A 538,158-nucleotide genomic window follows, 5' to 3' on the forward strand; every position below is an offset into this window, starting at 1 on the left:
TAAATCTTGCACTTATATGACGTATGTCTTTGAGTAAGTCATTTATCTTTTCTGTGCTTAATAAGTTCTCTTACCTATAAAAATGGGCATAGTAGTAGTGCAGCTTTAAGTAACTAGCCCTTATTTCTGTCTTTTAATTATACAGAAAAACTTAATTCATGAGTATGAGTGAGTTATGCGGGGGAAATTGTGTGTTTTTGTAGGTTTAAATAAACGGTGACATTATATGAAAGAGTCGTTGTTTCCAGGTCAGACAAATGCAGATAACTGTGTTGCAAAAAGGAAAGAGATAGGCTTGAAGATTCTGGCAGGCAATGACCAGCAATTCCTGCACACACTTTCCAAGAACTTCACACTGTCCTGCCTTTTCTGACTACCCTTGTTTGAAGACTTCACTTACTCTTACCTGTCAAGGGCTACCAGCTCCAACAAGCCATCTTTACCATCGCACGCTGAGGCATGCCAGGGAACTGATCACCCTTTTATTCAGTTTTCTATTTAGATGTCTGATACCACCCATCTAACTTGAGCAGGTGCTCTGTCTTGTTTTTCTCTGTTCTCAGAAGTGGTATCGTCATGCTAATTCTCTCAACAGTTCAAGTCTTCTGGTCCGCTTTCTTGTTCCTAAGCATCAGCTGGAAGCTTTATTTTTTAAAAAATGAAATCAGTGTTTCACTTAGTTTGAGTAAGACGTCTTTTTAAAAAAAATTATTTATTTAATTTATGGATTTAGATGCGCTGGGTCTTAGTTGCCGCTGGCGACTGTGCAGAATCGTTAGTTGTTGCATGCGGGATCTAATTTCCTGAGCAGGGATGAACCTGAGCCTCCTGCGCTGGGCGCGCGGAGTCTTAACCGCTGGAACACCAGGAAAGTTCCTCACCTGGAAGCTTTAGAAACGGACGGTCAGACATCAGCCTAGGTAGGTTATCTAGTTCCTTGCTAATCTCTACAACCCTTGGGTATTAGCTCCGCCCACCCCAGCTCCTGACTCCGCCCCTTCCTCCTCCCCAGCGCCTCTTTAAACGGAGTCGTAAGTACGCATGCTCCCTCGGCACCTCCTCGTAGCGTGATGACGTGAACGTTGGCGTGGTGACGTTTGGGCGACCGCCGCGCGTGTTTCAGTCGGCGCTCGGGGCGTGGGTTTAGAATCTGAGGGAGTCTGTCAGGTGTTCTCCTTGCCCAAAGGGAGCAGAAGCTTTCTCTTCGCCGTTAGCCGCTGAATGAGCGGTCTCCGTTCCGCTCTTTCGGGAAGCAGAGGTCCTGTGGGGACCGAACGGGGGCCCGTGAAGGGGAAGGAAGCCCGCGGGGGGCTCTGTATCGCTGGAGTGTAGTGCTGCGGCCCGGAAGAGGGGAGGAGAGAGGGTCCCCGCCGGCAGAGCCCGCTCGCGCTGGCCTCAGGGCTGGTCCCGTGGAGGGCCTGGGACGGCCGCGCGATGTTCGGGGCGCGGTGCCTACTCCGAGCCCTGCGCTCCTGCTCCTCGGCTCCCTGCCCGAGGCACAGACCTGCAGCCAGAGTGAGCGTAAGGGGCGCTCTGGGGGTCCAGAACGCTAACGGGGAGCGCGTTACGGTCCAGGTTAGTGTGTTGGCAGGGGGCGGGTTTGTCCTCGTTGACGGATGTGGCGCGTCCGCCTCTAAGATTGTCCTTCTGCTCACCTACCTCTCAGCTTGTCGGTGGACAGAATGACCGGCGGGGAAAGTTAGAAAATACAGACGAGCGTGTGTCCACGTTTTTCTCCTTTCCTTGGTTACCGTTACTTTTCGGAAAACGGTTTCAGTGCCTGAGAAGTGCTGAAAGTTCGCTTTCATGACGCAGGTTGTTGTTAATCATAAAGAAAAATGAGTGAACCCCTTTTCATTTGCCCCCCATGCGGTGTGTTCACAGTGACAAAGCTCCTTGAGAGCAGGAACTGTTTGTTACCCGTCTTGGTATTCACACATAGTTGGCAGTAAACGTTTGGTCAACCAAACCATACCGTTTATTCAACTTTTAACTACACATATAACTTATGTTAGTAAATTGGGTGGAGAAGGAAGTGACAACCCACCCCAGTGTTCATGCCTGGAGAAACCCATGGACAGAGGAGCCTGGCGGGCTGCAGTCCATGGGGACGGGGACACACACACACACACACATGCAGTAAATTAGGAAAACAAATGGAGTGTATCAGTTTGAAAGATCTCTGGTGTCAAATTGCCTAGGTTTAGATCTCTGCCACTTAGTAGCTTGTTAATGATTGGCGTATCGCTTATGTGCTCTAAATCTCAATTTCCTCTTATAAGAATGGAGATAATAATCCTTAGTTCATAGTCCTAAAGATTAGTTATAAAATGTTTAGGACAGTGGTCCACCTCAGTAAATGTTAGCTGCTAACATTTCTCTTGTTAATAATATTTGCAGGAGCTTCACACAGACGATTCCTGCTTAAAGGAGCAGATCAAGCAAGGTGGTTTGACTTATTAGGTTACTGTAACACTCATAGTTATTTTTCTTGTCCTCACATATCCTTGATTTCTAGTTGTGTGACCAGTTTCCCCCTCTTTGTGTTTTCTTTGGTTTTCATGGGTTTCTGTGATACAAATCATTTTCTTGCATTCATCTGCTAATTCAACATACATTAATGATACCTTCTGTGTGGTAGTCTATAGAGGAGTAAGAACAGAACCTACTCCCTAGGTTAGTGGTTTCAGTTTTACTGCTGTACAATCTTAATTTTGGGGCTTCCCAGGTGGCTAAGTGTTAAGGCAGGAGAGGAGGATTGGATCTGTGGATGGGGAAGATCCCGTTGAGAAGGAAATGGCAGCCCACACCAGTGTTTTTGCCAGGGAAATCCCATGGACAAAGGAGCCTGACTGGCTACAGCCCTTGTGGTTGCGAAGAGTCCAGCACAACTTAGTGACTAAACAGCGGCAAAAACAGTCTAATTTAGAAGCATCTGAATTGAGTGGTAATATAGTTGTAAAAAACACACCAATTTTGAAGAGCCAAAAAAAAAAAAATGCAAAGTAGTTCAATATTTTTTATATTGATTACGTGTTGATATATATTTTGGATTCAATGAAATTTACTGTTTAAAATTAATTTTAGTCATTTCTTTTTACTTTTCATGTGACCAGTAAAACATGTAAAATTACATATGTGGCTTACTTTGTATTGTATACAGCCCTGGTCTGATGGCTAAGACAAGTTATAACAATATGAGAAGCATTAGCTGTGTTTCTATAGGAAACTTTGGGAAGACAGAGGGAAGTTCTTAAGAGTGTGAGGCGCTCAAAGAAGGCTTCTTGCATGAGGTGACATTTCAGCTGAATCCCGAAGGATGTGTTCCTGGGTACAGGAAGGGGGGATGGGGTGGAAAGAGCATTTCGGAAGAGTTTATTGATTAAAAATGTGACCTTTGAACTAAGAACTGTATTTGAATTCCAGCTCTACTACCTGGTAACTTTTGAGTACTTAACAAGGTTATCCTAACCTCTCTGAATAGGTTTCTTCATCCCTAACATGATAATGTATATTGTCACCCTGCTTATTTAACTTATATGCAGAGTACATCATGAGAAACACTGGGCTGGAGGAAGCACAAGCTGGAATCAAGATCGCCGAGAGAAATATCAATAACCTCAGATATGCAGATGACACCACCTTACGGCAGAAAATGAAGAACTAAAGAGCTTCTTGATGAAAGTGAAAGAGGAGAGTGAAAAAGTTGGCTTGAAGCTCAGCATTCAGAAAACTAATATGGCATCCAGTCCCATCACTTCATGGCAAATACATGGGGAAACAGTGGAAACAGTGGCTGACTTTATTTTTCTGGGCTCCAGAATCACTGCGGATGGTGATTGCAGCCATGAAATTAAGACTCTTACTCCTTGGAAGGAAAGTTATGACCAACCTAGACAGCATATTAAAAAGCAGAGACATTGCTTTGCCAACAAAGGCCCATCTGGTTAAGGCTGTGGTTTTTCCAGTAGTCATGTATGGATGTGAGAGTTGTACTATAAAGAAAGCTGAGTGCCGAAGAATTGATGCTTTTGAACTGTGGTGTTGGGGAAGATCTCTTGAGAGTCCCTTGGACTGCAAGGAGATCAGTCCTGGGTGTTCATTGGAGGGACTGATGTTGAGGCTGAAACTCCAATACTTTGGCCACCTGATGTGGAGACCTGACTCTTTTGAAAAGACCCTGATGCTGGGGAAGATTGAGGGCAGGAGAAGAAGGGGACGACAGAGGATGAGAGGATTGGTTGGCATCACTGACACAATGGATATGGGTTTGGGTGGACTCCAGGAGTTGGTGATGGACAGGGAGGCCTGGCATGCTGTGGTTCATGGGGTCACAAAGAGTTGGATGCGACTGAGTGACTGAACTGAACATGATAATATTCACTTCATTAAGTTCTTGTGAGGATTAAGTAGATGAATATTTTTAAAGAGCAGAATGGAGCATAGCAGTTTGACAGAGCTGTGGTCAAGCTGCCTACATTTAAATCTCTCCACTTGGTAGCTTGTTAATGATGGGCATGTCGCTTATGTGCTCTTAACCTCAATTTCCTCTTATAAGAATGGAGATAATGGTAGTCCTTATTTCACAGAGTGAAGTAAGAAGCACATTAAACAGTGTTCCATAAACGTTAACTTTTACTAACAAGTAAATAGCAAGCCTGTGGTGCTTTGGAAATTACTGTTGATTGGCCTTGCTCCAAGTTATGAAGGGCCTTGTGCATGAGACTGAGGTAATTTACCTCTTATTTGGTATAGCCCTGGAGAAAGATCAAAGGCTTCCTGGTAGACTTGAGTTCAAATTCAATCTTTATCCTTTACTGGCAGTGTGACCTTATGCAAGTTATTTAACTTCTCTGAGCCTCAATTCTTCACTTGTAAGATGTGACTAATGAAAATCCATAGAGCTGTTGTGAGGAGTAGATTGAGACAGTATATGAAGAAGGTAGTAAAATGCCTGTCACATAGTATGTGGTTAGTGCATGATAGATATTCTTCCACTGGAAAATACTTGTGGGTTATCTACTGTGTCCCTGACAATAGCCTTCAAGGCAACTACAAATGTTCCTAAACCCCCAAAATATGAACATGCAAATAAGTAATAGAAAGGTTTGAATAACAGTGTTCACAGAGTGTGTTGATGATACAAAGAAAGCCAGGGTGAATACAGTTTTTCTAAGTAGAATCATAGCACTTTCCCCAAGTTTAATGGCCAATCATGGTTTCCCAGTGTTTAAATGGTTAATCAGACACCATCAGTTGTTTCATAATTGTTGAAAGACTGCTAGAATATTCTCAACTTCTATGCTAGTTAAATGTAAGTTGGTTGTCATCTCTCAGCTGTTTTTAGTGTTACTGGTCTACTTGAAGACATCTCATTTGTACTCATACATTCTTGTTTAGTGTCTAAGTTGTGTCTGACTGTTGTGACCCCATGGACAGTAGCCCAGCAAGCTCCTCTGTCCATGGGCTTCTCCAGGCAAGAATACAGGAGCAGATTGCCATTTCCTTCTCCAGGAGATCTTCCCCACCCAGGGATCGAAGCCATATCTGCATTGGCGGGTGGATTCTTTACCACTGAGCCACTAGGGAAGCCCTCATATGTACCTGTCTTTTAAATTCATAGTGTCTCTGAAAGTTTGTGTTTTACTTAGTATGTGTTCATACTAAGTTTCTTGAGAACTCTTTTTGTGTGGTACTTTGGAAAAAATAACAAAATGCCATGAAGACCTTTCTAGTCTGTATGTAATCTCTCTGGGAATTTGATACAAAAGGAGAAAGGAACCAAGTTATGTATCCTGTTGTGAAGGGGAGGGGTTAGGGGCAGGAAGAAAACCTGGAATATTGGGGGATTGGTTATGTGAATTAGGCTCATGAACCTAATGGGATTTGGGGTATCTGTTCAAAATGGTGAGCTTTATAAACGGAACAACACTGGAATGCCAAAGCTATATTTCACTTTGATAAGGACCATATAAAATTATATATGCATGTGGATGAACTATTATAAAAGCAGTTGATTTGTTCAGGCAGCATTATGAGGATTTTTTCATCTCTCATTTAGTCTTCTGTGTGTATATGTAACAAAAATATAAAATGTTTGTGTTTTAAACTCACGTTTAGAAGTATTTCTCATCAGGGATGGATTCGTTCAGTCCGCTCCCAGAAGGAAGTCCTGTTCCTGCACGTAAATGATGGGTCATCTTTGGAAAGCCTTCAGGTTGTAGCAGATTCAAGCTTTGACAGTAGGTGAGGTTTTTGTTTTAAAAATACTTTGGGGTTTTTTGTTTGTTTTTTCATCTCCTCTGTTCCTCATTTCTGTTATCCAGGTGTTCATATTGCCCCTCAGTGATCTTTCTAAACAGATCTGCTTTTCGTAGCATTGATGCTCAAGTCCAAGTGCTAGGAATCAAGATTGTTTTCTTCTTTAACATTTTCACATGACAATATCCCCTACCTATCCTTTGCTTCTTTTTTAACTACATGTAGTTCTTAACCCAATTAAGGGTAAACTTCTATCATTAAATACTTTAGTGTTTTGATAGCAAGATTTGTATTAATATGAGGGCTACTTGTAAGATCTTGTTTATGTTGGTTTTTTGTTACTGTAGAGAACTGGCTTTTGGGAGTTCCGTGGAAGTTCAAGGGCAGCTGGTAAAAAGTCCATCCAAAAAGCAAAATGTGGAACTGAAGGCAGAAAAAATTGAAGTTGTTGGCAATTGTGATGCCAAGGTATGTTTTGTAACACTTTTACAGAGGCTATTTTAAAAATGGCTTAATTTAAAACTTTAGCAATGTTTTAGGAGACGGCAATGGCAACCCACTCCAGTACTCTTGTCTGGAAAATCCCATGGATGGAGGAGCCTGATAGGCTGCAGTCCATGGGGTTGCTAAGGGTCGGGCACGACTGAAGCAACTTAGCAGCAACAGCAGTGTTTTATGTTTGATGTTAGGAAGGTGGCACTTGGAACATTTTGATCATGACTTCCTAGATAATTGAAACAGACTATAGACTGAGGAATGTAGAAAGAATAGTAGAATGTAAATGGTTGAGTCTTAGGAGTAGGAGCTAAGTGCTACTCCATGCAACTCTGTGGTGCCTTTCACTGTTGAAATTTGCCACTTTTACAAGCATGCCTAGTCAGCTACAGTGACAAAGACATACCAGGGCAGACTGAGTTCTTAGGAATGCTCTGCCTCAAAATGACTTTTCCATTATCTAGAAGCATATCATCCAGCGCAGTAGCCACTAGCGACCTGTGGCTATTTAATATTAAATGATTCAAAATTAAATAAAAAATTCCCTTCCTTAATGGCATTAGCCACATTTCAAGTGCTCAGTAGTCACATGCACCTAGTGGCTTCCGTCCTGCATTGCACAGATACAGAGCATTTCTGTTTATCACAGGAAATTCTACTGGACAGTGCTAGAGTGTGGTGATGTTTGGGCTGAACAAAGATAAATGCTACCTTAAGACATGTTTACTCTTGTGTTTGGAACACTCTCCTGTTAGTGTGTGTGAGCTCAGTTGCATCTGATTCTTTGTGATTCCATGGACTATAGCACGCCAGACTCCTCTGTCCATTGGATTTTCCAGGCAGGAATACTGGAGTGGTCCTAGCTTTTTATTTATAGGTTGATAAACAGGTTATAAACTCTTGAGAATCCCTTGGACAGTAAGGAAATGAAACCAGCCAATCCCAAAGGAAATCAACCGCAAATATTCACTGGAAGGACTGATGGTAAAGCTCTAATATTTTGGCCACCTGATGCAAAGAACAGACTCATTGAAAAAGACCCTGATGCTGGGAAAGATTGAAGGCAAGAGGAGCAGGGGGCAACAGAGGATGAGATGGTTGGATGGCATCACCAACTCAATGGACATGAGTTTGAGCAAACTCTGGAAGATGGTGATGGACAGGGAGGCCTGGCTGCTGTAGTTCACAGGGTCACAAAGAGTCGAACATGACCTAACGACTGAGTGGTGACAGAGAGGTCAAAGGGGATAATTTCACAGGTTATCAGTCCGTTTCCTCCTTGGAGGAGGTGAGGCCCAGCCAGGTACAGTAACTTGCATTAGCTCATGTTGCTGATTGGTGGCACAGCTGAAGTTTATGTCCTAGCCATTTGATTCCCAGTGGTTTATCTGTACTCATCTTCAAATATTTACTGAACAAAAAGTGAGGAAATACAGAGAAATAGCATCATTTTAGCTCATTTTGGGTAATTTGAAGAAATTAAAACCAAGAAAGAAAGAAAATAGGTAATTTTTTAAAATGTCTTTCTGAATAATATTCTAAGAAGTTCTAATTGACATTTACAATTAAGAATCAGATACTAAGGTGTCTGAAAAATAGACTGTGAAAATAATTTGGAGCTCAGAAGAATGAAAATGGTAACCATTACTATTTTTGCTTTTTAGAGAGATGTTTCATTATTAAGAATTTGCCCTGTGTTTTACTCTTCATAAATTGTTTTCCCTTGGTGAATATTGATGCCTTCCCCTATTCTTCCCCCTCATTTCAGTGTCATTTGTAAGTATTCACACATTAGGAAACTCAGAGCCTGCTAGTAGTCCCCAGATTCTTGTTAATTTGATCATATTGTCACTTTTGTAGGTATGGGACCTATTTCTATACATCATAATTTAGTGTGTGCACAGGTCTAAAAGGATTAGATAACTTTAAAATAGGCTACCATTACTGGAGTGTGAAGTCAAGTGGGCCTTAAGAATCATTAGTACAGGCAAAACTAGTGGAGGTGATGGAATTTCAGCTGAGATTTTCACGTCCTAAAAGATGATGCTGTTAAAGTGCTGTACTCAATCTGGCAGCAAATTTGGAAAACCCACCAGTGGGCACAGGACTGGAAAAGGTCAGTTTTCATTCCAGTCCTAAAGAAGGGCAATACCAAAAACTGTTCAAACTACCCCACAATTTGCACTCATTTCACACGCCAGCAAGGTACTGTTCAAAATCCTTCAAATGAGGCTTCAATAGTATGTGAACTTCCTGGAAACTTCCAGGTATACAACCTGGATTTAGAAAAGGCAGAGGAACCAGAGATCAAAGTGGTAACATCTGTTGGATCATAGAAAAAGCAAGGAAATTCCAGAAAACATCTGCTTCATTGACTTCACTAAAGCCTTTGACTGTGTGGATCACAACAGACTGTGGAAAATTCTTCAAGAGATGGGAATACCAGACTATTTAACGTGCCTCCTGAAAGCTGTATGCAAGTCAAGAAGCAACAGTTAGAACTATGAAACAACAGACTGGTTCCAAATTGGGAAAGGAGTACATCAAGGCTCTATATTGTCTCCCTGCTTATTTAACATATGTGCAGAGTACATCATGTGAAATACCAGGCTGGATGAATCACTTGCTGGAATCAAGACTGCTGGGAGAAATATCCATAACCTCAGATATGCAGATGACACCACCCTTATGGCAGAAAGTGAAGAAGAACTAAAGAGCCTCTTGAATGAAGGTGAAAGAAGAGAGTGAAAAGCTGGCTTAAAACTCAGCTTTCAAAAAACAAAGACCATGGTGTCTGGTCCCATCATTCCGTGCCAAATAGATGGGGAAACAATGGAAACAGTGAGAGACTTTTATTTTCTTGGGCTCCAAAATCACTGCTGATAGTGACTGCAGTCATGAAATTAAAAGACACTTGCTCCTTGGAAGGAAAGCTATGACAAACCTAGACAGTGTATTAAAAAGCAGAGATATTACTTTGTCAACAAAGGTGCAAAGAAAAACTATGGTTTTTCCGGTAGTCATGTATGGATGTGAGAGTTGGACCATAAGGAAGGCTGAATGCCAAAGAACTGATGCTTTTGAGCTGTGGTGGGTGAAGACTTGAGAGCCCCTTGGACAGCAAGGAGATCCAGCCAGTCAATCCTAAAGGAAATCAGTCCTGAATATTCATTGGAAGGACTGATGCTGAGACTCCAATACTTTTGCCACCAGTTGTGAAGAGCCGGCTCATTGGAAAAGACCCTGATGCTGGGGAAGATAGAGGGCAGGAGAAGGGGGCGACAGGATGAGATGGTTGGATGGCATCATTGACAATGGACATGAGTTTGAGCAAGCTCTGGGAGATAGTGAAGGACAGGGAAGCCTGCGTGCTGCAGTCCACGGGTTGCAAAGAGTTGGGCATGACTGAGCAACTGAACAACAGTAGCTCTTTTACTTCACTTCTCTGTTAGCTTTCTTATTGAAAGTTTGGTTTTGGTCATACAGTTTTGGGGAAAGTTTTTCTAGGTAGGGTCAAAATTTCCTTTAAAATTTTTATGAACATATACTCCCCCAGGCGACAGAAAGCTGTTGACCCTCTTCCATCTTCTGAAGCAGCAGCACATGTTGATAAATGGTGATAACTAGTGCTAATAGATTATGAGTGTTTGTGGACTTTTAAGATACTTCAGTGATTTTAAAATTGAATACCAGCTGTACATATACTGCTACAGAGAACATAATCTTTAATATCTACAGTGTTCTAAACTGTGTGCCCAGCAGTGGAGTGTTTTGCCTTTGCTCAGTCTCTCAGTCATGGCCAGCTCCTCACGACCCCATGGACTCTAGCCTGCCAGGCTCCCTGTCTGTGGAATTTTCCATTCTAGAATACTTGAGTGGGTTGCCGTTTCCTTCTTCAGGAGTGTTTTGCATGATTATATCCTAATCTCTATTTGTAAATAGTGATTAATAGCTAATGGATAGAAATTTGAGAAGTAGCATATTAGCCTCTCTGTTAATAAGTAATTTTGCCCAAGATCCCAAAGCTAGTACAAAGTTGAGCTGGATTCAAACCCATGTCTCTGATTTCGTTTACTGTTGTACTAACATGTTAGAATTAATGTGGACCATATTCAGTTATGTTAAGAAAATGAGAAGGAAAGCATCTTATTTTGTACTAAAACACTGCTGTTTAACAAATGCACTGTAGACTGGTGTTATAAAGCAGTATCTTTGTTAGCTTCTCACTTGTTTTTCCTGTTGTTTCAGGCTTTCCCTTTTAAATATAAAGAGAGGCACCCTCTGGAGTATCTGAGACAATATCCTCACCTCAGGTGTAGGACCAATATTCTGGGTTCCATACTGAGGGTTCGCAGTGAAGCCACAGCAGCTATCCATTCCTTCTTTAAGGTAAGGGGCTTTGCTTCTCAGTGTTCATTCTGGTGAAGAAGTTGAATAATTGTAACACTGGAGTAGTATCCTGAAAAGTCTTCTGGTTATTTATCCCAAGCATGCTTTATTATGTGATACTTTCTTCTTTGACTGATTTTAACTTTTCTATTTATCACTAACTTTGAGCAATTTGATTAATATGTGCCTTGGCACAGCTTTTTAATGCTTCTTGTGTCTCGAGTTCATTGAATTTCTTATCTATGCATTTCAGTTTTCACTAGGTTTTTCAGTCATTTTTCTTCAAATATTTTTTATGTTACCTCTCACCTTTGGGGACTTCAGTTACCCATGTATATTTGGCCACTTGATGATATTCCCATAGCTAACTCATGTTCTTTTTTTTCTTTTTGAAAAATCTTCTTTTCCCCCAGTGTGTTTCTTTTGAATAGTTGCTTTTACTGTGTATTTTTTGCTTTTTTGCTTACTGATCTTTTCTTCTGCAATGCCTGATTTGTTGTTCATGTTCAGTGCATTTTTCACCCCATACATTATAGGTTTCGTATGATTTGGGCCCTTTTTTTTTTTTCCTTGAATCATTCATTTTATTTTTTTAAATTTTATTTATTTTTTAATTGAAGGATAATTGCTTTACAGAATTTTGTTGTTTTCTGTCAAACCTCAACATGAATAAGCCATAGGTATACATATATGCCCTTCCTTTTGAACCTTCCTCCCATCTCCCTCCCCACCCCACCCCTCTAGATTGATACAGAGCCCCTGTTTGAATTTCCTGAGCCATTCAGCAAATTCCCATTGGCTCTCCATTTTACATGTGGTAATGTAAGTTTCCATGTTACTCTTCCCACACATCTCACCCTCTACTCCCCTCTCCCCATGTCCATAAGTCTGTTCTCTGTGTCTGTTTCTCCATTCTACCCTGCAAATAAATTCTTCCATACCATTTTTCTAGATTCTGTATATATGTGTTAGAATATGATGTTTATCTTTCTCTTTCAGACTGACTTCACTCTGTGTAATAGGCTCTAGGTTCATCCACCTCTTTAGAACTGATTCACTTTTTTTGGCTGAGTAACATTTCATTGTGTATATGTACCACAAGTTCTTTATCCATTCATCTGTCGATGGACATCTAGGTTGCTTCCTTGTTGTAGCTATTGTAAATAGTGCTGCAGTGAACAATGGGATACATGTGTCCTTTTCAATTTTGGTTTCCTCCGGGTATATGCCTAGGCGTGGGATTGCTGGGTGGTTTTATTCCTAGTTTTTAAGGAATCTCAATACCAGCTTCCACAGTGGCTGTATTAATTTACATTCCCACCAACAGTGCAAGAGCGTTCCCTTTTCTCCACACCCTGTCCAGCATTTATTGTTTGTAGACTTTTTGATGATGGCCACTCTGCCCGGTATGAGGTGATATCTCATTGTAGTTTTGATTTACATTTCTCTAATAATGAGCGATGTTGAGTTATCTTTTCATGCATTTGTTAGCCATCTATATGCCTTTTTTGGAAAAATCGGGGCTTTTTTTTTTAGGTCTTCCATGTCTTTACTAACTTTTTTGAACATATTCAGCAGTTTTAGTTAAAACTATAGACAGTTTTCATAGCAGTTTAGTAACCATTTTTATGTCCTAACATGTCAGTCAGTTATGAGTCAGTTTTAATTGATTAGTCTCTTCATTAGAGATTGTGTTTTCCTGCTTCTTCTTATACCTGCAAATCTTTGATTAGTTGCCAGACCTTGTGGAATTTATCTTGTTGGGTGCTGGATATTTATAAATCTTCTTAAGTTCTGTTCTGGTATGTAGTTAAGTTACTGGAAGGATCTTGCTTTTATGATTTGTATGCTCCCTGGTAATCTAGTGGTTAGGATTTGGCGCTGTCACTGCTGCAGCCCAGGGTCGATTCCCAGTCAGGGAAGCCTTTTTTCTGGGCTTCCCTGGTGGCTCAGATGGTAGAGAATCTGCCTGCAATGCAGGAGACCCAGGTTTGACTCCTGGGCCGGGAAGATCCCCTAGAGAAGAAATGGCAACCCACTCCGGTATTTTTGCCTGGAGAATTCCATGGACAGTGGAGCCTGGCAGGCTATAGTCCACGGGGTCACAGAGTCGGACACGACTGAGTGACTTGACACTTTAACTTTCAAGTAAATCCGAAGCAGTGCTCAATGTAGGTCTGTTATTCCCCACTGCTGAGGCACAGCCTTCCTGAGCGGTCTGCCTAGTACCTTGTGAAGTACAAGGTCTTCTAGCCTGCCTGCGGGAATGGGCACCATTTCCTCTGATCATTGTGGATGCTTCTCTCCCTGGCCTTGGATGGTCTCCTCACATGCCTGCGCTGATCATGCCTCCACCTGATCAATGCTGATCCATTCTCCAGGGTGACTCTGTGCCTCTCTGGAGTTGTTGCACACTTCTCTGCTTTCTGGGACTCGGTCCTGTCAAGTCCTGCCAGACTTTGGCCTTTGGCCTCCTCAGACTCTCAGCTCTATCTCTTCAACTTAGGGAGTCTGCTGGGCCTGCTTTATTTATTCCTGCTTCCTGTTGTCATCTGGGAAATCTTAAAGCAATAAACTGGGCTGCTGGTGGGGTTCATTATGTTTGTTTCCTGTCTCTCAGGGTTCACTCTTCTTTGTTGTCTGATATCCAGTGTCTTGAAAACTGTCGTTCCATGTGGTTTGCTTGTGGATTCTTTTGTTTTGTTTTTTGATTGTTTCAGACAGGAGGGTAAATCTAGTTCCTGTTTCTCCATCTTGGTCACAGAGATTTTATATACAGTAAGCACTAATTTTAAAGGATTATTGATGATCAAGTAGGTTGATCTAATGATTAAAGACATTTGTCTCATTTACCTTTGCTTTTCAGCCAACCCAGGAAAGCCACAGTGGAATGTAGTTGATCAGTTGATGAGACCTCCTCCCATGTAGTGAAAGGAAGGGCTCCAAAGGCAAGAGTGAGCCAATATATAAAGTTCAGTATTATTCCATGTAGTTTTGGAACTCTTCCTAAGCCACTTCTCCAGATCCAGCTCATTTGGTAAGATTGTCTGACAGCATACCCTTCCCTTGGACAGCATCCAACTTCATGCAGGTGCAGCCCTGCCATTGAACACAAGAAAATTCTTGCTCTTTGCAGAGCTCCTTAAGAGGTAATTTCTGGTGTGACAGCTAAATAACAGCATGGCTTTAAAGCATAAGAATAAACAAAGGAAAATAAATCACATTATACAATGTCATCCCATTATGGTTTAAAGGGGTGCGTTTTCATATGCTGTCATAAGCTTTCTCATACAGCTTCCAAGTGGCTTTTCAGTAGTGCTTGAACCATACAAACAGAAAATTTGTTCAGGTGTAAAAGTATTTTCCCCAATTTGTCTTCAGCTAGTAGTCAGTGGACCTGCTTTAATTCTGAAAGTTTTATGGATTTCTGGCCACTAGGTGGTGGTATTGGCAGTCCATTAACAAGTGGGCTTTTCCTAATTCATGCATTTCACTTTTTAAACACATTTGTTTATTATCTGAAGTTTTTACAGATAAACAGTTTTTACATGAGAGAATAAACTAGAAAACTCTGAAATCAAAGAATCAGCAAAGTAAAATTTAAAAAACATTTTGTGCTGTGCTTAGTCACTCAGTTTGGTCTGATCTTTGTGACCCCATGGACTGTAGGTTGCTGGGCTCCTCTATCCATGGGATTCTCCAGACAAGAATACTGGAGTGGGTTGCCATGCCCTCCTCCGGGGAATCTTCCCAACCCAGGGATCTTTTAGGTGGTTGAAAATAATGAATTTTTGCAGTGTTGAACATGTTTATAAAAATAGGCACTTTTGAATCTTAAAAATTTACTTTTTAATTGTAAGGCCCTAGAAAACATAATCCCGGTACGCCCCTTTTAAGATGTTACCCACTTGTGTATGAGTGTTATAGAACATACTAAATTATATATTATTCTGTATTGGGTGCTGTTTCTGTTTGTTACTTTAGGCTCCTGAAAAGATGTTAATAAGACTTTGCCCTTTCTTGGTGAGTTGAGTTTCTTCCTCTGAGTATCAGATTGTTTTCTTCTCAGCATGGCAGCGCCTGCAAAGCTTGTCACAGTGGGGAGTGTACTTTGACCCTGGGTTAAATGACCCTAGACTGCTGTCTTTGAGTTCCTGTTACTGCTTTTTATGGGGTGTGTTTTGGGTTTTGTTTTGTTTGTTAGTCTCCTCCTGCTGTCACTGTTGCCAGTGGTGTGCCTGCGGCAAGCAGTTGCTATCCTATCTCTTTTCTGTTGAGTCTGATTAAATAATGATACGTGTTTTGTGTGTGTTAAAAACAGTTCATGAGCCTTTGAGTAATACATGTAGGCCTTAGTACACGAATTTTTAATTTTTAGGTACTCATTGTTTTATCATATCTGGTTGTAGAAATTTAGGTATTTTTAGAGGTGGTGGGTGAGATCTGAATAATTGGGCCACTATTTTTGCCCCCTTCTCTGGCATTTGTATCTCTCATTAGGAACCCCTTTGCTGTGGGATGGGATAAGTACTTGACTCCAGAACCCCATTGGAGGCAGCCACTGACAGTACCCTTGCTTTTTATTTTCCTACTTTGCTGTTCACTTTCTCATTTTTGGACTTTGTTCTCACCTTTGTTCTTCCTTTGTACCTTCTTCTTTATAGCTTTTGGTGGTAATGTTATAGTCTTTGATATGATAGGCCTTGCTAGCACTGCTTAGACTTAAAAAGCTGCTGACGCCTTTTGGGAGGTTTAGCATTATTTGAGTAATTTTTATTTTTTTAAATCCCATCCAGTTATTTCCATAAGATTTACAGCATTGTTTCTCGTAGCAGTTGACCAGTTCTAACTCTGGCAATTACATTCAGCCGTTAAATTTTCTCCTCCCTTTCCCCTCCCTCTCACCACCCTCATTTCCTTTGGATTTTTCACTTCCTTTCTTTGTTTACTGCACTCATGCTCATAGTTGCCTGCATTCATGTGGAATAAATGATTCATGTCCATAATTCCTGGCTCCTGGGAGATAAAAGTTTAATGCAGTCATGTTATTGATTCTGTTTCGTTTATTCTCTATAATGTGCTCTCTGCAGCACTTCTCGGAATGTTGTTCCCAGATTAAGTACACATTTGAATACTTCCTAAGACTCCTAATTTATAGCTTGAAAATGTAATCATTCTACCTCATAAGGCAAGTAGTTGGCTGGATGCGTTGTATCCTAGCCAGAATACTTGAATTCAGTCTTATTAGGAAGGAAGGGGCAAATATGGGAGGCCCCTGGTAGTGCACTGACATATTTTACATTTCGCCCGTGATCCACAGAATGTAGCAGAGATTAGATGTGTATGTGAGTTTCCCTGGTGGCTCGGCTTTAAAAAATCTGCAGTGCAGGAGATGCTGGTTTGATCCCTGAGTCAGGAAGATCCCCTGGAGGAGGGCATGGCAACCCACTGCAGTATTCTTGCTGGGAAAATTCCATGGACAGAGGAGCCTGGAGGGCTACAGCCTAAGGGATCACAAAGAGTTGGACACGACTGAAGTGACTGAGCATACAGGCAGATGTATATATATGAATTTATTGTATTGATTTCAAAAGCAAAATGTGTCTATTAAACGCATACTCTTCTGCCTTTGCAACATAAATTCACTATAGCTGTCCCCACCCCTACCTTGCAACATTTATGCAGATTGTAACCTTTTACCTACATCCATAGTCAAAATGAAAGTATAGCTTTGAAGTTGCTGGGTTATTTCAATTTACTAGTAACAGCTTTTGTGGTTCACTAATGCTTTTGAACTGTGGTGTTGGAGAAGACTCTTGAGAGTCCCTTGGACTGCAAGGAGATCCAGACAGTCCATCCTAAAGGAGATCAGTCCTGGGTGTTCATTGGAAGGACTGATGCTGAAGCTGAAACTCCAGTACTTTGGCCACCTGATGCGAAGAGTTGGCTCATCGGAAAATACCCTGATGCTGGGAGGGATTGGGGGCAGGAGGACAAGGGAATGACAGAGGATGAGATGGCTGGATGGCATCACCTACTCGATGGACGTGAGTTTGAGTAAACTCCGGGAGTTGGTGATGGACAGGGAGGCCTGGCGTACTGCGATTCATGGGGTCACAAAGAGTCAGACATGACTGAGCGACTGACCTGAACTGAATGGAAGTAGTCCCACACTTCAGAGTGAAGAGTTGCAGTTGGGTGCCTTAGGATTTGCTGCTCAGAATCTTCCTTGAGGTGGAGGAAGTACACTGCCTCTGCCATGTGCAGTGCACTGTGCTATCAGTTTAATGGCAGACTTCCTAAATAATATTTCTGCCTTTTTTGCTGTTTGTTTTTGCAGTCCCTGATTGCCAAATTTTTCTCCTTTTTAGAGTTGTTACAATGTCTTATCCCAAAATAATGGAACTTAATATTGATCACTTTGTATTCCCTTAGTAATGTGGGCAACATCATGGTGCATTAGCCTGAGTGAGACAGAGTGAGTGAGTGTTTGTTAAATCACCCAGTATGTTGGAGAAGCGAGAAGAAGAAATGGCACCAGAGAGAGAGCCTGAGAATCCAGGTGCCAGTTCCAGCTCTGACACTGACTAGTTGTGTGACTTTGGCCTCTCGTTAAATTTCTCTGGGCCTCAGTTTCCTTGTCTTGGAAGTGAGGAGGTTGGACTAGATATTGTCTAAGTTAGTTTGGATTTATTAATAATATTTTTTGTGCATAATGAACACTCCATTTGGTATTTCAGTAGGTTTTATTTGGAGGATTAAGGAGAAATTTGGTGTGACATTCTCTTAGTGCTATTTTAATCATATAAAAAGGTGTATATTCTTGGAACTGTTTCACAGACAGATGTACTGAGAAAAGTGGTTTCTCTTTTTCTTCCAGGACAGTGGCTTTGTGCATATTCATACTCCAGTAATCACATCCAATGACTGTGAGGGAGCTGGAGAACTTTTTCAAGTTGAAGTAAGTTGTACATCCCATCTTGGAGGATATATTGCTCACTGATATTTTTCATTTGAGAGTTGATTTAAATTTAATGAGTTATATGGGTAGACCATGACCAGAACCTAAAGTTTATTTATAATAATCCTTAAAAAAACACATATAGCAAATTCATACTTCTTTAATTTTCTGTGCAACCAGCTATATTACTTACATTGTGACTTAAAGAAGTGAATTTGTATTTATCGATTTATTTTTTAATGGTAGGATAATTGCTTTACAGAACTTTGTTTTCTGTCAAACCTCAACGTAAGTCAGCCATAGGTATACATATGTCCCCTCCCTCTTGAACTTCCCTCCCATTTCTTTCCCCATCCCACCCCTCTATGTTGATACAGAGCCTGTTTGAGTTCTTGAGACATACAGCAAATTCCCACTGACTATCTGTTTTACGTACTGTAATGTAAAGTTTCCATGTCACTCTCTCCATACATCTCACCCTCTCCTCCCCTCTCCCTGTGTCCGTAAGTCTGTTCTCTATGTCTGTTTCTTCATTGCTGCCCTTCAGATAAATTCTTTGGTACCATCTTTCTAGATTCCATATTTATGCTTGCATTCATGTACGATATTTATCTTTCTCTTTCAGACTGACTTCACCCTGTATAATTGCTCTAGGTTCATCCACCTCATTAGAACTGATTCACTTTTTTTGGCTGGGTAATATTCCATTATGTATGTGTACCACAAGTTCTTTATCCATTCATCTGTCAATGGACATCTAGGTTGCTTCCATGTTCTAGCTATTGTAAATAGTGCTGCAATGAACAGTGGGATTCTTGTGTCTTTTTCAATTTTGGTTTCCTCGGGGAATATGCCTAGGAGTGGGATTGCTGGGTCACATGGTGGTTTTATTCCTAGTTTTTAAGGAATCTCAGTACCGTCTTCCATAATGGCTGTATCAACTTGCATTCCCACCAACAGTGCAAGAGGGTTCCCTTTTCTCTATACCCTCCCCAGCATTTATTGTTTGTAGACTTTTTGATGATGGCCATTCTGACCAGTGTGAAGTGGTACCTTCATTGTAGTTTTGATTTGCATTCTTCTAATAATGAGTGAGATGGAATACCAGACCACCTGACCTGCCTCTTGAGAAACCTGTATGCAGGTCAGGAAGCACAGTTTGAACTGGACATGGAAGAACGGACTGGTTCCAAATAGAAAAAGGAGTATTTCAAGGCTGTGTTTTGTCACCCTGCTTATTTAAGTTACATGCAGAGTACATCATGAGAAACGCTGGGTTGGATGAAGCACAAACTGGAATCAAGATTGCCAGGAGAAATATCAATACCCTCAGATATGCAGATGACACCACCCTTATGTCAGAAAGTGAAGAAGAACTAAAGAGCCTCTTGATGAAAGTGAAAGAGTAGAGTGAAAAAACTGGCTTAAAGCTCACCATTCAGAAAACTAAGATCATGACATCTGGTCCCATCGCTTCATGGCAAATAGATGGGGAAACAGTGGCTGACTTTATATTTTTGGCCTCCAAAATCACTGCAGATTGTGATTGCAGCCATGAAATTAAAAGACACTTACTCCTTGGAAGGAAAGTTATGACCAACCTAGACAGCATATTAAAAAGCAGAGTCATTACTTTGCCAACAAAGGTCCATCTAGTCAAGGCTATGGTTTTTCCAGTAGTTGTGTATGGATGTGAGAGTTGGACTATAAAGAAAGCTGAGCGCCGAAGAATTGATGTTTTTGAAATGCGGTGTTGTAGAAGATTCTTGAGAGTCCCTTGGACTGCAAGGAGATACAGCCAGTCCATCCTAAAGGAGATCAGTCCTGGGTGTTCATTGGAAGGATTGATGCTGAAGCTGAAACTCCAATACTTTGGCCACCTGATATGAAGAACTGACTCATTTGAAAAGACCCTGATGCTGGGAAAGGTTGAGGGCAGGAGGAGAAGGGGACAACAGGTTGAGATGGATGGCATCACTGACTCAATGGACGTGGGTTTGGGTAAACCCTAGGAGTTGGTGATGGACAGGAAGGCCTGGCGTGCTGCGGTTCATGGGGTCACAAAGAGTCGGACAGGACTGAGCGACTGAACTGAACTGAATAATGAGTGATGTTGAGTATCTTTTCATGTGTTTTTTAGCCATCTCTATGTCTTTGGAGGAATGAATGTTTAGGTCTTTTTCCCACTTTTTGATTGGGTTGGTTGTTTTTCTGGTGTTGAGTTGTATGAGCTGCTTACCTATTTTGGAAATTAATCCTTTGTCAGTTGTTTCATTTGCTGCTATTGTCTCCCATTCTGAGGGTTGTCTTTTCACCTTGTTGATAGTTTCCTTTGCTGTGTAAAAGCTTTTAAGTTTAATTAGGTCCCACTTGTTTACTTTTGTTTTTATTTCCATTATTCTAGAAGGTGGGTCATAGAGGATCTTACTTTAAGTCGTCAAGTGTTCTTGATTTATGTCATTAAGTGTTCTGCCTAGGTTTTCTCTAAAAGTTTTATAGTTTCTGGTCTTACATTTAGATCTTTAATCCATTTTGAGTTTATTTTTGTGTATGGTGTTAGAAAGTGTTCTAGTTTCATTCTTTTACATGTAGCTGTCCAATTTTCTTCCCAGCACCACTTATTGAAGAGGTTGTCTTTGCCCCATTGTATATTCTTGCCTCCTTTGTGAAAGGAGTGAATTTTTAACTTACTACTCTGTTTGCTTTTTTGATAACTGTGAAGTGATAAACTAGAGAAATTTGAAGAAATTAATAAAAGTTCTAAGATATCTTTTATACAAATTCAAGCAAGCCCCAGTTAACATTTTTGCGTATAATTCTTATTTTAAGAGAGAAACTAAAATAGAAAAGTATGCGTGTGAATATTTTCTTTTTTCAGAGTCTTTAGGAAATATATTTTTCATAAACATGATTTAGTCTCTATACCTCATGAAGGCTTTTATTTTAATCCTTTGTTCAGCAATTATTTTTTGAGCTCCTTCTATGGGCCAGGCATTGTTAGTCTGCACTTGTTGGAGGAAATTTAAAAGTTACCAGTTTTTCTTACTTGTAGGCAGTTGAAAGCCTTTCACTTGCCAGTTAGACAGCCTGTTTAAAATCACTGGCCAGTTAGTATAATAATGTACAAAGAGAAATATATGTTGATGACTGGTGCTTTTTGTATTTTTCATTTATTCACTGATTTCTATGTCTGAGGGAAGTCAAAATTCTTTATACATTTGGGTGATTCTATCAAATGACAGGACCTGTATAAAACTGCTCTCTGTGGTTCAGTATGTTCTGACTCTTGGTAATGATGCTTTCTCTTCCTATAATCGAACAGTGCATTCACTGCAAGAAGTTGTCCTGACAACACCTATGGCTGATTCATGTTGATGTTTGACAGAAAATGACAAAATTGTGTAAAGCATTTATTCTTCAATTAAAAAATAAATAAATTTTTAAAAAGGAGTTTTTACAAGTATGAAGGGAATTATTAGGTCCAAATTAAATAAAAAATATTTCTGTTGCAAACTTAAATAAGATAAGTTTGGAGCTAAGTGCTTTACCACCGGAGGAATCCTCCAAGCAAGTCTGAATGATTAGAACATGTGTGTTTTGGAAAGGGGAAAATGAATTTCTGAAGCTTAATAAATGAGAGGGCTTCCCTGGTGGTTCAGTGGTAAAGAATCCACCTACCAGTGCAGAAGACTCAGATTTGATCCTGGGTCAGGAAGATTCTTTGGAGAAGGAAATGGCAACCCACTCCAGTATCCTTGCCTGGGAAATCCCATGGACAGAGGAGCCTGGCGAGCTATAGTCCATGGGCTCACAGAGAGTCAGACACAACTGAGTGACTAAACAGCAGTAAAACAAATAAGAAGTGTTCTATGTTCATAGTTCTTCAGGGCCACGGTGAGGAATTTTATATAGTGGAATTAGGCTTTGTTTAATCAGAGTGTCAGAAAGAGATGCTCTTGAATTGATTGATCCTCAGCTCCTGCAGTCAGGGTCTAAATCAAATTTCAGTCTCTGGCTTTTTTTTTTTTTTTAATGACCCATTGTCTTTGTTGCTTTCAGCAGTTCAGCTCCAAAGACTTGTCTTTTGCCCCTGCAAACCCTCTTTCCTTTGAAAGCAGTGCTCCTTCTTATTCCCACCTCACACTTCGATGCACTTCCAAGTTTCATGGTGTGGGTTTCTTCCTGACTGCATGTAGAGGCATAGGAGTTTGAGTCTTGGCACCCTGCTATTAGCAGAAAGTGAAATGTCATACCTAAATTCTTGCTTCTCGTAATAATGCTCTTTTTTGCTCTGATAACGATGAAGTGCAGTGACTACTTAAAGGTAAGGACACCTGGTATACATACTTAGGTTTGAGGAAAGCAGTAAGATGACCACCTTGAAATACACAGTAAGAACATAATACACTGTCAAAAAGTGAATGTGTGTCCCATCATTTTAGTTTTCTTTTTCCTCATCCCTGTTTCCTGCTTTACAATTTCAGGTACTTGTTAAGGTTTGGGGAATACTGAATAAACATGTAGGAAGTTGCTTTCAAAGCATCAGATTCTTATTCAGCAGACGTTTGTTACCATCTGTGTTCAAGATGATGTGCTTGCTGTTAAGTGAAAAAAGTGAAAGTGAAGTCGCTCGGTCGTGTCCGACTCTTGGCGACCCCATGGACAGTAGTCTGTCAGGCTCCTCTGTCCATGAGATTCTCTGGAGTGGGTTGCCATTCCTCCAGGAGATCTTCCTGACTCAGGGATCGAACCGGCGTTTCCTACATTGTAGGCAGATGCTTTACTGTCTGAGCCACCAGGGAAATCACTGGCTATTAAGAGGGATATAAAGATGTAGTCACAATTCTGGTTGGTGAAGAAGGTGAGTTTGCAGGATTTGATAGAGAAAGGAGTGCACATTTCATTCACTTTCTTTTAATTTTTAAATAATTGTTATTTATTTATTTTTGGCTGCACTGTGTCTTCACTGCTGTGTGGACTTTTCTCTAGTTGTGTCGAGCGGGGGTGGTGTGTGGGCTTCTTGTTGCAGTGGCTTCCCTTGTTGCAGAGCATGGGCTCTAGAGCACTCAGGCTTCAGTAGTTGCAACACATAGGCTCAATAGTTGTACCTCGTGGACTCTAGAGCATGGGCTTAGTAGTTGTGGCACACAGGCTTAGTTGTCCTTTGGCATGTGGGATCTGCCCGGACCAGGATTTGAACCCATGTCCTCTGCATTGGCATGTGGATTCTTAACCACTGGACCACCAGAAAGGTTCTTTTCATTCACTCTTGATGCTACTTAACGTGCAGTAGTCCCTGGTTGTACACTTTTTTCCTCTTTGCCTTGGAGCCCTAATTGAGTTCCCACAATTATGTTTGATCCTCACGATTCTCCAGTGAGTAGTTTATCTCTGAGAAGATAGAAGAGATTAAAAGCATGAATTAGAGATTCTGGCAAAATTTAAACATTGGTAGGAAGGAAGGTGGAACTGCTATATGTATATATTTGAGGTTACAGTGTTACCAGTTTTAAGTGGTATGTATGAAATCTAGAGGATAATTAGGTTCATGAGGACTGACTTGATCAGAAACATCTTCAAAATAAGTATGTAAATTAACTGTACCCTGTGTGTGTGTTAGTTGCTCAGTTGTGTCGGACTTTTTGTGACCCCATGGTCTGTCCATGGAATTCTATAGGCATGTAGGTGAGAATACTGGGGTGGGTTGCCAGTCCCTTCTTCCAGGAATCTTCCTCACCCAGGCATCGAACCGGGTCTCTTGCATTGCGGGCATGTTCTTTACTGTCTGCTTACCAGGGAATCCCCTGCACTGCGCACGAGGGAAGCATTTTAGGTAGGGGAGCAGTGTGAGCGGAGTCAAGCAGCTGAAATAAGGGTAGGATTTTCACTGGGCTCTGGATGGAAGATTAGGAGATTTATATTGGTGAATCATAAAAAATAAAGGTGGGGTGTAGGATACTGTTCTATGGATTTTAGTACAGTGACAGAGTTATGCAGCCATCCTCACAGTTTAATTTTAGAGCATTACATCACTCTGTATCGAAACTTACTACCCACCCATTAGCAGTCCCTTCTTGTTCCCACCCCAGGTTCTATGTAACCACTCAACCACTCTGTATAGATTTGTTTCTTCTGGAGTATTTCATATAAATGCAGTCATACTACATATGACCTTTCGTGTCTGGTTTCTTTCATTTAGCACAGAGTTTTTGAGGTTCATACATGTAGCATGTAACAGTACTTGATTCCTTTTTACATCTGACTAGTATTCTATTGTATAGATGTCCAGTGTTTTATATATCCATTTAGGCATTGATGGATATTTGGATTATTTCTACCTTTTGGCTACTATGACTACTGTGAACACTTGTGAAAATATTTGGATGATATTATTTCTCTTGGGTGGAACTGCTGAATCACATGGTAGCTTTATGTTTAATGTTTTGAGAGACCACCAAACCATTTTCCAAAGCGACTATGTCATTTTACATTCCCAACAGCAGTGTATGAAGATTCCAGTTTCTCCTGAGTATGGCCAACACTTATTATTGCTCTTCTTTTTTTTTTATTATAGCAATATCAGACAGAGTGAAGTGGTATTTCACTGTGGATTTTCTGTTTCCCTTTTTCTTTTGATAAGATACAATTTATATGTAAATATGTGATTCATATTTAAGCTTTTAATTGCAGTTCTATGCCAAAATGTGGTAGATGAATAATCACATATTGTGAAATTAAATTAGGCTGAGAAAATCTTGGAGTAATACTTTACATAATAGGGACAATATTCAGGTCTAGCATTTATACATTTAAATACTTTTTAAAGTGAAGAATAAATTAAATGTATGTTAAATGGAACCTTTGAAGGTGTGTAGTTTTATATCTGAATCTTATACTGTGGGAATTCTCATACTATGTACTGAAGTTTGGCATTAGATTGTTCTGCTTTTATTATTATTGTGGGTATTTACATAATATAAAATGTATTACTGTAACCATTTTTAATGAACTGTTCATACCATATAGTCACAGTGTTGTACAACCATCACTGCTATATAGTTCCAGAATTTTTCAGCACCCCAGCAGAAGCTCTGTAGCCAAAATTCTTCATTCCCTTTTACCTCCAATTCCTAGTAATCTCACATCTACTTCTTGTCTCTATGGATTTCTGGATATTTCATATAAATGGAATCATACATGGCCTTTTGTGTCTGCCTTCTGTTAACGTGTATCAGAATTTTATTTCTTTTTATTGCTGAATAATATTCCATTGTATGGATATATCACATTTTGTTTAACCATTCATTCATTGATGTTCATTGGGTTGTTTCCACCTTTGTCTTTTGCAAATAGTAATGCTATAGACATTCATGTTAAAATTTTTGTTTGAGCACCTATTTTCAGTTCTTTTGAATATATTTCTAGGAGTGGGATTGCTGGGTCACATGTCTGTGTTCTGTGTTTAACTTACTGAGGAACTCTCAAATTATTTTCTGCAGTGGTTGTAGCATGTTATATTCCCACCAGTGATATTTAAGAGTTCCACTTTTACTGTATTCTCACCAGTGCTGATTATTTTCAGTTTGAATATAGCCATCCAGATGGATGGGAAGTGGTTATCTTGTTGCTTCGATTTGCCATTCCCTAATGTCTAAGGATGTTGAAGATCCTTTTGTGGCTGTTGACCATTTGTATATCTTCTTTGGAGAAATATCTGTTTCAGTCCTTTGCCCAATTTTTAATTGCCTGATTTGTCTTTTTGTCTTTGAGTTATAGGAATTCTTTATTCTAGATACAGATCTATCTTTTCCCCTCCCCCTGCAGTGTGAAGTCTTCAGTGCTGCCCCTCAGCGGGTACAGCCTGGGGTACGCCCACTACCCCCCAGGAATAACATTGATTCTGGCAGGACTCTCTTTGGCTATCTCTTTCCCAGACCATACCCAGCTCTTAAACTCCACTAATTACAGCTGCTTGCTCTTTTGTTTTCGACAGTGTTCAGGGACATAGGTTGCTTCACAGACTATTGCAGTCAAATTCAGGCAACTTTAAAGATACGCTTCCTAAGGTCAGTTTTTGAAATTTATTCTGACCCCCAAAAGATCTCTTCCTACCTGTCTTTTTCCACTTCTTTCTGCAAGCTAGCACATCTACAGTTTATTCAGCCTTTATCTCCAATGAATGTCACTCTCTTCCAGTGACCTATCACTACAGCCACAGTTTTTTGAGAGCGCCCTTAGGTTTGAGCTTATCCACACCCTGTTGCTAATGAAGTCGGTTTCTTTGCAGAGAGACTTGGACATCTGGTGCATGATTGCTTCTAGCCCTAGTGACTCCCTGAATCAGGCTCTAGGGCGGAGGGCAGGAACAATGGACACTTCTCTGAAGGTGACATCACAGTTTAGGAGCTGAGTGCTCAGTTGAGTGGTGGCTATAGCCCCAGGTCTCGTTGGCTTGAGCTGGGGCAAGACAATCTGGGTCTAGTGTTCTTAGCAGTTCCTCACCGAAGGTAGAGCCTCCATTCCAGGAGCAGGGTCTGGGCAGAAGAAGGGAGCCGCTACCTCTCAGCCACACTCACACTCCGTGTAGCTTCAGCATCGAGTAACTGTGGGCAAGATAAGAAATGCCGGCATGCTATGGTGCTCATCCTGCACCATGGAATAGTTCTCTGCCTAAGAGCTGGGGTTCAGAAGAACCCTGTGTCCTTGGCATCAGTCTGGAGTGGAGATTCTGTCCTGCTTAGCTGTGATGGGGAAGGGTGGGAGCAAGATTGTTGTTTATAGACACCACTAAAATTCCTTGTCCTTACCAAGTTCTAGTAGATTTTCTTGAATTCTGTGTTTCTTCGTTTGCCGTGAGCCCTTAGGACCATTTTAAGGGACTTCAGAAGGCTGGGATGGGGGTAGGTTTCTGTTTTTTTATTTTATTTTATAACTTTCACCAATTTCACTGAAGAGTGGGTCTGTGGAGCTCCCCACATTGTCATGCCAGAAGAAGAAAAAGCCAGTCGTTTTTGGACTGCTTTTTACTGCCACGGTTCTCAGCGTCCTACTTCTAACACTGTGCGTGCCTGGAAGTAGGACACACACTGTATCCTACTCATGCTCAGTTGTGTCTGATTTTTTGCGACCCCATGATCTGTAGCCCGCCCAGCTCCTCTGCCCATGGAATTTTCCAGGCAAGAATACTGCATTGGAAGGCAGATTCTTTACCACTGCACCACATGAAAACTTAACATTGCTAATCAAAAATAAGGAAAATGTAATATATATTGACAGAAGCAGGCTGATGTAAACACCAAAGGCTTCTCTTCCAAACTGTTGTGCATTCTAGAGGTGGTAATGAGAACTTACTTGGCCTTGGGAATTTTGGTGCTCGTGAATTTTTATGAGTGTTATTTATGGCACACATCACTTTTGCTCTGCTTGATGTGTTCACTTTTCAGTACTTTTAATCTCTGTATATAGAACGAGGGATAACCCAGGTCACACCTCTTCTCCAAGCAACTCTTTTCTTCCAACCCTTGTTTAGTTGTCATTTCCTATTTAGTAGTTTAGTTGTTCATGTCCTTTAGTTGTTCTTTGACATTAGTTTTGTGTCCTCATCTAGACTTTAAGATCCTTATGGGGAAAACTGCCCTCCATACTACCTGACAATGGTGGAAAATTTGTATGCTTGTTGATGATACTTGTGGGTTCTTTTAGTTTTGTACAACTTTCAGCCTTAAGACTAGTCATTTTCATGAACAACAAGGACCTCTGTAAAACACAGGGTGCTATACTCAATATTTTGTAACAACCTGTAAGGGAAAAGATTCTGAAAAAATAGATATGGATGTATATATAAATGAATTACTTTGCTGTACACCTGAAACCATTGTAAATCAACTATGCTTCAGTTGTAAAAGAAAATTGACTAGTCATTTATTTTTTGTTGAGGATTTCTATTTCTATTAAGGAAGTACAGTTTTTGGATGTCAAAGATGCCTAGGATATATCTAGAAGATAGATACTCATAGTAACATTCACCCCTGGACATGGGGCTCACTGTTCTATATTATTTGAATTTTTTATCATATGCATATATTACTTAAAAACAAACAAAAAAGATAGTCCAGGTGAAAGGTTGTCATTGTTTAGTTGTTTAGTGGTGTCCGACTCTTTTATGACCCCATTGACTGTAGCCCACCAAGTTTCTCTGTCCATGTGATTTCCCAGGCAAGAATACTGGAATGGATTGCCATGCCTTCCTCTAGGGGATCTTCCCAACCCAGCGATTGAACCCATCTCTCCTGCATCTCTTGCATTGACAGGTGGGTTCTTTACCACTGAGCCAGATGAGAACCCATCTAACATTTGTAAAGTATGTTAAATCAACTAGTATCTGTATAGTACTTTCAGTTCAGTTCAGTTGCTCAGTCGTGTCCAACTCTTTGCGACCCCATGAACCACAGCATGCCAGGCCTCTCCCTCCATCACCAACTCCTGGAGTTTACCCAAACTCATATCCATTGATTCAGTGATGCCATCCAACCACCTCATCCTCTGTCGTCCCCTTCTCCTCCTGCCTTCAATCTTTGCCAGCATCAGGGTCTTCAAATGAGTCACTTCTTCGCATCAGGTGGCCAAAGTATTGGAGTTTCAGCTTTAGCATCAGTCCTTCCAATGAACACTCATGATTGATCTCCTTTAGGATGGACTGGTTGGATATCCTTGCAGTCCAAGGGACTCTTAAGAGTCTTCTCCAACACCACACTTCAAAAACATCAATTCTTCAGTGCTCAGCTTTTTTTATAGTCCAATTCTCACATCCATACACGACTACTGGAAAAACCATAGCCTTGACTAGGTGGACCTTTGTTGACAAAGTAATGTCTCTACTTTTTAATATGCTGTCTAGGTTGGTCATAACTTTCCTTCCAAGGAGTAAGCGTCTTTTAGTTTCATGGCTGCAGTCACCATCTGCAGTGATTTTGGAGCCCAAAAATATAAAGTCTGACACTGTTTCCGCTGTTTCCCCATCTATTTGCCATGAAGTGATGGGACCAGATGCCACAATTTTAGTTTTTTGAATGTTGAGCTTTAAGCCAACTTTTTCACTCTCCTCTTTCACTTCCATCAAGAGCCTCTTTAGTTCTTCTTCACTTTCTGCCATAAGTGTGGTGTCATCTGCATATCTGAGGTTATTGATATTTCTCCCAGCAGTCTTGATTCCAGCTTGTGCTTCTTCCAGCCCAGCATTTCTCATGATGTACTCTGCATATAAGTTAAATAAGCAAGGTGACAATATACAGCCTTGACGCACTCCTTTTCCTATTTGGAACCAGTCTGTTGTTCCATGTCCAGTTCCAACTGTTGCTTCCTGACGTGCATACAGGTTTCTCAAGAGGCAGATCGGGTGGTCTGGTATTCCCATCTCTTTCAGAATCTTCCACAGTTTATTGTGGTCCACACAGTCAAAGGCTTTGGCATAGTCAATAAAGCAGAAATAAATGTTTTTCTGGAACTCTCTTGCTTTTTCAATGATCCAGCAGATGTTGGCAGTTTGATCTCTGGTTGCTCTGCCTTTTCTAAAACCAGCTTGAACATCTGGAAGTTGATGGTTCATATATTGCTGAAGCCTGGCTTGGAGAATTTTGAGCATTACTTTACTAGTGTGTGAGATGAATGCAATTGTGCAGTAGTTTGAGCATTCTTTGGCCTTGCCTTTCTTTGGGATTGGAGTGAAAACTGACCTTTTCCAGTCCTGTGGCCACTGTTGAGTTTTCCAAACTTGCTGGCATATTGAGTGCAGCACTTTCACAGCGTCATCTTTTAGGATTTGAAATAGCTCAACTGGAATTCCATCACCTCCACTAGCTTTGTTTGTAGTGATGCTTCCTAGGCCCACTTGACTTAATATTCCAGGATGTCTGGCTCTAGGTGAGTGATCACACCATCGTGATTATCTGGGTCTTGAAGATCTTTTTTGTACAGTTCTTCTGTGTATTCTTGCCACCTCTTCTTAATATCTTCTGCTTCTGTTAGGCCCATACCATTTCTGTCCTTTATTGAACCCATCTTTGCATGAAATGGGCAAAGTATCTCTAATTTTCTTGAAGAGATCTCTAGTCTTTCCTATTCTATTGTTTTTCTATTTCTTTGTCATATATATTATTTTATTGATTTTTTATAAAGCTTAACTATTAGGATTTTAAAAGGAATAATCCACCTTATTAGCTTTAGGTAATCCAAGCAAAAGGAGAAGTAGCATTTATTGAATACCAAGTATATTTCAAGTGCATGTCAAGGTCTTTTCAGCAACCCTTTGAAGTAGGAATAAGTTTGCCTTCAGAAGAGCCGAAACAATGTGTATCTAGTACATTATTGTTTAAATATTGTATGCATTATAGTTGCTCCATAAATATTTGTTGAATGAGTAAAAAAAAATTTTAACATGGGGAAACTAGCCAGTGGTAGAATTTCTCAAAAGTCACACAATAAGGGCCAGAGTTGTAACTTAAACAAGATCTGTTTGGCTGGAAAGTAAATGCTGTGTCACACCATATGATGCCTGAAGTGAGCTTTTGAGAAAAGATACCAAAACCTTGGCTAAAGTTCTGAGATTAAATAAGACTCTTTTTATTAGGTACAGACAACTGTTAAGAATGAGCACCACATTGAAGTAATGCATCTTTGTCCTTTCTTTTGATCATTCTTTCAAGACAACCTTTTATTTTCCTGGGGGAAGGAGAGTAACATTTACTGATAGGCTACTGTTGGTAAGAACTATGGGTACTGCACTTCTGTTTGTATAAATAACCTATTAGTGTAAGCTCTGTGCAGTATAAGGCATACAACTACCACTAAATACTAAATTTAAGAAATAGGGCATTATTAGGTCCTTTGATCCTCCACTCTGCCTTCCCTGTTCCATCTCCCACCTTTTCCCACTATGCTGATTTTGTGTTTTTGATTCTTCTGCTTTTTAAAAAAATAGTTTTGCCATGTGGATGGATCCCTAGGAAAAATATTGTTTCAATTTGAATGGTTCTCAATTTACACAAATGGAATCATACTGTTTTTCTCGGATAAGCTCTTTTTCCCTCAGTATTATATTTCTATTAAATAAGAATCTCTGGGAAATAGGACTGAAGCATTTGTATTTTTTTGAGGCTTTCTAGATAGTTCCAGTATGCCTTCAAGTGTACATACAGAATAGTGGAAGTACATGTTCATTCCAGGCAAGAGTACTGGAGTGGGTTGCCATTTCCTTCTCCAGGGGATCTTCCCAACTCAGGGATCTAACCTGGGTCTCCCACATTCCAGGCAGACACTTTAACCTCTGAGCCACCAGGGAAGCCCATTTCTTTGAGCCCCTTTTTTTGGGGGGTGGGGCAAGAACACTGGAGTGGGTTGCCATTCCCTTCTCCAGGAGATTTTCCCGACCCAGGGATTGAACCCAGGTCTCCCGCATTGTTGGCAGACGCTATACCATCTGAGCCACCAGGGAAGTCTCAATTTAACTAGACAAATGTAAATTTTTAGAAGGGAAGAAGGAATTTAAACTCCCATCAGCAGGGTGTGCTGTTCCACATCTTTGCCAGTATCCATTATTTTCAGTCTTAAACTTTTACTAACCTCATGGATGTAAAATGGGATCTTGATGTGATTTTAATTTGCTTTTCCCCGATAACTATTGAAATTGATATTTTTTTCTTATGATTATTGACCACTCATTTCCTCTTCTGTAATACTTTCTATTATATTGTCTTTTTTTATGTTTGTTTTTTGCAGGTTTTATTTTATTGAAGTATAGTCGATGTACAATATTGTGTTAGTTTCAGGTATAAAGCAAAATGATTCAGTTATACATATGTATATACACACACACACACATATTCTTTTTCAGATTCCTTTCCCTTATTGGTTATTACAAAATATTGAGCGTAGTTCCCTCTGCTACAGATTAGGTCCTTGTTGGTTATCTATGTTATATATCGCATATCAGTGTTTTTATATTCTGGGTATCAGTCTTTCATTGATTATATTGTTGCAAATGTTTTTTCACAGTTTATTGCATGCAGTACTATTTATTGAATAGTGAGAATTGGAGTTGAGAGAGTGAGTAATGTTGATACTTGGGGAAAGAACATTCCAGTCAGAAGAAACAGCAAGTACAAAGGTCCTGTGGCTGGAACTACCTAAAGTTTTCAAGAAATAGTCATGAAGGACACTGTGGGTGGAGCATAGTGAATGATGGGAAGAATAGTGGGAAATGAGGGATTCGAGAGTAAGTGCATGTTGTACAGGGACATGATAAGATGAAACACTCTATATATTTGTAATATGTTGTATATAACTGTACAAATACATTGTAAAAATCCCCTTTTTCCCTGAAATGAAATACAGATAATATAAGCACTTAACTTAAAGAAAATAATAGTGTTTCCAACTTAATATAAAGAAGACATAAATGAAAGTAGTATATTTCATTATCTGTGACAAGTTTAGAATACAAGTAGTGATTATGTAGAGTGTCTGACTTTAAGAGTTATAAGTTAGGACTTAAGCATGTGTATATATTGCTGACTCATACTGTAAACAGTAATTGTGATGGGATTTTGTGAAATGGTGAATAATTATTGATACTGTCCTATATCAAAGTGCAGCCTTCCCTTAATTTACATGAAGGAGGCATTCTGGAAAATTCAGAGTATAATGAAAGGATAAAATTCACATAATTCACTAACATGAATGTTCCATGGGCTATTGAAACTCTGGTAGTACCAACTAAAACTGCAGACGCTCCCCTTCTTCATTGTGATAATCAGAAACATTTCCACTAGGAATCTTGGACACAGGACTTGGCAGGCATTATAAGAATTCTAACTGTGCATGAGATGGCAAGTCACTGGAGAGTTTTAGGAAAAGGAGTAACGTAAGTCACTAGTGTCTTAATGAGATCATTCTGGCTGCTGTATGGAGAATAGATGGTGGGTGGTTTAGTACAGAAGAAGAAAAACCAGTTGAGTCTAATCCCATAATTGCGGTGAACAGATGATAGTAGTGTAGACCAGACAAAACCATAGATTCTAAACTGTGATTGGAATCTGGATATATTTAAAAAGTAGTTTTTGCATGTCAGTACCAGGGCACATGTTTGTTTTGTTTTTCTTATCTCTACTCTTGGCCTGTGTTTTCCCAGAAGTAGTTATGTTAACTAGATCACAACTGCTGGCAACCTTTGAACTTTTAATATGGAGGGGATTTTTTTTTTCTACAAATGGTTGTTTCCATTGCTAAATAAAGTGGAAAGTGGATTTTCCTTTTTGTTTTAACTTGAACTTGCATGTTGTCAGTACAGGAATTAAAATTCAGTAGAATTCAGTTAACTACTCATAAGTGAAAAATGTCAGCTTTATAAATACTAGGAAGCCTTTTGAGCTTATACTCTTTAGGACCAGAACCATTTGATTGTTTGGGTGAGTGGATTTTTGATGGAAATAGTGTTGGTTCTTTCGTTGTTTTTCTTTCTTTCTCAGGCTACTCAGCGGGAAAGCACACTGTTTACAAACAGTCTAAACTAATACCATCCTTGAAGGGAGCAGTCCATGGCATTTTTGACTCGAGAGACACTTTGATCCCCCCAAATGATATGAACTTTTTTTGGATGATATTTAAATAGCATCAAATGATGAAATTTGTAGATTATCTCTCAGTACTACAGCCAGAGGTGAAGGATGACCAAGTTTTTCTGGTCCAGGTGTCAGTAATCTGTTATGCATTTCATAGCAACTGCAAGAAACTGGGTCATCTTAGCTATAGTTGGTTGGATTCAGTTTATATATTGAGAGGAGGCATGGGAGGTAAGTGGCTAGCTTTCATAGAAGGAAATTTGATGAGGATTCTTGATACTTAGTGCAGCTTCCCAGGTGGCTCAGTGGTAAAGAATCTGCCTGCCAATGCAGGAGACGCGGGTTTGATCCCTGCGTTGGAAAGATCCCCTGGAGAAGGAAATGGCAACCCACTCCAGTATTCTTGCCTGGGAAATCCCATGGACAGAGGAGCCTGGCGGGCTCTAGTCTTTGGGGTCGCAAAAGAGTCAGACCTGACCTAGCGACTAAACAACTTGATACTTAGTGCAGTTTTGCTTTTTAAATATTTATTAAATGCCTAGTGTGTTTAGTCGGAGCCTGGTCCTTTAGCGAGGTTCAAAGTAATATAAAATAGTCCCTGCCAATAAGGACCTTATATTCCAGCAGAAGAGATGGATACATACAGAGTTGAATAATATTATAAAGCAGTGTATAATTAAGCGGTGAAAGATTGGTAAAGCATTCTTTCTCAGTGTGGAGAGGCACAGGTACATTCCAGAGGGAAAATACAGCACCTGCAGACACTCAGGGTAAGGATGACTAAGGCAGGATGGGGAGAGGAGATCACTTAGGTTTGAAGGATACTGTCAACATGTTTTCTCTTTCTGAGTGTTTTTATTGGAGAATAATAGGAAAGAAGCCTGGAAAGGTAAGATAGGTTAGGACAGAGCAGAGGACGCACTGCGGAATCAGTGAGGTCTGTAAGCTTGGAAAAGACTTAAGGGAAAAAGCAGCAAGACCAGCTTAGAAGAGGGAGAGAGGGGAGTAGGAGATAGTAGCCATTGGCATAAAAATCTAGGTATAAAGTGATAACTCACCAGCTATTGAAGTAACAGTAAAAAAAAAAAAGTTTTAGGTGTTGAAGAAAACATCTGAAATCTGTTTCATGATCCATGAGGGCTAAAGGGAAATTTTTCTAATAAGCAATATTCCAAGTTTGCCTTCACTACTTGAATAATTCCCTCTCACCTCCTCCTCCCCATAATCTCACTTTTTCCTTTAGCACACTAAAGTGGGAGGAAATGTTCATTTAATTAATTTGTATGAGTGGTTGAGGAATTGTGAACAGCAGATCTCCCTTCTCACAGAAAGCTAGAAAATTGGTATAAGAGGGTAGTTAATGAACTGGGGCCATATATTCATCTCTGTAGCCCCAGCCTGACAACTAATAAGCCAAAATTAACATCCTTTGAATGATAATGAAGAAAATGTTTTCCCTGACCCCTTTGCATTTGGGAGCAAATTTGACTGTGGGCAATTTGCACTGTGTTTCTTTCCTAAAACAAAGTAATAATAATGAGGCAGTATTGTTTGTTCACCTTTCGTTTTGCCCCAGTGCCACCCTCTGATCTTGCCGGCTCCCCAGATCTGTATCTTAGTTCTTTCTATGTTGGTTCTTTCTCAGGCTGCTCGGCAGGAAAGCAGACTGTTTACAAACAATCTAAGCTAATAACTTCCTTTCCTACTGAGCATATAGTTGCCAAAATGAATCCTTTCTCAGGGCTAAGAGTGGGTGTTCTAGTTAGTGGGTGTTCTGGAATGCAAGTGGGTCCTTATTTTAAGAAAGATTATTTTTATACTAGAAGTTCAGTGTACACCAAGATACACATATTTGTAGCAAGTGGGAAGTATGGAAACATCAATAGGACTTGTTGGAAATTATCAGATCCGTGAAAGGCTTACTTACGTGGCTTGTTAATAACAGGAGCATCTCAAAACTAACAAAATCAAAGAGGATGCAGTTAATTGAGCCTGTTTCCCCTGGTGTTAGTTTTCATCTATGAGATGCCGTTTCATTGGCATGCAAGGGTGATTCCTATAGTGTGATGGCAGCCCCCTTTGAGACATAGCTCGATGGGGAACATAAAACTTAAAACCCACTTATCTTTGGGGACTGTATGACAGATTTAGTTCCTGTGTTTTGTTTTATATGATCAGAATTTCAATACTTAAAAGAGACTAACACTTTTTAAAAAAAGCATATTGAGTCCAATTAGCGATATTCCTATTGCACTGGGAAAGAAAACAGGGGAGCAACCTCATATATTAGAAAGATGATTGTACTGGAAGCTGAGAAATTTGGAATCTACTGCTGGTCTTGCCAAAAACTGGTTGTGTGTGACATTTGGCTTAACATTTTAACACATTTTTCAGCTTTAGGGTCTTTTCTTTTATAATAAAAGGAACATTCTGTTAAGGTCTCATCTAACTCAAAGGTTCTTTGATTCTGTATTATCTGTATCACAAAAGGCATAGCCTGTCTATAAACCCTTAGTTGGGGTAAAGAGAAAACAGATACTCACTGGTTCTGTGGGACTTACAGACAGTGAGTGCTGTCTCTTTCCTTCGTGCTCTTTAAAGGAAGTTGAAGACGAGGGGAAACACGGCCAGGGCCTGCCGTTTTGATTTGGGACCTCTTAAGTTTCTGTGCCATGCTTCCTCTTTGTGCATTCTCTTCTCGATTTTTCCAGCCTGGCATTATGAGTAAATAGATAGGGGAAAAATATGGGGAGGTGGGGGACAAAGTAGAAGACGAGAAGAGGTAAAATAGGATATGGGTACTTCAGTAACTCTGAAGGTTAAATAAATTTCCATTGCTGATAATATTCATTTCCACTCTTTAGTTAACTGCTGCTTACTCTCCTTGCTACATACTTTACAAGGACACAGAGTCAGACTTGTGTCAGATACCTGGAGCGCAATTCAAAAATATGTACTTTCTTGGAAGACCTCAAAAAAACAGGATTTCAGAGCCCCATAGTATGAAGCTTTTTGGGGAAACACATTTAAAAGTATTTAGTAGTTCTTGGGTTCCCTTTTCTTGGCTCTGCATTTTCTGTCTTCTGTTGGCGAAACAACTTAGCAAAAAAAGAGAAAGAGAGAGAAAAAAAAGAGAAAGACTGAGTTATATTGTTCACTAATAAACTTTGATCAGTTCAGTTCAGTCACTCAGTCATGTCCAACTTTTTGCGATCTCATGGACTGCAGCATGCCTGGCCTGCCTATCCATCACCAGCTCCTGGAGTTTATTCAAACTCAGGTCCATTGAGTCAGTGATGCCATCCAACCCTTTCATCCTCTGTCATCCCCTTCTCCCACCTTCAATCTTTCCCTGAAACAGGGTCTTTTCAAATGAGTCAACTCTTTGCATCAGGTGGCCAAAGTATTGGAGTTTCAGCTTCAGCATCAGTCCTTCCAGTGAACACTCAGGATTGATCTTTAGGATGGACTGGTTGGATCTCCTTGCAGTCCAAGGGACTCTCAAGAGTCTTCTACAATACCACAGTTCACAAGCATCAATTCTCCTGCACTCAGCTTTCTTTCTAGTCCAACTCTCACATCCATACATGACTGCTGGAAAAACCATAGCCTTAACTAGACAGACCTTTGTTAGCAAAGTAATGTCTCTGCTTTTTAATATGCTGTCTAGGTTGGTGATAACTTTCCTTCCAAGGAGTAGGTATCTTTTAATTTCATGGCTGCAATCACCATCTGCAGTGATTTTGGAGCCCAAAAAAATAAAGTCAGCCACTGTTTCCCCATCTATTTGCCACGAAGTTATGGGACCAGATGCCATGATCTTAGTTTCCTGAGTGTTGAGTTTTAAGTTTTTTCACTCTCCTCTTTCGCTTTCATCAAGAGGCTCTTTAGTTCTTCGCTTTCTGCCGTAAGGGTGGTGTCATCTGCATATCTGAGGGTATTGATATTTCTCCCAGCAATCTTGATTCCAGCTTGTGCTTCATCCAGTCCAGCAAGGTTATTTGAATCGTGGAATATTAGAGTGGAAGGGACTTTTAAAATCATCCATTGTGATTTTCAAATGTTTTTGCCCTAAAGCTTTTTCCAAACAACGTCTTATACCAAAACCCAGTTTACAAACTAGGTAAAAGTAATGGCTGTGTTTATCAGGCAGCTCAAGTCTGCATGGTTCGGTTGATGATTTTGCACTGATCACCTTATAAATGTCTAGGAAAATGTTAGAAAGTTGGGAGATTGCATGTCTTAGTTATGTAGGACTTCATACATATTGCTGAGTAACCCTGACTCCTGCCCACTAAATTCCCTTACAGAGTTCCAAAATATATGCCAGGTAACATTATCTCTGATGAGAAACACTAACATATAATTTCCTCCCCCTATACTCATCTCACCCAGTGACAAGGCTTTGTATACCATCTACATAGTGATGACTACACACATATATCCAGTCCCAGCCTTTTTTTCTGAACTCCAGATTTGTAGAATCAGCTGCCTGTTTGACATTTTTACTCAGATGTCTAGCATACATTCATATATAATATGTCAAGTATAATTTGATTCATATATAATTTGTATTTGTCAAATGTATTTCTAGATTTTTTTTCCCTCCTAAGCCTCCATCCCATCTCAGCAAAGTTACAGCTGTCCTCTTAGTTGCTTAAGTAAAAAACCTAGAAGTGAAGCTTAATTCATGTTGCCCCTTCCCCCACCCCACGTCTAATTCATAAGTAAATCCTATTGACTTATCTCAACATAAACCGTCAATGTCTACATTTCTCTTTGCAGTGTTACCTGTCCAGTTAGCCACTGTGTCTTCTTGTCTGGTGATTAGTCTCCCCACGCATACTCTTATCCCCCTATTATCTGTTCTCCATTCAGACACTAGCATCACCTTAATACACATAATGCCACAGCACAGCTTAAACCCTTTTGGTGTTTACCCTGTGTTCCTGAAATAAAACTTAAACTGCTTATCATGGTCTATAAAGGCACTATGGTCATCTCACTCCTGCTTACCTCCCCAACCAAATCTTTTAACTCTCTTCTCTCTCTCTTTCTCGTGCCTGAGCTTCTCAAGCTATGATAACCGACCTGAAATATTCTGAGTTCTGAGAAGAGCAACCACATTCTCATCTTTCAGGCTCTTGCTTACATGTTGCTGCTTCAGAGTGCTGCCCTTCCCACTCGCCCCATCCTTCAATCACTTATCCCAGTTTGTAATTATCTTGTTTCTTCATTAGTTTGTACTGGGTTGGCCGAGAAGTTCATTTGGGTTTTTCTATTTTTCTATAGCTGTTACAGAAAACCTGAACGAACTTTTGGGCCAACCCAATATGTTCATTTTCTTTCTTCCCTGTTAGACAATCGATGTAAGCAGAGAGCCATCTTACATATTTCTTTGTCTTCATGGTTTAGCACAGTACCTGGGTGATTGAATGATTATGTATATATAAGTGATTATAGAAGTACAGAAGAGGGTCATCTGTCCTGGCCTAGGCACAGAGTAGGCAGTGGGGTGGCTGTGAGTAAGAAGGCTTCATGGATAAGTGATTTGTGAGCTGAATCTTGAAGACAAATAAGACTTGACCATGTGAATAGAAGAGAGAACTTCTGGGTATGGGGAGCAATGTACTGTGTACAGTAATCCAGAGGTTAGTGAGAATGTTTTACAGTTAAGCATGACTAGTGTATTAGGGAAAGCTTTAGAATGGTAAATGGCAGAAAATTGATTTTTTTTAGTGCTGGTTTAAGGGAGGCTATGGAGAACCATCTGGAGATTTCTATACTGTTTTTAGAATAATCAAAATTTAACTTTTACAAAGGTTCTTCTGACAGGAAGCTTGAGGTTTGATTGGAGGTTTTCAGTCTACCAGACTGTGAAACTTTTGCCTATAATTTCTTCTGTTTGGGCATCTTCTCTTTATTAAAGCTTTGTGTAGGCCTTGACTGTGTCAAGAAACTCACTCTGGTTCCTCTTGAGGGGAGACAGATTGTTTTGGTTCAGCAGTTCCCCAAACCCCTTGACACTAAAGTTATGGGGGACCCTGAAGAACTTTCATTTACATGAGTCATAGTCTGTTGGTATTTGCCATATTAGCCATCAAAGCTGAGAAAAAAAATGTAAATATTTATTATTCCACCTAAAATTCATCAGTTCAGTATATTTTAGCATACATAAAATATTTCTGTGAAAAAATATATTTTCTAAAAAAGAATTAGAAGAGTGGTATTTTTGTACATATTTGCACATTTCATTACTGTCTGTCTAGTACAAGACATCTGTATCCTCTTATTTGTGTCTGCGTTCAGTCTGTTGCAACACGTTGTTTTGGTGGAAGTATATTAAAATGTAGTATCATGTAGATATGTAACTGGAAAAAGGAGTGTTCTGATAGCCTTTTAGATGGTTGTGCCTGTTATTCTATTCCACAACTCAGCAAATGATGGTTTCATAAAGATTAGTTACAGTGGGGAATCTGTACTGTTATCTTAAGGTACTGACCACTCTGCTGGCTGAAATACTCTTCCCAGTTCATACTATAACAAATATATTTTCATGCTTTCATACTTTGTTACATTGAAATCCTTTGGTTTAGCTTAAAATTTGAGTGAATCTTTTATGATGTATAATTTTGTAGCATTAATCATTTGTTAATTGCTAAGTGCTGATTCCCTGAATTATGCAGATTTTTTAAACATTTGTATTCAACAATATCACTCTGTCTCATGAAAGTCTGTAAAGACTGGGACGCTATCATGGTCACAGTGGCAGATGCACATTTTTCAAAATCTCAATTTTTGCTTCAAAGCTCAAATTATCCTTGGTTTAAAAAAAAAATTCCATCAGTAGTGTTCCCTGTGGCAGTAGTCTCCCTTCAGTTGTCTTTGAGAAAACATTACCAAAATATTCAAGACTGAAAAACCATGTCAACCTTTCAAGTAAAAAATGGTGTCCGTAAAGCTTCCCTGGCAGCTCATAAGACAAAGAATCTGCCTGCAATGCGGGAGACTGGGTTCGATCCTTGGGTCAGGAAGATCCCCTGGAGGAGGACATGGCAACCCACTCCAGTATTCTTGCCTGGAGAATCCCAGGGACAGAGGAGCCTGGCGGGCTACAGTGCACGGGGTCACAAAGAGTTGGGCATGACTGCGCGACTAAGCACACACGTGAAGCAGCTTGCTCAGCTCTCAGTGCAGTTACACAGGTGCTTTTGTTTGCAACAGCAGTCGCAGTTCACCATGCAGCACAGGGGCTTAATGTGCACTTCCTGTTTTGTCATATCAGACGTCAGAAAGGCATGTTAGGTCAGTTTTTAATAAACGTAATTGTTGAGGGGCTTCCCTGGTGGTCCATTGCTTAAGACTTTGCCTTCCAATGCAGGGAGTACATGTTAGATTCCTGGTTGGGAGCTAAGATCCCCTATGCCTCCCGGCTAAAAAACCAGAACATAGAAGTAATACTGTAACAAATTCAGTTAAGACTTAAAAAAATAATTTTTGAAACAGCTTCCTCAGAGACCTTCTTTAGTCTGGCTTTTTTTTTTTTTTTCTTCATTATGAACACATAGTGGTAAAGAATATATACAATGACTATAGTACAGTTTAGTTCCCTGCCATGATTTGAACTGAGATAGCCACTGTTGTTGCACTGTCAGGGCAAGTATCAACACAATGACAAAGACAAGTAGCTTACTAACACTATTATGAGAATAGTTTTGACTTCACAAACCTCCTGAAAGAATCTTGGGAAACCCCAGATAACCACAAACCACATACTGAGAATCACTGTTTTGATATAATGCAGTGTGAAGTCTTATACACTGCTGGTGGAAAAGGATATTGGTGTTGCTATTTTGGGAAGCAGTTTGGCATAATCTGCTGATGTCAGAGATATGCATACCCAATTACTCAACAGGTCTGCATGAAAATGCATATAACTAGATATTTCCAAAAATGTACATAGCAATATTATTCATATTAGTTTCAAGCTGCAAACAACCAAATGTGTACCAACAACAGAATAGATACATTGTAATAAAATCATGAAATGGAATACCCTACTATGGTAAAAATGAATGAACTACAGTAACAGACAACATGGTTAAAACTCACAACTACAGTTTTGAGTGAATGAAATCAAATATACTATATGATTATATTAAGTCAGAAACAGAAAAGTAATATAAAGGTTTTTTTCCACCCAGCTTTGTTGAGATACAGTTGACAGAATTTTAAAATACTTTAATTTAATTTTACAGTGTGGTGATTCAGTGTACTTACACATTGAGAAAGGATTCCCTCAATTGACTTAATATGTCCATCACCCTACATATTTTTTTTTTTTTTTAAAGAAAGGGAGTACATTTACTTTCTACTCCATAAGCAAGTTTTACTTACACAGTATAGTGTTTATCAGCTATAGTCACTGTGTGTACATTAGATCATCAGACCTTACTCATCTTATAACTGAAAGTTGTTGCCCTTTTACCAACCTCTCCCTATTTTCCCTAACACCTAGCTCCAGCAACATCATTCTACTCTCAGTTTCTATGAGTTTGACCTTTTTCTTTTTTAAGATTCTACATTTAAGTAATACTGTGAGATATTTGAGGTTTTTGTCTTTCTTTCTCTGTCAAGCTGGTTTCCCTTAGCATGGTGCCTTCCAGGTTCATCCTATTATTGTAAAGGACAGGGATTTCCTTTCTTCCTTCTTTAAGAGAGGATAATATTCCATTATTTGTATGTGTGCAAGCCTGTGTGTGTCTCACATTTTCTTTCCTTCACCCACTAATAGACCCACTGTTTCCATACCATGGCTGTTGTGAATAATGCTTTTATGAACATGGGAATACATATCTCTCATTGAGGTAATGATTTTGTTTCCTTTGGAAAACTATGGGATATAGACCCAGAAGTGGGGTTGTTGGGTTACATGGTAGTTCTGTTTTTAATTTCATGAGGAACCGCTGTACTGTTTTTCATAGTAGCTGTGTCAGTTTACATTCTCACCAACAGTGTGCCTGAGTTCCTTTCCTCCACACTCTCCCCAGCATTTATCTCTTATCTTTTTGATGCTACACATCCTAGCAGGTGTGAGGTGGTATCTCATTGTGGTTTTGATTTGCATTTCCTTGGTGATTAGTGATGTTGAGCATCTTTTCATGTGCCTGTTGGCCATCTGTATGTCATCTTTGGGGGAAAAAAATCTATTTGGGTCCTTTTGCCATTTTTTAAGTTCAGTTTCTTATTTTTTGCTGTTGAGTTTTATGAGTTCCTTATGTATTTTGGATATTAATCCTTTATCAGATATGTGGCTTGAAAATATTTTCTCCCATTCTGTAGATTGCCTTCTTATTTTGTTGGTGATTTCCTTTGCTGTGCAGAAATTTTATAGTTTGATATAGTCTCAAATAAACTCTCTTGTTTATTTTTGGTTTTGGTGTCAAATCTGAAAAACATTGTCAAGACCAATGTCTAGGAACTTTCCTCCCTCTGTTAAAATTCTTGGAGTTTTATGATTTCAGGTCTTACATTCAAAAGTTCATTTTTTTTTGTTTTTGTTTTTTTAAACTCAGGGTTGACTTCTGTGCCTTGAGTCCATTTTCAGTTGACTTTTGTGTGTGGTGTAAGCTAGGAGTGCAGTTGCATTCTTTTGCATGTGTCTGTCCAGTTTTTCTTACACCATTGATTGAAAAGACTTATCTTGTCTCCATTGTATATTCTTGTCACAAAATGATTGATCTTATATAGTGAGTTTATTTCTGGGCTCTCTCTTCTGTTCCATTGATGTCTCTTTCTATGCCAATGCCATTCTGTTGATAGCTTTGTGATATTGTTTGAAATCAGAAAGCATGACACCTCCAACTTTGTTCTTTCTCAAGGTTGCTTTGGCTAATTGGGGTCTTTTGTAGTTCCATTAAATATTGAGGTGATTTTTTTTCTGTTTCTGTGATGCATGCCATTAAAATTTTGACAGGAATCACATTGAATCTATAAGTCACTTTAGATATTATAAACTTTTTAACAGCATTAATTTTTTATGCCCATGAGAACAGAACGTCATTTAATTTGTGTTGTCAGTTTCATCAGTATCTCAGTTTTCAGTGTATAGGTCTTTTACCTCCTTGATTACATTTATGCCCAGGTATTTTATTCTTTTTGTTGCAGTTGTAAATGAGACTTTTTTTTTCCTCCTTCTGATAGTGGTTGGTTTAGAGAAATGCAACAGATTTTTATATATTTGTATCCTGCAACTTTATTGAATTCATATTCCTACTTTGTGTGTGTGTGTGCGCGCGTGTGCAGCCTTTAGGATTTTCTATATGTAATATCATGTCATCTGCAAATAGTGACAGTTTCACTTCTTCAGATTCTGATGCCTTTATTTTTCTTGCCTAGTTGCTCTGGCTAGGTTTTCCAGGACTATCCTGAATAAAAGTGGTGACGGTGATCTTCCAAATCTTGTTCCTAATCTTAGAGAAAAGGCTTTCAGCATTTCAGCACTGAGTTTGAAGTTAGTTGTAGGCTTGTCATATATGACCTTTATTATGGTGATGTTCATTCTTTCTATACTTTCATTGTCTTTGAGAGTTTTTATCTTGAAAGGATGTTGAAGTTTGTTAAATGCTTTTTCTGTGTCTATTGAGAAAACCTTGATTGAGTTGTAGGTATTGAACAGTCTTTGCTTCCCTGGAATAAACCCCGCTTGATCATGGTGTATGATCCCTTCAAAGTACTGTTGGATTTGGTTTGCTAATATTTTGTTAAGGATTTTTACACCTGTGTTCATTAAGAATATTGCTCTGTAATTTTCTTTCCTTGCAGTGGCCTGGCTTGGCTTTGGTGTTTTTCAGGGTAATGTTGCCTTGTAAAGCAAGTTTGGAAGTGTTCCCTTGTCTTATTTTTTAAACAGTTTGAGAAGGATTGGTATTAGTATTTTCAGGTTTAATATAGGTCACCAGTGAAGCCATCTAGTCCTTAACTTTTCTTTGTTGGGAGGTTTTTTATTATTGTTTCAGTATTTTTTACTAGTAATTTGTTTATCCAGATTTTCTGTTTCTCCTTGATTCAGTCTTGGGAAGTTGTATGTTCCTAGGAATTTATCCATTTCTCTTATTTATTTTTTCAAAAAGCCAGCTCTTGATTTTATTTTTTTTTCTATTATCTTTTTAGTGTCTCTTCCATTTCTTTCCATTCTGATCTTTGTTATTTCCTTTTTCTGCTAACTTTGGGTTTAGTTTGTTATACTTTAGTTCAGTTCAGTTGTTCAGTCGTGTCTGACTCTCTGCGACCCCATGGACTGAAGCACTCCAGGCTTTCCTGTCCATCACCAATTCCCAGAGCTTGCTCACACTCATGTCCATCAAGTCAGTGATGCCATCCAACCATCTCATTCTCTGTTGTCCCCTTCTCCTGCCTTCAATCTTTCTCAGCATCAGGGTCTTTTCCAGTGAGTCAGTTCTTTCATGAGGTGGCCAGAGTATTGGAGTTTCAGCTTCAGCATCAGTCCTTCCAATGAATATTCAGGGCTCATTTCCTTTAGGATGAACTGGTTGGATCACCTTGCAGTTCAAGGGACTCTCAAGAGTCTTCTCCAACACCACACTTCAACAGTGTCAATTTTTTGGCACTCACCTTTCTTTATGGTCCAACTCTCACATCCATACATGACTACTGGAAAAACCATAGCTTTGACTAGCTGGACCTTTGTCAGCAAAGTAGTCTCTGCTTTTTAATATGCTGTCTAGGTTGGTCATAGCTTTTCTTTCAAGGAGCAAGCATCTTTTAATTTCATGGCTGCAGTCACCATCTGCAGTGATTTTAGAGCCCAAGAAAAGAAAGTCTGTCATTGTTTCCATTGTTTGCCCATCTGTTTGCCATGAAATGATGGGACCAGATGCCATGATCTCATTTTTTGAATATTGAGTTTTAAGCCAGTTTTTTCACTTTCCTCTTTCACTTTCATCAAGAGGCTCTTTAGTTCCTCTTCACTTTCTGCATAAGGGTAGTATCATCTGCATATCTGAGATTATTGATATTTCTCCTGGAAATCTTGATTCCAGTTTGTGCTTCATCCAGCCCAGCGTTTCTCATGATGTACTCTGCATAGAAGTTAAACAAGCAGGATGACAATATACAGCCTTGACGTACTCCTTTCCCAGTTTGGAACCAGTTCATTGTTCCATGTCCGGTTCTAACTGTTGCTTCTTGACCTGCATACAGATTTCTCAGGAGCCAGGTAAAGTGGTCTTGAATTTTCCATAGTTTGTTGTGATCCACACTGTCCAATGCTTTGGCATAGTCAATAAACCAGAAATAGATGTTTTTCTGGAATTCTTTCACTTTTTCTGTGATCCAACCATTGTTGACAATTTTATCTCTGGTTCCTCTGCCTTTTCTAGATCCAGATTGAACATCTGGATGTTCTCTGTTCACGTACTGTTGAAGCCTGGGTTGGAGAACGTTGACCATTATTTTGCTAGCATGTGAGATGAGTGCAATTGTACGGTAGTTTTAACATTCATTGTTATTGCCTTTCTTTGGGATTGGAATGAAAACTGACCTTTTCCAGTCCTGTGACCACTGCTGAGTTTTCCAAATTTGCTGGCATATTGAATGCAGCACTTTCACAACATCATCTTTTAGGATTTGAAATAGCTCAGCTGGAATTCCATCGCCTCCACTAGCTTTGTTTGTAGTGATGATTCCTCAGGCCCACTTGACTTCAGACTCCAGGATGTCTGGCTCTAGATGAGTGATCACACCATCATGGTTATCTGGGTCATGAACATCTTTTTTGTATTGTTCTTCTGTGTATTCTTGCCACCTCTTCTTAATATCTTCTGCTTCTGTTAGGTCCATACTGTTTCTGTCCTTTATTGTGCCCATCTTTGCATGAAATATTCCCTTGGTGTCTCTAATTTTCTTAAAGATATCTCTAGTCTTTTGTTATTCTTAGAAAAATCATATAATATTTTAGTGGCCAGCTAACAGTCAGCTTTGGAAAGGAAAGAGGAATTGCTGGAGGAAGGGACACTGGAATCTTCTCAGATGCTGTTCCTTTGCTGTCTTGTGATCTGAGTGGTTGTTGCATAGGCATTTAGTTTGTAATAAATCATTGAGGTGTACTTTTTCCTTTTATGCATTAGCATGTTATATGTCACAACAGAAAAGTTATAGAAAAAAAGATCACATTAGCAAATTTTTAGTGGTATTTCGGCAAACTACTCAGTAGAAATAGACTGTTTGTTTCAAATGTAAATTATTATCAGTTTTTTAAATGGCTTAAACCTCACTACCCCTGCATTCAAAAAGTGCTTTTTCTAGACTCTGAACATGTTTAGAAATTTAATTTTCTTTTTATCAAGTGAGATTATATTTTTATTGCTATTGTAGTATACTTCAAACTTGGAATAATTAAGTCAGCCCAGTTCTTCAGTATTTATTTATTGGGTTTATCATTTAATTCTGAAACCTCTGAGCCCATTTACAAAGTATGAAAAAATAAAAAACCCCCACGTTCCTCTTTCTGAGTTTATCTTTGCAGTAAAGAAGTCAGAGTAATGAGCAAGTTGTACCCTGTATGTATACAAACAACTTCCTCAGCTTCCTGGTGCTACAGGTATTCTATCTGAAGAGTTCTTTATGTCTCTGTTACTTACATTTGCTGAGACTGATAGAGAAGAAACCATTTCTCTTGGCAGATGAAATATATATCATATTGATCATAGAGATCCATATGTTCACTGACTTTTTAAAACAGATTTTAGTTTTTAGAGAAATTTTAGGTTGACAGAAAAATTGAGTGAAGATGCAAATATTTCCCGTGTACCCCTTGCTCCCACCCATGCTTAGCCTCTCCTATTATCAGCCTCATTCACAAAAATGGCACATTTGTTACAATTGATGATAGTACAGTGACACATCATTGTCTCCCAGAGTCTGTAGTTTACATTAGGGTTCACTCTTTGTGTTGCACAGTCTGAGTGTTTGGTCAAATGCATAGTGAGATACACCCACCACTTTAGTACCATACATGATCGTTTCACTGCTATGAAAATCCTGCACCTCTGTGTTCTACCTCTTCATCCTTCTCACCTCCCTAACTTCTGCCAACCACTGACCTTTTTACTGTCTGCATGGTTTTGCCCTTTCCAGAATGTCATACCTTGGAATCATATAGTTTGTAGCCTTCAGATTTGCTGCTTTCACTTAGTAATATGTATTTGTTTCTTCCATGTCTTTTCAAGGCTTGATGGCTCATTTCTTTTTAGCATTGAAATAATATTCCATTATCTAGGTTTATCACAGTTTATTTATTCACCTCCTGAAGGTCATGTTGGTTGCATCCAAGTTTTGGCAATTATGAATAAAACTTCTGTAAACATCTGTGTGCAGGTTTTTATGTGGATCTAAGTTTTCAGTTCTTTGGGTGAATACCAAGGCATGCAATTGCTGGATCGTATGGCAAAAGTGTGTTTAGTGAGAAATTGCCAGAGTGCATGTGCCATTTCGCATTCCCACCAGACATGAATGAGAGTTCCTTTTGCTCCACATCCAACATTTGGTATTGTCAGTGTTCTGGGCTTTGGCCATTCTACTAGATGTGTATGGTATTAACTGGCTTTTCAGCAAACTTGGCCAGGATACTTCTTGTGAGTCATTTTCTATGAATCACATGGTTTCTACCTCCTTATTCAGCCATTAGGAAACTTGGGGAAAGTTCTGTAAGTTCCTTTAGGCTATTAACAGACCAATTGATAAATGAATGAATAAAGTAAGACTTTGTCAGTGTAACCTCCCTTAGACATATTCACAAGTTCCAAAAACTCTTACATTAAAGCTTATTATTAAATTACTTTTGTCTCACAGTGTTGATCCATAAAACTAAAAATATTGGAGTTCCTTATGTCTCTTATTCATTACTGTATTCCTGCATTTAGCCTGGTACCTGGCACATAGTAATTCACTCTGTAAATGTTTATTCAATTGAAAAATGAAGCAGGACCTCGAAGTATGGGAGTATCTGTATTAGAAATGAGACACAAATTTTTTTATCAATGCAGAAACCTTTGAAATGTCTCCATAGTAATGCTAAAGAATCCAGTAATCAAAAGTGCTTGCGTAACCAAGTATTAAAATGCACGATAAAGCATCTAAATTAAAATAGTGTGATATCAGTATACAAACTAGTGGGATAAAACTGAAAGCCCAGAAATAAACCCACGTTCATGTGAAAATATATAAAGATGCTTTCTCAAATCACTAATGTATGTGGTACTAGGCATCTTGGTGACCGTGTACAGACTTTATTCTACTTACAGCTGGGTTACATCCCAATAAACTCATCGTAAATTGAAAAAATAGCATTAAGTAAAAAATGCATTTAACACACTAACCTACCAAACATCATAGCTTAGTCTCGCCTACCTTAAACATGCTCAAAACACTTATAGCAGTCTACGGTTGGGCAAAATCATCTAACACAAAGCCTATAATAAAGTGTTGAATATCTCATGTAATTTATTTACTATCATGCCAGAAGTGGAAAACCAGTGGTTATGTGGCTACTGAATAGTTGTAAGTGAATCCATTGTTAACCCTCATGATCGAATGGCTGACTGAAAGTTGCAGCTGCTGCCAGCGTCATGAGTATCATACTAGGAGGAAAAAGAGCAAAATTTGCATTTTGAAGTGTGGTTTCTACTGAATGTGTTGCTTTCATGCCTTCGTAAAGTCAAAAATTTGTAATTCAGACGGCAGGAGACCATCTATAATTGTGTCAACCAGAAATAAGTTGCAGAATTTTTATCTACCTTGTGGCAGATAGTGTGATGTGAATATATGTTTTTTCCCAAGAAATATCAAGATAATAATGTTGTGGTAATTTTTTTTAGCTATTCTTATGCTATCTTCAACATATTTCTTTAGTATTTAGTATGTAGTAAAACCCTTTAGTATTTTATTTGGGGCAAAACAGTAGAATATGATGATGTTTCTTTATTACTATTATTCAGTGAAATAAATTTTTGGAATCAGAGCTTTCATTTATTGTGTATTTTTTTAACTTATACCAACCAGAGTACCTTAGCATCTCATCACTTGCCTCAGGCTTACTGATTTTTGTCATTATGGGTTTTTCGACAGGGTGTTAAACACACACACAGTTTAATTTTTATTTTATTTTTTACATTTTATTTAGACTAGTTATTTTGTTTTCTTTTTTTTTTAAGGTATGGCAGAAATATAATCACAGATTTGGAAAGTTTATTTTTAAGTTGGTTATTTTCAATTTTAGAACTCTTTTTTCCTTTTCCAAAATACATAATAATTATATTCACAGTGCAACCATGAGACTCGATCATATGCATATGGTGCATCAATGCATCATATAGATAAAATACTACAACTTTAAACTTACAGAACAATAGTAATTAGACAAAAAACAGAGAACCTGAGTAAAGTAAAATAATTGATTTTATGCTTGAAGAAAATAGAATGAAAAGTATTGACATCTGTGGGGATCACACAATAATATGCTGTACATTTTTAGGAAATGTAAATATTGATCAATTTTTTTGATAACTTTAAACATACAGAAAAGAACAGAATACTGTAAACAACCAAATACTGTCACCCACCTCAGTGTTTTGCTTCAGGACAAAGCAGATCTTAATAAGGTCTATTTATTTAAAAATAAATAAAGCATAGCATTTTATATTATGTTTAATTTTTACTTATGACTCTCACAGTGCTTGATGTAGGTTTGGATGATTTTAAGACTTGCAAGCATAAGGAGAGACAGAGGAACTTCCCTGGCAGTCCAATGGTTAAAATGCAGGGGGCACAATTTCAATCCCTAATCAGGGAACTAAGGTCTCTATACCAAATAAAAGAGACGGAGGTGGTGGGGTCGGGTGGGATATGAAGCTGTCCCAGAGGTCCCTGAAGATTTGTTAAGTGAGCGGAAGATTATATGAGCGAATATACTGGGAGATGCCTCCTCTAGAAGTAAGTGAGGCAGAGTCTTGAGAAAGCTGAAAAAGATGAAATTGAAAAGGTTTTTTTTTTTTTTTTCTTCTTTTTTTTTGGTGATCAGAAGATGATGATACTATCTCATCATCTTTTCCAAATCTTTCTGTTTGATGTCAGAATTAGGGACTTGTTATTGGGAGGGTAGGCAGAGGATAGATGATGTCTTTTATATTTAGTCAAAACTGGTGTTTAATTATATAGGATATCTACAAATTACGTGTTTTTGAGTGGGAGTAGATAGGAAGGAGATGGATTCATAGTGGTCACACAGTTTACATCTCTGAAGAAAATGAAACTTTTCCTCTGATGTACTTTAAACTTACATATTGCAGAAAATACATTCTGCACCTTTTATGTGTTTTAAAATACTTGTCAGTGTTAAGATGATGATGATATTAAAGAAAAACCACAGTAAACATCTATTTACTCTTCTGCTAGGAAAGTAATGGAGAATTATTTATAAGCAATACATTAATATAAGAAATAGTTTATTTCTGCTTATCAGTACCTATGTTTAAAACAAACATGAAGTTAAATATACACCAAGGACATCTTTTAGGTCAGCAATGCCATGACACTTGGCTAGAGTCTCTTGTGGCTCATTGTGCTTCTGATTGCTGATCCCCTCACACACTTTTTAGCACTCTTTTGGTCAAGCATTTATGGAACAATTACTTACCAGGTGGTGCTAGGGGTAAACAACCACCTGCCAATGCAGGAGACATAAGAGACATGAGATTGATCCCTGGGTCAGGAAGAGAAGATCCCTGTTGAAGGGCATGGCAACCTACTCCAGTATTCTCTGGAGAATCCCACGGACAGAGGAGCCTGGCAGGCTACCATCCATGGGATCACAAAGAGTCAGACACAGCTGAAGCAACTTCGTATGCACTCAAAGAACTCAGTATTTTGACCTTCTCTTCTTTTGTCCTGCACCAACTCTGTTTTCATTAAAAGTAGTGCAGTGTTAGACTTTGTGCGAGTGCATGCTAAGTCACTTCAGTCATGTCAGACTTTTTGCAACCCCATGGACTGTAGCCCACCAGGCTCCTCTGTGCATGGGATTCTCCAGGCTAGACTACTGGAGTGGGTTATCATGCCCTCCTCCAGGGGATCTACCTGATCCAGGGATTGGACACGTGTCTCTTAATGTCTCCTGCATTGGCAGGTAGGTTCTTTACCACTAGCTCTACCTGGGAAGCCCATTTTCATCATAAGTAGTGCAGTGTTAGATTTTACTAACCACCTATATTCTTCTTGGTATTTGACTTTGTTTCATACTTTGTTCTTGGCTTTTTGATTTTCTTGTTGGTGCTTATCAAAATAATCCACACCACTGTAGGACAGAAGATTAAAGTGTTAGTGTTTATGTGATAAAGGATACACAGGGAATAAAACCAGTATACTTTTTATTGTAAGTACTTGCTGATAATACCTCAGAGTTCCACTTTTTAAGAAATATGTTATTTTAAATTTAGTTTTTGAATAAGTAATGTAGTTTATTGTTCAAAGAGTACCTATTTCAAAGTGCAGGAGGATTCCATCACACCTTGTTCCCCAGTAATCTAATTTCCTTCCCCAGAATCAACCATTGTTATTGATTGAGTACAACCATTGCATTTCTTATGAATCCTGGAAATAATGTTTGGTTAAGGATAGAGGTCCTGGAATCTGACCACCTTGGTTCATTCTCTTTGTCGTGTTAGACAAGAACTTAACCTGTGTGTCTCAGTTTCCTTCTCTGTAAATGGGGGTACTCTTCATTGGATGCTTATACACTCCTTGGCTACAGTTGTTTTTGTAGAAGTATCTGTATCTAAATGGGTATTTTTTTTAACCTCAGGAATATAGTTTAGTTAAACATAATTTTCATTCACAGCACACAGTTGTTACTGGTCTCTGCAAGGCCCTTGTATCCTATCTCTGTGTCGCAAAACCATTTATTCTTTTCTGTGAGTCTGCAGGTCATTTGAGTGGTTGATTGGGTTGGGCTTAGTCAGCTGATGGGTTGGCTGAGAGCTGAGCCGTCTAGGATGGTCTTGTGTGGGATGACTCATCTCTTTTCCACATACCTCCCAGATTTCTCCATTATGCTAATAAGGATGTGAATCTCTTTGGTAGTGTGGCTCCAAGAAAGAATGTGAACTACACAAGCAGGTTTTCAGGCCACTGTTTTTGTTAATTTTCTTACCACACCATTGACCAAAACACATCACATGGCCAAGCTCAGGGTTAGTGTGTCATATGCCAGGGGGGTTGAAAGAGAGAGGTGTGACGAATTGGAGACATTAACGCAACTAATCTAACACAGCTGACTCTGGCAACTGCCGTCCAGCACTTGGGGGTTGTCACAGAGCTATTGCTGGTCGGTAGTAAGGTGGGCAGGCTGGAGGTTCAGAGATCACCTCGCACTGTGGTAAGAGAGTCACTGTGTCAGACTGCCACAGTCTTCTGAGGGTGATGACTTCAGTTCCATTTTCTCCTCTCATATCTTACACACATTCCTTTTCAACAGTAGAAGGCCAGCCATAGCCTGGAACCATGCAGGATTGGGGGTTCTAGGGAACAGAGTCCTCAGTTTAGGTGGGAGCAGTAATGCCAAGCTGATAAAATACCACCCAGCATCATTTTTTTCTTGTGTTATTTTTTCCGCTTTATACCAATCGCCACTTCCATTCCTCACCTTAATGTCTTTGACACAACTTTTTATTATGACTATAACCTTATAAAATATGAGTGATTTTTTTGTGTGTATGTTTTAAATTCACATTAATGATAATAGAATTATTATTGTTATATTATTCTATTTTCTACTTTTTTCCATTTAGTTCTGTTTTGAAATTCTATTTCTGTTGCTATAGGTATACCTATTTTTTGCTTGTCATTGCTACACGATATTCTTTATCTTTGCTTTCTACATTTTGCTTACCATTTCCAGTAATGGACAGTTAGGTTGTTTCCAATTCTAAGTTACATCCCCCCCAAAAAATATTGCAATTGTCTTCTACATATTCCATAATAGACTTGTATGAAAATTTCTCTAGAATGTTTATCCAGAAATTCTTTGGTCATAGGGTATATGGATTAATATCACTATGTTATCCAGAATAACAGTACCAGTGTACACTATACTGGCTTTACCTTGGCATTCCTGTTTCCCTCTGAATTAATTTTCTATCAATTTGTAACTTAGTGACTTAAAACAACACCTCTTTATTAGCTCACAGCTCTATAGGTCAGTAATCAGAATCGCATGGCTGAGATCAGTCTCTCAACTCAGGGTCTCACAAGCCCAAAACAAGTGTATCAGCTCTCTAAGCTTTCTGTGTTACCATCTGGGGCTTGCTTTTCCAAACACGTTCTTGCTCTAGGGTTATATATAGGACTGGGGTTCCCATTTTGTTGCTGGCTGCTAGCCAGATTCCTCTCAGCTCCTAGAAACTGCTCTAAGCACCTTTCCATATGTCTTTCTCTATCTTCAGGTAAGCAACAGCATTTCAAATCCTTCTCATGCTTCAAATTTCTGACTTTTCTACAGCCAGCTGTAGAAAACTTTTTACTTAAAACTTTTTACTTTTAAAAGACTAGCCAGGAAATTTCCAGATCTTGAGGACATCTGATTTGGAACTTTAATTAAATTTGTAAAATCTCTTCACATCAGTACTTGGCTTAGTGGTTGAATAAACCAGGGCTGAGAATCTTGAAACACATCTTATTAATAGAAATCTGCCTATCAATACTGACTCTACCTTTGCACTTGATACTATGTAACTTTCTAATCTTCGTGAGTCAGATATATGTAATGAATTCATCTTAAAATGCCTTGTTTTAATTTGTATTTCTCTAATTCATAGTAAATTTGAGTGCTTCTTCATACACCTTAACCTTTTGAATTTTCCTTACTGTAAATCCACTTTTCATACCCATTGTCCAGGTGGCGAGCAGTTTATTTTCTCTTTCTTGTTTTCTTCAAGGAGGTCCTTATATTTTCTACCCATTAATCACTTGTCAATTTTAGATGTTGAAAATATTTATCCTTAATCTGTTGTTCTGCTGACTTCCTATATCTTCCTTTATTAAATAAAATCTTTAACTTCAATGTTGCAGTTTGAAGATCTTGTTAAAGAGGTCCTTTCCCACTGGCAAAATCACTGTTAGATAGTTAATTCATATAATTTTATTCTTTCTTCATTACAGTGGGAAGTATTTAAACTGTGAATATTTTTTTTTTTAAACTGTGAATCTTAAAGTTGCAATCCCATATTAGTTTTTGACCCTATCAGGTTCAGTAATGACTTATTTATGTATGTGTTTAAAAAAATTGAAATTCATACAACATAAATTCACTATTTAAGGCTACATTTCGGTGGCATTTACTACATTTACAGTGTTATACAGCTACCACACCTATTAAGTTCCAAAACATTTTCATTACCTCAAAAGAAAACCCCATGCCCATTAAGTAGTCACTTCTCATTTCCCCCTTCTCACCAGACCATGAAAGTAAAGTGTTAGTCACTCAGTCGTGTCTAAATCTGCGACCCCATGGACTGTAGACCGTAAGGCTCCTCTGTCCAAGGGATTCTACAGGCAAGAGTACTGGAGTGGATTGCCATTTTATGCTCCAGGGGGTGTTCCCCACCCAGGGATGGAACCTGGATCTCCATTACAGGCAGATTCTTTACCGTCTGAGCCACCAGACCATGGCTCCCCAGACCACGGCTCGCACCAATCAGTCTGTATGGATTTACCTAGTCTAGATAATGCATATAAATGGAATCATGCAATATGTGGCCTTTTTTAAATGTTTTTTACTTAGCTTAGTGTGTTTAAGCTCTACATGTTTTAGAATATATAAATACTTCATTCCATCTTATGACTAAATAGTATTTCACTGTTTATGTATATTGCATTTTGTTTATCCACTTATCAATATTTCCACCTTTGTTATGAACTGTTATAAACATTAATGTGCAAGTATCAATTTGAATATTTGTCTTTTATTTTTTATAACCATTTTAAAATTGAAGTATAGTTAATTTATAGTGTTGTATTAGCTTCAGATGTACAGAAAAGTGATAGTTTTATGTTTGTTATTCTTTTCTAGATTCTTTTCCATTATAATAGAAATAACCTATAGGTTATTACAAGACACTGAGTGTAGTCCCCCATGCTGCATAGTAGGTCCATGTTGTTTATCTATGTTATACATAGTAGTGTGTATATGTTAATCTCAGTTCAGATCAGTCGCTCAGTCATGTCTGGCTCTTTGCAACCCCATGGGCTGCAGCACGCCAGGCCTCCCTGTCCATCACCAACTCCCGGAGTTTAACCAAACTCATGTCCATTGAGTCGGTGATACCATCCAACCATCTCATCCTCTGTCATCCCTTTCTCCTCTCGTCCTCTATCTTTCCCAGCATCAGGGTCTGTTCAAATGAGTCAGCTCTTCGCATCAGGTGGCCAAAGTATTGGAGTTTCAGCTAAACATCAGTCCTTCCAATGAACACCCAGGACTGATCTCCTTTAGGATGGACTGTCTGGATCTCCTTGCAGTCCAAGGGACTCTCAAGAGTCTTCTCCAACACCACAGTTCAAAAGCATCAGTTCTTTGGCGCTCAGCTTTCTTTGTGGTCCAACTCTCACATCCATACATGACTACTGGAAAAACCATAGCCTTGACTCATGGACCTTGGTTGGCAAAGTAATGTCTCTGCTTTTTAATATGCTGTCTAGGTTGGTCATAACTTTCCTTCCAAGGAGTAAGCGTCTTTTAATTTCATGACTGCAATCACCATCTGCAGTGATTTGGAGCCCAATAAAAATAAAGTCAGCCACTGTTTCCACTGTTTCCCCATCTATTTGCCATGAAGTGATGGATGCCATGATCTTAGTTTTCTGAATGTTGAGCTTTAAGCCAGCTTTTTCACTCTGCTCTTTCACTTTCCTCAAAAGACTTTTTAGTTCTTCTTCACTTTCTGCTGTAAGGGTGGTGTCATCTGCATATCTGAGGTTATTGATATTTTTCCCAGCAATCTTAATTCCAGCTTGTGCTTCATCCAGCCCAGCGTTTCTCATGATGTATTCTGCATATAAGTTAAATAAGCAGGGTGACAATATACAGCCTTGTTGTACTCCGTTTCCTGTTTGGAACCAGTCTGTTGTTCCATGTCCAGTTCTAATTGTTGCTTCCTGACCTGCATACAGACCTGCCTGCATTCTCAAGAGGCATTCAGGTGGTCTGGTATTCCCATCTCTTTCAGAATTTTCCACAGTTTATTGTGATCCACACAGTCAAAGGCTTTGGCATAGTCAATAAAGCAGAAATAGATGTTTTTCTGGAACTTTCTTGCTTTTTTGATGATCCAGCGGATGTTGGCAGTTTGATTTCTGGTTCCTCTGCCTTTTCTAAAACCAACTTGAATATCTGGAAGTTCACGGTTCACGTGTTGCTGAAGCCTGGCTTGGAGAATTTTGAGCATTACTTTACTAGTGTGTGAGATGAGTGCAATTGTGCAGTAGTTTGAGCATTCTTTGGCCTTGCCTTTCTTTGGGATTGGAATGAAAACTGACCTTTTCCAGTCCTGTGGCCACTGCTGAGTTTTCCAAATTTGCTGGCATATTGAGTGCAGCACTTTCACAGCATCATATTTCAGGATTTGAAATAGCTCAACTGGAATTCCATCACCTCCGCTAGCTTTGTTCGTAGTGATGCTTCCTAAGGCCCAGTTGACTTCAAATCCCAGGATGTCTGGCTCTAGGTGATCACACCATTGTGATCATCTGGGTCGTGAAGATCTTTTTTGTACAGTTCTTCTGTGCATTCTTGCCACCTCTTCTTAATATCTTCTGCTTCTGTTAGGTCCATACCATTTCTGTCCTTTATTGAGCCCATCTTTGCATGAAATATCCCCTTGGTATCTCTAATTTTCTTGAAGAGATCTCTAGTCTTTCCTATTCTATTATTTTCCTCTATTTCTTTGCACCGATCACAAAGTCCTAATTTATCACTCCCTACCTGTTCTCCTTTGGTAACCATAAATTTGTTTTCTATGTCTCTGAGTCTATTTCTGTTTTGTAAGTAAGTTTATTCATATTGTGTTTTTCGATTGCACATATAAGTGCTATTATATGATCAATCCTTCCGTGTTGCTGCCAATGGCATTATATCATTTGTTTTTTGTGTTTGACTGAGGAATATTTCACTCTGTGTGTGTGTGTGTGTGTTTATGTGTGTGTGCATACACACTAGATTTTCTTTATCCATTCATCTGTGTTGGCTGTTGTACAGTGCTGCTGTGAACATTAGGGTACATGTATCTTTTCAAGTTAGAGTTTTTTATTTCTCTAGATATATGCCCAGGAGTGGGATTGCTGAATCATATAGTAACTCTATTTTTAGTTTTTTAAAGAACTTCCAGATTGTCTTCACTGTGGCTGCACCAATTTTCATTCCCACTGATAGTGTGGAAGGGTTCCCTTTCCTCCACACCCTCTCTAAAATTCATTGTTTGTAGACTGTTAAATAATGGCCATTCTATCTAGTGTGAGGTGGTACCTCATTGTAGTTTTGATTTGCATTTCTCTAAAACTTAGTGATATTGAGCATCTTTTCATGTGCATGTTGGCCATTTGTATGTCTTCTTTGGAAAAATCTTTATTTAAATCTTCTGCCCATTTTTTAATTTTTTTTTTGTTTTCTTTCTTAATATTTAGCTGTTTGTGCATTTGGAAATTAATCCCTGGTTGATCGTGTTGTTTGCAAATATTTTCTCCCATAGATTGTCTTTTCATTTAAAAACTAACAAGTTTGATTAGGTCTCATTTGAGTTTGCTTTTATTTCAATTACTCTATGAGTTAAATCCAAGAAAGTATTGCAGCAATTCATGCCAAAGAATGTTCTGCATATGTTTTCCTCTGTGAGCTTTATAGTATCTGGTCTCACATTTAGGTCTTTAGTCCGTTATGAGTTTGAGTTTATTTTCGTATATGGTGTTAGAGAATATTCTACTTTCATTCTTTTGCCTGTATATATTTTTCTAGCATCACTTATTGCTCCCTTGTATATCCTTGCCTCCTGTGTCATAGTTTAATTGATCATGAGCACATGGGTTTGTTCTGGGCTTTCTGTCCTGCTCCATTTATCTTTGTCTCTGATTTTTGTGCCAGTGCCACGCTGTTTTGATGACTGTGTTTTTGTACTGTATTCTGAAGCCAGGGAGTGTGATTTCTCCAGCCGTGCTCTGTCTCAAGACTGTTTTGGCTATGTGGGGTCTTCTGTATTTCCATACTCATTTCAAAAGTTGTTCTTCCAGTTCTATAAAAAATGCCATTGATAATTTGATAGGGATTAGTGTTGAATCTGTAGATTGCCTTGGGAAGTGCGACCCCCTTTAACAATGTTGATTCTTCCGATCCAAGAACATGGTTTATCTTTCCATTTGTTTGTGTTGTTTTCAATTTCTTTCATTGGTGGTCTTACAGTTTTCAGAGTATAGGTCTTTTGCCTCCTTAAGTAGGTTTACTCTTAGGAATTTTGTTCATTTTCTTGTGATGGTAAATGGGATTGTTTCCTCAATTTCTCTTTCTAATCTTTCTCTGTTAGTGTATAGAAATGCAAAAGCTTATGTGTATTAATTTTGTATCCTGCAATTTTATTGAAGCGATCAGTGAGCTCTAGCAGTTTTCTGGTAGCATGTTTAGAATTTTCTATGTATAGCATCATGTCATTGGGAACAGTGACAGTTCTACTTCTTTTGATGTTTGGATTCCTTTTATTTCTTTTTCTTCTCTGATTGCTGTGTCTGGGATTTCCAAAATTATGTTGAATTATGGCAAGAGTGGGCATTCTTGTCTTGTTCCTGATCTTACAGGAAGTGTTTTCAGTTTTTCACCATTGAGTATGACATTATGGGTTGTCATATATGGCCTTTATTATGTTGAGGTATGTTCCCTCTATGCCCACTTTCTGAAGAGTTTTTATCACGAATGGATGTTAAATTTTATCAGAAGCTTTTTCTGTAACTTTTGAGGTGATTGTATCATTTTTATCCTTTAATTTGTTAATATGCTCTATCACATTGATTGATTTCTGAGATTGTAAAACCCTTGCATCCCTGGGATCAATCTTGCTTCATGTTGATGTTTGATACTTTCAATATATTGTTCCTGAAATACTTGGTTCTAATTCTTTTAGACATATACCTAGACGTAAAATTTATGTGTTGTATATGTAGTATTTCTTGTTTATCTTTTTAAGGAACCACCAAACTGTTTTCCCAAGTAACTGTGCCAGTTTACATTTATCATTTCATTCCAATATATTCAAAGAAGATAGTTTATCTGATTTGTTGAGACTTGTTTTGTGTTCTGGCATTTAGTCTCTCTCAGACAATGTCCATGTGCACTTGAAAAGAGTTCACAGTCTACTGTTGTTGGGTGGAGTCTACCATTTTTAAATTTCCTCTTTCTTGAATCAACATTTGTTTGGTTCCTCAGCTGTGTCCAACTTTTTGTAACCCTGGGGCTGATAGCCCACCAGGCTTCTCTGAACATGGAATTCTCCAGCAAGAATACTGGAGTGAGTAGCCATTCCATTCTCCAGGGGCTCTTCCTGACCCAAGAATTGAAGTGAGGTCTCCTGCATTGCAGGCAGATTCTTTACCATCTGAGCCACCAGGGAAACCCATCTTTGTCTGATTTCCAGAGTTCTCATAATTGATTCTTACAGTTTTTACTTATTATTTTCAGTTTTTCTGTGTAGGGGTAGGAGTTTGAAGCTACCTGCCCCACCATTTTTGCTGACATCTCTCAGCAATTACTTTTTAAAAGAAATATTTTATAATGTCCCTTTAATATTCTGAAATAAAATTTATAGATAGCATAACTTAAAACATACAAAAGTTTTTAAAGGTTGCTGTAGTGCATTCATTGTAATGTAAAGGAGAACTAAAAGGAATAATTTATTAAAAATAGTATGAATTTCAGTAAAGTAAATGTTTCCATATGACACTGGAAGTCATAATGAAGTAGTGATATGTTTGTAACTTTAAAACAGTTGGATTTAAGAGATGTAAGAAATTTAGATTTCCTTTTGTGCAAGTGCTAAAAAAGAGTAAAATCAATTCCTAAATATCAGAATTTCTTATATATATACACGAAATGAGAGAAACCACTTTTAGAGAAGTCTATAAAACACCCATACAAATTACAGATGAAAGAAGTTAAAGAGGTGAAGGAAAGGAAAAAGTATAATGTTCATACAAATGTACTGGGCCTTACTTGAAACGTAATCATTTAGTAGATAATGAAGACATATCAGAGAACACATCTTTTATTTTGAAATCCTAACATAAGTCAGATATTTTAGTTTTGAGTATTTAAGTCCTTGGAAACAATATCGTTTAAGTGATAATGAGTCTCAAAGATGAATTTTTAAAAAGCAATAATAGGGCATGTAGGACCAGATCAAAGTTAAGTTTTAAAAATAAAGGCAGTTGCAAAATAAATGAATAATTTCATTTGGTAATTTTACACTATCACATTCATTCTCCTTTCGAAGGCAAAAGGAGAAGAGGGCAGCAGAGGATGAGATGGTTAGATAGCATCACCGACATAGCGGATGACAGGGAAGCCTAGCATGCTGCAGTCCTAGCATGCATGCGGGATCACAAAGAATAGGACACGACTTAGCAACTGAACAGCAACAGTCATGTTCATACACACACACACCCATACATGATATGCAGTATTTTTAGGACAACCAAGGGAATTAAATAAGATACCTTCATTTCATTTGTTTCTACAATTCAGTAGTTGGTACTCCGCCTCTTAAAAGGAGTCTTACATCATCTATTGAAAATTTTATATTGGCTTGGTTGCTTTTACAGTATTTGTTTTAGTGTACCATTACACTGAAACATTTTCAGATCACAATTTGAATATAAGAGTAGATAAATTATCTTCCTTCACTCCAAATGGATATAATAGTCATAACTTGATACAGAAGTTTTCTTAATTATACTTTTTAAATTATGCTTGACCTCCAAGTAAATTTTTATCTTAACTGTTAATAATGTTGACTGGCTTGTTTCTGACCAGTTTCAAATGGAATAGTCACTCTATATTACAGGTTCATAAAAATCTTTAAATGTAAATGTTCATCATATCTTTTAAAGATAAGGTCTGGCTTTTCTTATCTCCTAGTTGTCATGAAGATTAAGTGAAACGAACATATTTATAGTTTATAATGTGTTTATAAAAATCTGTATTAAAAGCATTATTAACAATTTAATAATAATATGATAAGACATTTTTTAGAGGCTATTCCCTTGGGAAAATTAAAGTTTAATCATGGGTCAGAATTGTAAAAGACTGGACGGAGGAGCCTGGTGGGCTGCAGTCCATGGGTTCGCTACGAGTCGGACACAACTGAGTGACTTCACTTTCACTTTTCACTTTCATGCATTAGAGAAGGAAACGGCAACCCACTCCAGTGTTCTCGCCTGGAGAATCCCAGGGACTGCGGAGTCTGGCGGGCTGCCGTCAGTGGGGTCGCACAGAGTCGGACACGACTGAAGTGACTTAGCAGCAGCAGCAGCAGCAGTGTAATGCTTCACATTTAAAACATAATTTCTTGCTTCAGCTTGCCCCTCAATCCAAATCAGTTTTTAGGAAAGAGTATATTTTGTGACCAAAGTACTTTGTCCTTTAGTTGTTCTGTGTTTCAAAAATATGGAGCAGACTTCCTTGACCTTAGCACTTATCAAGCAGGGATTTTCTCTTTTAAGTGTGTACTGAAAACTGCCTTTTTTTCATGAACATGACCTGTCCTCATATATTTTTAATTGCTTTGTGGTTTTTCATTGTGACAGAAATGTGAATGTAGTACAGAACACGTAATAGCTTCTTGTGGCCTCTGTTTTCTTTTGCAGCCTTCAAGCAAAATAAAGGTGCCTGAGGAGAATTTCTTCAATATTCCTGTTTTCTTAACTGTCTCAGGACAGCTTCATCTAGAAGTGATGTCAGGGTACAGAGTTATTCTTTTCTTTTTTCTCGCATGGGCTACTGTTTATGGGTTGGGTGAAAGTGTAATAATGTTCCTTTTCCAGTGCTAAAACCTGAAAATTGAAGTTAACGTTTGTGGTTAGTCCACGTCAGTTCACTAAAAGTACATTTAGATTGACATTTTGACAATATCCAGATTTCTTACTAAAAAAATCATGGTAGTATCCACTTTTCATTTTTGGTGAAGAATGTAACATTGGAAATATGAAGTGATTTTTTTTTTTCTTTTTACTAATCTTTTTTGCTTAAATCTCAAATTATATAATCAAAATATAAGTACAATTAATCATCTTTATGAAAGTAAAAACAGTTATAGTTCACACCTGAAAATTATAAGAGAGGTACTTGGAACAGATGGAAGAAAAAACTTTTTAAAATTATGGTTTAAATAAAGGAAATTAACTCACACAATCATCATGATGTGTGACCAATTAAAAAGTGTTAGAAGTCAGATCACATTAATTTTAGCCAGTCTTCAAATCTCTGGAAAGTCATTATAATCCTTTCAGTGCAATTTCCTTCTTTTTAGAGATTAAACAGGAAAATCTTTAAAGTACTCTTTAAATCTTATATTCTGTGGGTAGTTTTCTTAATGCTGACTCAACAAGTACTGAGTCTCTACCCAGCTATAAATATCATTGTTTTCTCATACAGAGCTTGAGACTTAAAAATCTCTTTAGGAAATGGCTACAGTGAAAATAGGGAATCTTTATGTATTTCCCATTGTTTTCTAAATGTGCAGGTGGAAAAACTGAGGGGAAATAGTATTTGTGTCTTTTTTTTTTTTAACGGACTTTACTGGCAGGATAAAGAATGTCAATGGTGGAATAAAGATAGTCTTGAAAATAATATATACTTAGATTCTTTTCTGATTTATCTTTGAGGAAGAAAGATACTAATTGATAATTACAGAGACCAAATAATAGAAAATATTATCAGAATATGGTATAGAAAAACTATTATCATAATAGCCCTGTGAGATTGTAGGAACTGCAGAATTGTTTGTGGGAAAGGCCATGTCAGGCATGTCATGGAAAGTTTCTTGTGCCTGTCAGTATAATTTTTAAAAATTTAAAACATGATTCATAGAAATACAAAGTGAACGTGTATCAGATATTTTATTCAGTTATTACTAAGGAAATAAGTAAACTAGTAAGACTAGTTCAAAGAGCATTTGGGAGGCTGTGAATTAATAGCCAGTTTAATAAAGGAATTTTAGAATAAGATTGCTAGATTAGTTACAAACTACCTGATACCCTGCAGATCAATTAACTCTAATCTTTGGAATTTTCTCTTTTACCTGACAGAAATGATTTGCATCTCTGCTGGACAAAAATCTATAAGTTAACATGTAACTTTACTTAATCTGGGCTATTTATATTTAGTTCAGTAGTAAATAGAATAATGGAGCAAGCGCATCTCTTAGGTAATTAAATAAACTTTGAGTGTGTCCGTAGCCTCATATTACATTGGAAGGATGTGCTATCTCCCTATTAGCTTTATCCAAGTTTAGGATAACCTTTCTTAACAACCTTTCATTATTTGTTTCTTTTTATCTAGAAAGCTAGAGAAAAGGTTAATTTCCCTCAAATGTGTCATAATGTGGGAAAAGTATAAGTTTGCCCAAGTTTTTCTGTTATAATATCAGTAGTGGATCATGTTCCCTCTTTACCAGTAAAGTACAGTGAACCACAGAATACACGGTACTGTGAAACTTGACCCAGGATTAAATGGACAGAATATGAGGGACTTTTTAGTGTGTTATGAAGTATTTCTGACAGGGGCAGTCAAATATCCCTAGTTTAATATAGTTTTAGTATTATTAGTACACAGTACATCATGTTTAAGATTAATGCATGATTTAGTCTCCTGTAAGAAATTGTTAGTCTTTTTTTCCTCGGCATTTTTTTTCTAAATTTTATTTAACAGACTTTTAAAATGGAGTAAATGGTAGCTATATTTAGAAGGCTAGCATTTTCTAAAAGGATATCTGTGTTGCTTTAGTGGGTTTATGACTCCATTTTAAAGTTTAATTTTGTTGTTGTTTTAAATAAACTTTCTATTTTTAATAATTTTTTTAACTAACATTTAAAAAAATTTTATTCATTTATCTTTGGCTGCGCTGGGTCTTCATCACTGCACGGGTTGTTCCCTAGTTTCGGAGAGCAGGGGCTGCTGTCTGGTTGCAGTGCGTGTGCTTCTCATTACAGTGGCTCCTCCTGGGGCAGAACACAGGCTGCAGGGCATGCGACTTCAGTCGTTGTGATTTGTAGGCTCAGCAGCTGCGGCTCTCTGGCTCTCGAGAGCAGACTCAGTAGTTGTGGTGCAGGGGCATAGTTGATCCCTCATGTGGGATCTTCCTGGATCAGGGATGGAACCCGTGTCTCCTGTGTTGGCAGGTGGGTTCTTTACCACTGAGCCACCGGGGAAACCCTGAATAATTTTTAAACATAGAAAAGTTGCAGAGGTAGTTCAGACTTCTTGTATACCTCTCACCCAATTTCCCCTGTTGTTAACATCTTACACATTACCATGGTACATTTGTGAAAACTTAAGAACCCAACGTTAATACACTACTATTAACTTTAATTCCAGACTTTATTTAGATTTCATTGTCATTCCATCAGTGCCTTTTTCCAGGATCCACTTTAGGATGTACTTAGCTGGTCAGTCGTGTCCACCTCTTTGTGACCCCATGGACAATAGCCCACCAGGCTCCTCTGTCCATGGGATTCTCTAGGCAAGAATACTGGAGTGGGTTGCAATGCCCTTCTCCAGAGGATTTTCCCAACCCAGGGATCGAACCCAGGTATCCCACATTGCAGGCAGATTGTTTACCATATGAGCCACCAGGGAATTACATTTAGTTTTCAGGTTTCCCTAGTCTCATCTAGTCTATGACGGTTTTTCAGTCTTTCCTTATTTTTCATGGCTTGTAGAAAGTATGCCAGTCTGGGTTTTTCTTACGTTTTTTCTTAAATTTCAGGAGGCAAAGGGAGTGGAAAGAACACCACAGCAGTGAAGTGCTCTTCTTGTCATATTATGTCAGGAAGAACTTGGTATCAATATGATGCTATTTACATTCATTGCTTGTGTTACTTGCCAAGTTTCACCACTGAAAATGTACTGTTTTTCTCTTTCTCTGCTTTGTTCTTTGAAAATGAGTTACTGAGTGTACCCACCCTTACTGGAGGTAGGAGTGAGTGGTTGGAAAGTGGGAGATGGAATTATGCACCATGTCCTGGGGTGAGGGCAGTATTCAGAATTAATCTGTATGAATGATTTGTTGTCTCTTTGCTCTGATTGATTTATTTAAGTCATCATTTATATCAGGATCGACTGATGTATATTGTATGGTTTAGGCTTTATTTCAATGCTCTGCTTTTTACTTTACTGCTCAGATTGTTTTAGTTGTTGGGAATTCTTATATTTTAATTCTTGTATCCCTTTCACATGCCCCTATCCTTTTGTCTTTTAAGTACCTCCTTACTCTCTGGTACTGTAAGATACCAAGATTTGTTCCTCTGTTAGTTTGTTTTACTGTTTTGTAATTGATGAACCCACACTGATACAGTACTGTCACTCAGAGACCATTGTTTACTCAGGGGTCACTCTTGGTAGTGCATGTTCTGTAGGTTTGGAGAAGTGATGTCATACAGAGTAGTTTCACTGCTCTAAAAATGTATGCTTTTCCAAATCATCCCTCCCTCCTTCTTTTCCTCCCTCCTGATCCCTGGCAATCCCTGATCTTTTAACTGTCCCCAAAGTTTTGCCCTTTCTAGAATGTCATAGAATTGGAATCATACAATATGTAGCCTTTTCATATTTTCTTCATTTAGTAATATGTATTAATATTTAATACTCCATATCTTTTCATGGCTTGATGGCTCATGTCTTTTTAGCATTGAGTAGTATTTCATTACATTGATGTATTACATCTACTTTTGCTTTATTGACTATGCCAAAGCCTTTGAATGTGTGGAGCACAATAAACTGTGGAAAATTCTTAAAGAGATGGGAATACCAGACCACCTGACCTGCCTCCTGAGAAATTTGTATGCAGGTCAAAAAGGAAGAGTTAGAACCGGACATGGAACAATGGACTGATTCCAGATAGGAAAAGGAGTACGTCAAGGCTGTATATTGTCACCCTGCTTGTTTAACTTGTATGCAGAGTACATCATGAGAAATGCTGGGCTGGATGAAGCACAAGCTGGAATCAAGATTGCTGGGAGAAATATCAGTAACCTCAGAAATGCAGATGACACCACCCTTATGGCAGAAAGCGAAGAAGAGCTAAAGAGTCCCTTGATGAAAGTGAAAGAGGATGTGAAAAAGCTGGCTTAAAACTCAACATTCAGAAAAGTAAGATTGTGGCATCTGGTCCCATTATATCATGGCAAATAGATGGGGAAACAATGGAAACTGTGACAGACTTTATTTTCTTGGGCTCCAAAGTCACTGCAGATGGTGACTGCAGCTGTGAAATTAAAATACACTTGCTTCCTAGAAGAAAATCTATGACCAACCTAGACAGCATATTAAAAGCAGAGACATTACTTTGGCAACAAAGGTCCATTTAGTCAAAGCTATGGTTTTTCCGGTAGTCATATGTGGATATAAGAGTTGGACCATAAAGAAAGCTAAGTGCTGAAGAATTGATGCTTTTGAATCCTGATGTTGGCAAAGACTCTTGAGAGTCCCTTGGACTGCAAGGAGATCCAACCAGTCAGTTGTAAAGAAAATCAGTCCTGATTATTCACTGGAAGGACTGATGCTGAAGCTGAAGCTTGAATACTTTGGCCACGTGACGCGAAGAGCTGACTCATTTGAAAAGACCCTGATGCTGGGAAAGATTGAAGGCAGAAGGAGAAGAGGACGACAGAGGATGAGATGGTTGGATGGCATCACTAACTCAATGGACATGAGTTTGAGTAAGCTCTGGGAGTTGATGATGGACAGGGAGGCTTGGAGTGCTGCAGTCCGTGGGGGTCACAAAGAGTCGGACATGACTGAGCGACTGAACTGAACTCAACTGAGTATTTCATTAACTGGAAGTACTATGGCTTATCCTTCTGTTCACCTACTGAAGGACATCTTGGTTGCTTCATGTTTTCGCAGTTATCCCAACCATATTTTTTAATTTTCCCTACCCTGATCAGCCATTTTTTCTAAGAGCCCTGATTCCTTTTCTTGGAAAATGGTATTTAGAAAATAAGACTTAGTCACTAGTATCTTGCTGCTACTGAGGGATTATTGATTTTAAGCCCTTTCAGCAGACATAGCTATAAATGTTTTTTAAAAAAAAGGAAGCTAAGTGTTTTCATTACAGTCTGCCTATAAATAGTGCAGTGAAAGTTGAGTGTCTGTTCTGAAAGAATTAGAAATGCCCTAAATTGTAAAACTTATACTTATGAGATGTCATGTAATAAAGTTTTCCATTTTTTTGTCAGTTAAACCCAGAATTAGAGGAAGCCTTGGCCTAATGTATTTAAAAGGATTTTTGATTATTACTGTTTTGTTTTCTTTATTGGTTTTGTTGATTTTTAGTTTTGTTGCAGGTGTTTTTTTCCCTTTATATATATTTTTACAAAGCCAGAAAGTCAGGCATATTTCAGGATAAAACTGATGCTTTTCTTTTGAACATTACTATTAGAAGTATAAACTAGTACAGCCTCTCTAGAGAAATACTTTTGCAGTGAGAATTATTCTTAAGGAAATGATCTGACAATTTCTATAAAGATGTGCAAAAGAAACAGTTGAAATCAACTTTATGCTAATGAAAAATTACTAACAATCTAAATACTTATTTAAGACTAATCCTCAATGTACCAAGAAAATATTCAGCACCGTTTACCATCTGGGATTAATGGACCTTATTTTTAATAAATATTTTTAAGCCATGTTATGAATAGTTTGCTGAAGTAAAAATAAAGGAATGGTGAAAATCAACTTTATTAGAATTTCAATGAGTATTTAAATATAGCAAACCCAGATTTTTCAGAATTTTATTATTGAGATAATTTACTTATTATAAAATTCACCAATTTAAAATGTACCATTCTGTGGATTTTAGCATATTTTCAGGTTTTTGAACATCACTATAATCTAAGAATATTTTTAATCACCCAGAAAGAGGCTTTTTCCCATTAGCAGTCACTCACCATCCTCTCTCCCACCCTAGGCACCACTGATCAATCTGCTTTATGTGTCTGTGAATTTTCCCATCCTGGATATTTCATATAAATGGAGTCACACCATATATAGCATTTTGTGGCTGTTTTTTTTTTTTTTTTCCCAGAATATATTCAATGTCTGTCAGTGTCATAGCATGTATTTGATTCTTTTTTATTGCCAAATAACAATCCATGTTATGAGTATAGCATGTTTGTTTATCCATTCAGCAGGTAATAGAAATTCAGGTTGATTTTACTTTTTGGCTATTATGAATAATGTTCACACGACTGTTTGAGGACAAGTCTTTGTGTGAACATGTTTGCATTTCTCTTAGATAGGTACTTAGAAGTGGAATTGATGGCTTACATGGTAAATTTCACCATGTGAGGAACTGTTAGACTGTTTTTCACAGTGGCTACACCAGATTTACACCCCACCAGCAGTGTATAAAGATTCCAATTTCTCCACAGCCTTGCCAGCACTTACTATATGTCTTTTATTATTATTATTATTATTATATGTCTTTTATTGTGCCACAGGATACCCAGGTTGCATCCCTGGGTTGGGAAGGTGTCCTGAAACAGAGAATGGCAAGCCACTCCAGTATTCTTGCCTGGCAAATTTCATGGACCAAGGAGCCTGGCAGGCTATAGTCTGGGGGTTGCAGAGTCGGACACGACTGAGGGACTGACATACTCACTGAGTGTGAAGTGGCATCTCTTTATGGTTTTTATCATGCGTTTCCCCTGTGACTCAGGTTGAGCATCTTTTCACGTTCCTATTGACCATTCGTATGCCTTCTGTGGAGAAATGTGTATTTAAATCCTTGGTTCATGTTTTCAGTTGTTTTAGTTATTTGTCTTATAGTTTATAGTTTATTTGTCTTATAGTTTAGTTATAAAAATTCTTTATATATTCTAGATATGAGTCTCTTATCAGATAAACTGATACATTTCTGATAACAGATAAACTGGTATCTATCTGATATCAGATATCAAATCATATAAGAATTTGATACCTGATTTGCAAATATTTTTTCTCATCCAATGGTTTTTTTCATTTTCTTGAATATGATCGATAAACCCAGATTCTTGTCTTTACCTTTCTAGGTTTTGAAAGTACTCCAAATAGACGCCCTTTTGAATGTAGCCAGCTGTGTATCAGTTGCCATGTATGATCCTGGAATATGTCTGTAGTTTAAATACAGGTTAAAATTTCAGATACATCTTTAATAGGCTCTAGCTTATTACTTCTGGTTCTTGCAGCACATTATCAAAAATAACTTTGATACCTCTTAATTTTGTTGAAGAGAGGTTGGCCATTTCTTTGCTCCATAATTGCAAAACATTTTTGTTTTTAAATTTTAAACACCAGTTAGAATGATCAAATCAGTGAAGTTTTTCATTTCTACATGTTATTTTTTTCCTTCCAAATAACTTTGTGTACACACTTGCCTTTAAGCATTTGTCCACTTATTAACCATATCAAGTAAATTTTGATGTATGATTGTCACGAAGTGAAAAAATATTGTCATACAAGGAAAAATAAATACTGTTGTTAAAATGACCATACTACACAAGGCAATCTGCAGATTCAGTGCAATTCCTATCAAAATCCCAATGATGATTTTCATAGAACTGTAACAGATATTTTTTAAATTTGTATAGAAGCAAAAGACCCCAAATAGCCAAAGCAGTCTTGAGAAAGAAAAGCAAAGCTGGACGTATCACAGGCCCTGATTTCAAACTACTACAAAGCTACAGTATTCAAAACAGTATTATTCTAGAACAGACATCTAGATCACTGAAACAGAATAGAGAGCCCAGAAATGAATCCACACTTAACGTGGTCACTTAATCTATGACAAAGGAGATAACAATGTGCAGTGGGAAAAGGGCAGCCTCTTGAATAAATGCTGTTGGAAAAACTGAACTATTTTCTCATACAATATACAAAAACAAACTGAAAACAGGTTAAAGACTTAAATATAAGACTTGAAACCATAAAACTTACAGAAGAAAATATAAGCATTTGAGATTGGTCTCAGTAATATTTTGTTTTTTTAAAATATGTCTCCTCAGACAAAGTTATTTTAAAAAAGCAAAAATAAACAAAAACTACATCAAACTAAAAGTCTTTACACAGTGAAAGAAACCATCATCAAAACAAAAAGGCCACCTACTGAAAGGGAGATGATATTTGAAACAATATTTCTGATAAAGGGCTAATATCCAAAATATACCAAGAACTCATACAACTCAACATCAAAAAAAAAAAATAATATAAAAAAATGAGCAGAGGACTGTTTATAATAGCCAGGACATGGAAGCAACCCAGATGCCCATCAGCAGACGAATGGATGAGGAAGCTGTGGTACATATACACCATGGAATATTACTCAGCCATTAAAAAGAATTCATTTGAATCAGTTCTAATGAGATGGATGAAACTGGAGCCCATTATACAGAGTGAAGTAAGCCAGAAAGATAAAGACCATTACAGTATACTAACACATATATATGGACTTTAGAAAGATGGTAACGATAACCCTATATGCAAAACAGAAAAAGAGACTCAGATGTATAGAACAGACTTGTGGACTCTGGGAGAAGGCGAGGGTGGGATGTTTCAAGAGAACAGCATTGAAACATGTATATTATCTAGGGTGAAACAGATCACCAGCCCAGGTTGGATACATGAGACAAGGGCTCGGGCCTGGTGCACTGGGAAGACCCAGAGGGATCGGGTGGAGAGGGAGGTGGGAGGAGGGACTGGGATGGGGAATACATGTAAATCCATGGCTAATTCATTTCAATGTATGACAAAAACTACTGTAATGATGTAAAGTAATTAGCCTCCAACTAATAAAAATAAATGGGGAAAAAAAAAATGAGCAGAGGGCCTGAATAGAAATTTTTCTAGAAATGACACACACATGGCTAACAGGCATATGAAAAGATCCCCAACATCACTCTTACTAGAAGTGTTAATCAAAACCACAATAAAATATCACCTCACACACATTAGAATGCTTATTATCAAAAAGACAACAAATAACAAAAGTTAGTAAGTATGTGGAGAAAAAGGAACCCTCATGCACTATTGCTGGAAATGTAAATTGGTGCATTCACTATGCAAAAGAGTATATTGTTGTAGTTATTCAGTCACTAAGTTGTGTCCAAATCTTTGTGACCCCATGGACTGCAGCACTCCAGACTTCCCTGTCCTTCACTATTTCCCAGAGTTTGCTCAAACATGTGTCCATTGAGTCAGTGACGCCAGCCAACCATCTCATCCTCTGTCACCTGCTTCTACTCTTGCATGCCCTCAAACTTTCTGAGCATCAGAGTTTTTTCCAGTGAGTAGTCTCTTACATCAGGTGGCCAAAATTTTGGAGCTTCGGTCTCAGCATTAGTCTTTCCAATGAATATTCAGGGATGATTTCTTTAGGATTGACTGCTTTGATCTCCTTGCTGTCCAAGGGACTCAAGAGTCTTCTCCAACAACCACAATTCGAATGCATCAATTCTTCAGCAGTCAGCCTTCTTTATGGTCCAGCTCTCACATTGTACATGTTCAGTTCTGTCACTCAGTTGTGTCTGACTCCTTGCAACCCCACGGACTGCAGCACCCCAGGCTTCCCTGTCCATCATCAACTCCCAGAGCCTACTCAAACTCATGTCCATCGAGTCAGTGATGCCATCCAAAAATCTCATCCTCTGTCCCCTGCTCCTCCTGCCTTCAGTCTTTCCCCGCATCACGGTCTTTTCCAATGAGTCGGTTCTTTGGATCAGGTAGCCACAGTATTGGAGTTTCAGCATCAGCATCAGTCCTTCCAGTGAACATTCAGAACTGATTTCCTTTAGGATTGACTGGTTGGATCTCTTTGCTATCCAAGGGACTCTCTCAAGAGTCTCCTCCAAAACCACAGTTCAAAAGCATCAATTCTTTGGCACTCAGCTTTCTCTGTAGTCCAGTTCTCACATCCATACATGACTACTGGAAAAACCATAGCTTTGACTAGATGGACCTTGGTTGGCAAAGTAATGTCTCTGCTTTTTAATAAGCTGTCTAGGTTGGTCATAACTTTTCTTCCAAGGAGCAAGCGTCTTTTAATTTCATGGCTGCAGTCACCATCTGCAGTGATTTTTGGAGCCCCCCAAAATAAAATCTGTCACTGCTTCCACTGTTTTCCCATCTATTTGCCATGAAGTGATGGGACCGGATGCCAAGATCTTAGTTTTCTGAATGTTGAGTTTTAAGCCAACTTTTTCACTCTCCTCTTTCACTTTCATCAAGAGGCTCTTTAGTTCTTCGCTTTCTGCCATAAGGGTGGTGGTGTCTGCGTATCTGAGGTTACTGATAACTTCTCCTGGCAATCTTGATTCCAACAGATCATAAATGACTACTGAAAAAACCATAGCTTTGACTAGATGGACTTTTGTCAACAAAGTGATGTCTCTGATTTTTAATATGCTATCTAGGTTTGTCATAGCTTTTCTTTCAAGGAGCAGATTATCTTTTAATTTCATGGCTGCAATCACCATCCACAGTGATTTGGGGTGCCAAGAAAATAAAACCTGCCACTGTTTCCGCTCCTTCCCAATCTGTTGCCACAAAATGATGGGACCAGATGCCATGATCTTAGTTTTTTGAATGTTGGGTTTTAAGCTAGCTTTTTCACTTTTCTCTTTCACCCTTATCAAGAGGCTCTTTAGTGCCTCTTCACTTTCTGCCATTAGAGTCATATCATCTGCATATCTGTGGTTATTATTTCTCCTGGCGATCTTGATTCCAGCTTGTGCTTCATCCATCCTGGCATTTCTGCATGATGTTCTCTGCATATAAAGTTAAATAAACAGGGTGACAGTATATAGCCTTGATGTACTCATTTCCCAGTTTGGAACCAGTTTGTTGTTCCTTGTCCGATTCTAATGATTGTGTTTTGATTTGCATGCAGATTTCTCAGGAGGCAGGTAAAGTTGGTCTGGTATTCCCATTTCAAAACAGTATGGGGATTCCTCAAAATATTAAAAATAGGACTACCATACAATCCAACAATTTCACTTCTGGGTGTTTTTCCAAAGAAAACAAACACTAATTTGAAAAGATATTTATTTATTTTTTTTTTATTATAGAAAAATTTATTTACAGATTTATTTCTGTGTTTATTATAGAATTATTTACAATAGCCAAGATATGAGAACTACATATGTCCATCAACAGATGACTGGAACAAGAAGATGTGATACAGTATATAATACAATAAAGTAATACTTAACCATAAAAAAGAATGAAATATTGCCATTGGCAACAACATGGATGGACCTACAGGGTATTATGATAAACGACAGAAGTCCAAGAAAGACAAACACTATATGATTTCACTTATATGTGAGATCTAAAATACAAATGAATAAACAAAACAAATAAATAAACAAACATAAACAGAGTCATAGATACAGAGAACAAATAGGTAGTTGCCAGAGATGAGGGGGTAGGAAAATGAGTAAAATAGGGAAGAGACATTAAGAGATACAGGCTTCCAGTTAACAAAATAAATGAGTCATGGGAATAAAATGTACAGAGTGGGAAATATTATCTGTAATAATGTAATATCATATGATGACAAGTGGTAGCTCAACTTAATGTGATCATTTTGTAATGTGTAGAAATACCAAATCACTATGTTGTGTACCAGGAACTAACTTAGTGCAAGTCAGTTATGTATCAGAGATAAACAAACAAACTCGTAGAGAAAGAGATTAGATTTGTGGTTACCAGAGACAAGGGGTGAGGCGAAAGAGAAATCGGCTGAAGCTGGTCAGAAGGTACAAAATTCTAGTTATAAGATGAAATGTACAACATGATTCATATAATTGACACTGCTGTATCTTATGTATGAAAGTTGTCAAGAGAGTAAATCCTGAAAGTTCCCATCACAAGGAAAAAAATTTTTTTCTATTTTGTATATATACAAAGCTATATATATATATTTATTCAGTAACCTCAGATATGCATATGATACCACCTTTATGGCAGAAAGCAAAGAAGAACTAAGGATCCTCTTGATGAAAGTGAAAGAGGAGAGAGAAAAAGTTGACTTAAAGCTCAACATTCAGAAAACTAAGATCATGGCATCTGGTCCCATCACTTCATGGCAAATAGATGGGGAAACAGTGGAAACAGTGGCTGACTTTATTTTTCTGGGCTCCAAAATCACTGCAGATGGTGACTGCAGCCATGAAATTAAAACACTCTTTCTCCTTGGAAGAAAAGTTATGACCAACCTAGGCAGCTTATTAAAAAGCAGAGACATTACTTTGCCAACCAAGGTCCGTCTAGTCAAAGCTATGGTTTTTCCAGTAGTCATGTATGGATGTTAGAGTTGGACTATAGAGAATGCTGAGCACTGAAGAATTGATGCTTTTGATCTGTGGTTTTGGAGGAGACTCTTGAGAGTCCTTTGGACTTCAAGGAGATCCAACCAGTCAATCCTAAAGGAAATCAGTTCTGAATGTTCACTGGAAGGACTGATGCTGAAGCTGAAACTCCAATACTTTGGCTACCTGATCCAAAGAGCTGACTCAATTGAAAAGACCCTGATTCGGGAAAAGATTGAAGGTGGGAGGAGAAGGGAATGACAAGAGGGTGAGATGGTTAGATGGCATCGCCAACCCAGTGGACATGAGTTTAGTAAGCTCCGAGACTTGGTGATGGACAGGGAGTCCTGACGTGCTGCAATCCATTGGGTCACAAAGAGTTGGACACGACTGAGTGACTGAACTGAACTGATGTATACAAGATGATGGATGTTCACTAAACTTACTGTGGTAGTCATTTTACTGAAATATTTAAGTTTATTATAAGGTGCTTTTACAGTCCTGCATGTCAATTATATGTCAATAAAACTAGAAGAAAAACATTAATCAGTATATTAAAACATATAAAGAATATTGTCACATATCCTTTTAGCAGAATAGTATGGTCCGAGTTCATATTGCAAATTATTGTGTGATGCAGTCCTTGCTATGAAATGATTTATTAGATGAAGTACCCTGTTTCCTTTTTGCCCATAGAATTGTATAATTCACTTACCAGTTCTTGTGTCTGAGAAATTGATTTAGGATATTGTTATCTAAAGCCTCATAGTCTGAGATTTCACTTACACAAACAATTTTACGAACATTGTTAGAGACTAGATTATTACTCTCTCTTTCTGTTCGTTTGCTAGTTTAGTATTTATGAAGCATCTTTATCATTTTTCTTAATGTTTGTCATTTTGAGTGAAAAATAAGAAATCTCAGTTCTCAACTGTGTTCTCTGAAAACTACAGGTAAGACTACAATAATAGTGTCTCCAGGCTTTTCTAATATCTTAAAAAATAACATGATAGTTCATATACTGCAATGAGAAAACTGGAGGTGATCTCACTATGCATCTCTCCCTTATCACTATGCATCTGAGACATCCATCATTCTGTTCTCAAAACATTTTACTGTTTTTAACTTAATTAGAAATAATTGATGAATAATAAAATAATTTCTAGGCTGATGAGATAGCAAAATGTTTCAATATACAGGAAATGTAAGATCACTAAAACCTCTTATTTTCTTAGATTCATGAAAGAATTCAATGGGTTTATTCTGTTAGGAAAAAAAAATAGTAGAGATTTATGTTTCTTGGATGATTCTGTAGTGTCTTGAATTGTGTCTCCCCAAAAGACAATAACTCTGAATGCAACCTTCTTTGGAAATAAAATCTTTGCAAATGTGATCAAATTAAAGTGCTGGATTAAAGTGGGCCCTAAATCCTATGACTAGTATCTTTATAAGAGAAAGGAGAAGTTTTGGATACAAAAAAGGTCCACACCATGGGAGGAAGACCATATGAAGGCAGAGGCAGAGATTGAAGTGATGCCTAGGAATGCTAAAGATTGCTCAGAGCCGTCAGAAACTAGGAGGAGACAAGGAGGTATTCTTCCCTAAAATCAAGCTGAAGCAAGGCACTGCCAACATCTCAGTTTCAGACTTTTAGCTTCCACAGGCTAGGTAGAATAAATTTCTGTTGTTCTAAGCCATCTAGTTAGTTTTAAGTAGGTACAGCCATCTAAGAAAGTATAAAAGTCATGGAATACTACTTTTTAGAAATAGCTAAAACTGCTCAACAGAAACTAAAAGATTAAAACAATAAACTTGGGATTAATTATTAATAATTTTGATTCATCTAAAGAATGGATTACTGTACAGCCATTAAAATTATTGATGAAGCTTTACAACGTGTTGTTAAAAGAGAAAAAAAGTGGTCATGAGGTTATTTACATTGTGTGTACATGTATATATGGGGGGAAGTCTGGAAAATATGCACCAGTATTCAACTTGTAAGCAAGACTATCTCGGCTCATTTTTATTGTCTCCCTTAACTTTTTTTCAGGTTTGAAAAACTAGTGTTTATTACTTTGATAGTGAGAAAAAATTGGCTATTTCTCTTTGGGGAGAAAAAAAATCAGTTTGGTCTTTGAATTGATTTCTTTCCAGTTTGATTAATTGGCTGCTTTGTGACTGGTATGAGCATTCCTAAACTCATTCATTTCCTTGGGTTATCTCATCAGTTCAGATGCTGAGCTCAGAAGCCATGAAACATTCATACTCAGGATGTGCTCATCCTGTTAAGTGGCTGTGGTAATATGTCAGCATGTGAACTTGATTTAAAGTGAGGTACCAATTATAACTGGGTGTGAAACTGTCTTCCCATCCCATATGACTTCATTCTTCATACGTTTAATATTTAGCTACTTATCTGAACTTTGTTAATTGATACTCATTTGATTTTCAAGATTTTTTGGCTGTTTTATTCCTGCTCTGCATTTTCATGTATCTCTGTGTTTCTAATATTCTTCCTCTAATTCTGCTTTTTCCATATTAGCTCATACCTGCTCGACTAAAGTATAATTTCCTCCTTGACTTCTTCCCTTTTTTTTCTCAACTGAGATTATTTTTCTCTTTTTTTGTTCTTTTATAATAACTATCACTTCATATCCTAGAGGGGAAAAAAAGGTTCTATTGTCTTTAACATGTAGCCAGTTTGTAATTGTTCTCATTTGCCTGTCTCATAAATATTCTAAACATCCTTATGTACTAGACAATAGTGGGTGATTTAGTAAGTATTGTTGAATTGAATTTGTAAAACACAAATTCTCATCCTTCAAAATTTTTCCTCTTACCATTTCTACTGTAAAGTTTAGTCTGCAACAGCAGTTAAATGTACATTCATCACTGCTTTTACTCTATTCATGAAAATGATATAACCCTGAACATTTGAAATCTTTAATTACCTTATTGTTTCCTGAATGTGTGTGAGTGATGATGATTATGTTGTTTTCTTAATTGTGGGACCTTAAAACACATAGATTATTTCAAATTTATTATTTATGTTAAAAATTAGCCCTATTTAATAGAAATATGAATTAGCAGACTATTGATATGAATGACTCAAGAACTTCATTCATTATTTGTATATACAGACAGGCGATGAGCATTTCCAGCAAACTGAGCAAAAAATGCAGAGACTGCTTAGTAGGAATATTTAGTTTTCTCATGTACGAATGAAGAATGTGAATATGTGGATTAACCAGGGTTGGATGTTACGAAATCGGTATGATGAAAGTAGCTAAGTACAGAAGGTTATAATGAGAGATCATGGAGTCTGTACTTCAGTAAGGAGAGAAGTGAGGAAATAAAAGTAGAGAATGATGTTGGCAGAAGTGGTAGTCTTACAGAATTGGACGTCTCACTGAAGAACTGTTGATGAGGACAAACTCGAGTAAAAACCTGGAAAAGTACAAGGCGGTAGTCAACAGAATAGTATGGTGAAGTTCATCTCTAAAACTTGGAATCTCTGCTTAGCTCCCACCTGTAAACTAGTGCCAGTTTTCTCCGGTTGGCTGTTGGATACTCAACATGTTAAAAAATAAATTCAACATCTTATTCTCCAGATCTGTTTTTTTCCTTCTGAAGTCCCTGTATCAGAGAAAATGTCGCTACCATCCTTCCATCCTCATCACAGCAGCTGTATGGATATCATTTCACATGCCTCTTTCCCCACACCCTCTGCATTCTTTCAGTCATTTGCTTCCACTTCCCTTGCTTCAGCTGTCCTAAACTGCTTATAATATTCTAATCACATCATCCTGTTTCACTTTCCTTTGCATATGTTCTTTCTTTCTACCTAGAACGTCCTTCCCCCGTGACTTTGTCAAGCTAACCACTGCACATCAATCTAAACTCAGCTTAAAAATGATCTCACCCAGAATCCCTACCCACCTCTGTACCCACCATCACCACATCTTTCCTGTCTAAATGCCCTTCTTTTGTGTGTGCATGTTGCTTTATTCTTAGCTATTTTGTGACTCTGGAATCATTATTTTCCTCTGTAGCTAATACTCTGAGCTTTTGTATTTAGTAGCTGTGTTTAAGTTTGTAACTCTGTTACTTGATACAGAATAAAGACTTAAATATCTGTTAGAAGAGGATTTCTATCAATTTTATGTATTTAAAAATGTTGAAATTACCTGTTTGTATCTTTATCTTCCTATTAGCCTGTAAATTCCTCAAACTGTATCTTGTTCCTCTTTGTTGTCTTGGTTTCTATTACTACCACTTATATGAAGCAGGGCTCAAAAATCAATCTTAATTTGATTGAACATTTGTTGAGAGCCCACTGTGTGCCTCACACTAGGTTAGGTGCTGAGATACAGAGAGTATCAGGAAAGATATGATTCCAACCTTTTTGACCCTGCACGGTCTAATGAGCAAGGCAGACACTAAATAAGGAATTAGAAATGTAGCTGTTGTAAAAAAGATTGTCCGGAGGGCAAGAAGAGCATATGACAAGGGAATTTCACCTTGTCTAGGTTAAATTTAATTTAGAGGTAACTTTATCAGTGGAATGATTACGTGAGAGTGCATTTTAAAATGTTATTTATAATGATCGCTGACTGTTATATTTGGTTTGTATTCTGTTGCTTTTCTATTCTTGGAACAACAGAAACCCAGTTAATGCAACTTTTTCTTACCATTATTCTAGAGCATTTTGTGGTGTAGAAAGAATGTTTTCGTTACTTCAGTACATGTTAATTTGTATCTGGCAATGGGACATCCTTTGGTACTTTTATGTTGTGTTTGATAGTTATTCTTGAATGAATTTTATTTATCCAGATCCTCAAAATCTAGAAGACTGGTTTCTGTCTCCTGTTCCTTTGTTCATTTGGACTCTTTTGTTAAACTTTATATGAAAAGGTTATGAGTATGTATCTTGTCTGAGTTTAGGACAACAGCCAGAATAAGTGGGATATGAATGCCATGTCTTAAAGAAATGGTTGAAGAAACCGGATATATTTAGCATAGGGATGACAAAGGAGAGACGTGATTTAATAATTCAAATCTATTTGGTGGGCTTCTCTGAGAGAATGTGAAAGTGAAAGGCTCTCAGTCGTGTCCGACTCTTTGTGACCCCACGTGCTGTACAGTTCATGTTATTCTCCAGGCCAGAATACCGGAGTGGGTAGCCTTTCCCTTCTCCAGGGGATCTTCCCAACCCAGGTATCAAACTCAGGTCTCCTGCACTGCAGGCAGATTGTTCACCAGCAGAGCCACCGGGGGAGCCCAAGAATACTGGAGTGGGGAGCCTGTCCCTTCTCCAGGGGATCTTCCCGACCCAGGAATCGAACTGGGGTCTTCTGCATAGCAGGCAGATTCTTTACCAGCTGAGCTACCAGGGAAGCCCTGAGACTTGTGTGCAGTTGAATACAATCTGATCCTTGAACAACTTGAGTTTGAACTGTCCAGGCCCACTTACACAAGTTTTTTTTTTCAGTAGTAAATAAATACTACAGTGCTACACTATCTTGCCTGGTTGAATTAATGGATGAAGAACCACAAACATAGACAAACTGCTGATACAGAAGTTTGACTAAGTTATACTGATATTTGATGGCTACCCCCAACTCCAAGTTGGTCAAAAGTCAACAGAATGATTTTTCTTAAAGAACAGTTTAACTGAGATATAACTCCTATACCATAAGAATTCACCCTTTAAAAATGGACAGTTCAAGAACAAAAAGTAACTAAAAAATACTTTTAAATGTACAAATCAGTAGTTTTTCTTACCATCACACAGTTTTAAAACCTTCATCACTAACTATACTATTTTCATCACTTTAAAAGAAGTTCCCTTTCCCCTCTCCTCTCAGCATCTGGCAAACACTGCTGAATCAGAAACAATGGGAGTAGGCCCCAGCAGTCTGTGTTGTAACAGACCTCCCTAGTGAGGAGATGCTGAGAGCCACTGCTCTTGAGAAAGCCCCTCTGTGGCCTGGTTAGTGGCGACACATGGTGTCCAGCCACTCAGGTGGGAGAGGGGAGAAGGTTGACATATCCACGTGCAGACTCTCAGTGAGTCTCCATTTCCCCCTTCCCCAGCCTCACCATGGTACTTTGTGCAGGCTGTCTCTGTTCTGCTGCCGTGTGCTCACTGTGTGTTCCAGATAATGGTTTCCATGTTTTGATGCGTTGGTCATCACTCAGCCATTCGTTTTTTGTCCTCCAAAGGTGTGCAGGAGAGCTCTTGTCCACTGAAGGCCCCCTTCCTATTTCTTCCTTTTAATTTTTTAAATTATTATTTTGAGGTTGTCTCAGGAAGGAGTGAATATAAATATCTGTGCACTATTTGACCTCAGTTTTTACTAGCTTGAAAGGTATTAATTTGCTTTTCTTTAATACTTAGTTTATATACTATTTGCATGATGATTTAGTTCCTGTGTTTAAATGTGTTAGATCTAAGCATTGGGTTCTCTACCTGTTCAGAGTTTTGCATTCCTTTGTGGGAGAGATTGCTAACCTGCCTTTTCTTTATCTCAAGAGTACTGGAGAGTAGCCCTACTCTTCTTTTATTTAGCTTGCTGAGTTCTTGTTAAGCAGACAGAATATCTGAAATATTGAGTGCTTTTGAAATAAGCAAGTTTGCTGTCAGTTAAAAAAAAATTATCAGTCAATCCTTTGAATAATGATACAGAACTCATTGTGTATGAAATTCAGTGTCTATATGCATTGTCTGAAAGGCTACTATAGTGACACATCAAATTCATACTTAGTAATTTGACTAATATGGACAGTATGGGAGCTATAAAAAGCAAGACTGGTGTTACTTCTTTCAATTACTATAGAATCTTGTTCAAATTCTATTTTGCTTAGGTGGCTTTAATTACATTTTTAGGAGAAGAGGGGGAAATCTGTGTTGGTTGCATGTTTGCAGAATTTAGGTTAGGTTGGGGTCAGAGAGAAGTTATATCATTTTGACTTCTTTTTCCCAAGCTTGTTTTCTTGTGTGCAAATTTCTATGGCTACTCATTTATTCAGCAGTAATTTTCACGTTCACCCTAATGACATGTAACAGTGTTGGATACCAAGGAAGCTGTTAAAAAAATATGAGACAGCCTTGTTGATTGACATGTAGAGACTTACCAGTGCTGTTATGAATTAATTAGCTACTAAGATAATGCTACCCCTCCCCAGAAGTACTGAATTCATTAAGTGAATGGTTCTGTTAATTGAAGAAATTAACAAACCTCTGAGAGGTTTGAGTTGGAATTCTCTCTTCCTTATGTACTAGTTTTGTAAGCTTAATGTCTGAGCCTCCGCTTCCTAACCAAAAAGATAAATTGTAATGGCCACCTTGCAGAACTGTTGTGAAAATTAGAGTGTGTGTGAAGCCCAGTGTTTATCACAGTTTGGCATTGAAATGGTAAGTGCTATATTGGCAGTACTGATGACAACTCGAACCTGGAGAACCCAGAGTGATTATGAAAGACTAGCTAAAGAGAGAAGCCAGGGTGATGTAGCCAGAAAGAATAGCTGATAGCTAGGAATCAAGTTGTTTTGCAACAGTAATAGAACGGAGTTTACACATGACAGAGGATTTGGACAAATTGACAGTCAGCCAGGATTCAGGACTCGAAAGACAGCTCAGAACATCAGACTAAAACCAGTGCCTGGAATGAAGGAAGGGACTAGGACACAAAAATCAGATACTTGTCATAATTTGAAGACCAAATCAGAAATAAACTGTTAGAGCAGATTAGGTGTGCTGCTCTTATGTTGATTAGGTCAACATAATCTGTTATAGCGAGGCATCACTGTGTTCTGGACTCTTTTAAGTAAATCATTGCTGTGCCCTTTCTGTGGTTCCAAGAGGTTGACACTTCATCTTTTATACTATAGCTAGGATAAGGTTATAATTTCAATAGTAAGTAATGGAATGTCATTGTACAGATAAAACCTTTTCATTATTAATGCTTCTCAATCAACTTTATTGAGTAAACTTTACATATGAAAAATGCACTCATTTTAAGTGTGCCATTCAATAAATTTAAAAAAATGTATAAACCTTTGTAATCTCTACTGTGTTAAAAACATAGAATATTTCTATCACCTAAAAAAAAAAAGTCCCTCGTTGCCCTTTGTCTCTCTCCCCAGCTCTGTGTACTAGGCAGTGAGTGATCTGAGTTTCTCTCACCATAGAGTTCCCTCTTCTAGAATTTCATATAAATAGTGTTTATATAATATTTAATTTATGTTTATATATTTTATATAAATGGTAACATACAGTATCTTAAAACATATACTTCTGTTTCATTGTCTGCTGCTAAAGCCTTTGACTGCTAATTTAACTTATATGCAGAGTATATCATGCACAGTGCTGGGCTGGATGAAGTACAAACTGGAATCAAGATTGCTGGGCGAAGTATCAATAACCGCAGATCTGCAGATGATGCCACCCTTATGGCAGAAAGCGAAAAGGATCTAAAGCGCTTCTTGATGAATATGAGAGAGGAGAGTGAAAAAGCTGGCTTAAAACTCAACATTCAGAAAACAAAGATCATGGCATTTGGTCCCATCACTTCATGGCAAATAGATGGGAATACAATGGAAACAGTGACAGACTTTATTTTGGGGTGCTCCAAAATCACTGCAGATTGTGACTGCAGCCATGAAAATACATTTGTTCCTTGGAAGAAAAGCTATGACAAACCTAGAGAGCATGTTACAAAGTAGAGAAATTCCTTTGCCAGCAAAGGTCTGTCTAGTCAAAGCTGTGGTTTTTCTAGTAGTCATGTATGGATGTGAGAGTTGGACCATAAAGAAGGCTAAGCACTGAAGAACTGATGCTTCTGAACTGTGGTGTTGGAGAAGACTCTTGAGAATCCCTTAGACTGCAAGGAGATCAAACCAGTCAGTCCTGAAGGAAATGAATCCTGAATATTCATTGGAAGGACTAATGCTGAAACTGAAGCTCAAATACTTTGGCCACCTGATGTGAAGAGCTAACTCATTAGAAAAGATCCTGATGCTGGAAATAATTCAAGGCAGGGAGAAGGAGATGACAGAGTACAAGATGGTTGGATGGTATCACCAACTTGATGAACATGAATTTGAGCAAGCTCCCAGAGATGCTGAAGGACAGGGAAGCCTGGTGTGCTGAAGTTCATGGGGTTACAAAGAGTCGGACATGACTGAGCCACTGGACAACGACAGCAGCATCTTATTTACTCTTCTCTGTTTGTCATCTTTCACTCACCGTATTGCTTTTGAAGTTCATCCAGTGGTTTGTTGTTGTTGTTGTTGTAATTTTTATTTATTTTTGACTGAGCTGAGTCGTCATTGATATGCAGGCTTTTCTCTAGTTGGGGAGAGCGGGAGCTCCTCTCTAGTTGCAGTGCACAGGCTTCTTGTTGCCATGACTTCTCTTGTTGCATAGCACAGGGTCTCGGCCTGTGGGCCTCAGTAGTTGTGGCCCACGGACTTGGTAGTTGCGGCTCCCAGGCCTTAAAGCGCAGGCTCAACGGCTGTGGCACATGGGTCTAGTTGCTCTGCGCATGTGGGGTCTTCCTGGATGAGATACTGAGCCTGTGTCTCCTGTACTGGCAGGTGAATTCTTTACCACCGAGCCACCCAGGGAAGCCCTGGTTTGTTCTTTTTAATTTCTAAATATTATTCCTTTGCATGGACATACAATTTGTTAATTCATTCATCTTTTGGTAAACACCTGGTTGTTTCCAGTTTGGGCCTATTATGAATGAAGCTCTGTGGAAATTCATGCATATATGCCCATTATATTCATGTAGTTTTCATCTCCCTTTGGTAAATTCCTAAGAGTTTCTGGGTCGTATGATAAATGTATGATTAACTTTCAAAGAAACTGCCACACAGTTTTCTGAAATTCTTGTACTCTCCAACAGTGTATAAAAGTTCTGTTTGCTCCACACCTTTGAAAAAAATTGGTATTATATTTTTATTTATGGCTGTGATGGGTCTTCATTGCTGTGCGTGGGCTTTCTCTGGTTGTAGTGAGCAAAGGCTGCTCCCTAGTTGCAGTATGGAGGCTTCTCATTGCAGTGACTTCTCTTATTGCAGAGCACTGGCTGTAGGGCTTCAGTAGTTGCAGCACTTGGGCTCAGTACTTGTGGCTCGCAGGCTCCAGAGCGCAGACTCAGTAGTTGTGTACAGGCGTAGCTGCCCTGAGATATGTGGAATCTTCTCAGACCAGGGATTGAACCTGTGTCTCCTTATTGGCAGGCGGATTCTTAACCACTGGGCCACAAAGGGAAGTGCAGTGATGTATTTTGTTAATCAGTCTACTAAGTATATGGTATCTCATTATAGTTTTAATTTGCATGTCTGTGATAATAGTGTTAAATTTTGTGTGTGTGTGTGCTTACTGGTCATTTGTAAATCTTTTATTAATTGTCTTTTGAATTCATTTGCCCATTTTATTACGCTGTTTGTCTTCTTATTATTGAGTTATGAGTTCTTTTTCTTTTTTCTTGATAGAAATATAGTTGATTTACAATGTGTTAGTTTCAAGGGTTCAACAGTATGATTCAGTAATATATATGTAACTGAATATGTATATTCTTTTTCAGATTCTTTTCCATTATAGGTTATTACAAGATACTGAATATAGTTCCCTGTGCTATACAGTAGGTGCTTATTATTTATTTCATATATAGTAGAATGTATATGTTAATCTCAAACTCTTAATTTATCCCTCCCCATCACACTGCTTTCCCCATTGGTAACCATAAACTTGTTTTCTATGTCTGTGAGTCTGTTTTTGTTTTATAAATAGTTCCATTTCTCTCATTTTTTTTTTTTTTAGATTTCACATATAAATAGCCTCCTATGATATTTTTAATCTCTAGGTTTATCTGTGTTGCTCCCGATGGCATTATTTCATTCTTTTTTGTGGCTGAGTACTATTTTATTGTATATGTGTCTCATCTTCCTTATCCATTCATCTGTCAGTGGACATTTAAGTCACTTCCATGTCTTAGCTATTGTAAATAATGCTGCTGTAAACATTGGGGTACATGTATCTTTTTAGATTACAGTCTTTTCCAGATATATGCCAGAACTGGGATTGCTGGCTCACATAGTAACTCCATGTTCAGAGTTTTAGAGAACCTCAAGACTTTCTATCATTGTGGCTCCACAAATTGACCTTCCCACCAACAGTGTAGGAGGGTTCCTTTTCCTCCACACTCTCTCTAGCATTTATTGTTTGTAGACTTTTTGGTGATGGCCATTCTGACTGGTGTGAGGTGGTTCCTCATTGTAGTTTTGATTTGCATTCCTCTAATAATTAGTGACACTGAACATCTTTCCAAGTGCCTGTTGGCCATTTGTATGTCTAAAGAAATGTTATTCAGGTCTTCTGCCCATTTTTTGATTGGGTTTTTTTTTTTTTTTTATTGAGCTGTTTTTATTTTTTATATTGAGCTGTTTATATATTTTGGAAATCAATCTCTTGTCAGTCACATTATTTGCAAATATTTTCTCCCATTCCATAGGTTGTCTTTTTGTTTGTTAGGTTTCCTTCACAGTGCAAAAGCTTACAAGTTTGACTAAGCCTTATTTGTTTAGTTTTGCTCTTATTTCAATTATTCTAGGTGTCAGATCCAAAAAATTATTGCTGTAACTTAAGTCAAAGAGTGTTCTAAGAGTTTTCCTCTAGGAGTTTTGTAGTATCTTGTCTTACATTTAGATCTTTAATCTATTTTGGGTTTATTTTTGTATATGCTATTAGGGGATGTTCTAATTTCACTCTTTTGTATGTAGCTATCCAATTTTCCCAGCACCACTTATTGAAGAGCTTGTCTTGTCTCCATTGTGTATTCTTGCATCCATTGTTGTAGATTAATTGACCATAAGTGTGTGGATTTATTTCTGGGCCTTTTATCCTGCTGCATTGAGCTGTGTACCTGTTTTTATGCCAGTACCATGCTGTTTTGATGACTGCAGTTCTGTGTTATATTCTGAAGCCAGGGAGCATGATTCCTTCAGTTTTTCATGATTCCTTCTATTCTTCTTTCTCAGAATTGTTTTGGCTAGTGAGGGTCTTTTTGTGTTTCCATACACATTCTAAAATTATTTGTTCTAGTTCTGTGAAAAATGCCATTGGTAATTTGGTAGGGACTGCATTGAATCCTAGATTGCCTTGGGTAGTATGGCCATTTTAACAATATTGATTCTTCCAGTCCAAAGATACAGTATATCTTTCCATCTGTTTATGAAGTTGTAACAATTCTTTATATGTTCTGGATATTAGGCCTGTATCAAATTTATGCATTGTAATTACTTTCTCCCAGTCTGTTGTCTGTTTTCATCTTTTTAACTTGTCTTTTGAAGATCAGAGTTTTTTCATTTTGTTGGTGTATACCTTATTAGTTTTTTTTCTTATGTGATTCATGAATTTTGTATTTTATTCAAAAAAATGTGAAAGATTTTCTTCTGTGTTTCTTTCCTTAGGAATTTTATCATTGTAGCTTGAAGATTTAGGCCTGTGATGTCCCTACTGTTAATAGTCTGTAGGTTCCTTGAAGGTAAAGGCCATGTCCAGTTTATGTCTGTGTTTTCCATAGTGATTAGTTGTTGTTTAGTCACTAATTCTCTGATTTTTTTTGTGACCCTATGGAATGTAACCAATCAAGCTCTGTCCTTGGGATTTCCCAGGCAAGAATACTGAGGTGGGTTGCCATTTCCTTCTCCAGGGCATCTTCCCAACCCAAGGTTTGAACCTGCATCTCCTACATTGGCAGGCAGATTCTTTACCGCTGAACCCCCAGGGAAGCCCATATTGGTCAGTAGCCTAATACATATTTGTTGAAGAAATAAATGAATATGATTTCATGGTAGATAATGAAGACTATAACATAAAGGACAATAAATAAATAAAGAACACATAGCTAGACTCTAGGCTACAGTATTTTTTTCTTCTTGGCTGATATGATCTGTGGGCTTGAATTGCACCTGTAATTTTAATTTATTTCATCAATCTATTCTAGGTGAGGGGAACGAAGTCCCCCAAGAGAAAATGCATTAACAAACTTGGGGTAATAATATGTTGGATCTGTTTAGATATTTTAAAGTACCATCGTTATATGAAAGCAGAATTTTCATTTTATATCCCCATGGTGTTGGTATGAATTCTTCTTTGTATGAATTCAGAAATTTAGTGTCTTTTATGCTATGGAAAACAGTGTGGAGATTTCTTAAAAAGCTGGAAATAGAACTGCCATATGACCCAGCAATCCCACTTCTGGGCATACACACCAAGGAAACCAGATCTGAAAGAGACACGTGCACCCCAATGTTCATCGCAGCACTGTTTATAATAGCCAGGACACGGAAGCAACCTAGATGCCCATCAGCAGACGAATGGATGAGGAAGCTGTGGTACATATACACCATGGAATATTACTCAGCCATTAAAAAGAATTCATTTGAATCAGTTCTAATGAGATGGATGAAACTGGAGCCCATTATACAGAGCAAAGTAAGCCAGAAAGATAAAGACCATTACAGTATACTAACACATATATATGGAATTTAGAAAGATGGTAATGATAACCCTATATGCAAAACAGAAAAAGAGACTCAGATGTATAGAACAGACTTGTGGACTCTGTGGGAGAAGGCGAGGGTGGGATGTTTCAAGAGAACAGCATCGAAACATGTATATTGTCTAGGGTGAAATAGATCATCAGCCCAGGTTGGATACATGAGACAAGTGCTCGAGCCTGGTGCACTGGGAAGACCCAGAGGGATCGGGTGGAGAGGGAGGTGGGAGGGGGGACTGGGATGGGGAATACATGTAAATCCATGGCTAATTCATTTCAATGTATGACAAAAACCACCTCAGTGTTGTAAAGTAATTAGCCTCCAACTAATAAAAATAAATGGGAAAAAAAAGAAAAATCAAAATTTTTAAAATTCACCTGTAAACTAGACGCATGAAAACCACTGAAACATTTCTTTGTATTTTACTTTACCAAATTAAATTTACTTCCTTTTCTACAAAATAAAGGGAAACTTCATCTTTGCTACTTTAGGTGAAATTGCTTATAAAGAAACTCAGCCATGGATTTTGCTTCTTTCTTTTGGTAGAAATTGGTAACAAGCTTAGTAACATGTACTGGTTAATGTTCATATTATTTTATTTCTCCTGAAGTCAACCCCCACTTGATCTCCCATAGTACATCCCTACACTGAAAAAATAAAATCTATGTTTTGCACTTGAGACAGGTTCATAGGATAGTAAACTAAAGTGCCACAAAAATGTACAATTTGGAGAATGTACAAAACCTGAGCCATCCTTTTTTCACCCTTAAGAAGCTGATTTAGTACTGATGAATTATGGAGATTGGGAAGTAAAGATAAAAACCTAAAGTTTTTTTTTTTTTCTGGAACATCATTAAGCGACTTTTCTTAGTGTCTTCAACTGGGTGACTGTTCTGTACTTTCCTCCTGATTCTTCTTCAGACAGTGTAGTGTGAGATTCAGTGAAAACATTTGAACTCTAGGCAGATAGTGGGACTACTTTACAAGAAAGTGGGCTTCCTGGATAGCTCACTGATAAAGAACCCTTCTGTCAATGCAGGAAATGTGAGTGTCATCCCTGGGTCAGGAAGATTCCCTGAAGGTGGAAATGGCAATCCACTCCAGTACTCTTGCCTGGAAATTGCCATGGACAGAAGAGTGGGTGACAATCCATGGGGTCACAAGAGAGTCAGACATGACTTAGTGACTAAACAAAAGCAACAACATACAAAGAAGCATCTCACAAATTTTCATACATGCCCACCTGTAGCCAAAATATGTGTTTATTTTGATAATGGACTTTATAGAGAGCTGTTAAAGAGTTAGGTATGGCTTGAGAATTTGAAAACAAGTGCTCAGATAGTTCAATCCAAAGTCTCTGTACCTTTTGTGTAGATCATTCCATGATCTATTAATATACCGTTAAGAATATTTGTTTTTAGTTTCTTTGCAGCACTCACTGTTTCATTGTGGCTTTTACAGACATATTTATAAGTGAAGTCATATCAAAAGATGAAGGCTGTGTCCATTTCATCATGTATCTGTTTTGGATATTCTTTCTCAGGGAGCCATGACCACTGGAGAACAATTCATTCATTCTCTTCTTCAGAAGATGATGAATAAAATGGCTTAAATTTGCTCATTTTGAGTAAAGAGCCTAGAAAAGCCTGATTCTGAGAGTTTTGCATTTTTATATAGATGGAATGTTAACAAAAGGTGCAAACATGGTTTATTGAATAATTCTAAAGTTATCATTGCCTTTCAGAGAGTTATTTTATCAGAAGAGGGGGAAAGAGGCCTAGTATGGCATGCTCAGTCATGTCCAACTCTTTGCAACCCCATGGACTATAGCCCGCCAGGCTCCTCTGTCCATGGGATTTCCCAGGCAAGAATACTGAAGTAGGTTGCCATTTCCTCCTCCAGGAGATCTCAACCCAGGAATCAAGCCCACACGTCCTGTGTCTCCTGCATTGCGGGCAGTTTCTTTACCCGCTGAGCCATTGGGGAAGCCCTGGCAGAGTGGTAGACGTGGGACAAACAGAATATGCATGACTGGGCGTTGGAACAGATTGAGAAGAGTATCCAACGGCTCTGTCCTCCATTGGCCTCTTTCCTCATGTTCCAGTAGGGGAAAATGGATGCAGAGAAAGAGAGACGTTTCTGCATTATTTCTATAGGCTAACTGCTCCTTTGAAAGGATCTTGCCTCTATTCCTAGTCTGCCATGGTTCCTTTGTGCTTTTATGTTCATAGCCCACGCTCTGATTTGGAATGTCAAGAATATTAGAAATGTTTAATTTCATTCGTAGTCCCCTTTTATACAAACCACACCCTTTTTGTAAAACCACAAGGGTATTATTTGTATGTTTTACCTTCAATCATAATTAGCAATTAGAAGGTCTAGATCAGTGGTTATAGTGTCTGAGGAGCTTTTTTTAAAATACAGATGCATCAGATTTTAGTCCAAGTCCCCAGAAAAACAGATTTAATTGTTTTTTCTGGGCATCAACATTGTTATTTGAAGTACCATAGGTTATTCTATGCAGCCAAGATTGAGACCCACTCTAGATCACTGGCTCTTCAAGGGTTGTCCTTGGACCAGGGACATCAACATCACCTGGCAGTTGTCTCAGGCCTACCCTCAGACCTACTGAAGCAGAAATTCTGAGTGTGGGGTCCAGCATGCTGTGTGATAACAAGCCCTCCATGATTCTAATGTGTGGTAAAGTAATAAAACCACTGCTCTAGATCATTTAAGCATTTCTAATAAAGCTTTGTTTTAACTCATGTTCAACCTTTTAGGACCCACAGTGTTACCATGTTATAGTGTTACATGTGATCCTTTTTTGTAACCTAAAATGGAATGAAAAAGTATCCTAATTGACCATAAAAGCTTATGAATGACTGTCCCCCTTCCACTAAGGAGGAGCTATAGGTAACATGTAAGAGAGACAAAAGGATCTGTACATTGTAGGAAGTGGCAAATGCAGAGATAGCAAGTGGAAGAAGAAAGGTATATTGGAAACAGCAACCAGGAATGAAATGACCTTGTATAGAGTGGCAAAATCCACTCAAATAACAGTGACATTAAAGGTACAAAACTTCTTTTTGGAGCACATGGTAGTCTTCTCTGGGACTGTGGGACCATTGATCATCTGTGCTACACTTTTGTTAGTTTTGAAGAGTGCACACATGCAACTCAGCAGAAAGTGGGACATGGAGTCAAATTGCTCTGGTTAAAACCACCTTTGCTGTGCTGCTCTGCACTTCTTATTTAACTTGTCTAAGCTTCAGATTCTTCCATTGTAAATAAAGTGAAATCACCTGCCTCACAGAGTAGCAAGAATGAAATAAAACATGTGTAAAGTGCCTATTGAACAATTAGTTTCTTTTTAAAAATTCTGTTGTGATAGAATTCAGTACATATAACCTGAAATTTACTTTTAGTGGTACTGTATAACCAGCACCACTATACAGTTCCAGAACCTTTTTATCACCCCAGAAGGAAACTACATACCCATGATGCAGTCATTTGCCATTCCCTCTTCTCCCCAGCTCTGGCAGCCACTCTTCTGCTTTCTGTTTCTCTGGATTTGCCTAGTCTGGATATTTCACAGAAAGGAAATTATACCATATGTGGCCTTTTGTATTTGTCTTCCTTCATTTAACATCATGTTTCCAAGGTTCATTCATATTGTAGGATATATTAGTATTTTGTTTCTCTTCATGGCTGAATAATATTCCATCATATAAATATACCATATCTCATTTATCTGTTAATCCTTTGATGAACATTTGAATTGCTTCTGTTTTTTGACTGTTGTGAAAAATGCTGCTTTGAACATACACATAGAGAGGGCTTCCCTGGTAAAGGGCTCAGATGGTAAAGAATCTGCCTGCAGTGCAGGAGACCTGGATTTGATCCCTGGGTCGGGAAGATCCCCTAGAGAAGGGAATGACAACCCACTCCAGTATTCTTGCCTGGAGAATTCCATGGACAGAGAAGCCTGACAAGACCATAGGGTCAAAAAGAGTCAGACACAACTGACTGATTAACACACACGGAGGGGTTTTTTTGATCACTTATTTTCATTTCTTTGGTGTTCATACTCCAAAGGGGAAATGCTGGATCATATGATAATTCTATTTTTAACTTTTTAAGGGATCACCAGACTTTTTCACAGTAAGTTCACGATTTTACATTCCCACCAGCATGTACAAGGAGTTCCCCCCATCCTCACTAGCATATATTATATCCATTTAAAGAATGATAGACATCAAACTTTTTAAAAAATATATTGATGAGTGCTCTTACCTATTTTTTAGGGTAGTAGTGCTTAATCAGGAGTTCACATAGTCATTACATGTAGAACTTTAAAATATACTCATGGCCAGAACCCTCCCTAGGTTTTCTGAATGTTAGTCTCCACAGGTAGAGCCCAGAATTAATACTGCTTATTAAGAATCATTGCCTAATGTGATGGGTCTCAAAGTTTTGTCTGCCCCCTGCCCATGACTCTTTCAGAAAGTCCTTTGAGATGAAAATTATTTTCATAATATTACTAAGCCAGTATTTGTTATTTTCATTCCTGTTCTTTCGTTGAGTATACAGTGAGTTTTCCAGTCATCATAACATATGATAACACAATAGATTGAATGCATAAGCAGATATGAGAATCCAGCTGTCTTCTATTAAGCCAGATATGAAGAAAATTTACAAAAATATAAAACAATATCACTCCTCTTAAAAAGTTTTATTAAAAAGATATTTTTATGACATATGATGGGTATATTGTTTGTTTTTAAATGAACAATGTTTAAAAATTTTCTCAGTTTTAATAGTAAATATTTGTAGACATAGCCTACATAAACAAAATCTCTTGCACTGGTTGAAAGTTATAAAGAGATTTTGAGACCAATGAAATGAGAATGATAGACCTTTGGAAAGAAAGGAGACATAAACAGAAACAAACCAAAAAATAGTCATACCTGTTTGTTGAACCAGTTACCATATTAATTACATTAATTAATACTACATTAAGTTTACATTACATTAAGCTTTATGCATATTTTGTTTCACTTCATCTCTATAATAGCCCCATGATAAATGTATACTTAACTTCATTTTCACATAGAAAAATTTAATCTGAAAGAAGTTAACCTGGCTAGTTCATAAGCAGAGAAGCCAGAATTTCAGTTTAGGTCTTTGGATTACAGGCTTTGGATTAATTAATATAATGACCTTTAAAAAGTAAGGATCATCAGCCCAGGACATTGTTGATAGTTTAGTGTCATAATGACTCATCTTCTGCTATAGTATAAGATTTCAGAAAAGGTAACCTTTGAAATCTTCGTAGACTTAAATAACATGTAAATACTATGCAGTGCATGTACCTAAAGTTCTCATATGTCCTCTTTCATGGTCCTCAGTACAAGGACTACTAAACATGAGAGATTACAGGATGGATGGTCTAGACACGAACAGATTCATTTGACAAAATGTATACCTTTTTTGAAAAGAGGGTTGTAGTATCTCATTGAAAATGTGAGGACAAATACACAGTTAAAGCAATTAGCAAGTACCATACTGTCTTGATGACTGTAGCTTTGTAGTATAGCCTGTGCTCAGGAAGATTGATTTCTCCAGCTCCATTCTTCTTTCTCAGAACTGCTTTGGCTATTCAGGGACTTTGTGTTTCCATATGAATTGTGAAATTTTTTGCTCTAGTTCTGTGAAAAGTGCCATTGGTAATTTGATAGGGATCACACTGAATCTGTGGATTGCATTTGGTAATATAGTCATTTTCACAATATTGATTCTTCCTACCCAGGAACATGGAATATCTCTCCATCTGTTCATATCATCTTTGATTTCTTTCATCAGTGCCTTATAATTTTCCATCTACTGTTCTTTTGTCTACTTATGAAGTTTATTCCTAGGTATTTTATTCTTTTTGTTGCAGTGGTAAGTGGGATTGCTTCCTTAATTTCTCTTGCTGATTTCTCATTGTTGTTTATAGGAATGCAAGTGACTTCTGTATATTGACCTTGTATCCTACGACTTTGCTAAATTCACTGATTAGCTCTAGTAATTTTCTGATAGTTTCTTTTGGGTTTTCTATGTATAGTATCATGTCATCTGCAAACAGTGAGATTTTTACTTCTTTTTTTCCCATCTGGGTTCCTTTTATTTGTTTTTCTTCTCTAATTGCTGTAGCTAGCACTCCCAAACTATCTTAAATAATAGTGGTAAAAGTGGACACCCTAGTCTTGTTCCTGATATTAGAGGGAATGTTTTAGTTTTTCACTATTGAGAATAATATTTGCTGTGGGCTTATCATATATAGTCTTCAGTCTGTTGTGGTAGCTTTCTTTTTTACCCATTTTTTGAGGCATTTTTATCATAAATCAGTGCTAAATTTTGTCAAAGACTTTTTCTGCATCTATTGAGATGACCATATGATTTTTATCTTTCAATTTGTTATTATGGTATATCACACTGATTGATTTGTGTGTATTGAAGAATCCTTGTATCCCTGGAATAAACCTGACTTGATCATGGTGTATGAGCTTTTTAATGTGTTGTTGAATTCTGTTTGCTAGAATTTTGTTGAAGATTTTTGCATCTATGTTCATCAGTGATACTGGCCTGTAATTTTCTTTTTTTGTGTTGTCTTTGCCTGGTTTTAGTATCAGGGTAATGGTGGCCTCATAGAATTAAGTTTGGCAGTGTTCCTTCCTCTGCAATTTTTGTGAAAAGTTTCAGAAAAATAGGCACTAGCTCTTCTCTAAATGTTTGATAGAATTCACCTGTGAAGCCATCTGGTCCTGGACTTTTGTTTTTTGGGAGATTTTTATCACAATTTTGATTTCAGTGTTTGTAATCGGCTTGTTCATAATTTCTCTTTCTTCCTGGTTCAGTCTTAGAAGGTTGCACTTTTCTAAGAACCTGTCCATTTCCTTTAGGTTGTCCATTTTATTAGCATATAGTTGCTCATAATATTCTCTTTTGATTCTTTGTATTTCTGTGTTTTCTGTTATAACCTCTCCTTTTTCATTTCTAATTTTGTTGATGTGATTTTTCTCCCTTTTTTTCTCAATGAATCTGGCTAGTGGTTTGTCAGCTTTGTTTATCTTCTCAAAGACCTAAATAAACATTTCTCCAAAGAAGACATACAAATGGCTAACAAACATATGAAAAGATGCTCAACATCGCTCACTATTAGAGAAATGCAAATCAAGACTACAATGTGAGACCACCTCACACCAGTTAGAATGGCCATTATCAAAAAGTCTACAAACAATAAATGCTGGAGAGAGTGTGGAGAAAAAGGGAACCCTCTTGCTTTGCTGGTGGGAATGCAAATTGTTATAGCCACTATGGAAGATGATATGGAGATTCCTTAAAAAATTAGGAAAAAACCATCATATGACCCAGCAATGCTACTCTAAGGCATATACCCTGAGGAAACCAAAATTGAAAAAGATGCATGTACCCCAATTGCAGCACTGTTTACAACAGCTAGAACATGGAAGCAGCCTAGATGTCCACTGACAGATGAATGGATAAAAAGCTGTGGTACATATATGTAATGGAATACTGCTCAGTCATAAAAAGGAACGTATTTGAGTCATTTCTGATGAGGTGGACAAACCTAGAGCCTATTATACAGAGTGAAGTAAGTCAGAAAGAGAAATATACATTTTGTATACTGACGCATATATATGGAACCTAGAAAGATGGTACTGATGAATTTATTTGCAGGGCAGCCGTGGAGAAACAGATGCAGAAAACAGACCTGTGGACCTGGGGGAGAAGAGAGGGGAGAGGGCGAGATGTGTGGAGGGAGTCGCGTGGACACTTGCATGGCCATGTGTGAAATAGCCAGCCAGGGGAAGCTGCCCTGTGACTCAGGGAGCTCAAGCAGTGTGTCAGACTCTGTGACAGGAGGAGGTTCAGGAGGGAGGAGACGTGGGTGCACCCATGGCTGACAGAAAACAACACAATTCTGCAAAGCAATTATGCTTCCATTAAAAAATAAAGTGGCAAAAAAAAAATTAGCGAAATTTGATCCCAGAGAAACATGCTATTTTCTAAATATTAGTCCATCCTCTGAAAAGTCCATCATTGTAGGAACAATGAAATGACAATAATTGTTTTAACTTGTTGGTATCCACTCTGGCAGAAGCCAAAACATCAAGTGCTTCTCCGTTTACATAGAATAGGACTTAGGGAAATTTTTTTTCGTGTGGTTATATTTTAGTTTCTCAAAAAGTAAAATCTTTGCTAATTAGAGAAGTTCTTCTGATCCAGTACTTTTCAAAAGTGTACTTGTTGCCTCCAGCACGAAAGCTAATAAGTGGGGAGTCTTTTCAAAAAACTGATTCTTTTATTTCCTAGTGCCTTCTATGAGAAATTATTTCAGGGAACAGCAGAATTTTTTGCTTAGTAATTGATATTCTGTTTACCATCTTCCACTTCTTGCTCCTCTGTCCTCACCCCCATCCCAGTGCTGTTTCAAAGATTCAAAGTATGGACATCAGCGTATTTTATAGAAAATGAGTTATTTGACAAGTTTTGATTATCTGCTGTGTGTTGTGCACTGGTTTATTGTAATGAATCAAAAAATAGATAAGCTCACTCATGAAATTTACAGTCTAGTGAAAAAGATGGACTTTAAGCAAATAGTCGCATCCATATGTGTCGTTTTTTAAAAATTTTAAAAGACTCTATGAACAGTAGTACATGGTATACCTAATGGGAGGATAGACCTAGAAAGTTGGAAGAAGACTGAAGCCAGTGTGAGGGGTCAGGGAGGCATGAGTTCTATTTGAGACAAGTGAAAGATTGAGTAGAGTTGAATGTATGCTTCTAGACTTTAGAGAAGTCTGGGCAGGATATACAAATTGGTGAATTCTGTGTGCCAACAGGTAATTAATTGAAAATTAATTAAATGACTGAGGTGAGGTCAGTGTTAGATATTTCAAGGAGTAGTAAATAAAATCCAGACTCTCCTTACAGTGGCTTACAAGGACCACCCTCTGTGTTCTGATCCCTTCCTACCTCTTTGACCTCATCTCTTACCATTCGTCTTGCTGCTGGCCTACTTCTGCCTTTAAAGATGTCAGGCTCTCTCCTACCTCAGGACCTGTGTGATTTGTCTTCCCTTTGCTGAGTGTCCCTCCCCCAGTTCACATGCTCATCAGAGGAGGCAATTCTCCACTCCCTTTAGCAAGACTGTTGTCAGGCTCTATCAAACTTTGACTCTCATCATACAGTTAAGATTAAATTTGCTTGGATTTCAAATTCAGTTCTAAATCAGATACTTAAGACATATTAGTAGCTCAGTGGTAGAGAACCTGCCTACCAATACAGGAGATATGGGTTTGATCCTTGGGTTGGAAAAATCCCCTAGAGAAGGAAGTAGCAACCCACTCCAGTATTCTTGCTTAGTAAATCCCATGGACAGAGGAGCCTGGTGGGCTACAGTCCATGGGGTCACAAGAGTCAGACACAGCTTAGCGACTAAACAATCACAACAGGACATAATAAGGAAAATTAATTTTGCAGAAATGTTTAGCAATAGTGATAAGACATTTTTAGATTTTAGAGTGCCTCCTCTTTAAGATGTCTTGATAAGAATTAATGAAGTGGTGAGAGCTCCATCTCTTTATAAACCGTTCCACCAAGTGTATTATTGCAAGATAGAGGAAAGGGGAAAGCTGAAAAGGAGGTGACCGGTGTCCACTCTGTTAGGCATGTAGAAGCAGTGAATGACAAGTATGTCACAGTATTGCTAACCCAATGGGTACAAAGCAGTAGTAAAATAGGTGATTGTTTTCTGGATGATGGGAATACCACTTAACAAATATTGTTTTAAAAGCCTGTTTAAAGCTGTCTTTGAGTTCACTTGAGTTCAATGAACATTTCCTGAATGAAGTAGAACAGTGATAGAAGGTTTGAAGTGGGTGGCCTTAGGGAAAGTTGCTGATCCCTTTTATGCTAAATGATGAGTTCTTCCTCAGCTAAAAACAACAGTAATTCCTCATTTCTTTCAAAATATAAAGACTAGCTCTTAAATTTTAGGGCCAGAAGGAATAAATGGCCAGGCAATCAGTGACTATTTTATAATAATCCACTTGCCAATTTACAGCTTCATAAAACTCCATGCAAGGAAGAAAATGACCTTTGTAGAACTTATTTTTGGTAACTTTACTTTTTATTTTTAAAAAGCCATCTTTGTAGCTATCTTAATTGATGTGTATTGAATGTACTTTTGTTATCTTAAATATCAACTCCAAGCTCATAGACTTTCCTTATATAGCTTTCCTCTCTCCATAATTTGGCACAAGAATGATTCTTAGTGCTGAGTGTTTTTTCTGCTAGTTTCTTCTCACAGCAGTACTGGCCTTTCACCTGGTTTTGTATCTTATTTTAGAAATGGTCTTGTTCTCAGATATTATTTTAACTATTGCTTGGACCAAGCCTTGCTGCAAACCACTTTCATGTGTGTGGAAGATAGAGAAAGAAAAGGAAATCAGGATAAATTTAAAACATAGCAATTTCACAGGGACCTAGAAACAAAATTATTGTAAAAGATACTAGAGAATAATGCCAAACTGCCCCTATCTCCCACTCATGTAAGAATTTGAAGACCAGAAAGACTGAATGACCTGCTGAAAGTTGCAAAATATTGATTAAAATTTATCTTCTCATTATTTGCATGACAGCAACCTATCTTAGAGAGCTATGATTTTAACACATAAATAAGCTATTCACAATAAACCAAACCACTTACCCTAGCTATCTTTGAGAAAGGGGATCAGGGGCAGGCACGTATTACAAACTTTTATCTCCTGTTTCCTGGGTTCGTCCATGTTTAGTTATGAGCATCATTAATTTAATATCACAGTTAAGGCTATGATCATTAAGAGTCAGATCTAGATTTGAATCTGGCCTCCACCACTTATTAGGCTATGACTCAATGACTTTTGGGGAAGTTTCCTAACCTCTCTGAACTTCTGTTTCTTTGCCTGGAAAATAGAAGTAACAATATATATTTAGTTAATGATAAAGGAGTTAACTATACGGTTCTCACAACTAATGGTTGGTCCAAGAGGAGCGCTTGCTAATGGTGGCCACTGTCACTCCTCCTCCTGCTGCTACAGCTACTTTATTATAAAATACTGGATGCGTTTGACAGAAAACAACAAAAATCTGTAAAACAATTATCCTTCAGTTAAAAAATAAATAAATAAATAAAACACTGGATGCTTACATAGGGTGATCTTTACTGAATTATTTAAACATTTATCTGCTTAAAGACTAGATGCAAAATTAGGGAATTTTTCAACATGCATTCCAGCTCTTTTTATCTTTCTGGTAATTCAGAGGAAGCACCATGACCATTGATTTTTACTTACTGTATTAGAGAAATACTTAATTTTTGAGCACCACAATTAGAATCTGATCCTTACCAAAATAAAAATCCCTCATCTTCTTCCATATTTTATGTTGTTTAGTTGCTAAGCTGTGTCTGACTCTTTTGCAAGAATCATGTAGCACATGAGTCTCTTCTGTCCATGGGATTCTTCAGGCAAGAATACTAGAGTGGTTTGCCATTTCCTTCTCCAGGGGATCTTCCCGACCCAGGGATGGAACCCACGTCTCCTGCATTGGCGGGTGGATTCTCTACCACTGAGCCACCTCGGAAGCACCTCTATATTTATTGCAAGAGAAAATCATTAACCATTTTAAAAAAATCACTGACGCTGCTCATCTTAAGAGTTCCCTGTCCATGTGAGAAGCAGATGCCCTTGTGACTTGAATCTGTAGTAGTTTTAGATCACTGTTTTCTCTGTATCTGGTACCTTGATACATATAATACATCACTTTTGAACAGCAATCCCATTGGCCTTCCTTGTATTTCAGGATGATAGCTGTCCATTTCTTAGAAGTCTTTCTTAGAGCCTTCAAAGTAAATTTCTCCTGTACCATGGAGTTTCTGTTTACACCCTGGAGAATCTCAGTAGAATATCCTTTGTCATTAGTGCATATCTGTATATGCAATTTCTTGTGATACAGTGCAGAAAAAAATGTCACTTTATTTATTTAGATATACTGTTGCCAGCCTTCCCAGAGATTGCATAGTCATATATTGGAAACTCATGGCCCTGTAATTTTTTAATTTATTGTTGGGACAGACCTAAATTTTCTGATCCATTTTAGTTATTGTGTGACAACCACAGTAAAATACATCTGAGTATTTTTCTGTGCATTATTTGTAATGTTACTATTTGTGAGGATGTTGTGCTTTTCCAGTTCACAGCTGAGGAAGCCTGTCATCATCATCATTGCTCATTCATTCAACTAGAGCACCTGTTTTATCATAGGCACTGGAGATGCAAAAATGAATAAAACATTATTCCTACTCTAGAAAATTTCACAGTTTCTTGAGGGGAAAGGATACAAAATGCATAATTATATTTCTAAGTGATACGTTTTATATAATAAATACATAAACAATGTTAGTCATATAAAGGAGGAAACAATAAACTTGGGGACATACGGTAAGAAAAAGTGACATTTAAGTCTTGAAGGATGGATGGAGATTTGCCATTGGAGAGGGAGGAACGGGATGGGCACTACAGACAAGACAGCCAGTGGAAAGGCCTTAAGGCGCGCAGGGCGTATAAGGAGAGTGTCCTCAGCGTGCTGGAGGAAAGGCTTTGGGAAGGAAGGTCTGGTCCAAGTTAGGAGTTTGAATTTTATCCGTTGAGCAGGGGGCAGCCATTGAAGATTTTTAAATTAGGGCTGATATATAGTCAGATTTGAATTTGAAAACTTACCACAGTTTGGGACAGGTAGAAGAAAGGCAGGAGCCAGACACAAGAGATGACACTAAGATGGTATCTGTGGAAATAAAGAAGAGTCTCTAGGGACTACCCTGGTGGTCTAGTGGCTAGGACTCCATGCTCCCAATGCTGGGTAGGCCCAGGTTCGATCCCTTGTCAGGGAACTAGATCCCACATGCTGCAACTAAAAGCTCCTGCATGCCACAACAAAGATCAGATTGAAGATCCCGTGTGCTGCAGCTGAGACCTGGCACAGCCAAATAAATAAACAAGTATTTGGGAGGGGGAAGGAATAGTCTCTAGATTTGCAAGAGTTTTCCTAGGTGTGAACAGTTGGAATTATGTGATAGGAAACGTGTGGGCAGTGAGGGAGGGATGGGGATCTGGTTTGGGTGATGAGGTGGGTTAACTGAGATTAACAGAACTGGGGAAAATGTAAAAGGAAAAGCAGGATTGTTCACTATTTTATTTTTCATTTGTTTTGGGGAACAGGAGTTTTCATTTTGGACAAGGTAGGGTCAGTGTTTTCAGGAACATTCTAGTAGACAAGTCTGGATCTGAATCTTGGGAGAGGTTACCGTAGGAATTTTGAGTTTTTACTGTTTGTTTTTCCGTGAAAAACTAGGATTCTCAGAGGTTAACTGAGCGTGGTCTCAGGAAGGTAGCTGTAGAACCAAAACAAATTCCTAAGCTTCTTACCAATTAGGCCTTAGCTGAAATGGCCTTTGAAAGAAAAAATAAATCTCATAATTTCCGGTATTATTGTTTTACTGTTTAATCTCCTGGAGTATCTTTACTTAAAGAACAAAACAAAACAAAAACCCTGATATATACATATCTACAGCCTGTCTGTTTTCTGTACTATTTTCTGATTTTAATGTTATCTGACTGATGACAGACAAATGTAGAGTGTTCAGGGTAACAGCTAAGGAGCCCCAGATCTCTTGTTTTGCTCTAACGAAACCTTACAATCCAAAGAGTACATGGCCTCTTGAAATACTCATTTGTTCATACATACTTGGTCTAGTCCCAGTTGTCACCTTATATGAAGGACACTATAAATATTAAAGAATGAAGGTATCATGCCCACTTCTCTGCAGGACATGAAAAAAATAATTTTTTTTCCCATTTATGTTGTAGAGCTATAGTCCTTCTTGAAAACCACAGTTAAAATAGACAGTTCTTGAAAATCCACCCCACCCCTCAAATGTCAGGCAGGGGTCATTCAACACTGAATGAAACTCTTGAGTGGGCATAAAGGACTTGAGTAAGCCTGACAAGGCAAGTTGCCATGCGTATCTGATACTCCTTTTTCACATATTGAGAAAATGCTTGACTCGCCTCATCCACATGAAATTCTGATTTTAACTGTTGCTATCTAGATTCTCTGTGTGGCTTCTTGGGCTGTGGGGTTTGTCTTTGACTTTGTTCTCCATTGCTGTGAAATGTACTTGTCTGCTGTTTAAGGCAGCTGCAGTGGAGTGTGCCCAGAAGTGGTTATATGTCTATATTTAGTAAGCTGTAGGGTTTGTAAAACATTTGCAAGTTCTTTTGGGATAAAATGGTTTCTATAAATGTAACATTTTTAAGGAAACTATTATTATCACCCATTAAAGAAATACAGCAAGCAGCTAATATGGATTTGTGGGCAAGGCAGAGGCAGAAAACTTTTTTTCCTTAAGTGTTCACTGAATATTTTTAAAACTTAGAATTAATCATGTAAATCCTCTTTTTATACTGTTAATCTTGAATTGCAGAGCTTTTACTCAAGTGTTTACCTTTGGTCCAACATTCCGAGCAGAGAATTCTCAGAGCCGGAGGCACCTGGCAGAGTTCTATATGGTAGAAGCAGAGATTTCTTTTCTGGAGAGCCTTCAAGATCTCATGCAGGTAGGTACTCAAGTTTTAAAATAGTTTCTAAATATAAGACATCCGTGACATTAAAATGCTTCTGTATACATTTTTACCTCAGACATTTGTGCCTTACAGGTGTTCAAAGAATGAAGAAGATAGAGAACTACTTGATTTAATAAACATCTACCAAATGCTGTTAGTGTAATAGTTTAAAGTATAGGAGTCACACCGATTTCAGTTCATGTCCAAACTCTGCCATTAACTTTGCTATGTTACCTAACCATAGTGATCTTTAGCATTCGCTCTGTAAAATGAGAAAAATAGTAGCTATTTTATTAGGTTATTGTGAGAAGTAAATGAAAGAGTGGGCTTCAGTGGTGGCTCAGTAGTAAAGAATCTGCCTGCCAATGAAGGAGATGTGGGTTCCATCCCTGGGTCGGGAAGATCTCCTAGAGAAGGAAATGGCAACCCACTCCATTATTGTTGCCTGGGAAATCCAGGAAGAGAAGTCTGGCGGGCTATAGTCCATGGGGTTGCAGAGACACACAACTTAGTAGTCACCACGTAGAGCAGCAGCAACAGATGAAAGACTGTATATAGTGTAAAGCACTAGGTATGGGGTCTGGCATAAAGCAGGCTTAGTAAGTAGTAGCTTTTGGTATTTGCTAAGCAAATAAACAAAGCATCTTTATAGTTAGAGAAACATGTCTATAGCTATAATATGAGAACACATCCACAGGAGCTGCCAGAACTCTGGAACAGGAATGAAGCTGGAGAGATAGTCAAGAGTCAGAACATGATAGGAAGAGTTTGTATTTAAATGCCATGCTGAGGGATTTGAACTTAATACAAAAGATAAAGGAGAGACAGTTCCCAGCAAGGAAAGGCCATGGTCAGAGTTACAGTTTAGAAATACCTGTCTAGCAGCATGATGAAGAATGATGAATGATGAAGAATGATTTAGAAGGAGACAAAGACAAGGATGGGAGACTTTTCGGGAGGCTGTGGCCATAATCCATAGAGAGAACATAGCTCTGGCATTGGATGGACCAGGATTTGATTCTTAGCTCTGTCACTTACTGAGTGTGTGACCTTAGACATGGGACTTAATTTCTCTGAGCCTCAATTTCTTCATCTAAAAAATGGGAATTATAATACATACTTCATGGGGTAGTTCATAGGATTAGGCCGATAATATTGTAAGGCACTTAGGATAGTTCCTGATAGTAAGTATCCAGAATTTGTTAACTGTTACTATGAATTCTCTCTCTATTACCATTTTGTTAATATCTTAGTTTGATTTTCTAATTACAATATGTTTATTTTAGAAATTTGTATCAATTCTTCTGTTCATCTCTACTCTTACTTACCCAGTAAATGACCCAGTTCCACTTAAAACAGAAATACTACCTTTTACTCTTAACAGAATGGAGTCACAATTTTATTATCCTATCTTAAGTTGGATTTCCTAGTAAATAAACCCTAAAGCAGAGATTTGTGTGCAGATAGTACTGGGGAATGCTCTCTAGAGAAATATCTGGAAAGGAAAGGAAGACAGCACCACTGAACAGAAGGAAAAGTTGAACTGTAATGTGTTTACAGAGGCCATTGCCAATTCTGTGAGGACCTTGGAAGCTAGAATTGCCCTTCATGGTTGTCCCATGGGAAAGCAAGTGCTTCCCCTTGTTAGCCAGTCATTGGACACGAGGTAGCCTGGGACGAGTTGTAACTTTGTGTGGGTAAGACAACACTCTTGGTCTGGACAGTTGCTGAAGAAGGACCCAACTATGAACCATCAGCAGTTAATATTCCCAGCAGATAAAGATCTTGGTCCTGAGGGGGTATGCTGACCACACCCCACAGTCTCATTACATACACTCCTTTACTGTCTCTCCTTGGTTTCTCTAGATCAGTGTTCCCCAGGGACATTTTTGTTTGTCCCTAACCGGGAGTGGGGGAGGAGCAGGGAAGACTGGTTGCTGCTGGGCATCTCGGGGGTAAAGGCTAAGGATGCTGTTCAACATCGACAGTACACAGCCTCCCCCCCCCCCCCAACAAACAATTATCTAGCCAAAAGTGTTAATAGTAACACTGTTGAGTAACACCTTTCCAGATTTGGGGATTCAGAATATGAGCCTCATGGAGTCAGTAAAATTCCTTAATCACCTTTTAGTTTTAGCTTACCACCCAATTCTTTATTATTCTTTGGCTCAGGTGATGAGAGTATTGTAGAGAATGGAACCACACCTTTTACCTCCTATTTCTCCACTGCCCCAACATAAAACCAGAGGGAAAGTTCATAAAGACAATAGACATGGTTATGTTAGAATTAATTAAACATTATCATCTTTGCTCTATAATTATGTATTCTGTAACTGATTCCTAATTATTTGCTACTCCACTGAGTGATACTCTGGGCATATACACTGTTGAATAGTTTGATTAATTGAAATATAAACCTTTTCTTAATGATAAAAGAAAAAAATATGTTCCTCCCAAAATAATCTTCTGCTTGTTTTAATTTTCTCCCTTTGATAAATTGAATTCTGTGGAAATTATTACCTTGATGAAGAGCAGTCTCTTAAATATTAAATCAGTATTGTAACAAGGGATATTTTCCTCTTATGAAGTATAAACACTTAAACAGTACTGTTGATATTTCAGTGCTATTGAATAATATATTTTTTAAAACCTCTGAGGATTATGTTAACTCTTCAGTTAAGTTTCTGTTTTCTTTAATATATTCATAAAACATAGTCTGAAAGTCAAGGTTAGAAGAGCCAATGGTTTTCTTCTTCAAATGGAAATATACTGCTCATCAAAGATACTGTTTTACCAGCCTAGTGGCAAAGTCTTTATCTTGCAAATAGGTGTATTATGTCTCTCAATAGTGTAAGCATACTCTCCAGTTTACGTGGTTTTTTCCTGCCAAAATGCATTGGCTTTTTTCAGTGATTGAGAGATATAACCCTTCATAAATCGTTTAGTTACTTAGTGATTTCTTTATCTCACTGCTGGATTGAAGGTGATATAGCCTCAAAGTAAAACCTCTTTAGCCTCGTTTTGCTCTTCTTTCATCAAGTTATTCCTTACTTTTCTATAAAGTACATGTGTAATATAAAATAATATGAAGAGAAGTATAAAATATTTTATGTGTATGTTTAGTTGCTCATCCGTTTCCAACTGTTTGCAACCCCATGGACTGTAGCCAGCCAGACTCCTCTGTTCATGGGGGTTCTCCAGGCAAGATTACTGGAATAGGTTGCCATGCCCTCCTCCAGGGAATCTTCCCAACCCAGGGATCAAACCCAGGTCTCCCACACTGCAGGTGAATTATTTACCAACTGAGCCACCAGGGAAGCCCAAAATATTTTCTGTATGTACATAAATCTAACTAGTTGTTACTTGATAATGAAGTTCTTTGCTATAGCTGATCAGTTAAATTACTCAGACACTTATATAGCCCCACTGTATTTGCAGCATTGATAGGGTGTCTGGTGATTGAGAGAGGAAAGGGAAACAACTGTCTGGTGGGGCAGCCTGGACTTAGCATGTATTTCTTTATGAGGACACATTTGGAAATCACAGTATGATCTCATTGACTTCAAAACAAGAATTTTAGTTTGGATTAAAAATATTTTAGAAATATTTTCCATTCCAGTCACTTTTTTCTTCTAAGAACAAATTTTTCCCCTGAGAGACTTACAGACATCCCTGGTAGAATGAAATCTTATATACTGATTTGTGTCATATTTGATGTATATTATTTTTACTTTATGCTTTAGCACAGCAAAAATGTATGTATTTGGATGAAGCTAGATCTCATTGCTTCTATAATCTTAAAGTTTACTTTCATTTGTCAATGACTAAACAAAGCACTTTTCAGAATGTTCCACTCTTCACGACAACTGATGTTGGTTGTGTGCTCCTCTGGACTGGGCACTGAGCTAAGTCTTCTGCATGTATTATCTCATTTAATTCTCACAGCAGTCCTGTAAAATAGGTACCATTACTGCTCTGGTTCTACAAGCGAGTAGACTGAAATTGAGGCATCAATTTGTTTTAGTTGTTCATTTGACAGCTCACTTCATTACTTCTATTGAAACTGTTAACAAAAACTTCAGACATTTTTCTTTCTGTCTTTTTTTCCCTCCTACTCTTGAGAAGAAGTTGTGATGTTTCTTTTAATCAGTCTGAAAACCGAATTAACTTGCTGCAGTATATTCAGGAAGTAAGAGGCCTAATGGCTTTAGAGTTGCTAAAACCTGGAGGGTAGTCAGTCCCTGCAGAGCCCTAAGCTGGTTTTTTCATGAAACTTACATGTCAGGCAATTCTGTATCATTTCTCTTAGGTTATGGAGAGCCTCTTCAAGACTACAGCAATGACAGTTCTCTCAAACTGTCCTAAAGATGTTGAACTCTGTCACAAATTCATAGCTCCTGGACAAAAGGTAATTAGTTTTGTGGATAAAGCCCTCACTATGTTAATTACCTGTAATGACTCTAATTGCATTTAGTAAATTCCTTTTTTTTTCTTTTTTTACGAAGGACAGATTAGAACATATGCTAAAAAACAACTTTCTAATGTAAGTAGATATTATACTTTCTCTGAACTTTATTCATAATTTATCATTGTATTTATCATAATTTATTATGTATTAAATTCTTTTTGTTTGTTTATCTGCTTATCATACTCCCTAGACTCAAGGAACACTTGTATTTTAATGATAGTTATAGCTGTTGTGTCTGGTTCATATTTGATGATCAGTGTTGCATGAATAAATAAATGAATAAATCTTAGCAAGATAAATGAGCATAATTATTAGCTGTATTACTGCAATTCAGACTAATTCTTTAGTAATCAAAATCTAGCTTGATTAAAAAATATGCTTTTAAGATACATGTAATGTTTGCCTCTCCGTTTTTCTCTTTTTCAATCTTCTTTCTTTTTCTTTCCCTTTGCTTGCTAAAATCTGAAAATATATTCTGAACTGTTTTTTAAGCCAGTTTCTTAAAACCTAAAAATCCATATTATAAATACTGCACATACATTATTGCTTCATTTTCACTGTAATCCTGTTATATAGCATTTGATATTGGACTGGTTGTTTAGTCAACCAGTCATATTAATCAGATAGGCTATTCTTTTCACAGTTTATTATGAAACACATACTTGATATGGCAAAAACAGCAAATAACTTCTTATATCTAATACAAACAATTTACATAAAACTTAGTATTCAGCATTACCATATGTAAAATAGATGACCAGTGTGAGTTCAACGCATGAAGCCTGGCACCCAAAGCCTGGTGCTCTGGGCAACCTAGAGGGATAGGATGGGGAGAGGGATTCAGGATGGTGGGGGACACATGTATACCTATGGCCTATTCATGTTGATGTTTGGCAAAAAACATCACAATCTTATAAAGTAATTATCCTCCAATTAAAGCAAAATTTAAAAAACTTAGTATTCAAGGTATTTACAGTCTATCAAGGAAGCAAGGTTGATGCTCTAAGGAGTAAAAGATTGTCTCTCAAAGTAGTTAGTATCATTTTTCCCTTGCCATCTTAAGTTTAGCAAGTTTCTGTTCTAAGAGAATAAAGAATCCAACCTATCCTTGAGGAGGGAAATAAGAAAAACTTGGCACACTGGACTGAGCTGAGAATCAGGTAGCAACCTAGACCTGCAGACTACAAGTTAAAAATGATGAATTGTTGACCCTGAACCAAGAACAAGGCAGCAAATGTGGGAATAGCAAAGAAGGGAAGAGTCAGGAGCCCTGTGGTAGAGATGCGAAGGGCAGTGAAGTACAAGTGAAGGCTTTGGAGACTTTTTCTTTACTTAAATGTGTATTGAATATTTACTTTATGCCAGGCATTGTTCTAGCATCTAAAAACTGTTTTTAAAGCAATGAACAAAGCAGATAAAACTTCATGCCTTCATTGAGCTTACATTCCTGGTGGAGATAATAATAGCCAAGAAACAAGATAAAAATGTGAAACATATAATCTGTGAAAATGAGTAATACTTAGGGGGGAGAACCGAAAAAGAGATAGAAGGTACGACAAAGGAAGAATGAGGAGATAGAAATGGTAGATAGCATGGTGGGGAGGATCCCACTGAGATGATTTTTGAGTAAAGATCTTGAGAAAGTAAAGTAAGAGAACTAGCTATGTGGATAAGTGGGGAAAGAACTTTTTAAGGAATTAGTTCACGTGTGTGTAGAGACTAGGCAAATTCAAAATCTGCTGGAGTGGTCCAGAAGGCTGGAGACTCAGGGAAGAGCAAGTCAAAGGCAGTCTGCTGGCAGATTGCTTCTTTCTTGGAAGAGGCCATTCTTTGCTCTAGTAAGGCCTTCAAACTAGATGTTATTAGGGAGGGAATCTTCTTTAGTCAGTATCCACTGATTTAAATGTTAACTCCATCCCAAAAAACACCTACTCAGAAATATCCTGAATATTTTGACCAAATATCTGGTTACTGCATCCCAGCCAACTTGACACATGAAGTTAACCATCACAGACCAGGATGGTGACAGTGGAGGGAGAGAGAAATGGTCCTATTCAGGATAGGTTTTAAAGATAGAGCAAACAGGCTTTGCTGAGAGTGAGAAAGAGAGTGACTTGAAGGCCTTTGACTTGCACAGCTGTGGAAATGGAGACAGAAGAAGGAGTAGCAGGGGTGTTGCGGAGGGAGGGGAGAAAACAGGCTCATTCCCATGAGGTTTCACGTTGTGATTGAGATCCATTCAGATGTCTGTTTGTAGATGTCAGGTAGGCAGTTTGAGTGTCCAGATCTGGAGTGTACAGGAGAGTTCTGGACACAAGCATAGTGATAAAAGTTTTAATTAAGTAGATAAGGAAAGAAGTAAATTGGGCATTTCGAGGAACCTGTAATGGTAACAGAGAATCAGGCAGATCTTGAGAGAAGTTATCCAGCTCCTATCTAATGAATAAGATCTTAGATGGAGGGAAAATATCCACCATTTATTGAATATTTACTGTGTACCAGACAGTGATAAACTTTACATATACTGAAGTTCATTTTATCTTCACAACAACTCTGAGTGGTTAAGCTTCAGTTTTCTCATCTCAAAAGTGATAACTTGAGTAATTTTGTTGAAATGACCAAATGCTGCTTAAGCAATATGTCAAAAACTCAATAACATGAAAACCCTCCTACAAAGACGTTAGTTAAAATATTATGAAATCCTCTTAAATGCATTGTTGACTTCATTAGCATATAAGAGAGGTCCCAGCAGCAAGAAACAAAGAGGGGACAGAACAGCCAGAGGGAATATGTAAATTACATGATTCTCAGAGTTCAAAGCACTTTGGAAATAGTTTCCGGGAAGAAGAAATATTATTCCCTATACATACCAAGGAGCCTGGCAGGCTACAGTCCATGGGGTCACAGAGAGTCAGACAAAACTAAGCACGCACGCATGCATAACCAAGAAAAAGTAGAGAGAATTGCTGAAGGCCATTAAGGATTAACAGTGTCAGAACTGTAATTTGAATTTGAAAGTTCTGCCTCAATTTAAGGTATAGGCAGAGTATTGCAGAACATTTAGAATAAGGAGAGCTAGTTAGACACAAAGAGACTTTTTTTTTTTTATATTGTACCTGTAATTTATCAATGGTACAAGATTCTAGTGCTTCCCTTTTTGACTGCCCTTATATTTCTCAATATAATGAATAGATCATATGAAGTAATTGATGGAACAGAACAGTAGAATATCTAAGCAGAAGAAAATTTAAGACAATATAGCCCTGTGTCCTTATTTTATAAGTGTAAATACTTAATTTTTTAATGTTTGTATTTTTATATTTTTTTAAATAAAGATGACAGTTTATAAAATACCTTCATTGAGATGAAGTGATTTACATAGCTAGTAAGTGGTAGTGTCAGAGGGAGAGCCCAGGGCCCATTATGTTTTGTTTTGATAGAACATTTGAAACTGCAAGTGGTTTAGGCGTCATCTCAGGAGTTAAAAGCTTAGACTCTGGAGTCACACATCAAGCTTTACTTCTTACTTACGTGAGTGATTTTTGGCAAATTACTGAACCTCTCTAAGCTTCGATTTCCCTCCTATAAAATGCTCATTTAAAAAGCATTACTACTATCAACACCAACACCATTCTAACTTAGAAATTATCTGTTATTTAATACTCAATTTTCATTTGAGTAGAATTTCCATCTTAAAAAACCTATCACTCAAATCATAGCTTTGGGAGGTCTATTTGTACTTTATGACACAGCTCTTTCCAGTTGATAGTTATAAATTTGAACTTTGTTTTTGCTTCAGAGAATAAGTTTGGGTTGGGTAAGTTATTTTTTTAGTTCAAAGGTCTTCAGAAAGCTTGTAGATTTTTGTTTTTAATCATGCAAAATACTGTTGCAGAGAAGAGAGAGAAACACCTTCATGTACTGCTTGTGGGCATGAATCGGTGTAATCCTGTAAAAGGAATGGATGGTATCTTTGGCAGTGTCTTTCAAAGTTATGAAAACTCCAAGATCCAAGTACTCTTGAACTCAACAATTCTGTTTTTCCCATGTTCAAAATTTGTGTGAGCATGTGAAGTAAAGTGAAAGTTGCTCAGTCGTGTCCAACTCTTTTGTGACCCCATGGACTATACAGTCCATGAAATTCTCCAGGCCAGAATACTGGAGTGGGTAGCCTTTCCCTTCTCCAGGGGATCTTCGCAACCCAGGGATTGAACCCAGGTCTCCCACATTGCAGGCGGAGTCTTTACCAGCTGAGCCACAAGGGAAGCCCAAGAATACTGGAGTGGGTAGCCTATCCCTTCTCCAGGGGATTTTTCCAACCCAGGAATCAAACCAGGGTCTCCTGCACTGCAGACAGATTCTTTACCAGCTGAGCTGTCTGGGAAGCATATATTGGATATATGCGGTCATGATTTGCCATAACAAAAGATTGGAACCAGCTGAAATACCCATTGGTAGATGACTGGTTTGACTAAATAGGATATATCCACATAGTAAAATGTTATGTAATAGTTCAAAAGGTAAAATTCTTCATATACTGATGTGTAAATATCTGCAAGATATATTAAGCAAGAAACGATCTAAAAGAGTGTGTATGATGTGTATGCTGTAGCATTATGCTACAGCTGCCATCTATAAAAAGGGGAGATTGAGTATTAGTATTTGCTTAGAGATGCATGAGGCCCTCTGGAAGAGTACACAGGAAACCAGTTACAATGATTGTGTATGAGGAGAGGAACTAAGTAGCTATTTGAAAGGGGTGGAATGAAGATGTATACTGTTTTATTCATCTAGATTTTTTTAACCATATGCATATATCACCTATTCAAACTGTTGAATTTTTAGTTTGGCTTGCTTTAGGCATGGTGATTTCTTACTGAGGTAACCAGTGGTACTTTTCCTGAACAATCTTCCAATACTCGAATATATTATTAATCCCTTACCATGGTCTGAAAGAGTTCATAGGATCTGACCTCTCATTACCTTTCCCATCTAATTTCCTGGCATTCTTCCCCTTATTCAATATGCTGTAGTCACATTGGCTTTTTTGTTGTTGTTGTTCCTTGAATAAGCCAAACAGTTCCTCACTGCAGGTTTTTGTACTCACTGTTCCCTTTGCCTGGAATACTCTCCCTTAGATATTTATATGGCTCATTTCCTTATTTCATTCAGGATTCTGTTCAAATGTCACCAATTCAGCAAGGCCTTTCTTGACCATCTTATCTAAAATAGTACACCAAATACCCCCTTTCTACCTTGTTTATCTTCATCGCACCAGTAGCTCCCTGGCATTATATTATTTTTGTTTATTATCTTTCTATACACACATACACACCCTCTTTTTGTCTTGCTTTGTTTATTTCATAGCACCAGTAGCTCCCTGGCATTTTGCTATTTTGGTTTATTTATCTTTCTACATACAGAAACACACACACTGCATAAAGGCAGGGTCTTTGTTTTTATTTACTGGATCTCCAGTGCCTGGAATGATGCCTAGAACATGGAAAGTGCTCAGTATATGTTGGGTGAATGAATGATAGCTTTCAGGAGAGCTTTCCTCTTTCAGTCTCAGTATTTCACACCTTTTCATGTATTAGCATAACATGAATTCAGAGAAAATCTTTACTTTCTTGAGTGACTAGCTTCTTTGTGTACACTACAAGTGGATCGGGGTGTGATTATTGAATGGCCATGTCTCTTCACACTGCTCACACTCTCATAAGATTAAACCAGCCATAATTCCTGATTATCAATAATCATTTTTTCTAATCATTCCTGATAACCCAGCAATCATTTGATACTCATGTGTGATCTGAAAGACAGTATGAAAATAAGCCTTTTACAGTTTTCAGGTGCACTAATTAACAATAGCCCATTGTATAGACCTTTTTCTGATTTTACCCCTTTTCTCTCCAGCATTTCTTATACTGAGGCAGTGGAGATCTTAAAGCAGGCATCCCAGAACTTCACCTTCACTCCAGAGGTAGGATATATATATGAAAATTTCTTTCTCATATTTATCTGATTTCATTAAGAATCCTTTAAAATAACCTTATTTCTCTTATTAGCAATATGCAGTATTTCATATATGTACATTGGGTTTTTTTGATGTTTGCCCAACCTTGTCGACATATATAGACTGAAAAATCGTTTTGAAGTAGAATCATACCATTTGGACTGGCAGTGACAAAAGCAGTTATAGAGAAGTTTCCCAAGTTTAAAGATGAAATTCCTTAGAAATATCATAGTATATAGAATAGAATATCAGTGTAGCAATCAACTAGTTCAGTGTTTCTCAAAGTATTTTCTGAATGATGTTATCAGTTGACAAAAGAGGTTATGTGATCAAATAAGTTTAGGCAACACATTAAACAGATTTCTTTTTCTTTTGAACTTTACAGAGGCTTCTTATTTGTGATCCTCTTTAAAGAACACTGAGTTTTGTGTTTTTACTTTTTCCCGGAACTCCCTTCTTTTATTGGCAAGGATATCGGTCTAGAAAGACAGCATGATCTAGTGACCATGCACATAATGTTAGAGGCAAGTCTCCTCATTTCTCTGCCACTGCTTCTTTCCTATAATTAAGATACTGCCAGACAAGTGGGACTAATAAGATAATGTTAAGAATATAATACCTTTGTCTTTAAACTACTACTTATACCAGTTCTATTCCCAGTTAGATGTTCTCTTAAGTTAGGTTAGATGTTAGATGTTAGGTTAGATTTTCTCTTAAGTTATGAGTGTCCTGTGCTTATTATATTTGTAATCAATTGATTTCTTTGTATAATTTTTTTATTTGTCTTCTACCCTAGAAGCTTCATGAAGTTAGGGGTTTTGTTTTCCTTACCACTGTTTCTAGTACCTAGATGGTACTTGGGGTTTAATAGGCACATTAGTGTTTGGTGAATAAATAGATGAACAGTGTTATTAAATATTCATCAAAGAGCACCTGATATATTAGTTGACTCTTTTATCAAAAAAAAAAAAAAATTCACTGGGAGAAGCCAGCTAGCCAAAGATAGACTGAGTATTAGAAATATTATCTCTTATCATTTAATTTCCTGAAACTTAGAAACAGTAACTGTAGAAGAAGCTCTGGCCAATATTAATAAAAATTACGATTCTGAATCAGCTTTTATGCACCGTGGAAAGCATACTGTGTCTTCCTATTTGTCTGCTAAATGCTGCTCCCTCAGATGGGGCACAGAAAGCACAGTGTTTATCTACTAGTTCCAGCTTTCATCTTTCCAGGCTTTTGAATGTTCTGTTCACACATCTCTCTCTAGTTTCTCTATCTGTGTAACCTCAGCACACAGTTCCACACGTCCCTGATCCTCAGGGAAAAGAAGCCCTTGGCACTGATACAGGTTATTTTTAGGTCCTGCATTGTATATTTCAGCTCTAACTTTCCTTTGGTAATTTCTTTTTTCTCATTACAGTGGGGTGCTGATCTACACACTGAGCATGAAAAATACCTGGTGAAGCACTGTGGCGACATACCAGTCTTTGTCATTAATTATCCACGAGCACTCAAGCCATTCTACATGAGGGATAATGAAGATGGCCCTCAGCATACAGTAAGTAGAGACACTAAATAAATCGGGGTTAGTCATCTCAGAGTCTGAGGTTTTCCCCTTGATTTAATTTAATTTATCCTTTGACATATTTTCTTAAATTGTTCACTCTTTATATCTCTTAAAATGATAATGTTTCTCACAGGCACCTTTAAAAATGTGTTTCCAAAGAAGATCCCAGTGTTCTGTAAGCACACTCCCTCATTTCTGTCGTAGGGTATCCTCAGTTAAGCAGATGCAATGTAGTTGCGTTTTGGTTTGTATTTTTAAATTACTGAGAGCCCTAGAGCAGTGTATAGCAATATGCCCAGTCTCCTATCTAATTAAATACTGATTAGGAGACCACATGCGGTAGGGGGAGATGATGGGAGTGCCGTTATCAGACAAAGGAAGAGCTCGCTTCGTGTAGCAGGCAGCTTAGAGTACTTTGACTATCAACTAGAGGTAGTGAGGGGAGGGCTGTGGAGGGGCGAAGAGGTCTGGGCGCACTCTCCTCTTGGTTGGTCCTGAAGAGGGCTGGGCGCACTCTCCTCTTGGTTGGTCCTGAAGAGGTCTGGGCGCACTCTCCTCTTGGTTGGCCCTGAAGAGGTCTGGGCGCACTCTCCTCTTGGTTGGCCCTGAAGAGGTCTGGGCGCACTCTCCTCTTGGTTGGTCCTGAAGAGGTCTGGGCGCACTCTCCTCTTGGTTGGTCCTGAAGAGGGCTGGGCGCACTCTCCTCTTGGTTGGCCCTGAAGAGGTCTGGGCGCACTCTCCTCTTGGTTGGTCCTGAAGAGGGCTGGGCGCACTCTCCTCTTGGTTGGCCCTGAAGAGGGCTGGGCGCACTCTCCTCTTGGCTGGCCCTGAAGAGGTCTGGGCGCACTCTCCTCTTGGTTGGTCCTGAAGAGGGCTGGGCACACTCTCCTCTTGGTTGGTCCTGAAGAGGGCTGGGCGCAGTCTCCTCTTGGTTGGTCCTGAAGAGGGCTGGGCGCACTCTCCTCTTGGCTGGTCCTGAAGAGGGCTGGGCGCACTCTCCTCTTGGCTGGTCCTGAAGAGGTCTGGGCGCAGTCTCCTCTTGGCTGGTCCTGAAGAGGGCTGGGCGCAGTCTCCTCTTGGCTGGTCCTGAAGAGGTCTGGGCGCAGTCTCCTCTTGGCTGGTCCTGAAGAGGGCTGGGCGCACTCTCCTCTTGGTTGGCCCTGAAGAGGGCTGGGCGCACTCTCCTCTTGGTTGGCCCTCTCCTGACCGTCTCTCTTCCATCGTCTTGTCTCTGTCTGTCCTCTTTAGCTCTTCTTGTCCTCTGTTCTTTCTTTTCCCTCAACTGCAGTTGTCTTTTATACTTCTGGTATTTTCCTTTTTCTCTCTTTTTTTGGTCTCTTCTCTCCTTCACAAAATTGGCAGTAACATAAAATAAGAATATTTTTTACTCTTTAAATATGTATTGAATAGTTATTTAATATCATTAATTATAAAAATCTATGAGACAAATATGTTTATCCCAGAAAAGGTCCTAAATGCAAATTTTGCTGTCTTGTACTTTTCACTTGGTTTTAGATAAATACCAGTAGGAAAATGTAGATCAGGACCCCCTAATAAATAAAATTACCTCATCTTAGGTATACAAGGTTATCTGTTTGAATGTCTTTCCTGTCTTCACTCATATTACAGCATTCCTAAAACAGTATTAGCCACCAATTAGTATGAAGCAAATACTGTCATGTCATCTCTTAAGTCACAAATAACAAAACAACCTTGCCAAGAAACTCATTGTTTTTCCAGTTTTACATATAGAAAAGTGAGGTGCAAAAAGACCAATTGCATTTCTCAAGCCTCCATGGATAGTAAGTGGTAGAGTTCTTATTCAAACCTGATTCCCTCTGGCTCTGAAGTCTGTGTTCTTCTCCACTTTATTACATTACCTCAGAAGTCGCAAATATAAAAGTATACATTAGCCACTGATTTTACACATCCCTACATTTTGCCAGCATTATCCAAATGCAGTAAGCAACACAGTTGATTTTTGATTCTGATTTTCCCTTCTCCCTACCAAGCCTCTGGTATAATCAGTTATTAGAGATGAATAGGCCCACAGGTAGGCAGCAAAAAAAGTGAGAGTGGCTAGGGAGTGGATTATCCAATTGCAGGTTGTCTGTTCAGTGTTGAGCTTACATCACAAAACACAGAAATGTGTCTGTATCTCTTGGCTTTTTTTTTATCACTCCACCCTATCCCACCTCTCTCCTCCAGCACACACACACACACACTGTGTATTCCTCTCATAATTTCCCTCAGTAGAGCACTTTTCAGTCATTCAGTTTTGCACTCAAAAATACTCTGCATAAGATTTTCCTGCTCTGTGATGACTTCCCTAGCTTACCCAGTCACCCTGAGCCTGCCTTTCTGAATTTCTATGGCATTTAAAGGATCAGTAAAACTAATTAGTGGCATTGTGTCTATTTTTTGTAGTCTCTATATAAATTTTCCTTTCTCAAATGAAAATCTTCTTCAGGATGGTGAATGTTTCATAACCACCATAGTATATATTACCATTCATTCATCCGCCCTCTAATGTAATTTATATTCAGACCACTATCATTCCCTCTAATTGTGCCACTGAAGCTCTGGGACCAATAATAATTGTCATGTTATTAAGCCTAGCAGACTTTTTTAAAAAGTCTTTTACTTCACCTCTCAGCATTATTCAGCACTATTTAGGACTTTCTTCTACTTAAAACTTCTTCCCCCTTTGACTTTCGTGATAGCATTCTCCTAGTTTTCTCCCTTTCTTAGTGGATTATTCTTTCTCACTCTTCTTTTCAGGTTCATCCTCTTTCACTAGATGCTGGAATTCCTCATGCCTCCATCCTTTTCTCCCCAGGTCTTCTTTTCTCTCCCCAGATGATTTCATCTTTACCTACAACTCACTGTGTATTTTACACGACTCAGAAATTCACGTCTTGAATCCAGACTTCTCCTGTGAGCCCTGGACTTGTCTTACTACCATTTACACATCGAAAAACCATCTCAAACTTAACATACCCCAAACTGAACCTATGATTTCACTTCTTCTCCCTTTCTCCCACAAAATTTGATTTTTCTTGAAAATTCAGTGTTCATCTAATTGTGCAAGCCAGAGTCCTGAGTCATCTTTGAAATGTTCTCCTCTCTCACTTCACATATTGAAACTGTTACCAAGTTCTGCCATTTCTATACTCCTAAATAAATCTCTAATCCATCTATTTCTCTTTATTTCCACTTTTACATTTCTGGATTAACATACCATCATATCTTGCCAGGACTACTTCAGTAGCCTCCTAACCAGTCTTCTGCCTGCATCCATTCTTTCCTCCTCTGAGTTCATTCTCCCCATTTCAGCGTGAACTTTTGGAAAATGTAAATCTGGTCATGTTCTCTTACTTCTAAAAACCATTCGGTGGCCTCCCACTGCTCTTACAGCAAAAGTCAAGGTTCTTTATTTGGCCTACAGCCTCAGTATATCCTGGCTGCTTCTCTCTCATGTGTTCTGATAGGCAGGCAGGACTTTCCTTCATCACAGGGTCTTTGTGCATAGTGGTCCCTAAATTAAGAACAACCTTCTTCAGCTAAGTCATTTTACTTATTCTTAGATCTCTTCTCAGTAATCATTTCCACAGAGAAACCTTCCTTGATCCTCTCTTCTGAGTCAGGGATGCACTAAACTACAGTGTACCACTTTAAATTTCAAACCTGGAGTTACTAACCTAATCCATCTTATTTCTTAACATGGTTATATTTTTACATTTATTTGTATAACTATTTATTTAGTGACACTTTGCTCTATGCCAAAGGACTTGAGGACCTTGTTTTTTCACTTATGAGTGTATCCTGCTGCCTAGCATAATGCCTGGGACATAGCAGGCACCTAGTATCTATTTGGTGATGGACTTCCCAGGTGGCTCAGCGGTAAAGAATCCGCCTGCCAGTGCAGGAGACGCAAGAGACACTGGTTTGATCCCTGGTTTGGGAAGATCCCCTGGAGTAGGAAATGGCAACCTGCTCCAGTATTCTTGCCTGGAAAATCCATGGACAGAGGAGCCTGGCGGGCTACAGTCCTTGGGGTTGCAAGGAGTTGGACAGGACCCAGCATGCGCACATACAACACACAGACACACACAGAGACACAGACATACACACAGACACACATACACACACATATGGTTGGAAGATGGATGAATCAAGCCCAGCACAGTCTGGGACAAATAGTGAGTGAGTTGATTTGCTAAGGAAGTTCCCGGGAAGCTAAAGAGCAGCTTTTACTCTAAATTTTGTTTGAATGTTGGCTCCTTGGAATAAGAATGTCCCGAGGCTTTAGAATCAGGCACCCTTGGGTTCAGGTCTCAGGTCTTTGTGTTATAAACTATGTGATCTTAGATAAGCCATTTAATTTCTTTGAGTTTTATTTTTCCATCTGTAAAAATTAGATGGTAATATTTTCCAGAATTATGAGGATTGAATATATGAAAATGCATAGCACAGTGTTTGGGATGGTAGGTAGTCAATAAGTGTGAAGTCTTCTTTCTTTTTAAATTTTGATTAAGTCTTTACTGTGTTAAAGCACAGTATTGTTAAAATGTATGTATGTGGGGGTGGGAGCGGGGTGTTGCCTTATCATTAAATGCCATTACATAAGATTCTTTAAAATGCTGTTCTCTCATAGACTACAGTCACAGTTACTTTTAGAAGTACCAGGAGGCCTTCATTATGACAGGTCTCTCTATTAATGTGATCTCACAGCCTGAAGCCTGAAAGTATTATAATAAACTTTCATGTACTTTTGTAATTTATGCAGTGCTATAGCTTCTCAGAGCTAATTATTAAAATATAATTTAATTTGCTGATATATACAACATTGATTTATTAGCGACCTAGATTTCTTTTCAGCTCGCTTAAACAACGTGTCTGCTTCCATCCCTACTTTATTTTTTTCAATGGTGAGTGAACAGGCTTTGGGTCAGCTAACTGAATTCTGTGTTTCTTTTAGTAGGGATGCAGTAACAGATTATGAGCAGGGTTGCAAGAGCTTCTGCAAAGGGTGCAGTGCAATCTAAAAATATTGAAACAGGTGTGTCTCACAGTTGCCTTCTCTGGGAAGTCAAGAGAAAAGTGTAGGAGAATGTTTAACCTATGCTTATAACATTTGGCGAGAGGTAAGGAGTAATAATATGATATATTTTTACAGTTATAGTTTCATTTTCTTTCTTTCTTCCCCTCACCCTCTCCAAAAAATACTACTACTAATAGTGATATGCACAATTGTTATAGTGAAAAGTACACTGGACTAAGAAGTTACTAGTGCTTTCTTGAAAGCCAACTCTCTTACTAGTTGTTTGTATGGCCTAGTTATTTGTATGGCCTAGTTATTTGTATGGCCTTAGGCATGTCTTTCCATTCTCTGAGCCTCAGATGCTCCTGCCATAAAAATCAGAGAATTGTACTGGATGACCTACAGTGTACTAACCAGCTCTAAAATTTTCTGATTTCAGATAGCCTAAGTTTTTGCTCATTTGAATATATAAGAATAACTTATAAATGACCAAACATATTTGATCATTTGAAAGGGACAGATTGTGGGTCTAAATGAAGTGAATCTAAGCAAACATGCAAAATGTCCCATGCTGTGAATTTTAGTCCTAAGTAATTCCTCCAAAGGCTGGTGGCAAATACTCAGCTAGGGTATTGGTTTCACAAAGAATAATGTCCATTCATTCCATTCAGCCATGTGTGATTAGGACAGATGACTGCCCAGCAGTCCCTGATAAGATGCCAGATCGCTGAGTAGTCTTCTAATTTTAAAAGTTGTATCAGTGTTGTTTAGTAAATCATAAAATTTTAAACATTGGCTATGTATACTCAATAGAGTACATATTGTGAGGTCATCTTGGAAGGAAGAATACTCAACCAAGGGGTGGTGGTGGTGGTTCCGTCGCTAAGTGGTTTGCGATTCTTTGCAACTCCATAGACTGCATCACACCAGGCTTCCCTGTCCTTCACTATCTCCTTGAGTTTGCTCAAATTCATGTCCATTGAGTCAGTGATGCCATCCAACCATCTCATCTTCTGTCATCCCCTTCTCCTCCTGCCCCCAATCTTTCCCAGCATCAGGGTCTTTTCCAATGAGTCAGCTCTTCACATCAGGTAGCCAAAGTATTGCAGCTTCATCATCAGTCCTTCTAGTGAATATCCAGGATTGATTTTCTTTAGGATTGACTGGTTTGATCTCCTTGGCTGTCCAAGGGACTCTCAAGAGTCTTCTCCAGTACCACAGTTTGAAAGCATCAGTTCTTTGGCGCTGAACCTTCTTTATGATCCAACTCTCACATTCGACATGACTACTAGAAGAATCATAACTTTGACTATACAGACGTTTGTCGGCAAAGTGATGTCTCTGCTTTGTAATACGGTGTCTAGATTTGTGATAGCTTTCCTTCCAAGGAGGGCTTCCCTGGTAGCTCAGGTGGTAAAGAGTCCGCCTGCAGTGCAGGAGACCCTGGTTGATTCCTGGGTCAGGATGGTCCCCTGGAGAAGGGAATGGCTACCCACTCCAGTATTCTGGCCTGGAGAATTCCATGGACTGTATAGTCCATGGGGTCTCAAAGAATCCCGAACACAACTGAGAGACTTTCACTTTCACCTTTCCTTCCAAGGAGCAAGCATCTTTTAATTTCATGGCTGCAGTCACCATCTGCAGTGATTTTTGGAGCCCAAGAAAATAAAGTCTGTCACTGTTTCCTTTTTTTCCCCATCTGTTTGCCATGAAGTGATGGGACTGGATGCTATGATCTTAGTTTTTTGAAGGTTGAGTTTTAAGCCAGCTTTTTCATTCTCTTCTTTTGCCTTCATCAAGAGGTGCTTTAATTCCTCTTCACTTTCTGCCATTAGAGTGGTATCATCTGCATATCTGAGTTTGTTGATATTTCTCCCAGCAACCTTGATTCCAGCTTATGATTCATCGCCTGGCATTTTGCATGATGTACTCTGCTTAAAAGTTAAATAAGCATGGTGACATTGTATAGCCTTAACATACTTCTTTCTCAATTTGGAACCAGTCCATTGTTCCATGTCTGGTTCTAACTACTGCTTCTTGACCTGTATATAAGTTTCTTAGGAGGCAGGTAAGATGGTCTAGTATTCCCACCTCTTTAAGAATTTTTCACAGTTTTTTGTGATCCACACAGTCAAAAGCTTTAGCGTAGTCAACGAAGCAGAAGTAAATGTTTTTCTGGAACTCTCTTGCTTTTTCTAAATCCAGCTTGTACATCTGGAAGTTCTCAATTCATGTACTATTGAAGCCTAGCTTGAAGGATTTTGAGCATTACCTTGCTAGCATGTGAATGAGCACAATTGTATGCAATTGTTTGGACATTCTTTGGCATTGCCCTTCTTTGGGATTGGAATGAAAACTGACCTTTTCCAGTCCTGTGGCCACTGATAAATTTTCCAAATTTAGAGCATTATCTTTTAGGACTTAAATACCAAGGAGTATCTAATGAATTTCCCTTTCTGGGGCTTGTGAATCGAACTGCATCAAAATAACTTGAGCCTCAAATCAAGCCTCAAAGTGATGAAGGAAATTTCCAGTTTTGCCCATACCTGGAGAATTTATGTCAAAGTAAAAAGTGCATTTCAGCACATCTTAAATTTCCCCAGACTAGCCATTTTACTATCCAAAGGGGATTTTCATTCCTTGCTACCTGCAGCCCATCTGCACCTTCACACTGTCACTTCTGGAAGGCTCTCTTTTCCAGCTGCACCCAGTGTTTTTAGGGGCCAGATACTATCTGAGTCAGCTGTTAGAGCCAAAAGCTCGTAGAGGCTTAAACCACAAATACATTTCCTATGGTTTGTAGGACAGTCTTCCTTTAATACTAGTACATAATAATGTAAAATGTAGTCAACCTGCAGTTGTAGTGTGAAAAAGAGCTGTTTGTACACTTACTCCTCACCAGCTTATTGAGTAGTAGGAGATTCTGTAGAATTAGGAACCATTAGTAAATTTCTGTCCCGTCTCAATTTAATTCGGCTGAGTGTTGAAAATCACGGTTCATGTTTTCTCTTAATGATATTAGTGAGGATTATATAGCATTTGGCATACATTCTTAAATTATTACAGTCTTTATTAAACTAGTTATTTATAAAGTATACCTCAGTCAAAAATTCTGAAATCAAAACAAGGGAATGACTTAATATTAAAGTAAGGCAAATTTAAGAAAAGAGTTTATAATATAAGGTACATTTAAAGATTAGATGTTTTATATATTATTAAATGTGTTCTATGGATTCCTAATTTTTATTGGTAAATTAAATCTTTCTGAGTTTTGTGCCTTCTTATTACTGGCCATATAAATGTCTACCTGGCACCTCTTCGTCCTCCCCCTCCCCCACTTGCAAAAAAGAATTGCCAAGTCAAAAAATAATATAGATAGCAAATAAACATCCTCAAAAATGTAAATATTATGAGTAAGTGAAGAAATACAAGTTAAAATATCAAGCCACCATTTTACCCTATTACAATTTTTTTGTTGTTCTATTACAAAAGTATAACACCTTTCTTGTAGAAAATAAGAAAATAGGAATAAAAGAAAAGAAATCATAGCAACACAGTTTACACCTCATTATGTATTATAAATGTCAGTCCTTTTTCTTTCATGTCTAAAATTTATCTGATGGTCTCCTCTTGATGTACACTTGAATTTTTTGTTACTGTAAGCAATACTGTAGTAAATATTCTGTGTGTTGAATTTTTTTTCTTTTTTTTTGCATCTCTGATTATTTTGTTGGAACTAGTTCCAAGAACTCCTATTGCTGAGTCAAAGCAAATTGCACTTTTAAAGCTTTTGATTATCTTTTGCCCAATTGCTGACCAGAAAGGTTGTATCAGAGGTATGAGAGTATTAGTTTAAGCATTTTCTAATCCATATTTGTTTATATTGTTTATCTCTACCATTTTGATAACACCAAAGTGTTATCTCTTTTTTTAATTTGATTAACAATCAGAGCATATTTTACATGTACTAACATACTTCAAATTAAAGAAAAACATCATTGCCACATTATTTATGAAAGACACACACACACCCTGAATATTCAACAGAAAGCTGTTAAATAAACTATACTTCTAAACAGTAAACTGTGCAGCTATTAAAACATTAAGTATGTGAAGTATTCTTACTAACATAGGAAAAATATTTATTGTATTATGTTGGCTAAGATAATGAGAATGGTAAATTTTATATGTAATTTGATCTCTGTTATACTCTTTAAGCATACAAGGAAAAAACCTGAAAGAAAATCCACTAACATGTAATTGCTTCTGCATGATGATAGGTGTTTTAAAATATCTTTATAATTATTAATATTTTCCACATTTTTTATGACTAACATTTACACCACATTTGTGCAGAAAACATATTTTTGTTAAGCATACCATATTAATGGTGCCAGAGGGGGAACTGTCCAGCTGCATTTTATATTCTAAAGATAATAATTAAACATTTAGTATTAAAAGAAGGGACATGAACAGCTAACATAAATAAGATTCTGGTTAACTGTAAGCAGTTAAACAGCCAGTCATCAAAATGTTGTAAGTTCCACTTGCTTCAGAAGCTGACATTGTTGGGATGGTCTGAAAACGGAATGGTGTTCGTGAGTTTTTTCCTTTTCAGGTTGCTGCTGTTGATCTTCTGGTTCCTGGAGTTGGAGAACTCTTTGGAGGAAGCCTCAGAGAGGAACGGTGCCATTTCTTAGAACAGCGATTGGCCAGGTACTGGTCAGAACTAGAAAAAATGAATCTAAAAAATGGGAATGGGACACTCAAAGGCAGTAATGGCAGACTAACAGAACAGTACATAGATCTTCCTGACAGACCTGAATCTCAGATTCTGTGTGAACTTAAGCAAGTTGTTACTTAACCTCTCTGAGCTTCTCTTTCTGAAAGCATAGAACTGTTATATGAAACACAAAGATTTTTTTTTTTTTTTGCCCGCTACTTGTATATCTCTCTCCCTATAGAAATAGCTTTTTTTAAAGTTAGTGATAGAAAAAGGAAAGGCAACTAAAGCCCCTTAAAGTTTGTTCTTCCCTTTTCTCTGTGTTTTGGGGGAAAAGGAGTTGTTGGGTTTTTGGGTGTGTGTGGTTTTAAACTAAATCGTGCAGACAGGCTCTGAACCAGGGAAAGGATAAAGATGGAGGAAGAAAGAAACTAAAATTATCTGCTAAGCTAGCATTTAGAATAAGCAGTTTTCCCTTCCTCAGGTTTTCTACTATGTAAGTGTCTTGATTTAAGTATTTGAACAACTTTAACTCACTGTTTGAGACCTGGGAAATGTATCCATAAACACACAGAAAATGTTTTGGAGATGAGAAGTAGGGGAATCATGTTTCTAATTGAACTACCACTCCTGTATGTGCATGGTCTGCCAAAAAACCACAATGACTTCCTAAACTAACCAAGGTTATAAACCTGTGTTTTCCATGGTTTCCACTTTTACTGTGCCAGACTTTTTTTTAAAAAAAAGACTTTCCCATGTTGAAGGCGTAATCATTCTCTCCAGATAATACTAGGTTTCATAGTAACCTGGAAAAGTCTTGATTGTTTGACATGTTTGTTAAATTAGCCATTTGTAAGGGCTTCTCTTCCTAATGGAGAAGTGCTTAAAAAGTTGTTGCTTTTCCAAGATCCCAACTTATAAATCTGTTGAGTAACTTGGTTTTGTAATCCCAGTCATCCGAACTGCTCCGTTTGGTTTAGCATCCAGAAGAAAGGGGATAAATATGTTCTGGGAGGACTTTTTATCAACTAGACTACTAACTCCTTAGTATTTTTATAGTGTTAGGAAGTTCTGGGGAAATTGTGGAATTGAAGTGACAGTAAAACTCCTTAGATGGAAAGAATTTGAAGATTCTCTGGGGTTTTTTTTCAAAGCACAATAAAAATCACACATGGCAAGAAATCTCATCTGTTGAAAGATTAATTGGTCTGTTTTCTGTACTTGCTTCCTTCCTTCAGGAAACCTTTCCTCATAACATTAAATGTTTACCTAATATCTGATAATATCCAAATTTATCTTTCCTAACTAAGTGGATATATGTGTTTCCCTATCTCCAGGATCTGTCTTTGACTTCTATCAAGTTTTTCATATTTTTGCATATTTGAATTTTTCATAATCCTGATCACTTTGAGATGCGCCATGGTCCCAAATACTTTTAAGGACTGAAATTAATTTTAATGAGTACTAAGAACTTTAAATTTTATTAACATTTCTCAAATTGGCAAAAAAACAATTTGCAACCATATTATGAAGCAGCCTCAGAATCTATATTATTATTTAGTATTTTTAGTATTATTTAGTATTTTTAACTATTTTAATATTATGGAAAGAAAATTGTGTCTATACATCCCTTGTCTGGGTGTGCCTTTAGACATCATTACGAAGTAGTAATAGTGGTTTTCTTATGTCACCAGACAATAAGTTTATCTCATATGAACCCTCTCTCTTGGGCTCTGGACCATGCTTTCTTTCCATAGCATTTGTCATTTGATAATATTAGACTGTTAGTTTTCCTAATACTGGTTTTCTTATCTTTCTTACCACCTAATAAAGGTGCAGCTCCTCAACTGTATTATATATTATTATTTAAGAGCACAGGTTTTGGTATTTACTCCTTTATAAACAGCACTTTGCACATAACCCAGAATAAGTGTCTGGTGGTTAGTATATTGATCTTATTGTCATTCTCTGAAAGAATTTTCTTATTTTCATTTTACAGATTAGGACTGACAGAAGCCTACCAATGGTAAGAACATGACCCCTGATAACTCTTGTTCTGGTTCTGGATCTGAGTGTTACATAGTTTTCGCTTATATTTCCAGGGTGCTATAGAAGAGGATTAAAACAATGAACAGGTTCTGAGGTTAGTTATTCCCTTTGAATCTCTGAAAAGTAGTAATAATAAAAATCTGTCATTTTTATATTACCAATTGTGTGCCAGATAATAATGTTAAAATTTTGATGGATATTGTTTTGTGTAATCATCACAATACCCCCTGAGTTAGGTGCCATTCTTAATCCCTTTTTATTATCCTTCCAGGCCTGGGACCTGGAGATGTTAACTATCTTAATCAAGAGCACACAGAAGCATAGAACTGGGACTTTGTTCTTAACCATTATGCTTCATTTTCTCTATGTGTGAAATTAGGGGCTGAGCTAAGTGATCCCGGGGGCCTCCACCAACTGTAGGTGCTCCACCACCTAAGTTGCTTAGGGAAGATCGTCTTTCTGCATTCCCAAATTGTTCTGGTGTTCTTTCCGCAGATCCCTTCTTCAAGTACTTTTCAGTATATACAACTTATTTATTTATTCATATTTCTGTAATAAACGTCTTTCAGGATCTTGTATAATAGTATCAACCATATTATTAACTCTTTTGCTGTCCTCAGCAGAGGGAAAGGTCAAATTACACACTTGCCTTTTGGTAATGGAGCTAGATTTCAGAGACGCAAAAAGCCTGAAATTGGGTTCAAGTAATGGCCCTTGATTGCTTTATTTATCAGTAATGAACTTTGGCATATTTAATCTCTCTGAGCCTTGGTTTTCTTGGTTATAAAATGGAATGGTAATATCTACTTCACAGGATTTTTGTGAGGATAAAATGAAGCAATATAAGTTAAGTGTCTACACAGAGTAAAAGTTTAGTTTAATTTCCTTCCGCCTTTCCTCCTTTAGTGCTGAGTTTTGCTATTAGGTTGATGAACCTGATTGTCACGCTTACGCATTTTACCTCAATTTATTTTCTGTCTACAAGATGTTATTCATAGTATATAAAAACTACCTCTATATATATATATAACTAGATATATCTTAATCATTGGTTTAGACTTTTTCTGGTCTTTATTAATCATTTCAATACTACTCTTTTCCCAACTAAAGTTTTCAAATTCTTAACATCTCTAAATATAAGTATTATTTTAAGAGACAACAGGCCCAAAATGAAGTCACTTGTGCTAAGCTCACATCCCCAAACTGAGACTCAATACCTGATTTCATTATAATTTCAACATCTCCCAGAGGTGGAATCTTGAACCAGAGAGTCTAGAATTAGCTGGTCAACACTAGTGAGGTCATCTGCCTGATGGACACCTGTCATCTCCTAAAGGAAGATGACCTTGCCTGAAATCACTCACTCTTTGCTACTAACTTCCTTGTCCTGCCCTCTTCTGCCTAAAATCATTTTGTAGAGCTCTTCAGAGTTCTTTTCTGTTGCTAGGTGGGATCCTGCCTGATTGATGAATCATAGAATAAAGACTTTTAAACTTTACTCATTGAATTTTATTTTTTAACAGCTGGAATCTGCTTCCTTTTATATGGTAATCATGGTATCTTAAAAGGTAGAAATGACCTTAAAAATCTTCAAGTCTGTGATCTATGCTAGTGTTCTACCACACTGAATGTGTAGCTACCCCAGGTGTCTAAGAATTTTTTCAGTTCCCGTTTCTACATGCCCCATGCAAATGAAATCTGTAACTAGTTCCACAATTTTTTTTACCATCTCTTCTATAGAACCAATATAGCAACAATCAAACAAATACAGGTTCTTTTGAAAACTTATTTTTAGACGTAAATCTTTCCATCTATCAAAGCAAAGGCAAGAAAAATACTACAGGCAGACTGCTTCTTCTGAATTCAGTTTCCAGGTATTTATGCCAGTGTTCTGACATCTGCGTATGAGAAATTTAAAGCCAGCTAAAGCTGGATACTGGACTTTTAGCAGCCAGCTCAGATGCTGCAGGTGTTTGTGGCAGGTGGAATGATATGCCTTTCATCTCATTTTCTCACTAAATCAAAGTATGTTCTGCCTCCATGCCTTATAAAGTTAATTTAGCTACCAAAACATTTCAGTTACTCAAGACTGTGTTCCTTCCATCATTCCTGATCGTGCTTACTAATCTCAGGTTTTATCCTAGATAACTTCTTTCTTATTGATGTCTCACTTGGTTGTAACTCACCTAGTTGTAGTTTGTTTTTTATTTTAGAAAGAGAAGTACTTAGTTAGCTAAAATACCAATACATGTAGTTATTGTTATTAATAGTGGGGGAATAGGTTAAAGTCTTTATTCTTAAAGAGCCAAATGACTGCCAGCTGTGGTGTTTAAGTTTTATGCTGTATGTTTGTATATTTTACAAGTCATTCAAGAAACTATAAATTTATTTTAATCTGTATTGTATAATTCAGGAATTCCTGCCATCAAATGAAATAATTAAAAGAGTTATAGAGTCTTCTTCTTGCTCTTCCTTTCATAAAATAACTGTATCCTGGGCTGATTTATTGGAATCTGAGTTTGAATCCTCAATGTACCATTTTCTAGCATGTAGTCTTAATGTGGGAGTAGAACGTGCATGGATGGACTTCAGAGGCTGCGTAGCCTTTCAGAAAAATGACTCTGGACATCTTCCACCAGGCTTAAAGCAGAGGAGTTGAAGTTTTTCCTCACTGCAGTCCTCAAGAGTATATTATTATGCCTTCAAACAATAACCCTCCACATAGTAAGCATCTGTTTCTGGGTAGTCACTGGAGATAAAGGTTGAGTAAGATGCAGTTCCTGCCCTTGATGTAGCGTACAGACTAGTAGGAAGGGAATCTCTTTTTGTAATACATCAGGCAAACTGCTTCACCCTCTTCTATATATTGAACAATATGATTTTGATAAGAAAAAAAGAGCATTATCATTGATATACTAAGAAACAGAAGAGGAGTGTATTTAAAGAAAAATAATACAGTTCTTAGGAATTTTTCTGTAGCCTAAGGAGACAAGTTTTCTGTATATAAGTATCCAATAAACAAAAAATTAGGATCATGTGACCAAAGCCCATGAATGCATGACAGGATTTGCTGCTGTTTCGTCTCTATAATCTTGGACAGATCACTCTTAACTCCTCTGTGTCCTTCCTCTGTCTATAAGGTGAAAAGACTGGTCTGCCACAGTGATGTGACGAGCACAAATGACTGCAAGATACTTTTGAAACATAATATTCTATCATAACATCTGATCTTAAATGAAGCATTTATAGGTAATGATACTCTGTTTTTCAAAATCAGGTATCTGGACCTCCGTCGATTTGGATCTGTGCCACATGGAGGTTTTGGGATGGGATTTGAACGCTATCTGCAGTGCATCTTGGGAATTGACAATATCAAGGATGTTATCCCTTTTCCTAGATTTACTCATTCGTGTCTTTTGTAGCTGGAAGACTAACTAAGGAAAACCACCCTGTGCCAGAGGTATTGCACATGAATATGCATATAGGAGAACAAAATTGCAAAAGTTTTCCACATGTAATTGTCATGCCAGAAGATGCCGGAAAAATACACGTGATCATGATTTTCTTAGAAGGTTGAAGGCATTTCTTGGAAACATGAACTCTCAATAGGTATTTATAGCAAATAAAATCTCAAAGCTATTGCATCAACTAAGAAAAAGAGAAGAAATTGAACTAGATGGTCTCAAAGGTCCCTTCGAACTCTAGGATGGGATGACGTTGTTTACTTTCCTTTGTCTTTAATCATAGACCACTGCTCTCTATGACCTTTGACAAGAAACTACTGGCTGTTAAAAATAAAATGCTGTTGGACCTTTTCTCCCTTGCCATTTAACTTGTGATAAATTCCCATCTTATTCTCAGTGCTTTACTAAAGAAGAAAATACTCCTTTTTTGAATCTTGAGTTAAGAAAGCTGCTATTGTGAATTGAAATATTTTTCATCAGACTGTGTGAAAAAAATCACATTTAATAACTGTTGATCCTTATGTATAAAAACTAATGAGATGTATTAATTGTTCAAACTAATCACTGTCATGTTACAGTTTGTTTGTATTAGATGTTTGTAATGTTTCTGATAATAAAAGAGATTCTTGATACCTATGGAAGAAAAGAAACAAGTTTTTAAATTCCATTTGGCCTTTTCCCATTGAATTTGGAAGAAAGGTATTTTTCATCCAAGAGGAGGATATATAGCTAAACCTAAAGGGTGGATAATTTGGAGTCAGAAAGTGATTAGAGAGCATATTAGAGTGAGAAGATCACTGATTTGGGAGTTTGCGTCCTGACGGTTCTAGCAGGTACATTTATGAGTTTGGATCAGCCACTTACCCTGTATAAGCTCAGGTATAATTTTCCTCACAGACTTGATATAGTAATTATATAAAAGTGTGTGTGTGTTTAAAACCATAAAATGCTACCCAGATTTTTTAAACTCTATTTTTAGTCTTCATTGACATACAGGTACATGGACTTACGGCAAATTGTGAACTCAGAATTCAGATGCGTCAAATAATTGTAAAAAGGCATGCATGTGTGAATAATCTATTTTTCTCAGTCTCATTAGATAACTTATCTTAGGTTATTTCTTAATGAATTTCTGTATGCACTGTATGCACCTAACTCAAAATCAAACATTTGGAAAGAACTGCAGAACCTAGAGTTGGAAGTCATAGGAGACACTAAGATGTTGTCAGGGTCAAAACTTCTGCCTAAAGCAGTGGAATCTGTGTACCTTGGCAGCCTCTTGGCGAAGAGCTCAGTACCCCACAAAACAGCTCATTCCATTTCTGAATCTAATTGGTTGCTGTTACTAAGCTAAAATCTGCTTCCCTGGAACTTTAATCCTTGGGCTTAGATACCAAGTTTGGGTTGTTCTTGTCTAGTTGATAAATTGTATCTCTTTTGCAACCCCATGGACTATAGCCCTCCAGGCTCCTCTGTCCATAAGATTTCCCAGGCAAGAATACTAGAGTGGGTTGCCATTTCTTTCTCCAGGGGATCTTCCTAACCCAGGGATTGAACTCACATCTCCAACATCATCTGGTGGATTTTTTTTTTTAACCACTGAGCACCTGGGAAGCCTTGGGACAGCATAAAAGGGACAATTATGGGTTCCATATGACTGACTCGTTTCAACTATGGGATAGTGAGATAAATTCATTTGTTTAGTCAGCAAATATTATCTGAGCTTATTCTACATGCCACAAACTGTGCTAGTTGCTAAATAAACAGTAGTGCCCTGACCCTTGCCTTCATGGAATTTACTGTCTGTTAGAGAAGATATTCCAATGATAAGTAAACAAATGTATTGTTTCAAAATGTGACCTATGCTCCAGGGTGGCACTGGTGTTAAGAACTAGCCCGCCAATGCAACAGACTAAGAGACATGGGTTCGATCCCTAGGTTGGGAAGACCCCCTGGAGGAGGGCACGGCAACCCATTCAAGTATTCTTGCCTGGAGAATCCCCATGGACAGAGGAGCCTGGTGGGCTATGGTTCATAGGGTCACAAAGAGTCAGACATGACTGAACCAAGTTAGCACACATGCATGTGTAAAAGTTATAAAGAATAGGACAATCATAGATAAGCTTGCTAGAGGAGGCATTTCTGAAAAGATGATAGTTAGCCTTAGACCTGGAAGATAAAATAGAGAAACTGTTTTAAAACATTCGTGACGTCAGTTAATTTGATTTGGCATTTAAGTCTTGATATTATATTTTGTGGAGCAAGAAGCAAACATATTCACAGGCCTGAAACCTGGATGCAGTAATAGTTTCCAAGGCTTCTAGGAATCATACCTGCAGTGATTTTTGAGGAACCAGATAGAATTGTGATGGTAATTAACATGATGGCTGGGCATCAAAAAGAACAGTGATAGAATACTGAATGAGAGAAACCCCGGTTTCTGGCCCCAGTGCCACCGTTAGCTTCACTGTGGAGCTTTAGGCAAGTAAAATCATCCTTGTGGCCCCCAGTTATTTGAGCTGCAGAGCTATCATGTTAAAGTAGGTCAGTTCTAAGGATCTGTCTGTTAATCTTCTATGAATCTATTAGACATAGTCACTAACAATTGATTTAGAGTCTGACTTTTAGATTTTTCTTTTTACTACATACTTGGTCTCTGATAACGTATAATAAGGTCGTTTAACAGTAGACTTAAGTGTGTTCAGTGTGTGTGAATGTGAGGTGGAAAGGGTTCCTTCTCAAGGCATCAAACATATATTCTTCCTTATCTTTTTGAGTCTCCAGAACTATATTTCCAAACTGTCACACTTATTCATTCTTTTCTCTCACAGTTGATTACATAATGAGTATCTGGTTGAAGCCAAACATTTGCCACTTATATAACAGCCTAGTAATTTCCCATCTTTGACTCAGTACTTATATTTTATCAATAAGCGAACAAACAGCAGGTACCAATGTCTGACAAGGATGGTGAAAAGCCGAAACTAGGGACTTCCCTGGTGGTCCAGTACTTGAGAGATTGTGCTTCCACTGTAGGGAGCACAGGTTCCATCTCTAGTCAGGGAACCAAGATTCCACGTGCCTTGCAGCATGTCCAAAAAATAGGGGGGGGGGGGGGGGAATGCCAAAACTAAACTGTTGCTTGCAGGCAGCATCGATGGAAAAAAACTTTTAAATGTTAACTTGTCAGCTTGTGTGTGAATATCCAGATTCTACACAGAAACAACATTGTATAATTCTGTGTATAATGAATAAAGGTATGGATTTAATAGTTAAGGACGGTCTATTCTCTTACAGGACTTAATCTGTGAGTTAAAAGGTGATCTGAGGGTGTTTATTTTCTCTTGAGTAACCAGTTTCCAATGAGGGAAAAAATCAGATTCTGCTTTCCTAAGATTTCCAAACACTTCCTCAGAATAGTAACTCAAGTAAGAATGTATTCTAAAAGTTAGAAATGTTTTTTCCATCATTAATTCCCTTTCTTGTTTCAAATTTTGAAGTAGGTGGAGAAAAATAGTTACTTTCCATCCACTTATCCTCTTGCCTGGGGAACTTGTGCTATCAATTTTTTTTTTTTTTGGTGGCGGGTGGCTATGGTTAGGAGGGTCTGACAAGAACTTAATTGTGTAAGTGATCCATTCCAGATCTAGACACAGCTTTCCCAGCCTCTGACCGAGCCCAGAGACTCTGTCACAGAACAGCAAAGGGACTGTTTGACCTTTTGTCCCTCTAAAACAGGATTGGCCAGAAACATCCCTCTACAGTGTTGTATGTTTATATTCTCTGTAAATTGAATGTAGACATTCAAGCATGACTGAACAGGCACTGAAGATGCGATTGGTGAGAGGGATTAACTCTACACTTCTTTAAATCTCTTACTTCAGATAATTATAGATGAAAGATGCTTATTTGAATTGGATTGCTATTTATTCATGTATTTATTTTAGTAAGTGGTGAGGCAAGAACATAAAAATGCAGAGTTGAAAGACAGATTGGCCTGGATTGAATTGATAAGAAATGTCTGGGGCTTTTTGGCTTCTGATCAATATTTGTATTCAGTCTGCAATCTAAAGTATGTATAATAAAAAAAAAAAAAGAGGTGGGAGTAATATCTGATTGTAGTTCTTCCCAGTTTATATTCCAATTAAAAGATAGAAAAGGCTGGACTTCCCTGGTGGCCCAGTGGTCAAGAATCCTGCCAGTGCAGGGGACCACGGGTTCAAGCCCTGGTCCGAGGAGTTGCACATGCCGCAGGGCAGCTAAGCCAGTGCACCACATACGCCGAACCCACTCAGCCCACCCACTGGGCCCACATGCTGCAACTCAGGAAAACCCTGTGCCCTGGAGCATGCAACACAGGAAGCCACCACACCGAGAAGCCCCCACACCACAACTAGAAAGAAGTGTACACAGCAACAAAGACCCAGTGCAGCCAAAAATAAATTACCTATTTAAAAAAAATGGAAAAAGCATTAAGGAAAGAGTGGAAAGCATCCTTAATCACCCTGAGCCAAAATGATTCAGTAGGATTTCTGTAAGATGGGTCTTGTTAGATCGTGGTCAGCACCCCTCCAGAAACTGAGACATTCCACCATTGACAGGAGCCCTAGACTGCCCCTTGGATCAGCTAAGACTCCAGCTGGCTCCTGTAAAGTTTGGTTTGGAATCCAGTGGATTTACAGTCATTATTAATACACTCTGTTGTAGTTTCTGGGGGACTTTTATAAGGAAATCTGGAGTTTAGATGGTTCTTAAACTGCCGTTCAAGCAGCTAGTCATTGATTTAACAGTTAATGACTCTTCAACTACATCTTTCAGTTCAGTTCATTTCAGTTGCTCACTTGTGTCCGATTCTTTGTGACCCCAGGGACTGCAGCACACCAGGCTTCCCTGTCTATCACCAACTCCCGGAGCTTACTCAGACTTAATGTCCATCACATCGGTGATGCCATCCAACCATCTCATCCTCTGTCATCCCTTTCTCCTCCTGCCTTCAGTCTTTCCCAGCATCAGGGTCTTTTCCAGTGAGTCAGCTCTTTGCATCAGGTGACCAAAGTACTGGAGTTTCAGCTTCAGCATCAATCCTTCCAGTGAATGTTGAGGGCTGATTTCCTTTAGGATGGACTCGTTGGATTTCCTTGCAGTCCAAGGGACTCTCAAGAGTCTTCTCCAACATCACAGTTCAAAAGCATCAATTCTTCGGCACTCAGCTTTCTTTATAGTCCAACTCTCACATCATACATGACTACTGGAAAAACCATAGCTTTGACTAGACATACCTTTGTTGGTAAAGTAATGTCTCTGCTTTTTAATATGCTGTCGAGGTTGGTTATAACTTTTCTTCCAAGGAGCAAGTATCTTTTAATTTCATGGCTACAGTCACCATCTGCAGTGATTTTACTGTTCATAATTGTTATTAGTGATACAGCTATTATGTGGGCATTGTTCTGCAGTTTACTATATATTTTTTTAACATATCCACAATAGATTATGGACCTCATTCCTTTGTAGCTTACTGTGCCAGAAATTTGTTTGGTTAGATTAGCTTGTTTGTTAATGGAGATTGGTTATTAGGAATTCCTAATAATCCTGGAGAAATAAAGCTCACCACTCTCAGCCCCCAGAGAAAGTGAAAGCACAGAACTTTTTATAGTCATCAGCGAATCTTGCATCTTAAGCCCCAGTGCAGAGCACACTAGCCTATGATTTCCTTGTTCTGTACAGGAAAAAGAAATTTAAGAATGTGATGGAAAATGATGCTTGAGCCCAAATACATTCTAGTAAAGAGAAACATGGAAAATGGAATATAGAGCCCCAGACCCAGCAGTATACTTCAGCTCACTGTGTTTTCCCTGTTTAATGAGTCTGTGTTCATGTTTTTCCTACCTTTCTCTTAGGATCATCTTAGAATATACATAGGAAGGTAGATGAAAGAGCTTTGATAGGAATTATTAATATACTCCCCAGAGTGACCAGCCTTTGATATTTCAAGATGATATTCTGAGAATAGAAACTTTGGTGGGCCCTTGAAGCAAAGTTTTTTTGTTTTTTCCATGCTATAAATACATATATATAAAGTGAGAACTGTATTTCGCAGAACCTGGTTTTTGTCACGTGCAGAATGTTCTCTGCACACTGGCTCAACAACAACTGCAGGTTTGCTGTTTTCCAATGATCCCAGATTTGAAAAATCTCTTAGTATATCCCTTCCCCTGTATATAATATATAAATTACTCCCTCTGTGTTTTTCGAAGTTTCTAATAATTTACCCATTGAACCATCAGTGAGTAAGAACTGTCTATCTTAAAAGATGACTTTTTAAAAAATTTTATTTATGCATGCATTTTTGGTTGTGCTAGATCTTCATTGCTGTTCAGGCTTTGCTCTAGCTGCAGTGAGTGGGGGCTATTCCCTAGCTGCGGAGTGCGGGTTTCTCATTGCAGCGGCTTCCTTTTTGCACAACACAGGCTCTAGGGCATGCAGGCCCTCAGTAGTTGTGGCACGTGGGCTCAGTAGTTGTGGCTTCCTGGGCCCTAGAGCGCATGTTCAGCAGTTGTGGCGCGTGGGCTTTGTTGCTCCGAGGCCTGTGGGGTCTTCCCAGATCAAGGATTGAACCCCGATCTCCTGCATTGGCAGGCAGATTCTTTACCACTGAGCCAACAGGGAAACCCAAGAGATAGCTTTTTTTTTTAATCCTTGGAGAAATCTTGATTGTAACCTGATAGTAACAGAACCTGCTTCTCCATGGCATGCAAATATAATAAATGAGAAACCACCTCATACTTCCTTCTCCTCAGCCATCTCTTCTCCAGAATAGACTCTGTAACTGCTCAGTTGGGACAGTCTGTCCTTCCCGGAAGGGCTGCACCCCACTAGGGTGTTCACCAGGCAGTGTATCCTGAAAGCAGGTCTTTCTCTTGGTCGAGGAATGCTTCCCTGCACCATCCACTCAGCTGCTACCCAAGCACCCTGTGCCACAAGTCGCAACGTTAGAAGGGCTTCACATCTCCAGTGCCTCCTTCCTGTCATTTTATAGCCTATAGTGGTTGTTCTTCCTCCGGTTATCTGTCATATGGAAAAAGCTCAGTTAATAGTGTCACAATGTTTGGGACAGTCCTAGCCCCCTTTGGGGATTGCAGAAATGGACTTGGGTCATCTATTAATTTGCTATTGAATCTTTCACCGAAGATTTCCACCACTATTACATTCATTTTATTTATTTTATTTTATTTTATTTTGCATTTCCCTAAGAGGCAGGGACTGGAGAAGGCAATGGCAACCCACTCCAATACTCTTGCCTGGAAAATCCCATTGACGGAGGAACCTGGTAGGCTGCAGTCCATGGGGTCACGAAGAGTCGGACACGACTGAGCGACTTCACTTTCACTTTTCACTTTCATGCATTGGAGAAGGAAATGGCAACCCAATCCAGTGTTCTTGCCTGGAGAATCCCAGGGACGGTGGAGCCTGGTGGGCTGCTATCTATGGGGTCGCACAGAGTTGGACACGACTGAAGCGACTTAGCAGCAGCAGCAGCAGCAACAGGCAGGAACTGATTCCTTATACAGTTAGGGTACAGCTGGCCAGTGATCTCTTTAAATGTAATTTCCATCTTCTACATCCTCCATTACAGGTTTCTGCATCAGGAAACTCTGGGGTCAGATTCCTGCCAGAAAATGTGCTAGATGTTTGGTGTCCTGGAAGGGGTATTAGATGTAGAGGGAGAAGACTGTGGTTTGTGTCTGACATACTGCATACTAGCTGTGGAATCTTGAGCAGGTTATTTTATCTCTGAGTTTGTGTATGCATCTGCAAAATGAGGATAATATTTAACTTACAGTGTTGTGAGAAAGACTATGTGAAAGGGTTTCATAAATTGAAAACACTATACAAAGGTAAAGTCTTCAAAGGGAATCCCTTTCAAAACTCAAAAAAATTTGTATGAACAAAGATAATTATTGCATGTTGAATGAAATATTTTATAGCCATAGAAATTATAAGAGAAGATGTGTTGAAAAAAAATTTTAACTGTACTTAGTAATTGCAACAGTGTAAAAGCTATGTCCATGGACTACAAGTGTATGGGGAAAATGGAATCAGCTGTTTCAGGATGTGGGTTGGAGTGACTTTTCTCTAAAAACATCTTTGGTGTATGCAGTTCAGTTCAGTAGACTCACTCTGCTGGATGTGGTGCTCCATTCTGTGGATACAGAGATAAATAGGAGGTGCTCCCATGACTCAGGGACTCCCCTTTCGTATAATCTTTTCCAAAGCTGATTATGTGTAAGAATCACCTGGGAAGCTTATTAAAAATTCAGGTTATCCTGGTACCACCCTGGAAAGTCTGTTTTACCCTAAAAGATCTAGGATGGAGCAGCCCACAGTTTGCATTCTTTTAACAGTCACCCTGAATAATTCTAATTGTTGTTCACTCAGTCATGTCTGACTCTTTGTGACCCCATGGACTGCAGCATGCCAAACTTCCCTGTCCTTCTCTATCTCCCTGAGTTTGCTCAAACTTATGTCCATTGAGTTGGTGATGCCATCCAACCATCTCATCCTCTGTCATACCCTCTTCTTCTGCCCTCAGTCTTTCCCAGCATTAGGGTCTTTTCCAGTGAGTTGGCTCTTGGCATCTGGTGGCCAAAGTATTGGAACTTCAGCATCAGTCTTTCCAATGAATATTCAGCGTTGATTTCCTTTAGGATGGACTGGTTGGATCTCCTTGCAGTCCAAGGGGCTCTCAGAGAGTCTTCTCCAGCACCACAATTTGAAAGCATCAGTTCTTAGTTGCTCAGATTTCTTTATAGTCCAACTCTCACATCTGTACCTGACTACTGGAAAAACCATAGCTTTGACTCTATGGACCTTTGTCAGCAAATTGAAATTTCTGCTTTTTAATATGCTGTCTAAGCTTGTGACAGCTTTTCTTCCAAGGAGCAAGCATCTTTAATTTCGTGGCTGCAGTTAACTGTCCACAGTGATTTTGGAGCGCAAGAAAATAAAGTCTGTCACTGTTCCCATTTTCTTCCCCATCTATTTGCCACGAAGTGCTGGGACCAGATGCCATGATCTTAGTTTTTTTTTAAATGTTGAGTTTTCAACCAGCTTTTTCACTCTCCTCTTTCACCTTCATCAAGAGGGTGTGATCCACACAGTCAAAGGCTTTAGTGTAGTCAGTGAAGCAGAAATGGATGTTTTCTGCAATTCCCTTGCCTTTTCTATTATCCAGCGGATGTTGGCAATTTGATCTCTGGTTCCTCTGCCTTTGCTAGTCCAGCTGGAAGTTGGTTCACATACTGTTGAAGCCTGGCTTGAAGGATTTTGAGTACTACCTTGCTAGCATGTGAAATGAGTGCAATTGTGTGGTAGTTTGAACATTCTTTGGCATTGCCCATCCTTGGAATTGGAATGGAAACTGACCTTTTCCAGTCCTGTGGCCACTGCTGAGTTTTCCAAATTTGCTGGCATAATGAGTGCAGTACTTTAACAGCTCAGCTGGAATCCCATCACTTCCACTAGTTTTGTTCATAGTGATGGTTCCTCAGGGCCACTTGACTTCACACTCCCAAGATGTCTGGCTCTAGGTGCGTGATCACACCATCGTGGTTATCTGGGTCATGAAGATCTTTTTTGTATAGTTCTTCTGTGTATTCTTGCCACCTCTTAATATTCTTGCTTCCTCAGACAACTATTTTGCCTTGTTGCATTTCTTGGGGATGGTTTTGGTCACTGCCTCCTATACAACATTAGGAGCCTCCATCCATATAGTTCTTCAGACACTCTGTCTATCAGCTCTAATCCCTTGATCTACTTCCACTGTATAATCATAAGGGATTTGATTTATGATTTAGGTCATATCTGAATGGCCTAATGGTTTTCCCTACTTCTTCAATTTAAGTTTGAGACTGGAGTACGTTGTCATATCCTTGTCCAGGGGATCTTCCCAACCCAGGGATTGAACCCACGTCTCCTACATAGGCAGGCAGATTCTTTACCACTGAGCTACCTCTTGCATCTCCTGCATTGGCAGGTGGATTCTTTACTACTGAGCCACCTGTGAAACCCAGATGATTCTAACATAGATGGTTTAATATCACACCATTAGTGTGAAATCTTCAGTGGGGTCTTAATGTTTTTACAGTAAAAAGTAATAATTACACAGATCTGCTCACTGAAGAATCTGACTGTTCTGTCTGGACCTTTGAGCTGGCTTCTGTGCCTCTCTGTCAAGGACTGGACAGTCAGCCCACAGAAGGATGTGGCCCTGAAACCCATGTGGCCCAGACCCTGCCGCACCTCTTGACCTCTCTCTCTCCCTCTCTTCCTTTCTCTTCCACTACCTCTCCCGTGTTTTTCTCTGTGATGTGTTTCTCTCCCACTCTGATTCCTCCTTTGCCTGTAATACAGTGACATCCAGGTGCTTCCCCTTCCTTTATCCACCCCTCCCCCCAGCCAGACATGTCAACTTCATTGAAAAAAACCCAACTCACTAACTTGTGCTGGAAGGCTCTTGTATCAGGTTAATGTTTCTCAGAAAGTGTAGGAGTGGGCTGTTCATGGATCAACAACCACAAAAATATGTATGGAAACTTTCGGGTGTTTATTTTGACTGTCATTTCACTCTTGATTAACTTTTTTCTCATGGGTTGGCAGCCCTCAACAGAGTCCTGTCCTGCCTGTCGAGCTGGAGTGTGCCCTGCACCCTGGCTGAGCGCTGCCTGCCTCCACACGCCTGTGATCGGGCTTGGGTGGCTTTCTCAGCTACACACCTGTCGCCTGTTAGTCACCCAGATTCAAGATATTAACAACTCTAACCACACTCTCCGAGGCCATGGGGTTTTATTTCAAGAGTGGTGACACTCCAAAATGCAGCTAGGATTGCTGCACCTTCATACGTTTGTTAGTATTTGTAGTATTGCATATCAGGATACCAGGGGCTGGCCAGTGGCTTCCAGACTCCCTCCCTCCATTATGCTCCCTCAGTACGATATGCAAGTACCAGTCGTCTTATGCTGTCATTTTTCTTCTCTGTCAGAACATGAGCTTCGTGAGAGGAGAGGGCATTTATCTTTGTCTAGTGCTTTGGGGAATATCTGGAACATAGTGAGTACTCATTAAATAACCCTTGAATGCATTAGGTGTCCCCCCAAAAAAGGGAAATGTGTCCATTAGACAGAAAGGAAATATTCCTGAAAATATAACTCCCAAACTGGTTTTCACCCCTAAATGTCTCTAAAATCTTTCATAAATTGAACTTTTAAACTAGCCTTTTCAGCCTTGCCTGAACATAGAACAAAAACTCGGGAATGAGAAGTAACTTGAGTTCAACTCATAATTTGTTGCTGAAATCTGTTACTGAATGTGAATTCCAAGGGCGACTCTCCAGCACTGCTTCCAGAGTCCAGTGACTTGGTAGGCTTCTCAGGAGCCTCCCCACGCGGTTCATCATTTCATAGTCAGCACCTTGCCAAAAGCCTGGTATCTAGCAGGTGCCCGGTGAACATTTGCCGAATGAATGTATTTGATTGATGGAAGGAATTCAGAAGCAAGTCCTAAGATGAACTACTTGGAGTCACTCATGTTTTCAGTTAGTGGTTTTCTCCACCTTGCTCTCTAAATCTAGACAAGTTTCTTGTCTAAAAATTGAAGGAGCTACTGCTTACATCGTCTAATTGAACAAACGTTAATTGATGCCTACTCTTGTGTCTCTCTGTGAGGCACCAGAAGACAGGTAAAACCTAAGCCCTTTCTGTTTGTTCCCTTATAGTTAGCTGATCATTTCTCATGCTCTAACATTGCTCACATGCCAGTAGACACCTGCTTATCTGTTTCTCTCCCCAGAAATACCTTGAACTTCTTAACAAGACCTTGATCTTACCTCAGTATTCCTATGCTGAACTTGTCATACATAGTTGATTCTCAGAAAATCTTTATTGAGAATTGAATAACAAGCAAGTATGTAAAACCCCTAAGTTTTATATATACCTATATATATGAATATAAACATATTTTGTATTTGAATAGAAATATATGCCTTCCTAAGCATTTCCTGAGTTTCAGATGATAAATACTGGATATGTTCTGAAAGAAACAAGATTGGTGTTTGTGTCTCTATTAAACACCTCTCAAGGTATCTAGTTAGTTACTGAACCCATCTCACCCGAGAATCCCCCCACCCTTATGCTAGCCAGTGGGTGGCCCACCGATGTGGGGGGACATGAGCTTCCCATGCTGATAGGGTTAGGGGTGGATACCTGACCCCAAGTGGACCAGTCTCTTTCCCTCTAAGGAGACTGGGGGTGAGAGAGCCTGGACTGGTTGCTTGAACCAGGAGCACATAAACTTAGGAGCCATAAGACACACATGGACCATAAGAGACAGAGGAAGCAGTTTGCAGGGAGAAAGAACTAAAGGCAAAATACTCAGAAATGAAAACCCATATGGCCTGTGAGAGACACACAGACACATACAAACTGGCTGCCTTGTTCTTGCTACATTTAGTCCTTGGTTGCTGTTCGTCCTGAGGCCACAGTCAACTTTTTCTTGGGTTCCATGAGATATACCTTTTCTTTTTTTTTTTTTTTTAACCAGTTAATTCCCTGTAGGGGCATAAGCAAACTTAAAATGGGTATCTGCTTTTACAACTAAAAGAAGACACTAGTACACTAATAGAGAAAAAAAAAATCTTGTTATTCTTTGTCTCATTACCTTTTTGTCACACTTACATATTATTTCAGAATATTTGTTGGTCAGGAAATTATTTAGATGAGGAGTTCCTGATAAATAAGGTGCAATAGGAGGGTGATGACTTCTTTGCTTTTCAAGTTTCTTGATCCCCTAAATCACAAAAACAGAAATGAATGGAGACTTATTTACAGAGGGGATTGGATACATATGAGATCTTTTTTGAACTACAAAATTAAATTAAAGAGGTTTTGAAGAACCAACACATTTGGCGGCTTCCCAAGACATCTATTTTTGAAGATTCTGCTTTCCAGAACTGTTGAAGAATGGCTTTTGTCACGGGCCTTAGCTGTGTTTCAGACTAGCCAAAACTGAAAAGTGGGAAGAGACTAAATAAAGCATGTGTGTGCCTAGAGCAGCTCAGACCCTGCTTTTGGGCTGGCATAAACACTGACAGCCAGATCCCTCAAAGTAAGATAAAGACTTTGTTCTGCAGAAATGGTTCCAAATATGAAGTTATAATGATGTCTGCCAACATGTTCTCACCACTCTAGGAAAAGAAAACAACAACAACAAATAAGTTTCCAGCTCTTTTCTCAGTGGACCCTCTGGACCTTGGAGAAGCTTGCATGTAATTTTACTGCAGCTACTTTCTTTTTTAGTTAATTGTGTTACATGGGCCTCATAACTTCTAATCCCAGCAGGGCTGTCATTTAGAAGGGGGCTTGGGGAAAGGCTGTTTTAATTCTGGCTTTTGTTTCAGCCACTAAATGTAATGCCACATGATTGTTGACCCAACAGTAATCCAGTTAAAAAACAGTCTTCAGAGTTACTGCATCATCAAAATTAACCCTGATTACATCAAATTATGTTGAAACAGACCACAGCTGTTTGCCCTGTTGAAGCAACTGCTCAAGAGCTCATCCAGAAGATACATCTGGGTGTCAGGAAAATACATTTTGGGTTTTATTTTTGTTTCTCAACGTAAATGGAGGAGGGAAACTCTCTGTTCTGCCCAGAGTGCTTGGTGGGAGCTGAAAACCTTGTGATTCTCCGGATTCAAAAATCTTCTTAATTCCATAAATGAAAAAAAAAAAAAAAAAAACCTGAGATTTTTCTGTTTCAATTTTCTATAGGAAGGATGTAAGAAGGAAATCCAAATCTGTTGAGTATTACTCTTATCAGCAAAAAGAAGTGGAACTGACTAGACAGGACAGCAGGATTTTCTGTGGAGGGCTGTATGTACTGGTGTTCTGGGCTGGCTTATGCCAGCCTGGGAGTAGGGATTGTCAAAATATGGAAAATTTTGCAAGCTGATTGCTAAAGAATAACACTGAAATTAAATTATCATTAAAAGTGGAAAATAACAGGTATTGGAGAAGATGGGGACAGCTTGGAATCCTGCTGCCTGAAATGTAAAATGGTGTAACCACTGTGGGAGACAATAAAGAGTTCTGTAAAAAGTTAAACACAGGCTCACAGTGTGACTTAGCAGTTTGACTCCTAGCTGTGTAGTGAAGAGTGTGAAAATACAGATTCACACAAAGACTTGTACATGAATGTTCACAGCAACATTACTCATAATAGTCCAAAAGTAGAAACAACTAAAATATGTATTAACTGATGAGTGTATATAAGTAAAACATGGTACATGGCTACCATGGAATATTATTCAGCCATAAAGAGGAATAAAGAAAAACTGATATGTCACAACAAGAATGAACCTTGAAAATGTTATACAAAGTACAAAGTCAGGCACAAAAGGCCATGTGGTATATGAGTCCGATTATAGGAAATATTCAGAATTGGCAAATCCATAGAGACAGAAAGTAAGTTAGTGGTTGCCAGCAAATGCTGTTAGGGAAATGAGAGGTGACTGCTAATAGACATGGAGTTTCTTTGGGGGTGACGAAAATGTTTTAAAGTTAGATAGCAGTGATGGTAGCACAACTCGAGAATATACTAAAAACCAACAAATAGTACAGGTTAAAAGCATGATACTTCTGGTATGTGAATGATACCTTAATTTAAAAACTAACCAGAATTCATCAGTTACTAATTATTTTGATATATTTTACTATTTGCTCTTGGCATTATGTCTATTGTATCTTTTTGATGGAAATACTAAAAGTGTATTACTGTGCATCTTTTAACTCTGTTTGAAGACATGAAGTTGATAGCTTGAAATCATTAATAGTTGGGGAGAAAATTGTGGGGAGGTTCATATTTGCCCCACAAAAATTGTCACATACTACAAATCAAGGCTACTACTGACACTACCAAAAAGCCAGGTTTTAAACTTTTACCAGCCCATCACTGGCTGTATGGGTCTAACATTCATCTTGTATAACTGGTGAAATTAGTTAGATAATCTCCTGTGGCATTTAGATCCCCAGCGAAACAAAGACTAACAAATCTGCATGGCAGCTCTGCCTGCACTTGGTGCAGAAGAAAGGCATTTCTGGTCCACTGTGCTATGAAACCCGGCTTGAGTCAGGGAACATGATTCCTCCGGCCCCTGCTAGTATTGTATGTGGTGTGTACAAGTGACAGCACCCTGTTGCATTGTCTGAACAAAGCCAGATACCAGATAAACCACAAATGATTTTAATTCTTAGTCCCAGACAGGAGGTTATCTGGGGAATCTGTACAGCAGATTTGGAAATGAAGGGTTAAAGAGTGAGACTTCAAAGAATTACCTCCAGCTGCTCAGCCCCTCCTATCAGGCCAGTCTCTCTGAGTTTCAGCGCTTCAACTGCTTACAGGTACCCTCTCAGATACTGGTGTGGATGATCCAGAGTTCTGGATGCCCCAGGGTCCACAGCTCTTGTCATCCTTTAAGGGTTGGTTCCTTCATTCTCAAACGTTTACTGAACATCTATTTTGTGCCTGGCACCATGCTTGGAGGTTCTGGGGATACAAAAAAAAAAAAAAAAAAAATGAGGAAAACGCAGTCCAGCCTTCAGGGAACTCCCAGTTCTTTGACAAGTAAACAGGAACTTGTACAGTGTGATAACCCAGTTTATACAGGTGCAGTGTGACCCTTAAGAATGAACAACTGTTTTGGGGGTTGGATACATGAATTTTAGGGAAAGGGGTCTTGAGATAATCTGTTCAAGGCCTAATTCAAGGTAGAAGGACTCTGAAGGAGGTAAGGGGTCATCTTGCAAAGTAGGGTTTGGAGTTCTAAGGCACTTTCCCAGGGACCTTGACAGCCTTTGTTCTTCCAAGAATATGGTACCTGATTTTGCAGCCTGATCTGGGTGGGGGGAGTGTGATGTCACCACCATGGCAGCAGAGATGTTCCAGGAACCTAACTGCCCTAAAACAATTAGCACAGTTTCTTATTCTTTACAAAGGAGAAATTGGGGAATGATTTGCTCAAACTTTTCTCTTTTAAGAAAGCTTACTTCCAGAATGTCTCCCATTGGGTGTAACAGGGAGGAAACCCAGTTAGGTCTTCAACCACACTCCAAGCTCACTTCCAGATCTCAGTCCCACCCAAATGCTGAAAGGTGATTTGAGTAGGTCAGATTATTGTGTTGGAGGGAAGCAAGTGGGCTCAAAGAACCTGGGTGTTTAAAGAGGCTCCCACCTCAACATGCCTGAGAAACAAGTGTCCTGAAAGTCACCAGCTGAGGTGGCCCAGCTGGTCATACTGACCTTGACAAGCAGCAAGCAGAAATTAACCTGTCAACTAAACTGAAAGGGAGAAAAGGCAGAAGGGTTAGGACACAAACATCTATTCCCACCCCCAGTCCGATCACTGACGTCAGGCTTGGCGTGGGCGGTATTAATCACCCGGTCTGGTGTGCAGTTGAGGACATTTCTTCCAGCCCGCTCCTGGGAGCGTTCCACCAGCCATGCACCTGCCACCGGCCACAAAGCCTCAACTCCCAGACAGGCACGGATGCAGGCTGTCGCTGACGACACTCAAAAAGTCAGAGTGCGCCCTTTAGAACTCAGGCTCGGGGTGGGGGGGGCGGGAGCAAAACGTGGTGCTCTGGCTTCCTCCCAGGTGTGCGTTTCTCTAATCTCTGCAGTGCCCCTCCAGAGAAACCCTCCTCATAAGACGGGCCATTTCCTGGGGATTTAATGAATACAGAATTAACGGCGCTCCTTGCAGCGGGCCATTAATTCCCCCAGGAAATACCTGTGGTCTTTAATCAAAATTGCCTAAATTATAGACTAGTGATGCACGTCCTCTCGGGGGAAGGGGGTACTGTCGTCCCAACTGGTTCCAATAGATGGCGCCGATCTTCATCTAAATAAATCATTCCGATAATTTGTTTTCCATTCCTCCCCAGTGAAAACCAAGGAGCATTTTAAAAAAACAACAACAAAGGCAAGGAATGGAGAGGACTTAGCAAAGGCCCGGACAGGAACGTCCTGTGCGAAGGCTGTTTCTAGACCGGGCTCCTACCTCAGGCCCAGAAGACAGAGCTACATGGGGGTGCAGCCAGGGACCTCAGCAGCAGTCCCTCCACCGGTGAGCGGCCCTAGCTAAGCACCGGCAACTGAGTAAGGAAAAGGTTGGGGAGGTGGGGGAGCACCAAGAAGAGCCCCTTCATCAGACTTGTGGGGGAGGAGGGGTATGTTCAGAGAAGACTTCTGAAGCTGATACTCTGTTGTATTTCAAGGCCCTCCTGTCATTGGCCTCGAAATGTTTCCACATGAAATTGTAAATAAAATATGGGCGGATGGCATCTTTAGTTAAACAAAATAAGACCCTCAAGAGTTTCTGGCCAAGTGTAGCCCAACTCCCAACTAATGGTTGCTGAACAGTCTCCCAGTCTGTCTTGAATTCTATAATTATAAAAAGATATGTAACAGAAGACTACTCTTCTAAGGAAAGATAAGGCCTCCTGTGTGTATGCCTGACTTGCATCATAAACCTCAGCTGCAAACAAGGCATGCAGATTTCTCAGACTCTGCAATCCCTGAGACTTGGCACCATGACTCAGATGTGAATGAAGTCAGAGGATTGCTTTATTTTGGTCAGGAGTCACCGCCTCCTGACTGATTTGACAGGCTCTGAGTATTTTGATATTTATGTCACGGGTTTTATAGAAGGTACTTAAAGCCAGAGGTTAAAATGGCCATCATTCTGGTGGTAGCCCTTACATGCGTCTTAAATATCCCTCTGTTGAAAGGCTAAAAGGCCCTGGTCCCCGAGATAGCCTGCCTGCCTTGGTTTTACATACAATCCAGCAGCACACCGGATAGTGAAGAAAATCAGTGAAAATTGGGTCCAGGGTTGCTGATTGCTAAACCTTCCCAGGTGCTTAGAAGAGCTAAGCATAAAGTATAGAATTAGCTTTTACAAACTGAAATGGTTGAGTTTTCCGCAACCCAGCAAAGATCTGTAAAATCAGAAGTATGTCCAACAGCTTGCAAGAGCTAGCTTTGCTGCACAGAGATAGGGCAATGAGCAAAGTAGCCTTAGTCTCATGTCTTCAGGGAGTGCAAGATGCCACCGGTTCTACTCCAGTGCCCGCAGCAGTTCCCTATTGATATAACGGGTTACTATCCACTCTTCAAAGAAATTGGATCGGGGGTGGAGAGCCTAACCTTTTAACGCTGCTTGTAAAAGTACTTTGTGAGTTGAAAAGAGCCTTTAACCAAAGGTTTCCGGTTTTGCTGAGTTTTTTTCCGCCCTATTCCCTCCCGACAAAATGCTGGACTCTTCAGGTATGTGCTTCTGCGTTCTCCATCTCAGTTAAACCTTTCCACAACGCAGTAAGAGGCATCTGCATCGTATGAGTTCCAGAGATTTCTCCTAACCTTTGTCAATAAGTTGGAGGGCTGAAGAATTTTGACCCCAGTTTCTTACTCTACACCATCTTGCCTTCCAATTCACTATGAAATAGTATTTTTGACCCATTTTTGCCTCCTTGATTCTACAGATCATAAGAATTTTCTTCTACTGAATTGCTTTTCCCAGAGGCAGTGTGGGAGCCAGCGGAACTTTATTTTCTGATAATAGTGTGTTAGTCGCTCAGTCGTATCCGACTGTTTGCAAACCCATGGACTGTAGCCCGCCAGGCTCCTCTGTCCATGAAATTCTCCAGCCAAGAATACTGGAGTGGGGTTGCCAGTTCCTGCTCCATTCTGATAATAAGAGGACCCTAAATTAATGCGGACATGAAAGCAATTCTCCACTTTAAATAGATGAGCAGTACCACTCCCAACCCCGACCCATCCCTTGAATGAGAAACTTGACTGCACTGCCAGGGCTTTGGGCCCTTAGGCTATCTGTGAAATGGGAATAACACACCCCACTCAGTTTGGAGATCTTTCACGAAGATCATATAAGCAAGGAACGTACGCCCAGCCCAGCACGTAGTAATCTGTTCTGTTTTTTTCTTTTCCTTCTCCCATCAAGGGGGTGAGAGAGTTAATGAAACTCTTGGAAAGCAGATCACTCATTTCAGCCAGAACCTGACCCACTGAAACCTGAAACGCAGGGAGAATGGACAGGACAGGGGAGCAGCCCTCAGGCCCCTGGCTGACGACCCTCTGCGAAAGGTCGCTTCACCATCGAGGGCGCGCAGTTCCTGCCCATCACCCCACGCCCACCAAGGGCGCGGCCGCCTGCCCCGCTGACTGCAGGCGGCTTCGGAAAAAAGACCCCGGGGGGCGCGGCCAGCCGCGGGCGCCCCCGAGAGCCTTGGGCCCAGGGCGCGAGGCGGTGTCCGCGTCTCCGCAGGCGGCCCGCCCGGGGGCGCGGCGGGCTGTGGGCGTGGCGAGCGCGCGCCGCCCTTCCTGCCGGGGCGCCCCCGCCGCGGCCGGGCCGGGAGAACGCGCGGGCGCGCGCGAGGCAGCCGGGCCGCGCCGCCTCGTCCTCGCCCTCGCCCCGCGGCCGCCGGCCGCCCCAGCCCCTCCCCTTCGCCGCGAGCCGCGCACCGCCGGCCGGCTGAGGCAGCGGCCCGCGCCCTCGTCCGCCGACCCCGCGGCGGGCTCCGGGCGGCCGGCAGCATGAGCGGCGGCGGCGGCGGCGACGTGGTGTGCACCGGCTGGCTGAGGAAATCGCCTCCCGAGAAGAAGTTGAGGCGCTATGTGAGTGCGGGTGGGGGCGAGGGGCGCTCCGCGGCCTGCCGACGGGCCGGGCGCCCCGGGAGGGTCCGCGGGGGCGCGGGCGGGGGCGCCGGGAGCGACCCGCGGCTGCAGCACACCTGTCACAGGTGCGCCGCCGAGGGGCGGGGCGGGCGGCCGGCCAGGTGGAGGCTGCGGCGCCTCCCCGGCCAGCCTCCCCGTAAACTAAACCCGGTATTGAAGTTTGTATTGATTGTTTTCGGAGACCGAAAAGAGTTGATTCCCGAGGCCGGGGGGTCCGTACTGACCCCGAGCGGCTCCAGCCTGCGGGGTTCGGGGAGTGGGCGGGAAAGCGGGGGGCGTAGGCTGTGGGGCCGCGCGGCCGGGCCCCCCACAAAGGGCGACGCGCCTCCCACCCTTTCCCCCCGCGCTTTCCCTGCCTGCCCCTCCCGGTGGCCGCCTGCTTCCTTCCAGTCCACAGCCGCTGCATCACGGGCAGCGTCAGCAGCATGTGCAGCCCTTGTATTAAGTGACTCATTTGTTTGTCCCCCTTCTTTGCCTTTATGCTGTATGTGTCTCACATGCATCCCCCCACCCCACGAAGGTGACACTGCAGTTTGGTCTGCTACGACTGGCCCGGCTTTTGTGTTGTGCAGCCCTTGGCGTCTGGGGTCAGGAGAAATCAAGGGTCTCAGTTGCCAGGTGGTGCTAACCGACAGTGTTTACTGAAATTACCGGGACAGCCCCTCCCTTTTGAGTGAGAGGCTCCACATCCCGGGGAGGGTCGTGCAGCCTGGTTTGAGCAGTGAGGGGTCTCGTCCCACCCCCTCCGCCCCCACCAGAGGATGCCTAGCTTAGGTGGGGTCAAAGTACAAGATGGTGCCAGTGACTGAGATTTGGCTGAAATCAGCCCTGGGTTATTCGACTGAGTTTGGAAATAGAAGCAAGGTCACTAAAAGATGTCCGGGTCTCCCATCCTCTCCTCTTTCCTTGCTGTGAAATGCCCTTGTTAAACTGCCTGTCCGTGCTGGACTCTGGGATCGTTCCCACAGCATGGAAGTGAGCTCTTGCCTTCCAGCTGCAGTGCATCAAGGGAGCTCTGAATAGACCCTGCCCGCTGTCAGCTGCACCCGTGGCTGTCCACAGGGGGAGAGGCAAAAGCTTACCAGAGTTTCCTGTCTTGGCTCCCCAGATCAGAACCAAGGGACTTCTGGCCTCTGGATTGAGGAAGTGACATTCTGTTTTTCAAAGGAAGTGTTGTTGGGGAGTGCAAGTGAGTGTGTATGTAAATGAAATCAGGCTCTTATTTAGATCATCTGCTGGGGAAAAAAAAGACTAAGGATTTAGCACATGACTTTCAAAAGTGGACACAGATTTTAAATATAGTAGGGATGAGACAATAAAGTGTTCATCTCAGTTTTAAAGCTCATTTTCAGAGATGTCCATGTAGCCAAAGAACTGTAACTGTGAAGAAAAGCTTTTCTCCTCTTGAGGGCCATATCAGTTCACTAGCAAAGGTGCATTTTTATATTAGGTAAGAAGAGTAAGTTGCTATTAATCTTTTCACGAGTATAAAACAAAAAAATATCTTCGGCCCCAAGACCTTCAGAAGACTATCAATCAAAGTGTAATACCTTACCTTACCAGCTAGTGGAATAAAGTATCCAGTAAAAATGAGACTTAATTGTCAAGTTAGAACACTGCCCTAAACAACCTTGAAACTTTGTTTTTGAAACACTTTGCAATTTGACACTTTATCTACATTGACTGATAACTACTTCAACTCTCTCACCCAGACTCTCCTTGTGATCCATTTCTTGGGTATTTTTGTTTCCAAGCAACTTTAGCTCAAAATAACCGGGTTCAGAGGCTTTGGGGTCAAGCACCTTTCCCCCTCATTTGAAGTACTTGACAGCCTCAAGTCATAAGATGACTTCAGCCTTTTCGTTATCTCCCTCATACTGGAGACCATAAGGCCAAACTGGTAACAGGTTTTCTTAGGCTAGCGTGTGATGTGTTCCATTGGTATGACTGGAAGTCTCCCCTGCTGTGGATATTCACTTGTCTTAGTTGAAGCTGAGCTGGTTTGTGTAACCTTAAACTCCTGGGGAACAGTTTTCCTTTGCATCTTCTTTTCTTTGGGAGTTTTGAGAATTTCTGTTTTAAGTTAGAACTCTGCCAGCTCCCTCTGTTCATTAGAGGCCCAGGTTCACTAGAACCAAAGTAGGAAATTTTCTAGCCCCATAACTAAACACCCCCCCAAACTGTTGCTTATTCTGTTATAAATGTTAGCCATGTGATATTATATAGATTGAGAAATCTTTATTATAAGAATGTGTTAGTAATCTGAAACAAAGCAAAAAGAAGTTTATGAAATAGATTCACCATTTAAAATTATTTTTTAATCTACTTTTTATTTAATTTGGGTTGGTGGTAGGTATAGGAGTTAAAAAAAAAATAAACTTGAAGCTATGGAGCATGTATGTTAGTTACCAAGATTAACTTTAGGGATTCCTTCATTAACGTCTTGTCTAAGTTATCAATTGTAAGAACGTGTAAAGGGTCTGTTCATTATTTGCTGTGTGCCCTCGAGGAATTACCAAAAAAGTGACCTCTGGGAAATGGTGAGTATTGCCTCTGGGGTGACAGTATGGTTGCAATGAGAGGCTGGCAGAAGGGACTGCTCTCCCATCATTCCACAGTCTACATGTGTCTGTGTGTGCATGACCATGTGAACACACACATATGCATGGATGTAAAGTTGAAACTATATCTTTTTGAGGAAGAAAAAAACATGTTGACACATACTGCCCAGTTATTTTCTGTTTTCACTGGGTTAAAAGATTAACGGAAAAGCTAGGCAGCAGCACTGCCCCCTAGTGGCTGGCTTGGAGAAAATTGTGTATTGATTCTAAAGAACAACTGAGTTAAGAAAACTCTTGTTTGTTCAGTAAGCTCATTTATTAAAAGATCTGTGTCCCAGAAACTGGATTAGATTCTGGGAATAGAAGTTAATCCATCCCTTCAGTCTTAGCGGACAACCTTGCCTTCCCCTTCACAAAGAAAACCGAAGCTTTTAAGGAGTACCTGTCTACACATACTGCAACCACATTTCCAAATTTACCTTTGCTGTCCCATACCCACCACATCCGTAACCTGTGATTTCTTCTCCATGTTAATGTTTCAAGAGCTTTATATAAGCGGATTCACACAGTATAACTGTGGAGGATTGGCTTTTTCCTTCAGCATAATTCACTGGAGATTCATCCACATTGTTGCACATATCACTAGTTAGTCCATTCTTTTTCATTGCTGAGTAATATTCCATGGCGTGGATGTAAAACAGTTCATTTGTTTAACCACTTACCCATTGGTTACAGTCTCTAACGGCCAGTGTTGTTGAATATCTTTCCATAGGTTTATTTGCCACCTGTATATACTCTTTGGTCAAATGCCTCTCCAACTCTTCTGTCTGTTATCTATTTGGATTCTTTGTTTTTTACTGTGGAGTTAAAAAATTTTTTTACATATATTTAAAACTATTAATTTATTTACTTCTGGCCGTGCTGAGTCTGTTGCTGCATGAGCTTTTCTCTGTTGCGGCAGCAGAGGCTGCTCTTCATTATAGCTCGTGGCTTCTCGTGGTGCTGCTTCCCCTGCTGCGGAGCGCGGGCTCTAGAGCACGCGGGCTTCAGTAGTTGTGGCTCAGCTGTCCTGAGGCTCGTGGGGTCAGACCTGTGTCTCCTGAGTTGGCAAGTGGGTTCTTTACCACTGAGGCACTGGGGAAGCTCTACTGTTGAGTTTTGGGAGTTCTGTATATGCCCAGGCTATCAGTTCTTGTCAGTACATGGTTTGCAAATAGTTTTCTCCCACTCTGAAGCTTGTCTTTTCATCTACCAAACAGGGCGAAGAGGAGAAGTTTTTGATTTGGATGAAGCCCTTTTTACCAATTTTTCTTTTCTTTCTTTTCTTTTTTTTTTTTTTTTAACAAGGCTGGCACCAGAGTTCTAGGACTTTAAATTTGTCCCAAAATTGCTGAAGCAAAAATCATGATAAAACATTCTGCTTTCCTTTACACCCCCCAACGCAAAAAAAAAAAAAAAAAAAAAAACCAACTCCGTAGGAAAAAAATGGTTTTGTACATGGGAAGAAACAATATAAATTCAAAACTTACAGATAAGGGTTAGCTCTATCACTCATCTCTTTAAAAAGTTTATATGAATATCCAGTCAACACCAACAGGGTTATCTCCCTTGAAATGTTATCTATACGGATTTCCAAGTAGACCACAGGGCTGTATACTGTCTTGGAATGTCCTCAGAAGGCTCTGTCATTGATCAGGTAACAGAGTAAAAACCCCAGAGTCCTTTCTTTCAAATGGAAGAGGGAGAGACAGGGATAGAAGAAACTATTCAAACTTCGTCTTCTTTCCTTGTGGCTTGTGGTCTCCTCCTCCTCCTCTGCCTCCTCGGAAGCCTCCTCGCCCTCCAAAGCCTCCCTGGCCTCTGCCACCAAATCCACCTCAGCCTCCAAAGCCACCTTCACCCTTAGGTTTGGCCCAGTCTAAAGTGACTTTGTTTCCATCGATTTCACCATCTTCCATGGCCTCCTTGGCAACTTTGGCATCTTCCTCACTCTTGAAGTCTACAAAACCAAACCCTTTGGAGGATCCAGTCTCACGGTCAGTGACTATCCTTGCTCGAATAGAGCCATCAAACGACTCCTTTAATGTCTCTTCTGTGGTATCCTCATAGAGACCTTTGACAAACAGTTTTGGATGGCTGGTTTCTTGCATTAGGTGATCCCCTGGGTCCTTGCAACTCCAGTCTGATGGCTCTGCCCTCAATTTCCCTTTTATTACATGAATTTAAAGCTTCTTTAGCATCTTCAAATGAAGCAAATTCTATAAATGCATACCCTTTAGATTTGCCATTTTGGTTCTGGGGCACCTTGATATGAGTTGCCTTCTCAAAAACTTCCTGAAGAGTTTCTTCCATTGCACTATAGGAGAGGTTGCTTAAAACCAGAGTTTTTGATTCACCACTCCAAGTGCTATTCTTTCCCCCTGTATGGTCTTGACTTTGACCTTTCTTTCCGGTGTAGTACAGAGAAATGGATCACCCATCTATCTCTGTTCCCTGCTTTTCTTCCAAGGTTTTTTCTGCATCAGCTTCTGTCTTAAATTCAATATAAGCAATCCCTTTACTCTTTCCATCCTTGATGACTAATCTGATCTCCACAGCATCTTCAAACACTTCTTTTAATTCATCCTGAGTAACTTTGTAAGGCAGATTTTTAGCCAAAAGTGTTCTTGCATCTAGATCTTTCTTACTGTCTTTTCCCTTTGGTTTTTCTAGTTTAATTTCATTGCCAAAGACTTTTAAACCAGTGAGTTCCAAGGCTTTTTCCAGGTCTTCGGCAGATTCAAAATCCACATAGCCAAACTTCCTAGACACACCAATTCTGACATCAACAACAGCAAGATCATTTTTAGCAAAAAGATCACTGATACCCGTTTTCAATTCAGGAGCAGATTTATTGAAGTTCGGGTTTCCGACAAAGAGATTGAAAGATGTAGTTGGTTCTGTGCCTTCCACTTTTTGTTTCTTGGCTTCAGGAGCTGCTTTTTGTTTGGCCATTTCCTTCTTTCGTTTTCCAGGTGCTTCTTTGACAGGCTCTTCTTCCTCTTCCTCCTCTTCTTCCTCCTCCTCCTCATCGTCGTCCTCCTCCTCATCGTCGTCCTCCTCTTCATCATCATCCTCTTCATCTTCAGCAGCGCTCTTGGCCTTCACAGGAACAGCTTTTACTGGAGCTTTCTTTCCTTTGGCTGGTACAATCTCCATAGGTTCTTCTTCAGAGTCATCTTCATCCTCCTCATCCTCCTCATCATCACTGTCATCATCATCCTCATCCTCGTCATCCTCATCATCTGTGGCAGGAGCAGCACCAAAAGCAGCAGCTGCCTTCCTCACTGCTGGTTCATCCTCCTCTTCATCTTCGTCGTCTTCCTCTTCTTCATCACTGTCTTCCTTCTTGGCATTCTTGCCGTTCTTTGCTCCCTTGCCTGAGGCAGCTGCTCCCTTCTTACCAGAGGTTGCTACCAATGCTTTGCCTGGGGTGGCTCCCTTTTTGCCAGGTGTTACCACTGCTTTGGCAGGTGTAACTGTCTTCTTGGCTGGCATAGCTGCTGCCTTTTTGCCAGGGGTGACAACTGCTTTCTTTGCCGGTGTGGCAACTGCAACCTTTTTTGTTGGGGAAACCATCATCTTCTTTGCTGGAGTCGTGGTAGCCTTCTTGCCTTTTTTCTGAGGGATAACAACCTCTTCTCCACTGCTCTCATCGTCTTCATCTTCTGACATTTCCTCATCTTCACTATCTTCTTCTACCTCCTTTGGGGAGGAGCCATTTTCTTGGAGTCGCCTTGATTTTTACCGGCCTTTGCGAGCTTCACCATGATGGCGGCTTATGACGGCGGAGCGTGTGGCGCGCGAGTGGCGCAGGCGAGCCCAGAGGAGCCTAAGCACCGTCGGTGGCGGCCGCTAATCCCTGAGCGCGCAGGCTTGGCTGCCTGCTAGCGCTCGAGACTGAGGCGAAAGAGCCCAGTTTTTCTTTTTATGGGTTGTATTATTTTGGTCAAATACAAGAACTCTGCCTAGCTCTGTTGCAGAGATTTTCTCTGTGTTTTTCCTTCCAAATATTTTGATTTTATATTTTTCACTGAAGTCCATGATATAAGTTAATTGTGATCTAAAATGTGAGACCTAGATTGAGATTTTTATATTATTCATTGTTTTTATTAATATTAATAGTATCATTATTACTTGGGAGTGGATGCTTGATTGCTCCAGCACTATTTGTGGACAAGACTGTGCTGCCAGGCTCCTCTGTCCATGGGATTTTCCGGCAAGAATAGGTAGCAAGTTACCATTTCCTTCTCCATTTATCACAAAGTAGTTGGGTATATTTGTCTTGGTCTGTTTCTGGGTTCTCTGTACTGATCCGTGGTTCCCATGTGTCTATTCTTCTGCAGTACTGCATACTGTTGATAACTCTAGCTTTTTGATAAGTCTTGAAATCTGGTACACTGATTCCTCCACTTTATTCTTGATCAGAGTGTTCTTAAATTTTTCTAAAATTTGAAAGGTCAACACATCATTAGAAAGCTTGAACAATATTGAAGTATAAATAAAAATTACCTGTAATCCCATTGACCTTGAATTTTTCTTTAAACTTGTCTTCTCAAAAGAGAATGTGAATGTAGCAAATATAGTTTAGTTCAATAATTTATCAAGCAGCCATTACATGCCAAGCACTCAAATCCTGGGATTACAAAGAAGAAAAAGAAAGGCCTGGAGAGATGCCCATAACTACGAGTAAGCCGAGAGAGGAAAGCTTTCCAGCCAGAGAGACCACTGACAGTGGAGGCCAGGTGTCAGGGACCTGCGTGGTGTGTGTCCAGGGACACTAAAAACAGTTTAGTGTTGCTGGACCATCAGCAGGATGATAAAAGTGGAGGGCCATGAGACTGGAGAGGTAGGCAAGAGAGAACATGTGGATGGGGAAGTAAAAATGGTCAGCAGTTCAGGAAAATGAACTCACAGTCAGGAATCATTAGGGAAATGCTCATCAAAACCATAATGAACTATTCCTTCACCCCTGTTAGAATCAGTTCAGTTCAGTTCAGTCGCTCAGTCGTGTCCGACTCCAGTAGCTGTTCCTCAGAAAGACCAGAGATGACAAGTACTGGCAAGAATACGTGCCAATGTAGAGTAGGGGGAACCCTTGTTTAGTGTTGGTGGGAACGCAAATTGCCACAGCCGCTACGGAACAGTATGGGGCAGGCTTCCCTCGTAGCTCAGTTGGTAAAGAATCCGGCTGCGATGCAGGAGACCTGGGTTCAATCCCTGGGTCCTGAAGATCTCCTGGAGAAGGAAGTGGCAACCCACTCCAGGATTGTTGCCTGGAGAATCCCATGGACAGAGGAGCCTGGCAGGGCGGGCTACAGTCCATGGGGTCGCGAGAGTCAGACAGGACTTAAGGACTAAACCACCACCAACACACTAAAAATAGAACTGTCATATGATCCAGCAGTTCCACTTCTGAGTATATATTCAAAGGAAGTGAAAATAGGATATTGAAGCAATATGTATACCACAGTGGTGATTGCAGCATTATTCACAATAGCCAAGATATGAAAACAATCTAAGTGTCCATCAGTAGATGAATGGATAAAGATGTGACCACACACAAACACACATACAATACAGTGATATTCAGCCCTGAGAGGGGACGAAATCCTGCTCTTTGCAGCAACATGAATAGACCTTGAGGGCATTATACTGAATGAAATAAGTCAGAGAAAGACTAATACTGTATGATCTCACTTATGTATGGCATATTAAAAAGCCAGACTTAAAGAAATAGTAGAATGCTGGCTACTAGAGACCAGGGGGTGGGGAAATTAGAGATGTTAATCAAAGGGTACAGACTTCAAATCAGAAGATGAATAATTTCTGGAGATCTAATGCGCAGCATTATAATTTTAGTTCATTGTACACTTGAACATTTCTAGGAGAGTATATGTTAAGGGTTCTTGCCGCAGAAAAGAATGTGATGTAAATGAAGGTGTTAGCTAATGCTACAATGGTAATCGTATTGCAGCATGTGTGAAAAGTGAACTTGCTCAGTCATGTCTGACTTTTTGAGACCCCGTGGACTGTAGCCTACCAGGCTACTCTGTCCATGGGATTTTTGAGGCAGGAATACTGGAGTGGGTTGCCATTTCCTTCTCTAGGAGTTCTTCCCGACCCAGGAATTGAAACTGGGTCTCCCACATTGTAGGCAGATGCTTTACCATCTGAGCCAGCAGGGAAGCCCGCATATGAATCATATCAAATCGTATCAGCATATGATACGTATGCAGCATATCAAATCAGCATGCTGTATACCTTAAGCTTAGCACAGTGTTATATGTCAATTATGTCTCAAAGCTGAGGGGAAGAAAAGAACAGGGGAGAAAGGAGGTCTGCAGAAACTAAGGTGAATTCAGGATTTGCTTTTAGACCATCCTAGGCAGCCACAGCTGTATTCCAACATATCATTTGAGTATTTAAACAAAAGCTCTTTCTAGCCCAAGTTCCTAGGAGAGAGAACCATATGGAAATTCCTTTTAGCAGTTTTGTGTTCTGTGGTCCTAATCAGGATTGATTCTTTGTGGTCACAGCATCAGAGAGACTGCTCCATTCCAGGGCCAGTCTCCTGAGCTTCTTGTCACCAGCATTGGATCAAAATTCCTCATTTGGAAGCAACCCATATGTCTATCAACAGATAAAGTGTGGATATACATATAGTGGAATATTATTCATCCTTAAAAAGAAAGGAAATTTTTACACAAGGCCATGATGCAATATGGGTGAACCTCGATGACATTATGCTAAGTAAAATAAGCCAATCCCAGAAGGACAAATTGTGTAATTCCACTCATATGAAGTACCCAGAGGAGTCAAATTCATAGAGGCTTGCCAGGAACTAGGAGGAGGGAAGAATGGGGAGCTGTTGTTTAATGAGTACAGTTTCAGTTCTACAAGATGAAAAGTTCTTGAAATGGATGTTGGTGATGTTAGCACAACAGTGTGAATATTTAATGTCACTGAACTGTACATTTTAACATGGCTAAGATGGTAAATTTTATGCTATATGTATTTTTCCACATGTTAAAAAACTCATTTGTTAGTACTTGGTGCTGCTAGTATTTCTAATCCAAGAGAAAAAAACAGGATGGAATCTCCACAGCCTTGAATGATAATGGAATGTTCTTCTAGGGATCTAAGGACCAGAGGGAGTAAAGTTGTACAAATCAGGAAGGCACGCCTGCTGCTTTGCTTAATGAAACAGCTTTGATGTTGCTGTCTATCTCTAGCTGACCTTTCTCTAACTGGAAGGGAATAATGGATTATGGTAACCTCAAGTTTATGAGAAATGATGAGAGAGTATAATTTCCTGAGCAGGCTAATTGCCTGCATCCAAACTAACATTGACACTTGTTTATAGAGTGTATTTTGTATATTTTACCATCCAAAGGGGATAAATCAGTACTACACCCTGCCTTCAAGGAATTTACAGGCTACAAATACCAGAAATATACACGTGAAACAGAGCAATGTCCTTATATGGAGTTGTGTGGTTCAGACAACAGGTTTCTTGGAGGTGAGTGCTCTTAGCCTGGAAAAAGATTGAAGAACTTCCTGGAATAGAAAGTGGGGATGTGAGTTGAACTCAAAAGACTTGGACCTAGAAAGGAACTTGGAAATTTAAATGGGTAGTGGGCAGTGTACATGGCATTTGAGAGGCAGTGGAAATCCATCCAGACTGGCGGAGTCTATAACAGAAATCAAAAAGAGGATTGAGAAGTTAAGTGGAAAGCTGAGAATAGTCTATAAAAGTAGTCTTTAGGTGGTAGGATGACATTTATTAATGAAGAGCATCACTCTAACTCAGTAAGTTTTTGCCTCTCAGATAGCCACTCCTTCAGTGTGAAATGTCAGTGGTGTGTTGACATTGTTTATCTTCAGGAGACCTCTGTCTTAGCATTTCAAGGGACTCTGATTCCTTGAGCAAATGAGGTGATTTTCTGAGTCTACTTCCTTGTTTCTAAAAATTGGCAAAATATGTCTTACCTCTTGGGGTTTGAGAATTTACTGAATAACATGTGGGGGGAAAAAAAACTTAGCATAATGTCTAGGCTAGAGTTGGCCTTTAATATTGAGGGATGTGGCAGTAGGGTCTGATGTTTGTTTATATTTCTTAACCATTCCATAGGCATTTAGGACATGAGCATGGTTGTCTTCACATCCCTTTCAAGTTTGAGTTAGGCCTGAAGTTTACAATGTCAGAATGTAAGTGGAATTCCCAAGCTGGATATTACATGCAATTGTAAGGAGTTATTTTTTTTCCCAAAAGGAACATCCCGAGGGTCACCTGATCTCAAGGAAGGGAAGTGAAACCACATGGGGTTTTGTCTGAAGCTATAACCTTTTGTGATAAGGGATATAAAAATTAATGTGTGATTCTGGAACCCATGTTTGAGGATGACTTAAAACGCAAAAACTTCCAAGTAAGTGGTAACCCTTTAAAGCTCTGGTGTCTCCTACCTCCCAGGCCCCTCCAAAGTGAGCCCTCTTGGCTTGTTTCTGTGGCATTTTTTTTCACTTCTAGTTTGGACTCTCAGGATGGGCTTTTGTCTGTCTCTCTTTGCGAGATTATGTACCTTTACAGTATAGTGTAAGCACCAGCTATGAGCAAGGCACATTCAAAGTCACTGTCATTTTTGCTTTACAACTGCCCTCCCACCCCCCAGGTTATGTTTTCTTCTCTTTACCTACCAGTTGTCAAAATATTGGATGTAATAACTTTTAAAGTGATTAATTAAGGTGTTTTGGAGCATTATGAGCTGACATATTTATGCACATTTGATATATTTAAACCAGTTCTGGTTGTTGTCCTTACTCATGTCCAACTTGCACTATCTTTAGCTGGTAGGAGCCTGTTCAAGTTGGTTTCTGGGTCCTTTTGACCTCACCTGACTAGCATTTGATAGTGTCTTTGTTATCTGATAAAGACAAGATGTTCCAGGCCTGTCTTGTACATTTCTGGTCCAGACTTGGAATTAGCTGTTTCCTGTAAGAATTCTTTTAGTAAAAATGGTATCTAGAAACCCTCATGGGCTTAAAGGGGTGCTTATTACTTTTGTGTTGGTCACACACACAGTTCCAGATACTATCAAGACTTCATCTCATTGGCTTCATCTGTCCCTTTTACTGTTTCTTTGCTGGAATATTTTAAAGTAAATTTCTCGACATGTACATAAGTCTTATAGGCATATATGTGAAAACAAAGGAAAAAAAATGTGTGAATATACCATACCTTATATACACATTTCCCCTGGTTAGACATGTATGTTACTTCAAGTTATTCACAGCTGTAGGCAGTATAGGCTCAGGTGGAACATCATCTGAGAGTTTCACCCTAGCTGGTAAGTCACAGCGTTTAAGTATCATTAAGTATCACCACAGTACACTTGCGAAGTTTTCTTGGACAGGCAGTCTGTATATCTTTCCTTAGCCTGCCTTGGAGAAACAGACTCATTGGAGCTTGGCTGACTTACAAGAGCAAGGGAGAGGGCTGTTTTATATACAGTAGTGAAGAGATTAGTCTTCTTTTGAGGACTATAGGAATGAATCTGTTCCTTTGATCTTTTGATGTAATTTTCTAGAGAAAAATATGAATATAGTCTCAATAGATATATAATTTTTTGCATACCAACAAAGGCTACAGTATGTTGACCTCAGTGCCCATTAGAAGTCTATCTGAAGATACTATCATTAATGAATAATGGGTCTACAGTGTCCATGGTATTCCCTTCAGAGTTTACGGTCTTGCTGGGGGAGCAGCATGGATTTTAATGGCAGACAATACAAATGGCAAAGAACAGTGTTAAAAGAGCCCAGGAGAGGTTGGTATAGTGTGTCAGTGATTCCAGTGTCAGAAGACATACGTTTAGATTTTACTTGCTGGGGAATCTGCCATTTCCCCTTTCTTCACCCATTTCCTTACGCATTCTTAGCTCTCCGTTCATGCGTCTGCTTGTGGCAGCCTTTCCAGCGTTGTCGGCCCCATCAGAATGAGTTACGGAACCCCTTCTCCACGCGCCTGTGTCACTGTGCCTTAGTACCACTGTTCACTTACGCTGTGCTTTCCCCAGGAGGGTATCTTCTGGAGTGTACCATGTCCTCGTTCATCCTTGCAGCCCAGGTTCCTGAAGCACAGTGAGTTACTGGTTGACGAAGACTCTCTATGCTTTTAGTGTAGCAGTGTTAGTCGCTCAGTTGTATCCGCCTCTGCCACCCTGTAGACTGTAGCCTGCCAGGCTCCTCTGTCCATGGAACCCTCCAGGCAAGAATACTGGAGTGGGTTGCCATCCCTTCTCCAGGGGATCTTCCCGACCCAGGTCTCCTGCATTGTAGGCAGATTCTTTACTTTCTACGCCACCAGAGGACTTTATATGCTTTTAAGTTTTGAACAAATATTACTTTAGGGTTGGTTACATTTCTTTAGAGAAGAAAGAGCTTGAGCTAGAACTGGATTGAAAGTGTGGTGTTTGTTTTTTTTTTCCTCTCTTTTAGCAGCAATTTGTGGAGATTTTGGGATAGGCTATAAAAATTTAATTTTTGGTAATTTTAATCATATAATAAACTTATAAAGAATATTATTTTTAAAAAGCAGAGGCATTAATAAAAAGCACCTGTAATACTCCTGCTATAGCATAAACATTGTTAACATTGTAGTGTATATCCTAGTCTGTCTTTTCTTATGTTTATATGTGATTTGTGTATTTTACAGAATCAGAGCAAGACAGTACCACCTTTTGTATGCTTAAGTTAATATAGTGTTGAAAATACTTCCTATGACTCAAATAGTCTTCTAAGACATGACTTTAATGGTTGCTTAGGCATAATGCATCATGTGTGCTATGGTTAGTCGCTCAGTTGTGTCCAGCTCTTTGCAGCCCCATACACTGCAGCCCGCCAGGCTCCCCCATCCATGGGGATTCTCCAGGCAAGAATACTGCAGTGGGTTGCCATGCCCTTCTCCAAGGGATCTTCCCAATTCAGGGATCAAACCCAGGTCTCCCACCTTGCAGGCAGAGTCTTTACTGTCTGAGCCCCCAGGAAAGCTCTAATATGTCATAACACAGAGCTTCTCAAGCATGTGTAATGTAAGGACACTTTATAAACACTTTTTATGGGTTCTTGATATTGAATTAATTTATCTTTATTATCATGTTACCCAAATATCTATAAACAAAAACTATGATGTAGAAAATGTTTTCTTACAGCTCTTCTACAATTATTAAAGCAAAAAACAATTTACAGATTAACTTTGGAATCAATATAATTCACATTAGCAACACTGGATATTTTGCTTAAATTGTTTAAAATGTGGATATAGCCCTTACTCTTACAGAGGCTGTCTGCTCTGTGCCCCATTCCTTTCTTTGTTTGACCTACAGTGAGTTTGTCTAGCAAGCCATTTGTTTAGCTTTTAATAAGTATGACCACATTATTTATATGCCATCACCTCTCTCCTTCTTTCTCATTACTCATTAGTGTATGAAATTTAAAGAAGTGTTATGTTAGTTGCTCAATCGTGTCCAACTCTTTGCGACCCCATGGACAGCAGCCCGCCACTCTCCTCTGTCCATGAGATTCTCCAGGCAAGAATTCTGGACTGGGTAGCTATTCTCTTCTCCAGAGGATATTCCTGACCCAGGGATTGAACCCACGTCTCTGGCAGTGGCAGGCAGATTCTTTACCACTGAACTACCAGGGAAGCCCTGAGCAAGTTTCTTGATCTTTCCAGAGCTTTCATTTCATAATCTGTGAAGTGGAGATAATGATAACTTTAACCAGTTAATTGAATAATTTTAACTCAGAGGAGTGTAAACATGAACACTTTTGCGCCCCTCTAGTCAGAACTCCCGATTGTGCTTTGTCAAAATCTCCATTTCCTCTAGGGCAGGGGTTCCCAACCTCCAGGGTCTAATGCCTCATGATTTGAGGTGGAGCTAATGTATTAAGAAGAGAAATAAATTGCACAATAAATGTAATGCACTTGAATCATCCCCAAACCATTTGCCCTCACCACAGTCCGTGGAAAAATCGTCTTCCTCGAAACCAGTCCCTGGTGTCAAAAAGGTTGGGGAGCGCTTCTCCAGGGGCCCGATCCCTGATGAGACCTAGGGCAGAGTCCACAAGCTTCTCGGTCACTCTGGGTTACTGAAAGTCCATCATTGTAAAAATCCCACTGTTACCTAGTTGAAAGCTTTTCCTACTCCTAGTACTGTCCAGACTTGTGACTCTGGGGGTGTGAAGTGGGAAAGGGTAGATCTGGTTTATCTTTCTACTCTTCTTCCCTGTTCCTCACCTCAGAGAGTTTGGGGGTGAGAGGATATAGAAGTATGTCTGGCGTATTTCTTCCCTGCTCTTGTCGCGGCTCCAGTGGTTGGTTCGTAGGGATGGGCTAGAGGGAGAGGGCCAGGAATAAAGTGTCCCTTAAATGGCTGCCCTTGGGTCCTCCTTGATGGCATCTGCTGGTTGCCCGACCAGCACTGCCTGTGTGCACTCCCCACGCTTGTAAGCTCTATAGAGACTAGGCTTTTCCCGCCGTGTGTTCTCCAGACACTGAGAGGAAACTGGTGTTGTGTTCTTTCAGTCTCTTTTAGGCCAACCGCTCCCTCTCCTGGTACCCCACAGCTGGAGTCCACTCACCTGATGGACAGCTGTCTTGGGCGGGAACCTGTCAAGAGGCCTTAAGGTCCTCGGTGTCTATGCGACTCCTTGACGAGGGGGACTCACATTCAGGCCGGACGTGGGGAAGCAGCGTTGATGCCCCTTCTCACTCTCTCTCTCGCTTCCCCGTCTAGGATGATCCAGGGCAGATCTGTCAGTCAGCTGCCCGAGCAGATGTTCACCAGGCCTTACAACTTGTAAAAATTCTTGTCCCAGTTCTTTTTTGTGCAGCACCCATAAACTCTGTAGCCGATTGACTTGGAGAAGCCCACGGTGGGAGTAGGGGGAGTTCCACCCCAGAGGATGGCACAGCGCGCTAGGTCAGAGGACCCAGGGCCCCCCTCCCGTCTCTGCCCCTCCTTCTGTGGGCCGGGGAGCGGAGGGGCAGTGCAGGGACCCAGATGGGGTTGGATTCAAAAGGCGCCACACTCTACTTTCTGAATAAAGTCTCGAACGAGCCCAGCCTCAGGTACTGACTGCTCTCCTTCCTTTGTGGCTTGTTTGCCAGCCTGGTGCAACCGGAAACGTCACGCTCAGCATTCACTTCAATAACTACTTTATCAATTGCTGTGGTATCAAATATGATCATGCTAGGCACATTGTGAGCCCTCTGTAAATGGTAGTTACAGTTATCGCAGTCCTATGTTTGTTTGACTCTTCTGTTGTTAGACCTTTAGGTAGTTTACTGTTTTCCACTCTTTTAAATAACAATGCGATGATCTTTATAGCAAAGACTTTTATCCTGAAGAAAAATTCCTGTAAATGGAATGTCTGATTCAAAGAATGGAGTTATTTGCATGGTTTTTGTTATATCCAAATTGCCTCTCAGAAAGGATGGAGTTTTGATTTCCCTGATTCTTCTTAGATAACAGGTAGTATAATTATTGAAAATATTTGACAATCTGACAAATGAAAAAGTAGTCCCTTGTTGTAATTTGGATGTATTTGATGGCTACTGGTTTGAATACGTTTTCATGTATCAAAGACTCATTTTTTTTTTGAACGAATTGCTTGTTCAGATAATAGTTGCTTTTAATACAACTGGGAAGATTGAGTGGCTTTGGGTGTGAAAAAAGGTGGGTCAGGGGGGTACTTAGAATAGCTTGACCAGGGGATCTCCAGCAATAGGGAGGGAAATAAATGACCAGACCTGACCAGACTTTCCTTTTACTTAGCAGTTGCTTTCTGAGACCTTTTAGCTCCAATTCCATAGATTTCCCCCGGGCAGACTTCTCATCTCAATTCAGTTGCAAGACCTCCCTAGAATGTCACCTACATTGTGCCACTCCCAGGTCCCCTCCTGAAGGACATGTATCTCCTCAAATCATCCCCCCATTCCTCTGTACAGCTCTTAGGATGTTGCTGTGGCTGTGTTTTTAGACCGCTCCTCTTAATTACGGGGGTATCTCAAAGGCAGCAGTTTGGTTTTGACCTCCAGTGTTGGGCACACAGGCACTTAGGCAAGAAGTAAAGTGACGCGTAGGAGCCATCCTTTCTCTCTGGCAGCTCGCAGTGTATCAAAGAAAATAGACATCTAAACTTAGTAAATATAATGGAGAGCATTCTTCTGTACTCGGGGTTGTGGAAAGTGTTGCAGGAGAGTGGATCAGAAGGATTCATTTCACTTAAAACGGGGCCACAGAGAAAGCCACAGCAAAAACGACAGTGGGGCTGGGCTTTGAAAAATGAGTAGGAGCTCATCACGCAGGTGGGAGAGGAATGTTTCCAGTAAAGAGAGCAGCTTCTCTAAGGTCTAAAGGTACAGGCAGTTGAATGTGGAAGGAACGTATGTAGATGGGGAAGGAGGAAGAATGAGCCTCCAGGCGCCACCAGGACCCCATGTTCAGTCCCTTTCCTCAGGGTGATCCCTTTGGTTTGTCTGGAATATCTCTCCCCTATCTCCTCAGGCCCTAGCAGTCATTCTGCAAAGTGACTGAATAGCTATTATACATGTTGCACCAAGGAAAATAGGCAAAAATGAGTCATTGGGCAACCTTGAATGGCATCACATGAATGTTAGCCCCATGCTGAAAGTCATCAGAGGAGTGTGGTATCTTACCTGATGCTTTTTGAACTGCTAAGATTCCAAATAACTGAGGCATTTTCTATTGTAGCAGCTGTAGATAAACTAGATATTCTTAGTAATCAAAGGAGTATTCCAATTTCTTTAGTCCCCCATGATAGCAGTTTCTCTCAAACCAGCCTTAGGCAATCAAAGAAAATATAGCTTCATATCTTTTTTATGTCATTGATCTGGTTTTCTGTCAGTTCTCATCTGTTGTTCCAATTTTTTTTGCTTCATGATAAATCTTTGGACATGATAAGTCATGCCCAAAACTCAGTGGCATAAAGCAACCACTGTTTTGCTCACAGATACTATGGGTCAAAAATTCAGACAGGGCATGGGAAGGACTTGTTTCTGCTCCCAAATATCTGGCACCTCAGCTGTGAAGACTTGAATGGCAAAGAGTCCCTCAGCTTCTGGGAACTGAAATCTGAAAAGTGTCAGCAGGGCTGGGATGACTCAGAGGCTTCACTCAGCTGGGGCTGTCGACTAAGAGTGTCAGCAGGTGGCCTCTACGTGAAGCTGGGGCTTCCTCTCAACATGGCAGCCTCTAAGTAATCAGACTTCTTACATGGGGGCTCAGGGGCTCTGAAAGTGAGGGGCTTAGTGGCCAAGATAGACACTTCATGGCCTTTTTTAAAGGACGTCATCTTTGAAGTCACACAGTGTTACCTTTGCCAAATCTAGTGATCAGAGGAGTCTCAGGCCCACTCAAATTCAAGGGACGGAAACACAGACTCAAAATTTCTTGGTCGATGGAATGTCAAAGAATTTGTGGCCATTTTTAAAAAACTGCCATATTAATAGTTTAATTTTTCCAGATAAACCATATCCTTTGAATCTTTTCAAAGTTCAACTTCCTAATCAGAGCTTTTTGAGTAGATCCTTCATTCTTCAGAACTCGGCCCCCCTCCCTTTCTAAACCGCCAAGTCTTACTTGATCAGGTAGAGATTTTGTTGCATCATTTATCTCCAGGTCTTCACCAACCTAGGACAGTGTGTGACAAATAGTTGATGTTCAGCACCTGTTACTGACTGCTTCGTGAGAATGCCGGTTAGGTCTTCGTGTGAGTTAGAAGAGGATGGCTGTGTGGCCATCGTATTGGTGTCTGTGTGGTGTCCTCTGCTGCGTTATCTAGTTTGGAAAGTATCCTGGCGTGGTCTGTTGAGTTGTCACTCATAGTGTCTGTCCTCTGGGAACGACATGCAGGAAGCCGCTGTGAAGTGGCGGCGCTCGACATCTGTCCCAGAGTCCCTGTTCACTGAGGCCGCTCTGCGCCAACTGCAGACCTCTGCTGACCCCCCCCGTCTCTCAGCAGCCTCTCGATGCCCTGCATGCCACGCTTGGGCTTTAGAGAGTGGGTGGTACTGCCCCAGCCTCCTCTTTCTGGCCTGCTGCTGCCTCCAGTCCCTTGCTCCCATACCATATGTTGGCACAGAGCTGAAGCTTGAGCTTCAGGAGCCTGAAGGCCACCCACGTGTACTGTATGGGAAAGTGGAGTCTCAGGATTTTTAAGTTCCATTGCTCCCTGAGTTGAAGCGGGTTTTGGTGACAAGAAGGAATATGTGTGAGGAGCAGGTGTGTGAATGGGGCCTGGGTCTTTGTCTACCTGTTCTGCCCTTTTCCTTCCCCAGAAGGCCAGGGGGGCTGGGCTTTTCTTTTACTTCCCCTTCCATGGCTGGGGCTTCTCGTATCACATCCTCCTTTCCAACTCAAACTTAGCTGAAATAAGGATGCACTTTATAGATGGAGCACATGATGAGAAACTGCTGCGTCAACAAGGGAACACAAATTGGGAAGCATTTCAAAGATAGTGAAGCAGTTACTCTCCATTATGTTAAGTCCCAAGTGAAATGACCTAAACTGATTATCAACCACATTTGCACTACCAGACCACATTTTCACAGCTCCAGGACCATAAAAGGAGTCTGGAGAGTCTGTACGAGGAAGATGTGATGCGTTTGTCAGGACTGTGAAGTGCTGCCCTGTCCTTGTTACTGACTTTAAAAAGTGAACCCTGAGTGTCCGTTTTCTCCTCAGTAAAATGGGAATACACTCACGTCTTCTGATTGGCAGCTGTTGTGGCTCAGCTGGTAGAGAATCCGCCTGCCATGCAGGAGATCTGGGTTCAATCCCTGGGTTGGGAAGATCCCCTGGAGGAGGGCATAGCTACCCGCTCTAGTATTCTTGCCTGGAGAATCCCGTGGACAGAGGAGCCTGGCAGCCTACAGTCCACAGGGTCACAAAGAGTCGGACATGACTGAGGGATTCAGCACACAGCACAGGTAAGTTTAGCAGGATCGTTACATGAACGCTGAGATGATTTGTGTTGGAAACCCATTTCCCATCCCATTCTTCCTGAAGTTTCCTAACATTGTTTCTAAAAGACCTGGGGAACTTTAGAAAATACAGATGCCAGCCTGCTCTGGTCTAAATAAATCAGAACCTCTGAGAGATGAAGCCCGGTGGTATGTGTTTAAAAGTTAGTTCATGTGACTTTGTGCACCCCCTGATTATAAAGACCTCTGCAAAAAAAAAGACTAGAAATACAATATTGTAGTGTTCTGGGAGTGAGTCCTTTTATGAGACTCTGTAAGACTTCTTTTTAAGTTGGACTTGACCAGGTTAGAAATCTGGTCTTATTTACTGCTTGCCGTTGTGGGCTTCAGCGCAATAGCCTTGCCAAGCCCAGTTTCAGTTCCAAATCCTTTGTAAACCTAGGGGACAGATGCAAACTGCCTCCTTATTTGCATGAATGTCCCTATCAGGGTTTTCTGTTAACTGGGTTTGTGGTTGGTGAGCTTTGAGCCAGTACATGCTGTGCTCTGTGGTTATTGCCCTTGATGTGTGTGGTGTTAACATAAACTGTCTGAAGCTGCCTGATCCGCAAATGGATGAATTTGTGTGATGGTGGTTACAAAGGGATCTATGTTATCCTAAAGAGAACGAAACAGTATTATCTTACCCTTGTAGGAAGTTATTGTGCAACAAATGCCTAAATGCCTGCCGGGTGCAAGGACCTCTGCTAGGCGTGGTGAGGGATAAGTAGTATAACAGGAGTCATATGAAACTGATAACATTGGTACCCCGTGGGGATTTGGGTGAGGAGAGATGGTCAAAGGGACTTTGACTTTATAATGTTTCAGTTCTTTTCTTTTTTACTTTATTACGATATAATTCACATGCCATAAAATTTGGCACTTTACAATTCAGTGTTTTGAGTGTAATTCACACAGTTGTACACCACCACTATCTCATTCCAGAGCAATCTCTCCCCAAAAGGAAACTCCGTAACCCTTGAAGTAACCATTCTCCATTCCATTCTGCATTCCCTCCTCCGCAAAGCTCATGGCAACCACCCTTGCTTTCTGCCTCTGTGGGTTTGCCTGTTGTGAATATTTCATATATGGAATCATATACTACATGGCCTTTTATGTCCAGCTTCTTTTGCTGAACATAATGATTTCCAGGTTCATCTGTGCTGTAATATTTACGTACTTCATTCCTTTTTGTCTGAATAATATTCCATTGTGTGAATATTTCACATTTTGTTTAACCGGTTTAATGTGACTATTAAATGCTTGGGTGATTTGTATGGAAACCAGTTTCCCATCCCATTCTTTGTAAAGGACCCAGTGGAATTGTTAGGTCATATGGTAACTCTATGTTTAACTTTTTAAAGAGCTGCCAAATGGTTTTTCTCAATTTTTTTAATAAAAAGAATATATCGTGTACTATTTTTGTAGTTATGAATCAATTTTTTAATTTACTTTTAAAATAGAAAATTTTACAGGGTTACTAAGAAGAGTATATGTCTAGTTCTGATTATATTTTCGGGAGCTCACCAAGTTCTGTTGCTTCCTAATTTTTTATAAGGTCACAAAATCAGAACAGTAGAACTTCCTTCTATCAGAGTCTCTAAAGGAAGAAATGGAGAAGAACATGGACTCTTGCTTCGTGTCCATCTCAGAGGTTTCCCCCACAGTAAAATATATGCTGTTCGTCAGAGCGTGTTGGCTGAAATCTTGCCTAGCACTAAACAAATTCTGCCAACGATCAAGGCATGTGTACACCTCTTTCCTGCTAGATTGGACCTAGAGAGGGAGGAAAGACTAATAAGTCTTGTTTTCCTGTTTATACACCTGGGGCTTCCCAGGTGATGCTCACGGTAAAGAATCTGCCTGCCAGTGCAGCTGATACAAGAGACACAAGTTCAGTCCCTGGGTCGGGAGGAGCCCCTCGAAAAGGAAATGGTAACCCACTCCGGTCTGCTTGCCTGGGAAACCCCACAGACAGAGGAGCCTGGCGGGCTGCAGTCCCTGGGGTTGCAGAGTCGGACACGACCGAGCACAGCAAAGCAGAGCCTATGCTTAATACATGCCCATTAAATATTGATTGGAATTATATTAGCATCCTTATCCTTGTCAACTAGATTTTAAGAGGAAAATTCTTTTCTGACCAAGATCCATAGTTCATGTCTCTGTTATATGGAGTTTCTCATTCTTCTTTTTCCACCCAAAGAAGTATGCGTGAAGGCAAGGTGAGAGTTAAGTTTTGTTTTTCTTTTTTTTTTTTAAGCAGAAATAACCTAGACTAGTTGTGGGAGTAGGATTATTGCATTACTTACCATGAAGTTATGTTCTCTAAGCATTTCCATAGCTCTGAGAGCAGAAGGTTGGTAGAGAGGATTTGAGTCTAGAATAGAGAAATTATTTTCTGAGAATATATTGTGAGCCACACACACATACGTATATATACATATACATGTAGGTATGTATATAAAATATTTATATGGATGTGCCTGTTCCAGATAGACTTGTCTGTTCCTGTGTATATTGGATATTGTTCTGAGCGTTTCTTATGTATTTTTTTACATATTATCTCATTTAATCTTCACAGCAGCCCTTAGAGATAGGCACTTTTATTTTCTCTATTTTATGGACAAGGAACTGAGAAACAGGGAAATTTAGGACATTTGCTAAGTCTTCTCCATTAGAAAAGAAGGGAAGCAGATTTTTTGCCCCAAGCAGCCTGGCCTCTCTGTATAGAGTAAGCACATGTTTTTGTGGGACAAGTCCGAGTTTGGATCCTGGCTCTACTGTTCAGTAAGAATATGACCTTGGACAGCTTGTCTAATCTCTCTGAGCCTCAGGTCGCCAGCAGACTAGGAGTAAAGCTCTTCATTCCCTTTTACTTCCCCTGCTACTTCCATGTAGATATGTCTTGGCTAACATCACACAACCTGAGAGTGGCAGGATGAGAGTGTGATGGCAGATTTCAACTGAAATTTTTTGGTGTTTGGTTGTATAGCAAGCAAACTATTCAGCATGTCCTTTTCTGGCCATGTTACAACATTGCTTTCTAAACTCACTGAGAAACCACTGTTACTATGGGCTTAATTCTGACCCGGTGGGAAATATTTTAGTAATATGAACTTGGTGAGAGCTTGAGAATATGGTGGTCAATTTAGTTTGCTACCAATGAAGAGAGAGAATATAGAACCCCAGACTTTACAAATGTGTATTTCAAAAAGTGTGTACCTAGAAATCTTGACCAGTGCTTGGACATCTAGAGAAGACAGCCAAGGGATTGTATCAAAATAGGAGTAGTCAGAGCCTCAGAGCCCTTTTGGTGTGAGGAAAAGAATTCAATTACTTTTCTTCTAGCTGTGATTTTTCTTATGCTAAATTTAGTGTTTGTTTATTTATTTATTATTTATTTTTATGGCTGTTCTGGATCTCCATTGCAGTGCTCAGGCTTTCTCTAGCTGTGGCACACAGCCTTAGTTGCCCCATGGCATTTGGGATCTTAGTTCCCTGACCAGGAATCAAACCTATGTCCCCTGCATTGGAAGCCAAATTCTTAACCATTGGACCACTGATGTCTGCAGTGTTTCAGTCTGTGAATTGTTTCTCTTCTTCCTACTTTCCATGAAAATGGTAGAATTCCCTAAATGACCTACTGCCTTTTCTGGAAGCCTGTTTCTAAAGTCAGATCAAAGTTACATTAAATGTATTGTTTGAAAAGCATTCATGTAGAGAATCTGAGAAGCACAAAACTTTCCCTGTGAGTAGAATCGTGGCTCATAACCACTAGTTTTGATCTCATAACCATGGATCCTGTCGGAATTCCTGATTATTAGTAGACACAAATAAAGCAAATGTTTTCTGACCCCAAATCTACAGGGACTTTATTAAAATTGGAGGAAGAGTATTTATTTTCCAGTGTTTTGAGCTGTAAGAAAAATGTGTAGTTGCTTAGTCTAAAGGAGGTTCATGATGACAACTGACTGCAAAAAGGAAGGATTGGGCCGATTTGCATGCATGGTGACTTAGTTCTGTGTAGGAGTTGTGCAATACACAAAGACTTAATTAACTGCTGTTCTTGGAAGTTCCATTAGACCTAAAAATGTAAGTATCCCTATGAATTGTGCTGTGAAAAAAAGCATAACTCGAGTCTTCCGTTTGTTGGATCTTGGAATATGGAGGTCCCAGCAGAAGAGAGTTAAGGCAGTGTATAGGCTTGTACTGAGTGTCTGCCAGAGGCCTCTCAATGGGGATATAAACAATACGGTTTTTGGCCTTCAAGAGCCTGGATTGGAAGGAAATTGATCAACCAACTGATCAACCAAGCACTAATTGAGATCCACTGAGAAAAGTGCTGCAGCACAGACATCAGCAAAGTGCCATGTGAGAATAGGGGAGGGTCCAGTTAATTGAGTGAAAATGATCAGAGAAGGTCTCAGTGAAGGGACCTGACTGAAAGAGGAGAAGAAAGGTATTTCAACCAGAGGGAGACCTTCCGAAACTGGCCCCTGATGTGCTGGAATGATCGGAATGGAGCTGATATGAAGGAGGAGGAGTGGGATTTACAAGGTTGATGGGGTCATGTTCTGAGGACTCATGTTATGTTAGGAAATTAGAGCTTTCATTCTCTGGGGACCCTGGGAACTGTGAAGGTGTGTGCATAGGCTTTAATAGCCTGACTTCACATATATGATGCAAGAGCCTTTGGTTTTGGGAATCACATGATTTGGAAAACATTCCACACAGTATTTCTCTATTTTTGGAGACTCTGTGTATGTAACCACACCGAACGCTCTGAAAGATAAACCCTTTTAACTTTTTCATGCATGGTCCAGTGTGTTCAAACATGGAACCCTTCAAATTTCTTTTACCTTTTATCATGTTTAGGACTTCTGATAAAGGGAAAGGAGTGGGAGGAACAACTGGTTTCTAGGAAAACAGAAGAAACTTGCTCACCAGTCTGTCAATATTTGGGATTGGCAAGGAGGGAAGGGGAGCCGTTTCTTAAAGAGAACTCTGGACTGGGCATGAGGAAGCCTTGGTTCTTGTTCTGGCTTTGCTCTTAAGTGTGCTGTGTACCTTTGACCAGTTCAGTGTTGAAACTCAACCTCCAGGCACATATGATACTGCCTGGCTACAAATTAATTAAATACTGTGTGAAGCACTTTACATGCATTAGCTCACTAAATCCTTACATCAAACCTAGAGTTAGATTCCCATTTCAGAGATAAGAAAACTGAAGAATTAAGAGATGAAAGGAACTATTCAAAGTCACTTTTTAGTAAATAAGGAGTCTTACTTAGATGGGTCAGGGGTGGAACATTTTCAGTGGAAGAAACAATTTAAAGGCACAGAAGTAAAAAGGGATAGGCAGTCTTCAAGGAACCACGTATATAATAATTGATATGTAGCCCATTCAGAAGAGTGGGAGGAGACAGGACTGGCAAAGGTGGGTTTAGTCAGTCTGTAGAAGGCCTTTGAATGCTGTGTGTTATTTGGGTTTTATTTGCATTTTATCGTTCCAGTTTTCAAACAAGGCCTTTAAAAGGTTATTATTCAGTATTTGTTGAGTGTGAGATGCTATATATTTAAATATACATTGTTATTTTATGAGAAAGTGCCTTTAAAAAGGCACTTTTAAAAAAGAGCACTCTTAGACTTACTTGGACATGGATTTATAGTGTGTTAGTTACTCTCTTGTGTATAGAAAAAGGAAAATATATCTGAAGTATATTGGTAAAGGATTCCTAAAACTTTCTGATATTCAGTTCCAGCCTCAAATCACTTTTTGACTTATTATCCATATTTTGCTATCTGATAGTTGTCCTCTGGGTCATCAAGAGCACTGATGGTACAACTTGTCTTAAAAATGTTTCATCATTTTTTTCTCCCAAGTCACTGACGCATACTCTGCCATTTTCAGCGCTGGCACCTTCTTGATCTTACCAGAAGATCTTAACAAAAAGTCTTCTCACAACTACTGAGGTTCACATTTCTCCCTGAAATGAACCTTGAGTTATTTGTTCAGAGTTGTACTGATCTGGTCACACCACCAGAAATGACAACCAGGTACACTCTTGTTGACAGCTGTGTCTTGACTGTAGATTGCCTGTAAAAAACATTCTGATTTTGAAGTTAAAATGCTTAAGGAAGAAAGGGTTTTAGAATTAATGAAATATGATAGCTTTTTGAAGTTCAGATGGTGGTAGAAGCAGCAGGACCAGTAATCAGAAATAAGAAATATACATCCTGGAGACAGACTGCTTAGATTCTAGGCCCAGATCCTCCCCTTACAAGCTCTGTGACTTTGGGAAGGTTTCTTCACCTCCCTGAATCAATTTCCTCATCTAGGAAACTGAGATAGTAATACCTGCCTTATTGAGAAGAATAACTGCAAAGTGCTTAGAATAGTGCCTTACTAAGTGGCACTTATTAAGTACTCTGTATATATTGTCTTTGATTAATAACACTTTTGACAGGAGGAATTAACATGTATAGAGCATTGCAGTGTATCTTCAGTGCTTAATCTTTGGCCTGTTTAATAGGAGAAAGTTGAGATTCAGAGAAATCAGCTCCTTCACAGCCTTCAGCTAGTCAGCGGCAGGCTTGGCACTTGGGACTTCTAGTTTTGTTCACTGCTCTTTTTATTGTTCTTGTTATTTCTACTTCTCCTGGTTATATCCAAAACACAGGGTTGTGGACCATGCTTTGCAGAGCTAGCCCATGGTCAGAGTGAATAGAGGTCCCAGAGCAAAAACATTCACTGTTTGTCCCTTCCTTTGCAGTCTTGGAGGAGTTATCATCTTTGGTTGCCAGATAGATGTGTTTATAGTTTAGACATGTCCAGACATGGACATGTCTGGATAATTCTGTCTCAGTTCTAAGATGGGACCTGCTGTGTGTTCTTATTTTCTGAAATAGATGAAGGTACAGGTATTATTTACCTAGTGTGAATGTCTACTAATGTAGCAGGGAAATATATCAGGGAAGCTAAATCTGGCATTCCAGAGCAAGACTTGGACCCAGTGACCTGAAGATGGGGGCATCTCAGGGCCGGTCTCCTCCCAGAAGAGGCCACTGTGGCTTGCTCCTTATCAGGCACGTCTAAGGGCTCCTAGGTCACCTGTCTTCAGTTATGCCTCATTGATTATTAATCAGTATTTTTGCTGATCTTAGTCTAAGCCGAGAGAAAGGGCGAGAGGGAAGGAGTCAAGGCAAAAGTCCTTGCAAAAGCAAGATACATGGGGAATGTCTTACTTCTGTTCCCTCCCGGCAGGGTCTTCTCTTCCAAGAAGAAGCTTTTCCAGAACAAGCTGATTCTGTTGCCCTCTTTCCTTTGCTCTGCATCCCTGGGGCATGGATTATAATTAATTATCTAGGAACGACCTCTTTCTCCATTTGTTACATTTGGCTCTTCAGTGTCCTTTTTTTTTTTTTTTTGTCTTTTTAAGCCAGGACCCAAGGTTTTAAGGGCTTTCCTGGTGGCTCAGATGGTAAAGAATCTGCCTGCAGTGCAGGAGACCCAGATTTGATCCCTGGGTTGGGAAGATCCCCGGGAGAAGGGAATGGCAATCCCACTCCAGTCTTCCTGCCTGGGAAATCCCATAGACAGAGGAGCCTGGCGGGCTGCAGTCCATGGGGTCGCAAAGAGAATCAGACATGACAGAGCCAGCTGACAGCGCCATTGGACTGCACTCAGTGGCCTGATGCACAAGCGGAACACCCAGGTTAACACAGACACCAGGGCTCACCTGCGGCCCTCACAGGAACCTTCCTCAGCGGCAACAGATGGAAGCTAACACACGGACATCTGAGTCTAAAACGCACATTTTATTTCAGAACCATAAAGCTATATACAAAGACAGAAAAGAAACAAGAAACCTTGGCTTCGCTGGTCAAAGCCAAGCACAGAGACAAGCTAGTCTTATTTTTCTTTTTTTCCCCTTCCATTGAATTCATCTGATTTCTTCATTTCTCTTTCTCTTCCTCCCATAGTTTGGAATACATGCGTCCTATTTCTGTCATCTTAATGATTTTCCTTGCATTTTTATACAGGTTCCTTACTTAACATCTAAAGTAAAATCTCTCTCTCCTTCTAAGAATTCAAGATCCTTAGAAATGTCTGCTCTAATTCTGCTTACTCCCTTCATTTTCATCTTTATTGTTAGTCTGTCTTTTTTATTTCAACTTGTTTTCCATTCCCCAGATTCACTGTCATGACTATTTTATACTGTCTGTGCCTTAGATACCCACATTCACCAATTTCTTTCACTGTATTAGACATATGTGTTGGTTGGAAGAATAAATGACCGTAGTAGTGGAAGATAAGAGTATAAATCAGGAATGCAGTATATCTTTGCAAAACATCTATAATAAAAGCCACAAATGAAGGCATCATAAAACATCTGGGTGTCACTTGGCATTTGCATGCTGTCTTATATCTGGTCCTATTAAATTAGTTCAGTAGACAGTCCGTCTGTATTTAAGGCCTCAATAGGAGGTATTAGTGATACAGCAGTATAAAAGAAGTGCCCTGCTTTTGAAGAAGCATATACTCTATACATGAATAATGAAATCTAGTGCTTGTTTATGGAAACGTATCTAGTAAACACCTACCGTATATACAGCCATGTTCTAGACTCCGAGTGTGAAACTGAACGAGACCCAGGTGCCTGACAGCGGGGCTTCAGTTCACCAGGGAGGAGGCGAATGGGGCAGTGAAGGCAAAAGTGAAGTGCAGAGGGGAGGAGGGAACGTGCGTTTAAGAAAGAGAAGGCCTCTGACTGAGAAAGTGACATCTGAACAAAAACTAAAAGGAGGGAAGAAACCTCACAGTTACCTGGCACGGGACTTTTCAGGAAGAAGGACCCTCAAGGGCAGTGGCTTTGGGGTAAAGAGCATTTGGAGCACCCGAGTAAGGGGAGTGTGGTAGGACTTGAAGAGCTAAGGGGGCATAGGAAACGTCGCGCTGGGCGGCTGCCGCGCCTGCACACCTCAGCTCAAGCCTCTGTGTCACAGCCTGCAGGGCACACGCGCCCTGCAGTCCCGCGCACCACAGCGGAAGGTCCCACGGCCCGCAGCTGAGCCCTGGCACGGCCAGCTTCTAAAAGCAGAGAGCGCGAGATGGGTGTCTCCTAGTAACTGAGTGAGGTGGGCGTGAAAGCGCTCTGAAGGCATTAGGGGGCCGGGTGACTACATGGCGCATGGTCTGAGCGCCTGAAACACTTGCTCTCTGCCCCGTCTTTGTGTATGTCTGGATTGACGACGATTTCTCTTGCAGCAGTGTGGAGCTTTTCATCCTTAAATGTTGACTGGAAGAACTTCCAATTCTGGTAATGGTGAAGTACCCTGTATGAGATTAAATCTCCTGCGGGTAAAAAAGAGATTATAAGCTGTAATAGTTAGGGAGTTTGGGATGGACGTGTACACACTGCTGTATTTAAAATGGATAACCAGTGAGGACCTACTGAAGAGCACATGGAACTCTGCTCAATGTTAGATGGCCGCCTGGATGGGAGGGGTGTGGGGGAGAACAGGTGCATGTATGCCTATCATTGAGTCCTTTCACCATTCACCTTAAACCATCGCAACATTGTTAATCATTATACCCTGATACAAAATAAAAAGTTAAAAAATTATAAGCTCTTAACAAACTATATGAAAACTATCATCTGATGTCCCTGAAGAGAAACAAGAGTAGAGGAAAACCAGAGAGGGTTTGACTCCTGAAATAAGGGAGAGATGCAAAGTGTGAGTGAGAGCCACAGTCACGTGGGTTTTCTTCTGAGGGTTTTATCATCTCCCAGGAGGCACAAGGCAGGGTGGCTGGAACTCAGATAGAAAGCTGTACTCTTTGCCTGAAGAGTTTGGGGTTGACAAAACAGCTGGAAATTGAAAGGGAAAATCTTGGAAGATGGGAGCAATAGAGCCTATGCATATAAACATCCCTCACATATTTGGATGACCTCCGAATTGTACTTGGAGAAGGGAGATTTTTGTTATTCCCAGGTGGCTCAGGGGTAAAGAATCTGCCTGCAATGCAGGAGACACAGGTTCAGTCCCTGGGTCAGGAAAATCCCCTGGAAAATGAAAGGGCAACCCCCTCCAGTAAATCCCATGGACAAAGGAGTCTGGCAGATTACAGTCCATGGGGTCGCAAAAAAAGCCAGACATGACTGAGCAACTAGATCACCACCACCACCAAGTAAGAATTTCAGGACCCAGGAGGAAACCACAGCTGGAAGACTGAAATCGCTGATGGACAGGGAAGCCTGGTGTGCTGCAGTCCATGGGTTGCAAAGAGTTGGACACTGCTGAGCAACTGAACTGAACTGAGATTTCAGCTGCTTCTCAACACAGGAGAGAGAGATTTCATACGTAGCAGAGATATGCCAGGTTGGAGCGTATGATAAAGACCTGAAGCTTTTCAATGAAACCCTAGAAGGGCTGCAGTTTAGAATTAAAGATTATATCCCCAGACAAAGGGCACCTTTTAGGACTGATAAACCTAATACCAAAATAGTCCTGACCCAACAAAGCATAAAATAAAGCCTCCACAAGTTCAAAGTTACCCTTTAGTAATTTAACAGGCAGTCTCCTGTATTGCTGGCAGATTCTTTACCAACTGAGCCACCAGGGAAGCCTGATTTTCCTGTAATTTCAGGTCTGTGCTTACTAAGGAGGAAGCCAGGGCAAGGAGACAGCCAAGGACATTTTATTGAGTCACATGGGACATGCTTTTAATCAGGTTTTAGTGTTATAGCTTCTGGAAAGTGCCTTGAGATCTCTTGATAATCTCACCAAATCCACATTTTAATTTGGTACTCATGAGTGTTTAGAGAGTCACTGGTAAACTAACTAGCTTCCCCGTGGAGAATGGTTGAAGCCTCAGAAGGAAAACAGTCCTAAATTAAACTAAGGAAGTATGGGATCACAAGAGACAGTAATGTGAGCAGAGGGAGTTGTTGATCAGATAGTTCAGAAATCTAAATCACCTTAAAAACATTTTTATTCTCCTTTTCCTTGTAAGTATGTAGTGAACACTTGCTGACTGCTTCCCCTGAATCCACTTTCCCTGTCTCCATCCTAGCAGTGCCTTAATTTCTGTTAAGACATCTGTGTGACTCTGAGGATGCTGGCTCCATCCACCCTTAAGTAAGGTTTGGCCAGTTCGAAAGTTCCACTCCCCTGGCCACCATGATTATTTTGGATTGGGGATGTGACCTAGGAGGTGCAATCTGAATTAGCTCTGGTTGGTGTGGTGTGTGGGTGTGATTTGGTTACAGAGAGTTAGCTATCAATCCGTACTCTGACCCTAGGCTTATAAAGAGGTTCCCGCGGTTGTGGATATGCCCTCAGAGTGAAAAGGCAGAAAGAACCAGTGCCTCCCTGTCAGGGCTGCTGTGAAGATTGCCTGGTAGTTCATAAGGCACCTTGCAGAAAGTCTGGCATAAAATATGAAGTAAGGCTTTAAGGACTTTCTAAATTACTGAAGACAGAAATTGCCCCAGACAAACATAAGCCGAAAGCTAGGAAAGTACTAAGGAAGCTCAGAAAATTGAAGGATATGTTCTAGATGCCTGGGCAACTCTGAGGGCTTGGGATACCACAATCAGATTTCAGTGCCCCAGGGCTCCCCTCGTGTCTCATGACTGCTTGTCTGTGGTTGGATTTCTTTTCTCTAAGTCATAAGCAAGAAAGTCACCTGCAGCCTCTAGCGTTCCTGTCTCTGTGACCCAAAAGGCAAGGTCCCTGTTCTTGAAACTCCAAATTAAAAAGTCTTGGGGAAGGATGCTAACAGCTTGGGTCATATTAATATGGATCACGGGCTGTGGCCAGGTATTGGAGAACTTGGTTGAACACTTCCCTTGTAGGTGGGGTGGGGTGTGAGTGGCCACGCCACTGAGTTCATGTCCTCACTGCATGAAGAATAGTTTTTCCCAAGTGGTGCTGAATAGTAAAACAAGTGTCCATAGTTATTCGGTCTTGCTTTTCTTCCTAAGCAGATTTATTCTCTTCTTCTCTCTGAACAGAGTGGGAAGCAAGAAATGTGAAAGTAGGGAAGGTGGTTCAGTGTGAATCCTACAGTTCACTTACTACGTAGTAAGTGACTTTGGCATGCATTAGTCTATTACCTCTTATTAAATCTTTACTATAATCCTGCGAGGTAGATAATACTGCCATTTCAGCCAGAAACATGCACAGGCTAAGAAACTGAGCCCGGACCACCTAACATCCAAGTGATGGAGCCAGGAGCTAAAGCTGGGTCCTCTTGTCTCCAAAGTGTAACACACTCTCAGAGTGACGTAAGCTCCACTCTCCTGGCCGGCATGCCATTCACTGTCCTCACCTGGACACCCACCCCATCTCTCCCTTGTCAGGAGCCTGGAGTCGAACTTGAGACCTGGGTGAGTGGGGCGGGTGTTCCCCAGTGGTCCAGTGGTTAGAACCTTGTGCTTTCACCACCGAGGGCCCGGCTTCAGTCCCTGGTTGGGAAACTAATATCCCACAAGCCACACAGCACAGCCAAAAAGAAAAGAAACAAGGGTCTATAACTTGAAACCAAGGTTCTTCCAGACCTACAGGACATCCTTGTCTCATCCTGTAGTAGACAAAGAATGTGTTCCCCCTAAAATAAAATTAAATGCTTGGGTGTTGACCTAAAACTGGAAAACAGATTTCTGAACACAGCCTTTTACTTAAGTAGCAAAAAAGTTATAGCAGAAGCTGGATGGCCTGTGTTTGAATCCCACTACCTACCAATGAGGCAGCATATTCTGTGCTTCAGTTTATCCATCCATGACGTGAGGCTAATGACAGAACTTCGTTCATAGGGTTAGTTGCGAGGATTAAATAAGCTAATATATAAAGTACTTAGAGTACCTGCAAGTACTGTATCAGTGTTAGATCTCTTTATTAAAATGTGTTATTTTTAGTGGACTCTGGTGGTTAGTGCCAAAACAGGCAGACTTTCCACTTAAGGAATCTTCATTTTGTTACTTGGATTCATATATGGGGTGTATGCATTGAGCTCTCAAAGAAGCAAACACACCTTAGTATAGTCTAAGGCAATAAACTGCTATGATCCAGGGAGCAGAGCTCTGGAGGGAAAACAGTCTCTCTGCTGATCTGGTCCTGTTTACACACCTACTATTAACATTTTTCTCGTTATGTCCCTTTATCATAACTGCATACTGATCTTTTAAACATGTGAGTTTAAATAAGCTTCCCTTGTCAGATCCATCAGACTAGGGTAAATGCATGAGTCTGGAGGGCACAGAGGTCACTTCCTCCAAGGTACTGAAGGTGGTTTGGCAAAAGGGTGATATGAGAACTGGGAGTGTCTGAGTGTATGTGGTAAGAGGGTCTGTGTGTGTGGCTTCTGAATGGAATACACTTTCCTAAATGAAGAGCTAGGACATCCTGGCAGGATTTCAGGGTTGCAAGGCTCCCAAAGAAAATCTGGAGCCCCTATCACTGAATCAAAGAGAGCGATGGAAATATACCACTCACTGGCTCTATAAGCTTCGCAGATTTTGGGGTGGCCCAGGTCTGGGGCCCTTTCTCTGCCTCTCTCTCTAGCGTATATATTTGGACCTGATTTCTAGGATTGGATATGAAACTCATTTATAATCGATAAATCTGAAGATTTTGCCTCTTTATCAGTGGCCACATTTGGAATGATACTGCCATATGTCATTAAGCTCTTTAATGATTACTGGTCCCTTGTTGCCTCTAACTTTGTCATTTTACCACATATTTGCTGTATAGTTAAACACTTTTTCCCTATGAAGCATTTTACAACAGAAACATCCTCCATGTCTGTGAGACTGTAGAGACATTTATACAGAGGCTAGAGCCTTGGATCCTTCAAACTGTATCTGCATTAAAAGACAAAAGTCAGACTACTTTAAAATCAAAGTGAATAGTTGTAGCCTTTGATTTAAAAAGGTTAATATGATGGATGAGAATGTTTCATAGTAGTAGCTTAAGTCAAATGCCTGAATATTGGAAACTGTGCAGTTTATGATCTTCCCTTTGTTGCACATGTCCCTGTGTGTGAAATAGAATTTTCAGTATACACCACAATTAAAACAGTATCTGAATGGGTTTGATCTGTTCTTCATTTGAGATCCAACTTAGCAACTGCATCCTGGCACTGGTTTTCCTCACCACCCCTTTACCTCTTGAATGCACAGAATTAATAAAGCCCGAGCATGTTTGGTTTCTTTCCTCTTAGTTCTTAGTTCCCTGCTGTATCTACCGCCCACTCAGAGGAAATAATGAGCCTCACCTTTGTACTTCTGTAGAGCTGTGTCCTCGAATTATGGTACTTACCACACTCTATTATTGTTGCATACAGTCTCTCTCCAACTCCAATAGAGTTATCAAAACCTGGGAGATAGGGATATTCTTATTCATCTTTGTATTTTTAGCACTCAGCATAATGCCTAGCAGATAATAGGCATTTGGCAAATATTTGAATGAATCATCATTTTACACATGAAGAAATGGATGGTTAGTGAGATGCGATGACTGACATATCTGATGAGTGGCAGACCTAAGACTAGAACTCAGGGCTTCACATCTACCCTCCACCCATGTCTTCCGTTATTGTATTTGTTGACAGGGACATCATTTTATAATGAGTCCAGAAATAGCACAACAAAAGCCACACCTGTCATAAATACAAGATTGTTTGTATCCTAGACCCTGGTCTTTAAAATTTTGTTTTTCTCAGAGAGCCAATGAGGAGATCTTGAGGGTAGAGAGACACCTAGGGGAGTCAAGTGTGTGGAAAATCTCTGTTGAGGAAGTTGGTGTTTCTAGATTGTAAAACCAAATTGGGATCAACTTTTTAAGTCACTGGTTGGAACGTGTGACTAAGGTTGGTCTGTTTATCATGCTTTAATATGGTATTACTTGAGTCAGACCTCCTGATGTATCAGATCTCTGCCAAGGGGTCTCATGGGAAGTAAACTGGGCCTGGAATGTTTCGCTTGACAAAAGCAAGTCCTTCAGCAAGCAGGTGTTGATACCAGCTGTGTCAGGCACTGCGCGGGGCTGGGGCAACAGGAAGCGTTGAAGAGCCTGACTCTGGGGGGCTGTCAAGTCTGCCACACTCCTGAGATTGAGCCGTAGTCACCCCTCAGTATCCACAGAGGGAAAAAACCCGCAGATACAGAAGGCCAACTGTATTCATTGTAATTCTCCACTGAATGTAAGGAATGTGAGTATCCCTAGATTTTGTTACCCACTAGGGCTCCTAGAACCAATCTCCCGGATACCAGGGATGGCTGTATTACCCAACATAGTAAATCTATTATAGAAATATGTATGGATACTCTAACAACAGAGGAGCTGGGGATAGAAGGGATCTAGTTAACATAAACCATAATAGTAGCTCCATTAATCGAGTGCCGTGCCAGGCATTGTATTCTAAACAGTTTACATGTATTAAGTATTGTTTATGTTTTTGAAAGTGTTCCTTGTCTTGGGCCCCTTCAGTATGTATTAAAGAATTTTAAACTCCATGTTTAGAAGCTTTGACCTTTTCTGTTTTATGACTTGGGATCCCTAATTTGATTGGAGGGAGTCGTGACAACCACCTGGCAGCTTTAGATCTGACTGTGTAGAATGGGTAACAGCATAGTTACTCACATCAGTATCTATGGTTCCCCACCACTGTCTCCCTGGTTGCTGAAGTGGGCAGATTCTTGCTTTCTGGGTCTTCTCTCAAGACTCAATGTTATTCTAATAAACTGAAAGGATTAAAATGTAAAAATCAGGAAGATGCACTGAATCTCCATAGAAAAGAGTTGAAAGATAAAGAGGAAAAAGAAGAGTACAGATTTAAAACTGGGTGTGGAAGGTTGGGGTAGGTAGACTGGTAAGTGAGACACCCTGAACAATTGTAGCAATTGATGATGAGAAGATAAAATGATGGGTTAAACCCGTTGATAAGTAAAGACTGAGATTATTCCCTTTTTTTTTTTATTTTAAACCTTTGATTGCTGGAGTGTCTCTAAATGACATTCTGCCCAGGGCTAAGGCACTTAGATTGTTAGGATTTATCCAGGTTACACATATCATTCTCCACTCTAGCTGGTTTTTTGTCCCTTTTCTTGCTTCATAATTTTTCTCTTTAGGCAAGTAGCTGGAAAAATGAGGAATTCTTATTTTCATTCTCAGAGTTTTCTGTTTAGAGGGATAGAGCAGGCCTAACACTCAGACCTCTAGTGGAATAACACAGTTTAAGTATCCAGTGTTGAACCTTAAGGGACTGGCCAGATTTATTTGAAGCATTGTTACCATATTGTCAACTAAGACTTCAGTGTCTTTCTTATTTATTGCCTTTGTGCTTGCAGCTACCATCCACAGCAGGGGTTACAGACGCTCTTACTCTCTCAGCACCTCCGGTGAGTGTCCCTGGAAGATCTAAAGCAAAGACAGGAGGGTAGGAGCTGAAAGAGAGTGGCTGATGTGAAAGCATTTTGTCAACCTACAAAGGATGATATTTTGTACAAAACCTGGCACAGAGCTGACATTTAGTAAAAGTATGTTGAAGGAAAAGAAGAGCAAAAAAAAAAAAACACAGATAATTGTTACCCATACCAAAAATCTCTTCTTTTCCACCCCACCAGCACCAAAAAATTAAAAGCCATTTAGTTACATCTTAGGACATTTGCCAAAGAGTTGCCCAAGTACCCGTATCTGGTGATTTTCCTGTGTGTACCTATGTGGATGGTGCCCACGCGGTGGACCACCATTCAGTAAGTTAGAATTGTTTGGTTGCTAGTAAGAGAAACTTGGCCACAGCAGCTTAAACATACAAGTGTTACTCTCTCGTGTAAAAGAAGCTCAGAGATTGGAATCCAGGGTTGGTCTAATGGATCCATTGAGTCTTTAGGGACCTAGGGTCCTTCTGTCTTTGCTGCTGGTGACTTTCATCCTTAACCAGCTGAGAAAGCTCTCCCCTTTCTGCTGCTGCTTTGAATATAGAAATAACAATGGTGCTCCGAAAGTCAGCTTGTACCGAAAAGTTTGAAACACCAAATGAACCGCTACTGAATCTGCTGTATTTCTGCTGTCTGTATAGTCTGTAACAGCACCACTCACAGTGAAGATAATCAGTATCCTGGAAGATGCCAGTAGTAATTCAAAGTAGTTTCTTTTTCCTAGAAAGGACGACAGACCATGTATTCTCTCTGACTGCAAGTTTTCAGAAAAGAAGGAAACAAGCGGAAGGATGCTGTTTGCAGGACTCAAGTGTCCTTCCTTGGGAGCCTCCCAGAGGATTTAGGTTCATCAAATGAGTGAATGAATTTTCAAAGATACTGGAAAGAAACTGTGTCGTCATTATAGCTGTACCAATCATTCTCTCACTTGGGTTCATGGAGTCTCCCCTGCAGAGCAGTGCCTTGGAGGTTTGGAAAAGGATGGTACCTCTGAGGAGCTGTGGGACTATACAGCCTTGGTCAGGGTGAGGGTAGGGGGATGAGAGTACCCTGAGGCATAGTTTGTACTACATAATTTCAGTTCTTACAATAACTCTCTTAAATGCAGGAGGGTCCTCGTTTTATGTTTAAGGGAACTAAAGTTTTAGAGGATTTGTGTCACTTACCCAGATGTCCCCCTTGTAGGGATGGTACAGGGATTTGAATGCAAATCTGCCTAACGTCAAAGCCTTCAATTTTATTTTTGCCTACTTTTCTAGACAAAACAGATGTTAGACTATGTTTAAGAAAGTCGCATGGGTCCTTTCCATGACTTTACTAATAGCCATAACAAAAGTTGTCTCCCTTAAGAATTGGTGTTTGGAGTTCTACTTTATTCAGCTATCATGTGCTTGCCCCCCCTCCCCACCCCATGTGAGCATAGCTATGCTGGACCCCAAAAGGGAACACCAGAGAATCAGATAAAAACCCTCTTCCCGAGGAGCTCCAAGTGTAGTGAATGATCATAATATAAATAATGCTAAGTAGAATGATGTTGGTCATGTAACATGAGGTCTCCTGGAGGAGCGTGGAGGAAGGCTCCAATGAGAGAAGGAAAAGGATCCTCCTCTCACATGTAAGAGGCAGAGCCGTGTCTGTCAGAGCCTAACATCTGTTTTAGCCACCTGAGCTCTTTTAATCTTCACAATAACCATGTAATATCCTGATTATACGGATGAGCAACCCACCCAAAGATTCACAGCAAGTGCTCAGTGAATAGGATTTTCCGGTTCCAAATTCTTGCCCTTTCCATTAGGCCACTGAGTGTAGACTAAGTACAGCTTCTTCTAATGGTTTTTTAAAAAATAATATATACATGGTGGTGCAAGTCCCATCCTATACACAAGTGTATGTGCTGTATGGGACTCAAATGTAGATTTCCTTGGTTCCGCCTGCCCGCTGCCCCCACCGCAGGCCTTAGTCGGCGGCTCAGTGGCAAGTCTCAGCTGCTGGGGCTTTCTCCTCATTTCCTAACACGGCTGGGTGTCTCAGCCTCCCTGGATGAGGGTTGGGCTCCAGTACTTCTCTGTCCTGCCCATTGTGGAGAGAGCCATGGCCCCTCCGAGGCCTGAGCTCCATCCAACCAGACCCACGAAGGCTCTGGCTCCTCACGGCAGTTCCACATTCAGATGTTGGGTGTGTTTTCCCCAGGGGCTGTCCCAAGGGGTTGGGGTAGCACAGCCTGGCTGTGGGGGCCCTTGACACCTCTGCTGGGGAGGGGAAGGAGCCACCTCTGCTGGGGAGGGGAAGGAGCCAGAGATGAGTTCCTCGATGCCTGCCTTTCTCCTCCCATCATTCCCCCTCCGTCCCTCACAGACACTGTTCTAGCTGTGGTAGTTCTGTATCATTTAGCTTGAAACGTTCTGAATGACTGTGCCCTTGCTTGTGTTTTCGTGTTAAAGTGTAACCAGCTTGTTAACACACAGTCTTGTGTTTGCGTTCCCTCTTACCCTTCCTCACTAGTCTTCCCCCTCCCCACCGCCCCCTACTCTAACAATTCAACAGCTGAGGAAGCAGGTGAGTTTGGCCTGGAGCTGTTTTCTGAGGAATCTGGGCAGGGTGGTATTCAGTGAAAAATCAATGGGATTCCCCTGGTGAGCCAGTGGTTAAGAATCTGCCTGCCAAAGCCAGGGACACAGGGTTCAATCCCTGGCCAGGGAAGATCCCGCAGGCCGCAGAGCTAACTAAGCCCACATGCCGCAACTGCTGAAGCCCGCATTCTGGAGCCTGTGCTCCGCCTCAGGAGAGGCCGCCTCAATGAGAAGCCCACCCACTGCAGCTAGAGAGTAGTCCCCCTCACCACAATTAGAAAAAGCCCTTGCGCAGCAACAAAGACCTGGCATGGCAAAGAATAAATAAATCATATGACCCAGCAATCCCACTTCTGGGCATACACACCGAGGAAACCAGATCTGAAAGAGACACGTGCACCCCAGTGTTCATCACAGCACTGTCTATAATAGCCAGGACATGGAAGCAACCTAGATGCCCATCAGCAGACGAATGGATAAGGAAGCTGTGGTACATATACACCATGGAATATTACTCAGCCATTAAAAAGAATTCATTTGAATCAGTTCTAATGAGATGGATGAAACTGGAGCCTATTATACAGAATGAAGTAAGCCAGAAAGATAAAGAACATTACAGCATACTAACACATATATATGGAATTTAGAAAGATGGTAATGATAACCCTATATGCAAAACAGAAAAAGAGACTCAGATGTACAGAACAGACTTTGAGACTCTGTGGGAGAAGGCGAGGGTGGGATGTTTCAAGAGAACAGCATCAAAATATGTATATTATCTATAGTGGAACAGATCACCAGCCCAGGTGGGATGCATGAGACAAGTGCTCGGGCCTGGTGCACTGGGAAGACTCAGAGGGATCGGGTGGAGAGGGAGGTGGGAGGGGGGACCGGGATGGGGAATACATGTAAATCCATGGCTGTTTCATGTCAATGTATGACAAAAACCACTACAATATTGTAAAGTAATTAGCCTCCAACTAATAAAAATAAATGAAAAAAATTTTAAAAAATAAGTATCTTTTTCACCCCAGACCCTTGCTGAGATTGCCCTATCTTGCATTTTGTTATATTTCACCAAACAGTATGATAATAGGTAACATTGGAATGCTTTATATCCCAGGTACTGTTCTAAGTCATTATGACTTTGTACACTGCAGTCCTGTGAGATAAACCGCAATGGTTCTGTATTAGCATCTACAGATCAATTACATTTTTTATTTTTTGACGGGATGGTTGTCACTTTTGTTTAAATGGAGCCTGTTTGTTATTAATCAAAAAAATGCTGGAAAATTCAAAGAAAAAAACAGGAATTCACCCCATAAATCCTATCATCTGAGAATAGCCATTAACCAAATAACATTCCATACCACTCTCATAAACTTCAGGCTTTCACAACTATATAGTTTTATGTGAGGATAAATGCTTTTGTTATTCCTGTAATTTGCTAACACATAACATGTGTTTTCAGAGAAGGCAATGGCACCCCACTCCAGTACTCTTGCCTGGAAAATCCCATGGACGGAGGAGCCTGGTAGGCTGCAGTTCATGGGATCGTGAAGAGTTGGACACGACTGAGCGACTTCCCTTTCACTTTTTACTTTCATGCATTGGAGGAGGAAATGGCAACCCACTCCAGTGTTCTTGCCTGGAGAATCCCAGGGATGGGGGAGCCTGGTGGGCTGCCGTTTATGGAGTCGCACAGAGTCAGACACGACTGAAGTGACTTAGCAGCAGCAGCAGCATGTGTTTTTCCCTCCCCCACTCCCAAAAAACTTTTTATTTTGTGTCGCATGCACCTGTTTTGCAGATGAAAGTTTCTGGCCCAAAGCAGGAGATAATTTACCAGTAAGATGATCTGTCCTGATGAGGTTCTTCTAATGGGGGAGAATGTCCCCACAGAATGTGACCGAGATACAAGTTTCAGATCCTAGAGTTTTAACAACCAAAAGAAGCTATAGGCCGTGTTAGCTGATCAGAGGTACATTTTTGGCTATTTCATTACATTTTCGATTTAAACTTTGCTACACTAAGTTGTGGCTCAAAAGTAGTAGAGACACATATTTAACTATCAAGTTCACATACACTGCAAGCACAACCCGTTAATGGGCAACAGAACTCTGTGTTAAAAGCAGAGGTGACTAAGTTTCTGCTGCAATGAGTGCCAGTGATTAAAAGAATCAGTTGGAGACCAAAAGGGATGATGAGTTTTCCTGGCTTAGGGGATGTTTTACCTGATTCTGAAGATGATCTTTTAGAGCCTGAAGTTGAAGATGAAAGCTTACACAATTTATCGTTTTTCTTCTTTTCTGTTGTTATTTTGTATGTTGTTCAGATGCTAAGTTCTGTCTGACTCTCTGCAGCACACCAGGCTTCCCTGTCCTTCACTATCTCCCTGAGTTTGCTCAAACTCATGTCCACTGAGTTAGTGATGCCATAGAACCATCTCATCCTCTTGCCCCCTTCTCCTCCCGCCTTCAGTCTTTCCCAGCATCAGGGTCTTTTTCATTGAGTCAGCTCTTTGCATCAGGTGGCCAAAGTATTGGCTGAAGTATTCAGCTTCAGCATCAGTCCCTCCAATGAATATTCAGGGTTGATTTCCTTTAGGATTGACTGGTTTGATCTCCTAGCTTCCAAGGGACTCTCAAGGGTCTTCTCCAACACCACATTTCGAAAGCATCAGTTCTTCAGGGCTCAGCCTTCTTTATGGTCCACCTCTCACATCCATACATGACTACTGGAAAAGCCATAACTTTGATTATACAAATCTTTGTCAGCAAAGTGGTGTCTCTGCTTTTTAATACGCTATCTAGGTTTGTCATAACTTGTATTCTGTATAGTTCCTTATATAGTACATACAGTAGTCCACCCTTATCCATGGGGGAATATGTTTCAAAGTCCCCAGTGGATACCTGAGATTGTGGATAGTACCAAACTGTATATATACTGTTTGTATGTATGTATGTATACACAGTTTATAAATGACACAGTTAAGAGATTAATAATATAATAGAACAGTGGTAATATACTGTAATAAAAGTTATGTGGATGTCATCTCTCATCTCTCTCTCAAAATATCTTATTGGACTGGACTCACCCTTCTTCTTGTGATGATGTGAGGTGGAAAAATAAGATGAAGTGAAGTGAGGTGAATGACACAGGTCTTGTGACAAAGTGTTAGTCCACTCTTGATCTTATTACAATATATCAGGAAGAGGATCATTTGCTTTGTGGGATCCTGAGTCATCAAACCATGACAGTGTCAATGATTGAACCTCAGGAGCAGATGTTGTCAATGGTTGCGGATTCCAAACAGGATGGAGATTTCATCATGCTACTCAGAAGAGTGCACAGTTTAGAACTTATGGGTTGTTTATTTCTGGAATTTTCATTTAATATTTCTGGACCACAGTTGACTACAGGTAACAGAAACCCCAGAAAAGTAAAACTTCGGATAAGGGGGAACTACTATATTCATTGAAATACCAGCTTCTATTCGAGTCCATTGTTGCTTCTCTTACTTACTTTGTATAAATAATTAGTGAAATTCTTGCTTTTTATAGTATGCGTTGTTCCAGGTTTTTGTTTTTTTTCATTTATTTTTATTAGTTGGAGGCCAATCACTTCACAGCATTTCAGTGGGTTTTGTCATACATTGACATGAAACAGCCATGGAGTTACATGTATTCCCCATCCCGATCCCCCCTCCCACCTCCCTCTCCACCTGATTCCTCTGGGTCTTCCCAGTGCACCAGGCCCGAGCACTTGTCTCATGCATCCCACCTGGGCTGGTGATCTGTTTCACTATAGATAATATACATGCTGTTCTCTCAAAACATCCCACCCTCGCCTCCTCCCACAGAGTCCCAAACTCTGTTCTGTACATCTGTGTCTCTTTTTCTGTTTTGCATATAGGGTTATCATTACCATCTTTCTAAATTCCATATATATGTGTTAGTATGCTGTAATGTTCTTTATCTTTCTGGCTTACTTCACTCTGTATAATGGGCTCCAGTTTCATCCATCTCATTAGAACTGATTCAAATGAATTCTTTTTAATGGCTGAGTAATATTCCATGGTGTATATGTACCACAGCTTCCTTATCCATTCGTCTGTTGATGGGCATCTAGGTTGCTTCCATGTTCCAGTTTTTATTAAAGTGTTTGCTCATACTGTGACTACCTTTATAGCAATCTGTATACATTTAATAGAGATTGTAGCATGCTTTTTAATCACCAGCACTGTATTTCAATGACTTCTAGGCATATGTGATTTAGCTGTAGAGTCAATTTTGAATAGAATTTCTGGGTCAAAGTATATGTGGATTTTCATTGTCAAATTGAGAGAAATGATGAGAATCACGGGAGAACTGAATGGGCTCATTTTTTTGCATGTATCTTTTAAGGTAAGTTTTTAGGGGGAGGCTGGAATAATATGCATAAAGTCCTTGCTTTGAGAATTTGAGGTGACAGAATTTTTCTGGATATCTTTCCAGATAGAAAGCCTATTATAGAGCAGTTAATCTGTTGATTGGCCAGGCAAGCACTATTCCTTAGTATCAGGATAAATTACTCCTTATTCTTCACTTTGTGCTACTCTGTCTTAGCACTCACAGTATTCTTTTGGAGACCTTATCTCCTGTACCAGTCTGTGATTTCCACATGTGTAAGAATTCTGTTTGGTTTTTTTTTTATATCTAACAGCTAGTATTTGTGTTATAACATCTGTGCGCCACATCTGTATAAGCACTGTTCTAGGAACTTAGTAATGTCGGAATCGAATTGAGTTTATATTGTGAGTGATATTAAAGCTTTTGCACCACTTTATAGTTTAGAAAACATTTTTATATTTGTTCTCCCGTTCAATCTTAAAATCAGCTCTGAGAGTTGAGAAAAATCAAACCCAGAGAAACCGTGTCTGGTGTAGAGTCACATGCCAGTTAATGACTGGACATCCAGACTGTACTTTGCCAGGTAGTGGCTGAACATTCACTTAAACCTGATGCCTGGAGAGGGAGGGGTAGGATTATGGAGGACTTGTCATTCTTGGCTGAACAGTTTGGACCTGTCTTGAAATGAGAAAGGGAAATGTTTCCTGATAACTTATTTTTAGGTCAGGGCTCCTGTCCCCTCAGTCTGGAGGGCAGTCGCATTCCTTCAGGGAATGAGAGAATGATGAGTAGCTGTTAATTTGCTTGCCTCGCCCAGATTCCATTCCTACCTCCCAAGATTTTCCCTGTTTCCACTCAGCTCTTCAGTAACAGGCAATCCCAGTCTTTGGCTGGACTTGACTTTTTGGTTTGAGGAATACCCCTCCCATCTCTGTCTTCCTCCTTTGAGCTTTGGATGGGAGCCCTTTAATTGCTGTTGACTAAAGAACTGGAGGCCAGCCCCTGCATACCGGGAATGCCAGTGGCTTGGTTAGCTGAGGAGGGCACTGCATTAGCACTGCCCTCTAAATCCCAGAGCAGGTGGAGGAAATCTAATTAGCACTGAGTAAGCCAAGGCCCCCTTGGGTAATTTCAGATAAAAGGTCAGTGCAAAAGGAGAAGGAACACCAATAGAGAGAGTTTTCCTAATGGGAACTTTCTGAAATGGACTGGGCATCCAATAAGCTGAATTCTAGTCTTATGCTTCTAGTGGCTTTCTGAGCACTGGTGAGAGTCCGTCTACTTACCTGAGGTTTCATTTTTCTTGTCTGCTGTCTATTCCTTTGCAAAACAAATACTTGTTTTGTAAAAATATCAAGCTGCTATCACCTGGGAAGCTTTTCCCAGCATTTACATATTCAAATCTTACTCTCAGCAGATATGAGGTAAATGTGTCTAGTTTGGGAAAAGTTTTCCAGGAATATTTGAGAATATCCTTGGGTTATGCTCTTTGGAGAACTTAGCCACACACACCTCTCTTGAGGCCTAGTACAGTGTTTCCTCTGCACACAGCAGTTGCTCAGTAAATATGCCTGAAAAGGGCTCGTCCTAGGCTGTCAAGTGAGGAATTAGATACACTTCCAGTTGGGAAAAGCACATTTGAACTGTCACAATCAGTAAGAGTTTTACAAAATGGTTGTTGTTCAGTTGCTCAGTTGTGTCTGACTCTTTGTGACCCCGTGAACTGCAGCATGCCAGGCTGCCCTGTCCTTCACCATCTCCCAGCTTGCTCCAACTCGTGTCCATTGAGTCAGTAATGCCATCCAACCATCCCACCCTCTGTCATCCCCTTCTTCTCCTGCCCTCAATCTTTCCCAGCAGCAGGGTCTTTTTGAATGAGTTGGCTCTTAGCATCAAGGTGGCCAGAGTGTTGGAGTTTCAGCATCAGCATCAGTCCTTCCAATGAATATTCAGGGTTGATTTCCTTTAGGATCGACTGGTTTGCTCTCCTTGCTGTCCAAGGGACTCTCAAGAGTCTTCTGGGGGTAGAGAGCAATTAACGAGTGGTGAAGTCAGTAGTAGTGAGTTGTAAGCAGCATTGTTTAAAATGAAATAGTAGCATTCATTGTATTCAGTGCAGTTAATCTTGTGAAATTTTTAAGTTAAATTTATGGATACTTTGCTGAAATTTTAAGAGAATTTCATCTTGGATTGTGGTTGAAAGCCTTGGATCTAGACAGGGATCATTATTGGAATAAGTAGGGTCCTAGGGGAATGAGTGTCAAGAATTAATATGAAAAAGACATTGGGAATGTAGTTTCTAGTCATTACCCAAGCTACTTGAGCAAATCACGCTTCCCTTGCAACTTCGCATGCTGCTGCTTTCTTGTCCTCAGTGTCGTCTGCCTGACTTTGCCCCCCATGTGTGCTTGGTAAGGCTTGACTTAAATGTCCCTTCTCTAGCATCTGTCTGATTCTGGAATACAGTGACTGCTTGTAAATACCTGTTAAGTGGTTGAGAACTTTCCCTCAGATCTCCAGGTACTTTTCCTGGGCTCTTCTTTCTGCCTCTCCATCAATAGTTTTTATAGTTATAAGTATAGTCTCCATTTGTAGCTTTTGAAAAAATATGTTTCTCTTCTGCTGGAATACAGACATTGTTTCATTCATCTGTGTATTCCCAGCACTTAACCTAGTGCCTTTTACATAAGAGGTGCTTCATAAACATTGGAATGAATAGGTATTTTTTAAAGGGGTATACAATAGATGATTCAATAAAACACTTACTATATACCAGGTATATAGTTGATGCTGGGATAGATACAAATATGTATGAGAGAGCAGTATTTTCCTTTGAGGAGCTTACAGATTAAAAAGTTGAAGCATAGACACATAGAGGTGCTGACAAAGTCATTTGTGTTAGTTTCTAGCTATATGTTTGGATAATGTGTAACTTCCCATTTCTGTGTTTGAATATTGGTCACTAAAACCAGACAGGAAGCATGTCTCTCCATCATGATTGATTTTCTCAGTAATAAGTGATAAACTTTGTTTCTGTTGTGATGGTGTAGCAGTCCAAAGCAGGTTAATTTGAGGGGGCAGAAGGAGCCTTGCCCTTTTTATATCTACTACTAAGAGGTTGTATAAAATCTCCCATTATGATAATGGACTTGTCAGTTTCTACTGGCAGTGATCACAGCTCTTGCTTTATATATTTTGAGGCCATGTTTTAGAATTATATATCTTCCTGGACCTTTGGACCTCTTATCTGTGTAAAGTTAACCTTTTGTCTTAACATCTCCTTGCTTGATAGTCATTTAGTTGCACCAGCATTCTTCTGAGAAGTATACATGCCTCAAGCAATTTTTATTTTTTCCATCCTGTGACTTTCAGCCTACCATTACTCTTATATTTCAGGTGTATCTTTTTTTTTTCCTTATCTTTTTTTTTCCTTAATTTTTTTTTTTTTTTGACCCCGCAAGTGTGGCATATAGGATCTTGGTTCCCCAACAAGAAATGGAACCTGTGTCCCCTGCATTGGAAGCATTGAGTCTTAACCACTGGACTGCCAGGGAAGTCCCTTTTAAGAACAATGTACAACTGGATTATGTTTTATATAGTCTGACAGTCTTTATCTTTCAAGTCAGAAGTTTAGTTAATTCACGTTTGTTATGGTTAATACATTAAGACAGTTTTTGTCTTTTAATTGGTGAGTTTAACTGATTTACATTTATTGTGATTATGGAAATATTTAGATTTATTTCAACCATCTAGGGTTGTGATGTGTATTCTTGTCTTTTGGATTGAGTATTTTACTTTTCCTCATTTTATTTTTACTCTTCTACTAATTTGGAAGTTATAATCTGTTTGATGATTAGAAGTTATCTTAGGTATTCTGTTACTCATACTTATTAAAATTCTTAAATGTGATTAACATAGGTTCACATGGTTTAATATCAAATATTTGAAAAGTGTACTATGAAGAACCCCCCTTTTATCCTTCTGTCTCTGTATACTCAATTCCAATTCCCCAATATATGTATATGGCTATAACATATATTAGGCTATATTCTAATACAAAATATTAGGTACAAATATATAAGTATCCTGTTTAACTATTTTATACAGGTAGTAGTAATAAGGCACAACTTTCTATGTACTTAGCTTTTTCTGCTTAGTATATCTTGATGCTCTTTCCATATTGATTCACGGGTTTACTTCCCCACTATGTATGCACACACACGCACATATATATTTAACGTGCCCTGCTTAGTTGCTCAGTCGTGTCTGACTCTTTGCGACCCCAGGGACTGTGGCCTGCCAAGGCTCCTCTGTCCATGGGGATTCTCCAGGCAAGAATACTGGAGTGGGTTGCCATGCCCTCCTCCAGGGGATCTTCCCAACCCAGGGACTGAACTCAGGTCTCCCGCATTGCAGATGGATTCTTTACCATCTAAGCTACCAGGGAAGCCCAAAAATACTGGAGTGGGTAGCCTATCCTTTCTCCACTGGATTTTCCCGACCCAAAAATAGAACTGGGGTCTGTTGCATTGCAGGAGGATTCTTTATCAGCTGAGCTATTAGGGAAGCCCCGGTTTTCTTTTTTTTTATAGTCAGGTGGTATTTCATCAATTGAAGGAACCATAATTAAATGTTTATTGATGGACAGTTACATTGTTTTCTGTCTTCTCTGTTTAAGTAAATCTGCAAAATGTACCTATATCATTATGCACATGTATTAGTTTGTCTCTAGATCAAATTTCTAGAAAAGAATCTTGTAGTTACAAAATCTATACTGTTGTAATTTAGATACGTTTTATGTAATTTTGCCACATTACCTTCTAGAGTGTTTGGATCTGTTTACACTCCCACAGCAATATATGAGAGTGCATGTTTCCACAGTCTTACCAACATAGTTGTCAAACTTCTGGATTTTTGCCAGTCTCATGGGTAGAAAATAGAATTTCAGTATAGTTTCAACTTGTATTCCTTTTGTATGTCATCACTGATCATCTTTTCACATGTTTAAAAAATCATTTGTGTTTCCTTTGGTGTGAGCAGCTGTCATATGCCTTGCTCATTTTCTGCAGTTATTGGTCTCATTGATTTGTAGAAGCTCTTTATTTAAGAGATTGGCCTTTTATAATGGGAATCGCAAATGTTAGCGCAATGTTTATTACTTCTAACATAGCTTAACATCTGTTCTCTTGTTTTGCCTATACGTGTGTGTGTGTTAGCATGCTTTGTGTATGCATGCTTCTACACATATTTGTTTGTATTGACATGTAAGATTTATAGATTTTTGTGTAGTCACTTTAATGTTCTTTTATTTTTTATGGCTTCTAGGCATCTTTGTAATAAAAAGTTATAAAAGAAATGTACTACATTTTATTCTGTTGCTTTCATAATTTCTTTTTATGTTACATTTAAATCTCTGATCACTTGGAATTTATCCTGATCTGTGCTAGGACAGATTCAAATTTGTCACAATCTCGTTTAAATCTTAAATGCCATCTCATATCTCTTTTCCCTGATGTCTCAGACAGTAAAGAGTCTGTCTGCAAAGTGGGAGACCTGGGTCCAATCCCTGGGTGGGAAGATCCCCTGGAAAAGGAAATGGCAACCCACTCCAGTATTCTTGCCTGGGAAATCCCACGGACAGAGGAGCCTGGCGGACTACGGTCCATGGGGTCGCAAAGAGTTGGACACGACTGAGCACTAATACTTATCTGTTTCCCAGAATTTGAGATGTCTCTATCATAAACTAAGTATTTTATGCATTAGTACCCATTTGTGGATTTATAATATATTAAATTCCAATCATTTGTCTATCTGTATATATGACCATGCACTTTGTTTTAATTAATGAGGCTTTTTAGTATATTTTTATCATATGGTTGCCTAAGTCTCTCCTTCCTGCTATTCTGTCTTTCTGTATGAGTCTTACAGTTACCCTTTCCTATTTAAAAGTCAGTATTTTTACTCAGTTTAAATTTTTATAAATCCATTTAGTGAGAACTGATTTCTTTATCAGCATATAAATTTTAATTTGATTGGTCTAAAGTTAACATCTTTACCATCTGTGTTAGTTTCCCATGGTTACTATATGGAATAACTACAAATTCGTTGGTTTAAGACCATAGAAATTTAATCTCTCACAATTTGGAGGCCCAGAAGTTCAAAATCAAAGCATCATAGGGTGCACCCCCTCAGAAGACTCTAGGGGAGAATCTTTTCCACGTCTTTCTAAGCTAATGGTGGCTCCAGGTTTTCTTTCTTTCTTTTTTTTTTTTTTTGCCTTTGTAATAATATCCACAGGTTCCAGGGATTAAAATGTGCACATGTTTTTTGGAAAGCCACCGTTTTTCTAAATGATATAAGGAACATAGAAAAACTCCAGTCATTCCTCCCAACTTATGCTATGATTACCCAGTATTTTAGTTTTAACTTCTTTACTTCTAACTTTGCAGATTAAGTAGTTATCTTATTTCCTACTGGCAGAATTCATATTTCCCACGTATTTATCAGTATCTTTGCTCGTCTTTGTTTCATGTGAGACCTTCCACCTGGGATTGTTTTTCTTCTTCCTAAAATATATCCTTTAAAACTGACTTCAGTAAGGGTTTGTCTGGGGCAATCATGGTTTTTGTCTGAAAATAGCTTTATTTTGCTTTCATTGTTGAAAGTTTCATTAGCTATAGACTTATGCATTGATAGTTAATATTTTTAAGATTTTTACAAAGCGTTTGTAGGCTCACAGCAAAATTGAGGGGAAATTGCAGAGATTTTGCATATTCCCCCTGCCTGTATACATGTGTGCTCTGTGCTTCATCGCTCAGTCGTGTCCAACTCTTTGCGACCCCTTGGACTGCAGCCCGCCAGGCTCCTCTGTCCATAGGGATTCTCCAGGCAAGAATACTGGAGTGGGTTGCCATGCCCTCCTCCAGGGGATCTTCCCAACCCAGGTCTCCTGCATTCAGGCAGATTCTTTACCAGCTGAGCCACCAGGAAGTCCCGTAGCCGCCTCATTATCAGCATCCTCTGCCACAGTGGTACATTTGTTAAAACTGACAAACCTACATTGACAGTTCATAATCACCCAGAGTCCATGGTTGACATTATGACTGTACATTTTGTGGGTCTGCACAAATGTATAATGGCACTTATCCATCCTCATGGTATCATATATAGTGTTTTTCACTGACATAAAAGATCTCTGTGCTTTGCCTGTTCATCCTTTCCCCCTGGCCACCATTGATAATTTTATTGTCTCCATAATTTTGTCTCTTCCAGAATGTTACACAGTATGTCACCATTTCAAGTTGGCTCCTGTCATTTAGTAATAGGCATTTAAGATTCCTTCATATCTTTTTGTGGCTTAATCATTTATTTTTTTAATTGGATTATATTTGACATACAAATTTAAGGTATACACCATACTGATTTGATACTTGTATTTTCTTTGTGATTGCCACAGTAGCATTGGTTAATACCTTTTATCATGTAGCATGATTATTTCTTCTAGTGTTGGGACTAATTCACGTTATCTTTTTAGTGCTGGATCATATTGTACTGTCTGAGTATACCACAGTTTATCCATTCACATACTGATAGACATCGTGGTTGCTTCCAGGTTTTAGTAGTTATGGATAAAGATAAAGCTGCTCTAAATATCAATGTGCAAGTTTTTATGTGGACGTAAGTTTTCAGCTTCGTGAGTAAATGTAGCAAGAACATAGTTGCTGAATCATAAACTAAGAGCATGTTTAGTTTTTGAAGAAACTATCAAGCTGTTTTCCAAAATAGCTGTACCATTTTACATCCCCACCAACCATGAATGAGAGTTCCTATTGGTACCATCTCCTCACCAACATTTAGTGTTGTCAGTGTTCTGGATTTGGGCCATTGTAGTAGATATGTAGAGATATCTCACTGTTTTAACTTGCATTTCCCTGATGACATATGATGTGGAGCATCTTGTCATAGCTTACCTGCCATCTCTGTGTCTTCTTTGGTGAGGTCTTGCATTCTTTTTATATTCTAGATGGCAGTCCATTATCAGATCTCTGTTTTACTAAAATTTCTCCCAGTCTGTGGTTTGTCTCCTCACTCTCTTGACAGTTATTTTTTCTTAATACATTGAAAATATTTTTCTGTGGTCTTCTAGATCTTACTTTTGCTGTTAAGAAGCCAGTGGTCTAATTGCTCTTCTTTTGTAGATGATCTCTCTCTGCTTCTCTTTTAATATCTTTTTTGTCTTTGGTGTTCTTAAATTTCATCAGAATGTGTTGTTTTTTATTTGTCCTTGACATTTGTTGAGCTTGCTGCATCTGAAGTTTGGTGTTCTTTCAGTTATTCTGGAAAAATTCTCAGCCACTAGCTGTTTGAATAATGCCTTTCTCCATTCTTTCTAATTTTACTTGAACTTCAGTGAAAAGAGTAGATATATGTTAGACCCCTCTAGCACTATCATCCATTAAACTCTGATTTTTTTAATCTTCATTTCTTGGTCACATTCAATGGAATTTCTTTGGATTGCTCTTCTAATTTACTAATTAATTCTTTAGTTATATCTAATCTGCTGTTTAACCTGGCCATTGACTTTTTAATTTCAACTATAACATTCATTTCTGGAAGTTCTGTTTGGTATGTTTTCAAATGTACATGGTTCTTTTTCAATACTTTCTTGTTCCTCACTAATTTTTTCCAGTCTTTTTCTTAAATCTTAAGATATAAAAATCATAGGCGTTTCATATTTTGTCTCTAGTTTCAATGTCTGAAGGCTTTGAGGATCTTATTTTGCTCTGTTTTTCTTGGCTGTCACTCATGTGACTTATTTCGGGATGTGTGGTTTTTGTTTTGCTTTTGTTTTAAGATCTAATGTTCCTTAGGACTTTTATCTCTGGGAATTATTTGAGGCCTGGGTAAAACCTTTATTCTGCTAGAAAGGATGAGGAGTTGCTTTTGCCAATATCTTGAAGATATTGCTAAGTGGACTACTTGTAGATCTTCACTTGACATTGCATGGATTTGATCACAAATCTTCATCAGAGCCAGCTTTTGGTTATGGATTCTTAGGCGAGACATTTCTCCTCTTCTGGGTGAGACAGGATAGCTTCTTCGTGGCCCCTTTCAGTGCTGTGGTTTATTTATGCTTCATCTCTATATTAAGGGTATAGTCCATTGGTATCCCAAATTAAAAGGAGATTTCATATAAGACTGTTTCACCTAGGTGGGCCCCGGATTTTATCTTCAGTTGCCCATACCATAAATGATCGTTGCAGTGGTCACTAGTGTTTGTTACATGGCCACAGGGCAAAAGCTGGCTTTAATGTTCTCTTTCCTTCCAGGATTTCTGCTTTCATTTAGTTCTTTTTTATTGTGAAAAGGTACGCAATATAAATTTAACCATGTAAACAGTCTTTAAGTATGCAATTCAATGGCATTAGATAACTCACAGTGTTATATAATCTCCACCACCATCCATCTCCAAAACATTTTCATCTTCCCAAGCTGAAATTCTGTGCCCATTAAACAATAACACTCCATTACCTCCAGCCACCAGCAACTGCCATTCTAGTTTTGGTCTCTGATTTTAACTATTCTAGTTACTTTATGTAAGTGCAATCATAGAAAATTTCCACTGTCTCTGGCTTATTTCACATAATATAACATCTTCAGCATTCATCCATGCTGTAGCATGTGTCAGAACTTCCTTTTTTCAGGCTGGACAGTAATCCATCATATGCATTAAGATGCATTTTGTTTATCCTTTCTTTATTAACAGACATTTGGGTTTTTTCCACCTGCTTTTCATCTCATTTAATTTTTGCTCTGTGCAGATTCCTTTAATTTTCACTCTCTCAAGTATTCTTGACAGCTCAGCATGATGCATTTTTGTTTATTTTTTTAATTAAAATATATTTATTTAGCTGCACTGGGTCTTAGTTGTGGCAGTTGGGTTTTAGCTCCCTGGCCAGGGATCGAACCCAGGCACCATGCATTGAGAGCATGGAGTCCTAGCCACTGGACCAGGGAAGTGCCAATGATGCATTTTTAAAATTAATTTTTAGGACTATTTATTTAGCTTTTTATATTGTTTTCTTGGGAAGATCTTCCAGAATATCTAGAATACCTTACCACTAAAAATCAAAGTCTCTTACCTTCTGTATGAAGCCCAGAAGACAACTGCAGGGAACATAGTTTTATATTCTTCCTTTTGGGCACTAGAAAGAGAAGATTCTCAGGTATACAATTAATATGTAGCTTTGTATGTTTTAATTCTTTCCTTGAGGTCTGTTAGATAATATTTGTGACATGTCTGTGAGAAAACCTTTAGAATATCATAAGAAAACTCATTTCTGTCTTGCAGGGTTTGACATTCTTAGCATGCCATTCTTAGTGCCAACCCCCACCCACCCCTGCAGCCTCAGTATCCAGTAGGCACATGAAAGGGTCTAGTTCTAACCCCTCTCCCCTGCACCACTGTGCCTTAAAGATGAGTTGGCCAAGGTTAAGAGACTGACTTGGGGTTATGAAAGGAGTCAGTGACAGCTAGGACCTTGGTTTCTTAGCTTCTATCCCAACATGCTTTGTATTCCTGTGTCTTTTCTGTCTTTGGGGAGACAGTCTTCAGATACATTAATGAGTTCTGAACTTATCTTTTGAAAAGTTGCTATGGATATTGATGAAGATAGTCTGACACTGATGCATGGATCAGAGTAGAGGCAGAAATCCTCATCTAATTAAACTGCTTGAAGACCATACTGAGTTGGCCTTTCATCTCTGACTCCTTCTCTGCCTTCCCTATTGGTGGAGTCTTTTCAGATAATAGAATATTAGAGCTGGGAGAGCTCTTGTGATCATTCGATCTAATTCCAGATTGCCTACCAGGACATTTTGGGATCCTCTGAGAGTTGTACTGTTCTTTATAGATAAGGAAACTGAAACCTAAAAGATGCAAATGATTTCCCCCAAGGTTATATAAGATGTTCATAGCACAGCCAGAGCTGTAGCCAGGTCTCCTGATTGCTGTCCTAGTGAAAGATTTCCATGACATGAATGTACACACTCGACTCCTAGTCTTCAGCTCAGCTCCACCTCCATGGCCTCTGTTTTAAAATTATGAAAAGTCCTATATAAGGGTGGCTTGCCTTTGACAATCATCCAGAACCTGAAGGGTTAATGGAAATTGAATGGTGAAGTGGTAGCCTTTTTCTCCTCTCCTCAACTGGGGAGCTGCTGGGCTGTTTCACTCGAACTGCATGTGTTCCATTATGGTGTAATGATGTAATTACCCGGAATGCTGCTGCCAGAGTAGTGCCGGAGAGGCAGCATTAAGGAGCAGACTAGCCCCAGCTCTCTCCTAAGAGCCATTTCAGCCCACTTCAGTCTATTAGATTGAGGATGCTGGAAAGCGAATGGCTTCGGCAGAGGAAAAGGTCAGGTTTAAAAGCTTTTCTGGGCATGGTATTTATTGTTGCTTTTCTGACCTTCAGAAAAGTCCCCTGTGTGTTTGTCCTTGATTCTTGTCTTTCCCATTAATGCTTGCTTGAAAGCCGGATTGCTGGCCAGCCAGGTCTTTGGCAGAGATGGTTTTCTGTGGTGTTATTTGAGAAGGTGGAGCACCCTGTCTAGATCACCAGTCCTATTGCCTTTCATACCACCATTATAGCGTCAGGATATTTTTGATTCTTGAATAATTTAGTTTTCAGTATTTACACACACACACACACACATATATATATCACTTCTACAAATAGACTTAGATCTAAACAGTTTATGAGATAATAATTTGACATATAGAAAGATAAGAAATAGGGCCTAGTACCTTAGGCACTTAACCTTTCTGTGCATCTCTTTCTCTTTTGAAACCTACACCCTGCCACCTGATTAAAAGGACATAATCATGGTCTTTGGAACATGGTAGACCTTTCCAAAATTTTTCCTCTTTAAGGGGACAGTCATTTTTTCATAATATCAAGCACATGCTAGACCCAGGGCACTGAGCTAGAGTGTACAGTGGGACATACAGAGTTCGAAGATATCAGCTTCTAATGTCTGGGAACTTTACCAATTTGTTAATTTGATGAACACAAAGGAAAACATTGGTTAGAATGGTAGAAAAGTGGCTTTCATATAGGTTGTAGGAAGGCACAAGTTTGGTTTACCTCGCACTGCGTGTGTGCTAAGCCACTTCATTTTTGTCTGATTCTCTGCGACCCCATGGACTGTAGCCCACCAGGCTTGTCTGTCCATGAGATTCTCCATGCAAGATTACTGGAGTGGCTTGCCATGTCCTCCTCCAGGGGATCTCCCTGACCTAGGGGTCGAACCCGAGTCTCTTATGTCTCCTGCATTGGCAGGCGGGTTCTTAACCACTAGCTCCGCCTGGGAAGCCCAGTGGTTCTCAAAGTGCTCTCTCTGCATCAGTGCCATCAGCATCACATAGCCAGGCTCCTCTGTCCATGGGATTCTCCAGGCAAGATTACTGGAGTGGGTTGTCATGCCCTTCTCCAAGAAACCAACTAGATAGACAGATTCTCAGGCCCTAGGCAAATCTGCTGAATCATTAGTTCTACATGTTGGGGCCTACAGTCTGTTCTACAAAATCCTCTAGTGCAAGGGTCCCCAATCTCTGGGAGCTTGCCTGGTGATCTGAGGTGGAGCTGCTGTAATAATAATAGAAATAAAGTGCACAATAAATGTCATGTGCTTGAATCATCCCAAAACCACACCCCCCCCATTCAATGGAAAAATTGCCTTCCATGAAACCAGTCCCTGTTGCCAAAAAGGTTAGGGGCGACCACTGCTCTAGTGATTCTGATGCACACTAAAGTGTAAGAACCACTGGCTTATTTTGTGACTTGGTACTAGGAGCCACTTGAAAATATAAAATCCCTATGTTTATCTAGAGCTGCAGTGTCAATACCTGCACTAGCAGGTGTCACTAGCTGTGGGCAGGTATTTGGATAAATTAAAACTAATTCTCGGTTACACCAGCCACATCATAAGTGCTCAATAGACACATGTGGCTAGCAGCTACCACACTGGACAGTACAGATATAAACATTTCTATCATCACAAAAATTGAATAATGCTTGGCTCAGAACAATGTTCTTCGAAGTTCAGCATGAATCAGATCACTTAGAGGACTTAGTAAAACACAAATTGCAAAACCCCATTGAATGGGTTTCTGATTTAGTAGGTCTGGGGTCATCATCAAGAAATAACAAGTATCACAAGTTCTCAGGTTATGCCAATGCTACTGGTCCAGGGAGCACACTTTGAGAACCATTAATCCAGAGTAAGGATACTAAAATCTGTAAACCTCCTAAAACTGAAGGCAAAAAACATTGTATATCCACATAATGAAGGTTACAGGATACAGGGCTCATAGTTTTAATCTGGTTTTCAAGTAGGTCAGCAGATCAGTCAGGAAAACTTTTAGCAGCAGTTGACAGAAAATCTGAGTAATAGTGGCTTAAATAACAAGGACATTGGTGTTCATTTAGCAGAGAGGCAGGAAGTGTTAGGGTTCTTTCAGTGGCTCAAGAGCATGTCACCAAGAAAGTTAAGCTTCCCTCCTCAAAAACCCCTTATGGAGTTGGGTTTTGATGTTGTTGTTGTTTTGGTCAGAGCTAGGTTACAGGTCTACCTTTGGACCACTCCTGGCAAAGGGGAATGGGTTTGCATAATTGCTTTAGACCAACTGGGGTTCGACTTCTGGGGCTGAATGGGAGGAGGTTTAACTTCCCTGGGTCCGTAGGGTCTCATAGCAGGTCTGTGGACAAAACATTAGTTTTATAGCAGCAATGAGAGAAATGACTCTAGGGTTGATAGGGATCTGCATCTGTCTCAGTGAATGACCTGAAAAAAGATTAGGAACATCTGGCCTGCATCTTCTCAGCTCATCACATGCTTCCAGCTTGCTAGACAGGTAGGACCTGGACTTTCTCAGCGGTGAAGGTTTGCTTGGCTCTGTCCTCTCAGAGCTTATGACAGACCCGTGAATCAGTTCTGCTCACTATGAGAGTGAGGTGGGGTAGAATTTAAGGACCTGATCTGAACCTCTAGACGTTGGCATCATGTCAGCCTGAAAACTAGTCCCCCTCTGCCTTTGGCCCCCAATTTTAAAAAGGACTTGCTCAAAATCTGTTCCTTTGACCGAGTCCCTGCCTTATAACTTGAGTCTTTAGAAAGTCCTGTTTTTCTTTTTTTTCTCACTAGTTCTCTTACAACTAGAGACCTGTCCAGAATTTTGGATTCCACCTCCAGACTTCTAGGTTCTTGTCTACATGGATCCCTGGATCCGTGCTTGCCCCCTCCCATCAGTATGTCGCAGACACCCTGTTTTGCCCAGTAGAGAGATTGTGCGTCTAAAAATGTACAGTTTGAGTCTTCCATGTAGAAACGGTAAGTGAAGCACTGAGAGTTAATGAGATCAGTGAAGGAGAAGATCCAAGGAAAAAAACAGAGTGCACCCATCCCAGCCTGCTGAGTCAAAATAAAGGTGTGGTCATCGATGTTTTTATCTGTTAACTCCACAAATCAGTGGACCTACCATTCACACACAAGTCAGCACACATCAGCAGACTTAATAGTGTTGGTTACGGCCCTGGGAATCCAGAATGGTGCCCGACGAAAGGGATGGTGGCCGCTGAGCTGGCAGAACTCTCCACGTGTGTGTCCCCCCCCCTCCCCCCGGAGCAGTTCTGTTTTTGTTTGTATATATCATGGTTCTGCATAAAACTTGGTATGTAGAATAAAGGGTTCTACTTCTTTAAAAAGAGAGTTGGAGGTCACTGGCCTAATGATGTCAAAGTTGCCTTCCAACACTGGCATTGAGCTCCAGGGACGGCACCTAGAATATAGGTTTTAGGCTGTAATACTTGAAGCAGAAGTGAGCTACTTTCTTGTTTTGGAGCGAGAACTCTGGCCCACTTGTTCTCCAGTGGTTTTAGTTGCCTCAGTCAACATCTGGATGCAGTACCCAGCTGTTTGCAGCAGAAGTCCTGCAAGTCTGTTTGCTCTGAAAGCTTCTTCTGCAGCTTCCCTCCCCCCATCCTCCCAGGACAGAAATGAACACAAGGGGGAATGTTTCGGTTCCCCTGCTGGGTTATGCGTCTTCCTATCACACCCTGTCCAGAATGTCTAGGGAATTTTTACTTCCCAAAGCTGACTTACCAGAAACAATTTGGCAGAGTCTGGTTGGGGGAGGAGAGGCTAGTTACATGATCACAAAAGCACACTTCCCTGTGGTGAATGAATTCTTAACCTGTGTGAGGAGGGAGCAAAGAATTTTTGTAATATTGCAGTTCATACTAAGTCAGGAATGGAAATGAGGAACCACCCCAGACACAATTTGCATTAACTATCACATTTAATCCCTGGCCATCAATAACACACACAGGATTATGACAGAATTTCACTGTATGTTTCTATTATCATTTAAGATTTTTTATTTGGTGTCACAAAGTATACTGATAAATGAAAAGCTGCCTGTTTTTATAGTACAGATTTCAGAAAGTAAAGCTTGGCTACTGGGGAATTAAAGAGACAACAGAGCAATTCACAAAGAGGAAGTGCATGAGAATCTTGAAGGTTTAGGGGAAAGATTATTTCTGGTTATAAATGGAGGGCCTTTGTTTTTGAGTTGAAAAATGTAACCAATCTAATCTTCTGAGGTTGGCTTGGAGAGAGAGGGTGACTTGCCAGAGCCTCACAGATTATTAGACAGTGCTAATCCCAGAACCCAGGTCTCTGCCCCCTCATCTCAAAGCTGGTCCCCATCCTGAAATACCCCTTTAGATCTGAGCTTCCCATGTTTTCTCTCCATTGCCCACTCTCTGCAGCTCAAGCCACCTTCTTCTTGATCTGTTGTCTGGCTTTGGGGGAACTGGGTTATAGCTGGTCTGAAATGGGAAGACTGGAAATTTATTTAAACCTACAGCATGACCGATTGGCCTCACATTTTCCATTGTGATGAATGAAAATGTGAACCGAAGAATGTTTCACAAGATGGATAACTCAAAGAGAATAAGGAAAATGCAGAACGAGGAAGTGTGCAATTTGTTTTTGCTTTTAAAAAGCTTATTATAGAACTTCGTGATTTTTTTTTTTTACCTCTGTCATCTGTGACCCATTCGCCTGTTCAGCCAAGATATTTTGGCTTTTCTTCTCTGGGAAACCAGTGGGTGGGTGAGTATGGAGGAGCCAAGAATTAACAAAATACCAGCAGATGCTGGAGCCCAGTGAGAGGATTCTCCTTGGCCTCACAAGCAGAGGCATACCCCTTTTCTCACCCTCTCAGGCCCCTCTGAAGGACTTGAGAGGATCTGCCAGTCCTGATGAACAGAATCTCTAGGAACCCTTCCTGTCTGTGAGCCCTCATGGCTTTGGCTTCCTGAGGATGCCTTTTGCACTGCAGGAAATGATAGTATTGTCTTTTGAAGTCTAGCTTACCTGGTTTGATTCCAGATCCCTCATTGAATCCAGACCTACCATTTACCATCTGGGGTAGATTTGATGAGTTCCTTCTGAGCCTGTTTCCTCTTCTGTAACAGAAGTAATAGTGCCTACCTCATCAAACTTGTTAGAATTAATAAGATATTTACACAATATTAATGTTATTTACACAATATTGAATAATGTGTATAGAGTATGTATAGAGTGCCTAGCATGTTGCCAAACACCTGAATTGATCCTCAGTAAATAAAAAGGCTTTTGCAGTACCATTCCTGTCCTCAGCAACTTGTATACAGTTTTCTGTATTCCGTGTGACCATGAGATTGGCAATAGTAACTTTCTACCTTGATTCTAGTAGCAGGAGGAGTAGCAGAGTGAATTTATTTTTTCCTTATCAACCTTAAGGGATAATTTACACACAATAAATTACACCTGAATGAATTCACTGAATGTTAACGGTTGTGTGTACCTATGAAGTGACTACTACAGTCAAGATACAGAATATCTCTATCAGCCCCCAGAGACGTCTCTGGTCTCTGCGTGTTCTGTCCTTTCCTTTGCCCTCTGCCCCAGACAAGCATTCTCCTGTCGCTGTAAAGTAGTTTGCGTTTTATGAGTAGAATCATACAGTGTATATGTTTTTTTGCTTGTCTTCTTCCTCTGAGCATGATTTTTTTAGCTGTGTCCATATCATTGCATATGTTATTTTATCACCGAGTTCTAGTCCATTGCATGGTTATACCACCTGTGGATGGACATTTGGGTTGTTTCCAGTTTCTGTCTTATTTTAAACGAAACTGGTATGAACATTCATTTGCACGTGTGTGGGCATATATATTTACTTCTCCTGGGTTGTGAATGGCTGGGTCACATGGTAGTTGTTGATTAAACTTTTTTCTAAAACTGCCGGCCTGTTTTCCAAGTTGTCTGTTCCATTTTACATTCCCACCGACTGTGTATGTGTGTGATTTCAGAGGTACTACCTCCTCACCAGCACCTTTTTTTTTTCTTTTAGCCATTCTGATGGCTTTACAAGTAATAGTATTTCATTATGGCTTTAATTTGCATTCCTTGATATCTAATAATCTTTAGCATCTTTGGGGTTGATAACTGGTTTTTAGTCTATATAGCTTCTTTTGTATAGTCCTTGTTCAAATCTTTTGCCTGTTTTTAAAATAGTATAATTTATCTTCTTGTTATTAAGTTGTAAGAGTTGTTGTTTTTTTTTTTTCTCATGGTCTGAGTACCAGCTCTTTGTAAGCTAGAAATATGTGAAATGTTTCTTTTTGTGAAAACATGTGAGTATTTTCTCCTTGGGGCTGGCTTGCCTTTTCATTTTCTTAATGATCCCATTTGAGAAGCAAAAGCTTTGGATTTTGATGGTCTGTTTTATTCTTTTATAATTTTTTTTGTTTGTTTATCTGTCTCACAGTCTTACAAAGACTTTTCTCTTGTGTTTCCCTCTGGGAGCTTTTACACTTAGATCTATGATCCATTTCAAGTTAATTTTTGTATGTGGTGTGAGGTAAGGGTTGATATGGAAATTATCTTTTGAGTGTCTTATGTATCAGAAACTTTAATTCTGAATAAATAAAGATTCTAAGATAGGTAATTATCCCCATTTTAACGATGAGGAAAAGAAGTCTTAGGAAGATTAAGTAATTTGCTCAAGTCATACAACCACAATTCAAACTCATGATTTCCCAACAACAAAATGCATACACTTTCCGGTCTATTATGCTGGCATTTTGTTTTTAACATGGAAGTAGAATCTATATTATAAAATGCCCAGCTGTAACCTGTGAAAAGGATATTAAAATGTGAGGTAGCACTGCCTTTCTGAGGACATTCATATCCCCAGCCCACACTTACATTATCCACAGTAAGGATGTTGGGACCTAGGGCCAAGGGTTCTCTGTCAGGCCATTTGCATTGGTTTGTATTTCAGAAGCTATAAATACAACTCTCTTGGTGCTCTCTTGACCAGAAACCATATTCTGCATTCTTTTCCCATTTTACAGCTGGTCCATCAGAAATATGAAGTTAAGTGCCTGGCCACACAGACAGTTAATCCTTGGAATACCCAGCTGGATAGCTGAGTCTCACTGTGTTTGGGTTGAGTTTTTATTTTCGGAAAACAGTGAGTCAGCCCCCCTCCCTTCTGTCTCTAACTCACTGCCCTTGTGGAATCTCCTGGATGGTGTGCTCGTGCTGGGGAAGCAGTCTTTTCCCCCAAAACCTCCTTTCAGCCAGGATAGAATCATGTCAGAGAAAAGTCCCCTGTGCTCTGATGTGTAATGTGCCCTCCTGCCCTTTTAAGAAAAGTCTATTGAAGGCTGTTCACTTTTGTCATCTTTGAAGAATCTCTGAGTCTTGCTTAGCAGTACTGTTTTGTTTCTTTTTAAAAATACAGGAGGGAATGGGAAGATAACAGGCTGTAGTGCTCAGCTCTTGCTCTTCATTAATGTAGCCTTGATAAATTCACTCCCTCTTCTTCCTTACTTTCTAGGAGGCAGTATGGTATAGAGAGAAGAGCGTGGAACTTGGAGTGAGAAGTTTTAGGTTTGAACCCCAGCTCCTGGAAAGTGCAAAGAGGAGGTGTTTGAGACTTATAAAGGATGTTTTTTGAGTACAAAGATCTATCCAAGGTGCCTTAATAAATACACTGCTTTCTCTTTGGCCAAGCGGGGGAGTCAGATTTCAAAGTCCAGCGTGGGAAGTAAAGCACTGTAGTCATTCTGCCTGCTGGATTGTCCAGCCCACTCTGCCAAGTAGACTGTTCTGGTCCCTGGAAGCAAACTCTTCTGTCTTTGATGTGATTGTTTGCTAGTGAGAAACTTATGGGGAGAAATGTGAGTTGTAAGAGGAGTAGAGAAGAAAGGACAGTCGGTCTCATACAGAGAGGATCAAGTATAGGTTGATGGGAGGAAAAAGGAAACCCATTTGTGAGTTACACCTCCATCTTCTGAAATACAGTCCTGAAAAGAATCTCTGTGTCAGCAGTGGGATAAGGACAAGTCAGTGTCTCTCAGGACCTCTGGTCACCGTGTCTTTCAGCTGACCTCATTCTCCTTCCTTCCATGAGAGCCTCCTTTGCATTTCAGTTTGGGAGCTGGTTTCTGCTTCCACTATGTCCATTAAGGATTCCGTGGTCTTCACAGTTACCTTGTTCCAACCGACATATCCTTTGAGGTTACAGTTCAGGACTTAGCTCTTCTAAGAAATTTCCCTTGACCCCTGTACACTGTTGGTGGAAATGTAAGTTGGTGCAGCCACTGTGGAAAACACGATGGAGGTGTCTCAAATAAAGCTAAAAACAGAACTACCTTATGAGCCAGCAATTCCACTCCTGGGTATATGTCTGAAAAAAACAAAAACACTAATTCTAAATGATACGTGTACCCCAGTGTTCGTAGCAGCATTGCCAAGATATGAAAGCAACCTAAGTGTCCATCAACAGATGAATAGGTAAAAAAGATGTGGTGTACAGAATAGAATATTACTTAGCCATAAAAAATATAATTTTTCCATTTGCAGCAATTTGGACTTGGAGGGCATTATGCCAAGTGAAATAAATCAGAGAAAGACAAGTGCTATGTGTTATCATTTATATGTGGAATCTGAAAAATACAACAAATAGTGACTATAACCAAAAAAAAGAAGTGGTCTCACAGATAAAGAGAACAAATCAGGAGTTACCAGTAGGGAAAGGGAAGTGGGGAGGGGCAATATAGGAGTAGGGGATTAAGAGGTACAAACTTTTAGGTATAAAACAAGCTACAAGCACAGTACAGGGAATGTAGCCAATATTTTATAATACTGGCTTTAAAAATTGTGAATCACTCTATTGTATACCTAGAACATATAATATTGTACAGCCACTGTTGTTGCTTAGTTGCTAAGTCATGTCTGAATCTTGCTACCCCGTGGGCTGTAACCTGCCAGGCTCCTCTCTTCATGGGACTTCCCAAGCAAGAATACTGGAGTGAGTTGCCATTTCTTTCTCCAAGGGATCTTCCCGACCCAGGGATCAACCCTGCGTCTCCTGCATTAGCAGGTGGGTTCTTTATCACTGAACCACCAGGAAAGCCCATACTTGAATTTTAAAAAAAAGATGAGTGAAGTAAGTTGAACAGAGGAGAAATACCATATGACGTCTGTTGTATGTGGAATCTAAAAAAAGAGATGATATAAATGAACTTACTTACAAGATAGAAACAGAGAAGGAACTTATGGTTGCGAAGGTGGCTGTGGGAAGGATGAGGGGAAGAGATAGTGAGGGAGTTGGGGATGAACGTGTACACACTGCTATGTTTAAAATGCATAACCAACCAGGACCTACTGTATAGCACAGGGAACTCTGCTCAATGTTATGTGGCCGCCTGGATGGGAGGAGAGTTTGGGAGAGAATGGATACATGGATATGTATGGCTGAATCCCTCCGCTGTTCACCTGAAGCTATGACTTACTAACTAAATGATAACTAAACTAACATTGACATTGTTAATTGGCTACTCCCCAAAGCAAAACAAAAAGTTCAAACAATAAAGCAATAAAATGTATAACCAAAAATAATTAAATGGATAAAGAAAAATTTAAAAAGCTTCCCTTGACTACTCTGCCTAGTTTGATGGTTCCTTGGCCATCCTAAATCATTCAAGTAGCCTTGAGGACCTAAATCTGTGACTATTTAATGAGTACAAACTGTGTGTTTTGGGAAAGAGGGAATAATGACAGAGACAGATCAGAGATGCCAGTGCCTCACACTTAACCTTGACTATTCCTTGTAGCACTTTTGTCTCAGGTAGACTCCCATGCCTCTGAAAAGTTTCGTAGTTACTGAACTCTAACCTAAATCTCTCCTAATACATAAATGTAGCTCAGATTTCATTCCATTTGCCTAGGCTTCATTCTGTCTCTACAGTTTTGGATACAGTTTATTTCACTTAACACTTTAAGCTTAAAAACACTCATTATAAATTCTGAGGATAATTTAATGGCCGTAGTGTGGCTCACTCATGAAAGCACTTTTTAACTCTAGATAACTGGACCCTTAGTTTTCCTGTGTAAACAGGCATCACTGAATCATTAAAGCCAGTAAGTCAAACTTGTCTTGTGCAGCTTACCACTAAGTCCTAAAATTCTGTTTTTCCCTCCCTACTGTATATAGAATATTTTGACTCTCCAGCAGGTAAAAAGAGAAAATTAGTCCGTTCCTATCTTAAGGTGTGTACTGTGAAGCTAAATAATATTTACATTCAGATCTATAAAATAAGTCTGAAGTTCTCCCTGTGTATTTGATTCTAAGAATTAACTAGTGTGCATACTTTGCAGTATTACAATTACATACTTATCACAACAGAGCTGAGTTGCATAATTTGACTCACAGGAAGAAAATAAGGTTCAGCTATACAAACTTATGACATTTAAGCCAGAATGTTCCAAACATCAAGATCAAAGAAATTTTCTTTGTACATTACATCACTTGCCACATTCTCTTTGCTTTATGTTTATACCTTGTCTTTGCTTTTTGTTTTCCTTGGATTTTCTAATTGCCTTTTTTTCCTGGACTGAAGAAAGAAGCATCTGCCTTTACCTTATGACTACTCATGTCGTTTAGCTCCTATTCATCCTTTTTGTTGTGGGAAATGACTTCCATCTTGACACATTCTTCTCTTAAATCCAGAGAGTTTCATTTCTATTTTCAAGGCCTGCTGCCATTTCCCCGAAGTCCTGAGTTAAATCTCCTTTCTTGTGCCCCATGTCATCTTCTTAAAAAAATTTTTTTTTTGCTTAAAGCATCCTTGGTAGTATTTTCAGAAAGAACGCATAGGAATTAAACTTTGAAGTCCTTGCATATCTAAAATGTTTTCCCAGATGGTTCTTTAGGCAGCCCTGAAACTCATCACTTTGATTTCTGCTCCTCCTCCTGACCTTGTTCTCCTTAACCTCTAATTCTGCACTATGCATTGCAATAGCCAGTAACCAAGTGTGAGCTGTTGAGCATTTGAAATCTGGCTCATCTGAATTAAGATATGCTGTAAGTGTAAAATGCACCTTGGATTCCAAAGAAAAACTCAAAATTCATTTTATACTGATTATGTTAAAACGATGATTTTTGGATATATTATTGCTGACTTGCAGCTCTCACATTGTGCATTTTTTAAGTTAAGTTTTATTTGGGTAATATGAAGACTATAGCCCAGGAGACAGCATTTCATATAGCTCTGAGAAACTGCGCCAGGGAGGTAAGGTACAGGTCAGTATATATATGATTTTGGTGAAGGGGGAGTACATGGAATCAAGCATGCATTTTTTTTTGCAGAAGGTTTCTGCCGGTCGTGAGGAGTAGTCTTCACCATGAAGGAGTTTAGTGCTTTTCTGGATAGGAAATACAAGAATTGGACTCATAAAATTGCCTCCTGAAAATACCTAACTATCTGGAGACCTGTTGTGCCAGTTTTTCCCAGAGCAAAGAGTGCCTCATTTCTTTTCTGCACCCTGAACTCCTTGCAGGGGGTATTGAAAGTCAGCGGCTACAGCAGCACGTTACTGAATCCTTGTAGAGGTAGATGGCAAGTGCCAATTAGTAGTTGACATTATTAAAATTGACTTCACCTACTTCTTTTTACTTTTTAAATGTAAAAATAAATTTCAGGGTTATGTATGTGGCTTGCATTACATTTCTGTTGGACAGTGATGCTCTAATGTCCAGCAAGGAACCTTTCCCAGCCCCACTGAGGAGCAGCCTTGAGTACTGCATGCAATTTTCCCCATGTTTCTTTGCCTGGCCTTTTTTCACTTGGGTTTTATGTAGGTACATCTATTTTTCATCTTTTAAAAGTGTTAAAAAAAATTATGATCTGCTCCTTTTTCTCCCTTTATTTCTCTTTCTCTACCCTAACCACAAGTACTAATTTATACCCTGTTGCTTCTTTGGGATTTGGGGAGAAAGAGATACAAACTTATTCTCAGTCTGTCAATTGGGAAGCAATAGATTTTACAGATTTTTATTACTGTCTTGAACAACAATGCAGTGGTCCTCTTCATGTGTATCTCTAGATATTTTCTTAAGATGAATTTTTGGAAGTAGACGTACTGGTTCAAATTGCATGAATTTCTTTTTGACTCGATATGCATATCAACAAACTTATTCCCTGAAAATGTAGCAGTTTATGTTCTCAGTGGGTTATTCAATAGAAGATGGGAGCAGTTATCCAAGAAGTGTCTAGAGTCAATCTGCATCATCTTACGTGGGCCTTTTATCTCAGCTTCAGCGGAAAACTTAGTCTGTTTTCTGAATCACTTTTATGGGGCCTACATTTTCTTATTTGTAAAGTAGGCATAATCATGCCTTGAAGTAATGTGTGTGGAAGTTCACTGAAAGTAATAATTTCATTAATTTATTTCAGCACGTGTTTGGTAGCTTTCTACTTGTACTAAGTACAAACACTGCACTGGGAACCATAAGGGATGTCCAAATTACATAGCCCTTGGCCTCAAAGCTAATGTCTTATGAATGGAATAGAGTGAGAGAGAAGACATTCACCAGAAACTATCTCACAAGTCTTGTTGTGATTTGTAACGGACAGGGTGTCAAGGGGGTTTACCTGGGGAAGGTTTTGCATTTCATTTAAAAGATAAAAGAGAACAGCATAGAGGTAGAGTTTAAGGTAGATCTTGAAGGAGGAGCGTAATTTCAGCACAGCGGGAGAGTGGTGAGGGTCCTGAAGGTGTGAGGATGAGCTTAAGCAAAGACAGCGGGTAAATTCTGGGCGGAACAGTTAATGGTGTTCACCAGCCTGTAGGCTCATCTGGAGAACAAAAGGCAGGTGCCTTCTTACTCAAAAGAGCAGTGAGATACTCCCTGTGTTTATTTCTGCTTTGCTTTAGTAGGGTAGGCGGAAAGAAAGCAATTCACTCAGCCTTGGCTCTTGGCCAGAACTGAGTAGGCGAAGTTTGTCTTGTCCAGAGGGACAAGAACACAATATATTTACGCTGGCCTTTCTCTCCCACATAGGTTGGAAATTCTGAGGCATTTTAAACAGTTCTGAGGCTGTGACACATTATTACATTTATCCAATCAAATGGTAACTTGCATCAGGAATGTGAGGAGTGGTCAGAGGATTCCGAAGAGAAAAGTAACTGAGACAAAGGGTAAGGATGACAATAAAGAGAAAATAGCAGGAGAATTAGATCTTCTCAATCATCATGGAAAGGTGAGGAACTTTGTGAGTGAAGACAGACAAGGATTCTGGTTTCATTCCATCTTCCTGGCCCTCTCCTTCAGAGAGTGCACTGTTTTCCCAACAGTGTTTGGTTCCTTCAGGCTGTTAACCAAAAATCTGGAGTTGTTTTGGGGTTTTGCCTCCCCCACCATCACCATCATGCATGAGATTGTCATCCTCAGCACCATTCAGGACTCTCTTTGTCACTGCCTAAAAGAGTCAAACTCCGATGCTTGGCATTCAGGGCGCCCCCAGCCTGTTTGGTGGCTCTAGCTTGTGTTTACCAGGTTACTTTACATTGTCCCCCAGACCCTGAGTCTGTGGCTTAACATCTCTCATCCACTGCTAACAGACACATCCAGTTCATTTATTCACTCAACAAGTACTTATTGAATGCCTATTATGTATCATTTTTTCAGTAAACTTCTAATAAGCAACTTCTATGAATTAGCCTTTATTTTAGAGCCTGTGAATAGAGAAATAGGAAAAGGCATAATGTTGGTAAGTGGGAAAAGACTATGAGATATTTGTGGGGGATCCATGTAGAGTTCAAAATGTAGATATGTAGGATATCTTGAATACCCTTGAATAACCATGTCATCCCCTTGAATAACCACTGCCTTTTGTATATGCTGACCTGCATCACTAGTACACATTGGGATCAAGGCTCAGGTAGTTTTAAGGTTCAATCTGAATATGTTGCCAAGTGGAGATGATGAAAGACGCAACCATGATGGCCCTGAATGAGAGTGTCAGCTCCATGACTCCTAAAAGACATGACCTTACTCTCTACCTGTCTGATTTCTCTTGTCAAGCGTTAACAATTTCACTGTGGTTATACCTGAAAGCACTAGTAGGGTCTGTCTTATGGGGTTCTTTTCTTTAAAGGGTGACTCCCAAAGAGAAGGTGCTCAGAAGCTGCCATAACCTTGCCTGCTACGTTGTCTCATATCACATCCCCTAAATAAGCCACGTCTTTCCCACCTCTGCATGCTATTCCTCATTGGTGTGGTAGGAAAGAGATGATTGGGAGCCAGATCTGGGTTTGAGACCTAGATTCACTTCCTCTTCACTTCATAACCTGGGGTAGATTTCTTCAAGTGTTTAAAGGCTATGAGAGAACCCGCCTTTTCCAGCATTGTCATTATAAGGTATAGATAAGAATTCATATGAAAGCATGGTGTCAGTTACATGAGATGTCCTCTTTCCATTATCTCTTTCCCGGGGAACTTTCTTTTACTCCTCCCTTCATCTATATTTAGTAAAATTCTGTCCATCCTTAATTTAGCTCTTACATCTCCAGTAAAGTTTTTCCAATATTCTCAGTTGCGGGAGATTTGGGCTCTCCCTTTTTTCTGTGCTTTACTTGTGGGATTTTAGACTTTTGAAGAAACAGATCTAAGTACTAGGGGGAATGGCACCTGAGTAAAATAGCACTGTATTTGGAAAAAGAAAATAAGAATCAGTGAGAGAGAGTATGCAAATAGTGTCTTGCCACCCAATGCAAGGTGACTGATTCTCAGCCCATCTTCTCCCCAGCAGGCCAAAGATGGAAATTGTCTCCAGTTTCTAGTATTAGCCACAGAAAAAGGGGCCACTGACTCTTGTTTATGTAGTGAGAGCCAGCTACCAGTCTTTCAGATAGCCCTGAACTTTTAGGATTTGATGCTCTGTTTTGATTAGAATTGAGAAGTCAGTCTAGATTTTCTGGGAGGACCTTGCTTGGTCAGCAGAAGACAAAGCATCCAGGATGACATTAGTCTGACAAGCTTTGAGGGAAACAACCAATGATGCCCAACACCACTGCTGCTGGTTTGATTGACTGTTTCACACTTGGGACAGTTAGGAAGCTGCATTTAAAAGATAATTTTTTCTTTAAAAAAAAAAAAGCCCCCATAGCTTTAAAAAACAAAACAAAACATTCATTTGTCATAAAGCCAGAAAGATTCATTCATTGGAACTGATTGTTCACATTTGTAGAATTTAGAATTTTATAGATGGAAGGGGCCTTGGAGTTGAATAGGGTCTTCAACAGGAAACAAAAGACTCTTGCTTTTTGCATGAACAGAGTTCATTCACCAGACAGTGTTTCTTGATCTATGAGGAGTGATTTCAGACAATTAGCTAATTGGCTGAGGGAGGTGACCCATCAGCTTTGCAGAGAAGGGATCCACATAAAGAATGTGTCTTAAGCTTTCCATGACAGCCGAAGCAGCCCCATTAATCCTCCTGTTAATGACGAGTCGTAACCGCAGAGGAAGAGTACGTTTCACTCTCAAGTGAAGCCATGAAAACCCTAACAAGCTGCCAGCAGCTGATCACTGTCCCCGTCCCCGTCAGCTCAGTGTTGTTTTAGGCTTTTTGAGATACTTCTGAAATATCTTCCAGTCTGGTCTGGATAAGGGGATAAGTGATGCTCCAGAAACAGTCTGCTGTTTATTTTTAAGTGTTATCAGATGCTTGTGGAAATGATACTTGTCTGTTGTATACAAAACAAGGACAAAATTCGTTTGTGGCCATCTCCAAAGTCCAGATGGGTGCAGAAAAACAGAAAGGGGACGTGAAAATTTTCTGCAGGTAAATGTTTTTCTGGATTTCACACATGAAAGAAAATCAGAGTGGAAGGAAATCATAGACTTGTCAGGAAGGGAATCAGGAGAAGATAACTGGTATAAATCAGTAAGTTGAGTCCGTTTACTCCTAAACTGAGAGCCAAGGAATGTAGTGTCCATTATTCTTTCAAACGTATCACTAAGATGTACCCAGAATGCAAAGTTTCCTCCAACTGAAACAACCGCAGGATTGGTCATTGGGAGACCCAGATTTTCCTGCTTACACTGCTTACACCCTTGTTAGTGCAGTAGTTAAGAGTCAGGGCTTTGGGTCTGGCAGACGTGGGCTTCAAATTTGTTTCTGTCACCTATCTACTCTATAACCTTCGCTAAGCATATGGTAAGTATGTTAGGAATATTTTCCGTTTATTAAGCTGACTGGTAGGGGTTTAAATAGCATTGTCATCGTTCAGTTGCCAAGTGGTGTCCGACTCTTCACGACCCCATGGACTGCAGCACGCCAGGCTTCCCTGTCCCTCACTATCTCCCAGACTTTGCTCATGTTCATTAATAATGTTGAATATTATTACCACATTACAGGTCTAGGATAAGAAGTTTCTGCCTTTGGTTTAGAGACTCAGTGTTGTGATCAAGGATGTTTATTCTGTTTATCTTCCCATTCAGCCATTCATCATGTGTTGGCTTTCAACCTTATGGTCGCATGAAAATCCAAGGCTTTCTCAGGAGCCCTCAGCAGATATCTGCTTGTGTCTTTCTGTCCATAATTGTAAAACTTGGATACCCACAGTTAGAAGGAAGGCTAGGAAAGCAAGCCTTCTGCTTTTCTAGACTATAATAAAGGAAGACAGAGGTTGTAAATAGGTATTATGTTTCCAGTCAATAATGTAATGCCTGGCACAACATTCAATTAACATTAAATGCTGTTTGTTTGTTACATTTTATTGACGTATAGGTGATTTATGTACAGGTTAATTTCTGCTGTTCAGCAAAGTAATTCAGTTATACATATAAATATACTTTTTCATGTTGTTTTCCATTATGATTTATCATAGGATATTGAATATAGTTCCTGGTGCTTTACCATAAGACCTTCTTTATCCATCCTTTGTATAATAGTTTGCATCTGTTAAGTGCTATTATTATGCTGATGGTGACAAATAATCTTACTCTTCTAAAGATTCAAGTGATATGAAATTTTATATTTTGCAAAGTACTTTTACTTACTCATGTAATGAACTTGTTGGTGGCTTCTGTTACTGTTGCATATTTAGAAGTTCCTTGCTGATTGATGCAAAGAATAAAGGTCAGCCAGGACAGACAGCATAAAAGCCTTGACATTGACTGGCCTAGCTCCAGGTCTGTTACTTATGAAGCCTTCCGAGACCACCCAGAAGCACAGCAGCTGCTCACTGCTCTAAACTCCTGATATCACTTATGTCTTATAATGTTTATCTGATGCTTATATTTTTAAAATACACATGGATTCTTAGCTAGATTTTGAGCTCCTTAATTTCAGAGTTTGCATAGAAGGTACCCTCTGGAATGCATGAAGCGGGGATTCCCTGGAGGTTCAGGGGTAAATATCTTCCCTTTCAGCCATCAGATGCAATGCAGGAGATGTGAGTTCGATCCCTAGGTCTGGAAGATCCTCTGGAAAAGGAAATGGAATGTAGGGAGGAACTCAATTGCTATTCTTTGATCGACAGAACATTTCCTATTTCTCACCATTAGCTGGATTGATATAGTAGAGCGGTAGAATATGATTGAATTATGCTTTTCTGTGGGTAAGAATTTTATCTTCTTTTGCTCAGACCCCCACCATTTTCTCCAGCTTCCGCCTTGTTGCTGTTTTCCTCCTAAGAGAGCAGTATGAATTGTCAGGGGATGAAGTATATCATCTCTCCCCAATGTACTATGTTATGACTCTCTAGCCTCTTCTGAACTAAGTCTTGACTCTGACTTCGCTGAGAGGACTTTTGCCCTTTTCTTTCTGTTAGGGCCCTGCCCCCTCACTGCCACGTGTGAGACTGCAACCAAAGGAAACCACTGCAGGATTGCTTCTCTGGTGCCTTTTGTATATTCCGCCACTGTCCTTACAACTTTTTGGAGAGTTGGCTTAAGAGGCAAATAGTATTGGATAAGGAAATCAAACCCATTGACTGAAATCTGCAATGAGGTATGAATCATTACCTGATCTCTTGTGGAGACCACATGCTAAGAATGTGTAGGGATCTTGGAACTTGAAGATATTAAGTGAATGCTTCACAGGAGTGTTTAGTAGCAAAGCTCATTGGGGAGCCCCATTGCCGGGTCCCGTATTCTCTCAGCATCGTCCTTGGCTAGTGCCATAGTCTTCAGAAGTGATGCCGGGGGAGTTACAGCCAGACTCTGAGCAGGTGGATCCAGTGGCTCTCTTCTCTTAATCATGACTCCGATTTTAGAAGCAGAGAGTAGTCGCGAATCATATTCTAGTTTAATCTATGTCACTTCTTAAGTTACTGATCCGATTTGTTTTTTTATTTCCAATGGTACGAAAACCAAGAGTTTCTTAGCACCATGTTTGTCTCACCCTTTGGCCACTTGATTTTCCCATGTTTTTAATTCCTGTCCAGTTTTCACTCTTTGATGATGCTTGTTATTTAGATATGGGCTTTCTAGGTAGCAAAGCAGAAAAGAATCTGCCTGCCAACCCAGAAGATGCAAGAAATTCCTGGATCAGGAAGATCTCCTGGAGTAGGAAATGGCAGCCCACTCCAGTATTCTTGCCTGGAGAATTCCATGGACAGAGGGGCCTGTGAGCCCGTCGGGTCTCAAAGAGTCGTAGACGACTGAGCACACACAAACATGCACACATGACGAAATGACAGGTGCCGTATGCACATTTCCAAGTTAGAAAACAGACTTCATGTGCGGACACACAGAGACAAAACACAAAGTTCTCATTATCTATATAATAAAGCAGCTCACCAAGGCTTAGGAGATTCGGGGCCGCAGTTAAATAATTCCCCTTTCCTTCTGATACAGATAATAGGAAGAAGGTATCAAACGGAGGTAAAGGTGCCAATTCTACTCACAGCTGCCCTTTAGCTCATTAAGTATAGTTTGGAAAGGTAAGTCTAGGAGAACTCTCTGCAATGAGTGGAATCTAAACTACCAAGGAGTATAGAGAGTAAGGAAAGAGGAAGCTGAGGATGACATCTTGGGGGATTGTAGACCTTAAAAGAATCCCCATAAGACTGAAAAGGAGCACAGAGATGCAGGAAGTGATGGTTCGGATAATCCAAAGGATTTGGGAGCCGCATTTAGGAGAGAAGGAGAGCTCAGAGGCCTCTGAGGCAGCAACAACAAAGGCATCCAGGGGATTTTACAACAAAAGAAGTCTTAGATCATCATCCCTGGTTAAAAAAAAAGGCAAAAACAACTTTCTGTTCTCCCTGCCCAGCCTCCCTAGACACTAATCACGTAGGACCACCTACGTTTTGTTTTCCAGTGTACCTTCACATCTGGCTCCCATTGGGTACAAAAATATGGCACAGAAAGATTTTTGGTCTCAGAGTATTTATCATAAACCTGAAAGTATATGTGTTTGTGTGTTCAAAAGATGACTGGTGATAAGATTCTCCTCTTGTGGTCGGGGCCTCAGGTTCTGGGTGTGAGGACTTGTAAACTGTTTGATTAGGGGTGGACTCATGGGACAGCAGGGTGATACACCCTTCAAAAGTGATGCTAGTGTCCCAGGGCGCCCAGCACTGCCCTCCTGCCTCTGATGTTTGCAGAACGCGTTTTTCCTTTTAAGCTGAGATTCTTGATCTGCTGTTCAGTGCTGCAGGGGGTACTCTGATGCTGGGGCTCAATAAAGAGTTGGCAAAATTAGGCTTCTAGAAGTAAATATAAGAGAAGGGGAAAGAGAAGACTCTGAAAACAAACTGTCTCCTCAAATTTCTGCTCAGGCCCTAGGGCACGGAGGGAACTCCATGGGCCTGCCTCTGCCTTTAAACATCTACAGAAATGTTCTTTCTTAAAAATCAAACACCACCCTGTAATAGCTAATTTTTAGTCTCCTCAGTTTGCATTTTCATTTTCTCACTGTTGAAGCCAAGCTTTGATCTGTCATTACAAATGCCTTCAAGTACAAATAGATTTCCTGCATTCCAGAGCTACCTCCCGGCAGGTTTGCCAACCCTTTACATCTTTCTAAGTCTTATGTTGTGAGGTTTATTCCTTGATAATCGAAATTCGCATAGGCATTGAATATCATTTACACTGCCTATCCCCTTCACTTGTCATTTGAGTCAGGCTCTAAGACTCTAGGGCCCTTGCCTTCTATGTAGTAATGACTTACATGAACAGAGAGCCTAGAATACATTGAGGATTTGATGAATGTTAGATCGAAATTTAAATCACACCGGGAGCCTGATGAGCTTTTTCTGGGGAATAAAACCAGTGGCAAGTTGGTCTTCCTAGGCCCGTGGGCGGGGAGAGTTCCAAGCCAGTAGCTTCCTTAGACACTTCTTGAAGAACTGCGGGGCCCTGGGGCCTCACCACTAGCTTCCAATAGCCTGTGTATTTTTAGTCCTTGCTTTTCATGTTAGTTTCCCGTTAACTGCTTGCAGGAAATCTTTTCTTGGACATAATCTGCCCATTTCCTGAAGTCTTCCTCTCCGCATTGTGTCACTTGGGGATGAATCAAGTCAGCAGTTTTGGAGAGTGTGTGCTATCTCCCCTACCACAGCCTACCCCCTTTGTGGGTACCAGAAAGCTGCCTTTCTTGTCTGTTTCCCGGGGTGCGGGGAGGGGGGGCAGACCCTTGGTGTGTGTCAGCCTCTGAGACTGCCCAACACAAGTGTCCCTTTGTATGTGGAGGGGGCATGTGTGTTTTTCCCCTTCCCAATGGATACTTTCATTTATTAGGCCCGGATAGTGTCCTCCGAGCTGTAAACAGTGATATAGGCGATAAAGAGCTGTCTTAGTGAGGACGCAGTAGTGGCAGCAACTGGTTTTCCTTCTCTGCCCCTCACTGCTTTCGTCCATTGTGGGTTTGGTCTGATTTAAGCCAGCCTAGGACCTCTCAGTCCCTTTCCAGGGCCCAAACCAGTTGGACACTGTTCCTCTTACCTTGAAGACTTCAAACTTGGAGAAAGGTTTTCCGTGACAAGAATAACAGTTCCTCATATTTGTACAGTGTTAGTTTTAAAACATGTTATGTCTTCTGAGGAAGTGAAATTCTGGCTTTGTGATCCCTTAAGAATGTAGGATTTGGATCAAAAGATACGAGTTTGAGTGCTGGCTCTGCTCTTTTAATAACTGTGAGACCTCAGGCAAGTCAGGGAGCTAATAACAGATCCCACTTGGTAGGGTGTTCCAGAGTTTAAGTGAGAAAAAGGAAACACTCAAATATTAACCCCCAGAAATGGGAGTGGATGGTGGGAAAGGAGTGCTAAAGGAGATAATGGAGGTGACTGTGCTATGCATAAAATCCTAATAACCATTTTAGTTACTGTTTGGTTTGAGGTCTCAGGCTAAGCATTTTCTCTCCCCTTTAAAGCCACCCAGTTCATCAGACCTCTCATTCTGATCATTCTTCCTTCTTTTAAACATCCATCACTATGACCTCTTCTTTCACATGATTGCATGGATCTTCTACCTAAAGCAAACCACTGTTTCTTGAGGGCCAGTCACTAGCCAAGTGTTCAGTGCACAGTAGGGTTCACCACTTCCTTGAATGGGTACTCGCAAAAACCCTGAAGTGCAACCCCTTTCCCATCCACAGGGGCCTGCCCTTAAACTCAAACTTATTTCTTGATTTTTATACCCAGGGATTAGTGCAAGAAATGGTAACCACTCCAGATACTTTGAACAGGAAGGAATTTAATATAGGTAGTAGATGCTTACCAAATGTTAGCAAGAACTGAAGTTGTGTGTTCTGGTCTAGGACTCCAGAAATGATACTCACTCTTTCCCCACCCCTAGAATACCACGGAGTTATCAGTCCAACCCTCTCCCCCTGCGCCATTGCTGTGATCTGGCCGTTAGGAGGTCACACTTGAGAAGCTCCTGCAACTGCCCCATGGCACTCAGGAAACGGAGAAGTGCCTCCGCTTCATAAACACTGTGGTATCAATGTCTGTGTACTTTCTTGCCAGAGGACACAAGAAATAGCCAAGAGGAGGCAAGTGGCAGTCACCCCACTTCCAGCTTACCTGTCTTGTGTGAATGCGCATAATTGGTAGATTAACTGCCAGCAGTCTGTAAAGTCATTTTTTAGTTTTCCACTATTTTCAACTAGAAGGAGGTGGGATGGCAGTGGAGTGAGCCAGCCTACAGTATATGCCACACTGGTTTCATCTAGGAAGCATTTTGGGTAGCAATATGTCAGGATAAAAGCTAGAAGAGGAAATACAGGTCCTTCTCCATCTAGTTGATCTCTTCCAAGTGCAGAATTACTTCCATAGAATATGTTTTGGATGCATGTCTCTATGGGAACTTGTCTATATTTCCACCTAGCTTTCAAAGGAGATTGGTTGACCTGGTCGGCTCTCCTTGTAACTCATGGGGTATACCGAAAAATGCTGGGTGAATGCATTGTATGTATATGTCAGATATTGTCACAGGCAAAGGGAACACGAAGTCAAAAAAGAAAGGCAGGACGCTGCTTTTAAGGAGTTCTCAATAGCCCAGGAGCGTGACACACAATAAAAATAGGAAATCATGACAAATGCTGAAATGAAGATGTTCTCAAGGAACACAGGTGAAAGATACATAAATCAGATTGAGGGATAAAGTGAGGATAAATATACAAACACTGTGTGTATTCATGTAAAGAGTTAAGTGTAAAGGATTTTTATTAATTTTAGGAGCCTAGAAGTGTGGTCCGATAAGCTTAGATATAATCTCTTTCTCTCAATCACCCAACCCAGACACAAGACCCCAAAAGGTTCTTTATTTTTCCCAAAACCTTTTAATGAAAAATTTCAAACATATAGCAAAGTTCAAAGAATTTTACAGTTTATGCCCATATATCCACCATCCAGATTCCATTGTTAATATTTTACGACACTTGCTGTATCACATATTTATCCACCTATCAATCCGTTTGTCAATCCATTATTCATCTTATTTTTTAAAGCATTTAAAACAAATTTCAGGCATCAGTGTATTTTACCCTAAATATTTCAGCTTGTGTATCATTAACTGATTAACCAAAGTCCAGGATTTGTTCAGTAGTTGTTCAGTATTTTTCTTTAAGGTAAAGTTTACTTTGGCCACCTGATGCAAAGAACTGATTCATTGGAAAAGACCCTGATGCTGGGAAAGATTGAAGGCAGGAGGAGAAGGGGATGAGGTGGTTAGATGGCATCACTGACTCTATGGACATAGTTTGAGTAAGCTCTGGGAGTTGGTGATGGACAGGGAGACCTGTCATGCTGCAGTCCATGGGGTTGCAAAGAGTCGGACATGACTGAAGACTAAACTGAACTGAAAGTTTCCAGAGTTAGACGCCCACATCTTAAGTGGTTGTTCTCTGATAACTGGTAGGCGTATACCTATGTAATAACTCAAGCACCAATAAATCTATAAATCATTACCATCATTCCAGAGAGCTTTCTCATGCCCTTTCTAGATAGTTCCTACCCCCACCCTCCAGAAAAAAACCGTCATTCTGATATTTCTCCCCCCACTGTAAATTATTGTTGTCTATTTGGGAATTTCATATAAATAGAGTCTTACAATATGTGCTTTTTTGTGTATGTCTTTTGTCACTCAGCATAATACTTTTGAAATCCATCCATGTTGTTGTTTAATAGCCCATTCCATTTTATTGCTTAGTAGTATTCCATTGCATGCACACACCATAGTTGATCTGTTTTCCTATGGATGGATACCTGGATTGTTTTCAGTTTGGGGCTACTATAGGGGGGAAAAAAAAAAACTCTGAACTTGTACTTTTAAAAAATCAACTTTTATTTCCTCAAACAGTTTTAGATTTGTAGAAAAATCGAGAATATAGTACAGAGTACTATAATTTGTATAGTACATATACCAATTTCCCCTGTTAGTAGCATCTTACACTTAATGTCCTTTTTAAGACTCCCTCTGACTTAGTGTTTTTGGCTGATTGCTTAATGGACTGATGTTTGGAAAGACTACAGATGCAATGCTACCAGTAAATACCCTGCAACAGGAAATTGATTTTGTCATCCCATTGAAATCACTGACCCAGGATTTATTTTGTCCAGTCTGTTGGAATCATGAATGTCTAGAGGTTAATATGTGTATCCTTTCATTCCTGAGGGTCTTGCTCCAGGAAGAACTTAAGGTCAGGGTTCATCTTCATCTTGCATCTGCAGATGAAGGAGCAGGGCTTCTGTCTGCATCTGCACTAGCAAATGATTGCGCCACCACCATTTTCTATCTATTCCACTTCTAGGTTTTCCTATCACATCCAACAAATCTTCAACAAGGGTATAAGACTTTTTTCCAAAGCACAATTTATGATTGTAACAACAATTAATATTTATGTTGCCCTTGCCAGTTTATAAAGCTCATTAGCATCCATTTCTTCCTCATTTCAAGCTAGTAAGGTATGTATTATACTCACCTTGTAAAGGAAATACTAAGGAATTGAATTACTTCTCCAGAGTCTCAAGTGCTGTTGATTAAGAGTTTAGGATATAATCCCAGCTCTGTCTTCCTCTTAAATCCTGAATTTTTCTCCTGATATTATATTTTTTCTACTCAAAATTTGGGGCCCCACCATTTTATTTCTTAAATGATCTAAGACCCCTTATGATTGGGACTCAACCTACTATTTCATTCTCTTCTTTTCCCGAGACACTCTCAACTCTAGAAACACTCAGTAGTAAAGTGTTTCTTGAACACTTCATGAGTATTGCTACCTCCATGCCTTTTGATGGTGATGGCTTCCCCTTTATGTTCAGAGTATTTTTTTTTTTCTTTCTTCCATCTTTGATCTCTTGTTTCTAGAATTTGCTTTTGGGAATTTTTTTTTTAATCCTTTAAGACTCATCTCTGATATTATTACTTCCACAAGATACATCCCTGGATCATTTATGTTCCCCTGCCCCCACCCCTCTCTGCTGATTCCCAGCTTGAGGTACATGGGTCTGTATTCTGCTCATATATTAGACTTCGAATGCCCAGCCATCCCATTCCATATTCAGATACAAAGGTGATTGAATCATGATCCCTTAGAGTTTCAGTCTGTGGTGGGAATTAGGTGTGTACAGAAGTGATGATAATATAGGGATTAAAAATTGACCCAGATAAAGATGTATCGAGTTCCCACTGTGGCCCCAGAACAAATGCTCAATACGTACTTGTAGAATTGTATTGAATAAGAAGAGGTGTCGTTTCCCAAGTGGCACTAGTGATGAAAACCTCGCCTTCCAACGCAGCAGACATAGGAGATGCGGGTTCAGTCCCTGGGTCAGGAAGATCTCCTGGAGGAGGGCATGGCAACCCACTCCAATATTCTTGCCTGGAGAATCCCCATGGACAAAGGAGCCTGGCAGGCCATAGTCCATGGGGTCGCAGAGTCGGACACGACTGAAGCAAGACTTGCGTTTGAGCTTAGTAGGAATGATCTTGAGCATAGACTGTGGTTAAATAGACAGGGTCCTCTGCCCAGATACATTTCTATTCAGTTTCTCCTTAGCCTTCATCTCACTGGGTCAGAACTGTGTCTTCTCTGGACATGTTTCAGGGTAGCAAACTGAGTTCTCAAGTGATTTGAGTATTGTCTATTGTATCATTTCATCTGTTCAACAAGAATCACTGAGGTCACTGTTTATGTTGGTGTCTCTGTCTATGTCTGAGAATACAAAATGAACAAACTGTTGCTCTTGACAAGCTCAAGCACTTCAGGAAACTCAGAGCAGAATGTAGACACCTCACAGGCAAATAATAAAATAAATAGTCTGAATCTTTTTTAGAATAAGACAAAGCTAATTTAAAGTAACAATTTGTTTTCCTATAGGAAAGCCCTTCCGAACACTTTCATGACCATAATTTAGTTTTTAGCTCTTCATTTAGATTTTTTAACCTACAGAAAAAATACTGTACAAATTTGATTCAAAGGCATTTACTACTTTATTGACCTGTGACCATGATGTATCATTTCATTTTTACAAGGAAAGCTAAAGTAATACAAAGACAAAATGCCCCGAAATGTTTTTCAACATGAGCTTAAGTAATTTTTTCATTTGAATGGTGTTTGTATTTGCTGGCCTTCCTCTGGCATCAGGTTGTGGTGGTTTTAAATAAGACATTTACCTGACTGTCTCACGAGGTTGGAAGCATCTTCCATAGAAAGTAAATGAAGAAGCTATTGGGTACTAATACAGAATGAGCTCCAAGATTAATTTAAGTGGAAAAAATAAGCCTCAGTTACATTATCTGTCATGATACTGAATCATAGTATACAACCATTTGTATGAAAAGGACATATTATACATATTCACTGTTGCATACATAAAATATCTCTGAAATGAAACATGAGAAACTCATAAGAGTGATTATCTCTACAAAGCAGAAAGCAGGATGGCTGGGGTTAGGGTGGAAGAAGACGTTTTTCTATTTGCCATTTTATACCTCTTAATTCTTGAGCATTATTACTTAAAAAAATACCGTGTTTAAATGAGTGGAAATGTTTTAGGAATAACTTACTAGTGGAATTCATAGGAATAAGCAATTGTGGATTTTCTTTTTTATTCATCGCATTATTCAGCTCCTGTTTTCTGGTAAAATCACCTTCTAAGTATAATCTCTATATCTCTCAACTGCTGACAGTGTGGTGGTTGTCAGGGTGTTGCTAAGTCATGTAAGATTCTTAGAAAATCGCACACTTTAGGTTGGTAGTAGTTTCTGTGGTCAGGAAGATGGTGTGTATGAGGATAGATAGAGTTCCTGGAAACCTAGCGTCATAGACTCTCAGGGCCGAGAGACCCAGTTCATTCAGTTCACCCGTCACCGTATACCCATGTGCCCTCCGCAGCATTCCCACTTGGCGGTCACTGTCTCTAAATGCCGCTCAGTATTAATGCCAGCTAAGTGAGCGTGCCTCAACTTCGCCCTCTCTGTGCCGGCCTGGAAGGACCACTGGACAAGAAATCAGGGTATTTAACGTCTAGCCTCAGCTCTGCCCTGTTCACTAGGTGGCTTCAGGTAAACGACCTTCCCTCTCTGGATCTCTAGATTTAAAGCGTTAGATTGTGCCAGAGGGGGAAGGTACAAGGAACGACTGCTGCCACTTCCCCCTCTCTGCCCATGACAAACATCGCTGCGGTTTTAGCAGTTTGTTTACAGTACATAAACACAAAAGAAGTCTCAGAACGCTTCTCAGCACGGTCCAACTGGAACCCATAGGTAGGACTTGGATGGGACCTGGCAAGTGAGATAAAAATCATTCCCTTCCGTCTCTTAAGATTCTCAACCAGCAGTATGCTGATAAACGTTTAACAGCAGGTTCTGAGAAAAAAAACAAAGAAGATACCCTGACTTATAGAATTTGCCAGTTTCTGTGATGTAAATACTCCTACCAACTGATTTCAGATTACTAAGGTGAAGTCACCTGAGTTGCAGAATTACTGAAAATTTAACAATCATCTTTCATGAGCTGATGGAAGTTGACTCCAGCACATCGCTATAAAATGGATGATTTTGAATTAACTGGCCACAACCATAAGTGAAAATGACCAACCTCTCTACAGAATTTTATTGAGGCTTTACAGTCTTTTGAGTTTGGAAATACTTGAGTGTCATGAGATGTTTATGAAATTCTTCTACTCCCTTGAGCCTCAGTTACGCTATCCATAAAATGGGATGAAGGACTCTTACCTCACAGGATCGCAGTCAGTAATGAGAGACTGCATGTAAATCACTTAGCACAAAGCCTGTCCCCTTCTGTGACCTCTCAGAATATTCCCCTCTGCTTAACAGTGTGGAGGCTGCTATGCTTGATTGTGTTTTTATCTTTTCCAGACTCCCAAAAAACTTGTCATTGCTTTCCCTCCGGCCCCTCTTTTTCTAACCATTATACTCCCTTAACATTCCCTTGTCCTTTCTCTCCTCTGCTCTGATGTACTCAGTCTTGTCTGAATGGAATGTCAGTATTTAATCTTACCTACTCTTAATGTTTTATCTGTATCTTCTATCCAAACCTCTCTTGGTTATCTGTGCTGTTGGAGATTACAGGTACACTTGGAGGCAGACACCAGCTCTGTATCTCGTAGACTGTCCTCCATCACAACACCATGAATAAATAAGTGTTAATAAATCATCACTCAGGATCAAGAGTATTGAGAAAAAGAGCTTCTCTTAGCATTGAAGACTGCTGCAGATCTGTCCAGAGCTTAGTAGCAGATACCTAGTGTATGCTCGTGACCAAAGACTTGACAGGAGGTGGAAATAATTTCACAGTTTAAGAACATATTTAGAGGAAATGCAGTGTAATCTGTCCTGTATGTCCTTATTACAGCATCAGTTTCCAAACACTAAACACACACACTCTGCTCCAGACACTGCCGTGGGCTGGAAGTAAAGAGATGTGAGACGTGGTTCCTGCCTGCAAGGAACTTATTTACAATCTAAAGGCAAGATAAGCCAGCCAAGGCTTACCTCTTGAGTGGTATAGCTTAGAGAGGTAAGTGTAAGCAGTAACAGAGGTCAGTTGTATTTCCATTAGTCTAAGATTGTGGGAGGGCATCCTGGAAGGAGTGATCTAGGGAAACTCTCCCCCTTCTGTCCTGTCTCAAACCAATTGGTACTGTGCTGAGCTCAATAAACGCTTGTTACAAGGATGATCTTATCCACTCCCATTGCCTCAGTTACCAGGCCTATAGGCCGATGACTTCCAAATCTGTATTTCCAGCCCACGTATGCACTTTGAGGACTGAATCCTTGGCTTACGTAGTTCAGTGCCACAAAAAATATCTTGAAGACCTTCCAGGTGTAAATGTCTAAAATTATACTCAGTATCATCTACCCAGTACCAAATTTCCTAGAGCTCCAGGAAATCTGCATTCAGTTGGCTCAAGTCAAAAGTCTAGAAGTCATTCTTCTGTATCACCCCTCACGTTCTAGCAATGAATAGGAAGTTGATTCTAGCTATTAAATATCTCCTTTGCATTGCCTCCTCTTTCTCTCCATTCCCCACAGCAGCCCAAGCCACACTGTCCTCACTGGGACTGTAAGAGCCTCCCAGATGGTGCTTGGCCGTAGTTACTCTTCTCCAGCTTTTCACCCAGCAGCCAGAGTGATCTTTCCAGAACAGAAATCCAGCCATAAACTCTCCTCTTTTGGAAACTACAATACTTCTCTGGTCCTGAGGATAAAGTCCAAATTCCCTAACTTCTTCCACTGGCTTTTTCTGATCCCTTCAATAAGAATAAGACACTCTTGCTATTCATCCCACTAGCACACCATATTTCCCTTTATCATAATATTGATCATGCTTTATTATAATTACTTGTTTCTTGTTGACATTTCTGCTAGGCACCAGGCTCTGAGATCAAGGACCATGTCTGTATTGTTTGCTCAATCCCTCAGCCCCTGGCAGAGTGCCTGGTACACGGTAGAATACTGAATGTATAAATTCATTACCTTAAATGAATTTTTAATAATAATTTCCTGCCTTAAAAATGACCCAGCGAAGCCTCAAAGCCAATCAGCCTCAGGTTCCCAACAGCTGAAAGCCCCTTTATAAATTAAAAAAAAAAAAGCAGAATTAAGGTGGAAAATATTTAAGTTGAAAAGGATGATTTAAAACGGATAGTGAGTGGAACGAGTTGAAGGCAAAATGTAAAGTTTGTTTGATAACAAGATAGATTACAGAATAAAACATTTAACCTATGTATAAAAAAAAAATGAATAAGAAGCCTCTAATGTAACTCATTGCTGAATTTGGTTAGTCAGGTAAATTTTCTTACAGCATGTCTACTTTCAGTTGTATACTCAGGTAAGAGATTGCAGTCTCTGTCGTCACATCTGGTTCTCTTGCAGAGATCAACATTACAAAGCCTAAGGGAGAGTCAGAGGGGTAGACATGGGAAGAAAAAAAAAATCTCAAAAAAAAGAAACTGCCACTTTTCTTGGCCTCTGATGCTGTGTGTCTTCACGCATGTACAGTTTTCTTTCCTTTGAATTATTTCCTTAGTCACTTGCCAGAAAGGAGAATTATTGGGCAAAAGGGAATGAGCATTTTTAAGGCTCTTGAAATACTGCCACATTGTTTTCCAAATACATCATATCAGCAAATAGCTTTGAGCAATGGACAAGGGTGTCTGTTTAATCACACACTTACCACCACTGGGAACCATCAAGAAAATCTTTTTTGCTAGTGCAATAGAGGGAGGGGAGACAGTCTTCCCCATTCCCTCTAGCTAACGATGGGTCTTTTAAAATCTGCTCCCTCAGGCAGCCCTTTCTGGAGGAGCGTCCTGCCCCTCAAAGACGGTTCAGAGGCTGTGAGGCTCACCACCGCACGGGTCCCTGGGGCACAGCCTCTCCGTTGTGCGGTGGTGGGGAGGGGCGGCGATGGAGGGAAAGCATAACACAGACCCCACCATTGTTAGGGCATGGGGTCGCAGGGATAATGCTGTGAGAAGGGATGAAAAGATCGATTCTCCATTCTTGATTGTCGTGATTCCCAGGGATGAGGCAACAGCTCAACACGGGAAGGGATGGGTCTTGACTGCGGCCAGACGCTCTCTCCCACTGCTGCCTTCCATTATTTCTCGTCCAAAGGGGCTGAAGGGGTAGCCTCGCAGCTGAAACAGATTAACTTTTGTGCCAGTTTCCTCCCTTTGAGTGATTGCCCTGGACCTGGAGACATTCACAAATAGTCAGAAACCGTTTAGACAGTCGGAATGTGGTTGAGGGTCCATACGTGTAAGAGCCAGCCTTCTGGAGCGCGTGCACCGTCCCCGCCTGTGTCGGTGGGAGCCACGTGAGGCAGAGAGAGCGTTCTCCCCTCGTCTTCTGCCACTGCCTTCCCTCATCCTGTTTCGTCTCTGCTGCCGCAGCGGCTTCCTGTTTCCCTGCATCTCCGCTCTTGTACACGGTCGCCAAAGTGGTGTTTCTATGACATGCACGTCCCGTCTTGTCTCTCTGCAGGTCAGCTGTCAGTGCGTCCTCACTGCTTTCAGCATAAAATCCCGGCTCCTTTTCCCACTTTTTGGGTATTTACCAGTCAGGCCCCAGACTGCTTTTCCAGGCTGGCTTCTGTCTCTGCTGTGGACTGTGCCCTTGCTAGTGCATCCATTCTCTGGAAGGCCTCCCGTTGGTCCTCTGCCTCTGCATTAAGAATAGGCTAGCAGAAAGGAAGTATTTTTGAGCTTCCTTTTACCAAACTGACTCTTTCTCATCCCTTACATCCCTCCTCAAAAATCAAGGCCCCTCAATTATCACCTCTGTGGTGGATTTTCTTGGATTTCCCCTGGAAGTTAATTACGCTCTCCTGTAACCTACACCTACATGGTGATGTCTACCTTTGTTTCTCACAAATCAGAAATTATCGCCTTCCTTTTCTAGGTTTGTATTTGTGAATCTCAGCCCCATTACAGTATTTTGCACATAAGAAGTGCTCAAAAATGCTTCCTTTCTGCTAGCCTGTTCTTCATCTTTTTAGCCTTCAGTGTTCATATTTTTACAGCTGAAAGGAAATGTAGAATAGTTTAATCCTTTTTTTCTTCCTTTTTTTAATGGTTAAAAATCCAAAACTCAGTGAGAATTGTGGAATTGTACAGTTGTCTTTTTGCGATTTCAGTTTTCAGGGTTCATCCATGTTGTTGCATGTGTCAGAATTTTCTTCCTTTTGAAGGCTGAATAATATTCCATTATTATTGAGAGAGCATCAGTGGATTGCTCTCACTTTTTGGTTCCTTTGAATAATGCTGCTGTGAATATGGGTATACAAATATAATTTGAGACCTTGTTTTCAATTCTTTTTTGGTATATACCCAGAAGTGGAATTGCTGGGTCATATGGAAATTCTGTTTTTAATTTTTTAAGGAACCACCAAACTGTTTTCTATAGCAGCTGCACCACTTCACATTCCCACCATAGTGTACAAGGGTTCCAGTTCCTTCACATCCTTGACTCACTTGTTATTTTCTTCTTCTTCTTTTTTAGATAGTAACCATCCTAGTGAATGTGCGTTGGTATCTCAGTATGGTTTTGATTTGCATTTCCCTAATGATTAGTAGGTTGAACATTTTTTCATGTGCATATTGGCCATTTGTATATCTTCTTTGGAACAATGTCTGTTCACATCTGCCCCTTTTTTACTGAGGTGGTTTTTGCTGTTGTTGAGTTGTAACAGTTCTTCACATATTCTAGATATTAAGCCCTTATCAGATATATGATGTGCAGATATTCTTTTTCCCAGCCTGAGTTGTCTTTTCACCCTTTTGACTGTGTCCTGTGATCCCCCGAAGTTTGTAATCTCTCTGTAGTTCAGTTTACCTGCTTTGTTCCTTTGGCTACCTGTGATTTTGGTGTTATATACAAGAAATCATTGCCAGATCCGACACGGAGCTTCTCCTATGTATTTCCTTCTAAGAGTTTTATAGTTCTAAGTCTTACACTTAAGTCTTTAACCCATTTTTAGTTGATTTTTATATACCATATAAAGTTTCATCTTCATTCTTTTGCATGTGGATATCTATTTGTTGAACAGTTACATGACACCTCATTTTATGTGCATGATACTCTTAGGATGTTATAAAGATCTAACAGATAAGAAAACAGAAGTTGAAATATGCCTGGAGGCCCTCTAAAATCAGGGCCGTTTGTAACCTAGGTAGGCCAAAGGCATAAAAGAAGAAGAAGAAGACTTTTATGATATCAGTATAGACTCAGAAGAAGACAGGACTGGAGTGAGAGGGGAGGAAACTGCATAAGCAGCCAGCCCTAAACAGAGCTTAGGGGTGGGCTTCACGTTCACGTGAGACTCTTGATGCGGGGAAAGACGGAGAGCAGGAGGAGGAGGGGGCCTCAGAGGATGGGATGGTTGGATGGCGTCACTGACCCAATGGGCATGAGTGTGAGCAAGCTCCAAAAGATGGTGAGGGGCAGGGAAGCCTGGCACGCTACAGTCCATGGGTCGCAAAGAGTCAGACACGACTGAGGGATTGAACAGCGGCAATGATTTCTCCACCTGCCCTTTTCTTCCCTCCTTCCTCATGTGGCTGTGCTTCTCTGATTCTCTTAAGGTAGCTCCTCCAGTTTGCTGACTCTTTGGAAATTTTTTAAGAGGGCCGTTATATAGCTTTTCCATCTGCCCCAGCCTATTTCCCTTGTGTCGCTCCTTTCCTGCCTTGATGACCCCTTACTCGAGCTGTGTTAGTTCTCACTGCCGCCTTTACTCTGGGTCTGTCTCCCTTTAGACCTCTGCTGGGTTCCTCCAGGGCCTCGTACTCATCCCTGTGTCTCCATGGCAGATGGCACAGTGCTAGCCGCAGAAGTGGGTGCTCAGTAAATATGTTGAAAAGATGACTAGGCAGACAGACTTTGTTCGTCTGTAATCTTGAGTGCATGATCATTGTATTCATATTTGTATTGATATCATCTACTCATCATATCATATTGATATCATCTACTCATCATGGCCATGGTGAAAGCACAATCATTCAGTGTATGCTTTATGTCGTGTGCCATAGTCTCTGCCTGCCATTGACTGCAGCCCACTTAAGAGAAGATGAAATACTTTTATGCACACTCCAGTCTTCTGTGTAATATGTAGCCCTTGTGGCAGTCAGTGAGTGCCAGGGAGGACTGGTCTTATCTCCATTCACTGTTGGGATGTTGCTGCTGTTGTTGTTTAGTCCCTAAATCATGTCTGAATTTTTTGCAACCCCGTGGACTGTAACCTGCAAACTCTTCTGTCCATGGGATTTCTCAGGCAAGAATCCTAGAGTAGATTGCCATTTCCTTTGCCAAGGGATCTTCCCAATCCAGGGATTGAACCTGCGTCTCCTGCATTGGCAGATGGACTCCTTACCTCTGGAGGCACCAGCAAAGCTGAGGGATTTGGCTGAAGTCACACAGACAAAAGATGATTGAGGTGGGACTTGTACCTGGTGACTGACCAGACAAGATGCTTAACCACTTTAAGCAGCTTGGTTCATTCATCCACAAATTAAAGATAGTATCATGTACTTCCTAGGTGGTTGTGAGTGTTGAAAATCAGACAGTGTCCATGAGTAAAGAGTTTAGCAGAATACTGGCACATTGTATAGGTGCTCAAACGCTAACTGTTATTATTTATCTCTGTAGCTGGTGTTTTGTCCCTGTTGAAACACACTGTGTGTTTATTACTTTGGAAAGAGGTTTTCAAGTCTCATCACAGTGGTTTCTCTGGTTTGTTGGAACTATTAATAGCCACTCCTGTTCACGTGTGAGTCCTACGTAAAGTTCTTCATGTGATTCCTGACTCAGGCGCTCAGCGAATGATTCCTTTACTTCCCTCCTGGCTTTGTGCTTTTGTGAGCGAATTACATGGGACTTGATCCATCTAAGTCCGGAGGCTAAGGAATAATCCAGTTTGGAATAGAACACAGACCCCCTTCATAATTTCCAGACTGTGAGTTCTTTTCAGTTACTCTCCACTCTTCCCAGCATTCCTTTCACATTTGTGTGTGTGTGTGTGTGTGTGTGTGTGTGTGTGTGTGTGTGTATAGCAGCAGTAGTAAGTGAATTTAGGTTGGTAGGGTCACCAAGCATAGTAGAAGCTAATCTGTACCAGTGTCTTACTTCGCCAGGCCCTTGTGTGATAAATGGTGCTGTTTGAATCAAAATGCGACGAAGGGTCTCTTCAGTGTTTCTTGAATTAAGTTTATTATGTGTGCTAATTTGTACCTAGAGGCTTTTGTTGTTATTTGTTGTAGTGACTGTGGCAGTAATGAGCCTGCTCCCAGCATAGCTTGGCACGTGCCCCATAGTCAGTCTGTTTGCATTTGGCAGGACTCCATGGTGTGCCCTGAACAAATGAATCAGCCTGCTTGGGGGATGGGGAACTGAACCACAGGGAGGCTGCTGGTGCTGCTTGGGAGCCCCAGTGATCCTGGGATGGGGGAATCCCAGACAGCTCTTGTTCTGTTCGTACCTGGATTATTTCTGAGCCTCTGGAGTATCAAGCCCCTCATAATTCACTGATAAAAGCACAGAGCTGGCAGGGTAGGAGTAGGGGAAGGATCGGTGCAGGGAAAAGGTGAGGAAGGGAATTATTCCCTGAGCACTTGAGTCAGAGCGGAATCACATCAGGTGCTTTCCACAGGGGTCACATACAAAGAAAGCAGGAGTGGCTATTAATATTCCCAACAATGCAGGATTCTGATCTGGTCTCAGGACTCTCTGCTTTATTGTAGTGGGTAATACTTTGTTTATCCGGCAGCTGCATTGATCCAAACATTTGGAGAACTTAAAAATCTTCAAAGTGGTCCCAAGGCCGACACAGTAATGCTCACACACACATCTGATTCTCTTTACAACCTCATGAGATAAACATCACAACTCCATGAGATAAACAGAGCAGGTGATAACTTTCTTCATGCCTCTTTGAGAGGTCATGACACTTTGCTGGGATTACACAATAAAAGATAGATTAAGCATTGAACCCAGTTCCTCTGGGAAATCACCACTGAAAGCTTCTCTAACTAGAAGATTCAATGGGGACATTCCTGGTGGTCCAGTGGTGAACACTCAGTGCTCCCAGTGCAGGGAGCCCGGCCCCTGTTCCACACTGGTCAGGGAACTAGAACCTGCATGCCACCACTAAGAACCCATGTGCTGCAAGTCAAGATCCTGCAGGCTGAACTAAAGAGCCCGTGTGCCACAGTGCAGATCCTGCACACGGCAGCCAAAAAAGGCAGATTTAACACAGAGCAGTGTATTATTGCAACGCAGGAGACCCGCGTTCGATTCCTGGGTCAGAAAGATTCCCTGGAGAAGGAAATGGCAGCCCACTCCAGTATTCTTGCCTGGAGAATCCCCATGGACAGAGGAGCCTGGCAGGCTACAGTCCATGGGGTTGCAAAGAGTTGGACATGACTTAGAAACTAAACCACTGCAGAATGTCTTATTTTCAGTTCCAGCTTCTGCCACCCTCATTGAGAGTCTTAATACTTCAGATATAAAAATGTTGCAGGCATCTCTAGCTGAGATCTGAGTTTAAGAGAAGAAGCCTTGGTTAGCAAGAAGGGCCCAGAAGACAGAGTCAGAAATCCTGGCTTTGACACTTCATAGCTTTTTGTCTATTCTTAAGTTTACATAAGTACTTCATACCCTAGCTTCTTCATCTTTAAAATGGGATAAGAAATAGTAACGACTCATAGGATGGTTAAGGATGAAATAGATATAATAAAGTGCATAATTCGGTGCCTGACATAGAGTAAAGGAATTTGATTATTATTCTTAAGCAAAACACCCCACAGCTTGGAGAAAGCACAAAACAATCTCCCTCTTGCCTTTCCCGGATTTTCTTTTCTTGTTTTCTGCACTCTAATCCTAGGTTTATTAAACACAGCCCTTTTATTGTACACAATAAAGTACAAACATAATATTATCTAAAATACTACAAAGTTGTAAAACTCAGAACAGAAAATTTATAGTACTGGCTCTACGATAAAAGCCAAAAGGGCTGCCAAGGTAACCTGTAAGACCACCATGGATGCCAGCGTAACAGGGGCCTCCGTGATGACTGGGCAGAGCCGACTCTCAACTCGCTCACCATTTTCGGAGAGAGAAAGGGAGCCATGCATGCACACGCATGAGTACATGTGAAAAGACACATGTACGTTTTGGGGGCAGGTAACAGTGGGTGTGTGACCCTGGAGGTCAGGGCCAGGCTGACTGGAGGGCAGCTGTGTAAAAGCGCACTCTCTCCTGAGGGCCCCTGCAGACCCGCAGGCTGGGGCTGAGCCACCGCCTGCAGCCCTCTGCTCATCCCTGCTGCCTTTGCTGCTCAGCTGAGTCTTGGGCACCAGAAGTGTGGGAGCTGTCCAGCCAGAAAACTGGGGGGTTTCTTAATAGGCAGGACCCCAAACCAACAACCCTTCTGCAGCTGGAACTCTGCCACCAGGGGAAATATGTCAGTTGCTACCCGCACCTTTGAAGCCTGCCCAAGTGAGGGATTTCTTTCCTACGGATCCTCCATTGGCTGAAAAAGTGACAGAAGTGAGTCGGGTGAGACGTGAGTCACAGGGGCAGAGCTTCAACAGCCCTGCTTGTCCGGGAGGAGATGGAGCTGGAGTGGCTCGTGTCGTGGCAGAGAGGTGGGGAGAAGGATCACCATGCACAGGGATCTGTGTGCCCGAGGGGACCGTGACCTTCTCCTGCACCATCAGGGCGACCTGTGCCACCTGGGAGGCGGTGGCGGCATTCTCCTGGCAGGGCTGAATCCCCTGGTGGGTGGCTGAGGCCGGGAGCCAGCCCAGCGGTGAAGTAATCCTCCCGGCCACACATTTGTCCTCCATCCGTGTGCTTTAGTGCCTTCTGAGCTTCATCTGGAGTCTCAAACTGCACACAGGCGTAGCCTTTTAGACAGATGAGGGTGCATCCTTTGTGGAGGCATGTCAATCACGTTTATTTTCCCGAAGCTGGAGAGGCTCGTCCCGACGTGATCCTTGGGCACATTCCTGGTCAGCCTCCCAGTGTGCTCCTTGGTGGATTTAGGGGAACGGCTCCCTTTTCCCGTCCTGACCTTCTCCCTTGGGTGGTTTCCATTTGGGACTGGAATGCCTCCTGCTGTCCTGCCTGCACCGGGAAGGTGCCGCTCGGGGTGCCACAGAGCTGCTGGTGGCGGGGATGGGGGGGGGGGAGGGGGGGGCCGGTGTGCTGGAGCGTCCTGGGCGGCTCAGTACCGACGAGGAGCTGAGGAGAGCTGGTGCTGCCGCTCCCCCGGCAGCACTGTGCCTCTCCAGAGGCCTGTCCCCACCGCCGTTCTTCCGCTCGACTCTTTGGAGGCCCCTTTTTCTTTAGAGTCATCCTTGGACTTCTCATTGGAATAGTCTTTGCATTTGGTAGGACGAGGAGGCCTAGGGCTCGACTTGTTATCATTTTCTTTGACTCCTAGAGAGCTCATCTTTTTCACTCCTGAGAAATCCGTCCTCCCTTATGAGGTGTTCAAAGCAGCATCAGCAGCCGCACTTGCCTGAACTCACTTCTTACTTGGTTCTGAGAAACAATCCCTCATCGACTGCAGTTTACCCCAGAGTGCAGCATCTTCCCGCCGCCTCAACTTCCTCCCTCTCCCCTCAGCCGCAGAGGCTGGCCTTTCTGTGCTTTCTTACTGAAAAACTATAGGGCAATGATCTATTCTTCCCTCTTTCCTCCTCCTCCTTTCCTTCCTCCTCCATGGGACAGCCTGGCTCAGAGTTTACATTAAACACCGGGGGCTTTCATTTGATAGTGACATTCAGTGGGTTCAGGGCATCTTATTAATGCATAACCTTCTGCCTTGTAGACATGGAAAAAGAATTGTTTCCAAGCCTGGAGTTGGGAGGGAAGTCAGTGTGTCTTAGTCATCTGCAGCACGGCACAAAGCTGATTTCTGTGATTGAGCTATGGTAGGAGCCTCTCCGAGGGCCCACCATTCTCTGTCTGGTTACCCCGTCTCCCTGAGGCCCATACTCATTGACTCATTAGCAGTCACTCCCCATTTACTGGGAGCTTCCCAGGTGGTGCTAGATGGTAAAGAACCCCCCTGCCAATACAGGAGATATAAGAGATGTGAGTTTGATCCCTGGGTCAGGAAGATCCCTTGGAGGAAGGTATGGCAACTCACTCCAGTATTCTTGCCAGGAGAATCCTCATGGACAGAGGAGCCTGGAGGGCTACAGTCCATGGGGTCACAAAGAGTTGGACACGACTGAAGTGACTTAGCAAGCACCCCATTACCTGAGCCTCCCCACCCCTCAACCCTCATGTGACTTGAAAAGAATAAAAACCTGTGTTGGTTAAAACTGTCTCAGTAGAGCAACAGTGACATTCAGCTGGTCTCAGCAACCCAATCCTCAGGAGATCTTGTATCAGAGCCTTAATCTGTCTCTCCACAAAGATGGGAGCTCTGGAGAAGCTAAGAACCTTCTTTTCTCAAGATGTAGAGGGAAACGTCCCCAGTCCTCGTTCTACCTTGATAAGAGACTAAAGTCAACAGGGATCAAGGTGGCAGAGACAGGTAGGTGTTAGGTTATAGTGGGTTTCAGCCAGTGGCAGTACCACAGCCTCTGGGATGTAGAAATGTGTGTGTGTGTGAGGGGCATGGGACAGTCCTGCATAACAAAGACTTGTCCCCCCCAAAATTCCAACAGAGCTCCACCTCTCCTCTGAGATTCAGTTGGGGCAAAATTCCTATTATTAATATTTCTGCAAGTAGAAAAGCCAAAGTGGAGAGTTATGATCTGTAGCTGGGAACCAGGCCCAGGCTCCAGAACGTGTGGTTTAAGAATAGCTTTACAGAACAGATTTAAATTAGCTCACAGGGAAAGGGAGGGTATTAATAGAAACCCAGATATTAATAGTGACAAGTCTGAGTTAGCCAAGAACGCCCGTGGCTTAGGACATGTAGCGTTCAACTACCACTTGTCTCGAGTCTTGTGCCATGTGTTATAGCTGCAGCTTCGCGTATGGAAAAGGGTAAAGGACGTACATCCAGGACTGCAGGTCCATGTGAGAGTTGGTGGTGTTCGCTAAGCATCCTTAGTGACCCAGTTGGAAAGTTAGGAGTTTATATATGGGTGCTATACCTAACTTTTCTTAAGAGTGTGTGATTTCACTGGCCACTTATGTCTCCTACATAGACATCAGGAGATCCTTTTTTACCTACTATGGTCTGTTGCGCTGAATTATGGCCAAATACAGGGATAATAAGCACATGTTCCAAACAATTAGAAGATAAGGTTTATATTTGTACATAACATTTAAAAACGTAAACCTTGCCTTGTTTTTTTCTCTCCATAACCATGTGAAGTAGGTGGCTTTCGTTCTGTTTTACAGGTGAGAAAACTAAGGCTCGCAGAGGTTAGGTGACTCATTGGGGTCACACAACTAGTAAGTGATGGCAGGAATTTGCACCCACATCTTCAGATTCTAAATCCTGATTAGTTTCCACTGTACCATGCATCTTTTCTCTCTCTCTACCTTCAAGAAGCTTACAAAATACTTCTGCATCTGAAGTAACATGAATAATGTTCATGATGACACTTGGAGCTATTATAAACCAAAGACTGCTTACTTATAATCCTTTTAGAGAAATTTTCTGATCTAATTTCACTCTGTGTTGATATTTTAGAAAGTGTGTAGGTTTTTATTTGGTTGGGATTGATTTATTGAGATTAATGACTCATGTTATATCCAGGTTTATGGAAAGCTCATTTCAGTTTCGGATACGGTTAAAGTTGAAGGTTCTAACAAAAATAAAGTGCCAAATTTCTGTACAGGTCAGGCATGGTGAATAGGTGTAAGGGTTTTAATATAGGAATATACAGTCTAGATATTAAACTGCTAGACTTGCTTCTGTATTTTTGACTGCTACAATGGAACATTATTTTCTCAGAGAAGGGTTAAGGTCAGAAATGGTTGGTTTCAATCACAGAGCTTTATTTAGAAAACCAGGGTTGAGCCTGGGACATGCTTGAGGAACCTGCAAACTTTTGTTCTGAAGTCATGGAAGAGACTGAGACTCTGGGAGAGTCTAGGGCCCCAGAGGACCCTATATCACAGAGTTGGGTTGCCTCAAGATGGAAAATTATCTGAGAGCTGAATTTTCGATTCTGATATTTATTCAGCTGCACTGTTCACACAGATGCAGGGAGAGAGGATACCTAGAAATAAATGGAATAAGTGATTTCTACCTCTTAAGATGAAAAGATCCTGGTTCTTCTATTTCCTGAAGTGGTCAGTACACACTTCCACACCTGGAGACAGCTCTGAATCAGCTAAGTGACCAACAGTAGCTTGTAAAGTAATAAGGCTTCGGGCACCAGAGCCCCAGTATGTCACTTCCCCTTCCCTGTGAAATGCTCTGTACAACATTCAGGATTCATTCAACTCCCATCTCTCCCATCTGATAACAGTCTCACACCTTAAAGTAAATATAAGTTGTTGTAGCCCACTTGCAGGAACTTTTTGCAAATTAAGAGATAGGATGTATGTATTTATCAGGTCCCATGTATATCAGGGGCTTCCCTGGTGGCTCAGATGGTAAAGAATCTGCCTGCAATGCAGGAGACCTGAGTTTGATCCCTGGGTTGGGTTCAATGGAACCTGGGATCAATCCCTTCTGGAGAGGGGAATGGCTACCCACGCAGTATTCTGGTCCAGAGAATCCTCATGGACAAAAGAGCCTGACAGGCTACAGTTCACAGGGTCTCAGAGAGTCGGACACGACTGAGTGACTTTCACTTTTACGTATATCAAGTATACTTTCAGTTCAGTTCAGTCACTCAGTCGTGTCTGACTCTTTGCGACCCCATGAACCAAAGCACGTGTGGCCTCCCTTTCCATCACCAACTCCCGGAGCCCACCCAAACCTATGTCCATTGAGTCGGTGATGCCATCCAACCATCTCATCCTCTGTCGTCTCCTTCTCCTCCTGCCCCCAATCTTTCCCAGCATCAGGATCTCTTCCAGTGAGTCAGCTCTTCGTATCAGGTGGCCAAAGGATTAGAGTTTCAGCTTCAACGTCAGTCCTTCCAAAGAACACCCAAGACTGATCTCCTTTAGGGTGGACTGGTTGGATCTCCTGGCAGTCCAAGGGACTCTCAAGAGTCTTCTCCAACACCACAGTTCAAAAGCATCAATTCTTCAGCACTCAGCTTTCTTTATAGTCCATCTCTCACATCCATACATGACTACTGGAAAAACCATAGCCTTGACTAGACAGACCTTTGTTGGCAAAGTAATGTCTCTGCTTTTAATATGCTGTCTAGGTTGGTCATAACTTTCCTTCCAAGGAGTAAGCGTCTTTTAATTTCATGGCTGCAGTCACCATCTGCAGTTTTTTGGGGCCCAGAAAAATAAAGTCAGCCACTGTTTCTACTGTTTCCCCATCTATTTGCTGTGAAGTGATGGGACTGGATGCCATTATCTTAGTTTTCTGAATGTTGAGCTTTAAGCCAGTTTTTTCACTCTCCTCTTCCACTTTCATCAAGAGGCTCTTTAGTTCTTCTTCACTTTCTGCCATAAGGGTGGTGTCATCTGCACATCTGAGGTTATTGATATTTCTCCCAGCAATCTTGATTCCAGCTTGTGCTTCTTCCAGCTCAGCATTTCTCATGATGTACTCTGTATATAAGTTAAATAAGCAGGGTGACAATATACAGCTTTGACGTACTCCTTTTCCTATTTGGAACCAGTCTGTTGGTCCATGCCCAGTTCTAACTGCTGCTTCCTGACCTGCATACAGATTTCTCAAGAGGCAGGTCAGGTTGTCTGGTATTCCCATCTCTTTCAGAATTTTCCACAGTTTATTGTGATCCACACAGTCAAAAGCTTTGGCATAGTCAATAAAGCAGAAATAGATGTTTTTCTGGAACTCTCTTGCTTTTTCAATGATCCAGCGAATGCTGGCAATTTGATCTCTGGTTCCTCTGCTTTTTCTAAAACCAGCTTGAACATCTGGAAGTTCATGGTTCATGTTTTGCTGAAACCTGGCTTGGAGAATTTTAAGCACTACTTTACTAGCATGTGAGATGAGTGCAACTGTACAGTAGTTTGAGCATTCTTTGGGATTGGAATGAAAACTGACCTGAACTTTTCCAGTCGTGTGGCCATGGCTGAGTTTTCCAAATTTGCTGGCATATTAAGTGCAGCACTTTCACAGCATCATCTTTCAGGATTTGAAATAATTCAACTGGAATTCCATCACCTCCAATAGCTTTGTTTGTAGTGATGCTTCCTAAGGCCCACTTGACTTCACATTCCAGAATGTTTGGCTCTATGTGGTGATCACACCATCGTGATTATCTGGGTCGTGATATACTTTAAAGATTTTAAATTTTGTGTCATTTATACTTAAGGCAACTTGATAAAGAAAGGACATTTCTTCTCAGCAAACACTGCTTGAACAGCTATATATTCATGTGGAAAGATATGAACTATGACCCTTAGCTCACTCTGACCCAAAATGGATCATAGACCTAAACATAAAAGCTGAAATTATAAAACTTCTACAAGAAAATGAAGCAGAAAATCTTTCTGACCTTGAGATAGGACTTTCTTAGGTAAGAAATATAAGACACAAAAAAGCCTCAGCTACTTAAAAATGATAAATTGAACAAAATTAAAGACATTCGCTCTTTAAAAGACACTATTTAAAAATAAGAAATAAAAATCAAGTCTTAAACTGGGAGAAAATATTCTCAATACATGTATCTGACAAAGGACCATAACCAAAATATATATAAAGAACTCTTAAAACTCAATACTAAAATGAATTTTAAAATGGGCAAAAGATTTGAACAGACATCACAAAAGAAGATAAACAACCAGTAAGCACAGGGAAAATGCTCAGCATCATTAGTCATCAGGGAAATGCAAATTAAAACCACAACGAGATACCACTACTTACCCACTATATTGGCTCTGATGGCTAAGTGTTGTGGAAAAATAGAATGCTCACAAATTCCTAGTGGGAACTGAAAAATGGACAACCACTTTGGAAGACAGTTTGGCATTTTCTTATAAAATTAAGTGTGTACTTAACCATGTGACCCAGCTATTCCACTTATAGTTATTTACCTAAGAGAATTGACATTTTCACAAAAAGGCTTACACGTGATTATTCCTGGCTGTTTTATTCACAGTGGCCCCAAACTGGAAGCAATGTAACTGTCCATTAAGAGGTGAATGGATAAACAAATATGGCAACTCCTTAAGATGTTATACTATCAGCAGTTAAAATCAGCAATTAAAAACTGATTCATGCAACAGTCTAGATGAGTCATAAAACTTTATGTTGTGGATAAGAAGCCAGGCATGAAAGAATGTTTACGGTATGGTCCCATTACTGTGATACTCTAGAGAAGACAGATCCTTGGGATGATGGGAGTGTTCTGTCTTGATTGTGATGGTAGTTATATGGTGTTTACATTCATCACAACCCATCAGCCTGAACTCTTAAAATCGGTGAATTTTATTGCATATGAATTATATACCTCTGTAATATCGATTTAAAACAAGGGGAAAACAAAAAGAGATGTTAGCTCCAGAGGTCATTCTTCTAATGGTGTATGCTGACTAAACAAAAGCCTTTCCAATAAATTACATGGAAGTCATAGAGGAATCTCTGTATGGGAATGTTTTTTCAGATATACATAGTTCAGATAGCTGGAGTGATGTAAATAAGGGCTCCCAGGGGGCAGACAGGGCATTTACTTGAACACCTGGGTTAATCTTTGAAATTGGGTTCAGTCTCTCCTTCCATCCTTTGAATTATTTCCCTGCTTTTATATTGAGTGCTGTGATTAGGGAACAGAAGACAGGCTCCAGAAGGGCCCCACACCTGGTTCATCTTGTACCTTAAGAGTAGCTTTTCCATATTTGCTTATAACCAGCCAGTTCCAGAAAGCACTGGCTCTTAGGCTCTTATTCTTGTATATCCACAGTCTGAGTACCTCGGGGAGAGTCACTCTGGTAGAAGTAGGAAGCCCTACTTGACATTTCCAACCCTTTCTCTTTTCCTGGGGTCTTAAAATGTCAGAAACTGGAGGTAAGTTGAGATCCAGAAAGTCAACACTTGTGCTTTATTAATGGGGAAACCATGACTCAGAGCGTGAAAGTGTTCTCTCCACGCCCAGCTAACTGACTAGAGACAGAGTTAAAAGTACATCCCAGAGCTCCACGATCCACTTCTTTCTGCAATGTGCTTCTCAGATTGGGGTCCTTGGGCGTTGTTTAATAGAGTCCTGTGGAGTTTGTGTCCCTGGACCGCACTCTAGACCTACTGACTCTGAATCTCTGTTGAGACTAGGACCTGGGAACATCTATCTATGAACAGGTGTCTCGATCCTGACACACAGGAGAGTTTTAAATACCACTGTTGCTTAAGAAAGCACAAAACCAGGTCTTTAGGGAAGCAGAAACCTGTGAAGTCGTCTTCTTTCTCTTCCTTGGAGTTGGGGAGATGCATGAGTGAAGCCTTTGTCCTAGAGGAAAGGAAACTGTTAACTATTTGTGGGCCTTATTTGTCTACCCTTTCCCCACCTTTGCCTTCCTTTTCCCTGGCAACTTTCGCTTAATTCAAAGCGTTAAATACAACTCAGATCAAAACATTGAAGGGCATGAAAGGGAAACCCTTCAATGAAATGACCTTTGTTCCTCCAAAATGCAAAGGGTTTGCAATGATTCATTTGCTGTTTTCTCAATGGGAGAGGTAATTTCACTAATGGACTCCCTGAGTCCTCTGCAGAAAGACTGACCTGGTCTTTGGGGAATCAATCTCATAGAATTCTGTCAATGTAATCACTGATACAAGGCTTTTTGGTTTCCCAGATTGTGACCCTCTCCCTCTCACACATGTCAAATTCATTTTACTCCTTTGTATAGGATGCAGTACAAATAGAATGGGTAGAATGCACTGTGAGAGGTCAGAGAATTGTGGCTGTGGGTCCCTTCTCCCCATAAGTCATAACATAAAACCTGCTTGCTCAAGCTGGAAGTCGTAGAGACTTCCTTTGTTCTTCCTTCTCCCCCATATTCAGTCCCTTACCAGAGTCAGCCATTTCAGCCTCTGAAATATATCCTGAAAGTATATATCCTTTGCTACTGCGCTGATCCAGACACCAGTTGTCTGTCTGAGCTCCTTACTCATGCTCTTTCCACCCTGCCCTTCGTTTGCTACAAGCCAGAATGATCTTTAAGAAATGTAAAATATGAAAAAAATGAAAATCCATCCAGTGGTCTCAGGTCTGTTTATTTAAAAATACAGAAGTATATGGATTAGAGGGTGAAAGTTCCCTTAATCTCCTAAATACCCATTCTCCTCCCCGAAAACCCATTGGTAGCAGTTTGGAATGCCTTTGTAAGCATTTGTAAGACACTGTGTGTGAATGTGCAGTGTATACTACATATGTAAACCATATGTACACACGTGTATATGTGGTGGTGTGCACAGATATGCATCTGTAAACCTACAGGGTTTTTGATGTAAGTAGGATCATATCACATTGTTCTTGTTTCTTCTGTTCTAGTGTATCAGTTTATTTAATATACCCCTATTGAGGGATCTTGCCATATTGTTTTTAAGTCTTCTTTTTTTTTTCTTTATATATATATATATATATATATATAAAGATTTATTTATTTGACTGCACTGGGTCTTAGTTGAGGTCTTAGTTGTGGCACATGGATCTTTAGTTGCAGCACGTGAACTCCTAGCTGCAGCATGTGGGATCTAGTTCCCTGACCAGGGATCAAACCCAGGCCCGCTGCATTGGGAGCACAGAGTCTTGGCCAGACCACCAAGAAAAGTTCCAATCTTGTTCTATTTAAGATAATAGCTGCACTTCATAAAATGACCTCCAAAACTTCATTATGCTCTGTCCCTGCCGTGTCCTCCTGATAGTTTCCACTGTTGTCTCTCTGCTCCAGCCATGACCTGCTGTCGGGTCCTCCCATGAGCCAAGTTTTCTTTCTCCTCAGGGCTTTTGCACATGTTGTTCCCTCTGCCTGGGTGGCTCTGTTAGGTACATGATAGTAATTCCAGCATGGTGGACTGGGTCCTTGAAAACACACACATTCTCTGACACCAAGCATTACTTATGCAATGAATAAATGTTTTACATGCTTGTATTTTTAAAAAATATGTAGATATTATGATTAGTAAAATAATTGAGTTAATGAATTCCTAGTGGCTTTTGTTTATTAATAAATACTAAAATGTATATTGGGGTTCCTTTGTGGCTCAGTGGTAAAGAATCCACCTGCCAATGCAGGAGACGCAAGAGCCATGGGTTCGGTCACTGGTTGGAAAGATCCCCTGGAGTAGGAAATGGCAACTCACTCCAATCTTCCCTGGAAAATTCTATGGACAGAGGAGCCTAGCAGGCTATAGTCCATAGGGTTGCAAAGAGTTGGGCATGACTGAGTATGCACACAGAATGTATATTATTGTTCTGTGGGAGATTATCAAATTTTTTAAGGTTTTATATATATATATATATATGGACCATTTTTAAAGTCTTTTTTGAATTTGTTACAGTGTTTCTTCTATGTTATGTTGTGGTTTTTTGGCTGGGAGGCATGTGGGGTCTTAGTTCCCCAACCAGGGATGGAGCCTGCACCCCCTGCCCTGGAAGGCAGAGTCCCAACCACTGGACCACTGGAGAGGTCCCTCAAATTTTTAATTTTGTATCAAAATTTATATTGAGAATGATTGACCTACAGGAAATAAGTAAAACCCAGCATGTGGAGCGCTACTCAGAGCAGCTGCAGATCACTCCCGTAGCCTTCCTTTCAGTGGTCACCTTTTCATGCTGTTTTTATCCTTCATCCTTCAGCTTCAAAGACATAACTTTAATGCCTTTCCTCTTAAAGCCATTTTAATTCACATTTTTGTGCCTTTTTTGTTTGATGATTTTACTGTTTAAAATGCCTCCTCAAGGCTGGGAGTGGCATGCACACACACATACTATGTATATGTATACACACTGCTATGTAGAAAATAGATAACCAGTGAGAACCTACTGCACCGCATAGAGAATGCCACCCAGTGCTCGGTGATGACCTGAAAGGGGAGGGCAATCCAAAGAAAAGGGCACATATGTATAGTGTGACCGAATCACTTAGCTTTACAGCAGAAGCTAACAAAACATTGTGAAGCAACTATACTCAAATGTTAAAAAAGACATGTGAGCTACTTTGCAAAAACATTGATTAATTAAACCAAAATAAAATGCCTCCCAAACAGAGCGCTGAACTATTGTCCAGAGTCCTAAGCACAAGAAGATCGTCACATGCCTTATGGAGAAAACACGTATTAGATACTCATCAGACTTAAGTTGCAGTCCTATTAGCCATGAGTTCAACATTAATGAATGAGTGGTATATGTTAAATCAGGTGTCTTTACACAGAAACAAACATAAAACAAGATTATGTATGGATTATGTAAAGATAATGTGGCCAGAGGCTTGCAGGACTCTGACTGTTGAATTTCCTCAAGGAGAAATGATTCAGTATTTGCTAATTCAGTGTTTGTGGTGACTTTATAGACCATAACTATGGTGAATAATGACAATTAACTGTACTTGTATTATTCTCTTTTCCTGAAAAGTTCCTCCAGTATTTTTTCTTACTGGAGAGTTACCAAAACTCCTCCCATCCTTTGAAGCCTAATCCGGGCGTCACCTGTGCTCCACAACGTTCCATGACCCCTCCAAGCAGAATCCCTCTGTTGGAGCCCTGACCTCAGCCACTGAGCTCCCTATGTACTGTACCTGCCTGTCCTTTCCACACATCATAAGATCTTAAAGGACCTGGCTGGCGCTAGTAAGTACTAACGTTTATCAACATGTAATAAATGTTGATTGAGTAACTTGAAGAAAAAGGAGAGTAAATGCTAGTGGAAAAGAAATTGAAAGCGAAGGAAGTAGAAAATAGATTGAATAATGAATTTGACAAGAGCATGTGGAAAGGACCCCTGAGTTGTCTTTTTGATAACAGGCTGCTTCTGGGTCCCAGAATAGTTCACATGCTTAAACCCTAAATTGCCTGTAGTGAAAAAAGAGTTTGTGGAGTCACTTAAGCCAAGAAGGGAAACCTGGCTTCCGAACCATCTTGATTTAGGACTCACATCTAACCCAGGTCCATCTCACTCCACTCTGTCTGTCTTGGTTGTTCTTAGACTCCAAAGGGTGGTCACTGCAACTTCAGGCTCCTGTCACCCAGCCTCCTCACCAGTGAGACAGAATGCCCACTCTGAATAACACAAACAAAAGCCCTCAAGCTGAATCTTAATGTCTGTCTGAGCTGGGTTGGAGCTCATGCTCATCGCTGAACCAGTCACTGGATGAAATGTACTAACTAGCTTAGCTTAGGTTCCCATGATCTAACCCTGGAAGCTGGAGTCAGATTCACATAAAAGACGTGTGTTTTTCCATGCTGTCTTTTGTGTGTCTGGTGTCTTGTGCACCATCTCACCCAGGAGAGAGATGGTTAGAATCCTGCTGCGCTGCTGCTAAGTCGCTTCAGTCGTGTCTGACTCTGTGCAGCCCCATGGACGGCAGCCCACCAGGCTCCTCCATCCCTGGGATTCTTCAGGCAAGAACACTAGAGTGGGTTGCCATTTCCTTCTCCAATGCATGCATGCATGCTAAGTCACTTCAGTTGTGTCCAACTCTGTGTGACCCCATGAAGAGCAGCCCACCAGGCTCCTCTGTCCACGGGATTCTCCAGGCAAGAATACTGGAGTGGGTTGCCATTTCCTTCTCCAGGTTAGAATCCTAGAAGTGTTCATTAGCATACCGTAGAACTGAGAGGTTTTGTTTGTTTTTACCAAAAGAGGGGACAAATAGACATTCTTTCCTTTTTCTTCCCTCCTTTGGTATATCTTTCATTGGAGAGTTATATAGTACATAACATCTATCAAGCACTGTGCTAAATTTTGGAGATTAAAAAAGCCCCTGACCTCGGAATGCACCCATCTTATGGTAAGGTAAAATTCATTCTGTGCCCAAGAAGCAAAAAATGTTCATTAGAGTCAGAGACATTATTACTCAGATGAATGAGTCAGGAGCATATAACTGTGATCCTCGGGCATTTGGATTTGAGAACTGGAAATAACTTTGGACTAAGAACTGAGACCTAGATTCTTTCTAATCCCTCTGTAGCCATCACCTACTGACTGTGAACTTGACCTTTCATAAACTCTGTGGCCAGTGTTTCTCAAAATGTAATCAGCATTTCATCTGTATTAGCTTCTCCTCTTTCTGGACCTAAGTCCTGACCCATTGAACCAGAAGATTGGGGCTGTTATCTCTGCAAATTGTTTAAATTCGATGAACTTCTTTTTCCTCACCTGCAAAAAAGGATCTGCCTTGCAGCACAGGCTTGAGGATTAAATGTGATAATGGATAGAGCACATGGAATGTAGCAGGAGCTCAGCAAGTGCCTTTTTTCCCCTCCCCAGAGTGTAAAGTCACCGTGGTCCAGAGTAGTTGAAGGATACCTAGAGGAAGGATAGCATGAAGCTTCTTTCTCAGGAAATGTTCCTCTAGAAATGTGTGACTGTCATGGGACCTGCTGGACTCTTACGGTTTGCTCTTAACTGTTATGGGGCATAAGTGTGATCTACTGTTCTTCATGCTACTATGTGCTGGGATATAGTTGTGTATCATGTACTCACAGGTCAGGTCAAATTCTTCCCTCTTTGTGACCATTTGAGCTGGAACTCAAATCATATCACCACTTGGGAGTTTCACCAAGGGAGAGATAAGTGTGAGTGATGACTGTGTGCGTGTGTTATAGGTGAGGTTTTTTTTTTAATGTGTTTAAAGCAAAGAGCTTTTTGAAGATGGTTAATTTTTTTAATGTCCCTGACTAGTAAGTTCATTTTATTGATACCAACCAGTAACCTCAGTTAGATTCTAATTAATTAACTATAATTCTCACTTAACAGGGTCCTCCTGGTTTGTTGGCAGGTTTTAGCTTTACCCTCATCAGAATGAGGGAAGTTGAAAGGACACACCCATTTCCAGGAGTTACACAAAACCCTCTTCCAAGAAATGCCTTGACCCTTCTACAACTTTAGCCACAAGGCTTGTGAGATTTGGTATCTGGAAAGATGGTTTGAGGCTCTGAGAAGTCCTTAGTCATCAAAGAAAAGTTCTGTTATCTTGGGTAGAATACCTAAGGCAAAGCAGAAGATTCTAGAGTTTCAGAAATATTTTCAACTGTCAAGGCTGAAACTAAGGGAGTTCTAGTTAATAGTTGGTTTTGGGGAAGAACGTATCCCTCTGTTCCAAGAATCTGAATAATCTGATTAAATGAGGTGTTACCATGTCAGATTTTCTTGGTTAAAAATGTATAAGGCTCTCCAGGTTGGAAGAGACCTTAGTCCCTTTCTGTTTACTGACCCACTGCTTGAATCTCCCTCCTTCTAGTCTGGATCAGGGGACAGCGAGTGAATCTTGCCCACCACCTCTTTTTCTAAATAGTTTTATTAGAACACAGCCACTCTTATTTGCTTACAAATTATCTATGACTTCTTCCATGCCCCTATAGATCTGAGTAGTTGTGAGAGAATGTCTGGTCTGTGAGGCTTAAAATATTTACTCTCTGCTCTTTACAGAGAAAGTTTGCTAACCCTGCTCTAGGCTAACTCCTCTTTAGTATCTCTGATGCTGAGTAGTTCTTCAGTTTCCAAAGGACCTGCTTTGGGCTCTTTTAGAAAGTTCTTATTTACAGTGAGTAAAAAAACCCTACTTTTCTGTGGTATGCCCCTGCTGACCCTAGTTGAGCTTTAATATGTGGGATCACCTGGACACATAAAATAGTTCTGCTGTGCATCAGCTCCTTGTATCTCAGAAGACGACAGTCATGGCTTCGGTCGGAACCTCACTAAACCCTGGTACCATTGTATTTCAAGACCCTTCATACCACCGAAACTGGGCATGGTGCTCCCGTGTGATCTGGCCAGCGTAAAGCTAAACTGGGGTCCCTCTAAGTATTCTAGGTGCCAAGTTCCATAGGAAGAAGTAGCGGCTGCATTCTACATGGTTGGAGACCTTGGGATCAAATCTGAAGAACAGAGATGGGTTCATGTGGGACATGAATTCTCCACTTAAATCCAGAATGATGCAACTTCTGGGCCACGTGTACCCATGGTGCACGTCTGTGGTCTGGGTGGTTGTGAAACAGTTTTGTTTTGTTTTGTTTTACTGAATGTGGGTACAAAAGGAACACAGTCACTTCTATTTCAACAGAGATGGTGGCGGTGTTCTCTAAATCATAGATGCAAATAGGAGGTTCTTTCCTGAGGGCGGACCCTGATGCCATGTACTTCTTTAAGCCCTGTCTTTGAGTAAAGTGACTTGCGTTGTCTTCTGTGCGCTTGTCCCCCTACCATCGTCTCTCACTATTGCAGGCTGTTGCAACAACTTCTTAGTTTTCCTGCCTCTTGTTTTTCCTTTCTCTTGGTCTTCCTCATTCTGCCACTTAAGGGTGCAGCAGTAGTAATCATTTCTTTGCTGATTTGTTCACTTCAATGACTCCCCTTATCAATAAAGAAAAGATTAAAAATATGTAGGACGCACCAATTAAAAACTAAATTTTAAAAAATCTGTAGGATGGTGTTGACTTTTCCAGGACCACCAAACTCTTCCTTTCCTCCTCCTTTTCCACATTCAGAGAAGACTATTCCATGTTCTCTGAACCTGTCTTATATTTTCCCATACCCAGGTCTTGGTCATACTATTGCTCTGTAAGAACTGACCTTTTTTCCTTCTTCCCAAAACCATATATCAAACCCTACCTTCTTCAGTTCATATTCATTCATGTTCATTTCTCTTTCTCTCTCTCCCTCTCCTGCCCATTCCTAAAGATTTGGTTCTCTGCTTCAGTGGTCCAATATCGTATTTCCTTTTATGTTGCTTATAAAAATCTGCTTTTTGTTTTCGGGATATGTGATCATGTCTTACCTCCCTGCTTGTTGTAAACATTGAAAGTTACTTGAAAGGAATGTTTGGGTCTTGCCTCCTTTCTTTATCCCTCAAAGCATTTAGGAGAATTTGTGCTTGTTTTAGTGAATATAACTATTGACTTGTCAGGAACAATTAAGTAGCAAGGAGAGTTGAATTGGAAGTAGATGATTTTGAATCCAACAGACTGGAAGAATCCTGATACTTCTAACTGAAATTCAGAGGAGTTCCTGTTAATGTGGTATGGGGCCAGACAAAGGACTAAATAACGCCTCTTACTGGTGAAAAAAATAAGTTGGAAATCTTGGAATTGTTCATGATGATAACTCTTTTGCCAGTTACATGATCTCAGAATGTCCTTGGGCTGCTTTTGATTCAATAACTATGTTCTTGGCATGTGTCATGCAGTTTGGTCCTAGCTGCCTTCACACTTAATAACCATATTTAATTCTCAAGTCAATATTATTAGTTTTGTTATTTCCCCTTTTATATATTTGGTTATTAAGGCTTAGGAGATGTTAAATTTGTCCAAGATTGTAGAGCAAGAGTCTTTTACCCTAATTTGAGTCTTTTACCTGAATCGCAAGCTTTGCTTATCACACTCTGAATCATCCATCTTATTCTCTCCTTACCTCACTATCTCATTCTCATTGCTCTCCTTGTTTCTATGCACTTGCACCCCTTGGTTGAGTTTTTGTTGATCTGAATTCGTAGTGTTTCTTCTGCCTGACTGGGTTATGCCAGGAATTAGCCATAAAGTGAAATAAGTCAAATTGGCTAAGTTGAAAGAAGCCAATCACAAAAGGACAAATATATGATTCCATGTATATGAGTAGTTGGATTCAAAGATATAGAAAGTCTAATAGTGGTTTTCAGGGATTGGATGTAGGGAGGAATGGGGAGTTAATGTTTCATGGGTAGAGAATTTTAGTTGGGAAGATGAAAAAGTTCTGAAGATGGATAATATCAAAGACACTATAACAGTGTATATATACTTAATGCCACAGAACTATGCACTTAAATGGTAAAATTTATGTTATGTTTTACCACATTGAAAATCTTTTTCAAATTTTAGCTTAAAAAAAAACAAAACAAATCTAAGCCATAGGACTTAGCCATTGCTATGCAAGTGATAGGGAGTCATTAGATTTTTGGATAGGGGAGCGGGAATGATGTGATTGGAGTTTTTCTCTCATTGGAAGATTAAACTGGGGTCATTTAAAAGCATTAAATTAGAATAACTGGTTAGGAAGCTATGAAAACAGTTCAGACTATAGATAGCAAGCACTTGAAATAAGGAGTGCAGAAAGGCAGGCATGATCTGGGCTATTATGAATGGTGTTGCAGTGAGCATACTTTTATATGTCTGAATGAATATATGTACACAGTTATTTGAGGTAGGCATCTGGGAGTAGATCCAAGGCCCTGGGGTGTGTGTTCAGCTAGAGTAAACCCTGCCGTAGTTTTCCAAAGTGGTTATACCAACCACATTCCTGCTAACGGCGTGAGAGTTTCTCCACAGTCTTCACCATACTTCTACGGTCAGTCCTTTTCATTATAAACATTCTGGTGGTTTTGTTAGTGTTATTGATTTACATTTTCCAATGGGTAAAGAAATTGAGATCCTTTTACGTCTCTTGCCACTTTAATATCTTCTTTTGTATAGTGTCTGTTCAAACTTATATAGTGTCTGCTCATTTTTCTGTTGAGTGGTCTTATTCCTGCTAATTTGTACACTTTCTTAGATGTGTTCTGAATATGAGACATATGTATTGCAAATATCTCCTCCCACTCTCTTGGCAGTACCTTTTGATGATCAGAAACTAAGTTTAATATTGTATAATTGCTCACTTTTTCTTGTCTTAGTGCATTTTGAGTATTCAAGAAATCATTACCTACCCCAAAGTCATGAACATATATATTCAAAGTCATGAATATATATTCCTTTGTTTTCCTCTAAATGCTTTATTATTTCATCTTTCACATTTGGGTTTACAGTGATCTGAGATTAATTTTCACATATGGCATGACATAAGGGTAAAGAATCTTTTCCCATCATTATCAGATTGACCTAGTTCCACTTATTGAAAAGACAAGTTTGGCTTTGTTTTATTTTTCTCCACAGCACTGCAGTATCATCTGTTTCTTAAATCTAGAGGTGATGTGTGTATGGGTCTCTTTCTAGATTCTTCTGTTCCTTTAGCCTATTAATCTATCTTTTAGGCTCTACTTTTAGTCTTCTAAATAGTCAAGGCTTTCCTCCTAGTGGCTACCCTTGGTTACACCTAAATGGCCCTGGTAGTGAAAATTAAAATGTGCTTGTGCTCATGACACGTGCTCAGTCGTGTCCAACTCTTTGCAACCCCATGACCTGTGCCTGCCAGGCTCCTCTGTCCATGGAATTTTCCAGGCAAGAATACTGGAGTGGGTTGCCATTTCCTTCTCCAGGGTATCTCCCCAACACAGGGATCAATCCCCCGTCTCCTGCGACTCCTGCATTGGCAGACAGATTCTTTACCACTGAGCCACCTGGTAAGCCCAAAGTAAAATGTATTATCTATTGCAGGATAACAAATTACCCTAAAGCTTACTGGCTTAAATGAGAAATAAATATTTATTATTTAATGTGATTTCTGTGAATTGGCAATTTAGGAGCAGTTTAGCTTGGTGGACTTGGCTCAGGATCTCTCATGAAATTGCAGTCAAGAAGTACGTATAGTTGCTGTGATCTTAACTAGGACCAACAGATATGCTTCTAAGAATAGCTCTTTTTCACAGCTGGCAGGAGGCCTTAGTTCCTCACCATGTGCATTCCCCCTTTGTACTGCTTGAGTGTCCTTACAACATGGCAGCTGATCCAAAGGAGACCAAGAAAGAATCTACAGTGTCTTTCATGCCTTACCCTTGGAAGTCACACACTTTCATTTAAGCAGCATCCTATTATTCATCCTCATTCAGTAGGAAAGAGGACTACATAAGGCTGCACTCAGAAACGAGATTCATTAGGAGCTGTCTTGGAACCTGGCTACGACACAGAAAAATAGGAGAAACTGACTTGTACCTTATTTGATATGTTTCCCCAAGGCAGAGAATCATGTATGCCGTTGCAGCAAGGATTTTCTAGATCTGGTGGGTAGTTCAGTAGGTTTAGAAATGCTGGTGACTCTTAGTTGACTCCATTTTGTGTCCTCCTGCTCAGGACCTTGGGTGCTCTAAAGTTTAGTCATATTTTCATGTGATTACTGAAGAGCCTGTCTCTATCCTTGAGTGGGAAAGATTGAGGACAACTAGATCTGGTTATAATCATCAGCCAAGTATGAACATTCCAATTCTCTTGTGGATGAGTTTTTTTAAATTAAACTCTCAATTATGAGGTAATTTTAGATTTGCATATAGTGGTGACAATAATATCTCAAGTAACCTGTACCACTTTCTACCCAGTGGTAACATTTTCCAAAACTGTGTACAGTATGACAACAAAGATGTTGGTATTGTTGCAGTCAAGATTCAGAACATTTCCATCACCAGAAGAATCTTTCATACTGCCCTCTTATAGCCACGTGATAACTTGCTTCAGTCGTGTCCAACTCTTTGCAGCCCCATAGACTATAGCCCACCAGGCTCCTCTGTCCATGGGATTCTCCAGGCAAGAATACTGGAGTGGGTTGCTGTTTCCTCCTTCAGGGGATCTTCCCAACCCAGGGATTGAACCCACGGCTCCTGCGCCTCCTGCATTGCAGGTGGATTCTTTACCTCTGAACCACCAGGGAAGCCACAGCCAATTCTTTTTTACTTAAAAAAAATTACTGGAGTATAATTGCTTTACAATATTTTGTTAGTTTCTACTGTACAACAGAGTGAATCAGCTATGTGTATACATAGGTCCCCTCCCTCTGGAACCTCAGTCCCACCCACCCACCCCGATCCCACCCACCTAAGTCATCACAGGACACTGAGCTGAGTTTCCTGTGCTATACAGCCGGTTCCCACCAGCTGTTTATACGTGATAGTAGCCTCACCCACTTCTATCCCATTCCAGCCCTCTCCTTAACCACTGACAATCACTATGCTGCTGTGCTGTGCTTAGTCACTTAGTCCAACTCTTTGCAACCTCATGGACTGTAGCCTGCCAGGCCCCTGTGTCCATGGGGATTCTCCAGGCAAAAATACTAGAGTGGTTGCCAAGCCCTCCTCCAGGGGATCTTCCCAATCTAGGGATCGAACCCAGGTCTCTCGCATTACAGGCAGATTCTTTACCATCTGCGCCACCAGGGAGGCCCAAGAATACTGGAGTGGGTAACCTATCCCTTCTCCAGAGGATCTTCCCAACACGGGAATCAAACCAGGGTCTCCTGCACTGTAGGCGGATTCTTTACCAACTGAGCTACCAGGGAAGCCCCACTAATCTGCTATCCATTCCTAAATTCTGTCATTTCAAGAATGCTCTATAAGTGGAATGACACATTATGTAACCTTCTGGGATTGGTTCTAACAAAATACAGCATAATTCTTTGGAAATTCATTCAGGATTTTGCATGTGTCAATACTTTGTTCCTTTTTTATTGCTGAGTAGTAGTCTATGGTAGGGAAGTACCACAGTTTATTTACCACTTACCCACTGAAAGATGTCTAGATTGTTCCAGTTTTGAGTTTTTATAATAAAACATGAGCATTCATGTAAAAGTTTTTATATAAATGTGAATCTTCATTTCTCTGGGATAAATGCCCAGGAATACAGTTGCTGGGTCATATAGCAGTTTCATGTTTATTTTTTTTAAGAAACTGCCAACATCTCTCCACAGAAGACATACAGATGACCGAAAAGCACATGAAAAGATTCTCAACATCACTAATTATTAGAAAAAAGCAAATCAAAGCTATTAATACAACGAGGTATCACCTCACAACAATAAGAACGGCCATCATCAAAAAAAAAAAAATCTACAAATAGTAAATGCTGGAGAAGGTGTGGAGAAAAGGAAACCCTCCTACACTGTTGGTGGGAGTGTAAGTTGGTACAACCACCAAGGAGAACAGTATTACACTTCCTTAAAAAACTAAAAGTAGAACTACTGTATGACCCAGCAATATGACTCCTGGGCATATAGCCAGAGATGTTTCAAAAAGATACACGCACCACAGTGTTCATTTTAGCACTGTTTATAATGGCCAGGACATGGAGACAACCTAGATGTCCATTGGCTGATGGATGAATAGAGAAGATGTGATACCTGTTAATGTAGACAATGGAGTATTACTAAACCATAAAAAGTAATGCCATTTGCAGCAACATGAATAGACCTAGAGATTGTCACACTGAGTGAAATAAGACACAGAAAGACAAATATCTTACGATACTGCTTATATGTGGAATAAAAAAGGGTGGAAATGAACTTGTTTACAGGATAGAAGCACTGATGATGTAGAAAGCCACTTATGGTTACCAGGGGGTGAAGGGGGGATAGAGAGAGTGGATTAACATATACACACCACTATATGTAAACAGATAACTAATACGAACCTGCTCTATAGCACCATTCAGTTCAGTTCAGTGGCTCAGTCGTGTCCGACTCTCTGCGACCCATGAACCGCAGCACGCCAGGCCTCCCTGTCCATCACCAACTCCCAGAGTTGACTCAAACTCATGCCCATCAAGTCAGTGATGCCATCCAGCCATCTCATCCTCTGTCATCTCCTTCTCCTCCTGCCCCCAATCCCTCCCAGCATCAGGGTCTTTTCCAGTGAGTCAACTCTTGGCATGAGGTGGCCAAAGTATTGGAGTTTCACAGTACTATGTAATGGCCTATGTGGGAAAAGAACATTAAAAAAAAAAAGTGGAAATATCTATCTGTGTAATTGGTTCACTTTGTTGTACACCTGAAACTAGCACAACATTGCAAAGCAACTATACTCCAATAAAAATTAAAAAAAAAAAAAAAAGAAACTGCCAAACTTGTTTTCCGGAGTGGCTATATCCTTTTAGATTCTACCAGCAATGTTTGAGTGACACATTTTCTCTGCCTTATTGCCAGCATTTTGTGTTGTTACAAGTTTTTAAAATTTTAGCCATTGTTACATTTGTGATAATATCTTTTTGTGGTTTTGTGTTTCCTGAATTGCTAATGATTTTGAACTTCGTGTGCGTATTTGCCATCCGTATGTGCTCTTTAGTGAAATGTCTCTTCATGTTCTGCCTAAGTCCTACTTGGACTATTTCCCTTTTTAAACTGTTGGATATTGAGAGTTCTTTATGTGTTCTCCATACTCTCCTTTGTCAAATATGTAGTTGGCAAATATTTTCTCCCACTCTATAGCTTATTTTTTTAGCCTCTAAAGTTTTGAATTTCAGTGAAATCTTAATTTATAAACTTCTTTTATGGACTGTGCTTTTGGTGTCTGGTCTAAGAAGTCTAAGAAAATGCAAGGATTCTTTAATATCCGCAAATCAATCAATGTAATACACCACATTAACAAATTGAAAGATAAAAACCATATGATTATCTCAATAGATGCAGAAAAAGCCTTTGACAAAATTCAACATCCATTTATGATTAAAACTCTCCAGAAAGCAGGAATAGAAGGAACATACCTCAACATAATAAAAGCTATATATGACAAACCCACAGCAAGCATCACCCTCAATGGTGAAAAATTGAAAGCATTTCCCCTGAAATCAGGAACAAGACAAGGGTGCCCACTCTCACCACTACTATTCAACATAGTTTTGGAAGTTTTGGCCACAGCAATCAGGGCAGAAAAAGAAGTAAAAGGAATCCAGATAGGAAAAGAAGAAGTGAAACTCTCGCTGTTTGCAGATGACATGATCCTCTACATAGAAAACCCTAAAGACTCTACCAGAAAATTACTAGAGCTAATCAACGAATACAGTCAAGTTGCAGGATATAAAATTAACACACAGAAATCTCTTGCATTCCTATACACTAACAATGAGAAAACAGAAAGAGAAATTAAGGAAACAATACCATTCACCATTGCAACAAAAAGAATAAAATACTTAGGAGTATATCTACCTAAAGAAACAAAAGACCTATACATAGAAAACTATAAAACACTGATGAAAGAAATCAAAGAGGACACAAGCAGATGGAGAAATATACCGTGTTCATGGATTGGAAGAATCAATATTGTCAAAATGGCTATACTACCCAAAGTAATCTATAGATTCAATGCAATCCCTATCAAACTACCAACAGTATTTTTCACAGAACTAGAACAAATAATTTCACAATTTGTATGGAAATACAAAAAACCTCGAATAGCCAAAGTAATCCTGAGAAAGAAGAATGGAACTGGAGGAATCAATCTGCCTGACTTCAGACTCTACTACAAAGCCACAGTCATCAAGACAGTATGGTACTGGCACAAAGACAGAAATATAGATCAATGGAACAGAATAGAAAGCCCAGAGATAAATCCACGAACCTATGGTCACCTTATCTTTGACAAAGGAGGCAAGGATATACAATGGAAAAAAGATAACCTCTTTAACAAGTGGTGCTGGGAAAACTGGTCAACCACCTGTAAAAGAATGAAACTAGAACACTTTCTAACACCATACACAAAAATAAACTCAAAATGGATTAAAGATCTAAATGTAAGACCAGAAACTATCAAACTCCTAGAGGAGAACATAGGCAAAACACTCTCCGACATAAACCACAGCAGGATCCTCTATGACCCACATCCCAGAATTTCAGAAATAAAAGCAAAAATAAACAAATGGGACCTAATGAAACTTAAAAGCTTTTGCACAACAAAGGAAACTATAAGCAAGGTGAAAAGACAGCCCTCAGATTGGGAGAAAATAATAGCAAACGAAGCAACAGACAAAGGATTAATCTCAAAAATATACAAGCAACTCCTCCAGCTCAACTCCAGAAAAATAAATGACCCAATCAAAAAATGGGCCAAAGAACTCAACAGACACTTCTCCAAGGAAGACATACAGATGGCTAACAAACACATGAAAAGATGCTCAACATCACTCATTATCAGAGAAATGCAAATCAAAACCACAATGAGGTACCATTATACGCCAGTCAGGATGGCTGCTATCCAAAAGTCTACAAGCAATAAATGCTGGAGAGGGTGTGGAGAAAAGGGAACCCTCTTACACTGTTGGTGGGAATGCAAATTAGTACAGCCACTATGGAAAACAGTGTGGAGATTTCTTAAAAAGCTGGAAATAGAACTGCCGTATGACCCAGCAATCCCACTTCTGGGCATACACACCAAGGAAACCAGATCTGAAAGAGACACATGCACCCCAATGTTCATCGCAGCACTGTTTATAATAGCCAGGACATGGAAGCAACCCAGATGCCCATCCGCAGACGAATGGATAAGGAAGCTGTGGTACATATACACCATGGAATATTACTCAGCCATTAAAAAGAATTCATTTGAATCAGTTCTAATGAGATGGATGAAACTGGAGCCCATTATACAGAGCGAAGTAAGCCAGAAAGATAAAGACCATTACAGTATACTAACACATATATATGGACTTTAGAAAGATGGTAACGATAACCCTATATGCAAAACAGAAAAAGAGACTCAGATGTATGGAACAGACTTGTGGACTCTGGGAGAAGGCGAGGGTGGGATGTTTCAGGAGAACAGCATTGAAACATGTATATTATCTAGGGTGAAACAGATCACCAGCCTTGGTTGGGTGCATGAGACAAGTGCTTGGACCTGGTGCACTGGGAAGACCCAGAGGGATCGGGTGGAGAGGGAGGTGGGAGGGGGGACTGGGATGGGGAGTACATGTAAATCCATGGCTAATTCATATCAATGTATAACAAAAACTACTGTAATGATGTAAAGTAATTAGCCTCCAACTAATAAAAATTAAAAAAAAAAAAAAAAAAAAAAAAAAAAAAAAAAAGAAGTCTAAGAACTGTTTGCTTAGCACTAGATACAATGATTTCCTCCAATTTTTTTCTAAATGTTTTATAACTGTATATTTGAGTTCATGATTCATTTTGTTTTTTTTGTTTGTTTGTTTTTATTTTTTTTTTATGATTCATTTTGAGTTCATGTTTGTATAAGGTGTGAGATTTAGATTGAGATTCACTTTTTTCCCCGCTATGGATGCCCAGTTGCTTCAGCGTCAGTTATTGAAAAGGCTGTTCCTCCATTGAATTTCTTTTTCACCTTTGTCAGAAATCAGTTGAACATATTTGCGTGGGCTTCCCTGGTGGCTCAGCTGGTAAAGACTCCGCCTGCAATGCGGGAGACCTGGGTTCGATCCCTGGGTTGGGAAGATCCCCTGGCGAAGGAAAAGGCCGCCCACTCCAGTATTCTGGCCTGGAGAATTCCATGAACCATATAGTCCATGGGGTCGCAAAGAGTCGGGCACAACTGAGCGACTTTCAGTTTCTCTGGGTTGTGTGTGTGTGTGTGTGTCTGCCAGTATGACATGGTCTTGATTTCTGTAGCTATACTGTAATTATTGAAATCTAGTTGACCTGGTTTCCCCCTTTTAGCTACTATTTCAAAGTTGTGTTAGCTATTGTACTTTCTCTGCCTTTCTCTGTACATTTTAGAATACTTCTACCTACATCCATAAAAACTCATGCTGGGATTTTAATTAAAGTTGTTTTAAATCTGAACATCAATTTGGGGAGATGTACTGTGTTGTGTCTTTTAATCCATGAACACGGTGTGCCTCTCCATTTAGGTTTTTTAAACTTTCTTTTATCAACATTGCATTAGTTTTCAGCATACATGTATTGAACTTGTTTTGTTAGATTCATGCCTCTTTTGTGTTTTTTTAATGATTATATGAATAAATGGCATTGTATTTTCATTTTCTGTGCCCATGTGTGAATTTGATAGAATACAGAAGCAAATCAATTTTGTATGTTCATCTTGTCATGCATACCTTGAAGATATTACAAATTAGATTCCAGACCACCACAATAAAGCAAACATTGCAGTCATCTGAAGTTTTTGGTTTCCTGGTGCATATATAAAAGTTATTTTTTAAAAAATGCTGTCACCTGAGCTTCGTCAGATCACTGATCACAGATCACTGTGACAAAGGTAATGATTAAAAAGTTTGCAATATGCAAGAATTACCAAAATGTGAGACAGACACACAAAGTGAGCAGACACTGTTTGAAAAATGGCACCAACGGATTTGTTGGACACAGGGCTGCCACAGACCTTCAATTCATATAATATGCAACACCCCCAGACTGTAACAAAGCCATGCTCAATACCGTGAGGTTCGCCTGGATTTTGTGACCCTGCCAGACTTGCTTACTTGTCCTAGGAGTTTTTTTCCTGAATTCCTTGGAATTTTTTATTTGGACAATCATGCCATCCAAATAGGGACAATTTTTTTCTTCCTTTACAATCTATATGCCTTTTTAAAAATTGAAATATAGTTAATGTATAATTTTACATAATTTACAGGTGGACAGCAGGATGACTCACGATTTTTAAAGGTTATGTTCCCCTTACAGCTCTAAAATATTGGCTATACTCCATTGTGTTGTGCAGCATATCCTTGTAGCTTATTTATTTTATACGTGATAGCTTGTACCTCTTAATCCCCTACTGCTATCTTACCCTGCCCTCTTCCCTCTTCCCACTGGTAACCACGAGTTTGTTCTCCGTATCTGTGAGTCTGTCTCCTTTTTGTCACATTCACTAGTTTGTTTTATCTTTTGGATTCCACGTGCAAGTGATACCATGTGGCGTTTTGTCCTTGCCTGTCTGCTTTATTTCATTTAGCGTAATACCCTCTAAATGCAGCCATCTGTATGCCTTTGTCCTCCTTTGAGAAGTTAGTAAAGTCTCCTCTGTTTATGGAATTTTTCAGGCTAGAATACTAGAGGGGGTTGCCTTTTCCTACTCCAGGGAATCATTCTGACCCAGGAATCAATCCCATGTTCTTGTGTCTCCTGCATTGGCAGGCGGATTCTTTACCAGCGCGCCACCTGGGAAGGCCCTGAAGCATATTAAGCACTAAATAAATATTTGTTGCATGGATGTATGGATAGATGGATGGCAGGAAGGAAACATAAACATAAATGAGGCCAAGGAGATAAGAGCAGTTGAAGTTAGTAATGTTTAGCAAACACCTACCATGGAGATTCAGAGAGGAGTAGGAGGAGATTTTATTCATTGTCTACTTGGGAAGAAATAACAAATACTAAAATATCTGTAATATGTTGTAAAAAAAAAATGACATGCCATGAGAAGTTCATAAAAAGTGTTATGAAGGTTCAGGAGAAGTAGAGGTCCATTTCAGCTGAGGCAGTAGAGAAGTTGTCTTTGGAGCTAGACACTCTGGAGTTGCTTATATTTGCTTCTGAATTATGTGGTTTCCAAAAAAAAAGTACATGAAAGTTGGGGCAGCGGGTGTTGTGGCAGAAGAGGGATGTGAATCTGAGACCAGACTGGATGGCTTTGCCTGCTCTGTCATAAATTTATCAGCATTTTGTACGCAGCCGTTTATCAGCCTCCACCATTTCTTGCAAGTAGAACCTGACGGGCTCTGATGTTATCTGTTCCAAACACCTTTTTCTTGTTTATGACAGTGTGTGTATGTGTGTTGACGTTTGCACCTGCACCCTAGTGATTTGGAGACAGTTCTTGCTACAGAGCCAGGCCCTAAAAGAGGATACATCAACTGAAACACACACTTTAATACCTTTAAAAACTTCTCCATGCTATCCACACACTTGCATTATGTACATGCACCTGCAGCTTGCACACACACAAGTGCACAGAGAGTTTTGTACACAGTGGCCTGGGCAAGATTTTAGGCAACTATAGTTGAAGGTACTTACATTTATTTTCCTCAGCTCTATCCTATACCTTAATCTTCACTTCCACCTAAGGCTTCCCTGACCTTCTGGATTCTGTCAGGAGTTCATATAAGAAGATGATCCAGTCTACGGCCATACCACCCTGAATGTGCCTGATCTCGTCTGATCATGAAAGCTAAGCAAGGTTGGGCCGGCTTAATACTTGGATGGGAGAAAATGATTCAGTAATTAATCCAGTACCTACTTACTGATAACCACCGATGTGCCAGGCTCAACTGTAAACGCAGAGAATGTAGCATGGGATAAAAAGAACCAATACCTGCCCTCATGGAGTTTACATTCTAGGAGGCGGGTGGAATCAGCAGCCATACGGTGTTTTAGGTGGTGTGGGTGCTGGTGAGATCAACATAGCAGAGTAAGGGGGAGAGAGTGTGACGATCGGGCAGCCAGGAGAACAGTCTGTCCAGTAATGTGACATTTAAATAGTGACTTGATGGAAGGCATAAGCAATGGGAATATCTGGGGAAGGAGTATTCCAGGCAGAGGGAACAGCCAGAGCGGAGACCCCGAGGCAGGAGTGTGCGGCCAGCATGGCTGAAGCAGAGTGGGCACGGCAGAGAGGGGCAGGGCTGAGGTGAGAGTGTGGGTGAGGGGTGTCGCCCGGGGCTCATTGGCCACTGTGAGGACTTCAGCTTTTCCTCTGAGTGAAGTGGAAAGCCAGAGGACACTTGGTGCAGAGAAGCGCTGTGCTCTGATTGACAGCAGCTTTCATGTCGGGAACAGACTGCTGGATGAAAGCATAGAAGCAGGAAGGTGGCTGAACGGTGGACTCAACCAAGTGCGTAACCGTGGAGGTGTGGAGAAGTGACCGGGTTGTAAATGTATGTTTACAACTGTTTGGACAAACCGGATTTGCTGTTGGGTTTAGGAGTCAATGACTGACATCAAGATTTTTGGCCTTTGGCCTGAGCAGCTGGAAGGTTGGAGCTGCTCGTAACTGAGATGGGAAACATTGAAGGAAGAACAGACTTGGAGGATAGGAAGAGCTCAGTTTAAAGGAAGTTTGTGATGCCAGGGCTTCCCTGGTGGCACAGTGGTTAAGAATCTGCCTTGCAAAGCAAGGGGCGTGGGTTCAAGCCCTGGTTGGGTAGCTAAGATCCCGCATGCCGTGGAGCAGCCAAGCCTGAGTGGTGCTACCACGGAGCCCTCGCGCACAGCTAGAGTCCATGTCTCGGTGAGAGATGTCATGCGACGCAACAAACTTCCTCATGCCCCAGCCAAGACCTGATGCAGCCAGATAAATAAAATGTATTTATAAAGAAAGACTTGATATACTATCAAGGGTGAAACAGATCACCATCCCAGGTTGGATGCATGAGACAAGTGCTCAGGGCTGGTGCACTGGGAAGACCCAAAGAGATCAAATGGGGAGGGAAGCGGGAGCGGGGATCGGGATGGGGAACACATGTAAATCCATGGTTGATTCATGTCAATGTATGGCAAAACCACTAGAATATTGTAAAGTAATTAGCCTCCAACTAATAAAAAAAAATAAAGACTTGAGATGCCTATTAGTGAGAAGCAGGTATGAGACTCTAGAGTTCTATAGATGGGTATGGGCTGGAGCTATAAATTTGCCAATTACAGCAGTTAGATGGCTTTTAAACCTGTGAAATGAAATAGAATAACCTAAGAAGTGGATATAGAAAGAGAAGAGTCTAAGAACTGAGGATGGGGGCATTCCAGCCTTTAGAAGTCAGGGAGACGAGGAGGAACCAGAACTGGAAACTGAAAAAGAGAAGCTGGGAGATAGGAAAATTGAGAGTGAGCACTGAAGCCAAATGAGGAAAATGCTTCAAAGAGAATGGAATAGTAAACAGTTATCAGATGTTGCTGAGAGATCAAATCAAATCCAAAAGTTGCTTTAGAGTATTGAACTCTTTAAGACCTCTTTTGAGGGAGGTGGGGTTCGGGACAGCCTGCTTGTATTGCTTCCAAGAAAAGAATGGGAGGAGAGGAAACAATGATTAACACTATAGAAATCTCTGAGGTTTTTCGGTAAAGAGGAGCAGAAAACTGGGCTATAGTTGGAAGGGAATGTGGGATCAAGTCAAACTTTGCATTTTTTTTTTTTTCTGAGATGGAACAAGTTGGTGTCCTGGTGGGAATGATCCTAGGAGGGAGGGAAGATGCAGTGATTGCCAAGATACCGTGATGTCCCCATGTAGTGAGAGGGGGTGATGCTCTAGTGGAAGAAAGTGGGCCTTAGACTGGGTGAACTATCCATGCTGCATAGTAATAAACTACTTTGCTATAATGCAGGCAGATTGGTAAATACAGTAATGGAACATGTGTCAATTCTCTTCGGCTTGCTTGTATATTCTCATACCAAAAAGTGGAGGTGCTACAGGTTTAAAGAGTGCAAGGTTCAGATGATTGCCAAAGAGCAAGAGAAAATCACGGACCAGGTAAATGTAGTCAGACTGTCGCAGCGTGAGGGCTCACTTGAGCTCAAGGTGAGAGCAGCCAACGTGGTTGTGTGATTTTCTCCAGCTCCGTACAGCTGAGTGGGAACAGGCAGAGTAGGCTAAGCATTAGACTTAGTCAAGGGTTATGGTTTCTCAGATAAAGAGAGGAAGAGAAGCAAGAGAATGATTATAATGATGGATCACAGGAACAAGGCAGGTAGAAGGAAGCGAGGATGGAGATAGAAGGTGAGGGGGCAAGGTGCCAGGATTAATGGAGTGGAGTCCCAGTGAGGTCTGAAGAACCGTGATGACAGTCAGACCCTTGGCATTAGTGGCACTTTAGGGTTGCATCATAGTGCTTTATGTGCAGTATAAACCCTATAAGGTAGGTAGGACAGTTGGTGATGGTATTCTATTCTATAGATAAAGCAATGATTCTCATTCTATAGATAAAGCAAGCTCCAAAGAGGTAAATAACTGTATCTAAAAATCACACAGCTAGTCCGTGGTGAAGCATAGACTCCACCCAAGGCTGTTTTATTTTTGATATCTTTTTACCACTTTGTGTGATGTCTGCTCACAGATTCCTCAGTCTCACTGAAGAGATGGAATGTAGAAGACAACATAAGGAAATGTGTAACTGAGTGTTAAATTCCATAATATGGCATGACATAAGGAGTTTATTCATTCAGTAATATATATTGAGTGCTTATTATGTATGGGGCTATATTATAAATACTAGGGATATAGTATTATCCACTATATATAGTGAATGAGATGGGGGAAATCCTGAAGTTATGTGCTTCAGGGAAGTTTTAGAAGGGTTTCTATGTGATTCTTCCAAGACATCATGATTGGGTAAAAGCACCAGTTACTGAAAGTTTGGGAACTTTTTTCTCTGCTACTTGCTGTATGTGACATTATTGCTTCCACTCACTCTGTCTTAGTGGGGGACTTCATCCATAAACTGAGATGTTATGGTTTTGCAAGTTCCACCCTGACTAAAAGTCCTGTGAGTTTGAGGCTGTATTCTAGCTTGATGGGATAATTGTATAAAGTGTTTTAGTCCTCATCTGACCTCTTGATCTGAAAAGTGGAAATGCCATATCTCATTTCATAGTGATAAGATCCTGTTTCAGTAGTGAAATGCTGCGTTAACGTGTCTTGTAATGTCATCCACTGTTTTTGAAACTCTGGGGAAACACAAAAAGGAGATAGAGGCCACGCTCGGCCGGCAGGTGCAACAGTCCCCACCCTTAGCCTGGTGATATCTGAGGACCTGTGAGAAGCTTTGAAGTAACTCATGACTTTCCCCCTCCTCTCACTCCTTCCTGTTCAGGCCTGGAAGAAACGCTGGTTTATCCTGCGGAGCGGCCGGATGAGTGGTGACCCCGACGTCCTGGAGTACTACAAGAATGATCACTCCAAGAAGCCCCTGCGCATCATCAACCTGAACTTCTGCGAGCAGGTGGATGCAGGCCTGACCTTCAACAAGAAGGAGCTGCAGGACAGTTTCGTGTTCGACATCAAGACCAGCGAGCGCACCTTCTACCTGGTGGCCGAGACGGAGGAGGACATGAATAAGTGGGTCCAGAGCATCTGCCAGATCTGCGGCTTCAACCAGGCAGAAGAGAGCACAGGTACGAGACCCTTCTCGGGAGGGACCAGGTGCCTCCTGGCCGTGGGCTGGGCCATGGCTGGGCCCCTGCGGCCAAGGTGACGGCCTTCAGACTCCTTGAACGAGCAGAGCGGGCTTCAGGGGAAGGCTGTCCTCTGAGGTGGAGGAGGAGTAGGCAGAGGGTGAGAGTGTGAAGGGGCTGGCGCAGAGCAGAGGGCCTCCTAGCCCCGAGTCTGCTCACGTGGAAAGCAGGCGTGTCGGGGTTATGAGGAAGCTCAAGGTACTCGGTGGTATTTCTTCAGGCGCCTCCACGCCACGCCGTTTCTCAGGCCTGCCCCTCTCCCCTCGGCTGCCTGGCTCTCTGTGCCTGGTTAACTTGTCAGCCGCACATGGGGCGGCTTGCACCTTGCTCTCTTCTTCGATCCATCCTCTGTCCGTTCCTGTCTTCTGCTTCAGAACAACCTGCACAGTTATACTCGCCGCTTTTCTGGCAAGGGGAGGTGTGGGCTTCTTTGTGATTACTGTTGATGTACAATCGACTGTTCTTTATGTTTCCCTGGGAACGGACACACGAGAAGGGGGGAGTTCTGACTTGTGTTTGGATTTTGTTAGCCTTCACAGAAAGAGTAGCTCAACATTTTTAAGTGAGGCTTCAGTTGCAGAATTGCTCTTTGACATTTGTTTGGTCTCATCCCCAACTCTAGGATGATTGAGGAGTAGGGTTTTTTTTTGTGTGTGTGTGGCAGATGGAAAGCCTAAGTTAGTAGTTTCCTAAACCTGGTTACATATCAGAATTAAAGAGGAGCATTTTTTAATGTTGATGCTGAGGATCCATATCAAATCAGTTAGCTAAGAATGTCAGGGGTGGGACCTAAGCATCAGTCTTTTAAAGGCTTCACACCGAGTGGCAAGGGTCTGGGACTCAGCATCCATATTCTGTAAAAAAAAAATTGAAAGCCACATACAATCTCTTGATTCCTATACCTGTTTTCTAAACTTTTTAGAACCCTTTAAAAACATGAAAACTGTTTCTAGCTCATCAACATCAGCCCAATCTGGGAACCTATTGGAAATGAAGATTCTTAAGCCCCACCCAGACTTAGTGAATCAGAAACTCTGTAGGTGTTTTAACCAGCCCACCAGGTGATCTGATGCATGGTTAAGTTTGAGAACCACTGATTTAGACTCAATATCAGAGTGGGGTTTATGGACGAACAGTATCAACCTCTCCTGGGAACTTGTTAGGAAGACAGAGGACTTCTTCTCAGACTTACAGGATCAGAATCTGCATATTTTTTTCAGTTTCTTATTCTGAAATAATGTTGGACTTAACAGAAGAAATTGTACAGCAAGTTCCCATGTATCTTTCATCCAGCTTTCCCTAATGTTAACACCTTTCTTAACCAGAGTATAGTTGTCAAAATGTTGATTGGTACAATACAGTTAGTTGCAGTGTGTTGGGATTTCACTTGTTTTTCACCAGTGTCTTATTCTGTTCAGGATTCGGTCCAGGATAGCATATTAGATTTGGTGGTTCTGTCTCTTGGGCCTCCAATCTGGGATGCCAGTTTCTCAGACTCTCTTGTTTTCTTTGACTTTGACACTTTTAAGGCATACTGGCTAGATATTTTGTAGAATCTCCCTCAGTTTGAATTTGTATGATGTTTTTTCATGATTTAATAATTGAGGTTTGGGGGAGACTACCACAGAGGTAATGTGCCTTTCTCTGCGTGTTGTATTAGGAGACACATGGTATCTATATGCCATATTACTAGTCATGTTACCTTGATCACTTGGTTAAGATGGTATCTGACACCTTCTTCCACTATAAAGTTGCTATCTATGCTTTCATAATTAATAAATAGTTTGGAGGAAGTACTTTAATGATGAGCAAATACCCCATTTCTGCTTAAAATATTGCCCACTAATTTTAGCATTCATCTGTGGATCACATTTGCAACTGGTATTACCGTGGTATCCTAATGAAATGTTCTATCTCCCTCAGAATTGTATTAAGATACCTATGTGATTTGTAGGCACATTAAAATTTGAGGAGCTCTGGTCTGGATTATTTGTCCACAAACCTGGTGGGTCATCAGAATCACCATAGAAGCTTTCATCTTTTAATTCATGGGTACTGATTCAGTAGGTCTGACTTACAGCTGCAAAATAGTTTTGAGAAACAGCTCCTACAGAATGGGAGGAATTATTTCCAAATCATATCTGATAAGGGTCTAGTATCTAGAATATAAAAAGAACTATTACATCTCAGTAACAAGAAAAATAACCTCATTTAAAAATGGGTAAAGGATCTGAATAGACATTATTCCAGAGAAGATATACAAATAACCAGTAAGCCCATGAGAAAATGCAAAGATATTGGACATCCTTACTTATTGGGGAGATGTAAACAAAACCACAATGAGATAACACTTCACACCCACTAGGATGACTGTAATCAAAATATGGACAGTGACCAGTGTTGCCAAGGATGTGAAGAAACATACTTTGCTCGTGCATCCCACCTCATATGTTGCTGGTGGAATGTAAAATGGTACAAAGGAACCTGTTTACAAAATGGAAATTGATTCACAGATACAGAAAACAAATTTACGGTTACCATGGAGGAAAGGAGGGTGATAAATTGGGAGATTAAGATTGACACCTACCCACTATTGTATATAAAAGATAATAAGAACCTACTGTACAGCACAGGGAACTCGGTTCAGGACTCTGCGGTGACCTGTATGGGTTTGGAGTCTAGAGGAGAGTGGATTCGTGTATTATGGATAGTGATTCACTGTACAGCAGAAATTAACACACACTGTAAACCAAATATACTCAAACTAAAAAAAGTGTGTGTGTGTATATATATGTATAATGTGATATATATATACACATATATATGGTCACATTTTCATTATCCATTCATTCCTCAGTGGACCTTTAGGTTCTTTTCATGTCACTCCTACTGTAAATAATGCTGAAATGAACATGAGGGGGCAGATAACTCTTCCAGACAGTAATTTCAGTTCCTTCAGTGATATATCCAGATGTGGAATTACTGGGTTGTATGGTTCTACTTTTAATTTTTTGAGTAAAACCTCCATACTGCTTTGCATAGTGGCTGTACCAATTTATATTCCCACCTCCAAGTCCACAAGGGTTCCCTCTTCCCCATATCTCTGGTCACACTTACCACAATCTTTTTGATACTAGCCATTTAACAGGTGTGAGGTGGTATCTCATTGTGGTTTTGACTTTATTTGCATTTCTGTACCTGTTGACTATTCAGATATCTTCTTCGGAAAAAGGTCTATTCAGGTCCTCTGCCCATTTTTAAATCAGATTATTTGAGATTTTGCTATCAAGTGATATGAGTTCCTTGTGTATTTAGGGTTTTAACACCTTATCAGATACAAGGTTTGCAAGTATTTCTCTCCCATTCCTGAGGCTGCTTTTTCATTTTATTGATTGTTTCTTTCGCTGTGCAGAAGCTCTGTAGTTTAATGTAGTCCCTCTTGTTTATTTTTGCCTTTTCTACTTGTGCTTTTGGTGTCACAGCCAAAAAAAAAAAAAAAAATCATTGCCAAGACCAATGTCAAAGAACTTTTCCTCTGTGTTTTCTATTAGGATGTTTATAGTTTCAGGTCTTACATTTAAGTCTAATGCATTTCAAGTTAATTTTTGTGCATAGTGTGAGATTGGGTTTTAATTTTATTTTTTTTGCATGTAAATATCTGGTTTTCCCAATACCATTTATTGAAGAGACTTTTCTCCTTTGAGTATTCTTGGCTCCTTTATGAAATGTTGACCATATACTGGGGCTTTTTGTTCTGTTCCACTTGTCTGTGTGTCTGTTTTTTTATTAATATGCCAGTACCATGCTGTTTTGATTACTATAGCTTTATAACATACTTTGACATCCAGAAGTGTGACCCCTCCAATTTTGTTCTTTCTCCACATTGCTTTGGCTATCTGGGATGATTTGTGGTTCCATATGAATTTTAGGATTGTTTTTTCTATTTTTGTAAAAAATGCTATTGGAATCTTGATGAGGATTGCACTGAATCTGTAAATGGTTTTGGGCGGTATAGACATTTTAACAATGCAGATTCTTAAATCCATGAGCACAAGTTATCTTTACATTTATTTGTGTTGAAGTTCTTAATTTTTGAGTGAGGGGCCTTGACATTTCACTTTGCACTGGGCTTTGCAAATTATGTAGCTGATTGTGCCTGGACTAGATGTTCTTCTCTAGGAATTATGTGATCTTCCTTGAGTAAGGATTATGAAGCCCCATTTGACTCTTAAATTCTTTGGTATAATTTTTGCTTCCTGGGTGAAATTTTTGGTTCTTCCTGACCAAATCTTTGTTATTATAGCTTTTATGGATTTTGTTTTTCATTTTATTTTTTATGGAGGAATAAAATGCTTATGCAAAAAAAAAAAAGAAGAAGAAAATGAGGAAGAGGTTTTTAAAAAGCAGGAGAAAAAAGCCAGAGACCCTCTAGTCTCAAAGCTTTCATAAATGTGAGAAGTAAGTCCAAGAAATACATCAGATTTTAGGAAATATGTATAATGGGGTTGGGGAGGAACCAGAAAGCAAGTTACTTTAAACTGAACTATTCTCTTGTGGGATTAGAAGTGTCCCTACAAAAAAAAAAAATTATCCTTAAAATGTAGCAAAATTTATTGCTGGTGCAAATATCTTATTTTTAAATCACATATTTAAAAACCAGTTATTGTCTGAATCCCTACTTTTACTTTATAGAATTTAAGTATGATTCAAATTCAAATGTGTATAACTGCATCATCTGGGCATACTTTCTTTTGGTAGGAATATTCATTTGTTCATTCATACATTGTTCATTCACTCAGCAGATCTTTATGGAAGACTTATTCTGTGACAGTCCCTGTCATAACCACTGAGGCTATAGACTGTAAAGATGAACAGCAGAGTTCCAGCACTCAGACATCATAGTCTAGTGGAGGAAACAGACATAACCAGACAGTCCCAGGGAAGTTCTATAACAGAAGCATCTCCACGGATGGAGGCACCAGCCCACGCACCACCAGCTCAGTGAGGGAAGGAAAAGAGCGAAAATATTAAGGAGGCAACAAGTAATCAAGTCAGTGTTTTTCAGTGGCTTTGTCTGTTAGACAATATATTCCCTTTAACTTTTAACTTCTTTTATAAGGGATTATTTAATAGATGTCTAGTGGGTTAATTATCAGAGCAAGAACATTAGTTGTCTATGATCGAGGTTTAGGATTCTTTGTGAGATCTTTCTGATGAAAACAAGTGGGTTTTCTTCCTCTGGTAGAATCTGGTATGTAACAAGATTCAGCCACATAATAGGTTTTGTTTTAACTTAGAAGCATTTCCTAAAAGTATATCTTATCTATAAAACCTTCAGGTAAGGAGTGGAAGATTAATCATCTAAGTCTGTTTCTTTTAGAATCAGGATATGAGGAAAAGCAGGAAGGAAGTTAACATTTGACTACCTACTTTTGCTAAAGTGCTTTATTTCATTTAATCAACTGTGTTTCCATTTCTTTCAAATAAAAAAGAGTGCTGTTTTTTTATCCATGCCTAACACTCCAGGACTAAAGCTCTTGTCTGTCATACCCATGCATTGGCTGGGTTCAGACAGACTCTCCAGCCCTCATCTGCCCAAACTTCTTCCTAAACACAGCGCCACTCTCCTGTCGCTGGGGCTTGTCCACCTGCCTCGTGTGAGACGCATCCTGTACTTCATAGGTAACCCTCAGTGACCACAAAAGGAAATAATAGGAGCTGTGTATTGAGCATCTACCCTTTGTAAAATAGGGTATGTAAAATACATTCTTACTAAAAATTCACAGTAATCCTTTGAGGTAGCAACGATCTCGACTCACGGTCACAGCTAGAAAATGATGGAGCCAGGATTCTAGTCTAACCCAAGTCTGACTGCATTCTCACATGCCATCTCTTTGCCCCAGACCTCCTGGAATGTGAATGTCAGCCAGAGCCAAGCCCTGTTGTTTTCGCCCCTGTGGATACCACGTAGTAGATTGAAAGCACTCTTTGACCCCTTCCACCAGGGTCCTGCAGCTGGTTCAGGTTTCCCTCCTCACCGGTCCATATTGCTGAAATCCTTGGGCTGAAATATTCCAAGAGTTTAGTAACTTGTAGAGCTTTAATCCAGCCATCAATCTCTATTGGTGAGTCTGTGGTGGGTGGGTGAAGGGGGTGCCTGAGCTCACATCCCAACTCTGGATGATGTGAAGAAGTCACTTGATTGAGGTCTTAGTTTCCTTTCTTCAAATAGAGAAAATCTTTTCACCCACCGGTTCTGTTTCTCTCTGAGCTTATCAGCACAGATCTTAGATCACTGGCAGCCCCTCAAGTTTCATATTTCCCAATGGCGGATTCACATTGTAGTCTATGCAGAGGCGTCCCCAAGACCTGTGCAGTCCATACCTGCACTTGCTGTTGGTCCTGTAGAAATTCCTTCCCATACAGAGCCTCCTTCAAGTACATATTCCTTGTTTCTTCTTTTTTTTAAAAAAAAGAGTTGTGATGGGACCTGTCATTAAAAAAAAAAAAAAAAAAAACTTGTGTTTTTCACTTTCAGCTGGAAGGAGTTCTGTGGCAGATGGAGTCTTTTTTTAATCCTTCTTGCCACCCCCAGCTTCTTCTTTCTGCTACCACTCTCCAATTCCTCACATATTTCAGCCAAAAATGCTTAGGATAAAACCTGCCTCGTATCAAGACCAAACCAAGAGTGACACAGTCTGAATATCAACCCAAGGGTGGGGAAAACAGCCTCCCGATAGAGAACTCGTTCCAAAAGGAAACCAGGAATGACACTCAGGAAGGAAAAACAATTCCAAGAATGAATATCAGGATTTCGTGTCATATACGTGGAGTTGGCTTTTTGTTTGTTTGGGTGGGGGGAGGTGTATGTGTGCGTGCATGCGTGTGTGTATACACGCATGCACAAGCAACAGTAAGAACCCTGCCTTCTCTGGGAACCAAAACAGCCTTCAGTCCCCGAGCAGAGAGCAGAAAGCTGCTCTGAGCTGTGTTTACGAGCAGGCAGGGCCAAGACCTCACGTTTGTGGCTCTGTCATGGGCAGCTGTCCCTGACCAGATGTACCACACACAAAAAGAGCCAGCTCCCAGTGCAGAGCTTGGGTGAATTATTCATGGGCTCAGGAGTCATCCACTGCTCGGAAAGCCCCCACCCCTTCGAATCCTCTAAGCCGAGAGCTTCTGGTCCCCAGTGTTCCCCGCCTTCCTCTAATTCCTTGGCCAGTGCAGGGCCTGCAGCGCCCCTCACTCTCACATGCACTCTGAAAGGCACACTGGCTGCCACTACTTATGTGTTCTAGACGTTGAGTAAGTATCCCTGTTAGGTGTCATCATCTCTCATGTGGAGATGATGCTTCCTCACCGAGGGGCTGGGGGGAAACTGAGGAAGTGCATAGGTGTGCAGTGTGAATGGTAGCTGCTTGTTCCTCTGCTTCCCATGTAGTGCTTTTGGTGAATGTGACGATTTTTATATCTGAAGGTCAAGATGAACAGGATATGATTTAAGTACCTGTTGTTTTTAGAGAACTTTACAGTCTATAGAGACACTTAACGCAGTCTCCTTTGAGCATAAAGACACAAGAGAGGCAGGGCTGCTAGCATGATCCCTGTTGCTCATATGAAACTCAGGTTTAAAGGCACTGACATTCCCCAAAAAGCAGTGTTGCCAGGTCCAGAATCTTAAGAGTTTTAACTGTGTGCTCTGGTTCCTTTTCATTGATACAAATCCCTTTTCACAGACCTGTTTTTTTTTTAATCAAACTTTAAACTTTTTGTTTTGTATTGAGATATGGCCAGTTATCAATGTTGTGATAGTTTCAAGTGAACACGAACGGACTCAGCCTTATATATACATGTATCCATTCTCCTCCAAAACCCCCTCCCATCCAGACTAGTACATAACATTAAGTGGAGTTTCATGTGCTATACAGTAGGTCCCTGTTGGTTATCCATTTTAAATATAGCAGTCTGTACATGATTTTCCCACGGTCCCTAACTATCCCTTCTCCTCCCCATCAACCATAAGTTCATTTTCTGAGTCTCTTTCTGTTTTTAAGGAAGCTATTTTGTATCATTTGTTTTCAGACTCCACAATAAGGAATATCATATGATATTTTTCCTTCTCTGTCTGACCTACTTCACTCAGTCTGACAATCTTTAGGTCCATCTGTGTTTCAGCAGACAGCAATATTGCATGCTTTTTAAGGCCGAGTGATAGTGCATTGTAAACATGTACCACAGCTTCTTTATCTGTCCCTCTGTCGGTGGCATACAGGTTGCTTCCATGTTTTGGCTATTGTAAATATTCTGGTAGTGAACATTGGGGTGCATGTAATCTTTCAGATCATGGTTCTCTCCAGATATATGCCCAGGAATGAGATTGCAGGGTCATATGGTAGCTCTATTCTTAGTTCTTTAAGGAATATATAAACTGTTCTCTATAGTGGCTGTACCAATTTACATTCCCATCATCACTGTAAGAGGATTCCCTTCTGGTCCACACCCTCTCCAGCATTTGTTGTTTGTGGAATTTTTTGAGGCTAGCCATTCTAACAGGTAACATTCTAACATTCTAACAGGTAACATTCTGACAGGTAACATGTCATTGTAGTTTTGATTTACATTTCTCAAGTTACTAGCGAAGTTTAACATCTTTTCATGTGCCCATTGACCATTAGTATGCCCTCTTTGGAGAAATGTCTGTTCACATCTTCTGCCCATTTTGTGGAGTGGGTTGTTTGATGCTATTAAGGGTCATAACCTGCTTGTAAATTTTGGAGAATAATCCCTTGTTGGTCACATCACTTGCAAATATTTTCTCCCAGTCTTCGGATTGTCTTTTCATTTTGTTTATTATTTTCTTTGCTGTGCAGAAGATTTGAATTTAAGTGGGTCCCACGTGTTTAGTTTTGTTTATTTCCATTTTTCTGGGAGATGGATTGAAAAAGATGTTATTGTTATTTGTGTCAGAGAATGTTTGCCTATGTTTTCCTCTAGGTATTTTATAGTGTCAGGTTTCACATTTAGGTCTTTAACCCATTTTGAGCTTATTTTTGTGTATGGAGTTAAAGAATGATCTAATTTCATTTTTTTACATGTGGCTATCCAGTTTTCCCAGCACCAAATGTTGAAAAGACTATCTTTCCAACATTGAGTAGTCTTACATCCTTTGTCATAAATTACTGTACCATAGGTGTGTGAGCTTATTTCTGGGTTTTCTGTCCCATTCCGTTGGTTTATATTTATGTTTTTTGCTGGTACCATACTGTTTTTATGACTGTAGCTTTGTAGTATAGTCTGAAGTCAGGGAGCCTGATTCATCCAGCTCAATTTTTCTTTTTTGAGAATGCTTTGGCTATCCGAGGTCCTTTTTGTCTCTGTACAGATTTTGAGATTTTTTTTGTTGTTCTAGTTCTGTGAAAAATACCATTGGCAATTTGATAGGTATTCCGTTGAATCTATATATTACCTTGGGTAGTATAATCATTTTGGCAATAGTGATTCTTCTAATCCATGAACATGGTATATCTTTCCATCTGTTTATGTCTTCTTCAGTTTCTTTCATTAGCATTTATAGTTTTCAGAGTACAGGTCTTCTGCCTCCTTAAATAGGTTTATTCCTAGGTTTTTGTTTTTGTTTTTTTGATGTTATGGTAAATGGATTTGTTTCTTGCATTTCTCTTTCCGATTTTTTGTTGCTACTGTATAGAAATGCAACAGATTTCTGTATATTAATTTTGTAACCTTCAACTTCACCAAGTTCATTGATGAGTTCTAGGAGTTTTATGGTACATCTTTAGGATCTTCTATGTATAATATTATGTCATCTGCAAACAGTGGCAGTTTAACTTCTTTTCCAATTTGGATTCCCTTTATTGCTTTTTCTTCTCTGATTGCTGTAGCTAGGACTTCCAAAACTATGCTGAATAGAAGTGATAAGAGTGGGCATCCTTGTCTTGTTCCTGATCTTAGAGGGAATGCTTTCAGCTTTTCACCATTGAGTATGATGCTAGCTGTAGGTTTGTCATATATGGCCTTTATTATGTTGAGGTATGTACCCTCTATGTCCACTTTCTGGAGAGTTTTTATCATAAATAGTGCTGAATTTTGTCAGAAGCTTTTTCTGTGTCTGTTGAGATGATCATATGATTTTTATTCTTGAATTTGTTAATGTGGTATATCACAATGATTGATTTACGTATGTTGAAAAATCCTTGCGTACCTGGGATGATCCCAGTTGATCATGGTGTATGATCTTTATAATGTATTGGTTGATACAGATTGCTAGTATTTTGTTGAGGATTTTTGCATCTATGTTCATCAGTGATATTGGCCTCGAAGACCTGTTTATTGTGGCTGTTTGTAAATCACAAAATAGCCAGCAAGAAAGAGAAGCAAGAAGTTGATCTATCACTGAGAGCTATACATATGCAAAGTGCTATCTATGCACTAATATTAATCTCAAAGGCTAAGTTAGCAAGACAACATGATCCATCTCAAAGTAGCCAACAAACTACTGTGAACTAAAGCTGAGGGAGTTTAGGTCACCAGAGCCCCATTTGCAACTCTTGAAGATTTTGAAATAAGGCCAGAGCCTCCTCCATATCCTGTCTCTTATTGTAGCTTTTTCCCTTCTTAAACTCCCTGGCAGGAATTTCATGACAGTTGCATGACTAACTCTATGGAAAGATGACCTTCCAGCCAACTCTTCTTTATCTGTCATTACTAAAATTTTGGGTGAGACTGCCTCGCTTTAAGTATTTTGTAAATATTTGAAAAGTGAAAGTGTTAATCGCTCAGTTGTGTCTGACTCTTTGTGACCCCACAGACTCCTGCCAGGCTCCTCTGTCCATGGAATTCTCCAGGCAAGAATACTGGAGTGGGTTGGTCCCTTCTCCAGGGTATCTTCCTGACCAAGGGATCGAACCTGGGTCTCCTGTGTTGCAGGCAGGGCCTGCAGTGGCCCTGAGCCACTAGGGAATCCCCATAAAATATGGAAACACTTCACAAATTTGTGTGTTATCCTTGCACATGGGGCCATAAACTTCTAGTAATCCATGAGTTTTCCCAGTAACTCAACAGCAGAATTATTTTAAGTCCTGGTTCCCTCTGAGATGAAATGATACCCATCGATATGCTTTTGGGAAAGTTTTCAGCCTCCAGTGGAGGAATATCATCAGGGTCTTCAAACAGCTCCTTCCTCTCCAGAGAGAATGATTAGTGCGTGAAAGGTCAGGCCCCCTTATTCCAGCTGGACTTCTCACAGCAGGGAGGGCTGTGATGGAGTCAGGCAGTCCACTCAGATGCCTTCTGGTGACCTTGGTCCTTCCCCCTCACACAGGGAGTGGTGCCAAGGGAGAAGCAGGGGTTAGAGGGAAAAGCTGGGAGTAGACGAGGATGGGGAGGAAAGAAGCCTTTCTTGGAGACCTCACCCTTTCTCTCATTTCTGGGAGGACCTTTTCCTGCCTCGTTCCCTCCCCTACCTTTTGTATTTTGCCTTTTTAAACTGCGTTCAGATCTCTCACTCCTCTGGGGGACCTTTGTGGGAAGCTTAGAGCAAATGTGGGAGGTGGTAGGCAGCTTTCCCCCCAGGCTGACACAGGTCCCTTGAGGAACGAAGATCAGAGTGAAGACTGACCCAGGCCCCAGCCCAGAGGCGGAGGCAGATGTCTGAATCACCCACCCTTTTTTTCCAGAGACAATGAGGAAAATAAACATCCAGACCAGTTTCCAGCCAGATCTGAAGTCCTCATGCCTTATTTTGAAAAAGAAAATGTTATTCTAAATATCCCTTAAATATCAGACCTTCCTCGATTTTTTGTTTGTTTGTTGTCCACAGCTGGGTCTGGTCACCCTGAGAGTAAGCTCTGAGCTGGGACATGAACTCCATAAAATCCACACAGACACTTTTGCATTGTCCTGGAACAGGCTTCAGCCCTGACCTGTAGCAAAGTCCAGACCCTCTGGAGGAGGAAGGGGAGTCAGGGAGAAACCTGACCCTCTTCCCTTCCTTCTAAGCCTTGATCCTCCTTCCTGCTTTCCCTTGTGTACCAGAGACTCCCCCGCAGCACCCCAGCCAGCCAGCTTAGATTCAGTCTAGTGTTACCTGCCAAACCCACAGACTGTTAGAAACGAGAGCGCCTCACCCCAGCTCCTCAACACCAGAAGCTTTGGATAACTTCCAGACATCCCATGAGATGCTCCCCCCTTTCCTGTTCTTTGAATATTTCTGATTATCTCTAGTGAAGGAGGGTAATAAATTTTTGTGGATTTGGTCCCAGACCAGACTCCAAAGCCCAGCATAACTCTAATTTTTGGCTAAAGGTAGAATTAAGACTTTGAATTTAGTGGTAAGGTCACCTTGGACCTCTGAAGCTCTTGGTTATGGTTAAAACAGCCAGCTATGTAGAATTCTGCCCAGGATTTTGAACTCTGCAAAATCAGTAGGTATGGTCATCTTTCTCTGGGATCTGAATTGGGAGTCAAAGTCCTGGTTTTTAATTTCAGCTTTGTTATTGAATTCAGTGTGTAGTGCTTGGTTTCTTCAGCAGTAATCTAGGAGCTTGGGGACCAGTGATTTTCAAACTTTTTTTTTTTTTGCAATGCTTGTTAACTAAATCTTACATGGACACAATATGTGAAACAGGCGAGAAGGAGCTGTTCTAAATGTCGCAGGGGGGTGGAGTTGAGCACTGTCAGCTGGCGTTGGACCCAGATGGCCTGCCCCTCCTTCTCGCCCTTGGTGGCCTGGGAAGGCTGGAACACAGTGCAAAAATATTGGTCTACAGCAGATATTGCCAAACAAGGTCCCACAGACCAGTGCTGAGCTGTGAAAAATGTCCTCAGTCCACAACAAAAACAAAAAACATAATGAGGATGTAGTCAGCTTTCATAAGACTAAATGTAGTCAGATTTTATAACTTCCCTTTATTCAGAGAGTCTCTTCTTATGGCTGTGCGTGTTTGTTAAAGTGTCCTTGTGTTTGTGTGTGTGTGAAATGACAGTCACAGTAAATAATAGTTTTCCCATATTCAGCACAATAAAAAACTGTGAGCCCTGTGTGTCAGTTTTTAAAGTGCACAAAAAACCAACAGAGAGGCAGTGTTTTCAGTCCTCCTAAGATGGAGAAGCCTGGGAAGCAGTGATCTAGAGGTTACGTGGCGTCAGGATCACCCAATTCCCAGCCTCTGCTTCTGTACTTGTGGCCAGAGGCCTTTGGACTCTGCCTTTCCCATTGAGACCCACCCTGCACCCCAGCCTGGAGTCAGGGCTTTGGGATTCTTCATCCTTTGTGTTCAGTTCTGACCTTCATTTTGCATGAGAACTGAGGTCGGCCCTGGGACTTCGTCTACTTTTTCTATTCTTGAGTCGTTTGCTGTCAACGTGACTGTCATCTCGAATTTCCACCTAGGACTGCACCCTCTCCTGCTTTCATTTAGCCCCTCTCTTACCCAAACCAGTAAGCCAGTGGCTGGAGCCCCACTGCCCAGCGGCTGACTTCCAGGTGGCCAGTGGTCTGTCTGCCTGAGTTTCTGAAGAAAGTCCGCTTCTGCTTTCCCTGAACATGCTTCCTCCTCCTCTCGGTCTCTGCAGCCCATGTGGCTGGGTGACACCAGTTTCTGTTTCTGTGTTTACTCACTCAGCACCCTGAGTACCTGTTCTGGGCTCACGTTCTAGGGTCATGTGCCAGAGAAGAGCTTAAGCCATGATCTCGCTCCCAGCAACCTCACGAGCTTTATCAAGTGCTCTAGCTTATGATCTTTCTGCCAAACTGCCCCTGGAGCCCTTCTTAGCGACTGCCTGCCTCTGTGTGTAGTACCACAGTCCGGGGTACTCTGAGGCCCTCAGACTTCACCAGGATTTGCCTGCCTTTAACGGAACTGTGCCTTGGCTATATGCCAGAATATGGCTAACATATTTAAAAAAAAAAAAAATTTGAGGTTAACCTCAAGTGTGAAAAGAAAAAGTTTTTTTCAAACTTCTGAGTTTAATTTTAATATCAAGCCCCTATCTGGCTCATGATAGAAATTGAAGTTTTAATCAACTTAGGTTAAAACCCATCAATACAGGATTTTCTCAGTTACTTCAGGTTTCTCTCTCCCCGCCGCCCCCCCCCCCCCACATAAGTAGAAATAAATAACCAGATATTTATTTTCCCATCTCTTTATTGAAGTATAATTAACAAAGCTGTATATATTTGAAGTGAACGTCGTGACTATTTGATATATGCAAACATTGTAAAATGATTACCACAGTCAGGGTAATTAACACATCTACCACCTCAAAGTTCAGGTTTCTCTTGCTTTCTCTGTGGGCTGCATATTCAAGTTCCCAAGAGCTTAGGGAACTGAAACTCATCCGCCAAGGCTAAAGCACAGAGTCCGGGAACGAGGGGAGGCTATGAGAGATCCGAGGATGAGAACAGGACCCTTCTATCATTAGTAGAGACACGGAGTTGCTGGCCAGTGATGATTCAAATGAATGATTTAGTTATAGTGTTTGGTTATAGCTTTGTAAATACTTATAATTATATAAAATGATAGTTTGAAAATTACAGCTTACATCCAAACATTGTTGTTTTGAGAAATTCCCTGCTGGGGTGGGGGTGGGGGGCACAAAAAGAAGCTTCAAGAAATGCTAACCTTATTAACAGGACATACCATCTGAAATTCTGTATGTTGAAACAGTGGTATGCAATGAAAAAGAACAACCAAAAATGAAAAATTCAAAATGGATGATGTTCCAACTAATCTGAGAAGACAGGCTATGCCAATGACCTGAACTTTATTTTACATATCTATCACTTATTTATTGTTTGCTTTTATTTCCCACCTCCTCACTCCTTTTGTGGATGAGGTCAGTGGACAAATTCTTCATAACTTGTGAATCATAATAGCGAAAACACTCAGCCAAGACAGAGAAGGGAGTAGATTTCATAGACTGAGAAAATTCTAGAATATGAGCTCTTGAAGGGCCCTTAGAGGGTGTTTAGTTCCAGGCTCCTCAGATGACAGTGTCTGGAGGTCAGGAAAGGGGAACTAATTTGCTCAAGATCATACAGCTAACTGGCAAGGTTAGAAATGAAACCCAGGCTTCACCTCTCATTTGTGTGATGCATATATATGTATATATGCATGTATGTGTGTATATACAAACATACACACCAGTTCAGAAGGTCAGTTTAGTAAAGAGCAAAGAGCACAGTTCTTGGAATTCATAAATACATGAATCCACAACATTGATGAGTTCAGTCTTAACATGGGCTTGGACAAGTCAGTTTACTTTTTTGAGCCTGTTTCTGCATCAGTACAATAGAAGCAAGACATCCTTCACAAGACTGTTATAAAGATCACATAGTCAGTCGCTCAGTCATGTCCAACTCTTTGTGACCCCATGGACTGCAGCATGCCAAGCCTCCCTGTCCATCAGCAACTCTCTGAGCTTGCTCAAACTCATGTCCATTGAGTCAGTGATGCCCTCCAACCATCTCATCCTCTGTCGTCTCCTTCTCCTCCTGCCTTCAGTCTTCCCAGCATCAGGGTCTTTTCCAGTGAAATCAGTTCTTCATGTCAGATGGCCAAAGTACTGGAGTTTCAGCTTCAGCATCAGTCCCTCCAATGAATATTCAGGACTGATCTGCTTTAGGATGGACTGGTTGGATCTCCTTGCAGTCCAAGGGACTCTCAAGAGTCTTCTCCAACACCACAGTTCAAAAGCATCAATTCTTCAGCACTCAGCTTTCTTTATGGTCCAACTCTCACGTCCATACATGACTACTGGAAAAACCATAGCTTTGACTAGACAGACCTTTGTTGGCAAAGTAATGTCTCTGCTTTTTAATATGCTGTCTAGGTTGGTCATAGCTTTTCTTCCAAGGAGCAGGCATCTTTTGATTCATGGCTGCAGCCACCATCTGCAGTGATTTTGGAGCCCAAGAAAATAAAGCCTGTCACTGTTTCCATTGTTTCCCCATCTATTTGCCATGAAGTAATGGGACTGGATGCCATGATCTTCATTTTTTGAATGTTGAGTTTTAAACCAGCTTTTTCACTCTCCTCTTTCATTTTCATCAAGAGGCTCTTTAGTTCTTCACTTTCTGCCATAAGGGTGGTATCATCTGCATATCTGAGATTATTGATATTTTTCCCGGCAATCTTGATTCCAGCTTGTGCTTCATCCAACCCAGTGTTTCGCATGATGTACTCTGCATATAAGTTAAATAAGCAGGGTGACAATATACACCCTTGACATACTCCTTCCCCAATTTGGAACCAGTCCATTATTCCATGTCCAGTTCTAATTGTTGCTTCCTGACCTACATACAGATTTCTCAGGAGGCAGATCAGGTGGTCTGGTATTCCTGTCTCTAAGAATTACCTAAAGTTATATAAGAATCCACTTAAATCGTATAGCATGGTGTTTGGTACATGATAGCATTGTATTATGTTCATGCTCAGTCATCTCTAACTCTTTGAGATACCATGGCCTATAGCCCGCGGGGCTCCTCTGTCCATGGCATTTCCCAGGCAAGAATACTGGAGTGCATTGCCATTTCCTTCTCCAGGGGATCTTCCTGACCCAGGGATCAAACCTGTGTCTCCTGCATTGGCAGGCGGGTTCTTTACCACTAGTGCCACCTGGGAAGCCATTGGTACATGATAAGTACACATTAAATATCTGTGGAGTATATAGCTAATAAATTGTTGCAGCCTTCTCTGTGATCTTCAAAGTAGCCCTTTGAGTGTGTATAGCATGTTATTCTTTGTCATTGTTGTTGTTCAGTTGCTAAGTCATGTCCAACTCTTTGCAACCCCATGGACTGTGGCACACCAGACTCCCCTGTCCTTCACTATCTCCTGGAGTTTGCTGAAATTCATGTCCATCAAGTTGGTGTTGCCATCTAACCATCTCATCCTCTGCTGTCCCCTTCTCCTCCTGCCCTCAACCTTTCCCAGCATCAGGGTCTTTTCCAATGGGTCAGCTCTTCGCATCAGGTGGCCAAAGTATTGGAGCTTCAGCTTCAGTTATCAGTCCTTCCAATGAATGTTCAAGGTTGATTTCCTTTAGGATTGACTGGTTTGATCTCCAAAGGACTCTCAAGAGTCTTATCTCCCCAAAACTGAAACATTCTAAATAACACTATCTCTGTTTTGCCTAAATTCAGAAACATTTTTACTGTGTGTGATTTATATGTTTACCATACAAACTTTGCTGACTTTCTTAATTTGAAATGCATTATACTTAAGTTTTATTGAGATGCTCAGAAACAAAGATGTCTCTTTAAATGTACTACTACTAACAGAGAGAGATCTCTACATAGAGCTTACCTTGTAGGAGGCATTGTTCAAAGCATTTCACAGACCTTAGCTCATAATCTTATGAGGTGGACACCTATTACAATAAGTCTCCTACATACAAATGAGTTGTATTCCAAGAGCAGATTAGTAAGTCCAGTTTGTGCATAAATCCAACAAAGTTAACCTAGGGACCCAACTAACACAATTGGCTACATAGCACTGTACTGTAATAGGTCTATAATAGTTTTCACACAAATAATACATACCAGACCAACACAAAAATAAAACATTCTTAATTTTGCAGTCCAGTGCCTTGGAAAGTACAGTGCTATAGTACAGCAGCTGACACGCAGGGGCTGGCATCAAGTGCACGGGCGGGAGATGGCAGAGCTGGAGGACCGTCAGCGGCAGGAGACGGAGGCCAGGCTGCATCACTCACGCCTGATGTTGATGGCACAGGTTCTGGTTCCTCACTGGAGTCAATGCTGTCAACCCTCTAGAGAAAACCGATACAGCGATGTCTGGGTAGTAGTTCTTTTTTCCTCCTCATAGATGACACGGTAGGGCTGGGGTGCATTCTGAACAGCTGCCACAGACCGGTCTGCATTCGGGTCTTGTGCCTCAAAAACTGACCATACCTGCTCAGACAAAGGAAACCTCCTGCCATTTCCTGCACTGTGAATCCCTTCACTAATCCTTCTTGTCTCTCTGCATCCTTTCTCTGGACCTCCAGTTCCATCAGGTCTTCATTAATAAGCTCCTCGGGTTGCATAGCAAGGAGTTCAGTGAAGTCGTCTTCTTGCAGACCTAGCTTGAAATGAAGCTGCTGGACCGCTGGGCTCTGTACAGTAAAGCACCCCCACTTGTAGAGGATGCACTCACTCACAGTGTACACCAGACGGATGAAATGACTTACGTGACTGGACATACGAAGGCATAGTCACATCTTCGACAGTTCGCAGGTGGAAGGTTCATGTGTAGGGACCTTACTGTCTTAGTCCCACTTTAAAGATGAAGAAACCGAGGCACAGAGAGGTTCAGTAACTTTCCCTGGTTCTTACAACTACTAAGTAAAGAACTTGCGATTCAAACACAGACAGCCTGGCTCCAGAATCCATGTTCTTAACAATTAAACCATACCCTGAAATTTTAGATACAGTGCTCCTTGCTTCCTGCTGTCACAATACCTGTGTGGGGTCTTCAGCATGCACATGATGACCCAGGAGAGAGTCACTGCTGTCTCTTCTCCTTCGTGATGACCTTCTCTGGCTTTGCCTTTGTAGCTCCTTTCCCTACATTCCTTTAAGGGAGTACCACACAGAACTCTTGCTGCTTTTATTTTCAACCTAAGCCAGATCTTCTTAATTGACCTAAACCATATTTTCAGCTTTCTCTGAATCTAAGAGATATGTCCTCATGCCCACTAGAGTCCACATAACTATAGACAAAGTTCAGAGGCCAGCTGTGGGGTTTGGTCATCGGTGGACACATTTTCTCATCACATCCCGCAGAGCAGTGGTCCTCTGGACAAAGGTACCAAGGAGATAATTCTCAGATGATTGTTCTCAGTAGAAAAGGTTTTGGCCTGGAGGACTGGTCTGTGGTTCTGGGTTTCTGGTTTACTTGCAGAATGTACCTGGGCCAACCAGATGTTCCTCAAACTCTTTTAGACACTAGGTTTGTTGGTTCCAGTTCTCCAAGAAGCTACTGTCAAGATGCATTTAGATGTTCGAGAGACTTACTGGGGCCAATGCCTGTGAAGGATGCTGGGAATGACCCTGAGAAAGGAAGAAAGCCCTCACTGGGCTGCAGGTCTGACACCAGAAATGGAGAGAAGGAAGGAAGGCAGATTAGAGCGCAGTGCAGATCTAAGACAGCTTCAGGCTGGTCACTGGAAAGTCTCAAGCCAAGGTTTCCCACTGGAGTCCCACTTCTCATAGGAACAGGCTGGTGTTCATCCTCCTGCCATTCTTTGTCAGTGAATGAGAACAGCGCAGGGGGAGTTAAGGGATGCAGAGGGCCAAGAGCTAGGACTGTTAGAAAATAGGCTACCCACATCAGGAGATCTGAGAGGCGTGTTTTTATGGCCACCATATTGAAGCATCAGCAATGGCCTCACATGAGGTTAAATAGTAGTAATAAGTGCTTTGATGAAAAGGAGACAGAGTAATGTGATAAGGAGTGACTGGAACTACCATGTGTAAAAATAGATAGCTAGTAGAAAGCTACCGTATAGCACAGATAGGTCAGCTCAGTGCTCTGTGCTGGCCTAGAGGGGTGGGGAGGGGTGGGGGGAGACCCACGGAGGGGACATATATGTGTGTGTATGTATACACACACATATACAGCTGATTTACTTCTGCATACAGCAGAAAGGAGCACAACGTTGTCAAGCAACTCTAACCCCCCACCCCCACCCCTCCCAGAAACACACATGATCTCTACACAGAAAATGACATCTGTGATATGGAAAAAGACTAAATGGTTAAGGATCAGAAAAAAAAAGGAAAAACTGGTGTTTTTTCCCAAGTCTGGCAGTATAAATCAGTCATGTTATTCTCTTGTACCTTCTGATTCTGTATGCTGACCAGGAGCTAGCTTGTTGTTTTTGCCCCAAGGTGTGCTAAAATGAAAATGAATATGATTTCTTATAATTATACTCATAAGCTCTCCAAACTGGCTTTTCTTGTGGTTCCTTCTCTTGATTATTCCAAAGCATAAGTTTAGGATTCACTGGTCTTAGTTTCAACCCACTTCTGTATCCTTAGTGACAGACTTAAATTAGATACTAAGATTTTTGAGAGAGGGCATGATTGTACAAACCAGACAGAGAACTACTAGTCTATGGGCTGGCAGACTTTCTCGCAAGGGCCAGATAGTCAATATTTCAGGCTTTACCACCTGTATGTTCTTTGTCACAAGTACTCCACTTTGCATAATAAGCAGCCATAAACAATATGTACATGAATAGGGGTAAAACTTTTATTTATAAAATCAGGCAGTGGACCAGATTTGACTTATGGTCCTTAGTTTGCCAACTCCTGTTCTAGTGTGATAATAATATGCCTTGGCAAGCCTGCTCAGATCCATGTACATATGGTCGTAGTGTGCGGGCCCTCCTGGGGATGTTAAAAAACAACTCTCCCTTTTGGATCCCAGTGGGGAAAAAAGGAGGATTGCTGAGGCATCAAGACACAAGAGTGGAAGATGAGTAGGGAAGCTCAAGATATGAAACCAGGAAATTGTTATGACCCCAGGACTGGAGGCCATGGCTGAGAAAGCGCTGCCGGCTGGAAGTTGAGTCCTGCCAGGCTCTCTGCCTGCTGTCCTCTACCACCGCTCGAAGGCCAGAGGATCCATTTGCATCCTTCAGTCCAGTCCTGCCTCTGTAACCAAACCCTGAAGATCTGCACACGCAGTTCACACCCCAGGTGAGCCCCGGATGGCGTGTTGAGGGAGAAGCCCCCTTTGTGGAGCACTGACCCACAGGCCCTGGGGCACCTCTGGAGGCCCTGGGACGCCCTACGCTGTCGGTCAAATTCTACCCGTTAGGACACAGATGCAGGTGCCATTCCGAGGTTCCACAGCAAAACCAGCTGAGAGTCCAGTTTCCTTTCCCTGAACCACGCTGCCTCTCCTGAAGGCACAGTGCTGGGGCAAGTCATGCTGTGGATCTGAGAATTCCCTCGGCAAGCCGGAGCGCTTAGAATCCCAGCCTCCCCATGCAGACTTGAGCAGTTCCAGGAATTGTTCTTGTGATTGTTGCCCCTAGTAATGATTCTTGATAAACTCCCATTATTAGCGTCTGACACTCATGGTTCATGCTGGTGGCCAGTTGTCTCTTAGTGAAAGCCACTGTCAGAGAAAGGGGAAACTTGCCTCTTGTGGAGTTGGTTAGTTTAAAAATACAGTGATATGGTTTCAGTATTTCAATGGAAAGGTCACAAAGGTCAAATGCATCATTGACGTGTGAGCTTATGGTGCCCTCTAGATGGATTGATTCCCATGGGAATACTAATGTGTTCCCAAAGTTCCTTGGGGGAAGGGAGAAGTGCTGCCCTGAGTATAAATTTGTTCTTCCCAACTGCAGTATAAACTCATAGAGCAAGGACCAGGTCCACTCTTTTTGATAGGCCTGTAGCTCTTAGCAGAGTTTCTACAATCAGTCCTCATGACCCTTAGTAAACAGCAAGAGTGCTTCATTCCATTTATGGATTGACTTTGTCGGGGAACCACAGTTTCTCCAACTGTAAGTGAGAGATTTGGGGATGAGGCGGGGAGCACAGTCAATAGTCAGCCAAAGCCCCACCTCAAAGATTCAGGAGTAAGTCTGTCACAACTGAGATGCACTATCCACATGGCAGGTAAGATGAGAAGGCAGCTCGTGGCCTGATCTGTCTGATGTGAGCAGGGCCGTGCATGCGCACCTAAATATAGACCAGCGGTCCCAAACCAGAAACACAGCTCAGACAGCCTCGCTAAGTGATAGCAGTTCCTGCCAGCCTGAACAGCAGCTGATGTGTGGATCCTGGAACTCTCCATTCCTTCTTCTGACCCCAAAAGGGTAGTTTCCGACAGAACTTACTGCCGTGATGTGTTTACTGAGCCCTTTGTTCTGATCTGGACGTTGAGTAGGCACAGTGTTGTGCTGAACACCGTCAGAGAAAACGGTCTAGGTCCTGAGTTCTAACAGCTCCCAGCCTCGGTGTTGAACAAGAGATTTGTGAATTCCCAGCATGAAAGGCAAAATGTAACACTACCAAAGATTTAGAGGAAGGCACGATTGGCTCTCACCAGAGACCTTCCAGAAAGCATGGCATTTGCTGTGGACCTCAGGTTCCCATCTCTGACATGAGATGCCCCTTACATAAGGGTGTGTGACCAGAGACTGGCTGCAGTGAGCTGCAGCCACTCACTACCTTTGCCCTGTGCCCTTCACAGGATCGATTTCTGCTAAAGTAGACTGAGAGATCATACCCACCAAGGTCAGGGTGCTCGGGCTTGGCTCTTGGATCTCCAGGACGGTGTTCTTTCCCAGATCCTTCCTCAGAAGTGGCGGCAGGGGGGGCCTGGCCCCTGAGAAGTTTCACAGGGTCCCCTGTTTCTGCCTGTCTCTGCGTCCTCTTTTCTCTTCCTCCGCTTTATAGTTTTTATAAACATTAGGAGCCTTATACTTTTGAACTTGGGGAATTATTTATACTAGTCTTCAGTAGTTTGATCCAGCAAATGTTTACTTTCCATGCAAATATGAGTAACATAAACTCATGACAAAACAGCAATTCTACTATCCAGTGTCTTGGTCATCAGATCTCCTGACTTGATTCTGCCCTGCTCCCCCCCCCACCCCATTATAGAGAATATATCTTTATTCACACGGATACATCTTTCCACTGGTACTGCAGAAGGAGCCCTGAGCTACAGGAGCTAAGTTTTAATTCCAGAGTTTACATCTGACCCCTTGTATGTCCTTGGACAAGTAGCCTCACCTTTCTGGACTATAGTTTCTCCAATTGTAAATGAGAGATTTGGGGGTGAGCGAGGAGGACAGTGATGATAATTGAATGACTAGACACCAGGATCCCTTCCAATTGCCATGTTATGGGAGTTATTGTGTTTGACTGTAAATGTATGAATAACTTCTCTTTATAATGATGTCCGCAGGAGGATTTTGAGGATTACTCCTTCTTAAATAACTTTGGGCTTGTGATTGTGAGTTAAAATGACCTGGATCTGTTGATCCAAGTTTGCCATCCTATCAACAGGATGTTTTTATTTCCTTTCTTTTTTTTAATATTTACTTATTTATTTGGCTGCACCGGGTCTTAATTGCAGCATACAGGATCTTTCCTTGTGCCACACAAACTCTTAGTTGTGGCATGCAGCCTGTTATTTGTGGCTCATGGGATCTAGTTTCCTGACTAGAGATTGAACCCAGGCCCCCTGCATTGGGAGCACAGAGTCTTAGCCACTAGACCACTAGAGAAGTCTAAGGCTTTCGTTTTTAGAACTCACTACCTCTCTGATTCTTGCTTTTCATTTAGCTTTCTCCAGGGATCACTCGTTCCATAAAATCCTTCACCACTGTTTGCAAAATTCTTTCATTAATCATCTTCTCCCAGGTAAGAACCCTCAGAATCTTACCACTTGTCTACTTCTAGGAACAAATGATATAATGTAACAAGTAGCAACCAACAACCATTTACTTAGTATTTAATAGTTACTATTTACTCATATTTTATCTCATTGGATCCTTCAAAGGACCCTGTAAAGTGTTCAGTTCTCTTTGGCATTTGACAGTGTGGGAGAGGAGGTGCAGAGAGATTAAAAGTTTTGTCCAAGGCCCTGCGGCAAAGTCGTCTGAGAATGTGGACTCCCACGTTTCTGACCCACTTCAGCCTCTTTCTGTTGCTTGCCCGTTCCTTTTGAATTGCCCATGAACAGATGATAAGGAGGGCCAGGAAGAATGTGGATGGTTTCCAATTTGGAAGTTCGATGATACCAGGAAAGATCTGGGGAAGAATGTGTTCTTTCATTTGGCTTTCAGAGCTTGCTTTGCCCTTGATTTTTCAGTCAACCCTAAGGCTTCTGCCCCTGCCCCAGAATTAAGAACCAGAGATTATTAAAAACCAAGCCACTGGTTCTGAATCTAAATCTCTGTGTAAATATGACTCATTAGATCTTACATGGGGCAGCTCTCTGAAGTTTCCCAAAGATGACTTTGATGTGAATCCCTCATCTAATCCAAGTCCTTGCTTTTATAAGCAGAGAAGACAGGGCTCAGAAAGGTGGAATTGCGTTCCGAAGCTCAATCCGCCAACTGGGGACAGAGCTGGGCCTCGACCCTCCTTCTGCTGTTTGACTCTGCCTCCCATAAAGCTAGTAGCATTCACCGCATAAGGATTGTGTAGGAATTCTTCTCTCTCCACGGTTGAAAAGAATTGATTTTGAAGACAAAGTGATCTAATTTAGATCGAGGCTCTGCCGCTTTCTAGGTCTGTGACCCAGAGCTCATTATTAACGTCTCTGCACTTCAATTTCTCCATTCCCCCCCATAAAACAAAACAAACAAAAACAATGGAGGAAATAATATCTACTTCACAGGGTAGACTAGAGACGCATAGCAGGTGCTTGCTAGGTGGCAGCTGTAATTATAGTCAATATAGACGTTTGGTTCTTATTACTTTCACATATAGCATCTGTACCAGGTATAATTGTGACTTGGAAAGCGATTCCATACCTCTTGGCCAATGTCAAGGTCTCAACCACTTCCACATGTACCCTAGGAATAGAAGCAGTAAGAGTAGTGGATTGCTCTGCTAAATACTTTGTATACTTGGCCTCCAATCCTTGAAGCAGCCCTGCAAACTGTGTGTTCTCCCTGATGAACAAGTAAGGTTCCGAGAGATTTATGTAACCTGTCCAAGGCCAGAGCCAGGAGTGTGCTCGGCCAGGGTTTGAGTCCTGCCTGGGCTCCAGCATAAGCTTTGGTCTACCATTTTATGGGTTCTGAGACCCACTAAGGCTTGGGGTGAGGGTTTGGGAGGGGGGATAAAGATTAAAAGGGCATTGAGATAAGGGAACCAGTCATTATTTGGCCAGTCATCTTTTCCAGAAACTCTCGCCAACCACCCCTTTCCTGCTCCTGTTATCACTAGCCAGTGGATGGCTGGGCTGGGCTGGGCTGGGCTCCTCTGCTGAAATCCTTCAGAGCTTTCCTGTTCTAGAGTTTTGCAAGAAAGTGGGAGGAGTGTTTTTATGCTGGGCAGGCTTCCCATGAGTGATTGTGGAAAGGAAGGGGAGTGATTTTGTAGGGCCCTAAAAAGAAGCCAGGAAGACGAGGAAAAAATAAAACCCTGTTGAAAAGAAAACAAATTGACTCAGGCGTTTTCTGACATTATCTTTCGTCTAGACTTGGAGATCGAAGCTCAGGCCAGAAGTCTGGAAATGCCCATTTTCTTCTTGCTGTGTAACTGACCTTCCTAATGACCCAAGACACATCATTACAACTGCTTGATAGCCACACACCAAAAACAGCCCAGCTACGTATTGTCTAATGTTTTCCTTTATTTTTAGCAGTCTTTCTTTTCCTCAGGAGGTACCCAGGCAATAAAAACAAATCTTAAACGAACATTTTATATGAGTGCTTAGACTTGTTTTCACAAGCTTATCTCATTTGCCCTTTACAGCAGCCCAGGGTTTACCCTCCCAACCTCACAAGTAAGCAGCCAGAGCCCAGAGGCCTGTCCACGGCCTCATAAAGGCAGAGTTGGAACCGGGTCCCTGGTCTCCTGATGCCTGTCGCATGCACGAGGCCCATACACTGTGAGGTGGAATTCCAACTGCTTGAGGCTTTTCACCCCAAACCATAAGTTCTAGCTTTTTGTTCACCTGAGCTGCCCACTGCCTTGCTATGACCATGGGGTGAAGCCCTTTACAGTGGGGTTGGAGGAGGTATAGGGAACTGAAGGTAGGAAGCAGGGAATGTCTTTTTCTCAAGGGAGTTTAGCGAGAGCTTGGTATTTACTGAGTGTTCAGTTTTCAGAGAGGAAATAAAGAAAAACTAAAGGTCACATGAGTTTAACTGGATGACTGTTAATCTCTTGCATATATTTTACACTGCACACTTTGCAAAGGGCTTATTCCTGTGTGTGTGTTTAATTCACATACTATATATCACTCAAAGTATACAAGTCAGTGGTTTTATTCACAGGATTGTGCAACCATCATCACAATCTAATTTAGGAACATTTTTATGACCCCAAAAAGAAACTTTGTCCCCATTAGAGGTCACTTCCTATTTCCATCATCACCCCAGCCTTAAGCAACTACTAATCTATTTTCTGTCTCTGAATATTTACCAATTCTAACATTTTATACAAGTAGAATCTAGCTTCCTTTCACTTAGCACAATGCTTTCAGGGTTTATTCATTTTGTAACATGTATTTGTACTTTTTTCTTTCTACGCTGAATAATGCTCCATTATGTGATATGCCACTTTCTCTCTATATATCCATCAGCTTATAGGAATTTGGATTGTTTCCACTTTGGCTATAATAAGTAAAGCTGCTGTGTTTACAGGTTTTTCTGTGGACGTATGTTTCCATTACTCCTAGGTATATACCTACAAGTGGAATTGCTGGGTCATGTGGTGATCCTGTGTTTAACTTTTTGAGGAACTGTCAACTGTGTGTGTTTATAAATTTACTGAGATATGTTTCCTATATTGGGCTTTTTGGTGGCTCAGTGGTAAAGAATCTGCCTGCCAGTGCAGGAGATGCAGATTCGATCCCTGAGTCAGGGATCCCTGGGGAAGGGGATGGCTAGCCTACCAGTTCTCTTGCCTGGGAAATTCCACAGACAGAGGAGCCTGGCGGGCTCCAGTCCATGGGTCACGAAAGAGTCGGACACGGCTTAGCTTCTAAGCAACAATTTCTTGTACCATGAAAGTCACCCATTTAAAGTATACAGTTCAGTGGTTTTAGTATTTCCTAGGGTTGTGCAACCATCACCACAGTCTAATTTTAGAAAATTTTCATCAGCCTCAAAAAGAAACACCATTCTCATTAGCAGTCACTTTCCATTCCTGCTTACCACCCCACCCCCTTCCCAGGCAACCACTAGTTTACTTGCTGTCTTTGAATTTTCCTATTCTAGACATTTTGGATAAATAAAGTCATGTGACCCATAGTCTCTTGTCACTAGTTTCTTTCACTTAGCACAGTGTTTTGGGGGTTCATCCATATTGTGGCATGTTGTTAGTATTTCACTCATTTATGTAACTGAATAATGTTCCCTTGTGTGAATATCCCGCATTTTGTTTATCCAGCCTCTACCTCTGTCATCCCATTGTGTCCTGCCTGTGTGTCTTTGTCTCTGTTTTCTTATAAGGACTCCAGTCACTGGAGTAAGGCCCACACTAACCCCTTGTAACTTCATTTTAATTCATTATATCTGCAAAGACCCTACTTTCAAATAAGGTCACATTCTGAGGTTCCATGGGTTTTGGAGGGGACACTGTTGAACCCAGTAAGACACCAAGGAGTAATCACATGAATTTAGATAGAAGTCTTTAAAGTTGCAAGCTGAGGTAGGATTTCTGGCAAAGTTTCATCTTTGGAAGAGCTGTCCTGGGGCTGTAGGCCATTACGGAGCTAACTGGCTTCACAGACGTGGCTTCATGTCAGAAGAGTGGGATTCCAAGTGTCTCTGGGCCCAGCTCATCCTAACCCCTACTCCAGCTTATCACCAGACCTCGAAAACCTCTCTGATTTTGACCATAAGAAACAAGCATGAATGGATTTTTGTGCCAGAGAAAATTGTTTTATTCATTCAACACATATGTAATGAATACCCACTATGTGCTGGGACTGTTCTAGGCACCAGAGATAATAGAGGAGACTGGAACACATTTTGAGTACCTACAACTTGTGGCACTTCTCTCACCCTTTCTGCATTTCTTCTTACAGCCACCCTCTGGCAATTTGTAAATAAGGGAACTGAGACTAGGGTGAAATGATTTCTCCTCCTCTGTGACTAAACAGACTGTGTCGCTTTTGAGCTGGAGGCACTGAGGCTGGGTCAGTCTTCCTTTGAATGCTCCACAACATAGAGGACATGAAGAAGGAATGACAAGGTGACAAGGGTGACAAGGCAGGATAAGTTGGTTGTCACAAAATGGCTATTCTTGTCAGTTTGAGGAACCCGGTCTTTATTCTGAAGGTAATGAGGAGTCACGGATGGTATTGAGGGGGTTTGACTTATTATGCTATGTACTTCAGACATTTAATCAACACATGATTGTGGAGTTGTGTCATAGACGGGGCTTCACTCTAGGGATAAAATTGTTACAAAAGGGACAGTATCTCTGCCCTCACTGAGTTTATAGCCTAATGTATGGAGTGATACAGACGAGGTTGGTATTCTCCTGAAATTCTGTTTGAAACACAAGAAAGAACAAGTGAGAAGCACAGTTGAAGAAATAAACAGGAAAGTGGTTTTAAGAAGAGAGAGTTTGCAAGTCATCCTGAGGATCGCAGGGATCCATTGTTGCATTTTAAGCAGGGCAGGGGCATAATGACATGAGGTGGTCATTGAGAAACAGGGAAGGGTGATAGATAATGCCTGGGTTTCTGTCTCAGAGAACTGACCGGATGGCGGTGTTGATGTGCTTCACTGAGATACAGAATGCAGGAGGAGCTCCACTGAGATTGTGGAGTTTGACCTGCTTGTGGGACAGCTGAATGGAGGTGCCCGGCAGTTTGGGGGGCTGGCGGGGAGGAAGGGACGGGGAGCAATTATAGGACAGAGAGCTCAGGAAAGAGAAGCGAGCCAGCGATTAAGATTTGTGAGTTGTCATCAGATGGCGGAAGCTGTGAGAACGGACAGGATACCCTGGAGAGTCTCCAGAGGGAGAGTGAGGTCACAGGAGGGTGTGGGCAGAGTGCTGAGGAAAGCCCCCCTGTAAGGGCTGGTCGGGGAGGAGGCTGCAGAAGACCACGGACAGCGTAGGATGCCCCCAGAGGCTGCCCTGCCACCTCCCCTGGGTCTCCCCTGGGGCTGGGCCTTCTCCTCTCCTGGGTTGTCAACCCTCTCCTCTGCCATCAGAGAGCTCATCTCGCACATCTAATGGCGTAACGAAGCCATTGATTCTGTTAACAGACATCCAGTTCACAAGACCTATAATGGACATTCACTTTGGAGGCCGACAGAGCTGTCGATGGAACAGTTTTTCCCCAGAGGCCCGTGGCGTTTCCTGCTATATGCTGGCATTAGCTGTCCTGTCCAGCATCAGAAAAGACTGGAGAGTCATTAACACTGTAGAGCTGGTGATCCCGCCCTGGGCCATGAGAAGGGTGCTAAAACAGGTCAGATAATGGGGTAGAAAGAGAACTAAGTCCCCTCTGAAGTGTTCACTCGCCCTAGAAAGCCCCTATCATCACCACTAAAACCTCAACCCCCACTGGCCATCACACTGCCAGAAAGGACATCTTTAACCTTTCTTTTGAGCAAAAAGTTTTGCTGGTGGAATTACTGTATGCTGAATACATTTTTTTTTTTTTTTTTGCTTATTCTGCAAAGACAGACTCAGAACTTGTCCTATGTACCTGGGCTTTATTAGGTAAATGCTGGCACTGAAGAGGTAACATCACCAATCACTGCTTTTAGACACCCATGGGCCAGGCAAGGAAGCAGGATGACAGTGGATATAATGAAGCTTGGGCCACATGCTGTTCGCACCCGGAACAATGGCCAAGTCCAGGAAGGTTTCAGGGAAAATATGATATCCGTGTAGGGTCTTAAAAGTCTGCCTATGAACGCCAAAGGAGTAAAATCCACGCGGAAGGAACAGCCCAAACCAAAATAAAGAATCATAAAAGGGGCTGGTGTGTCCATGGACTGATGAAGCTTCCATATGCCTGGGGTATGGGAGGAGGAAAGCAGGAAATAGGTCAGACTGTGAAAGCTCTTGTATGTTGTGCTAAGGCATTTGGACTAAGCTTAGAGAGCCAGCCAAATGAATAATGCCCTTGGCTTGGGGTGTAGCACTCTAAACTATTATCTGTCTTTAATACCTCGCTTCCTTTCTAACACAACAGCGAGAGTTAAAGATAAGAGTTAAGAAAAAAAAAAAAAAAAGCCCATAGACAGAGAGTGGCGGGTACAGGGGCAGGGCAGCATCGTCCTGGGAGGACATGGAAGGGCAGGCTGGAGGGGCTGGGACCGCTCTGAAGGACTGACGGTTCCATGTACTTTTATCAGGTAGTGCAGTGACACATGGCCCAGGCCCCTCGGTGAGTAAGTCTTCAGGAAGCAGAGCTTCATTTAATAAAGCCAGCTAGCTTTGAGGGAGGCGATGCCCCGGGAGCCCCCAGAGAGAGGGGAGGCAGTGGCCTTCCCTTGCCCACGGCTGGCCTCGCCCCAGCACCCGAGTCCACGCCTGGACCGAGAGCAGCCTCGCCTCCCGGAGGCGGGGCAGGTGGTGCCGGGGCGATGGTGGCCTCCGGGCGACCCCAGGGGCAGCGCGGAGGCCCTGAGCCAGGAGCGGGGCAGTGGGGACGCTCCTGCTGCTGGCCCGCTGCCTCTGCCCCTCACAGCCCCTCTCCCTCCGGCCGCCCGGCCCGGGCGAGGGCCGCCTTCCCTTCCCCTTCCCCTCACGCCGCTCTTCCTCTCTGCTCACAGACTCCCTGAGGAACGTCTCCTCCGCCACGCACGGGCCGCGCTCCTCTCCAGCGGAGCTCAGCAGCTCCAGCCAGCACCTCCTCCGGGAACGGAAGGCCTCGGCCCCGTCGCACTCCAGCCAGCCGACCCTGTTCACCTTCGAGCCCTCGCTGTCGAACCACGCGCAGCCGGCCCTGTCCACCAGCGCGCCGCAGGAGTACCTCTACCTGCACCAGTGCATAAGCCGGAGGGCCGAGAACACACGGTAGGCGCGCGGGCCTTGCCGAGTCCCAGTCCCGCTCGCGGGGCCCAGTCCTTTCAGCCTCTGCTTTTTAATTTTGAAGACGCGGGAGTAAACTATCACTATATCTTTCCAGGTGACCAGATACATAATTATAAAACAAAAACACCGTTGCTCTAGTTTAGGTAGCCTTCACATTTTATTGGTATCGTCTACGTTGCTATATAATGATACTTGGATTCCAAAGAAGCCTTTCATTATCAAAAGTCTTGCTATAAGAATTGTGTTTAATTTGGGGGAAAAGGCTAGAAGCTAGAAGTTTCAGAAGTTTCTAGAAGTTTGGGAGAAGCTAGAGTTTCAGAATTGAAAACAAAGTCAGCTGCCTTTGTTGACCCTAACAATATAGCTGTAAAACCTGGACATTGTTGAATAAATCCATGTCCACTGCGGCGTTCCGTGCGGCAGCCACTCTCCACATGTGGCTATCTAAATTTGAGTCAATTAAAGTTAAATAAAACGGGAACTTCCCTGGTGGTCCAGTGATTCACAATCTGCCTGCCAGCGCAGGGGATACATGTTTGATCCCTGGTTGGGGAACTAAGCGCCCACAGGCCATGGAGCAGCTAAGCCCCCTTGCCACAGCGCAGGAGCCACAGCAAAAGTCCCGCATGATGCAGCTACGACCTGACCCAGCAAAGTAAGTCACAGCTGTGACTGTGGTGATGATGAAAGAAAATAGATGCCAAAGATGTCTGTAATAGCATAAATTTAAAAGAACATTATTTTAATTAAATAACACTAAGAATTAAGTTCCTCAGTTGCACCAGCCATGTTTCAAGTGCTTGCTGGCCACACGTGGCCAGCCAGTGGCTGCCACACACGGTCATGCAAATACACAATATTTTCATCATCACAGAAAGTCGTAGCAAGAACTCCCTGCTCTAGAGTTAAGTTTTTGTTTTTCTGACACTGAAAACTCTCTCAGATATAGAGCCTGTACATACTTTTATTACCTTTTATTCTCATCTTTAGGGTAAGCAAAAGCACAGAGCTTGTGGACTTTGCCGGAACTGGTTCCCAGTTGTACCATGGCCAGCAGATTGCAAATCACGTTCTTGTATTAATTAACTTAGAAACAACTAATTTGTGTTATGAGAATTAAGGCAGTTAGCTGGTTTATTGATAAATCACATCACAGAATATTTTCATGCATAATCACACTTCAGTTCAGCTGCTCAGTTGTGTCCGACTCTTTGCGACCCCATGAATCACAGCACGCCAGGCCTCCCTGTCCATCACCAACTCCCAGAGTTTACTCAAACTCATGTCCATCGAGTCGGTGATGCCATCCAGCCATCTCATCCTCTGTCGTCCCCTTTTCCTCCTGCCCCCAATCCCTCCCAGCATCAGGGTCTTTTCCAATGAGTCAGCTCTTCACATGAAGTGGCCAAAGTAATGGAGTTTCAGCTTCAGCATCAGTCCTTCCAGTGAACACCCAGGACAGATCTCCTTTAGGATGGACTGGTTGGACCTCCTTGTAGTCATACACTGAGAGGTTTCTAGGGTCGATCACTTCTCTCTGTTTCACAGATGAAGAAACCAAGACTCAGGACTTCTGAATGACAGAGGTAGGACTAGAACCCAAGCTTCTCCTTTCTGGTCGTGTACTCTTCTCTACACCATGCTATTCTGTGATTCAGGTTTTCTGAGTCATTTTCACACACTCCCAATACTCAGTTTGAAATCTGCCTCAAAAAACTCATTTTCCTCAAGCAGCGTGATTCATCTGTGAACTTTCGCTAGTTCAGGCAACCTCCATCAACATACACATGAGGGGCTGAGTTCTACACAGCTAGAATGAACTAACCAAGATCACTGAGCTAGTTAGTACCTGGTTCTTCTGAACCACAGACCAGGGACAGTGGTAGAATGCAAAGTATTTTGCAGGCTCTGCAGTTCAGTCAGTTACGGTTTCAGATTCAGCTTTGGCCACTTCTTTGTGACCTTGGGGGCCATTTATTTAGCCTTCTTGATCTTCAGTTTCCTTCTCTGCAGAGTGAGAATAATTAACTCATGAGCATAATTAATGAACATAAAATTTCAAAACATTTCTGAGGTACCCGTGAGGTGGGAGGTCCTCAGGACATATTGCCAGATGCTCTCTCAGGCCACCACCCCTTCCGCTACACATAGGATCACAGGGGAGTAAAGAATGAGAGGCTGTACAGTCATTGTTTTATTGAAAGACAGAGCACTTTATATTAGTGTCTCTCAAACAAGAACGTGCACATGAAATACCCAAGCATCTTGCTGAAATGCTGCTTCTGATTCAGTGGGCCTGTGGTGAGTCCTGAGATCCTGGTATTCTGCAAAACTGTAAATGATGCTAGTGCAGACTGCAAATCACACTTTCATTTTTATATTTATGTTACTGTCCTTTGGGACAGGATTCAGAGCACATAATAGTTGCATGATAAATATTTGAACAAATCTGTGTTATGGAAATATGTTATCTCCATAGCCTATGGATGTTAATGAATGAGACAGAACTTATCTACATCTGGGGAAGCAACTTGATTGTGGGGCCTTGATCAAGTTATGCTTTTCTCTGTGTCTTTGTTTTGATTTGTGTGGGTGTGGGAGCAAGAGGCTGATGAGTAGGATCTCAGGGAGATTTTAAAAAATAGTAAACTCAAACAGTGTTTGTAGGATTCCAAACAGGAACGAAGGGTGGGAAGGAAGCTTTCTTTAGAAGGATATGTAGTCTGGTGGTAGTTGAGCAGTGTGCATGATACCAAACATACTATAACAATTATAAACTCCAGACAAAATGTTTTGTTTAAAAAAAAGGGACCCACGCTCAAGGAGATTCAATGTACATGACTTGTCTTTTGAATGAAATTCCTGTAACATATCACCCCAAGTCTTAAGTAGATAGTGAGAAATTGCTGGTCACTTGAAGACACTGAGAAGCTGACCTGTAGCCAAGAGAACTCAGGTCATAGAAACAAAATAAGCTTTTGGAGCTAGCATACAAAGACTTTAAAACAGTTGTGTTGATTGCTTTAATCTGTGGCAGGGAGGGAAAATGGATAATGAGTAAAGAGATGGTGAAATTTAGGGAAAAGAAACTTTGAAAAAGAACGTATATGTTTCAGCTCCCCTATGGTGGCAGAAACCACTACAGATTATCCTTCCCACTAATTACAACTAAAAACTCCAGGCAAAATATAATTACCCAAAGACTCTGTAAATGAAAGGAAGCAGATTGTGGAGGAGAGCAAAATTTGGAGATGCAACTACACAGAGTAAATTTTCTGTCTCTGGTGGGTTTGTCCTGAGTATGGACCCCCTCCCAAAGCAGCATAGTGGGGCAGGCTGCTGAAACTCTAATAGAAATCTCATCTTTCTGCTTAGAGGAGCCAGAAAAGGAGCCCTTTGGGGCCTGGGGAAGAGTGGAGTATCCCAGAGTGGAGAGAGCTAGAGAAGGGATTTCCTAATTCTGGATCTAAAACCACACAAGTCTCAGGGTCATCTTGAGGGGGTTGTGGGCATGGAGCAGTGCAGTGCTCAGTCGTGTCCGATTCTTTGCGACCACATGGATTGTGGGGTCCCTGGAATTCTCCAGGCAAGAATACTGGAGTGGATTGCCATTTCCTTCTCCAGGGGATCTTTCCCGACCCAAGGCATAGAACCCAGGTCTCCCACACTGCAGGCAGACTCTTCACTGTCTGACCCACCAGGGAACCCATGTGTGAGATAGACTCAAACCAGCATAACAAGAGCTTTGTGAACTAAACTGAGATTTTTACTACCACACACAAAAGGAGAAACAGAACTTAAGAGGCTAAACCTAACCATGTTGATTGCCTGCAGAAATAAACACATCAGTATTTTCCAGAGGATGATAAAAGAATGCAGTCTACACAACATTCAGAATATAATCCAAAATTTCTGGGCATACAGAAAATGAGCAAACTATAACTAATTCTCGAGGGAGAGCACAGAGACAAACCTCATTATTACCAATGTTGGAGCTACTACACACAGATTTAAAAGCCCATATTATAACAATATTTCATATGATAAAAGAAAACACACTTGAAATTAATGAAAAGGAAAAGAAACTGTTATCAACCCAGAGGTCTAAATTCTTCAAAAGTATTCCTTCAGAAATGAAAACGAAGTAAGACATTCTCAGGTGAAAAAGAAATAAGAGAATTTCTAGGAGATTTAATTTAAAGAAATAACAAGGCTTAAGCAAGGTATTACCAGAAGAAAACTATGAGCAGGAATGAGGAAAGACGAGCAGAAATAGTAAATATCTTCAAAATTACAAAATATTGTTTTTTCCCTTCTAAATTCTTTAAAATATGTATGAGTGTTGAAAACAAATATTAAACATTGTCTAGTGGGGTTTTTACATGGTTTTATTTCTCTTCAACCTGAAGTTCCTTTTTTTTTTTTTTTAACTTTATTTTATTTCATTTTGGCCATACTGCATGGCTTATGGGGACCGCTCCCTGACCAGGAACAGAACCTAGGCCCATGGTGGTGAAAGTGCCAAGTGCTTACCACTGGACTGCCAGCAAACTCCCGTGAGGAGCTTCCCTTACCAGTTATGGCCATGTGAGTCCCCTGTTGACCAGTTTTCCCAACTTTCACTTATCTGAAAATACCTGTATTTCACCTTTGATTTTATTTATTTTATTGAAGTATACAATTGATTCACAGTGTTGTGTTATTTCTGCTGTATAGCAGTGGTTCAGTTATACACAAATAAAATACACATTCTTTTTCATACTTCTTTTCATTATGGTTTATCACAGAATATTGACTATAGTTCCCTGTGCCATACAGTATCACCTTTATTTTTGAGAGATATTTTTGCTTAGTATAAAAATGGCTTTATTTCAGCATTCTAAAGGATGCCATTCTATGGTCTTCTTGACTTTCATTGTTTTTGATGTGAGGTCAACTGTTCTTTTTATTCTTATTCTCCTGGATGTAATTATATCTTTCTTCCTCTGATTTTTTTTCTCCTTTTAAAAAAAAATTGTCTTAAAATATGCACAATAGAAAATGTACTATCTTAACCATTTTTAAGTGTACAGTTCAGTAGTGTTAAGTACTTTCACACTCACGCAACCAATCTTTGGAACTCTTTTCATCTCTCAAAATTTAAACTCTGTATCCTTAACTTCTCATTTCACCTTCCCCCAGCCCCTAACAACCTTCCATTCTACTTTTTATCTGTATGAATTAGGCTTCTCTCAGTAACCCATTTAGGTGGAATTACAGTGTTTTTTATGACTGGATTATTTTACTTAGCATAAAGCCTTCAGAATTCATCTGTATAATAGCAAGTGTCAGGATTTTCTTCCTTTTTAAGGCTAAGTAAATATTTAATTGCATGTATACTCTTCAGTAGATGCTAAGAAAGATTTGACAAAACATAATACACTTTTATAAAAAATATTTCTTAGCAAACTGTAAATAGAGAAGAACTATCTCAAACTAAGACTTCTAAGGACAGCCTACAGCCAGTATCACACCTAATGGAGAAATAGTAAATATAGTCCCCTCATACTGTGGATAAGGAGACAATACCTGCTCTCACTACTTCTATTCACGGTTGTACTAGAGATCCTAGTGAGTTCAGTAAGGGAACAAAAAATATAAAAGGCACAAATGCCAGAAAGGAAGATGTAACAGTTTCTGTTTGCAGGTAACATGCTTGTTTATATTAAAAATCCTAAAGAATATAGAAAATAAATACTATAATTAATCAGTGAATTTTAGCAGATTCACAGGAAAAAAGATTACTATACAAAAATAACTTACTAGCAACAAAAAAAAAATGAAAAAGTGAACTTTAAAAATCTATATAACGATGTCAAAAGAAGTGGACTGCTTAGGAATAAATTTAACAAAAGACGTGCAAGACCTCTTCACTGAAATCACTAACATTGCTGAGGGAAATTAAAGACCTAAATATGGAGGGTAATAATATATTATAGTTATGAATTGGAAGACCTTGTTAGATACCATTAGCTACCATTATTAAAATGGTAATTCTTCCCAAATTAATCTGTAGATTCAGTGCAATCCAAATAAAAATCCCAGCAAGCTTTCTCACAGAAATTGATAAGCTAATTCTAAAATGTATATGAAAATGTGAATAACCAAAGTGATTTAAAAAAAAAAGAAACAGCACAAAGTTAGAGGACTTATACTACCTGATTTAAAGACCTTCTGTCAAACTAAGGTTAATCATGACAGTTGTATTAATGAAAAGGTAAACATATAAATCACTAGAACAGATTAGTGAATCTGGAGGGGTTAGAATGAATATATATATATAATATTTTTTTTTTTTTTTAACTAAGACACCAATAGGGAAATGAAAGTTTTTTCAACAAATATATATCTATATAGGAATTTTTAAAAACCTTTACTTTCTGTCACACTTCTCAAAAGCTAAATGTATCAGAGACCTGAATGTAAAGTCTAATACTCTGAAACTTATAGAAGGAAATATCCCTGTGATCTTGGGGTAAGGAAAGATTTTTATATGGGATTTAAAAAGCAGAAATCATGAAAGAAAAAACCAATAGTCTTTATCAAAATTAAAACGTTTGCTCTTTAAAAGATTCCATTAGGAAAATAAAATGGCGAACTTTCCTGGTGGTCCAGTGGTTAAGAATCTGCCTCACAATACAGTGGACATGGGTTCGATCCCTGGTCAGGGAACTAAGATCCTGCATGCTGTGCAGTGCAGACAAAAAGGTACAACAACAAAAAGCAAGTCAGCAAATATTAGAAAATACTCAAAGCATATATCTGACAGAGAACTAATTTCTAGAATACATAAAGAGCTATTACAACTCAGGAAGAAGACAAGCAACCAAATTTTTTAGAATGGGCAAAAGATTTGAAGAGACACTTCACAAAAAAAGATATAAGAATGGCCAATAATAAGCACACGAAAAGATGCTGAGCCATCAGGGAAAGGCAAATAAAGCCTCAGTTAAGTTTTGCTTAATCTCCACTGGGAATGACTACAGTAAAAAAGACTAGCAATGCCAAGTGCTGGCAAGTGTGCGCATGGGCTTTAGTCATGCACTGCTTCATTACATACCAGGTGCTCTGGAAACGAACCGTTTACAAAGCACTTTAACGGTAGATACCTCTTTTGATCTCCACAGTAATCTTACAGGATTACTTTTGAGTAATCCTTTGAGAGCGAATCAGCTCATTCATCTCTGCCTAGCACAGATGTAAATATACCTGATTGATTACTGTAGTGAAATCATATTTACTAAGGCTAATAATACCAGCCTTCTGTCTATCCCTTTTACATTTATAAGGGATCCTGATATACAGCTACAACAAATTAAGCATCCTAGAGATAAAACCATGAATTTTTTATTACTCTTACTACACTACTAGCCACTAATGTTTCTTTAAGTACTAGATAGTATGTATTCTGGTTAAAATGACTTCAGTTCTAAAAATCCAGCTCTTCCACTGAGCTAAAATAAGTAATAATTCAAAATAGTAACTGTTGCCAGTGGAAAGAGTTTTGAACTGATGCTGTCAAAGCAAGCAGAATCATTTTTGTTTTCAAAAACAATTTAGTTTCACTAGATTTATTTTTATCCTCTAGTATTTGGGACCTCGGGGCTTCCCTGGTGACTCAGCAAAGAATCTGCCTGCAATGTGGGAGACCTGGGTTTGATCCCTGGGTTGGGAAGATCCCCTGGAGGAGGGCATGGCAACCCACTCCAGTATTCTTGCCTGGAGAATCCCATGGACAGAGGAGCCTGACGGACTGCAGTTCATAGGGTCACAAAGAGTCGGACTCGACTAACGTGATTTACCACACACACATGCCTTTAGGACCTCATTCTAGATTCTAGCGAATCTTTAGCCAATCTCTCTCTTAAGGCTGTTAAACCTGTAACAAGTGATGTGTTGTGGTGAGTCACATGTCCTGGAAAGGCATAATTCTGGTAAGAGTTGAGAGAAGCAAAATTTCAAGGGATGAAATTCCATAGCACTTCTGTAGCACTCTTCTACAGAAAGATGGTGTGTAAAAAGTAAAATCAGAAATGTCGATGGAGAACTTAACCAGTGATTAATCGTTGGTGGCTGTGATTAACCAAAGGCAGAATATACAGCTTTTACTTTCAGTTAGTTTCACATATACAGCTTTTCTCTGTAAATGCAGAGAGAAGGCAAGCTCAATATTGCAGCCAGAAAAGTCTGAGAATCAAAGACCACCTCACCTCTTAGAGATTGTGAAACAGAATTTTCTGAGCTTTCTTCCCTCACTGGAAGGACCCATTTGGAATGAGTCAGATGCAGACTCATGGTCCAGATGGCCTCTCAAGATCATTATGGACAGAGAGGTCCCTGATGATCATTTAGGGACAGAACCCTAAAATGGCTAATTTACTTTCAAGTGTTTACAAGATTTCCTTGAATGGGAACATAGTCATCGCCAACTCAGTGGACATGAACTTGAGCAAACTCCAGGAGATAGTGGAGGACAGAGAAGCCTGGCATACTGTAGTCCATGGGGTCGCGAAGAGTTAGACATGACTTAACCAATTTACTGACTGAACAACAAGAAGCATAAAAGAAAATCAAACCGGGCCTTTCATCATAAACGTACTTGGTATCTCGCAGAGTGGAAAAGAATGAAATTGTATGTTCTGTAATGTGTGAAAAGTGCAAAATAAAGTGGCTGGGAAAAACTAGGGAAGCATTTCTAAAAGCCAAGAGAGAAGTTTGGAGTTGATTTCAGACTGAGGTGGCAGGATAGCCCCACCCACCAGCAGCCTCTAGAGCAAGGAGGGCCAGCAATGGAAGGGAAGACTGCTGGCATGGGGAAATATTTTCTGGCAAACTTCCCTCTGCTCCCAGGGAGCTCCCCTAGACACCTGTAATTGAGTATCTTCTTGCACCATCTCTGCCATTTACTGTTTTTCTCTTCTGATGCATGAGGGTGTAAATACCTGTCTCCCAAAACCGTCAGGAAGATTAAAAGCAACATCGCACGTGATGTACCTGGCACAGTTGTTCTTTAGTTGCTAAGACGTGTCCGACTCTTTGTGACCCTATGGACTGTAGCCCGCCAGGTTCCTCTATCCATGGGGATTCTCCAGGCAAGCATACTGGAGCAGGTTGCCATTTCCTATTCCAGGGGATCTTCCTGACCCAGGGATCAAACCCACGCCTCCTGCATTGGCAGGCAGGTTCTTTATCACTGAGCCAGCAGGGAAGCCCATCTGGGATAGTACAGTGCTCAGTTTATGAGATCTCTCAGCCCAGAGCCCAGAAGAGAAACACTTGTTCAGATCTACCGCTTCTGGGTATCTGCCCCAGAAAGCACCTCGGCACATCAGGGTGATACAGGCATCAGTGAAGGTTTACGGGAAGGTGGTAGAAAGCCAAGGACTCCTGAGTGCTCAGAATTCCCGCTCTTGACTCTTGTCCACAGTGATCACACTGCAGCTATGAGGTTTTGGAGCAGGCAGTGCAGGGATCTGGGAGCTGGCCCCAGTTCTGCCACCATCCGAGTGCATATGTTTGGGCAAGTTTGTTTCCCTCATTCAGCTCTTTTCACCCGATTCTTGCAGTGATGGATGACCAGTCCCCTCAGCAGGCATGGGTGTCATCTACCGCATGCCAGGGGCTGTGCCCGGGGATGGGATGTGGTGCCCTGCCTTCTGGGAGCACAGGGTCAGGTAGAAGTGGAAAGGCCAAGACCCAAATAACTGTCACACAAGACACGGGTGAGGCGAGTGTGTGAGGGGAACTCGGAGTGCTGTGGAAAGTGAGTGAAGTGACAAGGAAAGTCCGAGGAACCGAAACACCTTTGTGGAGCAGAAAGGCTTCTTTGGCACTTTGTAAGATTGTGGTGCATCGAGGAAGCATTCCAGAGAGGGGTGGATGGTGCAAGCCCAGGCCGGGAGCTCAGGGCTGAGTGAGCAGGTCACTCCTCCGGAGAGGAGACACCAGGGCAGTGGGAAGCTGCCTGGAGCTTGCATGCTCTGGAGAGAAAAGAGTTTCCATCTGCTGCTCCCAAGGGTTCAGGCCAAGCTCGGGGAAGGTGAATGGCAGCGCCAAGGCTTTTCTTTACCTGTGTGTCTGTTTGTAAGTTTATCTGCTTGTTCATTCAGCAAACATGTATTCACGGTTCACTATATGACTAATCTGGGTGCTGATGAGAGGAAAATGAATAAAACACTGTTTCTTTCCTCAAGGAAATCAGCCTGGTAGAGGAAATAAGCAACTGGTGTGTAACACAGGTAACTAACCATTGCTACCCGCTCCAAGAAGAGTGAGCAAGTGATTGGGCTGTGAGGTGGGGAACGCAAGAACCGGCTTCAAAAGAGGTGCCTCGGGAGCTGAGTTTGAGCTGCCAGATGGGAGAGAGGGGCCTTCCAGAGACAGTGAACACGGCACAGGGCCTGGCTGCCCGGGGTCTCCTGGGAACACCGAGAGCCACCTGCCTAGATCCCAGCCTGGGGAGGGTGGCTGGGGAGAAGAGGTTGGGCAGGTGAGGTGGAGCTGGGACATGCCGTCATCCTAAAGACACAGAGACAGCACTGAGAATTGTTAAGCTGGGAAGTTAGGAAAGGAAGCGTGAGTGGGATAAAAAGAGGACCCAGAGAGCCTGGCAGATGATTACGGAGACTAGTTAGTTACCAGCCCTTTTGTTAAATGCGGAAGAAAATCAGGAGAACCTGAACTGGTGTGGAATCAATAGGACCTGATGTGCTTATGGAGTGAGAAATGAGAAAGGTTCTTCCTGGCTTGAGTGGCTTGGTGCCTTTCCCCAAACCGGAGAGTCAGGAGAGAGATGATAAGCTCACGGCTGAGTGTGTTGAAGGCAGCGGCAGGCTCCCTGCGATGCTCTCCTCACCCCACACCCCCTTAGACTCTTTCAGGGACTCCTGTTCTCCTCAGCCCAGGCCTGGCCCTTCCACTGTGACCCCTCAACCCACCTCTAAGGCTCCTGCTTTAGCCTAAACAGCCTGTGGTTCTTGAACTTGCCAGATGGCGTTCTACTGGTCTGCCTCTAACAGGAACACCTTTTCCCTTCTCTTCCTTTTGCCTGGCCAGTTGCCAGTCAGTCCAAGGTGACCATCGCTGAAGACGCCTCCCTGACACTCTGCACCACCACCACCAGGGAAAGTTGCCCTAAATGTGTCAACAGCCGCATATTTGCAGGCCTGACTGTAAGACTTGCAGGCTTGTCACCTCTACCTCGGTGCCCCCTCCCCGGGGCAGGAGGCTTCTCTGTATCCATGGGGCCTGGCCCAGATGGAAAGTGAGATGTCAGGAAAGGTTTTTTCCAATGGACAGATCCAGATGGGAGCATCCACCAGAGTTGGAAGCTCCAAAAGACACAATGAAAGGCACCAAAGACAGATGTGAACCTCATGAACCCTGATGTCTACCATTGGCTCCCCAGCCTCGGACCCAGGCCCTCCAGGATCTCAAGGCTGGATGTTCAGTGCTCTAGGCCACGGATGTTGGCTTGCTTACATGTGTGAAATGGGACAGAAAGGAAGAGAACATGGAGGCCCAGGGACGAGGGTCGTGAATGGGGTCTGAAATGTCAGTCCCAGCCATCACGGATGCAGGTTAGCTAACAAAGAGAGCCTGCCTAGACAACTGTTTCCCTTCCGCTTTCTAAGCTGATGGGCCTTAATATCTATCACCATCTGGTGGCCACATCCATAAATAACAAGCTCCCCATGAGCTGAGAGAGCTTGTATAAGGTGGGGGTTCCATGGATTGGCCTCAGTGGGTTAAGGGCTGCCCAGCCCTCTGATCGCTTGCAAATCTGTATGTGTGTGAGATTTGCCTTATTCTGGTGAGAAGTGCCAGAAGAGATTTTTATCAGATCCTTAAAGAGGCATATAGCCTCCCAAAAGCTGAGAATCACCACTGTATAGGATTATTCTAGAATTCTAATTCCTTTATTTTCCCCACATGGAATCCTATGAAGAATCATCCTATAAGAGAAAAGCAGACATGAATCTGCTTGCTCAGAACTTCACCTTCTCATTTCTGAAGTCACCTACGCAGAACACAGAATGCAGTTTGGAAACCATGCTAGTTGGGCCAAGGGGTCGTGGCTTTTCAGAGCCAGATGGACCTGAAAGGACCCTGGAGACCCCCCAAATCCCACCTTGGGGATGCCCACAGCCTGTGAGACCCCCCAGGTCCCACCTTGTGGAAGCCAACAGCGTGTAGGACCTCCCAGGTCCCTCCTTCGGGAAGCCCGCAGGGTGTAGGACACCCCAGGTCCCTCCTTGGGGAAGCCCACAGCCTGTATCAGTGGTGGGGATGGAACTCACACAAACCCTTCCCCCCTCCCCCCCAGATCATTTAGTTTTTAATCTTGCCTCATTTTCCCAAAACCTGAACTTTAAAAAGTAATAATCAAGACCTTTCCTCTCCTGAGTATAGTTCCTAAACTGGAAACATTTTTCCTAGAGTATTTTAGTCTCCTGGAGAGACAGATTTTCCCCTCTGAATGCCTCTCAGTGAACATTGATGTAAACTAAATCTATAGCTTACATTTGAATAGTTCTACTTAACTTAGAACAATGCGTCAGCTGACTTGTTCTACAGTGGGGAGACTGAGACTCGGGTAAAGTGACTTGTTTGCTGTTTTCTGACACCAACTTAAGGGTTCTTTCCCCTGTCTCACATCCTTTGTTTACTCATGCATGTATTCTGTGCCACTTAAAGCGGTGAACACGTGGCTGATGTAAGTAGTTTGCTGATGTCTGTCTGGGGAGGTAAGACCAACCTCTGCTCATCACAGCCTTGTGGGGTTAGTTCAGTTCAGTTCAGTCACTCAGTCATGTCCGACTCTGCAACCCCACGAACTGCAGCACACCCGGCCTCCCTGTCCATCACCAACTCCCAGAGTTTACCCAAACCCCTGTCCATTGAGTAGGTGATGCCATCCAACCATCTCATCCTCTGTCGTCCCCTTCTCCTCCTGCCCTCAATCTTTCCCAGCATCAGTGTCTTTTCAAATCTGTCACCTCTTCACATCAGGTGGCCAAAGTATTGGAGTTTCAGCTTCAACATCAGTCCTTCCAATGAATACCCAGGACTGACCTCCTTTAGGATGGACTGGTTGGATCTCCTTGCAGTCCAAGAGACTCTCAAGAGTCTTCTCCAACACCACACTTCAAAAGCATCAATTCTTCGGCACTCAGCTTTCTTTATAGTCCAACTCTCAATCCATACATGACCACTGGAAAAACCATAGCCTTGACTAGACAGACCTTTGTTTGCAAAGTAATGTCTCTGCTTTTTAATACGCTAAGTTGGTCATAACTTTCCTTCCAAGGAGCAAGCATCTTTTAATTTCATGACTGCAATCACCATCTGCAGTGATTTTGAAGCCCAGAAAAATAAAGTCAGCCACTGTGTCCACTGTTTCCCCATCTATTTGCCATGAGGTGATGGGACCGGATGTCATGATCTTAGTTTTCTGAATGTTGAGCTTTAAGCCAACTTTTTCACTCTCCTCTTTCACTTTCATCAAGAGGCTCTTTAGCTCTTCTTCACTTTCTGCCATAAGGGTGGTGTCATCTGCACATCTGAGGTTATTGATATTTCTCCCAGCAATCTTGATTCCAGCTTGTGCTTCTTCCAGCCCAGCATTTCTCATGATGTATCCTGCATATAAGTTAAATAAGCAGGGTGACAATATACAGCCTTGATGTACTCCTTTTCCTATTTGGAACCAGTCTGTTGTTCCATATCCAGTTCTAACTGTGGTTTCCTGACCTGCATACAGATTTCTCAAGAGGCAGGTCAGGTGGTCTGGTATTCCCATCTCTCTAAGAATTTTCCACAGTTTATTGTGATCCACACAGTCAAAGGCTTTGGCATAGTCAATAAAGCAGAAATAGATGTTTTTCTGGAACTCCCTTGCTTTTTCGATGATCCAGAGGATGTTGGCAATTTGATCTCTGGTACCTCTGCCTTTTCTAAAACCAACTTTAATATCTGGAAGTTCACGGTTCACGTATTGCTGAAGCCTGACTTGGAGAATTTTAAGCATTACTTTACTAGCATGTGAGATGAGTGCAATTGTGCGGTAGTTTGAGCATTCTTTGGGACTGGAATGAAAACTGACCTTTTCCAGTCCTGCGGCCACTGCTGAGTTTTCCAAATTTGCTGGCATACTGAGTGCAGCACTTTCACAGCATCATCTTTTAGGATTTGAAATAGCTCAACTGGAATTCCATCACCTCCACTAGCTTTGTTCATAGTGACGCTTTCTAAGGCCCACTTGACTTCACATTCCAGGATGTCTGGCTCTAGGTGAGTGATCACACCATTGTGATTATCTGAGTCATGAAGATCTTTTTTGTACAGTTCTTCTGTGTATTCTTGCCACCTCTTCTTAATATCTTCTGCTTCTGTTAGGTCCCTACCATTTCTGTCCTTTATTGAGCCCATCTTTGCATGAAATATTCCCTTGGTATCTCTAATTTTCTTGAAGAGATCTCTAGTCTTTTCCATTCTGTTGTTTTCCTCTTTTTCTTTGCACTGATCACTGAGGAAGGCTTTCTTATTTCTCCTTGCTATTCTTTGGAACTCTGCATTCAGATGGGTATATCTTTCCTTTTCTCCTTTGCTTTTTGCTTCCCTTCTTTTCACAGCTATTTGTAAGGCCTCCTCAGACAGCCATTTTGCTTTTTTGCATTTCTTTTTCTTGGGGGTAGGGGGCAGGACAAAGGCTAACACATACTTACTAGATGCACCAGAGTCCAATTCCTAAACAAACTGCAGAGTATGAGTTTAATCCCCATTCTTGCAGATGCACTTACTGAAGCTCAGAGAGAAGCTATGTTGTGTCCAGATAAGCCTCAGGCCTGCCAGCCTCCTCAGCTTGTGTTTGTTCCCCACTGCGTCGCTGCAGCGGGGTGTGGACACTCCCGCCAGCCTCCTCTAACCCCCGCGCCCCCCTTTCTGTCTCCTAGGAGTGCCAGCTTCTCGCAGGGCACCAGGGCCTCATTCCTCATGAGAAGCGACACAGCCGTGCAGAAACTTGCCCAGGGCAACGGGCATTGTGTCAACGGGGTCGGTGGTCAAGTCCACGGCTTCTACAGCCTCCCGAAGCCAAGCCGGCACAATGCCGAGTTCAGAGACAGTGCCTACGACCTCCCCCGGAGCCTGGCCGCCCACGGCCACACCAAGGGCAGCCTCACCGGCTCCGAGACGGATAACGAGGACGCGTATACCTTCAAGATGCCCAGCAGCACCCTGTGCCGGGAGTTTGGGGACCTCCTGGTGGACAACGTGGACGTTCCGGCCACCCCGCTCTCGGCCTACCAGATCCCTAGGACGTTCACGCTGGACAAGAACCACAACGCCATGGCAGTGGCCACGCCTGGGGACTCGGCCATAGCTCCCCCGCCCCGGCCCCCCAAGCCAAGTCAGGCAGACACACCTCGATGGGGCAGCCCTCAGCAGAGACCCCCCGTCGGGGAAGGCAGCAGATCAGTCTCTGCCGCCGCCACCATCCCCAGGCGTAACACCCTCCCAGCCATGGACAACAGCCGGCTTCACCGAGGTCAGTGTGAGCCCTGGCTCACCCAGAGGGGGTGGGAGGAAGGGAGGGGGCACAGGGGGCTCGGCATTGTACGAGCTCTCGCCATCCAGGCCAAGGGGGCTTAAGGCCCACCTCGGTCAGGCATGCTCACAGGTTTAGGCATCTTCTCACCCCAGGCCTTTCCTAGCTGGGCCCCCAACCCTGGAGGCTCTTAGTGAACACCACAGAGGCAAGAGTTTAGCAGATGCTGCCTGAGAGAAGTTACTGTTCTACTAAGGAAACAGAACATTCTTGGTTAACCACATTACAACGTATTATGGGTTTAGAGGTCCAGATCCTAGTCTTTTACTCACTTATAAATCAAATGAAAGATTTCAAAAATAAATTTAGAAGACTAGTCCAAACTGGAGCCAAACCTTTGTGGACCAACAGACTATTAAAATTAGATCTGCAAAATATTTTCTAAGCCACATTTGCATCTCTGGTTAAAGTCTGAACATCTATTTGAAGTATTTAAATTCTACTGTCGCTTAATTCCCACTGAGAGTATTCCAACTCTGCATGCGGCCTCCTCCATTTGATGAAAAAGTAGAATACTATTAATCTCTTCCATTTTGCATCTTGGTAATAACCCTGTAGCTGGGCTTCCTTGGTGGCTCAGCAGTAAAGAATCCACCCGCCAGTCCAGGAGACGTGGGTTCAATCCCTGGGTCGGGAGGATCCCCTGGGGAAGGAAATGGCAACCCACTCCACTATTCTTGCCTGGAAAATCCCATGGACAGAGGAGCCTGGTGGGCTACTGTCCACAGAGTTGCAAAGAGTTGGATAATACTTAGCGACTAAACAACACTGGAGCTACGTCCAAAAGCCCAGGAGGAATTTGTGAGTTGAGGAGTGGTGTGGTAGAAGCAATACCTTGTCTTAGGAATTGAGAGCGGTATCTCCTGGAGTAGCAGTTACGATCCTGAGCGACACTGGGGAGGGTGTGGGAAAGTGTCGGCAAAGGGACCAGCTCTGAGTTCTCAGGGGTCTTCCTTCCTCTGCCATAGCTTCTTCCTGCGAGTCCTATGACTACCCGCAGCGTGGTGGAGACAGTGCCGGCCGCTCTGCCGAGTCCATGAGCGATGCAGTCAGCGCTTTCCTGGTGAGTGGGGTTGAATCAGGGGTCCTTAAGGCAGCTCACCCCCATGGGACTGAAACCACAGCCGAAAAACGTGACGGCACCTACCTCCTAGGAGCCTGCCTTGCTTCTTTGTTCAGAACCCCTGGATTGAGTGTTCGGAAAAATGCACGTATCCTGGTCTGGAAGAAATGTGTGTACTTAGGTGCCCTAGACAAGAAGGCTTATCACCGAGGGTGAGCAGGGAGGGTCTAGAATGCAGGGGACGCAGGCACTGGGATGTGGCTGTCCAGCAGCACCCCAACCATGAGGTCCCACCACGGGCGTGAGACCCCAGGCAGGGGTGGCGCTCAGAGTTGGGCTCAGAGACAGGATGGTGTCAGAGCAGCGTCCCAGGCCGCCGTCAGGAGGGGGTCGATGACAGCCCTGCTGGGTGTCAGGCCCAGCTACGCCGAGGAGGGCCTGCCTTCAGGCTCCCCGGGAAGATCGTGAACATGAGCAGCTTAGTTGTTGTATATGCGTCCCAGTAGACAGGCCAGGAGTGAAAGGAAGGCTGTGGCCAGGGTGGTGGCCACACTGCCGCTCTGCCTACAGCCTGGTGGTCACACTGAGAGCTGCCTCAGGGAAGCATGCCTGCCCAGGCCTCACCCGTCAGCGCCGAGGCCCCTCGGAGGCTCCTTGCCCTGCCCAGGGCCTGAGCTGCTGACCTCCAGTGATGAGTGTGGGCTTGAGGAGGGGGGCGGGTCCTGAACCAAACCTGTGACCCAGGGCCTGTGCTGTCCTGACTTGGTCAGGCAGCCAGGAAGCCTTGTGGATGTTTTACACAAGGTTTATCACAAATTATAAGTAAGCTCCAAGGGATCATGGAAGCTAGAAGAGACCCACAGGCTTCATTTGTTCCTGTCGCCCCGCTGCTTTCTTACCTGGTTTCCCAGGGTCTGCCTTATAAGCTTCACAGTGCATCCAGCTCCATCTTCTCTTGCCCTGTGTAAAGATCCGCACCCTCTCCTGTTTCCTTTCCCTAGTAACAACAGTATTTCTCTCCACTCCTAGCCAGCGAAAGCAGTTGTGGGTCGATCAGACAGCACCAATTCCGAGGACAACTACGTGCCCATGAACCCAGGCTCCTCCACCCTGCTGGCTTTGGAGCGAGCCGGTGATAACTCCCAGAGTGTCTACATCCCCATGAGCCCGGGGCCGCATCACTTTGACCCGCTCGGCTACCCCTCCTCAGCCCTCTCTCTGCACCGAGGCTCCAGCAGAGGGAGTGAGATCCAGCCACCCCCTGTAAACCGCAACCTCAAACCTGACCGGAAGGGTAAGTCCACTGTTTCCCCAGCCCAGCTCTGGGCTCTCTTCAGGGACTATGCGTTCATTTAGGGATCCCGTGGATCCTAAACTTGCCTTGCAAGGAAGTGACAGCCTCTGGAGCCTAAATCGCCCCAAATACACACACACATGTGTGCGCACACACATTACACTCTCTCTCCAAATCCATCCCAGTAGGGACTGGCGACCAGAATGCAGAAGTGCAGGGATCAGAAAGACAGGATGGATTCAGGTTGCAGCCTGCCACCTGCTAACATGTGATTGTAAACGAATCCTTCTCTGTCTCTGCGCCTTGCTTCTCATCTGTGATGTGGGAGGTATGAAACATTTGAATCCGTTCTAATGAGGTGGATGAAACTCGAGCCTATTATACAGAGTGAAGTAAGTCAGAAAGAAAAACACCAATACAGTATACTAACGCATATATATGGAATTTAGAAAGATGGTAACAATGACCCTATATGTGAGACAGTAAAAAAGACACCGATATAAAGAACAGACTTTTGAACTCTGGGAGAAAGCAAGGGCGGGATGATTTGAGAGAACAGCATTGAAACATGTATATTACCATATGACATAGATCACCAGTCCAAGTTCAATGCATGAGACAGGGCCCTCAAAGCCAGTGCAGTGGGACAACCCTGAGGGATGGGGTGGGAAGGGAGGTGGGAGGGGGGTTCGGGATGGGGGACACATGTACACCCATGGCTGATTCAAGTCAATGTATGGTAAAAAACACTGCAATATTGCAAAGTAATTAGCCTCTAATTAAAATACATAAGTTAATTTTTTAATATGCCTATCAGAGACATTGAAGGGCATAGACTGTATCTTAATGTGCTTCACAGTGTTTGAAATGCAGCTCAAGGATAAGGGATTTTTATTAGCTCTAGGGCTAAAAAAGGTAGAACTGACAGAGTGTTCCACTGAAAGATACACTCTGCTATAAAAGGAAGGACTGAGCTCTCAAACCAGGTAGATGTGCTTCCTAGGTGTGTGACTGAGTAATTCATGTGAATTCTCTGAACCTCTGGTTTTCTTATCTGCGAAGTAGGAATGGTCATGCCTACTTCCTGGGTTTGTTCAGAAGGAAAGCATCTAGGACATTGACTGGTACATTTAGACCAGGAAGAACTGCAGTTCAAGTTCCAGGTCTGCCTGATCCCATTCTGCAGGCCTGGACCAGGGGCAGGGACTCGGGGAGAACCAGAGTCCGTGAACAGACAGAAGCCCCCTTGGGCCTGGTTGGCAGGGAATGCAGAGCTCAGCATTTGAATCGGAGCCTTCAGGGCCTTGTGACATTCACCTTCTTCCATAGAAGGCTCCACAGTCCTGGCCCAGAAGTGGCAGGGGGGGCTCATGGTGGCCTTCTCCATGACGTTTCAGATATCATCTCTTGCTTTCATTCTCAGTCACAAACGTCCCAGCCCACGTGCCCATTTTAGATCTGAAAGTGTGATTGCCATTGGTACAGTGTGAGGAATAGATAATTTGGTATCTGAAGACATGACTTCATGAGCAGAGATCATATAACCTCACGGAGCCTGGGTCTCCCCATGGATAACTGGGATGAGTAGGAAGGATTTTAAACACACTTGTGTGTTACGTGTAAGGGTCTATATGTGTGGCCTTGTCATCATTGGCTGATGAGTCAACCTTCTGTTCCTGCTGCAGCAAAGCCAACACCACTTGACCTGAGAAACAACACCGTCATCGACGAGCTCCCCTTCAAGTCCCCCGTCACCAGGTCTTGGTCCAGGGCCATGTGAGTGTCTGTCTGTGGACGCGAGAGCTTGGAATGGGGCAGTGGGTTGGTGAGTGGAACAGGTCACCACATTCCTGATGCTGTTGGTAGCTCAGGGCTTGGCTTCCTCTTCTGTGACGAAGGGAGAACAGTCCCCGCTCCGTGTCAGATCTTAGTCTGATAATGGAGGCCAGAGGTCCAGGGCCTGGCGGGAGGCTGGCCATGCCCAGGGTTTACCCCCTGTCTCCCCCGCAACAGCCACTCCTTCAACCCCAGCTCCTCCCAGTACTGCCGCCCCATCTCTACTCAGAGCATCACCAGCACCGACTCCGGAGACAGTGAAGAGAACTACGTCCCTATGGTGAGTCCTCCCGCACTTCCCAGCTCGCTGACTCCCCCGGCCCCAGGGCAGTGTGCTGCTACCCGTCTGTCTGTCTGTCTGTCTGGAGCACATACGTGTCAGTTACTGTGGGGTCATCAGCAGAGGCAAGGAAGACGCGGTCCCTGCCCTCAGCGGGGAGAGGAGGCCTGCCTCTCTCCAACTGTGACCCAGGCAGTGTGGTCAGTGCCCTGCGGGGGCGGTGTTATGGGGGTGCACCCACAGGACAGGCGACCTCAGCAGGGTGGGGAAGGGGAGGCGCTTGGGCAGAGGTGGCCGTGGATGGGGACACGGAGAGTGACAGTCATTAACTCTGTCTGAAGGTGGGGGCGGCCAGCGGGGAGGCTGGCCTAGAAGTCAGACCACGAACGACCCCGAATGCTGTCTCCAGAAGCCTGCACTTGTCCCGTGGAGGCCACATGAGGGTCCGCAGGCCGGGCAGTTAGATAGTGTTTCAGAATCGTCATCGGGGGAGCCTGCAGGGAAGAACTGGGGCAGCTTCCCAAGTTAACCCCCTTGTTCCATCCTGTTAACACTTTTCAGAAGCAAAAGGTCTCCTCATTTTCTCCTCCTGTCGTCCCCATGACTGGGAGGAGGTGTGGGAGTATGAGCGCCCACGGAGTGTCTGCCCCGCGGCGGGGAAGTGCACGTGTGTGTGCCTTGGGGTGGGGCGCTCACAGAGGCGTGGGCCACGGGGATCCCCAGGGCACAGCCGCACGTGGACAGATGGACAGACAGACATATGAGAGACACACAGACATATGAGAGACACACAGACACGTGGACACGGAGAGCGCAAACCCACCCGTCAAGTGAAGGAGCCGAAAGCAGCACAGGACTGTCGCCTTTCTCACGAGAAGGCGTCCTCAGGAGAGAGCCAGACAAGCCGGCCTCCGCGCCCGGCGAGACCGGCCCTGCAGTGGGCATCCGAGAGCTGCTGGGGAGCCGGGGCTTCGCGCCGCCTGGCGACGAGGGCCCTCTCTAGTGACCCTCGAGGAGCCGGGACAGGGGTGGCCAGGCTGCTGCGGGGTGACTGCCCCGCTCCAGGCCGTGGTGGGCGCCCCAGAGAAGCAGGGCTGGTCCAGCGCACACGAGGCACGCGCTCCTCTCTGAGGGCAGCGAGCGAGGGCCGGTCTGGGAGGGAGGGAGGGAAGGTGAGGCCCGGCCTGACGGCCCGGGCAGGAGGCGGGAGGCAGCACAGTGAGAGCGGCTCAGGCTGGAAGTCTCCCCTGCCCACCAGCTGTGCAGCCGTAGGCAAGCTGCTTTAACTTCTCTGAACCAATTTTATATTCACTGTTTAAAAAAAAAGAGAAGTAATAATGCCTCCATCACAGGATTGTTGTGAGGGTTTAAACAGGAACACGGGCTGTCCCCGGCACAGAGCAGGCCTTGGGTGAGCTGGCTGCTGTCACTCCCAGAGGCGTGTTTTTCCCCCGATGGTGGGTTAGTCTACTTCCTGAAGTCACTAACAGTTTTTTCCCTCCTTTGTGATAGCAAAACCCTGTGTCTGCATCTCCCGTTCCCAGCGGCACCAACAGCCCAGCCCCTAAGAAGAGCACTGGCAGTGTGGATTATCTGGCCCTGGACTTCCAGCCGAGCTCCCCGAGCCCCCACCGCAAGGTGCCTGGGGTGGGCGTGGGCGGTGGGGGGTCCCGCTGAGCTCCTGGGGGGAGAGGTCCCGGAGGCCAGGTGCCTCGTCCGGCCGAGCTGGGCTGAGGCCTGGGTCTCAGAGGGCTCAGGCACGCTCAGCCTCAGCACTCAGGCACCCTGAGTCCACAGGCCCTCGTCCGTCCACCCGTCCCTCCCCTCGCCATGTGGAAGGACACATGAGCGCACACAGAGACACGATCTGCTCAGGGTCACGTGTGAATCCGTGACAGAGCGGAGACCGGGGATCGCGTGTCCCGGTCCTGAGCTCTTTGAGAACGCGCTGTCCGGGTGCAGCCTGGGAAAGGCGCCCCCTGCCCTCCCGGAAGCACACTTAGCTGCCTGGTCCCGACAGCAGCACTGACACTCCCCCCGACCCAGGGCAGCCGTGCGTGCCCACCGCGCACCCCCACGGAGCCCTGCAGCTGGCCCTTGGGGGCGCCCGGCCAACTCCCTCTCCTGGACAAGCGGCCACGGGGAGAGGGTGGAGGCCTGGGCCCAGGGAAGGGCTGCAGCAGCAAGAGGGTTGGCAGGGGCTGCGGCCTCGAGCAGGAGGAGGGCTGGTGCAGGGCGGAGGTCAGGCTCTACAGGCCACTTTCAGGGGGAGAAATAGGTCAGAGGGGCAGGCGGAAGCCCACCTGCTCGCCCCAGACACCACTCAGGGAGAGCCGCGTGCTACTCCCCGCCTTACGGTCGCTCACAGCCCCTTCACCGCCCCGGTCTGTCCCCCAGCCATCCACGTCATCGGTCACTTCCGACGAGAAGGTGGACTACGTTCAAGTGGACAAGGAGAAGACCCAGGCCCTGCAGAACACCATGCAGGAGTGGACAGACGTGCGGCAGTCCTCGGAGCCCTCCAAGGGCGCCAAGCTGTGACGCCCCGCGCCCAGGGAGGGGCCCGGAGGCCCCGTCTGCAGAGCCGGCCTCCGGTCTGCTCGCCCTTCGCCTCTGCAGCGCGCCCTCCTGCCCACCTCCTCTCTCCTCTGCCACTCTGGCCTTCAAAGCACTTGGCATCAGGGACCCTGACCCCTTCCCCCTGGGAGGCAAGGGCCTGATCGAGGCACTTCCTCCGCCCTCTCCGGGCCCACCTTTGATTTTTATCAGCAATGGCCATCCTACCTTAGTTAGAGCTCTTGCCAAAAAGCCTCCTCCAGCCTCCGCCCGCCCTTCAGACCCGAGTATCTACCGGACGTGTGGGGGCGGGGCCGCGGCTCTGAGCCGATGCACCTCACCGTCCGGCCTCCAGCTGCTGGGCTCCCAGCCTCGGTCCCGGAAGAGGCCACATCGTCCCGCTGACCAGGCGGCCGAGGAGCAGCAGGCCAGTGTGGACACGGACCTCTTCGTCCCTGTCGCCCTTGGCAGGGGCGGGGCGGGGCCACCCAAAGGCGGAGGAGCCGCGGAGGAAGGTCAGAGGTGGTCTTGAGGGACAGAGGAATTGGAACCCGAGACGCGGAAGGGCAGTGCAGCCCCGCAGCGGTTTCGGGGCAGCCCCCCACTTTCAGGGGTGGGAGAGGTGGAGGGAGGGAGAGGATGGGGACGACCGGCCACCGAGAACCCAGAGCGGGGCTCAGAGCCCGGAAGATGGGGAGACAGACGCTGCGGGGCCGGGCCCCTGGGACCGTGAAGCCACAGGCCCGCTCTGCCCTCCAGGACAGAGCGCTGTGCCCCCGACCCCGCCAGCCCAGGGCCGCCGTGCTGGACAAGGCTTGGACTGTGCTGGGCGACACAGCGTGGGGCGGGGGCACCGCATGGCGAGCGGGGCCGGTGGAGCTGTGGGGAGGTGACGCGGGGTGCAGGGTGGGCGTGCGGGGTACCGAGGGGCCACCCTGGGACCGCCTGGGCGGAGGCACACGGCGGTGCCCGGGACTGGCATGGAGACAGCGCAGCAAGTGAGCTTCTGTAAGACGGGCGGCGCGGCGAGGGCAGCTGAGAGTCGGTGTGGGGGCTCCGGGGGCCCTGGGAGGTCCGCCCAGCGCGCCTGCTGGAGAGAGAGCCCCCGGCAGTGCCGCGGAGACGCAGGCCGAGCAGAAAGGGAGCGGTGACGCCGCTCTCGGGGCAGCTGGCCTGGTGGCAGGCGAGAGCAGTTCCCAGGACTGACGGACGGCGGGCAGAACAGAGCCCGAGCACGTGGCAGGGAGCACGTGGCAGGGTGGCCGGTGGCTTGTGCCCTCGGACTGAGGTTTGTGCAGGGCCCACGAAAGGTTGGGGCGTGGCCTGGTGCCAGGGCACCCCCAGTAGCTCTGTGGAGTCCCAGGTGCCCTGTTGGACTCAGACCTGGCTACAGGGACAGGAGACGGCAGGGCTGGAAGGGCCCCCAGGTCGGCGTCACCCTCTGCCAGGACAGAAGGGGGCATCACCCCAGGCTCCCTCTCCCAAGCCTGGGGAGGGAGACGCTCTTATGTTAAGAGTTCTTGGACAAATTTTTAAAAAGTTTCAGAGGCAACTGGGCGGACCAGATGTTTCACCCTACTCTGGGGAGAACAGACCTTCCTCCAAAAGAAACGAGTTCCAACCCTACCTAAGGGAGGTGGCTACCGCTCACCTTTCTGCTCCTGTGAGCGTGTGTACAGCCTCAGCAGCCTGAGGCCTGACCGTGCTCCGTCCCGGGAGAGACGGTCTCAACAGGTGAGAACTCCTCCTAGTATTAGTCACATCAACTCAATTAAGTGATGGCAGAGGCTGCTGTGGCCAGGTCTGGACTGGGCACTGAGGACACAGGAGTTAATCAGACTTTGTTTGAGAAGGTTGCGCTCGATGAGAAAAAAAGACAAGGACACGTCGCTGATGGCCATGAGAGGCTCAAAGCTAGGGATGTGCGGAGAAGTCAAGGCCACTTCTCCAGGAGACTGGTGTGCAGGCCGGAGTGGGGAGGTGTGCAGATCAGGGAATGTGGTTTCTAGGAAAAGCGGGTGCCTGAGTTGGTCGGAGGGGAAGAAGGGTCAGATTTTTAGGGGAAGGAGGGTGGGTCTGGGCTCCAGGGGAGAAAGACAGAGAGACCTGTGCTTTGGGAACAAAAGACCTTTGGGAGTATGGGCCCAGCCCAGGCCCTCAGCAGCAGCAAGGCCTTGGTGTTCGCACAGATGAAGTGGTGATGGTGGGAGTGGCCTCCTCTGGGCAGGGTTTGGTAGGTGACTGCCCAGCCCTGTGTCCCTTTAGGGCCCTCTGCAGACTGTCTCATATGGCAGAGCTTTGAATGGTAGCCCCACCCCACCCCAGAGGCTACAGGTGGGCCCAGGTATGGATGCGTCAGTTCCCAGCATTGTCCCCTGTTGATCATCAGGTGCCCTGATGATATCAGTGTTTTCTGAATGTGCCATAAGGTGAGTGAGACTGGTTGGACGAGAGACGGAGGTGTTCAAATCTAACCTCCAAGGAGGCCTCCCTCCAGCTCTTCATTCTTCCAACCCCCAAACCCTTAGAGTGGAGGCGGGAGCAGAGACCAGAGGAAGTACAAAAGCAGCAGAGAATGCTGAAAGCAGACTTGGGGCTCAAGCCCCAAGTCCCAGGGGTCTAACGGTCCCGTCTGTGGCTCAGAGTTCACCTCTGTTGGTGGCCTGGCGCGGACGGAGACCCCAAGAGGCCCTGCGACCGGCCAGCAGAGCCCCCTCCTGCCTGGGGCTCCCAGGAGCAGCAGCTGTCCCCGGTTCCAGCTCCCCAGCTCCGCAGGGTTAAAGGCAGGGAGGAGTGCTTGCAGGGAGCTGTGTCTCCTCCCCACCTCGGCTCCGCAGGGTTAAAGGCAGGGAGGAGTGCTTGCAGGGAGCTGTGTCTCCTCCCCACCTCGGCTCCGCAGGGTTAAAGGCAGGGAGGAGTGCTTGCAGGGAGCTGTGTCTCCTCCCCACCTCGGCTCCGCAGGGTTAAAGGCAGGGAGGAGTGCTTGCAGGGAGCCGTGTCTCCTCCCCACCTCGGCGGGGTCAGCTGGGCCCTGAGGCTCTCCTGTGACTGCTCCCTGCTCTGTGACCTGTGTCAAGGGCCAGCTAACCCAGTGCCCTCCCTAGACCTGACTGCAGTAACTTTTACACTCGAAACCGTTCAACTGCGTCCCATCCCTAGGACAGAAGCACAACGGTTCTCAACCTACCCCGGGGCTAAGGCCCCCAGCTGTGGCCGCCCTGCCCTGCCCACGGCCCTCTGACGGAACTCCGGAAGCTGGAAGCAGAGCGCGGGGCAGGAGGGAAGTCAGCGCGTCCTTCCCCTCTCCGTCCATCTGTCCGTCTGCACACGGCGAGGGTCAGAGGCTGCGCGCAGGAGCGCTCAAGTCACCGCCTTCCGAAACTCACTCAGCTCTTCGGGGGGCCAGGTGGGCTGCCTACCGAGGGGCTGGCGTGTGATATTTGGTGGTGTGTGTGCTTACGTGTTTGTTGGTTACATGTGTCTTGAAATGTAGAATCATTTCCCACAGAATCGTTGCTTTGTCGAGAAGAGAAAACGGGCTAGAAGAAGCCCGGTCTTAGGTTTCTGGCCCTGTTACCATTTAAAATTGACATTTAATTTTTCAAATCGCTGTTGGTGCCTAATCACTTAAGTTATTAATTTATTGTTTTCTTTTTAAAAGAAAAATTTGTAACATGTATTTATCCTGTGAGTAGATCTGGGGGGGATGGGAATGCGTTCTCAGGCGTCCTGTTTTTGCGGTGGTGACACATAGTACAGGCCTGGAGCTTGCAGGGCCCTTTTACTGTGGTGGTGGAGCTGGACGACAATAAAGTCCGTGAGAAGCAAGCAGAGAGGGCTGCAGCGTCTGCCTCGTCCGGGGGGCGGGCGGCGGGCTTGCACAGGACACCCGTCCTCGACCAGACAGTCTGCCCCCATCCCCGGCTACTCCACCTTCTGTTGAACAGGAGACAACTGGTGACCTTTCTTGGCTGTCAGGACAAGTGTGAATCCTCCTTACCTTGGAATCTGTATTCCTGGTGTGTGAAATGGAAGTAATAGCGACCCCTACCAGTTCATCTTTCTTAAAGGCGCGTTGGACCAGAGAGGTGAGTTCTGAGCATGACCGTTCAGTCTCTGACAGTCCACCTGCACTGGTCCCTGAGTCTCGGGGCTCCGTGGGCTTTGGAGCCAAACCTCAGCTCTTCCACTGTAGCCCAGGAAGACCCCCACCAGGCCATTGCTGTGCCAGGTTCCCAGATGGGCAGACCCTGAGCCCACCCACCCAGGGCCACAGGGATAAGAAAGGAGTGTGGGAGCAGCCGCAAGCTCCAAGCAGCCCGGAGCTGATCGATGAGTCCCTCCACAATGTCCTGTCCAGGTGTCCCCCGGCCTGTGCACCTGCCCCCTCCAGAGCCAACCCCCCCCCCCAATCCGGGCACATCCCCGCCACCAGGCCTCACGTTTACACAGCACTTCCGTGCAGGGCACACTCACCTCCCCTGGTGCAGCACGCAGGTCAGCAGGGCAAGGGGGTGTCCCTGCCTTCCTGCCCAGACACGGGGAGAAGTCATGGACAGAGCGGGAAGAACCACAGCTTTAATTGCTTCAGAGAACCTCTTTTTATTCCTGTTTGAGACCCTGGTTCTCTCCTCTCCATTTAGAAAGGGTACAGCAGCGTCAGGCACAACGAGGTCAGTATCTGCTCCTCACCAGACCGCCCCCACCGGCCCCCGGGGCAGTGCCCAACAGCTGAGGCGCTGAGCCAGCCAGCGTCCCTCAGGACAGACGTCATGAGACACACATAAAATAAGGACTCTCTCTCGTACCCAGAAGGGGGATCTCAGGCACTGAGGCGGGAGAGGGGGCTAAGGGGCCGTCCTTCATCCTGCGTTGCAGCTCGGTGTCGGGGGGGCCCATCTCTGCTCCCGCGCTAGGCTGCTTCCCGCCTACGCCCCTCACAGGGCAGCATCGGCACCCACATACACTGCCTCAGGCCCCTCGGAGAAGCGAGAAGGCGGCCGGAGGCGCCACACAGCCCCCTGGTTTGTGCTGGGGCTTGGACCCTCCTCGGGTCCACACTAGAGAGACCCAGGATTGTCTGAAAGGAGCTGGGATGGAAGGGAACTGCTACTTGATGGCAAGCACAGGGCAGGGGCGGAGGCCCAGAGTGTGTCTGTCTCGGCTTCTCCGAGCTGACCACAGCTCTCAGGTGCAAGTCTTAAGGGGGCTGATCCCAGTGTCGGGGCCAAGGGCCAGTTTAAGGGGCTCAGGTCTCACCTCCATGTCTGAGTGTGCCCTCCAGGCTGAGGCCAGCAGCCCCTGCTCCATCACTCTCGCCCTTGGAAGGGGCTGCCTCCACGGCCTCCCCCAGGCCCCATGTGGCCAAGCGCCTCTGCCTGGGACCTGGGCCGCCCCCCAGATCGGCTGTGGCACCCCCCACAAGCGCAGGCAGGCCGGGGGGTCGAGGGTCCCATTAGAAGACCAGTCTGTGGAAGTCACCACCACCGCCACCTGCAGGGCTGCAGCCCCCAGGGGGACCTTTGTCCTCATCTTTGTCTTCGTCAAAGCCCCTCCGCCAGTGCGGGGACGCAGGGAGCGCAGAGATGTAGGCCGCCCTGCTCCGGGCCTCCTTCTCCTGCTCCTGGAAACACAGATGGGGATGGAGCAGGAGGCTTCAAATGCAGGCTCTGAAGCCACAGTGCTCCTTTCACCGCCCGCCCCCCCCCCCCCCTCCGGCCACCCAGCCCTTTGGAGCTTCACCCCCGGGGAGGGCCCCCAGAGCCGGGCACAGAGGGGAGCCCCAGCTTCCCCCGCAGGGGCACTGCTGCTCAGCCGGAGGATGGGAGGGCCAGGCCCACAGCCATCCTGTATCTAGGTTTCAAAACCATTCCTCCTCCCCTCCCAGTGTAAGCGCCCAGCACCCTGGAGGAAAGGAACTCACTCCCACTGACTAGACTGAACAGCGGGCAGGGGCCTCAGGTGGCACCTGGAGGAGGCAGTCCAGAGACTTCCAAGGTCACCTCCGACCCCTCTGGGACCTCCCTGCAGACTTCCTGATGCAACTGTCCGACTCACTGCCTCTCTAGACAGGAGGGACAGACTCTGCCGAGGAGAAAGCTCTCCCTCCTGCCGCACTGGGGCCGGCCCTGGAGACCCCTCGCCACCGGCCCCGGACCCATCTCCCCCTGAAGAACTCAGCAGAAACGGGAAAGCAGAACCAAGGTCCGCCCCCCCCCAGGTGCCGCTGGCCGGGGTCCTGGTGTGACCACCCAGCTGTTTACGGCAGCACGCCTCACGCTGCTTGGAGCCCTGGCTGTTCCAGTTGCTAAGTACTTTGATGCCACCCTAGACTCTCAGGAGTGGCGTCGAGGGCACAGTGAGAGGACGACCCTCCCAAAGGCCTTCCCCACCCGCTCGGATCCACTAGCTCACTCACAGAGCCCCTCCTCCAGCACATGACAGCTTAATAAAGAAATGGTCGTTCCTAACGTGTGCTGAAAAGAACCCTGATGCTGGGAAAGATTGGAGGGAGGAGAAGGGGGCGACAGAGGATGAGACGGTTGGATGGCATCACCGACTCCATGGACGTGAGTTTGAGTAAGCTCTGGGAGTTGGTGATGGACAGGGAAGCCTGGCGTGCTACAGTCCATGGGGTCGCAGAATCTGACATGACTGAGCGGCTGAACTGACTGTGTGTCCCTCTAAAGCAGAGGGTCTGTCTGGCCCACTGATTTCTTTTTCCCCAGCACTAAGTGGGATGAGTGGATCAAAGGAAAAAGGAAAAGACTCAGGAGCAGCCACTTATCCGAGCTGGTGGGCTGCTGGAAGCCCATGGGGGTCTGCTCACCTGCAAGAAAAGAATGTTGTCTTTGGAAATGGCTTCCATCAAGTCCTTGTGGAGGGTGGGCTCTGCCCGGGTGCGGGGGGAGCCGGGCTCGGCCTCGGACCCCTCCTCGGGTCGCTGCCGGTAGAAGAGCACGTAGGCCGTGTCCTTGGGGAAGAAGGAGGTGACGTTGCTGACAGACTCGAAGGACGAGAAGGACACGCGGGTGTCGTTGAACAGGTACCACTGGTTGTCGGGCTCCGGCCGCTCGGCGGCCCCCGGGGCCGGGGCGGGGCGGGCGGCGCCCTCGCGGGCGTAGCAGTAGTAGTGGCCGCTCTCGGAGGACAGCCCCGAGTGCACCACGACGCTGCACAGGTCGTAGGCCTGGCCCCGGCCCCCGGCCAGCGGCAGGCGCAGCAGCAGCGGCACCGACACGTCGTCCAGGATCTTGCGGCGCCGCATGGTGCGCAGGTCGAAGGAGAAGCGCAGCAGCGTCAGAATGAGGTAGCGCGGGCCCTGGCTCAGCTCCACCACCTTCTCGGCATCCTGCAGGGATGCACACGACTCGCAGTGGTAGCGGTTCTCCGACGTCAGCCTCTCGGGCGACAGAAAATAGTTGACCAGGTCCAGGACCGAGCGGGAGCCGTCCCCGGAGGCGGTCGCAGCACTCCGGGGGGTCCCTGGGCCCGGGCCGGCTGCCGCCGCCCCTTCGGCCGACTCCTCCTTCTCGTCCCGGGCCTCCTTCTCCTCCTCCATTTCCTTCTCCTCCTTCACCTCCTCCTCCTCCTTCTCCTCCTCCTGCTCCTCCACTTTCTTCTTCACCTTCTCCTCCTTCTCCTCCTCATCCTGGGCCACCCTCTCCTCCTCCTTCTCCACCTTCTCCTTCCGCTCCTCCTTCACCTTCTCCTCCTCCACCTCTACCTTCTCCTTCACCTTCTCCTCCTCCTCCACCTTCTCCATCTCCTTCTCCTCCTCCACCTTCTCCTTCACCTTCTCCTCCTCCTCCACCACCTTCTCCATCTCCTTCTCCTCCACCACCTTCTCCTTCACCTTCTCCTCCTCCTCCACCTTCTCCTTCTCCTCCTCCTCACCTTCTCCTCCTCCTTCACCTCTCCTCCTCCTCCTCCTCTCCCGCCTCCTCCTCCTCTGTGCTCTCCCCCCTCTCCACCTTCTCCTCCTGACCGCTGTGCCCCCCGAGGCCGTGGGGACCCAGGCCTTCCATGTCCAGGATGGTGGGCGGGACGCCCCCCGTGATGCAGTGCTTCCTCTGCCTCCGAGGCCCGGCCCGGCTTGGCTCCTGGGCGCCGGTGTCCTCCGCGGGGAGCCCGGCTGAGCCCAGGCGGCGGCGGCGGTGGTGGTGATGGTGATGACGGCGGCGGCAGCGCTCGGGCGGAGGGAAGGCGAGCGAGAGGTCCGTGAAGGCCTCCTCCCTGGAGGAGACGTTGAGGCAGCGGAGGCAGCATATCCGCGTCACGATCTTGCCCCCGAACATCTTCTCCACGGAGGTGGCGCTCGGGCCGGGGGACTCCTCGGGCAGGGAGGGCGAGCTCGACTGCTTGAGCTTCTGGCAGATCCTCGTCCCGGTCTTCTCCTCTTCGTGCAGCCTGGCGCAGGGAGCAAAGAGCTTTGGTCCACACTCAGTGGGTCACACACCGGGAACACACGTGTGTACTAGGTGGCATCCGTGCGCATGCACTCAGAGGCCAGGCACGCACGCTACATACTTAACCTGCATAAAGCTCACAGACCTGCCACAAAGAGCCGTGCGCGTGCCCCAGAGCGCTAGTGAGAAAACACAAACGTGCAAGCTCAGGCAAGCACAGCATAGTGTACATACACACACTTGCCTTCCCCGGTCATGCTTCACGTCAGCATCCCCAGAACGTCCCCCCACCCGCGGCCCCTGCCCCATCTTCTCCAAGCCTTCCACAAGCCCCGGGCCACACCCCAGTCCACACCCCAGTCTCCAGGAAGAGACAGCACCACCCAGGGGGATGGAGCTTCCCCACCAGCACCCTCTCCAGACGGGAAGCCCCGAGGAGAGCCAGGCCCGGCCTCCCTACCGATCCAGCAGGTACTTCAGGTACTCCGAGCAGTCCTGCTGGGTGCCGGGGCTGAACCAGGGTGTCCAGGATGCAGACAGGAAGTTCTCTGGAGAAATGGCAGGCCGCTGCATCCGAAGCGGGAGAGACGGGTCAGGAGCTGGGGGGCCACTCACCAGCCAGCTCCCAGCGCCACAGCGTGCCGGGCCTGAGGGTCACCCTGGGGAGTCACTGCCCCAAACTCCCAGCCTCCCCATTCATTCCCAGCTGTCCATCCCAGCTGACTTTTCCCATCCTACTAAGTCCATGCCACCTAAGAGCATGGCATCGGGTCCATGGAGAGGAACAGTCCTCCAGGAGTCTGTTCTTCCCTTGTTTGTTGCCATTCCCTCTGCCTGAAACACCCTTTCCCCTATCAGAAGCTTAGCTTAGAGTTCAAGTCCCAGATGTAGGGTCCCCTGTCCCACGGAGTCCTCCAAGGGCCACCATCCCCCTCATGATCAACCTCTGCCTACCCGGCGTGGAAACCACACGTGCCTTGTTCTCTGCTAAGCACTACGGCTGCAGTCTACAGGCCCCTCTTCCCCACCAGGCTGTGCCCTGGGAAAGCATGACTGTGGCTGATGCACCTCCGTGCCCCTCCCCGCCGACCCCTGCAGAGGGCCTGGTGGATGCCTGGTCAAGGCCTTTAGGTTCCATGAGGACAGAGGGAATGTGAATAAAACAAATACAGCCCTCAGGGTGCCTGGCAGTGTGAGTGCTCCAAAATGACAGCCGGCCGACAGAGCGACACAACCTCATACAGTGGACTGGACCACCGACAGGAGCGACGTGGGCAGCACTGCACAGGGGGCTCCACCGGCCCCTCTCCCGCCCAGTCAGGCACTGAACCGGCCCCACGGGCTCTGCCCGTGAACCCACGCCTGCCTGGACTGGGGCCCAACAGCTTACAGCCAGCCGGGGCCCAGAGGCAGGAGCAGGCGGGTTCTGGTGAAGGGGAGGCATCAGACCGGGCCTCCTCTCCAGCATCCCCGCGCCCCACTCCCCCGCACTCACCTGACTGTGCTCCAGGAAGGCGAAGAGCCACTGCAGCTTCGTCATCAAGGGCTGCGAGTTGTTTTCGGTCAAGCGGAGTACACAGTGTCTGAAACTGCAAAACAGGGCACCCAGAGTTAAGCCGGGGCGCCCAGAGGGCCTCTAACTCACCCACACTGTGGCAACCCAAGGCCTCCAGGCTGCAGGCAGGACAGACACTTGTAGCTCAACTCTGGGCCAGAAGCCGGGCAGGGGGGCAGGTGAACAACTCAGGTAGACTGGGGCTCTTGGTCCTATGGGAAATGAGAAGAAGCCCCGCCTGACAACCACATCCCCTGGAACAAGCCAATTCCCAGGCCCAAGCTAAGTTCTTGTTCTCACAAAAATCTCTGAGCATACGGGTCAGGCATCTCTCCAGCCTGCAGCCACTGTACAGGGCAGTGTAACCAAAGCGTGGTCCACTTAGCAGTCTGCAACAAACCAAGTTCGCAGAGAGCATTTAGAAACTTGTACAGTGATTTGACATCACCATTATACAGACATGATCATCACCTAGTAAGTCATTGCATTATATTCTACAAAAGTAGGAGTCTACAGCAGACTGGAAATCCAAAAACAAAACAAAGCTAGTCCTTGCCCAGGCAGCTTGAGAAGTCCTGGGGTTCACCTCCAACCTCGTCCCCCAACCTGGAGCTGAAGCTGAGAGAAGGAACTGCCTGGAGCTCCTCCCACAGCCAAAAACAAGGCTTACTTTGAGACTTGTCAAAAAGATGTTGAAGTATGGTACTGGTCAAATAACAGGTGAACCGACAAATAGAACAAACAGCCCAGAAACAGACCCCCATAAACACAGTCAAGTAATCTTTAATAAAGGAGCAAAGGCAATATAATGTGGCAGAGACACTCTGGTCAACAAAATGGTACTGGAACAAGTACACGTCCCCCACCAAAAAGAATTAATCTGAACACAAACCCTACACTCATCGCAAAAGTTAACTCAAAATGGATCATAAAATGCTCAAGTAAAAATCTCCTAGAAAACAACAAAAGAAAACCTAATGACCTTGAGTGTGGTGAATACATTTTTAGAAAAATCACCAGAATAATAAGCTGAATTTCATTAAAGTTAAAATTTTTCTGTTACAGTATCAAGAGAATTAGAAGACAAACCAGAGACTGGGAGAAAATATTTGTACAAAACACATCTCATAAAGGACTGTTAAAAATACACAAAGAACTCTTAAAATTCAACAAGAAAACAAACAACTTGATTAAAAAATGAGCCAAACATCTTATCAGACATCTCTCTCACACACACACACAAATACACACACTCACACACACATGAACATACAGATGGCAAATAAGCAGTGAAAAGATGCTCAATATCATGTCAGTCGGGGAAATATATATTAAAACAATAATGAGATACCACTACATACTGTATTAAGATGACAGAGAAGGATGTGCACTCATGTTCTTTGAGAACAAAATCACAACTAGCTGCTGAACAACCATCAACAGGAGAATGCTGGAACCCACCAAAAATGATACTCCACCTCCAAGGGCAAAAGAGAAGCTGCAACAGGATGGCAAGATGGGCGCAATCGCATTTAAAATCAAACTTCATCCATGCCAGAGTCACTTGGAGAGCACACACAAAACCTTGTGCACACGAGGACTCAGAGAAAGGAGCAATGATCCCCACAAAAAACTGAGCCAGACCTGCTTATGAGTGTTTGAGAGTCTCCTGCGGACACATGGTCAGCAGTGGCCAGCTGCAGGGACAGGGGCTTTGGCAGCAGCAGTCCTGGGAGGCGCGGCATGTCGCCTAAGTCCTCTTAGAGGAGGTCACCATTTGTCCCACCACAGAGCCACCAGATGGGCGACCCACAAACTGGACAACAATTATACCAAAGAAGTTCTCACACTGTTGCAAAAGTTCTAGGCCCTAAAACAGACTTTCCAACCTGAGGATGTGGCAAGTGGCAGTTGCTCAGTTGTGTCCAACTCTTTGCAAACCCATAGACCACAGCCCACCAGGCTCTTCTGTCCATGGAACTCTCCAGGCAAGAATACCGGACTGGGTTGCCATTCCCTTCTCCTGGGAACAGACCCGACCCAGGGATTGAACCCGGGGCTTCTGCATTGCAGGCAGATGTTTTACCATCTGAGCCACCAGGAGGCAGGGGATCCAACAAAGGGACTGAGATTTCCCAGGGAATGTGGCTTTGAAGGTCAGCTGGATTTGATTCTAGAACTTCCAGAGGACTGGGGAAACAGAGGCTCTTGGAGGGCACAAACAAAACCGTGTGCCCACCAGGACCCTGAAGAAAGGAGTATAGTTATAGTTAATAGTACAGTTAAGTCGCTCAGTCATGTCCGACTCTTTGTGACCCCATGGACTGTAGCCTACCAGGCTCCTCCATTCATGGGATTTTCCAAACAAGAGTACTGGAGTGGATTGCCATTGAAGAAAGGAGTAGTGACCCCAAGACAGACAGCCAGACCTGCCTGTGAGCGTCTGAGGGTCTCTGGCAGGAGGGTGGGTCAACAGTGGCCTTCGCAGGGCTGGGGGTACTGACAACAGCAGTCCCGGGAGGAGCACTTTGCAGGCATAAGTCCTTTTGGAGGAGGTTGCCATTACCCCTACCATAGCTTGACCTCAGGCCAAACTACAAGGAGGAAACACAGCCCCACCCATCAACAGAAAACTGGACTAAAGATTTACTGACCATGGCCTTCCCACCCAAGCAAGATCCAGTTTTCCCCATAGCCAGTCCCTCCCATCCAGAAGCTTCCACAAGCCTCTCATCCTCATCCATCAGAGGGCAGACAGTGTAAAAACTACAATCACAGAAAACGAATCAAACTGATCATGTGGATCACAGCTGTCTAACTCAACGCAACTCTGAGCCTTGCCGTGTTTAAGGCAAGATGGACAGGTCGTGGTGGAGAGTTCTGACAAAACGTGGTCCACTGGAGAAGGGATTGGCAAATCACTTCAGCATTCTTGCTTTGAGAACTCCATGAGCAGTATGAAAAGGCAAAAAGATATGACATTGAAAGATGAATCCCGCCCCCAGGTTGGCAGGTGTCCAATATGCTACTGGAGAAGAGAGGAGAAATAGCTCCAGAAGGAATGAAGACGCTGGGCCAGAGCAGAAACAATGCCCAGCTGTGGATGTGTCTGGTGGTAAAAGTCATGTCATGCTGTAGAGAACAATATTGCATAGGAACCTGGAATGTTAGGTCCATAAATCAAGGTAAATTGGAAGTGGTCAAACCAGAGATGGCAAGAGGGAACATCAACATTTTAGAAATCAGTGAACTAAAATGGATAGGAATGGGCAAATTTAATTCAGATGACCACTGTATCTACTACTGTGGGCAAGAATCACTTAGAAGAAATGGAGTAGCCCTCATAGTCAACAAAAGAGTCTGAAATACAGTAGCTGGATGCAGTCTCAAAGATGACAAAATGATCTCAGTTCATTTCCCAAGGCAAACCATTCAGTATCACAGTAATCCAAGTCTATGCCCCAACCACTAATCCCAAAGAAGCTGAAGTCCAATGGTTCTAAGAAGACCTGCAAGACCATCTAGAACTAACACCAAAAAAAAAATGTCCTTTTCATCATAGGGGACTGAAATGCAAAAGTAGGAAGTCAAGAGACACCTGGAGTAACAGGAAAGTTTGGCCTTGGAGTACAGAATGAAGCAGGGCCAAGGCTAAATAACAGAGTTTTGCCAAGAGAACACACTGGTCATAGCAAACACCCTTTTCCAACAACACAAGAGATGACTTAACACATGGACATCACCAGATGGTCAATATCAAAATGAGATTGGATTGTATGTTTTGCAGCCAAAGATGGAGAAGCTCTATACGGTCAGCAAAAAACAAGACTGGGAGCTGACTGTGGCTCAGTTCATGAACTTGTTATTGCTAAATTCAGACTTAAATTGGACAAAGTAGGGAAAACCACTAAACCATTCGAGTATGACCTAAATCAAATTCCTTATGATTACAGAGTGTAAGTGACAAATAGAGTCAAGGGATTAGATCTGATAGACAGAGTGCCTGAAGAACAATGGACAGAGGTTTAGCATTGTACAAGAGGTGGTGATCAAAACCATCCCCAAGAAAAAGACATGCAAAAAGGCAAAATGGTTGTCTGAGGAGGCCTTACAAATAGCTGAGAAAAGAGGAGAAGTGAAAGGCAAGGGAGAAAAGGGGAGATATACCCATCTGGATGCAGAGTTCCAAAGAATAGCAAGGAGAAATAAGAAAGCCTTCTTAAGTGAACAGTGCAAAGAAATGGAAGAAAACAATAGAATGGGAAAGACTGGAGATCTCTTCATGAAAAGTAGAGATATCAAGGGAATAGCTCATGCAAAGATGGGCACAATAAAGGACAGAAATGTACAGACCTAACAGAAGCAGAAGATATTAAGAGGTGGCAAGAATACACAGAAGAACTGTACAAAAAAGATCCTGATGACCTGGATAACCACAGTAGTGTGATCACTCACCTAGAGCCAGACATCCTGGAATGTGAAGTCAAGTGGGCCTTAGGAAGCATCACTGCAAACAAAGCTAGTGGAGGTGATGGAATTCCAGCTGAGCTATTTCAAATCCTAAAAGATGATGCTGTGAAAGTGATACACTCAATACGCTAGCAAATTTGGAAAACAGCAGTGGCCACAGGACTGGAAAAGGTCAGTTTTCATTCCAATCTCAAAGAAAGGCAATGCCAAATATTGTTCAAACTACCACACAACTGCACCCATTTCACATGCTAGCAAGGTCATGCTCAAAATCCTCCAATCTAAGCTTCAACAGTATGCAACTGTGAACTTCCAGATGTTCAAAATGGATTTAGAAAAGGCAGAGGAACCACAGATCAAATTGCCAACATTCACTGGATCATATAGAAAGCAAGGGAATTCCAGAAGAACATCTACCTCTGATTCATTGACTATAATAAAGCCTAGTCAATGAAGGCTTTGACTGTGTGGACCACAACAAACTGTGGAAAATTCTTAAAGAGACTGAAATAACAGACCACCGTACCTGCCTCCTGAGAAACCTGTGTGCATACTGGTCAAGAAGCAACGGTTAGAACCGGACATGGAACAACGGACTGGTTCAAAATTGGGAAAGAAGTACATCAAGGCTGTTTATTGTCACCCTGCTTGTTTAACTTCTATTCAGAGTTACATCATGTGAAATTCTGGGCTGGATGAAGCACAAGCTGGAATGAAGATTGCCAAGAAAAATATCAATAACCTCAGATATGCAGATGACACCACTCCTACGGCAGAAAGCAAAGAATAACAAAAGAGCTTCTTGATGAAGGTGAAAGAAGAGAGTAAAAAAGCTGACTTAAACCTCAGCATTCAAAAAAACAAGATCATGGCATCCAGTCCCATCACTTCATGGCAAATAGTTGGGGAAACAATGGAAAACACTGACAGACTTTATTTTCTTGGGCTCCAAAATCACCATAGACAGTGACTGCATCCTTGAAATTAAAAGACGTTTGCTCCTTGGAAGACAAGCTATGACAAACCTAGACAGCGTATTAAAGAACAGAGACATTACTTTGCTGACAAAGGTCTGTATAGTCAAATTATGGCTTTCCAAGTAGTCATGTAGAGATGTGAGAGTTGGACCAAAAAGAAGGCTCAGCACCGAAGAATTGATGCTTTCTAACTGTGTGTTGGAGAACTCTTGAGAGTCCCTTGGACAGCAAGGAAATCACACCAATCCTAAAGAAAATCAACCCTGAATATTCATTGGAAGGACTGATGCTGAAGCTCCAATACTTTCACCACGTGATGCAAAGAGCTGACTCATTAGAAAAGATCCTGATGCTGGGAAAGACTGCAGGCAGGAGGAGAAGGGAAAGACAGAGGATGAGATGGTTGGATGGCATCACCAACTCAATGGACATGAGTTTGAGGAAATTCCAGGAGACAGTGAAGGACAGGGAAACCTGGAACGTGGCAGTAAATGGGGTCACAAAGAGTCAGACATGGCTGAGCCACTGAACAACAACAACCTGTTAGAAAGGCCAAAATTCATACACTATTGACACTATGTATAAATCAGATAACTAATCAAGACACCATTGTATAGTTCAGGGACCACTCCCCAGTGCTCTGTGGTGACCTGTATGAGAAGGAAATCCAAAAAAGAGGGGGTATATATATACATATAGTTGATTCATTCTGCTGTACAGTAGGAACTAACACAACATTAGCAAGAAACTATATTCCAATAAGTACTAATTTTTTTAAAAAAAGAAAGGCCAAAATCCTGAACACTGACAACACCAAATGCTAGCAAGGACAGGGAACAACAGGAATTCTCATTTATTGCTGGTGGAAATGTAAAATAGTATAGCCACTTTGGAAGAGAGTTTTCCAGTTTCTTACATAACCAGATATACTCTCACCATCCTATGCAGCAATCATACTCTTTGGTATCTACCCTAAGGAGGTGAAACCTTATGTCCACACAAAACCTTGCATAAGTAGGTTGATGTAAGCTTTATTCATAACTGCCAACTCTGAAGCAACAAAATATCCTATATCCTTCAACAGGTTAATGGATAAATGGAACTGTGGTACATCCTGACACTGGATATTTTTCAGCACTAAAAAGAAATGAGCTCTCAAGCCATGAAAAGAAATGGAAGAACTTTAAATGCATATTACTAAGTTAAAAAACCCAATCTGAAAAGACTACATACTATATGATTCCAGTTGTATGATTCTGAAAAAGGCAAAACTATGGAAATAGTAAAAAGGTTGCCAGGAGTTGGAAGGGGATGAACAGATAGAGCAGAGGATTTCTAGGGCAGTAAAAATACATTAAATGAACCTCTGGGACAACATTAAACACACCAATATTTGCATTATAGGGTCCCAGAAGGAGAAGAGAGAGAAAGGGCCTGAGAAAATATTTTAAAAGATAATAGCTGAAAACTTCCCTAATTTGGGAAAAGAAAAAGTCCCATACAGGGTAAACCCAAGGAGGAACACACTGAGACATATATTAATCAAACTGCAAAAATTGAAAACAGAAAATATTAAAAGCAACAAGGGGAAAGTAACAAATAACATAAAATGGAATCCCCATAACTTTATCAGCTGATTTTTCAGCAGAAATTCTGCAGGCCAGAAGGGAGTGGAATGGTTTAGTTACAGTAATAAAAGGGAGAAAACTACAACCAAGAATACTGTACCCAGCAAGGCTCTCATTCAGATTTGACAGAGAAATCAAAAGCTTTAGAGACAAGCAAAAACTAGGAGAACTTAGCACCACCAAACCAGCTTTACAACAAATGTTAAAAAAATTTTCTAGGCAGAAAAGGCTACAACTAGAAACAAGAAACTTATGAATGGGACAGCTCATTGGTAAAGGCAAACATACAAAAAGGTAAGAAATCATCTACTCACAAATATGATATCAAGACCAGCAAACATAAGAAGAGAGTAGAAATGCAGCTTATTGGAAATGCATGGGAAATTAAGAGACTAGCAACTTAAAAAACAACCTCGTAGAAACTACTATACCAAAACCTCATAATAACTGCAAACCAAAAATCTACACTACATACACACATAAAAAAAGAAAAAGGAATCCAAATTCCACACTAAAGATGGTCAACAAATCACAAGAGGAGAAAGCAAAGAAGATGGGAAGGGAAAAGACCTACAAAAACAAAGTCAAAACAACAAAATGGCAATAAGAACATTCGTATTGATAATTACCTTAAATATAAATGGATCAAATGCTCCAGCCAAAAGACATAGACTGGCTGAATGAATGGATACAAAAACGAGTCCTACATATATGCTGTCTACAAGAAACTCACATCAGATCTAGGGACACATATGACTGAAATTGAAGAGATGGAAAAAGGCATTCCATGCAAATAAAAATCAGAAGAAAGCTGGAGTAGCTCATCAGACAAAACAGACTTCAAAATAAAGACTGTTATAAGAGACAAAGAAGGACACTGCATAATGATCAAGGGATCAATCCAAGATCTAACAACTATAAATATGTGTGCCCAACACAGGAGCACCTCAATATATAGGGCAAATGCTAACAGCCATAAAAGGAGAAACCAACTGTAGTACAAGAATAGTAGGGGACTCTAATCCTCCCCACACACTTTCATCAGTGGACAGATCATCCAAACAGAAAATTAATAGAGAAATAACGGCCTTGCATGATATATTAAACAAAATGGACTTAATTGATATTCATAGAGCATTCTATCAAAAAGCAAAATACAAATTCTTTTTCTAGTGCAGGTGGAACTTCTCCAGGATTGACCACATGCTGGGCCACAAGGCAAGCCTTGGTAAATTTAAGAAAACTTGGGAATCATATCACTACAACGCTATGGGATTAAAAGTATTGACCACAGGGAGAGATCAAGATGTTGGAGTAGTAGGACATGAAGTTCACCTCTGCCACAAATACACCTATACATGAAATGATTCTCACAGAATATCTACTGAACACTGGCAGAAGACCTCAGGCTGCTAAAAAGGCAAAAAAAAATCTCCATGTAAATGAGTAGGAAAAAAAAGCAAGCAAGCAAGACAGGAATTGGGATGAGATGTTTACCACGGGGCGGGAGCTATGGAGGAGGAAAGACCTCTCCCACCTGGGAAGCCTCCTCACTGGCAAGGAGATCAGCCAGGACAGAAGGGGAACTTCACGGCCTCCAAGGAGAGCGCAGCAGCCTGTCTGTGGCAGCCAGAGCAGAGGAAGAACTGCACAGACGGTCAGTACTGCCACCAGACACTCCCCAGCCTGACACGCAAGTCCACTGGAGCTGGCAGGCGGGGTGCTGGAATTCAGGCTTCAGAGATCAGAAGTGGGGAGAGGACTGGGACTGGCTCTGTGGGACAGACTGAAGGGCTGGAATCCAGTGTGACTACACCTGGGGGTGTATGACTACCCGTCTACGGCAGGTAGATATAGGAAGGGGTGAACGTGCTTGAAAACCAGGGTAACCACAAATCAAAAACATACATTCACACACACACACACACACACACACACACACAAAGAAGGGAACTATAATACAAAAGAAAATCATCAAACCACAGCAGGAAAAAGAAAGGGACAAAGAAGAAATATAAATCAACAGGGAGACTTCCATGGTGGTCCAGTGGCTTAGACTCCATGCTCTCCATGCAGAGGGCAACTAAATCACACATCCACAGCTAACAGTTTACAGGCCACAACTAAAAGATAGCGCATGCCATGACAAAGACCCAGCACAGCCAAATAAATGAATAGGGAAACAAGGTTTAAAATGGCAAAAAAAAAAAAAAGAAAAAAAATACAGATCTATAAATAATTATCTTGAATGTCAATGGACTAAATATACTCCAATCAAAAGACACAGAATGGAAGGTTGGATGAAAAAACAAGAGCCTTCAATATGCTGCCTATAAGTGACCCACTTTAGGGCAAAGGACACACAAAGATTGAAAGTGAGGTGATGGGAAAATATATTTCATGCAAATAGAAATGAAAAGAAAGCAGGGGTGGCAATACTCTTATCAGACAAAACAGACTTCAAAACAAAGATCATAAAACATTGTCTAATACAAAACATACCAATGTTTCCTTAGGACAGACTTCCAAGGCCATAGAAATAAAAACAAAATCAAATGAGACCTAATCAAACTTAAAAGTTTTTGCACAGCAAAGGAAACAATAAACAAAATGAAAATAATAACCTACAAAATGGAAGAAAAAATTTGCAAACAATGCCACCACCAAGGGCTTAATATCCAAAATATATACAAATAGCTCATACAACTCAACAACAACCAAAAAAACAACCCAACAGAAAAACAGGCAGAAGACCAAAACAGACATTTCTCCAAAGTAGACAAACAGATGGTCAGTAGGACGTGAAAAAATGCTCTTAGGGAAATTAAATCAGTAGTCTTGTTCAGGCTTCAGAGACAAAGCAGAGCAGGCCTCGGACCTAGCTTTTCACCCGCCTGGACACTGCCCTGACTGCCTGCTGTGAATGCAAGATTTGAGGCACCATAGATGAGATTGGAGACAAATTCTGAAATTGTTGAGCCCCTGGTGGGGTACTGGTCAACCAAGCCCCGGGCTTAACAACATTCCAAGTTTTATAGGACAAAAAAAACAGCATTAACATGAAACCAGAGCTGCAATTTGCTCACAGATTGATGGTATCAGTTTGCATCCAGGGATTAAAAGCAGGAACCCAGAACTGCAATTTTTGAAGTCTCACCCATGGAGCGGATGCACTTGCTGGGACCTTTTCCCAAAAAACCTATTTGGTGATGTATCCTCTGCTGTTTCTATTTCTCTTTTCTTTTAATGTTAGTATATTGAAACCAAGCTAGATAATTCTCTAATAAATATTTGTATTATTTATTTGTATATAAGGGGTGGCTTATTTTGTTAACAAATCCTTTGAACCTGAGACGAAAATGAAAACTTTTGGCAAGACACTAGTTGGCGCTGAGTAGGATTTGTGAGACAAAAACACCCCTCTTCAAGAAGAAAGATTAATGTTGATGAAGCTTTTATTCCCAGATGGAAAGATTCACCTTATTGCTCGTTAGCTAATTAACGGTACGTATTCACTGGATTATGTGAGAACCGGAATCTTAAAAAGTGGTCCAAATCCTTAGCAGTTACTGAATGTTTGCAGCTCACACAGAAGGAGGATAAGAATGTGACACTCTGGGTGAGACGCTGGATCCTCTTCTCTGCCTACTGTAGGTACATGAAGCTGAATTAAAATTGTCTAAGAAGTTACAACTGGAAAAAGGATTATGAGATTTGTGAGGGCAACTGTTCATGCTACAATGCCAAAATTATTATGGCATTTAAAAAAATCTGGCATTAAATCTCCACTTTTTAAGTAGGCTCTTCCTTGCGCCCGCCCACAGCTCTAACAGTGTCCCCACCCTCCTCTCTCTCCTTTCTTAATTGCGGACTTACACTCCCCAACTCGCTGTCTCCCTCTCCATCAGCTAATCCCCTTCTAACTTCCCCTATCAGGGGAATGAGGAGCCTAGCTTCCCCCACTCTAGCAAGTTTCTTTGCCCCTTCAGATTCTTCTGATCAAACAAAGACCCCACCTCCCCAGGGGGACAAACCAAGATTTTTATCAGCCCTTCTGCCCCTGTTATCACAGTCAATTTTAGCACTATTTGCTCTATATTTCAGCTGTAAAACTGTGACTACAGAAAGGTGACTTTTTTTTTTTTTTGGACACAGGATGGCCATGATATATTTTAGACTCCGGAGAAAACTGGTTAAAATAATTTTTTTTTCTCTTTGAAACTGCAAAACTGATTCTTTTTGCATATGCAGTTAAAAAACAGCTAGCCTATTAAAAATCACTGCCTAGGGAATAGCTTGGTGGCTCAGACAGTAAAGAATTCGCCTGCCATTCAGGAGACCAGAGTCTGATCCCTGGGTCAGGAGATCCCCTGAAGAAGGGAATGGCAACCCACTCCAGTATTCTTGCCTGGAGAATCCCATGAACAGAGGAGCCTGGCGGGCTAAATAAAGCCCACCACTCAGACACAACTGAGTGACTAAGAACTCACACAGGGAAAACTTGAAGTTAACCTTTGCATGTCCACTTTGCCTGAGACCTCAGCCTTGGGTAAATTAGAACTTCAAGCCAAGAAAGAAAGGAGGGGTCAAAGAGACATTTTAAATCTCAAGCGGAAAACTATGAGATCTCTTGTAAGGCTGCCAGGGCTAACGCTACGACAGGCAGCCTAGATTAGGAGTAGGCCTGGTTTTCCGGGGTAACATGATTATCAGGCCACCTGGAGCCAGCCAATCAACATGCGCCTAGTAAGAAAGAGGGAACCTATCAGGGGAAAGCTGAAAAAGCCCGAGAAAGCCCAAGTTTGAAAAAAAGCCCGCGGCTCAGGGCTCTCTGACCCTGCACCACTGCGTTGGTTGCGGCAGGAGCCCTGACTCGAGTCAGCAATAAACTTCCCTTTTTTTGCATGTTGCATTGTCTTGGAAGCCTTCTCTCTTCCCGCTCGGGGATTCGGACATCGGGCATAACACTCTGTCTGGATTTATGTATGTCTCAGGGTGTCTTTATTTTGGATAATATTGCTGAGGTTAATTTGCAAATGAGTTCTAATTCAACTGACTTAAAGAAAAGTAAGGGCTTACAAATCAAACAATTACAAGAGAAATCAACCTAAATGATTTCAGGTTCACATGAACTGGGAAATAGTAAATATTTTATGGCTTCCCAGGTGGCTCTAGTGGTAAAGAACCTGCCTGCCAATGCAGGAGACATAAGAAACAAGGATTCGATCCCTGGGTCAGGAAGATCCCCTAGCAGAGGAAATGGCAATCCACTCTAGTATTCTTGCCTGAAGAATCCCATGAACTGAGGAACCTGTGGGCTACAGTCCATGGGGTCACAAAGAGTTAGACACAACTGAAGTGACTTATCATTAATGTTTATTTGCTAATCTAATTAAGACAGGTCTTGAGTCATCAACACTGTGCAATACTTTTATGGTGCCTAGGTTTAATGTAAGCTAAATTTGTCCATAAATAACTCAAGTGAAGAAACTTTTAAACAAAGAAAAATGTAAATGAGACAGGAGCTTTTAGGTAAATTCTATTAATTTATGAGTGCTTTATTATGCTTTAGGAATGTCTGTCTAAAATAGTCTCTCCAGGTTGGAGTAACTTGAATTTCTAGAGTTGTGCTAAACTAAGTGATGAGACTTTACTGAATAGCAAGGTCATTTCCAAATAAAATAAGATTTTAAAATATTAATTGCGGAACACTAACTTCCTCTTACAGAGAAACTAAAGAGATTCTGAACTATTAATGAGTATGTTTGGTGCCATCCTGAGATTTTCTCTATAAGAAAGCAAATGTTTTTAGAAATTATCACTGGTATTTATGTTCACCAGTTTACAGAATGCTAACATAAAGGACGGAGAAGGAAATGGCAACCCACTCCAGTGCTCTTGCCTGGAGAATCCCAGGAACAGTGGAGCCTGGTGGGCTGCCGTCTATGGGGTCGCACAGAGTCGGACACGACTGAAGCGATGCAGCGGCAATATAAAGGACAATTCAGAGTTGCTTAAGGAAAGTAAGATGTGTGTTTTTAGTTTTAAAAAAAGTATGAAAAATGAAATTACATTTTATTAAGAAAAAAAGGTCTGACTTACAGGTATCTGTTTCTAAATGAACAAAGTGATTTTTCTTTTTTTAAACAGAGGTTTATGGAAGGTGGACCCCAAGAAAAGAGTTTTGTGCACAGTACAAGTTTTGAGACACTGAACTGCCTTTGATAATGGATTTTAAGTTTCTTTACCTCGGAAAGTGATCTGTTCTATGTTTATCTTAAAAATCTTTTGTAACTTTGGCTAAGTAAATAACTGTTTCACAGTGACTTATATAATCTATCTATCTGAGTGTTATAAACCCTTTTGATAGTTTTGGCAAAACTTCCTAAAATTAAATTCTCAGTTCAGTTCAGTCGCTCAGTCGTGTCCGACTCTGCAACCCCATGGACAGCAGCATGCCAGGCCTCCCTGTCCTACACCAACTCCCAGAATTTACTCAAACGCAAGTCCATTGAGTCAGTGATGCCATCCAACCATCTCATCCTCTGTCTTCCCCTTCTCCTCCTGCCCCCAATCTTTCCCAGCATCAGGGTTTTTTCAAATGAGTCAGCTGTTCGTATCAGGTGGCCAAAGTATTGAAGCTGAAACTCCAACATCAGTCCTTCCAATGAACATTCAGGACTGATTTCCTTTAGGATGGACCGGTTGGATCTCCTTGCAGTCCAAGGGACTCTCAAGAGTCTTCTCCAACACCACAGTTCAAAAGCATCAATTCTTCGGCGCTCAGCTTTCCTTATGGTCCAACTCTCACATCCATACATGACTACTGGAAAAACCATAGCCCTGACTAGACAGACTTTTGTTGGCAAAGTAATGTCTCTGCTTTTCAATCTGCTATCTAGGTTGGTCATAACTTTCCTTCCAAGGCGTAAGCATCTTTCTATTTCATGGCTGCAGTCACCATCTGCAGTGATTTTGGAGCCCAAAAAAATAAAGTCTTGATACTGTTTCCCCATCTATTTGCAATAAAGTTATGGAACCAGATGCCATGATCTTAGTTTCTGAATGTTGAGCTTTAAGCCAGCTTTTTCACTCTGTTCTTTCACTTTCATCAAGAGGCTCTTTAGTTCTTCTTTACTTTCTGCCATAAGGGTGGTGTCATCTGCATATCTGAGGTTATTGATATTTCCCCCAGCAATCTTGATTCCAGCTTGTGCTTCATCCAGCCCAGCATTTCTCATGATGTACTCTGCATATAATGAAGTTCTTTTGACCTCTAGCTGACTTTGGGGTGTGCTTTAGAGGGCCCCTGAGACATCCCAAAGAGAGATATTAAACTACCTGGGTTCACTTGACATGTTAAATTACATGAGAAGTATTGTCGGAGGAGTGATAAATCTCAGGTTATACTGTATGGCTGACTTACTAATATAGATATCCTAAAATTATGTGGAAGTCATAAAGATCTGATATGTCCTGATAAAATGTTGTCAATTAAAATTCTACTTGTCATATCAAAGTGTTATGTGTCACAGCAATGACCAGGATGCTTTGTCAACAGTAACATAATCAGATTTTAAACATGCCTTCTATGGTTTCATTCTGAGGCCTTTGCAAAAATACTGCTACTTCTTCAAGATTTATAGAAAAGACTAAGATAAACCAGATAAACACATTTTGTTATTAACAGTAACATGGTACCAGACTAGAAGTTGTTAAGAAAACAAAGTTTTCTTAGAATGCAGTTTTGGTAACAGATTGTGAATTTCTTTGCCTTTATTTATATATATTTTTTAAAATCTTATTTTTTTAAATCTCTTATCCCTTGGGTAAAGTAAATAAGTATTATTTCACAATGATCTCTGAAGATTATGGTACTCAAAGTACTGAAGATAAAGCTCATTCTGTTTTGCTCTTGTTCTGTCGCTCAGTCGTGTCCAACTCTTTGTGACCCCATGGACTTTAGCACACCAGGTTTCCCTGTCTTTCACTATCTCCTGAAGTTTCCTCACACTCATGTCCATTGAGTCAGTGATGCCATCCTACCGTCTCATCCTCTGTCATCCCCTTCTCCTGCCTTCAAGCTTTCCCAGCACTGTCAGACTATTGCTATTGTGATGTCTTTAAAACATGGCAATAGCCTACTCCTAAATTCAGTCGCTCAGTCGTGTCTGACTCTTTGCGACCCCATGGACTGCAGCACACCATACTTCCCTGTCCATCACCAACTTCCAGAGCTTCCTTAAACTCATGTCCATCGAGTCAGTGATGCCATCCAACCATCTCATCCAGAGTCAGTTCTTCACATCAGGTGGCCAAAGTATTGGAGTTTCAGCTTCAACATCAGTCCTTCCAATGAATATTCAGGACTGATCTCCTTTAGGATGGACTGGTTGGATCTCCTTGCAGTCCAAGGAACTCTCAAGAGTCTTCTCCAACACCACAGTTCAAAAGCATCAACTCTTCGGCACTCACCTTTCCTTATGGGCCAACTCTCACATCCACATAAGACTACTGGAAAAACCATAGCCTTGACTAGACAGGCCTTTGTTGGCAAAGTAATGTCTCTGCTTTTTAATATGCTGTCTAGGTTGCTCACAACTTTTCTTCCAAGGAGCAAGTGTCTTTTAATTTCATGCCTGCAGTCACCATCTGTAGTAATTTTGGAGCCCCAAAAAATAAAGTTTGTCACTGTTTCCATTATTTCCCCATCTATTTGCCATGAAGTGATGGGACTGGATGCCATGATCTTAGTTTTCTGAATGCTGAGTTTTAAGCCAACTTTTTCACTCTGCTCTTTCACTTTCATCAAGAGGCTCTTTAGTTCTTCTTCACTTTCTGCCATAAGGCTGCTGTCATCTGCATATCTGAGGTTATTGATATTTCTCTTGGCAATCTTTATTCCAGCTTGTGCTTCATCCAGCCCAGCATTGCTCATGATGTACTCTGCATGTGAGTTAAACAAGCAGGGTGATAATATACAGCCTTGACGTTTTCCTTTCCCGATTTGGAACCAGTCTGTTGTTCCATGTCCAGTTCTAATTGTTGCTTCTTGACCAGATTTCTCAGGAAGCAGGTCAGGTGATCTGGTATTCCCATCTCTTTAAGAATTTTCCACAGTTTGTTGTGATCCACACAGTCAAAGGCTGTGTCAATAAAGCAGAAGTAAATGTTTTTCTGGAACTCTCTTGCTTTTTCAATGATCCAATGGATGTTGACAATATGATCTCTGGTTCCTCTGCCTTTTCTAAATCTAGCTTGAACATCTGGAAGTTCACGGTTCAAGTACTGTTGAAGCCTGGCTTGAAAAATTTTGAGCATTACTTTTCTAGCTTGTGAGATGAGTGCAATTAAATTGGGGAGTTTAAAAATAAATAAATAAATAAAAATAAATTGGGGAGTTTAAAATGGGTAAGCAATAGCTGTAAATCAAACAGTCAGGGCCCATGGGAAATCCAAAACATTCACTTAGCTATTCTCTGCTGCTGCTGCTAAGTCGCTTCAGTTGTGTCCAACTCTGTGTAAACCCATAGATGGCAGCCCACCAGGCTTCCCCGTCCCTGGGATTCTCCAGGCAAGAACACTGGTGTGGGTTGCTATTTCCTCCTCCAATGCGTGAAAGTGAAAAGTGAAAGTGAAGTCTCTCAGTCGTGTCCAACTCTGCAATCCCATGGACTGCAGCCTACCAGGCTCGTCCATCCATGGGATTTTCCAGGCAAGAGTACTGGAGTGGGATGCCATTGCCTTCTCCGTAGCTATTCTCTACTCCCTGACAAACCTCATGTTTATTTGATGGGATAAAGCCTTCCCTGGCTGCAGGGTTAATGCCCTTAACAATGAAAAATGTTTATGTTTCAATAACATTAAATTCCAGTTTTGTTACTCATTTCTGAGATATAGTTCCTTGTTGTAATATTGTTTAAAATTTAATTAAGTTGTTAAAAGGACACTCTAAGTTTGTTTGTTATATCAGTAGTCAATCTTTGGATAAAGATCAGATGCTCCATGATCTATAGCCAGGAGATTAACACTAAGTTAACATTAAGATTCAGTTCAGTTCAGTTCAGTCGCTCAGTCGTGTCCAACTCTTTGCAACCCCATTAATCGCAGCATGCCAGGCCTCCCTGTCTATCACCAACTCCCAGAGTTTACTCAAAAGATTAACACTAAGTTATTTAACTAAGTCAGATGACCTGGGGATAGACCCAATGATAGTTCTTGACTTAAATTCTTACTTGTGACCTTAGTAATAACTGCTAGCTATATTATTTTCTATGTCACTTGTTACAGTTACCAAGTATATGACTGAGCTACTGATACAATGATATATTTAGTTCCCTATGAAATCAATGGTTTTAATAATGTAACTCCAGATATGGGAAGAAGCAACAAGAGAGGATATTCTCCTGGTCCACGAGGCTAACAAGATAGGTATGGTCTGGAGACTTTGTGGTATTCATGGGGCCTAGTCCAATGGCAGCACACTGAGTGGCCTATCAATGAAATCCTCTCTAGACCTGGGAACGAGCCTTTCTAGCACCATGGGACACGACGGCCACGAAATGCCCCCAAGGCATAGTCTGATCTGTGGCCATGAAGGGGCCCTGCTGACTGGAAGCTAGCAGCAGCAGACCGCCTCTGCAAAGATTAAATCATGGCCACTACACTGCTGACTTTCAACATTCCCTGAAAGGAACTCAGGGTGGATATCAGAAAGCAGGCACTCGCTCCGTGCTCCGGGAAAAAGGGACAAAACAGGCCTTCAGATAGTCAGATGCTTTCAGATAATGCTTTTTACCTTTCATGAGCCCAAATTCTTTAATCTTCTCACCCTTAGAGAAACACTAACACCATGGTCCAACATCTGGTCCTGCTTCTCCTGGCTATCCTTTCTTCTAGTCACCTTGACAGCTTTTCTACTTTTATGCAGATCGATGATGACATCAGTTTGCATCCAAGGATTTTAAGCGTGAACCACAAACTGTAATTTTTTAAATCTCACCCATGGAAAGTGAAAGTGAAGTCACTCAGTCATGTCCGACTCTTTGCAACCCCGTGGACTGTAGCCCACCAGGCTCCTCCGTCCACGGGATTCTCCAGGCAAGAATACTTGAGTGGGTTGCCATTTCCTTCTCCAGGGGATCTTCCCAACCCAGGGATCAAACCCAGGTCTCCCGCATTGTAGGCAGACGCTTTAACCTCTGAGAGTGGACATGCTACTTGGGACCTTTCCCCAATTGGGACTCCATATGTGCTGTGACACAGGACTTCTCAGCACTGTTTGAGTCTGGATGTTGGTCAAAATCCAATTTGGTGATGTACCCTCTGCTGTTTCTGTTCCTCTTTTCTTTTAATGTTAGTATATTGAAAGTAAGCTAGATAATTCTCTAATAAATATCTGTATTATTTGTATAAAACAAACAGCTTATTCTGTTAACAAATTCTTTGAATCTGAGACAAAAGTGAAAACTTTCGGTAAAACAGATGCTCAGTATCACTATTAGAGAAACACAAATCAAATGAGGTACCACCACATGCCAGTCAGAATGGCCATCATTAAAAAGTCTACAGGGACTTCCCTGGTGGTCCGGAGGTTAAGAATTTGCCTGCTGATGCAAAGGACACGGGTTCAATTCCTGCTCTGGGAACATTCCACATATCACAAAGCAACTAAGCCCATGCACCACAACTACTGAAGCCCACACACGCTGGAGGCCACATGCCACAGCTCCAGAGCCTGACCCCAAGTGCTGAAACTACTGAAACCTATGTACCCTAGAGCCAGTGCTCTGCCACAAAAGAAGACACTGCAATGAAAAGCCCCCACTCGATGTAACTGGAGAAAGCCCATGCATAGCAGCGAAGAACCAGCACAGCCAAAAATAAATAATCAATTTTCTTCTAAAAGGCTTCTTATAATAAATGCCAGAGAGTGTGGAGAAAAGGGAATCCTCCTACCCTGTTGGTGGCAATGTAGGTTGGTGCAGCCACTGTGGAAAAACAGTATGGAGGTTCCTCAGAAAAGTGTTTACTATATAGAATATATACTATATAGTACTGTATAGAATAGAAAAGAATTACTATATGATCCAGCAATTGCAATCCTGGGCATCTACACAGACAAAACTATAATTCAAAAAGATATATGTACTCCTAAGTGCATAGCAACATCATTCACAATAGCCAGGACATGGAAATAACATAAATGTACATCAACAAATGAATAAGAAAATGTGGTACATATATACTACAATGGAATACACTAATCACCCATAAAAAGAACGAAATGATGCCATTTGCAGCAACATGGATGTAACTAGAGATTATCATACTAAGTGAAATTAGAAAGAGAAAAACAAGTATCATAAGATATACTTTTAAGTGGAATCTAAAATATGACACAAATGAACCTATATATGAAACAGAAAGAATCACAGACATAGAGAATAGACTGGTGACTGCCAAGGGGGACAGTGGCGGAAGAGGAATGGATTGAGAGTTTGAGTTTAGCAGATGGAAACTATTACACATGTAATGCATAAATAAGGGCCTACTGTATAGCATAGGGAACTATATTCAATATCCTGTGATAAACCATAATGGAAAAGAATATGAAAAAGAATGTATAAACAAATCAGACCAACTTAAACTAAAAGGCTTTTGCACAGCAAAAGAAACAATAAATAAAATGAAAAGACAAACCACAGACTGGGAGGAAACATTTGCAAATGATGTAACTGACAAGGGATTGTTCTACAAAACTTACAAAGAGCTCATAAGGCTTAATATCATCAAAGCAAACAATGCAATCAAAAAATGGGCAGAAGGCCAAAACAGACATTTCTCATAAAAAAGACATACAGGTGGCCAAGAGGCACATGAAAAGATGTTCAACATCGCTAATTATTAGAGAAATGCAAATCAAAATTACAATGAAAGGATTGGTTCAAGATGGCAGAGTAGAAGGACATGTGCTTACCTTCTCCTACCAGAGCACAAAAATTGCAACTAGCTGTTAAACAACCATTGACAGGAAGACACTGGAACCTACTAAAAAAAGGATACCCTACATCCAAGAACAAAGGAGAAGCCACAACAAGACAGTAGTAGGGGCACAATTACAATAAAATCAAACTCTATACCTGTCAGATGGGCAACTCACAAACTGGAGAACAATAATACCAAAGAAGTTCTCGCACTGTTGTGAAGGTTCTAAGCCTCAAATTAGGTTTCCAAGCCTGAAGATCCAGCCAAGGGACTGGGAATCTGACCTGGAAGGCCAGCAGGATTTGATTACAGAGCTTCCATAGGGCTGGGGAAAACAGAGAGTCCTGGAGGGCACAAAGAAACTCTTGTGCTCACCAGGACCCAAGGGAAAGGAGCAGTGACCCCACAGGAGACTGAGCCAGACCTGCCTGTGAGTGAGTGAGGGTCTCCTGCAGAGGTGTGGGTCAATGGTGGTCTGTCATGGGGATGGGGGCGCCAGAAGCAGCAGTCCTAGGAGATGTGTCTCCACGTAAGTCCTCTTGGAGGTCATCAATAGCCCTGCTTCTGTTGGTGTTGTTCAGTCGCTCAGTCATGTCCAGCTCTATGTGACTCCAAGGACTGCTTCATGCCAGGCTTCCATGTCCTTCACCATCTCCCAGAGCTGTCACCTGCTTATTTAACTTATATGCAGAGTCATTTCAGTTCAGTCCAGTTGCTCAGTCGTGTCTGACTCTTTGTGACCCCATGAATCGCAGCACACCAGGCCTCCCTGTCCATCACCAACTCCCAGAGTTTACCCAAACTCATGTCCATCGAGTTGGTGATGCCATCCAGCCATCTCATCCTCTGTCATCCCCCTCTCCTGCCCCCAATCCCTCCCAGCATCAGGGTCTTTTCCAATGAGTCAACTCTTCGCATGAGGTAGCCAAAGTTTGGAGTTTCAGTTTCAGCATCAGTCCTTCCAATGAACACCCAGGACTGATCTCCTTTAGGATGGACTGGTTGGATCTCCGTGTGGTCCAAGGGACTCTCAAGAGTCTTCTCCAACACAACAGTTCAAAAGCATCCATTTTTCGGTGCTCAGCTTTCTTCACAGTCCAACTCTCACATCCATACATGACCACTGGAGAAACCATAGCCTTGACTAGACGGACCTTTGTTGGCAAAGTAATGTCTCTGCTTTTTAATATGCTGTCTAGGTTGGTCATAACTTTCCTTCCAAGGAGTAAGCGTCTTTTAACTTCATGGCTGCAATCACCATCTGCAGTGATTTTAGAGCCCAAAAAAATAAAAGTCTGACACTGTTTCCACTGTTTCACATCATGCAAAATTCCAGGCTGGATGAAGCACAAGCTGGAATCAAGATTGCCAGGAGAAACATCAATAACCTCAGATATGCAGATGACACCACCCTTATGGCAGAAAATGAAGAGGAACTAAAAAGCCTCTTGGTGAAGGTAAAAGAGGAGAGTGAAAAAGTTGGCTTAAAACTCAACATTCAAAAAACTAAGATCATGGCATCCAGTCCCACCACTTCATGGCAAACAGGTAAGGAAACAATGGAAACAGTGACAGACCTTATTTTCTTGAGCCCGACTATAGAAGCATATAGACTCCAGGACTGGGTTGCCTCAGGCCAAAGAAGTAATAGGAAGGGAGCACAACCCCACCCATCAGCAGAAAACTGGATTCAAGTTTTACTGAGCACTGCCCTGCCCACCAGAGCAAATCCCAGTTTTCCCCATAGCAGTCCCTCCTATCAGGAAGCTTGCACAGGACTCTTATCCTCATCCACCATAGGGCAGACGGAAGAAATAAGAACTGCAATCCCATCAGCCTCCAGACCTAAAGCCACAATCACAGAAAGCTACCTCAAAGGAAAAGAAATAGGATTATTTCCCAGATGAAGAAACAAGATAAACCCCTAGAAAAACTACCAAATGGAATGGAGATAGGCAACCTCCCAGAGAAAGAATACAAAATAATGATAGTTAAGATGATTCAGGATCTCAGAAAAAGAATGAAAGCAAAGATTGAGAAGATGTAAGAAATGCGTACCAAGGATCTACAGGAAGTAAAGAACAAACAAACAGAGATGAGCAATACATGAGCAGAATAACTAAGGTGAAGAATGGATAAGTGACCTGGAAGAATAGTGGAAATCAATGCTGCAAAGCAGAAGGCAGAAAAAAGAATGAAAAGAAATGAAGACAGCCTAACAGACCTTTAACATCACTCAGCAGTTGGTGATGGACAGAGAAGCCTGGCATGCTGCAGTCCACGGGGTCGCACAGAGTTGGACCCAACTGAGTGACTGAACTGAACTAAGAGACCTCTGAGATGACATTAAATGCACCAATATTCACATTATAGGGGTCACAGAAGGAGAAGAGAGAAACAAAGGAACCGAGAAAACATTTGAAGAGATAATAACTGAAAACTTCCCAAACATAGGAAAAGAAATAGTCAATCATGTCCAGGAAGAACAGAGAGTTCCAGGCAGGATAAACCCCATGAGGAACACACCAAGACACGTAATCAAACTGACAAAAATTAAAGACAAGGATAAACTATTAAAAACAACAAGGGAACAAAGACAAATAACAAACAAGGGAAAACCCATAAGGTTATCAGCCAATTTCTCAATGGAAACTCTGCAAGCTAGAAGGGAATGGCACAAAATATTCAAAGTGATGAAAGGGAAGAACCTAAAACCAAGAATACCCAGCAAGACTCTCACTCAGATTTGAAGGAGAAACCAAAAGCTTTCCAGACAAGCAAACGTTGAGAGAATTCAGCACCAGAATTTAGCAAAACTAAACCAGTTTTGCAAAAACTGGTAAATGAACTTCCCTAGGCAAGAAACACAACAGAAGGTAAAGATCTACAAAAAACAAACCCAAGACAATGAACAAAATGGTAATAGGATCATATATACCAGTAACTACCTTAAAAGTAAATGGATTAAATGTACCAAACAAAAGACACAGACTGGCTGGGTGGTCACAAAAACAAGACCAATATATGCTTTCTACAAGAAAGCATCCCCAAGAAAAAGAAAGGCAAAATGGTTGTCTGAGGAGGCCTTACAAATAGCTGAGAAAAGAAGAGAAGCTAAAGGCAAATGAGAAAAGGAAAGATATACCCATCTGAATGCAGGGTTCCAGAGAATAGTAAGGAAAGATAAGAAAGCCTTTTTAGAGAACAATGCAAAGTAAGAGAGGAAAGACCAGAGATCTCGTCAAGAAAGTTCGAGATACCAAGGCAACATCTCATGCAAAGATGGGCACAATAAAGGACAGAAACAGTATGGACCTAACAGAAACAGAAGAGATTAAGAAGAGGTGGCAAGAATACACAGAAGAACTATACAAAAAAGATCTTGATGACCTGGATAACTACAGTGATAACCTAGAGCCAGACATCCTGGAGTGTGAAGTCAAGTGGACCTTAGGAAGCATCACTACCAACAAAGCTAGTGGAGGTGATGGAATTCCAGTAGAGCTATTTCAAATCCTAAATGATGCTGTGAAAGTGCTGCAATCAATATACCAACAAATTTGGTTGAGCTTCCCTCATAGCTCAGTTGGTAAAGACTCTGCCTGCAGTGCAGGAGACCCGAGCTCAATGCCTGGGTCAGGAAGATCCCCTGGAGAAGGAAATGCAACTCACTCCAGTATTACTGCCTGGAGAATCCCATGGATGGAGGAGCCTGGCAGGTTACAGTCCATGGGATCGCAAGAGTTGGACACGACTTATCGACTAAACTGCCCCCAGCAGCAGTCACAGGACTGGAAAAGGTCAGTTTTCATTCCAATCTCAAAAAAGGGCAATGCCAAAGAATGTTCAAACTACTTCACAATTGCACCGATTTCACATGCTAGCAAAGTAATACTCACAATCCTTCAAGCTAAGCTTCAACAGTATGTGAACCAAGAACTTGTAGATGTACAAGCTGGATTTTAAAAAGGCCAGGAACCAGAGATCAAATTGCCAACATCAACCTCTGCTGGATCATAGAAAAAGCAAGAGAATTCCATAAAAACATCAACTTATGCTTCACTGACTATGCTAAAGCCTTTGGCTGTGTAGATCACAACAAACTGTGGAAAATTCTTAGAGAGATGGGAATACCAGACCACCTTACCTGCCTGGTACAAAACCTGTATCAGGTCAAGAAGCAACAGTTAGAACTGGACATGGAACAAAGGACTAATTCAAAATGGAGAAAGGACTAAGTCAAGGCTATATATTGTCACCCTGCTTATTTAACTTATATACAGAATACATCATCCAAATGCCAGGCTGAATGAAGCATAAGCTGGAATCAATTTTACAGGAAGTAATATCAATAAAAAACCTCCAATATGCAGCTGACACCACCCTTATGGCAGAAAGTGAAGAGAAACTAAACAGCCTCTTGATGAAGGTGAAAGAGGAGACTGAAAAAGTTGGCTTAAAACTCAACATTCAAAAAACAATGGTCATGGCATCCGGTCCCATCACTTCATGGCAAATAGATGGAGAAACAATGGAAACACTGACAGACTTTATTTTCGTGGGCTCCAAAATCACTGCAGATGGTGACTGCTGCCATGAAATTAAAAGACACTTGCTCCTTGAAACAAAAGCTATGGCAAACCTAGTTCAGTTCAGTTCAGTCACTCAGTCATGTCCGACTCTTTGTGACCTCATGAACTGCAGCACGCCAGGCCTCTCTGTCCATCACCAACTCCCGGAGTACTCACAAACCCATGTCCGTTGAGTCGGTGATGCCATCCAACCATCTCATCCTCTGTCATCCCCTTCTCCTCCTGCCCTCAGTCTTTCCCAGCATCAAGGTCTTTTCAAATAAGTCAGCTCTTCGCATCAGGTGGCCAAAGTACTGGAGTTTCAGCTTCAGCATCAATCCTACCAATGAACACCCAGGACTGATCTTTGGGATGGACCGGTTGGATCTCCTTGCAGTCCAAGGAACTCTCAAGAGTCTTCTCCAACACCACAGTTCAAAAGCATCAATTCTTTGGCACTCAGCTTTCTTTATAGCCCAACTCTTACATCCATACATGACTACTGGAAAAACCATAGCCTTGACCAGACGGACCTTTGTTGGCAAAGTAATGTCTCTGCTTTTTAATATGCTATCTAGGTTGGTCATAACTTTCCTTCCAAGGAGTAAGCATCTTTTAATTTCATGGCTGCAATCACCATCTGCAGTGATTTTGGAACCCAGAAAAATAGAATTAGCCACTGTTTCTATTGTTTCCCCATCTATTTGCCATGAAGTGATAGGACCAAATGCATGATCTTAGTTTTCTGAATGCTGAGCTTTAAGCCAACTTTTTCACTCGGCTCTTTCACTTTCATCAAAAGGCTCTTTAGTTCTTCTTCACTTTCTGCCATAAGGGTTGTGTCATCTAGACAGCGTATTAAAAAGCAGAGACATTATTCTGCCAACAAAAGTCCGTCTAGTCAAAGCTATGGTTTTTCGAGGAGTCATGTATGGATGTGAGAGCTGGGCAATAAAAAAGGCTGAGCGCTTAAGAATTGATGCCTTCAAACTGTGGAGTTGGAGAGTCCCTTGGACAGCAAAGAGATCAAACCAGTCAATCCTAAAGGAAATGAAACCTGAATATTCTCTGTAAGGACTGATGCTGAAGCTGAAGCTCCAATACTTTGGCCATCTGATGCCAAGAGCCAACTCACTGGAAAAGACCCTGATGCTGGAAGATTGAGGGCAGGAGGAGAAGGGGGCTACAGAAAATGAGATGGTTGGATGGCATCATGGACTGAATGGACATGAGTTTAGAGGACTCTGGAAAATGGTTAAGGACAGGAAAACCTGGTGTGCTATAGTCCATGGGGTTGCAAAGAGTCAGACGTGACTGAGTCATTGAACAAGAGACCTGCTTTATACCTACCATCGCTCACACACTGAAAGTAAGTGAATGGGAGAAGGTATTTCATGCAAATGGAAATCATAAGAAAGCTGGAGTAGCAATATTTGTATCAGACAAAATAGACTTTAAATGAAAGTGTTATAAGAGACAAGACAGTACATGATGATCAAGGATTCAAACCAAAAAGAAGATTTAACAATTATAAATATATATGCACCCAACATAGGAGTGCCTCAACATATAAAGCAAATACTAACAAACATAAAGGGAGAGATTGACAGTAACATAATAATCATGGGGGACTTTAATACCCCAGTTTCATCAAAGGACAGATCATCCACACAAAAAATCAATAAGGAAATGTAGGCCTTCAATGACATTTTAGATAAGTTGGACTTAATATTTTTAGAGCATTCCATGCAAAAGCAGCAGACCACACATTTTTCTCAAGTGCACACGGAACATCCTCCAGGACTGACTACATACTGGGCCACAAGACTAGCCATGGTAAATTTAAGAAAATCAAGATCATATAAAGTGTGTTTTCTGATCATAATGCTATGAGATTATAAATAAACTACAGGAAAAAAACTCTAAGAAACACAAACATGTGACAATTAAACAACATGGCTACTAAACAACCACTGGATTACTGAAGAAATCAAGGGAAAAATTTAAAATATACCTAGAGATAAATGAAAACAAAAGCACAATGGTCCAAACCTTACAGGATGCAGCAAAAGCAGTTCTTAGATGGAGGTTGATAACAATACAACCTTACCTAGAGAATCAAGAAAAGTCTCAAGCGAACAACCTAACCTCACACCTAAAACAACCAGAGAAAGAAGAACAAAACCTAAAGTTGGTAGAAGGAAAGAAATCATAAAGATCAAATCAGAAATAAATAAAATAGACACAAAGAAAACAATTGCAAAGATCAATGCAACTAAAAGCTGATTCTTTGAAAAGATAAACAAGATTGATAAACCTTTAGCCAGACTCATCAAGAAAAAAAGGGAGAGGACTCAAATCAGTCAAATTAGAAATGAAAAAAGAAAAGTTATAACTGACTCCACAGAAATCAAGAAACATAAGAGACTACAATGAACAACTGTATGCCAATAAAATGGACAACCAGGAAGAAACAGACAAATTCTCAGAAAGGCACAGTCTCCCCAAACTGAACCATGGAGAAATAGAAAATATAAACAGACCAATCACAAGCACTGAAATTGAAACCATGATTAAAAACCTCCCAACAAAGAAAAGTCTAGGACCTGATGGCTTCACAGGTGAATTTTATCAAACATTTAGAGAAGAGTTAACACCTATCCTTCTGAAACTGTTCCAAAAAGTTGCAGAGGAAGAAAACCTTTGCAACTCATTTTACAAGGCGACCATCACCCTGATAACAAAACCAGAAAAAGATATCACAAAAAAAGAAAATTATAGGCCAAGATCACTGATGAATATAGATGCAAAAATTCTCAACAATATACTAGCAATCCATATCCAACAATATGTTAAAATGATCATACACCTTAATCAACTGGGATTCATCCCAGGGATGCAAGGATATTTTTTAACATCCACAAACCAATCAATGTGATACATGGCATCAATAAACTAAAAAATAAAAACCATATGACCTTCTCAATAGATGAAGAAACAACTGTGAACAAAATTCAGCAGCAATTTATAATAAAAAAAACTCTCTAGAAAGTGAGCATTGAGGGTACATACTCCAACATAATAAAGTCAACATATGACAAACCCACAGCTAGCATCATACTCCATGGTAAAAAGCTGAATCCAAATTGGAAAAGAATAAGTTAAACTGTCACTGTCTGCAAATACCATACATAGAAGAGCCTAAAGAGGTACCAGAAAACTACTAGAACGCAACAATGAACTTGGTAAAGTTTCAGGTTACAAAATTAATACACAGAAATCTGTTGCATTTCTATACACTAACAATGAAAGATCAGAAAGAGAAATCAAGAAGCAATTCCATTTATCATTGCATCAAAAAGAATAAAATACCTAGGAATAAGCAGTCACCACACAGGAGGAGTGGTCCGTCTAGTCAGAGCTATGGTTTTTCGAGTAGTCATGTATGGATGTGAGAGTTGAACTATAAAGAAAGCTGAGCACCGAAGAATTGATGCTTTTGAACTGTGGTGTTGGAGAAGACTCTTGAGAGTCCCTTGGACTGCAAGGAGATCCAACCAGTCCATCCCAAGGGAAATCAGTCCTAAGTATTTATTGGAAGGACTGACGCTAAAGCTGAAATGCCAATACTTTGGCCACCTGATGCGAAGAACTGACTCATTGGAAAAGACCTGATGCTGGGAAAGACTGAAAGCAGGAGAAGGGGATGACAGAGGATGAGATGGTTGGATGGCATCACTGACTCATTGGACATGAGTTTGAGTAAACTCTGGGAGTTTGTGATGGACAGGGAAGCCTGGCATGCTGCAGTCCATGGGGTCGCAAAGAGTCGGACATGACTGAGCGACTGAACTGAACTGAGATTAAAAAGAATGCATTTGAGTGAAGGTGATGGAAACTGGAGCCTACTATAATCCACCCTAACCCTAATTTTTAGGTGGATGAAACTGGAGCCTACTAGGAAGGAAGTCAGTCAGGAAGAAAAATACCAATACAGTATATTAACACATATATATGGAATTTAGAAAGATGGTAACAATGGCCCTCTATGCGAGACAGCAAAAGAGACACAGATAAAAAGAAAAGACTTTTGGACTCTGTGGGAGAAGGCGAGGGTGGGATGATCTGAGAGAATAGTACTGAAACATGTATATTACCATATGGGAAACAGATCACCAGTCCACGTTCGACGCATGGAACAGGGCACTCAAAGCTGGTGCACTGGGACGACCCTAAGGGATGGGATGGGGAGGGAGGTGGGAGGGGGGTTCAGGAGGGGGGACACGTGTACAACCATGGCTGATTCATGTAACTGGATGGCAAAAACCATTACAATACTGTAAAGTAATTACCCTCTGATTAAAATTAATTAATTAATTAAAAAAAAACAAGCCATAGAAGCAATCTAAACGTCCATAAAAAGATGAATGGATAAAAAAAGTATGGTAGATATACATAATGGAATATTATTCAACCATAAAAAAATGATGGAATAATGCCATTTTCAGCAATATGGATGGACCTATAGGTTATCGTCGGAGAAGGCAATGGCACTCCACTCCAGTCCTCTCGCCTGGAAAACCCCATGGATGGAGGAGCCTGGTGGGCTGCAGTCCATGGGGTCGCTCATAGTCAGACACCACTGAGCGACTTCACTTTCACTTTTCACTTTCATGCACTGGAGAAGGAAATGGCAACCCACTCCAGTGTTCTTGCCTGGAGAATCCCAGGGACGGGGCACCCTGGTGGGCTGCCATCTATGGGGTCGCACAGAGTCAGACACGACTGAAGCGACTGAGCAGCAGCAGAGGTTATCATACTTAGTAAAGTACATCAGATAGAGAGACAAATATCCTGTAACAGCACTTCTATGTCAAATCTAAAAAAAGATGACACCAACGAATTTATGTATACAACAGAAACAGACTCACAGACATAAAAAAAACAAATTTATGGTTACCAAAGGGGAAAGGTGGGGGAATAAATTAGGAGTCTGAGACGAGTATATACGACCACTATACATAAAACAGATAACCACCAAGGTCGTCTTGTATAGCACAAGGAACTCAAAATATTCGATAATAATCTATATGAAAAAAAATCTTAACAAGAACGGATATCTGTATATTTGTAACTAAATCACTTTGAAGTACACCTGAAACTAACACAACACTGTAAATCAACTACACTCCAATATAAATTTTAAAAACATGCTATATGATACCATAATGATAGATGTCATTATAGATTTTTCCAAACCTACTGAATGTACAATACAGAGTGAACATAATGTTAATTATGGACTCTGGGTGATTACAATTTGTCTTTGTGTAGGTTTCTGCTCAGCAGGAAAAGAAGAAGTACCGTTCTGGTTAGTGATGTTGATAACAGAGGAGGCCATACATCTGTGAGAAAAGATGGCATGGGCAATCACTCAATATTCCTCTCAATTTTCTGTAAACCTAAGTGAAGAGTTAGTTACTAAGTCATGTCCGACTCTTTGCAACCCCATGGACTGTAGCCTGCCAGACTCCTCTGTCCACAGGATTCTTCAGGCAAGAATACTGGAGTGGGTAGCCATACCATTCTCCAGGGGGTCTTCCTGACCCAGGGATCAAACCCGGGTCTCCTGCATTGCGGGCAGATTCTTTACCATCTGAGGCACCAAACCTGCTCTAAAGAAGAAAGAGGATTCTGGGAAGATGGCAGAGTAGGATGTATTAGGAAACTTGTCTCCCCACCTGGACAATAACTATACTGGCAGAATCTGTCTAATGTAACTATTTTTGGAACTCTGAAGTGTGTTAAAGGCTTGCAACTTCCAGGCCAAAGCTTCCAGGGTAAGCTGGAGTCATTGTCAGTCCTCTGCACAGAAGCAGCACGGCTGCGCACATGTTCCTGGAGTGTTTTTCACAGATCTTGCAGGAGCTGGGGTGGGTAAAAAGGACTCTATCCTCCAGTATTGCGGAACATGCTCCAACTGCTGCTCCTGATCACACAGATGCAGAGACATGGGCAGCCATCATTGTTACAGTCTCCACCACTGTTACAAATCCTTCCATCTCAAGCTAAATTATGACTTCCAGGAGACTTAGAAGGCCAGCACTCTCCCCACTCCCACTTGCCTACTTCACCACTTCATTTTTCCTTTTTCCCTTTTGAGGAGCTAAACATTAATGACTAGGGCATTAAAAAACAACTGCACACTATGGGGAAAACTAGAAAGTGACAGCACATGCCCATTTGAAAGCCTCAGAAAAGACATAAGAAGACATTAAATTTATCCTTCAGGCTGACATGCAGCACAGAGACAGACTATAACAATAGAAAACAAAAGAAGGGACTTCCCTAGTGGTCCCATGGTTAAGAATCTGTCTTCCAGGGAACTCGAGTTCAAACCCTGGTTGGGGAAGTAAGATCCCACATGCTACAGGGCAACTAAGCCCACAAAGCACAACTACTGAGCCCGCACACCGCAATAAAGACGCAGTGCAACCAAAAATTAAACAAACGAAAGAAAACAAAACCCAGGGGAAGGAGGAGAATCTGATTTCCAGAGTTCCCGTTATTATTAAACAGATGTCCAGAGCTCCACAATCACAAGCCATACAAAGAAACAGAAAAGTACAGCCCATGCAGAGGAAAAAAAAAAATTCAACAAAATATGTCCCTGAAAAAGACTTAACAGCAGATGTATGAGACCAAGACTTTAAAGCAATGGTCTTCAAGGTGATAAAAGAACTACAGGAAGAATGGAGAAAGTCAAGAAAACAATCTGTGGGCAAAATAGAAATATCAATACAGAGACAGAAAAACTAAAAGAGAAACAAAAAAAAAGAAATTCTAGAGCAGAAAAGTACAATAAATGAAATTTAAAACTTACTAGAGGTAGATTTTCAGGTTTGAGCAGGCAGAACAACAACTCAGTGACCTTCAAGACAGGACAATGGAATTTATCAAGGCTGAGGAACAGAAAGGAAAAAGACTGAAGAGTGAACAGAACCTAAGAGGTCCAAGGGCCACCATGAGAAGGACCAAAATACTGTGGGAAGCCCAGGAGGAGGGGAGAGAATGAAAAAAGGGCAGAAAGAACGTCTGAAACAAACAATGACTGAAAACTCCTCAAATCTGATGAAAGACAAAAACGTAAACATCCAAGAAGTTCAACAAAATCCAAGTTAGAAGAATTCAGAGACCCACACTGAGACTGATCATAACCAAACTTTCAAAAGACAAACAGCAAAATCTTGAAGGCAGCAACAGAGAAGCAAATCATCACATACAAGGAATCCTTAGTAAGATTATCAGTTAGATTTTCTGACCAGAAACTTTGGAGGCCATAAGAAGGTGGACAGATATATTCAAAATGCTCAAAGAAAAAAAATCTGTCAACCAAAATTCCTAAATCTGGCAAAATTGTTCTTCAGAAGTGAGGGAGAATCAAGACATTTCCAGATAAACAAAAGCTGAAGGAATTCATGACCACTAGACCTGTCATACAGAAAGGCTCAAAGGAGTCTTGCAAGGTGAAAAAAAACCACACTAGTCAGAATCTCAAAGTCACATAGAAAACATTGGGTCACAAATCAAGCCTCAGTAAAATTAAGAAAGTTAAAACTGTATCAAGCATCCTCTCTGGCCACAACGGTATGAGATTAGATATCAATTACAGGGGGAAAAAAACTGCAAAAAACACAATCACATGGAGATTAAATAATACATTTCTCAGTAACAAAGAGGTTACTGAAGAAATAAGAAGGGAAATCAAAAGATTCCTAGAAACAACCGACAATGAGAACACAACACAAAACCTATGGGATGCAGCAGAAGCAGTTCTTCTGAGAGAGAAGCTTACAGCAACACAATCCTACTTCAACAAACAAGAGAAACACTGAATGGACAACCTAACTCTACACCTAAAGCAGCTGGAAAAGGAAGAACAAAAAAACCCACAAAGTTAGAAGGAAATAAATCATGAAGATCAGAGCAGAAATAACTGAAAAAGAGATGAAGGAAACAATAGCAAAGATTAATAAAACTAAAAGCTGGTTCTTTGAGAAGATAAACAAAATTGACAAACCATTAGCCAGACTCATCAAGAAAAAAAAAAGGGAGAAAAATCAAATCAACAAAATTAGGAATGAAAAAGGAGAGGTTACAAAATGCAGAAATACAAAGGATCCTAAGAGACTATTATGAGCAACTGTACACTAATAAAATGGAGAACCTAAAAGAAATGGACAGGTTCTTAGAAAAGTTCAACTTTTCAAGACTGAACCAGGAAGAAACAGAAACTATGAACAAGCCAATTACAAACGCTGAAATTGAAACTGTGATCAAAAATCTCCCAAAAAACAAAAGCCTAGCGCCAGATGGCTTCACACGTGAATTCTATTAAACATTTAGAGAAGAGTTAATGTCTATTATCCTTCTGAAACTCTTCCAAAAAAATTTCAGAGGAAGGAACATTTCCAAACTCATTCTATGAGGCCACAATCATTCTGATACCAAAACCAGACAAAGATATCACCAAAAAAGAAAATTACAGGACAATATCACTAATGAACATAGATGCAAAAGCTATAATAACATTCTAGCAAACAATTCAACAACATGTTAAAAAGATCATACATCATGATCAAGTTGGGATGCAAGGATTCTTCAAGATACACAAATCAATCAATCTGATACACCATGTTAACAAACTGAAAGATAAAACCATATGATTATCCCAATAGATGAAGAAAAAGCTTTCAACAAAATTCAGCACCCATTTATGATAAAAAAAAAAAAAAACTCTTCAAAAAATGGGCATAGAAGGATCCTACCTTAACATAATAAAGGCCATATACAACAAACCCACAGCAAACATTCTCAAAGGTGAAAAACTGAAAGCATTCCCTCTAAGATCAGAAACAAGACAAGGGTGCCCACTCTGACCACTATTATTCAACATAGTTTTGGAAGTCCTAGCTACAGCAATCAGAAAACAGAAAGAAAAGGAATCCAGATTGGGAAGGAAGAAGTAACAGATTGGGAAGGAAGAAGTAAAACTCTCACTGTTTGCAGATGACATGATACTGTACATAGAAAACCCTAAAGATACTATCAGAAAACTACTAGAACTAATCAGTGAATTTAGTAAAGTCACAGGATACAAAATCAATACACAGAAATCACTTGCATTCCCATATACTAACAATGGAAAATCAGAAACAGAAATTAAGGAATCACTCCAATTTACCATTGCAACAAAAAGAATAAAACACCTAGGAATAAACCTACCTAGGGAGACAAAAGAGCTGTATGCAGAAAACTTTAAGACACTGATGAAAGAAATCAAAGATGACATAAACAGATGGAGGAATATATTCCATGTTTCTGGGTGGGAAGAATCAATATTGTGAAAACGACTGTACTACCAAAAGCAATCTACAGATTCAATGCAATCCTATCAAGCTACCATGGCATTTTTCACAAAGCTAGAACAAAAAATTTCATAATATATGGAGACACAAAAGACCCTGAAGAGCGAAAGCAATCTTGAGGAAAAAGAATGGAGCAGGAGGAATCAACTTACCTGATTTTAGACTATACTGCAAAGCTACAGTCATCAAGACAGCATGGTACTCGCACAAAAACAGAAGTATACACCAATGGAACAAAACAGAAACCCCAGAGATAAATCCATGCACCTATGGGCACCTTATCTTTAATAAAGGAGGCAAGAATATACAATGGGAAAAAGAGCTTTTCAATAAGTGGTGCTGGAAGAACTGGACAACTTTGTGTAAAAGAATGAAATTAGAATGCTTCTAACATCAAACACAAAGGTAAACTTGAAATGGATTAAAGACCTAAATGTAAGACCAGAATCTATAAAATTCTTATTAGAAAACCCAGGCAGAACACTGTATGACATAAATCATAGCAAGATCCTTTATGACCCACCTCCTAGAATAATGGAAATAAAAACAAAAATAAATAAGTGGGACCTAATTAAACTTAAAAGTTTTTGCACAGCAAATGAAACTATAAATAAGGTGAAAAGACAACCCTCAGAATGGGAGAAAATAATAGCAAATGAAACAACTGACAAAGGATTAATTTCCAAAATATACAAGGAGCTCATACAATTCAACACCACAAAAACAAACAACTCAATCAAAAAGTGGGCAGAAGACTTAAACAGACATTTCTCCAAAGACATATGGATGTCTAATAAGCAGATGAAGAGATGCTCAACATCACTCATTATTAAAGAAATCCAAATCAAAATGACAATGAGATACACCAGTCAGGATGGCCATTATCAAGAAATCCACAAACAAGAAGTGATGAAGAGGGTGTGGAGAAAAAGGAGACCTCTTGGACTGCTGGTGGGAATGTAAATTGATGCAGCCACTATGGAAGACAGCAGCGAGATTCCTTAAAAAACTAGGAATAAAACCACACAGGACACAGCAATACCACTTCTAGGCATATACACTGAAGAAACCAAAACTGAAAAACACATATTCCTCAATGTTCATTGCAGCACTATTTACAATAGCTAGGACATGGAAGCAATCAAGATGTCCACTGACAGATGAATGGATAAAGACGCTGTGGTACATATACACAATGGAATACTACTCAGCCATAAAATGGAACACATCTGAGTTCATTCTAAAGAGGTGGATAGACCTAGAGCCTATTATTAAGAGTGAAGTAAGTCAGAAAGAGAAAAAACAAATATCATATATTAACATATATATATAGAATCTAGAAAGATGGTACTGATGAACTTATTCGCAGAGAGATGGTACTGATGAACTTATTCGCAGAGCAGCAGTGAAGATGCAGACACAGAGAACAGATTTATGGACAAGGATGAGGGAAAGGAGGGAGAGGGTGTGATGAATGGAGAGAGTAGCATGGAAGCATGTACACTAACATATGTAAACAGACAGCTGATGGGAATTTGCTGGATGACTCAGGGCACTCAAACTGGGGCTCTATAATAACCTAGAGGGGTAGAAATGGGCAGGAGGTAGGAGGGAGATTCAAGAGGGTGGGGACATATGTACACCTGTGGTTAAATCAAGTTGATGTATGACAGAAATCAAACCAATATTGCAAATCAATCACCAATCAACTAGAAATAAATAAATTTTTTAAAGTCACATAGAAAAATACAGATCTCAACAAAGGTAAATACATGAGTGATTATATGTAAAGAAAAAAGACAATTACTGATGCAATAGCTAGTATTACCATAACTTTGGTTTGAAACTCAAAACTCTTCCACATAATTCAGGGGACTAGTGCATCTAAAAGAATTACTTGCTTATGTTTTAGGACACACAATTATAAAGATGTAATCCTGTGACATCAACAACCAAGGTGAAGTGGGATAGAACTGTGAAGGAGCAGAGTATCTGTATGTTATTAACAGTAGTAGTAGCAGTGTTAGTCACTCAGTTGTGTCCAACTCTTTGCAACCCTATGGACTGTAGCTCGCCAGGCGCCTCTGTCCATGGGATTCTCCAGATAAGAATACTGGAGTGGGTTGCCATTCCCATTCCAGGTTGGGGATCTTCCCAACCTGGGGACTGAACCGAAAAAAAAAAAAAAAAATCAACTGAACACAAAAGAAAACAGGAATGCAAGAAATGCGGGATAAAAAAGCTAGAAGGTGTATGGGAAATAAATAGCCCAATGGCAGAAGTCAGTTCCCTTCTAGAAAAACGGTACTGATGAACCAATTTGCAGGGCAGGAAAAGAGACAGAGACGTAGAGAATGAGCGTGTGGACACAGTGGGGGAAGGAGAGGATGGGACGAATTAAGAGAGTGGCACCGACACATATACACCACCACGTGTAAGACAGACAGTGGAAGCTGCCGTGTAGCACAGCCCAGCTCTGTGCTGTGATAACCTAGACGGGGGGGAGGTGAGAGTGAGGCTCCAGAGAGAGGGGACATGTGCATACATATAGCTGCCTCACACTGGTGGACAGCAGAAACACAACACTGTGAAGCAATTATCCTCCAACTAGAAAATAAATTTTAAAAATACTACAAAGGATTTTAATAAAAGCAAATGTATCAAACTCTCTCACCAGAAGAGACTGGCAGTTGGCAGAATGGATAAAAATACATCGAATTGTAATACTGTCTATAAGAGACTCATTTGAGATACAAAGACACAAGGGGGCTGAAAGTGAAAGGCTGGAAAAAGAAATGCCACACAAATAATAACCAAAAGAGAACAGAAATGGCTGTACTAATGTTAAGACAAAACAGACCTTAAGTCAAGAAAGGTAATAAGAGACAAAAAGGGACGTTATACATTAATAAAAGGCTCAATACAGCAAGAAGACGTAACAATTACAAACATTTACACACCTAATTACAGGCCATCAAAATATATAATGCAAAAGTTAACAAAATTGAAAAGAGAAAGAGACAATTCTACGTTAATAGTTGGAGACCTCACGACCCCACTCACAATAACAAACAGAAGAACCAGACAGAAGATAAACAGAGAAACTGGGAAACTTATTAAAAAACATTCCACCCAACAACAACAGCATACACATTTTTCTCAAGTGCACAGGGACCTTTGTCCAGAAAAGACTGTAAGTTAGGCTACAAAGTCTCAATAGATTTAAAAGATAGATATCATACAAAGTATCTTCTCTGACTACCACAAGATAAACTTAGAATTCAATGAGACAGAAAACTGGAAAATTCACAAAATTGTTGAATCTAAACAACACACTTTAAACAACCAATGGATCAAAGAAGAAATCACAAAGGAGAAATTAGAAAATACTTAGATATGAACAAAAACAAAAATACAACATACCAAAGCTTATGTGACACAGCAAAAGTGGTGCTCCTAAGGGGGAAATTTATAACTAAAAACAACACTTATATTAAAAAAACAAGAAAGAAGGCTTAATCTCCAAAATATACAAATAGGTCATACAATTCAACAAAACAAACAACCAACCCAACTTAAAAATCAGCAGAAGACCTTAATAGACATTTCTCCAAAGAAGACATACAGATGGCCAGTAGGCACATGAGAAGATGCTCAACATCACTAATTATCAGAGAAATGCAAGTCAAAACTACAATAAGGGATCACCTCACACCGGTCAGAAAAGTCACTAAAAAGTCTACAAATAACAAATGCTGGAGGAAGGAGTGGAAACCTTTCTACACTGTTGGTGGGAATGTAAGTTGGTACAGCCATTAAGGAAAACAGCGTGGAGGTTTCTCAGAAAACTAAAAACAGAATTATCATATGATCCATCAATCTCACACCTGGGCACACAGACAAAACTATAATTCAAAAAGATACAGGACCCCTATGGTCAAAGCAGCACTATTCACTATTCACAAAACAGCCAAGCCATGGAAACAACATTAAGTGTCCAATGACAAATGAACAGATAAAGAACATGTGGTATACATATATACAATGGAATATTATTCAGCCACAAGAAATAAGGGACTCTTATCATTTATGACAATTAGATAAAGCTTGAAGACATTACACCAAGTAAAATAAGTCAGACAGAAAAAGACAAACTGTTTGATCTCACTTATATGTGTAATCTAAAAAAACAATTTCATAGATACAGAAAACAGATTGATGGTTGCCAGAGATGGGGATTGGGTATGGGTGAAATAGATGAAGGTGATCAAAAGATAATAAAGTTTCAGTTGCAAAATAAATAAAAGTCCTGAGAATGTAATGTATAGCATGGTTCCTATAGTTAGTAATACTGTATTGTATATGAAAGTTGCTAAGAGAATAAATCTTAAAATTTCTTATCAGAAGAAAAAAATTTGTAACTATGTGTGGCTATGGATATTAAGTAGACTTATTATGGTAGCCATTTCATAATATAGACATATGGTTGACCCTTGAACAATGCAGAGGTTAGGGGTGCCAACCATGCTGTCGAAAATCCATGCATAACTTTTGACTCCCCAAAAACATAACTACTAATAGCCTACTGTCAACTAGAACCCTTAACAATAACATAAGCAGTTAACACACACTTTTTATGTTATTTATATATCGACATATATCTCATATACTCATGACATACCTTCTAGGCTACAAGGTTTGCCTTCAATTTTTTCTCAAATTGTCACAAATCTCCAAAAATTTTCCCAATATATTTATGAGAAAAAAATCCACATATAAGTGGACCCATGCAATTCAAACCTATATTGTTCAAGGGTCAACTAATGGTATACTGAATCATTACACAATATGCTTGAAATTAATATGTTATATGTCAATTATATCTCAATAAAAGTAAATTTTTAAAAAAGCAACCTCTTTCAACAACTAAAAAAAGACTATCCATTCCACAGAGAATCTTTAAAAATGGTACAAATGAACTTATTTGCAAAGTAGAAATAGTCACCAATGTAAAAAAACAAACACTGGTTATGGTTATCAGTTACCGGGGAGAAAGGATGGGGACTGATATAGGCACACTACTATATATAAAATAGATAACTAATAAGGACCTACTGTATAGAACTGGGAACTCAACTCAATATTCTGCAGTGGCCTCTGTAGAATCTAAAAAAGAGTGAATATATATCTATGTATACCTGATTCACTTTGCTATATAGCAGAAACTAACAGAACACTGTAAATCAACTATATTCCAATAATTTTTTTTTTAAAAAAAGATTATCCACAGAGTAAAAAGGCAACCCTAGAAGGCTCTGGGAAAAAATATTTGCAAATCATGTATGTGATAAAGGATTAACATTCAGAACATGCAAAAAAAACTCCTAAACCTCAACAAAAACAACCTGATTCAAAAATAGGCAATGGATTTAAATTGACTTTTTGCCAAAGAATAGACACAAATGGCCAATAAACACATAAAAAGATGCTCTACATCACTAATCATTACAGAAACGGCAAACTAAAAACTATAATGACATACCACCTCACACCCATTTGTTATTGTTGTTGTTTAATTGCTAAGTCATGTCTGACTCTTCCATTACCCAGTGGACTATGGCCTGTCAGAATCCTCTGTCCATGGAGATTTCCCAGGCAAGAATACTGGAGTGGGTTGTCATTTCCTTCTCCAGGGATCAAACTCGCATCTCCTGCATCAAACTATAGGAGGGTAGGTGGGTTCTTTACCACTTAGCCACCAGGGAAACCCTTACACCTATTAGGATGACTACTGAAAGAAGAAAAAAAAAAAAACAGAAAAGAAACCTTAGAAAGATATAGAGAAATCTGAACTTCTATGCACTGTTTGTAGGAATGTAAACTGGTGCTGTCACTGTGGAAAACAAGATAGAGGTTCCTCAAAAAGACTAAAAAACAGAACTACCAAATGACCCAGAAATTCCACTTCTGGGTACGTATCTGGAAGAATCATAAGCAGGGTCTCAAAGAGATACTTATACTCCCATGTTCATAACAGGTAAAACACAGAAGCAAACCAAGTGTCTATCATTTTACCAATGAACAGATTACCAAAATGTGGCTTATACACACAATGGAATGTTACCCAGCCTTTAAAAAGGAAGAAATTCTGTGATGTGCTACAATATGGATCAATCTTGAGGATATTTACTAAGTGAAATAAGCCAAAACGACAAATACTGCATACAAGCAGAGACAACAATCACAGAGACAGGAAGTATAATGGTGGTTACCAGAGGCTGTAGGGGAGGGAGAATGGGAATATGGGAAGCTATTACTTAACAGGCATAGAGCTTCAGATTTACAACAGGAAAAGAGTTAAAGGTATGGAAGGTAGTGACGGTTGTAGCACAATTGTGAATACAATCTGACACCACTGAACTGTATACTTAAAAATGGTTAATAGGGTAAATTTTATGTTATGTGCATTTTTAAACACACACACAAGAAAGGAAAATTGAGGTGCCTCCCCTGGTGGTCCAGTGGTTGGGAATCTGCCTGCCAATGCAGGGGACACAGGTTCGATCCCTGGTCTGGGTACTAAGACCCACATGCCTCGGGACAACTAAGCCCATGTGCCACAACAACTGAACCCAGGCACCTGGAGCCCATGCTCTGCAACAAGAGAACCCACCGCAACAAGAAGCCTGCGCACTACACCAGAGCAGCTCCCGCTCACCCCAACCAGGGGGAGCCGGCGAGAAGCAACTAGGACCCAGCGCAGCCATAAATGAATAAATTTTTAAAAAAAAAAGAAATTAGGGAGGAACGTATGTCTGCTTCTGTGGCTGAAACCTTAATTTATCTTTAAGCAAGTCATCAGTTGAATAGGTACCCACTGACGATAACAATTTTGTTTCACTAATGCCCTGGAAAGTGGAAGTTCTACTGTGGAAGACACTGTCCACCCTCACAGACTCCAGGAGAAAAGTCAGTGATATCAACCAACGTAGCAGACCCACTTACCGCTGCAGCCTGACCCCCAAATCCCCATCTCAAGTTCCCATCAAGTCTTGACCTATTGCCTTGACAATGGCCTGCAAACCTCTGGAAGCCCTCACCTGCCCTTCACATACCCACAGACCTCAGGGAACTGTGCCCATAATACACATTAGGAGCCCCCCATCCCCACCCCCACAGACCAGGAAGCCCAGCAGAGAGAGGCAGAGGCAGACAAGAAATATAAAAGCAGCACCTACTCGGAAGCCATGAACAAGGCCTGAAGGATGCTGTTCACATAGCACGTGTTGCCCAGATTGATTAAACCGATCTTGCCCGTGTCTGACTTGGCCATGAGCCGGGGATAAAAGCCAGCCAGCTCACTCTTCTGCGAGGTCCAGGCATCCTGCCCCAGCAGCTGCTTGATTCGGTCCTCATTGGGAACATGGAGGTCCTGAGTGAGGAACAAGCCAGAGGGACACTGAGCACCAGCGTTAGCTCTAAGAATACCACGTCCTCCAGGAAACCCTAGGGTATAGTCTACCATACACGAGTCAAGCACACCACCCCAAAAATGTCATAGAGATGTGTGTGAACAGTCCCCTGCTTTCAAACATATTCTAGGTTTTCATCTTGACATGTGGGCCTTCGGGATGATCTTTCATGCCACAACTGCCTTTAGAAAGGGATAAAATCTTCACGACATAGGTGAAAAGACCAAGATCCAGATAGAGAAAGGATTTTCTTAAGAGGCAATAAATGAAGACTCTATTATATGTTAAGATGAGTCCAGGACGTGACACACCTTAAGTAATGACGACACTGGCCCCCTGGCCCAATCCAGCCGTGCTGAGATCTCAACCCTGGTCCAATTCCTGTCCTCACAGCTCTCTGGCTGTGGTCAGTAAGCCAGCCTGACTCAGTCAGTTAACCTCCCTGGACCGCCTACTGTTTGTCAGTTCAGCACACTATACTTTCATGATGCCTGCCCCTATGTCCACCTTCTTCATGTTCAAGTTTGCAGAGTCAGCTTTTTCAAATTAGTCAACACCACACACACACACACACACACACACACACACACACACACACACCCAGCCCCAGGATCCTGATCCCACAGTCAGGACAGTGGAAGGATCCTGGGGATCTGAGGTATGAGTCTTTGGTCACAGGCCCAGGGATTAGCACACTTTACCCTTCACTACCCTTTTTCACACCAGACAGCAGCACTGAAGACAGTATAACCAAAGCACTGGCTCTAAGGATGACATAGTCTAAAGAAAAACACCTAAGCATAATAATGCAATATTATTCAGTAGATTTAAGTGATATTCATGACAGTTCCTCTAGCCCCGTTCTTATTTCCAGATCTTAGCACAGTTCCTAAATTTGTCTAAGGTTCCTGAGCTTCAAACCAGCTTAGTAGCCCTCATCACTGCAAAAGGTAGGGCTCAAGCAGTGGTTTAATACATTTGCTCACTCATTTCCCATGATTGTTTATCAGATAATTTATCAGATTAGTCAGTCACCTCCCACAGATAGTAAAAATATAGGAGGTGCCTGAGGTAAGAAGCTAGGCATGTGTGCTCCGTGGACTGGAGCCAGCCAGGCTCCTCTGTTCATGGGATTTTCCAGGCGAGAATACTGGAGTGGGCTGCCATTTCCTTCTCCGAGGGATCTTCCTGACCCAGGGATCGAACCCACATCTCTTGCATCTGCTGCACTGGTAGGCAGATTCTTTACCAGCTGGGCCACCAGAGAAACCCAAAGAAAAGAAGCGAAGGGCTCAGTAACTTTGTAGTCCCTTCTTTTTTTCTTCCTACTATCCCCAATCCAACCCCACCCCACACACAACATGAACAAATAGGGACAAAAAGACAGAACCAACACTCCCTGCTCCCCCAAAACAGATACCACAAAATGCAAAAATATCCACACTAGAAAAAAAATCAAATGTCATTTTTTCCAAAGAAGGTAACTTGTACTCATGGGAGAATAAAGAGAATAAAACAAAAACTTTCAAATAACTTTCAAGCTTCTCCTGTTACTAGAAATCTACATAAAATGTAGCTCCCTCAGCAAGGACCACAGCCCCCAGAGAAACTGCCACAACTTAAGACAACTGCCTAAGTGAGAGAACTTTCCAGAATTTATAAAGGTGCCTGTACACAGAGGTCAGGAAGACTCCCTGGAGGAAGAAACGGCAACCCACGCCAGTATTCTTGCCTGCAAAATCCCACAGAGGAGATTGGCAGGCCACAGTCAGTGGGGTTGCAGAAATTTTGACATGACTTAACAACTAAAAAACAATAATTCAAAGGATGAATAAAATGTGGAAGAATTTTATAAACAATAAATTCTATTAAAACTTTGCAGACTTGCCTCTCAAACTGGCTTGTACCAAAGGGAAGTCAAAGCCACACAAGTATCACACATCTTCCTAAGTCTGTATTAGCTAAAATCCAAGGAAGAAAAATATGTTTCTATTAAAACAGGTGTTTATAATTATGAAGTATATACTTGACTCTTTGAGATGACATGAGGTTTTATAGAAACTGAGCTTGTATCAGGTTGCTTGGGGTAAGTCCCCTCTTCTGGGGTCAAGTACTTTGGAGGGGACGTTGAGAAGCCCAGATCTGCTGGACCAAGCAGCCACTCAGCCTCATTGTCTGCCCATCTTCTCATCTCGCCTCCCTTCCACCGCACGAGACCACCAAACTGGACATGCACGTTCTTGCTCCCACACCTTATCCCCTGGCCTCCTCCTCCCAGTTCCTGTCCCTCAAGCTCTAACTTCTATATCCCCTCTCCAGAAGATTTTCCATAATCTTCTCAAGAGGGGGCCCTCACACTGTCTACACCTGTCTCATAGAGCTTAACTGCCTACAGACAGTGGCACAGGTATTTGCAGTCTCCCCTCGCCCCCCTGGATCAGACCATACCTCCAGTGTGCAAAACCTGGGTCTCCCTCAGCGTGAGCTTCCCCTGGTGCCCAGTTCAGGGCCTCAACCCCTCTTTGTTCACACCTCCATGATACCACACGTCACACCACAGTCCTGTTCATTCATTCACTTATTAGACACACAGATCGAAACAACAAGGTCCCTGCCCATCAGAAGCTCAGAGGAACAGTCATTTCCAACAAGTGTGAGTCCTGTCTCCTCTGCTCAACCACCTCCAGTGCCAAGGAGCTCATGATCTAACAAGGCAGCTGCTTCTGCTGTTGGCTAGTTCTGACTGTTTAAAAACAAACAAACAAACACTTTCTCATGCTCAACTGGAAGAACTGAGAAAATCCAAGTAAATGCGAGGTAAATGTTTGTTGTGTTTACCAACTCTCATTCATGGTGGACTGTTCCCTTGTGTGTTTTGTAATCTGGGGATTATAAACTCATCTTGAGTAGAATTTTATCTTTGTGGCTTGAAAGCAGTTTCTTTCCTGCTTTTATTAGGCAACCCTTTGGTATTACAAGCTTATGACTACTTTCAGTGTTAGTATCTGAGCTTAAAGTGTCCCATAACTGCAAAAAAAGATAAGAACCTGAACCCCTAAAACCACATGAGAGCAGTCCAGTGATGACAAATTTCTTTTTTCCCAATCCAAACCAGAGAACTTTCCTTGATGTCTATTTGGGACCATGTGTATTTTTTATAGAACATCATTTTGCTAATAGTAAAGCCTTTCTTGGGTCCCGAATTACAGGGCCCCTTGATACTAACTCCCTCCTGGGGGCAGGCCCTAACCTCAACTCCTGTCCCCACCAGCTCACGTCCCGTGGGGACTGAGGTTGGCCATCTCACCCAACCTCCCTTCCCACCCCACGGCAAAAGAGTATCACCTCTCATTCACCACTCTGGAATGTGGTTCTCTCTTCCTTTCAGCCCCTGTGGATACCCACTTACTCTCTTGCAAGCCCAGCTATATACTTAAAAAGATGTTATATTTTAACAAGCACTTCTAGGTGTTTGGCAATGGGACACTTCTCAGGTTACTTATCTGCTGTGTTACAGAAATGGAAGTCAGATCAGAGGTCCTAAAAGGATCACCACCTACCTGAACATCCGTCACCCACACTTGAACCTGTCCTCTGCATCACGCAGTGGGAAAGGGTTCGGCAACCCCGGGCCCTGGCTGCGATTCTATCTCCATGACTGTGAATAAAGCACCACACCTCTCAGAGTCTCATTTTCCTCATCTATGAGACTGAAACAACAACAGCGCCTGCCTCATAGGTTTCTAGTGAGCAACAGAAGACAGAATGCATTGGAAGACACTGGCAAGTGTGACTCTAGCTGCAAACACTGGTTATTGTCCTAGCTGTTCAGATGAAGCTGGGTCAGAAGCCCTTTCTTCCTTGCAACCTCCTCCTCTGGAGGAGATCTGTCCCTCCTCTGCCTCCTCACTGCTCTTGGGCTGATCCTCACAGGCATTTCATAAGCTGCTTAGGTCAGAGTTATGGGTAAACACGTCCGTCACCCCACTAGGCTGTGAGCTCCTCAAAGGGAGGAGATTTGATCTGCCTCGTGCCTGCATCCCCAGTTCCCAGCCTGGGCCCGGCACAGAGTAGGGCATAAGTCTGCTCCGGGAGCGCTCAGTCTAACAGCAGACCGACACACAGACAAAAGTGACGATGTGTAGCATCGTCATGTGTGGCTGCGGAAGCTCAAAGAGGCCATGATCCAGACAAGGGGCAAGGGTGGGGGGTCATTCAGTCATCGGGGAAGGCTTCCTGAGGGAGGCAACCCTTAGCAGAGCTTCCAAGAAGGCTTAGGAGGAGGAGCAGGAGAGATCCAGGCAGAACAAGAGAGGAGTCCAAGTGAGAGCGATTGGCACGCACAAAGGCTCAGAACAGTCAAGAGCGGAAGATCCATCTAGGGCAATGGCAGGTGGCTCAGGGTGCCTGAAGCACAAGATGGGCTGGGGGAGACGACAGGAGACAGTCAAGGGCCAAAGGATGGACAGCTGCCATGAACCTGCAGTGTGGCCTTGAGCAAAGCCCAAACTGGCACCTTTGTCAGAGTGGGGTGCGGGAACAGTGGGGACTGTCACTCACCTTGATGGCCTCCATGATGGGTTCATACAGATCCGGGAAGCCGGGAAACCGGAACACCATGCAGTGGACCAGCTCTGCCAACTGCTCCAGGCAGCTGGTCCCCGAGTTGGAGTCCTCCTTGACCAGAGACGCCACCATTGGGGGGATGTGAGGGAGGAGCTGAGAGAGCAAAGGAGGGTGAGTCAGCACCAGGTTCCCCACCTGACTTGTGGGGTGGTGGTCAATGCTGGAAGCACCAGAGCTTCTTAAAAGCAGGGAGGTGTGCCCGCCTGACCACTGTGCCCTGTACCTTCATGGGGCTCTAAGCTTTGGAGGCAGGTGACTCTTTACAATACACGCGACCCTGGATACTCTGCCTCAGTCTCATCATCTATTTAATGGGACAAACAGTTCCCTGCTCACAGCTGAGGGCAGGCCTGAGCCCCAGCTATCAAGTATCAGCCAACCGATCTGCCTGAAGAGCCCAAAGGCCAGAGTGACCCAGCTTCCTCTGTCACCCAGGAGAGATGCTGGGGCCACAGTGTGGTCAGCTGGGGGCAGCTCTGACAAAGCATGAGCAGCAGCAAATGTTTAACGTGTGAAGTACTTCCTCCTCACGGTGACATGTGGCGATTACGCTCCCCATCTTATAGATGAAGAAATTAAATTAGAGAGGTGATGCAACTTGCCAAGGACTTCACCATGGGTTATGGCAGAAGTTGCTGTCTGAACCCAAAGCCCATTTTCTTCCCTCTGTGCTACAGAGTGTTAACTTTCAAACCTATATAGAAGCCACACCATAATATACCAGGGACGGAAGAGTCAGGCCACAGAAACTGGGGGCAGGGGAGCCCACAAGAAGGATGAAAATTTTAAAATATATATATATATGTAATATCAAGTGCCTTGGTTCCAGCAGCCTAAGGGTTTACCCCCAACCCAGGCTCTGAAAGCTAAGTGTTGGGCCCAAGGTCACCACATCTGGTCAATGGCAAAGCTGAGACTCAACCCCATGCAACCCTAATCCCTGGTTCGGTGCTTTTCCCACTGCACAAGTCAGGAAGAATGATGTTTTGGCACTGACCAAGGGCCACAAGAATCCCAGGCCCCTTCTGCAGGGCTGCAGGCTACTCTTCCCAAGGGAGGGCCCAGAAGGCAGCCGAGAAGGCTCGAAGCTGAGGACAGGCCTTCTGGATGCTGACGGACAGCGGGGTTTAGGAGGGACGGTGGGTCAGGAGTCAGACCAACTCAGCTGGAATCTTCCCTGTACCACTCACCAGCAGTGTGCCTGCGACATGCAATCTAATTTCCATAATCTGCAGTTTCTTCAGTTGAAAAATGGAGAAAATGACAAAACCTCTGTCTTGGAGCTACTCTGGGAGTAAAATGAACGAACATGTGTAATGTCCTTAGCACTGTGCCTGCCACATAGCTGGCACCCAAGAAACACCGCTGCCGTCATTCTAGGCCTGTCACTCTACTCAGGGCCCAGGGGGAGCATCACACACATTCTTTGCCCTCAGTTTTCTATCTGTAAAATTGGATCTCAAGTCTCTTCCAGTGCTAATATCCAGGACTTGGAGGTCTTAGCCTTCAAGCCCCAACTCCTTAAGCCCCAACAGAGAGAGCACATCTGGCCTCTAGCCAGACCAGTGGGGGTTGCAGGGCCACCCACCCATCCTCGGAGCAACATGCAGGGGTCCTTACCAGGTGGAAGGCCTCATGGGAGTGCTGGAAGGTCAGGAGCATGTACTTGAGGACGGACAAGGCGGCACCTCGGACAATGGGATATAAAAGCTTGGAGAAAACCTGGAAAAAAAAACCCTGGTCAGGAGTCCCCCAGACCTGGGCCACCCAGGGCCAAGTGTAGCCACGGGCCTGAAAGGGGGCCAGAGACGGCGGAGTCAAAGCAGCAGACCCATGAGGGAGCAAGAACACAGAGGAGCTCACAGACTCGGGTGGATGGACAGCCGGTGAAACGGACAGCAAGACGGTCAGATATCTGATGGATGGATGGACAAGAAGTGATAGACACACACACTTGAATGAAGAGTCAGAGGAATGAATGGGGGAAACCTGAGGCCCAGAGGAAAGCAGTGAATTGTCCCAGGTCACAGTGAGCTTGGGTGGGAGCCTCAGTGCTCTGGCTCCCAGGCCTGCACTGCCCCTGGCAACAGACTAGCGGGAAAGGCCAGAGGCCAGGGCTAGGACAGGGGCCCACCAACCTTCTCAATTTTGGCGAGTGAAACCTCGATCAAGATGCTGAACTTCTTAACAGCGGCCAGACCCTTCAGCAGTGCAATGATCCACTTGTCAATATTCTTCCCCAGGGGCCAGGACACCCAGTCGATCATCCTGGTGAGGGGAGTGACAGTGACACAAGGACTGGAGTCCCAAATGCCTGGGAGGGGGCAGCCCAGGGACCAGCCAGACTGACCTGAGATCCCCCACACTGACTCACACCTACACCAGACAGCCCTGGGATCTGGGGGATGAACAGGACACCTTGGGGAACTACAAACGAGCCGAGCACAGGCACCGGCAGAGACTGGGGCTCCCAGCCCGGCAGGAGGGGAGCTGGGCCCTCTCAGCGACCCAAACCTCACCCCGCACACGCTGCACTGCGGTGGCAGGACAGGGCTTTCAGCTGCCTCCGCCTGGACTGTGGGGCCCAATGGCAGGAGAAGTACTGCCCCCAGGCCAGAAGCTCTGGCTCCAGCAAACCTTTGCTTGTGACCTGGAGCAAGTCAATTACTCTCTTTAGCCTCAGTTTCTTCCTCTGTCAAGTAGAGATGACACCTACCTCACAGGGTTGTTGTATGGATCAAGAGATAACAATGGCTAACCACATTTATTCATTCCGCAACAGGCACTGCTCTGCCTTACATGTATTAACCCATGTGACCCCCCACAAGATAACACCTACATGCACTGAGCATGAAGCTACCACACAGTGGGTACTCGGGGGAAAAAAGCACTAATATCATTATTTTTATACTCGGTAGCTCCTGCTATGAAGAAAGGCAAAGAAATCGTAAATATGGCAGTAACAGCTACCATGGCACTATTCTAGGCACCATATAACATCTCATTTTACCTAATTCAACCCTCACAACAACCCTGTAAGATGGGTCCAATTATACTACAAATTACACATGAGGACGCTGAGGCATAGAGGGGTTTAGTAACTTGACCAGAATCACACAGGCAAGAAGTGGGAGAACCAGGACTTGAACTCAGGCAGTTTACTTCTAGAGCCCACTCTCTCACCCACTAAAGACAAGGAATCCAGGAAGGCCCAATGGAGGAGACAGTGGATCTGCACACAGGAATGGAAAGAATGGTAGGGGGAGGGGGGATGCCAGGCAGATGGAGTCTGCAGAGCCAAAGGCCCGCAGGCAGGAGGGTAGGTGTCATATTCTGAGATCACTGGCCAGGCAGGTGTGGCTAAATCACAGGTGTGATGATGTTCAAATGAGGTGGGGGATGTGCAAGAGCTCTGTGAGCTGAAAAGTACCCAAACTCTGTTTACCATACTTGCCAAACTCAGAAAGTACTTCATAAAGTACTTTTATCTCCTACCATTGACCCCATGGGAGCCTGACAACGTCTTCTACTACCTCTGCTATTACAGACAGGAGAACTGAAGCTCAGAGAGTCCACTGACTGGTCTAGGGTCACAGAGCTGGTATCCAGCCCGAGAGCATCACTAGAGCAAAGCTCTCTGTGTCTCCCACACCCAGCCCTGGACCAGGCACAGGAAGGGCTCAAAGAAGGATGGATGGACTGAACAAGCACGAGGGCCTGGGCCCTCTGACACTAAATCGAGCCCAGCAATCCCACCCAGTGGAAGGGGCTTCTGGGACACAGGGAGAGACCTGGCCACCACTTGTCTCTCAGCCCACCTGCTGATGGCAGTCAGCATCTGGGAGTCCGTCACACTGTCATCATTGCTGAGGTTCCGGACGACACCATCCATGAGCTCCAATGGGAGGTGCTGGACCACACTGGCGAGGGCGCTAGACGGTGGCTCCTCCTCTGGAACAGGGGCCAGGGCTGAGCTTAGAGGACAAATGGGGCCCACACCTCCCCTAGCACCCCATGTTCTTCATGCTGCCAAGGAACTAGAGGCCCTGTGCAAAGAGCACATCGGGGCCACCTCCCTGCCTCCTACAGCATCCCGGCCTCTTTCTCATCTTAGCTCATTCACCCAACAGACCTTCACTGGCACTGCTTTGGCCCTGAGCTGGGCAAAGAAAAAAGTACTAACCCCTAACTATGCCTAAGGCCCTTAGACAGTTAACAGTGGAGCTGGAAAGAACAGGAAGGAGAGCAATGTGACTTGAGGGGAGGGAGGACATTCCAGGTGAACCAAATAGACATTAAAAAAAAATTAGTCATCAAAATTTGTTGTCCAATCGTATGAAAGACCTAGGTCCTTACACACCCAGCCTTGGTTCCTCCTCCTGCCAGGTGCATTCCCTTCCTTTCCCATGAACAACCCTATAATCAGGGAAGGCACAAATTTTATTTTAGTCATTTAAACTACAGTCCAATTTCCACAGCTGTCAACAGAGGGCCAAGATTTACAATTCACAGTTGACAGGTACAGGCTCCATCACGTCTCTGATCTACCCCTGCTGCCTGGCGCTACCCAACTCTCAAGGCCAGCCTCAAAAATCATCACTGGGAAACTCACCTGACCCACAGAGCATGATGACCACCCCCGCTTCCTGTTGACTCACTCATCCCCTCCCCCAACTCCTCCTGGCCAGACCAAGCAGACCACAGGATCGAAGACCCCACCTCCACCCGCAGGAGCTCAGGAGGGGCCTGCTAAGTAAATGAAGGAACACAACACAGCCCCACACACACCCCTGTGCACTAGCATGCATACACCACACCGCCAAGGGGGCGCGCCACGCAGAAGACTGCACGCACGGGCCCCACTGCGGCCTCGGGTCACACGCACCTGTGCAGGAGATGACGGCGAAGAGCTCCTTGAGGCAGGGCAGGATGGCGGCGGGCTGCGCGCGCCACAGCTGCGCCAGGAGCCCGCTCACCTGCTGGGCCTGCTCCAGGAATTCCACGGCGCCCTCCTCGCCCTCGGCCGGACAGCGAAAGCGCCCGAGGCAGCGCACAAGCTGCTGGCAGAAGAGCAGGCGATGAGGGCCGTCGGGGACGCAGCGCGGATGCCGCGCCAGCAGCCGCGCCACCTGCGCGCAGACCGCGGGGCCCGGGCGCTCGCACACCGTGCGTAGCACCTCGCGCCGCAGCAGCGCGAACACTTCGTCGGCCCCGGGCCCCTCGGGCAGCAGTTGCAGGCAGAGCTGCACGCAGGCTAGCGCGCGGGCGCTCGGCGGCCCGGTGCCTCCTTGGAGGAGGCGCAGCACGCGGCGCGCGCTGAAAAACTCGGCGAAGACCTCCGGGTGGTGGCGGCCGGCCACGTGCAGCAGCTGGCAGCCCACGCGGCGGGGCAGCTCGTCGGCGCCGCTCACGTAGAGGCGCGTACCCAGCGCCAGCAGCGCCAGGCACTGCTCGCGCTCCAGCGGCTGCCGCGCCGCCTCCAGCACGCGCCGCACGAGCCCTTGCTTCACGCTCGCCGGGTATGATGATGTCACCACGGCCTCCAGGATCTTGTCCATGGTGGCCAGGCTGCGGGGGACAGGGAGCAGGGTCACAATCTGCCCGACAGGACCGAGCCCCCCCCCCCCCCACGACGTGGTCCCCTGCGTGCTGAGACTTGGGGGCGAGCAGCTCAGCCTTTCTGGGCCCCAGCTCCCCAACCGTGAAATGGGGCAAGGATGCCGAAGTCCCTGGGAGGTGTCCTAATGAGATAAAAGCACAATGCATGGCACATAATAAGCCCCTGTGGGTTGTAATTATTGCTGATACATCTCACAAAGCACAAAGGCAACATCTTGAGCCTTCCCCTTTCCTCCGCCCCTTTGCCTCCCCCCCTCCCGCCCCAGGCCTCCCTGACCACCTCGGCCATTCTTGGCAAGGCAGGTAAGAGCTGGATCTAGAAGCTGTCCAGAGCCCTGGCCAAGTCATGTCCTGCGGGAAGATGAGCTGTGCGCAGACACAAATCACTCCTCCAGGAAGGGAGGGCTGATAGGGCTTCCAGAGATCCCTGCACACTTTATTCTGCCCCCAGTCAGCTTCTTGCTCTTTCTCAAATGACCTACCCTTTTCCTCTGTGTTCACTGTGCCTTTCGCCTGAAACATCCTATCTCCCAACACCTCCACCATGAACACATATTCATACAACCAGGCAAAGTCCTCTTTTTCCTCTAAAGCCCACTTAAAACACCCAGACCTTAATGAGAACTCCCTGGACTTCCAGGCCTGAATTCACCCCTCACCTGGATTCCTACAGCCACCTGTGGCCACTTCCTCCATTGCAGCTGGGATCACACAGTGCCGGGTTGTACGGATTCGAATCTCCTCCACCAAGGCAGAGCACCTCCTCTCTGTGCTCAGCCCTGCACAGGGGGGCCCTGCCACCTCCGGAGCCTCAGCCCGCATCCACCCCTCACTCTGGGCTCACTGTGTCCTCCCTGCCACTGGGCGCTTGCATTTGCTCGTCCCACCCCTGCCTGGTTGGCTAACACTACAAACCTCTCAGCTGCAACTTCTTCCTCACGGAGGGCCTGCCTGATGTCCTTGTGTGGGTCACACACCCTTGTTAGCAGTTTCAGAGCATCCTATCCTCCTTTAGAGCAGTAATCATGATTACTTGGTTGGGGTCATCCTCCTGCACTATACTAATATATAGGTTCCTGAGGGCAGGAACCAAGTCAGGCTTTGTTCACCGCAGTATCCCCAGCACCTAGCACAGTGCCTGGCACACAGTAGGGATCTGCTGAATGAGCAGATGCAGTGTGTGCCGTGAGTTGCTGCTGCCTTATTCCTCTGAGCCAAAATGGACTTACCTCTGCCCTTCTCCATTTGAGCTGTTTTCTGGAAGACTTCATCCTAAACTGACCCACTTTGATTCCTGACTCTCATGCTGGTTCCCATAGGTTCAGGTCCTAAAAGGCAGGGTCATTTCTTTGCTTCTTTTGTTTAATCCCACACTAGGCAGGACCCAGTATAAGGCTCAGTATATGGTAATTGTTTAATTAAACTTATTGGGTAAGTAAAAACTACTCTCAAGACCTGGAGTAGGTGTGAAGACATGCCAGAAATTTCATAGATGGGCCAGAAACTTTTATTCAAAGCCACAGATACTGTGGGACCCCCAACTATGTGCCAGGCCCTATGGAGACACTCCCTTCTCTGTCCCAGCTCTCCACTGAGACCAAACCTCCATTACTACAAGTGTTACAATGTAATGGACTCATTTCTCTCTCTCTCACCAGACTGTGAGCTCCTCCAGGCAGGGACCAGTCACTGCAGAGTAGATGCCCCTGAGGAGTTTTCTGTGGTTAGAGGGTGTAGCTAGGGCACAGACAGTGGTTCCTGAATGCTGGCCTCATTGCTTCAGAATCACCTGAGTATTTAGTACAAGTTCATATCCCCCAAACCTGGAATGGTGTTACACCCTATTCTTTGAGAGTCATCCGGGATCCATTCTGCTTACCATCCAGAATGATGGAGGCTCTCTGAGCCTCTATTTCCACCCTGTAGGGCTGTTGTGAAGGCAAATATAAAGGTCTTAGCACGGTGCTGGGCACAAGAAAGTGCTCAGAAAGTGTCAATGCTTTTTGCTTTAGAAGCAAAGTCCTCGCCCTTAGGAGATTCCAGTCCGGCGGTGGAGACAGATGCATTGGTGGAGTGCCAACATAAGGCATGCTCTCAAAAGGCCTTTAAGTGTCTTTAAAAATGGGTCTACCTTCAGCTCTGGTCCTCTCTTTCCTGGGCAGCCCCTTGCAGACCATCCCCCAAACCCCTAGCCTCCAACTAGTGGTCTTAATACTTTGAACCCAGGATGCCAAGAAACCCTGGTGGTCAGGCAACCAAGAAGAAATCCTAATCAATGAAATATTGGCCTCATGTGTGGAGGAAAAAGACCTGGGGCAGGCGTAAATAGAGTTCTGACGCCAAGGAAGGCTCTGGAAGTAGGAAGAAAATCAAACTAGGAACGAGGAGTCCTGCATTCAAGTGTGACCTGGAATAAATCCCATTTAGTCCTGCAACTCACTGTGTGACCTTGACCACATAATAGCATGAGCCTCTTTTCTGTAAAATGGGGATAAATGATATCAGTTTGAACCCCAACAAAGCGAGGGATCAGAGGCTGGCAATTTCCTATTGTTCTGTTTGATACCTGCCTCATAAGGTGGTCTGGGCCTGGCAGCTGGGAGCTCGGTCAGTGGAGCCATTCTGCAAGGGTGTGATCTCCAAGGCCAGCCCTGCAGCCTCTGTGCAGTCTGTGGCCTGACCACTCCGGCAAGCCCTGCCTGCCTGCCCCCACTCCCACGCAGGCAGTCTGAGGTCAGCTGTCACCACGGTCACCAACGAACCCACTCAGGAGTATCTTGGATGCATTCATGCAACGGGGTTTTTAGAGGCATGGGCCTCACCTGACCCATCCCAGGCCACAGAAGGGAAGCAGAACAATGCCTGCTCTCCCCATGACACGGGTGAGGAAGCTGAGAACCAACAAGGAACAAAGACACGCCTTGACAGGGTGGGATTAGAACCTGCACTCGGCCTCTCTGAGGGGGAAGCAGCAGACTGCCAGCACCCCTTGGTGTGTGTGGGGGGTGGGGGTGGGGGGCGACGGGAGGGAGCTACCTTCCTTCCAGGCTCTGGAGGAGGATACGCCCTGCCAACGCTGGCTCTGACCCAAGAGGCACCTGCCCCATGCCAAATGCAGCGGCAAGCAGCAGCCATGCCCTCCCCCAGAAAAGCCTGCATCAGGGTAGAAGACTCAGGTTCTCTGCCTCAGAATCACCAGGTGACCTTGGGTGTGTCCCTCCTGGGACTCCTCAGCCTTCTCATCTGGAAATGGGGACCACTCTGAGCCTACCACTAATAAGGTTGAGAGAAGATATTTTAAAAAATGTAAGGGCAGGAAGTTCCCTGGTGGGCTAGTGGTTAGGATTTCACGCTTTCACTGCCATGGCCTCGGTTCGGTCAGGGACATGAGATCCCTTAGTCACGAGGCACATCAAGGGCTGGATACAGTGTTAACCGCTCAGTCGTGTCTGACTCTTTGCGACCCCATGGCCTGTAGCCTGCAAGGCTCCTCCATCCATGGAACTCTCCAGCAAGAGTACTGGAGTGGGTTGCCATTTCCTCTCCAAGGGATCTTCCCAACCCAGGAACAAACCCAGGTCTCCTGCATTGCAGGCAGACTCTTTTACCATCTGAGCCACCAGGGAAGCCCCAAGAGCTGGATAATAGATGAGAAAAATATATAAGAGTCTATTCTTGGGACATCTGCACTGAGAAGCAAAACTGATACTGTCTGGAGACAAGGAGACACATACTCCTGATCCAGCTGATTCTAGAAGGAATTTCATCTGTTAACCCTCACTGTCAACTCATCATTTCCATTCTTTCTCCTGAGCTCCAGCCCCGCCCAGTATCAGCTCCTTTTTACCTCTTGCCTGGACTAGTGCAGTAGCCTCTTAACCAATCCCCGTTTTCCCTTTCCCAATCCAACCTCCACTAGAGGCATGTTTCCAGTACAGAGTCCAGGTTTCAGATCTAGTCCAGCTGCTACCCCCATTGTGGCCACAACCATCAAGGCTGGTGTTTTTCCACCTCTCAGAGGCTATGAAGCCCCACATGGGAGATGACCACCTACTCACTCCTTAGCCTTTCCCAGCTGCGGCTCCTCCCCATACCCTTGGCTTATATCTTTCAGTGCTGACATGGGCAGCTTGGGAGTCCCAGCAACATCCAGCCTGCTCCAGGGAGTGGGAAAGCACACGAGAAGAAAATCATGACCCCTTCCCTGGAAAACCCAGGTCCCTTTACCTGTCCCTCGTAAGTGGCCCTCCGCCTTTCCATGGTGTATTGACAGTCTCTGTTCCTGAATGGTAGAGACTGAATGTATCCACTGTCCATCACTCATCAACCCCAAAGCACCCTGTGTGTGTGCATGTGTGTACAATGCCTCCCCCCCTCCCTGGGCCCCAGGTCAGACTTCCCCATCCTTCGCCGGTCTCTCCCACTCACCCTGCAAATACTGGCAGATTAACCTCATTAATAAACCTCAGAACCCTCAAGGCTTTCCCAACCCCTTCAAGGTAAAGTCCAAACTCCTGAGCCTGTCATTCAAGTCTTTTCTTGACACTAAGCTAATACAGAGTGGGGTTACAGATGAACTTGACAAACTTCATTTGGTGGTGATGAATCTACAGGAATTTGGGCAGTGGGCTTTTTCCTGCTCGACACTTTGGGGACATTTTCTCTGCTGGGAAAGGGCTTCTCTCTTTTCTCTCCTGGCAAATTCTGACTCATTTTTCAATACCCAGGTCACATGACCCCTCCCTCTGGGAAGCCTTTCCAAATGCCCCTGCAACTCAAGTCTCTGGGCTCTGGCCTCCCAAGGCCATCTTCACTTCTCTCATCCCTCAGCAGTGGAACCAGATTGATTTTATATCCATCTCCCCCACCCGGTGGGGATCTCCTTTGGGAGGAAGAAGGTCCAATTCCCCTATCTGTGCCCAGTGTCCAGCACAGGACCGGGCACAGAGGTGAAGGAGTGCCAAGTGACCGAGAGACATGTGACAGCAAGATGAGATAAAACCAAGGATGTCGCTACAAAAGCTCCTTCCAGGGATAGGCCTGACCCTTGGTCCATTCACTGCCCCCTGGTCAGGTCCAGTCGTGCGTATCCACAGCCCTGAGGATCTGAAAACATCAGCCAAGAGAGCCCCTACAGAGGTCACTGGATGGGCCATTCTAGAAATTACCCCAACAACCAGAGCTGAAGAAAAAGAAAACAAGCAAAGAAGACTGTTCCTGGTTCACTCTCAGGTAGAAAGCTCACAGAATCTCCTGGGACAGGGAAGGGTGCTTCAAGGACTCAATCTCTTCAGATGCTGGAGCAGAGCAACCAAACCCCTCGCCTCAGCGCCCCAGCACTGAGGAGCCCATTTCCTTTCCTCTTTGACCCTCACACCCAGTCTCCCTCCTTTGGCTCCCCTGGGTGCTGGAGCTGCTTGTGGGAGGGGAAAGCGGAGCACCAGGCTGTCCTTCCTGACACCCAGAAGCTCTCCATCCCTGGCCCCTCAGGCCTCTGGACAGCAGCATTCCTCTCTGTATTTTTTAACTGAACTTCTATGCAAGGCAGCCCTGGGAAGGATCCCCTTGCCACACTACAAGGAGACCTTCATTTGGGCCACCAAACTGTCGCCCCGAAAGAAAGAAGGAAAAAAAAAAAAAAAGGAGGTGGGGAGAGGTTATCAGTAAAAACCAACTACGGTTTTACCGAAGAGGAACTGAGGAAGAGAAGGGAAGGAGGTGGGATATATTCCCTTCTCAGAAACACATAAGCAGTGGGGGCCACCCCTCACACACTTCTGATGGCCGCGCCCCCACCCCCACCCCAGGCTTTCTGGAAGAGCGGGCACCAGGCTGACGTATCCGGGGTCTCCGGTCCGCAAGGCTTCTTGTAGCTGGAGTACGCCCTGGCCGAGAATGCAGAGAATAGCAGAGGCCATTCCAAGCGCAGGTGGCCTCTTTGGCGCTCCCAGTTTGTAACCCACCTCGGCCCCACCCCACCCCTTCCAGTTATACCACTGCACCTGCTCCCAGCCCAGACTGGGGCTGCGGATCCCACGGAAGGCCGATGAGCTTCATGATATACTGGGCGCCGGTGCCCTCAACCCTGAGGGGGGCGGGGTCTCTATGTACACAATTGATGAAGGAGGAGATTGAGGCCCAGAGAGGGGCAGCTACTCGCCCAAGGTCACACAGCCAGGCCCACTATGCACCCAGACCTCCCGCCTCCCAGCCCCGGATTCTCAGAGCTCCACGCGCGTGTCCGGGCTCTCGAACCATCAAAAGGATGGTTCAGACACTCCCTCCCCCAACCTGCACACACACCCCAGCCCTCTTACCTTCGGAAGCCTGGTGGCCCCGGCCTCAGGAGTCAGCTCCTAAGGAGGGGAGCTCTGGCCGAGAAGGAGCCAGGCTGGGCCAGGCGAGGTCAGGGCGGGTCCTTGGCTTCCCCCGGAGTGGGGACGCCCTCCGCCAAGTCCCAGACAGCAGGGATGCTGCTTCCACTGCAAAGCCCAACCTCTCCACCCGGCCCTGCACAAGTCTGTAACTGGGGAGCTCGACTCGGCGGCGTAGCCACAGGGCTGCGGGGCGAAGTGGGGGGAGGGGCGAGGTGCGGGAAAAGGGGCGGAGCCGAGCGGGGGCCACCCCGCGAACCACCACTCAAGCTGCGTCCCCTTTAAGGCCAGCCGGCCGGAGCGCTGGTGGGGGCGGGGCGGGAGCGGGCCGGCTAACTGCAATGCCTCCCGGGAGATGGAGTTCGACGCCCGGTGCGCGGAGCTACAAAGAGCCTACTGGGGGACTACAAGTCCCAGAGACCAGCGCGCTGGTCCTGGGCTGCCACGCCCCTGGGCTGGGCTCCCGCCCTCCGCCCTCCGCCCCCCTCGCAAAGCTGCGCTGGCCGCCCGCGGAGGGGAGATTGCTGAGCCAGGGCAGGAGGTGGGTGCGGCACGGACGGGGGCGTGGGGTGCAGGGACTGCCGGCGAGGGGTCACGGACCCATCTGGGCACCTGTCCTACCGTGAGACGTCATCTAGCCCATCCTAGCCTCGCCATTCTCATCCGTGCAATGGGAATAGCAACGCCTGTGGCTGCGGGGGAGGGGATGTTAATGGGGAAGAAGGGGCGGAGCTCATGAAAGAAGCCTGGACGGATGGCGATAGTCTGAAAAGCCCGGATAATAAGGGCCGAGACTGTGGGAGGAGTCGGGTGGGTGGGTCAAGGAGGGGCGGGGTCTCTAGATAAGAAGTGGAACGCGCGTGAGATCGGAGAAGGGGCTGGGGAATGGGTGCAGAGGCCAAGGAAGCAAGCCTGAGTTGGATTGGGTGGAATGAGCCGAAAAGCGTTGGGGAGGGAGGGGTGGAGACAGATGAAAAGGATCCCTCTCTGTCCTGTAGAAGCCCAGTGTCAGCAGAGCTGATATGACTTGAGTAAGAGGGTGCCCAAATGGGCAAATGTCTATGGATGCACGGAACATCTTTTCCTTGTGACTAGAAAATAAAGAGCCCATTCTTTGAACTCGGCGTCATACATATGAGTTCATTCAACTCACACCCTGTGAAGACGTCACCATATCTGTTTACAGTTGAGGAACCTGAGGCTCAGAGGAGTAAAATGACTTGCCCCAAACCACCCAGCACTCCTTACTCTCAAGGCACTGATTTTTTCCCTGCACTGCAGGGAAGTAGAGATTTAATCTGTAGCGAATGGCAGGGAATAGATGACAAGTGTCCCGGTCCTTCACAGGTTGTGTGACAGGACCAGCTTCCTCACTGCCAACCTCCGAGGCTTATTGTTAGGATGAAATGAGGAGGTAGGTTTGAAAGCCGTTGGTTCATAAATTATCTTTCTTGTGAGGAGCAGGAAGACCGTGGAAGAGTGTTTGGGCCTGAGGAAAACCAGAAGGTGAAGCCTAAGGATGAGCCAAAAGGATGAAGGAAGATTCTGGAAGAGGGTAGAGGATGATGATGATTGTTGAGAATCTACACCAGATGAGATACTTTGCTGTGCAAGCCAGGTCAGGTGACTTCCCTTCTCCAGCCCTGTTGGTTGACTCCTTCAAAGATCCATGTGTGTCATCTGAGTCGGGAAGCACCTTCTCTGTCTGGTGAGCTCATAATGGAGCAAACAGCATTTGGGCCTTTTCGAGATAGGAGCTGGGCAAAGCAGAGCTAAAGATACAGCTGTTGGGTGTGGGGAGGCCAGGAAGGGGAGGTGGAGAGCGGTATCCCCAGATAGTCTCCAGGGCTGTGAGCCAGGCTCTTTATCTGGTGGGCTGTGTAAGGTGGGGAAGACTGCTCTAGTTTTTTGGGAGACACATCACTCACTTTGAGTGCTGTCATCCTTGAAGTTTACCTAGCTATGTTCTATGCATCCCCTACACTTTGGAAGTTCTTCTATTTACTTCCAGGTAATTACCTGGGCCTTGCCCTGTGCTTCAGATTCCAAACTGAAAATTCAAGAGGCTATTTCAAAATAGAAAGTTTTAAAAATTCAGGAGAGATTGGTAAACCTCCCTATTGGTAGATGACAGTCTGGGACTAGGAAAATGGATCTGACTAAACAGGAAGAAAGTTTTCCCCCTTCCCCTGCCTGCTGACTTCTTGGGGTACAGATCTGGGGTACAATCCCTGTCCTGACAGGGTGGCCAAGCAACTGTCTACTTAAGGAAAGTGAGCCTTGGTAAGGGGTTAGAATAAAATGCTCTGGAGATGCAAAGAAGGAAGGAATGAATTGCAGCCAATGGACCTGGCAGATGAATGGCATTTTCTTCGCAGTGCAGGCAGAGGGATAGCAGATGCCAAACTGCAGAGATAGGAGAGGGCGTGATGAGGTTGGTCTGTAAAGTAGGGATAATAATAAGCATCTTCATCTATGAAATTAACATGCATAAAGGGCTTCCCTGGTGGCTTAGTCGGTAAAAAATCCAGATCCCCTGGAGGAGGGCATGGGAACCCACCCCAGTATTCTTGCCTGGAGAATCCCCATGGACAGAGGAGTCTGGTGGGCTGCAGTTCATGGGGTCTCAGAGTGGGACACGTCTGAGCAACTAAGCACACGCAAAGTGCATAGCATAGTAGTAACTGCTTGGTAAACATCAGCCATTATTATTACTGCTGCTGCTGTTAGGATCACCATCATGTGCCCAAGAACTGGTCTAGGGCCACACAGCTAATGAAGTAGCAGAGCCTGATTCAAATGCCGGCCCAGGTGACACCAAAGCCCATGCACTTTCCTCTTCCCACAAACATCTGTGAGGCCCAAAAGTGGCCCCTCTTTGTTAACATTCTTGGTAAACCATCACAGGAGTTTCTTTTCTACGGTAGTACCAGAGACTGGGTTCAGAAGGAAGCAGGGGAAATAAGGCCTAAACAGCCATCTTCTCCCAGCCTGGATCTCAGCATGGAGACAGGCAGGCCTAATTTTGTGGTTCCTGTGGGCAGTTTAGTCTAGTAGGAAGACCACTTGGATATACATTCAGTTGCCCTCCACCAACTGTGGGCTATTTTAGCTTAGCCCTGGTTGGCTTCTTCATCCTCCAGAGCACTAAGACGTCAGGAGAAGATCATGAGATGCTAATGCTTCTTAGTAGTAGTAATAACATCTAATATTTATGGAATCTGGCTATTTACTAGGGCCAGGCACTCTGACTGGAACTTTACATCTGTAGTCGCAGGAGAGAAGTGCTCTTTTCTTCCCTCTTCCTTCAAAATAAAAATATTCTTAGAATTTTTAAGCCTACAGAAACGTTGAAGGAATAGCCTTTCACTGGTGCACCGATTCACACTTGACAATTTTGTTGTTACACACGTACACTTTTTGCTAAACTACTGAAAATTACAGATGTCTTGACACTTGACCCCTAAATTCTTCAGCATGTTATCTCCTAACATTCTGCACCATAACCATAAGACCATTTTCATACCTAAGTAAAATAGCAAGAACTCTATCATCTACTAAATAGTTGAGATTCAAATTTCTCCAACTGTCAAAAATTATCTCATTTTTTTTAATCAGATGCAGTCAAGATTTCATTCATTCATTGCATTTAATTATATCTCTTTAAGCAGCTCATTTAATCAGGATAGAGCCCCTCTACCTGTTTAAATTTATTTTAGCAATAATTAGGTTCAACTTGCTTTTTTATTTCTTTTCTGGCCATGTTGTGTACTTATTATTGCATCACATTAGGAGGCATATGATATCAGAATCCTACTCTCCTACCCATGAATGCTAAGTTTGATTATTGGATAAGGTCATAACAGCCTGATCTTTCCATAAAAGGTTAAGTTTTTCCCTCTTGTAACTAGTAAGTGGGCTTCCCAGCTGTGCAGTGGTAAAGAATCCCCCTGCCAATGCAGAAGATACAAGAGACATGGGTTCAATCCCTGGGTTGGAAAGACCTCCCTGAGTAGGAAATGGCAACCCACTCCAGTATTTTTGCCTGGAAAATCCCATGGACAGGCAGGCTACTGTCCATGGGGTCGCAAAGAGTCAGACACAACTTAACAACTAAACAAGAAAAACAAATTATGATCTGATATTTGTATATATTGTGGAATGATCACATAGTTACGAAAAATTTTTTTTCTTGTGATGACAACTTTTGAGATCTGCGTTCTTTTGACTTGATCACATTAACCTTTGATGTCTTCTTTGCTGTCTGGAAAGAGATGTTCCAGGTTCACCTTGAACTTTTCCTGTCAAAGTCCTGGAATCACCAGTTTCGCCAGGAAACCTTGGTTTCTTTTTGTAGGGGTTAAGGTTTAAAAACCAACATCTGGGGTCAGGTGTGCTCATTGCTACTTGGGATATCATTTCTAGACTCTGAGCAGAGCTGAGACATGATAGATGTATAGATGGATGGATGGATAAAAAGATAAATAATTATCAATGCCTTGTAGATTGATTGTTAAAACAGCTGGTCCTCAGTGTGTAGGAGGAGTAGATTGCATGTAAAATACCTTCAATATGGAGGCTTAGTGGGCAATAATGTAGGGAATTGCACAGAAAGAGCCCTTGCTTGTTCTAAGGCTCTGTTAGTGTGTGGGCTATTAACTAGGACCTCTGCATCTGGGTTCAGTTTCTTGTTCAGGACCCGGGTTAGAGAAGACCCTAGGCTGCCTCCAAAAGTCTTCTGATCAGTGTCCAAACCTGGAACCTCCCAGAGGCCATGACTCAGAGGTCAAGAATGGACACAGAGCTCTGGGCCAGGGATTCATTCTCACTGCGTCTGTGAAATAAAGATAATGTGATCTGTCTTGCCTGCATCCCAGAGTTGTTGTAAGGATCAATATCTATTTTTTTTTAATTGCTAATCAGTCTTTTCAACATGTGTATTACAAAATTCCTTCCCCTTTTCATTGGCTGAACACTACAGTTTGAAATGTCATTGCCTTACAGTCTGATTTCATAACATTACACTAAGATATACTTTTTCAAATACTCTTTTAGGTTATCACCAATTTTTCCAAAATAAGATTTTAATCTTTTATTTTAATCTTTTTTTTTAATCTTTTGAAAAAATACTTTTAGGAGTGGGATTAGAATAGCATAACAACTGTAATTAATTTTTAAGTGGTGTGAAAGTGTTAGTCGCTCAGTCACGTCTAACTCTTTGCAACCCCATAGACTATAGCCCGCCAGGCTCCTCTGCCCATGGAGTTCTCCAGGCAAGAATACTGGAGTGGATTGCTACTCCCTTCTCCAGGGGATCTTCCCAGCCCAGGGATTGAACCTGGGTCTCCCGCCTTGGGGGCAGATCTCCTGTCTGAGCCACCAGGGGAGAACGGCTTTAAGATACGGCCTCTCATCACAGGCCTCGATTTATTCAAGTCCTGTTTATGCTTCTTAATAAAGAACCATATGCTGCTTTGTTTTTGAAAGGAGCACAGTGGTTTTTTAAGATGGGTGTAATTTTTTTAAAAAAATATTTACTTACCTGCCTGCAGGCCTGATCCATGGGATCTTTCATTGCAGTGCATGGACTTTCTCGTTGCATGGGATCTTAGTTCCCCAACCAGGGATCAAACCCACTACAAGGTGGGTTCTTAACTACTAGACCACCAGGAAAGTCCCTGGGCCGCACAGGCTTTGAAGAGAGGCCTCACTTGGAGTTCTGGCTCTGCTACCGCTAGCTGTGTGATCTTAAGCAGCTGTCTTCACTGTTCTGTGCTTCAGTTTTATAATCCAGAAAATAGAGATAATAATTGTACCTACCTCACAGCCTCAATGTGGTGTTGCAGTGAGATAATCTACAGGAAAATGCCTCACATAGCTCAGGGCATATCCTCAGAGCTCAGGAAATGTTGATTCTCTGCACACTCACTGGTCGTGCATGTCAGAATCAAAATGAGGTGGCAGGTATGAGTGCACCTGGTGAGAGGTAGGAGAGGACAAGTGCCACAGCTCTGCAGGGGGGTTGACTGCTGAATTCCCAAGGTCATTCAGACCATGGCAGTCAGACGGGCCTGGGCTTGAATCCTGACTCTGCCGCAAATTTCTCTGGGCAAATCACCTGCCTCTTAGAGCCTCAGATTCTCATTTATGAAGTGGAGATAATGCTTTCCTCAAAGGAAGTTACAAGGGTTAACTGAGCTAATGTGTCTAAGACACCTAGCAAGTACCTAATAAGTACTCACCAGGCAGTAGCTGTGTCTCTTGGGAGACCTGCGGGAATGGTTTTAAAGGACATAGTTTTAAAGGAGGACTCTAGAGCAACATCTTAACTGCCCTTCCTTACAGGACACCCACTCTCAAAGAATTCTATTTCCTTTGTTACAATCAGAGGTTGCAGCCAGGTGATTTTCAGGCTCTATACTGGGATTACCCTTCACATGGTACCAGGTTGGGCCTTAAGATCCACTACCCCTCATTTGGGCCACAGACCCATTTCAGGGAGGAGAGAATTCCAGCCACCTCCCAAGTTCCCAGGCCCCCTGACCTTCCCTGCCCAGGCAGATGGTCCGAGGATTCGCCTGGCATAATTTTCTGGTTTTCTCAGAGAGGGAAATGGGTTAATCTTTTTTCTTGATTCTTTTCGAGTCAAGAGGCAGACTTGGAAATTCTCCTGTTTAAGAAAAATTATTTGTTCAGACACAGTGGTGGAGTTTCTTTTATCTCCTGTTTCGTGGTTCGGTTTATAACTCTCATTCATCTTTTCTAATCTGGCTTTTAAAAAAACCTGGCTTTTTGTGTTTTGTTGCTTTGTCATTAGGGATTATGGGTTGCTATTGAAATAGCAGGGTTTAGACTTGTGGTGTGTCAGCTATAGAGGGGCTCCCGGCCATCCAGGATCCAATCCCTGTATCCTCAGATGTGAGTGGGCAGAGTCCCAGGCCAGCCACAGGCCAGCTGCCGAAAGACCTACCCCAGTCCGATCTGGGCAGAGAATAAGGGAATGTGCACCTTCCACTCATGTTAGGGCCTCGGGGGGGACGGGGAAATGGTGAGAGGTGTTGGACTCGAACCAACCTGAATTCGGATCACAGCTCCTCCAGTGACTAGCTCTGTAACCTGGAGCAATCTCTTAACCTTCCTGAGCCTTGGTTTCCTCATCTGTAAAATAGAAATAATAGCATCTGTCTGACAGAGTGCTTGTATAGACACCAAGTGAGGTAATGCAGGTAAAGAATCAGCACAGTAGTATCATTCTCTATACCTCTCTATATAGTTTTGTTAAAAATAAATAAAATGCTACTGTGTGTTAGCCAAAGCATTATAAAAGCAGGAAGTGTGTGCTCAGCAGGTGGTAGCTCCTGTCTTGCCAAGCAGCCGCCTAGCACTATTTTAAAAGGCTGCTTCAGGGATTCTCAAACTTGTGGAATCTATGAAACAGGCTTTTGTTGCTGTTCCAGCTGTCAGCAGCCTGTGCAGGGGAAAGAGAGTGAGCGTTCCACTCCCTGGCCGTGAGTCCTGGGCAAGTCCTCAGTCTCCTGAGTCTCTTATTTCCTATCTGCCTAATGGAACGATGCCTGCTTTGTAGAACTGCTATATGAATTAAAAGGGCTGGTGGGCATAAAGGCCTAGGATGCAGTAGAATGCTCAGTACACGTTCATTCCTTCCTCCCTCAGCCCCTCCTCCACGTACCCCCAGCACCTTCCGTGTGCTAGACAGTGAACACACGGGGGCAGGAGCTGGGTCACTGCTGTCACAGAGATCACAAACTAGGCAGCGGTTTTCACAGACAACTTTTATCATAACCCATGTTATGAAGGTACACTTTATATCACATTCCAGTTCCCCCCCCCACACACACACACAAATGAAACAAAAGTTTCACAACAATATATATAAAACTGGTTATAACCCAGTGTATTATATTATTCATGACACAATCACAATCTTGGTTTTTTCCCAGTTTATGAAGACATAATTTATGTGCAGTAAAAGTCACCCTTTTTAGGTGTACAGTTACATGAATTTCTATAATCTTTATACAGTCATGTGACTACCACTACATCAAGATATCGAATATTTCTGTCACTCCAGAATATTCCTCTAGTCTCTTTGTAGCCAGTCTTATCCCCAGCCTCTCCAATTACTGATCTGACTTCTGTGTCTGTAGTTTTGTCTTTTCCCGAATGTTGTATAAATAAAATCAAACACCATGTGACCTTTTGAGGCTGACTTCCTCCACTTAATAGGATGCTTTTAGGATTCTTCTGTGTTGTGTGTCAGTAGCGAGTTGGCTTGTATTGCTGAGTCACAGTCCATCTTTCTGTGACCTCTTTTGAGTTAATTTTTCATCTGTGTTGTGAGATATGAGTTGAGGTTCTTTTTGTGCATATCGATGTCCAGTGATCTTCACCTTGGGAGAGCCAGGGAAGAGGGCCAAATGCAAGGCAGATCAATTCATGATTGATTACATGATGGAATGGTGGGCTGTGCGAGGGACCAGAAGCCCCAAGAGGAGAGCTGGCAAAGTGGAGGTTTGGGGATAGATCAAGGCAGTGACGCATAGGCTGAACGCAGAGAAAGTGGAAAAATTGAAGAAGGGTGGTATAAGGAGAGCAAAGGCATGCAGGGGAGGGTGGATGCCGTGGTGTCAGGACGGCCGGAGCACAGAGTGTGGGGAGAGGCGGGGTCAAAGGTGAGATTGGACTGCACACAGTAGTCAGAGCAGGCAGCCCTGCTTCAGGAAAATCAGCCTGCGCACTGAAATGGCAGGTGGGCAGAAAGGAGGCAGGGAGCCACGTGAGGATGTTGGGGGAGCGGGGGTGAACCCTGAGTTCCAGGAGTTCCTACAGGGACAGGTTCAAGGAGACAGTCGAGAAAGTTGTCAGGGATGCTGAGTCAGGGCTGCCTGTGAGCTCACGCAGATGGGTGGCTGAGAAGAAGTCACCGCAGGATCTGGGGAGGAGGAACTCTTTGTGAGGCTTCTGGTATCCACAGAAAATCCAGGTGGTCATGTCTAAGAGGCAGCTGGGTCCACAGTGGGGCTGAAGCTCAGTGGTGAAACCCCCCCGCCACCCTCTGTGAAGCTGCTCGGCCTTGGGATGCCAGCTCCTGCCCCCTTGTGTCGTCGTGGCTCTCAGACCGAGCCTGTGGACTTGCCAGGGTGGGCACCAGGCAATGTGACTAGGAAATAGGGGCTGGAAGGGCTGACTTCTGTGATTCCTAAGTCTGTGGAGAAGAGCAGAGGGAGCCCCCTAGTCTGGGGTCAGAAGACCTACCTTCTGTTTTTTTCAATTGGAGGATAATTGCTTTACGACATTGTGTTGGTCTCTGCCATATAGCAACACGAATCAGCCATGGGTATACACATATCCCCTCCCTCCCACCTCCCACCCCAGAGCACCAGGCTGAGCTCCCTGCGCTGTATGGAAACTTCCCATCAGCTGTCTATTTTACATATGGTAACATGTATTTCAGTGCTACTCTCTCTACTCATCCCACCCTCTCCTTCCCCCATTGTGTCCAGAAGTCTGTTCTATGTCTGAGTCTGTATTCCAGGGGTCAGAAGACCTCCTTCTAACCAGCCTCAGCCCAGACTGCAACTCCCGGAGCTGCCCTGGATGAATGACCAGGAGCCGCATAGCAGGGCGCCGGGGCAGGAAGGCGGGTGCTCTCTTGCTTTGCATGCAGAAAAATAGGACTTTGGGTCCCCATTCAAGGACCCCCAGTATGCTCTGTGGCACCTGATTGTCCTCCCCACCTGCTTTGAGCTCTTCAGAACTGATGTACTTAGGAGATATGGGGTTTGCAGCCCAGAGAATTGTCAGGAAAGACAGCACAGCTTCTCTGCCGCGCTGAAGCCTGCTCTTTCCTTTCTGTGGAGCTCAGCCACTTCACAGAGCCTGGGCCTTAAAGAGAAAGACTGGAAAGTAGAAGGTGCAGGTTACTATCTAAAAAGAAAAGGAGATGCTGGAATGAGAAAGCAGGTAGCCCACTCCTGGGTCCAGCTCCTGCCTACACCCCCTGGAGGGAAAATTGGTCAGACTCAGGCCCCAGGCCAAGCATAGGCCTCAGCTGCAAGTCTCAGCACCATGGTAACCGCCCCTTCCTAGGAGCCCTCCCCCACCCTTCTCTGTTGGACACCCCCCTTCCCCCCACCCCACCCCCGCCCACCACCACCGTCTCGCAGCCCATCTGCTCCAGGCTTCTGCTGATGATTTTGTAACTTCATCATGGGCTTGTTTCTCTTCAGACACTCCAGATGGTTAATGCCTTTCTGCAGTATCAAAGTGCCCCGTTGGACAGGGACAGAATCACTCCCACCCCCACCCCGCCAAAGGATTGGGTGGGGCAGCCAAGAGTCCTCCACACCCAGCGTAGCCACCACCCTCTCGAGTAAAGGGGTCTCAGTCAGCCGGGACTTCCCTGGTGGCTCAGATGGTAAGGAATCTGCTGGGAGGGGGATCGGGATGGGGAACACATGTAAATCCATGGCTGATTCATGTCAATGTATGACAGAAACCACTACAATATTGTAATTAGCCTCCAACTAATAAAAATAAATGGAAAAAAAAGAAAAAAAGAAAAAGAATCTGTATGAATCTAAAAAAAAAAAAGAATCTGCTTGCTCTATGGGAGACCCAGGTTCAATACCTGAATCCGGAAGATCCCCTGGAGAAGGGAATGGCCACCCACTCCAGTATTCTTGCCTAGAGAATCCCCATGGACAGAGGAGTCTGGTGGGGCAAATAGTCCATGGGGTCGCCAAGAGTCAGACTCGACTGAGTGACTCACAGGTTCACAGTGCTGCCAGCCTCCTCAGAAGGCAGATGTTTGGTGACAACTGCCCTGGCCCACTTGCTACCCCTGCTGGGTGATTTTGAGGAAAGTCCCCCGCTTGGACCTCAGTTTTCCCATCTGGACAGTAAACGTGCCAGAATTCATTCCAGACCTACTCCTGCAGCTCTTGGTACATTGTTCTTCCTTTTTTCCATCCTTCGTTCCTTCCTTTTATTTTATTCTTTATTATTGAGGTAGAGTTGATTTACAATGTTAGTTTTGGGTTTGCAGCATAGCAACTCAGGGTTTTTATAATTATACACCATTTAACGTTATTATGAAATATCAGCTGTAGTCACTGTGATGTAGCTGGTCATTTTCCTGGTCACTGCCTGTTGCGGTCTCCTCTGCCAGCTTGGGCTCTTCTCAGGGGCAGCACTGGGACTGATTCCTATCTGTGCCCCCACACCCAACATTAGGGAAAGATTCCTGGATTCTCTGCACAAGTTGACTGCTGGGAAGGTATCATGTTAGGAGCAAAAACACTACATCCCCTGATTTCTAGACCCTTAAAGAAAAGTTAGAATCCAAGATTTCAGGTTGAAGGAGACTCGCCAGCCATGGACACTAGAGGCTGTGCAGTCAGTGGGGGGATAGTGGGGGAGAGTTGTTACAGAGTGGGTAAAGAGCCCTCAGGAAGGGCGCTTGGTGGCAGAGGCCCACATCCACACTAACCACAAAGCAAGGTTCAGAGGAGCCTGGGGTTCCATCATGGTAGGAAAGGGCAGGCCTTCAGGAGCCAAGGGCATCTTCATGGCCAGGCAGGTCATCATGGGAGGGTGAGAATTCAGAAGGAGCATCACTGGGAGCCCAGAGGGCTGAGTGACCCATTGAGGGCCTGGAAGATAGATGGAAGTGGTACTAATCACAGCCATTTGTTGTGCATTCTTTTAGACAGAAAAATAAAATAAGAAGGCAACAATGATACCGCAGGAGGAGAACGGGGCTTGGAGTTCTACACCTCAGAACATTTGTTAAGTACCAAGAATGGCCCACTAGTCGGCTAGTAAGCGTGAATACATTTTTCTGTCTCGTATAAAGGCAGCTGGGCTTGAATCCTGCAGGACACTTCACCACTGTAAGCTTGGGGAGTGAATCCTGGCAGTTTTCCTCATAGTGGGGATGATTGGTGATACTGTGTATGTCAAAGGATAGTGTGTAAGCAAATGTACGTAAGAGCAGCCGGCATAGCATTAAGTCCAGGCTCATTTTCTGCCTTTCGTTAGACCAGTGGTTCTAAGTCCTAACTGAACATTTAGAATCAGCTTTTAAAATGTATCAGTGCTGGGGCCACATGCCACACCAATTAAAACAGTCTCTGGAGGGTGGGACCCAGGCTTCCGTTTTTCCTTTTCATTTCTTTCTTTCTTTTTTAACTCCCTTAGACAGTGTGACAATTATTACCCATCGTTTGTTGAATTATTCATTCATTTCAACTCTAAGGACATAGAATAAGAAATTTAGAACAGTGACTACCCAGATGTTATGGATTGGATGTTTGTGTCCCCCAGAATTCATACATTGAAATCCCAACTTCCAATAGGGTGGCATAAGGTGGTAGAGCCTTTGGAAGATTAGGTCATGAGGGCTCCACCTTCATGAACAAGATTACTGTCCTTATAAAAGAGACTCCAGAGATCTCTCTTGCCCCTTCTCCATATTAGAACATAGTGAGAAGACAGCCCTCATCAGACACCAAATCTGCCTCTACCGTGACCTTCAACTTCCCAGCCTCCAGAATATGAGAAATAAATGTTTGTTACTTAAGCCACCCAGTCTCTACAGTATTTTGTTATAGCCCCAAAAAACTAAGACATCAGATATGGTTGGGTAATGGTCATTTCTTTCTTTTTTCTCTGTAGGACTATTTTTCTGCACCCCAGCCTTCCTGCCATGTCTGACCCCATCACACTCAATGTTGGGGGGAAGCTCTATACAACCTCACTGGCAACCCTGACCAGCTTCCCTGACTCTATGTTGGGCGCCATGTTCAGCGGGAAGATGCCCACCAAGAGGGACAGCCAGGGCAACTGCTTCATTGACCGTGACGGCAAAGTGTTCCGCTACATCCTCAACTTCCTCCGAACCTCCCACCTAGACTTGCCCGAGGACTTCCAGGAGATGGGCCTGCTGCGCAGGGAGGCCGACTTCTATCAGGTGCAACCCCTGATTGAGGCCCTGCAGGAGAAGGAGGTGGAGCTGTCCAAGGCCGAGAAGAACGCCATGCTCAACATCACGCTGAACCAGCGTGTGCAGACGGTCCACTTCACCGTGCGTGAGGCACCCCAGATCTACAGCCTCTCCTCTTCCAGCATGGAGGTCTTCAACGCCAACATCTTCAGCACCTCGTGCCTCTTCCTCAAGCTCCTCGGCTCCAGGCTCTTCTACTGCTCCAATGGCAACCTCTCCTCCATCGCCAGCCACCTGCAAGACCCCAACCACCTCACTCTGGACTGGGTGGCCAACGTGGAGGGCCTGCCAGAGGAGGAGTACACCAAGCAGAACCTCAAGAGGCTCTGGGTGGTGCCAGCCAACAAGCAGATCAACAGCTTCCAGGTCTTTGTGGAGGAGGTGCTCAAGATCGCTCTGAGTGATGGCTTCTGCATCGACTCGTCTCACCCACATGCTGTGGATTTTATGAACAATAAGATTATTCGATTAATACGGTACAGGTAAAAGGACCCCAGCAACACTGGACGGGGTCTTCCCAAAGCCAGGATGTTGGAGAGTGTCTCACTCGCGGTGTGAGGCAGGGTACCATACTAATCTGCATTAATCGCATAGCAGGACTTGATTCTACCCACCCCACCCCCACGATGCAGTCCACCTGTAGGAATCCATGTGTCCTCTTGACACAGCCATCTTTTTCCTTGCCGCTTTGAGCTGGAGATGGGCAGTTTGCTGTAAGTGAAGTCTGCCATCATGTCCTACAGGAGGCCATAGGACTTCCTGGCTAGATAGAGAACAGCACTTTTCCCTTGGACTCCAGCTCTCTCTCAACCATGAGGCACTGCCTGCAGCCGTTCCTTTGGTAGAGAGGGTGGAGTGAGAACAAGAGGCTCCCTCTGGTTTCTCAGGAAAGAAAGTCCCCAGAGATTCCCATCCTGCCTGCCCCTCCATCCCTGGGATGTGGCCAGGACCTGGGGCTTGCTTGGCTGGCTTGGAAGTGAAGTAGGTAGTGGGGGGCAGGATTTGAGCTGGCCCGGCATAGAGGAAAGAGTCTTCAGGCAGTGTTCAGAAGATGGGGCTGTCCCTCTTGACGGGGCCAAATCTAGGCATTTGGGGATTCCTGGCTTCAGAAATGAGCTGCTAATCCCTGTGAAGATTTGAAAGTATTTGGAGCCAGCACAGTGAAGGGCACTTCATAATGTGGCCTGATCCCTGACTTCTTTCTCCAAGAATTTGAAGTGTCATTGAAACAGACCTTTTAAACAAATATATTATGCACTCTCAGGGTTGGAAAATAATTGAACAGTCATTTAGTGCTCTCCCACCCCAAGTACACCCCAGCGCATTTGAGGCTGAGGGATTTTCCCCAGTACCTTCAGGAGATCAACTATCTCTGTTTGCGTACTCTCAGCAACAGAACGTCCGTCATCCCCACGGCCAGCCCCTGTCATGGTTGGCTGTTAGAAAGTCCTTCCTTATCTTGAGCTGAATTCTGTCCTCCCACAACCATTTTCTGTTCCTGGTAGACCTTTCTTCTCACCCAAATGTCTATTTTCTTTCCCAGAATAGTCACTTTGAGAGGCCACATACCTATTCTGAAAATATTACTACTTGGGATTAGTAGGATTCCCCTTGGGATTTGTCTTCAAAACCAAGGTTAGCCCCCTGACATTCCCTGTAAGTCATCCCTCTTTTTTACGGCTTCACTTTGTTTATGACCCTCCCTCCTCACCAGACATGACCCTGCATAGCTTTTGACCATCTTCTGGTAAGTTTGAAGATTGCTGCCCCGAAGGAAGGAGACCAGGGTCTCGGCAATGTGTAGCAAGGAGCCCAGGAGTGGTCTGAACCATAACACTGCCCTTGGAGGAAGTGTCCAGCCCCTATAGCACTGCTCTGAGGGATGTGGTACTGTTGCTGTGCCTGTTGACATCCTTGGGGTGAGACCCAGGGCAAGACACCCTGAGCCACCATTTCCCAGGGGTGATAAGCAGTGCAGGTCTCAAAACTGCATGTTATGATTCACCCCTGGAATGAGGGTGACCTTGGAAGTCCCACAGCCCTCCCCACTAGGCAGGGGCCCTCAGACAAAGCCAGAGACGCCTGGTGCCACGGGTACCCCAGGGAATGGGCTGAGGACAGAGCTTGTGTGCCCGGCTGTGGGAAAGGCCACATCCTTTAAGTAAAAAGGTCTCCCCCCCTCACCCCGTACAGTGGGACCCCTGAGACTCATAACTGTCCCAGCCACCAGACTATTGGTATTTGGGAAAGCCACTCAGAAGAACCCAGTTTAGACCAGCCAGCAGAAGCTGTGACCACAGCAGAACAGTTTAGAAATTTCATAAATCACTGCTGTCCCATGTTCCTTTTCATAAAAATTCTTTCTCCGTCTTTTTGGTGCTTCTTAATTCAAGCAGCTTGACTTTAGAGAAAGCACAGGACCTGTGAAGCCACTAATTTGCTGTGTGACTTTATGCAAGTCACTCACCTCACTGAGCCACCTCTGTTTCATCATCTGTGAAATGGACATAACAGTAACCCATAACCCTATCTACCTCACAGGGCTGTTGTGAGGATCAAATGAAATAATGTATATGAGAATACAGTATAAATGATAAATGGTTGTTTTTATTTTGTGTCTACATATAAGGGGGAAAACCTTGGCTTTGGAATCAGGCTGAGCCAAGTCTGAATTCTGGCTCCATCGCGTGCTGTGTAAACTTGGACAAGTCCCTGGGCCTCCCTGATTTGTTTCCTTATCTGATGACAACCTCACCTCCCAGTGTTGTGTGACCTGGTTGTGTATGTGAATATTCCTAGCTAGGCCTGGCACATAGGAGCTCAATAAATGTTTGCTGTCTTAGAAGTAATGATGGATTGTTGTGCCAGAGACACCACAAGCATATAACAATTTAACAAGCCCTCTGGGGTACCTGGTATATGGGCCCTGAGGATGGGAACAGTCACAGATAAGTTCAGTGTAGAAAAGATTAGAGGGCCACACACTGGGCTTGGGAACTTAGGGAAAGCAAACTTAGTTCTCAGAAAGAGCTTAATGGATGGTCAAGCTGGGCCTCTAAGAGTAGGCTGCACTGTAACAGGAAACACCATGAGCCAAGCAGGGTGGATGAGTGTCCACTCGGGGCCATAGCAGAAGGGGAGCCACGGGCAGTGCATGCAAGGCACTCACTGAGCACACATCTCACTCTGGTGTGTGCAGCCACCTGCTTGGTGCAACAGATAATAAGCCTGCAGGCGACCCCATCCCAGAGGACCAGTCAGGGTGGGCTGGGAGGCAGGTATGTGCTTGTCTGAGCCCCTTACTGCCCTGAGCAAGACCCGATAGTGGTCAGTGATCCTAACTGGACTCAGTTTATTTAGCTTTTTTCACAGGTGAGAGCTTTGTCCCCAACTAAAGAGCACTTCTGGACACACGACGTTGTCAGCTCTCTGTTCGTTCCCTGGGCATGCAGAGGGATGGTCAGGAAGGGTGCTCAGGGGAACCCTAGGGCATTTTGGTGTGTCCATTTGGTGAGGCCACCAAACAGGGCCCCTACCTGTGGGAAGACCAACAGAGCTGTCACCTCAGGCACTGCTCCCTGAGACCTCACACCCTCAGGACCACCTGAAGCCCTTTGCTTTTATTGAAGGACAAGCTCATGATGCCAGGTTCCACCCTTGGGCCAGAGCTCCCCGTGCCGAGGTGGCCAGCCCCCTTGCCCACATCTCAGTGCCCTACACAGCCCCCCAGGCTGAGATGCAGTCACTGCTTTGTAAACTGCTGTGTGGCCTAAAGCACGGCACTTTTGTAACTGCACCTCTGTTCACCCCAAACTTCCAGTTTTGTCTCACAAATTATTCCTAAAACATGCTACTGTACGTGGGGGCATAGTCAAGGTCAGCCTTGAGCCAATTTCTCATGTGTTCAAATCACACAAAGTCTCACAGCCCGTCCATTTCCTGAACTGCAGTCTGTTCAAACTGACCGCCTGAGTCTGCCTGTGTCCCAGGGGGCTCAGGGTTGGTGGGGCGTTGGGCAGGGAAATGAGACCCCGTGATCATCTTGCAGGGCAAAACCACCTTGACAACTGGCCCAGCAGAGAGGGGCCCAGGCTCCTTCCCAGGCCTTGTGGGGTCTTGGCTCTGGCAGCTCCCTCCGTCTGTCAGGACAGCTCTGTGACCTCAGTCTCCTTCAGAACCTTCAGGACAGTGTGGCCTCAAGCAGAGAGCCATGGAGACAATCTGGCAGCATGCTTACCCCAGTCTGAGGCGAAGGGACCAAGCGGGGCCCTGAGGAGAAGAGGTGCCCTGTGGAAGCCAGAGGATCACTGAACAACCCGTAGCATCCAGGGCACCTCACCCCACAACGCAACAAGCTCAGTGGTGCCGCTGCCTAGCTCGGACTTCTGGGCAGGAAGTACACGCCCAGTCAGGTGTGTCTGACCTCACTGCCCCCTCTCCTGGTCCTCTTTCCCACCAACTTCCCTGACCCTCCCACCTCAATATATGTATTTGGTAGTATTTGTCAACATTCCAATTAATTGACAGCCCTAGAGTGTTCGAGACCTTTCTTAAGTCAAGTCCCTCCCAAAAGCCTTGGTTCTGTTTTACTGAGGTGCTGGGTAAAGGCCCAGTGGACTCACAAATCCTCTGGAGATCCTGCTGCATTGCGACATGGTTTCTCCCTCCCCAACCCCAACGAGTTCACTTGATAAGCCCATTATCGGGCTTCCCCAGTGGCTCAGTGGTAAAGAATCTGCCTGCCAATGCAGGAGACACAGATTCCATCTCTGATTTGGGAAGATCTCACATGCCAAGGAGCAACTAAGCCCATGTGCCACAACTATTGCGCCTGTGCTCTAGAGCCTGGGGGCCACGACTACTGAGCCCATGTGTTACAGCTGCTGAAGTCTGTGCCCTGAAGCCTGCGCCCTGCAACAAGGGAAGCCACCGCACTGGAAAGCCTGCGTGCCGCAACTATAGTGTGGCCCCCACTCTCCGCAACTAGAGAACAGCCAGTGTAGCAACACAAATAAATAAGACCCAGCACAACCAAAAATAAATCAATAAAATTAATAAACCCAGTCCTGAATTTGCCCTTTCGTTTGGCATCTCATAGGTTGCCAAACTTCTTGCCATCCATAGTCTGCCTTCACAAAGCAGAAGAATGACTGTGCAAGGCCATTCCACACCTCACCAGGGCTGCTGTTACTCTGCTGCCTCCATATCAGCTCATCCTTCAACACTCTGCATAAACCTTGCCTCCTTGGCTCACCAAGTAGAGTTAGTTCCAGCCCGCTTTGTACCACCCTCTATCTGGTGTGGACTTTTATCAGCATACTGCAGCTGTTCACAGGCAGTGGTATACTGGTAAATATCTAACAACTAGCTCTCAGGGAAAAGCAATGATCTGCAGCACTGGCCAATTTTCATGGTGTAAATACTCTCACCATAGTCAATTTCAAGGCACCAAAATGAAGTCATTGATCACGGGGAAAGAGAGGCACACAGTGGGCTCTGGAGAGCCTGAGGGAGCCGCCCCAGCACACATCCGTGCCTCCCACTGAACCCTGTGCTTCTGGGGGAACGGGATCTGCCTGGCTCTTTGTATCACCGGTTCCCAGCACACAGAAAGTGCTTAATGATGTTTGAGGAACCTGTGAAATAAGACATCTCCTCCTGTGAGATAAGATATCTCCACTTGTGAAATAAGACATTTTTACCATGTCTTATTACAGTAAGACAAATTTACTCAAACTCCATCTTGCTCAAAAGTCTTGCTCAAAATAAAAAAATGGGACCTAATGAAACTTAAAAGTTTTTGCACAACAAAGGAAACTATAAGCAAGGTGAAAAGACAGCCTTCAGAATGGGAGAAAATAATAGCAAATGAAGAAACAAAGGATTAATCTCAAAAATATACAAGCAACTCCTGCAGCTCAATTCCAGAAAAATAAATGACCCAATCAAAAAATGGGCCAAAGATCTAAACAGACATTTCTCCAAAGAAGACATACAGATGGCTAACAAACACATTAAAAGATGCTCAACATTACTCATTAGCAGAGAAATGCAAATCAAAACCTCAATGAGGTACCATTACACACCAGTCAGAATGGCTGCTATCCAAAAGTCTATAAGCAATAAATGCTGGAGAGGGTGTGGAGAAAAGGGAACCCTCTTACACTGTTGGTGGGAATGCAAACTAGTACAGCCGCTATGGAGAACAGTGTGGAGATTTCTTAAAAAAACTGGAAATAGAACTGCCATATGACCCAGCAATCCCACTCCTGGGCATACACACTGAGGAAACCAGATCTGAAAGAGACACGTGCACCCCAATGTTCATCGCAGCACTGTTTATAATAGCCAGGACATGGAAGCAACCTAGATGCCCATGAGCAGACGAATGGATAAGCAAGCTGTGGTACATATACACAGTGGAATATTACTCAGCTATTAAAAAGAATACATTTGAATCAGTTCTAATGAGATGGATAAAACTGGAGCCCATTACACAGAGTAAAGTAAGCCAGAAAGATAAACCCCAATACAGTATACTAACACATATGTATGGAATTTAGAAAGATGGTAACAATAACCCTACATGCAGGACAGAAAAAGAGACACATATGTATAGAACAGACTTTTGGACTCTATGGGAGAAGGCGAGGGTGGGATGATCTGAGAGAATAGCATTGAAACAAGTATAATATCAAGGGTGAAACAGACCACCAGCCCAGGTTGGATGCATGAGACAAGTGCTCAGGGCTGGTGCACTGGGAAGACCCAGAGGGATAGGATGGGGAGGAAAGTGGGAGGGGGGTTCAGGATGGGGAACACATGTAAATCCATGGATGATTCATGTCAATGTATGGCAAAAACCACTACAATACTGTAAAGTAATTAGACTCCAACTAATAAAAATAAATGAAAAAAAAAATTCTTGCTCAAACTTTTTCCTATAACACAAGAAAAAGTCCAAAGGTCCCTGGCTTTTTACAAACAGGCTTCAACCTACTTAAGAGCACAGGTTCTGGAATTAGACTGCCTGGAATCAAATCCTGGCTTTGCTACTTAATGCCTATATGACTTTCAGCAAGTTACTTAACTTCTCTGTTTCCTTGTCTGTAAAGTGATGGTGATAGTATCTACAACTCATAGTGTTGTTCCAAGGGTTTGATGAGGACTACATCTTCAGCTTTTTGAATAGGACCAGGAGTATAGTAAGTACCCTACTTACTACCATTACTTACTACCATTACTGTAAGCATTACTATCATCATCATCATCATGATTTTCTGTCCGTATCTTTTTTTTTTCATTTTCTGTTTTGGTTTTTTTTTAATTAATTAATTTTAATTGGAGGCTAATTACAATATTCTAGTGGTTTTTGCTATACATTCACATGAATCCGCCACGGGTGTACATGTGTTCCCCATCCTGAACCCCCCTCCCAGCTCCCTCCCCATCCCATCCCTCAGGATCATCACAGTGCACCAGCCCTGAGCACCCTGCCTCATGCATCGAACCTGGATTGGCGATGTATTTCACATATGATAATACACATGTTTCAGTGCTATTCTCTCAAATCATCCCACCCTCACCTTCTCCCACAGAGTCCAAAAGTCTGTTCTTTACATCTGTGTCTCTTTTGCTGTCTCACGTATAGGATCATCATTACCATCTTTCTAAATTCCATATATATATGCGTTAATATACTGTATTGGTATTTTTCTTTCTGACTTGCTTCACTCTGTATAATAGGCTCCAGTTTCATCCACTGCATTACAACTGATTCAAATGTATTCTTTTTAATGACTGAGTAATATTCCATTGTGTATATGTACCACAGCTTTCTTATCCATTCGTCTGCCGATTGACATCTAGGTTGCTTCCATGTCCTGGCTATTGTAAACAGTGTTGTGATGAACATTGGGGTGCACGTGTCTCTTTTGTCCGTATCTTTCATTGCTACCTTACTCACTCATGCCCTCAGTATCCCCTGCGCAATCTGCATGGATTTCTAACTCCTGACCTTTTGCCCGAGGCACTCCTACTGCTTGAAGCATCCCACCTTTCCTCTCCAGTGACCCAAACCCTGTCCATCCACAGTGGACGCCCGTCTCACCCTCCACCCTCTCACCGAGCCTTTCCTCCTCTGGCCTTTCAGTGCCCTCTGGTTGGCATATGCATGGGTCTGAAAATCAGATTCTCAAACCACATGGTCTGTTTCTTCACATATTCTTTTAAATGCCTAACGTATACTGACCCCAGGGTTAGGCCTCTGAGAAAGTAAAGATGAACCCTGCACATTGCTGCCTTAGGGTGTGCAGTTGGGGAGAGAGGTAAACAAATTCCAATCAGGTGGGCAGTGCTAAGGCGCCTGCTCCAGGTGGAGCAGGCCACAGAGATGGGCTAACTTCAGTGTTCATGCAGATTTACCATTTACAAAGCCATTTGCTCTCTTTTATTCATTTAATCCTCACAACAAGGCTCTGAGAGAAGAAGCAAAGGAGGGCCTTTTTTTAATAGATGAGGATGAAACGACTTGCCTGTGAACACACCGTGTTTAAGAACAGTGCCAGCACACAGTAGGTAGGTAGGTAGGTTTAGTCGCTCAGTTGTGTCCGACTCTTTGTGACCCCATGGACTGTAGCCTGCCAAGCTTCTCTGTCCATGGGCTTCTCTAAGCAAGAATACTGGAGTGGGTTGCCATTTCCTCCTCCAGGGGGTCTTCCTGACCCAGGGATCGACTTCTGGTCTCCTGCATTGCAGACAGACTCTTTACCTACTGATCCACCAGGGTGGCCAATTATAAAATTGAATTCTACGTCATTTGATTCAAGTTAAGTGGCCAAGTCAGGATGAAAACCCAGTCTGAACCCTCCTTCAAGATTAATTCCGTTCAGTTGTGAAGCCAAAAACAGAACTAGGCTTCCAGGTGCCAGGACTCTGGTCTAGGCTTTTCCACTAATGTTCCAGGTGACCTCTGGCAAATCACACCCAGTCCTGGATCAGAAAGCATCCTTGGTTGAAGACAAAAAGGTAGAGTTCAGCTCTACCAGCTAGAAGTCTCTTCCAGCCAGAGTTGGATGGAAGAATGATCCTCCTAGCTCTGGAGCTGTGTGAGCAGAGTTAAAAGTCCCTTGATGGGGTGGTCAGGGGGCTTCTGGCACTGGACTGGCCCTGCTTGTCTTCTGCCACCTTTTCATCCTGTGAACACACTCAGTGATAGAGCAGTCCTGGAATTTTTGTATCGTCCAGTGTGAAATGCTGGACGTTATTAAGTGCTTCTGGGGCTAAAACAACCAAGCAAAGTGGAGCCACTCAGAGATCACATCATACTACTAATATTCCCTTGTGCTTAGTCGCTCAGTCGTGTCCAACTCTTTGTGACCCCGTGGACTGTAGCCCACCAGGCTCCTCTGTCCATGGGGATTCTCCAGGCAAGAACACTGGAGTGGGTTGCCATGTTCTCCTCCAGGGGATCTCCCCAACCCAGGGATCAAACCCAGATCTCCCGCATTGCAGGCGGATTCTTTACCATCTGAGCACCAGGGAAGTCCAATATTCCCTTGAGTGAAGCGTGAAGCCCTAAAGCTTCTGTGAGGATAAGGTTCATTCCATTGAAACACAGCACCCCCACATCCTTAGAGGGAGAGGCAGATTAGACAAGCATTCCTGAGAGGCTTCCTTACATGCCTGCTAACAGAACAGACTGTCAAAATGTGACATTCATTGGCTATTTTGGGCATAGAATCTGAGAATGTTGTGACAGGAGGAAATTTATATCTGACCACCAAAGGTGAAGAGGAAAGAGAACTGGCTTTGGGTCAAGCAGACCAGTCCAAATGTTGGCTCTGCTGTGTGACCTTGGCAAGCAACACCATCTCTCTCAGTCTCAATGACTTCATTTAGGAAGTGGGGATAAAAATACCTGCTACCTACCTCATAGATTATAAGAATGAAATGAGGAAGTGCATGGATAGCGCCTGGCTCCCTTATCTTGGCTCTGAATTCTTTGCTCACCACACTGGAACACTGGATGGGGGGATCACTCCCAAAGCAAGGACCACCTCTCTACCTCTAGATCCCTAGCCTTCAGCACACTGCCTCCAAGGGGAGCTCCTTGGTTCACATTTGTTGAATAAATGACTGAACGCCACTGTTTTACCTATAAGGAGACAGGTTCAGAGTGGTGGAGGGACTTGCTCCATTTACACAGCCAGGGGGGACCCAGGACCCTTGACTCCCGGCCCTCTCTCTTCCATACGTCCACGCCACATCTTGCAAAGCCCTCTTTGCATATGGGAGCCTTTCTTCTTTTTTTGTTTTGGCTTTTATTTTGTTTTTTGTTTTGTTGGTTTTTTGGTGTGGTTTTTTTTGGGGGGGGTGGAGTCTTTCTTCTTTTAACATCTTGGTTGCAGAGTTAGCAGCCTTGGAACTAGAACCCAGGTCTGTCGGGCCCCAAAGCCATGAACTCACTCTATGAGGTGCACCAAAAGCTCAAGTGAGGTCTATGCTGCTTTTTAGATCTGTTCCCCAGCCATGAATTCAGCTAGTTCTGCAAGTGATGAGCATCAGTTGGGAAGGTGTCAACACCACCCTACTTCTCTGCACAAATCTGACATTGAATAATGCCAAAATCTGAGGGTGAAGGCCAAGAGACCTTGCCTGCTCCCCTTCAGTAGATTTTTCCAAAAGGAGAGAAACAAGACATACTCTCTTTCATCAATTCTAAGACATTTTTCCACATTCCAACATTTCTGAAATCAGGAGGAGACTTAACAATTGATCTTTCAATTGAGGATATTTATTCTTTTTTATTTTTTATTCTTATTTTAAAAAATATTTGTTTGGTTGCACTGGGTCTTAGCTGTGACATGTGGGATCTTTAAGTTCAGGCATGTGGGATCTAGTCCCCTGACCAGGAATTGAACCCAGGACCTCTGTATTAGGAGCAAAGAGTCTTAGCCACTGGACCACCAAGGAAGTCCCTGATGGCATTTATTCTTAAGTGGTAAAATATAAAATAAACTTGTGTCTTAAATTGTCTTAGGTAAATGAAATCCAACATTTACCAGCAGAAGCAATGGCACTGCAGGTCTACATACCCTTTTGCCTTGGCTAATTCGACCCTGGAAGCTCATTTCCTTCACTTCTGGCCCACCATCCTTATTTTACAGGTAGAGAAAATGGCCAGGGCCCCAAAGCCAATCGGTGGCAGGGCTGGGTCAACTTCCTGTGGGCTGCACCTGCTCCTCCCTCGCTCATTTGTTTTTTAATTTTTATGTATTTATTTTTGGCTAAGCCAGGTGTTTGTTGCTGCACACGGGCTTTCTTTAGTTGCAGTGAGAGAGGGCTACACTTCATTGCAGTGTGTGGATGTCTCATTGCATTGGCTTCTCTTTTTTTGGAGCGCCAGCTCTAGTTGCGGTGCACGGACATAGTTGGTGGTGGTGCATGGGCTTAGTTGCTCCGCAGAATGTGGGATCTTCCCTGACCAGGGATCAAACCCATGTCCCCTGCATTGGCAGGCAGACTCTTAACCACTGGACCACCAGCGAAGCCCAGATGTTCTTTTTAGAAAAGGAAACTTGGACAGAGGCAGACACACAAGGGAAACCGTGTGAAGACACAGGAAGAAGATGGCCACCGGCAAACCTAGGAGGGAGGTCTCCGAAGAATCCAACCCTGTTAACGCCTTTAGACTTCCAACCTCTAAAACTATGAGAAAGTAAGTTTTTGTTGTTTGAGACACCTAGGTTTTGATACATTGTAATGGTACCCTTAGCTGACTAGGTCAGTGAAGAAGCTGAGGCACAGAGAAGTAAAACAGCAAGGAAGAGGCTGAAGGAGGATTTTGCACAGAGGCAGTTGGCTTCATAACTGATGCTCCAAACTACCACTCCACCACTGAGAAGGCCCCATGGCCAGGGAATGCCTATATACCCACCAAAATAAGCTTAGTTACAGGAATTTCCTGATGGTTCAATGATTAGGACTCCACAGTTTTACTGCCAAGGGCTTGGGTCCAAGTCTTAGTTTGGGAACTAAGATCCCACAAGCCAGGTAGCACAGCCTAACAATAATAAGCATAGTTACAGTATGTCACCATTATGGAGCTATTGACTGTATTCCCCACACTGTATATTTCATACCCTGACTCACTTACTTTGCAACTGAAAGTTTATATTTCTTAATCTACCTCACCTATTTCTTTCCTTCAGCTTCCCCCCTTTCCCCACAGGCAACCCACTGTTCATTCCCTGTATCTGCAACTCTGTTTTTGTTTTGTTATCTTTGTTCATTTGTTTTGGTTTTCAGATTCCACATATAAGTGAAATCATACTGTATTTGTCCTTTTCTGTCTGCTTTATTTCATTTAGCAAAACCTCCAGGTCAATCCATGTTGTCATAAATGGCAAGATTTTATTCTTTTTGTGGCTGAGTAATATTCTATTATATATGCAAATAGATACAGATGGAGAGGTAGACCATTGTTCCATTATTCACTCATCTATTGATGGGAACTGAGGTTGTTTCCATACCTTGGTTATTATAAATGAACATAGGGGTGCACATATATTTTCTAATTAATATTTTCATTTTCTTTGGATACATAACCAGAAGTGGAATTTCTGGATCATACTGCAGTTCTATTTTTAATTTTTGGAGGAATCTCCATACTGTTTTACATGGTGAATGCACCAATGTACACTCCCACCAACAGTGCACAAGGATTCCCATTTCTCCACATCCTGTTCAACACTTGTTATGTATTGTCTATTTGATAGTAGTCATTCTATCAGGTGTGAAGTGATATCACTGTGGTTTTGATTTGGTTTTCCCTGATGAATAGTGATGTTGAGCATCTTTTCATGTGCCTGTTGGCCATCTTTGGAAATGGGGTTGTTTGCAGTTTTGATGTGGTGCTGTATGATTTGTTGGTATATTTTTGATTGTTGTTTTTTCAGTCGCTAAATTGTGTCCCACTCCTTGCAACCTCATGAACTGCAGCATGCCAGGTTTCCCTGTCCTTAACTATCTCCCAGAGCTTGGTCAAACTCATGTTTATTGAGTCAGTGATACCATCCAACCATCTCATCCTCTGTCACCCCCTTCTCCTCCTGCCCCCAATTTTTCCCAGCATCAGGGTCTTTTGCAGTTAGTCGGCTCTTCACATCAGGTGACCAAAGTACTGCAGCTTCAGTCCTTCCAATGAATATTCAGGACTGATTTCCTTTACAATTGACTGGCTGGATCTCCTTGCTGTCCAAGGGACTCTCAAGAGTCTTCTCCAGCACTACAGTTCAAAAGCATCAGTTCTTCAGCACTCAACCTTCTTTATGGTCCAACTCTCACATCCATACATGATTACTGGAAAAACCATAGCTTTGACTATATGGACCTTTGTCAGCAAAATGATGTCTCTTCTTTTTAATAGGCTGTCTAGGTTTGTCATAGTTTCCTTCCAAGGAGCAACTATCTTTTAATTTCATGGCTGCAGTCACTGCCCACAGTGATTTTGAAGCCCAGAAAAATAAAATTTGTTGCTGTTTCCATTTTTCCCATCTATTTGCCACAAAGTGATGGGATTGGATGCCATGATCTTAGTTTTTTGAATGTTGAGTTTTAAGACATCTTTTTCACTCTCCTCTTTCATCTTCATCAAAAGACTCTTTAATTCCTTTTCCCTTTCTGCCATTAGGGTGGTGTCATTTGCATATCTGAGGTTATTGATTCCATAAGCTATTTTGATTCCAACTTGTGAGTCATCCAGCCTGACATTTTGCATGACATACTCTGCATATAAGTTAAATAAGCAGGGTGACAATATACAGCCTTGATGTACCCTTTTCCCCATTTGGAACCAGTCCATTGTTCCATGTCCTGTTCTAACTGTTGCTCCTTGTCCTGCACACAGGTTTCTCAGGAGACAGGTAAGGTGATCTGGTATTCCCGTCTCTAAGAATTTTCTGTTATCTTATAATTCTGTTATCTTAAAACATAAATTATGGGAGTAGGTCTGGTTTTTACAAAGATGTATCCTGCCTGAGGACAATCTTTGGATTAAACCTTCTAGCCAACTCTGTTATCTTAAAATGTAAATTATGAGAGTGGGTCTGGTGAGGTCTTTGCAGCCTCCAGACATTCTTTGGATTCATTGGAGAGTATATAACTCCATTGCTAATACTAGCAAAGGGATACTCTTTTGCCCCCTTCTGATGCCTATGTCAGAAGTTTTCTCTATCTCCTTTATACTTTAATAAAACTTTATTACATACACACACAAAAAAAAACAAAAAAAAAACAAAAAATTTTAATGCTTTAAAAAAAAAAGAAAGCTGGGCAAGAAACAGATGGATGGACATGTGGAAGTTGGTATAGAGATCTTTGTATCCCAAGTTAATGTCGTAAGAGGACAGCCACTATAGAGAAGGTGCTCAACAACCAGGAGAGAAGATGACTCATCCTGTAGATGTCAGTCAGCCTCTCTCCTCAGCTACTTCAGTGCTAGCACAATATGGCCAGGAGTTGAGTGGCTCAACTCAATGAGTTGAGGAACTCATAAATCTGTCCACTTAGAAGAAAGACCATATTTCCCAGCCTCCCTTACAGCTAGGTATAGCCATATGACTAAAATCTGACCAGCAGGATATGAGGAGAAGTGGTGCAGGTAACTTCTGGGACATGCCTCTAAAGTGAGGGAGTGTGCCCTTCTTTGTCCCTTCCTTCTTTACACTGGCTGGAATGTCAGACACATGGCAGGAGCAGCCATCATGAATGATGATGTGACAGCCACATGCTGAGGATGGTGGAGCCACAACAGGAAAGGAGCCTGGGTCACTGACATCATGGAGTGCTGTATCAGCCCAGGACTGACAACCTCTACAATTTCGTGATTGAGAATGTCAACCTTATTTGAGCTACTCTTTATTTACTCTCACTTATAGCCAAACCGGAGAAGGAAATGGCAACCCACTCCAGTATTCTTGCTTAGAGAATCCCAGGGACAGAGGAGCCTGGTGGGCTGCCGTCTATGGGGTCGCAGAGTCAGACATGACTGAAGAGACTTAGCAGCAGCAGATAGCCTGCTTAAAACAAATACCTTCACCTTACTCATAAAAGAGAAACACATATAAGAACAGGGGTTGTTTCATTACACCAAGCCAAGCTATGTGTCAAGATCCCGCTTCTGAAATTGGTCTTGCTGCCCATGAGCCTGGTGTCCAGTAAGCCTATGAGGAGTTCTGATGCTCCAGCTTTCTGCTTGACCCTGAGGTGGCTCAGTTCTCCTGTATGTGTGTGTGTGTGTTAGTCGCTCAGTCATGTCTGACTCTTTGCAACCCCACAAACTATAGCCCGCCATGCTCCTCTGTCCATGGAATTCTCCAGGCAAGAATAATGAAGTGCGAAGCCCTCAGACCTCCTTCCAGGGGCCAAAACTTTGTCTTTAACCCTAGCTTCTTTGCACAGGTTCAGAAAACTATATGACTCTGCCAGTACTTCTATCCACTCTCTGGCCCCTGGACACATCTACCCAGTTGCAGGTTTATGTCTGCTTCATAGGGACAACTTCCCTGGAACAAAGATGTTCCTGCTATGTTATGGGCCTTGCAGGTAAGGTATTTTCAGTAGGAATTGGGAAAGTTCTCTGGTGGATCTTAATGAAGCAGTACCTAAAGTCCAAGCTCTTTATGAAAATCTGGCATTTGGCAGTTAACAGCCTCTGTTGCCTGCACTTTCCCAAGAAGTAAATAGGTGAATAAGTGAAAATCCCAGATTGGTCCTCAGCTGTCCCCTAGCTTACATTCAGAATGTATTTAATCATTATGTTTATCTGGTATAAATCATTATGTTTATCTCTATCTTCAAGAGTAGGAAGACTCCTACTCTTCCCATGATGTCTGGTGCAACCTGGATCCATCTGGGAACACTCAGTGTTCATGAACTTCACAGGAAGGGTATAAAATGTCAAATTTTATGGGAGAAGATGCAATAAAAATTGTCTCCAAAGAGGCTGCAGCAGGAGAGCATTAGCAAGCTCTCAGCTTCATTCTTCTTATACAGTACATGTAACGAGATGTGGGTTGTCAAAGCAATTACGGGTTGGGAGTTGGACAACGGGAGAAGACTGTGTCACCTTGCAATGAAAGATGAGATATTTGAGACATAGACAGTTTGATCAGAATATATGCCACTGAGCTCAGTGTGAGGATTTCCAGGATTTATTCCTATGATGTCACTACCCCCTGCAAAGACTCCTACAACTGTGCCCAGCCACATGCTCCAGTTTGGACTCCTTATGCCAGTGACACTGTAGAGTCCATTCAATCTACACTCTGGCCCCTGGACCCATCTATCCAGTTGTAAAACCACTGGGCAATTTCCAAAGCAGGTCCCCTGTCTGTACCTCACCCTCCTCTCCATGTTGACCTACCACTGAGACCTCCAAGTATCTCTGGGTCAGGCCCAGGAAGCTATAAGAGAGCCTTTACTCTTTCTCTTTATTCATCCCAAGTATGAAATCTTCCCAAATCTTTAAGATCTAGTTCAAATGGCTCCTCCTCCAGGAAGCCTTCCTTAGTCCCCCCCCGCAACACACACAAGCTCCTATTGTTATTATTAATACAACAATAATAATATTTCATTAAGCCCTTACAAAGAGCCAGGCACCATGCTGTTATATACAAACATATCAGTTGAATCCTCACAATGTCCTACTGAGATAAGTGTTATCTCTATTCTATAGATGAAGAACTGAGACTGAGAGGGTTGAAGTCCTATGTACAAGGTCAAACAATTGTTAAGTGCAGAATCGGGATTTGAGCCTCGGTGTGGTCACTAATCACTGCACCACACACCCCCCATGAAAGTTAGCACATACTTCTTGGAACTGCCCTGGTTCTTCACTTGGTCTCCACTAGGGTGAGATAATGTCCTGATCCACTGTGGCTCTGGCAGCCTATGGTTCTGGGATCATTAGAGGGCATGGAAAAGGGGACACAAGGGCTTCTTGATGGCTCTCTAAGAAGCACCGCCAGGACCTCTGTTGTGGGGTTCTTTTCTAAAAGAGTGTCCTCCCCCACTCAGCCCTTTATGCAGGGTGCAGCTTTAGAATTCCTGAACTCAGCTTCTGAGTATTGATTGTTTGCAGGAGCAAGTCAGCAATTTGTGGTTTCCCGACAATGGCTCTGTGTTCTGTTATAGAACTGGGCATGTTTGCACTCCATCATCAGGCAGAACACAAGCCCAGGTCTGGCCTACCCTTTTGCCTGGTGACCTGGAGCTATTCTGTGGTCAGGTCATCTGCCCCAATCCTTCAGAGTGGAGAACACAGGACCAGGCAGAAAGCCCAGCTCTATTATCACAAAGATAAAACAAAACTGGACTTCTTGCCCAGAGAAGAAATTGTTATGATGCCTATTCTTTTAAATGTGCATTTTGGTACCTCAAAGGGAAAAAAAAGTGAGTTTAAATCCAGGGTGGTAGTGTTGATAATAGGGTAGGGAAACAACTATCCTTATATACTATCAGTGGGGTGTAAACTAATGTGATCTCTTTGAAGGACAAGTTGGTAATATTTATTGACATTTTAAATGTACAAACCCTTTAATGCAGCACTCCTACTTCTAGAAATCTATCTTATAGACGTTCTTGTACATTATGCAGATATATGTACAAGATGTTTACTCTTGTGTATATCATAGCAGGAATGTTAGTAATCTAAATCTAAATGACTGTCAGCTTGACACTTACTAAATAAGTTTTGTTAAAATACACAATGGAACATTTTGCAGTCATTTTAAAAAGGAAGTGGATTTGTATGTGCCTAAATGAAACATTCTCTGAGATGTACTATTAGAAGAGCAAGATTCTGGGGGCAAAATGGGGGAAGCTGGATGCGAAAAAAGGTGTGTGGGGAAACCTTCCTACACTATTGGTGGAAATGTAAGTTAGTGCAGCCACTGTGGAGAACAGTATGGAAGTTCCTTAAAAAACTAAAAATAGAGCTACCATAAGATCCAGCATCCCACTCTGGGGCATATATCTGGAGAAAACCATAATTCAAAAAGATATATTGCATCCTAATTTTCATAGCAGCATATTTACAATAGCCAAGGAATGGAAGCAACCGAAGTGTCCACTGATAGATGAATGGATAAAGATGATGTGGTACCTGTACACAATGGAGTATTACTCAGCCAGAAAAAAGAATGAACTAGGACTTCCCTACTGGCACAGTGGATAAAAATCTGCCTGTCACTGCAGGGAACATGGGTTCAATCCCTGGTCTAGGGGGATTCCACACGCTGCAGAGCAACTGGGCCTGTGCACCGCAACTGCTCAGCCTGTATTCTAGAGTCCGTGAGCCACAACTACTGAGCCTCAGTGCTACAACTACTGAAACCCGTGAGCCTGGAGTCTGTGCTCAGTAAGAAGAAAAGCACTGCAACTACAGAAAGCCTGCACACCACAGAAAAGAGTGGAACAAGCTCGCCACCACTAGAGAAAGCCTGCAGGCAGCAACAAAGACCCAGTGCAACCAAAAATAAATAAATAATTTTTTTAAAAATGAATGAAATAATGCCATCTGCAGCAACATGGATAGACTTGGAGATTATCATACTAAGTGAAGTAAGTCAGACAAAGACAAAGACAAATATCACTTACCTGCAGAATCTAAAAAAATTATACAAACCAACTTACTTACAAAACAGAAATAGACTCATAAACATAGAAAACAAACCTAAGATTACCAAAGGGGGAAGGGGAGGTGGGGAGGGATAAATTAGGAGTTTGGGTTTAACAGATACACACTACAATATATAAAATAGATAACAAGGATCTACTACAATCACTATATACAATATCTTGTAATAACCATAGAAAAGAATCTGAAAAAGAATGTATCTCTATAACGTGCTAAGTCATGTTAAGTTACCCAACTCTTTGCAACCCTATGGGCCGCAGCCTGCCAGGTTCCTCTGTCCATGGGATTCTCAAGGCAAGAATACAGGAGTGGGTTGCCATGCCCTCCTCCAGGGGATCTTTCCAATTCAGGGATTGAACTCAGGTCTCCTGCATCGGCAGGTGAGGTCTTTACCACTAGCGTCACCTATAATATCTGTATCTATGGTCTATCTATATACATATATACACATATGTATATATGTATGTATATATATGTGTATGTGTATATATATATATATATATATATATATATATATATATAACTGAATCACTTTGCTGTTCACCTGAAACACTGCAAATCAACTATATTTCAATTTTAAAAAATTAAAACTTAACATTAAAAAAAGTTTAAGGATTTCCCTGTGGTCCAATGGCTAAGACTCCACACTCCCAAAGCAGGGGGTCCAGGTTTAATCCCTGGTCAGGAAACTAGATCCCACACGTAGCAATTAAGATCTCCCCAAATAAAATAAAAAGAGTTGTGTCCAACTCTTTGCAACCCCATGGACTCCAGGCCAGATTATTGGAGTGGGTAGCCTTTTCCTTCTCCAGGGGATCTTCCCAACCCAGGGATCAAATCCAGGTCTCCCACATTGCAGGTGGATTCTTTACCAGCTGAGCCACAAGGAAAGCCCAAGAATACTAGAGTAGGTAGCATATCCATTCTCCAGCAGATCTTCCTGACCCAGGAATCGAACCAGGGTCTCCTGTATTGCAGGCAGATTCTTTACCAACCAAGCTATCAGGGAAGCCTAAATAAATTAAATAAATATTTTTAAATAAAAAATGTTATTTAAGATATATATAAACATTTTTAAAGGGATATATGTACACATATAACACAGAATTCTGGAAAGATGGTAGAAAACCATCAAGAATGGTTACTTCTGAGTAAAGGGCCTGAGATTCTGGAGTAGGAGGTGACAAACTTTTCAGTGACTACCAGTTTGAACTGGTTTGATTCCCCTCCCCTTTTATTACTTTTATTTTAAAAGTATTCAGGAAAGAAAAAAATATATATTTATCCAAACCAAACCCTAATGTTCTAAACTCTTGCAAATGCCTCATTTTCCCCCATAAACTGGGCTGTTACTGTGTCTAGCTGTATGCTCTGAGCTTTATTTAAAGTTCTGCTTTACATATATTTTCATGTTTGAGGTAAGTATGTATCAGTATCTCAGTTTTTCTGGCTGAGAAAACAAAAGGTTTAAAGAAATTACATAACTTCCTGTGATGGTTAATTTTATGTTCCAATTTGGCTATCCTACCCAGTTTTCTAATTAAACATGGATCAAATCTGTGTTGCTGTCAAGGTATTTTGCACAGTCAGTTGGCTTTTAGACAAAGGAGATTATATTCAACAATCAGGATAGACCTCACCCAATCAGTTAAAAAGGACTTATGAGCAAAAATGAGGTTTCCTAAAACAGGAAGAAATTCACATATTTGCTGCTTCAGCTCCTACCTGACAGTTTCCGCCTGCTGGTTTGCCTGCAGATTCCACACTTTCGAGCCAGCCCCCACAATCCTAAAAGTCAATTCGTTGCAATCAATCCCCCTTCCCACCTCCCTGTCCATATATATAGATATAGATATACAGCTCATGGTCCTGATTCTTTCCCTTGTGCTGCCAGCGTTAAGGTATTTTTAAAATATTTTATTTATGCTTTGGTTGTGTTAAATGTCTGACGTCAAAGTAAAGCATTTTGTCACTGCTGACTCAGGATGGATTTATACAGCTGATCTAGTAGTAGATATTTTTTGCCTAGTGTTGCAGTGACATGCTTCCTTTGTGAACCAGTAAACTGGCCATGGTCAGAATAAGTTTTCACCAATAAAAATACTTGTTGCCCCTCCCAAAAAATTATAAATATAATTACATATATATAATACACATACACATATTTTTTTTTTTCCTTCTAAAGGTTTTCTTTCTCTGGTACAATCCTGAATGATATGACACTCTGATATCACAGGCCTAACAATTGATACAGACAGGGTTCAAATAGAGATCCATCTGACTTTGAGCATTTGAAGTCAGAGTGAGCTTGACAGAACACAAGTAGGTTCATGTCATAGCCTATGTGAATCCTTTTATTGAATCTATCATCTACAGGAATAAAAATTCCTAGCAGGACTATGTTTGTTAAATCTTTTTTGTTTGCGAGTAAAAGAAGATGTAACTCAAACTGGCTTAAAAAATTTTAAGGCAGGAGGAGTGTGGACTTACGCCTCAATGTACTGAAAAAGTGAAAAGAAGTGTTGGTTTCACCAGGAATAGTTTCTCTCCCCCCATCTCTCAGCTGTGCTGTCCCTTTTTTTTTATTGTAATCCCTTTCTTGGTCATGCTGTCCCTTCACGGTAGCAAGATGGCTGCTGCAGTTCCAGCCTGAACACTCCTAGGTCCACTTCTAGGGAAGAAGAGAACTCATTTCTTCCATATCTTAACCATACATTGTAGGGAAAAAATGAGCATAGGGGCTCTGCTTGGTCTGATGTGCACGTGTGTCACTGTTAGCAGTGATGTGCCAAGCATCAGTTGGTGGTGGTTTAGTTGCTAGGTAGTGTCCAACTCTTGTGACCCCATGGACTGTAGCCACCAGGCTCCTCAGTCCACGGGATTCTCCAGGCAAGAATACTGGAGTGGGCTGCCATTTCCTTCTCCAAGCATCAGTTTATCTGGGTCTAAACTGTGTGTAGGGATAGGGCCTGCCTACTCAACCAACATGTACTGAGAATAAGGTACAGTAGATCCCTGAATGGAAATTGGGGGTTGTTATTGGAAGTAGGTGAATGAACACTAAGTAGTCCAAAATGGCCATTTCAGTGGTGTCCAACGTCAGACTCACCTGGCCCCTACTCAACTCCTCCTACCCCAAACAACCTACACTTCCGTTTTACCCAGACACTTGCCATTCCTTGAACATACCCCAAACTCTCCTTCCTCTGTGCTTTCTGCTTAGAATGCTATTTCCTTGCCATCTTCCATCCTGAAAAAGGTAACTGTTTCTTTAAGATTGTCTCCAACAATAACTTTTCCAGAAAACCTTAGTGTATGCCTCCAACCAAATTAGTCTCCCTCTTTTCTTTGTTTTTATAGAGATAATTTTATTTCTATACAGAAGTGTTTAGTATATTCATCTTGATATTAGGATGATTTAAACACCTGATTAGGGTCTCCTAGTCTGTGAGTTCTTGGAGGGCAAAGACAATAAATCAATCACCTTCATAACCACATGGTACCTATAATAGCATCTTGCATATATTTATTTGTTTGAGCAAATGTTTATTAGGCATCTGTTTTGTGGCAGGTTCTATGCTGGGCATTGGAGGAAGCACTATTTAAAAACACAACTGAGACTTCCCTGGTGGCTCAGTGGATAGGAATCTGCTTGCCAATGCAGAGGACACAGGTTTGATCCCTGGTCTGGGAAGACTCCACATGCCATGGAGCACCTAAGCCTGTGCGCCACATCTGTTGAGCCCATGCTCTAGAGCCAGCAAGCCGCAGCTGCAGAACCCATGTGCTGTAATTATTGAATCCCATGCACCTAGAGCCTATCCTCTGTAACAAGAGAGGCGCAGTGAAGTGAAATCAAAGTAGCTCAGTCGTGTCCAACTCTTTGCGACCCCATGGACTGTAGCCTGCCAGGCTCCTCTGTCCATGTAATTCTCCAGGCCAGAATACTGGAGTGGGTTATCATTTCTTTCTCCAGGGGATCTTCCCAACTCAGGTATTGAACCCAGGTCTCCCACATTGCAGGCGGATTCTTTACCATCTGAGCTGCAGGGAACTCACTGCAATTACAAGCCTGTGCACGGAAACTAAAGAGTAATACCCACTTTCGGCAACTAGAGAAAACCTGCACACAGCAGTGAAGACCCAGCACAGCCAAAAATTAACTAATTAAAACACACACACACACACACACACACACACACACACAACGGGGCCATATATGCTTCTGCCTCAAATGGAATGCAAAAATCCCTTCAGGAGCCACTAAGCTAGGCAACAAATCCAGAGTTTGAACATATTCTGACACTGGAGTGTCCAGTCTTCATCACTATGCGATACCATCCTCCGATGGTTAGGGCACAGGGAATGGAATCCCACAGGCCGTGTTCAATTCCAGACTCTACCAATTCCCAGAGTATTACCTTGAGTAAGTTGTTACATCTTTCTAAAACTATAATGTCCCCCATCTATAAAGCAGACATAATATTTGGGCTTCCCTGGTAGCTTGGTGGTAAAGAAACCACCTGCCAGGCAGGGGACACAAGAGATATGGGTTCCACCCCTAGGTCAGGAAGAACCCCTGGAGAAGGAAATGGCAACCCGCTCCAGTATTCTTGCTTGAGACATGCCATGGACAAGGGAGCCTGATGGGCTACGGCCCTGGGGGTTGCAAAGAGTCGGACATGACTGCGCACTCATGTACACATAAGACTGTTGTGAGAATTAATGAGTTAATTCATATAAAGCATTTAGCACAGTGCCTGGCACAGAGTCAGTGCTAGGAAAATGTTTCTATTACTACATTTTCCAGAAAAGTTGAGCCCCTTGGGTATAATTTTGGACAGAAAAAGCTAAATAGAGATAGGATAAAATAAGAATTCAATATTGGTGGAGGAAGGAGAAGAGGGAGTGGGGAGTTAAGTCACAGAGCACTAGATGGGGCTTCTGAGGGAAAAAGTCAGCCAGTGAGAAATTCTGAGTGATGGAGTTGACCAAATAACAACAACAACAACAACAACAACAACAACACTAGAGCTTACCATGTGCCACACAATTCTAGGTGTTTTCAATATAATAACTCAATTCTCAAGATAATATTGTGAGGTACATACTATACTTTTCCTCATTTTATAAAGAAATTGAGTCATGGGTTAAACCATTTGCCCAAAGTTCAACAGCTTGTGACTAGTAAAACCAAGACTTGAAGCCCCACAGTCTGGTTCCCAAGTTTTTGTTCTTAATCACTGTGCTATACCATGGAAGTCAATTTGGGAGAGTCAAAAAAGTTTAGATTTAAGAAAATCATCCAAAATGAGGACTTAGATTTCTGCAGAAATATGTCCCATCACAGTACTAGTTACTGAACATGAGCTATGTGCCAGGTATTTACACATATCTTGGTATTTACACATATCATTTATTCCACACAGAAACCTTAGGAACTGTCATCCCATTTTCAGATGATGCATTTGAAATTAAGTAATTTACACAGGTCTACACAGAATGAAGACTGAAAATTAAAAAGAAGATACTGGAATTGAAATACACCTGTCTCCAAAAGCTGCGTTCTTGCCCTTGTGGCAAAAATTTGGCAACAACTTAAATACCAATGGCACCCCACTCCAGTACTCTTGCCTGGAAAATCCCATGGATGGAGAAGCCTGGTAGGCTGCAGTCCATGGGGTCGCTAAGAGTCGGACACGACTGAGCAACTTCACTTCCACTTTTCACTTTCACACATTGGAGAAGGAAATGGCAGCCCACTCCGGTGTTCTTGCCTGGAGAATCCCAGGGACGGGGGAGCCTGGTGGGCTGCCGTCTATGGGATCACACAGAGTCGGACACGACTGAAGGGACTTAGCAGCAGTAGCAGCAATAAATACCCAATGGGGCTTCCTGGGTAGCACAGTGGTAAAGAATCTGCCTGTCAATGCAGGAGACACAAGAGACTTGGGTTCAATCCCTAGGTAGGGAAGATCCCCTGGAGAAGGAAATGGCAACCCAGTATTCTTGTCTGAAAAAGCCCATGGACAGAGAAGCCTGGTGGGCTATAGTCCATGACTGAGCACAGCACAGTCAATATTCAATAATAGAAGAACAGCTCAGTAAATTTTACTATATTCACTTTCTATTCAAATTCAGTTACTAAAAAAATAGGATTTTAATAGTACAGGAAAATTTTCTCATGTTGAGTGAGTATTTTACAAGAACAGGTAAAACTGTGTGTGTGTGTGTGTGTGTGTGTGTGTGTGTGTGTATGAGCTCAACTAGGTTAAAATATTCACAGAAAAAAAGATTAGAAGGCATTACACTGGCTGCATTGAGTGGTGGAACTTTTCTACATCTTTATACTTTTCTATACTTCACAGAGTTTCTATAATGAGCATACAGTAACTTTATAATCAGAAAATAATAAAGATTTTATAACAACTAGGCTCCATGTTTTCTTTTTGAGAGCCCTTCTCAGTTTGGCACTAGTGGCAGAGCTACAAAAGAGACTGAATGCACAACCTCCAGAGCCTCCTGATGGGACTTCCCTAGTGGTTCAGTGGCTAAGACTTTGCACTCCCAATGTAGGGGGTCCAGGTTTGCCCCCCGTCAGGGAACTAGATCCCACATGCTGCAGCTGAGTCCATAATACTGCAACAACAACAAAAAGATCCCACAAGCTGCAACAAAGATCAAAATTCCCACATACTGCAACTAAGACCTGCTGCTGCTAAATTAATTAATTTTTCATTTTTTTTAAAAGCCTCCTATGTGGGTGTCAGGGTCCTAACAGATAAAGGATAGAATCCTAACAGTTGAAATGGGGACATTCTAGCTGGGAAACCTTAGAATCTTAAACTTTCAGATTCTCAAAAATTCCCTGTTTCAGCAGAAACAGCTCATTCTGTCTTTTGCCAGAAGACAGCAGTCCCTCCTTGTTGGGAGAGGCTACAGAAACCAAGGCAGGTGCTTGTCTTCTTCCTCAGTATCTGACAATATCACTCCATCTGTTGTCAGGCTAATAACCATCTCTGGGAGGAGACAACTTCCACACTGAAGGTATTGCAGACCCTGGTTGATACATACTGGAAGATATTAGGGAAACATGTAGAAATGGTTGAAGGCATTAGACTTAGGAGGATGAAATACATGGCTTGATAGGGAAGAACACTTCTCAGGATCATTGGACACAGAGTATAAGCTGATGCTGATTATACTAGGAGACCTAAAACTCCACTACAGGTCTCTGGTTAGAGTGGGGAATTAAGGAAGCCAAGTGATAAAAGGACTTCTAGCCCAAGTTCATTGCTCATGGTGAAATGTGTTCATAGACCCACCCTGTAATTAATTCCTCAGTTTCTGAGAGTAGATATTGGTAGAGATAGATTTAGCAGATATCAGAATTTTTGCCTTGATTTTGCAGAAAGAACCAGAGTGGAAGCCTTTGATATTACCCAGGTAGCCCACTGCCCCATCAAGTTGAGGGAGAAAATTATAAGCAACAGTGCATCTGGAAGGAATTACAAAGACTAGCACAAACAGACTTAAAAGGTGCAAGAGTGGTCATCCCCATTACACCCTTATTCAAGTCACCTCACTTGCCCCTACAAAAAACAGGCTCTGGTAAATGATAATGGACTATTACAAACTTAACCAACTTGTGACTTTAATTGTAGCTGCCATGCTGAATGGACTATCTTTACTGCAACTTGAAATCTGACTACTGATCTGACAAACATGTTCTTCTCAATTTCCATTGGTAAAGAAGACCTAAAGTGGTTCATCTTTATCTGGAAAGGATACTAGTCTACATTCGCTATCTTGTCCCAAGTATGTGTTAACTCTCTTGCTGTGTCACAGAGTGGTCTCATTGCAGAAAACATTAGTAGTGGTCCTCTAGAATGATGGCCTCATGCTAGTGAGCAAGAAAAGAAAAGTACTTTAGATGCCCCAATAAGACATAATTATTCCAGAGAATGCAAGAAAAGCTCAATGTAGATTCAAGGGCTTACCACGTTAAAGAAGTTTTTAGGGGCTCAGTGACCTAGAATAGGCAAAACATTCCACCTAAGGTAAAGGACAAGTTTTTGCAGTAGCATTCCTATCACTGAAGAAGAACCACGTGCTTGGTGGATTTTGGAGGAAGCATATAATAGACTACAATGCTACTCTGGTCCATTTACCTGGTGACTTGGAAGATTGCAATTTTTGTTTTGTTTTGTTTTTGCTAAAGGCAAGAGAGGATTCTGCACCAGGTTCAGTCTGCAGTTCAAGTTACCTTAACACTCATGCATATGACCCAGAAGATCTGTGGGGCATAAGGATGCTATATAGCATGTAGTTTTTCAAACTCTACTAGAGCTGAAGCCCTAGAGTTCTGGATCAAGAACATGTCTTCTATGGCACAGAACCACTCATCATTTGAAAACCAGATTCTAAATGCAGCAGGGTCCTAGTGGAGAGTAATTGCTTGACCTTGGAATACCACGTGTGACAGGCTGAGTAGCAGTCTCCCAAAAGATATCCATGTCTTAATCCCTAAAACCTGTGAATGCTACCTTGAAGTGACAAAATAGAGTCTGCCTTGTGATTAGTTTATGAATCTTGAGATGGGGAAATTATTCTGGATGATTCATCTGGGCCCCAAAAGCAATCATATGTATCCATATGAGAAAGGAGCAGAAGAAGATTTGGCATGCACATAAAAAGAGGAGAAGGCAAAGTGACCTTGAAGGCAGACCCTGAAGTAATATATCCACAAATCAAGAAATGCTGGCAGGTATCAAAAAGACTGGAAGAAGCAGGGAACAAATTCTCCCCTCAAGCCTCCAGAGCAAGTATAGCCCTAATGATACCTTGATTTCACCCAGTGATACAGATGCTGAACTTCTGGCCTCCAGAACTGTAAGACAATAAATTTCCATTGTTTCAAGCCACAGCTTTAAGTTTGTGGTAATTTGTTACAGCAGCCATAGGAAATTAATTCACCAAGTCACTATAAGACAGGCACTGCCCATCATGAGTGAGTGTTATCAGGTCCACCAAGCCATAAGGATTGGAAAACCAATCCATTATAGGATAGAAATGGTGTCTTAGGTATCAGACATGAGCAGGTCCAGAAAGCACAATTACACTATGCCCAGATTCCCATGTACCCTATTTCTGTTGCACTGACACTTCTTCAGTTCATACCTATGGCGTTTGTGGGTAGAAAGGATAGGACCATATAACCAACTGACAGAGAAAGAAAAAACTCAAACTTACTTGAGAAATATATTGTATCTTCAGTCACTCAGTCATGTTGGACTCTTTGCAACCCCATGGACTGGAGCCCGCGAGGCTCCCCTGTCCATGGGATTCTCTAGGCAAGAATAATGGAGTGGATTGCCATGCCCTTCTCCAAGGGATCTTCCCGACCCAGGGGTTGAACCCGGGTCTCCTGCATTGCAAGCAGGTTCTTTTCTGTCTGAGTTACAGAGAAGAAGCCCCTACTTGAGAAATGAATTGGTACAATTTGTTGGTACTAGTCAAAAATGTACAACTGCTTTATGACTCAAAGGGTAGTTGTAAAGGACAGCAGTTAAGGGAAATCTTGGACAGAGCTAAATCAGTGCTCTCAGCTGATTACTTTGGAAGGAAAGAAACGTGACCTGAGGTACAGTTCTACATGCTCTCCTGAGCAAAGGTGAATGGCTTGAAGTGAGTGGTCAGAGACTTGAAAGAAACACCACTGGACGACTGGACTAAAGAAATTTGGGCAAGGGGCTTTCCTGGTGGCTCAGTGGTGAGGAATCTGCCTACCAATGCAGGAGACCTGGGTCTGATACCTGATCCGGGAGGAACCCACATGCTGTGGAGCAGCTTAGCCCCATGAGCACCATGACTACTCAGCCTGTGCTGAGCCTGGGAGCTGAGCCTAGAGCCTGGGAGCTGCAAATACTAAGCCCACATGCCACAACTACTGAAGCCTGTGCGCCCTAGAGCCCATGCTCTGCAACAAGAGAAGCCACCACAATGAGAAGCAGGCGCACCACAACTAGAGGAAAGCCTGCTCAACAACGAACAGCTAGCCCAGCCAAAAATAAATAAATTTTTTTAAAATTTTTAATGCTTTAAAAAAAAAAGAAACCTGGGCAAGAAACAGATGGATGGACATGTGGAAGTTGGTATAGAGATCTTTGTATCCCAAGTTAATGTCATAAGAGGACAGCCACTATAGAGAAGGTGCTCAACAACCAGGAGAGAAGATGACTCATCCTGTAGATGTCAGTCAGCTCTCTCCTCAGCTACTTCAGTGCTAGCACAATACGGCCAGGAGCTGAGTGGCTATGATGACAAAGATGGTGGCTACGCATGGGCTCAGCAGGATGGGTTTCCCCTTATCAAAGCTGATCTAGTTACTACCTTTGCTAAATGCCTAGAAAGTCAGTAGCAGAGAGCAAGGCTGAGCTCTAATCCTTAAAGAAACCAGTTCACCTCTTGGTGACCAGTTGATTACATTGAACCTCTTTATTCTTTTTTTTAAGTAAGAATCATTTATTGCATATTTTTTAAGGTGTAGGGTTAATTGGTACAGTACATAATCTCATTCTTGAAAAATTAAACACAAATGGATAAAAATGGCAAATCAGAATGAGCATGTAAAAAGACAAAAATTAAGCATATTTGTGTAGAGAATGTTTCCTGATATATCTATATACTAACATTCTTCTCCATCATGTCTTTAAAATTTTATGGCTTGTTTCTTTCCCACATAACAGCTGATGCTTAACAAATAATGAACGAACCCCTTTAGTCTTGGAGGGAGCAGTGAAATGGTGCCTAGCTTGTAATGATTTTGCCTTCTCTGCCCCAAGTGCCCACACCAGAACCACTGTATGAGAACCCATGCACACACAACATTGACTCAGAACAAGGGACCTACTTTCAGTGAAGTAGGTGTTGATTTTAGGACCCACTGATCCTATACCTCACCACCCAGAAGGACTGTTATCAGAATGGTGGAGCATTCAGGTAAAGCTTAGTTAAGTGCCCGGTCAGGCACTTAACTAACACAGTGGTAAGGATAAGCAAGCAATTATGATAACTATGTTTCTGTCAAAGGTAAGGCAACTATAAGGGCTTTGGGGATGAAGGCCATAGTACCCCCCACCACATGAGAAATCCAGATCAGCCAAAGTGCTGGCTAAGACAAGGAAAATCTAGATTGGGTGGTAGAAGACATCGGTGATGAACATCAGCTAGAGCTTTGGGACCAACTGCAGCAGCAGGAAAAACTTGTTTTACTAATCCTCATAGATTATTAAGTGTTTGCAGGAACTGCAGCCAGCAGCCACACTGAAGAAGACTTTATGACCCCCTGGACTTGGCATATGTCCAAGGCATATGAGGAAGGCATATGAAAGTGAAAGTATTAGTCACTCAATTGTGTCTGACTTTTTGCAACCCCATGGACTATAGTCCAACAGGCTCCTCTGTCCATGGAATTCTCCAGGCCAGAATACTGGAATGGGTAGCCGTTCCCTTCTCTTCCCAACTCAGGGATTGAACCTGGGTCTCCGGCATTGCAGGCAGATTCTTTTACAGTCTGAGCCTCCAGAGGAAGGCATAAGCAGGCCTGGATGGTGCAGGAGGGGAGCTATCTAAAATCTCCTGTGTTTCACTTCAAGCCCTAACAGTCTCACCTCTTGTTTCAGCCAAGGTGCATAAAGTATGCACCTTGATGAAGATACAGCCTCACAGTGTGACGCCTTAAGCCTCTCATTTGCAGTCTTTCAGCCTCTTTGAGCTGCCTCAAGGGATGTCTGTGGGAGTCCACTTAACACTCATTTACTTGAAATCCAAATGTTCCCTGGGGCCATTCTTAACCAATGGGAGATAGAAGCTGATGGGTACTGCCCTCTTTCTTCCTCTGAGCAGACAATCCTTAAATGCATTTTATACAGCTTCTCTGAAGGTTTCATATGTTGGAGCCAGGAGCTGCTCTTAATGGTTTTCAACTGGACGTCTTATCCTTGTATTTGTTCTATTTCATTCCCTTTTTCCCTTCTTCCTGCTTCCTGGGATCATCATATCAAATTAAACTACTATAATACTCATATAAGCATTTGTTTCAGGGTGTACTTTGGGGAAAAACTAAGCTAAGACAAATGCTTTAAGGTTTTAAACTGAATTGAGAGGCTATTTTGGACTTCTGGTTTGGTGGCTGGGATTTGGAGTCAAATGTTTTCCTCCATTGCGCTCCAAGATTAAACAATGTTATTATTTATAAAAATGTCATCTACATTTTCTTCCAATGAAATAGGGTCACCTGGTGATAATCAGCAAGGTGTTTTGTTTTGTTTTGTTTATACTAGAGCTTCCCTTGTGGCTCAGACAGTAAAAATCTGCCTCCAATGCAGAAGCTGAAGACCCGGGTTCAATCCCTGGGTCAGGAAGATCCCCTGAAGAAGGTAATGGCAATCCATTCCAGTATTCTTGCCTGGAGAATCCCATGAACAGAGAAGCCTGGTGGGCTACAGCCGATAGGGTCGCAGAGTCACACACGACTGAGCAACTCACACACATAGTTGATTTGCACGCTTCCCAGGTGGCCTAGTGGGTGAAGAATCCACCTGTGATGTAAGAGAGCAGGAGATGTGGGTTCAGTCATTGGGTTGGGAAGATCCCCTGGAGAAGAACATGGCAACTCACTCCAGTAATCTTGCCTGGAGAATCCCATGGACAGAAGAGCCTGCTGGGCTTCAGTCTACAGGGTCACAAAGAGTCGAACACTACTGAAGCAACTGAGTACATACAAGCACAAAGCACATTGTTGGTTTACAATGTTGTGTTAGTTTCAGGTACACAGCAAAGTAATTCAGTTATACATAAAAACTCTTTTGCTCTTAGAATAGTTTGTTTTCATCTTTCTCCTGGTTGGTACCCAGGATCCATATAATATTGATAGTGGTATGATCTTCAGATATGGACAAGGGGAAGGATCCAAATACCGAGATACTCAATGAAGTCTGGACTCCTCTGGGCTTATGGTTAGAGAGCTACAAAGTACAGAACACTCCTGAAGACAAGGTAAGAAGGGACCCCACAACAAACACTACCAAGTCAAAGGTAAAAGTCTAAGGGCTAATAGGGAAAGAGGTTTTTCTCTTCCGTATATAATCCTTCAGAACAGCACATTGTTAGCTAGGAGAAAGAAGCAGTGTGGTGGTTAGGAATGCAGACGCTGGTATCTAACGGACCGGTTAGAACCCCAAATCCATCAAATCCATCAGTCACCAGCTATGGATTCCTTAACCTGTCCAATGGTATCTGCTTATAATGTTTACATAAATGAGATACGCCATGTATCATTATGTAGCTCTATGTTCGACAAAGAGATGTGTATGCTAATAATCAAATAATTATAATTGAATAATTATTAGTATCATAATTGAGTAATAAAAAATAATTATTCATTTCCTAGTTCACAAGAAACTGTGAATCAATCAAATCTTCCAGGATTCTGTGGCTTATACCTAAGTTAACTCAGAACCCCTCAGAGCAAAGATTACTGAAATGGGAGTCCTGGCACCACTAATAAAATACATCATATGAAAGGAAACACAGGGATATTCTTTGATACTAAAAGTAAAATTTTAGTTGCTGGCACAGAGGCTTAGTGCTACCAATGAGCAGGGAATGAATGAAAATTGGTCAGTTAGTTTTCGCAAACTCTTTCCTCTGAGGACTCATGATGAGTTGCTCAAGCTGTAAGGCCCTAGCGAAAAAGCAGCTAAAATGGAAATGTTGCCAAAAATACCACATGGGGTCCCTACTTCCTTCAGAAATGCTGTAGAAAGTTTCAGGAAATTCCAGAGACAATAAACCTGGTTAAGGAAGTGCATACACAAAGCCCTTGTGCTTGAGGGCTGGGCTTAGGAAAAGGCTGGTGAGATTTAATACATAAAGCTGGGGAAAGATGAAAAGGAGCTCATTCAACATCCAGCTTAGCTAAGGCATTAGAGGAGAATGAGGGAAGTGCAGGTGGTAAAATCTGGTGTTGTTGAATACGAAGCGTTGGTTGAAACAATTCCAGGTGGGCCCTCGCTTTGAAAGCACTTCTTAGCCAGACAGGTGGGTTTTAATAATAAGCTACCCAGCCGGCCAACCACAGTGAAACTTCAGGTATCAGGTGGGATTAGACTGAGGTGTGGTTGATAGAAAAGAAAGGAATAACTAGGAGCCACCTTCTCATTTTACAGCCAAAATGATTTACAGCCAAAATTTTCCTTTACAGAAAGGAAAAGTGAGAGCCTGTGGATATTTAGCAAGTTAGAGGCAGAAATGGGACTAGAATAAGGGCTAGACTCTTAGTCAGCCCCTTTCTTTTGCATAGCAAAGATCCCTGGGAACCGTTAGATCAAATTAACATCAACCTATTCATTCTTTGAATCAACTTTTCAACCATTTTCTCAACCATCAATTCATTTATTCTACAAATGTTACTGAGAGCTCAGCTCAGGAAGTTGGGGCAAACAAAACAAACCAAGTAAGACCTGATTGAGACCCGTGGGCGCAACACTCATAAACATATAATTAGGAACAGGAATCGATATCCTAACAGGCGGCCACAGAATCCCTCTCTGAAAAGGAGTTGCCTTTGTTTGGGAAAAAACCTTGATAAGCTCTTGGGTGGAAGAAGAGGCTAGGAGCAGAAAGTGCTCTGAAATTGCTCTGCTTGTGGAAGAGATTTGTTGATTCAGAGAGTAAGGGGAGACCAGGGAAATGGTGAGATTGGTACTGCACAAGGAAAGGGCAAAGTGGGAAGCCAGGGCCAGGCTGACTCCTGTGGACTTAAAGGATTTGCTATGTGACAAATACAGTCAAATCTTCTGTATTCATAAATACCGTGTGTGAGCAGATCTGCCTGGAAACCAGTGAATAAGCAGAATTTCCCATCTGGATTATGAGGTGAGAATATAAACCACAACTAAGGAAGTACAGGCTTACCTCAAAAATATTCGGGGTCGGTTCCAGACCACCATAATAAAACAAATATTGCAGTAAAGCAACCCCATGAATTTTGGGTTTCCCAGTGCATATAAAAGTTATCTTTACACTATGCTGTAGTCTATTGTGCAATGGTATTATGTCTAAAAAAAAAAGATGTACATACCTTAATTTTTAAATACTCTTTATTACTAAAAAAGGCTAACCATCATCTAAAACTTTTTGCTGATGGAGGATTTTGCCTTGATGTTGATAGCTGCTGATCGATCAAAGTGGTGGCTGCTGAAGGTTGGGGTGCCGGTGACAATTTCTTAAAACAAAACAATGAAATTTGCTGCATCAATTGGCTCTTCCTTTCACAAACAATTTCTCTGTAGTGTGCAAAGATGTTTGATAGCATTTGACCCACAGTATAACTTTTTCAAAACTGAAGTCAATCCTTTCAAACCCTGATGCTGCTGCTGCTTTATCAACTAAGTTTATGTACTATTTTAAGTCTTTTCTTGTCTCTTTGACAATCTTCACAACATCATCACCAGGATCACTTTCCTTGCTCATCCTTAAGAAGCAACTCCTCATCTGTTAAAGTCTTTTATGATGAGATTGCAGCAATTTGGTTATATTTTGAGGCCCCACTTCTAAATCTAATTCTCTTGCTATTTCCACGTCTGCAGTTACTTACTCCTCTGAAGTCTTGAACCCATCAAAGCCATCCATAAGGGTTGGAATCCACTTCCTCCAAACTCCTGTTAATGTTGATATTTTTACTTCTTCCCATGAAATAAGAATATTCTTAATGGCATCTAGAACGGTGAATCCTTTTGAGAAGATTTTCAATTGAATTGGCCCAGATTCAACAGAGGAATCAGTATCTGTGGCATTTATAGCCTTAAGAAATGTATTTCTTAAATAATAAGATTTGAAAGTCAAAGTTACTCCCTGATCCATGGGCTACAGACAGTATGTTGTTTGAGCAGGAATGAAAACATGAATCTTGTTGTAGATCTCCATCAGGGCTCATAGGTGATCAGGTGCATTGTCGATAAGAAGTCCCATTTTGAAAGAATTTTTTTTTCGAGCAATAGGTCATACCAGTGTGCTTAAAAGAGTAGGAAACCATGTTGTCACCCAGGTTTTATTGTTACATTTATAGAGCATGGGCAGAGTAGATTTAGCATGATTCTTAAGGGTCCCAGGATTTTCAGAATAGTAAATGAGCATTGGCATCCACTAGCTGCATTCGACTCTAACAAGAGAAACAGCCTGTCCTTTGAAATCTGGAACTGACTTCTCTTCTCTAGCTATGAAAATTCTAGATGGTGTCTTCTTTTAATATAAGGTTATTCTGTCTACTTTGAAAATCTGTTTTTTGGTATAGCCACCTTTATTATCTCAGCTAGATGTCCTGGATAACTTACTGCAGCTCCTACATCACCACTTGCTGTTTTATCTTGCTCTTTTATGTTATGGAGATGACTTCATTCCTTAAACATCATGGACCAACCTCTGCTAGCTTCAAAGTCTTCTGCAGGTTCCTCGCCTCTCTCAGCTTTCATGGAATTGAAGAATGTTAGAGACTTGGTCTGGATTAGGGTATGGCTTAAGGGAATGTTGTGGCTACTTTAACCTTTTATCCAAACCACTAAAACTTCCTCCATAACAGCAATAAGGCTGCTTTGGTTTCTCATCATTTGTGTGTTTACTGCAGTAGCACTTTTAATGTCCTTCAAGAACTTTTCCTTTGTATTCACAATGTGGCCCACTGGTGCAAAAGGAATACTTTGACACGCCCACCTCACTAAGCTTCATCATTTCTAGGTTTTGATTTAAAGCAAGAGATGTGTGACTCATCCTTTCACCTGCACACTCAGAGGCCTTTGTAGAGTTATTAGTTGGCCTAATTTCAATATTATTGTGTCTCAGGAAATAGTAGAGAGACAGAGGAATGGCCAGTTGGTGGCGCAGTCAGAACACACAGCATTTATCCATTTAATTTACCATCTTCTATGGGCATGGCTAGTGGCACACCGAAACAATTACAGTAGTAAAGTTGGAGCCCAAGGTAGGCCACTCCAAAACTGGCCTCGATGGAATATTAGTTATTCCGAATTAAAGTTACATAAGAAACAGCCAACGTAGGAGGACACTCTGAGTCTGCCTCTGTCTCCCTGAAAGCAGGAAAGAAATCTCTCCCATGCGAAAGGTATGCTCCCTGTATTTGGAAGTAGAAGGACACTCTGACTGCCAAAGATAGGGAATTCAGAGCCAAGAAGCCTATATAAACAAACCTGTTACTTCTTTAATTTACTATCCCAAGTCCAAGCTCTCTTCAGTTTCTTCACTAATTGGGCACCCAAAACCTAAGTTTCTTAGTCCTGTCAATTCCTCACAAATTTAGTTTTCTGCTCTTCCTTTTTGTCTAAAAAGCAGGAAAGTCTCCTGTGTGGCCACTTCTTAGGTCCCATTTCTATGGGACCTCCATGTGCATGAATTAAAATTGGTTAATTTTTCTTCTGTTAAGCTGTCTTCTGTCAATTCTGTTATTAGTCCAGCCACAAGAACTCAAGAGAGGTAGAGGGGAAAATGCTCCCCCTCCCCTACAATAACATCAAAAATCATTGATCACGGATCACCATAACAAATGCAATAACAAAAAGGTATGAAATATTCCAAGAATACTAAAATGTGACAAGGAGTTGGAAGAATGGCACAATATCTCCCCAGGTTTGAAATCTACTCATTCTGGGAGGTAAACTGTGGGGAAAAGAGTGATTCAGGTAGGAGAGACTTGGGTTGAAATCATGTTCCAGACATTCATGCCATTCAACAAATAAATATTGAGTTCATATGTTGTAGCGGCTGCTCTGCCAGTTTTGAGTAAAAACAGACAAGGTCCCTGCCCTCATGGTATGAATATCTAATGGGAAATTAGATAATCACCCAAATAAATGTAAAATTGCCCTCAGCTAACAGGTGCTTGAAGTGAGGACAGAGAAGCTTTTCCTGGGAAAGTGGTGCTTGATCTAAGAGCTAAAAATGGAGAGATATATAGTTTAAAGAGAAGTTAAAAACAAGACAATAGGCCCAAAATGGAATCACTTATGCTAAGCTCCACATCACCAAAATAAGACTTAACTAAACACATTATTGACCAGAGATGGAAATCAACATGTTTTTAGAGAGTGATACAATTAACATCACCGTGCAAAGTTGTTAGAGCTTAAAATTGATCACTAGTTCATTATACAACTTATGATTCATTATCATTCATATTTTGCCCCATTAGGTTTTTGTTCCAATCTTGTGTATATTATAAATGCAAGTTTATTACCTTAAAATTTTCAAAAATGACATATCACAAAATTTTGAGTGAGGAAAAAATTTTCAGTGAATTTTATGCAGATACTTTCTCTGCTTGTTCAAGCAACGTAAATACCTACTGCCTCAGAATATAGTTCTGATTCAGATTATGTGAATATTAGACCAACAAAAAGACAAAAAAATCTCAGTAATTCATTCTGATATGGAAAGTGAAAATTAAATTCACAGTGCTGAAGAAGACTTCATAGGTATGTCAGATAAACTACTGAATGTAATAAGCCACAAAGTTTTGGTGAAATAACAGAATTAGTTTTTGGCTGGCCAAAATAAAAATCACCAGCCACAGCCATTAGTTTCTGCAAAAATCCCCCAGTCAATATAATTACAGTTTTGTCCTCCCAGAAATGGAATCGAAAAACCAGAAAATCAGGAATCACTGTATCATTAGGTGAATAATCCTCCTGACAACCCCCTGGCATCCCCTATAGGAAAAGAAACCTGGCAATAACCAATCTGCTTTTTTGCCTACCATAACTTCTTTGTTCTTGCTCCCCTCTGCCTATAAAAGTCATCTTTTCCATATAGCTCTTCAGAATTCCTTTCTATCTGCTAGACAGATGCTGCTTAATTCATAAATCATTGAATAAAACCAATATGATCTTTAAGACTTAGTTAAAAAAAAAAAAAGACTTACTCAGTTGAATTTTTTTTTTTTAATTTTGTTTTTCAACTGGGAGAAGAAAGAACATTCCAAATACAGAGAAAGAATGTGTAAAGGTGCAGTGACAGGAGAGAACATGACATGTACTAGAAGTTGAAAGCAAGTCAGTTAGGCTAGACAAGAGAATAGAAGGTGGAGAGGAGTGGATGTCATCAAGGAAGTCAAATGGACAGGATTTGGCAATAGCAGTTAGAAACATTTTAACTGGAAGGAGCAGACAATCTAACAACAGTGGCCCAGATACATAAGGATGATGTGTGTGTATGTGTTTCCTCGCTTAATAAACTTTCTTAGACAATAAAAAGGTAAGAATAATTCTGGAGGTAGACAGGATTTGTTTAGCAGCTCAGTGATGTCAGAGCCAGCATGATGTGCCTTTTCCTCAGAGTCCTATTCCATGTATCATGACCAAGTCTAAGACAGGAAGAATGAAAAAGGGGGCAAAATCCATAACAACTGCCTCTTTTAGAAGGATTTAAAAGAAATCCTTTCCCAGAAACCCCCAGCAGACTTCTCTATAAGTCCTTCTAGACAGAACTGTGTCATCAGGGCATACCTAGCTTCCAGGGAAGCTGCAAGGTAAACTGTTAAAATCTTCTAGACTCTTTAGAAGAAAAGGAAAAGGAAGAAGGGGAATTGGGAATGGGTATTGAGTTAGTAAGTTCACAGTGAGTTTGCAGGTGTGAGACAGGGGAGGTGAACAAATGAAATGATTGGAGTCACTCTCTGAGTGGATAATACTGAAATATGAGTTCAGTTTTGGACACAAAGAGTGAGTGTTATGTGGTAAACGGAATAATGGCCTCCAAAGATAACCGTGTCCTAAACCCTGGAACTCATGAATATTACCTTAAATGGCAAACAGGATATTGCAGATGTGATTATGTTAAATATTTTGAGATGGGAGCGCCCCAGATGCACTCACAGGTATCCTTATGAAAGGGAAGCAAGGAAGATATGATTCTTAAAAGTAATAGATGTGTCAGTAGAAGCAAGAGGTTAGAGTGATCCAAGGAAGGAACCAAGGAATACAGGCAACTTCTAAAAGCTGAGAAAGAAAAGATTCTCCTCTCAGAACCTCCACAAGGCACCAATGCTGATGTCGCCATGACTTTTGCCTAGTGAGACTGATTTTAGACATCTGATCTCCAGAACTGTAGAAGAATACATTTTTGTTGTTTTAAGTTTGTGGTAATTCGTTACAGCAACCTAGGAAACCAAAGTAAGGTGCCTTTCAAACATCTAAGAAGGACTTTCCTGGTGGTCCAGTGACTAAGACTCTGTGCTCCTAAAGCAAGAGGCCCCAGGTTTGATCTCTGGTCAGGGAACTAGATCCCATGTGCCATCTAGTTGTATCACTTTGTGGCAAATAGATAGGAAACAATGGAAACAGCAACAAACTTTATTGTTCTGGGCTTCAAAATCACTGTGGGCAGTGACTGCAGCCATGAAATTAAAAGACAGTTGCTCCTTGGAAGGAAACTATGACAAACCTAGATAGCCTATTAAAAAGCAGAGACATCATTTTGGTGACAAAGGTCCTTATAGTCAAAAATATGGTTTTTCCAGTAGTCATGTATGGATGTGAGAGTTGGACCATAAAGCAGGTTGAGTGCTGAAGAATTCATGCTTTTGAACTGTAGTGCTGGAGAAGTCTCTTGAGAGTCCCTTGGACTGCAAGGAGATCCAACCAGTCCATTCTAAAGGAAATTAGCCCTGAATATTCATTGGAAGGACTGATGCTGAAGCTGGAGATTCAATACTTTGGCCACCTGAAGCAAAGAGCTGACTCATTGGAAAAGACTCTGATGCTGGGAAAGACTGAAGGCAGGAGGAGAAGGGGATGGCAGAGGACAAAATGGTTGGATGGCATTACCAACTCAATGGACATGAGTTTGAGCAAAGTCCAGGAGATGGTGAAGGAAAGGGAAGCCTGGCATGCTGCAGTCCATGGGGTCGCAAAGAGTAGGACATGACTGAGTGACTGAACAACAATAAAGAGATGGCAGGTAGGCAGTTGGATATAACAGTCTGGAGGTGAGAGAAAAGGGCTGGGCCTGAGATATAAATTTGAGTGTCGTATTCATGTGGGGACAGGGAAGCCTGGTGTACTGCAGTATGGGGTGGCAAAGAGTAGGATGCAACTCAGTGACTGCACAACAATTCATGTGGGTGGCATGTGAAGTTGCGAGAGGGCATATGCTCATATGAGAGTGGCACTGTCACCCACCTGCTGTTCATCTTTCAGCAAGGTACTTCTCTGAAACATTGTTTATCGAACATTTATTCTGTCCTGGCATCATATCAAGCAATTTATGTGTTCTCATTTAATCCTCACAACCACTCTAGGAAGAAGACACCACTTTTATCTCTTATTTACTAAAAAGGAAAACTAGGTTTAGAAAGTTAGTCATTTGGGGGGGCAGGATAAATTGGGAGATTGGGAATGATATACACACACTACTGTGTCGAAAATAGATAATAAGGACCTACTGTATACCACAGGGAGCTCTACTCAGCACTCATCGGTGAACTAAAAAGGAAGGAAATCTAAAAAAGAGTGGATATATATACATATATGAATAACTGATCCACTTTGCTCTACAGGAGAAACTAACACATTGTAAATCAACTGTACTCTTAATAAAATTTTTTTTTTCAAAAAATCATTTGTCCAACATCAGACAGTACACGAGGGAGACAAGACGAGCTCCATTCTTTGTGCTCGACTCCGCTGGCGCGGGTGTCAGCAGTATTCACACACTATAGGGCTTTGTTAGACCTACTGAGAGTCTGAACTTGAGCAAGGTCCCCAAGTGTACAGAAAGAAGCACTAGACTTTAGTCAGGCTCCATGGCGGGCTCCCCTCAGGCAGGTGCTTCCCCACGTTTTCCCGTCGGAACCTCTGCCCAGGCCATTTTCTGCCTGGAGCTAATAATACTCTAGGTGTTCGCTTTAGGTGCCTCTAATATCCTGAGGTACTTTTATCTACTATTACTCTGGGATTACAATTCTTCCCATTAGTACATGAACGGCTCTACGAAAAAATAGTTTTCTCTCAGCTAGGTTTCCCAACGATAGGTAAAATCGACAACCAGAGCAGACAGACACCCAACAACTTTGTGAACCAAAACAGAAAAAACATCCTGTGAAACTTAACTTGTCGCTCTGGAAACCGCGCAGACTCTAGCAGGCCGTCTGGGCGGGGAAGGAGGCGGGGCGGTGAAGGGACCGCAAGCGGGAGGTTTAAACGCCCGAGATCCGGCCTCAACCTCAGCGGCTGAGCGGCTGAGCGCATGCGCGCGGCTCGCGGGTGCCGCCTCCGAGGGCCTTCCCCGCATGCGCGGGGTCGCGCAGGCGGGTCTAGTTGATTGAAAGCTGGCGGCGCCGTAGCAATGGCTGCTTTCGGGATCGCGACCGGCGGTGGCAATTGGTTTTCGGCGCTGGCGCTCGGGGTGACGCTCCTCAAATGCCTTCTCATCCCTACCTAGTAAGGGACCCACAAGGCCCGGGGCTGGGCGGGGAAGACCCGTGGTCGGTCAGGACTGGCGAGAGTAAGCGTGAATGAGAGAAGGAAAGGGGACTTGAAGTCGTGAGGTCGCTGCTGCACTTTGCTATGCTTCCCACTCAGCCCATTAGTTGTTATTTTACCTATGCACTAGAATCTAGTGACCAGATCATAGCTCTGGATGGCTGGAGTCATATCTGGCACTGATTTTTGTTTTTCTGGGCCTCAGGGTCCTCTTCCTTAATATGCAGGTAAACAGCATCCACCTCCAGCATTCATTCAAATACAATATTTATCAACTGCCTCCTGTGCTAATATGCACTGTTCTAAGACCTGGAGAGGCAGTTGGGGAAGACATTTACAGTCCTTGTCCTCGAAGGAGTTGGTGGGGGCAGATGGACAAACAGAAGTTTCAGATTGTGATGAGGTCTGTGAAAGAAGTAGAGAGCGACTACCCGGCAAGAGTATACTCTTTTAGGAGATGATGTTTGAGTTGAAAGCTGTAGGGTGCAGAAGAATAAGCAATGTGAAAAGTAGTTCCAGGTATAGGAAAGAATAAGTGAAAAGGCCCTGTGGTAAGAAAGAACTGAGTATTCTAGGAACAGAAAGTGCCCATTTGTGACTGAAGGCAGTAAGGGATGAGGTAGACAGGGCCAGGTCCCTCAGGTTTAGACCAGTGTGTGACACATGGATGCAAAACCAAGACTGAAAACATGGAAACAACCACCAGATGTATACAGTGGGTACTCAATATTTATTAATGTTGGCGGCCACATTCTGTTCATCCTAATTTTTCCTCCTTTCACTTTTCCCCTCTTTCCTTTTCTCCCTATGGATCTCCCCACCCCAGTTCCCAGTTTAGGATTTGATTTATTGGTATCCTTTAGTTCAAGATCTTGGTGATCTCTTGTTGGATATGAAAGAGCTGTGTGTATAGAATGTAAACGCATACTGATGTATATATAAGCAATGAAGTGTATATGTAGGTTTAGCAAAATGAATTACAGGAGCTTGGGAAAAGAAGGGGTTTGGCAGTTGAACTTTGCAGAACTGAAATAAAAAAGCATCTTTTCCTTTTAAAAGCAAATTGGAAAAAATCCTTCTAAATATGAAGAAAGTTCCTTTCAAATCAGAGTCAAAAGGGAATGTTTCTTTTTAACTGTGCATATAAATCGACATTCCTTGCTTTAGTTACTTCAGCCCAGAAATGTGTCTTCGGCGTGGTTATTTTGAATACAGCTCTTGGTCCAGGATTAAGAATGTGAGTTGTAGTTGATGGTCTACTTCTCAAACAGGAAGCCTCTGGGATGTGAGAGGGAAGCTGCAGGATAAATGCAAAAGTATTCACCAAAATGTTTTGTTGTTCAGTCACCAAGTTGTGTCTGACTCCTGACTCTTTGCGACCCCATGGACTGCAGCATGCCAGGCTTCCCTGTCGCTCTGCCTTTTTATACAGTTCATGGGGTTCTCATGGCAAGTATACTGGTGTGGTTTGCCATTCCGTCCAGTGGATCACGTTTTGTCAGAACTCTCCACTATGACCTGTCTGTCTTGGGTGGCCCTGCGTGACATGGCTCATAGTTTCATTAAGTTACTCAAGCCCCTTTGCCATGGCAAGGCAGTGATCCATGAAGGGGACCAAAATGTTTACTAAGTGCTATATTATGAACCAGATACTGAAGCTGGGTACTAGAGGGGAGGAAAAAAATGAATATGATCTCTTAACACTACAGAGTGTAGTTTGGGTTTGGTTTGGGTTTTTTGGCTGTGTCATACAGCTTGCAGGACTGTAGTTCCCTGGCCAGGGGTTGAACCTGGGCCTAGTGGCAGTGAAAGCTCTGAGTCCTAACCACTGGACTGCCAGGGAACTCCTATGTAGTTTAGTAAGGATAGCAGTCCCAGAAACAGATCAACACAAGTGTATAATTACATAACAATGCTTATGTTAAGTGTTATGAAGGGAAAAAATGAGATCCTATAAGAAGACTAACAGGGAAGACTTATTTATTTTTTAAAGTGATGGTAATAAAGTATTTTTAAAGTAGATTTATTTATTTATCTTTATTATTTTGGCCATGCCAGGCAGCACTGATATCTTAGTTCCCTGACTCAGGGATCAAACCCATGTCTCCTTCAGTGGAAGCTTGGAGTCTTAAGTATTGGACTGCCAATACTCTGGAAGTCCCAGAGACTTACTTTAGATTGGGTATCAGGAAAGGTCTCTGACATGTAATGAGGCCTGAAGACGTACCTAGTAAATGTCTTTTGTTGAACATATGTGTGCATTTCTATTGAGTATGTTGGGGAGGAAGAAATTTTCATTTACCCTTCTGGCCAGGTTTTTTTGGCTGGTCTATGAATTAAATTAACATGAGACAGATTAACAGGAGAAAATCAAACAAAAGTGTAACAGCATGTACATGGGAGAGACTCAGGATAACAGAGTAACTTGCGAAAATGACTGAAACCCCCACCTTAAATACTATCTTCAACTAAAGACAAGCGGATGTTAAGGGTAGTGGTTTGGGACTTCAAAGGGGAGAAAGGCAGTCAACATGGAGAAGGAAAAGCGAATGTTTGGTAAACAAATGTTTGCTGGGCCATGAAGATACAGTGGGACAGAGTGGACTCTGATCTTTAGGCTCTGATGAATTTCTTCCACCACACCTAGCCCATATTCTTGACCAGTATCAGTGGTGATAGCTCTATTCCAGGAACAAAGCCCTTTATATAAATTCTTTAGGCACTTAAGAGGGTGGTAAAAAGGATTCCTGAGTCTTCTGTTTCTTAAAAATAATTAGCTTAAATTAATCCTCTTGCCAGAGAGACACATTTTGCTCCCCTTCAAGTATATATCTAGAAATGGAAATGTTAGATCATAAGATCATTTGTGAATTGTGATTTTGAGAAATCTGTAGGAGATTCGGGAGATACCGTCAGCAGGAAGTTGGAGATGTCCCTCCTAGAACTCAGGAAAGAGACCAAGGTTGTATATGTGATTTGGGAGTCATCATTCCACAGTTCATAGTGGAAGCAGTAAGTGTGAATAAGATTGTCCAGAGCAGAGTAACCTGTATAGAAAGAAGACCAAGAACTGAACATAAGGGAACCTGGGCTTGATGAATATTGGAATGGCAAGCCGTGAAAGAGACATGGAGGAGATTGGCTAGGAAACTCATCACAGAGTTGTTATTGTAGAAATGTTGTGTGAAACATTGGAAAGTACATCAGGTTCTGCTGTGGAACTCATTGACTCTGGTGAGTGGTTAATTCAACAAGAGTGTGTGGAGCCCATAATGTGTGTGCATTATCAGGTGCAGTACAAGATGCGGAGGGGAAGTACAGGAGTGAACAAACAGAAAAATAAGCTTTTGCTAAAGAAGAACAAAGGGTGGCTGAATAGACACCCCAAAATATGCCTCTTTGGCATAAGGGTTTGGGGAGACCTATTAATTTGAGGACCTGCAGATACAGGAGAAGCTCTGAAAGCTGTCCAGGTTACTTTCAAGGGAATACATTAGAAAGGGGGCCTGTACCTGGAAGGTAGGTCTTACCAGAGATCACTTTTTCACTTAAGGCTTACCCTTGGGGCAGAGCAACCTTTGTGTGCCAAACATTTTCTCTTCTCACTTTCCCAAAAGTTACCTTCCCCTCTCTTTGAAGCCCTGGCCCCCTTCCCCTCTCCATAAATCTCAGAATAGTGAGATGAGCCTCAATCATCTGGCCACCTTATGAGTCTCGTCTCATATCTTCTGGGACTCCTGTACATATGTAAACAATTCAGATTGTCTTTTGGGGGACTTCACTGGTGGTCTATTGGTTAAGACTGGGTGCTTCCACTGCAGGGGGCGTGGGTTCAATCTCCAGTCAGGGAACTAAGATCCCATTTGCCCATGGTGTGGCCAAAAATAGATAAGTAAATAGAAATGATTTAAATTATCTTTTTTTTTTCCCCTGTTATTCTGTCTTATGTTAATTTAATTCTTAGGTCAGCCACAGAACCTAGAAGGGTTGAAGGGAAAACAGTTTTCCTCCCCTATAGGGCACATACTTGGATATATTTATATATAGTGAGAGGCAGACTAGTAAACAGTATTTGGAGATATGGGGAAGACAGGGCCATTTTTTTCCACCCACCTTTTCTGTCTCATGAACTTACCTACTCATCCTTGAAGATCCAGCTTATGTGAGGCCTTTTCCAGATCATGAATCTTACTAACATTGTTGGTGAACAAGAGTAAGTCCTCTCTGAGCAATAGCCTGAGGGCCTCCCTTAAGAAAAAGCGTGGGCTTTTAGGTCAGCCCGTGGTTAACTTAGAGACCCTTTTCACTTAGGCGATTCCCCAGCTTTTCCAGAAGGAAGTCTGGCCTCTTAAGTAAGTGAAGTGTTTCAGGCTTGTATAGTACCTATTTTTATCTTTATAGGATAGTGAGCTGTGACTATGTAAGGGGTGTTGATCCATTTAAAAGCATAATTTTAGAAATGTGAAACTGATAAATATTTTGAACTCTCATTTTATTCATCTGACTGTTTTGAATAGCCATTCCACAGATTTTGAAGTACACCGAAACTGGCTTGCTATCACCCACAGTTTGCCAATATCACAGTGGTATTATGAGGTAAGTTGTTAATTTTCACCCTTTGATTTTTTTTTTTAAGATGATATGTGAAATCATATAAGTATTATTGATATTAAAAGAGTTCTCCCCGTGATCTTAGGTTGAATGGACTTTATAAAAATTGTATTCTTTCCTCATGTTACCAAACTAAACTAGGGCCGCCTTGCCTGGCACACACAAAACCAATCAGTCTACTCACCTGGGTTATGGTGAAAGAAAATACAGTGTTTAATTCAGGGCGCCAACCAAAGAGAACGAGCAACTTGCGCTTGAAAGACCTGAACTCACCAGCAGCTTTCAGGCAAGAGGTTTTAAAGGCAGCAGTAGGGGGTGAGGGTCACAGGGTGCATGATCAGGTCATGCATATTTTTCTGAGTGGTTGGTGGGAAAGTCATAGAGTGATGTTTTGGGAATCTTAAATCATCAGCCTTCTGGTTCCAGCCTGGGGTCTATGTGCTGTGGTCAGCATGGAGTCACCATCGTCCACCAGTTGAGGGTCTTAGTTTCTGCAGAACAACTCAAAGATACGAGTCCAATTGTTGCCTGTGTCCCTTCAGGAGGAACTAAAAGTCCTGTGACTTCTTCTAATCATTAACTCCTTGAGTTTGCTCTTTGGAAGGCCAAACAAGAAGTGGGGCCATGGAGAATCTTATTCCTGAGTAGACCCCACAAGATTTTGTTTGGTTTCAGTCCCTCCCTTTTCTTTGATACTCCTCAATTCCTGAGGAGAATGTGGTGGGACAAAAAAGGGAATAAAGGGACTTCCCTGGTGGTCCAGTGGTTGGGAGTCTGCCTGCCCATGTAGGGGCAGGGGTTCAATCCCTGGTCCGGGAAGATCCCACATGCCGCAGAGCAGCTAAGCCCATGCTCCACAACTACTGAGCCCACGCTCCCTGGAGTCCATGGTCTGCAGTAAGAAGCCACTACAAGAAAAACCCTGCACTCCGCAACTGGAGAGTAGCCCTCACTTGCTGCAACTAGAGAAATCATGTAGCAATGAAGACCCAGCACAGCCAAAAATAAAGTTTTTTAAAAAGAAATCGTTTTGGATAGAGAGGTTAATCATAAATTCTGCAAGGGAGCTTGGTTTTAGGAGGAGTCAGTTTCATTCAGTTCTGCCCTCTGGTGCTATTAGGTGACCTCTTGACTTCAAAATGAGTTTTCCCCAAATTTTACATGGGGAATTATAATATTTGCCACATCCTTTTTGAAAGAATATTGGATAGGGAAAGAAGGAAAATTAGATTCTAGGCCTGGCTCTGCACCACCTAGAAAATATATTTCATCTCTCTGAGCCTTGGTTTTTCGTCAGTTACATGAGGATTTGGAATAAATTATTTCTAAGATCCTGTCTCTCCCTAACATTTTGTGATTTATGAGGACAGGAATAATGAAATGTGATGTGTAGGTATCTGGCAATATACAAACCATTCTCTCCCATTATTATAAAAACCATGTCTGTATTTTTAATTTCTGGTATGACTTACTAACTTACATCTGATACTTCATGGAAAACAGATGTTAGCTCAGAAATGATTTGATCAAAAACAGCACTCTAATGTCAGGGAGGTTTTTTTTAAGACAACTTCTAAACTCTTTCTGTGAGTTGTTGCTTTTTGTATTTTTAGGTCAAGTCATAATAGTCCTTTGTACTGAAAAAGCTTGAGAATAATTGATCTAATTGACCAAATTCCTCTTCACATAATAACACTGCAAGTATTTCATAGGAACGCTAAGGAACTTTAAGTAAATAATAATGCAAACCAGTGAGGAGACTTTATGTGTGGCCTGGTAGTCAAGAGGTTGGGCTGTCGTTCCAGACTGTCTAGATTTGACTTTCAGCTCTGCTGCTTAATACCTGTGCTGGGCAACCGTGGGTAGGCTACTTGACTGCTTAAAGCCTCAGCATTGCCAACTTTTAATATTAGGTGATAATAAATAATTATTGGAATAAAGTGAATATAACATATGTGACGTACTGAGAGTAAAAGTGCTCATTAAACATCACTAAATGTTCTTAATAATTAGCATTATTAATATAATAAGCTTCAACCTATAAATGAAAAGGCAGTCCCTTCTCTCGCCATTTTTTCCTTTTATCTCTGACTATTCCTTCTTGCTCTCCTTTGCTAACTCTTCTGCATCTAAATACTCTTTCAAAAGCTGGTTCTCTCTGGACTTCTCTTTGTGGTTCCTTTTCCTTTTAATATTCTATCATTCTTTCTGGATGTTCTCTCCTTTACTCCTATAATTTTCACTACTACCTATTATTTTAGTATTCCTGAAATATGTTTATGCCAGAGCTGTCACCTGTTATTCATTTGTTTTAGATACAAACGGTTTGTATGAAAAGAGATTCTAGTAATGATATACTTCTTTGTTCTTCCTGCTCTCCTCGGCAGTAACAACGAAAGAAATCAACAGGGGGCAAAACTCAGTTGTCAGTGAGGTTCACAGAGGGATGGTGAGGTGTCTGCTGTGGGTCTGGAAGGGTCTTTCTGTCATACTGAGGAGAGTAGATATTGAGCAGTGGATTACATTGTAGAGCCTTCCCTAGCCATGGCTTCTAACCTTCCTTTCTGCTCTGACCTCAAACAGATTGGTCCCTTGGTTGGGAAAGACAGAAATACCCAAGTAAATATTTGTGGAATGAACACAATTGTTTGGAATCTTTGTTGACCTAAAGCAAGTAGACTGACAGTTATTTTTCCAGCAAAAATGGACTGACTTAGGATCAACAGAGGCTTCCCTGCTGGCTCAGATGGTAAGAATCTGCCCGCAGTACAGGAGACCTGGGTTCGATCCTTGGGTTGGGAAGATCCTCTGGAGAAGGGAATGGCAACCCACTCTAGTATTCTTCCCTGGAGAATCCCATGGCCAGAGGAACCTGGCAGGCTACACAGTCCATGGGGTGGCAGAGTTGGACACAACTGAGCAACTAACACACACACAGGCACACACACAGGAAATCAACAGAAAAAAAAATCAACAGGAAATTGCAATTCAGGGTCTGCAACTGTGGCAAGGTCCCCACACAACACGGGCAGGAGAGCTCTTCGAAAGAGGGGAAGAGGAAGTTGGGAGGGCTGTAGTCAACAAAGAGCCATGGCTTTTCTTTCTTTTTTTTTTTTTTTCATTTATTTTTATTAGTTGGAGGCTAATTACTTTACAATATTGTAGTGGTTTTTGTCATACATTGATCTGAATCAGCCATGGATTTACATGTATTCCCCGTCCCGGTCCCCCCTCCCACCTCCCTCTCCACCCCATCCCTCTGGGTCTTCCCAGTGCACCAGGCCCGAGCACTTGTCTCATGCATCCCACCTGGGCTGGTGATCTGTTTCACCCTAGATAATATACATGTTTCGATGCTGTTCTCTTGAAACATCCCACCCTCGCCTTCTCCCACAGAGTCCACAAGTCTGTTCTATATATCTGATTGGCTTGTGTTGCGACAGCCTCGCGCTGTCTGAGCGGGAGAGTCTCTCTTCTTCCTCTTGGTCTCTGCCATCCTCCCGGGGCCTGAGACCGCCCCCTGTGGTCAACATGTAGTCACCATCTTCCACTGAGTGAGGGTCTTGGCTGTTCTCGTAGCTTCCTGAGCTAATGGATTTGGAGTCAGGAGACACAGAATATGAGCCTGAGCTCTCCCACGTGTAAGTGACAGCATTGGTCACTCGGGAGGAAATGTGAGCTAATAGCTTTCTTGGCTTCCCAGAAGCTGTTTAAGTCAGAGGATGGCTCCAGCAGGAAGTTCCTGAGGTCAGGAGACCTGGGCTCCGCGTGGGAAGTCTCAGCGGGGAGAAGCAGCGGCAGAGAGGGGATCGGAGGTGGTGTGGGGTTAGAGAGGGAAGGACAGGGACACCGTTTTGGGAAAATGACCGTCTCCCAGGCAGTACCTGTTCCTTTTCTCAGTCCTTTTAACGCTTCCTGTTCCCCATTTTATTTAGAATAATAAGTATGTCGATAAAGTAGGAAAATCTTCTAGACTTCCAGTAAGATAAATGGCTCTTTAAGGGTAGCGTGAGCTCTGACATGGCAGCTGTGGTTGGAAACCACAGATGTTAATAAAGTCTAAATTCCTGTTGAACTTCTTGAAATTATATAGACTAGTAATTGCTCAATGTTAAAAAATAGATATATCTGCACCCTAGCAAGAAGTCATTTTTGAGCATTTACTACCCAATATGTCTTTATAAAAGTAGTACTGTATTAATATATTTTAAAAATAGAAATTAAGAAGGGTAAGATTAAACAATAAAATTTCTAATATTTCTTTCCATTTTCCAGTGGTTCATCTTGTTTGTATCCCACGTTGGAGATTTGAGATTAGAGAAGGAACATTTCATAAGGGAGAATTTAGTGGGTGGTTTTGTAGATTGAGCGCCCTATACAGAGAGCCTCTGGGCTGGATCAGGGCCGAGGCTTTTGCATTTTATACCTGCCAGGGGTGTTGAACAGGCTGCTTCTTATTAGGACCTAAAGTTTTCATTCTTCCTTATCAGGAACAAAGAGGTAACAAGTTATTTGAGTGTCTCTTGCCTCATTTTATAACACAGGAGAGACCCTAAATAATATTTCCTGTGGGCACCAAGTTAGTACCAAGCGAACCCTTAGCGTACTTCCAGAAGGAGAGGCGCTTTCAATTGAAAAGAGCAACAGGTGCAGAGTAGAGAGATAATTGCTGTCTCAGCTCTTTAGGTATAAGATCTGGGTTTAGTTTTAGGGACAAGTTATGGAAATAGTAATCACTTTTGTAAATTATAATAATAGTTATCGATACTTAGTTTGTGTCTGATTCAGTACTAAACACACACACACACAGAGGTAAGATGTAATGCAATAACTTGTGAGTACTACCATTCTTGTTTTATGAATGTAGAAACTGAAACAAAAATACCAAAATATAGTACCATAAAGCTTATATATAGTTTATATATTTTTTGTATAGTTTATATAGTTTTCATATGATTTATATTTTCATTTAATCATTGAGTGATAGTTGCTCAGTCATACCTGACTCTTTGCAACCCCATGGACTGTAGCCTGCCAGGCTCCTCTATTCATGGAATTCTCCAGGCAAGATTACTGGAGTGGGTTGCCATTTCCTTCTCCAGGCATTTAATCATTAGGGACTATTCATTCATTTAACTAATGACTATTTGATTCTTAATATATCAGAAACTTACTAAGTGTTCAAGATACAGAAATGACAGAGTGGTTTCTGCTCTGAAGGGTCTTATAACCTAGTGGAGCAAAAGATAAGTAGCATCAGTGTAGCATTTTGTCATTTATAAATATATTTCATATATATTATCTCATTTAGTCCTCACAGTATCTCATTTTATAGGTAGGGAAATTGTGACTCTGGGACGGAACTTAAACCCAAACTAAAGAATCATTTTTTATGCCTCACCTCCATTTTCAGGGCTTCCCTGGTGACTCGGTGGTAAAGAATCTACCTGCCAATGAGGGAGACATGGGCTTGATCCCTGAGTCAGGAAAATACTGTGGAGACAGAAATGGCAACCACTCCCGTATTCTTGCCTGGGAAATCCCATGGGCAGAGGAGCCTTGCAGGCTACAGTCCACGGGGTCACAAAAGAGCTGGACACGACTTAGCAACTAAGCAGTGAAGCTCCGTTTTTATATTTAGATGACTAGAACCATGTCATAAGCAAATTCATTACTATAAGGTCTCAAATTAATTTCTTTTGAAGTACAGTTGACTCTAAGGAACTTGAAGACTATATTAAATAAGTTAGGAAATGACTTTTACTGTTCTGTTCAGTCCTAACATAGAAATTTTTCTATTTATGGCATATTTTAAGTGTAATTTCATTTTATGTGTGGGTTTTTTTTTTTTTTTTTGAAGACCAGAGAATGAAAATTTCCAGTCTTTGTATCTTGTTTATTCAGTTACTTAGGATATATTGTCTTATATTTTTACCACAGGCAACTTCAGAGTGGACCTTGGATTACCCCCCCTTTTTCGCATGGTTTGAGTATGCCCTGTCACATGTTGCCAAATACTTTGATCAAGAGATGCTGAATGTCCGTAATCTGAATTACTCCAGCCCAAGGACCTTACTCTTCCAGAGATTTTCCGTCATCTTTACAGATGCACTCTTTGTGTATGCTGTCCATGAGTAAGTCTGAGGATGCTATTCCGTGTGGAAGATGTGTTGAGGGAATGGGATTAAATAGTATTAACCTGTTCTTCACTGTGGGCAAACGAAGTTCATATAATAGCAAATGCTGAGACATTTATAACTGTTGTGTTCTAAGCTGCACAATGAGTAGTTACAGCTAGCAGTCTAATTGAATATTGTGGGGAAGAAATGGGGGTTACGGTGGGGTTACAAGGTAGAAATAGTACAAGATGAATGTTGTGAAATTTGTGATTGTTGTGAAAAGTAGGCCCAAGTAGAGTTCCAGGGCCATTTCTCCTGCCCAGAATGGCTCCACAGGCCTCTCTTTCCCTCCTTGTAGCAGGCCACCACGTTCTGCTGTGACCTACCCTATTCTTTAGGATACTCACACACACACAACGCAGCACATTCATGCACACACATGCATAGTGCTAACCACCAGTGGAGTGTCCATTCTGGTAAACTCAAGAAATCTTACTGAGTGCTTCTAGTTGCAGTCTCTGGATGTGTTCCTTCACAAAGACTCTTCGTTAATTTTAAGCTATGTTTATATCATATATTTTCATGTTTTGCATCTTTTACTTATAAGTTACTTCTAAGTAGTCAAACGCATATATGTAGAATGTTTTGCACAGTGACTTCCAAGTAGTGCATTCCCAGTCATTGTTGGTCTCTATTCTGTCCTAATACTTAAGCCTACTCTTATGATTGTAACAGAGCAGTAACTAGTGCCCGTTGTCATAAGTAGATCATTTCTGTTTATGTGGCCTTCTCCAGTGAACCTCTTGCCCCGTTCAGGAAAGAGTCCCTCGGGGATGTTTGAACCTCTGCTCATGTTTACGGAATAACTCCTGTTTGGCCCCCTGACCTTCATTCTGTGTATGACCTGGCAAGAGTTGGAGGAGAAGGTGATATATCATGTACTCCTTTTAACTCAAAATGTTTAAATCCACGCTCCTGGGGAAAGGGTATGCAGGCAGAGAGAAGGAAGAGTTCATTTCCATCTACAGTGTAAGAGAGAACAGCTCACTAAGATAAAAACTTCAAACAAGGCACTATGTATAGATTAGTAACTTACTTAATTTTCTCAATTACCCTATAAGGTTACTCAACCTATTTATGAAGAAACTCAGGCTCCAGGGAGGAAAAGCAGGACACCTTTTCCTAGCCGCTGTCCAACTGCATCTTTATTATGTCTGCTTTCACTTTTAGCTTTCTTTGTTTTCAGGATTTGCTGGTATTCAAATGAAATACATTTTTAAAAATCTTTTCATAGAATAGTACATCCTTGTTGTCAAAATTTTGGAAAACAGCACGTATACAGTGGTTCAGATGGTAAAGAATCTGCCTGCAAGGTGGGAGAATTGGGTTTGATCCCTGGGTCAGGAAGATCACCTGGAGGAGGGCATGGCAACCTACTCCAATTTTCTTGCCTGGAGAATTCTACAGACAGAGGATCCTGGCAGGCTACAGTCCATGGGGGTCACAGAGTCGGACACGACTGAGTGACTAACACTTTCACTAAAGTTAAAAGGAACCCATATTCCTCCACTTACTTCTGTCACTGTCAACACTTTGGTGCCTGTTGTTTCAACCTTTTTTGTGTCTGAATATAATTTTTACAAAATAGAAATGGATCGTACTGTTGTCACCTGCTATTATCACTTAATTACTGTATTCTTTACCTTTAAATGACATACATTTTTTTATAGGCATTTTTAAAAATTATTTGGGTAGTTGAAAGCTGCAAGTTTGTGTCTTTGTTCTATTTTTTTCTATCCCCTCCACCACCCTCTCCCAAACTCTCACCAGCCTATTCTTAATTTGGCTGGTTTGATGACATATAATTTAGAATGTTGTGTTATCCTGGTCTGCATTTTTTTTAGCCTGAAAGACTAAAATAGTGTGTGTCCTCTCAGTTTTCAACATTCTTTTGGGTTTTTGGTGGATGGCTTTTTAATTTGTTTTATTAAATGAAGACTTTGTTTTAAGTCAGCGTAGCTGAGAAAGACATGGAACTGGCCCTGAGAACTTTGTTTCTGCTACTACCTTTTTAGGTTCAGGAATGGCATGGACACCCCAATCCTTATTTCTAATCAACTGACAGGGAAGCAACTAAAATTTTTGTAACCCCCTGGAATTACTTGGGAAAGGTGACACCTAAGGGCACTTTAACTGAAAAGTTGTCCATATCACCAAAACTGGATGCTGTTGCCTTTCTTTTTCTTCCCTGTTGATAACTGGCAACATTGAGCTGTGATTGGGCGCAGACATATTGAAGGGCTACAAGAAAGTCTCCTGGAGTCTCCTTCCTCCTTTTTAAAAAGAAAACCTAAAAATAAATAAATAAATAAATAAAATAAAAAGAAAACCTTCCATGGTCCTTGGGGAAGTAAATGTTATACTCTTAGTGAAAGCATCTAGGATATACTGAATGCTCCATAAATAGTAGCTTAATTTCCTTCATCTTTTCTCTCCTCATTCCTCCATTTCTTCCTTCCTTTTTTTTCCTTCATATTTGGATTGACATAAACCTGAGTTTTCCAACTGCTGTTCAGGCTGAATGTTGCTTTTCAATCATTCATTTGCAAAATAAAATAGTTCCTCATTAAAAACAAAAGAATGGCATGGACAGTTTCTCAGGAATGGCTAGTAAAACACAACAGTATATCAAGAGTGCTCTGTAAAAGTATTATAATGTTCTAATGAAGATAAAAGTTGTTTCTGATTCTTTCCTCATGTTCCAATTTAGGTGCTGTAAATGCATTGATGGGAAAAAAGCAGGCAAAGAACTTACAGAGAAGCCAAAGTTTATTCTGTCAGTACTACTGCTGTGGAACTTCGGGTTGTTAATTGTAGACCGTATCCTTGACGTTTTATGCACTGTTCCCTTATTTATTTGATATGTACTAAAGTATAAGATTAATTCTTTCTGTAATGATGATTCTGAAATGTGAGCTGCTTTTGAAAGTGGATGTGGAATGGGTTAGTCAGTTCCCCAAACTGTGGTCTCTACTCAACTTTACCGCCCTCTGGTTGTAGAGAACTTTGTCCCTGAAAAGTTAGTGATGACCTTCGAGAACCAGGTAAATCACCAGGAAAGCAATATACTGGGACTTAACTGTCTTTAGATTAATCTAATATACATATCTGAAATAGTTCATATTATTCTAAATACCTTTCGTAGAAAATGGCCTATCACAGTATTGCATGTGGAAACAAGCCTTCATGCTTTTCTCCCATCTTGGCTTACCCCATGTTAATAGGCAAAGTTCTTAAATCCAAAGGGTCTGAATGTAACTAAAATGCAAATGACAGAAGCCAGATTTCTAGTTTTCATAGACATAGCCATGTGTAGGTGAGAGCACCTGCACTTTGGTTTAAATCTGACGTAGACTCAAATCTCAGTTTGGTCCTCTGAGTGGTGATAGGCCATAAGTAGAGTAATGCTTTGGGCTCTAACTGCCTCACTGACAACGAAATGCTGCATGAAATGGCCTTCGGTAGCTGTTAGGTCCCTTCCTTTCTCATCCCTGATTCTAGAAGGCAAAACAAAACAAAAAAACTCCTTTACCTGTTCATTCTTTAACTTACAGAAAATATGGGAAAGTTTCCTGGTTTTCTTCTTAAACATAAATTTTAATTTAAAAGTTTGTCTAGAATTTCACAATTTATGCAAAACATTTTCATGCAAACTCCCAACTGGTAGTAATACTGCTGTCTTTAATTTACCTATAAAGTAAGCACTTTCGACTTTGATACTCAGTCTGCTGGCACAGTTCATTGTGAATTTGGTATCCACTGTTTTCTTTCCTTGACCTACGTCCAGATATTCATTTCCAGTACAATGGTTTTTTATCTGGATTAATGCTGCTCTCCATTGCACGATTCTTTCAGGTAAACACAAAATAGGCTAATTATATTAGTTTGGTTTTTAGCTTGTAAAGGTGATTGGTAAATCTATTTGACCAACTGTTTTCCATTGCCAAGTGCTAAGTATTTTTCACAAATTCCGTCTTCTCTTTTAGTAATACTTTTCTCCATTTTACAGATGAGAAAATTATACTCTAAAAACTTGTTAGGGTGTGGCAGGCCTGAAATAAACTCGAGTTTCTATATTTGGTTTGGATCATTTGTCCAGAAATGAAGTCTTCCATAGTTTATACAGAATAGTAACTGTAAAGGTGGGGCCTTACCCATCAGAACCATGTAGCATAGTGTAATGGAAAGTATGGGATTTGGAACCAGAAGACCTGGGTTGAAATCCTGAATAACCCAAACAAGTTGTGTGACTCAGATAAGTTATTCAGAAGCATTGGCTGCTTCAGATTGGGTCCATTATATATAATATCTTATTGAGTAAACCTTGCAACTATTCTGTGAAGTTGTTAAAATTATCCTCCTTTCTTTAGAGGAGGAAAGTAGGTAATTTAGATTTCTAGAAGTCCCCTCATCTCTGGGATTGGGTTTTAGGAATCTCCGGGGAATATTGATATACCGTCAGGTTTGGGAACCGTCAACCCAAGGCAAGTCTTTCAACCCTCTCAGCCTCAGTTTTCTCATCCATAAGATAAAATTTACCCTTAATACATTCTATTTATTAAATGGGGCCACTTACCTCACAGGGACTTTGGAAAGATCAAATTCAATAATCCATTTTAAAGTTCTTTGTCAACTATGAATGTCTGGATAAGTTTTTTTTTCTTTTAACCATTATAAGCCACACTATACATAGATCATAATTGTTGTTCAATGAGTGAAGGGTGAATGGTTGTTGAACAAATGAACTAAAGTTTAGCTGTAGAACCAGCTGGACTTTCTCTGAATCTTAAATAAATATAAAACTGGTGGAGACATTTAGAAGCATCCCTTTGTTTTTGCCTTACCATTGCTGATTCATCTGTTCTAGACCACACCTGATGAGACAGTAAAAGGAGGAACCTGGCCTTTCACGGTCCCTCTGGCAGTTTCTTTGCTGAACCCCAGGACCATTATCTCATTTGGTCCTTCCAAAATTCCCGTGAGGTAGGTAGAATTCAGACTTCTTTAGTCATAGTCAACTCAGTTTGGAGGGTTGTTTTCCCCCCCAAATCAGAATGCCTTTAATTCTTTTAGGTAGTTTGTTAGATCAGGTACTACTTGCTGCCTCAGCCCAGTTGTACTCTACGTTACCTAATGTGTAATGTAAGATTTAAGTGATTCTTTGTTAGCATAGTTTATCTATAATTATTCATACTATGATTCCCAGATCTTCTCTGGAAATCAGCTCCAGCTATTGTATAACTATAAGAGGGTGAAGGTAATTAACTTATTTGGGTTCCTTAGCGAGAATTTATAGTATGTTGTTATGACGATGTATCTTATACCTCAACATCAAACTTAGTACTTAATAAATATTTGTTGAAGTAATGAATTTATGAACCCACTAGGCTCAGTGTAAAAGCTAGTTTGAATCAATTCCTTCTGTTCTCCTTATACTGATCTTCCCTGGTGGCTCAGTGGTAGAGAACCCACCTGCCAAGCAGGAGATGCAGGTTTGATCTCTGGGTCAGGAAGAGACCCTGGAAAGGGAAATGAAAGCCCACTCCAATATTCTTGCCTGGTAAATCCTATGGACAAGGAGCCTGGTGGGCTACAGTCCACAGGGTCACAAAGAGTTGGACATAACTTAGAGACTAAAACACCACCAATGTTACATTTATCATATGGTACATCACATCCCTAGAACTTATTTATCTTGTAACTACAATTTTGCCTTTGGACTGCCTTTATTCAATTCTTTCTCCCCCATTTCTCACCTGTGGTTAACTACAGATCTAATCTTTTCCCTATGAGTTTGTTTGTTTTTGAAGTAATAATTGATTTACAACACTGTTAGTTGCTGTTACATAACATAATGGCTCAATATTTCTATCCATTTCAAAATGATCACCATGGTAAGTCTAGTGACAATCTGTCACCATACTGAGATGACAGATACAGTTTCTGACTACTTTTTCCACACTGTACATTTCATACCCATGATTCATTTGTTTTGCAACTGTACTTCATCTCTTAATCTCCCTCACCTATTTCTCTTCTCCCCTCACCCATTTATCTTAACCATTTTCAAATATAATAAGAGTTCCTATACCCGTTCACTCATTTTCCTGTAATGTTACCATCTTATGGTACATTCATCAAGACTGAAAAACCAACATTGGTACATTCAGATTTTACCAGTTTTTCCACTAACATCCTTCTTCTGTTCCAGGGTCCAGTCCAGGATGCTACATTATTGTGTTTAGTCTACCCTGAATTTTGAATTGATATTTCCCTCTTCAATCTCCTAGAAAAGGCATATGGAAGGAGCATTTCTCTTTGCTGTTCTCCTACATTTCAAGCACATCTACCTCTATATAGCACCAGCTTACGGTGTATATTTGCTGCGATCTTACTGTTTCACTGCAAATAAACCAGGCAAGTTTTAGTGATAGTGTTATTTTTTCTTTTTTTTTCTTTTGTCTTGACTTAGGGGCTTGCTTTTTAATTTTTATTTATTTATTTGACCACACTGTATGGCACTTAGGATCTTAGTTCCCTGACTAGGGATTGAACCCATGCTCCCTGAAGTGGAAGCATAGTCTTAACCACCGGACCGCTAGGGAAGTCCTATGAGGGGGTTTTATGAGGCACAACAGATATCTTTCAACTATTGATCCTATAAAAATGGGTAAAAACCCATTCTTTTCTGTGTTCTTGCCACATCATAAAGATTGGTATACTGTCATGGGCTACTACTAATTTGGGCATATTATGTAAGCTGTGGCTTTCCATGCTCCTGGTTAGTGATAATGGTCTTTTCTGTAGATGGATCCATCCGATGGAACAGCTTCAGCTTTGTCCGCCTTATTTCCCTGGGACTGATTGTCTTCCTAGTTTCTGCTGTTTCGCTGGGTCCTTTTCTAGCCTTGGTAAGTCTTTTATTTGTTATGAAGAAGACATGTTTGTTGTTATTTAGAAAAAATAATAAAGCCAGGGATATATAAAATAAACAAAACTACTCCTGTTTCACTCCTTCCAACTGTGACTCCTCAAAGATAGGATGTTATTCTTTCAGACATTTTTGTGCCTATGCATATACGTATGTGCATACATTTGTGTATTTAACAATATGTCTCACAAACACGCACACTCACACAGAGTTGATAGTAAGTATTCACAGATTTCTGGATTTTTTTATTTGCTTGTTTGCTATGTTTTATTTGTGACCCCAAGTCAGTCCTCAGTGCTTTCCCAGTCGGTCACTGACAGCAAACATTCTCAAGTGCCTAATATGTTACAGATGTTCAGCAGGTGTTTTTCCTTTTTTGGCTTCTTTCCTTGCACGGAATTCAACTTGTTAATTTTAATTGCTGTTAAAACTGGGAAACACTGCATTGTCTCATCAAGCCTTCTGCATCGTCCCCATTTTTTCAGTAAACTTGGTGAAGCTGCAGTCTGTGTTCTCCTGTGCCCCTTATCAGTTCTTCTATTATTATATTATATATTATACACAGCATCAGACTGGTATTCAGAGTACTTTGATATACCTTGTCGCACATGACAGATGAGAAGGTTGGACAACAAGAAGTTCTGTGAACTGCTCAGCATCACATAACTCTTTCCTTGAAGGAACAAATACTCGAACTCAGACCTCATAACTTTCTTCACACAATGCCACAGATAGTACCCTAGTTGTCTTTTTTAATTTAGGAAAGACTGATCACTGTTTAATCTCTTTTCAACAGAACCAACTGCCTCAAGTCTTCTCCCGACTCTTCCCCTTCAAGAGGGGCCTCTGCCACGCATACTGGGCTCCAAACTTCTGGGCTTTGTACAGTGCTTTGGACAAAGTGCTGTCCGTCATCGGTATGGTAGCAAACCTTCTTACCTTTGTTTTTTGGCGGGGTGAGGGGGGTCGGGTCTCTGCACATGGTTTGTGGGTTTTTAGTTCCACAACCAGGGATCCACCCGGGCCCCAGCAGTGAACGCACTGAGTCCTAACCCCCGGACCTGCATGGACTTCCCTAAGCCTTCTTACTTATACTATGAAGATTGCAAGAGCTAGTCACATTGAGAAATGGAAAAAAAAAACCCTGCTTTGTCTTGTGAATGAGGCTGAACTGTTTGTTCTCCACCCCCACGTTTCAGCTCTCAGGATAAACAGAGAAGTGGTTCTGAGACTGAGACTCCAGTGCAGGAAACAGACTACATTCCTTATAAAAGCTCTTTGTGGCAGTGAGATTGTTGTTCCTTTCCTTGGGAATGAAATATTTAGACATTTTTAAAAGGTAATTTTTACCTTAAGTAAAACGTTTTTCAGCAGTTATAACCTTACTTTTAAACTTAAAAATGTGAAGAAGCGTTTTAAGAATGTGTAAGTTATGATTCTGGGTATTAAAGCAATAGGGGAAATGGGAGGCATGCATTCAGCATGAGATGAAAAGAAAGAGAAAACTTAGGCTATGCTTTTAAGTTTGAGATGTGATGAAAAGGAATTTATACCTTCAGACAGTTCTGAAAATAACTAACTGTAGAACAACTCACATTCTCTCATCTGTGAATACAGCCTGCCTGATGGGAAATGGCAGGATCAAGAGAAGGGCAGGCAAGCTTCTGTAACCGGACAGACAGTAAATATTTTAGGCTTTTCAGGCCACATAAGGTGTTTTGTTGCTTGTTTACAACCTTTAAAATGTAACAACTTATTGTGAGAAGCAAAGGCAACAATAAAGACATGCCAGGCTGTCAGTAGCAGGGGCTTTGGAACCAGACAGTACTGGATTTGATTCTTCCACCTAAGTTGTGTGACCTTAGGCATGTCATCTTTTTTAGGCACTCATCTTTTTGTGCCTCAAGAAGCTAAAAGTAATGGCTACAAAGCCCTTGGCATATGGCAGGTGCTTAATGCATGGCAGCTGCTATTACTGTTTTGGACATGTACTTGCGGGAAATCATAATTTGCTATCCTCACTCACCCACTGAGCCCAGCCTTGATATATATGGCATCTTATGAAGTAAGTTCTTAACACTTCTAAAAATTTTAAATGACTGACATAATATGAGGTACAGGTGCTGCTTGCCTTATCTGAGTCAGGAAACTGTTGTACCTCATCTTGTATATCTGTCTCCTCAAGGATGTTGTGAATAGAAAGCCAGTGGTAGGTTAGGCAGTTCTGTTTCAGGCAGGTAATCATTAGCTTTAAGAGAGAATCTGCAGGCTGAAGTGAAAAGGGAAGAGGTGAATGAATACCAGGTATTTTAGTAGTCTACACTTTTATCACATTTCACTAGTTTTCAGTGGCATTAGATGGGGCCATTCAGTTGCTCAGACTGTCTTTGACTCTTCTGTTAGCTTGTTCGGGCTGGTGCTTGCATTGTTACCCTCGGACTTGGTTCATTTAGTAAGTATTTCTTGGAATGTTATGTGCTGGGCATAGAAATAAATTGTCATTCCTGCCTTTAAGGAACCCGTTGTAGGAGAGTAAATGAACATATAAGCAGATACAGTGCAGCGTGTGTAAGAGACCACCTTAGCCCACAAGAAGATCAACTTTATGTCCTGAGTTAGGAGCTTTCTTAGGTGAGTGAATTAGGAGTTAGCTCTGTGAAGTGAGTAGGCCATTCCATGCAAAAGGAGTAGTCTGTGCAAAGGGACACAGGCGTCTGAGGGGTATGTCAGCTCATTGCAGCCAAGCTATATTTAACAAGGTAAAGCAGATGAATCTGGCAAGGTGGGAGGTGCTAGATCATGGAAGATACTGTGGTCTATGCTTAGGAATATGGACTTTATCCCAGTCAATGAAGGATTCAAAGCTGACTTGTGACATAGTAGTATTTGAGAAAGCTTGCTTCATTTTAGAGATGAGAGCGAATTGCTATCCATGCTACCTGCCAGCAAGGGTTTCTGTTCCAATGCAGATAACCACACTGTAAACCAGAGGCATTTTAGGTAGAATATTGTGGGACTGAGTTAATGAAATCTTGACCTTGAAGCAGTCTATAAGATTTAGTAGCATATTGTTTTTTTCCTCAAGGAACTGATTGGTAAAATACGGTGTGAAAGTGTCAGTTGCTCAGTCATGTCCGACTCTTGGCAACCCCAGGAACTGTAACCCACCAGACTTCTCTGTCCATGGGATTCTCCAGGCAAGAACACTGGAGTGGGTTGCCATTTCCTTCTCCAGGGGATCTTCCCAACCCAGGGATCTAACCCAGGTCTCCGGCATTGTAGGAGGATTCTTTACCAGCTGAGCCACCAAGGAAGCCACATAACACATGGTGTGCCATTGATCAAAACAAAACAAAATATCTATTTGCTCTGTAGGTTTAGAACTGAAACTTCTTGACCCCAACAAGATTCCCAAGGCCTCAATGACAAGTGGTTTAGTTCAGCAGTTCCAGCACACAGTCCTTCCCTCAGTGACGCCCTTGGCCACCTTTATCTGCACTCTGATTGCCGTGTTGGTAAGAATTCACACGTGGTCCTTGTTTCTTGAGTTTTCTGTCCTTTTCTTTTGTGTGGCTGGTTGAATTTCACGTTTTCCCAACCGTAGGATAAATTCCATGGCTATAATCCTGCCGCAGATTGAGGCATTTCCTAGCAATTCTTAGGGTAACTTTGAACACCATAAGGAAGGATTACTAGTAAAGCCTCTTTGAGAGAGGTCCTCACGAGAGGCTAACAGACCATCTGTTCACCATCAGATGAAGAACGAAAAGCCCAGGGGAGAGGACTTGGACCACACCGTGGAGAAAAAGGACAGTGTAGTAAGGACATCAGGTTCTTGTTTTCATCCTTGGCGACCTGATCAAAAGTCTAAATTTTTCTGGACCGCCTGGATATTTTGTCTTGATAATGAGCTGAGATAGTCACAGTGGCTGTTTGAGCATCAAGTAAGAATCTTATATGAGTCAGATGCTGTTATAGGCATCATTCAAAGTTGTTTTTGTTAGTGATCATGATGCACTCAATTTCATGATATAATTTTAGTAGAAGTCAATATAAATAACGCAGTCATATCTAATTACACTCAGTTTTAATTTTTGTTTCTGAATAATCAAGCCTACTCACAAGACACCTGACCCCACTTAATTGCATGGCAGTACTGGTAGGTAATTAAGCTTTGTTGGCCTATTTATCCACATGTTCTAACTGAGGTTAAACTTTTTCCTAAAATTTCAGCCTTGTAAGCTCCATGTAGAAGACCTTGGATTGCTTGTAAATTACACTCCTCCAGCTCATAGAGTTAGATGTTTGCTTATTATTATTATTTTAAGATTTTTTTTTTTATGTGGACCATTTTTAAAATTTTATTGAATTTGGTACAAAATTGTTTATTTTGTGACTTGGTTTTTTGGCCACGAGGTATGTGGGAATTGAACCCACACCCTCTGCATTGGACAACAAAGTCTTAATCACTGGACCACCAGGGAAGTCCCTGGTGTTTGTTTATTAATATGCTAAGGTTTAATTTATTATTAGCTCCACAATATCGATGAACTTTTGTAGTTTGACCTAATAAGTTCAATGACTATTAGTTAATTATTATGAGGGTGTAATAGGGGGTTATACTGGCTATCCTAGAACTTAATTATGATTCCTTATTAATTTCGATGAGTAGAATTAATTTTAATAAGTTAAATATATATTTCCAAATGCCTTTTTCTGAGTAGTGTTTCTATGTTAACTTTTGGTGGACTGTTCACAAAGCGAACTCAGTTTGATGGAGAATAATGAGCTACTGTTTTTCAGAGATGATGTAAATTATATTCACCTCACGATGTTTCAGTAAAGCCTATTTTAAATGATACTGAAGTTTTTATCTTTGCCTGTTGTTTCTAGCCCTCTGTTTTCTGTCTTTGGTTTAAACCTCAAGGGCCCAGAGGCTTTCTCCGATGTCTGATTCTCTGTGCCTTGAGTTCCTTCATGTTTGGTTGGCATGTCCATGAAAAAGCCATTCTCCTTGCAGTTCTCCCAATGAGGTAAGCTCACTTAGTCAGCACTTCTGGCATATTTCACAGTGACCCTATTGTTTTCCGTTTGATCTGTCCTTTGACATGTTCCTTTGACAAAGACGTGTGGGAACAGACTTATACCTGGACAGAATGGGGTCCTTGGGATCCTTGCACCTGTGAAAGTTCTAAGGCATGCACAACTGCCCATATTGTTCCTACATTTTTTGGTAAGGGGTCCTGTGGTGATTAAGAGTCATGGTACCAGCCTGTTACTGCTGGATTTTGAATGGCAGCATAGTATGAAGAAAAACATGGTCTTTGATGTCATCACACCCACAGTTGCTTGTTGGGTGTTGTCTAGTCGGTAAGGAGTGAGTCCACCATGGAATCATACCTGACATACACACAGCACTTCAGAGTTCTCAGAGCTGTTTTTATTGTTTGTTGGGATTTGGTTTTCTGCTTTTGTATTCTTTCTTTTGAGCCTCACAACAACCTATAAGATAATTAGGATAAAATGATTATCCCCTGTCTTTATATCTGTAGAAACTGGGGCTCAGCATTTGACTCATCCTAAGTCACATAGCTAGCAAATAGCAGGGTTAGGACTTTAACCTGAATCTTACCATGGTGAATCTTAAGTTCTTTTCACTGTGCCATGCTTAAAAAAAAAAAAAGCACAATGTGCCCATTTTGTATACAACTGAAACCCAATTACATAGATGGTAATAGAATTTTCCTTTTCTTAAGCTTTTTCTTAAATCCTGAGAGACATCAATTAAGCTCTGAAAGAACATTAAGCGAATATGTCAGATCAGTGCCTGTCTTGTCTGAGTTCATTTAGCAACTTGGAATTTCCAAAGTAAAAAATAGGGCAAAATTCCTAATGTCTTTAGTTAGAATTCTAATTGAACACCAGCACGTGTGGGGCATTGTCCCAAAGAAGAGCTATAGGGTTGGAAATAAAACTTTCAAGTCCAGTTTCCCTGCCTACCACCATTAGGCAGCTCCCAACCCCATAATATTCCTTTCTTTGAGGAGGCAGTTACTCAGAGAGAGAAGGTTCTTTTTTGAATGTTCCATGATCCAGTGTGGTACTCTTCTATGTATTGCTTCAAGTTTCCCACTAAAAAAATTAATATTCTCAATGGAATTAGACTTGTAGCAAAGATCAGTATGTTATTTTATGCAAAGCCAGTTCTAGAAATAATATTACATATATATATAACTATTTGTAAGTATAAGCTTCATTTGATGTTTTAATTAATTACACTAAGAATTATTATAAGAATTTTTATTTTTAGCCTCTTATCGGTGGGAAAAGCAGTAGATGCTTCGATTTTTCTGATTCTGACCACAACAGGACATTATTCCCTCTTCCCTCTGCTCTTCACTGCAGCAGGTAAATAGCTTCTTTTTAAGAGAGATCTATTTGATTGTCATGCCTTTACATCAGAGCCTACAGATCAATGCTATCTGATTTAAACTACCTTAAAGTCTCTTAGAGAGAGCTCATCCATTCTCTTAAATAAAACCTCCAATATATCCCTAATTCTCAGTATCTTTAGATGTCACAAAAATGCACAGTTAAGCTCAAAAAGCATTCCTAGCACTATATAGCTGTGTCATTATGATTATATTCCCTTAAATATCATAAACCTTCCTCTTACCAACTTAATTATCATATGTACCTTTTTATTCTCTTAACAGAACTTCCCATTAAAATCTTACTCATGTTACTGTTTACCATCTATAGTATTTCCTCACTGAAGACTCTGTTCAGGTAATCTAAAAAAGTACATTTAAAATTCTTTTTACTCTTGTGAAATATTTACTCCTAAATGATTAAGTCTTTTACATTTTAATTTTTTAAGTATTAGTGGTAATATCACAACATTACAAAATATCAGCAATAGCAGGAGAAATTACTCATATTCCATCACTCTGAATAAGCCAGACACAAAAAGGACAAATATCGTATGATTTCATTTATATGAATTATCTAGACTATGCAAATTCATAGAGACAGAAAGTAAATTAGTGGTTACAGGGACTTGTGGGAGTGGTGGTGGTGCTGGATAGGGAGCTATTACTGCTTTACTGCCTCCAAAGATTCCTTTTGGGGTGTTGAAAATGTTTTGAAAGTGGACGATGGTAATGGTTATACAACATTATCAATATACTTAATACTACTTAATTACAATCAGAAATGGTTAACATTTTATATGACTTTACCAAACAAAAGTTATGTACTGTTTACTATATTCTTATTCCAATGTCACAGTATCCAGCCCCCTTTCCTCTTCAAAATGCATAGCTAGTTCTTCCTCAGCAACTCCAGCTAAGTGACAGCATAGATGATGATTGGATAATTTGGATTGTTGAGTTAATAGAATGATATAGTTTTATCACTTTTTTCTAAATGTGAAATTTTTTGCATTCTTTCGACTCTGGCTTAGCTGCACTTCACATCAAGACAGTGCAGTTGGGCAGCTTTAGTTGAGAAATGTTTGCAAAAGCAGAATGACTCATCTAAAGTCAGACTTCTCTCCTTTTTTCTTCAGAAAAGAAAAACCTCTTTTTAATTGGATGGAAACTTTCTACCTTCTTGGCCTGGGACCTCTGGAAGTCTTCTGTGAATTTGTATTCCCTTTCACCTCCTGGAACCTGAAGTACCCATTTATCCCTTTGTTATTGACCTCAGTGTATTGTGCAGTGGGCATCACATATGCTTGGTTCAAACTGTATGTTTCAGTATTGACTGACCCTCCTGTCGGCAAGACAAAGAAGCAATGAGTAAAGGGACTGCTTGGATGTATTCCAAGCAATTATTTCATGGGAAATTAATGAGAACTTAAAGAAAGTTGCTGGTAGCATGAACCATTCATTTCAGTAAATCTGTGGGAGGACCATTCTTGTAAACTTGGCCTTGTCCAGCCTAGCAACCTGATTGTCACCATGGTGAGAAGCCACTTGTCCTCCATAAGCAGTGAAATATATCTGAAACAAATTCGCCTTCCCCTTTTTAAAATTTTCATTGAGATTGCTGTGCTTACTCTAGGCAAGAAGGGAGTCTGATCAACAGCATGATTATCTGTAGCCTATGATAACCATCGTCAGGCTATAAAGCATAATTAAGATCATGTGCTAAGGGAAGTATAAATAAAATACCATTTTGTATTTCTGCACAAAAAACTTTCTGGATTATTTCCAGCTCTTCCATTTTCCTATTGGTGTGCACACAAGCAAATGGTGTGCACTAATCCCCATTCTGTACACCTTGTTCCAGGAGGTACTGATTATGCATCGACAATACTCACAAAGACAGAATATTTAATGAACTGTTCGGCCTGTCGGGAGATTATAAACCACTCTGCTCTTACATTGAGTTAAGGACATCTTCTGCAGTTCATTTATTCTAAAAGCAAGTACTCCAGATTCAATAGGGTCACTCCTTAAACCTTCCTGTGTGAACAGTCTTAAGTGTTTTTCTTTTCCCAGTCCGATCTAGTCCTCCCCCTACCTTGAGAGTACTTCATACACTTTAACCAGGACCCCAGATTGCCTAATATCTGCAGCACATTCCAATTCAGCCAACATTTATCTAGCTGTCACTGGGAACTTTCACGTTTTATTTACCCATTGTCCCCCTAAGAAGACCAGAGAGAGTCCAAGGTCAATAGAATCCTGGGATGCTAATCCAGTTATCCATCTCTTAAATCCACTCTATTTTCCAAGTCTTCTTTTGAGTCTCATTCAGAGATAAAGATGGGGGTTTTTGCCAAAGGAGTGGGGGAAGCCCAGCCTCTCTAGCCTCTTTTCCTCGCCACAGTTCCCCGTTGTACCGTGTGCTCCAGCTGTCCCAACAACTTAGAATTCCCGGTGTGCCATGCTATTTCCTACCTCTGCTTTCTTTCCTCTCTCTGCTGACTTTTACACCCTGTCACTTGATTATCTGCACTTCAAGATTCAACTTCAAAATGCCATTTCAAAATGTCCTGAAATCTGTAAGTGAAAACAAGCAAAGTTACTATCAAAATTTAAACAAATAAGATATATATGAAGCCCATTTTTTACTTACTGTTTAATTTCATATGCAATGTACCAAAATTTAACAAGTGGAAGGAAAAGAAAAGTGGGAAGGACTTATTATTCTTGATCACAATATATTTTCTCAGGTTGAGGAGCTAGAGCCAGAACTGGGAGGGAACAAGATGCCCTCTTTCCAGCCCAACACTGGCATAGTTCTCCTTGTTAATAATTCCCACCTAGAAACTACTGTTTGTGAAGGGAGCACTTCAGTGTCAGAGAGAATTGCCCCCTATGTGTAGTCCATGCATTTCCATTTGCATTTAATGGGAGAAAAAAAACATTAAAATCTTTGAAAAAGATTTCTTAAGCAGTTAGATAAAATTACTCTTCCAGTATGATCATGGTAAAAATAAAAAATTCTTTTGGCCCACCTACCTGCTTTTTTGTGCTCCAAAGAAGTGGGCTACTGTGGTAATGACAACTGATACTAGAGCAATTTCACAAACCTCAAAAACCTGAATCAATATAGCCTTTAGTTTCTCACAGTAAAGTCCCATATTCAGCATCTCCACTTAATAAAAGGTCAGTAAATTTTTTTTTTTTTTTTCAGTCTCAGAAGTGTTGACTGAAAAAACACACACACACAACATAGTTGTTTCAGGTTTATTCAGGGACCATAGTAAGGGCTGTAGCCTAGGAGACAGCTTCTCAGTAACTCTGAGAGAACTGCTCTGAAGAGGAAGGGGGAGGTTCAAGTATATATGTGACTTTTGGGCTAGGGAATACATGCAGTGAAGTATACATTTTGTTAAAAGATTACTGCTAGTTACAAAGAGCAGACATCTCAATAATTTTAGTGTTCTTCTGTGTATGGGAAGATGCAAGAATATGGGTTCATCAAAATTCTTGCTAAGATACACAACTAACTGTAAGGGACCAGCTTGTCCAAAGCACAGAGCATCCTGTTATCAAATTAATTTTCTCCATCTGAAGAAAATAGTGCTTCATCCTATTATCACCTTAATTTCGTCTGTCTGAAGCACAGAGTGTACTGTCCATCAGCAACTGTAGCAGGTAAATCCTTGCAGACTGGCTAATAAGCAACACTATTCTACTTTGTATGTAGGAGTCAGAACTAAAAACAGTATACTATATACATAAGACAACTATAAAAAGGACTGGACCCATAGTATACCTATGTACAGAATCCTAGAGCCTCTCAGAAGAGCACTCAGGGAGGATTCATTTTTTACAGTTTTCCTGAATGAATAGCTAGCTGATTGGGCAGTGTCAAGGTGTTCACCATTGTGTAAAGCATCCCCTTCCACATGCACAGCTGTTTCTTAGGGCATTTAATGCTGAATTCATATTTTTCTTCCTCTAACTTACCAGTTGGTCTCTGAAACCATATAATGACATTCTATTCCCATTGTGACAACCCTTCAAAGGATACACAGTGGAGGTCCCACATTGTGGCCCTTTCTGCCAAAAGTGTACTACTACATGACAGGTTTTTTTTTTTTTTTCCATTTATTTTTATCAGTTGGAGGCTAATTACTTTACAATATTGTAGTGGTTTTTGCCATACATTGACATGAATCAGCCATGGATTTACATGTGTTCCCATCCCGATCCCCCCTCCCGCCTCCCTCCCCATCCCATCCGTCTGGGTCTTCCCAGTGCACCAGCCCTGAGCACTTGTCTCATGCATCCAACCTGGGCTGGTGATCTGTTTCACCCTTGATAGTATACTTGTTTCAATGCTGTTCTCTGAACATCCCACCCTTGCCTTCTCTCACAGAGTCTAAAAGTCTGTTCTGTACACCTGTGTCTCTTTTTCTGTTTTGCATATAGGGTTATCGTTACCATCTTTCTAAATTCCACACATATGCGTTAGTATACTGTATTGGTCTTTATCTTTCTGGCTTACTTCACTCTGTATAATGGGCTCCAGTTTCATCCATCTCATTAGAACTGATTCAAATGAATTCTTTTTAATGGCTGAATAATATTCCATAGTGTATATGTACCACAGCTTCCTTATCCATTCGTCTGCTGATGGGCATCTAGGTTGCTTCCATGTCCTGGCTATTATAAACAGTGCTGCGATGAACATTGGGATACATGTGTCTCTTTCATTATCCCCTTTTAATCCTTCCTAAAGTTTGAAAAGCAATTCATTATTGCTTCAAATATTTGCTGAGTTCCTGTTGTCATGTGCTGTGCTAGGTGCTGGAGATCAAAATTGAACAAGAAAGACATTCCTGCACTCAAGAATTTATATTCTAGTATCTAGAGAGATGTAAGAGCCAGGAAGATGTTCCAAGAAGAAAACATAGGTGGAATGCTGTAGGACATTAGATTCGGTAGTGATTTTCTGGGATATGACACCAAAAACAGGCACCAAAAGCAAAAATTGACAAATTGGGCTAAGCCTCAAAATAAACAGGGCTTCCCCAATAGTTCAGCTGGTAAAAAAATCCGCCTGCAATGTGGGAGACCTCGGTTTGATCCCTGGGTTGGGAAGAACCCCTGGAAAGGGGAACAGCTACCCACTCCAGTATTCTGGCCTGGAGAATTCCATGAACTGTATAGTCCATGGGGTCATAAGGGAGTTGGACACGACTAAGCAACTTTCACTTTCAAAAGAAACAATAGAGTGAAAAGGCAACCTATGGAATGAAAGAAAATATTTGGAAATCATATATTTGATAAGCGATTAATATACAGAATATACAGGGCTCTTCTACAACCCACCAACAAAAAGAACCAAGCAACTCAATTTAAAAATGGACAAAGGACTGAATAGATAATTCTCCAAATGTATACAAATGGCCTACAAGCATATGAAAAGATGTTCAACATCACTAATCATAAGAAAAATGCAAATCAAAACCACACACTTACAGGATGGCCACTATCAAAAGAATAGAAAATAAGAAGTGATGGCAAGGATGTGAAGAAAGTGGAACCCTTAAGCACTATGGAAATGTAAAATGGTTCAGCCATTGTGGAGAAACAGTATAAAGGTTCCTCAAAAAATCAAAAACATAATTACCATATGAATCATCAATCCCACTTTTGGGTATATATCCAAAAGAATTCAAAGTAGGATCTTGAAGAGATTTTCGCACATCTGTGTTCATTTTAGCATTATTTCTCAATAGCTAGGAAGTGGAAGCAACCCAAATGGCATCAACAGATGGACAGATAGATAAAATGTTGGGTACACATTTTACAACGGAGTATAATGCAGCCTTGAAAGGAAATCCTGGGAATTCCCTGGTGGTCCGGTGGTTAGGACTCCACGCTTCCACTGCCAAGGGCTGGGGCTCAACCCCTGGTTGGGGAGCTAAGTTCCTGTAAGCCATGTGGTGAGGCCAAAAAAACAAGGGGGGAGGAGGAAATCCTGTCACATGCAACAACATGGATAAACGTCAAGGACATTCTGCTAAATGAAATAAGCCAGTCACAAAATAACAAAGACTGTGTAATTCCACTCCTATGTATCTGAAGTGGTCAAAATCATAGAAAGTAGGAAGGTAGTTACCAAGGGCTGGGGGTAGGAGGTAAAGGGAATTAGCATTCAATGGTAGAAAGTTTCAGTTTTACAAGATTAAAGTTCTAGAGATCTGTTATACAACAATGTGAATATACTTAACACTACTGAACTATACACTTAGAAATGGTTAAAATAATAAGTTTTATGTTTTTCACCACAACTTAAAAAGTTAAAATTTTAATTTATCAAAAAAAAAAAAGTTATTGGATTTCCCTGGTGGTCCAGTGGTTAATAATCCACTTGCCAACACAGGGGACATGGGTTTGATCCCTGGTCCAAGAAGATCCCACAGAGGTAACTAAATATTCTAAATATTTGTGTTAATCTTGCTCATGCTTTTCTTTATAATTTTACTACAAATATGGGTACTTATAAATAGTATATATTTGCCTAATATTGAACTTTATACATGGAATCATTGTCTTCTAACATCCCTCTTTTTCTCTGACCTCTTAATTTTTTTTAACATGATCCTCTTTTTTTAAAGTTCATACTGGATATATCTTTGAATGAAAACATGACAATTTATCCTCTATTCTGCTCTTAATGGACATTTTAAATGTTTCTAGTTTGGGGCTATTACTAATGGATATTTCTCCTTGTAGTATAATATTCTTGTATGTCTGTTAGTCCTGGTTCACATGCCCCAAAGCTTCTCTAGACCCTAGACTTTGGAGTACAGTCTTAAGTAAATGAAAAAGAAATGGAACACAACTTAAATATCCATCAAAAAGATAATGGGTGACTAAAATGTAACTTACTTATATAATGGAATATCATACAGTAATCAAAAGGAATGAGCTTGATCTTTCTACATCATCATGGATGGATCTCAAAACATGTGGAATTATGAAAGTGAGAGAAAACAAATACTAAATCGTAAAATTTAGGTAAAAAATTTTTAAAGCATACATTCAGTTCAGTTCAGTTCAGTCGCTCAGTCGTGTCCAACTCTTTGCCACCCCATGAATTGCAGCACGCCAGGCCTCCCTGTCCATCACCAACTCCCCGAGTTTACTCAAAACTCATGTCCATCGAGTTGGTGATGCCATCCAGCCATCTCATCCTCTGTCGTCCCCTCTCCTCCTGCCTCCAGTCCCTCACAGCATCAGGGTCTTTTCCAATGAATCAACTCTTCGCATGAGGTGGCCAAAGTATTGGAGTTTCAGCTTCAGCATCAGTCCTTCCAATGAACACCCAGGACTGATCTCCTTTAGGATGGACTGGTTGGATCTCCTTGCAGTCCAAGGGACTCTCAAGAGTCTCGCCATGAAATTAAAAAGACGCTTACTCCTTGGAAGAAAAGTTATGACTAACCTAGATAGCATATTAAAAAACAGAGACATTACTTTGCCAACAAAGGTCCGTCTAGTCAAGGCTATGTTTTTCCAGTGGTCATGTATGGATGTGAGAGTTGGACTGTGAAGAAAGCTGAGCGCCAAAAAATTGATGCTTTTGAACTGTGGTGTTGGAGAAGACTCTTGAGAGTCCCTTGGACTGCAAGGAGATCCAACCATAATACATACTAAATATATGTAAAAATATAAAAAGTGAACTGTAAGTGTACACTAAACTCATGATTGTCTGTGAGGAGGATGGGAAAGGGTCCTATATAGTGTTCTATTTCCTTTTAAAATAAATATGACAATTTAATTGACAAATATGACAATTAATTCTGGGTGACAGCATATGGGTATTTGTTATACTGTTCTTTGTGTTTTTGTACATCTTAAGTTTCTTAAAAGAGAGTGGACTGAGAAGACTGGAGAAGAATGTGTAAGCAATATTGAATATTTGTGTTTGCCTAACAGACCATCTAATATTCAAAATTAACATAATCCTAAGGTAGGTTTTTGATGGTTTTCACTCTTTTGATATGATTTTAAAAGAAACACTATGGTTTGAAAAAATTAAAAAGAGTGTGCAAGGACATCCCTGGTTAGGAATCCAACTTCCAGTTCAGGAGATACAGGTTAGCTCCCTGGTCAAGGAACTAAGGCCCCACATGCTGATAGGCAACTAAACCCTGATCCACAACTAGAGAAAAATCCGCTGGCAGCAACCAAGGCACAGCTAAATAAATAAAAAGAAAGACTGTGAAAAAAAAAATACCTCTTTCATGTGTCATACTAGTATTTACATAAGGCAGATTCTCAGGTAACAGCTTGCACTTCCTAAAACATTTGCTGCCTTTCGAGAAACTTCCAGTATATATACATATCTTTGGAATATCCTAACTTTAAATGTTACAGATCTGGGAGTCCTTTTTGTAGGCATAAAAGTCTCATCCTTTATTAGCTGATACTTAGTTCTCCCACTTTGGAAATCGAAATCAGTACCTGAGGCACACGGCTTTGCGTTAACCTTTGGTTTAATCAGCATTCTTCTAAGTAAACTGTTGAAGACATTTAAGCTCCTTATAGGCAATGGCTGTCTAAACAGAGAGCTTTTCAAAGATCGGAATTGGAGACAGGTGACCAGAGGCTGTAGAATTTCTTGACAGAATATTATAGATTCTTTTTTTTTTTTTCTTCATTCTTCACATCTTCAGGAAACACCTCGTGCCTCAGCGACGTGTAAGGACCTGAAGACCCAGACCGAGTTTCGAGAATTTAGCTAAATGATCCAACCCTGGGATTCTCCTAATTCTTTATGGCTGGCTGGACCTTAATTTTAGACTTTGTGAAGGTTGTGTTCCTATGCAGATGAACGACGGGAAACTCAGAAAAAGAAAACTAGTTTTTATTTGATGTCAATTAATTACGTTGCTTAAAACTTCCCGTCAAGCCCACTTGGGGTTTTGGATACAAAAATAAAGTCTTGCCGAAGGAACATTCTAGGGCAGAGGAAGCAGAGACAATTGCGGGCAAGGGTGTGTGTCAGTCGCTCAGTCAGACTATTTGCGCCCCCATGGACTGTAGCCCGCCAGGCTTCTCTGTCCAAGGGATTCTCCAGGCAAGAGCACTGGAGTGGGTTGCCGTTTCCTTCTCCAGCGGGCAAGGGAGACTGGGTGAAAAAAGGCAACGTCTCCTAGTCTTCTCCGGGTTTGGCTCGTTTCCTGTACTGCTCGATAGGTACCTAGCCCTCGTGGCGTTAGCGCCGGCCGGGAGACTAGCGACGTGGGACACTTAGTAACCCGGAACCTCGCGCGCGCGCGGTTCCGGCAGCAGCGCGCCCGGGGAAGGCTTTGCGTGCCGCACCGCCCTGCGCCATGCCCTTCAGCCCGGCGCTCGGAGGTGAAAGCTTCTAGCCTGGGCCCCTGCAGTGGTCCTGGTGGTTTTCTTTGTAGTTGAAGGCCTGAGGCCAGGCCTCAAGTGGAAACGGCGTCACCATGATGACTGGACGGCAGGCCCGAGCGCCCTTACAGTTCCTGCCTGATGAGGCCCGGAGCCTGCCGCCGCCGAAACTGACTGACCCGCGGCTCGCCTTCGTCGGCTTCTTGGGCTACTGCTCCGGCCTGATTGATAACGCGATCCGGCGGAGGCCGGTGCTGTCGGCCGGTGAGGGCTGCGCGGACGGGATCGGCCGGGAGGAGATGGGGTCGTAGGGCTGAGGGCCGTCTCTGCCTTAGGCGGCCTGAGGTGCCTTCGCTTTTCCGGGCCTTTTCGCGTTAACTGGCCCCGTCTCGCCTCTCTCAGGTATCCGCTCCCCTTGAGCTTCTCAGAATCTGGCCATTTCAGGAAACAGATTCAGTGCAACCCACGACCTCGCAGTGAGTCTGTGAAGGACCCTGGACGGAACTGCTTGCTTCCCTCTCAGTTCGCGTTGTAGGGTGCAAAAATGAGTGATCAGTCTATCCAGTGCTCTATTAATACTACATGCATTATAGCATTTTTAGTCATCACACGCCGTGGGGTAAGACAGAGCGGGGAGTATTAGCCACAGTGAGGAAACAGCCTTAGAAAGGTTAACGCAGCTTGACCAAGGTCGTAAGTAGCACGGTCTGTTTGTAAACTCCAAGAGTCTGCTTTGAGAACCAGCACTTCTCAGATTTAATGTGCATACTAATAAGTTGAGGGTCTTGTTAAAATGCAGATTATAATTCGTTAGCCCTGGAGAGAGCTCTCCTCGTGGTCCCAGTTTCCCAGACACTGCTGGTCTGGGGACCTCACGTTGAGTAGCAGGCTGTAAATCACTGGGCTGTATTTCCCAGTAAGTGCGTGTCCACCTGTCAGAGACCAACCGTGATAATAAGCGACAGACTGTGTGCATGCCCAGTCGTGTCTGACTCTTTCCTACCCCCATGGGCCCAGCCTGGCTCCTCCGTCCATGGGATTTTCCAGGCAAGAATACTGGAGTGGGTTGCCATTTCCTTCTCCAGGGGATCTTCCCCACCCAGGGATGGAACCTGCGTTGGCAGGCAGATCCTTTACCTCTGAGCCACCTGGGAAACCCAAGAGACAACAGCAGCTGTGCTAAAGTCTGTGGATTTCCTCAGGAAAAAGAGGGAAACTTTGTAAGAGATATTTTTTAGTTTAGCCATGATCTGTCAGAGGAATACTTGGAGAGAGCCTTCCAGGCCATGGGAGGCTAGTGAGAGTGAATGGGAACAAGAGCATGGGAATGGGGGGCAGTTGATGATGAGTGAGTCAGAGTAGGGTGATAAGGCAACAAAGATTTAGGTAGATTGTGGCAGTTTATTCTCCAGGCAGACAGGAACCTTACATACTTTTTGAAAGCTGCTGAAGGAAACGCAGTGATTGGACTTGTGTTTTAAAAGGTCAACTTTGTTAGAAACTGGAGCCAAAAAGCCCAGTTAGGAAGAAAACTCATACTGTGGTTCAGGCAACCAAGAGAAGGAAATGGCAACCCACTCCTGTATTCTTACCTGGAGTTTTCCATGGACAGAGGATTGGCCAGCTACAATCCATGGGGTCGCAAAGAGTCGGACACGACTGAACAGCTTACACTCTTTGGGGCAACCAGAAATTACCTTCCTTGGGCCTCTTTTGCCTTCCGGGTGTATGTATGCCTGGAGGTTGACTCCCAGCCCACCAGATGTCAGCATTTCCAGGGCTCAAATAGACTTGAAATCCCATCTGCCGTGGACATGACCCCACTGCAGTCTTTGTCCATTTCTGCCACTAGGAACTGTGGAGTGTTCTTCCTTTCTATCACCACTCCACACCTGCCCAGGCCTGTGACTTGGTGTGATGGAAAGAGGTCCACTTTGGAGTTAAATGGCCTTGCCCCACTGCTTCCCACTTCTGTCACTTTGGGCAAGTTACTTGATCAGAGCTTAAGTTTCCTCACTTATAAAGTGAGAATAATTCATCTTTGCAAATTTTTTTGTGAGAAGTAAGAATCTATAGGTAAATATGCCTACACAGAAGGTGCTGATGGGCTTCCCTTTCCTTAGCTCTTGTTGCACAGTTTACCATATATTTGTTCAGTCTTAACTGAGCTTTTTCTCTGTGCCAGGCAATGTTACACATTGGGTATGAGAGGAGGAATACTGACCTGCTCTTGAGGAACTCCTAATTGGGTCAGTGAGACAAGTAGGTATGAGTCTAGGCGTGACAGGTATTCTGATAGCTGGGTGAGCAGGCAGTACTTTGGGAGCCTGAAGAAGGTTCAGATCAGAGAGATGGTGTTCCAGAAGAAGAAAAGGTTGGCTGAAATTTGAAGTTTGTATCACTTAATCTCACCTTGTTGTCAAAGAATGTTTTGTGCCTTTTCTGGGAGACCAAAGAACATAGTGGTTAAGAGCCCAAGCTTTCGGATTTGATGCACCTCCTCCTCCCTACTCACCATTTGATTCTGGAGAAGATGCTTATCTCTGTGAGCTTTAGTTTCCTCATCTGTGAAATAGGGGTAGTATCTACCTCTTTGTGTGACTGAGAACTAGGGGAGATGATGAAGGTAAAGCACTTAGCCCAGGCCTAGGGATCAGAGTTCCTGAGTTCTCTGAGTTTCCTTTGTCGCTTTGGAAAATTCAGGCCTTGAGGACTTTATTGAAATCATTATCCTCAGCAGCATTTATTTAATGCATACTGTGTTTATCTCGTTCAATGTCTGCCAAATAGTAATGCTCAGTGAGTATTTATTGAATGAGTGTGTAGATAACAAGGAAATAGAGAACCATCCAGAGATTTACAAACCAGGCGGGCATATCTATGAAAAAGATGAATTCTAATACAAATTTATGCAAATAGAGTAGGAGGAATGGGGAAGGAGGAATACATGGTGGATTTTTCCAGCTGTGGTCTTGGAGAGTATCTGGCATTCTCTAGGTAGTCAGGATATTCTGTCAATGAAATCAAGCTGTGCAGATCTTTTTCAAGTACACAGAAAATATTAAATACAATTTTTTCTTAAGCTTTTCTCCCATCACCTATTTTTAAACCCTTATTTCTGGATATCACTCACCTGCTCTTAATTTAGACTTACTTAGTATCTAAGTGTAGTCTGCAAAACTAAATCTGTATTGATTTCTAGTCTAACATAAGAGCAGTTTACTGTGTTCCTCAAAGAGCACTGTGGCTTTCAAGTTTAGGTCAACTGAGAAAAGGAAAAAAGAGGAAAATGATTGTGAAGGGATTGTGTATATGGTGAGAGACCACTGCTGAAAGAGAAGAGGCTAGAGAAATGAAGACTTGAGAAGAGGCCAAGCCATGCCTTTAGGGTTTGGGACACTGATACCATTGAAATCTCTGCAGGATATGGGTAAACACAGAGTCTGGGTCTTTTATCTGTGTAGTCCAGTGGCAGGTGGGAGAGCGCAGCACACTGGTTCGCTGCATTACAGGTGGCTCATTAGGGGAACCGTGGCTATCTGGGGTAAGTGCTGTGCTAGTCAGTGCTAAGTCAGTTCAGTCGGGTCCAACACTTTGTGACCTCGTGGCCTGTAGCCCACCAGACTCTGTCCATGGGGTTCTCCAGGCAGGAATACTGGAGTGGGTTGTCATGCTCTCCTCCAGGGGATCTTCCTGACCCAGGAATCAAACCTGCGTCTCTTATGTCTCCTGCATTGACGAGTGGGTTCTTTACCACTAGTGCCGCCTGGGAAGCTCCTTTCTGGGTAAAGTGAAGTGAAGTGAAAATTGCTCAGTGTCCTACTCTTTGTGATCCCATGGACTATACAGTCCATGGAATTCTCCAGGCCAGAATACTGGAGTGGGTAGCCTTTCCCTTCTCCAGGGGATCTTCCCAACCCAGGGGTCGAACCCAGGTCTCCCGCATTGTAGGCGGATTCTTTACCAGCTGAGCCACAAAGGAAACCCAAGAATACTGGAGTGGGTAGCCTATCCCTTCTCCAGGGGATCTTCCCAACCCAGGAATTGAACCAGGGTCTCCTGCATTGCAGGTGGATTCTTTACTAACTGAGCTATCAGGGAAGTCCCTTTCAGGATAAGGGAGAATGCAAAATAGTCTGAGCACTGTCCAATCCCAGGTCATAGTGATATTTTGTATTTTACTGTTTTACATTTTTTCCCAAAATACTTCTAATAACTACTGTGAAAAACGGTTAGGTATTATCTTTATTTTAGAGGTAGTAAATTGATTTGCCCAAGGCCATTCATCCATTTATTGTATATTTATTAAGTGCTGTCTGTGTGTTGATATACAAAGGTGAGTGAAACACTGACTTTGCCTGGTAGTAGAGGGAAAAATAATTACTATAGCAATTTACATATTATGAGGGATGAATTCATCCTTTTAACTCCAGGAAAGTTTTAGGAAGACATCTTAGCAGAAGTGATGTGCAAGTTGAGCCTTGAAGGATCAGGACATTGCAGGGCAGAGAAGTAATCAGTACACAGTGTATAGAAGCATGAAGGAGCCTAGGTTATGTGAGGAATTAGAAGTAGTTCAGTGTTGCTGGGCACAATATGCAAACCAGGGAGTGTCAGATGATGAAGGCGGAGGAGTCAGCTCATGAAGGGCCTGGGAGGTCACATGCAGGACACTGGGGTCTTGTTAACCATAACTGAAGAAGGGACAGACAAACTAATTTGTGTTTTAGTAAAAATTCCTCTAGTGACAGGGTAAAAGCTGGAATCAATGTGGAGTAGAAAATGAGATGAAAGGTAAACCAGTTATATAAATGAGCATGAGTTCCCTGAAGTGAGCAAAGGGAATATTTATCAGGTAGAATCGACAGTGACTAAATGTAGAGGATGAGGGTAGAAAAGAAAAGATAATTAGTATGCTTATTAGCAGGACTTGGATTTCTGGGTAAATGGTCTTTTAGGAAAAAGAGATATGAATAGGAAGGAACTGAGTTTGTTTGGGAGAATTCAGGTTATCGTATCTGTCAAATATTTGGATGTATCTGTTGTTCAGATAGGTATCTGAGTTGGGCATTACTAATGGGTTACCAGTACATAGATAATAGATAAGACCATAGGAACGAAAGCATGTGTGGGGTAAGAAAACAGCTGGAAATAAAATTCTGAGGCATAGCTATAAAATCTACACTTAGACTTTTGTAAAAAAAAAAAAAAAAAATTATATAAAATCAATACCTTTGGATCTCCCCTTCACATTTAAAATTTTGGCTTTGCTAGATCATGTGATTTGATCCTCTCCAGTCTTATTATAATAGGATGATTGTATTTTTTTGTCGCACTGATCAGCATGTGGGATTTTAGTTCCCTGACCAGAAATCGAATGCACACCCCCTGCAGTAGAAGCACGGAGTCTTAACCACTGGACTGCCAGGGAAGTCCCAGGAGGAGGATTTTTTTAAAGATAGTTTTTGAGTAGGTAATACTTGCAAAATTACAAAATTCAGAAGATACAAGAGAATGAGATGTATTTGTAGTATGGTGTACTGTTTTAGTAACCACTAGATATATAAATACAAATCAGTATATGGAGACAAACCAAACTGCTCTTAGACCATTTGTAGAGGGCTTTAGCCTCTACTTGTCATGTCCTGAGCACATCCTGAAATGCAAGTTAGTGTAGGTCTAAAGTCTAAAGGTAGCCTATTGAAAAAGAAGACTTTTTTTTTTCTGTGTCAGTCTACCATTCAAGTTTTTGTGCTTATCCTCCTTTTTCCTTGAAGAAACTTATAAAACATGAATTTAAAAAATTTTAGATTTGTTGATAGTTACGTTTATAGACAAAATGTTGCTTTTCGTAGTTGCCAGATATCCTTAGGAACATGTTCCAAGGTCATGGCTGTGTGTTCAGAATACCCATATACAACAGCCTTTTTTTTTTTTCTAAGAATGTTGGAAGAAATTACAAACTATGTATCTGAAACCTTAAAAATGTGATTTTTAACACACAAGACTGATTTTTGCTTTCTTTGGAATTTGTGGTTTCAATTTCAGGTTTGCATCGCCAGCTTCTATATATTACTTCCTTTGTTTTTGTTGGATATTATCTTTTAAAACGTCAAGACTATATGTATGCTATGAGGGACCACGATATGTTCTCATATATAAAGTCACATCCAGAGGATTTTCCTGAAAAAGGTATTTCAAGTTCATTGTAGAAAACTTCTTTCTTACTCTGTACCATTTTTGCTAGTTAATCTTTCCCTTGCCTGTGACTTCAGTTCCTTCTGTGTTCTGTTGATTTCCACCTCTTTGTCTGTAGACTAGAATTCTCTTGAATTCATATATCTAGTTTCTGACTGAGTACCTCTGTGTCCTGCTTCAGTGAATGGCACTACTGTCTACCTGGGTGCTCCAGCCAGAAGCCTGGGAATCATCTTCATGGCTCTCTGTCTGTTTGACTTCTCATTAGTCATAAAGTCTTACCGTTCTAATCCCTAAATAATTCTCAACTCTGAACTCTCCTCTCCGCCACTGTCACTACCCTGGTTCAGGCCTTGGTATCATCATCATAGATTCTTTCAAAGCAGTTCTTCATTCAGTGGAACAAAATGCCTGGTTGGGAAGCTAGGTTGAGGACTAGAAAATAAAGCAGTTCTTATGAGAATATTAACTTTTAATGTTTCTTCAGGAAGTATGATTTTTTAAACATGATTTTAAAATCTTTTGTGATTTTTCTTTTTATAGATAAGAAAAGTTACAGCGAAGTTTTTGAAGAATTCCATCCGGTGCGTTGAAGTCTCCAAAACGCTTGCTCCGGTTTCATCAATACCGGTCATTTCTGTATTTTGTCAGACTGTTTCTATGATCTGAAGTTTATGTTAATCTCTTAACGTTAACACCTTGTGATTAAAATGGTCATTATAAGCACTCTGACTCCTTTTTGTCAAAAAACAGTTCATCAGAGAATGGTCAGTTTCCATTTAGCTAGTTTTGAGAAGACATCTGGCAGATTTTAAAATGGAGTTTAGTTCTAGTTCAGAGTTGGCAGTCTAATAGCCTGTGAGCCACATTTGGCTCACTGCCAATCCAGTTTTATTGGACACAACCAGGCTCATTTGTTTACATGTGAACGGCTGCTTCCTTCTGCAGCAGAGTTGAGTGGTTATGACAGAGACCTTATGGTCTGTGAAGCCTGAAATATTTAATATATGGCCTTTTACAGAAGAGTTTCACCTGCTCCAGTTCTAGTGCAGAGTGAACCAAGCAAGCCAGATGATGGAAGGTTTTGTGAGTCATGTAGAATAATTTTGACTCGATTCTAGGTAGTGGAAGGTCACTAAAGGATTTTAAATAGGGATAACACGGTCATGCTTATATTGCTGAGCTCTCTACAACACCATAGAGGGTGGTTTAAAAGGAGGAAGCTCACGACCAGGAGAATAGCTAGGAGACTGATTTAGCAAAGGAGTCTCTGCTCTTAGTTGGGACATCTGGGGAAAGTGAGCTCAGTAGCTGACACTGTCTGTGGTGGGAAGTGAAAGTGTTAGTTGCTAAGTTGTGTCCGACTCTTTGCAACCCCAGGTACTCTAGCCCTCGGGGCTCCTCTGTCCATGGGACTCTCCAGGCAAGAATACTGGAATCAGTAGCCATTCCCTTCTCCAGGGGACTGAACCAGGGTCTCCTGCATTGCAAGCAGATTGTTTACCATCTCAGCCCGCAGAGAAGCCCGTCTACTGTGGATTAGAAGTAAAAGATCCCGCCTAACTAGAATGACGTTTTACTCTTTATGGCTTATCAAGTCCAAAAATTTGTCCCAAGTTCTTGTTTCTAAGCTCAGATTTCATAATCAGATTAGGTTTTGGAGATTAATAAAATTGTTTACATGTGATTTCAGATTAGGCGGCAGTATGAATAAAAGCAGATGGACAAAATCACATGGTTCCACCTCTCTTCTCTTGAGTCCTACTTGTTAAAAATGAAATCATGTCTGAGAAAGTACTTCAGAAGTTAATAAAGATATGTACAAATACAGGTATTTTTATTGCTGCTGCAATAAATAAGTTATAGTTTATCTCTGCTCAATAGGTGTAGGAGTGTGAACCACTCAGGGTTGAGGACTCTGCTTCTTCTTAGTTCTGGAGGGTAGAAAGTAAGGGAGTACTAGAACAAATAACAAGGTGAGCGTGGGAGAAGAAATAGACCTATAATAATAGCTCTCACATGCCAGATGCTTTTGACTTACTGTTTAATTTTCAAAGCAACTTCATGAGATAGGGAACACTGTCTCCCATTTTATAGATGAGGAAATTTAGGCCACGATGGGTTAAATAACTTGCCCATGATTGCAGTGAGTGACTGCCAAGAGAGAAGGATGTGAGCCTCGGTTAGTCAGATGCTAGAACTTGTATTTCTGCTGTAGTACACTGACCAGGTGACAGACGGGGTCCCTCATGAATCATTGGCTTCCGCCCCAAGCTAGTAAGAGGAGCGAGGAGTTGTGAACAGCAGCAGGCAGCCTCACTGACACAGTGATCAGTCCAGGAACTGGTGCTCAGAGGAAGGTAGGAATCCCAGACATCCAAATCATCTTCACTTATAGTTGCAGGTGCAGGTCTTTTTGGTCTTAGCGTCATCAGGCTAGCAAACTGCTCCATGTCTTCATAGAGACTGCCTTCTATCATGTGGAGTAAGCTGTGGGTGCACAAATTTAAAAAGACAAGTCAGTGTAAGTTCACACTATTAACATACTGTCACATGTCTATTGAAATAGGAAACCTATTGAAAAAGCACAATGGTGCTCTTTGTAGGAAAACCCTAGTTGCCTTACAGCACTATGAGAAGAATGGTGGTCAGAACTGCAATACATCACCTAGCTTCATCTCTACCTTTTACTAACAGGAAAACTACAGAAAGGTGAAATAAGTTGTCCAGGACATAGAGAGGTCAGTGCAGAGCCAGGACAAGAGGCTAGATACCTTTTTTTTTTTATAACTTCTGCACAAAAAACAAGTTAGAGTGTGTTGAAATGTGTCACAGTGTAGAACTGGCTGCTCTTGTCTTCCAGGAAGTTTGGCTGGTCAAGGAGTGACGAATCTCACTGCTCTGCCATCCCTAATTCTTACCTCCAGCCCTGGCTGCAGAGTTCTAAAGTGTAGAGGAAAGGAGTTAGATGTGAGTTGGGCCAGGGTCCATTCACATCTTGGCTTGGCCATTTCCTGAGTAACCTCAGACTCATTTTCTCTCTCAGACCTCCAGTTTTTTTCATGTGTAAAAGGGGATTATAATCCCATTAGATCATTGATATGCAAGTAATTTTAAACTATAAAATCAAGTGCCAATCCTTTTACTAATACCTTTATTATTCAGTGAATAAACTGACACCCAGAGAAGTGAGCAAAAGCAAGGCTCATTAGTGGTGGAATCAGAACTTGAACCCAGAGCTCTTGACCCAGCCCCCTTTCATTCAAGAATAACCTCTGAAAGGCCACTCAGGGAGCTTCAAGAGGAGAGGGACACTGGGTTGAAGCTGGCAGTTTAGGTGTAGGTTTGAAGTTGCTGTTGTTTAGTCACTGAGTCATATTCAACTCTTTTTCAACCGCATGGACTGTAGGCTCCTCTGTCCATGGGATTTTCTAGGCAAGTGGATTGCCATTGCCTTCTCTAGGGGATCTTCCTGACCCAGGGATTTAACTCAAGTCTCCTGCATTGGCAGGCAGATTTCTTTTACCACTGAGCCACCTGGGAAGACCAGATTTAAGGTAGGGAAAGGGAAAATGGCTGAGAAAATCCCTGGAGCAGAACTCTTCTAGACTGTGTTTTTAGGGTCCATGTGTATTACCCATCATTACAGAGTGGCCTCCGGAAAATCATGAAGATAACACAATATGGCAGAGAGTAAATCTGATGGAAAGAATACCCAGGTCAGACTTCCCTGGTGGTTTAGTGGTTAGGAATCCGCCAGCCAGTGCAGAGGACACAGGTTCGATCCCTGGTCCGGGAAGTTCTCACTAAGCCCTGCACGCCACAGCTGCTGAGCCCGTGTGGTGCAACTACCGAACCCTGTGCACCCTGGAGCCCGTGCTCTGCAACAAGAGAAGCCACTGCAGTGAGAAGCCCACACACCACAGCTAGAGTCAGCCACCCCTCACTGCAACCATAGAGAGCCTGCATGCAGCAGCAGACACCCAGTGCAGCCGAAAATAAAAATTTCCAAGCATTTTCACATGTACTGTAAAAAAAGAGAGGGAAGCTACCCCAGTGAGAAACCCATGTACTGCAACTAGAGAAAGTCCACGCAGCAACAAAGACCAAAAAAAAAAGAATGCCCAGCTCTGGGGCCACTCTTGCTTTTTTTATCCCCTTACCAATTATGTGGGGTTTCACTGGTGGCTCAGCAATAAAGAATCTGCCTGCAATGCAGAAGACTCAGGTTCAATCCCTGGGTCAAGAAGATCCCCTGGAGAAGGAAATGGCAACCCATTCCAGTATTCTTGATTGGGAAATCCCATGGACAGAGGAGCCTGGTTAGAGTCCATGGGGTCAAAAGAGTTGGAAACGACTAGGCGACTAAACAGCTATGTGACTTCGGGTGAGACACTTCCTCTATCTGGATTTAATTTCCTTACAGGTAAAAAGAGGATAAAGATTCTGCCCAAAAACCTACATCAGGTGCTTTGAGATTCCCATGGACATGGGCATGGTTTATCACTAATGAAGCCAGCTAATGGGAACAGGGCTGGCATGTGACACAGGATTAAAACCAGCAGGTGTTGTGGCCAAATTTCTCCCAGTCTTCACCCAGGAATGACCCACCCGGCTGTCCCAGGCCCCCTTCCCTCCTCCCACGCTGTGAGATGCCACCTGCTTGTCTAGCTTCCTGCTCACCTACATCTCACGGCCCCAGCCCTTCTGGGCTCAGATCCCAACTTGTATGTATATGTCCTCCCAAATGGGCTCCCCAGCAGGTGCCTTTTCACTGGTGTGCCTAGAACGAGTTAGAGTGTCCACACGGTGGTCCTTTAACTTTCTGCCTGGTTGGCTGCAACTTGGGGTGGCTAGAGCACCTCTGCTAGTCGTGGGACTATGGTGAGCAGCCTCACTCATGTACCCCAGCAGCCTCACCCATATATCCCCGGATGCCATATAAATATAATTCTCCATATCCCATAACTTGAAAAAATGTTGGAAGCAGTGCCACACACACACAAAACTCACATTCAACACACGAGTAAACACGTGCCTCGGATAAGGTTCTTCATTTATAAAATAGAAATAATAAAACCTATCTTCCTAGAATTGTTATGAAGATTAAATGAATTCATCCTATCTCAAGCATGTAGGGACTATATTGACATTTATTATGTGCTCAGATAGAAGCTATTATGAATATGTGACATCAGAGGTTCTTATTTTAGAATTCATGGATGGGCCTTAGTAGATGGCATATTCTCTGAAGTTGCATGTACAGTCATGCTGCTGCTGCTGCTAAGTCACTTCAGTCATGTCCGATTCTGGGCAACCCCACAGACGGCAGCCCACCAGGCTCCCCCGTCCCTGGGATTCTCCAGGCAAGAATACTGGAGTGGGTTGCCATTTCCTTCTCCAATGCATGAAAGTGAAAAGTGAAAGGGAAGTCGCTCAGTCGTGTCCAACTCTTTGTGTCCCCATGGACTGCAGCCTACCAGGCTCCTCCGTCCATGGGATTTTCCAGGCAAGACTACTGGGGTGGGTTGCCATTGCCTTCTCCACATATACAGTCATATATATGTCTATATGCCTGGACCCTGGGGAGAGAGTCCTTGGCTTTAATCAGATTCTTAAAGTAGTCAATGGTGAGAACACACTTGTTCAGTTCATACAGCTCCAAATATTCACATGAAATGATACAAAACATTAGTTGCTCAGTCATGCCTGACTCTTTGCAACCCCGTGGACTATAGCTCACCAGGCTCCTCTGTCCATGAAATTTTCCAGGCAGGAATACTGGAGTGGGTAGCCATGCCCTTCAGGGGATCTTCTCCACCCGGATTGAACCCGGGTTTCCTGCAGTGCAAGCAGATTCTTAACCATCTGAACTGTCAGGGAAGTTATTTGCATACTTACTAATAAATGCACAGATACATACAAGTGGACATAAGGCATGCACACACCAACCACTTTTCCTTATTTTTCCATAATAGTTCACCATAATTACTCACCAATTCTGGGTCAGAAGGAGAGTAAGACAGGCCTGGCCTTGGGCCTTCCTGGGTTGTGGTTTCAATCCCCGAAGGCAAGGCTGGCTGTCTGAGAGCCGGGCTTGCCCTCTCCCCCTGGGTTCACCACTGCTCCCTTCCTCCCCCGGAATGCCCTCGGTGGACATCAACACGGCCACCGTTACCTTTCCTACATGGCCTGTCCCGTTTTCTCCTGGTATCTCCTTGTCACCTCCTCGGCTTTCCGGGTAAGATGGGTGAGGATGTGATGAAGGCTAGCGAAGTGCAGGTGTAACTGGGCTTCCAGGTCCAGCTGCCCCAACACCCTCTCCTCCTCAGCCTCTTCCGTCTCTCCAGCTTCAGTCTCAGCTCCATTGGCTTTGCCCCCTGCCACCTTGGCCTGCCACTCCTGCCGGGGCAGCAGCCCGTGCTCCACATCCATGCGGATGGCCTTGAGCATGGTGAAGTAGCTGTAGAGATCGGAGGCGCCCGCCTGGGTCTGGTACCCATGTGCGCTCAGCTGCATGTCCCGCAGAAGGCTGGGGATCATCACCACCTGCTCCATGTTTCGCACCACGGCCAAGTACCGGTCCATGACGGTCAGCAGGCAGTTCTTGGGGTAGCGCTTGGTCAGCACCTGCATGGTGGCTTTATCTTCCATACGGAGTCCTGCAGACTGCCTTGGCCCTGTTTCCAGGCTGTTATTTTTATGTCAGTATGCACAGCAATTTGACAAGATGCCAAGAACCAGCCGGTAGGTCAACACAGCCCTCTTTTAAGCCAATCCTAGGGCTTGGGTCCCAACATCCTGTATCAGGTGATCCATCTGCCCAGGGACAGAACTGCCAGACTTAGGACTGTCATTTCAGTACTCCGTGACTGCCTCAGTAAGAGCCCGGCTCCTCCTTCTTCAGCTTGCAGAGCCAGTTAGAGGGCAACCTTTTCCTTTGGCAGCTGGTGCACTTGACCCCCAGGCAATAATTAATTCTCTCAGGTCACCTAAGAACAAGCTGCCCCTTGGCTATCTGTGTCTTAATGCCCAACTTGCTTCTTTAACATGGGTGCCTCAGCTGTGAAATGAGCAAGGGAAGAGGGTCACGCAATGAAACAGCTTAGTGTGGGGCAAAGAGCTATCAGATGGAAGCCAGAAGTCCAGTTCTGCAATTTCTCAGTCATGTGTTGCCATTGGTTTGTTAGTTAACACTTAAGAGCACTCACTTTGCATCAAGGATTACACTGAGCTCTTTCACCCGGGCCGTACAATCAGTGCTTTAACATTCTCATTTTACCAATGAGAAAACTGAAGTGCACACAGCTAAAGTAACTTGCCCATGGTGCCACTGGGGCTGGGGTTCCAGCCTGGGACCACCTCTCTCTCACCTCCAGTTAGGATTCTAGACTGATATGTTAAGTTGCCTAAGTTATACAAGTTAACAGGATCCATCTTCTTTTCTGTAGATTTGAGGTGTTATTCTAAGGAGACAAGGCTAAACAGAATGCTTTGTAAATCACAAAATGTAGTCCCCAGATGTATTATCCATGCAGTTGCTGGATTAATGCTGAGGTCCCTCTCAACTCTAGCCTGTAATCACATGAGTTATAAAGCTTTGTCTTTACCATTGACCCAGTGTTTCAGCCAACAATCTTGAGAAGATAATAATCCCTTGCGTTGCCACATTTTCAGTTGGCAAACTGCGTTTGCTATACTTAATTAAAAAAATGAACCCTAGTGAGAGGTTCAAAGTTGCACAAGTTAGTGGCAGAGTCAACTGAACAAGGCCTTCTGAGTTCTGAGTTAGGCCCTGCTTGCAACTCCACTTTCAGAGGAAACATTTACTAAGTCCCTTCTGCCCCAGCATGCGAGGAGGGAGGAGGAGAAGAGCATGGGAGGTCATCTTGTCTCAACTAGGCCACCTTCAATCCCCCTTCAGGGCAGGGCACCCTCTGCACTCTGCTGACTGGTGCCCACATACTGGACCACTTCCTTCTACTCCTATGGCCAGAGCCATGAGATTGTTCATCTTTACGTTGAACTGGAATCTAACTCACTACGGCCTGCCACCCCTCCCCCGTGAAATCAAAACATCCACCCTATTCAAAAGTCATGGGCCTTAACTCTGCTTATATGAGCACAACAGTATAGTGTGACAAAACCATCCTCTAGCCTTTAACTTGCTTAGTCACACCGCAGATTGAGCAGAAAAACATTAATGTCCCCCTTTCCAAATGAGGAAACTGAGACTCGGACATAACGACAGGAGGCCCAACCCAGCTCTCCAGGCCTCAGAAGAAAGTGACTGCTGTTCCTCTCTGCAAGCCCCTTTCATGGGCTGGCCAGGCACATGGCTGCAGATGACCTGGAGTCACCCCGCATTGGACAGTTGGCCTTGCCTCTCTAAAGCACAGAGGGCAGCCAAGACCAGCCACGGATCTGTGGTGAGGGCAAACCTTCCACTCATAGCCCTTTCCAAATTGCAGGTTGTGAGCAGAGCACAGAGCATGGCCAACTCTTCTTCCCTCTGGCTGTGTGACCCTGGGCTAGTCATCACTTCTCTCAGTTTCAACTTCCTCCTATGTTGTAATAATGATAAAAGCAAGCATTGACTGAGGATTTGTTAGCCTAAGCTAAGCTGATACATGCAAAGTGCTTAGAACAGAAGTCAATTCTCCCAATAATCCTATGGCGTAGTCTTTGTTCACAGAGGAGGAAATTGAAGCCTAGGAAGGTCAAGTAATTAGTCTTAAGATGCACACTATTAGCTTTCAGACAAAAAGAAACTGGAATTAGTGGTAAATCCTGCCCACTGATATTAACAGTTATGAGGAGTAGAGAGGACGTTTGTGTGTAATACCTGATATATTGCAAAATCTCAGTAAACACGCACTGCCTCCTGGCCATTCTGATTTCCTATGCTAAGCTCCTAATTTCTCCTTTATTCTTCCATTCTAGGACTTGCTGCACACACTTCAGTTCCCTTTGTACCTATCCTGGTGCTCAGCCATGCAAATGCTCAGTAGATGCTGGCTGACCGATGACCACTAGACTCACTTTCTGATGCACTCTAGAGTCCTTGGTTATAATGTTCAGTCACCTTAAAAAATAGGGTCCCTGGCTTGGAAGGAGGCAGTAGTGAGGCCTTTGACCCAGCGAGGGAGTCCAAGTGGCTGCAGCCACACATGGCCCAGGCATGGCAGGTGCTCAAAACCAGTTCATGGGCCTGAATCTTAGGGGAGGCTCTTTTCCAGAATTCTAGGAGAGCTACGCCATATTCCTGTCCTGGCAGTCTTCCTCATACACACTGTTCTTTCTCAATGTGTTAATGTAAACAGTTTGCAATATACATTAGCTGGAGGACTTCACTGGTGGTTCAGTGATTAAGAATCCAACCTTGCAACAGCACAGGTTCCATCCCTGGTCCAGGAACTAATATTCCACATGCAGTGGAGCAGCTAAGCCTGTGTGTCCCAACTAGAGAGTCCATGCACTGCAATGAAAGATCCCACATGATGTAACAAAGATCCCGTGTGCCACAACTGAGATCTGATGCAGCCAAATGCATATATATATATATATATATATATATATATATATATTTATAAAGAACCTACAGAGGTGGGATGGGGTGGAGGGTGCGAGAGAGAGAGGTTCAAGATGGACAAGACATATATATATTTATGGCTGAGTCACGTTTTTGTATGGCAGAAACCAACACAACATTGTAAAGTAATTATCCTCCAATTAAGAACAAATTTAAAAAGAAGATGCATTAGCCTGATAGTAACTCCACCAGTCAGTCACGTGGAGAATTTGCATAAAACTATTTCTGAACCTATCCGTGGAAAAGAGCAAGTTTCTAAATTAATAAAGTGAAAAAATATAATTTTAATAGATTACTTAAGTAAACATTTGATTAATTCATTTTAGCCCTAACATACTTTTTGTTTGCTTTTTCACTTTTCTAGGAAAACACCACACCATGCTGCTTGGGAAATGAAGTTCCCCGGCCAGGGAATCAAACTGACTCCCTCCGCAGTGAAAGCACATAGTCCCAATCACAGGACTGCCAGGTAAGGGAAAACATTCTTAAAATGTCTTTCCTCTGGCAAATGGGTTTTTTTTTTTGTTTTTTTTTTTTTGTTTTTTTTTTGTATTTGAACATCCAGGATGGCTGGGCAGTGAATTTAGCCAGAGACCAGGAGGCTGGACACTGTGGTTTGGGTCCTGGGGCTTCTTCCAGGTCCACTTGTGACCGGGCTTCCTGGGCCCTCGCCTCCATGACTATAAAGTGAAGGGTTTGGAGATCTCTGAGGGAAAGGCCTTCCAGTCTTGTTTGTATAATTCCTTCTGAATCCATGTTTGGGTCACTAAGAATATCATTACCCAAGTCTAGTGTCCTCCTCGTTAACCCAGCTCCAGGGTCACTGACTCAGGTCTGGACAACATGATGTTATGCTTGCAGACAGGGCTGGGAGAACTGAGCTGGGGTGGTGGGCAGGGCAGGGGGGCCCCATCAGCAGCGGCCTCCTGGGCCTCCCTTTCCCCATTTACTCAACAAGGGGGGCTGGTCTTCATTAAGTCCTCTATGGCTCGGAATTTAGGGAACTCCACCAAAGCACAGCCCCTGTGTGGCCCACTGTGTCATTCTGCCCCTGTCTATGCATCATAATCCCATCTCAGGCTCGTCCATTCCTAGACTCGCTCATGGACATGGCCCCAGGGATGGAACGGGCACTGCACGCTTGAGTGAGTGAGCAAACTGGTAACAGGGGGATAAATGAACTCTGTGCGTGTGTTAGTCACTTAGTCCTATCCGACTCTACAACCCCATGGACTGTAGCCCACCAGGCTCATCTGTCCATCAAATACTCCAGGCAAGAATGCTGGAGTGAGTTGCCACTGCCTTCTCCAGGGAATTTTCTTGACCCAGGGCTCAAACCCGGGTCTCCTGCATTACAGACAGATTCTTTACCATCTGTGCCACCAAGAAAGCCCCTCAGTGAGCTGCATGAGTGAACAAATGCAGAACAGACCAAGAAGCCCTGTGAAGGGGGGCAGGAGAGTCTGCACGGCCAGGGTCATCCTGCCAGCAGGCTACAGGCGGAGACTGCATCCAGGCCCACCTGGCAGATGAAAGATAAAATGCTCCTGAGTCAGCAGCTGCCAGCTGGCTCCAGGTATCAGGGAACTAAGTGCACAGGCTGGACTCAGACAAGTTCTAGGAGTGGGGAAAGGAGGAAGGCAAGAAAGAAAGGACAAGAGCGTGAGGTCTTCTCAGGGGATGCCGGGGGGCAGGAGAGGTGGCCCTTGGTTCCAGAAGGGTCTGCTGGTCTCAGGGGCCCCTGCCATTTCTCAAGGTTGGGAGGTTATCTTGTGCGGCTGGGCCACTGCAGGTGGAAGTAGCAATGGAGAACAAGGAGGCAGCAGAGGCTAGACCTCAAGCACCATTCTGTTTCCCCCAGACTTCCCTCCCACCTTCAGGTGGGGAAGCTGAGGCTGAATGAGCCCCTTTACTGGAATGGCCTCTGCAGAGCTTCCTGTGACCTCACCCTCAGGTTACCTGATCACTCCAAGTTAGAAAACCTGAAGTGGTCCCAGATGGACTGGGGTCAAGGCCCCCAAGAGCCAGGCCAGGAACACCATGTGAATGTTGTGCAAGTGATAAACTGATCAAGTCGTGCTCTGGGGCAGCCAGATTCCAAGAAAGTGTGGCAGGGCTTGAGCCCAGGCAGCTACAGAATGGGCTCACACCTAGGCTGTGACAAGTTTTTGAGCTTTAAAAATAATTCATATACACACACACTCATGGGAATTCCCTAGTGGGCTAGTGCTTAAGACTCTGCTCTACAAATGCAGAGAGCAAGGGTTCGCCCCCCTAGCGGGGGCACTAAAATCTCACATACCTTAGGGTGTTGCCAAAAAAACCAAAAAACAAAAACAGAATACACACCCTCATATCACCTGATTGATGTCCATGGACCTCAGGCTGTTTGTTACTCCAGTTCTGATCTACTGGGAAACATATGAAGTCAAGTCACTGTGTGCTCCCACCCCCAGCCTTACCAGGAGGAGTCAGAAGAAAACCGGACAAAGTCCGCACCCTCCAGGACAAGACTTGCTCTATCACTGGGGGGACTTCTTGTGTTGAGAGCCTGCTTTGTGTCTGCGCTGTGCTGGGTCTGGGGTTATAACAGGGCATGAGGCAGACAAGGCACCCCACTCAGGCAGTTTGTGTCTAGTGAGAAGAAATCCACAATGAACATATGCACAGATAAATATGACCATATCACATGGCGACGTGTACCAGGAAGAAAACAAATTAATGAGCTAGACCCTTGCAACTATACAAGTGTGCTCTGGAGCCTAGCAGCATCCAAGCACCAGGGAGCTCACCAGAAATGCAGTCTCAGACCCTGCCCAGGATCTCCTGAATCTCCATTTCAATGAGATCCTCAGCGGATGCCTATGGTCAAGGGGTCAGGAATTCTTTCCAAGCATGGTTATTACCCCAGGGGAAAAGAAATATTCATTAACATATTGAGACCTGAATATTCTCAGTTTCTGGAAGCTCTGTCTTGCAGGTAGAGGGAACAACCAGTACTACTAATCAGAAAATAGTCTCCTTAAAGCCACATCTGGAACTTCCCTGGTGGTCAAGACTTTGCCTTCCAATGCAGCAGGTGTTGGTTCAATCTCTCCTGGAGGAGCTAAAATCCCACATGCCTCACAGTCAAACAACCAAAACATATAACAGAAACAATATTGTAACAAATTTAATAAAGACTTTAAAAATGGTTCCTATAAAAAAAAATATTGTAACAAATTTAATAAAGACTTTAAAAATGGTCCCTATCAAAAAAAAAAAGCTTCCGTGGTGGCTCAGTGGTAAAGAACCTGTCTGTCAATGCAAGAGACGTTGAGTTCAATCCCTGGGTCAGGAAGATCCCCTGGATGAGGAAATGGCAACCCACCTCCAGTATTCTTGCCTGGAAAATCCCATGGACAGAGGAGCCTACGGGGCTATAGTCCATGGAGTTGCAAAAGAGTCAGACACAACTCAGCAACTAAAAAAATAACAAATGTTTTTTAAAAAAATCTTTAAAAAGAAAAAGCCATAACTAACTTACTGGGGAATCTTAAGCAAGTCACCCCACCTCTCCAGGCCTCAGTTTCCCACCTGGAAAATTGAGGCATTGAACTAAATAGAGGCTCTTTCAAACTGGGGGGGGACCCACAGTCCTCTGAATGGAGGATTTTGAGGCATCAAGAGTCAAATGACCAGCTAAGAAAGCTATTTGAGGGAGCAGCAGGGCCTTGGAGTCCCAAGACCTACATGTAAGACATGACTGAGCGACTGGATACACACAAACATACAGTAAATAAAAACTTAAATGGGAATGGAAACAGCAACTTAAGGAGCCATCTCTGGGAAGAAGGAGGATGAAAGAGGGGTATACACAGGTACTTTCTATTTGTTAGGTCTTATTTCTCAAGCTGAGTGATGGGTACATGGATATTTATATAATTCATTCTCTCATATTTATTAATACATTAAGTACTTAAAACAACAACAAAAAGGAAAAGTTGGAAATGTTTTCCAGGTAGAGGAACCAGCTTGAGCAAATGTCCAAGGACACGAAGTAGCAAGAGTATTGCCCCCCTTCTCCCAAACTTCACAGCTCAGTTCAGTTCAGTTCAGTTGCTCAGTCACGTGCAGAGTATTGGAGCTTCAGCTTCATCATCAGTCCTTCCAGTGATTTCCTTTAGGATTGGCTGGTTTGATCTCCTTGCAGTCCAAGTGATTCTCAACGGTCTTCTCCAACACCACAGTTCAAAAGCATCAATTCTTCTGTGCTCAGCTCTCCTTATAGTCCAACTCCCACATCCATACATGACTACTAGAAAAACCATAGCCTTGACTAGATGGATCTTTGTTGGCAAAGTAATATCTCTGCTTTTTAATATGCTGTCTAGGTTGGTCATAGCTTTTCTTCCAAGGATCAAGCGTCTTTTAATTTCATGGATGCAGTCACCATCTACAGTGATTTTGGAGCCCCCCTCCCCAAAATAAAGTCTGTCACTGTTTTCATTGTTTCCCCATCTATGTGCCAGGAAGTGATGGGACTGGATATCATGATCTTAGTTTTCTGAATGTTGAGTTTTAAGCCAGCTTTTTCACTCTCCTCTTTCACCTTCACAAGAGGCTCTTTAGTTCCTCGTCACTTTCTGCCATATGCAGGTGTCATCTGCATATCTGACGTTATTGATATTTTTCCAGGCAATCTTGATTTCAGCTTGTGCTTCATCCAGCCTGGCGTTTCGCATGATGTACTCTGCATGTAAGTTAAATAAGCAGGGTGACAATATACAGCCTTGACATACTCCTTTCCCAATTTGGAACACCACAGCAGCTTTTCCAAATCTTTACTCCCCCACTTCCCATCTCAGCCCTTTCGCCCAGCCTCACACTCCGCGGCTGACCTTTCTGACCTGATAAGCCCCCTCCCCATCGGATAGGCTCTCACCCCGGTAACCTCTCATGTCATTCAATACACGAAGGCATGCGTCGTCTCGAACCCTGCAGACTCCAGGAAGACTGGGCCCGAACCCTGCAGACTCCAGGAAGACTGGGCCCGAGCCAGACGCGAGGCGGGGGGACGGCCGCTGCAGCTCCGGACAGCAGGGGGCGCTGCGGGGCAGGCCAGGACCGCGGCTCCGCCCGCGCCAGCCTCTGGGTCCCTGGGCGGAAACACACGCGTTTCCAAGAGGTAATTGTCCGTCTCGTTGAGATAAAAAGGGTTGAACGATGGGGAGAGAGAGGGAAGAAAACCGTTCTAAGACCCAATTCGCTAAACAGGCGTCGTTAATGTTTCCGAGCTCTTTATTAAAGAAGGAGTTTGACTCAACAGCTGGAAATCACAGAGCCGATTTCTTTCTTGCCTGACACCTGTCCTTTAGAACCGATTCTGCGCACTCACGCTTTACTCTTCCGGGGATGAAATCTTGGCAGGTCTCCTAGCTTTCCGAGAGTCTCCCGTTTATTTTTTTACTTGTATTTTTTGTCTTTTTGTGACTGGGTTTATTTCATTTAGCGTGATATCTCAGGATTCATCCATGTTGTTGTACGTGATAGTTTCCCTCCTTGTTAAGGCCGAAGAGCATTCCATTGTGTGTATACATTACTACATTTATTTTATCTATTTTTTTCCTTTTTTTTCCATTTATTTTTATTAGTTGGTATTTTATCTATTTATTCATCGATGGACATTTGAGTTGCTTCTATCGCTTGGCTTTTGTGAATAATGCTGTTTTGGTGTGTGTGTGTGTGTGTGTGTGTGTGTGTGTGTGTGTTTTAATTGGTTGGAGGCTAATTACTTACAATATTGTAGTGGTTTTTGCCATACATTGACATGAATCAGCCATGGATTTACATGTTTTCCCCGTCCTGATCCCCCCTCCCACCTCCCTCTGAGTCTCCCGTTTATAATCAGGTAATCCACATGCCGGGGCAAGCCTTAAAGCAAACCTGCCCAGATCCAGCTCCCTCTGGCTGGGACACCCGCTGGCTGGGGAGGGCACCGGGCAGTCTCCCTCCCCTGCGAAACTTCTGTTCCTTCTGCTCCTTCCCGGGCTGTCTCTGGCTCTCCAGAGTTGGGGGCAGAGGGGGCGGAAAAGTCACAGCCAAGAAGGTCTACCCACGGCACTGCCCTCTGGTCTTTCGTTTGTTCTGTCCCTAAGTAGTGCCTGACTCTTTGCAACCCCATAGACTGCAGCACGCCGGGCTTCCCTGTCCTTCCCCATCCCCTGAAGTTGGTACAAACTCAAGTCCATGGAGTTGGTGATGCCATCCAACCATCTCGTCCTCTGTCGTCCCCTTCTCCTCCTGCCCTCAATCTTTCCCAGCATCAGGGTCTTTTCCAATGAGCTGGCTCTTCGCATCAGGTGGCCAAAGGATTGGAGCTTCAGCTTCGGCATCAGTCCTTCCAATGAAATCAGGTGTGATTTCCTCTAGGATTGACTGGTTTGATCTCCTTGCAGTCCAAGGGACTCTCAAGAGTCTTCTCCACTACTTCTGGTCTTGGCAGTTTCCAGATGCTGACACTTTCCCTCAGGAGCACGTTTGGTAGGCTCCTTGGAGACTCACAACACCATTCAGTTCCAGCACCCCTAAAAAGAAGTGCACTTCCTCTTTCATGCTGCTTACAGCCCCTCGGCTTCTGCATCCCTCCTCACAAATCTAGCCTCATTCTGTGGGAGTCCCCTAAGTGGAAGCTCTCTTCAACAGGGTCCTCTCCAAGAAGGCCTCATTCTTTTTTTTTTTTTTTTTAATGATTTATTACTTTTCCTGATTCTTTATGGAATATTAAGTTCCCTAACCAGGGATCGAGCCTGCTGTGCCCTGCATTGAAAGCATGGAGTCTTAACCACTGGACTACCAGGGAAGTCCCAAGAAAGCCTCATTCTGCTCCTTACCTGGGTTCTACATGTGCCGTAAGAGAATCACACAGCTGGAAGTGCAGCCCCTTGCCTAGGAACTACCCCCCAACTCACCAGATCCCACAGCCTCCCCACTCCAAGGCTCCCCAAATAGTTCTCCCAAAGCCTATTTCCCCTGGTTTGAGGGGGAGAAAGGGTCCTTCCCCTTCCTGGTGAGGTGTGGGTTGGGGGACAGGCAGAGTGAATGCCCTGACATCTCTCTGAAGAGAGTCTTCTGTGGCGTTCCTGGGGGATGTTCTCTCTTTGAGAGGCAGGTAACTGAGGACATGGCTCTTAGCCCTGCTGCCTCCCCGCCTCCTGAGTTCTGAACTCATTTTAAGTTCAGCAGCTCTGGCCTTTGAGGCCTCAGCTGAAATTCTGAGGTGAATGGAAAAGTCTTTGATTATGTCTTATTAGTTTCCAACCTTGGCCTGAGAACACTGTCTCTAACCTCAACCTAGAAAAGACCTTGCCAGAGGATACGCCCGGAACACAAACCTGTCCCTCCCCTGGTAAATTCTTCATGCTCCAGCCACTTCCAACAGGCAAGTTGCATGTCAGCTCCTGGGCTTTACAGCCACTTCCCAAACCTCATGTCTCCTCTCACTTTGCCTTTCCTTCCACCAGAGGAATTCTACTCCACTTCTCTAGTTGCCTCACTCCTTGAGGTCTTTGAAGACCAGAGTCAAAATGTCTCCTTCTCCAGAAAGCCTCCCCTGATACCCCCTCCTCTGTACTTCCACAGGCCTTGCCACAATTCATGTTCTGTTATGATCACCTCGATTTGTACCCATCTCCCCAACTTGATTCTGAGCTCTTTGAGGGCAAGGATGGAATTGTTTTGCTGAGTGTGTTTACATTGTTTGTATGAACAACACTTTCAAAAAGGAAGCAAAATCACCTATAATCCCAGCGCTTTTTAAATTTTTAGTTGATTTACAATGTTGTCTTAATTTCTGCTGTATAGCAAAGTGATCCAGTCATACATATATATACATTCTTTTTTATATTCTTTTCCATTATGGTTTGCCATAGGATACTGAATATAGTTCTCTGTGCTACACAATAGGACCTTGTTTGTCCTTAGCATATAGTAGCTCCATCTGCTAACCCCAACCTCCCACTTCGTCTCTCCCTCAACCCCTCCTCCTTGGCAAACAGGAGTCTGTTCTCTGTGTCCGTGAGACTCTTTCTATTTCCTAAATAGGTTTATTTGTGTCATATTTTAGATTCCACATGTAAGTGATATATCATATGGTGTTTGTCTATTTCTGACTTACTTCACTTCGTATGATAATCTCTAGTTGCATCCATCTTGTGGCAAATGGCATTCTTTTTTCCTTTTTATGGCTTAGTAGTAGTCCACTGTGTATATACACCACTTCTTTATCCATTCTTCTGTTGATGGACATTTAGGTTGCTTCCATGTCCTGGCTATTGTGAATAGTGCTGCTATGAACATAGAGCTACATGTATATTTTTGGATTAGAATTTTATCTAGATATATGCCCAGGAGTGGGGTTGCTGGCTCATATGACGGCTCTATTTTTGGTTTTCTGAGGAACCTCCATACGGTCTCCGTAGTGGCTGTACCAACTTACACTCCCATCAGTAGTGCAGTAGGGTTCCCTTTTCTTTACACCCTCCCCAGCATTTGTTATTTGTAGAGTTTTTAATGATGGCCATTTTGACTGATGACCAGCACTTAACTTTTGATATTACAGAGAGGACAAAGAATCTTCCTTCTCCTATGTGTCCCACCGATCTTACATCCAGTGACAAACACTTTTAAGAGGGTGATATGATTCTTTACTGTCTTTTCCTGGCACACATGTGCACATACAGAATTTTATTTCTTATGATCAGCTTTGTCTACAATTTCCATTTTCACTTTCCATATTATTGCATATGATTCTACCTCATTCATTTTTAAATTATGTGTGCATGTGTGTGTGTGTGTGTGTGTGTGTGTGTGTGTGTGTAAAACAGAAAAATTTTCCACTTTAACCATTTTTAAGTGCATGATTTACTGGCATTAATTACATTCACCATATTGTGCAACCATCACTATTTCCAAACTTTTTCATCATCCCAAAAACAGAAGCTCTGTACCCATTAAGCAATAACTCCTCATGCTCCCCAGCCCCTCTCTCCATAACCCCTGGTTAGGGTGACCTCAAATCTACTTTCTGGCTCTACAAATGCCCCATTTTTTTTTTAAACGGTGAATATTATTCCACAGTAGGAGATGTTATCATCTATTCAACCATTCTCTACTAATAGACATTTCAGCTGTTCCCAGGTTTTTTATAACAAGCAAAGCTGCTACAAATCACGCAGAAAGTTGAGGAATGGGTTGCTAGTTGCTGAGACATAGGGTGTGTGCATTCAAAAATCTAACAGACACTGTTAGACACTGTTCAGTCTGTGCATCGCTTTTCACAGGAAGGTTTCTGACCCTTGTTGCCAGATATTCTGGTTTAATAAGAGTGCACTGGGGCCCAGCAACCTGAATTTTTATAGACATCCTACTCGATTATTGTGATATGAGAACTCACAATGAGAAACAGAGCCGTGTGGCCATGTTGCCGGGCCCCCAACATCTGCCCTCTTCCCTCGAGCAACGTCATAAACTGTGACACCCCAACCCACAGCCTGCTGCCAACAATTCAAGGCTGCCCTGATGAGTCATCAGGCACAGTGAGCAGGCCCCCAGGGTGACAGAGCCTCTAAGGAAATCTTGATGGATTGTGCGTCTCCCAACCTGCAAGCGCTGAGTCACCCTGGTTACCAAGCAGCTCCCAATTCTGTTAGCTTTGCCCTTTGTGGGAGGCAAACTCACCCCTCATTCAGATCAGGGCCCATCAAGGAAAAGCTTATCTCCCTGGGGAAATTATGACTCACGCATCAGGAGTGGTGGGTGAAGGACAGAGAGGAGAGGAGAGGAGAAAAGAGACAGAAACAAGGCTGAATTCATTCCAGGAGTGGGAGAAGTTAAGAGGTGAAGAAAAAAAGAGTAGAGAGGGAAAGAAAGCAAAGTGACTAGAGTTTGTTTTTTTTTTTTTTTAGTGATTAGAGTTTGAGGGAAGTCACAGAAAGGAAAGAAAGAGAAAGGGGAGAGGGAGCAAGAAGGAGGAGGAGAGGAGAGAAAGAAAAGGCAACATGGAGCAGAATGTGGGATGAGTTCCTCAGCTGGCATTTTGGATCAGTCCAGAAAAAACTGCTCATCAGATCTCAGGAAGTCTCCGGTGGTGTGGTTCTCAGGCCCTGCCTATAAGCCAACTTGCATTTTCAGCCTCACCAGCACTCCCCGGCAATCTTCTGGGGGTGGGTGGTGGAGGTCAGCCTCTGAGTATCGGGCAAAAACATACTGAGGAGCAGTCACACTGTGTGTGCCCAGGTATGGCGTACAGCCTTCCCAGTCATTTGGCAACAAGGAACAGATCCTCAAAAAAGGTGCACACTCCTTGCTCCGTGTCTTAGCTATAGAGGACGCTCCTTGCAGTGCTAGTAATGGTAAAGGAGAAAAAAGAATGAAGGCAGAAGTGAAATGTGGTTTAACAGATTTATGATACATTCTTATGACATACTGTGATACAGCCATTATGGTGGTATAGACGAGCCCTTAATAAAATGGGGGAAATCCTCACAACACTAGATGAAAAAAAATAAGTACATGTTTAAATTTATCTTTAAAATGGTATGATTCAAACTTCCCTGGGGATCTAGTGGTTATGACTCTGTGTTTACACTTCAGGGGGTGCGGATTTGATCCCTGGTCGGGTAAGTTCTGCATGCTACGGGATGTGACAAAATAATAATAGTAAAGGTATGATTCCAATTTTGTTTGTGGGTATGGGTGTAATGGGGATGGCATTGCCTCTGCCCTGACTCAGAGTCTTCTGCAAGTTCAGTTCAATACTGTGCTAAGAGAAAGCTGTCTTGTTCTTTTTTGTCAACCTCATGTCTAGCCTCTACCCCTTCCTCACTAGCCTCATGGTCTCCCTGTAGGGGACATTCCCATCAAAGTCTTGCCAGGGTGATAATTCCTAGTCCCTGCTCACACTGCAGAAGCCCATATGATTGGATTCCTCTTCTGCCTGCCCCTGGTGTAGCTGGAGGCCCTCCTGTGACCACGATAGTGGAAGTCACTCGGTTTTGCAGTGTGATCCTGGCCAGGCTCCTGCCGCTAGGCCATCTGAGCCCATCCCCTGGGAATACTGACGCTTGCGTACTAAGTCGCTTCAGTCTTGTCCAACTCTGTGCGACCTCTAGGCTCCTCTGTCCATGGGGATTCTCCAGGCAAGAATACTAGAGTGGGTTACCATACCCTCCTCCAGGGGATCTTCCTGACCCAGGGATCAAACCTACCTCTCTTATGTCTCCTGAATTGGCAGGTGGGTTCTTTACCACTAGTGCCACCTAGGAAGCCCAGGGAACACTGATCATCTAAAGAAATTTCCTTTTGGTTTAAGGAGCTGGCCTTGGCTTCTGTGGTTTGCCACCAGAAGCCTGGTCTGATACTTTCTCTGGGTTCAGCCGCTGGAAGTTTGGCCACCACTGCCCGCTCAGTGGGCGGCCCCCCTCCCTTCCTTGGGTTAGGGTGTCCTGGGGCTGCGTGAGGAAGTGCCTGTCTGGGGTAATCAGGTGCGGCCTGCACCCTGGGGCTGGGCAGCCGGCGAAGGAGGAGCTGGATAGGATGCGGTTAATTCTTCTCCAGGATCCCAAGGAGGATGAGCAGGCAGAGGTCCTGGACACCTGAGCTGTAGGATGTGCTCTTCTCAGTGACAGCGGGTAAAGAGTAACTCGCTCCCCAAAACTGGCCCTGCAAGCCAGTAGCTGCCAGCATGCCCTGAAAAACAAGGTCTGGGGAAGAGATAGGAGGACGTCCAGCTCTCAGACAGGACCAGAGAGAGGCCGGGCACCCAACTAATGGCTCAGAGAGGGAGGCGCCACCCGCCAGGAGTGAGAATCCACTGACTCTGGAGGTCCCAGGACTTGTAGCTCTGTCCATGTCAGCTATGCTGATCTACACTATCTTTGCTGGGCAGGATTCCGTCAGAAGCCCTCAGATTAAAAGGGTCTCTGGGCATCCCTTGGGGAGGGTTGAGGGAGAAGAGCTGGAAAGATGATCCCCCTTTCACAGCTGGTCTGGTAGGGGGAGGAGCCAGGGGCAAGAATGGGTAGCAATGTTTGTTGTTGTCTTTTTTTTTAGCAATGGTTTTTTTTTTTTAAAAACTAGGGACCTCCCTAGTGGTCTAGTGGTTAAGAATCTGCCTGCCAACGCAAGAGACACAGGTTCGATCCCTGGTCCTGGAAGATCCCACATGCCAGGGAGCAACTAAGCCCAAGTACCACAACTACTGAGCCCATGTGCCCTAGACCCCACGCTCTGCAGCAAGAGAAACCACCAGGGTGAGAAGCCGGTGCACCGCAACTAAAGAGCAGCCCGTTTGCTGCAACTGGAAAAAGCCTGCATGCAGCAAGGAAGACCCAGCGCAGCTAAAAAAAAATAAATAAATACATAAAATTTTAAAAAATTTGAAGTATAACTCAAGTACAGAGGAATGCACCCAAGTAATTTTCACAAAATGTAAACATGTCTGTGTAACCGTTACCTTGGCGACGACGAAAGACATAACTCAGGATCTCAGAAGTTCCCCATTTGGTGACAATGATGATTTTAAAGAGGAAAGTGGACAAGGTCTGAGAGCAAAGGAGGAAGGAAAGAAAAGATCCTCCCAGGTGCCAGTTGACTGACACGTGGTCCTGGAGACACAGCAGGAGGCCCCCCTGTCTATATTAGCACCAGCTGCTGAACTGGCCTGCATTCAGAGCTCCGGGGCACACACCCGGTGTTCAGAGTCTGTCTTTGGGAACTTGGTGAGCCATGGGCAGCCCTGCCAAGAAAGGCAAGGAATTGGGTGTTTGGAGAAGATCACAGAACAGGTAGGACTGGGCTGAGAGCCTGAGGGCAAACAGGAAAGAGAATTGTTTCCGGGCTGGGAGGGCCTGCCAATGCTTGGTCCCAGGGGAGTGGCTGCCACAGTCACTATTTGTTCCCCCAAGTTTCTGTTTGTCCAAGAATGATTCATGTAGGTTCCACTGATCAGTCCCTCCTTCTCTTTCCCACTGTGAGCTGCTGTGCCAAGGGCACGGGGCACTGGGGGACATGCACAGCAGTGATGCCAGGAAGACCTGAGTTTGAACCCCAGCTCTAGGCTGTGTGACTCTGGAAAAGTTTCACTCCGTCTCTGACTTCAGTCAGAGAAATGGGACAATAACCTCATGCAATAGCTGTGAAGAGGAAATGAGATAAGCCACATTAAATGCCTGACATTAGGCAGGCACTTAAAAAATGCTTGCTCACTTTTCTTTGTCCTTTTTGCATTTAACAAATATTTATCTGGGGCCTGGTGTAAAGCAGGCAGCTATGCTAGGTGCTGGGAAGAGAGTGGTGAACAAAACCGATATGGAGACTGGCTTCTGTTATGGAGCTTAGAATCTAACGAGAGAGAGAGATTCAATAAACAAACATATACACGTCGTGAAAGAGAAGCACAATGTGTTATGAAAAAGAACATCAGGACTTCCCTGGTGGTGCAGAGGATAAGAATCTGCCGGCCAGTGCAGGGGACATGGGTTCGATCCCTGGTCTGGGAAGTTTTCACATGCTGAAGAGCAACCAAGCCCACGTACCACAATTACTCAGCCCGTGCTCCAGAGACCAAGAAACTGCACCTTCTGAGTCCCCATGCCGCAGCGCTGAAGCCCGTGCACCTGAAGCCTGCACTGTGCAACAAGAGAAGCCACTGCAATGAGAAGCTCATGCAGAAGGGCTGCAGCTGGAGGGCGGCCCTTGCTCTCCACAACTAGAGAAAGCCTGTGTGTAGTAACGAGGACCCAGCACAGCCAAAAATAAATTAATAAATAAGTTAAATAAAGCAGTGTGTACATGTCAAAAAAAAAAAAGAATATCAGTGGTGACTTCCTTCCAACAGAGTGGTGAAGGAAGGCCTCTTGGGAGAGGTAACACTTAAGCTAAGACCTTAAAGGATGAGAATGAACCAGGCGTTTTGGAAAGCAGGACTCAAGGTGGGAAAAAGGCACAGATTTTGAAGCCAGATATGGGATGGGTTTCAAATCTTGAGTCCACTGCCCAGCAGCTGTGGGACTTTAGGTAAATCCCTTTACCAGTTGGGGCCTCAGTTTTATCTTCCTTAAAAAACACTTTACAGAATTGTGACAATGAAACCCAACTGTGTATATCAAATGCCCTGCCTGGAGTCTCAGTAAAAATCAGTTCCCTTCCTGTACCAGCTCTTGATGAATTGTTGAGCAACTGGCATAGAAATGATGCATGCATGCATTTAATGCATGCACACACACACACACACACGTGCAGTACACACACTATCAAAAACACACACAGGCAGGACACAGGTACCTCCTCAAACTGGGGATTCAAGGAGAGGTCCATGAAGGGACTCTGCAGAGATGCAGGGACTGAGGAGAGAAGCAAGGAATAGTGCCGTCCCTCAGGACAGTGAACCGTGGGGGCCTGAAAGGAAGACAGTGGCTACCAGAACCACAGAGAGGGTGTGGAGAAGGTGCCTGAGGGACACAGCTGACTTACACGGCCCTGGCAGGGAGGGAGCCAGGGAATAAAGAGTCTGATCCCACCTCCCTTTGCCCTCTGATCTCTAGGCCTCACGGTGGCCAGACTCAGACTCAAGCTGGACGGCATAGGTATTGTATTGCATGCTCAGTCACTCAGTCATGTCTCTTTGCGTCCCCATGGACAGTAACCCACCAGGCTCCTCTGTCCATGGGGATTCTCCAGGCAAGAATACTGGAGAAGGTTGCCATGCCCTCCTCCAGGGGATCTTTCTGACTCAGGGATGGAATCCACATCTCTTTTGTCTCTTGCATTGGCAGGCGGGTTCTTTACCACTAGCGTTGCCTGAGAAGCCCTCTGTCCTCCACACATGATTTCTTTTTAATTTTTAAAAACTTATTTATTTTTATTGTATTCTATTTGTTTGGCCGTGTTGCTCAGCTTTTGGGATCTTAGTTCCCTGACCAAGGATCAAACCTGTACCCCCTGCAGTGGAAGCACAGAGTCCTAACCACTGGACCACCAGGGAATTCTCATGACTTCTTTAAAAATAAATAAATAAATAAATAAATAAATAAATAAGAAACACTCCTAGAGAGTGTTCGGAAAAGAAAGAAGGAAAGGAATGAGGGAAGGAAGACAGGCCCTTGTCCAACTCCCAGTACCTGACACCATGATTGACACATAGGAGGCCCTCAGGTATCTGCTTCCCCATCTCTAAAGGGGGATAGCACTACCTGCTATTTGTTCTGAAGATGAAATAAAACTCTCCAAAGAACCTGGCCCAAAGTCAGACCAGTCCAGTTCATTTCTGGACCATTCTGTAAAGACCTGGATATTCCTCAAAGGGCATAGGGCGGAGGGAAGGGAAGAGGGTCCTTGTGGGTTGGCAGGGGTCTCCCCCACTGCAGAACTCACAAAGGGAGCCTTGTGTAGGAGTGGTGGCAGGATGCTTCGAACGACAGCTGGGCCCAGGGCTGCCAGGCCTGGGCTGGGCTGGGTTGGGCACTCTGCCACAGGCGGCCCTGTGAGGGCCCTTTCATCTGAGTCCCAGCTGCCACTTGGCTGGCTGGCCCGAAGCCCAGCAGCCTGGAGAGGAGAGGGGCTGGCAGCTTTGTCTCAGGAAGAAGAACAAAGAGGAGGGCAGAGGGAAGCAGTGCTTGCTCTTGGATTCAGGCCAAAGGGAAACAAGATCCAGTTCTAGGCAACACCAAGGTACTGTTTGAATTCCTTTGTTGCCATAGCATTAAGCAAGACCATTTCACAGAGACGGTCTCAAACAATATCCCAGCCCCCACCATGTTACAGGTGGAGAACTGAGGCCCAGAGATGGGCAGGGGCCTGGCCAAGGTTACACATGAATGGCAGAGCCACAGCTGGAACCCTGGTCAATCTCTTGTGCCCTGGTGCTGAAGGATTCTGAAAGAAGCACTTCACCTCTGGGACCCCTGGGGTTCTCATACGTAAAATAGAGGTGCTAATTCCTATTTTGAATGCTGAGGGTCAAATGTGCTAATGGATATAAAAGGAAGAAGAAGGCTATTTGACTTGGGTCTTGAAGGCTGTGTAGGAGTTTTCCAGAGAAGGAACTGGTGAGGAAAGGCATTCTGAGCACAAGGAACAGCATAAACAAAGTTCAAGAAGGTATAGGAATGTAGGTTGTTTCAGGGCAGCTGGAGCTGGAGGAGAAACCGGAAATGGGGCCCAGGCTTCTTGATGCTGTCAGAAGTGCCCACTGCCCCTCCAAGTGTCCAGCCCTCCTTTCTGTGGTGATGACCTTTCAGAACTCAGCCTCCCCATGGAATCATCCTGGCCCATACAGCTGATCAGCCCTCTGGGAGGAGTCAGACAATGTGAGGGGAAGGGGCTTCATGTGCTGGGCAGAGCCGGCCTGGCCCACGGGAGGCTCCCTAACCCAGATGCAGCAGGCAGGGAGGCCTGCTTTGAGGAGGTCACAGCTGCCTCCCCATGGCTCAATCCCATTTGCAAGTCATGGTATTTAAGGTACACACTCGTACCCAGTTTCTCAGTCCATCCAGGCTGCTATGACAAAAATACTGGAAATTGAGTGGTTTATAAGGAACATTTATTTCACACCACTCTGGAAGTTAGGAAGTAGAAGATCATGTTGCCAGTGGACCTGGTGTCTGATGAAAGCCCGCTTTCTGGTTCATAGATGGCCATCTTCTTTCTGAGTCCTCATATGGTGGAAGGAAGGAGCCAGAGAGCTCCCTTTTATAAGGGGGGGGGGGTGTCTCTTTTATAAGAGCACTAATCCCATTGTTTCATGACTTAATCATCTCCCAAAGGCACCACCTAACATCATCACATTGATGATTAGGTCTCAGTGTGACTTTTGGAGGGAGATAAATGTTCAGACCATAGCACCCAGATACAAAGCAATTCTTTACAGTCATAGAATTCTGGAGTGAGAAAAACATGGAGTTTAAGCTTGGTTCTGTCTATTACCAGCTGTGTGGCCTTTTAGCCATTCACTGAACTTCCCTGAGCCTCGGTTCCCTCATCTGTAGAGTAAGTCTAACTGCTTGGAAGAACTTAGACAAGAACCTGTGTTCAGTACGGGTGCTCAACACATGATCATTTTCATTTCCCTCCTTTCTCTGGCACAGCTGACCCCTCTGCTGGGAGGAGTCCCTAGCAGGCTTCTCTCAACAAAGCTTTCTGCGCTTCAAGACCCAGCTTGGGGCCAGCTCTTCCATGAAGCCTTTCCAGACCCTTCAAACTGGAAAGCTGACTTCCTCTTGGGCTGCCTTGCGCTTGTCCTATGTTATTGTGTTTTCTTTTGTTTCACTCTTTCATACTTTTTCATGTTCACTGCAACTAGTGGCATAATATAAATATGTATTAAGAAAAGCATTTCTTTTTTACAGATTTATTTGCTTGTTTTGACTGAGCTAGGTCTTCGATGCTGTGTGGGCTTTTCTCTAGCTGCAGCAAGCAGGGGCTACTCTCCAGTTGTGGTGTACACAATACATTGCAGTGACTTCTCTTGTGGAGCACAGGCTCTGGGACATGAGAGCTTCAGAAGTTGTGGCTTCTGGGCTCTAGAGCACAGGCTCAGTAGTTGTGGCACACAGCTCAGCTGCTCTGTGGCATGTGGAATCTTCCCGCATCAGGGATCAAACCTGTGTCTCAACTAGCAGATGATTCTTTACCACTGACCGCCACCAGGGAAGCCCAAGAAAACCATTTCTTAATCAATAATTTCCCCTCTCTATTTCTATCCCATTTGTACAGAATAACCAACAGTAACATCCACCGTGCATCCTTCTACACTTTTCTAAGTATACGTTCACATGTGTGTCCTTGTGCTCAGCCATGTCTGACTCTTTGTGACCCTTTGGACTGTAGCCTGCCAGGTTCCTCTATCCATGGGATTTTTCAGGCAACAATACTGGAGTGGGTTGCCATGCCCTCCTTCAGGGGATCTTCCTGATGCAGGGACTGAACCCACATCTCCTGTATCTCTTGCATTGTAGGCAGATTCTTTACCCATTAAGCCATCAGGGAAGCCCATATGTTCACATAAATAGATATACATTTATATGAGGTTTATGTTTATGTCTTTACTGAATTCCCATAGTATACACTGTTCTGATGTTTGTTTTTAATTGTTTAATAAATCATGAGGGGCTTCCCAAGTGGTGCAGTGGTAAAGAATCTGTCTGCCAATGCAGGAGACACAAGAAACACCCAGTTTGATCGGGGAGATCCCCTGGAAGATGACATGGCCCCCCACTCCAGTATTCTTGCCTGGAGAATCCCATGGACAGAGGAGCCTGGCGGGCTACCGTCCATGGGGTTGCAAAGAGTTGGACACAACTGAAGTGACTTAACATGCATGGATGCATGGGTTTTGGGGAAGAGGATCACCGAGACAAAGTGCCATTTTCATCACACTCTATCAAGGATACACATCATTATCATAATTTCTGACTCCTGCTGCTGACCTTGATCACCTGGATAATCACCAGGCAAAGTTGTCTCTGTCATTTTCTCCACTGTGCATTTACTCTTCTATTCCCCTCTCTTTCCTCTTTGGAAGGTCATTCTACAGGCCTGTACTATACAAGAGTTATGCCCCACTTCATAAGGATTATTTTTTTAATAGTTCCTTTTAATTTTTTAAAGTTTTATTTATTTATTTTTGGCTGCACTGGGTCTTGGTGGCTGTGCAGGGTCTTTCTCTAGTTGCTGGGGGAGGGGGGTATTCTCAAGCTGGGACGGGAGGACTTCTAGTGCCCGTGGGCTCCAGCAATTGCAGTTCACAAGCTCCAGAGTACAGTAAATAAATCTTTTGCTTAGTTGTGGCCCCTGGGCTTAGGTGCCACGGGGTATGTAGAATCTTCCCGGACGGGGGAGGGGGGGGGGGCTAGGGATTGAACCCAGGTTCTCTGCATCGGCAGGCAGATTCTTTAATAATAATATATTAATAATCCCAGATCACCAGGATTATGTTTTACCAGCAAAATAACACACACAGCAGGTACCTAGCATGTGCTGCACTTTCAGCAGTTGATCTCAGGTGACTATATAATCCACTCTCCCCTGGTGACTCACTTTTCTTACCTGTAAAATGGGTGTTTCTCATCCTTCACCCCCAGGGCTGTAGTGAGTGGATAGTGTCCAGGACGTCAACGTCAGTTCCCTCTCCCTTCCCCATTTGGTTGTCCAGAAACCCAGACAAGAGAGGGGCAGTGACCAGCCTAAGGTGTCACCGCCAACTGCAGCCCAATCAGGGCTCTCACCACACCCCGGGTAGGATTCCCCCACCCCCGGGCGGGAGCCAGGTACACTTCGGCCGGCCACAAGTACCCTGCTCGGGCCAGCGCCCGCGGGGCCAGGGGAGATGAGCCTGACCTCAGCGCCCGACTCCCGGCCGAGCAGCCGGGCCGCGCCCCCCGCGGGCCGGCGGACGGTGAGTGCGAAGCCCGCAGCAGGCGTGCAGAGCCGCCCGGCTCCGGGCCCGCGGCCCTCCCTTTCCTCACTCCTTCCAGGGCCCTCTAACCCTTCCCTCCCCGCAGGTCTGGGTTCCCCTGCTTCGGGCGCGCGCCTCTCGGCTTGCGGCTGCCGCTTCGATCTCTCCTGCGGCGCCCCGCTTTCGGTGCCGGCTCCGGCTCGGTCCGGCCGCTCCTCGTGGCCCTCTTCCCGGCTTGGTCTCCCCGTCTGCTCTAAGTCTCGCCTCACAGCCCCTTGGGCTCGCCCCTCCTCCTTCCCTGCCCCACCCCTCCTGCGGGTGGGAGTAGCCCCAGTGGGGGCGGGCCGGAGTTCCGTCCCCTCACCCCCACCCCACCGCACCCCTTCTGCAACCTGAACCCCTGCCCTCTGGCTGGCTCCTGAGTCTTCCTGCTTGCGCCTGTTTCCTCCCAGGATTGGGGGTGGGGAGAAGGGGGGGAGTGTGCACCGAAGGGGACTGTCAAGAAAAAGCCCAGCGCACTCTAGTATCAGAACCTTCTCAGCTCTCCCGAGCTAGGTGCCATCTCCAAGGCTTGTAGGAAGGGAAAGCAGCCCCAGCCGTGGGGCGACTTTGGCATTTACCAGTTAGGTGATGACAGCCTCATTGTTGTTGGTTGTTGACAAAGTCACCTGATCAGAGGCGTTGCCACCCAAGGTGCCCAATAAATGTTTGAATTAATTATCAGAAGAGGGAGGAAGCCTGGGCGGCGCTTGACGCGAAGTAGGCCAAGACTGGCCTTTATTAGAACCCCAGGCGCTCCTGTAAGTCAGCGCTGAGGGTAAGTGCGGTTCAATTCTACAGACACGTCGAGCACCCTCCTGTGGGGAGCCCTGCCGTATGTACTGGTAACGTGAAGATGAATCTGGGATAATTCTCCCTTAGGAGCCTTCCACGCTAGTGGGGAATTCAGATGAAGGAACAAAACTACAAGAGAGAGATAACTACCATGACGGGGGAAGTACACGGGCCTCTGAAGTCACAAGCAGACAACCCATCCAGAAAATTCCCGGAGTAATTAACTTGAAGGCTGAGTGGGCTGAGTGACGGGACAGTGGGTGGTAAGGACAGTGGGTGGTAAGCGGAGTGAACGCCGGCGGACAGCGGGGCCCAGCGTGCTCTGGTTGGTTCCTAATGGGAGACCAGCGGGTGGCTCTGCTAGTTGATTGTCAGGGTTACAAAGGGTCTTGTAAACCTTGTTAAGGAGTCTGGAGTTTACCTTTACAGAGATGTGGGATCACTGAAGTGGTTAATGCAGGTGGTGACTAGATCAGATTTGCTCTTCAGAGAAACTGCTCTGATTTCAGAGTTGATATTGGATTGGGTGAGGACATTCCAGGGAGCCAGGAGCTGTGGATCTGACCAGGCATTTAGAATCACCAGGATTTAGTGACTTATCACCTGTGTGTGGGGGAGGTTGAGAACATGAGCAGAGTGCAAGATTACAGTCTAGGTTTCTGGCTCAGATGACTGAGATAGGATGCAGTGGGAAAATGTCCAAGTTGTGGTGTGGGGAGAGATCTTGGGACTTGGGGATGTATGACTGGAGATGTCCCTCCACTGACTAGACTAAGAGTGACCTAAGGAAACATATGAATGTTTGGTGGGGTTAGAGTTGGGTCTGTCTGATTCATCCTTGTGTACCAGCACTAGCCTGATACCCACATTTCCCCAGCCCCTGCACACAGGTCAGGCTTGCCCATCGAGGAATGCTTCACCAGGGTGACTGGGTAGAACAGGTGGGGAAGAGGGGCTGTGAGGAAGGGCTGGTAGTCTAGAAGAGGGATGGGAAAGAAGTCTTTATCTGCTAGAAACAAATACAGCAGTATTCATGAATGACGTAGGAGGTTTGGGATTCCCAAAGAGGTTTGGTGTCTTTAGAAAACAAGGAGGGAAAAGGGACAGAATTAAGAAGCTTGGGGACAGGGCCCAGGTCTTGGGTGATAAAGAGATGGGGGTGAAGATATCAGGGCAGGGGACTATTTTGTTTAGTATCTGGAAATGAGCTTCAGAAATAACATTTGAAGTAATTGGATTCATTAAACTTTCAGAGCTGAAGAAACTCAGAGTTCTCTTCATCCATTTTGCCTCCCTATATCATAGATGACTAAGTTTAAGCTCAGAGTGGCTCAGACGGTAAAGAGTCTACCTGCTATGCAGGAGACCCAGGTTCAATCCCTGGGTTGGGAAGATCCCCTGGAGAAGGGAATGGCAACCTGTATTCTTGCCTGGAAAATCCCATGGATGGAGGAGCCTGGTGGGCCCCAATCCATGGGGTCACGAAGAGTCAGACATGACTGAGCGACTAACACACTCAAGCCTGGAGAAGGAAGTGAGATGCCCCAGGAACATAGCTAATAACTTGGCAGCAGTGGGACTGGATGTTGGGAGGGTGGGAGTAGAGCACGCATACTGTCCTCAGTCAGACTGACACGGATTTGATCCCAGCTGCCACTTACACCACGTGGCGCTAGTGGTAAAAAACCCACCTGCCAATGCAGGAGACATAAATTCAATCCCTGGATCAAGAAAATCCCTGGATCAAGAAAATCCCCTGGAGCAAGGCACGGCAACTCACTCCAGTATTCAATCCCTGGATCAAGAAAATCCCCTGGAGCAAGGCACGGCAACTCACTCCATTCTCTTGCCTGGAGAATCCCATGGACCAAGGAGCCTGATGGGCTACAGTCAGTGGGGTCGCAAAGAGTCAGACAAGACTGAAGCAACTTGTAACACAGCACAGTGACTTTCTCACTTCCTGACTGGGTGATCCTTCTCTCTGAGCTTTCCTTACCTGCAATGTGGGGATATTAAGAGCACTTGTGAGCTTTCAGTGGTAGAGGAGTGGGAAGAACCCATCACCAACCCACTCAGGGGTTAGAGTCTGCAACTTCTCACTTAACTGCCTGCTTTACAGAACCACTTTTAGGTTAACCAAACACCCTTGCCAAGGAGCCTGGAGGTTTATGGGGAAAAGAGAGAGTCACAGGTTCTGGGCTTATTTTTCTCAAGGCTGAATTGTTTGGCTGCTGTCAGAATGCATCCTCTTTTCTCCCCTCTCCGTTCCATCGAGCATAACTGTCCCTGGGTAGGAACTGTTGCTATGGCAACTTGGTTCTTCCCCCGAAATCTGGCTGCCTTGAGCTCTCTTAATTCCCGTACTTTAATCTTAGAGGTAGAGCCCACAGACAAATTGAAAAGGAAGTCACACCTCAATCAGACTGAAGGACATTCCTATTCCCCTGGCCCTGCAATGACCTGTAGTCAAGTCTCCAGTTTGGAAATCCAGCTTCCCCCCCAACACTGCAGATCTTTTCCACACCCACAGCCATCGCATCCCCTAGGAGACCTTCCCTGACAACCTCCAGCCCTCGTCCACAGAAGGAGCCAATCACTTTTACCTTTGAGCCTTCCCCCTCAGCACCTACACATCGAAACCATCTGCCTCCTTCTCTCCCCTGTGAGCTCCTCAAGGGCAGAAACTCATGTTCATCTGCTTCAGAGAAGGCTTGGGTGGAATAGGTTCTTCCTACATTTTGTTGGATGACTGGGAAATGAAGAGTGGAGGTGTTCCAAGGTTGGAAATTAACTTCTGTAATGACTAAGTGCAAGCTTCAGGGTAAGTCAGACCTGAGTTCAAATCCTGTGACATTATCACTTCATAACTGGTTGATCTTAAGCAACTTAAACTTCACCTCCTTAGTTTCTTCATCTGGAAAATGGGGATTTAATATGTTCTTCATAGGATTGGTGTGAAGGTGGTGTTAGTAACTTTGCACAGTTAGAAGCCTGTGAAGGGAGGTCTGCTTGTTCCTCTTGTTCCAGCTGCCTGACACAAAGTAGGTGCATACATGTTTTATTGAATGGATCTTAAATGATGAAAGGTGTTCAGGAAACTGGTTTGTAGGGTAATAACTGATGTATCACCGCATGTGTAATAATCACTAATGGAGTATTCAGGTATTTTTGTTAGGTCTGTGGGGCAGCACTTAATATCCCCCAAATGAAGCCTGACTCTCAGTCTCTTTTCTATGTCTAAGTCCCTGTCTATGTTGGCCTGTGGGCATCTCCAGGCAGATACCGCATGGGTCTTACCCACATTCTTAGTGCTCAGCCTGAGAGAAGAGGCCTCTAAAAATTCTGATGAACAGCTAAATCTAATTTATATTTGCACCATACGTTACCATTTATGAGGCATTTTTACACCTGTTATATTTGGTTTTACTGACCTTGTCACCACCAAGGATATTCCTGTTATTTAATCCCATGGGCCTTTATTTTGAAAAAGTACCCATCAAACAAATTCTGTTAATGTCATGCCAACTGCTAGCCAGAACTTCTGATTTATATGAAATAAGAATTTTTATCACCATTCCCAGCACAGGATGTGAACACACAGTAAGTACCAAAGAAATGATTCCTGGATTGAATTCATTTATGGTTTCTTTAACCTTTCTAAAAGGTTGAAAATGTATTTCTCCCTTTTCCCGATGCCTTAAAAAAAAAACAAAACACACAACTATGTCTTATATCTAAGCATTCCTGTCAGGACCTCATTGTCACAAAAGCTCCAAATCCTTATTTTATGAATAAGGAATCTGAGGTCTAGGGAGGGGAAAAGTCTTGCCACAGGCCACACACTTTACAGTATTCTTCCTGCAACTTGCTTCCACAGCAGCTTCCTCCACTAATATTCTGTGACCTAAATGAGAAAATGCAAATGCTTGAAATTCGGTATTCTTATTTCAAACCAAAATATTTTCCTTCCTTAAAATGCCTACTCTCTGTAGCTCTACAACATAAATAGAACCCCTTTCCTGTAAGATGGACATTCCAGTAAGCTGAAGCCAATTCTTACGGCTCCCCTAAATTCTGTAGGGTATTATTCTTTGGATGAAAATGAATCATGAGCTCCCCGGAGGTGGCGCTGTTGGTCATTCTGCCTCTTGTGCCCCCCAGGAATCTCCGGTCGTGGACCTGAACGTGGGGGGTGAGTTCTATACCACCACCTTGGGCACCCTGAGGAAGTTCCCAGGCTCAAAGCTGGCAGAGATGTTCTCCAGCCCCGCCAAGGCCTGCCTGGATGCCGAGGGACGCTTCTTCATCGATCGCTGCGGCACCTACTTTGGACCCATCCTGGAATATCTGCGCAGTGGGCAGCTGCCCACCCAGCACATCCCGGAGGTGTACCTTGAGGCTCAGTACTACGAGATCAAGCCCTTGATCAAATACCTGGAGGACACGCCGCAGATCTTCGGCGAGCAGGTGGCGCGGAAGCAGTTCCTGCTGCAGGTGCCTGGATACAGCGAGAACCTGGAGCTCATGGTGCGCCTGGCGCGCGCCGAGGCGGTGGCGGCGCGCTGCTCCCGAGTCCTGGTGTGCCTGGTACGAAACGAAAAGGAGGACGCAAACTGCGCAGACGCCCTGCGCTCCCTGGAGGCGAACAAAAGGTCAGTGGTCAAATTCGGGCCTTGGAAGGCAGCCCTGGATATCAGTGACCTCCTGGACTGCCTGAACATGGACATTAAGGCCCAAGGGTACCAGGTATGCTATTCACACAACAGTCCGTTACCAGCCAAGGTCTCCGACTACTTCTATACATTCAGCTTCAGCTGGTGGTGATCCCCAGGGGCCGGGGCTCTTTGTTATGGGCTCTGGTGGGAAGTATGAAATTAAAAGTTGCCTTTAAGTGTCATCTTTCTTTAAAAACAAAACAAAACAAAAACAAAAAACAGAAGTTCCCTAATGGTCCAGTGGTTAAGAATCCACCTGCCCAATGCAGGGGACGTGGGTTTGACCCCTGGCCTGGGAATATTCCACATGCTGCAAGGCAACTAAGCCTCTGGGCCAGAACTACTGAGTCCACCACTCCGGAGGTCTGCTCAGCAACCAGAGAAACCAGCCCAATGAGAAGTCTGCCCACGAAAGCTGGGGAGTAGCCCACCCCCCAGCTTGCCGCAACCAGAGAAAGCCAGTGCACAATGAAGACACAGTACAGCTAAAAACAAATAAATAAAATTTAAACAAAAAAACAAATAGACATCAGAAATTTCCATGGTGGTCTAGTTGAGTTTTGCCACCAAATATTTGTTTCCCTCTTGAGGTTCTTTCCATCCATGGCAACTGACTCCACTGTACTTGCCCACTGAGGTGCAACTGTTTCCTCTTTAAAGTCTCATGTACCTGCCAGACCCTTCCCTGAAGTCTAACAGCAATGTGGAGATGAGTTGGAATGTTTCAACCATGCTTTGGCTGGCTGGAGATGCGGGATGACAGCAGGAAAGTAATAGGATGTTGTTATGAATCTAGACAGTCAGACCTAAAAATGTAATCCATCCAGCCTCAGCTTGTGGTCCAGTCTTCTAGCCCTGGTGTCTGCCTTCATAAGGAAGATGCCACATTAGTACTCGAAGTCGATGCCGCTCAGATCTCTCCTGGGTGCTGTGAGTGTTGGCTGCTGAAACCTCACAAGTGTCCTCTTCTGTAGAACAGCAGTTCTCAATGTGTGGTTCCTAGACCAGCAGCACCCCCAATACCTGGGAACATGTTAGAAATACAGATTTGCTAGTCCCTACCTCAGATCTACTGAATCAGAAACTCTGGAAGTCTGCCCAGCAGTCTGTTTTAACAAGTCCCCCAGGTAATTCTTATGCACCCTAATTTTGAGACCTGCTTTAGGAAAGAATTACCATCTCACTTGTGTGGAGGTTCAGAAGACTGATCCCTCACCTCAAGGAGGAACAGGTCTGATGCGGTTCCTATTTTAGAGCTCCTTGTGGGATCAGGCTGAAGTCAGCCTTTGCTGGACACCACATTCCTGTTTAGTGGTCTTCTTTGACTTTGCCCTGCTTCGCTCACTACCCACCCCCCCCCGCCCCCGCCCTTCACTTGAGAACACATCCTCACTAAACCACTTAAACAAGAGACTCTCTCAGGTTCTACTTCGTAACCAAAGACATTAGGTAACTTTAAGGAAGACACCTTCATCCTCTCCAAGTTCAGGTCTGGTGTAGATGGCCCCCATTTCCTACCTAGTTTGACTACCACGCATCCTGGGTTCCCTGGGACTGAAGGTAAAGTTTAACTGCCAAGCTGTAGGGAATTAACACTGAATCAGGAAATTTCAAATTTAAACGTAAAATTTCTCAGAACATAGTTATTTTCAGTGAGCATTTTAATTCAGTAACTGCATCTGCTTGTATATATTTTTTATTCTCAAAGTTTGTTCCGCATTTTTCTTTCTTTTTTTTTTTTGCATTTAATATGGCTGACAGTTTAAAGTAGAAAAATCCTAAATGTCTATTTGAACTTTATGTCATGATTCAATTCAACATTATTCATAAGGAGCCAAAAAACGTTCATACCCTTTGATCAGTAATTACACTTCTGAGATTTGATTCCAGAGAGACACTCTGCTCTATAAGATCTAACTAGGATTGCTTAAAATCTCACTTTTATGAATTATGGAAAGATCAATGTCCTCCCCAAGATTTCTGCACATTCCCAGAGGGCCTGTCTTCTTAAGGTCAGTTCTGGTTCTCTGCTCCTGCTAGATTCATTCAGCGTCGGGATCAACTAGATTTCTTAACCTGTTGTGCTGTTCTATACAATGCTTACCCAGAGTTAACACTCAAATCTTTTCCTGAATTTTTACAGATGCCACTTGCACCAGCTATTTGCTCACATAACAGGCAAATTAAAGGAAGGGAGTTTACCACACAGAAATGCAAACAACTTCAAATTTAATATTGGGCATATCTATTCTTAAAAGTGTCTTAATCACCCTATCACTAGAGGTTTTTCACTAGTAGATTTTGTTTCCTACTCTTTCTTTCCTCCCTGTTCCTGCCACGCTTGTGTGTGTGTGTGTGTGTGTGTGTGTGTGTGTATGTGTGTGTGCGCTCAGTCATGTCCAACTCTTTGCAACCCCATGGACTGCAGCACACCAGGCCTCCCTGTCCCTCACCATCTCCCAAAGTTTGCCCAAATTCATGTCTATTGCATTGGTGATCCCATCCAGCCATCACATCCTCTGATGCCCTCTTTTCCTTCTGCCGTCAATCTTTCCCAGCATCAGGGACTTTGAAAGCCCAATTAAAAAATGGGCAAAGGACCCGAATAAATGTTTTTCCAAAGAAGATAAACAGATGGCCAACAGGCACATGAAAAGATACTCAGCATCAGTAATTATTAGAAAAATGCAAATCAAAACTGCAATGAGGGCCTCCCTGGTGGCTCAGTGGTAAAGAATCCACCTGCCAATGCAGGAGATATGGATTTGATTCCTGGTCCAGGAAGATCCTAGAAGTCGAGGATCAGCTAAGCCTATGCGCCCCAACTGCTGAAGCCCAAACACTCTAGAGCCTGTGCTCCACAACGAGAGAAGCTGCTGCAGTGAGACACCTGTGCACGACATCTAGAGAGTAACCCACGCTTGCCACAACTAGAGAAAAGCCCGTGCGGCAACAAAGACCCAGCACAGTCAAATAATTAAGTAAAATTATTTTTTAAAAAATCCACAATGAGATATCACCTGAGATCTGTCAGATGGCTGTCATCAAAAAGACCACAAATTACAAATGCTACCAAAGATGTGGAGAAAAAGGAACCCTCATACACTGTTTGTGGGAATATAAATTGGTGCAACTCCTATGGAGAATGTTATGAAAGTTCCTTTAAAAACTAAAAATAGAACTATCATATGACCTATCAATTCTATTCCAGGGTATATAATCTGAAGAAAAGAAAGCATGAGTAAACCCCAATATTCATAGCAACATTATTTACAATAACCAAGATATGGACGCAACCTAAGTGTTCAGTAGATGAATAGGTGCAAAAGATGTCTGTGTGTCTACACACACACACACACACACAATGGAATACTACTTAGTCATATAAAAGAATGACATTCTGCCATTTGCAACAATCTAGATGGACCTATAGGGTGTTATGCTTAGTGAAATCAGACAGACCAAGACAAATACTCTGTTAACACTTGTATCTGGAAGCTAAAAACTAACACAAGCAAATATATATATAATGAAACAGAAACAGACTCACAGATACAAAGAACAAGCTAGTGGTTACCAGTGGCAAGAGGAAGGGGAAGAGACAACACAGGTGTATGGGATTAAGACATACAGTCTACTATATATAAAATAAGTAGTAGATACAGTGTATGACACAGGGAAATGTCATTATTTGGTAATTCCTCTAAATGGGGTATAATCTATAAAAGTATTGAATCACTATGCTGTACATCTGAAACCAATATAATATTGTGAATCGAGTATACCTCAATTAAAAAAAAAGCAAACCCCACATCTCTTCATTTGTAGGGATATATGTATCCTTGCCTGGAGAATCCCATGGACAGAGGAGTCTGGTGGGCTGCAGTCCATGGGGTCACAAAGAGTCGGGCATGACTAAGCGACTAACACTTACATTTACACAAGACTATTTGGGCTTCCCTGCTGGCTCAGTGGTGAAGAATCTGCCTGCCAATGCAGGAGACACGGGTTTGATCCCACTGTCAGAAAGATCCCCCGGAGAAGGAAATGGCAACCAACTCCCGTATTCTTGCCTAGGAAACCCCATGGACAGAGGAGCCTGACGGGCTACGGTCCATGGGGTTGCAAAGGAGTCAGACACGACTTAGTGACTAAACAACAATAACATGAGACTTTTCAGATCTGCTGGCATTAACTAAAGAAAATTACAGTCAGAGGAGAAAAACTTAAAACTCATTGCCAAATATAACTGTCATAATCCAAAGGAAAAACAGAGTAAAACCTTTGAGAGTGCCCTCATGAGGACATCCTAGTTCATAGCACTGTGTCAGGTTTTCAGGTCTCATTGGTTTCTTGGAGCACTTTTTTTTTTCTTCTGCTTATTTTCCTTGTCTTCCCTGACCCCCTTTCCATTCGTTCTTTTCCCTTTTCTGCTGTGCTTAATGTCCTGCAAGGCTCATCTCTAGGTACTGCATGCTCAGGCCCCTTTCTGGTTGGTCAAAGACTTAGAAAATATGACAGCAGAAGACTGGGGGCAAGAAGATCCAGGATGTTGGTATAAGGATGAATTGTCTTGGAATGGTGAAAACATTTGTGTTTCCTACGAATGCCCACCAGAGGGCACCCATTGTAGAAGAGGCTTTTTAAGAAAGGATAGAACATAATGATCCAACCCCTGCATGCCAGTCAGCCTCTTTCCCCAGCTCAGTGGAGTCACGAGAAAGGTGGCCATGATGACAGGGCTGGAGTCTGTGCATGGGCTCAGTGGTATAGACTTCTTCTCAACAAAGCTGATGTAGTCAGTGATGAAAGTCCAACAGCAGAGGCCAACACTGAGTCCCTGATACAGTGTTGTTCCCACGGGGGGACTAGATACTTGGGGGTGGGAACTTCACAGTCCCGCAAATCAGTTAGCTGTACTGAACTGTAACAAACTGCTGGGAGAAATGTGGCATCACTAAGCAAATGGCATGAACAGCTTTGTTTGAGGATGTTTGCAAAGCTGCTTAGGGTTAGGATGCAGGTTTACTTCATCGTTGCTGTTGTTCTTGTTTAGTTGCTAAGTTTCATCCAACTCTTTTGTGACTCCATGGACTGTGGCCCGCCAGGCTCCTCGGTCCATGGAATTCCCCAGGCAAGAATACGGGAGTGGGTTGCTGTTTCTTTCTCCAGGAGATCTTCCCAAATCAGGGGTCAAATCTGGATCTCCCACATTGCAGACTGAGCCACCAGGGAAGCCCAATAAAGCTAGTATCACCTTCCAATCCTGGAGACATTTCATGGTGATAAAAAGATGCCTCCCAGGGGCTTCCCTGGTGGTCCAGTGGCTAAAATTCTGTGCTCCCAACGCAGAGGGCCCAAGTTTGATCCCTGGTTAAGGAACTATGATCCTCCCATGCCTCGATTAAAATTAAAAGATCCTCAGTGCAGCAATGAAGAACCTGCATGCTGCAACTAAGACCCAGCACAGCAAATTTTTTTAAAAAAATGTCTCACATTGGATTAGAAGGCAGATTTGTTCCTGACCAGTATAATAAAAGGAAGTTATGAAAAAATAAATAGATACTGTCCCCTTCAAAGGGCAGGTTTGCTAGCATTCCCTCTTTTAAAATTGAGGGTTTCCTAAACTCAGTGTCCCTTATCTGTTTTGCAGATGTACTGTGCATGGCATTGACCTGCATCACCCTCATGGTGTTTAAAGGTCAAGGGGAACCAATACAAACATGAAGTTCATGCTGTCTGCTACACTGTGAATAATAAGCTGCCTAAATCCATTTGGGTTTGTTGTCTCCTTACCGGCTGATTCTATGCAATTTAGCAGCTTAGGGACTCTCTAACCATATGACAACCTCCTGACCCCCAAACTTAATACCTTAAGACTATAACCATTCATTCTTTCTCACAGCCTATAAATTAGGCAGTTCTCTGGTATTATTTGGTCTCACTCATGCATCTGTAGTCAGATGGTGGATCAGCTAGGGTGGGGCTGATCTTAAATAGCCTCAGCTGGGTGAAGTTGGCTTTGTTCCATGTTGTCATTCACACTCCAGCAGACTAGGTTGGACTTATTCTCATGGCAATGGTAGGGTTCCAAAACCAAGCAAAAGACATTAAAAATTGGTGTGTGGGCGGAACTTGAGGCCTAGGTTCAAAACTAGCACACTGTTACTAATACTTCCACTATACTTTACTGGCCAGGCACAAGGCCAACAGAATTCAAAGGGTGGGGATATAGATTCCATCTCTTAGGGAAACAGCTTCAAAGGGATTTAAATACAGAGAGGGGAAGAATTGAGGCCATTAAAAAAAAATTATTCTACCTATGCTGGATCCTTTCCAGGAAGGAAGGAAAGGTGATTTAACCACATAGGAATAGATACATATCCCAGATTCAGATTTGAGTTTCCTACTGCTATAGACTCCCTGCCTCATGTCCAAATTCATATGTTAAAATCCTAACCCTCAATGAGAAGGTATTAGGAGGTCAGGCCTCTGGAAGGTGATAAGATCATGAGGATGGAGCCCTCCTGAATGGGCTTATAAAAACAAATCCCTTATAAAACAGACCCCAGAGAGCCCTTTTACATCTTTAACCATGAGGACATGGAGAGAAGACAGCTGTTTATGAACAGGAATTGCGCTTTCACCAGACGCTGAATCTGAGAGCACCCTCATCATACTTCTTAGCCTCCAGAACTGTGAGCAATAAATTTCTGTTGTTTATAAGCCTCTCAGTCTATGGTATACTGTTTATTTGAATATTTTACTATCTTTATAATCCTGTTGGTTCTGTTTTCCTGGAGAACCCTGACTAATAACATCTAACTGTAATGTTGCTGCCACCCTACCATTCATAGATACCTTATTCATTTTCATGGTATTTCACACATTGCTTCTGACTAGGAAGCTTATTTTATAATGAAAAAAATATAGCAAAGAAATTTCTTGGTCTTGCCATGTATCCCATCATTCATATATAGCTATGATTTAAAAAAAATGTGTAACAAGCTCTTGCAGACTTAATTGTGGGAGCTGGGAGACCACACATTATGAGTTGGGAAGCTGTCTTACAGGTTTGTGGTATGTGCCTCATGTCAACAACTAAAATATGTACTGTTTCTTCCACTGTTAGAATACATGATTCCAGAACTGAGAGGTAGGAGTGGTTCTTGTTACTTTTACATGTAATAACTCATTTATGAATTCTTATGTTCAGGGGATTTGGAGTACTTAGTCCCCAAAGGAGGAGTAGTTTCACTAAAGAAGGGAGTCACTGTTCCATTACATTGAAACATATAATGACACTGCCCTGGTCATTTTGGGCTCTTCTTGCTGAGCCAACAGGCAGAGAAAGAATTACTATACTAGTCTGAGTGATCGACTCCAATTTCCAAGGGGAAATTGGGTTGACGTTATACAATAGGGGCAAGGAAGGCCTTATTTGAAGCCCAAGGGATTCACTTGGGTGCCTCATAGGATTTTCATGTACAGTAATGAAGGTCAAAGGAAAATGTCATCAGTTCAATACAGCTTTTCGTTTCAAAAGGAAAGCAGAATATTCTTGTTTTCTATACCAGTCCGGCCTTGTCTTCTCAACTTTATTTCCATCATTCCTTTCTGTTTCCTTTTTGCAGTTTACTCTCAACATGAACTGAATTCCCTTTATTTTTCTAAGTGCACCAAACTCCTTCCTGAAGGCTTGTATCTAATAATAGCAATGATAATCCTTTGTATCAATGATGCATAAATGTGCATTTCCTGTCTCTGAAATTGGGACATATCTTAAGATTGCTGTTGGCCAATTGTTCATGTGTAGACTGGGTCATGGGGGCTCAGTGGTAAAGAATCCACCTGCCAGTGGAGGAGATGTGGTTCAATTCCTGGGTCAAGAAGATCCCCCAGAGAAGGAAACGTTAACCCACTCCAGTATTCTTGCCTAGGAAATCCCATGGACAGAGAAGGCTGGTGAGCTATAGTCCATGGGGCTGCAAAGAGTCACAACTAAGCAACTAAACAACAACAACAGCAACAGCAAGACTGGGTCATAGCAATTCATGTTGTCATCACTTCAATTGAATTGTGTGAGTGTTGTTTTTAATTGTCATTTATGGTATCTTTAAAAACACAGCAGGATGACATAGGAAACGAATCTTTGTCTAAAGAAGTTTAGGTCAGCTATTTTCAGTAAGTATACCTAAATCTAAGCAATATGAAACCACTGTTTTTAATTTCAGCATTTTTTGTTAGTGTTTTACAATTGCTGGCAGCTTATTTTTGATCAAATATGGTAACAATAATAATAATAGCTGGGACTTCCCTGGTAGTCCAGTGGCTAAGACTCCATGCTTAGGCAAAGCAGGGGACTAGGGTTTGATCCCTGGTCAGGGAACTAGATCCCACATGCCACAACTAAGAGATCCCATGCCATGATCAGTAAAAAGTGAAAGTTACTCAGTCATGTCCGCCTCTTTGTGACCCCATGGACTATACAGTCCATGGAATTCTCCAGGCCAGAATACTGGAGTGGGTAACCTCTCCCTTCTCCAGGAGATCTTCCCAACCCAGGGATTGAACCCAGGCCCCCCACATTGCAGGTGGATTCTTTACCAGCTGAGCCACAAGAGAAGCCCAAGAATACTGGAATGGGTAGCCTATCCCTTCTCCAGGGGATTTTCCCAACCCAGGAACTGAACTGAAGTCTCCTGCATTGCAGGTGGATTCTTTAGCAACTGAGCTCTCAGGGAAGCCCTGTGACCAATAGATCCCTCATGCCACACAAAAAATCCCACATGCTGCAACAAAGATGGAAAATCCCTCATGCTACAACTAAGACCCAGCACAGCCAAATAACTGAATATTTTAAAAAATAATAGCCACTAACATTAATTAAAGGCACTGTTTGCTAAGTGCCTTTCATTTCACTGGACATATTTGTATTTCTCTCTTCCGTCTCTTTGTCTTCAGTCTGAGATGCCTTTCTTTCTTTCTGGTAAATTCACTATTTTAAAGCCAGATTAAAATAATTTCCTCTGTAAAACTTCCCTGAGGCTTCTTGCAGTTAGGTCTGTTTGAAGCGCTTGGCTCTGTTATCCAGCACACTTTGCCCACTAATGATCAGTTTGGGTGTCTCCCTTTCCAGTTTAGACTCTAGAACCTTGAGGGTAAAAACCATTTTTTCAGCCTTTTGGACTCTTCTCTACCTACCATAGTCTTCTTTTTATAAGCACCCTACATTAATTCATTTCAAAGAATGAAACCACAAACATCTGTCAACTAAAAACTGGCACTTGCCAGGAGCATTTGCCAGTGACTGGACAACAACAACAAGGGAATTTGCCATCTGCCTGTGCTGGGGCAACTGCTGACCTTTGACACTACCTGAAGGGAGTTTAGGACAGAGCGTCAGGCACTCTGTGTTCCAGTGAAACTGATGGGACAGCTCTTTAGATAGTTGGGTATGTTCAGGAACTGATTTCATGATCCCAATCCTTGCATGTGATGAACTCCTTATCGCAAAATTCAGACTTAAATTGAAGAAAGTAGAGAAAACCAATAGACCATTCAGGTATGAACTAAATCAAATCCATTATGATTATATAGTGGAAGTGACAAATAGACTCAAGGGATTAGATCTGATGTACAGAGTGCCTGAAGAACTATGGATGGCGGTTCGTGACATTGTACAGGAGGCAGTGATCAAGATCATCCCCAAGAAAAAGAAATGCAAAAAGGCAAAATGGTTGTCTGAGGGGGCCTTACAAACAGCTGAGAAAAGAAGAGAAGCAAAAGGCAAAGGAGAAAAGGGAAGATATTCCCATTTGAATGCAGAGTTCCAAAGAATAGCAAGGAGAGATAAGAAAGCCATCCTCAGAGATCAATGCAAAGAAATAGAGGAAAAGAACAGAATGGGAAAGACTAGAGATCTCTTTAAGAAAATTAGAGAAACCAAGGGAACATTTCATGCAAAAATGGGCACAATAAAAGACAGAAATGGTATGGACTTAACAGAAGCAGAAGATATTAAGAAGAGGTGGCAAGAATACACAGAAGAACTATACAAAAAGATCTTCATGACCCAGATAACCACAATAGTGTGATCACTCACGTAGAACCAGACATACTGGAATGTGAAGTCAAGTGGGCGTTAGGAAGCATCACTACGAACAAAGTTAGTGGAAGTGATGGAATTCCAGTTGAGCTATTTCAAATCCTAAAAGATGATGCTGTGAAAGTGCTGCATTCAATATGCCAGCAAATTTGGAAAACTCAATGGTGCCACAGGACTGGAAAAGGTCAGTTTTCATTCCAATCCCAAAGAAAGGCAATGCCAAAGCATGCTTAAACTACTGCATAATTGTACTCATCTCACATGCTAGCAAAGTAATATGTAAAATTCTCCAAGCCAGGCTTCAACACTACATGAATTGTGAACTTCCAGATGTCCAAGCTGGATTTAGAAAAGGCAGAGGAACCAGAGGTCAAATTGCTAACATCTGTTGGATCAAAAAGCAAGAGAGTTCCAGAAAAACATCTACTTCTGCTTTATTGACTATGCCAAAGCCTTTGACTGTGTGAATCACAACAAATTGTGGAAAATTCTTCAAGAGATGGGAATACCAGACCACCTGACCTGCCTCCTGAGAAATCTGTATGCAGGTCAAGAAGCAACAGTTTGAACTGGACATGGAACAACAGACTGGTTCCAAATTGGGAAAGGAGAACATCAAGGCTGTATATTGTCACCCTGCTTATTTAACTTATATGCAAAGTACATCATGAGAAATGCTGGGTTGGACAAAGCAAAAGCTGGAATCAAGATTGCTGGGAGAAATATCAATAGCCTCAGATAGGCAGATGACACCACCCTTATGGCAGAAAGTGAAGAAGAACTAAAGAACCTCTTGATGAAATAGAAAGCGGAGAGTGAAAAAGCTGGCTTAAAACTCAACATTCAGAAAACTAAGATCATGGCATCCAGTCCCATCACTTCATGGCAAATAGATGGTGAAACAGTGGAAACAGTGAGAGACTTTATTTTATTGGGCTCCAAAATCACTGCAGATGGTGACTGCCACCATGAAATTAAAAGATGCTTGCTCCTTGGAAGAAAAGCTATGACCAACCTAGATAGCATATTAAAAAGCAGAGACATTACTTTGCCAACAAAGGTCTGTCTAGTCAAAGCTGTGGTTTTTCCAGTTGTCATGTATGGATGTGAGAGTTGTACTATAAAGAAAGCTGAGCACCAAAGAATTGATGCTTTTGAACTGTGGTGTTGGAGAAGACTCTTGAGAGTCCCTTGGGCTGCAAGGAGATCCAACCAGTCCATCCTAAAAAAAATCAGTCCTGAATATTCATGTGGAAGGACTGATGCTGAAGCTGAAACTCTAATAATTTGGCCACCTGATGTGAAGAACTGACTCATTGGAAAAGACCCTGATGCTAGCAAAGATTGAAGGCGGGAGAAGGGGATGACAGAGGATGGTTGGATGGTATCACTGACTTGATGGACATGAGTTTGAGTAAGCTCTGGAAGTTGGTGATGGTTAGGGAAGACTGGTGTGCTGCAGTCCATGGGGTTATAACGAGTCAGACATGACTGAGCCCCTGCACTGACTGACTGACTGACTCCTTGCATCTCCTCTTATCTAGAAAGCACTAAATCCCCCCATAGTGATATCAGTTCCTTGCAACTAGCAGAAAAACTAGTCACTTGATTTGTGACTTGATTGATTGCAGTGAATTCCCCCTTCACTAAAATTTTATATATTGACCTTCCCCCCACTGTCTATTTGGAGTAGTCTCTCAGAGCTATCTGAGATGCTCTCTCTTGGCTTCCCTGGAGTCTCAACTAGTAAAGAATCTGCCTGCCAATGCAGGAGATGCAAGAGACGTGGGTTTGATCCCTGGATCGGGAAGATTCCCTGGAGAAGGAAATGGAACCCATTCCAGCATTCTTGCCTGGAAAATTCCATGGACAGAGGAGACTGGCCGGCTACAGTCCATGCGGTCACAAAGTGTTGGACACAACTGAACAAACATACCTTTTTCTCTTGGGCTGTAGTCCTCATTTTGCCCCAAATTAAACTTAGCTCACAGCTCTCAGGTTGTTCATCTTTTTAGTTGGCACAGCTAAAGCATAATGCAGGATGTAAACCTTGACCTTGGATTTATTAACACCCGCATGTGACCTACACTTTATAGTGCAAAATATTTCTGCATTATTTCATTCCACTGTCACTACCTCTTTGTTGGGTTAGGTGTTACTGCAATTGTAGTTGAGGCTACTTGTTCATTAAGTGCCAGCTGTAGTGAAACAGAAGGGAAGGGGGCAGGGCACAACCTTTAAAAGAATGACAATAGCTAGGAGTTTCCTGGTGGCCCAGAGGTTAGGATTCCAAACTTTCACTGCTGTGGCCTGGGTTCAATCCCTGGTCAGAGTAATGAGATGCTGCAAGCCACATGTTACAGCCAAAAAACAAACAAACAAATAAAAAGAATGACATAACTATTGAGGATAAAACATAAATTAGTTAGAACCAAGTAGGTCCAAGATGGCAGAAGATTCACCTTCCAGTAGACCTGGGGCCTATTACATGTTCATTGTGTACATTAGCATATGCTAAATGACACCCCTACTGGCACCATGACAGTTCTGAGCCCAACCATAAAAGACCAGAAAGTGGGTGGTGGCCCGGTTCCTGGAAATTCCATCCCTGCCCCCAAATAGTTGAAATAATCCTCCCACTCATTAGTCTATGAGATTACTTAGGCCATAAAAACTAATCACCTCATATTTCAGGGCCTCTCATCTTATGAGTTGACACACACTCTGTCTGTGGAGGCTGTTTCTCCCAGGGTTGCTCTTGCCTTTTGAGAAAGATCACATTCTGTTTATGGGATGTGTATTTCTCTAAAATAATCCACTGCTTACCTATCACTTTGCTTCTTGCTGAAATCTTTCTATGCTGAGACATAAAGAACCTGAGCTTCAGTAACTTCTGATACAAGGTGAGCAATCTTAACTGAAAGACAGTGGGTTCAAGTCCCACCTTATGGGTTCACGTCCCCATCAGAGTTTTGGCTGGGTTCAAATCCCATCTGAGCTGTGTGATCTGAAGCTTTGTTGCTTGATCCTTGGCCTCAGAATTCTTTCCACTCTCCCCTAGCTATCAGATGATGGCTTGATTCCTTAAAGGATAGGTAGCTTTTCAACAACTGGAGAGAGCAGGAAAAAGTACCCTAGGCCAGGAGCGGTTTGGAGGGGTGGCATACAACTTTGTAAGCAGATAGGGTGGGGGGGGGGGGTGTCCCTAGAAAAAGATGTAAGAAAAGCCATTTTGGGCTTAAGCCATTGTTTGATCTAAGCCTGACCACAATGCTTGTCCTTGAACAGGTCTCAGTAATTAATTATCTTGAGAGAAGTGAGGGAATGCAGGAACAAAAGAAACAAGTTTTCTTGTTCCTTGCAGTCAAAAACCAGTTTTTTCCTTAAAAGATATATGTAACAATCTGATATATGTCTTTGAGTTCTGTAAGAACTAATGTTCCCCACTCACGTGGAAGATGGAATGCCGATGTCTACCCTCCTGACTTCAATCAACTAAAGCTTGGGCCCTGTAGACCTCTGCCCCAATCCAATGCTGAATTCTCCTCTGCTCAAGCCCCTTCATGAATGAATATGCACGCACCCTTAGGCTTCTGAGGTAGGTCAGAATCTGCCTACAGTGCAGGAGACCTGAGCTGGATCCCTGGGAGATCCAGCTGGAGAAGGAAGATCCCCTGGAGAAGGGACAGCAATCTACTTTAGTATTCTTGCCTGGAGGATTCCATGGATGGAGTGGCCTGGTGGGCTACAATCCATGGTGTCTCAAAGAGCTGGACACCACCGAGCGACTAACACTTAGCTTAAAGCGTCCCCAATTTTGCTGTTTGGAGACACTGCTTTGGGGAAGATTGCTTGTGCTCTCCTTAATTGCTGCAAGTAGTATGTCTTTACTTCTTTGGAACTTTGGTTAGTTGGGTCTTCAGGCTTGACACCAACCAGAAGGCAAACTCAGGTTTTGAGCAACAGCTAGATCAAAAGGCACAAGGGACAGAGAGAGCAAACACTGAGAACAGCAATGGATGATGGAGCTGTCAGTCTGACCTCTTTATGTTATCTTCTGAGTCAGAATCCTCACACTGCTGCTGCTAAGTCGCTTCAGTCGTGTCCGACTCCGTGCGACCCCATGGACTGCAGCCTACCAGGCTCCTCCAGCCATGGGATTTTTCAG

General features: G+C 42.5%; 8 protein-coding genes, 1 long non-coding RNA gene and 2 pseudogenes across 37 annotated transcripts; 6 read left to right on the plus strand and 5 right to left on the minus strand.

Annotated features, from left to right (window-relative positions):
• Nucleotides 1-1,082: 1,082 nt before the first annotated feature.
• On the plus strand, nucleotides 1,083-131,339 carry NARS2 (asparaginyl-tRNA synthetase 2, mitochondrial). Of its 10 annotated transcripts, XM_070457234.1 has the most exons (16): nucleotides 3,557-4,240; nucleotides 6,137-6,246; nucleotides 6,609-6,729; nucleotides 11,005-11,145; nucleotides 15,130-15,168; nucleotides 18,026-18,106; nucleotides 62,689-62,783; nucleotides 103,544-103,676; nucleotides 107,992-108,090; nucleotides 108,188-108,225; nucleotides 114,067-114,133; nucleotides 115,590-115,727; nucleotides 125,399-125,496; nucleotides 127,503-127,529; nucleotides 127,606-127,646; nucleotides 130,830-130,917. In XM_070457234.1, exons 1-15 carry the CDS (start codon nucleotides 3,773-3,775, stop codon nucleotides 127,613-127,615), a joined length of 1,665 nt encoding a protein of 554 aa, XP_070313335.1. In that variant the 5' UTR covers nucleotides 3,557-3,772; the 3' UTR covers nucleotides 127,616-127,646; nucleotides 130,830-130,917. The 10 variants fall into 10 exon arrangements, 9 of the variants coding, with proteins under 9 accessions (XP_070313338.1, XP_070313336.1, XP_020770822.1 ...); XM_070457235.1 differs by lacking the exons at nucleotides 3,557-4,240; nucleotides 127,606-127,646 and adding an exon at nucleotides 1,084-1,575 and having other exon boundaries at nucleotides 130,830-131,339; XM_070457232.1 differs by lacking the exon at nucleotides 127,606-127,646 and having other exon boundaries at nucleotides 3,559-4,240; nucleotides 130,830-131,339.
• On the minus strand, nucleotides 123,833-152,099 carry LOC110151751 (uncharacterized). Of its 2 annotated transcripts, XR_011484311.1 has the most exons (4): nucleotides 151,905-152,099; nucleotides 146,403-146,613; nucleotides 143,745-143,856; nucleotides 123,833-125,524 (listed from the first exon to the last, which is right to left on the minus strand). It is a non-coding gene; the product is annotated as an uncharacterized lncRNA (long non-coding RNA). The 2 variants fall into 2 exon arrangements; XR_002318157.2 differs by lacking the exon at nucleotides 123,833-125,524 and having other exon boundaries at nucleotides 143,691-143,856; nucleotides 151,905-152,090.
• Nucleotides 150,489-333,629, plus strand: GAB2 (GRB2 associated binding protein 2). Of its 6 annotated transcripts, none has more exons than XR_011484302.1 (12): nucleotides 150,489-150,762; nucleotides 273,388-273,688; nucleotides 304,223-304,466; nucleotides 319,478-320,070; nucleotides 321,099-321,193; nucleotides 322,223-322,487; nucleotides 324,173-324,263; nucleotides 324,501-324,603; nucleotides 326,116-326,241; nucleotides 327,001-330,565; nucleotides 331,107-331,247; nucleotides 333,047-333,629. XR_011484302.1 is itself a non-coding variant. In XM_020915162.2 (10 exons), exons 1-10 carry the CDS (start codon nucleotides 150,682-150,684, stop codon nucleotides 327,142-327,144), a joined length of 2,043 nt encoding a protein of 680 aa, XP_020770821.2. In that variant the 5' UTR covers nucleotides 150,489-150,681; the 3' UTR covers nucleotides 327,145-330,987. The 6 variants fall into 6 exon arrangements, 1 of the variants encoding a protein (XP_020770821.2); XR_011484305.1 differs by having other exon boundaries at nucleotides 333,190-333,629; XR_011484303.1 differs by having other exon boundaries at nucleotides 333,228-333,629.
• Nucleotides 154,733-157,207, minus strand: LOC110151748 (nucleolin-like; annotated as a pseudogene).
• Nucleotides 242,352-245,333, minus strand: LOC110151731 (RNA-binding protein with serine-rich domain 1-like; annotated as a pseudogene).
• Nucleotides 331,737-395,543, minus strand: USP35 (ubiquitin specific peptidase 35). Its single transcript, XM_070457243.1, is given in 13 exon segments — nucleotides 331,737-332,782; nucleotides 333,989-334,723; nucleotides 335,000-335,062; nucleotides 335,064-335,568; nucleotides 336,028-336,134; nucleotides 337,063-337,156; nucleotides 378,422-378,615; nucleotides 383,216-383,374; nucleotides 384,902-385,003; nucleotides 385,420-385,549; nucleotides 387,100-387,232; nucleotides 388,167-388,849; nucleotides 395,218-395,543. Coding segments are annotated over 12 exon segments (3,063 nt in total). The 5' UTR covers nucleotides 388,840-388,849; nucleotides 395,218-395,543; the 3' UTR covers nucleotides 331,737-332,614.
• Nucleotides 395,544-395,735: 192 nt separating this feature from the next.
• On the plus strand, nucleotides 395,736-410,899 carry KCTD21 (potassium channel tetramerization domain containing 21). The gene is made up of 2 exons (XM_020915158.2): nucleotides 395,736-395,815; nucleotides 407,974-410,899. Exon 2 carries the CDS (start codon nucleotides 408,005-408,007, stop codon nucleotides 408,785-408,787), a length of 783 nt encoding a protein of 260 aa, XP_020770817.1. The 5' UTR covers nucleotides 395,736-395,815; nucleotides 407,974-408,004; the 3' UTR covers nucleotides 408,788-410,899.
• A 38,478-nt stretch (nucleotides 410,900-449,377) lies between these two features.
• ALG8 (ALG8 alpha-1,3-glucosyltransferase) lies at nucleotides 449,378-475,476 on the plus strand. 7 transcript variants are annotated; one of them, XM_070457240.1, is made up of 13 exons: nucleotides 449,379-449,512; nucleotides 454,072-454,150; nucleotides 460,106-460,299; nucleotides 463,055-463,164; nucleotides 464,132-464,199; nucleotides 466,635-466,761; nucleotides 467,152-467,255; nucleotides 468,072-468,192; nucleotides 470,692-470,790; nucleotides 472,203-472,308; nucleotides 473,586-473,683; nucleotides 473,992-474,064; nucleotides 474,846-475,476. In XM_070457240.1, exons 1-13 carry the CDS (start codon nucleotides 449,418-449,420, stop codon nucleotides 475,075-475,077), a joined length of 1,506 nt encoding a protein of 501 aa, XP_070313341.1. In that variant the 5' UTR covers nucleotides 449,379-449,417; the 3' UTR covers nucleotides 475,078-475,476. The 7 variants fall into 7 exon arrangements, with proteins under 7 accessions (XP_070313343.1, XP_070313341.1, XP_070313342.1 ...); XM_020915149.2 differs by having other exon boundaries at nucleotides 449,380-449,512; nucleotides 470,651-470,790; nucleotides 472,169-472,308; XM_070457241.1 differs by lacking the exon at nucleotides 473,992-474,064 and having other exon boundaries at nucleotides 470,651-470,790; nucleotides 472,169-472,308; nucleotides 474,846-475,053.
• A 7,572-nt stretch (nucleotides 475,477-483,048) lies between these two features.
• NDUFC2 (NADH:ubiquinone oxidoreductase subunit C2) lies at nucleotides 483,049-490,035 on the plus strand. Its single transcript, XM_020915144.2, has 3 exons — nucleotides 483,049-483,375; nucleotides 489,160-489,303; nucleotides 489,853-490,035. Exons 1-3 carry the CDS (start codon nucleotides 483,207-483,209, stop codon nucleotides 489,900-489,902), a joined length of 363 nt encoding a protein of 120 aa, XP_020770803.1. The 5' UTR covers nucleotides 483,049-483,206; the 3' UTR covers nucleotides 489,903-490,035.
• A 1,301-nt stretch (nucleotides 490,036-491,336) lies between these two features.
• Nucleotides 491,337-496,177, minus strand: THRSP (thyroid hormone responsive). Its single transcript, XM_020915145.2, has 2 exons — nucleotides 495,488-496,177; nucleotides 491,337-491,799 (listed from the first exon to the last, which is right to left on the minus strand). Exon 1 carries the CDS (start codon nucleotides 495,961-495,963, stop codon nucleotides 495,493-495,495), a length of 471 nt encoding a protein of 156 aa, XP_020770804.2. The 5' UTR covers nucleotides 495,964-496,177; the 3' UTR covers nucleotides 491,337-491,799; nucleotides 495,488-495,492.
• A 3,093-nt stretch (nucleotides 496,178-499,270) lies between these two features.
• KCTD14 (potassium channel tetramerization domain containing 14) lies at nucleotides 499,271-524,064 on the plus strand. 8 transcript variants are annotated; one of them, XR_011484314.1, is made up of 3 exons: nucleotides 499,271-499,370; nucleotides 509,534-509,605; nucleotides 511,019-511,493. XR_011484314.1 is itself a non-coding variant. In XM_070457244.1 (3 exons), the coding sequence occupies exons 1-3, from the start codon at nucleotides 503,840-503,842 to the stop codon at nucleotides 523,989-523,991; spliced, it is 918 nt and encodes a 305-aa protein (XP_070313345.1). In that variant the 5' UTR covers nucleotides 503,825-503,839; the 3' UTR covers nucleotides 523,992-524,064. The 8 variants fall into 8 exon arrangements, 3 of the variants coding, with proteins under 3 accessions (XP_070313345.1, XP_070313346.1, XP_020770806.1); XR_011484316.1 differs by having other exon boundaries at nucleotides 509,534-509,559; XM_070457244.1 differs by lacking the exons at nucleotides 499,271-499,370; nucleotides 511,019-511,493 and adding exons at nucleotides 503,825-504,068; nucleotides 523,329-524,064 and having other exon boundaries at nucleotides 509,534-509,559.
• The last annotated feature ends 14,094 nt before the right edge of the window (nucleotides 524,065-538,158 follow it).

This window comes from Odocoileus virginianus, chromosome 28 (assembly GCF_023699985.2).
Source record: "Odocoileus virginianus isolate 20LAN1187 ecotype Illinois chromosome 28, Ovbor_1.2, whole genome shotgun sequence".
Lineage (NCBI taxonomy): Eukaryota > Metazoa > Chordata > Mammalia > Artiodactyla > Cervidae > Odocoileus > Odocoileus virginianus.

Coding starts and splice junctions, on each gene's coding strand:
- NARS2 (XM_070457232.1), top strand. CDS start 3,773: ATGGGGAAACAGTGGAAACAGTGGCTGACTTTATTTTTCTGGGCTCCA. Junction 6,730..11,004: donor TTGGCAATTGTGATGCCAAG/GTATGTTTTGTA, acceptor CTGTTGTTTCAG/GCTTTCCCTTTTAAATATAA. Junction 62,784..103,543: donor CATCTAGAAGTGATGTCAGG/GTACAGAGTTAT, acceptor CTTGAATTGCAG/AGCTTTTACTCAAGTGTTTA.
- KCTD21 (XM_020915158.2), top strand. CDS start 408,005: ATGTCTGACCCCATCACACTCAATGTTGGGGGGAAGCTCTATACAACC.
- GAB2 (XM_020915162.2), top strand. CDS start 150,682: ATGAGCGGCGGCGGCGGCGGCGACGTGGTGTGCACCGGCTGGCTGAGG. Junction 322,488..324,172: donor CCTCAAACCTGACCGGAAGG/GTAAGTCCACTG, acceptor TTCCTGCTGCAG/CAAAGCCAACACCACTTGAC. Junction 324,264..324,500: donor AGGTCTTGGTCCAGGGCCAT/GTGAGTGTCTGT, acceptor CCCCCGCAACAG/CCACTCCTTCAACCCCAGCT.
- KCTD14 (XM_070457244.1), top strand. CDS start 503,840: ATGTCATTCAATACACGAAGGCATGCGTCGTCTCGAACCCTGCAGACT. Junction 504,069..509,533: donor AACACACGCGTTTCCAAGAG/GTAATTGTCCGT, acceptor TTTACACTTCAG/GGGGTGCGGATTTGATCCCT. Junction 509,560..523,328: donor CGGATTTGATCCCTGGTCGG/GTAAGTTCTGCA, acceptor TGTGCCCCCCAG/GAATCTCCGGTCGTGGACCT.
- NDUFC2 (XM_020915144.2), top strand. CDS start 483,207: ATGATGACTGGACGGCAGGCCCGAGCGCCCTTACAGTTCCTGCCTGAT. Junction 483,376..489,159: donor GAGGCCGGTGCTGTCGGCCG/GTGAGGGCTGCG, acceptor TTTCAATTTCAG/GTTTGCATCGCCAGCTTCTA. Junction 489,304..489,852: donor AGAGGATTTTCCTGAAAAAG/GTATTTCAAGTT, acceptor TTCTTTTTATAG/ATAAGAAAAGTTACAGCGAA.
- THRSP (XM_020915145.2), bottom strand. CDS start 495,963: ATGGAAGATAAAGCCACCATGCAGGTGCTGACCAAGCGCTACCCCAAG.
- ALG8 (XM_020915149.2), top strand. CDS start 449,418: ATGGCTGCTTTCGGGATCGCGACCGGCGGTGGCAATTGGTTTTCGGCG. Junction 467,256..468,071: donor TGGGTCCTTTTCTAGCCTTG/GTAAGTCTTTTA, acceptor TCTTTTCAACAG/AACCAACTGCCTCAAGTCTT. Junction 468,193..470,650: donor CAAAGTGCTGTCCGTCATCG/GTATGGTAGCAA, acceptor TTTGCTCTGTAG/GTTTAGAACTGAAACTTCTT.